The following is a 553,675-nucleotide window of genomic DNA, read 5'->3' as shown; positions in this document are numbered from 1 at the left end:
AGTTCCTGATTTTTCAATAAAAAAGGCCCTGTGTGAAACAATGGTGAGGTCAGGGGTGTGGCCTAATATGCAAATGAGTTCCTGCTGGTCTTTTTCTACCAAAAAAGGAATGCCCTTACAGATGCTGTTAAAAATGGCTCTCTGGCCACAGCTTGAATATTAATACGTGTAATTAAAGTAGCATCAGACACACAGTAATGATAACACCTAGGTCATTTTAATGCAAGTAGATACACATCAGCTGCTACTGCTGTTCCTCGCTTGAGAAATGACGTTTCTGAGGAGATTTTTTACAATTCAAAACGACGTTCCACTTTCTACCTAAGGCAAGTTTAGACATTATTTCGCGGGGAACTGAAACATTTCATTCCCCCCTGCGGATTTCTGAACGTACAGAAAGTGTGAATGTTGTCATCTGTCTGCCAGTCTGGTTGTTGTATTACAACACTGTTGCCAACTTAAATCTCTTCTGGTTAATTATCACCTTGTTCATTTAAAATAAGTGGAATTTTTATTTCTGGTTTATTTGAGCTTATGGATGCTATAAGAACATATATTGGATTTTACAGTTTTCTAAGGGTGCAAAGTTTTTTCGGATTTGGGTGGTAGACTCAAAATTGGCCCAGGCCAGCCTGATCTTGTCAGATCTTGAAAATTTAGCAGGGTCTGTCCTGGCTAGTACTCGGATGGGAGACCACCAAAGAATTACACGGTTGCTATGCAAAAGCAGGTAGTGGCAAATCAACCTAGTTTGCCTCAAAAACCTTATGGGGTCACATAAATTGGCTGCGAAGGGGCAGTACTTCCCACAACCAGATTAAAATATCCACAGTAGGGGGCAAATTGGGGGGAAAAACTTGGAATACTCTTAAAGCTTCCCTCCCCCCATCACAGCATTTTCATAGTTTTGAAATGTATAAGGGAAATGGTATGACTCCATCTTTTCTGATGGATGGAATTGGTTTATAATTCTTCTGAGGCAGGAGGGGAGAGATGAGGCATAGGCTGAAGCCCCCAAATCAGAATTAGAAATCTTTTCCTTCATTCATACTTGTGTGCAGGCCTCAGATTCAGCAGGAGCTCACAGGAGCGCAGTTCCTGAACCCTTCTGAGGCTTCCCCCTCCTCCTCCCCACCTACCTACCTTGTCCATTGAATAGTAGGTGCAGCTGCATAACAGTCCTTGGATTAGGAGAACGGGCAGCCAGCCAGCCACCAGGGGCTTTGCCACACTCCCAGCAACCCTCATTAACCCCCGGAGAAGCCCATGCCACCCTTTCTCCACTTCTTATGTGATTTGGGGTGGTGGATGGCTTGCTGGGCTTTTGACTGTGGGGAGGTGTGGCCAAGGAGAGCCCCAGGCGAGTGAGGCCTGCTTGGGCTGGCCTTGCTTGCCTGTGGTTCTCCTTTCTTGCATTGGGTTGCTTTTGGCTGTTGGGGGGGACTTTTCTGCTAATGAGCTCCACCACCTATTTTTCTACAAAACAACCTCTGCCTGTGAGTATTTTTAAATCTGTCTGCCTCTGGATTATCGATATGATTTCCTTGCCGCCTGGCAGTATGAAAAATGGGTTCAATGTATTAAATTTTTAGCCCTCCAGATAGATCCTGCCCCCAGATAGATCATAACCCAAGAGAAATGCTGGCTTAGGAGACCTGAAGAAGAAGAAGAAACTGTCATTTTCAGTTTTGCAATTTAGCTTTTAAGTTGAATATCATCTTCCTGCAAATTACAGGCATTCAGCATTCACCAAATTACAGGCATTCAACATTCAGCTGTTGAATGTCATAGAGAATATGAAAGGTGTGGAGTTCGTTTATAGCCTCTTCCTTTTGTATTCTCAGTCGAAACTCATTGTAATTCCTTGTTCGTGCAAAAGCTGCCACTGTGTGGTTAAACGTCATTATTACAACCAAAACTAGATCTGCTTTTAATCTCCCAGATTATTTTTCTTTAGAGACCAACATCTGTCTCTTAACAGTGAGTTGGGTGGCGGCCAAATTGTGTGATCTTGTGTAAATAATGGTGCTTGTTTAACTTTCAGCCCTCCCAAAAAAACACCCAACACTCCGGATAGGAGTCTGTACATTTTAAATGTAAATAGTTTTATTTCTATGTTGTCGTAAATTTAAGTCCCTGCTTTGTAAATTGTCCTATTCTGTTCTTCCAATGAAATGAATGAACTTGTTAATAAGGTGCTGTGTAATTCAATGTTTTGATACGTATTTTATAACCAAGCACAACGGAAGGTACTTTAGGTTTGTGTCATAAATATTCATTTTAAAAACACTTCAGCATTCCTGTCTTTTTCCCCTCCCCTCCCTTCTCTGTCGGTAAGGCACGTGGATTTTGAATTCTAGTACCCTTTAACAGACATGGGCAGAGTGAATGGAGACCCAGAATTCTACCAGCATCAGGGCAACAGATGCACTTGCCAGTAACAAGACTTTTCCACTCAAAACACACTAGTGAAAAAGCAGTCCAGAGGCTTACAAGGCTAGCAAACCTACATTCATTGCTCGCTACCTTAATGCGTGCTTACAGTGAACACCAATTTTGAATTGTATTTCCCTTGTGGTCTTTTTTTCCTATGCACGCTCAACCATATACAAAAGTCTTGGAGCACCTTTGTGTAAACTTACATGGCCCTCTAGGTCAGAGGCATGCAATCGGAACAAAGTTTACGCTACAAATACAACTTGTTAGTCGATTTATTTATTTACCTTCAATTTGTATGCCGCCCACTCCACACATGGACTCTGGACGGCTCACAATCATAACACAGCATTGACAATACCTTATGATTTTAAAAGCAAAACACATATAAATGATTTATAAATTTAAAACTTTAAAATGGTGCTATAACATTTCTTACATAGGCGGGTCAGCTTCATTATAGTTCTTAACTCTCTGCGTTGCTCTATTGGGGCTCTTATAGATGGATGGTAATATTCAGTGACATACTCATGGCAGCTCCTCACGCATTAGTTATTGTAGGCCTGCCGGAAAAGGTCAGTTTTACAGGCCCTGTGGAATTGGGAGAGATCCCACAGGGCTCTCGTGGCCTCTGGAAGTGCATTCCATAATTTAGGGGCTGCCACAGAAAAGACCCTCGCCTATGTGGAGCATTATCTGGCCTCCCTTGGTCCAGGGATGGATACCCCTCTGAGGTATATATGGGGAAAGGCAGTCCCTTAGATAGACAGGTCCTTGACCATGTAGGGCTTTAAAGGTTAATACCAACACTTTGAAGCGGATTCGGTACACAATCGGCAGCCAGTGCAGTTCTTTCGGCAGCGGTTGAATGTCCTCCCATCGAGGGACGCCCATGAACAACCTCGCCACGATGTTCTGCACTAGCTGCAGTTTCCAAGTCAGAGCCAAAGGTAGCCCCATGTAGAGGGCATTACAGTAGTCTATCCTCGTGACCATAGCATGGATCACCGTTGCTAAGTCGTGGTGCTCCAGGAAAGGCGCCAGCTGCTGTACTTGCCACAAATGAAAAAAGGCAGACTTGGCAGCAGCTGCCACCTCGGCCTCCATAGTCAGAGAGGGCTCCAGAAGCACTCCTAAGCTCCTGATCTTGGGGGCTGGTATTAACGGCGCCCTGTCAAAAGGCCGGCAATGGAATCTCCTTTCCTGGACCACTGTGACTCAAGATAGAGAACCTCCATCTTCATTGGATTCAACTTCAGTCGACTCAGCCTGAGCGGGGATGTTAGAGCTTGTAGTGCCAGGTCTAAGTTATTCGAGGCGGAGCCAGACCGGCCACCCATCAACAGATAGAGCTGGGTGTCATCCGCATATTGCTGACATCCCAGCCCATACCTCCTGACAATCTGGGCAAGGGGGCGCATGTAGATATTAAATAAAATCAGGAATAGAACCGCCCCATGCAGCACACAACATATAAGTGAGTGTCTATGGGATGATTCCTCCCTTATCACCACCCTTTGTCCCCGGCCTTGGCGGAAGGAGGCCAGTCATTGCAGGGCGGCCCCCCGAATCCCCACGGCGAGGCAGCTAGTCAGCTGATGGTCAACCGGGTATCAAAAGCGGCTGACAGGTCTAATAACAGCAACACCGCTGAGCTGCCTCAATCCAGATGCCGCAGGAGGTCATCTATGAGGGCAACCAGGACTGTCTCCGTCCCGTAACCTGGACGGAAGCTGGACTGAAACGCATCCAACGTTTCACTGTGATATTTCTGCAACAGACTAACATAGCTGCTAATCTGGTGTTCTGGCCACCATCTTGTAAAAAAAATATTTTTTTAAGTTTAGATGCTACCAGCACAAGTAAGCTATCGTTTAGAGTAATATTTACAGTTAGTACAGTATCAGAAAGCACAAACCTGGTGGGCTAAGGTGTTTAAGACTAGAATGCTGGTAACATTAGGAAGAACTTCCTGACTGTTAAAAGCGGTTCCTCAGTGGAACAGGCTTCCTTAGGAGGTGGTGGGCTCTCCTTCCTTGGAGGTTTTTAAACAGAGGCTAGATGGCCAGCTGACAGTAATGCTGATCCTGTGAATTTAGGGGAAGGTATTTGTGAATGTCCTGCATTGTGCGGGGGGTTGGACTAGATCAGAGGTCCCCAACCTTTTTGGCATCGGGGACCGATTTTGTGGGAAACAATTTTTCCATGGACCGGGGGAGCGGCAGCGACAGTTTCAGGGTGATACAATTGCGCACTTTCTTTTGGTGTAGTGGTTAAGTGTGCAGACTCTTATCTGGGAGAACCGGGTTTGATTCTCCATGCCTCCACTTGCAGCTGCTGGGATGGCTTTGGGTCAGCCATAGCTCTCACAGAGGTTGCCCTTGAAAGGGGGGCAGCTTCTGGGAGAGCTCTCAGCCCCACCCACTTCACAGGATGCCTGTTGTGGGGGAGGAAGATAAAGGAGATTGTGAGCCACTCTGAGATTTGGAATGGAGGGCAGGATATAAATCCAATATATTATTATTACCGCATTGTAATATATAATGAAATAATTATACAACTCATGGCCCGGATGCTAACAGGCCATGGACTGGTACCAGTCCATGGCTCGGGGGTTGGGGACCCTTGGACTAGATGACCTTGGGGTTCCCTTCCAGCTCTCTGATTCTAACAGACTACACTTATGTTGCTTTATCTGTACCAAGATTAGCCCTAGTAACAAAAAAGCTTAAATTTAATTGGGATATCTATGGTATTTTGCAGTGTCCTTTCAGTTGATCAAATCCGTTTCTTCTGAGCTTGTTTCAAACAAATGGCTTATTTATCGTCCTCATAAAAGAAGCTACGTAAGTAATGCCTTTTTACCTTCAGCTTCTGACTGCTGGCAACCCGTGCTTAAGGCAATAGTTCACATGACATGTTATGTCTCTTCAGTTTGCACGAACGGCTCTGCACGCTTGTATTAATGAAAGGATACAGACGGTGGACTTTGGTACCATTACAGCAATTGGAAATTAATTTGTATTTTGTGTTGTGCTGTGTTCATGGCCATTTGCAAGAATTTTGGTGAAGAATACATAAACAGGATATAAGAAATATCAAGCAATTATTTGCAATATATAAGTAACGCAGTGGTTTATTTCAGTTGTTACCCACCTGGGGATTGGGCAGCCCTATCAGTCTGAGGCTTTAGATGCACCCCCCCCCCAAGCAAAAAAGAACAATCCCTCTTTCCCCCCTGCCCCACGCTTTTTCTCCTTCTAGTTAAGGAGTTTTTCCTAACAGCCCCTTTTCTCCTTCCAAGGCAGAAGGGTTTTCCCTCTTTCCCCTTCTCTCTCTGGGGCTACAAGCGGGGAAGTTGGTTTCCAGAGACGCAACAAGCACTTAAAAGAAGATATTGGATTTAAAGGGGGGGGTGGGTAATTTCGGCCTCCTTTCTTGGGATCCAGGCTCTGTCCCTTGTTTAAAAAAAAAAAAAACCAACTCCGTGTAAAACAATAGCGTAATCTAGCAAAGTCTAATTCCAACCCCTCTCCCCCCCAAACTGAGTTTCCCAGTCCTTGTCCACTAGGTGGAGAAGGAAGGATCGAGGCCAGGCGAGGAAGGAAACGGGGATCAGTTTCTCAGCCTCCTTTTAGATACATCCAAGTGAGCAGCTGTGTTGCTCTGAAGCAGAAGATATTGGATTTATATCCCACCCTCCACTCGGAAGAGAGCGGCTCACAATCTCCTTTACCTTCCTCCCCAACAACAGACATCCTTTGAGGTGGGTGGGGCTGAGAGGGCTCTCACAGCAGCTGCCCTTTCAAGAACAGAGTCTCAGAACAGCTCACAATCTTCTTTACCTTCCTCCCCCACAACAGACACCCTGTGAGGTGGGTGGGGCTGAGAGGGCTCTCACAGCAGCTGCCCTTTCAAGGACAACCTCTGCCAGAGCTATGGCTGACCCAAGGCCATTCCAGCAGGTGCAAGTGGAGGAGTGGGGAATCAAACCCGGTTCTCCCAGCTAAGAGTTCGCACACTTAACCACTACACCAAACTGGCTCTCCGGTAGCACCTTTAAGACCAATAAAGTTTTATTCAGAAGGTGAGGTTTCGTATGCATGCAGACTTCTAATTTAGGTGGACAAGAGCATCACTAGGAAATGCATGTCCTGTTGTTTCACCTAAGCCTGCAGCAACCGCAATTAACAGGCAACTTTTATTACATTTTATTGCTATCCAGACCAAATGGTCTTCCAATTTATTACACTATTTCGCCATCTGATCCTCCTAACTTTGTATCAGTTTACACTCTTAACCCAATACTACGTGTATTTCAGCCAGAGCCTTTTTTTTATAAGCAGGAACGCAGTTCCAGCTGGCTTGGCATCAGGGGGTGCGGCCTAATATGCAAATGAATTCCCGCAGGGCTTTTCCCACCCTTTGTACCCTATCCCCTCATCTGAATAAGTCTGCATGGATACTCCTCCACATGCACCTGCTGGAATGGCCTTGGGTCAGCCATAGCTATCGCAGGACTTGTCCTTGAAAGGAGATTGTGAGCCGCTCTGAGACTCTTCGGAGTGGAGGGCGGGATATAAATCCAATATCTTCAATATCTTCTGAGTGACTCCCGAGCAGCCCCACTGAGTCGCATTAGAGGGCGTCGCTGACGGCAGCCGGGCTGAATGAAGCCCAGTACCCGGGGAGGGGGGGTGGTCTTTATGGGGAGGGCAGCGAGTGTTTGCATTTGCAGCCGTGAAAGGGTTAAAGCAGCCGAGCTGTTGGCTAGAGAGGCTGACAAAGGGAGGGGCGGAGAGGGAAAGAGAAGGGGCGGGGACTGAGACAGGCAGAAGTCGGGGAAAGCCTGGCAGCTGAGCCTGGGAAGGTTTGCTCTGAAGTAGGTCCTTTCAGTCCTGGATGCAAAAGGTGGCTGTTGCAATGCGTTGGGAGGGGAGGAGGGCGTTTAAATCCTTGGAAAATGCGATCTCCCTTTCCTAGCCCTGGGGTGGGGTGGGGTGGAGTGGGGGGTCTGCAGGGCTTGCAAGGCGGCCTCTGGGGGATCGGGACCGCCCCCCCCCCCCCCTAAAGCCAGCCCCATCCCTGCGTCCTGCCCTGCTGGAGAGTGGATAGATTTCATCCGGAAGAGATTGCTAATCGTTTGGTATTTTCAAAGTGTTTTTCTTCTCTGATGTGTTGTGTGTCACGTCGAGTCCCATTCCGGGGAGAGGGAGCAGGATATAAAATCCGATTGAACAAATGCGCACCATGATGTCCCTTACAGGCAGTGTGCTCTCTAAGCTGAGTTAGTGTGAGCTAGCTCACCGTTTGGTTAGCCGCCGGCTCACACATTTTTGTCTTAGCTCAGGAAGGATGGCCAGAGCAAACTAATTTATGCAGTAACTCACAACTTAAGTAGAACACAGTAGTAGCACCTTTAAGACCAACAAAGTTTTATTCAGAATGTAAGCTTTCGTATAGAAGAGCCCCGCGGTGCAGAGTGGTAAGGCTGCAGTACTGCAGTCCTAAGCTCTGCTCACGACCTGAGTTCGGTTCCCATGGAAGCTGGGTTCAGGTAGCCGGCTCGAGGTTGAATCAGCCTTCCATCCTTACAAGGTCAGTAAAATGAGTCCCCAGCTTGCTGTGGGGAAAGTGTAGGTGATTGGGAAAGGCAATGGCAAACCACCCCGTAAAAAAAATCTGCCATGAAAACTTTGTGAAAGCAACGTCACCCCAGAGTTGGAAACGACTGCCATTGATTGCAGAGAGCTCTGGATTAGAGCAGAGAAGTGCTACAAGCGTGAGGTTTGTGGCTTAGCAGCTGGGGGAGTTGCTGAAAACTTCTGAGTTCGTGTGAAGGGCTGAAGGCGAAGGTGATTGTTGCTGATTGATTAGGAGTGGCTGTGTTCCCCCACCCTCTTTGCATTATTAAGCTGCGCCTTGCCAGAGGCGAGAGCTAAAGGGCTCTTGGCCTGTGGCTCTTAGCCTGGGGGCTGTGTAAGGACCAGGAGCCCAGATTCCTTGTGTTCCCAATAAGGTAAGTAGACTCTCCAGGCGGGGAGCCACATAAACAAACAGGGTTTAAAAGGGGACTGTGTATTTTTAAAAAGCTATCATGAAGGTAGAATGCCAGCAGGGGGGGTAGGGGTTTTCCAGTGTTTTGCATTGAGTGTCACGTGTATGACTATCTGCCCACAGGACAGAAGTCTTGGGTGTGTGCTTGATGCAAGGAGCTCCTGGTCCTCAGGGAACAAGTTCGTACCCTTGAGGCTGAGGTGACTGACCTGGAGAAGCAGAGACAATCAGTTAGGCACTCGGAGAAGACTCTCGGGGACGTGATAGATGAGCCCCGCTGTGAACGTGGCAGTCCCGTTGCTTCCAGGGAGCATGAAGGTCAAGAGGGAACAGGGCACCGGGCTGAGGATAAGGGGAATGTGCCCTCAGAAGGGACCTCTTCTTCAGTTGGTGAGTGGGAATCCTTTCATGCCAAGGAACCATCCCTGGGCAGGGAGAGAGGGGGGGTCTTGGTAGTTGGTGATTCGATCCTTAGGCAAGTAGACAGCTGGGTGGCGAAACCGCGTACTGACCGTATGGTGACTTGCCTGCCTAGTGCAAAGGTAGCGGACATTACATGTGTAGTAGATAGGCTGATAGACAGTGCTGGGGAGGAGCCAGTGGTTGTGGTGCATGTTGGCACCAACGATGTGGGGAAATGCAGTCGTGAGGTCCTGGAGGAAAAATTTAGGCTGCTAGGCAGGAGACTTAAGGCCAGGACCTCCAAGGTAGCCTTCTCAGAAGTGCTACCTGTTCCACGTGCAGGGCTGAAGAGACAGGCACAAATTAGAAGTCTCAATGTGTGGATGAGGCGATGGTGTAAGGAGGAAGGATTTAAGTTTTTTAGGCACTGGGATGCTTTCTGGAACAAGTGGGAGCTGTACAAAAAGACAGTCTCCACTTGTCCCCGGATGGAACCAGGCTGCTGGCGTTTAAAATCAAAAAGGTGGCAGAGCAGTTTTTAAACTAAATCTTGGGGGAAAGCCGACAGGAGATGAAATGTCTCTGGTTCGGGAGGACTCATCTCAAAGAGATGAAGGGTTAGCTGTTACTTTTCTACTAGGTATGGATCAGAGTTGTCCACTGAGATGGTGACAAACAGAATGGACTGCCTGCCAGAGTCTCGAGGCGGCAGGAGGAAGGTGGTGGACCTAGCTTGCGTGGGAAATTATAGATGTTTGTACGCAAATGCTAGAAGTCTTCAAAGTAAAATTGGTGAGTTGGAATGTTTAGTGTTGGGAGAAAACATAGACATTGTGGGAATTTCAGAAACTTGGTGGAATGAGGAGAATCAGTGGGACGTGGTGATTCCTGGATATAAGTTATATTGGAAGGATAGGGAGGGAAGGGTTGGAGGTGGGATGGCTCTGTATGTCAGAGAGGGTATACAGTCCAGTAAGACCGAGGTCAAAGAATTAGATTCCCTTCTAGAAATGCTTTGGGTTGAAATAGAGGGCCCAAAAGGAAATTTAACTATGGGAGTTTGTTATCGCCCACCAAATCAAAAGAGAGAGGACGATTATAATATGATGGAAGGCTTAAAGATAGCGGCTAAGCGTAAAAACTGTGTCGTAATAGGTGATTTTAACTACCCGCAGATTGATTGGGTCAATATGTGTTCTGGTCGAGAGAAAGAGATTGAGTTTCTTGATGCTCTCAATGACTGTGCTATGGAGCAGATGGTCTCTGAACCTACCAGGGGTGGGGCGATCCTAGATTTGGTCCTAAGTAATGCCCAAGACTTGGTGAGAGATGTAAAAGTGATCGCACTGCTTGGGAGCAGTGACCATAACGTTATTGATTTCACCATTTGTATAAATAGAGAGTTGCTCCAAAAGACTGGCACAACCACGTTTAACTTTAAAAGGGGTAAATTTTCTGAGATGAGGCATCTGAAGAGGAAACTGAAAGGAAAGGTAAATATGGTCAAAACCCTTGGGGAAGGTTGGAGGCTATTTAAAACTACAATCCTAAAAGCTCAGATAAAATATATACCACAAGTTAGGAAAGGTACAAACAGGTATAAGAGAAGGCCTGCATGGTTAACAAACAAAGTAATGGAAGCTATAAAAGGTAAGGACTCCTTTAAGCGGTGGAAAGCTAGTGCAAGTGAGATTAATAAAAGGGAACACAGGCAGTGGCAAATCAAATGCAAGACTGTGATCAGGCAGGCAAAAAGGGACTATGAGGAGCATATTGCAAAAAACATAAAGACCAACAATAAAAATTTCTTCAAATAGCAGGAAACCAGCCAGGGAGGCAGTGGGGCGCTTGGATGACCAAGGGGTCAAAGGATTACTGAAGGAGAATAGGGAAATGGCTGAGAAGCTGAATGCATTTTTTGCCTCTGTCTTCACTGTGGAAGATGAGAAGTGTTTGCCTGCTCCAGAACCACTTATATTGAAAGGGGTGTTGAAAGACCTGAGTCAGATTGAGGTGACAAGAGAGGAGGTCCTACAACTGATAGATGAATTAAAAACTAATAAGTCACCAGGTCCGGATGGCATACATCCAAGAGTTCTGAAAGAACTCAAAGTTGAACTTGTGGATCTTCTGGCAAAAATATGTAATCTTTCATTGAAATCTGCCTCCGTTCCTGAGGACTGGAAGGTAGCAAATGTCACCCCCATCTTTAAAAAGGGTTCCAGAAGAGATCCGGGAAACTACAGGCCAGTCAGTCTGACTTCAATACCAGGAAAGTTATCAAGGACAGAATGAGTAGGCACATTGATGAACACGAGTTATTGAGGAAGACTCAGCATGGGTTCTGTAAGGGAAGATCTTGCCTCACTAACCTGTTACATTTCTTTGAGGGGGTGAACAAACGTGGACAAAGGAGACCCGATAGATATTGTTTACCTTGACTTCCAGAAAGCTTTTGATAAAGTTCCTCATCAAAGGCTCCTTAGTAAGCTCAAGAGGCATGGAGTAAAAGGACAGGTTGCTTTGTCCTGGGCTTCAGTACACATTGAGATGTATCCACTAGACAGACTGATCCCCAGAGACCAGAAGTCAAGCTCATAACATCTGCAACAGATTTTTTAAAAGGTAATTAGTGGTATTTTTGTTGCCCGAAGAACCAAAGAGGTGTGTCTTTAAAAGCTTGATATGTAATATACCACATTGACATTCATCCTTATCAGCAAACTACAACCAGGACACTTCTTCTAATCCGCCAGGGTGATCCTTAGGTGATTCAATTCCACTCTCTTTTGTTTTATTTCTAACTTTTTGATATCTTTTTCCCTTCCTTTTCACAGCCAGGTGAATAAAAAAGACAACCCATGAGAAAGGGGGAGGAGATGGAGGAGAAGGACCTCAAAGGCCCTGGAACTGGGAGGATATCAAAGGAAGGTCCCCATTCCCTCCAAGCAGGGAGTGGTGCTGAATTCTGGGAGAGAGCCATGCCAGAGATCTTGGTTCAGGACCCTGTGACTGCAGATGTACGCAGCCGATGCTTCCGGCAGTTCAGTTACCAGGAGGCTGATGGGCCCCGAGAGGTTTGCAGCCGGCTCCACGGACTTTGTAAGGACTGGCTGGAGCCAGAGAGGCGCACCAAGAAGGAGATGGTGGACCTGGTGATCCTGGAGCAGTTCCTGGCCATCCTGCCACAGGAAGTGCAGGGCTGGGTGAGAGGATGCGGGCCAGAGAGCAGTTCCCAGGCAGTGGCCCTGGCCGAAGGTTTCCTCCTGAGTCAGGCAGAGGAGAAGAGGCAGGCACAGCAGGTGAGGGGCTTTCAGTCACTCTGTTCAAGCAATGACCTGCTCCTAAGGCTTTCTGACAGATATTTCTTTGTGTGTGTGTGTGAATTGCCATCAAGTCACTTCCAATCTGGCAATCCTAGGAACATCCTCTCATTATCAGCCTTGCTCAGGTCTTGTACACGGAGGGCCGTGGGGCCTCCTTGACTGAGTCCATCCTTCACATGCTTGGTCTTCCTCTTTTCCTGCTGCCCTCCACTTTCCTTAGAATTTTGGTCTTTCCCAGGGACGTCTCTGTTCTCATAATGCCGCCACAATACAACGGCCTCATTTGAGTCATTGTAGCTTCCATGGAGAGTTGAGGCTTAATACGATGTAGAACCCCCTCAACTTCTTTTTGGCAGTCCTCCATATCTGTAGAAACTGTAAGCTCTCCTTCATCAGCACAGAAAATCAAATTTCTTCCTGTCATCTTTCTTTCTTGTCCAACGTTCACATCCACACATAGAAATGGGGAATACCGTGGCACAAGTTAACTTGCTCCTGGTCACCAGTGATGAGGGTTGCCAATCCCCAGGTGGAGGCAGGGGATCCCCCGGTTTGGAGGGCCCCCTCCCCCGCTTTAGGGTCGTCAGAAAGCGGGGGGAGGGGAGGGAAATGTCTGCTGGGAACTATTCCCTATGGAGATTTATTCCCATAGAAAATCATGGAGAATTGATCTGCGGGTATCTGGGCGGTGCTGTTTTTTGAGATAGAGGCACCAAATTTTCAGCATAGCATCTAGTTCCTCTCCCCAAAGTATCCTCCAAGTTTCAAAACGATTGGACCAGGGGGTCCAATTCTATGAGCCCCCAAAAAGGTGCCCCTATCCTTCATTATTTCCTATGGAAGGAAGGCATTGAAAAGGTGTTCCGTCCCTTTAGATGTGATGGCCAGAACTCCCTTTGGAGTTCAATTATGCTTGTCACAGCCTAGATATTGGCTCCACCCCTAATGTCTCCTGGCTCCACCCCCAAAGTCCCCAGATATTTCTTAAATTGGACTTGGCAACCCTACCAGTGACACATCCTTACATCTTAAGAATGTTTTCTAGCTCCTTCATGGCTGCCTTTTTCCAGTCTCAGTCTCCTGGTTTCCTCTTTGCAGTCTCCCCTTTGGTTGATGTTCAGCTGTAATCTTCCTTTGGCACTTTCTCCTTTACTCTTCGATAATAATTATTTCAAGTCTTCACTTCTTTCTGCCACGAATGTGGTGTCATCTGCGTATCTCAGATTAATGTCCCTTCCACCAGTTTTCACTCCATCTTCATCTAAATCTACTCCAGCTTTCCTTATGATATGTTCTGCATATAGAATGAAGAGACAGGGAGATAAAGTTTGGTGTAGTGGTTAAGTGTGCGGACTCTTATCTGGGAGAACCGGGTTTGATTCCCCACTCCTCCACTTGCACCTGCTAGCATGGCCTTGGGTCAGCCATAGCTCTGGCAGAGGTTGTCCTTGAAAGGGCAGCTGCTGTGAGAGCCCTCTCTAGCCCCACCCACCTCACGGGGTGTCTGTTGTGGGGGAGGAAGGTAAAAGAGATTGTGAGCCGCTCTGAGACTCTTCGGAGTGGAGGGCGGGATATAAATCCAATATCTTCATCTACCTCACAGGGTGTCTGTTGTGCAGGGGGAGGGGGAAGGTAAAGGAGATTGTGAGCCGCTCTGAGACTCTTCGGAGTGGAGGGCGGGATATAAATCCAATATCTCCATCTACCTCACAGGGTGTCTGTTGGGGGGGGTGGGGAAGGTAAAGGAGATTGTGAGCCGCTCTGAGACTCTTTGGAGTGGAGGGCGGGATATAAATCCAATATCATCATCTTCTTCTTCTAAATTACATCCTAGTCTGGCACCTTAGTCAATTGGAAACCATCCTGTCCAAACAGGGGCCTCTCGCCCAGAGTACAGGTTGTGCATCAAAACAATCAGATGCACACCCATTTCTTTTAAAACCAACCATAACTTTTCTTGATCCCTGCCATCAAAAGCACTGAGGTAATCTTTGAATCACGAGCTGCTTTTATTCTGAAATTCTCACCTGTACTCCATTAACCAACATAAGTGTGCAGTATGATCTCAAGTGCCTCTTCCTTTCGTGAATCCATCTGGAACATCTGGCATTTCTCTTTCAATATATGACAATATAAGAACACAAGAGAACATAATATATGAACACAAGAACATAAAAGAAGCCATGTTGGATCAGGCCAATGGCCCATCCAGTCCACTCTGTGTCACACAGTGGCCACAAAAACCCAAGTGCCATCAGGAGGTCCACCAGTGGGGCCAGGACACTAGAAGCTCTCCCACTGTGCCCCCCAAGCACCAGAAATACAGAGCATCTCTTGCCCCAGACAGAGAGTTCCATCAATATCCTGTGGCTAACAGCCACTGTTGGACCTCTGCTCCATATGTTTATCCAACCCCCTCTTGAAGCTGGCTATGCTTGTAGCCGCCACCACCTCCTGTGGCAGTGAATTCCATGTGTTAATCACCCTTTGGGTGAAGAAGTACTTCCTTTTATCCGTTCTAACCCGACTGCTCAGCAATTTCATGGAGTGCCCACGAGTTCTTGTATTGTGATAAAGGGGGGGAAGTACTTCTTTCTCTGCCTTCTCTATCCCATGCATAATCTTGTCATGCATAATCTTATTTTGTTTCCATCTTTTCTTGTTAAGATATTGATAGACTCCTTTTCTGTGGCTTGGAGTAGCTATACTGGTATTCCATCTCCTCCTGGCGTTTTGTTTCTCCCAATTGTTCTCAGTGCAGCTTTACTTTCTAAAACCCAACCATGGTTCTTGCCCCTGGGGTTAAAACAGCCCTGGTGGTGAAGTCAGGGATGAGGAGTCTGGAAGTGGGTCCGGATCCATCTCTTCAGCCTATTCCGTTCCTTCTCTTGCCCCTCTCCCTTGCTGTTGTTCCAGATATGGGGAGGATCCATGAAGGTGGAAGCAGAGGCAGAAGGAGCTCCATCAGAGGAAGGTCAGAGGGTGCCGGCCCAGGAGCGTGCCCAAGATGCCCTGTCAAGTGGTAAGGGGGCCTCCTACCCAGAGCGAATTGGGCACAAGGTTCAGATCAGGAGAAAAGGGAAATACTTCTGCAGACTACATAGAATGGAGTTCTGGAAAATAGTGCCATAGGATGTCATAATGGCCACTCCATTTTAAGGGGGGGGGGGGTATACAGATTCATGGAGAGCAATTCTGTTCTTATTTATATTAAGGAAGGAAGACAAATCTGGGTTCAGTCATTCGTCATAGTGAATAAACGGAACCTCCACATTTCTCTGACCAGCCTGGCCCCTTGTGAGGTTTGAGGGAGGACCATGGGGAGGACATGGTGTCATTGTCTTCTGGCCGTGTACCTGGATCTGAAGTCAGAGCATCTCCATACATTCTAGAACAAAAGTGCCCAAACTTACTTAATGTAAGAGCCAGTTTGGTGTAGTGGTTATGTGTGTGGACTCTTATATGGGAGAACCGGGTTTGGTGTAGTGGTTCAAGTGTGTGGACTCTTATCTGAGAGAACCGGGTTTGATTCCCCACTCCTCCACTTGCACCTGCTAGCATGGCCTTGGGTCAGCCGTAGTTATCACAGAGCTTGTCCTCGGAAGGGCAGCTTCTGGGAGAGTCCTCTCAGCCCCTCCCACCTCACAGGGTGTTTGCTGTGGGGGAGGAAGATAAAGGAGATTGTGAGCTGCTCTGAGACTCTTGAGTGGAGGGCGGAATATAAATCCAACGTCTTCTAAGAGCCACATAGAATAAATGTCAGATGTCTGAGAGCCACAAGGCATGAATGTCAGATGTCTGAAAGCCGCAAGACAGGGAGGAAGCAAAGCAAATAGGAGATGAAGAGGTGGAAAGAAAACAACTTTAACTTTAAATGCATTCTCCAAGCTGCCAGCTGGCTTGGCTTGAAGAAGTGATTGAAAGAGACAAATGCCTTCTCCAAACTGGCTGATGGGACAGTAGGGGTTTCAAGAGCTGCACAATATGCGAGGAAGAGCCGCATGTGTTCACCCCTGTTCTAGAAACACATTGGCAGTGTCCTAGAGGTCCCAGAGCATCAGCTGATGCAATAAAATCACATGGGTTTCAGGCTGGATGTGGTGGCAACATGTCATGCCAAATGACTCCGGACTCCGGGATGGGTAAGAAGGCCCAGTAGATGGGAGAATGTCATACCTGAGCATTTTGTTCTGATCCAGCAGGGATGCTTCATCCATTTGAGCTCCAAGGTTCACAGAGCATGTTTCAAGTCTCACAGAAGTCTGAAATGTGTTGGCAGCGTTTATAATCCCCTGAGGCTCGTGGCGACCAGGGGTTTCTCTGCCACCTCTCCCACAGTTGACTAAAAATTATTACAAATTTTCTTGAGCAATAAAGGTTTCAGAATCCTGGGAATGGGGGATGCCTAAACAGGATTCAGACAAGCAGACAAAATAAGAATTTGAGGCTAAAATTCTTCCTTCCAATATTGTCTTCCTCACAGGCAGTGAAGAGATGTTATCAAGTTGTTTTCTTTACAGAGAAGTGGAAACGCCTCCTCAGCCTCTGGTCCAGGTAGGGCGGGAAGAACGGGGGATAGTCAGGGCCTTAGAATCTTTCTCAGGGAAGCTTTTGCTCCTGCTGTCTGAGGACGAGAGGCTCTGAAGAGCCCTGCCTTTACGCATACTGAGCTCTGCCTCCTGCACCCTCACAAACTCCCTGTCGAGAGTGTCAAGTCTTTGCTCGGAATGATCTGTGATGAGGGAATCTGCTTTTTCTTTCAGTCTTCGTATTCCTTTGAGGAGGTGGCCGTGTATTTCACCGTGGCAGAGTGGAGCCTGCTGGATCCGGACCAAAAAGCTCTCTACAGGGAGGTCATGCTGGAGAACTATGGGAGCGTTGCTTTCCTGGGTAAGGATCTTTTGTGAGTGCTGAAGGTGTGAATCGCTGCCATTGGGATGATGCGTGAATCAACAGCAATATCTGTTTGTGAGGCCAGTGCAGGTAATTGGCTGCCCCTGGATGCCTGGAGAAGTTGGGGTGCCCATGAAAGTGATGCTCAGCAAGGCTGAGTAGAATGATACAAGCCACCCCACTGATCCAGGAGCAGCTGAGGCCAGTGTTGTGGCCGTCACCCAAACCAGGGAGAGTGTCATGGCTTGAGGCCAAGGTGGGGCTGAGAGGGTCTCTGAAAGACTCTGGAAGGAACTAGATCCCAATTCCTCAGTTGTCAGCCTTTACAACATCCACTTCCCCAGATGGGATTTTGTCCGCCACCCTGACTGTAATCCGGAAAAGATCCATCCCCCTTAGAGTGGTTAGGATTGTGGGCTTTGATCTAGACTAGGGGTAGGGAACGTTGGCTCTCCAGATGTTTTTTTGACTACAACTCCCATCAGCCCCAGCCATTGGCTATGCTGGCTGGGGCTGATGGGAGTTGTAGGCAAAAAAACATCTGGAGAGCCAACGTTCCCTACCTCTGATCTAGACCATGGTTCCATCCTTCCAGAAGAAACTTTCCTCTTTCTTGGATTTCTTTCCTTCCCCATATCAAAATGATCTATCTCCTCTCCCTCCTTCCTCTGTCTCCCTCTTTCCTTCCCCCCACCCCCAGTCATAGACACCAGGAATGTAAGTGATCCTACACTGGAGACAGATAAAGGCCTTCCATGTGAAGAATGGCTGCAGAGTTTTTCCAAAGGATCTCAAGAGACTATTACCGTTTTCCCACACAGCTAACCTCGCAGTCACAATCCTGTTCCCTCCGCAGCGTCAGGTCAGATTTCGCACCATCTTCGCCGGAGTTACAGGAAGTGCCGCGGCTTTTGTGTAGCAAACATAACCCGCTAAAACCCAGTTTATGTTTGCTACGCAGAAGCTGCGGCACTTCCTGTAACTCCAGCGCAGATGGTGGGAAATCCGACCGGACGCTGCGGAGGGAACAGGATTGTGACTGCGAGGTAAGCTGTGTGCGAAAACGGTATATTTCTTTTCCAAATGAACTGGCAGCAAGTGAGTATCTTTTACAGTTATATCAAGGGAATGGACAAGGAATACCCATGGGAATACCCTCTTCACTTTAAACAATGCTTGGCTTGGTAGAATTCCCAAGCTTGCTGAGTGAAGGGAGAGAGAGAGAGGCCTTCTGGGGCCTGGAATCTGGAGACTCAGAGGCTCCTTCGGGGGCTTAGCTCAGTTGTGGCCACACTAGCCTTAAATACTGGATATCCCAGGGAAGGGTTTCCCCCCCTAAAAACAGCCCTCCTAGATGAGGCCAAAGGCACATCACCCCTTTCCTTCATTCTTCACATGGATGCCTTCAGGCCTTCCTATGAGTTGGAGATGGGTCTGAGTGCTTCCTTGGGAGCTGTTCTGCCTTGCAGGGGTGTTCTGCAGCAAGCAGTCACACCAGTTAACACTGCAATCCAAGGCTTAAACCAAACCCTTGAGACCCTGGAGAGCCGCTGCCAGTCTGAGTAGACAATACTGACTTTGATGGACCAAGGGTCTGATTCAGTATAAGGCAGCTTCATATGTTCATATGTTCAAACCACACAACAGCCTCTGTTGTAGTGCCGTGGATCAGTCCTTACCCCCAAGAGGGTTGAATCGTGTACTATTGAAGAGACTCGGTAGCCCAGTGAACACAGAGAGTTCTCAGTAGAAGCAGAGTTGGTTGATCCATAGCAGGACAGAGAAAGCGCTGCAGCAACCTCCCGTCTCCCCAAGAGGTAAGCAACCAACTTCCCATAGGCTAAGTCCCTTCCACCCCCTTGAGGCAGGAAAGCGTCTGCCACAGAAAAAGATAGAGCAAAAGAGAGAGAAAAGCCAGGTAAAGGTATACCTGTATTATCAGTGTGCTCTGGTGCCCCAGTTTCTCCAAGGACCATAGAGGCACGAGGGAAGCCATGCAGGGGGGATAAGCCAATTCGTTGCCAGGTAGGGGTTTTCCATGCAACCTTAGTCCTTGGAACAAAGATTTCCATCCTAACCAGTGAATCCACACCTGGAAAAAGAAAACAGAAGTGTGACCTTTGCCAAGACCTTCAGTCATAGAATAAACATCATTCTTGGATGCAAATACCCTTAGGAAAGAAACAGTACAAAAGCTTGGAGAGCTGAAACGTCACATCAAAGTCACACATGTGGGGAGCCATATAAATGTTCTGTAGGAATGTCACACGACTCAGGGTTGAGGATCTCGCACCAGTCTGTCTCTGTCTTGTCTGACAGTGGTCTCTTTATTCCACAGTGGTCGTTTTATTTCATACACTTGTCTTTACACAATCATTTACTAGAAGTATGCAGAGTAAGGAAACAGATGTTTACCTTAGCTTTTTACCCCAAACGTGTATTCCGGGAATGAGGTGAAATGGCAGAACATTCCGAGGCCCTCAGCATTCTTGCATAGGGCAAAGTACATAAAGGCTTAAGGCTGCCTTCTAAGTCTATGGATGAATTCAGGACAAGGTTGGTTTGCCAGACCGTTGAGCTTTCCTTCAATGCTCAGAGTCCAAACCCAGCATCTCTGATGCAGGAGGTTTAGTGTACTTTGAAAGTGGATTTGATTTTACATTTCAGTGTACAGCAAAATGAGCCACTAAAATGTTTAGAGCAGGGGTGTCGAACATGCGGCCCCAGGGCTGAATCAGGCCCCCGGAGGGCTCCTATCTGGCCCCCAAGCAACTGGCTGTCATCTGCTTCCTTCTCTCTATCTCTCGCTTCCTTCTGCATCACAGCTTGCTTTGCCAGGCTTGCTCAATTGCACAGGAGCTACAGAGCAAAACCTCTATTATCTCCATTGGCTGCGGCTCCTGAGCCAAGCCTCTTTTCCTTCTATTGGCTGAAGCTCCTCCCCTCCTGGTCCCCTGGGGAAGGAAAGAAAGTGCCAGGGTTTCCTTTGCCCAGTTCCCTGGATCCCATGGGAGAGATACAATGAAAGCACCTTTAAGACCAACAAGTGTTAATGTTTTTATCATGTTTTATTTAAGGTCTTTTTAAAATCTTTGTGTTTGTCCAGGTCCTTTATAAAGTTTATATCTCTGCTACCTGGCATTACATTTTATGACACACATTTGTGTCAGATCCAGCCCTCATAACAAATGAGATTGACACCCCTGGTTTAGAGTGTGGATGGAACTTCAGGTGCAAATCAGACCTCCTTGCGTGAATTCTAACAAGATCTCTCTCTTTATTCCAGCAGGGGATGATCAGAGGAATGAGAAGGGTGAGGAACAGCAGCATCTATCGCCAGATGAAGTCAAGGATGAAGATGTGAGCAGAAACATTCAAGGCAGGCCTCAAAGACAGAAAGTCAGCCACAGGGTGAAGAAGAGGGACACATCTGTTCCTTGCCAAGGGAGGGATTTCCAAGAAGTAATTCATATGCTGGAGGATACATACAAGTGCTGGGAGTGTGGAATGAACTTCTCAGATCAAACCCAATATAATGTCCATTTTGGAATACACGCTGGAAAGAAGACTCATCAGTGCCTGGAGTTTGGAAAGGCCATGACTGGCAGAGCAGAGTTCTTTCCACATCTAAGAACACAGACAGAAGAGAAACCTTATAGCTGCTCAGACTACGACGAGAACTTCTCAAACAAATCGGAGCCTTTTCAACACCAAATAATTCATTCAGCAGAAAAGCCTTTCATCTGTTCAGAGAGTGGAATGATGTTCTTGGATGGAAGAAAGAGTAATACACATTTTTCAAAGCACAGTATAATGAAGCTGTGTAAATGCTTTTGGTGTGGAATGTATTTTAAATACAGATCACAGCTCCTCGTGCACCAAAGGATTCATTCAGGAGACAAACCTTTTGAATGCTCAGACTGTGGGAAGAGATTCAGTCATAGTTTTCTTCTTAAAAAGCATAGAAGAACCCACACAGGGGAGAAGCCTTTTGAATGCTCAGAGTGTGGGAAGAGATTCAGTCACAGTAGCACTCTTCACCGTCATTTAAGAACCCACAGAGGGGACAAGCCTTTTGAATGCTTAGAATGCAGGAAGAGATTTAGTCAGAGTAGCCATCTTCAGCGTCATTTAAGAACCCACACAGGAGAGAAGTCTTTTGAATGCTCAGTGTGTGGGAAGAGATTCAGTCAAAATGGTTCTCTTCAACATCATTTAAGAACCCACACAGGGGACAAGCCTTTTGAATGCTCAGAGTGTGGGAAGAGATTCAGTCGGACTAGCCATCTGCAACGTCATTTAAGAACCCACACAGGGGAGAAGCCTTTTGAATGCTCCGAGTGTGGAAAAAGATTCAGTCGGAGTAGCCATCTTCAGCAACATTTAAGAAGCCACACAGGGGAGAAGCCTTTTGAATGCTCAAAGTGTGGGAAGGGATTCAGTTGGAGCAGCCATCTTCAACATCATTTAAGAATTCACACAGGGGAGAAGCCTTTTGAGTGCTTAGTATGCAGGAAGAGATTCAAAAGCAGCGGCAATCTTCAATGTCATCTAAGAACTCACACAGGGGAGAAGCCTTTTGAATGCTCAAAGTGTAGGAAGAGATTCAGTCAAATTAGCCATCTTCAAAATCATCTAAGAACCCACACAGGAGAGAAGCCTTTTGAATGCTCAGAGTGTGGGAAGAGATTCAGTGACAGGAGCAGTCTCCGAAATCATCAGAGAACTCACACAGGCGAAAGGCCTTTTGAATGCTCAGAGTGTCAGAAGAGATTCCGTAAGAGAAGCACTCTTCAAGAGCATCAAAGAACCCACACAGGGGAGAAGCCTTTTGAATGCTCAGAGTGTGGGAAGAGATTTTGTCAGAATGGTGCTCTTCGAAGTCATCTAAGAACCCACACAGGGGAGAAGCCTTTTGAATGTTCAGTGTGTGGGAAGAGATTCAGCAGAAAAGCCAGTCTTCAAGGTCATCTAACTACGCACATAGGGGAGAAGGCTTTTGAATGCTCAAGAGTGCAGGAAGGGATGCAGTGACAGTAGCAGTCTTCAAAAACATCTGAGAATACGTACAGGAGAGAAGCCTTTTGAATGCTCAGAGTGTGTGAAGCAATTCAGCAGAAGTGGCAGTCTTCCTGGTCGTCTAACAATCCACACAGGGTAGAAACCTTTTGAATGCTCAGAGTGTGGGGAGAGATTCTGTTACAGTAGCACTCTTCATACTCATTTAAGAACTCACACAGGGGAGAAGCCTTTTAAATGTGCAGAGTGTGGGAAGAGATTTAGTTGGAGTACCCATTGTTGCAGGATTTATTTTGTATTAAATAAATTAAGTTCTGTATTAATGTTAACTAAACTGTTTTGCTTTTCTATCCATATATTTTAAGCCTTCTGTCCAGAGAAGAAACTTGGAGTCTAATAAAGATCATCTGTAAATGTATTAGTGTGTATGTATAAGCTTTCTGATAACCGCAGGTTGTTTTGGGTGCGTTACTGAAGGTACAGTGAGGTGTACAAAAGTAATTCCTACAACACCCATGTTCGTAATTTCAGAAACCACACAGGAGAAGCCTTTTGAATGCTCAGTGTGGGAAGAAATTCAGTCAGAGTGGCTATCTTCAACAGCCTCAAGGGATCCACAGAGGGTAAATGCCTTTTGAATGGGGAGGGATGGTGGCTCAGTGGTAGAGCATCTGATTGGTAAGCAGAAGGTCCCAGGTTCAATCCCCGGCATCTCCAACTAAAAAGGGTCCAGGCAAATAGGTGTAAAAAACCTTAGCTTGAGACCCTGGAGAGCCGCGGCCAGTCTGAGTAGACAATACTGACTTTGATGGACCGAGGGTCTGATTCAGTATAAGGCAGCTTCATATGTTCATGTTCAATGCTCAGAGTGTGAGAAAATATTGAGCAGCAGTGTCCATCTTCAAAAAGAACTCACATGGGAGAGAAGCCTTTTGAATGTTCGGAGTGTGGGAAGAGGTTCCACGACAGAATCTTCAACAGCATCTAAGAACCACACAGGGAAGAAGCCTTTTCAAATCTCAGTGTGTAGGAAGAAGAAGAAGAAGATATTGGATTTATATCCCGCCCTCCACTCCAAAGAGTCTCAGAGCGGCTCACAATCTCCTTTCCCTTCCTCCCCCACAACAGACACCCTGTGAGGTGGGTGGGGCTGGAGAGGGCTCTCACAGCAGCTGCCCTTTCAAGGACAACTCTGCCAGAGCTATGGCTGACCCAAGGCCATTCCAGCAGGTGCAAGTGGAGGAGTGGGGAATCAAACCCGGTTCTCCCAGATAAGAGTCCGCACACTTAACCACTACACCGAACTGGCTCTCCAGAGATTGAATAGCAGCAGCAATCTTCCGAGTCATCTGAGAATCCACACAGGAGAGAAGCCTTTTGATTCAGTTAGTGTGGCTGTCTTCAACAACATCTAAGAACCCACACAAGGGAAAGCCATGTAACTTCTTAGCCTAGGAATCTCAAAATTCATTCAGTATGACGATCTGATACTTTACTTTGTCAGGCCAGGCTATGGGTGCTATGCAATTTAATGCCAGATATCAGGATATAAAATTTAGAAAGACGTAGCCAACAGAATTAACAATATTACTTTCTATTCGATATACAAATATGCTTAAATAATTAACAGCCTTACCGTATTTTCTTTAATAACCTTTGGTAACTGACGTCGCTTGTTCTGAATTATTGCATCAAAATCTGGAGTCGGTGTCCACGATGTAGCAATCTCGAGTGTGCTGATTAGGTGTGTATTTGTAAGCTGAAAATGTACTTTTGAGTTATGGATATTGATTCCAGAATACATCTGTACACAGACGTAGATTGTCCCAAACACAGACAGAATTTAAGAAGCAAAAACCTTATGCTGGGGTGGCTGCCAGAAAATGTGCTAATGCCAGCTTCAGAAAGCTCATCCATATGCTATTGAACTGCTCCCCCACCTACCTGTGATTTGTGGCGTCTTTTGATTGGTAGGTAATGAGCAGGTAGGTGACGGTAGGTGGGGAGAGACAGTGGCTCAGTGGTAAAGCATCTGCTTCGTAAGCAGAAGCATGAAAAACCTTATTGATAGACGACTTAATATCTAACACATTTCAGTTTATCTTACAAGATCTGTAATTGTGGGGTCAAACCAAGGGCTATAAACATAATATGTGATTTGATTGTGAGTTTGAGGCGATCCAATTAAAAAACCCTTGAGGAGCCAAGCTTCAGACCCATGTTTTTGTGTCATGCTGTTGCCACAAAGCCATGGATCCCTGATTTGGGGGAGGGGGGTGCAAGCTCTGCCCATGGATGTGATATGTGATTTGATGGTGACTCTGGAGTGACCCATTGCAAAAACCCTGAGGATCCATGCTTTGAAACCATGTTTTTGCAACATGGTGTTGCCATGATGCCATGAATCTATGATTTCTGTAGTGCGAGTTGTGCAATTTGATGGTGAGTTTGGTGTGACTCAGTGCAAAAACCATGAGGAGCCATTCTTCAGAACCATGTTTTTGTACCAAGATGTTGCCCCGAAGTCATGGAACCATGATTTTTGTCGTGCTGCCTACAGAATAAGACATGGTCTTTTGCAGGGGCGTCGAACTCATTTGCGATGAGGGCTGGATCTGACATAAATAAGTGTCAGGCTCTGTAACTCTACCCCATAGTAACAAATACTAACCCAATGGCTTGTTTAATACTAACTCTTATTCTAGGTAAATGCTGTAGTCCACATGCATATCAAAGAGAATGTTTGAAGTGCAAAATGTGTTAGGAGACAGTGAGGCCAAAAGAACGTAACCGTTATTAGATACGACTGCTAGCCAGCCTCTTCCCAGGGGCTAAAAGATAAGAGAGAGCTCTCCTGTGAAAGTTTGCACCTTGACTCCCCTTTGTTTTGAGAATACTGCTATTGTTTAGATATTGCTTTGAAGTAGATTCCATAAGACCCCGAAACACCCATACCAAGGTATTAGTCTCAATTTCTGTTTCAAGCTATGCGTTTCCAATAAAGTATACATTGTTTAAATGAATACGCCCTTGAGTCTCCATCACCTGACAATAAGACCTTGTTGGGCCGGGCCACGTGTGTCATAAAATGTAATGCCAGGTAGCAGTGATACAAACTTTGTAATAGACACAAACACAATAAAACATGTTTAAAAGATTAGCACACTTGCAATATTTTATTTAACCGTCTCTGATAACGGACGCCTCTTGCGCTGAATACTTGCATCAAAATCTGGAGATAATGTCTGCGCTATAGCAGTCTTGAGTATGTGTTAGATAAATTCTTATATGCTTGGAAGCGTATTATACAAATTACCCAACACTCAGTGTAAAACTACAAGTTAAACATTATTGGAGAACTATTTTACAGAGTGATAACTACTATACTGCATGGCACAGCACAAAACAGAAGAACTGAAACAGAATGTTCAGAGATGCAAATGAGTATCCTCAAACTAACCAATGAACAAACAGCACTTCACCTTCACATTACTGTTGACATACTGTCAGCTTGTAAATTCTAACAGTATGCTCTTCAGGTAAGTTGCAAACCTACTTTTGATTGATTGACATACAGAAATCTCATGGTCAATGCTTTGAGCCTAAGACCCAGAGGAAAACATGAAATGCCTGGTTATTGCGAGCTTTTGTACACAAGTTGCTTTGTGTGCTGATCAAGAACATGCGAAGGCACCATGACGCAGACTGAGGGCTATGTTTTTGTCTACAAAACTATAGCCTTCCCTAGATAAATAACTACAACTCCTATGAGGCAGTGCAAGAATACATAGACAGCAATGTATAGTGGTCAGTGTCAGCCTACTCATGTGGGAAGCCTAGGTTAAAAATCCCTAGTCTACAAAGGAAACGTGCTGGGCGAATTGGTCTGGATATACACTCTCAGCCTAATCCACCTCACTGGTTTGTGATTATTCCTCATCTAAATAGTTCACATTGCTTTCCTACTGACAAAGACTGGGTCACAAAGGGGGAGACAAACCCAGTTGCACCCAGGGGAGCCCTGACATAACGAGCCAACAAAAAACACACACTCTCTCTGTATAGCAAGCTCATACCTTAAATAAAACTTTGTTGGCCTTAAAGGTGTTTTGTATCTCTCCTGTATGATCAAGGGAACTGGGAGAAGGAAGTTCTGACTCTTTCCCTCCCTCCCCAAGGGACAAGAGGAAGGAGCCTCACCCAATAGAAGGAAGAGCAGCTTCAGTCAGTAGATCTGCTGTGTGATTGTGAGAGCCTAGCAAAACAAGCTCTCCCTCTCCACCGTCCTCCCCAAGGGAGGAGCCTCAGCCAATAGAGAAGATAGAAGCTCTCCTCTGTGGCTCCTGTGTGATTGAGCAAGCCTGGAAATGCAAGCTGTGATGCAGAAGTAAGCAAAAGAGAGGGAGAAGGAAGCAGACCTGCTCACAGGCCTGATAGGAGCCCTCCTGGTGTCTGATTTGGCCCCCGGGCCGCATGTTTGACATCCCTGGACTACAGTGTGGTGGTTTGATTTTGTTTCAATGTAAAAATCATACGAATTCATGAGGATTCATTTAAAATCATGTTGATCCAGCTTTTACCTAGTCCCCCTTTTCTTTAAACTTCCCCTCTAACTGCCTCTTGCTTGCACATCTCTGGCTAGCTGCCTAGGGTCGCCAACTCCTGGATAGGAAATACCTGAAGATTTTTTGGGAGGAGGGGTGCAGAGTAGGGATGGAGGGGTTTGAGGAGTAGGACTTCCCATGGTGTCTAATAGAGTCCACCCTGCCAAGTAGCCATTTTCTTTTGCCTGGGGATATTTTAAGTTCCTCTCCCAATAATCAGGGAGGGACAGTGGCTCAGTGGTAGAGCATCTGCTTGGTAAGCAGAAGGTCCCAGGTTCAATCCCCAGCATCTCCAACTAAAAAGGGTCCAGGTAAATAGGCATGAAAAACCTCAGCTTCAGACTCTGGAGAGCCGCTGCCAGTCTGACAATACTGACTTCGATGGACCAAGGGTCTGATTCAGTATAAGGCAGTTTCATATATATCTAATCTGCATGGAATTTCAAATCAAAGAATTTATTACAGTCCGTGACCTTCCGAATACAAGAGATAACAGATAAAAACAGAGATACTAAAAAACAAGAATATATAAAAATCTATACATTAATACAGATCAGCAAATACTATCCAAGGAAAAAGTCTCTAAAACAGATCAAAGTTTATAATGTTAACATTAGTACTAATACAAAATCTACTAACCTCAGACGGATATAAGTAAAATATACGCTACTCCAACTGGAATATAAACAATTATGCTATTGAGAGTTAAATTCCCTTCTACCAGCATCTTCGATCCCCTGAGATATTTGAATAGTACAAATTTTCCTCACTTGAGAACAGAACCTAGATGTTTTCCATGTAATCTCTGCATCACCATCAGACAGAAGCAAACTTAAAATGCCTAAATCAGAAGTATCTGAGCAGTGTTCAAGTAGCAGAAGCTGCTTCATACTGAGTTGATATTTTCATCAAGCTATTCACTGAAGAACTGGCCTTTGTTTCTTGTCCCAACCAATTTGGCATCACTTGGTCTATGGGCAGGCGCTGTGCTTAGGCGAAGCTTAATTTCCCTTTTTTCCTATGGTGAAATGTGGTTTCCATTATTCCCTGTGGGCAGGTGTGCTTTCTCTATGGGCAGGCGTGTATAGTCTATGGGTAAGGGGTGTCCTTAGGCCAAGCTTAATATCCCTTTTTCCCTATGGGGAAATATGGTGCCCATTATTCCCTATGGGCAGGCGTGTATAGTCTATGGCAGGGGTGGCTAACGGTAGCTCTCCAGATGTTTTTGCCTACAACTATCAGCCCCAGCCATTGGCCATGCTGGCTGGGGCTGATGGGAGTTGTAGGCAAAAACATCTGGAGAGCTACCGTTGGCCACCCCTGGTCTATGGGCAGGCGCTGTGCTTAGGCGAAGCTTAATTTCCCTTTTTCCCTATGGTGAAAATTCCCTATAGTTAAAATTAATTTATTACTAATTAACTCAGTGTTTGATTATTATTATATAGTTTCCCTATAGTTAAAATTAATTTATTACTAATTAACTCAGTGTTTGATTATTATTATATATTTGAATTAGACTATATAAATATTATTAGCAAATTGATGGGAAATAGGGAGGGGTAAATTAATTGCTATTTGGAATAATTTTTATCAAATACATATAAGGAATTGGAGGGGTTTTTTGGGTTAATTGGAATTAGGGTTTAGTTAGACGGAGTGAGGAGGGTGTGTAATTAGACGCCAGCCTGATAGTAGTTTCATTGCAGCTGCTGCCAGCGAGGAATGGCTGGCTCAGGGATTCCGGTGCTCTTGGGGAGGGGGAGGTATGGCGGTGGGAGCAGATATTATAAGGGAGGCGGACAGAGACAAGTCGGTGCTCGGCCCCCCTCCAGTCTGCGGCCCATCCCAAGGGTGACAGGTAGCAGGACCAGGAGCAACCCGCCTCCGTCATTGGTGTTATGCAACGCCAGGTCCATCAATAATAAGACCTCAACTCTCCGAGAGTTCATGCTTGAGCAGAATATGGACCTGGCTTGCGTGACCGAGACCTGGATCCGGGAGGGTGATACAGTGGCCCTCTCGCAAACAGCTCCCCCAGGTTACTCGGTCTTCCACCAATCGCGGACTAGCGGGCGGGGGGGAGGAGTGGCATTATTTGCACGGGAGGCTTACTCCTTTAGGGCGCTCCCGGCCCCAAAGATTGAGGGCATTGAATGTGCCGGGCTGGCGTGGGGGGATGAAGAGGGGTTGGCGATTTGGCTGGTGTACCGTACGCCTAACGCACCGGCCAACGCCTTACCGTCCCTGCTTGAGGCGGCGACAGGCTGGGCGCTGGAGCACCCAAGGCTGATAATCCTGGGTGACTTCAACGTCCATGCCGATGACCCGTCCTCCAGTCAGGCGACGGACCTAGTGTCTTCCATGGCGACACTGGGACTCTCTCAATTCGTTGTGACCCCCACCCACCAGGCCGGACACATGTTAGACCTGATCTTTGCGGCCGGGATTGTAGTGAGCGATATAACCACAGAGGTTGTGCCATGGTCGGATCACTTCGCCCTCAAGGCCCGTGTGAATATGCCCCCCCGAACCTGTTTAGGCGAGGAGCCGATTATGGCTCGCCCGCGGAGTCAAATGGACCCGGAACGGTTCCAGATGGCTCTGCGGGACTCCTGGCCCTCTGGCGGCTCCCTTGATGGCCTGATTGAGACCTGGAATAGCCGGCTCTCTAGGGCCATCGAGGAGATCGCACCTCGGCGCCCTCTGCGACCTCGGATTAAGCTGGCTCCGTGGTATACCCCGGAATTACGCCAGCTGAAACAAGGCCTTAGACGGCTAGAGAGGCAATGGCGACGCACTCGTGACGAGGCGACTAGAACATCTTATAGGAAGTTTATGAAGTCCTATGAGATGGCAATCAAGGCCGCAAAGAAAACATACTTTGCGGCTAGGATTGCATCCGCAAATTCGCGCCCAGCCCAATTATTTAGAATAATTCGGAATCTGACCACATTGCCTCAGGGCAATTCTAAAGCTAAGGAATTGGAAATCGGCTGCGAGGCCTTCGCGAAATTCTTTGCGGATAAGGTCCAATCGCTCCGCCAGGACTGCCCCGCCAACTTGGAGGCAGTAAGTGGACTCGAAGCCCAATGCGTGTCTTCTGATTCAACTCTGGATTGCTTCGACCCGCTCAGCTTGGAGGAAGTCGACAGAATTCTTGCCACTGCACGTTCCACGACTTGCGATCTGGACCCCTGCCCCTCCTGGCTAATTAAGGCCTGCCAGGAGGAACTAAGATATCCTATACGGGATATTATAAATCGATCCCTTTCAGAAGGTGTTTTTCCAACACCTCTGAAAGAGGCACTGGTCCGCCCTCTCCTGAAAAAACCGTCATCAGATCCGGCCGAATTGGCACATTACCGGCCGGTCTCAAACTTGCCCTTTTTAGGCAAAATAATCGAGAGGGCCGTGGCGGTGCAGTTACAGGAATTCCTGGAGGACGCTTCCGTCCTAGACCCATGCCAGTCCGGCTTTCGCCCGGGCCATGGGACAGAAACAGTCCTGGTCGCCCTCATGGATGACCTCCGACGGCAACTGGATCGAGGCGGCTCGGCAGTATTGCTGTTGTTAGACCTATCGGCGGCGTTCGATATGGTTGATCATCGGCTGCTGACCCGCCGCCTCGCCGACGCAGGAATTCGGGGGCTAGCCTTACAGTGGCTCTCCTCCTTTCTTGAGGGTCGGGGACAAAGGGTGGCGATCGGGGGGGAACTGTCTCAGAGGTATCCACTCCATTGCGGAGTGCCTCAGGGGGCAGTCCTCTCCCCGATGCTGTTTAACATCTTTATGCGCCCCCTTGCCCAGATTGCACGGAGGTATGGGCTGGGTTGCCATCAATATGCAGATGACACCCAGCTCTATCTATTGATGGACGGCCGGGCTGGTGATGTCCCAGCAAATTTGGACCGGGCACTACAAGCCGTGGCTGACTGGCTCAGGCTGAGCGGGCTGAAGTTGAATCCGGCGAAGACTGAGGTCCTTTGCGTGGGCCGCGGCGGACCGGGAGGGGAGACTACTTTACCGGCCTTTGACGGTGTGCCACTGGTACCGGTGCGCAAAGTCAAGAGCCTGGGGGTGCTACTGGAGTCCTCCCTATCAATGGAGGCCCAAGTAGCTGCCACTGCTAGATCCGCCTTCTTCTATCTCAAGAGGGCGAGGCACTTGGCCCCCTTCCTGGAACGCACCGACCTGGCAACTGTGATCCACGCAACGGTCACTTCGAGGTTAGACTACTGCAATGCCCTCTACATGGGGCTGCCCTTGTACCGAACACGGAGACTCCAGGTAGTCCAGAACGCGGCGGCCAGGCTGCTGGAGGGACTACCACGGTGGGAGCCTGCACGGCCTGGGCTGCGCAATCTGCACTGGCTGCCGGTTGTCTACCGTGTTCGCTATAAGGTGCTGGTTATTACCTTTAAAGCCCTATATGGCCGAGGACCTGCCTACCTAAAGGACCGCCTCTCCCCATATGTACCCCGGAGAGCACTGAGGTCTGGTTCTCAGAACTTATTAACAATCCCTGGGCCAAGAGAAGTTAGGTTGAAGGCCACTAGGGAGCAGGCCTTCTCGGTGATAGCCCCTCGCTGGTGGAACGACCTCCCAGAGATGGTGCGAGCCCTGCGGGACCTGAACCAATTCCGCAGGGCTTGCAAAACATTTCTTTTTCAGTTAGCATTTGAGTCACCATGTGGCAACTAAGACGGAACCTGATTAATGAATGAATAGACACTTAGCCATCTTAAATACATCATTTTAGCACCTATTTTTATATCTTATATGTTTATATGTTTTTATGTTTTTTAAATAATTTATTGTAATTAATGTTTAAGTTGTTATGTTTTATGAATCACGGGACTCCCATGTCTATTATTGTTTAATGTGAATCATGAGACTCCCGTGTCTGTTAGCCGCCCTGAGCCCGCCTAGCGGGGAGGGCGGGATATAAAAATAAAATATTATTATTATTATTATTATTATTATTATCTATGGGCAGGCGTGTATAGTCTATGGGTAAGGAGTGTCCTTAAGCCAAGCTTAATATCCCTTTTTCCCTATGGGCAAATGTGGTCCCCATTATTCCCTATGGGCAGGTGTGCTTTCTCTATGGGCAGGCGTGTATAGTCTATGGGTAAGGAGTGTCCTTAAGCCAAGCTTAATATCCCTTTTTCCCTATGGGCAAATGTGGTCCCCATTATTCCCTATGGGCAGGTGTGCTTTCTCTATGGGCAGGCGTGTATAGTCTATGGGTAAGGAGTGTCCTTAAGCCAAGCTTAATATCCCTTTTTCCCTATGGGCAAATGTGGTCCCCATTATTCCCTATGGGCAGGTGTGCTTTCTCTATGGGCAGGCGTGTATAGTCTATGGGTAAGGAGTGTCCTTAAGCCAAGCTTAATATCCCTTTTTCCCTATGGGCAAATGTGGTCCCCATTATTCCCTATGGGCAGGTGTGCTTTCTCTATGGGCAGGCGTGTATAGTCTATGGGTAAGGAGTGTCCTTAAGCCAAGCTTAATATCCCTTTTTCCCTATGGGCAAATGTGGTCCCCATTATTCCCTATGGGCAGGTGTGCTTTCTCTATGGGCAGGCGTGTATAGTCTATGGGTAAGGAGTGTCCTTAAGCCAAGCTTAATATCCCTTTTTCCCTATGGGCAAATGTGGTCCCCATTATTCCCTATGGGCAGGTGTGCTTTCTCTATGGGCAGGCGTGTATAGTCTATGGGTAAGGAGTGTCCTTAAGCCAAGCTTAATATCCCTTTTTCCCTATGGGCAAATGTGGTCCCCATTATTCCCTATGGGCAGGTGTGCTTTCTCTATGGGCAGGCGTGTATAGTCTATGGGTAAGGAGTGTCCTTAAGCCAAGCTTAATATCCCTTTTTCCCTATGGGCAAATGTGGTCCCCATTATTCCCTATGGGCAGGTGTGCTTTCTCTATGGGCAGGCGTGTATAGTCTATGGGTAAGGAGTGTCCTTAAGCCAAGCTTAATATCCCTTTTTCCCTATGGGCAAATGTGGTCCCCATTATTCCCTATGGGCAGGTGTGCTTTCTCTATGGGCAGGCGTGTATAGTCTATGGGTAAGGAGTGTCCTTAAGCCAAGCTTAATATCCCTTTTTCCCTATGGGCAAATGTGGTCCCCATTATTCCCTATGGGCAGGTGTGCTTTCTCTATGGGCAGGCGTGTATAGTCTATGGGTAAGGAGTGTCCTTAAGCCAAGCTTAATATCCCTTTTTCCCTATGGGCAAATGTGGTCCCCATTATTCCCTATGGGCAGGTGTGCTTTCTCTATGGGCAGGCGTGTATAGTCTATGGGTAAGGAGTGTCCTTAAGCCAAGCTTAATATCCCTTTTTCCCTATGGGCAAATGTGGTCCCCATTATTCCCTATGGGCAGGTGTGCTTTCTCTATGGGCAGGCGTGTATAGTCTATGGGTAAGGAGTGTCCTTAAGCCAAGCTTAATATCCCTTTTTCCCTATGGGCAAATGTGGTCCCCATTATTCCCTATGGGCAGGTGTGCTTTCTCTATGGGCAGGCGTGTATAGTCTATGGGTAAGGAGTGTCCTTAAGCCAAGCTTAATATCCCTTTTTCCCTATGGGCAAATGTGGTCCCCATTATTCCCTATGGGCAGGTGTGCTTTCTCTATGGGCAGGCGTGTATAGTCTATGGGTAAGGAGTGTCCTTAAGCCAAGCTTAATATCCCTTTTTCCCTATGGGCAAATGTGGTCCCCATTATTCCCTATGGGCAGGTGTGCTTTCTCTATGGGCAGGCGTGTATAGTCTATGGGTAAGGAGTGTCCTTAAGCCAAGCTTAATATCCCTTTTTCCCTATGGGCAAATGTGGTCCCCATTATTCCCTATGGGCAGGTGTGCTTTCTCTATGGGCAGGCGTGTATAGTCTATGGGTAAGGAGTGTCCTTAAGCCAAGCTTAATATCCCTTTTTCCCTATGGGCAAATGTGGTCCCCATTATTCCCTATGGGCAGGTGTGCTTTCTCTATGGGCAGGCGTGTATAGTCTATGGGTAAGGAGTGTCCTTAAGCCAAGCTTAATATCCCTTTTTCCCTATGGGCAAATGTGGTCCCCATTATTCCCTATGGGCAGGTGTGCTTTCTCTATGGGCAGGCGTGTATAGTCTATGGGTAAGGAGTGTCCTTAAGCCAAGCTTAATATCCCTTTTTCCCTATGGGCAAATGTGGTCCCCATTATTCCCTATGGGCAGGTGTGCTTTCTCTATGGGCAGGCGTGTATAGTCTATGGGTAAGGAGTGTCCTTAAGCCAAGCTTAATATCCCTTTTTCCCTATGGGCAAATGTGGTCCCCATTATTCCCTATGGGCAGGTGTGCTTTCTCTATGGGCAGGCGTGTATAGTCTATGGGTAAGGAGTGTCCTTAAGCCAAGCTTAATATCCCTTTTTCCCTATGGGCAAATGTGGTCCCCATTATTCCCTATGGGCAGGTGTGCTTTCTCTATGGGCAGGCGTGTATAGTCTATGGGTAAGGAGTGTCCTTAAGCCAAGCTTAATATCCCTTTTTCCCTATGGGCAAATGTGGTCCCCATTATTCCCTATGGGCAGGTGTGCTTTCTCTATGGGCAGGCGTGTATAGTCTATGGGTAAGGAGTGTCCTTAAGCCAAGCTTAATATCCCTTTTTCCCTATGGGCAAATGTGGTCCCCATTATTCCCTATGGGCAGGTGTGCTTTCTCTATGGGCAGGCGTGTATAGTCTATGGGTAAGGAGTGTCCTTAAGCCAAGCTTAATATCCCTTTTTCCCTATGGGCAAATGTGGTCCCCATTATTCCCTATGGGCAGGTGTGCTTTCTCTATGGGCAGGCGTGTATAGTCTATGGGTAAGGAGTGTCCTTAAGCCAAGCTTAATATCCCTTTTTCCCTATGGGCAAATGTGGTCCCCATTATTCCCTATGGGCAGGTGTGCTTTCTCTATGGGCAGGCGTGTATAGTCTATGGGTAAGGAGTGTCCTTAAGCCAAGCTTAATATCCCTTTTTCCCTATGGGCAAATGTGGTCCCCATTATTCCCTATGGGCAGGTGTGCTTTCTCTATGGGCAGGCGTGTATAGTCTATGGGTAAGGAGTGTCCTTAAGCCAAGCTTAATATCCCTTTTTCCCTATGGGCAAATGTGGTCCCCATTATTCCCTATGGGCAGGTGTGCTTTCTCTATGGGCAGGCGTGTATAGTCTATGGGTAAGGAGTGTCCTTAAGCCAAGCTTAATATCCCTTTTTCCCTATGGGCAAATGTGGTCCCCATTATTCCCTATGGGCAGGTGTGCTTTCTCTATGGGCAGGCGTGTATAGTCTATGGGTAAGGAGTGTCCTTAAGCCAAGCTTAATATCCCTTTTTCCCTATGGGCAAATGTGGTCCCCATTATTCCCTATGGGCAGGTGTGCTTTCTCTATGGGCAGGCGTGTATAGTCTATGGGTAAGGAGTGTCCTTAAGCCAAGCTTAATATCCCTTTTTCCCTATGGGCAAATGTGGTCCCCATTATTCCCTATGGGCAGGTGTGCTTTCTCTATGGGCAGGCGTGTATAGTCTATGGGTAAGGAGTGTCCTTAAGCCAAGCTTAATATCCCTTTTTCCCTATGGGCAAATGTGGTCCCCATTATTCCCTATGGGCAGGTGTGCTTTCTCTATGGGCAGGCGTGTATAGTCTATGGGTAAGGAGTGTCCTTAAGCCAAGCTTAATATCCCTTTTTCCCTATGGGCAAATGTGGTCCCCATTATTCCCTATGGGCAGGTGTGCTTTCTCTATGGGCAGGCGTGTATAGTCTATGGGTAAGGAGTGTCCTTAAGCCAAGCTTAATATCCCTTTTTCCCTATGGGCAAATGTGGTCCCCATTATTCCCTATGGGCAGGTGTGCTTTCTCTATGGGCAGGCGTGTATAGTCTATGGGTAAGGAGTGTCTTTCAGCCAAGCTTAATATCCCTTTTTCCCTATGGGCAAATGTGGTCCCCATTATTCCCTATGGGTAGGTGTGCTTTCTCTATGGGCAGGCGTGTATAGTCTATGGGTAAGGAGTGTCTTTAAGCCAAGCTTAATATCCCTTTTTCCCATTGGGCAAATGTGGTCCCCATTATTCCCTATGGGCAGGTGTGCTTTCTCTATGGGCAGGCGTGTATAGTCTATGGGTAAGGAGTGTCCTTAAGCCAAGCTTAATATCCCTTTTTCCCTATGGGCAAATGTGGTCCCCATTATTCCCTATGGGCAGGTGTGCTTTCTCTATGGGCAGGCGTGTATAGTCTATGGGTAAGGAGTGTCTTTCAGCCAAGCTTAATATCCCTTTTTCCCTATGGGCAAATGTGGTCCCCATTATTCCCTATGGGTAGGTGTGCTTTCTCTATGGGCAGGCGTGTATAGTCTATGGGTAAGGAGTGTCCTTAAGCCAAGCTTAATATCCCTTTTTCCCTATGGGCAAATGTGGTCCCCATTATTCCCTATGGGCAGGTGTGCTTTCTCTATGGGCAGGCGTGTATAGTCTATGGGCAGGCGCTGTTCAGTTTTAGCATGTCCCATTTTATGACACACATGGACCAGCCCCACAAAGTCCCATTGATGTCAGATCTGGCCCTCCTAACAGATGAGTTTGACACCCCTGGATTAGGGCATTAGGCTAGGATCTGGGAGACCCAGGTTCAAAAGCCATTCATTCTGCCTGGAAATTTAATTGTGAACTTGGGCTCATTGCATTCGCTCAAGCTGACCTGCCTCACAAGGCTTTGGTAATGATGTAATGGGAAAATATGCTCCTCGCCTAAAAATCCTCACTGCTCTCCTAAAAATCAAAACATGGCATAAATTGTAGGTAGGTGGGAGAGCAGGGTGATGCTGTATGGAAGGAGATGCTTTCCGAAGTTGGCATTAGCTAAATTAACCAGTTTTTGGTTCCAAATTACCCCCAACATTAGATTTTTGCTTTTAAAATTCTGTCTATATTTGGAATAACGTATGTCTTTGAACAGCTCTATTATGGAATTAATGTCCACAAATCAAATGTACATTCTCAGCTTAACAGATATACACCTAAACCAGCACACTCAAGATTGCTAAACTGTACTGGTGTCCCTCATGGCTGGTTAAGGCTGGTGATGAGGGGATCCAGGGCCCCACAAAGGAAATTATCAACCTGTCCTTAGAGACAGGGGTATTTCCAGGGGACTTAAAGGAAGCAGTGGTCATAACTACTCTTTTAAAAGCCATCGATGGATCTTTAGGATCCAACTAATTACCACCCAGTGTCAAACTTACCTCTTCTGGGTAAGGTACCGTAATTGAGAGAACGGTAGCTGATCAACTCCACAGCTTCTGTTCCAGTCAGGCTTCTGCCCTAAACATGGGACTGAGACTATCCTGGTCGCTCTAACGGATGATCTCCGAATGCAGCTGGATTGAGGCAGGTCGGCACGGCTGATATTGTCAGATCTTATGGCAGCGTTCGACACAGTTGACGACAACCTGTTCATTCACCACCTTGTGGAGAGCCAGTTTGGTGTAATGGTTGTGTGCAGACTCTTATCTGGGAGAACTGGGTTTGATTCCCCACTCCTCCACTTGCACCTGCTAGCATGGCCTTGGGTCAGCCATAGCTCTGGCAGAGGTTATCCTTGAAAGGGCAGCTGCTGTGAGAGCCCTCTCCAGCCCCACCCACCTCACAGGGTGTCTGTTGTGGGGGAGGAAGGTAAAGGAGATTGTGAGCCGCTCTGAGACTCTTCGGAGTGGAGGGCGAGATATAAAGCCAATATCTTCATCTACCTCACAGGGTGTCTGTTGTGGGGGAGGAAGGGAAAGGAGATTGTAGGCCGCTCTCTGTCCTTGAAAGGGCAGCTGCTGGGAGAGCCCTCTCAGCCCCACCCACCTCAGAGTGTCTGTTGTGGGGGAGGAAGGGAAAGGAGATTGTAGGCCGCTCTCTGTCCTTGAAAAGGCAGCTGCTGGGAGAGCCCCCTCCAGCCCCACCCACCTCACAGGGTGCCTGTTGTGGGGGAGGAAGGTAAAGGAGATTGTGAGCCGCTCTGAGACTCTTCGGAGTGGAGGGCGATATATAAATCCAATATCATCATCATCTTGCTGACGTGGGATGGCCCTACAATGGCTCTCCTAATTTCTCCACACTCGGGGGCACAGGGTGATGCAAGGGGAGGATGTGTCCACTTGAGACTCCCGGTCTATGGAGTCCCTCAAGGGGCACTCCTTTCCCTAACGTTGTTTAACATGTACATGAGCACCCTTGCCCAGCTGGTATGGAATTTTAGGCTAGGACGTCATCAATATGCAGATGACACTCAGCTATGTTTGCAGTTGGATGACCAGTTGGCCACAGCCCCATCATCCTTTGCCGGGGGTTTGGAAGCTGTGGCCAGCTGGCTAAAGAAGAGCAGATTGAAACTGAACCCCTCAAAAATGGAGGTTCTGTGGTTGGAGGGGGCGGAGGCTGGAGTTAGAGCGCAGACTGCCAGCTCTTGACAGGGGCTACTGACACCAGAGACTACCATCAAGAGCCTGGGATTGACCCCGGATGCCTCTCTTTCAATGGAGTGTGTAAATAAAACCGCTAAGAGACACCATAAATTTTAAACAAGACAGTGTAATGCAGAGGTCAGTGGTGTACTGACAAAACTTGCACATAGAACTTCAAATAGAAAGCATGTCTTCTGTTTATGTCTTTTTGCTACATGCTTTCTATTTGAAGTTCTATGTGCAAGTTTTGTCAGTACACCACTGACCTCTGCATTACACTGTCTTGTTTAAAATTTATGGGGTCTCTTCGCGGTTTTATTTACACAGCTGTACGCTAAGATCCTATAGTTTCTCTTTCAATGGAAGTCCAGTCTGTACACATTGCCAATGTGGCATTTTTTCATCTACGCCAAGGCAGGCAACTGGCTCCCCTCCTTTCTTGTTTGGACCTAGCCACAGTAATCCATGCAGCGGTCACCTCCAGGCTAGACTACTGTAACTCGCTCTACACTGGCCTACCCTTGACTTTGACTGGGAAACTCCAACTTTTGTCTTCTCTTTCTAATTTCTATCAGTGGGCTGACAGAAATTAGAAAGAGAAGAAAAAAGCTGGGAATTAGATTCTTAGAGAATTTAAGCTTTAGCAGGTATCAGATTATAAGAATAATAAGATAAAGTAAGAAATAGAATAAGTTTAACTACTGAACTGGAAAAGTGTTTAACTGGATTCTAACTGTATATGTACAACTGAATGTATCAGACTAATTGTAAGCATGATGCAATAATGTTATCTGTTTTGCCTTTCTATATATATTTTAAGCATACTGTCCTGAGAAGACTGGAATAACATAAAGAGGAGGAGATGGTGATATTGAATTTATATCCCCCCCTCCACTCCGAGCAGCTCACAATTTCCTTTACCTTCCTCCCCCACAGCAGACACCCTGTGAGGTGGGTGGGGCTGAGAGGGCTCTCACAGCAGCTGCCCTTTCAAGGACAGAGAGCAGCCTACAATCTCCTTTCCCTTCCTCCCCCACAACAGACACCCTGTGAGGTGGGTGGGGCTGGAGAGGGCTCTCACAGCAGCTGCCCTTTCAAGGACAGAGAGCGGCCTACAATCTCCTTTCCATTCCTCCCCCACAACAGACACCCTGTGGGGTGGGTGGGGCTGGAGAGGGCTCTCACAGCAGCTGCCCTTTCCAGGACAGAGAGCGGCCTACAATCTCCTTTCCCTTCTCCCCCCACAACAGACACCCTGTGAGGTGCGTGGGGCTGAGAGGGCTCTCACAGCAGCTGCCCTTTCCAGGACAGAGAGCGGCCTACAATCTCCTTTCCCTTCCTCCCCCACAACAGACACCCTGTGAGGTGCGTGGGGCTGAGAGGGCTCTCACAGCAGCTGCCCTTTCCAGGACAGAGAGCGGCCTACAATCTCCTTTCCCTTCCTCCCCCACAGCAGACACCCTGTGAGGTGGGTGGGGCTGGAAAGGGCTCTCACAGCAGCTGCCCTTTCAAGGACAACCTCTGCCAGAGCTATGGCTGACCCAAGGCCATTCCAGCAGGTGCGAGTGGAGGAGCGGGGAATCAAACCCAGTTCTCCCAGATAAGAGTCCACACACTTAACCATTACACCAAGCTGGCTTTGTGCGGTTTTGAAAAACGACTGGGTCTCACATATTGTGTTCCTAAGAAGTTCAGGTAGTTTGGGTAACTGAGGGAACAAAAAGTGTTTATGAAATATATAAAAAGAAAATCCCGCCTCACAGAGATGTTCCACCAGGCTTTTGTTTGAGGACACTAATGGTTGCCAGGTTGGGATCCTTCCCCCCCCCCCCCCCAAAAAAAAAAAGGTATCACGCTGGGCCTCTGCCCAAGTTGACAGCACCAGCAGAGCCTGCAGCCGGCCCCTCTGATGCTCCAGGGCCTAGCTTGCTGCTGCTGCTGCCTCAGTCAGCATTCCCCACACCTGGCCCGACAGCGGTTGAGGAGGTGCAACTGCAAGTGGACAGTCCACCTGACTCACCCCCCCCCCCCCGCCCCCCATGGGTAGCTCGGCTGAGGAAGCGACTCCTCCGGAACTTAGCAACCCATCGAAGAAGTGGACACTTGCGGGGAAGCCAGTCGCTGAGTCCTGACATCGTGCTAATCGGAACATCGCTGAGTCCTGACAGCGTGCTAATTGGAACATCGCCAGAGGCCCATTTAGCCCCCTGCTTGAGGCTGGGCTCATCGTGGAAGCAACAAGTCGCTTCCCTGACAACCTCACATCCACTTTGGCTGATAGGATCCTTTTGGTAGGATTCCTCAGCTTCCGGACTCCCAGCTCCAGATGACTTCACTCTCCAACCCCCAACCCGACTACCTGACTCGTCTTTGGTTCAGACTCCCCCCTGGCTTGACCTCAGACCAGACTTGGGCTTTTGTTCCCGATCACACCCAGCCTATGACACTCCCAATGCAGTGTCTGGAAAGCAGGAATTGGTAACACTTTATAACAGACACTATTAAGGTTTGTAATTTGTTCTTAATTAGCTGATTTTACTGACTATTGTGTGGATTTTATTGTTGTACATCGTAGAGAGCCCAGCAGTAGCTGGGATGAGGCGATTCGTTAAACTGAATTAATAACGACAACAAAAATAATAATAATAAAGCACAGACATTGGATGCGATCACTCAAGAGATCTGGCCAAATCTAGCCACACCTCCCCTCTGGATTTAATGTGTATGATCATACGCACACATCAGTTCCCCAAGTTCCACCCATACATATCTCATTTTAGGATGAGCTGAGACTGGATTAAATAGCTACTGGGAACTTCCTGGTATCAAATCTCCAAAGCCTACACAGGGCATGTTTCCTGGCTGTCTGAACGGCTGGGGGGCATGATACATGCACCCTGCATGCACATGAGCATTCTCAATGCTCCTCTTGCGCTTGTGCACCCATGCCTTTCCCAGCAGCAAGGCGGGGGCTGTGTGAATGCTGTGGAACACACAAAAGAGAACTGGCTTTTTCAAAGCTGGGATACTGCCGTTTAAAATTCCTTGTGCGATTGCACCCATTGACGCCAGATTCTGATGCAATAATTTAGTTTAGTTTATTCAATTTATATCCCACTGAATATCCTTTTTCTCACTGAATCTCTTCCTACACTTGGAGCATTCAAAAGGCTTCTCCCCTGTGGGGGTTTTTAAATGCCTTTGAAGATTGCCAGTTCTGTTGAATCTTTTCCCACACTCTAAACATTCAAAAGGCGTCTCCCCTGTGTGGGTTCTTTGATGCTGTTTATTCAATTTATATCCCACCCTCCCCGCCAAAAGCAGGTTCAGGGCAGCTCACAATACATAGCAAGTCACAAAAAAAAAAAAATTAGATAAACATTGATTTAAAAACAGTTAAAAACAATTTAACAGTTTGGTGCTAGTTTCCATTTAGTTACAGAGAAAGACAGGGTCATTGATCCAAGACTGATTGAGAGAAAAAACAGGTCATTTAACCAAAACTGCTAAATAAAGGAAATACTGTAAGGCTGTTCATTCTTTTTTCGTCTATGTGTATATTGTATCCTTTTTTTTCCTTTTTTGTTATGTCTTTGTTTCTGTTTATTTTTGCTTTTTGATCTACAATAAATCATTTAAGATTAAAAAAAAAAAGGCTGTTCATTCTTGAAGCATAAAAAATAATATTGTTAATCGTGCTTGCCTATGTCCTTTCTACAGTTTGTATCTCTTGTACCTGACATTACAGTGCAGAACACACATGGCCCAGACCAACCAAGTGATATTTTAGTCAGAGCCTTGTAATAATTGAGATTGACTCCTGTGGGCTAAGAAGTTACATGGTTTTTCCATTTTTTTTGAAGACAACTACACTGACTGAATAGCTTTCTATCCAGAAGGTTTTTTGTTCTCCTTGATGGATTCCTTGATGCTATTAAGGATGGCCACTGCTCCTGAATCTCTTCCCACATTCTGAGCATCAAAAAGTCTTCTCTCTTGTGTGGGTTCTTTGATGCTGTTGAAGAATTCCACTCCTACTGAATCTCTTCCCACACTCGGAGCATTCAAAAGGCTTCTCCCCTGTGTGGGTTCTGAGATGACTTTGAAGATGGCCATTCTGACTGAATCTCTTCCCACAGTCTGAGCAATCAAAAGGTTTCTCCCCTGTGTGGGTTCGAACATGAGCTTGAAGACTGCCACTCTGACTGAATCTCTTCCCACACTCTGAGCATTCAAAAGGCTTCTCCCCTGTGTGGGTTCTTAAATGATTTTGAAGATGGGCACTTCGACTGAATCTCTTCCCACACTCTGAGCATTCAAAAGGCTTCTCCCCTGTGTGTGTTCTTAAATGACCCTGAAGATGGGCACTTCGACTGAATCTCTTCCCACACTCTGAACATTTAAAACGCTTTTCTCCTGTGTGGGTTCTTTGATGCTGCTGAAGATGGCTTCTTTCACAGAATTTCTTCCCACATTCTGAGCATTCAAAAGGTTTGTCTCCTGTGTGGGTTCTTAGATGATTTTGAAGAGTGCTTTTCTCACTGAATCTCTTCCTACACTTGGAGCATTCAAAAGGCTTCTCCCCTGTGTGGGTTTTTAAATGCCTTTGAAGATTGCCAGTTCGGTTGAATCTTTTCCCACACTCTAAACATTCAAAAGGCGTCTCCCCTGTGTGGGTTCTTTGATGCTGTTTAAGAAGGAATCTCCAACTGAATTTCTTTCCACACTCTGAACATTCAAAAAGTTTCTCACTTGTGTGGGTTCTTAGATGACTTTGAAAATTGCCACTGCGGCTGAATCTCTTCCCACACTCTGAGCATTCCAAAGGTTTCGGCCCTATGTGGGTCATTAGGTGACTTTGAAGAGCGCAATTCTGACTGAATCTCTTTCCACAATCCATGCATCCAAAAGCCTTCTCCCCTGTGTGTGTTCTTAGATGTTTTTGAAGAATGCTACTCTGACTGAATTTCTTTTCACACTCTGAGCATGCAAAATGTTTCTCCCCTGTGTGGGTTCTTTGTTGTACAAGGAGTTGTGATCTGTATCTGAAGTACCTCCCACACCGGTAGCATTTACATGCCTTCATTATACTGTACTTTGAAGAATATATATTACTCTTTCTCCCATACAAGATCATTCCACTCTCCGAACAGATAAAGGGCTTCTCTCCTGAATGAATTCTTTGGTGTTGAACAAGGTCTGATTCCCCTGAGAAACTCTTGCTACACTCTGAGCAGCTATAAGGTTTCTCTCCTGTATGTGTCCTTAGATGCCTAAGGAACTCTGCTCTGCGGGTCACAGCCTTTCCACACTTCAGGCACTGATGGGCCTTTTTTCCACTGTGCATCCCCAAATGGACAGTATGTTGGGTTTGATCTGAGAAGTTCATTCCACACTCCCAGCACTTGTATGTTTTTTCCAACATGTGAATTGCTTCTTGCAAATCCCTCCCTTGGCAAGAAACAGATATATCCTTCTTCTTCATTTTGCGGCTGATTTTCTGCCGCTTTGGCCTGCCTTGAATCTTGATGTTTCTTCTCTCATCTTCATCCTTGACTTCATCTGGTGATAGATGAAGCAGTTCCTCATCTTCCTCATTCCTCTGATCATCCCCTGCTGGAATAAAAAGAAAGATCCTGTTAAAATCCACACAAGAAGGTCTGATCTACCCCTGAAGTTCTATCCACACTCCAAATATTTCAGCGTTTTCTTCCTGCTGTACACTGAAGTGTAGAATCAAATACAACAAAGTACATTTTGAGAGCCAGTTTGGTGTAGTCGTTAAGTGTGCGGACTCTTATCTGGGAGAACTGGGTTTGATTCCCCACTCCTCCACTTGCACCTGCTGGAATGGCCTTGGGTCAGCCATCGCTCTGGCAGAGGTTGTCCTTGAAAGGGCAGCTACTGTGAGAGCTCTCTCAGCCCCACCCCACAGGGTGTCTGTCATGGGGGAGGAAGGTAAAGGAGATTGTGAGCCACTCTGAGACTCTTAGATTCAGAATATAGGGTGGGATATAAATCCAATATCTTCTTCTTCTTAAGCCTCCTACATCAGATGCGCTTGGTTTGGACTCCGGCTATTTATTTGGCTCCCCACCTGTGTAACTTCTTCAGTGTGGCTTTTTCCATATATTATTATTATTATTTATTATTTATTATTATCATCATCATTATTATTATTATTATTATTCCGGCTGAAGCAGGCTCAGGGTGGCTTACATGTGAAGCTCTTACAAATGAAGCTCTTTCCACTCTGTAAGGAATTATACAGTTCTCTCCTTAGGGACTTTGAATCCACAAGAGGACATTTATTCTATGATTGAAGGTCTTTGCAAAGGCCACACTTCCATTTTCATCTTCCCTGCATTTGATTCTCTGGTTAAGATGGAGGTCTTTTATCCCATCCTTTTTTGAATGGCCTTTCTTCTTTGACTGAGATTTCATGGGAATCCCCTCCTTGGCAAGGAATGGGCTTCTTCCTCCTGTTACCTGCTTGGCTTTCCTCCTGTCTCTGTGATTTTTGGAGAAACCCAAGCATCAGAGGAAATGTAGCTTTAGACTAGAGCAGGGGTAGGGAACAGTGGCTCTCCAGATGTTTTTTGCCTACAACTCCCATCAGCCCCAGCCATTGGCCATGCTGGCTGGGGCTGATGGGAGTTGTAGGCAAAAAAATCTGGAGAGCCACTGTTCCCTACCCCTGGACTAGAGAAATAGCAGGGGCAGCAAAACATGACTGCAGAAGTTTGCATGTATCAAGGTAGACAAAGAGAGTTGTGTTGCACTGAGAAAAAAATATGACAAGGGATGTGGTATAAAAAATTGTCCCACCCAAGAAATGCTTTGAACATTGCGGCTTTGGACTACTAAGGTTTGTTCCCATTTGTGACGGAACCGGCCCGATTCTGCCTTCAGACCCAGTCCCGTCAACTCCCTATTGAGTCGCCAACTCCTGGAGGGAGCTATTTCTCCTTCGGCCACTTGGGCTCGCTGCCACCACCTGCTCAGTCTAGGGGTTCAGATTGAGAGGAACAGGACTCCCAATCCCCCTCTCCAGCTATGAGGCCAGGCCTCAAGGTCCTCTGCCACCCTGTACTTGGGTATCACAGAGACCACAGCACTTCTTCGGGGAACCCCTGGAGGATTGGCACCTTATCCAACTGCATGCCTTCCCCCTTCCCCGGGGCCCCCTTCATAAAGCAGCGTGATCTAAGCGGTTGGGATCTATGTGGTACAGAGTTTGACTGCCAGCATTCAAAACAGTAAAAATATTTAATTAAAAGAGAAAAAGAAAAGAAAAACAAAAACAGTTGCATGTAAAAGTTTAGCACAGCACAGCACCCGCACAGCAACCAGCATGACAAATAAAAGGTGGATTTAAACGCATCCTACTGTCCCTGGTCTACACTTGCCCTGCCTTGTGGATGACTTACTCGGTCTGACTGCCTGGGGTCCTTTTCCTCTTGAGTAGGCCCCTCCCATAGGCAGGAGCCCCCACACTGGCAACCTCTTCCTTTGAGCGCCAGCTGAGAACTGGCCTTTTCCCGCCTAACTCAAATAAAAAGAAAAGAACTTCCTGCCCCTCTAGGAGGCTTTCCCCCTAGAGGCGCTGGTTTAACTCTGGAAGGGAGGAGGGGATGGAGGGAGGCTAGGCCAAAGCCTGCTTTAGTAGTTTAATGTTCCCTTCCAATGAAGCACCAACATTAACTAAGATGGCGTTCCTCCACACCATTAATTTTGAAATTAAAGTTATCCCTTGCTACTCCAGGTTCTTATATTTAAGGGACTCTCAGCCCCTTGAACTCACTTTTCCTTAAGTATTTCTGACCATGGGAATCTACCAACATAACTTTATCAAAATCCAACCAATATGTCTGACTACATCCAGCTTTTCCCTTCCGCAAGACTGTAAATTCCAAAATTACATGGTCACTACTACCCTGGGTGCCCACTACCTTCACCTCATCAACCAGTTCTTCCCTGTTGGTGAGAATCAAGTCTACAATAGTACATCCCCTTGTTTCCTTCTCCACTTTCTGGAAAATGAAATTGTCAGCAAGACAAGTCAGGAATTTTTTTCAAAGAGCATCTCATCCAAGTCGTCAGTCTGACTCGGTGGTCCATAGCAGACCTCTGCCATAATATCTCTACCACTCCTTTTATTTTTACTCAAGAGACTCTCAACTGAACTTCCATGCTCAGACTCATGTATTTCCTCACAAGTAGATACCTCCTTTACATATACTGCTACTCCTCCCCCATTTCTTGCCTTTCCTTTTTAAACAAGTTCTGCTCCTGAATCCTAATATTCCAATTGTGAGTGTCATCCCACTGAGTTTCAGCTCAGCCATGGCCTTCAACAGAAAGAACTGAAAAAAACACAAGCTGTGCTCCCTTTCTGTGCTGTGCCAAGCAGTATCATTTGTTCCCATATGGAAGAGCAAAAAAAGATAATAAACTGTGGGCTGGATGAGTCTTCCTACAATTTCTGTAATATCCTGGATCGGTACTCATGGTAGGCAGCATACCTCTTAAGATGACAAGTCCGGCCTGCACACTTTAGCCCCTACCCCTCTTAGTGGGAAATCCCCAGTTACCAGCATACACCTTCTCCAATGTTGGGGAGCAGAAGAAGTTGGTCACTTGCCTTTTGGGGAGATGGGAGGTCGCTGCAGTGCTTTCTCTATCCTGTTGTGGCTCAACAAACCATGCTGCAATTGAGAACCTGTTTCTATGTTTACTGGGCTGACAGAGTCAGTGGGAACCTCTTTACCACACATGATTACATCCTCTTGGGGTGAGAACTGATCCCCCTCACCACAACAGAGGGTGCTGTGTGGTTTGGCTTAGGTCACTTCCCCTTGGGTTGAAGGGTTAACTGGTGGAACTACCTACTGCAGGCCGCCTCTGCAAGGCAGAACGGCTCCCAAGAAAGCTCTCAGACCCATCTCCGCCTAACACCAAGGTCTGAAGTAGAGCTACCAAGTCTGACTCAAGAAATATCTGGGGACTTTGGGGGTGAAGCCAGGGGACTCTGGGCATGGAGACAGGAGTACTGTTGTGACAAGCATGGCTGAACTCTAAAGGAAGTTCAGGGACTGCACACCTTTTAAATGCCTTCCCTTCCCTCCATTGGAGGATAATGGAGAATAGAGGCACCTTCTTTTGAGTTTCATAGAATTGGACCTCCTCGTTGAATATTTTTGAAACTTGGGGGGGGGGGGGGGGTGAGGAGAAACACCAGATACTATGCTGAAAATCTGGCACCTCTACCTAAAAAATAGGCCCCACCAGAGCCCCAGATACCCACAGATTGATTATCTATTATACCCCATGGGAACTGGTCTCCATAAGATATAAATGGAGTGCCCAGCAGAAATTTCCTCCCCACTCCTGCTTTCTGATAACCCAGAAGGAAGGGGAGGGCCTTCAAATCAGTAGAACAGCTCCAAACAAAGCTCTCAGACCCATCTCCAACTAACAGCAAGGCCTGAAGGAATCCACGTGAAGACTCTAGGAAAGGGTTGAGATGTCTCTGGCTTCATCCGGCAGGGCTGTTCTTATCTAACCCCACCCCACCCTTCCCTGGACTATCCAGTATTTAAGGCTAGTGTGGCCACTCAACAGCCACAAGTGAGCTCAGCTCCAGAAGGAGCTTCTGAGCCTCCAGATTCCAGGTCCCAGAAGGCCCCTCTCTCTCTCCCCTCACTCAGCAGGCCTGGGAATTCTACCAAACCAAGAGATGCTTAGAAGTGAATAGAAAGGTCCCACTGGGAGTCCTTGACATAACTGTAAAGGACACCCACTTGCAGCCAGTTCATTTGGAAAGGAAACAGTGTCTTCAGATCTTTCGGAAAAACACTTCAGCCACTCTTCAGATGCAAGACCTTTGTCTGTCTCCATCATAGGGTCTCTTCCATTCCTGGCTTCTTTGGCAAAGGGAGAGAGAGAGAGAAGCAACCATTCTTACACAGGGAAGGAAAGAAATCCAAATAAGAGCAAAATTTCTTCTGGAAGGATGGAATCATGGTCAAGATCAAAGTCCACTTGGCTTACCACTCTAAGGGAGATGGATCTTTTCCAGATTAGTCAGAGTGGATGGCCATAATCCCATCTGGGGAAGAGTACGTTGTAAAGGCTGAAAGCTGAGAAATTAGGATCTAGCTCTTTCCAGAGTCTTTCTGAGGGCCTCTCAGCCCCACCTTAGGTCAAGACACCCTCTCTAGCATGAGTGATGGCCACAACACTGGGTTCAGCTTCCCCTGGATCAATGGGGTAGCTTGTATCGATCTACCTGGCCATGCTGAACATCACTTTCATGGCCACCCCAACTTTTCAAGACGCCCAATGGTGGTCAAGTGGCTGGGTAGGCCTCAAAAACATATATCACTGTTCAATATTTTGATGCATGCATCATCCCAATAGTAGCAGTTTGCACCTTTGGCACCTACAAAAGTTCCTTACCCAGAAGAGCCACGCTCCCATAGTTCTCCAGCATGACTTCCCCATGGAGAGCTTTTTGGTCTGGATCCAGGAGGCCCCACTCGGCCTTGGTGAAATACACGGCCACCTCCTCAAAGGAAAATGGAGACTGAAAGAAGAAGCAGATTCCCTCATCAGAGATCATGGCAGGTAGAGAGTTGACACTCTTGACAGGGTGTTTGTGAGGGTGCAGGATGTAGAGCTCAGTATGGGTAAAGGCAGTGCCGTTCAGAGCCTCTTTTCCTCAGAGAGCAGGAGCAAAAGCTTCCCTGAGAAAAGAGGGAAGGCCCTGACTATCCCCATTCATTCCCCCGTACCTGGATCAGAGGCTGAGGAGGCGTTTCCATTTCTCTGCAATGAAAATAGCTTGAGAACGTCTCTTCACTGCCTGCAAGGGAGACAATATTGGAAGGAAGAATTTTAGCCTCAAATTCTTAATTTCTTTGCTTGTCCCAATCTTGCTTACGCATCCCAGTTCCCAGGGTTGTGAAACATTGTCTTGTTTATGCTCAAGAAAACTGGTAGTAACTTTTAGTAAACTGAAGGAGAAGGAGGATGAGAAGAAGGACGGGGAGAGGGAGAACATACAGTATTTCATTTTATTTTATTTGATTTATAACCTGCCCTTCCCGTCAAAGCAGGCTCAGGGCGGCTATACCCCACCCTTCTCTCTGAATCACAGATTTATACCCCGCCCTTCTCTCTGAATCACAGATTTATACCCCGCCCTTCTCTCTGAATCATAGATTTATACCCCGCCCTTCTCTCTGAATCAGAGTCTTCTTCCCCCACAACAGATACCCTGTGAGGTGGGTGGGGCTGAGAGAGCTCTCACAGCAGCTGCCCTTTCAAGGACAACTCCTGCGAGGGCTATGGCTGACCCAAGGCCATTCCAGCAGCTGCAAGTGGAGGAGTGGGGAATTAAACCCGGTTCTCCCAGATAAGAGTCCACACACTCAGCCACTACACCAAAGAAGCACCAGGTACCCATGACTCTCAAGGGGATATAAACACTGCCAACGCATTGTAAAAATCTGTGAAACTTTAAATGTGCCCTGTGAGCCCTGGAGCTCCAATGGCTTCAGTATCCCTGCTAGATCAGACCAAAAGCCCAGGCATGACATCCTTCCGTCTCCTCAGCCTTCTTACCCATCCTGGAGTCCAGAATGGCAGGAGAAAAAAAGGCGACCGGAAATCATGTGACTTGACACAACCATCACATCAAGTCCTAAACCTAAACCCATGTGATTTTAGCACATCAGCTAAAACTCTAGGGTGCTGCCAATGTGTTTCCGAGAGTGTCTGTTTCACATCCAGGTACTTGGCCAGGCGAGACACAAAAATGACACCATGTGCAGCCCATGCTCCACCCGCAAACCTCACAGGGGCACCTCCCTAATCCAGTGTCCTCTTTCTGAGTGCTGCCACCCAGATGCCCCCTGAAAAGTCTTTAAAGCTGCGACACAGAGCCCAAATTATTGGCCTCTGACAGTGGGCATTCCTAGATTTGCTGCCCCAGAACAGGGTGTGTATCTGTCTGCCTGTTTGTCTAAAGCACCGTCAAGGCACAGTTGACTTATGGTGACTCCAGTTCCTCAAGGCAAGAGACATTCAGAGGTGGTGCCTGCCTCTGCACAGCAGCCCTGAATTTCCTTGGTGGTCTCCCAATCCTAACACTAAGCAGGGCTGACCATTCTTAGCTCCTGAGATCTGATGACCTTGGGGAGTCTGGGCCATGCTGGTCAGGCTAATAGCTACACCCAGATTTGCCTTCCTTTTCTTTTTTGAGACACCCTGAATCTTTTAATGGAAGGTAGGTGAGATAAGTATATTTCAATATAGATAAGAATGGAACTGCTCTCAATGAATCTGTATACTTCTCCTTTAAGTGTAATCACAATATCCTAGGACACTCTTTCCCAGAATTCCAAACTACATAGTCTGCAGAAGTATTTCCCTTTTCTCCTGTCCTGAACTTTCTCCCCCATGTGCCCCAATCCCCTCTGGGCAGGAGGCCCCCTTACCACTTGACAGGGCGTTTTGGGCACGCTCCTGGGCCTGCGCCCTCTGACCTTCCTCTGACGGAGCTCCTTCCGCCTCAGAGAACTCTGCTTCCACCTTCATGGGTCCTCCCCACATCTGCAGCAACAGCAAGGGGCAAAAGAAAGAATGAAGCAGGCTGAAGAGGTGGATCCTGACCCACTCCCAGACTCCTCATCACCAGGGCTGCTATAACCAGGGTTGGGTTTTCTTCCCAGCCTAGTAAATTATCTAGAGGTAGAATTATGTAAGAAAAGATGGGAATAATACACTGAAACTTTTTTTAAAAAAAAAGAGATAAAAGGAGGACAGATTCCTTTCAAGAAAAATCCTTTGAAGGAGGAGGAAGGGTTTTAGAAAGTAAATTTGCAAGGAAAAGAATTGGGAGAAAAAAATCCCCAGAAGTAGGTGTGATATCAGAAGAGGTATTCCAAGCCACAGAAAAGGAGTCCATCAAAGTCTTAACAGGCATATGCTAACAAAGATGGAAAACAAAACAATGGCCCACAGACTGGAAACCCTCAATTTATATTCCACTTCTGAAAAATGGAGACATCATAGACCAGGGGTGGCCAACGGTAGCTCTCCAGATGTGTTTTGCCTACAACTCCCATCAGTCCCAGCCTTTGGCCATGCTGGCTGGGGCTGATGGGAGTTGTAGGCAAAAACATCTGGAGAGCTACCGTTGGCCACCCCTGTCATAGACTGTAGCAAGTATCAGACCGTTGCATTAATTCCTCATGCAAGTCAAATGATGCTCAACGTTTTACAATAAGGACTGTTGTCATATATTGAAAGAGAAATTCCAGATGTTCTGTTCCAGGTGGATTCACAAAAAGAAGAGGCAGTTGAGATCATATTGCAAATTTAAGTTGGTTAATGAAGCACAGAGAAATGTCAGCTTGTGATTTATACATTACATCATCACTTTTGACTGTAGGGATCAAAAAACCTATGGTTGATTTGAAAAGGAATGGTGGTATCACATAATCTTACTGTTTTGATCTGCAGCCTGTACTCTGGGCAAGAGACTGCTGTTATGACAGAATATGGAGAAACAGAATGGTTTCCAATTAGCAAGGGTGCCAGACTAGGATGTATTTTATCTGTCTCTTGCAACTATATGTAGAACATATAATAAGGAAAGCTGGATTATATTTAGATGAAGGTGGAGTGTAAATTGGTGGAAGGAATTTTAACAGTCAGAGATATGCAGATGACACCACATTACTGGCAGAAAGCAGTGAAGACTTGAAATAATTACTTATGAAAGTTAAAGCAAAAAGTGCTATAAGAAGATTATAGCTGAACAGACAAAAGTAATGACTAGGGGGAAATTACAGAGATTTAGGGTTGATTATGAAAAAAATTGAAATTCTTCAAGCTTGTCTGTTCCTTGGATCCTTCATCAACCAAAAGGGAGACTGCAAAGAAGAAACCAGGAGACTGAGACCAGGAAAGGCAGCCATGAAGGAGCTAGAAAAAATTCTTCAGTATAAGGATTAGGGCTTTTCTGGTAGCGAAAGCACAGCAGGGGCTCATTTGCATATTAGGCCACACCCCCTGACACCAAGCCAGCTTGAACTGCGTTCCTGTGCATTCCTGCTCAGAAAAAGCCCTGGGAAGGATGTGTCAATGGTGACCAAGGTCAAGTTATGTAATTTGTGCTTTAGTATTGCCTATTAAGAGGAACAGCGCAGAGTGGTAAAGCTGCAGTACTGCAGCCGGAGCCCTCTGTTCAGGACCTGAGTTCGATCCTAGCAGAAGCTGGTTCAGGAAGCCGGCTCGAGGTTGACTCAGCCTTCCATCCTTCTGAGGTTGGTCAAATGAGTACCCAGCTTGCTGGGGGAGAAGTGTAAATGACTGGGGAAGGCCATGGCAAACCACCCCGTAAAAAGTCTGCCGTGAAAACGTCTTGATGTGACGTCATCCCCAGAGTCGGAAACGACTGGTGCTTGCACAGGGGACTACCTTTATCTTTTTACTTTATTGCCTATTACTATGTGTAAATGTGAAAGTTGGAAAAGGAAGAAAGTTGATTCTTGGTGGTGTTGGCGGAGATATCATGGGCCACCAAAAAGACAAATAAGTGGCTTTTAGATCAAATCAAGCCTCAACTCTCCCTGGAAGCTGAAATAACTCCACTGAGCATATCATATTCTGGTGACATTATGAGAAGACAGAGTTACTGGGAAAGACAGTAATGCTAAGAAAAGTAGAAGGCAGCAGGAAAAAGAGGAACAGCAAACACGTGATGGATTGACTCAGCCAAGAAAGCCACAGCCCTCAGACCGAATTTTGTGACGGTGCACGAAGCAGAGCTCAGTATGTGTAAAGGCAGTGCTGTTCAGAGCTGTTAATGAGAGGATGTTCTTAGGACTTCCATAAGTCAGAAGCGCTTCCTGGCAGTTAACACGCCCACAGAAATAGCTGGCAGGAAGCCTTAGGAGAAGCTCATTGCTTGAGTGGAGTGACTGAAAGCCCCTCACCTGCTGTGCCTGCCTCTTCTCCTCTGCCTGACTCAGGAGGAAACCTTCGGCCAGGGCCACTGCCTGGGAACTGCTCTCTGGCCCGCATCCTCTCACCCAGCCCTGCACTTCCTGCGGCAGGATGGCCAGGAACTGCTCCAGGATCACCAGGTCCACCATCTCCTTCTTGGTGCGCCTCTCTGGCTCCAGCCAGTCCTTACAAAGTCCATGGAGCCGGCTGCAAACCTCTCGGGGCCCATCAGCCTCCTGGTAACAGAACTGCCGGAAGCGTCGGCTGCGTACATCTGCGGTCACAGGGTCTTGAACCAAGTTCTCTGGCATGGCTCTTTCCCAGAATTCAGCACCACTCCCTGCTTGGAGGGGATGGGGACGTTTCCTGGATGTCTTGCCAGTTCCAGGGCCTTCAGGCTTCTTCTCTTCCATCTCCTTCCCTTTTCTCTTGGGTTGCTGCCTCTCACTCTGGAAAGACACACTCATTCACTTGGCTGCGAAAGGCAGAGGGAAAGATATCCGAAAGGCAGAAAGAAAAGAAAATGGAGTTACATCACTGACCCTGGGGAAGAGACACCTAAGGTTTATCCTATTTCACAAATGAGCTACTGGCATTAAAATTGTGAGCTACTGCATAAATTATTGTGCTCTGGGGTCATTCTTCTTGAGCTAAGACAAAAATGTGTGAGCTGGAGGCTAAAAATCTGTGAGCGAGCTCACGCTAACTCAGCTGAGAGGGAACACCGCTCACAACTTAAAAGCCAGCAGCTCACAAAGTAGAATTTTTGCTCACAAGACTCTGCAGCTTAGAGGGAACATTGCTCCAGTCCTCCTGACCACAAACACACACACACACACACACGACAGGCAGCTCCTAACCAGTGTTCCCTCTAAGTTGAGTTCGCCTGAGCTAGCTCACAGATTTTTAGCCTCCAGCTCACACATTTTTGCCTTAGCTCGGGAAGGATAGCCCCAGAGGACAATCGGAGGCAATGAAGAGCCTGTGAATTTAGGAGGAGGTGTTTGTGAGTTTCCTGCATTGGGCAGGGGATTGGACTAGATGACCCTGGAGGTCCCTTCCCGCTCTATGATTCTATGATGTATGCAACAGCTCCCAACTTTCATGCCAGCGGCTCACAAAGTAAAAATGTTGCTCACAAGACTCTGCAGCTTAGAGGCAGCCTTGCTCCTGACCCCACCTCCGGAGCTTGAACATATGAAGCTGCCTTATACTGAATCAGACCTTTGGTCCATCAAAGTCAGTATTGTCTTCTCAGACTGGCAGTGGCTCTCCAGGGTCTCAAGCTGAGGTTTTTCACACCTATTTGCCTGGACCCTTTTTTGGAGATGCCAGGGATCTTGTAGAAGGGGAACCCCCACACAGAAGGATCATCCCTGTCTGCAAAGCATTTAAACACCTCCTTCCTCCCAACACGTGGCCAGAGCCCAATTAGTATTTTTGGACTCACTGCAGAGGGAACCTTCCCGGCTGCCAGGATCTTCTCGCTTTGGAAGGGTCTGAAACCTCCCCCCCGCTCTCTTTCTCCCCCCCCCCTTTTTTATCGGTCTCTCTAGCCAAGAGCTCTGCTGTTTTAACCCTTTCACGGCTGCAGAGTCGCGGGGAAAAGCTCCCTGCAATGCCCTCCCCGTCAAGACCACCGCCTCCCCGCGGGACTGGGCTTCATTCCGCCCGGCTGCAGTCAGCGGTTCCCCGAGAACGAAGCCCTGTGACTCCCGAGCAGCCCCACTGAGCTGCATCGTAGGGCGTCTGCTGACTGCAGCGGGAGAGGGAGCTTTTCCCGGAGCTCTGCAGCCGCGAAAGGGTTAAAAGAGCCGAGCTCTGGGCTAGAGAGGGCAGGAAAGGGAGGGGGTGGAGAGAGAGAAGGGGGGGGGCGAAAGCCAAGGCAGAAAAGCCCGGCAGCCGGAGCCCCTGAAAGGTGCCTTCCCCAGTAAGTCCGTGCAGCCTCCAAAAATACAAAACGTGCTCTTGCTAAGTGTTGGGAGGACGTTTAAGACCTTTTTAAACGTGCAGCTCTTCTACGTCGGAGTTTCCCTTTGTCAGGGGGAGCAGGGCTGCCTCTGCCAATAGGCAAACTAGGTGATTGCCTAGGGGCCGGCCCTCTGGGGGGCGTCCGATTGTGAGCCACCTGTGACTCGGTGAGGTTACCTGTGGGGAGGGCGTGGATGAGCACCAGCAGTTAGCAAAATAGCAAAATATTGCAGTGTCCCTGATGAAAACTAGAAGATAAACAGCGCAATCCTAAACAGAGTTGCACCCTTCTAAGCTGACTGACTTCAGTGGACATGGGGGGGGGGGGGGGCGGTATAGCGCTGCTCAAAATATCTTTTTTAATAGAATTACTATGACATAATATTGGAAGAACGAAAATCCACTTTATCAGCTGTCTGGCATATCATATTTCTTTGAAAGGAAGATGTAAGACAACCTCAACTTCAACCTCCGGAGTCTAGGGCAGGGGTGGCCAAACTGTGGCTGGGGAGCCACATGTGGCTCTTTCACACAAATTGTGTGACTCTTGAAACCCCATTCCACGCCCCCTCCACTGGAGCTTGGAGAACGCATTTAAAGTCGCTTTCTTTCCACCTCTCACTCCCCCTTCTGTTTGCTTTCTTTCTGTTATGTATACCTCTGCTATCTAACCTTAAATAGGTACACACATGGCCCAGCCCAACATGGCTGAGCCCAACAAAGTCTCATTTACGTCACATCCGGCCCTCATGACAAATGAGTTCAACACCTCTGCACTAGACAGACTGATCCCCAGAAATCGGAAGCCAAGCTCATAACATCCCCAACAGATTTTTTTTTTTTAAATGTAAATACTGCAGTTCCTGATGCAAGCACCAGTCACACTGTCACCAGGGAAAGGACAGGGGAAAGATGCACAGTCTTGTGGGAGGGGGGTGTCATCAGGCTCGGTACGTCCATTGGGCAGCCGTAGGCAGCTGCCTGGAGCGCCAAGCTGGGGAGAGGGCGCCGGTTTGGGCCCTCCCACACTCCCTTGCTGCTAAGCGGATGGAAATAGTCTGCTTGGAAGTGGCAACAACGCTCCCAGTCTCGCCATGTGCGCCGCCCCTGCCCGCTGTCACTCTGCCTCTCGCATTACTGACATAAGAGGCATAGCAACAGTGGACTGGGGCAGCTGAGACCGGGAGCCTTGCTATTGCTGTGTTTGCCCTCAGCAGTGCTGGCATCAAGGGGAACAGCGGCGCCTTGCCTGGGGCTCCGGCACTGGATGTCATCATCTGATGCGGCCCACAGGGCAGGGAGAAGCCTGCCTAGGAGTAAATACAGGGGCTTACACTTCCCAGGCTTGCTTCTGTCCCTCTTGATTGGGTAACAGGGAAAACTAGCCCAGACGGGGTGGTACCTGGGAGGAAAGCATAAATAGACCCACTGGACAGGGAAGTTTGTTCTTTCTGCTGAGGCTGGGCAGGTGGAGATGGAGGTTGCAGAAGTAGAGAGATCCCTCATCCAGGGAGGGTGAGTGAATTGGTTTGACTTTAAAGAAGAGACCGTCTAGTCAGAGGCATCAGGGCTTTTATTTATTTACACCAACCTTTACTGTTTCTTTATTCGTCGTTGTTGTTCAGTCGCACAGTCGAGTCCGACTCTTTGCGACCCCGTGGACCAAGTCACGCCAGGCCCTCCTGTCTTCCACCATCCTCCGAAGTCTGCTCAAATTCGTGTTTGTTACATCAGTCACACTGTCCAGCCGTCTCCTCTTTTGCCGTCCCCTTCTTCTTTTGCCTTCTGTCTTTCCCAGCATCAGGGTCTTCCCCAGGGAGTGCTCCCTTCTCATTTGGTGGCCAAAGTATTTGAACTTCAGCTTCAGCATCTGACCTTTCAGGGAACAGTCTGGGTTGATTTCCCTTAGGACTGACTGATTGAATCTTCTTGCAGTCCAAGGGACTCTCAAGAGTCTTCTCCAGCACCACATCTCAAAAGCATCTATTCTTCTGCACTCGGCCTTCCTTACGGCCCAGCTCTCACAGCCATACATCACCACTGGGAATACCATCGCTTTGACTTTATTTCTCTTTATTCACTGTGGCATTAAATGTTTTACTACCCACTTGTCATTCTAGAACACCTACAATAAACTTCTTGTTAAATTGCCTGGATCCTCACGTCTCTTCGGTCACAGTTAAAAGGTACTTGTTAGTAGGGAAGATACCTCCAGGACCGCCTTTCTCCATATGAGCCCCAGAGAGCACTAAGATCAAATACCCAAAATCTTCTTCTGATCCCCGGTCCAAAAGACACTCGGCTGGCTTCCACCAGAACAAGAGCTTTTTCAGTAGCAGCCCCTGCCCCTTGGAACGCTCTCCTAAAAAATATCAGGTCCCTGCGGCGGGACTTGCCACAATTCCGCCGGGCCTGCAAAACAGAACTGTTAGCTTTTAACAACTAACAGGGAATGCGACCCCCTATACCACAGCACTGAGCAACACTATCGTATGCCAAATACGAATGAATAATACTGATGCCATCTTGGATTTTAGAACTGAAATGGCAAGTGTATGTATACAATGGATTTTAATGATTTTACTGTAATTTGTTTTAACATTGTGTATTTTAACTGTTGTGAGCCGCCCTGAGCCCAATAGGGGAGGGCAGGATATAAATATAATAAAATAAATAAATACCGGGGTTAGGTAGGTGCTCAGGGCTCTGCCGTACAGACCCTTACCAAAGTCGTGGCAGCCAATACAAGGCCTTTCCTGGTCCCCTCTTGTGTGCTATTTGCAGAGGTTTACTGCCTCTGAATGTCTCTGAATGTAGAGAGCCAGTTTGGTGTAGTGGTTAAGTGTGCGGACTCTTATCTGGGAGAACCGGGTTTGATTCCCCACTCCTCCACTCGCACCTGCTGGAATGGCCTTGGGTCAGCCATAGCTCTGGCAGAGGTTGTCCTTGAAAGAGCAGCTGCTGTGAGAGTCCTCTCAGCCCCACCCACCTCACAGAGTGCCTGTTGTGGGGGAGGAAGGTAAAAGGAGATTGTGAGCTGCTCTGAGATTCGGCGTGGAGGGCGGGATATAAATCCAATATCAACTTCTTCTTGCCTTGAAGAACTGGAGTCACCATAAGTCAGCTGTGACGTGACAGCACTTTAGACACACACAAACACACACACACTGTTCTGGGGCAGCAAATCTCAGAAAACCCATTGCCAGAGGACAATGCTTTGGGCTATATGTGCCAGTTTAAAGACTTTGGGGCATCTGGGGGGCAACACTCAGAAAGAGGACACTGGATTAGGGAGGCTAGGCCATTGCTTGCCCCCCTTTTGAGGGTGGAGCATGGGGCGGACATGGTATCATTTTCATGTCTCACTCGGCCAACTACCTGGATGTGAAGTCAGAGTATCAGCAGATGCTCTGAAAACAAATTGGAACCACCCAAAAGATTTAGCTGATATACTAAAATCACTTGTGTTTAGGACTGGATGTGATGGCCTTGTGTCGTGTCACATGATTTCCAGTCACCTGTTTTTCTCCTGCCAGTCCAGGCTCCAGGATGGGTAAGAAGGCCCAGCAGGCGGGAGAATGTCATGCTTGGGCTTTTGGTGTGATCTAGCTGGGATACTGACACCGTTTGAACTCCAGGGCTCACAGGGCACATTTCAAATTTCACAGATGTTTGCAATGTGTTGGCAGCATTTATAACCTCCAGAGGTTCATCGGTACCAGGGGCTTCTCTTCCACCTCTCCCACAGTTCACTAAAAGTTATTACAAATTTTCTTGAGCGTGAAGAAAAGAAGGTTTCACAACCCTGAGAACTGGGGTGCATAAACAAAATTGAGACAAGCAAACAAAATAGGAATTTCAGGCTAAAATTCTTCCTTCCCATTTTGTCTCCCTTGCAGGTAGCGAAGAGATGTTATCAAGCCGTTTTCTTTACAGAAAAGAGAAAATGCCTCCTTGGCCTCTGGTCCAGGTAGGGGGGGATAAACGGGGGATAGTCAGGGCCCTCAGTTCTTTCTCAGGGAAGCTTTTGCTCCTGTCTGAGGAAAAGAAGCTCTGAAGAGCCCAGCCTTTACGCACGCTGAGCTCTGCATCCTGCAGCCTCACAAACTCCCCTGTCGAGAATGTCAAGTCTCTGCCCGGCATGATCTGTGGTGAGAGAATCTGCTTTTTCTTTCAGTCTCCATTTTCCTTTGAGGAGGTGGCCGTGTATTTCACCGAGGCGGAGTGGGGCCTGCTGGATCCGCGCCAAAAAGCCCTCTACAGGGAAGTCATGCTGGAGAACTATGAGACCGTGGCTTTTCTGGGTAAGGATCTTTCATAAGTGCTAAAGGTGTGAATCGCTGCCATTGGGATGATGCATGGATCAACAGCAGTGTATGTTTGTGAGGCCAGTGCAGGTAATTGGCGGCCACTGGGTGCCTTGAGAAGTTGAGGTGGTCATGAAAGTGATGTTCAGCAGGGCCAGGTAGAGTGATACAACCCACCCCACTGATCCAGGGGCAGCTGAGGCCAGTGTTGTGGCCATCACCAAGCTAGAGAAGATGTTTTAGCCTGAGGCCAAGGCAGGGCTGAGAGGCCCTCAGAAGGACTCTGGATCCTGATTTCTCAGTTCACCTTTACAACATCCCCTTCCCCAGATGGGATTTTGGCCATCCACTCTGTAATTTGGAAAAGATTCATCCTCCTAAGAGTGGTTGGCGGTGTAGGCTTTGATCTAGATCATGGTTCTGTCCTTCCTGAAGAAATGTTCCTCTTTCTTGGATTTCTTTACTTCCTTGTATAAAAATCATCTATCTCCTCCCTCTCCCTCCCTCCCTCTACCCCCCTTTCTCTCTCTCTCTCTCTGTCAAAGCAGCCAGGAATGTAAGAGATCCTCCGTTGGAGATAGACAAAGGCCTACTCTTCCAGAGTTTCTCTGGAAGATCGGAAGAGACTGTTTCCTTCCCAAACGAACTAGCAGCAAGTGAGTATCCTTTGCACTTATGTCAAGGGACTGGGCAAGGAATCCCCAAGGGAACTTTCCTCTTCACTTCTAAACAACACTTGGTTTGGTAGAATTACCAAGTATGCTGAGTGAAGAGAGAGAGAGAGGCCTCAGATCTGGAATCCAACACTTATAAGATCCTTTTGGAGCCTAGCTTACTTGCAGCTCTTGAGCGGCTGCGCTAGCCTTAACTGGATATTCCAGGAAAAGGTGGGGTTTACCTAAGAACAGCCCTGCTAGATGAGGCCAAAGGCACATCACCCCTTTCCTTCATTCTTCACATGGATGCCTTCAGGCCTTCCTATTAGTTGGAGATGGGTCTGAATGCTTTCTTTGGAGCTGTTCTTCCTTGCAGGGGTGTTCTGCAGCAAGTAGTCCTACCAGTTAATAGCGGTTAACACTGCAACCCAGGGGGAACTGGTTTAAGCCAAACCAGACAACAGCCTCTGCTGCTGTGAGGTGGATCAATCCTCACCCCATAAAAGTGGGATTGTGCGCTGTTGAAGAGATTCAATAGTCCAATAAACTCAGAAACAAGTTTTCAGTTGAAGCAGAATTAGTTAATCCACAGTTTAGAGAAAGCGCTGCTGCAACCTCCCATCTCCCCAAGAGTTAGGTGAACAACTCCTTCTGTCACAAAGGTCACCAACCCAGACCCAGCTGGTAACCTTTGGGTTCAAGGTAGCAGGCAACCAATTTACAAACCGATGGGTCCACCTGCAGGCACCTCAACTATTTGGGAACTTAACACTGGTTCACTGAACTCTGGAGATGAGTTGTCTTGAACCCTGCAACTGGAAGGGTAACATCTTGTATTTTGTGAACCATTGTCTTTGCAGCATTTTAGCTAGCACCTTAATATTTAGCTTTCTTATTTTCTCCTCTCACTGAACTGTTCTTAAAGTATTTAAGCATTATCTGCTCCTAAATAAAAATACCTTTTCAAATTCATAACTGGTTATTTGTCACTGCAGCTTGCAATACCATTCTCGAAGAAGAAGAAGAAAAGAAGAGATTAGATTTATACTCCACCTATCTCTAGCCAAAGGAGTCTCAGAGCAGCTTCCAAATCTCCTTTCCCTTCCCCTCCCTGCAACAGACACCCTGTGAGGTAGGCGGGGCTGAGAGAGCTCTCCCAGAATTGCTCTTGAGCAGAACAGCCCTGAGAGAACTTGTGGCTGACCCAAGGTCACATCAGTGGGTGTATGTGGAGGAGTGGGGAATCAAACCCAGTTCTCCCAGATAAGAGCCTGTGCACTTAACCACTACACCTAACTGGCTCTAGTGCCTTAGACTGGCAAGACCACCTACCACTGAAACTTAACTCTTGTGAATTCCTGATATGAGTTTACCTTGCAGGGAGGAATTCTTTATCATTCCCGGTGAGGTCTGGAGTTGATCCTTTGGCTCCATACTAGAGGGGGAAGCACAGAGGGCTGGTGGCAGCTGCCAAAGTCGAGGTGCTTGCAGCCCTGATTGGTGCAAAGGCCTAGTAAAATGTGAGACTCCTAGCAAGCCCTATTCTTTAGCCTGGAAGGTGCCATTGCAGTGTGTAGGCACCTTCCAGGCTAAAGAATAAGGTTTGAGATGTTACCTTTATTGCTAGGAGTCTCACATTTTACTAGGCCTTTGCACCAATCAGGGCTGCAAGCAAGTTTCTGTGATCAAATATGTTAGCGAATGGTTGACCATATGATCTTCTCGTCTCTGAGCATAAGAGAGAGTGCTACTGTTGTCTGCAGCCAACTATTGCACCCTGTCCAGGCGGCTAATTGAATGGAATGTACCAATTAGATAAGCGTGCAGAAAAAAAGAGTCACAGCTAATGTTATGACTTTTGTGCAAGTTCACTGCACTCTTCTTCCCAGCTACTCAGTTGAATCTCTAGAGAAAAATGAACAAGCAGGCCACAAACATCCTGACCAATCTTTCTGAGACAGAATCCATTTTGAGTGAACCAGACTTCTTCACAACTTCCCGAAGGTTAAGTCCCTTCCAATCCCTTGAGGCAGGAAAGCGTCTCCCACAGAAAAACATACAGACAGAGAAAAGCCAGGTATACCTGTCCACTCAGCGCTCTCTGGTGCCCAGGTTTCTCTAAAGCCGGCTGGCATTGTCTACCCCCTCCCCAGGGAAGAGGGTTGACAATAATGACACCCCTGTGCTCAAGGGTCGTTTTGTAGAAAAATAAGTGGTGGAGCTCATTAGCATAACTTATCAGACTATGCTGCTCCCCCCCCCCAGCCAAAGCAACCCAGTGCAAGAAAGGAGAGCCCCGGGTGAGTGAGGCCTGCTTGGGCTGGCTAGAGATCCAGCCAGCCCAAGCAGGCCTTGCTTTCCTGGGCCGCCCCCCCCTCCACAGTCAAAAGGCCAGCAAGCCACCCGCTGCCCAAAATGACATAAGAAGTGGAGAAATGGTGGCACGGGCTTCTCCAGGGGTTAGTGAAGGCTGCTGGGGGTGTGGCAAAGCCCCTGGGGGTTGGCTGGCTGCATGCCTGCTCTCCTAACCCAGGGATTGTTATGCAGCTGGCTCTCTTCACAACTGGAAGGAAACTCTCAGTGCAGTTGCAGGACTGGATTTCATGATAACTTGTATTTAATCTTCAAGAACAGAGAGTCGAAAGAGCTGCACGGCAAGTCAAATGGGAGCAGTGGAGGAAATCACTCTTTCCCACCTTCTGCCTTAAAATATGTTTGGGGAGAGGAGGGATGGGCAGAATATAAAAACAGCTCTACCGAAGGCCCAGGTAGAAATGAGGTGTGATCAGTAGCTCACCTTGGACGGAAAGAAGATCTTATAAAAGAAATGGAGACCCAGGAGTGAGGAGTGCCTGACTGATGGCTTGGCTTCTTGCATGGGTGCTGATTGAAACTCTTTCCTTATTCCAGCAGCAGATGTAGAGGAGGCAGCTGGGGAATTTCAGGATTTCTCTTTGGAAAAAGTCAAGATTGAAGATGCTGAAGAAAACTTTGGAAATGGACCACAGAGGCAGAAGGAAAGCCATGCAGGTAAGAGGAGGGATAAGCCCATTCCTTGCCAAAGAGGGGTCCTCCCTGAAACCCCAGTCCATGAAGGAAGGTCAAACAACAAAAGAAAGAACAAAGGCCTCCATGTGAACCAAAGAATCCATTGCAGAGAAAAGGGGAGAGAAGTGTGGCATTTGCAAAGACCTTCAGTCAGAGAATAAATGTCATTTCGTAGACGCTAATTCCCTTGGGGGAGCAATTGTATAAGTGCTTGCAGTACAGAAACAGCTGCCATCATAAAACAGCCTTTACTTCACATAAAAGAAGTCACAAAGGTGGGGAGCCGTAAAAATGATAAGAGTCTCAATTAAGTGCCTCTGTTGCAGGAAGCTTAATGTACTTTCAAAGTTCATATTATTGTAAACTTCACTGTAAAACAGGAGGAAAGCACTGAAATATTTGGAGCATGGATAAAACTTCAGGACTGCATCAGACCTCCTTGTGTGGATTCTAACAGGAGATCTCTCTCTCTCTTTATTCCAGCAGTAGATGATCAGAGGAATGAGGAGGATGAGGAACTGCATCATCTATCGCCAGACAAAGTCAAGAATGAAGATGTGAGAAGAAATGTCAGGATTCATAGCAAGCCTCAGAGGCAGAAAGTCAGGCGCAGGGTGAAGAAGAGGGACACATCTGTTCCTTGCCAAAGGGGGAATTTCCAAGAAGTAATTCCCATGTTGGAGGGAAAATACAAGTGCTTGGAGTGTGGAATGAACTTCTCAGATCAGATGCAATATAATGTCCATTCCGGAATGCACAGTGGAAAAAAGACCCATCAATGCCTGAAGCGTGGAAAGGCCATGATTTCCAGAGCAGAGTTCCTTAGACAACTCAGAACACATAGAGGAAAGAAAACTCATAGCTGCTCAGACGGTGGCAAGAGCTTCTCAAAGAAATCAGACTTTATTCAACACCGAAGAGTTCATTCAGGAGAGAAACCCTTTATCTGTTCAGAGCAAGGAATGATTTTCTTGAATAGCAAAAAAGGTAATATAAATTTTTCAAAACATAGTATAACGAAGGCATGTAAATGCTATCGGTGTGGAAAATACTTCAGATATAAATCACAGCTCTTTGTACACCAAAGGATCCACACAGGAGAGAAACCTTTTGAAGGCTCGGAGAATGTGAAGAGATTCAGTCAGAGTTTCCTTCTTAAACAGCATCAAAGAAACCACACAGCAGAGAAGCCTTTTGAATGCTCAGAGTGTGGGAAGAGGTTCAGTCACAGTGGCAATCTTCAAAGTCATCTAAGAAGCCACACAGGAGAGAAGCCTTTTGAATGCTCAGAGTGTAGGAAGAGATTCAGCCAAAATCATGCTCTTCAAAGTCATCTACGAACCCACACGGGGGAGAAGCCTTTTGAATGCTCAGAATGTGGGAAGAGATTCAGTTGGAGTGGCCATCTTGAACAGCATCAAAGAACCCACACAGGGGAGAAGCCTTTTGAATGCCCAGAGTGTGGGAAGAGATTCAGTTGGAGTGGCAGTCTTCAACTGCATCAAAGAACCCACACAGGGGAGAAGCTTTTTGAATGCCCAGAGTGTGGGAAGAGATTCAGTCGGAGTGGCCGTCTTCAACTGCATCAAAGAACCCACACAGGGGAGAAGCGTTTCAAATGCTCAGAGTGTGGGAGGAAATTTGGTCACAATAGCACTCTTCAAGAGCATCAAAGAACCCACACAGGGTGGAAGCCTTTTGAATGCTCACGGTGTGGGAAGAGATTCAGCCAAAGTGGCAATCTTCAAAGTCATCTAAGGACCCACACAGGGGAGAAGCCTTTTGAATGTTCAGAATGTGGGAAGAGATTCAGTCGGAGTGGCCATCTTCAGCAGCATCAAATAACCCACACAGGGGAGAAGCCTTTTGAATGTCCAGAGTGTGGGAAGAGATTCAGTCGGAGTGGCAGTCTTCAACTGCATCAAAGAACCCACACAGGGGAGAAGCCTTTCAAATGCTCAGAGTGTGGGAGGAAATTCAGTCACAATAGCACTCTTCAACAGCATCAAAGAACCCACACAGGGTGGAAACCTTTTGAATGCTCAGGGTGTGGGAAGAGGTTCAGCCGCAGTGGCCATCTCCAACAGCATCAAAGAACCCACACAGGGGAGAAGCCTTTTGAATGCTCAGAGTGTGGGAAAAGTTTCAGTCGTAGTAGCGATCTTCAAAGTCATCTAAAAACCCACACAGGGGACAAGCCTTTTGAATGCTCATGTGGGAAGAGATACAGTCGTAGTGGCAATCTTCAGAGTCATCTACGAACCCACACAGGGGAGAAGCCTTTTGAATGCTCACAGTGTGGGAAGAGATTCAGTCAGAGTAGCCATCTTCAACAGCATCAAAAAACCCACACAGGGGAGAAGCCTTTTGAATGCTCAAAGTGTGGGAAGCAATTCAGTCGCAGTGGCCATCTTCAAAGTCATCTAGGGACCCACATAGAGGAGAAGCCTTTTGAATGCTCAGAGTGTGGGAAGAGTTTCAGTGATAGTAGCAGTCTTATAAAACATCTAAGAACCCACACAGGGGAGAAGCCTTTTGAATGCTCAGAGTGTGGGAAGAGATTCAGTTACAGTAGCAGTCTTGAAAAACATGTAAGAACCCACACAGGGGAGAAGCCTTTTGAATGCTCACAGTGTGGGAAGAGATTCAGTCACAGTGGCAATCTTCAAAGTCATCTAAGAACCCACACAGGGGAGAAGCCTTTTGAATGCTCACAGTGTGGGAAGAGATTCAGTCAGAGTAGCCATCTTCAACAGCATCAAAGAACCCACACAGGGGAGAAGCCTTTTGAATGCCCAGAGTGTCAGAAGAGATTCAGTCGGAGTGGTGGTCTTCAGAAACATCTAAAAACCCACACAGGGGAGAAGTGTTATGAATGCTCGGAAAGAGGGAACAGATTCAGTCAGAGTGGCCATCTTCTGGAGCATCAAGGAATACACAAAGGTCAGAAAAATTCCGAATAGAAAGAGGTTCAGTCAGTGTGGTAATCTTCAACAACATCTGAGAACCCACACAAGGAAAGACCATGTAACTTCTTAGCCTATTGGTGTTGAACTAATTTGTTACAACAATCTGACAGAAATGTCACTTTGTTGGGGCAGGCCATGTGTGCCGTACAATGTGTTGCCAGGTACCAGAGATATAAACTTTAGAAAGAATATAGGCAAACCAAACAATATTATTTTTTACTCAGTGTACAAACGTACTTAAAGAATGAACAGCCTTACGGTATCTGATACGTCTCATTCTCTGAATTACTGCATCAAAATATGGAGTCAGTGTCTGTGCTGTACCAATCTTGAGTGTGTTGGTTAGGTGTGTATCTGTAAGGTGAAAATGTACCTTTAATTTATGGACATTTATTCCAGAATAGAGCTGTATACAGACGTAAGTTGTTCCAAACATGTACAGAATTTTGTGTCTGAGTTTCTTATGTACATTCTTCATTGTATAACGGGGATGTGTTTAGTGACCGTTCTTTAGGAGACTTTGGGCTGGAGAAGATTCAGTGAACAGCTCACCCAAGTGTGATCTGACCGCACCATGGAACTGATATCAGATCTGGTAGCCAAATTAATGAAGGAGGTGGAAACAAGAATGAAATCTATACTAGTGTAGACATTAAATCTCAGGAAGTAGAAAGGGTAGTCTCTGTCCAGCTTGTGTAATTGTCTGCATGTGTCTGTTGAATTAAAATTCTCAAAAAGTGCAGCTAGTTTTGTGTGTTGTTTGTTTTTCTGATGATGTCGAGGTAAAGGGTGGGAGCAATCCAAATTATGGTCAACAATGTGATTAAAGTCACCACCAGTGATCACTTCTGCTTCCTGGAAGTCCTGCAGGGCACTAAGCACCTCCTCCAAAAAGACTAAGGCCGTTTTCCCACAGAGCTTACCGCGGAGCGACGTCCCTCTTCACCGCGCAGCGTCTGCGAGAATTTCCCACCAACTGCTCCGCAGAACCAGGAAGTGCCGGACCTTTTGCGTCGCAGATGTAAACCGCTAAAAACCAGTTTACTTTAGCGACGCAAAAGCCGCAGCTCTTCCTGGTTATGTGGAGCAGTTGGTGGGAAATCCGCGCAGATGCTGCGCGGTGAAGAGGGACGTCACTCCGCGGTAAGCTCTGTGGGGAAACGGCCTAATTGATTGGTGTTTAGAGCATCTATTGAGGCTACAGTGATTTTTTGTTGATCCAGAATGCCTTTGATAAAAATAAGTCTCCCTTGAGGATCAATTTTGGTTGCTTGGTGATTAAATTGGAACTTTTTAGATCAGGGGTGTCTGACTCATTTGCTATAGGGGCTGGATCTGACATAAATGAGACCTTGAGGGGCCAGGCCATGTCAGTTCGGGCCATGTGTATACCTATTTAAGATTAGGTAGCAGAAATATAAATTTTATAAAGAACACAAACACAAATATATATATTTTTTAAAACTTAAAACATGCTTAAAACATTAGCACTCATTGGTCTTAAGGATGCTTTCTTTGTATTTCTCCCATGGGATCCAGGGAACTGTACAAAGGAAGCTCTGGCTCTTTCCTTCCTTCCTTCCCCAGGGGACTGGGGGGGGAAACCTCAGCCAATGGAGAAACTAGAGCCTTGGCTCAGTAGCTCTGCTGTGCGATTGAGCAAGCCTTGCAAAGCAAGCTGTTATGCAGAAGGAAGCAAGATATAGGGAGAAGGAAGCAGATGACAGCCAGTTGCTCAGGGGCCTGATAGGAGCCCTCCAGGGGCCTGATTCGACCCCCAAACTGCTTGACACCCCTGTTTTAGCTAAAAGAATAGAACCGTCTCGAGATTTCAAACTACATTTTACATGAAATTGGCTTTGTATCCAAGCAGCCTTCAATGACTTTGATATTGGGTTTCTAAAGTATGTTTATTGAAGTAATATAATGTCAGAGTGTAATTTGGCCAAATTATTCAGGATTCTTTCATTTAATAGGATTATGAAGGCCTCTAACATTCAAAGACCTAATATTCCATGAATGGCTCATGATTAGTGCTGTAGATATAAACAGATTAGAAGTGAAGATTGGAATGCTTAAAAATGAGTCACTACAAAATTCAAATCAGGTCTATGCAAGTGTAGAGGAAGCTATGACACATGAATGGGTGAAACTAAATATGCAATAAACTGATGCCAAAAAAAGTTTTAAATTGAAACAATAGGTTGAGCCATATAGCTGAATGGGCAATTAACAAGTTGGTGAGTTAGTGGTTCTAGATCAAACAAGACACCAATTAAGACCTTAGGGACCGTCTCCCCACACGTTCCCCAGAGGGTACTTGGATCTGGATCTCAAAATCTATTAGTAATCCCTGGGCTGAAGGAGGCCAAATTAAAGACCACTTAAGAAAGAGCCTTTTAGATCGCAGCCCCTTACTGGTGGAATCAGTTACCAGAGGAAGTAAGGGCCTTGCGGAACCTTGTTCAGTTCCACAAGGCCTGTAAGACCACTCTCTTCCAGTTGCCTTTCAACTGTTGAGCTTGTGTCGTAGGGAAACTGAGGAAATACCGTCGCCACTGAAAACTAAAACATAACATCAAAGAGAATAGCACCAATTGTTTTAATTATTGTGACTGTTTTAATTGAATGTGTAACTTATAATGTGTATTTATTTTAACTGTTTTGTTGTGGTTTTATGTTGTGAGCCGCCCTGAGCCTGCTTTGGCGGGGAGGACAGGATATAAATCAAATCAAATAAATAAATGAAGACAAAGTAATGACTCCTTGGAGAAGACCCTGATGCTGGGAAAGACAGAAGGCAAAAGAAGAAGGGGACGGCAAAAGATGAGATGGCTGGACAGCGTTACTGATGTAACTAACATAAATTTAAGTGGACTTCCGAGGATGGTGGAAGACAGGAGGGCCTGGCGTGACTTTGTCCATGGGGTCTCAAAGAGTCGGACTTGACTGTGCGATTGAGCAACATCAGTTTAAAATTAATTTTACCAACAGAATCAAAATTTTATGCAAATCAGATTAGCAGAGAGAGTGGTCACAATTTTATATCTGTTTAAAGTTTTTCCCTTTTTTAAAAAAAACTAAAAACAAAGCACCTAAGACTGGCTGCTTGATACTGTTCAACAGCAGCCACCCCTGAGAAGTCAGTGTGGTGTGTTAGAATCATGGAATCATAGAGTTGGAAAGGACCTCCTTGGTCATCTAGTCCAACCCCGGCACAAAGCAGGAACTGCACAAATACTTCCCCCCACCTTTTCCTGTGATTCTTTTCATTATCTGCCTAATTTACAGAATCCAAACCAAGGAGATCCAGGTTAGCAACGAGTAGGACCAAAAACCAGGACCGGATCTACATGGTTTTTTTTAAAGGTAAAGGTAGTCCCCTGTGCAAGCACCAGTCGTTTCCGACTCTGGGGTGACGTTGCTTTCACAACATTTTCACGGCAGACTTTTTTATGGGGTGGTTTGCCATTGCCTTCCCCAGTCATCTACTCTTTCCCCCCAGCAAGCTGGGTACTCATTTTACTGACCTCGGGAGGATGGAAGGCTGAGTCAACCTTGAGCCAGCTACCTGAAAACCCAGCTTCTGCCGGGATTGAACTCAGGTCGTGAGCAGAGCTTCAGACTGCAGTACTGCAGCTTTACCACTCTGCGCCACGGGGCTGACTACACGTTTTTTAGGGGAGGGGGGAAATTAAAAATGACGCCCCCTTCATGGGCCCATTCTGATGGCCCATAGAATACAATGGACTCCATACCCAATTTGACGCCTCCCCCCCCCCCCCCCCCGCGTCAGCATTTCCTCTACCCCCCCCGCCCCCGAGATCCGGCCCTGCCAAAAACCATGGGATAATAACTAATCAAAATGTTAACAAAATTACTAGTACAATTTACATAAAATTTATATTAAGTGAACAATAAAGCCTGTGACTTTGGAATATTGGAATATCAATTACAATTCCATCATCTACTACAAATCACATGCTCCAAAGAAATCTCAGTCCAAATCTCAGCTCCAAAGAAATACAGTTCCAGATCAGCAGTTTAAAGTGCCAACATGAGTTCCATAATAGTGAAGTGCAAAAGTCTTAAGTTTCCAAATGGGTTGAAGTACATGTTAACAGCCAATTTTTAAGAAATGTGCTCATGCAAAAGTCTTCTTAGACCATTCAAAAAGTTGGTTGGACTCCCATTTCCACCTCTGATGGAATTCAGCCAGCTAGCTAATGGAATAGCACCATTTCCGTTGTTGCTTTTTCAAAGAGAGCCAGTTTGGTGGTGGTTAAGTATGCGGACTCTTATCTGGGAGAACCGGGTTTGATTCCCCACTCCTCCACTTGCACCTGCTGGAATGGCCTTGGGTTAGCCATAGCTCTGGCAGAGGTTGTCCTTGAAAGGGCAGCTGCTGGGAGAGCCCTCTCCAGCCCCACCCACATCACAGGGTGTCTGTTGTGGGGGGAGGAAGGTAAAGGAGATTGTGAGCCGCTCTGAGACTCTTCGGAGTGGAGGGCGGGATATAAATCCAAAAAGAGGGATGTGAGGTATAGGGTTGCCAGGTCCAATTCAAGAATATCTGGGGATTTTGAGAGGTGGAGCCAGGATACTTTGGGGGTAAAGCCAGGAGCAAGGTTGTGACAAGCACAATTGAACTCCAAAGGGAATTCTGGCCATCACATTTAAATGGACTGCACACCTTTCAAAATCCTTCCCTCCATTTGGAAATAAGGAAAGATAGGGGCACCTTCTTTGGGGGCTCATAGAATTGGACCGGCGGTCCAATCTTTTTGAAACTTGGAGGGGGTTTTGAGGAGAGGCACTGGATGCTATGCTGAACATCTGGTCCCTCTACCTCAAAAAACAGCCCCACAATCAATTCTCCATTATACCCTATGGGAATTGGTCTCTAGGGAATAATGGAGTGCCCAGCAGACATTTCCCTCCCCTCCCCTCCCCTCCCCTCTGCTTTCTGTTGACCCTGAAGGGGGGGGAGAGGGCCTCCAAACTGGGGGACCCCCCCTGTCCCCACCTGGGGATTGGCAACCCTAGGTATCTCTATAGCTTCTTACACACCCAACCATTGTAACCCACAAGCACAGATACACAGGAGCTTAACAAATATGAACATATGAAGCTGCCTTATACTGAATCAGACCCTCGGTCCATCAAAGTCAGTATTGTCTTCTCAGACTGGCAGCAGCTCTCCAGGGTCTCAAGCTGAGGTTTTTCATGCCTACTTGCCTGGACCCTTTTTTGGAGATGCGAGGGATTGAACCTGGGACCTTCTGCTTCCCAAGCAGATGCTCTACCACTGAGCCACCGTCCCTCCCTTAATAATAATTACCCAAGTTATTTGTTTTTTTCCCTTAACCTGATCGGAACGTAACAATAGGGTTTTTTTCAAGAGCACAGCTTGGTGAGTAGACCAAAGCGGGGAAATATTGGGAACTTCTGAAAGTTGCAGACAATATTTTGCGCTTCCTGAAGTCGCCAGGGCTTCTCTAACAAGCAAACCTTTATTTATCTGCATAGCTTAAAAAATTAACCTGCACTGTGTTTCCGCCCGGTTTCGAACCGGGGACCTTTCGCGTGTTAGGCGAACGTGATAACCACTACACTACGGAAACTCAGCTTATACACGGGAGAAATTAAGCTGCAGTGGTTTTGTGCTTGTGAAGGTGCTTGCGTTGCAAACTGCTGGAGCCCTTGTAGCCTGGGGTCGTCTCCCCCTCCCCGCGGGGAGCGCAGCCCTGTGAATCCCGAGCAGCCCCATTGAGCTACATTAGAGGGCATCGCTGACCGCAACCCGGCTGAAGCCCAGCCTCCCGCGGACTGAGGGTCTTTACGGGGAGGGCAGGGAGAACATAAGAAAAGCCAAGTTGGATCAGGCCAATGGCCCATCCAGTCCAACACTCTGTCACACAGTGCCCCCCCCCCACAAAAAAAGGAGGTTCACAAATGGGGCTAGAAGCCCTTCCACTTTGCCCCCCCCCCCCAGCACCAAGAATACAGAGCATCACTGCCCCAGACAGTTCCAGTAATATAATGTGGCTAATAGCCACTGATGGACCTCTGCTCCCTATGTTTATCCAAACCCCTCTTGAAGCTGTCTATCCGTGTAGCCGCTACCACGTCCTGTGGCAGTGAATTCCACATGTTAATCACCCATTGGGTGAAGAAGTACTTCCTTTTATCCGTTTTAACCTGACTGCTCAGCAATTTCATTAAATGCCCGCGAGTTCTATTGTGAGAAAGGGAGAAAAGGACTTCTTTCTCTACCGTCTCTATCCCGTGCATAATCTTGTAAACCTCCATCATGTCACCCCGCAGTAGACGTTTCACCAAGCTAAAGAGCCCCAAGTGTTTTAACCATTCTTCATAGGGAAAGTGTTCCAAACCTTGAATCATTCTAGTGGCCCTTTTCTGGACTTTTTCCAATGCTATAATATCCTTTTTGAGGTGCGGTGACCAGAATTGTACACAGTACAATTTTTTTGGCGTTGTTGTTGTTGTAGTTTTGCAGCCGTGAAAGGGTTAAAAGAGCCGAGCCGTCGGCTAGAGAGGCAGACAAAGGGAGAGGCGGAGGGAGAAAGAGGAGGGAGGGTGCCTTCAGAATTGCAAAAGGCCGGGAAGATTCCCTCTCCAGTGAATCCTTTCGGTCTCCGAAGGCACAAATTCGAATCTCGTCCACGTGTTTGGAGGGAGGAAGGGTGGGGGGCGTTTAGATTCTTTGCAGACTGGATATTCTTCTCTGTCGGGGTTTCCCTTTGTCACTCTGGCGCAGGGGGTGGTGGTGGTGGTCTGGAGCACTGTTCCCCCTAAGCTGAGTGAGTGTGAGCCAGCTCAGTTTTTTAGCCTCTTGCTCACACGTTTTTGTCTTAGCTCAGGGAAAATGGCCCCAGAGCGAGCTAATCTATGCAATAGCTTACAGATTTAATGCCAGTAGCTCACAAAGTAGAATTTGTGCTCACAAGACTGCACAGTTTAGAGGGAGTATTGGTCTGGAGGTGCCTGCCGGGGGTGGGGTGGTCTGCAGGACTTGCAAGGCGGCTGTTCCCTAGGTGGCCTTTGGGGGACAAGGGGGGGGGGGGGATGGGGGGTGCCCCCAGGCCAGCCCTGTCCTTGCATCCTGCCCTGCTGGAGGGTGGATGGGGTTTATTCGAGACATAGATGGCTTAGTAGTTTCATATTGTTAACGTTTTTTGTACGGTTTTATCAGGTGCATTGATCGGTTGGAAGCAGGCCTGTAGCCAGGATTTTAAAAGTTGGGAAAGGAAAGGTCCCCTGTGCAAGCACCAGTCGTTTCCGACTCTGGGGTGACGTTGCTTTCACAACGTTTTCACGGCAGACTTTTTACGGGGTGGTTTGCCATTGCCTTCCCCAGTCTTTTACACTTTCTCCCCAGCAAGCTGGGTACTCATTTTACCGACCTCGGAAGGATGGAAGGCTGAGTCAACCTTGGGCTGGCTACCTGAGTCCAGCTTCCGCTGGGATTGAACTCAGGTCGTGAGCAGAGAGTTCAGGCCACAGTACTGCAGTGCTGCTGCTTTACCACTCTGTGCCACAGGGCCGCTTAAACGTTGGGGGGGCATGTAAAAATGTTGCGGCACGCTTAGTGGCTCCCCTCCCCTAGCTGCTGCCACTGTGACTTAGGGCCTCTGACTCAGGATGCCTTCCCATCCTCACCCCCCCCCCCCCCCCACCACTAAAGAGGCCACAGGGTGAAAGCTGAGAAGGCAGGGTGCGCTCCCTTCAGTGGGCCCTTTAAATTGTGTGGGAGGGGCAGCAGTTGCTCCTGGTTACCCCTCCTGTGCAATTTAAATTGTGGGGGAGGGGGCGGCCTCTCAGCTTTCACCTCACACATTGGCAAGAGGGGGAGAAGGAAGGTTGGGAGCACCTAGCAGGAAGTCAGGGGGCATGCCCCCCACAAGCTACAGGCCTGGTTGGAAGTCACTTCGTGCCATTGCGGGGGAGAGGGAGCAGAGTATGCATTTCTTCATTCAAACGGTGATTAACATATGGAATTCACTGCCACAGGAGGTGGTGGCAGCTACAGGCATAGCCAACTTCAAGAGGGGATTGGATAAGCATATGGAGAAGAGGCCCATCAGTGGCTATTAGCCACAGCATATTGTTGAAGTTCTCTGTCTGGGGCTCTGCATTCTGGTGGTTGGGAGGGGCAACAGTGGAAGGGCTTCTGGCTCCACTGATGGACCTCCTGATGGCACCTGGGTTTTTTTGCCACTGTGTGACACAGAGTGTTGGACTGGATGGGCCATTGGCCTGATCCAACAGGGCTTCTCTTATGTTCTTATGTGACACAGAGCGTTGGACTGGATGGGCCATTGGCCTGATCCAACAGGGTTTCTCTTATGTTCTTCTGTGACACAGAGTGTTGGACTGGATGGGCCACTGGCCTGATCCAACATGGCTTCTCTTATCTGGTTGAATAAAGAGCCACCATAGTATCGCAGAGGTGATCGCAATGGGAGGAATTGTGCTGATTGGCTGCCAGAAATACCACACCGTTGGGCCAGTGCTTCCCATCCCCATGATGGGTCCATTTCGGAATGGGGGCATGTTTTATTTATTTGGTTTAATTACAAAACAAAGGTTAAATCAAGCACTGCCTTTAAGACAATGAAGTCTTATTCAAGCTTTTGTGTGCAAGTGTGCTTCTTCAGACTAGTCCAGGTTTTTGCATTTTGTAAGAAAGGAAATGTCAGTCTGTACCTGTGCAGGTTTCTTCATAAGGCTGCTGGAGTTCCATTCCTTATGCCTTAATGTGGTGCCCTCCATGAAAATAGATTCAGGTGGGCAACTGTGCTTGCACATGGAAGCTTATACCTTGAATAAAACTTTTTTGGTCTTAAAGGCGTCACTGGACTCAAAGCTTTGTTCTGCTTCAGACCAACACATTTATCCACCTGAATCAATGTTAATTAGAATCTGCTATTTAATGGGACTCAATGCAATCAACAGGATGGTACTTTCAATAAACTATGAAATAGAATTTGGGTTGTAGAAATCTGGAAAACGCTATTGAAGGAAAGCATAATGGTTAATATGACCCAATAAATAATGCAAAATTACATAGTGTGATAGAAATTATAGCAAAGTACACACAGGGATATAGACTCTAGTCCCCAATAATTATTCCGTGTAACTTTCTGAAGCCTTTTGTACAGTGCTACCCTATTGCTTGGGTAGAAAAACTCTTGAATAATTAAGTTTTTCTAAGTTTGGGGAAAGGCAGGCAGGTGGGTGCCTTCTTGACCTCAGGCACACCAGCTTTATCTAGTAGTTAAGGAGTGGTGGACTCTAATAGTTAAGCCCTTAACAGTTCCTTTGTCCTGGCTCCAGTTTACCTTGTGATATACCCACTAGACAGACTAATCCTCAGAAATCAGAAACCAAGCTCATAACGGCCACAGCAGATTTTTTAAAAAGCAAGTATTGGTTTTTTTGTTGCCTGAATGACCAAAGGGATATAAATTTAAAAGCCTGTTATGGAATATACCACAGGGCATTAATCTTCATCAGCAAACTGCAGGGATGCTCCTTCTGATCCACTGGGATAATCCTCAGGTGATACTTCACCAGGGACAGTGATGCCTTTTTTATATTTTTCCCTCTGCCTTTTCACAGCCAAGTGAATGAGAGTGTCTTTCCGGAGTCAGAGGCAACCCAAGAGAAAGATGATGGAAGAGAAGAACCCCGAAGGGCTTGGAACTGGGAAGATATCAAAGAAAGGTCTCCATCCCCTCCAAGCAGGGAGTGGTGCTGAATTTTGGAAAAAAGCTGTGCAAGAGATCTTGGTTCAGGACTCTGTGACCACAGATGAACGCAGCCGATGCTTCCGGCAGTTCTGCTACCAGGAGGCTGATGGGCCCCGAGAGGTTTGCAGACGGCTCCACGGACTTTGTAAGGACTGGCTGGAGCCAGAGAGGCGCACCAAGAAGGAGATGGTGGACCTGGTGATCCTGGAGCAGTTCCTGGCCATCCTGCCGCAGGAAGTGCAGGGCTGGGTGAGAGGATGCGGGCCAGAGACCAGTTCCCAGGCAGTGGCCCTGGCCGAATGTTTCCTCCTGAGTCAGGCAGAGGAGAAGAGGCAGGCACAGCAGGTGAGGGGCTTTCAGTCACACCGTTCAAGTAATGACCTTATCCTAAAACTCCCTGCCAGCTATTTCTCTGTGTGTGTATTAATGGTCATCAGGTTGCTTCTGTATGGCAGCCGCATGAATATTATCTCATTAACAGCCTTGCTCAAGTCTTTCAGACTCTGGCTTCCTTGACTGAGTCAATCCATCCTGTGTTTGGTTGCCCTCTTTTCCCACTGTCTTCCACTTTCCTTAGAATTTTTGTCTTTCCCAGTGACTCCTGTTTTCTCATAATATCACCAAAATACAATAGCCTCAGTTGACTCATTTTACCTTCCAGGGAGTATCTGTAAAAACGCTAAACTGTCCTCCAACACCACAAAGAATCAAGTTTTCTTTCTCCCAGCTTTTTCCTAGTCCAGCTTTCTCTCACCCACACAGAAATGGGAAGTACTAATTCACGAATTAACTCGACCCTAGTCACCAGTGACACATCCTTACCCTGGGGTGGCCAAACTTGCTTAACGTAAGCGCCTCATAGAATAAACATCAGATGTTTGAGAGCTGGAAGACGTGAACATCAGATGTTTGAGAGCCACAAGACAGGAAGGAAAGAAGGAAGGAGAGAGAGGTGGAAAGATAGCAACTTTAACTTTAAATGCATTCTTCAAGCTTCTAGCTGGCTTGAAGAAGTGGTTTAAAGAGATACTTTCTCCAAACTGGCCACCGGGCTGGTGAGAGCTTTGAGAGCCACACAATGTGTGCCACAGTTTTGGGCACCCTTGTTCTTGCCCTTAAGAATCTATTCTAGCTCCTTCATGGCTGTCCTTCCCTGTCTCTGTCTCCTGGTTTCTTGTTTACAGTCTCTGTTTGGGTTGATAAAATTAGAATCCAGTGGCACCTTTAAGAGCAACCAAATTTTATCCAAGGCATGACCTTTCCTATGCAAGCTCACTTCTTCAGATAAAATGTGATGGAAGAAAACCATTCAAACATATAAACAGGACTGAAAATCAAATTGGCACAATTTGCACAGCATATAGTACAATGAAGACTTTTTGAGGCAAATTTAATTTGATTTAATTTTTGATTTATACCCCGCCCTATCCCACAAGCGGGCTCTGGATGGCTTACAACATTAAAAAAAACCCCTTACAAAACATCAAACAGACTACATCCAAACTAAATAATCTCATAATTACAGAATTAACAGACACCATGATCCATAAAACAGGAACAACAAGCCAAGTGCACTGGGTCAACAGCTGTATGGATCCCAATTAAGGGGCAACAAGGTTTGAAGCAATAAATGTCAAAATAGTAGATAAGTGTATAAGAGAATCTTTTCTAATTATGGTGAAATTAACTGAGATTCCTTTTTGATGCCCCTTCATTTCCCTTCAAGCATGAAGGTAAGAAGCAACATTTTTTTTCTTTTTAGTTGGCTGAGGTGCAGCATGGTTCAAGTTTCATTGCATTGATGTTGGAACCAAGGAACAGAACAATCTTGAACAATTCCAATTTCTTCGTCATCGACCTTCAGTTTCTGTAATTCTCCACTAGCTATTATTTTTATCTTCCTGATGTTCAGCTGTTATCTTCCTTTGCCACTACTTTCTGCCAGTAATGTGGTGTCCAAAGTTCCCTCTAAGCTGAGTTAGTGTGAGCTAGCTCACAGTTGCTTCGCCTCCAGCTCACACATTTTTGTCTTCGCTCAGGAAGGATGGCTCCAGAGCAAACTAATTTATGCAGGAGATCACAACTTTAATGCCAGCAGCTCACAAAGAAGAATTTTTGCTCACAAGGCTCCACAGCTTAGAGGAAGTACTGGTGGTGTCATATGCATATCTCAGATGGTTAATGTTCCTTCCACCAATTTTCACTCCACCTTCATCTAAATGTAATCCAGGTTTCCTTATGATATGTTCTGCATATAGAGTGATGAAGCAGGGAGATAAAATACATCCTAGTCTGGCACCCTTCCCAATTGGAAACCATTCTGTTTCTCCATATTTTGTCCTAACAGCAGCCTCTAGCCCAGAGTTCAAGTTTTGCATCAAAACAATCAGACGTTGCAGCACACCCATTTCTTTTCAAACCATCCATATCGTTTCTTGATCCCAGCAGTCAAAATCGTTGATGTAATCTATGAATCACAAACTGCTTTTATTCTGACATTTTCTCCTATGCTCCATTAACCAACATAAATTCACAGTATGATCTCAAGTGCCTCTTCCTTTTGTGAATCCAAGTAGAACATCAGGCATTTCTCTTTCAATATATGACAATAGTCCTTGTTGTAAAATGTTGAGCATTACTTGACTTGCATGAGGAATTAATGCAGTGGTCTTTGACATCATTATTTGGAATTGGAATGTAAAATGAGTGTTTTCCAGTCAGTGGGGCATTGTTTTGTTTCCAATTTTGTTAGCTGGTTCTTGTTAAGATTTTGATGGACTCCTTTTCAGTGGCTTGAAACAGCTCTAGTGAAACTCTACCATCTTGAAAGGATTCTGTCCTCCTTTCATCTCTTATTTATAATGCTCCAGTCTGTTGTTCCTGTCTTTTATTAGATACTTCTACCTCTATATAATTCACTCGGCGGGGAAGAAAACCCAATCCTGGTTCTTGCCCTTGTGGCTATAGCAGTTCTGGTGGTGGGATGAGGACTCTGGCAGTGGGTCCGGATCCATCTCTTCAACCTGTTCCAATCCTTCTCTTGCCTCTCTCCCTTGCTGTTGTTCCAGATGTGGGGAGGATCCGTGAAGGCAGAAGCAGAGTTCTCTGAGGCAGAAGGAGCTCCGTCAGAGGAAGGTCAGAGGGCACAGGCCCAGGAGCGTGCCCAAGATGCCCTGTCTTGTGGTAAGGGGGCCTCCTGCCCACAGGGGATCGGGGCATGTGACGGAGTTGCTGCCAGAAATTTTAGGACAGGAGAAAAGGGGAAAACTTCTGCAGACTACATAGAATGGAGATTTGGGATACAGTGAGATAGGATGTCATGATGGCCACCCCACTATAAGGGAAAGTATATATATATATTTTGGTTTGAGGCTAAAAGTCTTCCTTCCCGTTTTGTCTCCCTTGCAGCCAGCGAAGAGACGTTATCGAGCCATTTTCTTTGCAGAGAAATGGAAACACCTCGACCTTTGGCCCAGGTAGGGGGGGATGAACGGGATAGTCAGAGCCTTCGGTTCTTCCTCAGGGAAGCTTTCGCTCCTGCTGTCTGAGGAAGAGAGGCTCTGAAGAGCCCTGCCTTCACCCATACTGGGCTCTGCATCCTGCACCCTTAAAAACTCCCCCTGTCGAGAGTGTCAAGTGATGATCAGTGATGGGGGAATCTGCTTTTTCTTTCAGTCTCCATTTTCCTTTGAGGAGGTGGCCGTGTATTTCACCGTGGTGGAGTGGGACCTGCTGGATCCAGGCCAGAAAGCCCTCTACAGGGAAGTCATGCTGGAGAACTATGGGAGCGTGGCTTTTCTGGGTAAGGATCTTTCATATGTGCTGAAGGTGTGAAGTTGGGGTGGCCATGAAAGTGATGTTCACCATGACACCCCACAGATCCAGGGCAGCTGAGGCCAGTGTTGTGGCCATCACCCAAGCCAGAAAGAGTGTCGTGGCCCGAGGCGAAAAGGGGCTGAGAGGCCTTCAGAAAGATTCTGGAAGGAGCCAGATCCTGATTTCTCAATCGTCAGCCATTACAGCATCCCCTTCCCCAGATGGGATTTTGGGGTATCCTTCCCAAATGAACTGGCAGCAAGTGGGTATCCTTCACAATTATGTCAAGGGAATATCCTTGGAACCTTTCCTCTTCACTTCTAAGCAGCGCTTGTTTTGGTAGAATTCCCAAGCCTGCTGAGTGAGGGGAGAGGAGGGGCCTTTGGGGGCCTGGAATCTGGAGGCTCAGAAGCTCCTTCTGGGGCTGAGCTCACTTGTGGCTGTTGAGTGGCCACACTAGCCTTAAATACTGGATATTCCAGGGAAGAGGGGGTTAGATAAGACCAGCCCTGCTAGATGAGGCCAAAGGCCCATCAGCCCTTTCCTAGAGTCTTCACATGGGTGAATTCAGGCCTCCCTATAGTTGGAGATGGCTCTGAGTGCTTCCTAGGAGCTGTTGTACCTTGCAAGGGTGTTCTGCAGCAAGTAGACCCACCAATTAACACTGCAACCCAAGCGAAAGTGGCTTAAGCTGAACCATACAACAACCTCTGTTATCATGAGGTGGATCAGTCCTCATCCCAAGAGGGTGGAATCGTGTTCTTTTGAAGAGTTTCCATAGCCCAATAAAAGAGAGACAAGTTCTCAGTTGAAGCACAGTTGGTTGAGCCCCACAACAGGATAGAGAAAGTACTGCAGTGAGCTCCGGTATCCCCAAGAGGCAAGTGACCAATGAAGCAGAGAAATAACGAGGTCCGCACAAATTGCTGGTATGAAACCGAATTTACTTTGATATCAAGTAGCCAGCCATAAGCCTCTAAAATGACATAGTTAAGATCATTTTACATCCAGCCCATTTTATTCACACCCAAAACAAGCAGGCAGGCCCCCAAGCTTATCTAACTCAACATCCCCCACCCCCCTTGCTCTCCTTCTACCTTCTGTCTCCATGCGTTATCAGCTCTTGCAAGAAGCTTCTCAAAGAGGCAGAGGCCCTTTTGTTATCTAATACACATCCAGAGGCCTCTATGAGGTCACTGTCTCTAATCTAATTTACAACCTTGAATTTGCACCCACTGAGACAATCTGACCTCGGATAGTTGCTTCAAACAAACATTGTATCCAACACCCTCTTTTTAAAGGCAAAAACATGCTTTCATTCATTATTATAGGGGTATTCATTAATTATGCAGGGATCCTCCTTCACCAACTCCTTCACAAAGAAGTGAGGCAGGGAAGTGTCTGCCACAGAAAAGCCAGGTATACCTGTCCACTCAGCTCTCCCCAATCCTCAGGTTTCTTCAAAGCCAGCGTATTGCATATCTGTATGTCCAGTGCGTGTTCCCTCTGTGTTACAGGAAGGTGGAACAAGACAGACTATTCTGAGGCCTTATCAGGACTTTTTGGCACTGTGTGTTCCTCTGGGATGGGCTTCCAGAGGCTCTTACTCTACTGCAACAAATTAATGACCTTGAGGCCTCCTAAGCCAGTCTTCTGGCTATCTCTTCATGACAATAAGATACACTCCCTTCCAGAGAGAGATGGTGGCTCAGTGGTAGAGCATCTGCTTGGTAAGCAGAAGGTCCCAGGTTCAATCCCTGGCATCTCCAAAAAAGGGTCCAGGCAAATAGGTGTGAAAAACCTCAGCATGAGACCCTGGAGAACCGCTGCCAGTCTGAGAAGACAATACTGACTTTGATGGACCAAGGGTCTGATTCAGTAAAAGGCAGCTTCATATGTTCATATGAGAGGCTGACTTGGTGCTTGTTGGAAAGGCAGATATCCCTGGATGATGAAGAAATTGCTGCACATTAGACAATTGGCCCATCTAAGATGTAAATAATGGCTCAGAAATATCAAGAAAATGCTTCTGAGCTTGAGAAAGGTGGCTGGTTTTCTCATCGGCCGTTACCCGCCCCCCCTAAACAATGGCACCTCTTCCAAAAAGCATAGGGGTCTCCCTCTGTACTATGGGGTTCACGTGGTTAGATCCTGGGTAGATCCACAGAAAAGGTATATTTGGGGGAGGCTGGAAACCAGCTCCTCCTGGCTCTCTTCATAACTGGAAGGAACCTCTCAGTGCAGTTGCAGGACTGGATGTCATGATAATTTCTTGTATTTAATTGTCAAGAGCAGAGAATCAAAAGAGCTGCATGGGAAGTCAAATGGGAGCACACTGGAATCATTCTTTGCCACCTTCTGCCTTAAAATAAGTTTAGGGAGAGGAAGGAAGGGCAGACTATCAAAACAGCTCTGTGGGAAGTCCAGGCAGGGATAAGGTGCGGCCAGCAGCTCAGTTTGGTAGGAAAGAAGTTCTTATAAAAGAAATACAGACCCAAGAGAGAGGAGTGCCTGACTGGTGGCTTGGCTTCTTGCATGGGTGTTGATTGAAAATCTCTTAATTTTGGCAGCTGATGTCGAGGAGGCAGCTGGGGAATTCCAGGAATCTTTGGGAATAGTCAAGGATGGAAATACCAAAGAAAACTATCAAGATGGAGCACAGAGGCAGGAGGAAAGCCACACAGGTAATAGGAAGGATAAGCCTATTCCTCCCTGAATCCCCAGTCCATGAAGAAAGGTCAGTAAACAGAAGAAGGAACAGAGACCTCTGTGTGAACCAGAGAAACCACCACAGGGAAAAGGGAAATGAAAGTATGGCCTTTGCAAAGACCTTCAGTCAGAGAATGAATGTCATATTGCAGATGCTAATGCCCTTAGGAGACCAATTGTATTAATTGCTTGGAGTACAAAAAGAGCTTCAAACATAAAGCAGCCCTTACTTCACATCAAAGAAGTCACACAAGCATGGGGAGCAATGTTCCCTCTAAGCTGCAGAGCCTTGTGAGCAAAAATTCTACTTTTGAGGTGGCATTAAAGTTGTGAGCTACTGGCACTAAAGTTGTGAGCTATTGCATAAATTAGTGTGCTCTGGGGTCATCCTTCCTGAGCTAAGGCAAAAATGTGTGAGCTGAAGGCTAAAAATCTGTGAGCTAGCTCACGCTAACTCAGTTTAGAGGGAACACTGATAGGAAGCCATAAAAATTGTAAGAGCCCCAATCAAGAGGCTCTGATGCAGGAAGCTTACTGCACTTAAATTTAGGAGCATAGCAGACCTCCTTGTGTGGATTCTAACAGAAGATATCTCTCTTATTCCAACAGGAGATGATCAGAGGAATGAGGAGGATGAGGAACTACATCATTTACCACCAGACGAAGTAAAAAATGAAGATGTGAGAAGAAACATCAGGATTCCAAGTAGGCCTCAGAGGCAGAAAGTCAGGCGCATGGTGCAGAAGAGGGATAAATCCATTCCTTGCCAAGAGGGTTATCGCCAAGAAGCAATTCACTTGCTGGAAGAAACATACAAGCGCTTGGAGTGTGGAATGAACTTCTCAGATGAAACCAAATATAGTATACATTTTTCAAATTACAGTACAATGAAAGCATGTAAACGTTTTCAGTGTGGAAAGTATTTCAGATACAAATCACAACTCCTTGTGCACCAAAGGATCCACACAGCAGAGAAACCTTTTGAGTGTTCAGAGTGTGGAAAGAAATTCACCCATTGTTTCCTTCTTAAACAGCATCAAAGAACCCACACAGGGGAGAAGCCTTTTGAACGCTCAGAGTCTTGGAAGGAATTCTGTCACAGTAGCACTCTTCAACAGCATAAAACCATCCACACAGGGGAGAAGCCTTTTGAGTGCTCAGAGTGTGGAAAGAGATTCAGTTGGAGTGGCGAACTTCAAAGTCATCTACGAACCCTCGCAGGGGTGAAGTCTTTTCACTGCTCACAGTGTGGAAGGAGATTCAGTCACACTAGCAGTCTTCAACAGCATGGAAGAATCCACACTGGAGAGAAGCCTTCTGAATGCTCAGAGTGTGGGAAGAGATTCAGTCACAGTAGCAATCTTCAAAGTTGTCTACGAACCCACAAAGGGAAGAAGCCTTTTGAATGCTCAGAGTGTGGGAAGAGATTCAGTGAAAGTAGTAGTCTTCAAAAACATCTAAGAACCCACACAGGGGAGAAGCCCTTTGAATGCTCAGAGTGTGGAAAGAGATTCAGTCAAAATGGTTCTCTTCAACAGCATCGAAGAACCCACACAGGAGAGAAGCCTTTTGAATGCTCAGAGTGTGGGAAGAGATTCAGTCACAGTGGCGCCCTTCAAAAACATCTAAGAACCCACAAAGGTGAGAAACCTTTTACATGCTCCGAGTGTGGAAATAGATTCACTCACAGTAGCAGTCTACAAAGTCATCTAAGAATCCACGCAGGGGAGAAGCCTTTTGAATGCTCAGAGTGTGGGAAGAGATTCTGCCACAGTAGCACCCTTCTAAAACATCTAAGGACCCACAAAGAGGAGAAGCCTTATGAATGCTCAGAGTGTGGGAAGAGATTCAGCTACAGTGGCTATCTTCAGCAGCATCAAAGAACCCACACAAGGGAGAAGCCTTTTGAATGTGCTGAATGTGGGAAGAGATTCAGTCGGACTGATGATCTTCAAACTCATTTAGGAACCCACACAGGGGAGAAGCCTTTTGAATGCTCAGAGTGTGGGAAGAGTTTCAGTGATAGTAGCAGTCTTATAAAACATCTAAGAACCCACACAGTACGGAAACCTTTTGAATGCTCAGAGTGTGGAAAGGGATTCAGTTACAGTAGCAGTCTTGAAAAACATGTAAGAACCCACACAGGGGAGAAGCCTTTTGAATGCTCAGAGTGTGGGAAGAGATTCAGTCACAGTGGCAATCTTCAACAGCATCAGAGAACACACAAAGGGGAGAAGCCTTTTGAATGCCCAGAGTGTGGGAAGAGATTCAGCTACAATTGCCATCTTCAAAGTCATCTAAGAACCCACACAGGGGAAAAACCTTTTGAATGCTCACAGTGTGGGAAGAGATTCAGTCAGAGTAGGGATCTTCAACAGCATCAAAAAACCCACACAGGGGAGAAGCCTTTTGAATGCTCAGAGTGTGGAAACAGATTCAGTCACAGTAGCAATCTTCAAAGACATCTAAGAACCCACACAGGGGAGAAGCCTTTTGAATGCTCAGACTGTGGAAACAGATTCAGTCACAGTAACACTCTTCAAAACCATCTAAGAACCCACACAGGGGAGAAGCCTTATGAATGCTCAGAATGTGGGAAGAGATTCAGCTGCAGTGGTTATCTTCAACAGCATCAAAAAACCCACACAGGAGAGAAGCCTTTTGAATGCTCAGAGTGTGGGAAGAGATTCAGTCAGAGTGGCAATCTTCAAAGTCATCTAAGAACCCACACAGGGGAGAAGCCTTTTGAATGCCCAGAGTGTCAGAAGAGATTCAGTCGGAGTGGTGGTCTTCAGAAACATCTAAAAACCCACACAGGGGAGAAGCGTTATGAATGCTCGGAACGAGGGAACAGATTCAGTCAGAGTGGCCATCTTCAGGAGCATCAAGGAATCCACAGAGAGGAGAATCTTTTTGAATGTTCAGGATATGGCAAGGGATCCAGTGACAGTAGCAGTCTTCAAAAAACATCTTAGAACCCACACAGGGGAGAAGCCTTTTGAATGCTCAGAGTGTGGAAAGAGATTCAGTTGGAGTGGCAATCTTCAAAGTCATCTAAGAACCCACACAGGGGAGAAGCCTTTTGAATGCCCAGAGTGTCAGAAGAGATTCAGTCGGAGTGGTGGTCTTCAGAAACATCTAAAAACCCACACAGGGGAGAAGCGTTATGAATGCTCGGAACGAGGGAACAGATTCAGTCAGAGTGGCCATCTTCAGGAGCATCAAGGAATCCACAGAGAGGAGAATCTTTTTGAATGTTCAGGATATGGCAAGGGATCCAGTGACAGTAGCAGTCTTCAAAAAACATCTTAGAACCCACACAGGGGAGAAGCCTTTTGAATGCTCAGAGTGTGGAAAGAGATTCAGTTGGAGTGGAAATCTTCAACAGCATCAAAGAATGCACACACAAGAGAAGCCTTTTGAATGCTCAGATTGTGGGAAGAGATTCAGTCACAGCAGCACTCTTCAACATCATCCAGAGGGCCGAAAATTTTGGAGTAGAATGAGATTAAGTAAGTGTAGTTATCTTCCACAACATCTAAGAACCCACACAAGAAAAAAACATGTAACTTCATAGCCTAGGGGTGTTGAACTCATTTGTGACAATGATCTGACAGAAACGTTACTTTGTTGGACCGGACCAGTGTGCCATATAGTACAATACCAGGTACCAGAGATATAAACTTTAGAAAGAACATGAGCAAACCCAATTGACAATATTATTTTTTACTCAATATACAAAAGTACCTAAAGAATGAGCAGCCTTACAGTATTTCCTTTATTTAGCAGTTTTGGGTAAGTGACATCTCTTTCTCTGAATTACTACATCAAAATCTGGAATCAATGACTGTGCTGTAGCAATTTTGACTGTGCTGGTTAGGTGTGTATCTGTAAATTGAGAATGTACTCTCGATTTATGGAGAGTTATTCCAGAATAGAGCTGTTCACAAAGGTACATTGTTCCAAACATATATACAATTTTAGAAGCAAAAGTCTTAACATGGGGGTAATTTGGACCCAAAAAACTAATAAAATTTCCTAATGCCAACTTCAGGAAACTTATACTTCCATACAGCATCACACTGCTTCCCCATGTACCTGCAATTTGTAGGATCTTTTAATTGGTAGGTGAGGAGCAGTGTGAATGTCCCATTTTCCCAAGTGTACTGACTCACAATTTGTAATCCAGCTTCAGAATGCCTCCCACCTTAGAGAAATTTCTCCTGTCCATCTCTCTTCCTCCACTTGTCGGCCTAAGTAGTCCTCTTCGCACTCTGAAAATACATTTCTTCACTACACTGGATCAGCAGCATTTTTTCTCCGCAACCATGGATGCATTTTTGCTTGTGAAGCAGGGTTTCTTCCCCATTTGGAGAGGATCACCCAAAATCGTACACATAGAATATAAACTCTTCAAGGGACTGGAGACACTGCCCTTAACAGTAGCTCAATCACCCACAAAAAATCATCAACCCTCCACAGATTCATCAGCCGCTTGTCAATGACCCAACCTCCTAAATTTTCCCTTTTCTTCCACCACCTTGGTGTGATTCATGCACACTAATCCACTCTCCTCCAATTTCAAGTCTGCTCCACCTCCTTTTCTTGCAGTTAATTCTCACTTAGAGATCAGTCTAGAGATGTGAAGGCTCGGGAAAAAAACGGAAAAATTCAGTGGGAAAAGCAAAGAACTGGAAAAACTGAAAAAAAGAAAAGAAAAAAAATTGATTATGGAACGTTTTATTTTAACATGAAGAATAAAATATTTTAAGGCAAGGTGTTCAAATATTTTCCAAATCGTTTCTAAAAAATATGTATGGTATCAGATTATTCTAATTTCTGTGCACTGAGGACAAGTAAATCCTAGGTCATGCCCATACATTGAAACTTAATCCTATACTCTCTTCTATACACTTCCCCCCTCTTCAGTTCTTTTTATGAGAATGAGTTTTTTATTTTTATTTAATACTGTGGAGAGGAAATATGAATAATTGTTACTTCTGGATTTTTAAAAATTATTTTGTGGAGGTTTATTTGTCTGTTCCACATAAACTAGCAAACGTTTCAGGAGATTGTTGCTCCATTTGTTACAATTACAAATAAATGTTATTTAAAAAGTAAATTCTGTTTGTAATAATTGTTTGGATGTACTACATTTGTAATATGCTAGTTGTGATAATGCCAAGTAAAATTGTCCATAGTCATATTTTATGTTTCTAAAGTAACAGAATGACTTCATTCTGGAAAAGAAAGAAAAAAGAAGTGCTAATGTAGCATTTTTTCCTATTTTTTTCCGGGAAAAAAAAAGGGGGGGGGACGGGTTTTTTTCTGAGCTTCAAAATTTCCAGAAATTTTACATCACTAGATCTGACATTCCACAAAGACACATTTGCACCCCATGGTGCGGAGGTTTAAGCATGGAAACTAATAACTAGGAGACCCAGGTTCGTAAGTCCATCTCTGCCATAGAAGTTGTTGGGTGACTTTGGATCAGTTGCTCTCTCAGCCTAACATAGTTGTTCTGAGGACAAAAACATAGATGAGTTAAACGATACCTGACGAAAAGCAAGGAAGAGATACCTTGAAAATAAGAACAACACCTTCCCTCACCCTAACCGGTATATTTCTCATCCCAGCCCATGGATTTCCAGCAGAATGGTTTCCAACTGGCAAAGGTGTCACCAATGCATTTTATCTCCCTATCTCTTCAATCTGTATGCAGAATGTATTGTAAGGATATCTGGATCAGTTTCAGATGGTGGAGTAAAAATTGGTAGAGGATTAACAATTTTATTGGGGGTGGCGGTATTGTATTTTTATGTGTGTGCATGTGAGTCTGTGTATGCATCTGAAAGTCATGCCGACCTCAGATGACTGTCCCTACTGGCGGCATGCAGAATATTCAGAGAGGTAGCTAAATATAGGATGTTTTGGAGAATGTCATTTCAGAGAGTCGCTATAAATCAGAAGCGACATGACAGTACTCAACACACAGTACTCAAGTGAATAAGAAAGGACACTGGAACTTGTGGGAATGTTCCTTCCTTCACCAACAAGTGTCTTTGAGACCAAGAAGCTTGTGCTTGTTTATGTAAGCAGAGAGTGCCAAGAAATCTCAGCTTGTAAAGACTTGTTTGAATAGCAGGAACGGTTACTTATTTGTGACAAACTGTCTGGTGTTTATATTTCTATAAGGTTACCCCATTCCTGTTCACCTGATAAGTCCTAAACCTGAATCCTACCTGACCAGTGCCCTTAAAAGTGAAATAAAACAGGTTATGTTTTTATCATCTTCCTCCTGCGTTATCAAACTCACAGCTGCATGGTTCAGACAGAAAAAGAAGAAAGAAAGGGGGCTGCTCAGCAAAGAAGATGAAATCCTGAGGTTGGGTGAAATCATCATAACATGTCAAAAACTTTGTTCCATGGGACAGCTGTTTTAAGTAGAAACATAAGATGTCCTTTAAAAATGATGAGTATAATGATTATCTGTACCCTATATTAACCCAGCCCCTGCAGGTCTCAGATCCTCGCAAGCAGCTGGTTCTCTTGCTTCCTTTTCTGGGGCTGCTGCTGCCACTGCATCACAACTCCGTTTTGCCCAGCTCCCTCTTCCTTGTTCCTGCTTTGTGTGGGAGAGAATAAAGCCAAGCGTCCCTGGCCTTCATTGGCTGAGCTTTCCTCCTTTGCGATAGGGTTGCCAAGTCTCCCCTCCCCCCCCCCCCGGTTGCTGGCGGGGAACTTTTTTTCACACCCTGAAGTGGCATGTCATGCAGGGGCACTCTAGGAATTTGCAGGAAACTCTAGGAATTAAAAAAAAATTCTATGGTACTATGGTCTTTCTGTGATATCTGTAAGTTGCAAACCTACTTTTGATTTATTGACATTCATTACAGAAATCTCATGGTCAATGCTTTGATCCTATGACCCAGAGGAAAACATGAAATGGCTGGGTATTGCGAACTTTTGTACATAAGCTGATTCATGTGCTGGTCAAAAACATGTGAAGGCAACATGGCACAGACTGAGGGCTATGTGTTTATTTACAAAACTGTAGTCTTCCCTAGAAAAATAACTGCATCTCTTATGAAGCAATCAGGAACAGAGTGACAGCCATGTATAGTGATCAGTACCAGCCTACTATCTGGGAAGTCTTAAGTTCAAAATCCCCAATCAATCAAAGGAAATGTGCTGGGTAAACTTGGTCTGGACACACACTCTAATGCTGGCTTGATATTCCTCTTCTCAACAGTTTGCATGCTTTCCTATTGAGGAAACCAAGCAAAGCAGCCTCTCCTCGCTCTTTCCTTCCTCCCCCTCCCAAAGGGAGGAGGAGCCTCAGCCAGTGGAGGACCTTAGCTCTGTAGCTCTGCTGTGTGATTAAGTTTGCCAGGCTCAATCACACTGCAGAGCTTCTGAGCCAAGCCTGTCTTCCTGCTAGTGACTGAGGCTCCTCCCCCTCCTCATCTTCTGGGGAAGGAGGGAAAGAGAGCGAGCTTCCTTTGCCCAGTTCCCTTGATCCCACTGGAGAGATACAAAGAAAGCATCTGTAAGGCCAGCAACGTTTTAGTCAAGGTATGAGTTTTTTGCCTTGCTACGGAAAGAGTGTGTGTGTTTTGTTGGGCTTGTTATGGATGCAACTGAGTTTGCCTCCCCCTTTATTCATGTTCTCATGAGCCAGTCTCCAGAGCTAGTGCTACATGAACGTGTTTTGTTGTGTGCTGATAAGTGGGGTATGTCTCTTAGACAAAGGAATTTGAAACAGTACTACAGGCAGTACTGTCAGAGGCTGATGGTGACCCACTGCATATAAAGCTTCTATAAAAGATGAAAGTTTTAAGATAACACCTTGGAAACAGAAGAAATATTCTTGGAAAATCAAAATCGTCTGCATTCAAAATATGGTCGGCACTGCACTTTATTCTTCCCGTGAATGGTCTCCAAAGCGCTTTAAGCCAGAAATTGACCCAATGAACTAAAGTAGTTTTGGAACTTTATTTCTTGCATGTTGTACCTTGTATTTATGAATTATTGATAATATGGAATGATATGTATTTTCGAAGTGTTTGCAGAATAATCATTTATATTTTTGAAGTAATTTTCAGGACTTATTCGTTATTTCCCACAGTTATTTGCGGTTTTTTGTATAAGCCCACCTGGGGATTGGCAACCCTATTTAGCCCTGTAGCTTCTTACACACTCAACCATTGTAACCTACAAGCACAAATACGCAGGAGCTTAACAAATACACTGGAGACCTCAAGCTCCAGTGGGTTAGCTGCCTGCGAAGGTGCTTGTGTTAGTTACAAGCTAATGGTGCTCTTGTAGCCTGGGGTCCACCCCAAGCACAGCCCTGTGCAGGGGAGTGACTCTCGAGCAGCCCCATTGAGCTGCATTAGAGGGCAGCACTGACCGTAGCCCGGCTGAAGCCCAGTCTGGGGGGGGGGGCTTTACCGGGAGGGCAGGGAGCTTTTTTTGGTGGTCTGCAACCTTGAATGGCAGAAAATGAGGACCTAAAGAACCTCTTGTTGAGGGTGAAAGAGGAGAGCACAAAAGTAGGCTTGAAACTCAACATCAAAAAAAAATAAGATTATGGCATCCGGCCCCATCACACCTTGGCAAATAGAAGGGGAAGACATGGAAGTAGTGACAGATTTCATATTTCTGGGATCCAAGATCACTGCAGATGGTGACTGTAGCCATGAAATCAAAAGATGTTTGCTCCTTGGGAGGACCGCTACGGCGAACCTGGGCAGTATAATAAAAAGTAAAGACATCACCCTGCCAACGAAAGTAAGTATAGTCAAGGCAATGGTATTCCCAGTAGTAATGCATGGTTGTGAGAGCTGGACCATAAGGAAGGCTGAGCGCAGAAGAATAGATGCTTTCGAGCTGTGTTGCTGGAGAAGACTCTTGAGAGTCCCTTGGACTGCAAGAAGATCAAATCAGTCAGTCCTAAGGGAAATCTACCCAGACTGTTCCCCGGAAGGTCAGATGCTGAAGCTGAAGCTCAAATCCTTTGGCCACCAAATGAGAAGGGAGCACTCACCGGGGAAGACCCTGATGCTGGGGAAGACAGAAGGCAACAAAAGAAGAAGGGGACGGCGAAAGATGAGATGGCTGGACAGTGTTACTGATGTAACAGACACGAATTTGAGGATGGTGAGACTTCGGAAGATGGTGGAAGACAGGAGGGCCTGGCGTGACTTGGTCCATGGGGTCTCCAAGAGTTGGACTCGACTGTGCGACTGAACAACAAACCGTGAAAGGGTTAAAAGAGCCGAGCCGTCGGCTAGAGAGGCAGACAAAGGGAGGGGACAGAAGGAGAAAGAGGAGGGAGGGAGGCTTCAGAATTGCAAAAGGCCAGGAAGATTCCCTCCCCAGTGAGTCGTTTCGGTCTCCAAAGACACAAATTCGAATCTTGCCACGTCTTGGGGGGAGGGGGGGGGTCGTTTAGATCCTTTGCAGACTGGATATTCTGCTCTGTCGGGGGGGTCCCTTTGTCAGCCCCGGGGGCTGCCTTGGGAAGGGGGTGGTGGTTTGCAGGGCTTGCAAGGAGGCTCTTCCTCGGGTGGCCTCTGGGGGATTGGGATCCGCCAGGCAACGGGGGAAGGGGAAGGATGGGGGGTGCCCCCAGGCCTGCCCTGCAGGAGGGTGGGTGGGGTTTATCCGAGATAGATGGCTTAATAGTTCCCTATTTTTAAAAGTTTCTTGTATCTTTTGCACTGTTTTATCAGGTGCACTGAGCTGTGGAAGTCACCTCGAGTGCCCTTGCGAGGAGAGGGAGCAGGATGTACATTTGGTGGAATAAAGAGCCACCATAGTATCCCAGAGCAGACCCGTGGTGCAGAGCGGTAAAGCTGCAGTACTGCAGTCCGAGCTCTCTGCTTAGGCTCCTGGCGGAAGCTGGGCTCAGGTAGCCAGCTCAAGGTTGACTCAGCCTTCCATCCTTCCGAGGTCGGTAAAATGAGTACCCCAGCTTGCTGGGGGAGGGAAGTGTAGATGGCTGAGGAAGGCCATGTCAAGGAAAGGTCCCCTGTGTGCTTTCACATTTTCACGGCAGACTTTTTACAGGGTGGTTTGCCATTGCCTTCCCCAGTCATCTACGCTTTCCCCCACCAGCAAGCTAGGGTACTCATTTTACCGACCTCGGAAGGATGGAAGGCTGAGTCAACCTGGAGCTGGCTACCTGAAAACCCAGCTTCTGCCGGGGATCGAACTCAGGTCATGAGCAGAGCTTAGGACTGCAGTACTGCAGCTTTAACACTCTGCGCCACGGGGCTCTTTTTAGGTCTGTCATGAAAACATTGTGATGTGACGTCACCCCAGAGTTGAAAATGACTGGTGCTTGCACAGGGTGATACCTTTACCTACCTTTATAGTATCCCAGAGGTGATCGCAGTGGGAGCAATCCTTCATGCTGATTGGCTGCTGGAAATACCACACCTTTGGGCCAGCGCTCCCCACCCCCATGATGGGGCTGTTTCAAGATGAGGGCATGTTTTATTTATTTGCTTTAATTATAAAACATAGCTTAAGTCAAGCGCTACCTTTAAGACAACTAAGTTTTATTCAAGGTATAAGTTTTTGTGTGCAAGCGCGCTTCTTCAGACTAGTCCAGGTTTTTGCATTTTGTAAGAAAGGAAATATCGGTCCGTACCTGTGCAAGTTTCTCGTAAGGTTGATGGAGTCCCATTCCTTATACCTTAATGTGGTGCACTCCATGAAGAAAAATGCAGGTGGGTAGCTGTGCTTGCACATGAAAGCTTATACCTTGAATAAAACTTTTTTGGTCTTAAAGGTGTCACTGGACTCAAAACTTTGTTCTCCTGCTTCAGACCAACATAGCTGTCCACCTGAATCTACGTTAATTAGAATCTGCCATTTAAAGGGACTCAATGCAATCAATAGGATGGTACTTTCAATAAACTACGAAATAAAATTTGGGTTGTAGAAATCAATATAGAAAGAAAGCATAACCTTTAAAGCCCTATACGTCCAGGGTCCTGCATACCTTAGGAACCGCCTTTCCATTCCTATGCCCCAGTGAGCACTTTGGTCCAGATCTCAAAACCTGTTGACAGTTCCCAGCATCAGAGAAGTTAGGCTTAGGGAAGGGACGGTGGCTCAGTGGTAGAGCATCTGCTTGGGAAGCAGAAGGTCCCAGGTTCAATCCCTGGCATCTCCAAAAAAGGGTCCAGGCAAATAGGTGTGAAAAACCTCCGCTTGAGACGCTAGAGAGCCGCTGCCAGTCTGAGAAGACAATACTGACTTTGATGGACCGAGGGTCTGATTCAGTATAAGGCAGCTTCATATGTTCATATGTTCAAATCAAATAGAACCAGGGCTTTTTCCGTTGCTGCCCCTAGCTGGTGGAATGAGTTGCCGGAGGAGGACAGGGCCCTGTGAGAGCCAGTTTGGTGTAGTGGTTAAGTGTGCAGACTCTTATCTGGGAGAACCGGGTTTGATTCCCCACTCCTCCACTTGCACCTGCTGGCACGGCCTTGGGTCAGCCATAGCTCTGGCAGAGGTTGTCCTTGAAAGGGCAGCTGCTGTGAGAGCCCTCTCAGCCCCACCCACCTCACAGGGTGTCTGTTGTGGGGGAGGAAGGTAAAGGAGATTGTGAGCCGCTCTGAGACTCTTCGGAGTGGAGGGCGGGATATAAATCCAATATCTTCTTCTTCTCTCACAGTCCCGCAGGGCCTGCGAAACGGCACTCTTCCGCCATGCATTTTCATAACGGTAACACCTGCAGCAACGGGACAGGCCCATAAATACGACCAACAGATCTGTCTCATCATGCTATGGCGATCCTGGGACCTCTTCAAACATCTAACATCGACCATCTAGCTATTTACCACCATTAGAATTTTAATTGTTGTCTGAAACTACTGTACTAGCGCTTGCTGATTTTTTAATAACCGTTCTTATGTTTTTATGTTCCTACTGTTGTTTTTATCTTGTTTGGTCACACTAATCTGATTGCCTGACCCTTAATCTGTGAGCCGTCCTGAGCCTGCCTTCGGTGGGGGGTGGGGGGGCAGGATGTTAAATAAAATAAATACATAACTGTTAACATGACCCAATAAATAATGCAAAATTACATAGCAAGATACAAATTATAGCAAACTATACGCAGGGATATAGTTTCCAGTCCCCAGTAATTCATCCAAGTAACTTTGTGAAGCCTTTTGTACAATGCTACCCTGTTGCTTGGGTAGAGAAGCCCTCTTGAATAATTTTTTCTTAGTTTGGGGGAAAGCATGTGGGTGGGTGCCTTCCTGACCTCAGGGACTCCAGCTTGATCTAGTAGTTAAGGGGTGGTGGACTCTTAATAGTTAAGACCTTGACAACCTCTTTGTCCAAGGCTCCAGTTTAACTGGAGATGTATCCACTAGACAGACTGATCCTCAGAAATCAGAAACCAATCTCACAATGGCCGCAACAGATTTTTAAAAAAGTACTGGTATTTTTGTTGCCTGAAAGACCAAACAGGCATATTTTTAAAAGCTTGATATGTAAAGTACCACAGTGACATTCCTCTTCAACAGGAAACGACGGGGATGTTCCTTCTGATCCACTGAGGTAATTCTTAGGTGATTCTTTACCAGGGTCAGTGGTGGAACCCATTTCTTTTCTTCCTGTGTTTTTTATTGCTGTCCTCTCCCTTTTCACACCCAGGGGAATAAAAGTATCTTTCCAGAGTCAGAGGCAGCAGCCCAAGAGAAAAAGGGAAGGAGATGGAAGAGAAGGACCCCGAAGGCCCTGGAATTGGCAAGATATCAAAGGAATGTCCCCATCCCCTCCAAGTAGGGAGTGGTGCTGAATTCTGGGAAAGAGCTATGCCAGAGATATTGGTTCAGAACCCTGTGACCCCAGATGGAAGCAGCCGATGCTTCCAGCAGTTCTGTTACCAGGTGACTGATGGGCCCCGAGAGGTTTGCAGCCAGCTCCACGGACTTTGTAAGGACTGGCTGGAGCCAGAGAGGTGCACCAAGAAGGAGATGGTGGATCTGGTGATCTTGGAGCACTTCCTGGCCATCCTGCCGCAGGAAGTGCAGGGCTGGGTGAGAGGATGCGGGCCAGAGAGCAGTTCCCAGGCAGTGGCCCTGGCCGAAGGTTTCCTCCTGAGTCAGGAAGAGGAGAAGAGGCAGGCACAGCAGGTGAGGGGCTTTCAGTCGCTCCGCTCAAGCCAGTGACCTTATCCTAAGACTTCCTGCCAGCTATTGTTGTGTGTATGTTAACTGCCATCAGGTTGCTTCTGTATGGCAACCATGTGAACATCATCTCATTAACAGCCTTGCTCAAGTCTTGTAGACTGTAGATTCCTTGACTGAGTCCATCCATCCTGTGTTTGGTCTTCCTCTTTTCCTGCCGCCTTCCCCTTTTCTTAGCATGATTGTCTTTCCTAGTGACTCCTGTCTTCTCATAATATCACCAAAATGCAGTAGCCTCAGTTGAGTACCTGGAGAGCTGAGTAGCTGTAAAAACGCTAAACTCTCCTCCAACACCACAAAGAATCAAGTTTTCTTCCTCCCAGCTTTTTCCTTGTCCAGCTTTCTCTCACCCACATATAGAAATGGGGAATACTAAGGCACAAATTAACTTGACCTTGGTCACCAGTGATTCAGTGTTGCCCTTAAGAATCTTTTCTAGCTCCTTCATGGCTGCCCCTTCCAGTCTCAGTTTCCTGGCTTCTTGTTTGCAGTCTCCCCTTTTTGTAGATAAAGTTAGAATCCAGTGGCACCTTTAAGACCAACCAAATTTTACTCAAGGTATGACCTTTCCTGTACAAGCACAGTTCTTAAGATAAAATGTGATGGAAGAAAACCATTAAAACATAGAAACATGGAAAGGAAAGATCCCCTGTGCAAGCACCAGTCATTTCCAACTCTGGGGTGACGTTGCTTTCACAGCAGACTTTTTATGGGGTGGTTTGCCCCAGTCATCTACGCTTTCCCCCCAGCAAGCTGGGTACTCATTTTACCGACCTCGGAAGGATGGAAGGCTGAGTCAACCTCGAGCCGGCTACCTGAAAAACCAGCTTCCACCGGGGATCAAACTCAGGTCGTGAGCAGAGAGTTCAGACTGCAGTACTGCAGCTTTAACACTCTGTGCCATGGGGCTCTTCATACAAACAGGACTGAAAAGCAAATTAGAATATAACATCATGAAGACATTTTGAGACAAAACAGGAACAAGCCAAGTGTACAGGGTCAACAGCTGTATGGATCCCAATTAAGGGGCAACAAGGGTTAAAGCAATATATGTTTAAATAGAGGATAAGATAATCTTTTCTAATTATGGTGAAATTAACTGAGATTCCTTTTCAATGCCCCATTCATTTCCCTTGAAGCATGAAGGTAAGAAGCAACATTTTGTTTTTCTTTTTAGTTGGCTGAGATGCAGCATATTTCAAGTTTCATAGCATTTATGTTGGAGCCAAGGAACAGAACAATCTTGAACAATTCCAGTTTCTTCATCATCAATCTTCAGTTTCTGTAATTCTCCACTAGTCATTATTTTTATCATCCTGATGTTCAGCTGTCATCTTCCTTTAGCACTACTTTCTGCCAGTAATGTGGTGTCCCAAAGTTCCCTCTAAGCTGAGTTAGTGTGAGCTAGCTCACAGTTTCTTAGCCTCCAGCTCACACATTTTTGTCTTCGCTCAGGAAAAATGGCTCCAGAGCAAACTAATTTATGCAGTAGCTCACAACTTTAATGCCAGCAGCTCACAAAGTAGAATTTTTTGCTCAACAGGCTCCATAGCTTGAAAGGAGCTATAGCAGCTCTGGTGGTGGAGTCTGGGAGTAGGTCCAGATCCATCTCTTCAGCCTGTTCTGTTCCTTCTCTTGCCCCTCTCCCTTGCTGTTGTTCCAGATGTGGGGAGGAGCCATGAAGGTGGAAGCAGAGTTCTCTGAGGCAGAAGGAGCTCCGTCAGAGGAAGGTCAGAGGGCGCAGGCCCAGGAGCGTGCCCAAGATCTCCTGTCAAGTGGTAAGGGGGCCTCCTGCCCAGAGGGGATTGGGGCATGTGATGAAGTTGCTGGGCAGAAGTTTCAGGACAGGAGAAAAGGAGAAAACTTCTGCAGACTACGTAGAATGGAGATTTGGGATACAGTGTGATAGGATCTCATGATGGCCACTCCACTTTAAGTATACTTTATACTTTAAGGGAAAGTATGAAGTATATAGATTCGTTTGAGGCTAAAATTCTTCTTTCCCATTTTGTCTCCCTTGCAGCCAGTGAAGAGACGTTATCAAGCCATTTTCTTTGCAGAGAAATGGAAACATCTCAACCTCGACCTCTGATCCAGGTAGGGGGGTGAACGAGGGATAGTCAGGGCCCTCCCTCCTTTCTCAGGGAAGCTTTCGCTCCTGCTGTCTGAGGAAGAGAGGCTCTGAAGAGCCCTGCCTTTACCCCTACTGAGCTCTGCATCCTGCACCCTCACAAACTACCCCTGTCGAGAGTGTCAAGTCTCCGCCCGGCATGATTTCTGATGAGGGAATCTGTTTCTTCTTTCAGTCTCCATTTTCCTTTGAGGAGGTGGCTGTGTATTTCACCAAGGCTGAGTGGAGCCTGCTGGATCCAGGCCAAAAAGCCCTCTACAGGGAAGTCATGCTGGAGAACTATGGAAGTGTGGCTTTTCTGGGTAAGGATCTTTCGTAAGTGCTAAAGGTAAAGGTTTGAAGTTGGAGTGGCCATGAAAGTGATGAAGTTGGAGTGGCCATGAAAGCATGGCCAAGTAGAGCAATACAAGCCACCCCACTGAACCAGGGCAGCTGAGCCCAGTGTTGTGGCCATCACCCAAGCCAGAAAGGGTGTCGTAGCCCTAGGTCAAGGAGGAGGCTGAGAGGCCTTCAAAAAGACTCTGGAAGGAGCCAGATCCTGATTTCTCAGTTGTCAGCCGTTACAGCATCCCCATATGGGATTTTGGGGTATTCTTCCCAAATGAACTGGCATGAAGGGGATGTCCTTTACAGTTATGTCAAGGGAATGGGCAAGGAATACCCATGGGACCTTTCCTCTGCACTTCTAATCATCTCTTGGTTTGGTAGAATTCCCACTGAGTGAGGGGAGAGCGAGAGAGGCCTTCTGGGGCCTGGAATCTGAAAGCTCAGAAGCTCCTTCAGGGGCTGAGCTCACTTGTGGCTGTTGAGTGGCCACACTATCCTTAAATACTGGCCAGTCTAAGGAAAGGGGTGGGATTTACCTAATAACAGCCTTGCTATATGAAGACAAAGGCCCATCAACCCTTTCCTAGAGTATTCACATGGATGAATTCAGGCCTCTCTATAATTGGAGATGGCTTTGAGTGCTTCCTAGCAGCTGTTCTCCCTTGCAGGGGTGTTCTTCAGCAAGTAGACCAACCAGTTAACACTGCAACCCAAGCGAAAGTGGCTTAAGCTGAACCATGTAACAACCTCTGTTGTCATGAGGTGGATCAGGCCTCATCCCAAGAAGGTGGAATCGTGTTCTTCTGAAGAGATTCAGTAGCCCAGTAAACAGAGAGACAAGTTCTCAGTTGAAGCACAGTTGGTTGAACCCCACAACAGGATGGAACATATGAACATATGAAGCTGCCTTATACTGAATCAGACCCTCAGTCCATCAACATCAGTATTGTCTACTCAGACTGGCAGCGGCTCTCCGGGGTCTCAAGTTAAGGTTTTTCAAGCCTACTTGTCTGGACTCTTTTTAGTTGGAGATGCCGGGAATTGAACCTGCGACCTTCTGCTTACCACGGCTTCTGCCACTGAACCATTATCCCTCCCATAGAGAAAGTGCCACAGCAACCTCCTGTATCCCCAAGAGGCAAGCGGCCAACTCCTTCCCACCCCCTTGAAGCAGGAAAGCTTCTGCCACAGAAAAACAGACAGACACAGAAAAGCCAGGTATACCTGTCCACTCAGCTCTCCCCAATCCTCAGGTTTCTTCAAAGCCAGCTGGTGCTATCTTCCCCATCCCCAGAGAAGACGATTGAAAACATTGACACCCCTGTGGTGCTCTGTCTGCCAAACTAGCTTCCCTACATTTACATTACATCACCCTGGTCACACTGAACATAGCATATCTGTATGTTCAGTGTGTGTTCCCTCTGTGTTACAGGAAGATGGAACAAGACAGACTATTCTGAGGCCTTATCAGGGCTTTTTGGCACTGTGTGTTCCTCTGGGATGGGCTTCCAGAGGCTCTTACTCTGCTGCAACAAGTTAATGACCTTGAGGCCTCCTAAACCAATCTTCTGGCTATCTCTTCCTGACAATAAGATACACTCCCTTCCAGAGAGACAGGCCGACTTGGTGCTTGCTGGAAAGGCAGAAATGCCTGGATGATTAAGAAATTGCTGCGCATTAGACAATTGGCCCAGCTAAGATGTAAATAATGGCTCAGAAAAATCAAGAAAATGTTTCTGAGCTTGAGAAAGGTGGCTGGTTATCTCGTCAGCCATTACCTGCCCCCCCTAAACTATGGCACCTCTTCCAAAAAGCATAGGGGTCTCCCTCTGCGCTATGGGGTTCACTTGGTTAGATCCTGGGTGGATTCACAGAAAAGGTGTATTTGCGGGAGGCTGGAAACCAGCTCCTCCTGGCTCTCTTCACAACTGGTAGGAAACTCTCAGTGCAGTTGCAGGACTGGATATCATGAGGCCTTCTTGTATTTCATCGTCAAGAGCAGAGAGTCAAAAGAGCTGCATGGCAGGTCAACGGGAGCAGCAGTGGAATAATTGGTTTCCACCTCCCCCCTTAACATAAGTTTGGTGAGAGGAAGGATGAGCAGAATATAAAAACAGCTCTATGGGAGGTCCAGGTAGGAATAAGGTGTGATCAGCAGATCAGTTTGGGCAGAAAGATCTTATTTATATTAGGATTTATATATTAGGATTTATACCCCGCCCTTCTCACCTAAGTGTCTCAGGGCGGCTTACAGCATAATAATTCAAACACTTCAGTTTAAAACATTTAAAAATACAATTAAAATACAATTAACCATAAATTAATAAAAACAAGATAGAATAAAACCGGCGGTCTATAGATGCATTTTGTTCCATCCAAGATATTTTCATTGTCAGTTAATATTATAGGCCTGCCGGAAGAGGGCTGTCTTACAGGCCCTGCGGAATTGCCCTAGATCCCGCAGGGCCCGCACCTCTTCCGGCAGCTGGTTCCACCAATAAGGTGCCGTTATTGAGAAGGCCCAGTCCCTGGTGGATTTTAGGCGGGCCTCCTTTGGCCCGGGGACTACCAACAGGTTTTGCGAACCTGAACGTAGTACTCTCTGGGGAACGTGTGGGGAGAGACGGTCCCTAAGGTAGGCAGGTCCTAGGCCATATAGGGCTTTAAAGGTAATGACCAACACCTTGTACCGGACTCGGAATATTACTGGCAGCCAGTGCAGACCCTGGAGCCCCGGCCGAATGTGCTCCCATCTTGGGAGCCCTAATAGCAGCCGGGCAGCAGCGTTCTGCACCAACTGCAGTTTCCGGGTCCGGCACAAGGGTAGCCCCATGTAGAGGGCATTACAGTAGTCCAGCCTCGAGGTGACCGTAGCATGAATCACTGTTGCCAGGTCGTCACGTTCCAGGAAGGGGGCCAACTGCCTCGCCCGCCTAAGATGAAAAAAAGCGGACTTGGCAGTGGCTGCTATCTGAGCCTCCATCGTCAGTGAAGGCTCCAACAGCACCCCCAGGCTCTTAACCCTGCCCGACGCTGTTAGCGGAGCGCCGTCAAAAACTGGCAGGGGGATTTCCCTTCCCGGGCCGCAGCGACCCAAGCGAAGGACCTCTGTCTTCGCCGGGTTCAGCTTCAGCCCGCTCAGCCTAAGCCACCTAGCCACTGCCTGTAATGCCCGGTCCAGATTTTCTGGGGCGCAGGCGGGCCGGCCGTCCATAAGCAGATAGAGCTGGGTGTCATCAGCATATTGATGGCAACCCAGCCCATACCTTCGGGCCATCTGGGCAAGGGGGCGCATATAGATGTTAAATAGCATCAGGGAAAGCACCGCCCCTTGAGGCACCCCGCAATCAAGCGTGTGTCTCTGGGACAGTTCCTCCCCAATCGCCACCCTTTGTCCCCGACCGTCAAGGAAAGAGGAAAGCCATTGCAGGGCCAACCCCTGAATCCCTGCGTCGGCAAGGCGGCACGCCAGAAGCCGATGGTCGACCATATCGAACGCTGCCGATAGGTCCAACAGCATCAGCACCGCCGAGCCGCCTTGATCCAGATGTCGCCGAAGGTCATCCACCAGGGCGACCAGCACCGTCTCCGTCCCGTGGCCCGGGCGAAAACCAGACTGGTAGGGGTCAAGGACAGAAGTATCCTCCAGGAAGCTCTGTAGCTGCAACGCCACTGCCCTCTCTATAAGTTTGCCCAAAAAGGGCAAATTCGATACCGGCCGATAGTGTGCCAATTCGGTCGGATCTAACGTTGTTTTCTTCAAGAGGGGACGGACCACCGCCTCTTTGAGCGCTGATGGAAAATGCCCCTCCAGTAGGGATCTATTTATGATATCCCGTATAGGCTATCTTAGCTCCCTCTGGCAGGTCTTAATAAGCCAGGAGGGGCATGGGTCCAATTTACAAGTTGTTGGGCGTGCAGATAGGAGGATCCTGTCAACTTCTTCCAGGCTGAGCGCGCCGAAGCCGTCCAGGACACAGTCCGAAGACAGGCACGGAGCCTCAGGTTCACTAACTGTATCTAATGTGGCAGGGAAGTCGGAACGGAGCGATGCGATTTTATAAAAGTAATGCAGAGCCAAGAGTGAGGAGTGCCTGATTGGTGGCTTGGCTTCTTGCATGGGTGCTGATTAAAACTCTTTGCTTATTCCAGCAGCAGATGTAGAGGAGGCAGCTGGGGAATTCCGGGAAAAAGTCAAAAATGAAGATGCCAAAGAAAATTATGAAGATGGACCAGAGAGGCAGGAGGAAAGCCTCGCAGGTAAGAGGAGGGATAAGCCCACTCCTTCCGAATGAGGGGTCCTCCCTGAAACCCCAGTCTATGAAGGAAGGTCAGTAAACAGAAGAAGGAACAGAGACCTCTGTGTGAACCAGAGAAACCACCACAGGGAAAAGGGAAATGAATGTATGGCATTTGCAAAGACTTTCTGCAGAGAATGAATGTCATCTTGCAGATGCTAATGCCCTTAGAAGACCAATTGTATAATTGCTTAGACTACAAAAACAGCTTCAATCATAAAACAGCCCTTATTTCACATAAAAGAAGTCACACAGGTGGGGAGCCATAAAAATGGTAAGAGCCCCAACCAAGTGTCTCTGATGCTTAATGTACTTAAATTTAGGAGCATATCAGACCTCCTTGTGTGGATTCCAACAGGAGATCTCTCTCTTTATTCCAGCAGGAGATGATCAGAGGAATAATGAAGATGAGGAACTGCGTCATCTATCACCAGATGAAGTGAAAAATGAAGATGTGAGAAGAAACATCAGGATTCCAAGTAGGCCTCAGAGGCAGAAAGTCAGGCGCAGAATGAAGAAGAGAGATAAATCCATTCCTTGCCAAGAGGATTATCTCCAGGAAGTAATTCACATGCTAGAAGAAACATACAAGTGCTTGGAGTGTGGAATGAACTTCTCAGATGAAACCCAGTATAATATACATTTTTCAAAGCACAGTATAATGAAGGCATGTAAATGCTTTCAGTGTGGAAAGTATTTCAGATACAAGTCACAATTCCTTGTACACCAAAGGATCCACACAGCAGAGAAACCTTTTGAATGTTCAGAGTGTGGAAAGAAATTCACCCGTTGTCTCCTTCTTAAACAGCATCAAAGAACCCACACAGGGCAGAAGCCTTTTGAATGCTCAGAGTGTTGGAAGGAATTCAGTCACAGTAGCACTCTTCAACAGCATCACACCATCCACAAAGGGGAGAAGGATTGTGAGTGCTCAGAGTGTGGGAAGAGATTCAGTCGGAGTGGTGAACTTCAAAGTCATCTACGAACCATCACGGGAGTGAAGTCTTTTCGCTGCTCACAGTGTGGAAAGAGATTTAGTCACAGTAGCACTCTTCAACAGCATCGAAGAACCCACACTGGGGAGAAGCCTTTTGAATGCTCAGAGTGTGGGAAGAGATTCAGTCAGAGTGGCAATCTTCAAACTCATATACGAACCCACACAGGGGAGAAACCTTTTCAATGCTCAGAGTGTGGGAAGAGATTTACTCACAGTGGCAATCTTCAAAGTCATCTACGAACTCACACAGGGGAGAAGCCATTTGAATGCTCAGAGTGTGGGAAGGGATTTAGTGACAGTGGTGCTCTTCAAAAGCATCTAAGAAGCCACATAGGGGACAAGCCTTTTAAGTGCTCAGAGTGTGGGAAGACATTCATTGAAAGTAGTAGTCTTCAAAAACATCTAAGAACCCACACAGGGGAGAAGCCCTTTGGATGCTCAGAGTGTGGGAAGAGATTCAGTTGGAGTGGCCATCTTCAACAGCATCAAAGAACCCACACAGGAGAGAAGCCTTTTGAGTGCTCAGCATGTGAGAAGAGATTCAGTCACAGTGGCGCTCTTCAAAAACATTTAAGAACCCATACAGGAGAGAAGCCTTTTACATGCTCTGAGTGTGGGAATAGATTCAGTCACAGTAGCAGTCTACAAAGTCATCTAAGAATCCATACAGGGGAAAAGCCTTTTGAATGTTCAGAGTGTGGGAAGAGATTCCGCCATAGTAGCACACTCCTAAAACACCTAAGAACCCACACAGGGGAGAAGCCTTATGAATGCTCAGAGTGTGAGAAGAAATTTAGTGACAGTGGTGCTCTTCAAAAACATCTAAGAACACACACAGGAGAGATGCCTTTTGAATGCTCAGAGTGTGGGAAGAGATTCAATGACAATAGCAGTCTTCAAAGACATCTAAGTACCCACACAGGGGAGAAGCCTTTTGAATGCACAGAGTGTGGGAAGAGATTCAGCCGCAGTGGCTATCTTCAACAGCATCAAAGAACCCACACAGGGGAAAAGCCTTTTGAATGCTCAGAGTGTGGGAAGAGATTCATTCGGACTGATGATCTTCATAGTCATTTACGAACCCACACAGGGGAGAAGCCTTTTGAATGCTCAGAGTGTGGGAAGAGATTCAGTCGGAGTGGCAGTCTTCAACAGCATCAACAAACACACAAAGGGGAGAAGCCTTTTGAATGCTTAGAGTGTGGGAAGAAATTCAGCCACAGTGGCCATCTTCAAAGTCATTTAAGAACCCATACAGGGGAGAAGCCTTTTGAGTGCTCAGAGTGTGGAAGGAGGTTCAGTGACAGTAGCAGTCTTCAGAGTCATCTAAGAACCCACACAGGGGAGAAGCCTTTTGAATGTTCAGAGTGTGGGAAGAGATTCAACCGCAGTGGCCATCTTCAACAGCATCAAAGAACCCACACAGGGGAGAAGCCTTTTGAGTGCTCAGAGTGTGGGAAGAAATTCAGTCAGAGTGCCAATCTACAAAGCCATCTAAGAACCCACAGAGGGGAGAAACCTTTTGAATGCTCAGAGTGTGGAAAGAAGTTTAGCCGCAGTGGCCATCTTCAACAACATCGAAGAGTCCACACAGGGGAGAAGCCTTTTGAATGCTCAGAGTGTGGGAAAAGAGCCAGTGACAGTAGCAGCCTTCAAAAACATCTTAGAACCCACACAGGGGAGAAGCCTTTTGAATGCTCAGAGTGTGGAAAGAGATTCAGTTGGAGTGGAAATCTTCAACAGCATCAAAGAACACACACAGGAGAGAAGCCTTTTGAGTGCTGTGAGTGTGGGAAGAGATTCAGTCACAGTAGCAGTCTTCAACATCATCAGGGAATCCACAGAGGGCAGAAAGTTTTGGAGTAGAATGAGATTAAGTAAGTGTAGTTATCTTCAGCAACATCTAAGTACCCACACAAGGAAAAACAATGTAACTTCATAGCCTAGGGGTGTTGAACTCATTTGTTACAATGATCTGATGGAAATGTCACTTTGTTGGGCTGGACCAGTGCGCCATACAGTACAATATCAGGTACCAGAGATATAAATTTTAGAAAGAACATAAGCAAACCCAATTGACAATATTATTTTTTACTCAATATACAAATGTACTTAAAGAATGAACAGCCTTACAGTATTTCCTTTATTTTGCAATCTTTGATAAGTGACATCTCTTTCTCTGAATTACTGAATCAAAATCTGGAGTCAATGACTGTGCTGTAGCAATCTTGAGTGTGCTGGTTAGGTGTGTATCTGTAAGCGGAGAATGTACTCTCAATTTATGGACATTTATTCCAGAATAGAGCTGTTCACAAAGATGTTCCAAACATATATAGAATTTTAGAAGCAAAAGTCTTAACATGGGGGTAATTTGGACTCAAAAAACTAATAAAATTTCCTAATGCCAACTTCAGAAAATGTATCCTTCCATATAGCATCACACTGCTTCCCCATGTACCTGCAATTTGTAGACTCCTTTAATTGGTAGGTGATGAGTAGTGTGTTTCCCATTTCCTCAAGTGTACTGACTTGCAGTTTGTAATCTAGTTTCAGAATACCTCCCACCTTGGAGAAATTTCTCCTGTCCATCTCTCTTCCTCCACTCCTCAGCCTAACTAGTCCTCTTCCCACTCTGAAAATACATTTCCTCACTACACTGGATCAGCAACTTTTTTCTCCACAAACATGGATGCATTTTTGCTTGTGAAGCAGGGTTTCTTCCCCATGTAGAGAGGTTCATCCAAAATCGTGCACATAGAGTATAAACTCTCCAAGAAACTGGAGACACTGCCCTTAACAATAGCTCCATCAACCACAAAAAAATCATGAAGCCTCCACAGATTCATCAGCCACCTCTCGATGACCAGACCTCCTAAATCTGCCCTTTTCTCCCACCACCTCAGTGTGATTCATCCACACCGATCCACTCTCCTCCAATTTCAAGTCCACTTCCACTCCTTTTCTCGCAGTTAATTCTCACTTAGAGATCTGACCTTCCACAAAGACACATTTGCACCCTATGGTGCTGAGGTTCAAGCGTGGGGACTAATAACTAGGTGACCAAGATTCATAAGTCCAACTCTGCCATAGAGGTTGCTAGGTGACTTTGAGCCAGTTCTCTCAGCCTAAGATAGTAGTTCTGAGGACAAAAGCATAGATGAGTTAAATGATACCTGAAGAAAAGCAAGGAAAAGATACCTAGAAAATAAGAACAGCACCTTCCCTCACCCTAACAGGTATATTTCTCCTCCCAAGCCATGAATTTCCAGCAGAAAGGTTTCCAATTGGAAAGGTGTCAACAATGAATTTTTTCTCCCTATCTCTTCCATCTGTATGCAGAATGCATTGTAAGGATATCTGAATCAGTTTCAGATGAAGGTAGAGAAAAAATTGGTAGAGGATTAACGATTTTATGGGGTGTGTGTGGAATTTTTATATTTTTATGTGTGTGCATGTGAGTCTGCGTGTGCATCTGAAAGTCATGCCGACCTCTGATGACTGTCCCTACTGGGGCATGCAGGATATTCAAAGAGGTAGCTGAATATAGGATGTTTTGGAGAATGTCAATTCAGAGAATCGCTATAAATCAGAAGCGATATCACAGTACTCACCACACAGTACTCAACACAGTAAAGTGAATAAGAAGGGACACTGGAGCTTGTGGAAATGTTCCTTCCTTCACCAACAAGTGTCTTTGAGACCAAGAAGCTTGTGCTTGTTTATGTAAGCAGAGAATGCCAAGAAACGTCAGCTTGTAAAGACTTGTTTGAATAGCAGGAACAGTTACTTGTTTGTGACAAACTGGCTGGTGTTTATATTTCTATGAGGTTACCCCATTCCTGTTCCTGTTCATCTGATAAATCCTAAACCTGAATCCTACTTGACCAATGCCCTTAAAAGTGAAATAAAACAGGTTATGGTTTTGATTTGTCATCTTCTTGTGTGCGATTATCAAACTAACAGCTGAGTGGGACAGACAGACAAAGAAGAAAAAAGGGGGCTGCTCAGCAAAGAAGACAACAGAATCCTGAGGGTAGGTGAAATCATCATAGTATGTTAAAACCTTTGTCTCATGGGGCAGCTGTTTTAAGTAGAAACATAAGATGTCATTTAAAAATGATGAATATGAAGATTATCTGTATCCTATCTTGTCCCAGCCCCTGCAGGCCTCAGATCCTTCTCTCAAGCTACTGGCTCTCATCCTTCCTTTTCTGGGGCTGCCGCCGCCACTGCATTGCAACTCGCATTTGCCCAGCTCCCTCTTCCTTGTTCCTGTTTCATGCAGGAGAGAACTAAGCCAAGCGTCCCTTGCCTTCATTGGCTGAGCTCTCCTCCTTTGAGATAGGGTTGCCAAGTCCCCCGCAGCTGCTGGCGGGGGACTCCCCCCCCCCCGACGTGCATAGCACAATGACAGCACCCCAAAGTGACATCATGTGGGGACGCTCTAGGAATTTGCAGGAAACTCTAGGAATTTGGGGGGAACTCTATGATACCATGGTATCTCTATGGTATCTGTAAGTTGCAAACTTCCTTTTGTAGTACCCTATAGCTGTTGCATGGTGCCTTGACACTGTGACCTTTCACAAGTATGGGAGTATCACAAGTTAGTTTAGCTACCCAGACAAAGCCCAGCTGGGACTTTCGAAATGAGGGGAAACAGAGATGTTCTTACGTCTGTCACCTTGAGACAAGTTATTTCTGGAGAAATGCCATGGTAGATTTCGGTAAATGTTTTGCATGTCCCTTGTAAGAGTCTTGTGACTGCTATGACACAATCTGAGACCTGACTCCTATAAAAATAAAGACTGCTGGCTTGCAAGCTGAGCAATTCTCCCAGGACACGTGTCTTGTGTGGTTGCTTCCTACATCCTTTTGATTTATTGACATTCATTACAGAAATCTCATGGTCAATGCTTTCATCGTATGACCTAGAGGAAAACATGAAATGGCTGGGTGTTGTTAGCTTTCGTACAGAAGCTGCTTCATGTGCTGGTCAAGAACATGTGAAGGCACCATGGCATAGACTGAGGGTTATGTGTTTAATTTACTAGAGCAGCCCCGTGACGCAGAGTGGTAAAGCTGCAGTACTGCAGTCTGAACTCTCTGCTCACGACTTGAGTTCGATCCTGGCGAAAGCTGGGTTCAGGTAGCCGGCTCAAGGTTGACTCAGCCTTCCATCCTTCCGAGGTCGGTCAAATGAGTACCCAGCTTGCTGGGGGGAAAGTGTAGATGACTGGGGAAAGCAATGGCAAAGCACCCCGTAAAAAGTGTGCCGTGAAAACATTGTGAAAGCAACGTCACCCCAGAGTTGAAAACAGCTGGTGCTTGCACAGGGGGCTACCTTTACCTTTATTTGTGAGTTAAGAGAGCCCTGTGGCGCAGAGTGGTAGAGCTGCAGTACTGCAGTCTGAACTCTCTGCTCACGACTTGCGTTCGATCCTGGCGAAAGCTGGGTTCAAGTAGCCAGCTCCAGGTTGACTCAGCCTTCCATCCTTCCGAGGTCGGTCAAATGAGTACCCAGCTTGCTGGGGGGAAAGTGTAGATGACTGGGGAAAGCAATGGCAAAGCACCCCGTAAAAAGTGTGCCGTGAAAACGTTGTGAAAGCAACGTCACCCCAGAGTTGAAAACAGCTGGTGCTTGCACAGGGGGCTACCTTTACCTTTATTTGTGAGTTAAGAGAGCCCTGTGGCGCAGAGTGGTAGAGCTGCAGTACTGCAGTCTGAACTCTCTGCTCATGACTTGAGTTCGATCCTGGCGAAAGCTGGGTTCAGGTAGCCGGCTCAAGGTTGACTCAGCCTTCCCTCCGAGGTTGGTAAAATGAGTACCCAGCTTGCTGGGGGGGGGGGCAGGGAAGTGTAGATGACTGGGGAAGGCAACGGCAAACCACTCTGTAAAAAGTCTGCCATGAAAACATCATGATGCGACTGGTGCTTGCACAGCAGACTACCTTTACCTTTTTAGCGTTCCCTAGACGAATAACTGCAGCTCTTATGAACTGGAACAGAGAGACAACCATGTGTACAATGATCAGTAACAGCCTACTCTCTGGGAAGTCTTAAGTTCAAAATCCCCAATCAATCAAAGGAAAATGTGAAAAAAATGAAAGGGGTGAGGGGTCTGGAGACCAAGTCCTATGAGGAAAGGTTGAAAGAGCTGGGCATGTTTAGCCTGGAGAGGAGGCAGCTGAGAAGTGATACGATCACCATCTTCAAGTCCTTGAAGAGCTGTCATATAGAGGATGGTGTAGAATTGTTTTCTGTGGCCTCAGAAGGTAGGACCAGAACCCATGAGTTGAAATTAAATCAAAAGAGTTTCCGGCTCAACATTATGAAGAACTTCCTGACCGCAGTATTCAGTTGGCACCAGCGCAGTCTGTGTAAATGGTGTTTTTATATATTACTACGGCAGGGGTGTGTGTGTGTGTGTGTGTGCGCCTAAATGAGTGGAATTTGCCTTTTCCAGAACTGCCAGCCATTCAATTTGTTGGGCTGTATTCTCTGCTGCTGGGAAAAATGTTCTTTCCCATAAAATGAATTCCTCTGTGTGAGTAAAGACCCCCTAAATAGCATATCCAGCAGATGTGTGCTTTGTTCCTAAGGCTGGGATGGTACTTCCATCTGTATAAAGGTCATTTTTAAACAGCCATAAGGGAAAGTCTCAGCCTCCACATTTCTGCAGGGAGAAGGACTTTGTAAGTATATTGAACGGGTATGGTGCATGAAATATTACAGAAGATTATAAGGACACTGATTCAATTCAAACCAGAACTATTTTTATTGAATATATTTCCTGAGGACTATTCCAAAGAAATGAGACACTTGTTGGCACATTTCAACACAGCAGCCAGGATTCTCTTGGCGCAGAGATGGAAATCTCAGGAAATTCCCACGAAAATGCACTTGGTGGGAAAAATTCTGGAAACAGCAGAACTGAACTTTCTATCCCAGGTGATGGCTGGGAGATCTAAAGAAGAAGCAAGGAAATACTGGATGAAATTTTATGCCTGGTTAGACACTCCAGACTCTTAAGATTCTCTGGTGTGAACTTATTTCTCTTCCCCCCACCCCCCGTATTTTATATTACAAAATTGCCTTTACTGGAATTGTCAAAACTAATAGATAACTTTAACAAAAGATTTATACTATAACATTTTAAAATGTTGATGATGTTTAGTATAGACATAATAATATGGGACAATTTATGTAAAGAAAGTATTATAGATGTAAGCTTGTATTTTTCAAAAGTATTTCTATGCAGAATAAGGCTAAATGTATTGTGTTTTCTATTCCCCCCATCTCCTACCCTTAATCTTTCTGAAACCAATAAAACTCTTTAGAATTGAAGTATATTGAATGGGTAAATAGGTAGGGTCGTAAAGAAAAGACTTCTTCCACACTCCTTTGCCCTGCTCACTGGATCCAACAAGAAGAAGATACTGGATTTATATCCCGCCCTTCACTCTGAATCTCAGAGCGGTCACAATCTCCTTTACCTCCCCCCCCCTGCCCCACAACAGACACCCTGTGAGGTGGGTGGGACTGAAAGAGCTCTGGCAGAAGCTGCCTTTTCAAGGACAGCTCTGCCAGAGCTACAGCTCTGCCATTCCAGCAACTGCAAGTGGAGAACTGGGGAATCAAACCCGGTTCTCCCAGTGTCCGTGCACTTAACCACTACACCAAACTGGCTCTCTATGTGCAATGCCCTAAGGCCCTGTTTCAGAGATCACAGTGTGAAAAACTGTGTTGTTGTTATGTTCTGAGATAACTCGTTGTGCTAAAGTTTTACTGAGCTTTTTTCCCCAACTCATTCTATTGGGACAGCCTCAGTTCCAGGGTCAGAACCAATTCTCTGTCCATCTGAGCCCTCTTGCTAATGCCCGGTACTAAAAGCCACCCCAGTGACCCAGCAGCCTTGGCTCCACCTCCTTGCTGCAGTCTCAGCGCTATCAGCTGGTCCTTTTCAGGAAAGGTGCTGTTTCAGGCAGAGGCAAGACTTGCTATTGCCATCTCCATAGGGAACCCCAAATCAGTTTGCAAGTGTGCTCTTTACAGGCAAGCCCGAGTCATCCGCCTCCCTTTTGTAAGTACTGGTTGGTTTCATGTATGCCTACACTCCCTTCTTCCTGCCAGGGAACGGCACTGACTTTCTCCAGGGTTCTCAATCTCTCTGCTGCTTCTGGGAGAGATTTCTTCTTTCGGCTGGGCACAGACTGTCTCTGGAGGGCTTCTTTCTTTTTTTTTGCAGGAACTCCTTTGCATATTAGGCCACACAGCCCTGACATAGCCAATCCTCCAAGAGCTTACAGGGTTCTTCGTACAGGACCAACTGTAAGCTCCAGGAGGATTGGCTACACCAGGAGTGTGTGGCCTAATATGCAAAGGAGTTCCTGCTACAAAAAAAAGCCCTGCTGTGGAGTCATTATGATGTGAGAAGATTTGTAACCACAGCCAGTGTGGTATAGTGGTCAGAGCATTACGCTAGGACAGGGGTGTCAAACTCATTTGCTACGAGGGTCAGATCTGACAGAAATGTCAGGTTGTTGGGTTGGGCCATGTATGTTGCAAAATATAACATGATGTATCAGCAGGGCTTTTTTTGAGCAGGAAGAAAGAAGAAGAAGAAGAAGAAGAAGAAGAAGAAGAAGAAGAAGAAGAAGAAGAAGAAGAAGAAGAAGAAGAAGATTGATGATGATGATGATGATGATGATGATGATGATGATGATGATGATGATGATGATGATGATGATGATAATATTGGATTTATATCCCGCCCTCCACTCCAAAGAGTCTCAGAGCGGCTCACAATCTCCTTTACCTTCCTCCCCCACAACAGACACCCTGAGGTGGGTGGGGCTGGAGAGGGCTCTCACAGCAGCTGCCCTTTCAAGGACAACCTCTGCCAGAGCTATGGCTGACCCAAGGCCATGCTAGCAGGTGCAAGTGGAGGAGTGGGGAATCAAACCCGGTTCTCCCAGATAAGAGTCCGCACACTTAACAACTACACCAAACACAGTTCTGGCTGGCTTGGTGCCAGGGATGTGTGGGTTAATATGCAAATGAGTTCCTGCTGGGCTTTTCCTACAAAAAGCACAGCACAAAACTATGGTGATGTCAGAGGGTGTGGCCTAATATGTAAATGAGTTTCTGCTGGGCTTTTTATACAAAAAAACACCTGGGTATAGCTATAAATTTTTTTAAGTTGATTTCAAATGCTGAATGGCCATAGCAGGTGAATCATAATAGCAAGCTTGATTGGATTAAGTGTAATATGCAGAGGGGTAGTAGATGTGGAGGTACCAATATTAGTAATGAGATAGGAAACCTAGGTCTCAGTTTGGTCCAGGAGGATGCAAAGAATAAATGAATGTAAGTCTTACATTAGAAACCACAACATGCAAAAACCAGTGGGGGAACATTTAACCTTCCCAGCCATTCAATTGCTGACCTAAGAGTAGTGTTTCTCTTACAAAGGAATTTCAAAGGAATATTAGAGAGACTGCCAAATTGCAACTGATAGTAAAACTCAATACATCCTCCAGGAGTGAATCGAGACCATGGTTTCCTGTCTCATTACCAATGCCTCCTCTTGTCATCTGCGGTAAGTATAGAAGAAACAGTTGAAAATTTAACAAGGATAAATAACACAACACTGTGTAGCACAATACAAATCACTATAATAACAATATCAAAAAGTTATCATTACATAAACAAAGTCTCTCATTACTGATAGCAAAGCCTTTGTGGTCGGTATCCAAAGCGTAGTCTCCCAACTTTTTCTTTTTATAACGGCAAGCCCATACTCCGTGGGGGACCGGTTTCAATGTTACACATCTTTGTCAGCCAAGGGCTTCCCTGCAGTTTTCTCGTTTTCAGGCAGCTTTTTCACCAATATCCAGAACAAATTTCTAAAGAGAATTATTATTTCTTGACTAGAACACCAGTCCAATAAATTCTTATGACTGCACGATACCAGCCACGGAAATTGAAGGAACTGCAGTCATAAGAATTTATTGGACTGGTGTTCCGGTCAAGAAATAATAATTTACAATCTACAATCTTCCCTATTGCTAAACTTATCTAGCCTATTACATTAGGAAAAACAAAGCCATTATGTGAATAGCAGCAAGAGCAGTTCATCTCACCTCTCCTAGGGTCTTCAGGTGGTTGGCTATGAAGAGATAGAGAAGGTTTCCCCAAAGGCTCCTACCTTCACTGAATTTTCCTCCTATTTTATACACTTTTCCAAAGTGTCTGACCACCTCTTCTAACCAATCAAAAATAAGACCATCTTTGGCTATCTTTTGGCTAGAAAGTCCCAAATTATCACTATATCTTGGAATTTACCAGGGATCTCTCCCAGGGACTTTTCCTCCGGGTCCTTTCCAGTAACAAGAGCCCTTTATACTACCAAATGTCAACGTGACCCTTATCCACAATTCTGGGCCCTTAGTTTTTCCTCTAAGTATCAGAGGGTTCAGAAAGCTCAGAGAACTCTCCATTCTGTATCAGAGAATCCATTTTGAAGACCCATCACTGAAAATTTATTCTGATTATATAAGTACAAATATTCTCTCTTACATAGTATAGAAAATACATTTAATAAACCATGAATACATCATAACATACAAGAAAGGTAATACCTGTGTACATATGTGTTCATGGGTATGTATGTACCTATGTACGATTTTACCTATATGTGTATATATGCATGTATTTCCAGTAGTAATGTATGGCTGTGAGAGCTGAACCATAGGGAAGGCAGAGCGCAGAAGAATAGATGCTTTTGAGAAGTGGTGCTGGAGAAGACTCTTGAAAGTGCATTATGTGTGATCACAGTGTATATGTCTGTGAACAGCTCTATTCTGGAATAAATGTCCATAAATGAAAGGTACATTCTCAGCTTACAGATACACACCTAACCAGAACATTCAAGATTGCTACAGCACAACTGTGGGAGAGGTGGAAGAGAAGAGTTTGATGCAGTAATTCAGAGAAAGAGAGGTTCAGTTATCAAAGATTGCTAAATAAAGGAAATACTATACAGCTGTTCATTCTTGAAGTAGGATTGTATATTGAGTAAAATATAATATTGTTAATTGGGTATCTCTATGTCCTTTCTAAAGTTTATATGTAATGCCCTCTACATGGGGCTGCCTCTGTGCCGAACCCGGAAGCTGCAACTGGTGCAGAACGCAGCGGCTAGACTGTTGCTGGGACTCCCTAAATGGGAGCACATACAGCCTGGGCTGCGCGAACTGCACTGGCTGCCAGTTACATACCGGGTTCGTTACAAAGTGCTGGTCATTACCTTTAAAACCCTATATGGTCGAGGACCTGTCTACCTTAGGGACCGTCTCTCCTCATATGAACCCCAGAGAGCACTGAGGTCAGCCGGGAAAAACCTGCTGACTGTCCCCGGACCGAGAGAGGTGAAGCTGCAAAGCACCCGTAACCGGGCCTTCTCCTCTGTAGCCCCGAGCCTATGGAACCAACTTCCAGAGGAAATGCGGGCCCTGCGGGACCTAGAACAGTTCCGCAGGGCCTGCAAGACCTTCCTCTTCAGACTGGCTTTCCCTGATCGAAATGGAAATTGCGAAGGAAACCGCCATCAGAAAAAGTAAACATAGCACTAGCACTTTTAAAAATTATTTAATTTTAAAGTTTAATCAGATTTTAAGTAAATGCTGATAATGTTTAATGTAGTTTTATTCACTTGTATAATTTAACTCCGAACCATGTTGTTAGCCGCCCTGAGCCTGCTCCGGCGGGGAGGGCGGGATACAAATAAAATTTGTTGTTGTTGTTGTTGTATATCTCTACCACCTGGTATTACGTTGGATGGCACATATGGTCTGGCACAACAAAGAGACATCTCTGTCAGATTGTTGTAACAATTCAGTTCAACACATCTAGGCTAAGACGTTATATGGTTTTTCCTTGGGTGAGTTCTTAGATGTTGTTGAAGATAACCACACTGAATTAATCTTTTTCTATTCATAAACTTTTTGCCCTTTGTGGATTCCTTGATGTTGTTCAAGATGGCCACTCTGACTGAATCTGTTCTCCCCTGTGTGAGTTCTTTGATGCTGTAGAAGACCGCGAATTAGACTAAATTTCTTCCCACACTCTAAGCATTCAAAAAGCTTCTCCCCTGTGTGGGTTCTTAAATGACGTTTAAGATTGCCTTTCTCACTGAATCTCTTCCCACACTCGGAGCATTCAAAAGGCTTCTCCCCCGTGTGGGTTTTTAAATGTTTTTGAAGACTGCAATTGTGAATGAATCTCTTCCCACACTCCGAGCATTCAAAAGGCTTCTCCCCTGTGTGGGTCTTTAGATGCTTTTGAAGATTGCTATTGTCACTGAATCTCTTCCCACACTCTGAACATTCAACAAGCTTCTCTCCTCCGTGGGTTCTTTGATGATTTTGAAGAGTACTACCCTGACTGAATCTCTTCCCACACTCTGAGCAGTCAAAAGTCTCACCTGTGTGGGTTCGTAGATGACACTGAAGATGACCACTCTCACTGAATTTCTTCCCACACTCTGAGCATTCAAATGGCTTCTCCCCTGTGTGGGTTCTTGAATGTTTTTGAAGACTGCTAGAGTCACTGAATCTCTTCCCACACTCAGAGCACTCAAAAGGCTTCTCCCCTGTGTGGGTTCTTAGATGAATTTGAAGACCGCTATTGTTAATGTATCTCTTCCCACACTCAGAGCATTCAAAAGGCTTCTCCCCTGTGTGGATTCTTAGATGTCTTTGAAGATGGCCACTTTGACTGAATTGCTTCCCACACTCTGAGCATTCAAAAGGTTTCTCCCCTGTGTGGGTTCTTTGATGCTGTTGAAGATAGCAACCATGGCTGAATCCCTTCCCACACTGTGAACATTCAAAAGGCTTTTCCAGTGTTTGAGTTCTTTGATGCTGTTTAACAAGGAAACTCTGACTGGATCTCTTCCCACTCTCTGAGCGTTCAAAAGGCTTCTCCCCTGTGTGGGTTCTTTGATGAAACTGAAGATGGTCACTGCGACAGAATCTCTTCTCACACTCTGAGCATTCAAAAGGCTTCTCCACTGTGTGGGGTCTTTGATGTTTTTTAAGAAAGAAATGCTGACTGAATTTCTTTCCACGCTCTGAGCATTCAAATGGTTTCTCTGCTGTGTGGATGCTTTGGTGCAGAAGGAACTGTGATTTATTTCTGAAGTACTTTCCACAGCAATAGCATTTATGTTCCTTAGTTACATCGTGCTTTGAAAAGTGTATGTTTCCTTTTCTTCCATCCAACAACATAATTCCCTTGTCTGAATAGATATAGGGCTTCTCTCCTGAATGAATTCTCCGGTGTTGAAGAAGGTCTGGTTTCTGTGAGAAACTCCTTCCACAGTCTGAGCAGCTATAAGGTTTCTCTCCTGTATGTGTCCTTAGATGTCTAAGGAACTCTGCTCTGCCAATCATGGCCTTTCCACATTCCAGGCATTGATAGTTCTTCTTTCCACTATGCATTCCAAAATGAATATTATATTGGGTTTCATCTGAGAAGCTCATTCCACACTCCAAGCACTTGTATGTTTCCTCCAGCTTGTGAATTACTTCTTGCAAATCCCCCCCTTGGCAAGCAACAGATTTATCCCTCTTCTTCACTCTGCGCCTGACTTCCTGCCTCTGAGACCTGCCTTGAATCCTTCTCACATCTTCATTCTTGACTTCATCTGATGATAGATGATGCAGTTCTTCATCCTCCTCATTCCTCTGATCATCTCCTGCTGCAATAAAGAGAGAAATCTCTTGTTAGAATCCATACAAGGTGGTCTGATGTGCTCCTGAAGTTTCATCCATACTCCAAAGATTTCAGTGCCTTCCTTCTGTTTTACAGTGTAGTGTACAATAATAAAACACTTTGAATGTACATTAAGCTTCCTGCATCAGAGACACTTGGTTGGGACTCTTACCGTTTTTATGGCACCCCCACCTTTGTGACTTCTTTGATATGAAGTAAGGGCTGTTCTTCTACTACAAGCAATTATAAAATTGCTCTCCCAAGCGAATTAGCATCAGCAAAATAACATTCATTCTCTGACTGAAAGTCTTGGCCAATGCCACACTTTCATTTCCCTTTTTCCTACAGTAAATTCTCTAGTTCACATGGAGGCCTCTGTTCTTTCTTTTGTTGATTGACCTTTCTTCATGGATTGGGGTTTCAGGGTGGACCCCTCTTTGGCACAGAATGGGTTTCTCCCTCCTCTTACCTGCGTGGCTTTCCTCCTGCCTCTGTGGTCCATCTCCAGAGTTTTCTTCAGCATCTTCAATCTTGACTAGTATTTCCAAAGAGAACTCCTGCGATTCCCCAGCTGTCTCCTCTACATCTGCTGCTGGAATAAGGAAAGAGTTTCAATCAGTACCCATGCAAGAAGCTAAGCCACCAGTCAGGCACTCCTCTCTCCTGGATCTGAATTTCTTTTATAAGATCTTCTTTCCTGGTCACACCTTATAGGCCTTTCTGCAGAGCTGTTTTGATATTTTGCCCATCCCCCCTCTCCCCGCACTCCCTAAATGTATTTTAGGGGGGAAGGTGGCAAAGAATTATTCCCCCTCTGCCCCCTTTTGACTTGCCGTGCAGCTCTTTTGACTCTCTGCTTTTGACGACAAAATACAAGAAGTTATCATGAAATCCAGTTCTGCAACTGCACTGAGAGTTTTCTTCTAGTTGTGAAGAGAGCCAGGAGGAGCTGGTTTTCAGCCTCCCCCAAATACAGGTTTTCTGTGGATCAAACCAAGTGAACCCCACAGTACAAAGGGGTACCCCTATGATTTTTGGAAGAGGTGCCATTTGTTTGGGGGTAGGTTATGACCGATGAGAAAACCAGCCCTGCAGTGTAGGGCCATCTTTCTCAGGGTCAGGAGCATTCTCTTGCCACTCTCTATACCTTCGCTGGGCCTATTCTCTAATGTGCAGCAATTTCTTAATCATCCAGGCATTTCTGCCTTTCCTAGAAGCAGGGCTTTTTTTGTAGCAGGAACTCCTTTACATATTAGGCCACACACCCCTGATGTAGCCAATCCTCCAAGAGCTTACAGCAGGCCCTGTACTAAGAGCCCTGTAAGCTCTTGGAGGATTGGCTACATCAGGGGTGTGTGGCCTTACATGCAAAAGAGTTCCTGCAACAAAAAAAGCCCTTCCTAGAAGCACAGAGTCTCTGGAAAGGAGTATATCTTATTGTCAGCAAGAGATAGGTAGAAGTCTGGCTTATGGGGCCTCAAGGTTATTGACTTTACAGTAGAATAAGAGCTACAGCACCAACCCCAAATCAGACTTTTCCCTGCAGCCACTGTGGCCGGACCTGCCTGTCCTGCATTGGGCTTGTCAGCCACCAGCGAGCCTGCAGCAGACGTGGATTACTGCACCTTTCTTAAATCTTCATTCGCGAAGTCAAGCCGAGAGAGAGAGTAAGAGCCTTTGGAAGCCCATCCCAGAGGAACATGCTGTGCCAAAAAGTCCAGATAAGCCTCAGAAGAGTCTGTCTTGTTGCATCTTCCCATAACACCTTGAACATGCACCCAACGTGTAGATATGCAATACATGTTAAGCATGACCAGGGTGATGTAATGTAAATGTGGGGAAGCTAGTTTGGCAGACCCTTAGACCAGCACAGGGGAGTCATTGTCGTCTACCCGCTTCATTTGAGACAGGGGGCGATGATGCTAGCCAGCTTTGGAGAAATCAGGGCGCGCTGAGTGGACAGGGTGCGCTGAGTGGTTTTTCTACGTGTGCGTTTTTCTGTGGCAGATGCTTTCCTGCCTCAAGGGCAGGGGTGGAATTCTAGCAGGAGCTCCTTTGCATATTAGACCACACCACCCTGATGTAGCCAATCCTCCCAGAGCTTACAGAAAAGAGTCTTGTAAGCTCTTGGAGGATTGGCTACATCAGGGGTATGTGGCCTAATATGCAAAGGAGCTCCTGTTAGAATTCCACCCCTGCTCAAGGGGGTAGAAGGAGTTACTCGCTTGTCTCTTGGGGAGATGGGAGGTTGCTGCAGCACTTTCTCTACCTTGCTGTGGCTCAACCAACTGTGCTTCAACTGAGAACATGTCTATCTTTTTACTGGGCTACTGAATCTCTTTAATTGCACACAATTCCACCCTTGATTAAATACCCTTGATTCAATCTTGGGGCGAGAAGTGATCCACTTCGGGACAACAGAGGTTGTAGCGTGGTTTGGCTTAAGCCAATTCCCCCTGGGTTGCAATGTCAACTGGTGGGACTACTTGCTACAGAACACCCCTGCAAGGTAGAACAGCTCCCTAGAAAGCACTCCAACTCATCTCCAGTCAAGCCTGAAGGCATCCATGTGAAGAATGAAGGAAAGGGGGTGGCTGTGCCTTTGGCTTCATCTAGCAGGTCCATTCTTAGGTTAAAAAAACCCCCTTTCCTGGAATATCCAGTATTGAAGAGTAGTGCAGCCACTCAACTGCCACAAGTGATCTAAGCCAGAGAAGGAGCTTCTGAGCCCCCAAAGGCCTCTCTCTCCCTCCCCTCACTCATAAAATCACAGAATCATAGAGTTGGAAGGGATCTCCAGGGTCATCTAGTCCAACCCCCTGCACAATACAGGAAACTCAGAAGTACCTCCCCCCCAAATTCACAGGATCCTCATTGCTGTCAGATGGCCATCCAGCCTCTGTTTAAAAACCTCCAAGGAAACCTCAGTGGGCTTGGGAATTCTACCAAACCAAGCGTTGCTTAGAAGCAAAGAGGAAAGGTCCCGTGGGTATTCCTTGCCAGTTCCCTTGACATAAGTGTAAAGGATACCCTCTTGCTGCCAGTTCATTTGGGAAGCAATAAGTCTCTTGAGATCTTCCGGAAAAATTCTGCAACCATTCTTCAGATACAAGGCCTTGGCCTGTCTCCAGCATAGAATCTCTTACATTCCTGGTTTCTTTGACATGGGGCAGAGGGAGGGAGGAGATAGATCATTTTTATATGGGGAAAGAAAGAAATCCAAGGAAGAGGAAAGATTTCTTCTGGAAGGATGGAGCCATGGTGAAGATCAAAGCCCCAAACCCTAGCCACACTATGGGAGAATAGATTTTGTCCAGATTACAGTCAGAGTGGAAGGCCAAAATCCCAACTGGGGAAGGGAACATGGTAAAGGCTGACGACTGAGAAATTGGGATTTGGTTCCTTCCAGAATCTTCCTGAGGTCCTCCTAGCCCCGCCTCGGCCTCATCTCAAGACATTCTCTTGAGTTGGCCTCAGTTGCCCCTGGATCATTGGGGTGGCTTGTGTTGATCAGCCCCTGGCCGTGAAGAACATCACTTTCACGGCCACCCCAACTTCTCGAGGCACTCACTTGTGGCCAAGTCGCTGGCAGGTCTCACAAACATATATTGATGTTCAATATTTGGATTCATGCATCATCCCAATGGCAGTGATTCACACCATGAAAGATGCTTACCCAGAAAAGCCACGCTCCCATAGGTCTCCAGCATGACTTCCCTGTAGAGAGTTTTTTGGCCTGGATCCAGCAGGCCCCACTCCGCCACGGTGAAATACACGGCCACCTCCTCAAAGGAAACTGGAGACTGAAAGAAGAAGCAAAGGTCAAAGTGTTTCATTGTTGCAGCCGTAGGCCATAACAGCCCAGCAACCCCCCCAGAATATACAGTTTACTTCCAGGCATAAAAGTTAAAACATAAAAAATACACAGCAAAATACAGTACTATGAACAAGAATTAAAACACATATAATAAAACAATGTGGCAGAATGAGGCTATAACTCGGCCAAAATTTTTGCATGGGTGGCTGTACTTATCTTCTTCCTTATTTTTATTGCTAACAAGATGAAAGCAACCACCTTAAGGGGGACATCTGGAATGTCAACGGCCAATAAAAATTTTATGCATTCCTCTTCTGATCTAAATTTTGAGAGAGATTGATTTCGCAATTTATTTCAAATGGGCTCATGAAACGGACAGGATAGAATACAATGAACAATATCTTCTATCCGATTGGTACCACAGGAACAAAGACGCTCATCACAGATCATGCTGGGCAGAGACACTCTCGATGGGGGGAATTTGTGAGGATGCTGAATGCAGAGCTCAGTATTTGTAGGGCAGTGCGCTTCAGAATATGTTTTTCACAGACAGCAGGAGCAAAAGCGTCCCTGAGCAAGAAGGGAGGGCCCTGACTATCCCCCATTCGCCCTCTCCCACCTGGACCAGAGGTCGAGCAGCCTTTCCCAGTTCTCTGCAAAGAAAAGGACTTGATAAAGTCTCTTCACTGCCTGCAAGGGAGACAAAATGGGAAGGAAGAATTTTAGCCTCCAATTCCTATTTTGCTTGCTTTTCTGATTCCAGCTCACACTTCCCCATTCCCTCGGTTCTGAAACCTTCTCTTCTTTACACTCAAGAAAATCTGTATTAATTTCTAATAAACTGTGAGACGGGCAGAAGAGAAGCTCCAGTTATCCCTCGGGGGTTATAAACACTGCCTACGCATATCAGGCTTCTGTGAGACTTCAAATGTGCCCCGTGAGACCTGGAGCTCAAATGGCTTCAGTATCCCTGCTAGATCAGATCGAAAGCCCAGGCACGACATTCTCCCGCCTGCTGGGCCTTCTTACCCATCCTGGAGTCTGGACTGGCAGGAGAAAAACAGGCGACTGGAAATCACATGGCATAACACATCACCATCACATCCAGCCCCAAACCCATGTGATTTTAGCACATCAGTACATGCTCAAGGAACTCTAGGTTACTACCGATGTACTGAATGTGTTTTCAAAGCATCTGCTGAAGCTCTGACTTCACATCCAGGTATTTGGCCAGAGAAGACATGAGAATGACATGTCCACCCTCAAACCCCTGCTCTACCCTTAAATCTCAGAGAAGCCCTAGGCCATGGCCTGGCACCCCTAATCCAGTATCCTCTTTTTGACTGTAGCCCCCTAGACGCTCTTGAAGAGTGCTTATTCGAGAACAGAGAACCCAAATTACAGGGTGTGTGTTCATACAAAATACTGCGAAGTAATGTTCCCTCTAAGCTGCAGAGTCCTGTGAGCAAACTTTGTGAGCTACTGGCATTAAAGTTGTGAGCAAGTGATCTGGGTGCTGTGTAAATGAATTTGCTCCGGGGTCATTCTTCCTGAATTAAGACAATAATCTGTGAGCTAGCTCACACTAACTCAGCTTAGAGGGAACACTGCTGTGAAGTCACAGCTGGCTTATGGTGACTCCAGTTATTCAAGGGCGGAGACGTTCAGAGGTGGCGTGCCATTGCCCGCCTCTGCACAGCAACCTTGGATTTGCTTGGTGGTCTCCTAATCCAAAAACCAGCCAGGGCTGACCATTCTTAGCTTCTGAGATCTGAGGACACTGGGCTAGTCTGTTCAATCCAGGTCAGGGGAACATGGAGGTTTTATTGATTTATCTTGGCTAACAACTGCACCCAGATCTGTCTTCCTTTTATTTTTTAAAGCCATCTTCAGTCTCTCTAACAGAAGGAAACTGAGATATGCATATTTTCATGCAAAGAAGAATGGAATCACTCTCCATGAATCGACATACTTCCCCTTAATGTGGAGTGGCCATCACGATACCCTAGGGCACTATTTCCCAGAACTCTATTCTATGTAGTCTGCAGAAGTATTTCCCTTTTCTCCTGATCTGAACCTTGTGCCCAATCCCCTCTGGGCAGGAGGCCCCTTACCACTTGACAGGGCATCTTGGGCACGCTCCTGGGCCTGCGCCATCTGACCTTCCTCTGATGAAGCTCCTTCTGCCTCTGCTTCCACCTTCATGGATCCTCCCCATATCTGGAACAACAGCAAGGGAGAAGGGTAAGAGAAGGAATGGAACAGGTTGAAGAGATGGATCCGGACCCTCTCCCAGACTCCTCATCCCTGACTCCACCACCAGGGCTGCTTTAACCGGAAGGGCAACAACTAGGGTTGGTTTCAGAAACTAAACCTGCACTGAGAACAACTGGGAGAAACAAATCACCAGCAGGAGGTGGAATATCAGTAGAGCTATTTCAAGCCACTGAAAAGGAGTCTGTCAAAATCTTAGCAAGAAAATGCTAACAAAGATGGAAAACAAACCAACGGCCCACAGATGGGAAACGTTCACTTTACATTCCACTTCAAAAAAATGGAGACATCAAAGACTGTAGCAACTATCGGACCATTACATTAATTCCTCATGCAAATCTAAGCTGATGCTCAACATTTTACAACAAGGACTGTTGTCATATATTAAAACAGAAATGCCAGATGTTCTGTTCTAGGTGAATTCACAAAAAGATGAAGCACTTGAGATCATACTGCAAATTTACGTGGGCTAATGGAACACAGGAGAGAATTTCAGAATAAAAGTAGCTTGTGAGGATCAAGAAAAATTATGGTTGGTTTTAAAAGATATGGCTGTGCCACATCCAATTGTTTTGATGGCAAACTTGAACTCTGGGCAAGAGGCCACTGGTAGGACAGAATATGGAAAAACAGAAGGGTTTCCACATGACAAGTGCCAAACTAGGATGTATTTTATCTCCCTGTCTCTTCAATATTTATGCAGGACATATAATAAAAGCTGGTTTAGATATGGTGCAAGGAACATTAACAGGCTGAGATATGCCGATGACACCACATTATTGGCAGAAAGTAGTGAAAACTTGAAATAATTACTAAGGAAGGGTAAAGCAGAAAATGCCAAAGGAAGATTACAGCTGAACGTAGGAACACAAAAATAATGACTAGAAATTTAATGATGAAAGAAACTGAAGTTGTGTAAGATTTTTTTGTTCCTTGGTTCCATCCACCAAAAGGGAGACTGCAAAGAAGAAACCAGGAGACTGAGACTGGGAAAGGCAGCCGTGAAGGAGCTAGAAAAGATCTTCAGTGTAAGGACGTGTCACTGGAGCAAGTTTTTCTCTGTGGTGTTGGAGGAGACAATTTGTACAGATACCATGGACCACCAAAAAAAACAATTAAGTGGGTTCTAGATCAAATCAAGACTCAACTCTCCCTGGAAGTTAAAATAATTCAAATGAGGCTGTCATATTTTGGTGACATAACGAGAAAACAGGAGTCACGGAAAAAGACAAAAATTGTAAGAAAAGTTGACGGCAGCAGGAAAAGAGGAAGACCAAATATGTGATGTGTTGACTCAGTCAAGGAAGCCACGGACCTTAGTCTGCGAGACCTGAGCAAGGATGTTAATAAGAGGACGTTCCTAGGATTGCCATAAGTTGGAAGCGACTTCATGGCAGTTAACACACTCACAGAAATAGCTGGCAGGAAGCCTGAGGAGAAGCTCATTGCTTGAACGGAGTGACTGAAAGCCCCTCACCTGCTGTGCCTGCCTCTTCTCCTCTGCCTGACTCAGGAGGAAACCTTCGGCCAGGGCCACTGCCTGGGAACTGCTCTCTGGCCCGCATCCTCTCACCCAGCCCTGCACTTCCTGCGGCAGGATGGCCAGGAACTGCTCCAGGATCACCAGGTCCACCATCTCCTTCTTAGTGCGCCTCTCTGGCTCCAGCCAGTCCTTACAAAGTCCGTGGAGCCGGCTGCAAACCTCTCGGGGCCCATCAGCCTCCTGGTAACAGAACTGCCGGAAGCATCGGCTGAGTTCATCTGCGGTCACAGGGTCCTGAACCAAGATCTCTGGCATCGCTCTTTCCCAGAATTCAGCACCACTCCCTACTTGGAGGGAATGGGAACCTTTCCTTGATATCTTGCCAGTTCCGTCAGGGTCCTTCTCTTCCATCTCCTTCCCTTTTCTCTTGGGCTGCTGCTGGAAAGACACTCTCATTCACTTGGCTGTAAAAAGGTTGAGGGAAATATATCAAAAAGGCATAAAGAAAATGAAAGAGAACAGAGCTACAATGCTGACCCTGGTGAAGAGACAACTAAAGATTACCCCGGTGGATCATAAGTAGTGTCCTTGTAGTTTGCTGAGAAGGTTAATGCCTCTGTGGTATATTATATACCAAGCTTTTAAAGATGTGCCTCTTTAGCCCTTCAGGCAACAAAACGTCAGTATTTACTTTTTAAAAAATCTCCTGTTGATATGTGTGTGGATTCCGATTTCTGGGGATCAGTCTTTCTAGTAGGCACATCTCAAGGCAAACTGGAGCCTAAGACAAAGAGACTGTTAAGGAATTAGATTCCACCACTCCTTAACTACTAGACAAAGCTGGTGTGCCTGAGGAGTCAGGAAGGGGCCCACTCCCCTGGCTTTCCACAAACTAAGCAAAACAATTATTCAAGAGGGCTTTTCTACACCAGTAATAGGGTAAAGGTCAAGGTAGTCCCCTGTGCAAGCACCAGTCATTTCTGACTCAGGGGTGACGTCGCATCACGACTTTTTCATGGCAGACTTTTTACAGGGAGGTTTGCCATTGCCTTCCCCAGTCATCTATACCAGGGGTGGCCAACGGTAGCTCTCCAGATGTTTTTTGCCTACAACTCCCATCAGCCCCAGCCATTGGCCATGCTGGCTGAGGCTGATGGGAGTTGTAGGCAAAAAAACATCTGGAGAGCTATTGTTGGCCACCCTGATCTAAACTTTATCTCCAGCAAGCTGGGTACTCATTTTACTGACCTTGGAGAATGGAAGGCTGAGTCAATTGGAGAGCCGGGTTTGGTGTAGTGGTTAAGTGTGCGGACTCTTATCTGGGAGAACCGGGTTTGATTCCCCACTCCTCCACTTGCACCTGCTAGCATGGCCTTGGGTCAGCCATGGCTCTGGCAGAGGTTGTCCTTGAAAGGGCAGCTGCTGTGAGAGCCCTCTCCAGCCCCACCCACCTCACAGGGTGTCTGTTGTGGGGGAGGAAGGTAAAGGAGATTGTGAGCCGCTCTGAGACTCTTCGGAGTGGAGGGTGTGATATAAATCCAATATCTTCTTCTTCTTCAATGCTGAGCCAGCTACCTGAATCCAGCTTCCCCCAGGATCGACCTCAGGTCATGAGCAGAGCTTGGACTGCAGTACTGCAGCTCTGTGCCACAGGGCTCCTTAGCAATAGGGTAGCGCTGTAGAAAGGACTCCACAAAGTCACCTGGATGAATTCTTGGGGACTGGAGTCTATACTCCTGTGTACATTTTGCTGTAATTTGTATACTATGAAATTTTGCATTTATTAGGTCACATTAACATTTATGCTTTCCTTCAACACTGGTTTTCAGATTCCTGGTTGCTTCTACAGCCCAAATTCTATTTCATAGTTTATCGACTATACTGTCCTAGTGGTTACATTGAGTCCTATTAAATGGAGGACTATACTCAATGCAGATTTAAGTGGGTAGCTGTGCTTGTCTGAAGCAGCAGAACAAAATTTGAGTCCAGTGGCACCTTTAAGACCAAAAACGTTTCCAAGCTGTCTGGCAGATGGCCTCGCAAGCAAGCCTTGCGGACACCCCCACCCAACCCCATGCAACAAGGCAAGACAAATGGAAACACCTACATAGAAGAACATCGTTGTTAGCAAAGGAGTTAAACATCCCCCCAACACATGGCGACAGCCGGATTCCAGTCGTCGGAGACGGACAGGACTTATTGGGGAGGGGACATTCCCGGGTTCCTCCAGCTGCCGGGCTCTTCCCTGTTCTGCATCTGAAGTCCTCCCCACCCTCTCTAGCCCACAGCTCGGCTCCTTTAACCCTTCCAGGGCTGCAAAAAAGGTAAAGGTAGTCCCCTGTGCAAGCACCAGCCGTTTCCGACACTAATGGGGTGACGTTGTTTTCATAACGTTTCCACGGCAGACTTTTTACGGGGTGCTTTGCCATGGCCTTCCCCAGTCCTCTACGCTTCCCCCCGCCCCGCAGCAAGCTGAGGACTCGTTTGACCGAACTCGGAAGGATGGGAGGCTGAGGTCAACCTCGAGCCGGCGACCTGAAACCCCAGCTTCCGACGGGATCGAACTTAGGTCGTGAGCAGAGGGCTCCGACTGCCGTACTGCAGCTTTACCGCTCTGCGCCAGGGGGCTCGGTGGTCCACGGCTGCCGAGCCCTCCAAAAAGCTCTCTGCAGCTCCCCGTGAAGACCCACCACCGCGGGACTGAGCTTCGTTCAGCCCGGCTGCAGGCGGCGACCCCCTCTAATGCGGCTCAATGGGGCTGCTCTGGAGTCTCTCAGGAAAGGGAGGCTGAGAAAGTGGCTCCCACCTCCTGCCTCCCCCGTCCAAGTAATGAAGATTGGGAGACTCAATGCGGGGGGAGAGATGCTTAAGCTGTGCTGTTTTTGGAATAGAGGAGCCTGGATCTGTAACTTTCTGCAGCCCCGTGGAGAGAAGACGCCTGACCTCCAAGGCAGGCAGGAAAGGGCCCGTCTTTTCTGGGGAGTTTTAGAGGGAAGCGACCGAGCAGAGCCCTGCTGCCGAGAAAGGAGGCTGGATTTCCAGCCATTTGTTGTGCGCGCCCTCACACTTGAACTCTCCACTTGCAGCGCCGTACAGAGAAGGGGAGAGAGGGAAATCCCTCCCTCCTCAGAAGGAGAAGAGCAGTCTGCAGCAGGAAAAACGGGGAAGAGGGGAAAGGGAGGGAGGATGCCAGCCTCTCCAGGTGGGGCCTGGGGATCCTCCAGGAGTACAACTTCTTTCCAGACTGCAGAGATCAGTTCCCCTGGTGAAAAAGGATTCTTTGGGGGCTGGACTCCAGGGCATTGTACCTCACTGGGTCTCTTGTCCCAGATAACAGCCACTGCCAAGTCTGCTTTCTTCCATCTGAGGTGGGCGAGGCAGTTGGCCCCTTTCCTAGCGCGTCGGGACCTAGCAACGGTGATCCATGCGACGGTCACCTCAAGACTGGACTACTGTAACGCCCTCTACATGGGGCTGCCTCTGTGCCGGACCCGGAAGTTGCAGCTAGTGCAGAATGCGGCGGCCAGGCTGTTGCTTGGTCTCCCAAGATGGGAGCAAATACGGCCGGGGCTACGCGAACTGCACTGGCTGCCGATTGTATACCGGGTCCAGTACAAAGTGCTGGTCATTACCTTTAAAGCCCTATATGGCCGAGGACCAACCTACCTGAGGGACCGTCTCTCCCCGTATGAGCCCCAGAAAGCACTGAGGTCAGTAGGGAAAAACAGATTGACCATCCCTGGGCCAAAAGAAGTTAAACTTCGGAATACCCGCACACGGGCCTTTTCTACCCCGGCCCCATACCTTTGGAATCAACTCCCAGAGGAGGTGCAGGCCCTGCGGAGCCTTGATCAGTTCCGCAGGGCCTGCAAGACTACCCTCTTCAAGTTGGCGTTTATGAATGGCTGAACTATAAGTGTACAACATGTCAAAACTGACAGGGATAGCGTCAAACAACAATGTTACCGCCAGATTTATTGTTAGATTTAGAATTGTTTTAATTAAGCATTGATGGTTTTAATGTTCTAATGTTTTAATGTTAATTTAATGTTTTATTATTGTATTGTTTATTTCCGCATGCTGTTAGCCGCCCTGAGCCTGCTTTGGCGGGGGTGGGCGGGATAAAAATAAAATTTTACTTACTTACTTACTTACAAGCACCACCATTCCCAAGTCTTCAGGAATTTACCAACCTGAATCTGGCAATTCTGAGAGAGAGAGAGAGAGAGAGAGATGTCCTCCCTCCCACCACCTCCTGTGGCAGTGAATTCCACATGTTAATCACCCTTTGGGTGAAGTACTTCCTTTTATCCATTTCAACCTGACTGCTCAGCAATTTCATCGAATGCCCACGAGTTCTTGTATTGTGAGAAAGGGAGAAAAGTACTTTCTCTACTTTCTCCATCCCATGCATAATCTTGTAAACCTCTATCATGTCACCCCGCAGTTGACGTTTCTCCAAGCTAAAGAGTCCCAAGCGTTTTAACCTTTCTTCATAGGGAAAGTATTCCAAACCTTTAATCATTCTAGTTGCCCTTTTCTGGACTTTCTCCAATGCTATAATATCCTTTTTGAGGTGCGGTGACCAGAATTGCACACAGTACTCCAAATGAGACCGCACCATCGATTTATACAGGGGCATTATGATACTGGCTGATTTGTTTTCAGTTCCCTTCCTAATAATTCCCGGCATGGCGTTGGCCTTTTTTATTGCTATCACACACTGTCTTTGACATTTTCATTATGAATGTTTTTGCTGCTATAATTAAAGCCTTGAACGTGGGCGATTGAGAAGATTCTGGAAGTCACAAAGATCATTTGCGACATAATTTTTGAAGCACCGGCACTTTAACAATACCCGATGAAGTCGGTGAAATTTCGCAAGTTTTAAAAGTCGGAAAAGGACATCTGCACTAAACTGGAGTGCACTGATTAACTTTGGACTGTTATTCCTTGTATTCTGTTTTAGGATTGTGATTATAGTATTGTAGTGAATAGTAATTGATGAAGTGATATTATATTGTTATAAGTTGTTTTCGAATAGATTGGCCTTTCACTGTGATATTCTAGGGTTGTTCGGTTCGGCCTCCCTGTGGGGCCTGCAGATCTCCCAGAATTCCAGCTGATCCCCAGGCAACAGAAAATGGCTACTTGGCAGGGTGGACTCCATTAGACACCTTGGGAGGTCCCACTCCCTCGCAAACCCCTCCATCCCTCCTTTCCACTCCCCAAATATTCAGGTATTTCCCACCCAGGAGTTGGCAACTCTAGTTCCCTTCTGTTGACACCCAAGGCAGCTGGCCAGAGATATGCAAACAAGAGGCAGTGGGGGAGGTTAAGGGGCGCTGGGTGAAAGCTGGATCTAGATGATTTTTAAAGGGATCCTCACGAATTCATATGATTTTTGCATAAAAATGAAATAAACCTGTATACTGGACCATGACTTAGTCCATCAGCAGCAACACAAAAATCATGGATTCACGACTTGGTGGTGATACCATGCTGCAAAAACATGGTTTTGAAGATCAGATCCTCAGGGTTGTTGTTGTTGGGTCATTTCCAAACTCAGCATCAAATGGCAAACCAGCAGGACTTTTTATTTGCATACTAGGCCGCGCCCCCCTGATGTAGCCAATCCTCCTGGAGCTTACAGCAGGCCCTGTACTAAGAGTCCTGTAAGCTCTTGGAGGATTGGCTGCATCAGGGGTGAGTGGCCTAATATGGCAATCGCCACACTGTGGCTAATAGCCACTGATGGACCTCTGCTCCATATTTTTATCCAATCCCCTCTTGAAGGTGGCTATGCTTGTAGCCGCCGCCACCTCCTGTGGCAGTGAATTCCACATGTTAATCACCCTTTGGGTGAAGAAGTACCTCCTTTTATCCATTCTAACCCGAATAGGGAATCAGGCACAGTGTTAACCCTATAATGACTGGAACTTTAGAACATTGCAAAAGACATACATGATGCATACTTCCAACAACAACAACAACTGTGCAGGGTATCTTAGGCTGAGAGAATGACTGGCCCAAAGTCACCCAGGAACTTCTATGGCAGAGTTAGTTCCTATGCTGGAACCTCAGCACTGTGAAATGCATATGTCTCTTCGTGGAAGGTATTACACAGCAGGTAGGGTTGCCAAGTCCAATTCAAGAAATAACTGGGGGACTTTGGGGGTGGAGCCAGGACCAAGGTTGTGACAAGCATAACTGAACTGTAATGGGAGTTCTGGCCATCATATTTAAAGGGACAGCACACCTTTTAAGTGACTTCCCTTCATTGGAAATAATGAAGGATAGGGGCACCTCTTTGGGGGGCTCATAGAATTGGACCCCCTGGCCCAAGCTTTTTGAAGCTTGGAGGATATTTTGGGGAGAGGCACTGGATGCTATGCTGAAAAATTGGTACCTCTACCTCAAAAAACAGCCCACCCCTCAGATACTTGCAGATCAATTCTCCATTAAACCCTATGAGAATCGGTCTCCATAATGGGGTGCCCAGCAGACATTTCCGCCCCCCCCCCCCCCCCGTGCTTTCTGATGACCCTGAAGCAGGAGGAGTGCCTCCAAACCAGGGGATCCCCTGCCCCCACCTGAGGATTTTCAAATTCACTAATCTTATTTATAAAATGAAAATTACTTCGAGAACTAAACCTCTCTTTTAATAGGCAGGAGTGGCCAACGGTAGCTCTCCAGATGGTTTTTTTAACCTACAACTCCCATCAGCCCCAGCCAGCATGGCCAATGGCTGGGGCTGGTGGGAGTTGTAGGCAAAAAAACATCTGGAGAGCTACCATTGGCCACCCCTGCAATAGAGCACTTAGAGTCACTCACAAAACAAATATATTTATATAAACAAAACAACAATAAAGAATGCAGTATGAGGTAGAAAAGCCCATGACATAAGAGTCCATAAGGATGCACTACTCAAAAGTAGTTTTTTGTTGACACGCAAACTTCTCCTTGCAAAAATAGATAGGATATTCACTGATGCTATGAATGTTCTGTAGAATGGATTCAGATATTGAAGAGAAGTACTATTGATAACACGATTCCCAGGTAAAATGTCGTGTTTCGATTAATAACTTCTTCTGATCAATATACATTGATAATCTGGAACCAATGCTCAGAGGTAATTTACATGCAGTAAGAACTGCTAATGCCACTATCAGAAATTTACTTACTGCAAAGTCCATCTGGACTTTTCTACCTTATACTGAATTCTTTATTGTTGTTCTGTTTATATAAATATATTTGTTTTGTGAGTGACTCTAAGTGCTCTATTGAAAGAGCGGTTTAGTTCTCTAAGTAATTTTCATTTTAAAAATAAGATTAGTGAACTCGAAGGTCTTCTTTAAGTGTTGTGATTAATTTTCAAAGAACACATTTTTCTTGGTTTGCAACTTCCTGTGTTCTTCCCTTGTGGTTTGCCCCACCTGAGGATTGGCAGTCTTAACAGCAGGGAAGCAGGAAAAGCCTTCTATTGGCTGCCACCACTCTGGTAAGGGCCTGACTGGGAGGGTCCAAAGCAACCACCCAACCCACTTCTCTTCCTTATTAACAAATACCTTTTAATTTTTTTATTTGTACCCCATCCTATCCCGCAAGCGGGCTCAGGGCAGCTTACAACACTAAAACAAGTTAAAACAATACCATAAAAACAGATATTACAGAACAAGGAGCAGCGCAGCAAAACCATCTTACAAACCATAGGCAGTAAACAACATAAGGTTGATGGCCAATGGCATAACCATAACATACCACCATAATGGTGAGATGCTGGGGGAAGTGATGACTTTCAGAGGATGCCCACTGGGTTAACTAAAAGCCTGGCAGAAGAACTCCGTCTTTCAGACCCTGCTAAACCTTGATAAGTCCTGCAGGGCCCGGATCTCCAGTGGGAGCTCATTCCACCAGGTGGGGCCTGGACCGAAAGGCCCTGGCCCACGTTGAGGCCTTCTCTTGGTCCTTAGGATCAGGGACCAAGAGAAGATGTTGAGCAGCAGACCTCAGAGCCCGAGGGGGGTCATATGAGGAGAGGCAGTCCCGAAGATATGTAGGCCCCTGGCTGTAAAGGGCCTTAAAGGTAAGGACCAACACCTTGAACCAGATCCAGTACTCGAGAGGTAGCCAGTGCAGTTCGCGCAGCACTGGATGCATCCCTGCCCATATAGGCCTTGATGCCAACAACTGGGCTGCTGCGTTCTGCACCTGCTGGAGTTTCCGGAGCAGGGTCAAGGGGAGCCCCACATAAAAAGAGTTACAATAGTCTAATCTGGAGGTGACCGTTGCATGAATCACTGTGGCTAGATCACGGAAGGTAAGGTAGGGGACCAACTGCCAGGCCCCCCTCAGATAGAAAAAGGCGACCCTTGCAGTGACCTGTGCCTCCATAGATAAAGAGGCATCCAGGAACACCCCCAGGGGCTTCACCTCTGTCAATAGCATCAATTGGATGCCATCGAAGGGTGGGAGCCTGATCCCACTCCCCACCACCTTCTGACCCAGACACAGGACTTCCGTCTTTGATGGATTCAGTTTCAGCCAGCTCTGACGCAACCAACCAACCATGTCCTGCAATACCTCACTCAGTTCTTCTGGGGCAGAGTCCGGGTGGCTGACCATAAGCAGATAGAGCTCAGTGTCATCAGCATATTGGTGACAACCCAGCCCACATCTTCAGACCATCTGGGCAAGGGGATGCATGCAGAAATTAAATAGCATTGGGGGAAGGATTGCCCCCTGCAGCACTCCATATTCTCCCTCTGTCCCCGACCATGGAGAAAGGAGGTCAGCCACTGTAAAGCTAATCCCCGAATTCCCGCATCGGTGAGGCGGTGGGCCAACACCTCATGGTCAACCGTATCGAATGCTGCTCACAGATCTAACAGTATCAGCAGTGCCAAACCACCACGATCCAGATGCCTCTGGAGGTCATCTATTATTAGTAAATTTTATCAGTTTTTCGGTTCAAACTACCCCCACCTTAAGACTTTGCTTCTAAAATTCTGTATATGTTTGGATCAATGTATGTCTGTGAAAATCTCCATTCCAGAATCAATGTCCATAATTCAAAAATACATTCTCAGCTTACAGATACAGACCTAACCAGCACACCTAAGATTGCTACAGAACAGACATTGACTCTAGATTTTGATGCAGTAATTCAGAGAAAGATATATCAGTTACTGAAGACCGCTAAATAAAGGAAATAGTGTAAGGCAGGTCATTCTTTAAGTATGTTTGTATATTGAGTAAAAGATACTATTGTAAATTGGATTGGCCTAGGTTCTTTCTAAAGTTTGTATCTCTGGAACCTGGCCTTACACTATAGGGCACACCTGGCCTGGCCCAACGAAGTGACACTTTTGTCAGATCATTGTAAAAAAAAATGAGTTCAACACCCTTAGGCAAAAAAGTGACATGTTTTTTCCCCAGTGTGGGTTCTTGTATGTTGTTGAAGATAAACACACTGAATCTCTTTCTAGTCTGAAACTTTTTGTCCTAGGTGGACTCCTCGATGCTTTTGAAGATTACTACTGCAACTGAATTTCTTCAAACATTCTGAGCATTCAAAAGCCTTCTCCCCGTGTGGGTTCTTTGATGCTGTTGAAGATTTCCACTCCAACTGAATCTCTTCCCACAATCTGAGCATTCAAAAGGCTTCTCTCCTGTGTGGATTCTTAGATGACTTTGAAGACTGTTATTCTGACTGAATCTCTTCCCACACTCTGAGCATTCAAAAGGCTTCTCCCCCCATGTGGGTTTTTTGATGCTCTTGAAGAGAACCATTTTCACTGAATCTCTTCCCACACTCTGAGCATTCAAAAGGTTCCTCCCCGGTGTGGGTTTTTTGATGACGTTGAAGACTGCTATTATGACTGAATCTCTTCCCACACTCTGAGCATTCAAAAAGCTTTTCCCCTGCGTGGGTTCTTTGATGCTTTTGAAGAATGCTACTCCGACTGAATCTCTTCCCACACTCTGCGCATTCAAAAGGTTTCTCTCCTGTGTGGGTTCTTTGATGCAGTTGAAGACTGCCACTCCGGATGAATCTCTTCCCACACTGTGAGCATTCAAAAGGTTTCTCTCCTGTGTGGGTTCTTTGATGCAGTTGAAGACTGCCATTCTGAATGAATCTCTTCCCACACTCTGCGCATTCAAAAGGTTTCTCCCCAGTGTGGGTTCTTTGATGATTTTGAAGAGTGCTATTATGATTGAATCTCTTCCCACACTCTGCACATTCAAAAGGTTTCTCTCCTGTGTGGGTTCTTTGATGCAGTTGAAGACTGCTGTTATGACTAAATCTCTTCCCACACTCTGTGCATTCAAAAGGTTTCTCCCCTGTGTGGGTTCTTTGATGACTTTGAAGACTGCTATTATGACTAAATCTCTTCCCACACCCGGAGCATTCGAAAGGTTTCTCTCCTGTATGAGTTCTTTGATGACTTTGAAGACTGCTATTACGACTGAATCTCTTCCCACACTCTGAGCATTCAAAAGGCTTCTCTCCTGTGTGAGTTTTTAGATGATTTCGAAGACTATTATGACTGAATCTCTTCCCACACTCTGAGCATTCAAAAGGTTTCTCCCCAGCATGGGTTCTTTGATGACTTTGAAGATTGCCACTGCAACGGAATCTCTTCCCACATTCTGAGCATTCAAAAGGCTTCTCCCCTGTGTGGGTTCTTAGATGACTTTGAAGATTGCTATTCTGACTGAATCTCTTCCCACACTTTGAGCATGTAAAAGGTTTCTCCCCTGTGTGGGTTCTTAGATGACTTTGAAGATTGCTATTCCGACTGAATCTCTTCCCACACTTTGAGCATGTAAAACTTTTCTCCCCTGTGTGGGTTCTTTGAGGCTGTTTAAGAAACAAACTATGACTCAATTTCTTTCCAAACTCTGAACATTCAAAATGTTTCTCTGCTTTGTGGATCCTTTGGTGCACAAGGAGTTGTGATTTGTATCTGAAGTACTTTCCACACTGAAGGCATTTACATGCCTTCATTATACCGTGCTTTGAAAAATGTATATTACATTGGGTTTGATCTGAGAAGTTCATTCCGCACTCCATGCACTTGTAAGTTTCCTCCAAGCTGTGAATTATGTCTTGGAAATCCCCCCCTTGGCAAGGAACAGATTTATCCCTCTTCTTTATCCTGTGCCTGAATTCCTGCCTCTGAGGCCTGCTTCGAATCCTGATGTTTCTTCTCACATCTTTGTTATTTATATCATGTGGCGATAAATGATGGAGTTCCTCATCCTCCTGCTGGATCATCTTATCATCTCCTGCTGGAAGAAAGAGAGATTTTTTGTTAGTATCCCCACAAGAAGTTCTGATAAGCTCCTGAAGTTTCATTCACACTCCAAATATTTCACTGTCTCTCTCCTGTTTTATAATGAAGTGTACAATAATAAACACTTTGAATTAAGCTTCCTGCATCAAACACTTTGAATTAAGCTTCCTGCATCAAAGACACTTGGTTGGGACTCTTAGCATTGTTATGGCTCCACACCTGTGTGACTTCTTTGATGTGAAGAAAGGGCTGTGTTATGATGGAAGCTGTTCTTCTACTCCAAGCAATTACACAATTGCTTTCCTAAGGGAATCAGCATCTCCAAAATGACATTCATTCTCTGACTGAGTCTTTGCAAATGCCATACTTTCAATTCCCTTTTCCCTGCAGTGTATTTTCTGTTCTTTGGTTGACTGACCTTTAAGGCCCATGTGGGGCCCTTAAGGCCCGTGTGGGGACGCCGCCCCAACCCTGTATGGGCGGAGAGCCTATTTTGGCTCACCCTCGGGGCTTGATGGACCCGGAACGGTTCCAAACGGCCCTGAGGGATCCCTGGCCCACTGGCAATTCCCTCGATGACCTGGTGGAAATCTGGCAAGGCCAGCTGTCCAGGGCTATCGACGAAATTGCACCTCGGCGTCCTCTGCACCCTCGTATGAAGCTGGCTCCATGGTATACCTTGGAGCTGCGCCAGCTGAAACAAGGGCTCAGACGACTAGAGAGGCAGTGGAGGCATACTCGGGACGAAGCGACGAGAACATCCTATAGAACGTTTATGAAGTCTTATGAGATGGCAGTCAAGGCTGCAAAGAAAGATTACTTTGCAACCAAGATTGCATCTGCAAACTCGCGCCCAGCACAATTATTTAGAATAATTGGGGATCTTATAACATTGCCACAAGGCAAACCAAATGTTAGAGAATTAGAAATAGGCTGTGAGGCATTTGCGGAATATTTTGCAGATAAAATCTCGTTGCTCCGCCAAGACCTGCCTACCACATTGGATACAGTGAGTGAAATTGAGGCTCCGTGCCTGTCTTCGGGCTTAGTGCTGGACCACTTCGACCCACTCAGCCTGGAGGAAGTCGACAGAATCCTCTCCGCTGCTCGCCCGACAACATGTGATCTGGACCCTTGCCCCTCATGGCTGATTAAATCTTGCCAGAGGAAGCTTAGATGTCCTTTACGGGACATCATAAACAGATCCCTCCTAGAGGGGCATTTTCCAACACCTCTGAAAGAGGCCTTGGTCTGCCCTCTCTTGAAAAAAGCTACAGCAGACCCGGCCGAATTGGTGAACTATCGTCCGGTGTCCAATTTACCGTTTTTAGGTAAAATTATTGAGAAGGCTGTGGCGTTGCAGCTACAGAGGTTTCTGGATGACGCTTCTGTCCTAGACCCATGCCAGTCTGGCTTCCGGCCGGGCCATGGGACGGAGACGGTGTTGGTCGCCTTGGTGGATGACCTCCAGCGGCAACTGGATCGAGGCGGCGTTGCGGTGCTGATGCTGTTAGACCTGTCGGCTGCATTTGATACAGTCGACCATCGGCTACTGACACGCCGCCTCGCCAACATTGGGGTTGAGGGGTCGGCCTTGCAATGGCTTTCCTCCTTTCTCCTGGGTCGGGGACAGAGGGTGGCTATTGGGGGTGAGCGGTCCCGGAGGCACACACTGGACTGTGGAGTGCCTCAGGGAGCAGTTCTCTCCCCGATGTTGTTCAACATCTATATGCACCCCCTTGCCCAGATTGCCCGGCGGTTTGGGCTGGGTTGCCATCAATATGCAGATGACACCCAGCTCTATCTACTAATGGACGGCCGGCCCGGCTCTGCCCCAGGGAATCTCGACCGGGCTTTAAAGGCTGTTGCGACATGGCTTAGGCTGAGTGGGCTGAAGTTGAATCCAGCAAAGACAGAGGTCCTTTGTGTGGGTCGCAGCGCTCTGGGAGGGGAAATAGCTCTCCCGGCCTTCGACGGTGCGCCATTGAAAGCAGCGCGCCAGGTAAAGAGCCTGGGTGTTTTACTGGAGCCTTCATTATCGATGGAGGCCCAGATAGCAGCCACTGCCAAGTCAGCATTCTTCCATCTGAAGCGGGCAAGGCAGCTGGCCCCTTTCCTTGAGCGCCGGGACCTCGCAACAGTGATCCATGCAACGGTCACCTCAAGATTGGACTACTGTAATGCCCTCTACTTGGGGCTACCTTTGTGCCGGACCCGGAGGCTGCAGCTAGTGCAGAACGCGGCGGCCAGGCTGTTGTTGGGACTCCCGAAATGGGAACATATACGGCCGGGGCTACGTGGACTGCACTGGCTGCCGATTATATACCGGGTCCAGTACGAAGTGTTGGTCATTACCTTTAAAGCCTTATATGGCCGAGGACCCACCTACCTGAGGGACCGTCTTTCCCGATATGAACCCCAGAGAGCACAGAGGTCAGCCGGGAAAAATCTAATGACTATCCCTGGGCCGAAAGAGATTAAATATCAGAATACTAGAGCATGGGCCTTTTCAAGCGCGGCCCCGGCCCTATGGAACCAACTCCCTGAGGAGGCGCGGGCCCTGCGGAACCTCGATCAGTTCCGCAGGGCCTGCAAGACCACCCTCTTCAAACTTGCATACTCGGACTGCTAAAGAAGGCTGTTAATTAAGGATCCGCCAATGCGGTTCTAAAGATCTATACCGCTGTGTATAAACTGGCAGAACCAGCGTCAATACCATCAGCACTGTCAGATTAAGTTACTAATTGTATTAACTGGTTTTTAATGTTGTTAAACTTAATGTTTTATATTGTTAAATTTAAAGGTTTTATCTGTTACTGTATGCTTTTATGAAATGTTGTTAGCCGCCCTGAGCCTGCCGAGGTGGGGAGGGCGGGATATAAATAAAATTTATTATTATTATTATTATTATTATTTCTTCACAGACTGGGGTTTCAAGGAAGACCCCTTTTGGGGAAGAAGTGGGCTTATCCCTCCTCTTACCTGTGTGGCTTTCCTCCTGCCTCTCTGGTCCATCTCCAGAGTTATCTTTGGCATCGTCATTCTTAACTACTTCCAAAGAGAACTCCTGGAATTCCCCAGCTGTCTCCTCTACATGTTCTGCTGAAATAAGGAAAGAGTTTCAATCAGCACCCATGCAAGAAGCCAAGCCATCGGTCAGGCACTGCTCTCTCTTGGGTCTGCATTTCTTTTAGAAGATCTTCTTTCCTACCAAACTGAGCTGCTGGTCACACCTTATCCCTGCCTGGACCTTCCATAGAGCTGTTTTGATATTCTGCCCATCCCTCCTCTCCCCAAACATATTTCAAGAAGAAGAAGAAGAAGATATTGGATTTATATCCCGTCCTCCACTCCGAAGAGTCTCAGAGCAACTCACAATCTCCTTTACCTTCCTCCCCCACAACAGACACCCTGTGAGGTGGGTGGGGCTGGAGAGGGCTCTCACAGCAGCTGCCCTTTCAAGGACAGAGAGCGGCCTACAATCTCCTTTCCTTTCCTCTCCCACAACAGACACCCTGTGAGGTGGGTGGGGCTGGAGAGGGCTCTCACAGCAGCTGCCCTTTCAAGGACAGAGAGCGGCCTACAATCTCCTTTCCCTTCCTCCCCCACAACAGACACCCTGTGAGGTGGGTGGGGCTGAGAGGGCCAGTTTGGTGTAGTGGTTAAGTGTGTGGATGCTTATCTGGGAGAACCGGGTTTGATTCCCCACTCCTCCACTTGCACCTGCTGAAATGGCCTTGGGTCAGCCATAGCTCTGGCAGAGGTTGTCCTTGAAAGGGCAGCTGCTGTGAGAGCCCTCTCCAGCCCCACCCACCTCACAGGGTGTCTGTTGTGGGGGAGGAAGATAAAGGAGATTGTGAGCCGCTCTGAGACTCTTCGGAGTGGAGGGCGGGATATAAATCCAATATCTTCTTCTTCTTCTTCTCCCAGCTGCCCTTTCAAGGACAACCTCTGCCAGAGCTCTGGCTGACCCAAGGCCATTTCAGCATGTGCAAGTGGAGGAGTGGGGAATCAAACCCGGTTCTCCCAGATAAGAGTCCGCACACTTAACCACTACACCAAACCGGCTCTCCTCTTAAGGGGGAAGGTGGCAAAGAACGATTCTCCCCCTGCTCCCATTTGTCTCTCTGCTCTTGATGATGAAATACAAGAAATACAAGATGTCATCATGAAATCCAGTCCTGCAACTGCGCTGAGAGTTTCCTTTCAGTTGTGAAGAGAGCCAGGAGGAGTTGGTTTCCAGCCTCCCCCAAATATGCATTTTCTATGGATCTAAGCAGGATCTCACCAAGTGAACCCCACATTTCAGAAGGGGACCCCTATGGTTCTTGGAAGAGGTGCCATTTGTTAGGGGGACAGGTAATGACCAATGAGAAAACAAACCCTGCAGTGTAGGGCCACCGTTCTCAAGGTCAGGAACAGGTTCTTGCTATTTCTGGGCCATTCTCTGCACCTTAAAAAGTTAAAGGTAGTCCCCTGTGCAAGCACCATTCGTTTCCGACTCTGGGGTGACGTTTTCACAGCAGACTTTTTTTTTTAACGGGGCGGTTTGCCATTGCCTTCCCCAGTCATCTACACTTTCCCCCCAGCAAGCTGGGTACTCATTTGACCGACCTCGGAAGGATGGAAGGCTGAGTCAACCTCGAGACGGCTACCTGAACCAGCTTCCGCAGGGATAAAACTCAGGTCGTGAGCAGAGCTTAGGACTGCAGTACTGCACTGTGTCACGGAGCTTTTCTCTCTACACCTTAGCTGGGCCTATTATCTAATGAGTAGCAATTTCTGAAGGCCCAGCTAAGGTCTCTACACTGTAGCTGAGCCTATTATCTAATGCGTAGCAATTTCTGAATCATCCAGGCATTTCTGCCTTTCCTAGAAGCAGCAGGTCAGCCTGTCTCTCTGGAAAGGAGGCTATCTTATTGTTAGCAAGAGATAGCCAGAAGACTGATTTATGGGGCCTTAAGTTCGTTGACTTGTTACAGTAGAGGAAGACGCTCTGGAAGCCGATCCCATAAGAACACAAAAGTCCAGGTAAAGCCTCAAAAGAGTCCGTCCTGTTCCATCTTCCTAAAACACCTGTAACACGCAGGCATCACACGCCGAATGTGCAGATACACAATATATGTTCAGCATGACCAGGGTGATGTAATGTAAACATGGGAAAGCTAGTTTGGCAGACCCTTAGAGCAGAACAGGGGTGTCACTGTTGTCAACCCTCTTCCCTGTGTCAAGTCTGCTTAAAACTCTGGTCAAGTCTGTGTCTAAACTTTGGTTCAGAGGAAAAGCACCCTGGGTAAAGCCATACTGTATTCCAATGCTGCTAGCTTGAACTCTCCTCACCCCACTCCTTTCTTTTGTTATGTAGTATTGCTTTGAAATGGGAATATGTGAACACTTTATCTGAGCCTTCTCAGGCTAGGCACCGAGGGAGGTTGGAGCCACCGGTGCTCAAAGCCAAAAGCGGCCTGAGAAAGAAATTGTAACATCAATGTGTGAATGTGCCCTGCATAGTACCCCCTCCCTCAAGAATCCCTTTGAAGTGCACCTTATATGATAGCATTCTATTGTATGATCTTTAGTCTTTCAATCTTACTGTAGTCAAGAACTATGATATCAATAAACTAGCTACTTTGTTTCAACGAAGACTCATTATTGAATCAGCCGACTTGACACCCTGGGGATGGGGGAGATGGTGCCAGCCAGCTTTGAAGAAATCCGAGGATTGGGGAGCACTGAGTGGACAGGTATACCTGAGTTTTCTCTGTCTGAAAGTTTTTCTCTGGCAGACACTTTCCTGCCTCAAAGGGCTGAGAGGGACTTCGCCTTTGGGATGCAGTCGGTCGCTTGCCTCTTAGGGAGATGGGAGGTTGCTGCAGCGCTTTCTCTATCCTGTTCTGGGTCAACCACCTGTGCTTCAACTGAGAACTGTCTCTGTGTTTACTGGGCTACTGAATCTCTTCAACCGCTCGCGATGCCACCCTCTTGGGGTGAGCACTGATCCAGCATATGACAGCAAAGGGTGCTGCGTGGTTTGGCTTAGGCCAGTTCTCCCTGGGTTGCAGTGCTAATCGGTGGGATTACGTCCTGCACTACATCCCTGCAAGGCAGAACAGCTCCCAAGGAAGCACCCAGACCCATCTCCAATGAACAGGAAGGCCTGAAGGCATCCATGTGAAGAATGAAGGAAAGGGGTGATGTGCCTTTGGCCTCATCTAGCAGGGCTGGTCTTATCTAACCCCCCATTCCCTGGAATAGCCAGTACTTAAGGATATGGTGGCCACTCAACAGCCATAACTGAGCTCAACCCCAGAAGGAGCTTCTGAGCCTCCAGATTCCAGGCCCCCAAAGGCCTCTCTCTCTCTCCCCTCACTCTGCAGGCCTGGGAATTCTACCAAACCAAGCATTGCTTAGATGTGAAGAGGAAAGGTCCCTTGGGGATTCCTTGCCCAGTCCCTTAACATAACTGTAAAGGATACCCACTTGCTGCCAGTTCATTGGGGAAGGAAACAGTCTTTTCAGATCTTCTGGAGAAACTCTGCACCCGTTCTTCAGATGCAAGGCCTCAGTCTATCTCCAACATAGGATCTCTAACATTTCTGGCTTCTTAGACAGAGAGAGGGCGGGGGTGGTGGATTATTTTTATATGGGGAACGAAAGAAGTCCAAAGAAGAGGGAAATTTCTTCCAGAAGGACCAAACCATGGTCTAGATCAAAGCCCACAAGGTTAACCGCTCTAAGGGGGAGGGAACTTTTCCAGATTACCGTCAGAGTGGATGGCCAATATCCCATCTGGGGAAGGGGATGTTGTAAAGGCTGACCACTGAGAAATCAGAATCTGGCTCCTTCCAGAGTCCTTCTGAGGGTCTCTCAGCCCCGCCTTGGCCTCAGGCCACGACACCCTCTCTGGATTGGGTGTTGGCTACAACACTGGCCTCAGCTGCCCCTGGATCAGTGGGGTGGGTTGTATCGCTCTACCTGGCCCTGCTGAACATCACTTTCATGGCCACCCCAACTTCTTTAGGCACCCAGGGGTGGCCAATTACCTGCACTGGCCTCACAAACATATATGGATGTTGATTCATGCATCATCCCAATGGCAGTGATTCGGCACCTTCAGCACCCACAAAAGATCCTTACCCAGAAAAGCCACGCTCCCATAGTTCTCCAGCATGACTTCCCCGTAGAGGGCTTTTTGGCCTGGATCCAGCAGGCCCCACTCTGCCACGGTGAAATACACGTCCACCTCCTCAAAGGAAACTGGAGACTGAAAGAAGAAGCAGATTCTCTCATCACAGATCATGCCAGGCAGGGACTTGACACTCTTGACAGGGAGTTTGTGAGGGTGCAGGAGGCAGAGTTCAGTATGCGTTAAGGGACAGCTGTTCAGAGCCTCTCTTCCTCAGACAGCAGGAGCAAAAGCTTCCCTGAGGAAGGACTGAGGGCCTTTACTATCCCCCATTCTCCCCACCTACCTGGACCAGAGGCTGAGGAGGCATTTCGGCTTCTCTGCAACGAAAGCGGCTTGATAATGTCTCTTCACTCCCTGCAAGGGAGGCAAAATGGGAAGGAAGAATTTTAGCCTCCAATTCCTATTTTTGTTGCTTACACATCCCAATTCTCAGATTTGTGAAACCTTGTCTGCTTTATGCTCAAGAAAACTGGTAATAACTTTCAGTAAACTTTGGGAGAGGTGAGAGAGAAGCCCAGGTACCCGCAAACCTCAGGGGGTTATGACCACTGCTAGTACATGATTTTGGACTTTTGTGAGGCTTGAAATGTGCCCTGTGAGCCCTGGAGCTCCAATGGCTTCAGTATCCCTGCTAGATCAGACCAAAAGCCCAGGCATGACATCCTCCCGCCTCCTGGGCCTTCTTACCCATCCTGGAGTACGGACTGGCAGGAGAAAAACAGGTGACTGGAAACCATGTGACATGACACATAGCTGTCACATCCAGTGTAAAACCTATGTGATTTTAGCACATCAGCTAAAACTCTATGGTACTGTCAATGTGTTTCCAGAGTGACTGTTGATGCTCTGATTTCACATCCAGGTATATGGCCAGGAGACACATGAAAAGGACACTATGTCCAGTTCATGCTCCACCCGCAAACCTCACAGGGGGACCAGGCCATGGCCTGGCATCTCTCACCCAGTGTCCTCTTCCTGAGTGCTGCCCCCCAGATGTCCCTGAAAAGTCTTTAAGCTGACACACACAGCCCGAATTACTGGCCTCTGGCAATGGGTATTCTGAGACCTGCTGCCCCAGGACGGTGTGGGTGTGTGTATCTAAAGTGCTGTCAAGTCACAGCTGACTTATAGTGACTCCAGTTCCTCAAAGCAAGAGACATTCAGACGTCGTTTCCCATTGCCTGGTCCTGCACAGCAACCCTGAATTTCTTTGGTGGTCTCCCAATCCAAAAACCAACCAGGGCTGACCATTCTTAGTAGTCCAGGGGTGGCCAAACGGTGGCTTTTCCACACACATTATGTGGCAATCCAAGCCCCCGCCGCCCTGTCCACCAGCTTGGAGAAGGCATTTCTCTCTGTCATGCACTTTGCCAAGCCAGCTGGCAGCATGGAGAATGCATTTTAAGTTGCTTTCTTTTTACCTCTCCCTCCCCCATCTATTTGCTTTCCTCCCTCCCTGTCTTGTGGCTCTCAAACATGTGACATTTATTCTGCGTGGCTCTTATGTTAAGCAAGTTTGGCCACCTCTCGACTAGTCTGAGCAATCCAGGTCAGCAGAACATGGAGGTTCCGTTTATTCACCACGCCTAATAGCTGCACCCAAATTTGTCTTCCTTTTCTTTTTTTTGAGCCACCTTGAATCTTTCTAATGGAGGGAAGATGATATATGCATACTTCCATTGATATAAATAAGAATGGAATAGCTCCATCAATCGGCCATCATGACATGCTGTGGCACTATTTCCCAGAACTCCATTCTATGTAGTCTGCAGAAGTATTTCCCTTTTCTCCTGATCTGCCCAACATGTGCCCCAATCCCCTAGGGCAGGAGGCCCCCTTACCACTTGACAGGGCATCTTGGGCACGCTCCTGGGCCTGCACCCTCTGACCTTCCTCTGAAGGAGCTCCTTCTGCCTCAGAGAAGTTTCCTCCCACCTTCACAGATCCTCCCCACATCTGGAACAAAACAAGGGAGAGGGGCAAGAGAAGGAACGGAACAGGCTGAAGAAATGGATCCAGACCCACTCCCAGGCTCCTCATCCTGACTCCACCACCAGAGCTGCTTTAACCACAAGGGTAAGAACTAGAATTGGGTTTTAGTAAGTAAAGCTGCACTGAGAACATTTGGGAGAAACAAATCTCTCTCAGGAGATGGAATATCTCGAGCTATTTCAAGCCACAGAAAGGGAGTCTGTCAAAATCTTAGCAAGATTATACTAACAAAGATGGAAAAACAAAATAATAATAATAAATTTTATTTCTATCCCGCCCTCCCCGCCGAAGCAGGCTCAGGGCGGCTAACAACATTTCATACAATAAATTATACAGTAGATATTAAAACAACATTAATCTTAAAAACATTCTAATTATAAGTTAAAATCAACATTTCTGGTGCTACTCTATCGGCAAATATGATGGCCAGTTTACTGGCCCAGAGACTAGAAACGTTCACTTTACATTCCAGATCAAAAAATGGAGATGCCAAAGACTATAGCAACTATTGGACCATTACACGAATTCCTTATACAAATCTAAGAGGGGATTGGATAAAAATATGGAGCAGAGGTCCATCAGTGGCTATTAGCCACAGTGTGTGTATATATATGTGTGTGTTACACACACACACACATATATTGGCCACTGTGTGACACAGAGTGTTGGACTGGATGGGCCATTGGCCTGATCCAACATGGCTTCTCTTATGTTCTTATCTAAGCTGGTGTTCAACATTTTACAACAAGGACTGTCGTCATATATTGAAAGAGAAATGCCAGATGTTCTATTCCTGGTAAATTACAAAAGGAAGAGCCACTTGAGATCATACTGCAAATTTATATGGGTTAATGGAGCACAGGAGAGAATTTCAGACTAAAAGCAGCTTGTGCTGCGGGGTTGTTTTTTTAATCCCCCCCCCCAGCCACCCATGGGACCTCCCTGGCTGCAAGTGGCATGGCACTCCTCCCTGACTGCAATGGGTCTTTTTCTGTTTTGCAGGTGCGAATTCAACAGAGAGGCTTCCCGTGTGTGGCAATTCGAACCACGCTCTCCGCCTCTATGCAGCCAGCTTGTTCCTGCCCTCCCCTCCGAGTGCAGCCTGCCCTGCAAGACTTTCCAACTTCCACCGGGGATGCTGTTCTACTTGTTTGCAGCTCAATAAAACCTTAGATGTGCAACTGGGTTGTCTCTCCTGCTTGGCTTCTGCTTCGCTCCTCTCTGCCCCTTTCCTTTCCATCCCCCCACCCACCCCTCCACTCTGTCAGTGGGCTCCCCGAGGGAATGTCTCGGCAGGTGGCCTCGCTGTTTCTTGGGGAGGGGGCAGGGAACTATGAGCCGCCATGAGACTGGATAGGGAGGGGGGGGTCTTTGCCCCACGCATCCCATGGGGGGGTGGCCTTGAGCCAGGTGCCACATTGCAGCCTGGCTGGTCCGATAGCTTGTCGATCCCCATGGGGCTAATGGAGTGGATGCATGGCTGATGTATCACTCTGAGTTCTGTGGCCCAGGGGGAGGAATTCCATGCACACAGCAGGAGGCGTCAGGGCAACACGGAGGGTATCTTGAGTCTGTGTTAGGGGGACGTTGCCTGTGAGGCATGCTGGGACTCTGTCTGCTCATTCCGATACATACATTCTGACTGGTGTCCTTGGAAGCGGACTCCTGCATGTTGTGCTTCCTGTTTATCTGTGGCTAGCTAGGGGGCGCATGACTCTGCCTGTCTGCCTGCCATTGCCATGAGTCTCTGACAGTGGGTGGACGCAAGGGGGTTGACTGCCCACCTCCCCTCCTGGTCATGTGCAATGGACTGGCCAATCCAGTGGTCCTGCGCTGCCACGTCCCTCCCCCCATCCTCGCCTCGGCAGCGAGCCAATAGTGCACGCACAGGATCACCATGGCGACAGCTTCTCTGTCGTGCCCATTCATCCGCCTACGCTCCCTTCCCCTACCCGCTTTGCGTAACTTCTCCCCTTTGGAAGCCAACTAACACTGCCTACATTAGTTCTACGCTCGGCGGGACTCCACGGTGGGACTCCTCAACGGAATTCAGGATTGGTCTGCCTGTGCAGAATTACAGAAATTTAAGGTTGAAGAAACTGAAATTGTTCAAGATTTTTTGTTCCTAGGTTCCATCAAACAAAAGGGAAATTGTAAACAAGAAACCAGGAGACTGAGACTGGGAAAGGCAGCCATGAAGGAGCTAGAAAAGATTCTTAAGATGTAGGGATGTGTCACTGGTGACCAGGAGCAAGTTAATTTGTGCCAGAGTATTGCTCCTCATATGTGTGGGTGTGAAAGTTGGACAAGGAAGAACGCTGACAGGGAGAACGTTGATTATGTTGAAGGCTTTCACGGCTGGAGCACATAAGTTGTTGTAGATTTTTCGGGGTGTGCCATGGTGGTCTTGGCATTGTAGACCCTGACGTTACGCCAGCAGCTGTGACTGGCATCCTCAGAGGTATAACACAGAAGGCTAGAGTTCTGTCTTTGACACACAGAAAACTCTAGCCTTCTGTGTTATACCTGAGGATGCCAGTCACAGCTGCTGGAGAAATGTCAGGGTCTACGATGCCAAGACCGCAACCGTACAGTCCAAAAAATCTACAACAATTAAAGAACATTGATTCTTTGTGGTATTGGAGGACAGAGTTTCTACAGCTACCATGGACCACCAAAAAAACAAAGAAGTGAGTTCTAGATCAAATCAAGATTCTACTCTCCCAGGAAGCTAAAATTATTCAAATGAGACTATCGTATTTTGGTGACATTACGAAAAGACAGGAGTTACTGGGAAAAACAAAAATTCTAAAGAAAGTGGAAGGCAGCAAGAGACAAGGAAGACCAAACATGATGGATTGACTCAATCAAGGAAGCCATGGCCCTCAGTCTACAAGACCTGAGCAAGGCTGTTAATGAGAGGATATTCCTAGGATTGCTATAAAATGGAAGCAACTGGATGGCAGTTAACACACACAGAGAGAAATAGCTGGCAGGAAGCCTTAGGATAAATTCATTGCTTGAGTGGAGTGACTGAAAGCCCCTCACCTGCTGTGCCTGCCTCTTCTCCTCTGCCTGACTCAGGAGGAAACCTTCAGCGAGGGCCACTGCCTGGGAACTGCTCTCTGGCCCGCATCCTCTCACCCAGCCCTGCACTTCCTGCGGCAGGATGGCCAGGAACTGCTCCAGGATCACCAGGTCCACCATCTCCTTCTTGGTGCGCCTCTCTGGCTCCAGCCAGTCCTTACAAAGTCCGTGGAGCCGGCTGCAAACCTCTCGGGGCCCATCAGTCTCCTGGTAACAGAATTGCCGGAAGCATCGGCTGCGTTCATCTGCAGTCACAGGGTCCTGAACCAACTTCTCTGGCATGGTTCTTTCCCAAAATTCAGCACCACTCCCTGCTTGGAGGGGATGGGGACCTTTCTTCGATATCTTCCCAGTTCCAAGCCCTTCGGGGTCCTTCTCTTCCATCTCCTTCCCCTTTCTCTTGGGTTGCTGCCTCTGACACTGGAAAGCCTCTCATTCACTTGGCTGCGAAAAGCGTGAGGGAAAGATATCAGAAAGGCAGGAAGAAAACAAACGAGAACGGAGCTACATCACTGACCCTGTGGAGAGACACCTGCTGATGAAGATTAATGTCACTGCGCTATATTCCATACCAAGCTTTTAAAGATATGCCTGTTTGGTCCTCCAGACAACAAAAACAGCAGTATTTACTTTTTAAAATATCTGTTGTGGATGTCATGAGCTTGGCTTCCTATTTCTGGGGCTCAGTCTGTCGAGTGCAGGGGTGGGGAACAGTGGCTCTCCAGATGTTTTTTGCCTACAACTCCCATCAGCCCCAACCAGTATGGCAAATGGCTGGGGCCGATGGGAGTTATAGGCAAAAAACATCTGGAGAGCCACTGTTCCCCACCCCTGGTCTAGTGGGTACATCTCAAGGTAAATTGGAGACAGGACAAAGGGACTGTTAAAGGCTTAACTATTAGAGTTCCCCCCTTCCTTAACTACTACCCCAAGCTGGTGTGCCTGAGGTCAGGAAGGCTCCCACTCCCCTGGCTTTCCCCAAACTAAGCAAGCGTTAATTATGCACGACGGCTTTTCTACAGGAATAGGGTAGCACTGTACAAAAGGCTTCACCAGGGTTTGTTTTTTTTTTTTTGAGCAGGAACGCACAGGAACGCAGTTCTGGCTGGCTTGTTGCCAGGGGATGTGGCCTAATATGCAAATAATATCCTGCTAGGCTTTTCCTGCACAAAAGCCTAGTGTGAAACAATGGTGCCATCATGGGGTGTGGCCTAATATGCAAATGAGTTCTTGCTAGGCTTTTTCTACAAAAAAAGCTCTGGGCTTCACAAAGTTAGTTGAATGAATTCTTGGGGACTAGAGTCTATATTTTTATGTAGAGTATGCTGTATGTTTTATCCGGCTATGTAATTCTGCATCATTTATTGGGTCACGTTAATAGTTACGCTTTCCTTCAATACTGTTTTGTAGATTCCTGGTTGGTTCTACAACCCAAATTCCATTTCATAGTTTCTTGGAAGTACCATCCTACTGACTGCATTGAGTCCCAGTAAATGGCAGTCTGTAATTAATGTAGATTCAAGTGGGTAGTTGTGTTGGTCTGGAGCAGAAGAACTGAGCCCAGTGGTACCTTTAAGATCCAAAAAATTTTTATCCAAGGTATAAGATACCCACCTGAATCTATCTTTATGAAAGGCCCCATCGTACGCCCTGTGGAATGGAAGTCCAACAACGCCTTAAGAAGAAACTCGCACAGTTACAGACCTGAGTTAAGTGGAACCTTTAAGACCAACCAATTTTTATTTAGAACATAGGCTCTGCTCAGCTCAGCTATGTATCCCTGGCATCTCCAAAAAAGGGTCCAGGCAAATAGGTGTGAAAAACCTAAGCTTGAGACCCTGGAGAGCTGCTGCCAGTCTGAGAAGACAATACTGACTTTGATGGACCAAAGGTCTGATTCAGTATAAGGCAGCTTCATATGTATGGGTTTGCTCACTGTGCTGGATCCCTCGTCTGATGAAGTGTGCTTAAGAGCACACGAAAGCTTACGTTCTAAATAAAAATTGGTTTGTCTTAAAGGTACAACTTGACTCCTGCTTCGTTCAACTGCTTCAGACCAACGCGGCTGCCCGCTTGGATCTAGTTACAGACCGATTTTCCCTTTCTTGCAAAATGCAAAACCCCGGACTATTCTGAGAAGCGTGCTTGAACACAAAAAGCTTATACCTTGAATAAAACTTTTCTCTTAAAGGTACCACTGGACTTAAACTGTGTTTCTATAGTTCATGCAAAAAAATAAATAAAAACACCTCCTCCCCCAACTGCAGGAGGGGGGAGCACCGGCTCAACCGCGTGGTGTTTGAGGCATCCAATCAGCACGACTGATTCCTCCCTGGGAATCACACGCTCCCTCTCCGGGGAATGGGACTGACAACGTTTAAAATGCACCCCATAAAACCGTGCACGCGATACAGTAAAGTTTAACTATGAGCCATCTTCTATCCCAGATCATCTCTTTCCACCCTCCGGCAGGTCAGGATGCAGGGATGACCCCCCCACACCTCCCCTTATTTACAAGCTGCCTGGCGGATCGCCTTGCAAGCAAGCCCTGCGTGCCCCCCCCCCGGCAAGACAAAGAGAAAAACCTCCATAGAAGAACATCCCGTCTGCAAAGGATTCCAACTCCCCCCTCCTCCAGACACGGGGCCAGAGCAGAAATTCCTCTCTTGGGAGGCTGCGAGGACTTCCTGGGGAGGGGGCTGCCGGGCTCTTCCTGCCTTGGCCTGTCTCAATACCCCCTCCCCTCGCCCCCCCCCCCGGCTCGGCCTCTGACCAACTGCTCAGCTCTTTTAACCCTTTCGCGGCTGCAGGAAAGGAAAGGTCCCCTGTGCGAGCACCAGTCGTTTCCGACTCTGGGGTGACGTTGCTTTCACAACGTTTTCACGGCAGACCTTTTTACCGGGTGGTTTGCCATGGCCTTCCCCCAGTCCTCTACGCTTTCCCTCCAGCAAACTCATTTGACCGACCTCCGAAGGATGGAAGGCTGAGTCAGCCTCAAGCCGGCTACTTGAAAACCCAGCTTCTGCCGGGGATCGAATTCAGGTAGTGAGCAGAGCTTAGGACTGCAGTACTGCAGCTTTAATACTCTGCGCCACAGGGCCCCTCCAAAAAGCTCCCTGCCCTCCCTCAAAAGACCTCCACCACCCCACCCCCGCGGGACTGGGCTTCCTTCAACCCGGGTGCGGTCAGCGGCGCCTCTAATGCGGCTCAGTGGGACACCTCGGGAGTCACTCTGCGCAAGGGTTGCCAATCCCCAGGTGGGGGCAGGGGAGGCCCCCCCCCGGTTTGGGGGCATCAGAAAGCGGGGGGGAGGGGAGGCAAATGTCTGCTGGACACTCTATTATTCCCTATGGAGACAGATTCCCATAGGGTATAATGGGGAATTGATCTGCGGGTTTCTGGGGGCCCTGTTTTTGAGGTAGAGACTTGAGCATTTTCTACACAGCTGTTCATTATAGTGAGGCTTGGCGTAATCAGGGCATCTGTCCTGTGAAATCTCAGAATCAGCATGGCTTCCCTGTCGTCTGTGGCTTCATAATAGCCTCTTGCCATCTGGTGTCAGGTGATAGTCCATATCCCATGATGGAGCACACACTTGCTGAAACCCTATAGAAATAATGACCATTCTTGCTTCCCTTCCCATCTAGTATCATAGAATCATAGAGCTGGGACTTCCAGGGTCATCTAGTCCAACCCCCTGCAAAATGCAGGAAACTCACAAATACCTCCCACTAACTTCACAGGATCTTCATTACTGTCAGATGGCCATCTAGCCTGTTTAAAAACCTCCAAGGAAGGAGAGCCCACCATCTCCTGAGGAAGCCTGTTCCACTAAGGAATCGCTCTGTCAGGAAGTTCTTCCTAATGTTGAGCCGGAAACTCTTCTGATTTTATTTCAACCCATTGGTTCTGGTCCGACCTTCTGAGGCCACAGAAAACAATTCCACACCATCCTCTGTATGACAGCCCTTCAAGTACTTGAAGATGGTGATTATATCACTCCTCTCCAGGCTAAACATGCCCAGTTCCTTCAACCTTTCTTCATAGGACTTGGTCTCCAGACCCCTCACCTTCTTCATCACCCTTCTCTGGACCTGTTCCAGCTTGTCTATATCCTTTTTAAAATGTGGTGCTCAAAATTGAACACAGTACTCCAGGTGAGGTCTTACCAGAGCAGAGCAAAGCGATACCATCACTTCACATGATCTGGACACTCTACTTCTGTTGATACAGCCCAAAATTGCATTTCCCTTTTTAGCCACCGCAGCACACTGTTTAGCCACTACATCAATGTTCAGCATATGGTCCACTAAGACACCTCCTTTTCGCACATACTACTGCTAAGACAAGTCTCCCCCATCTGATAACCATGCATTGGATTTTTCCCACCTAAATGCAGAACTTTATATTTATCCCTGTTAAAATTTATTTTATTGGCTTTAGCCCAGTCTTCCAGCCTGTCAAGGTCATCCTGTATCCTGTTTCTGTCTTCTACTGTGTTTGCAACCCCTCCCAATTTAGTATCATCTGCAAATTTAATAAGCATTCCCTCTATTCCTTCATCCAGATCATTTATAAAGATGTTGAACAAAACAGGTCCCAGGACAGATCCTTGAGGCACTCCACTTGTCACTCCTCTCCAAGAGGATGAGGAACCATTCACAAGCACTCTTTGGGTGTGATCTGTCAAACAGATCCACCTAATGGTAACAGGATCCGAACCACATTTTGCCAACTTGTCAACAAGGATAGTATGTGAAACCTTATCAAAAGCCTTACTGAAATCAAGATAAACAATGTTTACAGCATTCCCCTGATCCAGCAAGGTAGTCTCTTTCTTAAAAAAAAGAGATCAGGTTATTCTGACATGACTTATTCGTGAGAAGCCCATGCTGGCTCTTAGTAATCAGCCATCTTTTCTAAATGTTCCAGGACCGACTGGTGATTTGTTCTAAAACTTTTCCAGGTATATAGACGTCGAGCTGATGGGTCGGTAGTTACCCGGATCCTCTTTTTTCCCTTCTTGAAGATGGGGACAACATTCGCCCGCCTCCGATCTTCCGGTATTTCTCCTGTTCTCCAAGAATTCTCAAAAATAATAGCCAGAGGCTCAGAAATTACATCCGCAAGCTCTTTTTAGAACCCTTGGATGCAATTCATCTGGCCCTGAGGACTTAGTTTCATTTAAAGAAACTAGGTGTTTATGTACTACCCCTATGCTGATCCTAGGTTGGAACGTCATACCCTCCTTATATGTTCTGTTTTTGCCATGTTGAGCACCGTTTCCCTCAGAAGAGAAGACTGAGAAAAAGTAGGAATTGAGCAGTTGCACGTTCTTTTCATTACCTGTTGACAATTTCACTTTCCTGCCCTCACAATGGGCCTACCATGCCCTCGCTCTTTTTCTTACTCTGAACATAAGAACAGAACCCTTTTTTTGTCGTTTTTAGCATCTTTGGCCAGCCTAAGCTCATACTGAGCTTTAGCTTTCCTAACTTTTTCTCTACAAGCACTGGTGATTTGTTTACATTCATCCTTGAGGCCCAACTTCCAATTCCTAAAGGAATCTTTTTTATTTCTCAGGTCTTCAGAGAGCTGTTTATGGAGCCAACTCGGCTTCTTTAGTCTTTTTCCATTTTTTTTTCTCATAAGAATCGTCTGTGATTGGGCTTTCAGTATTTCGCTTTTAAGAAACTCCCCTCTTGAACCCCCTTCCTCCTAAGGATTTCTGACTATGGGATTTTACCAAGCATAGTTCTAAATCTGTTGAAGTTTGCCTTTCTGAAGTCCAACCTATAAGTCTGACTACTTATAGCTTTTCCCTTCCCTAAGATTGTAGCAGAACCACAGGTTCCCAGCAGACATACCCCCATCCCTTTCTGATGACCCTGAAACAGGGGGAGGTCCTCCAGGCCAGGAGATCCCCTGCCCCCACCTGAGGACTGGCAGTCTTAACAGCAGGGGCTGCCACCACTCTGGCAAGGGCCTGTCTGGGAGGGTCCAGAGCACCCACCCAACCCATGTCTGCTCCTTATTAACAAATACCTTTTAACCGTGACCAAGGAGATGCGAGGACACAGGAAGCTTAACAACAGATTTATTATAAGTGCTCAAACAATAAGTGAGTAGTAAAGACTTTTGAGTGCAACAGTGAATAAAGAAACAGTAAAGGATGGTGCAAAGAAATAAACAGCCCCAACCTATCTATACATCCCCTTCCTGTAATACCAAAACTCACCAGCTCCTTAGGGTGAGGGATTTCTCTACAGCTGCACTCCACTCCAGACAAGCGGAGAGAACAACTTCCCTTTCCAGCCAAACATATTCATGCTTTTCTCTCAGGTCTCACCACTACTTTGGCTCCCATTCCCTCAAAAACCCTGCCATGCAATCAGAGAGACATCAGGAATTCTGGGAAAAGTAGGCCTCCCATATCTACTCCCACACAGGCTTCACCCTGCCCTCTAGGCCACACTAGGCCTCAGATCATGACAGATCAGGTCTCTAAGCAGGAATGAATTGCAAGGAAAGGAGTGGGAGCAGTCTGGAATTTGGAGGAGAATGGATTAGTGTGGATGCATCACACTGAGGTGGTGGAAGAAAAGGGCAGATTTAGGAGGTCTGGTCATCGACAGCTATCTGATGAATCTGTGGAGGGTTCATGGTTTTTGTGGTCAATTGAGCTACTGTTGAGTGTCTGTATTCCATGTGTAGGATTTTGGGTGAACCTCTTCAAATGGGGAAGAAACCTCACAAACAAAAATGCTTCCAGGGTGTAGGAGAAGAAAAGTTGCTGATTGAGTATTTTCGGAGAGGGAAGAGGACTACTTATGTAGAGAAGTGGGGAAAGGGAGATGGACAGGAGAAGTTTCTCTAAGGTGGGAGGCGTTCTGGAGGTGGAGTCTATATTATCATTCAGTACATCTAAGAAAATGGGACATTCATACTGCTCCTTGCCTACCAATCAAAAGATGCTATGAATCGCAGGTTGGTGGGAGAGGAGTGTGATGCTGTATGGAGAAGGATAAACTTTGGGAAGTTGGTATTAGTAACTGTTATCAGTTTTTGTGTTCAAATTACCCCCACCTTTAAGACTTTGCTTCTAAAATTCTGTATATGTTTGGAACAATGTATGCCTATGAAAAACTCCATTCCAGAATAAATGTCCATAATTCAAAAGCACATTCTCAGCTCACAGATGCACACTTAATTAGCACACTCAAGATTGCTACAGCATAGACATTGACTCCAGGGCTGCGGTCAGACGTACATTTTTATCCGACACAGCAGCGGATGCTCATCGGATTGAAAGTGCACGTCCATACGACAACATCTGGGAGTAGTCGGTGAGTTGTGGGTATCCCGTCATGCTGCGACTTACTGTCGGACTTTTTTGATAGCGGATAAAATCCGGTTCTAAATGCTTGACGACGGGCCAAAACCGGATTTCCCCTGTCTGATCACGCCAGCGTTAGCGAGTCGTCTCAACTTGCATCCCAGATCAGCGCCATTTTTTAAAAATCTTAGCGATACACGCATAACTGCAAAAGGATCGGCAAAAGGTGGAAGGGCTCCTGGGCGCTTTTAAGCACCACAACAGATGAATTCCGAGCAACTGCAAATGTTTCTTTTTAATTTTGTGGGGTTGAATTTTGTGACACAATCATTGTTTAGTCCGTATTTCTAGAAAATAGTCCCTGAGGTTGAGCCAATCAGCGGCATTGTTTATGCACATGCGCAAAGGCCGGGCCATCTGATCAGTCAACGACGGGACAGGCACTCGGCAAGGTGGAGGACGGGACAGGCACTCGGCAAAACAGGAATGCCTTGCTGAAGGATTTGATGGTGCATCTGACCGCGGCCCAGATTTTGAGGCAGTAATTCAGAGGAAGAAATGTCAGTTATTGAAGACCACTAAATAAAGGAGATAGTGAAAGGTTGGTCATTCTTTAAGTATATTTGTATACTGAGTAAAAAATAATATTGTATATTGGGTTGGCCTATGTTCTTTCTAAAGTTTATATCTCTGGTACCTGGCATTACACTGTAGGGCACACATGGGACATCAACAAAGTAACATTTCTGTCAGGTCGTTGTAAAAAAAAATGAGTTCAACACCCTTAGGATAAAAAGTGACATGGTTTTCCTCGTGTGGGTTCTTGAATGTTGTTGAAGATAACCACACTGACAGAATCTCTTTCTATTCTGAAACTTTTTGTCCTATGTGGACTCCTTGATGCTTCTGAAGAGTACTCTTGTGACTGTATCTCTTCCCACATTCTGAGCATTCAAAAGGCTTCTCTCCTGTGTGGGTTCTTTGATGCTGTTGAAGATTGTTACTCTTGCTGAATTTCTTCCCACACTCTGAGCATTCAAAAGGCTTCTCCCCTGTGTGGGTTCGTAGATGACACTGAAGATTGCCACTCTGACTGAATCTCTTCCCACACTTTGAGCATTCAAAAGGCTTCTCCCCTGTGTGGGTTCTTTGATGCTTTTGAAGATAGCCACTGCGGCTGAAACTCTTCCCACACTCTGAACATTTAAAAGGCTTCTCCCCTGTATGCATTGTTTGATGCTGTTGAAGAGTGCTACTCTGACTGAATCTCTTCCCACACTGTGAACATTCAAAAGGCTTCTCCCCTGTGTGGGTTCGTAGATGACTTTGAAGATCACTACTCTGAATGAATCTCTTCCCACACTCTGGGCATTCAAAAGGCTTCTCCCCTCTGTGGGTTCTTAGGTGACTTTGAAGTCTCCGACTCTCCCTGAATCTCTTCCCACACTCTGAGCATTCAAAAGGTTTCTCTCCTGTGTGAGTTCTTAGATGATTTTGAAGACTGCTATTATGACTAAATCTATTCCCACACTCTGAGCATTCAAAGGGTTTCTCTCCTATGTGGGTTCTTTGATGCTGTTGAAGACTGCTATTGTAACTGAATCTCTTTCTACACTCTGAGCATTCAAAAGGTTTCTCTTGTATATGAATTCTTTGATGCTGTTGAAGACTGCCACTGTGATTGAATCTCTTCCCACACTCGAAGCATTCAAAAGGCTTCTCTCCTGTGTGGATTCTTTGATGACTTTGAAGATTGCTACTCTGACTGAATCTTTTCCCACACTCAGAGCATTCAAAAGGCTTCTCCCCTGTGTGGGTTCTTAGATGATTTTGAAGATTGCCATTCTGACTGAATCTCCTCCCACACTCAGAGCATTCAAAAGGCTTCTCTCCTGTGTGGGTTCTAAGATGTTTTCGAAGATCACCACTCTTCCTGAATGTCTTCCCACAGTCTGAGCATTTAAAAGGCTTCTCTCCTGCGTGGGCTCTTTGATGCTGTTTAAGAAGCAAATTATGACTTAATTTCTTCCCACACATTGAGTGTTCAAAATGTTTCTCCGCTTTGTGGATCCTTTGGTGCACAAGGAGTTGTGATTTGTATCTGAAGTTCTTTCCACACCGAAAGCATTTACATGCCTTCATTATACTGTGCTTTGAAAAATGTATATTATATTGGGTTTGATCTGAGAAGTTCATTCCACACTCCAAGCACTTGTAAGTTTCCTCTAACCTGTGAATTACTTCTTGGAAATCCTCACCTTGTGAAGTAACAGATTTATTTGTCTTCTTCACCCTGCACTTGGCTTTCTGCCTCTGAGACCTGCTTTGAATCCTGATGTTTCTTCTCACATTTTCATTTTTTACTTCATCTGGTGCTACATGATGCAGTTCTTCATCCTCCTCACTCTTCTGATCATCTCCTGCTGGAACAAAGAAAAAAAATCTTCTGTTAGAATCCCCATAAGAAGGTATGATGTGCTCCTGAAGTTTCATCCACACTCCAAATATTGCAGTGTCTTCCTTCTGTTTTACAGTGAAGTGTACAACTGAAGTATACACTTTGAAAGTACATTAAGCTTCCTGCATCAGAGATGCTTGGTTGGGACGCTTACCATTTTTACGGCCCCCCCATCTGTGTGACTTCTTTGATTTGAAATAAGGGCTGTTTTATAATGAAAGCTATTTCTATATTTCAAATTATACACTTGCTCTCTTATGCGAATTAGTGTCTGCGAAATGACATTCATTCTCTGACTGAAGGTCTTTGCAAATGCCACACTTTCATTTCCCTTTTCCCTACAGTAGATTCTCTGGTTCACACAGAGGCCTTTGTGCCTTTAGTTGACTGATCTTCCTTCATGGATTGGGGTTTCAGGGAGGACCCCTCTTTGTCAAGGAGTGGGCTTCTCCCTCCTCTTACCTGTGTAGCTTTCCTCCTGCTTCTGTGGTCCATCTCCTAAGTTTTCTTTGGCATCTTCATTCTTGATTACTTCCAAAGAGAAGTCATGGGATTCCCCAGCTGTCTCCTCTACATCTGCTGCTGGAATAAGGAAAGAGCTTAAATCACTACGCATGCAAGAAGTGAAGCCATCAAGCAGCAAGAATTCTGGTTGCACAACATCGGAAACAGCAGGAAGTACCGAAGAAGCAAGACTTGATAGATCCTAGAGGCAGTGGAAATGGATACACTTTCATCTCTTCTGAAGGGCAAGTCTACGAAAGATGTAAAGCATATGTAGAAACCATTTTATGACTGGTTGAATGTATCCAAACCCCTTCCAACCTTCCCAGCAATTAACACAGAACAATGGTCGCATTCAACAGCCAGTTTCCTTATCACTACCATAAGAACATAAGAGAAGCCATGTTGGATCAGGCCAACGGCCCATCAAGTCCAACACTCTGTGTCACACAGTGGAAAAAATTTTATATACACACATACACTGTGGCTAATAGCCACTGATGGACCTGTGCTCCATATTTTTATCTAAACCCTTCTTGAAGGTGGCTATACTTGTGGCCGCCACCACCTCCTGTGGCAGTGAATTCCACATGTTAATCACCCTTTGGGTGAAGAAGTTCCAGGAAGCTCCACCAAACAATGGGCACATCCACAAACCAATTGCCCTTTCATCACACCCCCTCCAGCCTACAAATAGCAGCTCTCCAGCAGCCCTGGCCCACTCAATGCACAGCAGCCAAGAAGGTCAGAGCGCCTGCTCCGGCTGCAACGCCACTGAGGATGTTCTCCGCAGCTGAGAACGAAACGTCTGGAAGGAAAACTTTCTCCAATAGAACACGGCACTTGATCCCGAAAGATTCTACAAACCCTAATGTATCCATCTTTGTTTTATGAAAGTTGCATACTGCTTTGTATTCTCACATTATTATAAGATTATGTGCAAATTAGCAGAACATTCATACTTTATAAGTTTGATTCTGTAAATAATGGAGTAATATAGACATGATGCAGAAGATAAGATGATTAACTTTCTTCCTTCCCTCCCCGCTTTCTGTTCTGTACTCCCTATTCCTTTTATCATAAACTGAATAAAATATATTGAAAACAAGAAGCCAAGCCATCAGTTAGGCACTCCTCTCTCTTGGGTCACCATTTCCTTTACAAGATCTTCTTTCTGAGCAAACTGAGCTGCTGGTCACATCTTACCGCTGCCTGGACCTTCCATAGAACTGTTTTTATATTCTGACCATCCCTCCTCTCCCCATATGTATTTTAAGGGAGAAGGTGGCAAAGAACGATTCCCCCACTGCTCCCGTTTGACTTGCCGTGCAGCTCTTTTGACTCTCTGCTCTTGACAATGGAATACAAGAAGTCATCGTGAAATCCAGTCCTGCAACTGCACTGAGAGTTTCCTTCCAGTTGGGAAGAGAACCTAGAGGAGCTGGTTTCTAGCCTCCCCCAAATATGCATTTTCTGTGGATCTAATCAGAATCTCACCAAGTGAACCCAGGGCCGGCTCCAGGGTTTCTGCTGCCCTAAGCCCCCGGCCCCCTCTGCCGGAAACATAGACCCAGAAGGCTGAGCAGGCGTTCACTTGGTCAGAGAGTCAATTTGGTGTAGTGGTTAAGTGTGCGGACTCTTATCTGGGAGAACCGGGTTTGATTCCCCACTCCTCCACTTGCAGCTGCTGGAATGCCCTTGGGGTCAGCCATAGCTCTCGTAGGAGTTGTCCTTAAAAAAGCAGCTGCTGTGAGAGCCCTCTCAGCCCCACCCACCTCACAGGGTGTCTGTTGTGGGGGAGGAAGATAAAGGAGATTGTGAGCCACTCTAAGACTCTTTGGAGTGGAGGGCGGGATATAAATCCAATATCTTCATCTACCTCACAGGATGTCTGTTGTGGGGGAGGAAGGGAAAGGAGATTGTAGGCCGCTCTCTGTCCTTGAAAGGGCAGCTGCTGTGAGAGCCCTCTCAGCCCCACCCACCTCACAGGGTGTCTGTTGTGGGGGAGGAAGATAAAGGAGATTGTGAGCCGCTCTGAATGGAGGGCGGAATATAATTTCTTCTTCTTCCTGATTAGATCCACAGAAAATGTGTATTTGGGTCCTGGGAAGGCTAAGCAGGGTACCGCCACTGCTGCCGCCCCCATGGATCAGTGGGGTGGCTTGTATTGCTCTACCTGGCCCTGCTGAACATCACTTTCATGGCCACCCCAACTTCTCCAGCCACCCAGGGGTGGCCAATTAACTGCACTGGCCTCACATGCATATATTCCTGTTGATTCGTGCATCATCCTAATGGCAGCGATTCGTACCTTTAGCTCCCATGAAAGATCCTTACCCAGAAAAGCCACACTCCGATAGTTCTCCAGCATGACTTCCCTGCAGAGCGCTTTCTGGCCCGGATCCAGCAAGCCCCACTCTGCCACAGTGAAATACACGGCCACCTCCTCAAAGGAAAATGGAGACTGAAAGAAGCAGATTGCCTCATCAGAGATCATGCCAGACCGAGACCTGACACTCTTGATGGGGGTATTTTGTCACAGTGTAGGAAGCAGAGCTCAGTATGTTTAAAGGCACTGCTGTGCAGAGCCTCTCTTCTTCAGACAGCAGGAGCAAAAGCTTCCCTGAGAAAGGACTAGGAGGGAGCACTCTGACTATAAGGGGAGGGTCGGTGGCTCAGTGGTAGAGCATCTGCTTGGTAAGCAGAAGGTCCCAGGTTCTCAATCCCCAGCATCTCCAAGTAAAAAGGGTCCAGGCAAATAGGCATGAAAAACCGCAGCCTGAGACCCTGGAGAGCCGCTGCCAGTCTGAGAAGACAATACTGACTTTGTTGGACCGAGGGTCTGATTCAGTATAAGGCAGCTTCATATGTTCATATCCCCCGTTCATCCTCCCCTACCTGGACCAGAGGCTGAGGAGGCGCTTCCACTTCTCTGCAAAGAAAAGGGCTTGACAGAGTCTCTTCACCGCCTGCAAGGGAGACAAAAGGGGAAGGAAGAATTTTAGCCTCCAATTCCTATTTTCTTTGCTTACACATCCCATTTCCCAGACTTGTGAAACCTTGTTTTCTTTGTGCTCAAGAAGCATAAAGTAAACTGTGGGAGAGATGGAACAGGAGGGCCAGGTACGCACAAACCTTAGGGGGTTATGAACGCTGCCAGTACATGATTTCAGACTTCTGTGAGGCTTGAAATGTGCCCTGTGAGCCCTGGAGTCCCAATGGCTTCAGTATCCCTGCTAGATCAGACCAAAAGCCCAGGCATGACATTCTCACGCCTCCTGGGCCTTCTTACCCATCCTGGAGGCTGGACTGGCAGGAGAAAAGCAGGTGACTGGAAACCATGTGACAAGACACAAAGCCATCACATCCAGTCCTAAACCCATCTGATTTTAGCACATCAGCTAAAACTCTAGGGTGCTGCCAATGTGTTTCCAGAGCGTCTGCTGATGCTCTAACTTCACAACCAGCTATTTGGCTGGGCAAGACATGAAAATGACACCATGTCCAGCCCATGCTCCACTCTCAAACCTAACACTGGGGCCAGGCCATGGCCTGGTATCCCTAACCCAGTGTCCTCTTTCTGAGTGTTGCCCCTAAAAGGTCTTTAAGCTGGGACACAGGGATCAAATTACTGGCTTCTGGCAATGGGTATTCTTTGCTGCCCCAGAACAGGGTGTAGGGGTGTGTGTGTGATCTTATAAAGGGCTGTCAAGTCACAGCTGTGACTCCAGTTATTCCAGGCAAGAGACATTCAGAGGCGGTGTGCCATTGCCTGCCTCTGCACAGCAACCCTGAATTTCTTTGGTGGTCTCCCAATCCTAACACTAACCAGGGCTGACCATTCTTAGCTTCTGAGATCTGACAACCTTGGGGAGTCTGGGCCATGCTGGTCAGGCTAATAGCTACACCCAGATTTGTCTTCCTTTTCTTTTTTGAGCCACCTTGAGCCTTTCTAATGGAAGGAAGGTGAGATATGCATATTTCCATTCACGTAAATACAAATGGAATTGCTCTCCATTAATCGATATGTTTCCCCTTAAAGTGGAGTGGCCATCATGACATCCTATAGCACCATTTCCCAGAACTCCATTCTATGTAGTCTGCAGAAGTATTTCCCCTTTCTCCTGATCTGAACCTTGGGCCTACCAAGTGCCCCAATCCCCTCTGGGCAGGAGGCCCCCTTACCACTTGACGGGGCATCTTGGGCACGCTCCTGGGCCTGCGCCCTCTGACCTTCCTCTGACGGAGCTCCTTCTGCCTCAGAGAACTCTGCTTCCACCTTCACGAATCCTCCCCACATCTGAAAAAACAGCAAGGGAGAGGGGTAAGAGAAGGAATGGAACAGGCTGAAGAGATGGATCTGGACCCTCTCCCAGACTCCTCATCCCTGACTGCACCACCAGGGCTGCTTTAACCACATGGGCAAGAACCAGGGCGGGGTTTTAGAAGCTAAAGGTGCATTGAGAACAACTGGGAGAAACAAATCAAGCCACAGAAAGGGAGTATGTCAAAATCTTAGCAAGAATACGCTAACAAAGATGGAAAACAAAATAACGGCCCACAGACTGCAAACATTCACTTTACATTCCAGTTCAAGAAATGGAGACGCCAAAGACTGTAGCAACTATTGGACCATTACATGAATTCCTCATGCAAATCTAAGCTGGTGCTCAACATTTTACAACAAGGACTGTGGTCATGTATTTAAAGAGATATGCCAGATGTGCTATTCCTGGTAAATTCACAAAAGGAAGAGGCACTTGAGATCATACTGCAAACTTATGTTGATTAATGGAGCACAGGAGAGAATTTCAGAATAAAAGCAGTTTGTGATGCATAGCTTAAATCGACATTTTTGACTGTGGGGGTCAAGAAAGGCTATGGTGGGTTTTAAAAGAAATGGGTGTGCCACAACATCCAATAGTTCTGATGAGAAACTTGAACTCTGGCAAGAGGCCACTGGTAGGACAGAATATGGGAAAAAAGAAGGGTTCCCAATTTACAAGGGTACCAGACTAGGATGTATTTCATCTCCCAGTCTCTTCAGTCTTTATGCAGTACATATCATAAGGAAAGCTGGATTCAATTTAGATGAAGGTGGAGTGAAAATTGGAGGAAGGAGCATTAACAGTCTGAGATAAGCACATGAGACCACATCATTGGCAGAAAGGAGTGGAGACCTGAAATAATTACTCATGAAGGCTAAAGCAGAAAGTGAAAGCTGACAGGTAGAACATTGATTTGTTGTGGTGTTGGAGGAGAGAGTTTCTACAGATACCAGGGACCGCCAAAAGGACAAATAAGTGGGTCTAGAAGAAGAAGATATTGGATTTATATCCCGCCCTCCACTCCAAAGGGTCTCAGAGCAGCTCACAATCTCCTTTACCTTTCTCCCCCACAACAGACACCCTGTGAGGTAGATAAAGATATTGGATTTATATCCCGCCCTCCACTCCGAAGAGTCTCAGAATGGCCTACAATCTCCTTTCCCTTCTTCCCCCACAATAGACACCCTGTGAGGTGGGTGGGGCTGGAGAGGGCTCTCACAGCAGCTGCCCTTTCAAGGACAGAGAGCGGCCTACAATCTCCTTTCCCTTCCTCCCCCACAACAGACACCCTGTGAGGTGGGTGGGGCTGGAGAGGGCTCTCACAGCAGCTGCCCTTTCAAGGACAACCTCTGCCAGAACTACGGCTGACCCAAGGCCATGCCAGCAGGTGCAAGTGGAGGAGTGGGGAATCAAACCCGGTTCTTCCAGATAAGAGTCCGCACACTTAACCACTTTCACCAAACTGGCTCTCCACCAAGACTCAACTCTCCCTGGAAGCTAAAGTGACTCAACTGAGGTGATCAGATTTTGGTAAAATGATGAAAAGAAAGGAATCACTGGGAAAGGCAAAAATTTTAAGGAAAGTGGAAGGCAGCAGGAAAACAGGAAGACCAAACACATGACATATTGACTCAATCAAGGAAGCCACAAGACCCCTCAATCTGCAAGACCTGAGCAAGGCTGTTAACGAAAAAACCTTCCTAGGATGGCCATAAGTTGGAAGCCATTGGATGGCAGTTAACATGCTCACAGAAATAGCTGGCAGGAAGCTTAGGATAAATTCATTGCTTGAACAGAGTGACAGAAAGCCCCTCACCTGCTGTGCCTGCCTCTTCTCCTCTGCCTGACTCAGGAGGAAACCTTCGGCCAGGGCCACTGCCTGGGAACTGCTCTCTGGCCCGCATCCTCTCACCCAGCCCTGCACTTCCTGCGGCAGGATGGCCAGGAACTGCTCCAGGATCACCAGGTCCACCATCTCCTTCTTGGTGCGCCTCTCTGGCTCCAGCCAGTCCTTACAAAGTCCGTGGAGCCGGCTGCAAACCTCTCGGGGCCCATCAGCCTCCTTGTAACAGAACTGCCGGAAGCATCGGCTGCGTTCATCTGCGGTCACAGGGTCTTGGACCAAGTTCGCTGGCATGGCTCTTTCCCAAAATTCAGCACCACTTCCTGCTTGGAGGCGATGGAGACCTTTCCTTGATATCTTGCCAGTTCCAAACCCTTCGGGGTCCTTCTCTTCCATCTCTTTCCCTTTGTCTTGGTTGCCTCTGACTCTGGAAAGACACTCTTACTCACTTGGCTGTGAAGAGGGTGAGGAAAAGATATCAGAAAGGCAGGAAGGAAAGAAAACGGAGTTACATCATTGACCCTGGTGAAGAAACACCTAAGGATTACCCTAGTGGACCAGAAGGAGCATCCCTGTAGTTTGTTGATGAGGATTAATGTCACTGTGGTATATTCCATACCAAGCTTTTAAAGATATCCGTTTGGTCCTTCAGGCAACCAAACCACCAGTATCTACTTTTTAAAAAAAATCTGTTGTAGATGTTATGAGCTTGGCTTCCGATTTCTGGGGCTCAGTCTGTCTAATAGGAACATCTCTATGTAAACTGAAGCCAGGACAAAGTGACTGATAACCACTAGAGTCCACCACTCCTTAGCTACTAGACCAAGCTGGTGTGCCTGAAGTAAGGAAGGCACCCACTCCCCTGGCTTTCCCAAAACTATTTTATTTATTTGTTTATTCAGGCAATTTATATTCCACCTTTCCCAGGAATGGGCTTACAGCGGATAACAACATAATAAATGACAATTTAAACGTACTTTGAAAATCAGACCAGTATAAAACAATGCAACGAATTATAACAATTATAGATTATAGACGGTTCAGGTAGCCGGCTCCAGGTTGACTCAGCCTTCCATCCTCCCGAGGTTGGTAAAATGAGTACCCAGCTTGCTGGGGGGAAAGTGTAGATGACTGTGGAGGGCAATGGCAATCCACCCCGTAAATGTCTGCTGTGAAAAAGTTGTGAAAGCAACGTCACCCCAGAGTCGGAAACAACTGGTGCTTGCACAGGGGACCTTTAAGAGCCCCGTGGCGCAGAGTGGTAAAGCTGCAGTACTGCAGTCCGAGTGCTCTGCTCACGACCTGAGTTCAATCCCGGCAGAAGCTGGGTTTTCAGATAGCCGGCTCCAGGTTGACTCAGCCTTCCATCCTTCTGAGGTCGGTAAAATGAGTACCTGGGGGGAAAGCATAGAGGACTGGAGAAGGCAATGGCAAACCACCCCATAAAAGTCCGCCGTGAAAACGTTGTGAAAGCAACGTCACCCCAGAGTCGAAAACGACTACCCTTACTTTTTAAAGTTATAGATGGCACAGGGGACTACCTTTACCTTTTTAAGTTATAGATGGCAGCACAGTTGGGCACGTATTAAACATACTGGAGGTCTCAAAACAGTAATTAAAATAAAGGGTAATATCGCAGCAAAAGTGGTATCACAGTAAGGGCCAGCAAATGGAATAGGACACCCACTGCCTCAACCAAAAGCCTGGCGGAATAGCTCCGTGTTGCAGACCCTACAGAAAGGCAGTAATTCAGTGCGGGCCTAGATCTCTGTAGGGAGCTGATTCCACCAAACCGGGGCCAGGGCCAAAAAGGTCCTGGTTGAGGAAGTTGGATATCCTTCAGATCAGGGATGGTCAGCAGATGTTGTGAGCTGGATCATAATGATCTTCGGGGCATATATGTGGAGAGGCAGTCCCGCAGATATGTCGGTCCCAGGCCGTGTATGACTTAAAATGTCAGAGGTATGTAAAACTTAATCATTCAAGCGGGCTTTTTTACCAAAGCAACAGAATAGCACTGTACAAATGGCTTCACAAAGCTATCTGGATGAATTATTGGGGGCTACTCTATTGGGTACATCTGAAGGTAAACTAGAGCTCAGGGCAAAGTGGGGTTGGACTAGATGACCCTAGAGGTCCCTTCAAACTCTTTTGACTCTATGATTCTATGACTGGAAAGAGCTTAACCATTACAGTCCACCGCTCTTTAAGCACTACTCCAAGCTGGTGTGCCTGAGGTTATGAAGGCTCCCAGACTCCTGGCTTTCCCCAAACTATGTAAAATTTATTCAAGAGGGCTGCTCTACTCAAACAATAGGAAAGCACTGTACAAAAGGCTTCACAAAGCCACTTGGATGAATTAGGGGTCTAGTTTGCTGTAAGTGGTATTCTGCTGGGTAATTTTGCATCATTTATTGGGTTAAGTTAAGAGTAATGCTTTCCTTCTATACTGTTTTTCAGATTCCTGGGAGGTCCCAGAACCCAAATTCTATTTCATTGTTTACTGAATGTACCATCCAATTAAATGGCAGACTATAATGAATGCATTTAGGTGGGTAGCTGTGGTGGTCTGAAGCGGAAAAACAAAGTGTGGCACCGTTCAGACCAAAGCAGTTTTATTCAAAATATAATCTACTCACCTGAATCTGTCTTCATGAAATGCACCGCATTAAGCTGCATGGAATGGAAGTCCATCAGCCTTAAGAAGAACCTTGCACAGTTACAGACCTATAGTTCCTTTCTTACAAAATGCAAAAACCTGGACTAGTTTGAAGCAGCATGCTTGCACACAAAAGCTTACACCTTGAATAAAACCGTTTTGGTCTCAAATATCTTGAATAAAACTTTGTTTGTCCTAAAAGTGCCATTAGACTTAACCTTTGTGCGGGGCTTTTTTTGAGCAGGAATGCAGTTCCTGCTGGCTTGGTGTCAGGAGGTGTGGCCTAATATGCAAATGAGTTCCTGCTGGGCTTTTTCTATTAAAAACCCTATGTGAAACAATGGTGACTTCAGGGGTGTGTGGCCTAATGTGCAAATGAGTTCCTGCAGGGCTTTTTCTACCAAAAAGGCCTTTGTGGTACAATTAATGCAATGAAGTAAAATATGCCCCTCCCCCAAAACTGCAGGTGGGGGGAGCAGCGGCCCAAACGTGCGGTGTTTGGGGCAGGCAGTCAGCACGAAAGATTCTTCCAGTTGTCTGAGGCATTGGGAGCCGTGGCTGGGTGGTTACAACAGAGCCGGCTGGAGCTGAATCCAGCTAAGATGGAGGTCCTGTACCTGAGTCGGGGTGGGTATGAGCATCGAGCTCCCAGCTTTGGATGGTGCCACATTGGTTCCAGCCCAAAAGGTGAGGAGCTTGGGAGTGACCTTGGATGCCTCCCTTTCCATTGAGGCCCAGATCACGATGGTTGCCAGGTCTGCCTTTTGTTATTTTCGGCAGATCAGGCAGCTAGCACCATATCTATCTCCCCAGGACCTGGCTACAGTGATCCATGCAATGGTCACTTCCAGACTAGACTACTTTAACTCGCTCTACGCTGGCTTACCCTTGAGACTGATCCGGAAACTGCAGCGGGTGCAGAATGCAGCGGCTCGCCTGCTAACTGCACCACCTTTACGGGTGGGCATTCGGCCGGCGCTCCACAGTCTGCACTGGCTACCCATCGAGTACCAGATCCGCTTCAAAGTTCTAGTGCTAACATTTAAAGCCTTACGTGGCCTGGGACCAACATACCTGCGGGATCGTCTCTTTCCATATATGCCCAGGAGGTCGTTACGTTCGGCCTCCCAACACCTGTTGGCCATCCCTGGCCCAAGAGACGCCTGCCTCGCCTCAACTAGGGCCAGGGCTTTTTCAGTCCTGGCCCCAACCTGGTAGAATCAGCTCCCTATTGAGATCCGGGCCCTACCTGGCTTATTAGCCTGTAAAACGGAGCTGTTCCGCCAGGCTTTTAGCTGAGGCTGCGGGCGTCTATTCTTGATCTGGTTGGCCTCCCCGGCCAGCACTGTCATCTGTGCTAGAAATTGGAATGAAAACTGCCATCCCTATGAGATATCATGATGTGAGATGGCTAGGCTGGGCAATATAATAATAACAATAATAAATTTTATTTATATCCCGCCCTCCCCGCCGAAGCAGGCTCAGGGCGGCTAACAGGACATGGTATGTACCATGATTATTATACAAGTCAATTATAAAATACAGTTAATAAATACATTTAAAAAACAGTTACATAAAATTTTTAAAAACTACAATAAATTAAAGGTGCTACATTCAGTAAAGTATATTCAGATGGCTAGATGTCGCTATCAGGGTTCCTTATAGGCTTGTTGAAAGAGGGTGGTTTTGCAAGCCCTGCGGAAGTTAAAGTCCCGCAGGGCTCGCACTTCCTCCGGTAGCTGATTCCACCAGTGGGGGGTCATTATTGAGAAGGCCTGCTCCCATATGTGATGCCATGGTAATCTGAGTGCTGTTGAGTTGTCTGTTTTAAAATGTTTTTTATTGTTTTATTATATGTTGTGCTCCGCCCTGAGCCCTACGGGGAATGGGCGGAATAGAAATTCACTAAAATAAAATAAAAATAAATTCTTCCTACGGTGATCGCCCCACGGTGGCTCTTTATTCAATCCAATCGATCTCCTGCGCCCTCTCCCTGGAATGGGACTGGAGCTGACTCGGAACAGATAAAATATTACCCAATAAAACAGTGCAAAATACACAACAAACTTTTTAAAATATGCAACAATGAGCAATCTATCCCAGATAAAACCTCTCCACCCTCAAGCAGGACGGGATGCAGGGATGAGGCTGGCCTAGCTTGTCCCCCCCACACCAGATCGTCTTGCAAGCCCTCCCCCACAAGCGCTGCAGAACCCCCCCACAAGGGGCATGTGCCGGATTAAACCTGTGGAAACCCCTAGGCAATCGAAATCTTGGGGGCCCCCTCACAAATTATCTCAGTGCCCCCACTGCAGCCTGCAGGCACCTTTTTAAAAGCCCCTTTTACTAAGCTGCAGGGGAGAGGCACAGAGAGGCAAACTTGACAACAATGCCAGCAGCACCCGCACCAGGTAAGTCAGGCAAAGAGCAGCTCAGTTGCTGGCTGTGCGTGCAGGCTGCGAGGGATGCAAGCAGGGGGGGGGGGTGAAAGGGGGCAGGGAAAACCCTAGACCAGAGGTGTCAAACATGCAGTTCGGGGGCTGAATCAGGCTCCTATCTGGCCCTCAAGCAACTGGCTGTCTCCTGCTTCCTTCTCCCTCTCTCTTGCTTCCTTCTGCATAACAGCTTGCTTTGCCAGACTTGCTTAATTGCAGAGGAGCTACAGAGCAAAGCCTCTCTTCCTTCTATTGGCTGATGCTCCTTCTCCCCCTAGTCCCTGGGGAAGGAAGGGAAGAGCCAGAGCTTCCTTTGCCCAGGTTCCTGGATCCCATGGGAGGGATACAAAGAAAGCGCCTTTAAGACCAATGAGTGCTAACGTTTCAAGCATGTTTTAAGTTTTTAAAAATATATATATTTGTGTTTGTCTGTGTTCTTGATAAAGTTTATATCCCTGCTACCTGATCTTAAAACAGGTACACACATGGCCCGACCTGACATGGCTCGGCCCAACCCGACATGGCCGGGCCCAACAAGGTCTCATTTATGCCAGATCCGGCCCTCATAACAAATGAGTTCGACACACCTGCCCTAGACTGTCTGGCACCCTAGGCAAGCTAACTTCTGGTGCCCCCCCGCCCCCACAACTGATAACATTACTGAGTCACATGAGGGCTGCTCAATATGGCACCCCCAGAAGGCCAGCGCCCTAGGCAATCCCCTAGTTTGCCTAGTGGAAGGGCCAGCTCTTGGAGGGGGCAGCTGGCCCGGGGACTCTAAAGGTGTATAGTAGACCAGCGCCTACTTGGCCTAATTGTCAGTCCAGCTCTGCCAGGAGCCCCCAAAGGGAAACGCCTACTTAGAGCATCAGGTCGGGAAAGGATTTAAATGCCTCCCTCCCCCGACTCGCCCAAACACGTGGCCAGACCCCAATTCCTCTCTTCGGAGACTGAAAGGACTTACTGGGGATGGACCTTCCCGGGCTTCGTTGGCGTGTCTGAATGTCCCACCCCCCCCCCCCCCGTTCCTCTTTCTGTCTCCGCCCCAACTGCTCCGCTCGGCCTCTCTAGCCAACATCTTGGCTGTTTTAACCCTTTCAACGCTGCAGAGCCCCGGGAAAAGCGCCCTCCCGTCCCGCTAAAGACACCCCTCCTCCCCGTCGCGGGACTGGGCTCCCTTCAGCCCGGCTGCGGTCAGCGACGCCTCTAATGCGGCTCCCTGGGGCTGCTCGGGAGTCCCTCCGCGCAGCCATGTCAGGAAAGGGATAGATAAACACAATGGCAGCACAGTATAGACAGACATTTCGAAAAACAGGAAAGGTCCCCTGTGCAAGCACCAGTCCTTTCCGACTCTGGGGTGACGATGCTTTCACAGCGTTTTCACGGCAGGCTTTTTACGGGGTGGTTTGCCATTGCCTTCCCCAGTCTTTTACACTTTCCCCTCAGCAAGCTGGGTACTCATTTGACCGACCTTGGAAGGATGGAAGGCTGAGTCAACCTCGAGCCGGCTACCTGAAAACCCAGCTTCCGCCGGGGATCGAACTCAGGTCCTGATCAGAGCTTAGGACTGCAGTAAAAAAAGGTAAAGGTAGTCCTCCGTGCAACCACCAGTCGTTTCGGACTCTGGGGTGACGTTGATTTCACAACGTTTTCACGGCAGACTTTTTACAAGGTGGATAGATCCAAGCGGGCAGCCTTGTTGGTCTAAAGCAGTTGAACAAAGCAGGAGTCAAGTTTCACCTTTAAGACCAACCATTTTTTATTTATTCTAAATAAAAATTCGTTGGTCTTAAAGGTGAAACTTGACTCCTGCTTTGTTTTTACGGGGTGGTTTGCCATTGCCTTCTCCAGTCATCTACACTTTCCCCCCAGCAAGCTGGGTACTCCTTTGACCAACCTCGGAAGGATGGAAGGCTGAGTCAACCTCGAGCCGGCTACCTGAAAACCCAGTTTCTGCCAGGGATTGGACTCAGGTCGTGAGCAGAGTTTAGGACTGCAGTACTGCAGCTTTAACACTCTGCTCCAGGGGGCACTATTTAAAAAACTGCGCCCAAAAATACCAAACACTTACCGGTAATACAAAGTACAAAAAATCTATTACTCTCACAATAATAGATTTTTTTTGTACTTTGTATTAAGTGTTTGGTAATTTTGGGGCGCAGTTGTTTTTTGAAATGTCTATCCAGGAAAGGGAAGCTGAGAAAGTGGCTTCCAGTCCTTTCCTTCCTCCTCCGTCCAGAAAGAAGGCCTGGAAGGCTCGAAGGGGTGTGGGGGAGAAACTTGCACTGTTTTTGGAATAGAAGAGCCTGGATGAATAACTTTCTCTGGCCCCGGGGAGAGGAAACGCCAGACCTCCAGGGCAGGCAGCAAAGGGCCAGAGCAGGGGAGGGAACGTTGGCTCTCCGGATGTTTTTTTTTTGCCTACAACTCCCATCAGCCCCAGCCATTGGCCATGCTGGCTAGGGCTGATGGGAGTTGTAGGCAAAAAACATCTGGAGAGCCAACGTTCCCTACCCCTGACAGAGCAGAGCCCAGATGCCGAGAAAGGAGACTGCATTAATAGGGATCCCCACCACCACCCTTCAGCACGTGTTGGGTGCACCCCGCAGAATTGAACTCCCCGCTTGCAGCCCCAGAGAGAGAGAGAAGGGGGAAGAGGGGAAGCCCCCCTCCTTGGAAGGAGAAGAGCGGCTGGCAGCAGGAAAACCGGGGAAGAGGGAAGGGAGGACGAGGGAGGGATGCCAGCCTCCAGGTGGGACCTGGGGATCCTCTCCAGGCTATAGAGATCAATTCCCCTGGAGGACATGGATGCTTTGGGGGGTGGACTCCAAGGCATTGTCCTCAGCTGAGTTTGCTGTCCACTCCAGGCTTCATCCCCAAAACTCCAGGAATTTCCCATCCTGAAGCTGGCAAGGCTAAGAGAGAGAGAGAGACCACTCCTCCTCCTCCTCCTTCTCCCCACACGCATCTAGGAGCAGGGGGTGGGGTGTGTTCCCTTTGGCCACCTGAAGCCGCAGATGTGGGGGGGGGGCGTTGCTTAAGGGAGCCACAAAGCAGAGAAGGAAAGGGTTTCGGTGTTTTTAGGCTGGGCTCAGGTACAGTTGCCAACCTCCCTTTGGGGCCTGCAAATCTCCCAGAATTCCAGCTGATCTCCAGGCAACAGAAAATGGCTATTTGTCCCGGTGGGCTCCAATAAACACTGTGGGAGGTCCCACTCCTTCTCCAACCCCTCCTCTCCACCCCCCAAATCTTCAGATATTTCCCACCCAGGAGTTGGCAACCCTAGTTCCCCTCTGCTGTCACCCATGGCAGCTGGCCAGAGGTGTGCAAGCAAGAGGCAGTGGGGGAAGTTAAGAAAAGGGGAGCTGGGTGAAAGTTGGGTATAGATGATTCCTCATAAATGTGTGCGGTGCAATCAATAGCTATAGCGTGATCTGTGACTGGACAGTGAATATGGGTCACGAAATACAAAAATCATGAGGATCCAAGAGAATCTGTGCTTTGAAACCACATTTTTGTGCCTTGGCAGTGCCATAAAGCAGTGGATCTGATTTTTGTGGCACTTTCAATTGTTATTGAAGATGATCTGTGATAAGAGAGTATCACTTATCATGTCTGTAGCCACAGATTCAATACAAGAATCAAGGATCTACTTCTTTCTGGTGTTCCCATGGTTCCAAAGCATGGGTTCTCAGGATTTTTGTATTGGTTCAGCCCAGACTCACCATCAATCACATCATCTGTCAGACCCAGAGGCAAGGAAAAGACAAGTAAAGTTCAAGATCTTTATTCCGGCATCTTAGGCAGATACAGGTGTTGTCGGAACTGGCTCTCCCGCCAGTTCCTTGCTCTTATAACCCCTTGCCCTGACCATTATAATTCATGTCAAGCACGCCAAGGAGAGTGCATATGGGGGGGACTAATATGGGGGGGACTAAATGCAAAGATCCTGAGGATCCACAAGGACCCATTGCTTGGAAATACTTTTTTGCACTGCGGCAAGAACACTTGAGTGGAAGATCCATGATTTTGGGGGTATGGATTTTTGAGGAGTGGACAGTATATACAATGGGGTAATGAATTTTACATAACTCATTGCAAAGACAAGAAACAGTGGACCCACAATTTTTGTGTTGTCATCTGCTGGTAGGAAGATGATGTCAAAAATCTCTCCATTTTGTTCCTCTTACCATATGTATCCAAACAGTTAACCAGTATACAATGCTAACACTTGTGCTTTTCTATGCTAGCTTTGAAGCATCCCCGTTGCTTATCGGGAGGGAGGTTGGCATGTCTGGGAACTTACTAGTTGCTATGTAACCAAGGTCAGGAGAGCTGGAGATGTAACCAAAGGGTGATAACAAGCACCTGGGGTGATGACTGAATAGTAGCGAATGTGCGCAAAATCCCCACTTTAGCTTGGCGCGCTTGACTTGAATTATAACGGTCAGGGCAAGGGGTTATAAGAGCAAGGAACTGGCGGGAGAGCCAGTTCCGACAATGCCTGTATCTGCCTAGGATGCTGGAATAGAGATCTTGAACTTTGTCTTTTCCTTGCCTCTGGGTCTGACAGATGATGTGACTTGAATTATAACGGTCAGGGCAAGGGGTTATAAGAGCAAGGAACTGGCGGGAGAGCCAGTTCCGACAATGCCTGTATCTGCCTAGGATGCTGGAATAGAGATCTTGAACTTTGTCTTTTCCTTGCCTCTGGGTCTGACAGATGATGTGATTGATGGTGAGTCTGGGCTGAACCAAAACAAAAATCCCAAGGATCCATGCTTTGGAACCATGGGAACACCAGAAAGCAGTGGATCCTTGATTCTTGTATTGAATCTATGGCTACAGACATGATAAGTGAATTGATGATAAATTTGATGTGACCCAATGCAGAAATTCTGAGGATCCATGAGGACAGGTTGTTTGTAACCACATTTTTGCACCATGACGGAGCCAAAGAGATGTGGATATAGAGATTTCTGTGTTGCAAAATGTGGCCATAGCCATGATATATGATTGGATGCTGATTTGGGGATGTTAAATATCCAGAGTATCCATGGTAATCTGTTCTTTGGGACTACATTTTGGTGCTGGAGCAGCAGCACAAACAAGCAGAGTTGTGGATTTTTCGGTGCCATCTGTGGGTATTGACATGACATGTGAATTGATGATGAGTTGTGGGGGGGATGTAATACAAACATCCTGAAGATCCATGAAAATCCATGCTTACGAACTATGTTTTTGTGATGTGGTAGTGCCATGAAATTGTGGATCCATGCTTTTTGTGGCAAAAACTGTAGCTACAGATATGATCAGTGACTTGGTGGTGAATTCATGGTACCCCAACACAAAAATCTGGATCTGAGTTCAAATCTTTTGTAGGCCTGGAAAGTCTTTGGATGCCCTTTAACCTCTCGCATTTCCAGGCTAACAGATCTTGCAAGATAGTTGTAAAGATTCAATATGGGGGGGGGGGGGCGGCTTCTTCAAAGAGATGTGTTTGATAGGTGTGGGAATTAGCAAACATTAGTGGGATGCCTCTCATTTCTTCCTCTCCCACTATTTCCTTTTCCTGAAAGACCCCTTAACCTCTTTTCCTGCTTCCTTCTCTCCTTCCCACCCAACAGCCAACCTACTTTTATCTGCCCCTTTGTCTTCATTTTCCCTCTCCCTCCCCCAAACACCCTCCACCTAGGAAAGCTATGCCCCAGTTGTGTGATGCTGGCCCCTGGGCCAGGCCAATTTGCTTAGTAGGGAACCCTCAAGGATTTGGGGGGGGGTCACCTCACATTCCCCTCTGCCCCACCCTCCACTCCCCTTCCTCTTGGCAATCCCCATATCCTCTCCCCTTTCCCTGAGAGCCAGTTTGGTGTAGTGGTTAGGTGTGCAGACTCTTATCTGGGAGAACCGGGTTTGATTCCCCGCTCCTCCACTTTCTGGAATGGCCTTGCGTTAGCCATAGCTATCGCAGGAGTTGTCCTTGAAAGGGGAGCTACTGTGAGAGCCCTCTCAGCCCCCCCCCCCATCTTACAGGGTGTCTGTTGTGGGGGGAGAAGATATAGGAGACTGTAAGCCACTCGGAGTCTCTGATTCAGAGAGAAGGGCAGGGTACAAATCTACAGTCTTTTTCCTTATTCTCTCCTTCTCAGCCGTTCACCAACCGACCTTTTATCTGCTCTCCTCTCGTCATCACCTATGTACTTCATTTATACCTTTATATCATTCTTTATACCCTTGTATCATTCTTCTCTGCTCCTTTTTATCCTCACAACTGTGTAAAAGCACGTTAGACTGAAACCATTTGACTAGTTCGTAATCACCCGGAGAGCTTCTACAATAAGTTGGGGATTCAAACCTTGGTGAAACAGGTGGAGATTTATTAAATCATTAAAGAATCAGGATAGCCCTTGGCAACACAATCCCTATATAGCATTAAAACAAAAAAGCTAACTTCTCTATCTGATACTTCAATACCTGGTGAAGTTTCCAAGACCAAGGTAGAGACTTAAGCATTTTCTGCATAGCTCTTCTGCAGTGAGGCTTGGCATAGTCGGGGCATCTGTCTCATGAAATCGCAGACTCAGCATGGCTTCCCTCTGGTCCATGGCTTCATTATAGGCTCTTGCCTTCTGTTGCCAGGTGATATAACAAATCCTATGATGGAGCACACTCATTGAAACCCTCTAGAACAGGGTTTCCAAAACTCCCCCCTGCTCCCGATGGCCTGGTTCTTTCCCTGTGGTCCGGGTGGAGAACGTTCAGGGAGCGATACAGAGACTGTGCACTGTCCAGGAGCTTTTCCCGCCCTCTCTGATGTTTCCGAACATCAGAGGGACGAGGGAGGGCTTCTGGCCAGTGCACAGTGTCTGTAGCACTCCCTGAATGTCCTCCATCCGGACCACAGGGAAAGAACTGGGCGGTGGGAGGGAAGTTTTGGAAATAGAGAGGGGATAAATGGGGAGGAGGCTGTCGGGCCACCCCTGGTGAGCCGGTATTGAGGCTTCTGTGGCCCAATACTGGGTCGTGACCCTGCAAATGGGAAACACTGCTCTAGAACAGGGGTGGCCAACGGTAGCTCTCCAGATGCTTTTTGCCTACAACTCCCATCAGCCCCAGCCATTGGCCATGATGGTTGAGGCTGATGGGAGTTGTAGGCAAAAAACATCTGGAGAGCTACTGTTGGCCAGCCCTGCTCTAGAAGATTATGACAGCGTTCTTCCCTTCCCGTTTGGTGAACCCCAGGAAGAGCTAATGATCATTCTTCACGCTGGCCTTGAAGAAGAAGAATTGCAGATTTATACCCCACCCTTCTCTCTGAATCAGAGACTCAGAGCAGCTTACAATCTCCCATATCTTCTCCCCCGACAACAGACACCATGTGAGGTGGGTGGGGCTGAGAGGGCTCTCACAGCAGCTGCCCTTTCAAGGACAGCTCTGCCAGAGCTATGGCTGACCCAAGGCCATGCCAGCAGGTGCAAGTGGAGGAGTGGGGAATCAAACCCAGTTCTCCCAGATAAGAGTCCACACACTTAGCCACTACACCAAACTGGCTGACAGAAGGAGATACGGTGTAGGCAGGGAAGCCCAATGACAGACACACGCAAGTGGGAATAGGCCCAATAGGATTCACATTCACCCTTGGGAGGAAACAGAGTGCTTTGCCTCACAAGACTGACTCATTGTTCCCAGATCCGTCTGGCTTTAATTGGTTTGCCCTTGAAATCATGAAAGCCAGGTTGTTTCCAAAAACATAAGGCAGGAAGAAAGCCCTCTTAATCTATTATTTATTTATTTAACTTATGTGCTGCCCTATCCAATACATGAGCTCAGGGCAGCTCACACCACCTGATAAAACAATCAAGCAATTTAAACAAAACAAGATGGCATCCAAACAAAAATGATCTAATATCTTCTGTGATGTTATAATTCAGGCAGGGGCCTGAATTATAGCAGTTCTAAACAGATAGTGGGAGATACCTAGAATATAGCACTCTGCAGATAATAAACAGAGTCTGGAAGGCACTGGGCAGGTGCCAAGGGCTGGGGAGGCCAAGATGGATTAATGCCCACTGCCTAACCCAAAGGCCTGGCGGAATAACTCCATCTTATGTAGTCCCTATGGAATTCTAGTAATTCTTGCAGGGCCCTGATCTCAAGTGAGAGCAGGGATATTTTTTTGGGAAAAGAGGTGCAGGAACTGTCAAGAGGGAAATGGAGAAACAGACAGGTGCCCCTTATGAACTTTTAAACATGTTCTGAGAATGTTGTTTCCACAAGGAGTTTCTGGAGCTCCATTCTGCTGTGTTCCCTCTGGGGAAAAAGCCCAGAGTGGAAGCATGTTTCACCTGGCCAGAATCAGGACCAAAAAGCTAAGAGGCTGAGGACATCTCCCCCTTCATCTGAAACTAATCCAGATATCCTTATAATCTACATGCAGACTTAAGAGATAGGGAGATGGAATGCATTGTTTACACGTTTGCCAACTGGAAACCATTCTGCTGGAAATCCATGGTTGGGGATGAGAAATATACCTGTTAGGGTGAGGGAAGGTGCTGGTTTTATTTTCTCATTTTACTTTATTCAATGATGCTACGAATGTTCTGTAGAAAGGATTCGGATATTGAAGAGAAGTACTATTGATAACACGATTCCCAGGTAAAATTTCGTGTTTCGATTAATAACTTCTTCTGATCAATATACTTCGTTAATCTGGAACCAATCTTCAGAGGTAATTTACATGCAGTAAATCAAGTCTCACTCTTTCTTGGGCTCCTTTTCCCCAAAAAACCCTGCCAACCAATCACAGGGACATCAGGAAACCTGGGAAATGTAGCCCCCCCCCCCCCCCGCCTCCCTGTATCTACTCCTACACAGGCTTCTCCTTGCCCTCTAGGCCACACTAGGCCTCAGATCATGACAGAAGATCAGGTTTCTAAGCAGGAATGAACTGCAAGGAAAGGAGTGGGAACAGTCTGGAAATTGGATTAGTGTGGATGCATCAAACCAAGGTAGTAGGAGAAATAGGCAGGTTTAGGAGGTCTAGTCATTGACAGGTATCTGAAGAATCTGTGGAGACTTGATTTTTGTGGTCAAGTGAGCTACTGTTGAGTGTCTATATTCCATGTGTATGATTTTGGGTGAACCTCTTTAAATGGCGAATAAACCCTGCTTCACAAACAAAAACGCTTCCAGGGTGGAGAAAAAAGTTGCTGATTGAGTATTTTCGGAGTGGGAAGAGAAGCAGGGGAAGGGAGATGGACAGGAAAAGTTTCTTTAAGGTGGGAGGCGTTCTGAAAGTGGAGTCTACATTGTCAGTCAGTACATTTGGGAAAATGGGACATTCGCACTACTTCCCACCTACCAATCAAAAGATGCTATGAATCGCAGGTTGGTGGGAGAGCAGTGTGGTGCTGTATGGAGAAGGATAAGCTTTCTGGAGCTGGTATTAGTAAATGTTATCAGTTTTTAGGTTCAAACTACCCCCACCTTAAGACTTTGCTTCTAAAATTCTGTATATGTTTGGAACAACGTATATCTGTGAAAAGCTCCATTCCAGAATAAATGTCCATAATTCAAAAGTACATTCACAGCTAACAGAAACACACCTAAACAGCACACTCAAGATTGCTACAGAACAGACATTGACTCTAGATTTTGATGCAGTAATTCAGAGAAAGAAATGTCAGTTATTGAAGACCGCTAAATAAAGGAGATAGTGTAAAGTTGATCATTCTTTAAGTACGTATGTTTGTATACTGAGTAAAAAATAATATTGTATATTGGGTTGGCCTATGTTCTTCCTAAAGTTTATATCTCTGGTGCCTGGCATTACACTGTAGGGCACACATGGGACATCAACAAAGTGACATTTCTGCCAGATAGTTGTAAAAAAATTGAGTTCAACACCCTTAGGCAAAAAAGTGACATGGTTTTTCCCCTGTATGGGTTCTCAGATGTTGTTGAAGATAACCACATTGACAGAATCTCTTTCTATTCTGAAACTTTTTGTCCTATGTGGACTCCCTGATGTTTTTGAAAATTGGTACTGTGACTGAATCTCTTCCCACATTCTGAGCATTCAAAAGGCTTCTCTCCTGTGTGGGTTCTTTGATGCTGTTGAAGATTGTTACTCTTGCTGAATTTCTTCCCACACTCAAAGCATTCAAAAGGCTTTTCCCCTGTGTGGGTTCTTTGATGACATTGAAGATTACCACGCTGACTGAATCTCTTCCCACACTCTGAGCATTCAAAAGGCTTCTCCCCTGTGTGGGTTCTTTGATGGTTTTGAAGATAGCCACTGCGGCTGAAACTCTTCCCACACTCAGAGCATTTAAAAGGCTTCTCCCCTGTATGCATTCTTTGATGCTGTTGAAGAGTGCTACTCTGACTGAATCTCTTCCCACACTGTGAGCATTCAAAAGGCTTCTCCCCTGTGTGGGTTCGTAGATGACTTTGAAGATCACTACTCTGAATGAATCTCTTCCCACACTCTGGGCATTCAAAAGGCTTCTCCCCTCTGTGGGTTCTTAGGTGACTCTGAAGTCGCTGACTCTCCTGGAATCTCTTCCCACACTCTGAGCATTCAAAAGGTTTCTCTCCTGTGTGAGTTCTTAGATGACTTTGAAGACCGCTATTATGACTAAATCTCTTCCCACACTCCGAGCATTCAAAAGGTTTCTTTCCTAGGTGGTTTCTCTGATGCTGTTGAAGACTGCTATTGTAACTGAATCTCTTCCCACACTCTGAGCATTCAAAAGGTTTATCTTCTATATGGGTTCTTTGATGCTGTTGAAGACTGCCACTGTGACTGAATCTCTTCCCACACTCTGAGCATTCAAAAGGCTTCTCCCCTGTGTGGGTCCTTAGATGACTTTGAAGATTGCTACTCTGACTGAATCTCTTCCCACACTCTGAGCATTCAAAAGGCTTCTCCCCTGTGTGGGTCCTTAGATGACTTTGAAGACTGCTACTCTGACTGAATCTTTTCCCACACTCAGAACATTCAAAAGGCTTCTCTCCTGTGTGGGTTCTTAGATGACTTTGAAGATTGCCATTCTGACTGAATCTCTTCCCACACTCCGAGCATTCAAAAGGCTTCTCCCCTGTGTGGGTTTTTTGGTGCTGTTTAAGAAACAAATTATGACTGAATTTCTTTCCAAACTCTGAACATTCAAAATGTTTCTCTGCTTTGTGGATCCTTTGGTGCACAAGGAGTTGTGATTTGTATCTGAAGTACTTTCCACACTGAAGGCATTTACATGCCTTCATTAGACTGTGCTTTGAAAAATGTATATTATATTGGGTTTGATCTGAGAAGTTCATTCCACACTCTAAGCACTCGTAAGTTTCCTCCAACCTGTGAATTACATCTTGGAAATCCCTCCCTTGGCAAGGAACAGATTTATCCGTCTTCTTTATCCTGTGCCTGACTTTCTGCGTCTGAGGCCTCCTTTGCATCCTGATGTTTCTTCTCACATCTTTGTTATTTATATCATGCGGTGATAAATGATGCAGTTTCTCATCCTCCTCATTCCTCTGATCATCTCCTGCTGGAATAAAGAGAAAGATCTTCTGTTAGAATCCACACCAGGAAGTCTGCTGTGCTTCTGAAGTTTTATCTACGCTTCATATATTTCAGTGTCTTTCTCCTGTTGTACACTGAAGTGTACAATAATACACACTTTGAAAGTATAGTAAGTGTCCCTTATCAGAAAGGCTTGGTTGGGACTCTTACCATTTTTATGGCTCCCCACCTGTGTGGCTTCTTTGATGTGAAAAAAGGTCTGTTTTATGATGGAAGCTGTTCTTCTACCCCAAGCAATTATACAATTGCTTTCCTAAGGGAGTTAGCATCTGCAAGATGACATTTATTCTCTGCCTGAAGGTCTTTGCAAATGCATACATTCATTTCCCTTTTCCCTGTGGTGGTTTCTCTGGTTCAGACAGAGACCTTTGTTTTTTCTTTTGGTGACTGACCTTTCTTCATGGATTGGGGATTCAGGAAGGACCCCTCTTTGGCAAGGAATAGGCTTATCCCTCCCCTTACCTGCGTGGCTTTCCTCCTGCCTCTGTGGTCCATCTCCATAGGTTTCTTCAGCATCTTCATTCTTGATTTTTTTCAACGAGAACCCCTGGAATTCCCCAGCTGTCTCCTCTACATCTGCTGCTGGAATAAAGAGTTTCAATCAGCACTCATGCAAGAAGCCCAGCCACCAGTAAGGCACTCCTCTCTCCTGGGTCTCCATTACTTTTATAAGATCTTCTTTCCTACCCAACTGAGCTGCTGCCCACACCTTATCCCTGCCAGGCCCTCCAGTAGAGCTGTTTTGATATTCTACCCATCCCACCTCTCCCCAAACAGATCTTAAGGGGGGAAAGTAGCAAAGAATGACTTCCCCGCTGCGCCCATTTGACTTGCTGTGCAGCTCTTATGACTCTCTGCTCTTCAAGATGAAATACAAGACGTTATCATGAAATCCAGTCCTGCAACTGCACTGAGAGTTTCCTTCAAGTTCTGAAGAGAGCCAGGAGGAGCGGTTTTCAGCCTCCCCCAAATAAATCTTTTCTGTGGTTCTAACCAGGATCTAACCAAGTGAACCCCACAGTGCAGAGGGGGACCCTGTCATTTTTGGAAGAGGTGCCATTTGTTGGGGCAGGTAATGAGAAAACCAGCCCTGCAGTGCAAAGCCACCTTTCATTCATTCATTCATTCATTCATTCATTCATTCATTCATTCATTCATTCATTCATATCCCGCCCTTCCCACGAAGGTGGTTTAGGGCGGCTCACAACAGATAGTCAAACATAAAATTAAACTAGCATTTAAATATATAAACATTTAAAACATTCAAAACATTTAAAACATTAAACAGTACAACAGTATGTATTCTCAAGGTCCAGAGCACTTTATTGCTATTCCTGGGCCAATCTCTACACCGCAGCTGGGCTTATTGTCTAATGCCCAGCAATTTCTAAATCATCCAGGCATTTCTGCCTTTCCTAGAAGCACTGAGTCAGCCTGTCTCTCTGGAAAGGAGTGTATCTTGCTCTCAGCAAGAGATAACCAGAAGACTGGCTTATCGGGCCTCAAGGTCATTAACTTGTTCCAGTAGAGTAAGAGCCTCTGACAGCCCATCCCAGAGGAACACAAAGTGACAAAAAGTCCAGATAAGGCCTCAGAAGGTCTGTCATGTTCCATCTTCCCAAAACATCTGTAACATGCAGGGAACACGCACTGAATATACAGATATGCAATACATGTTCAGCATGGCCTGGGTGGTGTAACTGAAACACGGAGAAGCTAGTTTGGCAGATTCTTAGAGCAGCACAGGGGTGCCGTGGTTTCAGCCTTCTTCTTTTGGGACATGGGGCCAGCCGGCTTTGGAGAAACCCAGGCATCTGAGCGCACTGAGTGGACAGGTATACCTGCTTTTCTGTGTCTGTGTTTTTCTGTGGCAGACACTTTCCTGCCTCATGGAGTTGAGAGGGACTTAGCCTTTGGGAAGGAGTTGGTCGCTTGCTTCTTAGGAAGATGGGAGGTTGTGGTAGCACTTTCTCTGTCCTGTTGTGGATCAACCAACTGTGCTTCAACTGAGAACTTGTCTCTCTGTTTACTGGGCTACTGAATCTCTCCGACAGCACGCAATTCCACCCTCTTGGGGAGAGGACTGTTCTACTTTACGACAACAAAGGTTGGTCCAAGCGGGCAGCCGTGTTGGTCTGAAGCAGTTGAACAAAGCAGGACTCAAGTGGCACCTTTAAGACCAACCAATTTTTATTTAGAACGTAAGCTTTCGTGTGCTCTTAGGCACACTTCATCAGACGAGGACGACAGAGGTGGTTGCATAGTTTGTCTTAAGCCAGTTCCCTTTGGGTTGCAGTGTTAACTTTTGGGACTACTTGCTGTAGAACATCCCTGCAAGGGAGAACAGCTCCCAAGGAAGCACTCAGAGCCATCTCCAACTAATAGGAAGGCCTGAAGGCATCCATGTGAAGAATGAAGGAAAGGGCTGATGTGCCTTTGGCCTCATCTAGCAGGGCTGGTCTCATCTAGCCCTCCCTTCCCTGGAATATCCAGTATTTAAGGACAATGCAGCCACTCAACATCCACAAGTGAGCTCAGCCCGAGAAGGAGCTTCTGAGCCTCCAGATTCCAGGCCCAAGAAGGCCTCTCTCTCTCTCCCCTCACTCAGCAGGCCTGGGAATTCTACCCAAACAAGCTCTGCTTAGAAGTGCAGAGGAAAGGTCCCTTGGGGATTCCTTGCCCAGTCCCTTAACGTAAGTGTTCACATGTTCCCCGGAGAGCACTTTGGTCTGGTTCACAAAATCTACTTACAATCCCTGGCCTTAAAGAGGCCAGGCTCATGACAACTAGAGCCAGAGCCTTCTCTGTAGTGGCTCCATGCTGGTGGAATGAGTTGCCAGAAGAGGTCAGGGCCCTTCGAGAGCTCATACAGTTCCGCAGGGTCTGTAAGATGGCAGTCTTCCACCAGGCATTTGAAAACTAGACTGCTGGCCACTACAGTTCTAGGCAACATACGAACCATCCCTTACAATCTGCTGTTCAGCAGTTGCGGAGAGGACAACTTAAGATCTGCTTTACAGTTTGGTGTAGTGGTTAAGTGTGTGAAACCAGGTTTGATTCCCCACTCCTCCACTTGCACCTACCAGCATGGCCTTGGGTCAGCCATAGCTCTGGCAGAGGTTGTCCTTGAAAGGGCAGCTGCTGTGAGAGCCCTCTCCAGCCCCACCCACCTCACAGGGTGTCTGTTGTGGGGGAGGAAGGGAAAGGAGATTGTAGGCCGCTCTCTGTCCTTGAAAGGGCAGCTGCTGTGAGAGCCCTCTCAGCCCCACCCTCCTCACAGGGTGTCTGTTGTGGGGGAGGAAGGGAAAGGAGATTGTGAGCCGCTCTAAGACTCTTTGGAGTGGAGGGCGGGATATTGATCTTCTATCTTCTACAGAGATTTATAATTTTGAAAACTTAAGATCATGGCACCGAAATATTTTTATGTATTTTATGTTTTATACTATTCTATGTTTTATGGTTTTAATATCACACTATGTTTTATACTATTCTGTGTTTTATGGTTTTAATATTTAATGTCTACACATGCACATGCATGTCTATATAAGCCACCCTGAGCATGCTTCAGCGGGGAGGGCAGGATATAAATGGAATAAAATAAATAAAGGATACCCACTTGCTGCCAGTTCGTTTGGGAAGGAAATGCTCTCTTGAGATCTGCCGGAAAACCTCTGCAACCATTCTTCAGATGCAAGACCTTGGTCTGTCTCCAACATAGGCTCTCTTAAATTCCTGCCTTCTGAGAGGGGGTGGGGAAGGGAGGGAGAGGAAATAGACCATTTTTATATGGGGAAGGAAAGAAGTCCAAGAAAGAGGGAAATTCATTGTGGAAGAACAGAACCATGGTCTAGATCAGGGATCCCCAACCCCCTGATCTGTGGACCAGTCCCAGTCCGTATCTTTTTAACCACTTTAAACAATCCCCTTTACTTTCCAACAGACACCCTGTGAGGTGGATAGGGCTGAAAGAGCTCTCCCAGAAGTTGCCCTTTCAAGGACAACTCCCACGAGAGCTATGGCTGACCCAAGGCCATTCCAGCAGCTGCAAGTGGAGAAGTCCCAGTCCGTATCTTTTTAACCACTGCGCCGTGAGTTGTATAATTATTTCACTATATATTACAATGTAGCAATAATAATAATTATTATTATAAGACATTGGATTGATATTCTGCCTTCCACTCCAAATTTCAGAGTCTCAGAATGGCTCACAATCCCCTTTACCTTCCTCCCCCACAACAGACACCCTGTGAGGTGGGTAGGGCTGAAAAAGTTCTCCCAGAAGTTGCCCTTTCAAGGACAATTCCCACGAGAGCTATGGCTGACCCAAGGCCGTTCCAGCAGCTGCAAGTGGAGAAGTCCCAGTCCGTATCTTTTTAACCACTGCACCATGAGTTGTATAATTATTTCACTATATATTACAATGTAGCAATAACAATAATTATTATTATAAGACATTGGATTTATATCCTGCCTTCCACTCCGAATTTCAGAGTCTCAGAATGGCTCACAATCCCCTTTACCTTCCTCCCCCACAACAGACACCCTGTGAGGTGGGTAGGGCTGAAAGAGCTCTCCCAGAAGTTGCCCTTTCAAGGACAACTCCCACGAGAGCTTTGGCTGACCCAAGGCCATTCCAGCAGCTGCAAGTGGAGAAGTGGGAAATCAAACCCAGTTCTCCTAAATAAGAGTCCGCACACTGAACCACCACAACAAACTAATAAAGTGCACAATTGTATCATCCTGAAACCATCCCCCCCACCCCCCAATCCCTGGAAAAATTGTCTTTCACAAAACCAGTCCCTGGTGCCAAAAAGGTTGGGGAGTGCTGATCTAGATCAAAGCCCACAAGGCTAAGCACTCTAAGGGGGACGGATCTTGTCCAGATTACAGACAGAGGGGATGGCCAAAATCCCATCTGGGGAAGGGGATGCTGTAAAGGCTGGCCACTGAGAAATCAGGATCTGGCTCCTTCCAGAGTCTTTCTGAGGGCCTCTCAGCTCCTTCTTGGCCTCGGGCCACGACACCCCCTCTGGCTTGGGTGATGGCCACAACACTGGCATCAGTTACCCATGGAACAATGGGGTGGGTTGTATCGCTCTACCTGGCCCTGCTGAACATCACTTTCATGGCCACCCCAACCTCTTCAGGCACCCAGCGGCGGCCGATTACCTGCTAGCCTCACAAACAGATATTGGTGTTGATTTATGCATCATCTGAATGGCAGCAATTCGCGCCTTTAGCACCTATGAAAGATCCTTACCCAGAAAAGCCACGCTCCCATAGTTCTCCAGCATGACTTCCCTGTAGAGGGCTTTTTGGCCTGGATCCAGCAGGTCCCACTCCGCCACGGTGAAATACACGGCCACCTCCTCAAAGGAAAACGGAGACTGAAAGAAGAAGCAAAGATCAAAGTATTCTATTGTTGCAGCCATTGGCCATAACAACCCAGCAAACCCCGCAGAGTATACAGTGTTTACTTCCAGGCATAAAAATTAAAACCTAAAAAATACACAGCAAAATATAATAAAACAATGTGACAGAATGAGGCTATAACTTTGCCAAGATTTTTGTATGGGTGGCTGCGCTTATCTTCTTCCTTATTTTTATTGCTAAAAAGATGAAAGTAGCCACCTTAAGGGTAACATCTGGAATGGCATCAGCCAATAAACATTTAACACGTTCCTCTTCTGATTTAAACTTTGTGAGAAATGGATTCAGCAGTTTATTTCGGATGGGCCCAAAGAATGGACAGGATAGAATACAATGAACAATATCTTCTATCCGATTGGTGCCACAGGAACAAAGACACTCTTTACAGATCCTGCTGGGCAGAGACTTGACACTCTCCACAGGGGTAGTTTGTGAGGGTGCAGTATGTAGAACTCAGTATGTGTGAAGGCAGTGCCATTCAGAGCCTCTCTTCCTCAGACATACTGTCTGTTCTCATACTGTAGAACTCAGTATGCGTGAAGGCAGTGCCATTCAGAGCCTCTCTTCCTCAGACATACTGTCTGTTCTCATACTGTAGAACTCTGTATGCGTGAAGGCAGTGCCATTCAGAGCCTCTCTTCCTCAGACATACTGTCTGTTCTCATACTGTAGAACTCAGTATGCGTGAAGGCAGTGCCATTCAGAGCCTCTCTTCCTCAGACATACTGTCTGTTCTCATACTGTAGAACTCTGTATGCGTGAAGGCAGTGCCATTCAGAGCCTCTCTTCCTCAGACATACTGTCTGTTCTCATACTGTAGAACTCAGTATGCGTGAAGGCAGTGCCATTCAGAGCCTCTATTCCTCAGACATATTGTCTGTTCTCATACTGTAGAACTCAGTATGCATGAAGACAGTGCCATTCAGAGCCTCTATTCCTCAGACAGCAGGAGCAAAATTTCCCCTGAGGAAGAACTACAGACCCTGACTATCCCCCATTCATCCTTCCCCACCTGGACTAGAACTTGAGGAGCCATTTCCATTTCTCTGCAAAGAAAATGGCTTGATAACGTCTCTTCACTGCCTGCAAGGGAGACAAAACGGGAAGGAAGAATTTTAGCCTCAAATTCCTATTTTCTCTGCTTACACATCCCAATCCCCAGACTTGTGAAACCTTGTCTTCTTTAGGCTCAAGACAACTGGTAATAACTTTCAGTAAACTGTGGGAGAGCTGGAACAGAAGCCCCAGGTACTCACAAACCTCAAGGGGTTATGAGCACTCCCAATACATGTTTTCAGACTTCTGTGAGGCTTGAAATGTGCGGTGTGAGCTCCAATGGCTTCAATATCCCTGCTAGATCAGATCAAAAGCCCAGGCATGACATTCTCCCGCCTCCTGGGCCTTCTTACCCATCCTGGAGTTAGGAATGGCAGAAGGAAGACAGGTGACCAGAAATCATGTGACATGACACATCACCATTCTCTCTCTCTCTCTCTCTCGGCTTGGCTTCGCGAACGAAGATTTAAGAAGGGTGCAATAGTCCACGTCTGCTGCAGGCCATTACATCCAGTCCTAAACCCATGTAATTTTAGCACATCAGCTAAAACTCTAGGGTACTGCCAATGTGTTTCCAGAGTGACTGCTGATGCTCTGACTTCACAACCAGCTATTTGGCAGGCAAGACATGAAAATGATACCATGCCCAGGCCATATTCCACCCTCAAACCTCACAGCGGGGATGACCTGGCATCCCTAATCCAGTATCCTCTTTCTGAGTGTTGTCACTCAGATGCCCCTGAAAAGTCTTTAAGCTGGGACACAGAATCCAAATTACTGGCCTCTGGCAATAGGTATTCTGAACTTTGCTGTCCCAGAACAGCGTGAGTGTGTGTGTGTGTGTCTAAAGCACTGTCAAGTCACAGCTGACTTATGGTGACTCCAGTTCCTCAAGGCAAGAGACATTCAGAGGTGATTTCCCATTGCCCGCCTCTGCACAGCAACCCTGAACTTCTTTGGTGGTCTCCCAGTCCAAAAACTAACCAGGGCTGACCATTCTTCGCTTCTGAGATCTGATGACCTTGGGGAGTCTGGGCCATGCTGGTCAGGCTAATAGCTACACTTAAATTTGTCTTCCTTTTCTTTTTTTGAGCCACCTTGAATCTTTCTAATGCAAGGAAGTTGATATATGCATACTTCCATTGATATAAATAAGAATGGAATGGCTCCATCAATCAGTATGACCGTTTTCACACACAGATTACCACGCGGTCACGTTCCTGTTCTCTCCGCAGCGTCTGTCGGATTTCCCATTATCTGCGCTGGAGTTACAGGAAATGCAGCGGCTTTTGCGTAGCAAATGTAAACTGGATTTTAGCGGTTTACGTTTGCTACGCAAAAGCCGCGGCACTTCCTGTAACTTCGGCACAGATAATGGGAAATCCGACAGACGCTGCGGAGAGAACAGGAATGTGACCGCGTGGTAAGCTGTGTGCGAAAACGGTCTATGTTTCCCCTTAAAGTGGAGCAGCCATCATGACATCCTATGGCACTATTTCCCAGAACTCCATTCTATGTAGCCTACAGAAGTTTTCCCTTTTCTCCTGTCCTGAACCCTCCGCCCAGCAACTTCATTACATGCCCCAATCCCCTGTGGGCAGGAGGCCCCCTTACCACTTGACAGGATGTCTTGGGCACGCTCCTGGGCCTGCACCCTCTGACCTTCCTCTGACGGAGCTCCTTCTGCCTCAGAGAACTCTGCTTCCACCTTCACAGATCCTCCCCACATCTGAAACAATAGCAAGGGAGAGGGGTAAGAGAAGGAATGGAACAGGCTGAAGAGATGGATCTGGACCCTCTCCCAGACTCCTCATCCCTGACTCCACCACCAGGGCTGCTTTAACCGGAAGGGCAAGAACTAGGGTTGGCTTCAGAAACTAAAGGTGCGCTGAGAACATTTGGGAGAAACAAATCACCAGCAGGAGACGGAATATCATTAGAGCTATTATAAGCCACAGAAAAGGAGTCTGTCAAAATGTTAGCAAGAAGATGCTAAGAAAGATGGAAAACAAAATGGCCCACAGACTGGGAACATTTACTTTAAATTCCAGTTGAAGAAATGGAGATGCCAAAGACTGTAGCAACTATTGGACCATTACATGAATTCCTCATGCAAATCTAAGCTGGTGCTCAACATTTTACAACAAGGACTGTTGACATATATTGAAAGAGATATGCCAGATGTTCTATTCCTGATAAATTCACAAAAGGAAGAGGCACTTGAGATCATACTGCAGATTTATGTGGGTTAATGGAGCAAAGGAGAGAATTCCAAAATAATAGCAGCTTGTGATTCATAGCTTAAATCAATGTTTTTGACTGTAGGAATCAAGAAAAGCTATGGTTGGTTTTAAAAGAAAAGGGTGTGCCACACCATCCAATAGTTTTGATGTGAAACTTGAACTCTGGGCAAGAGGCCACTGGCAGGACAGAATACGGAAAAACAGAATGGTTTCCACTTGGCAAGGTGCCAGGCTAGGATGTATTTTATCTCTGTGTCTTTTCAGTCTTTAGGAAGAACATATCATCAGGAAAGCTGAATCAGATATAGAAGAAGGTGGAGTGAAAATGGGCAGAAGGAACAGTCTGAGGCATGCAGATGACGCCACACTATTGGCAGAAAGTAGTGAAGACCTCACGAAGGCTGAAGCAGAAAGTGCTAAAAGAAGAGTGTGGAATTAGAGAAATTTAAGGTTGATGATGAAGAAATTGAAATTGTTCAAGATTTTTTGTTCCTTGGTTCCATCAAACAAAAGGGAGGTTGTAAATAAGAAACCAGGAGACTAAGACTGGGAAAGGCAGCCATGAAGGAGCTAGAAAAGATTCTTAAGCGCAAGGACATGTCACTGGATCAAGCTAATTTGTGCCAGAGTATTTGCCCCTCACTATGTGTGGGTGTGAAAGATGGACAAGGAAGAAAGCTGACAGGAAGAACGTTTCAGGCCGGAGCTCATTAGCTGTAGATTTTTCTGGCTTTATGGCCATGGTCTTGGCATTGTAGAACCGGACATTACGCCAGTAGCTGCAACTGGCATCCTCAGAAGTGTAACACAGAAGGCTCGAGTTCTCTCTTTGACAGAGAGAGAACTCGAGCCTTCTGTGTTATACCTCTGAGGATGCCAGTCACAGCTGGTGGCGAAACGTCAGGTTCTACAATGCCAAGATCACGGCCATACAGCCCGAAAAATCTACAATAACTAAAGCACATTGATTCTTTGTGGTGTTGGAGGAGAGAGTTTCTACAGCTACCATGGACCGCCAAAAAGACAAATAAGTGGAGCTCTAGATAAATCAAGACTCAACTCTCCCTGGAAGCTAAAATGACCCAAATGAAGTATTTGGTGACATTATGAAAAGACAGGAATCATTGAGAAAGGCAAAAATTCTAAGGAAAGTGGAAGGCAGCTGGAAAAGAGGAAGACCAAATGCACCATGCATTGACTCAATCAAGGGAGCCACAAGAGCCCTCAGTCTGCAAGACCTGAGCAAGGCTGTTAATGAGAGGATGTTCCTAGGATTGCCAGAAGCGACTGGATGGCAGTTAACACACACACAGAAATAGCTGGCAGGAAGCCTTAGGAGAAGCTCATTGCTTGAGCGGAGCGACTGAAAGCCCCTCACCTGCTGTGCCTGCCTCTTCTCCTCTGCCTGACTCAGGAGGAAACCTTCGGCCAGGGCCACTGCCTGGGAACTGCTCTCTGGCCCACATCCTCTCACCCAGCCCTGCGCTTCCTGGGGCAGGATGGCCAGGAACTGCTCCAGGATTACCAGATCCATGATCTCCTTCTTGGTGTGCCTCTCTGGCTCCAGCCAGTCCTTGCAAAGTCCATGGAGCCGGCTGCAAACCTCTCGGGGCCCATCAGCCTCCTGGTAACAGAACTGCCGGAAGCATCGGCTGCGTGCATCTGCGGTCACAGGGTCCTGACCCAAGATCTCTGGCACAGGCCTTTCCCAAAACTCAGCACCACTCCCTGCTTGGAGGGGATAGGGACCTTTCTTTGATATCTTCCCAGTTCCAAGGCCTTCAGGGTCCTTCTCTTCCATCTCCTTCCCCTTTCTCTTGGGTTGCTGCCTCTGACTCTGGAAAGCCTCTCATTCACTTGGCTGCGAAAAGCGTGAGGGAAAGATATCAGAAAGGCAGGAAGAAAACAAAGGAGAACGGAGCTACATCTCTGACGCTGGTGGAGAGACACCTGCTGATGAGGATTAATGTCACTGCGCTATATTCCATACCAAGCTTTTAAAGATATGCCTGTTTGGTCCTCCAGACAACAAAAAGAGCAGTATTTACTTTTTAAAATATCTGTTGTGGATGTTATGAGCTTGGCTTCCTATTTCTGGGGCTCAATCTGTCTAGTGCAGGGGTAGGGAACGTTGGCCCTCCAGATGTTTTTTGCCTACAACTCCCATCAGCCCCAGCCATTGGCCATGCTAGCTGGGGCCGATGGGAGTTATAGGCAAAAAACATCTGGAGAGCCACTGTTCCCCACCCCTGGTCTAGTGGGTACATCTCAAGGTAAATTAGAGACAGGACAAAGGGACTGTTAAAGGCTTAACTATTAGAGTCCCCCCCTCCTTAACTACTACCCCAAGCTGGTGTGCCTGAGGAGGTCAGGAAGGCACCCACTCCCCAGGCTTTCCCCAAACTAAGCAAGCGTTAATTATGCACGAGGGCTTTTCTACACCAGGAATAGGGTAGCACTGTACAAAAGGCTTCACCAGGGCTTTTTTTGAGCAGGAACGCAGTTCCGGCTGGTTTGGCACCAGGGGATGTGGCCTAATATGCAAATGAGATCCTTCTGGGCTTTTCCTATACAAAAGAATTCCTTCTGGGCTTCATGTAGTTAGTTGGATGAATTCTTGGGGACTTGTGTCCATATTCTTATGTAGAGTTTGCTGTATGTCGTATCCTGCTATGTAATTTTGCATCATTTATTGGGTCATGTTAATAGCTATGCTTTCCTTCAATACTGTTTTTTAGATTCCTGGTTGGTTCTGGAACCCCAAATCTATTTCATAGTTTACTGAAAGTACTATCCTACTTATTGCATTGAGCCCCAGTAAATGGCAGGCTGTAATTAATGTAGATTCAGGTCAATAGCTGTGTTGGTCTGGAGCTGAACAGTTTGAGCCCAAAAATTTTTATTCCAGGTATAAGCTACCCACCTGAATCTGTCTTTATGGAAGGCACCATATCAAGTTATGCAGAATGGAAGTCCATCAACCCCTTCAGAAGAAATGAACACAGTTACAGACTGATTTTTCCTTTCTTACAAAATGCAAAAACTTGGACTATTCTGTGAAGCGTGCTTGTACACATAAGCCTTGAATAAAACTTTGTCTTAAAGGTGCCATTGAACTTAAACATTGTTTTATAATTAATGCAAAATAAATAAAGCATACACACACCAGAACTGCAGGGGGGAGGAGCACTGACCCAACTCTGTGGTATTTGAGGCATCGAATCAGCACGAATGATTCCTCCCATGTGATCATTCCTAGGACACCAGGGTTGCTATTTAATTCATCCCATCAAGATTCTGCTCCCTCTCCCCGGAATGGGACTCGAGGTGATTTACAACATATAAAATACACCCCATAAAACAGTGCACACGATACAATAAATTTTAACGATCTTCTATCTTCTGTCCCAGAGAATATCCTTCCACCCTCTAGTACAAGGGTGGCCAAACTGTGACTTGGGAGCCACATGTGGCTCTTTCACACATATTGTGTGGCTCTCAAAGCCCCCACCACCCAGTTGGCCAGGTTGGAGAAGGCATTTGTCTCTTTAAATCACTTCTCCAAGCCAAGCCAGCTGGAGGCTTGGAGAAAGCATTTAAAGTTGCTTTCTTTCCACCTCCACCTCTATCTATCTATCATCTATCTATCTATCATTATCTCCTTCCTTCCTTCCTCTTCATCATCCATCCGTCTCCTTCTTTCCTCTTCATCATCCATCTATCATCTATCTATCTATCATCTATCTATCTATCATCTCCCTTCTTCCTTCCTCTTCATCCATCAGTCAGTCTGTCTGTCTGTCTATCTATCTACCTATCTACCTCCTTCCTCTTCATCATATCATCCATCAATCTATCTATCTCCTTTCCTCTTCATCATCCATCAATCTATCTATCTCCTTCCTTCCTCTTCATCATCCATCTATCCATCTCCTTCTTTCCTCTTCATCATCCATCTATCTATCTATCTCCTTCCTTCCTCTTCATCAGCCATCTATCTATCTCCATCTATTTATTTATTTCCTCTTCATCATCCATCAATCTACCTCCTTCCTTCCTCTTCATCATCCATCATTCATCATCCATCAATCTGTCTATCTCCTTCCTTCCTCTTCATCAGCCATCTATCCATCTCCTTCTTTCCTCTTCAACATCCATCAATCTATCTATCTCCTTCCTTCCTCTTCATCATCCATCTATCCATCTCCTTCTTTCCTCTTCATCATCCATCTATCTATCTATCTCCTTCCTTCCTCTTCATCAGCCATCTATCCATCTCCTTCTTTCCTCTTCAACATCCATCAATCTATCTATCTCCTTCCTTCCTCTTCATCATCCATCTATCCATCTCCTTCTTTCCTCTTCATCATCCATCTATCTATCTATCTCCTTCCTTCCTCTTCATCAGCCATCTATCTATCTCCATCTATTTATTTATTTCCTCTTCATCATCCATCAATCTACCTCCTTCCTTCCTCTTCATCATCCATCATCCATCAATCTATCTATCTCCTTCTTTCCTCTTCAACATCCATCAATCTATCTATCTCCTTCCTTCCTCTTCATCAGCCATCTATCCATCTCCTTCTTTCCTCTTCAACATCCATCAATCTATCTATCTCCTTCCTTCCTCTTCATCAGCCATCTATCCATCTCCTTCTTTCCTCTTCAACATCCATCAATCTATCTATCTCCTTCCTTCCTCTTCATCAGCCATCTATTTATTTATTTCCTCTTCATCATCCATCAATCTATCTATCGCCTTCCTTCCTCTTCAACATCCATCTATCTATTTCTTTCCTCTTCATCATCCATCCATCTATCTCCTTCCTTCCTCTCCATCATCTGTCCGTCCATCCATCCATCCATCCATCCATCCATCCCCGTTAAGGAAGTTTGGCCACCCCTGCTCTAGCAGATGATAAGGGCTGAGGCTGGCCTGGAGGGCCCCCCCCCCGCCCTTATTTACAAGCTGCCTGGCGGATCGCCTTGCAAGCAAGCCCTGCGTGCCCCCCCCCCCCGGCAAGACAAAGAGAAAAACCTCCATAGAAGAACATCCCGTCTGCAAAGGATTCCAACTCCCCCCTCCTCCAGACACGGGGCCAGAGCAGAAATTCCCCTCTTGGGAGGCTGCGAGGACTTCCTGGGGAGGGGGCTGCCGGGCTCTTCCGCTTAGGTCTGCCTGAAGCCGGCTCCCTCCCCCTTCCGCCCCTTCTCTTTCCCTTCCGTCCCCTCCCCAGCTCGGCCTCTTTTAACCCTTTCACGGCTGCAGCCCCACAAAAAAGCTCCCTGCCCTCCCCGAAAAGACTCCCCTCCCCACCCTAGGGACTGGGCTTCCTTCAGGCCGGCTGCAGTCAGCGACGCCCTCTAATAAGGCTCAGTGGGAGAGCTCGGGAGTCACTCCGCTCAGCCGTCTCAGGAAAGGGAGGCTGAGAAAGTGGGTGCATTCACACTACACTAAATGCTTCTTGCAGCTGGATTTTTTGCTATTCTTAAACAGTAAAAGTCCAGCTGCAAAATGCATTATTTAGTGTAATGTGATTGCACCCAGTGGCTCCCAGCTCCTTTCTCCTCCGCCCAGTAAGAAGGCCTGGGAAACTCAGTGTGGGAGGAGAGAGACGCTTAGGTAGAGGGCTCCAGAGTCAGGTTGACAAAAAAGTCTGCCGTGACTGGTGCTTGCACAGAGGACTACCTTTACCTTTTAGAAGAAGGAGAAGATATATCGGATTTATAAAGGTACAGCTAGTCCCCTATGCAAGCACCAGTTGTTTTCGACTCTGGGGTGACGTTGCTTTCACAACGTTTCCACAGCAGACTTTTTACGGGGTGGTTTGCCATTGCCTTCCCCAGTCCTCTACACTTCACCCCATCAAGCTGGGTCCTCATTTGACCAACCTCGGAAGGATGGAAGGCTGAGTCAACCTGGAGCCGGCTACCTGAAACCAGCTTCCGCTGGGATCGAACTCAGGTCGTGAGCAGTGGGCTCCGACTGCAGTACGGCAGCTTTACCACTCTGCGCCACGGGGCTCTGTATTTGGGTTTATATCCCACCCTATACTCTGAATCTCAGGCTGCGTTCACACACACTAAAATGATGCACTTTCAGTCCACTTTCAGTGCACGTTCTAACTGGATTTTGCCATTTAACACAGTGAAATCCAGTTGGAAAGTGCATTGGAAGTAGATTGAAAGTGCATTATATAGTGTGTGTGAACACAGTCTCAGAGCGGTCAAAATCTCCTTTACCTCCCCCCCACACCACACACAACAGACACCCTGTACGGTGGGTAGGGCTGAGAGAGTTCTCACAGCAGCTGCCCTTTCAAGGACAACTCCTAGGAGAGCTATGGCTGACCCAAGACCATTCAAGCAGCTGCAAGTGGAGGAATGGGGAATCAAACCCAGTTCTCCCAGATAAGAGTCCGCACACTTAACCACTACACCAAACTGACTCTCCCCCCCCCCTTCAAGCACTTGTTGTCTGCGCCCCCAGAATTGAACTCTACCTGCAGCCCCATAAGGAGAAGGGGGAAGAGAGAAGGACCTCCCTCCTTGGAAGGAGAAGAGCCCGGCAGCAGGAAAAACGGGGAAGAGGAAAGGGAGGGATGCCAGCTTCGAGGTGGGGCCTCTTGGTGCTAGGGTTTTTGGTGCCCTAGGCGAGCTGCCAACTAGCGCCCCCTTCCCAAAATTTCAAAAAAACAGAATTGTAGGAGAAATGAAACTTGAAATTATTTACATTTTTCATTTATAGTTGCTTTTCTTCATAACTGTATCAAAATTACAGTAACATGCAGTAATAATAAGAAATATAATTTTGCTCAAACATGACAATTCAAGGCACTCTTTAAGAAATATGATTAAATAAAAATGTTTACCAACCTGAAGATCCTGCCTGTTCAAACATGTTTCTGTTGTCATCTTCATCATAGCTCTTCTCATGATGTTGCCTCATTTGGGCCACCAGGCCTTGCATTTCTTGTGTTTTAAACAATTTTTATTGATAACATATGGTAACAATTTCCATTAATAACTTCTTTTCATCTATCCCATATGCTTCTTTCTAATCACCCCTCTCCCCGTTACTTGACCCCCGCCAGTGTTATTTACTCAAAATACTAACATTAAAAGGTACCCTTAATTCCTAAGAACTAAAATTAATATTCTTCTTTCTTCTAAAGTTTAATCATTATCAAAAATTGTCCAAAGTCCTTTTACTTGACTTCTACATAACTTCAAAAAATTTTCCACTCCCTTTTAAAATCTTCTAAATCATAGTCTCTTAAAGTTCTTGTTAATTTGTCCATCTCACTCCATGTCATAACTTTTACAATCCAATTCCATTTTTCTGGTATTTTTTCTTGCTTCCATAACTGCGCATATAGTGTCCTAGCAGCTGAAAGCAAGTACCAAATTATAGTTCTATCTTCTTTTGGAAATTTTTCCATTTGTAATCCCAACAGAAAAGTCTCTGCAGCTTTCTTGAATTCATATCCCAAGATCCTAGAAATTTCTTGTTGAATCATCTGCCAATACTTTTTCACTCTTTCACAAATCCACCACATATGGTAGAAAGAACCTTCATGTTTTTTACATTTCCAACATCTGTCTGGCATCTTGTTATTCATATTTGCCAATTTTTTAGGAGTCATATACCATCATTTTAAAACAGTTCTCTTTAATACTCTGACATGTTGAAAGTTTCATAGAGTTCTTCCATAAATAATCCCATGTATCCATCTGTATTTCTTTATTTAAATTTATTGCCCATTTAATCATTTGAGATTTCACTACTTCATCTTCTGTAGACCATTTTTACAGTAACTTATAAGTTTTTGAAATTAATTTTTCATTATCTCCAAGCAGAACTTTTTCCATTCTGTTTGCTCTCGTCTTATTCCTTCAGTTTTAATATCATTTTCTACCAAACTCTTTATTTGTTGCATTTGTAACAATCAGTCAGTCAGTCAGTCAGTCAGTTTATTGCGGCGCTAGGCCAATCAACAACAACAACACAACACATTGACAACAGTACAACACAACACCAAGCTAAAATATGACATAACTATAAAATAACTGTATGCAACCTTCAGAGTAGTATTAAAATTATCTGGTATAAGCAACACATAACTAAGGGCGGCATTATACAATCAGATCACAACTTCTTTCAAGTAAAAGCAACATTAAGTTTCTTCCTGTCAAGGTCAGTAACATATAAATATTTAGCAAGATCCAGGGAAAGTTGATCACTCCCATCCCCTAGGAGGAAGTAAATGGCCTGGGCCTGATTTAAAGATTTAGCTTGGTTCCGCAGAAGTCTGTACCTTGCCTCTGTATGGAAGAGACAGTTCAAAATGAGATGGGAAACCGTATCGATCTCCTCGAGGCCACACGGGCAGGTCCTATCTTCTAGCGGAATCTTATGGAAACGGCCCCTCAGTACTGCCGTGTCCATAATGTTCAAGCGTGCCAAGGACAGCATCCGGATTTGTAACAATCGTATTTGTTATTCAACTCCACAGCAGTTTTCAATTCTATTTTGCCACTTTGTATTTTTAAAAATACAGGCCTTGCATTTCTTTGTTGCAGTGTTTGCATTTTGCACGCATGCCTGCCTTACCAATAGGTAGAAGAACTTCGTTAAAATATTCCCAAACTGGGTCTCTTTTACGGCCTGCTGCCATTATAGATTTTCTCCTCCAGGGAAAGAATAATGTGATAAACCTCAGGTTATACACACAAAAAGATCCAAAGTCTTGTGGACTATTCTGCTCAAAAAGTTTCACTTTCATTTTTACTGCTTGCCCCTCCCTCCTCACACTTAAGTTTCTTCTCATGCAGATCTATTCCACTTCAAGCAATCTTTTTCTATTCATTGAACTTTCTGAAACTTAGCCCTTAAGGGGTTCATTCTGTGTACATAGGTTTGTAGAACAATGAGATTAAGGTCTTTTTCTCAACTCTGTTCATTTTATAACATTTTTGCTGTGTAGAAGAGGCATGTTATCTCTGCAGAAACAAATTAGTTTTGAGAACAGCAAAACCAAGCATATGTGTTCTGTGATAATATTTTGTAGACAAACTGCCCAGTAATCTTACAGACACCTCTGGAAGAGCATGACATTGTGAATGGAATAATAGAATCTGTGGAGAAACGCCATTTTAGTCAGTGGTGGTGCTTCATTTGGCAGGGGTCAGTAAATCCCTCAGCAGGCTTTGTAGCCTTCCCCTCACTCCCCCCCTCCCTTCCAGAGCCAAACCAACAACGCTAGGGGGAAAATCTCCTAGAGAGGCAGGAAGTGCTTTTGTTCTTTGCATGTGTGTTAGCAGGAAGAGAAGGGCAGTTGGAAGCCAGCGCTCGAGCGAGCATGTGGTGAGCAATGGAGGCTCCCGCCTGGGAGGCCCCAGGCAGTCAGACCAAGTAAGTCATTCTCATAGGCAGGGCAAGTGTAGACCAGGGACAATACGATGCGTTTAAAAACCACCTTTATTTTGTTATGCTGTTTGCTGTGCGTGTGCTGTGCTGGGCTAACTTTTTAAAGGCAACTGTTTTTGTTTTGTTTTTCTTTCCCTATCTTTTTCTCTTTTAAATAAATTTTTTTTTCTGTTTTAAATGCTGGCAGTCAAACTCTGTACCACATAGATCCCCAAACCGCTTTAGACCATGCTGTTTTCAAGAAGGGGGCCCCGGGGAAGGGGGAAGGCATGCAGTTGGATAAGGTGCCAATCCTCCAGGGGTGCCCCAAAGAAGTGCTGAGGTCTCTGTGAAACCCAAGTACAGGGTGGCAGAGGACCTTGAGGCCTGGCCTCATAGTTGGAGAGGGGGATTGGGAGTCCTGTTCCTCTCAATCTGAACCCCGGGACTGAGCAGGTGGTGGCAGCGAGCCCAAGGGGCAGGAGGAGAAATAGCTCCCTCCAGGAGTTCACGACTCAATAGAGAGCTGACGGGACCGGGTCTGAAGGCAGAATCGGGCCGGTCCCGCCACACTTGGCGGCAGCGGTGGGATGAGAACAAACAGAGAACTTGATTGGCCAGGCATTTTTGGTTTTTGATGCGTGCAAGCACCCAGAGGAAGCAACAGAGGTTTTGTTTTATTTTCGGGTCAACTGGAGTAGGGAAAGTTCAGTTTAGTTAGGATGGAGCGTGCTAAGAAACTGGAAATCCTGAAGATGACAAAGCCACAGCTCCAGGAAGAGTGCGCAAAACAAGAGCTGGAGTGTGACAACCTGACTGTAGCAGATATGCAAGTCCTCCTGTTGGAGCATCATCAGCATGCAGGGGCACCTGCAGAAGTGCCCCCCACCCAGTCAGAAGCAATCTTGCGGCTACAGTTGGAACTGAAGAGAATGCGTATCGAGGCGGACCGAGACCGCAGACGGGAGGAAGCTGAGATCCGCAGACAGGAGGAAAGAGAGAGAGCTGAGATCCACAGACGGGAGCAGGAAGAGCAACGTCGCCATGAGCTTGAGGTGCTACGTCTGGAAGCTGAACTAAGCAAAGAGATCCAAGTCACCCCCAAGGACTTTGCAGTGTACCAAGAGGGAGAAGACCCCTCCATATACCTCTCCAACTTTGAGAAGGCAGCCAAACAGTGGGGGATTGCAGAGGAAGACTATATGTCTTACCTCTGTAGCATCCTGACTGGAGAACTTTCAGCCATCTATTACAGCATGCCTGTGGAAGATGGGGGGACGGGAGCGGTTCCAGAAGGGGGTCCGGAGCGGCCTTAGGTTGGAACCGGTTCACCAAGTAGCTGTGGATCAGGAAGTGGGATCGTCCGAGACGCTCTCGAAACAGGTCGTCTTGAAGCAGGGCAGACAGGAATCCTGGGAAGCTGTGGGACCTTCCAGGCAGGAAGGGGGTCAGTTGGGTAGTGCTGAAAAACCAACCGAGGGGACTGAGAACCCAAGCCAAACCCTCAGGGGAAGGTGGGGGGAGGAAGGCAACTTTAGGGAAGCCACCTCACCACCAACCAGGGAGGGGGAGGACCAGCCTGTCTCAAGCCCTGCAGGCGGGTGTGCCCAATGGGAAGAGGGGTGCCAATTTCCGCAAGGGCAGCAGAATGCGGTGGAGCCTTCCAGGCAGGAAGGAGCTCAGTTGGCTGACACTGAAAAACCAACTGAGGGGGCGGAGAACCCAGATCAAACTTTGGCTGAGTGTTCTGGAAACAGTGGGACTAGGGGTGGCTTGAAGGAACAGATGATAGGAAGTCTGGGGGAGCCAGAAATGTTCCTGTCTGAGGTTCAAAGTGCCCCTAGGCTGGAAACACTGTGTGAGGTGGCAAGGGACCAGAAAGTGGAGTTCTCAGAAGCTGAGACAGGGGATAGGGTGATGGTTTTCCTGCCCCTTCATACTGGTGAACGGAGAGTGGAATGGGAGGAACCCCATGTGATTGTGGATGACCTAGACGAGGCTACTTATGTGGTGGCTATGGAGAAGACGGGAAAGGCAGTTAAAGTGGTGCAGGTGAATATACCACAGCCATTCTCTGCGAGGTCCATGGTGTTGCATATAGGTAGGAAGGAAGGAGACAAAAAGAAGCTGGGACAGCAATTGTTTGGAGCCCCAGAGGTGGTTTTCTGGGAGGACAGAGTGGACAGAGGGAACATTCCACCAATGAGGGATAAAGAAGAGGCAACTGTGTGGGAACTGGGGAGTTTCCAACCTCATATGTGGGGCCAGGAATTTCCTCCTTTGATGGACCACTCACCCCAGCAACAGCAGCAACGAAGGGAGAGCACCAAACTCCAGAGGTGGTCCTGGGAGATGGAGGAGTACATCTTAGACTGGACATTCCTTCCGAATGCAGCAATGCGACTTGTCCAGAAAGGGCATGGACACCGAAGTTGTGAGACTTTGTGTATTATTGGAGAAATACCTGAATGTTTGTGTAATATTTTGGTTAACGGGTTTCTCCTTGTTTGTTTGGATTCTGCTACGGGGTCACCTCTGTAGGAGGCAACCCCTCCGGCTCAGAATTTAAGGAGGGGGAAGTGTGGAGAAACGCCATTTTAGTCAGTGGTGGTGCTTCATTTGGCAGGGGTCAGTAAATCCCTCAGCAGGCTTTGTAGCCTTCCCCTCACTCCCCCCCTCCCTTCCAGAGCCAAACCAACAACGCTAGGGGGAAAATCTCCTAGAGAGGCAGGAAGTGCTTTTGTTCTTTGCATGTGTGTTAGCAGGAAGAGAAGGGCAGTTGGAAGCCAGCGCTCGAGCGAGCATGTGGTGAGCAATGGAGGCTCCCGCCTGGGAGGCCCCAGGCAGTCAGACCAAGTAAGTCATTCTCATAGGCAGGGCAAGTGTAGACCAGGGACAATACGATGCGTTTAAAAACCACCTTTATTTTGTTATGCTGTTTGCTGTGCGTGTGCTGTGCTGGGCTAACTTTTTAAAGGCAACTGTTTTTGTTTTGTTTTTCTTTCCCTATCTTTTTCTCTTTTAAATAAATATTTTTTTTCTGTTTTAAATGCTGGCAGTCAAACTCTGTACCACATAGATCCCCAAACCGCTTTAGACCACGCTGTTTTCAAGAAGGGGGCCCCGGGGAAGGGGGAAGGCATGCAGTTGGATAAGGTGCCAATCCTCCAGGGGTGCCCCAAAGAAGTGCTGAGGTCTCTGTGAAACCCAAGTACAGGGTGGCAGAGGACCTTGAGGCCTGGCCTCATAGCTGGAGAGGGGGATTGGGAGTCCTGTTCCTCTCCATCTGAACCCCGGGACTGAGCAGGTGGTGGCAGCGAGCCCAAGGGGCAGGAGGAGAAATAGCTCTCTCCAGGAGTTGGCAACTCAATAGGGAGCTGACGGGACCGGGTCTGAAGGCAGAATCGGGCCGGTCCCGCCACAGAATCTATTACCAAAAATGGAATAATAGAATCTATTACCAAAAAATGTAAACATTGCATGACTATACAGCCTTATGCTTCAGAATTAAAAACTAATCCTTATTTCATGATGGAATAACCTTTGGATGAAAATATATTTTTCTCAAAAAGCATTTTATTTAAAAAATCCAATTTAAATTTTAAAAAATCCGATTTAAATTTTAAAAATCCGATTTAAAAAAAAATTAAAAATCACTGATTTTTATCCACCCTGTCTGAAACTGATCCAGATATCCTTATAATATGTTCTGCATGCAGACTTAAGAGATAGGGAGATAAAATGTATTGTTTACACCTTTGCCAATTGGAAATCATTCTGCTGGAAATCCATGGGTGGGGAGGAGAAATATACCTGTTAGTGTGAGGGAAGGTGATGGTTTTATTTTCTCATTTTACTTTCTAGGCATCTCTTTTTTGCTTTTCTTTAAGTATCGTTTAACTCATCTATGTTCTTGTCCTCACAACAGCTGTGCAGGGTATCTTAGGCTGAGAGAATGACTGATCCAAAGTCACCCAGGAACATCTATGGCAGAGTTGAATTTATGAATCAGGGTCTCCAAGTTATTCGTTCCCATGCTGGAACCTCAGCACTGTGAAGTGCATATGTCTCTTCATGGAAGGTGTTACACAGCAGGTAGGTCCAATTCCAAGTCCAATTCAAGAAATATCTGCGGACTTCCAGGGTGGAGCCAGGAACAAGGTTGTGACAGGCATAACTGAACTGCAAAGCGAGTTCTGGACATCATATTTAAAGGGACCGCACACCTTTTAAATGACTTCCCTTCATTGGAAATAATGACGGACAAGGGCACCTTTTTGGGGGGCTCGCAGAATTGAACTCCCTGATCCAATCTTTATGAAACTTGGAGGGTACATTGGGGAGAGGCACTGGATGCTATGCTGAAAATTTGGTACCTTTACCTCAAAAAAACAGCCCCCCCGAGCCCCAGATTCCCGTAGATCAATTCTCCATTAAACCCTATGAGAATCGGTCTCCATAGGGAATAATGGAGTGCCCAGCAGACATTCCCCCCCCCCGCTTTCTGATGTCCCTGAAGCAGTGGGGGGGCCTCCAGATAGGGAGATCCCCTGCCCCCACTTGGGGATTGGCAGCCCTTACAGCAGGGGACCAGGAAAGGCCTTCTATTGGCTGCCACCACCAGCACTGACCCAAGGGTGCATGGTGCCCTAGGCAGGCACCCCCCTGCCCCTCCCGCTGCCACCCCCCGTGGCACTGCAATGCAACACTGCGCGTCCCATCCCCATGCCGTGCCAAGATGCCCACCCACCCCTACTCCTCCTCCCTTTCCGTCGCCGCCTCCCGCACGATCATAGAGCTGCGCCGGAGCCCTGCCAGCCCCAATGCGGCATGCATTGGGTGGGCGGCAATGGGAAGGGATGGGAGGAGGGGGCGGGTAGGCATCGCGGCGGGGTGGGACGGAGTGTACATCGGACAGCGATGGAAAAGGTGGCGCCTCAGCGCAGCATGGGGGGTGGGATGCGGCGCAGGAAAGGACAGGCGGTGGCAGGTGCTCAGAGGAGGCAAGCAAACTAAGCACTTGCCTGGGGCACCGGGAGGGAGGCAGTTTGGTGCCCTCACCCTCCCGGCGCCCTAGGCAACTGCCTCGTTTGCCTAGCAGGCGAGGTAGCCCTGGCCACCACTCTGCTAAGGGCCTGAGTGGAAGGGTCCAGAGCACCTACCCAACTCACATCTCTTCCTTATTAACAAATACCTTTTAACCGTGACCAAGGAGATGTGAGGACACAGGCAGTTTAAAAACAGATTTATTATAAGTGTTCAAACAATAAGAGTAGTGAAGACTTTGAGTGCCACAGTGAATAAAGAAACAGTAAAGGTTGGTGCAAAGAAATAAACACCCCCAACCTATCTATACATCCCCTTCCTCTAATACCAGAATTCACCACCTCCTTAGGGTGAGGGATTTCTCTACAGCTGCACCCCCCTCCAGACCAGCCTCAGCAGAGAGAACAACTTCTCTTTCCAGCCAAACATATTCATGCTTTTCTCTCAGGTCTCACCCCTTCTTGGGCTCCTTTTCCCTCAAAAACCCTGCCACCCAATCAGAGGGACATCAGGAATCCTGGGAAAACTAGGCCCCTGTAACTACTCCTACACAGGCTTCTCCCTGGCCTCTAGGCCACACTAGGCCTCAGATCATGACAAGATCAGGTCTCTAAGCAGGAATTGAAAGAGGAAGTGGTTGTTGAGCTCTAAGTCTGAAAGGTGGAGTGTGCAGTGCCAGCAAAATGTGGCAGGAAATGGCTTAACCAGATGAATCATAGGGTGGAACAAGAAAACCATTAAGCGACAATAGATAGGGAAAAGGGGGGGGAGGTAACGGGTTGAGACGCTTCAGGGCATGCACGTTCTATCACTAGGCAGATTGTGAGGGAGTTCACCAATCGGTGGGCTCCACGAGGGCATAGGCAAGGGATAAGAGGTCTGTACTGCGTCACAGAGAGCAGAGTCGACGGGTGGGACTGCCCTATCCGGACTCTGTGCTTTGCAAACCACGCTACTAATAAACGATCCTTGATGGACCCTGGAGTGTGAGAGTTGTCATTTGGTTCGAGTCCTTGGGCAAACTCTACACGTAACAATTTTGGTGGCAGCAGTGGAATATGAGTCTCCCTAACGGGAGTCCCGGTAACCTAGAGGGAGGCTCTCGGGGGCCCACGGACCATTTGTGTCCATTTTTGAGGTTCCTTCCATCTGGCTGCCGTTAGGCCACCCGAGGGTGACAAGAACCGCTGTGGGTCCTTCAACAATCGACGGGACGTCAGGACTTCGCCAGCAACAGAAAGTTGGTGAGTTGATTGGTCATATTAGACACAATGGGAAACAAGGGGTCTAAGGATAAGGGGCGCAGGGGAGATGTCCCCAAGGAACAAGCGCAGGACAATGGGAAGCCGGCAGGGAAGGGGCACCCGCGGACCGTGGAGTTCCCGGTAGGAACCCCATTGGACCGCCTTTTAAAGGCTTGGGACAGGTTTAAAGATTATGGTCCCACGAAGGAACAGCTGGTGAGGACTTGTGTTTTGGAATGGCCAGAAATTAAATCTCCCCTATGGACACCACTGGCCAAAATATGGTAACACAAATAAAACCATAATATCAGATATGCGCCAATATTGGTTAAGGTTGGAACCGCGCCCGGAGGTTCCTCTCAATTTACAGTGTGTGTTAGCATCTGGATGGATTTCGCAGGAAGCCCATTCATGATAGCTATAAAAATGATGGCTGTCGAGGTGGAAGAGACGGAGGATTCTCCTTCTTGGGACCCTATTGATCACGTCGTGGGGAGAAGGCCTCCACCAGGCCCAGTGGAACCAGAACCACAGGGCCAATTAGATGTTTCTCCACCCCACTACAGACAGGGAACATTGTCTATGGGAGCACCACCCTGAGGATGAGGGATGTATGGTGAATTGTCTGACCTTTTGGAACAGTGGGGTCGACAAGAGGGAGGAATGGGAGGAAGAACAAGGTCAGAGGTAGAAGCATGCAGGTGGAATTCTACAGAAATTTTGAAAGAAACAGGAGGAGGATTGTTGGCCCCCCTTAGGCTAGTCCCGATGGGAGAAATGGTAGGCTATGTAGAGGTCCCGTTAACAAGCACTGAGTGGGAGCAGTCTGGAATTTGGAGGAGAGTGGATTGGTGTGGATGCATCACACCGAGGCGGTGGGAGAAAAGGGCAGATTTAGGAGGTCTGGTCATTGATGAATCTGTGAAGGGTTCATGATTTTTGTGGTCAACTGAGCTACTGTTGAGTGTCTATATTCCATGTATATGATTTTGGGTGAACCTCTTTAAATGGGGAAGAAAGGCTGCTTCACAAACAAAAACGCTTCCAGGATGTAGGAGAAAAAAAGTTGCTGATCAAGTATTTTTGGAGTGGGAAGCGGATTACTTATGCCAAGAAGCGGGGAAGGGAGATGGGAGATGGGCAGGAAAAGTTTCTCTAAAGTGGTAGGTGTTCTGAAGGTGGAGCCTACATTGCTAGTCAGTACATTTGTGAAAACGGGACATTCACACTGCTCCTTACCTACCAATCAAAAGATGCTATGAATCGCAGGTTGGTGGGAGAGCAGTGTGATGCTGTATGGAGAAGAATAAGCTTTCTGAACTTGGTATTAGTAAATGTTATCAGTTTTTGGGTTCAAACTACTCCCACCTTAAGACTTTGCTTCTAAAATTCTGTATATGTTTGGAACAACGTATGTCTGTAAAAATCTCCATTCTAGAATAAATGTCCATAATTCAAAAGTACATTCTCAGATTACAGATACAGACCAAACCAGGACACTCAAGATTGCTACAGAGCAGACATTGACTCTAGATTTTGATGCAGTAATTCAGAGACAGATATGTTACTGAAAACTGCTAAATAACGGAAATAGTGTAAGGCATGTCATTCTTTAAGTATGTTTATATATTGAGTAAAAAATAATATTGTTAATTGAGTTGGCCGAGGTTCATTCTAAAGTTTATATCTCTGGAACCTGGAATTACAATGTCGGGCACACACGTCCTGCCCAATGAAGCAACATTTCTGTCAAATCATTGTAAAAAAAAAAAAAAAATGAGTTCAACACCCTTAGGCAAAAAAGTGAAATGGTTTTTCTCCTGTGTGCGTTCTTGTATGTTGTTGAAGATAACCACTCTGAATCTCTTTCTATTCTGAAACTTTTTGCCCTAGGTGGACTCCTTGATGCTTTTGAAGATTACTACTGCAACTGAATCTCGTCCCACATTCTGAACATTCAAATGGCTTTTCCTCTGTGTGAGTTCTTAGATATTGTTGAAGAGTGCTACTGTCAGCGAATATCTTCCCACACTCTGAGCATTCAAAAGGCTTTTCCCCTGTGTGGGATCTTAGATGACTTTGAAGACTGCTATTATGACTGAATCTCTTCCCACACTCCAAGCATTCAAAAGGCTTCTCCCCTATGTGGGTTTTTTGATGACTTCGAAGATTGTCACTCCGACTGAATCTCTTCCCACACTCCGAGCATTCAAAAGGCTTCTCCCCTATGTGGGTTTTTTGATGACTTCGAAGATTGTCACTCCGACTGAATCTCTTCCCACGCTCCGAGCATTCAAAAGGCTTTTCCCCTGTGTGGGTTCATAGATGATTTTGAAGATCACCACTCTGAATGAATCTCTTCCCACACTCTGGGCATTCAAAAGGCTTCTCCCCTGTGTGGGTTCTTTGATGCTTTTGAAGACTGCTGCTATGTTTGAGTCTCTTCCCACACTCTGAGCATTCATAAGGCTTCTCCCCTGTGTGGGTTCTTAGATGACTTAGAAGATTGCTAGTGTCACTAAATCTCTTCCCACACTCTGAGCATTCAAAAGGCTTCTCCCCTGTGTGGGTTCTTAGATGTTATTGAAGAGTGCTACTGTCAGTGAATTTCTTCCCACACTCTGAGCATTTAAAAGGCTTCTCCCCTCTGTGGGTTTTTTGATGACTTCAAAGATTGTCACTCCAACTGAATCTCTTCCCACACTCTGAGCATTCAAAAGGCTTCTCTCCTGTGTGGGCTCTTAGATGACTTTGAAGATTGGTATTATGACTGAATCTCTTCCCACACTCTGGAGCATTCAAAAGGCTTCTCCCCTGTGTGGGTTCTTAGATGTTGTTGAAGAGTGCTACTGTCAGTGAATTTCTTCCCACACTCTGAGCATTTAAAAGGCTTCTCCCCTGTGTGGGTTTTTTGATGACTTCGAAGATTGTCACTCCGACTGAATCTCTTCCCACACTGTGAGCATTCAAAAGGTTTCTCTCCTGTGTGGGCTCTTAGATGACTTTGAAGATTGGTATTATGACTGAATCTCTTTCCACACTCTGAGCATTCAAAAGGTTTCTCTCCTGTATGAGTTCTTAGATGAATTTGAAGATTGCTGTTCTGACTGAATCTCTTCCTACACTCTGAGCATTCAAAAGGTTTCTCCCCTGTGTGGGCTCTTTGATGCTGTTGAAGATAGCAACCGTGGCTGAATCTCTTCCCACACTGTGAGCATTCAAAAGGCTTCTCCCCTGTGTGGGTTCTTAGATGTTGTTGAAGAGTGCTACTGTTAGTGAATTTCTTCCCACACTCTGAGCATTTAAAAGGCTTCTCCCCTGTGTGGGTTTTTTGATGACTTCGGAGAGTGTCACTCCGACTGAATCTCTTCCCACACTCTGAGCATTCAAAAGGCTTTTCCCCTGTGTGGGTTCTATGATGACTTTGAAGACTGCTATTATGACTGAATCTCTTCCCACACTCCGAGCATTCAAAAGGCTTCTCCCCTGTGTGGGTTCGTAGATGATTTTGAAGATCACGACTCTGAATGAATCTCTTCCCACACTCTGGGCATTCAAAAGGCTTCTCCCCTGTGTGGGTTCTTAGATGAAGTTGAAAATGGCCACTATAGCAGAATCTCTTCCCACACTCTGAGCATTCAAAAGGCTTTTCCCCAGTGTGGGTTCTTAGGTGACTTTGAAGACTACTGTTATGACTGAATCTCTTCCCACACTCTGAGCATTCAAAAGGTTTCTCTCCTGTGTGGGCTCTTAGATGACTTTGAAGATTGGTATTATGACTGAATCTCTGCCCACACTCTGAGCATTCAAAAGGTTTCTCTCCTTTGTGGTTTCTCTGATGCTGTTGAAGATTGCTATTGTAGCTGAATGTCTTCCCACACTCTGAGCATTCAAAAGGTTTCTCTCCTGTGTGAGTTCTTAGATGACTTTGAAGATTGCTGTTCTGACTGAATCTCTTCCCACACTCTGAGCATTCAAAAGGTTTCTCCCCTGTGTGGGCTCTTTGATGCTGTTGAAGATAGCAACCGTGGCTGAATCTCTTCCCACACTGTGAGCATTCAAAAGGCTTCTCCCCTGTGTGGTTTCTTAGATGTTGTTGAAGAGTGCTACTGTCAGTGAATTTCTTCCCACACTCTGAGCATTTAAAAGGCTTCTCCCCTGGGTGGGTTTTTTGATGACTTCGAAGATTGTCACTCCGACTGAATCTCTTCCCACACTGTGAGCATACAAAAGGCTTTTCCCCTGTGTGGGTTCTGTGATGACTTTGAAGACTGCTATTATGACTGAATCTCTTCCCACACTCTGAGCATTCAAAAGGCTTCTCCCCTGTGTGGATTCTTAGATGAATTTGAAGATCACCACTCTGAATGAATCTCTTCCCACACTCTGGGCATTCAAAAGGCTTCTCCCCTGTGTGGGTTCTTAGATGAAGTTGAAAATGGTCACTGTAGCGGAATCTCTTCCCACACTTTGAGCATTCAAAAGGTTTCTCTCCTGTGTGGGCTCTTAGATGACTTTGAAGTTTGGTATTATGACTGAATCTCTTCCCACACACTGAGCATTCAAAAGGTTTCTCTCCTTTGTGGTTTCTCTGATGCTGTTGAAGATTGCTATTGTAGCTGAATGTTTTCCCACGCTCTGAGCATTCAAAAGGTTTCTCTCCTGTGTGAGTTCTTAGATGACTTTGAAGATTGCTGTTCTGACTGAATCTCTTCCCACACTCTGAGCATTCAAAAGGTTTCTCCAGTGTGTGGGCTCTTTGATGCTGTTGAAGATAGCAACTGTGGCTGAATCTCTTCCCACACTGTGAGCATTCAAAAGGCTTCTCCACTGTTTGGGTTCTTTGATGCTGTTTAACAAGGAAACTCTGACTGGATCTCTTCCCACCCTCTGAGCATTCAAAAGGCTTCTCCCTTGTGTGGGTTCTTAGATGATATTGAAGACTGCCACTGTGACTGAATGTCTTCCCACACTCTGAGCATTTAAAAGGTTTCTCCCTTGTGTGGGTTCTTTGGTGCTGTTTAAAAAACAAACTATGACTGAATTTCTTTCCAAACTCTGAACGTTTAAAATGTCTCTCTGATTTGTGGATCCTTTGGTGCACAAAAAGTTGTGATTTGTATCTGAAGTACTTTCCACAATGAAAGCATTTACATGCCTTCATTATACTGTGCTTTGAAAAATGTATATTATATTGGGTTTGATCTGAGAAGTTCGTTCCACACTTTATACCCTTGTAAATTTCCTCCAACCTGTGAATTATTTCTTGGAAATTCCCCCCTTGGCAAGGAATAGATTTATCACTCTTCTTTACCCTTTGCCTGAATTCCTGCCTCTGAGACGTGCTTTGAGTCCTGACATTTCTTCTCACATCTGCATTCTTTATTTCATCAGATGACAGATGATGCAGTTCCTCATCCTCCTCATTCCTTTGATCATCTCCTGCTGCAATAAAGAAAGAGATCTCCCGTTAGAATCCACACAAGGTGGTCTGATGTGCTCCTGAACTTTCATCCACACTCCAAAGATTTCAGTGCCTTCCTTCTGTTTTACAGTAGGGTACAATAATAAATATTTTGAATGTACATTAAGCTTCCTGCATCAGAGACACTTGGTTGGGACTCTTACTGTTTTCATGGCTCCCCACCTGTATGACTTCTTTGATGTGAAGTAAGGGCTGTGTTATGATGGAAGCTGTTCTACTCCAAGCAATTCACAATTGCTTTCCTAAGGCAATTAGCTTCTGCAAAATGACATTCATTCTCTGACTGAAAGTCTTTGCAAATGCCATACTTTCAATTCCCTTTTCCTTGCAGTGTATTGTCTGTTCTTTGGTTGACTGACCTTTCTTCATGGACTGGGGTTTCAGGGAGGACCCATTTTGGGGAAGGAGTGGGCTTATCCCTCCTCTTACCTGTGTGGCTTTCCTCCTGCCTCTCTGGTCCATCTCCAGCTTTCTTTGGCATCATCATTCTTAACTAAGGTTCAAGGTTTATTGGATTTATATCCCACCCTCCCCGTCGAAGCAGGCTCAGGGTGGCTAACAACCAGTAAAATCAAAACAATTCACTTACATCATAAATTAAAATTAAACAGTTAAAACAGTCTGATGCTAATATCATTTAATATTGTTTCATTTCAGATGGCATTCAGTATATATTAGGTGTCATTCCCTACTACCTTATCAGTCATTCCTGATCAATTAAAGGCCAGCCGGAATAGCGTTGTCTTACAGGCCTTGCGGATCTGGGCAAGGTACCACAAGGCTCTAACCTCTTCCAGCAGCTGATTCCACCAATAGGGGGCAGCAATTGAAAAAGCTCTCTCTCTTGTGGATTTCAATCTTGCCTCCCTCGGCCTGGGGATCACTAATAGATTTTGCGTCCCAGATCTAAGTACCCTCTGGGGAATGTGTGAGGAGAGATGGTCCCTAAGGTAAACAGGTCCTCGGCCATATAGGGCTTTAAAGGTAATAACCAGCACCTTGAAGCGAATCTGGTATACTATTGGCAGTCAGTGCAGTTCCCGCAGTCCCGGCTGTATGTGCTTCCATTTGGGGAGCCCCAACAACAGCCTGGCCGCTGTGTTCTACATTAGCTGTGGTTTCTGAGTTTGAGACAGGGGCAGTCCCATGTACAGGGCATTACAATAGTCCAGTCTCGAGGTGACCGTTGCATGAATTACAGATGCCAAGTCACCGCGCTCAAGGAAGGGAACCAACTGTCTCACCTGTCTGAGGTGGAAAAAGGCAGATTTGGCAGTGGCTGCTATCTGGGCCTCCATTGTCAAGGAAGGCTCCAGCAGCACCCCCAAGCTTCTGACCCTGGATGTCATTGTCAGTGGCACCCCATCAAAAGCTGGTAAGGGAATTTCCCTGCCCGGGCAAAGGACCTCTGTCGAATTCAGCTTCAGTTGGCTCAATCTAAGCCATCCTGCCACAGCTTGCAGCGCCAGGTCCAAATTTTCTGGGACACAGCCAGATCGGCCGTCCATCAGTAGATAGAGCTGGGTGTCATCAGCATACTGATGGCAACCCAGCCCATACCTCCAGGCAGTCTGAGCAAGGGGCGTATAGAGATGTTAAACAACAATTTGGGGAGCATCGCCCCATGAGGCACACCACAATTAAGCGAGTGTCTCTGGGACGATTGTCCCCTGATAGCCACCCTTTGTCCCTGAGTATAAATGAAAGAGGAGGGCCATTGCAAGGCCAACCCCTGAATCCCTGTGTCGGCAAGACAGTGGGTCAGCAACTGATGGTCGACCATATCGAATGCAGCCGATAGATCTAACAACATCAGTACTACTGAACCGCCTCAGTCCAGATGCCGCTGGAGGTCATCCAACAGGGTGACCAGTACGTTCCATGACCTGGGCGGACACTGGACTGATGGGGGTCTAGGATGGAAGCATCCTCCAGAAAACTCTGTAACTGTAGCACTACTGCCCTCTCAATAATTTTACCCAAAAAGGGTAGGTTCGAGACCGGCTGGTAATGTACCAATTTGGCCGGATCCAGTGTGGATTTTTTCAAGAGAGGGCAGACCACTGCCTCTTTCAGAGGCATTGGTAAAAGCCTTTCGGAGAGGGATCTATTTATGATATCCCATATAGGATATCGTAGCTCCATCTGGCAAGCTTTGATCAGTCAGGATGGGCAGGGGTCCAGATCACACGTCGTTGGGCACACAGCGGAGAGGATTCTGTCAACTTCTTCCCAGCTGAGTGTTGTAAAATGAACCAAAGCTGGTCCAGAAGACAGGCATGGAGCCTCGAGTTCACATACTGTTTCAAATGTGGCAGGGTGGTCGTGATGGAGCGACAAGATCTTATCTGTGAAAAAAGTCACAGAAGCCTCACAGCCAATATCCAATTCCCTAAGATTTGGTCTGCCTTGTGGCAGAGTCGTAAGAGTCCGAATTGTGCTAAACAATTGTGTCGGGAGTGACGTCACAGAAGCAATGTTGGCCGCAAAGTAAGCTTTCTTTTTGGCTTTGACTGCCATCTCATAGGACCTCATAAACTCTCTATAAGATGTTCTAGTCCCTTCGTCTCGAGTCCACCGCCACTGTCTCTCTAGCCGTTTGAGCCTTTGTTTCATCAGTTGCAATTCCGGGCTGTACCACGGCGCTAATTTCGAATGAGGCTGCAGAGAACGCTGGGGTGCAATCTCGTCGATGGCCCTAGAGAGCCGGCCATGCCAAAACTCAACTAGGTCATCTAGAGAATTGCAGGGGGCCAGGGATCCCGTAGAGCCATCTGAAACCATGCTGGATCCATCAGGCTCCGCGGGCGAGCTAAAATATGCTCGCCGCCTAAACAGGCTTGGGGTGGGACATCCATACGAGCCTTCAGGACATAGTGGTCTGACCATGGCACTGCTTCCACAGTAATCTGGTCCACTAAAACTTCAGCTGCAAAGATCAGATCCAGCATGTGTCCTGCCTGGTGAGTGGGCATTGTTACATATTGGGAGAGTCCCTGTGTCGCCATGGATGACACTAGGTCCGCTGCCTGATTGGAGGTCACGTCATTGGCACGAACATTGAAATAACCCAGGATTAAAAGCCTTGGGTGCTCCAATGTCCAGTCTGTTACGGCCTCCATCAGGGACAGTAAGGCGCTGGCTGGTGTGTTAGGTGGACAGTACACCAGCCATATCGCCAAACCTTCGCCAATATCCCACACCAGACCAGCACATTCAATGCTGTCGATCTCTGGAGACGGGAGAGCCCGGAAGGAGTAAGCCTCCCATATGAATAGGGCCACCCCTCTCCCCACCCGCTTGTCTATGATTGGTGAAAGACTGAGTATCCTGGGGGAGCTACTTAGGAGAGAGCTATAGTCTCCCCGTCTCGCACCCAGGTCTCACTCATGCAAGCCATGTCCATATCCTGCTCAAGCAGGAAGTCCCAGAGGACTGAGGTCTTGTTCTTTATGGACCCGGCATTGCATAACACCAATGACAGAGGCAAGTAATTCAACCTGGCCCCACTACTTGCTACCGTTGGGATGGGACACAGACTGGAAGGGGATCGAGCATCTCCATGTCTCAGCCGCCTTCCCTTATATTTATGTCTGTTCCCACCGTCATACCTTCCCCTCCCCAGGAGTACTGGGATCCCCAGGCCGATCATCCCCTAATGATCTCTGCCGCAGCCTCTGACCAATATGGGATACACAGCTCATAGCCCTGTGTTATTCTATAGTTCTTCCCTCTCTACCCTTGCTAGCCAAAATCGCCCTCCCAGTCTAACCTACTGTACCCTCTGCCTAATCCGTCTTACATAGTTAATTAATACTAGAACCCCAACCTCATTAATACCTACTCAATTAATTAGCTAATAGACACTCAATTTTACTCTGATGGCTCAATTAATTCTAAAAGTCCACCCAACCACAATTAAGTGCTCCCCTAATTAATTTGCCAATAACACAGTTAATTAAATCAAACAGCCAATTAATTTACTTCCAAAGAGAACTTGTGGAATTCCCCAGCTGTCTCCTCTACATCTCCTGCTGGAATAAAGCAAGAGTTTCAATCAGCACCCACGCAAGAAGCCAAACCGCCAGTCAGGCACTCCTCTCTCTTGGGTCTGCATTTCTTGTATAAGATGTTGTTTTTGCCCAAACTGAGCTGCGGGTCACACCTTATCCCTGCCTGTTGAATTTCTTCAACAGCACGCAATTCTATCCCTTATCCATAGAGCTGTTTTGATATTCTGCCCATCCCTACTCTCCCCAAAGGGGGAAGGTGGCAAACAACGATTCCCCCGCTGCTCCCATTTGTCTCTCTGCTCTTGATGATGAAATACAAGATGTCATCATGAAATCCAGTCCTGCAACTGCGCTGAGAGTTTCCTTCCAGTTGTGAAGAGAGCCAGGAGGAGTTGGTTTCCAGCCTCCCCCAAATATGCATTTTCTGTGGATCTAAGCAGGATCTCATCAAGTGAACCCCACATTTCAGAAGGGGACCCCTATGGTTCTTGGAAGAGGTGCCATTTGTTAGGGGGGCAGGTAATGACCAAAGAGAGAACAAACGCTGCAGTGCAGGGCCATCATTCTCAAGGTCAGGAACAGGTTCTTGCTATTTCTGGGCCATTCTCTACACCTTAAAAAGGTAAAGGTAGTCCCCTGTGCAAGCACCATTCGTTTCCGACTCTGGGATGACGCTGTTTTCATGGCAGACTTTTTTTTTGCGGGGTGGTTTGCCATTGCCTTCCCCAGTCATCTACGCTTTCCCCTCAGCAAGCTGGGTACTCAGTTTACCGACCTCGGAAGGATGGAAGGCTGAGTCAACCTCGAGACGGCTACCTGAACCAGCTTCCGCAGGGATAAAACAGGTCGTGAGCAGAGTTTAGGACTGCAGTACTGCAGCTTTACCACACTGTGTCACGGGGCTTTTCTCTCTACACCTTAGCTGGGCCTATTATCTAATTAATAGCAATTTCTGAAGGCCCAGCTAAGGTCTCTACACTGTAGCTGAGCCTATTATCTAATGCGTAGCAATTTCTGAATCATCCAGGCATTTCTGCCTTTCCTAGAAGCAGCAGGTCAGCCTGTCTCTCTGGAAAGGAGGCGATCTTATTGTTAGCAACAGATAGCCAGAAGACTGACTTACGGGGCCTTAAGTTCGTTGACTTGTTACAGTAGAGGAAGATGCTCTGGAAGCCCATCCCATAAGAACACACGGGGACAAAAAGTCCAGGTAAAGCCTCAAAAGAGTCTCTCCTGTTCCAACTTCCTAAAACACCTGTAACACGCAGGGATCACACACCGAATGTGCAGATGCACAATATATGTTCAGCATGACCAGGGTGATGTAATGTAAACATGGAAAAGCTAGTTTGGCAGACCCTTAGAGCAGAACAGGGGTGTCATTGTTGTCAACTCTCTTCCCTGGGGACAAGGTAGATGATGCCAGCCATCTTTGGAGAAACCCAGGCATCGGACTGCACTGAGTGGACAGTATACCTGGCTTTTCGATGTCTGTATGTTTTTCTGTGGCAGATGCTTTCCTGCCACAAGGGGCTGAAAGGGACTTAGCCTTTGGGATGGAGTCGGTCGCTTGCCTCTTGGGGAGATGGGAGGCTTCTGCAGCGCTTTCTCTATGCTGTTCTGGGTCAATCAACTGTGCTTCAACTGAGAACTGTCTCTGTGTTTACTGGGCTATTGAATCTCTTCAACAGCACACAATTCTACCCAGTTTGGTGTAGTGGTTAAGTGTGCGGACTCTTATCTGGAAGAACCGGGTTTGATTCCCCACTCCTCCACTTGCACCTGCTGGAATGGCCTTGGGTCAGCCATAGCTCTGGCAGAGGTTGTCCTTGAAAGGGCAGCTGCTGCAAGAAGAAGAAGAAGATATTGGATTTCTATCCCGCTCTCCACTCCGAAGAGTCTCAGAGCAGCTCACAATCTCCTTTACTTTCCTCCCCCACAACAGACACCCTGTGAGGTGGGTGGGGCTGGAGAGGGCTCTCACAGCAGCTGCCCTTTCAAGGACAACCTCTGCCAGAGCTATGGCTGACCCAAGGCCATTCCAGCAGGTGCAAGTGGAGGAGTGGGGAATCAAACCCGGTTCTCCCAGATAAGAGTCCGCACACTTAACCACTACACCAAACTGGCTCTCCAAGAGTCCTCTCCAGCCCCACCCACCTCACAGGGTGTCTGTTGTGGGGGAGGAAAATAAAGAAGACTGTGAGCTGCTCTGAGACTCTGAGATTCAGAGTATGGGGTGGGATATAAATCCAATATCTCCTTCTTCTACCCTCTTGGGGTGAGGACTGATCCACCTCATGACAACAGAGGTTGTTGTGTGCTTTGGCTTAAGCCAGTTCCCCCGGGTTGCAGTGTTAACTGGTGGGATTACTTGCTGCACAACATCCCTGCAAGGCAGAACAGCTCCCAAGGAAGCACTCAGGCCCATATACACCAAATAGGAAGGCCTGAAGGCATCCATGTGAAGAATGAAGGAAAGGGGTGATGTGCCTTTGGCCTCATCTAGCAGGGCTGGTCTTATCTAACCTCCCATTCCTTGGAATATCCAGTGTTAAGGCTAGGGCAGCCATTCAACAGCCACAAGTGAGCTCAGACCCTGAAGGAGCTTCTGAGCCTCCAGATTCTAGGCCCCAGAAGGCCTCTCTCTCTCTCTCTCCCCTCACTCAGTGGGCTTGGGAATTCTACCAAAACAAGCGTTGCTTAGAAGTGAAGAGGAAAGATCCCATGGGGATTCCTCCCCAGTCCCTTGACATAACTTTAAAGGATACCCACTTGCTGCCAGTTCATTGGGGAAGGAAACAGTCTCTTCAAATCTTCCGGAGAAACAGTCAGAGTGGATGGCCAAAATCCCATCTGGGGAAGGGGATGCTGTAATGCCCGACAACTGAGAAATAAGGATCTGGCTCCTTCCAGAGTCCTTCTGAGGGCATTTCAGCCCGTTCTTGGACTCAGGCCACGACACCCTCTCTGACTTGGGTGATGGACACAAAACTGGCCTCAGCTGCCCCTGGATCAGTGGGGTGGGTTGTATCGCTCTACCTGGCCCTGCTGAACATCACTTTCATGGGCACCTCAACTTCTCCAGGCACCCAGGGGTGGCCAATTACCTGCATGCGCCTCACAAACAGATATTGCTGTTGATTCGTGCATCATCCCAATGGCAGTGATTCACACCTTTAGCACTTATGAAAGATCCTTACCCAGAAAAGCCACGCTCTCATAGTTCTCCAGCATGACTTCCCTATAGAGGGCTTTTTGGCCCAGATCCAGCAGGCCCCACTCCGCCATGGTGAAATACACGGCCACCTCCTCAAAGGAAAACGGAGACTGAAAGAAAAAGCAGATTTCCTCATCACAGATCATGCTGGGCGGAGACTTGACACTCTCCACAGAAATAGTTTGTGAGGCTGCAGGATGCAGAGCTCAGTATGCATAAAGGCTGGGCTGTACAGAGCCTCTCTTCCTCAGACAACAGGAGTGAGATTTTCCCTGAGAAAGGAACAAGTATCTGAGTATTGCCTGTTCTACCCCCCTACCTGAACCAGAGGTTGAGAGAGCATTTCCACTTCTCTGCAAAGAATACGGCTTGATAACGTCTCTTCGCTGCCTGAAAGGGAGACAAAATAGGAAGAATTTTAGCCTCAAAGTCCTATTTTCTTTGCTTACACATCCCACTTTCCAGACTTGTGAAAACTTGTCTGCTTTATGCTCAAGAAAATTGGTAATGGCGGTTGGAGAGCGGAACAGAAGACCCAGGTACCCACAAACCTCAGGGGGTTATGACCGCTGCCAATACATGATTTCAGATTCTGTGAGGCTTGAAATGTGCCCTGTGAGCCCTGGAGCTCAAATGGCTTCAGTATCCCTGCTAGATCAGACCAAAAGCCCAGGCATGACGTTTTCCCACCTCCTTGGCCTTCTTACCCATCCTGGAGTCCAGACTGGCAGAAGAAAAACAGGTGACTGGAAATCATGTGACACAACACATAGCCATCACATCGAGTCATAAACTCATGTGATTTTAGCACATTAGCTAAAACTCTAGGGTGCTGCCAATGTGTTTCCAGAGTGTTTGCTGATGCTCTGACTTCATATTCAGGTGTTTGGCAGGACGAGACATGAAAATGACAACATGTCCACCCCCCATGCTTCACCCTCAAACCTCACAGGGGGGGCAGGCTCTGGCCTGGCATCCTAATCCAGTATCCTCTTTCTGTCACCCAGATGCCCCTGAAAAGTCTTTAAGATGGAACACAGAGCTCAAATTACTGGCCTCTGGCAATGGGTATTCTGTGATCTGCAGCCCCAGAACAGGGTGTGTGTATGTATGAGCAGGCCTCAGATTCAGTGGGAGCTCACAGGAGCACAGCTCCTGAACCTTTCCGAGTTCCTCCTCCTTCTTCTGAGAGTTCCACCTCCTTGTCCATTGAATAGTACGTGCAGCTGCATAACAATCCCTGGAAAAGCTCCACCACCTATTTTTCTACAAAATGACCACTGTGCATGAGTGTATAAACTGCTGCCAAAGTCACAGACAAGTTATGGTTACGCCAGTTCCTGAAGGCAAGAGACATTCAGGGGTGGTGTGCCATTGCCTGCCTCTGCACAGAAGCCCTGAATTTCTTTGGTGGTCTCCCAATCCTAACACTAACCAGGGCTGACCTAGGGTTGCCAAGTCCAATTTAAGACATATCTGGGGACTTTGGGGGTGGAGCCAGGAGACATTGGGGCGGAGCCAAGAGCAAGGGTGTGACAAGCATAATTGAACTTCAAGGGAGTTCTGGCCATCACATTTAAAGGGACTGCGCATCTTTTTAAATGCCTTCCTTCCATAGGAAATAATGAAGGATAGTGGCACCTTCTTTTGGGGCTCATAGAATTGGACCCCCTGGTCCAATATTTTTGAAACTTTGGAGGTATTTTGGGGAGAGGCACTAGACGCTATACTGAAAATTTGGTGCCTCTATCTCAAAAAACAGGCCCCCCCCCAGAGCCCCCGATACCCACAGCTCAATTCCCCATCATTCCCTATGGGAATCGTTCATCGAGGTGCATGATGGCTGAGGGGGTGGGGCTTCCCCCGCCAGCCAGCTGGCTGGGGGAGGGGGGAAGCCTGTAAAACTGGGGGATCCCCCTCTGGGACCTGGGAATTGGGAAGCCTAGGCTGACCATTCTTAAGTTCTGAGATCTGATGACCTTGGGGAGTCTGGGCCATGCTGGTCACGCTAATTGCTACACCCAGATTTGTCTTCCTTTTCTTTTTTGAGCCACCTTGAGTCTTTCTAATGCAAGGAAGGTGAGATATGCACATTTCCATTAACGTAAATACAAGTGGAATTGCTCTCCATGAATCTCTATACTTCCACTTAAAGTGGAGTGGCCATCATGACATCCTTTGGCACTATTTCCCAGAACACCAGTCTATGTAGTCTGACGAAGTGGTTCCCTTTTCTCCTGTCCTGAAACTTCTGCCAAGCAAGAGCCCCAATCCCCTCTGGGCAGGAGGCACCCTTACCACTTACCATCTTGGGCACACTCCGGGGCCTGCGCCCTCTGACCTTCCTCTGATGGAGCTCCTTCTGCCTCAGAGAACTCTGCTTCTGCCTTCACGGATCCTCCCCACATCTGAAACAACAGCAAGGGAGAGGGGTAAGAGAAGGACTGGAACAGGCTGAAGAGATGGATCCGGACCCACTCCCAGGCTCCAAGGGTTGTCCTATAGAGGATGGTGTGGAATTGTTTTTTGTGGCCCTAGAAGGTAAGACTAGAACCAATGGGTTGAGTTTCCTGCTCAACATTAGAAAGAACTTCCTGACCGTTAGAGCAATTCCTCAGTGGAACAGGCTTTCTTGGGAGGTGGTGGGCTCTCCTTCCTTGGAGGTTTTTAAACAGGGGCTAGATGGCCATCTGACAGCAATGAAGATCCTGTGAATTTAGGGGGAGGTGTTTGTGAGTTTCCTGCATTGTGCAGGGGGTTGGACTAGATTACCCTAGAGGTCCCTTCCAACTCTACGATTCTATGACTCTATGATTCCTGACTCCACCGCCAGAGTTGCTATAACCACAGGGGCAAGAACTAGGGCTGGTTTTACAAACTAAAGATGCACTGAGAACAATTGGGAGAAACAAATCACCAGCAGGAGATGAAATATCAGTAGGGCTATATCAAGCCACAGAAAAGGAGTCTGTCAAAATCGTAGCAAGAATACACTAACAAAGATGGAAAACAAAATAACGGCCCACAGACTGAAAACATTTACTTTACATTCCAGTTGAAGAAATGGAGACGCCAAAGACTGTAGCCACTATTGGACCATTACATGAATTCCTCATGCAAATCTAAGCTGGTGCTCAACGTTTTACAACAAAGATTGTTGTCATCTATTGAAAGAGATATGCCAGATGTTCCATTCCTGGTGAATTCACAAAAGGAAGAGGAACTTGAGATCATATTGCAAATTTAAGTGGTTTAATGGAGCGTAGGAGAGAATTTCAGAACAAAAGCAGCTTGTGACTGTGGGGATCAGGAAAAGCTATGGTTGGTTTTAAAAGAAATGGGTGTGCCACAACATCCAATAGTTCTGATGCACAACTTGAACTCTGGCAAGAGGCCACTGGTAGGACAGAATATGGAAAAACAGAAGATTTCCCAATTGGCAAGGGTGCCAGACTAAGATGTATTTTATATCCCTTTCTCTACGATCTTTATGCAGTACATATCATAAGGAAACTGGATTTGATTTAGATAAAGATGGAGGAACATTAACTGAGATAACACATGACTTCACATGATTGGCACAAAGGACTGAAGACCTGAAGTAATTACTCATGAAAGCTAAAGCAGAAAGTGCTAAAGGAAGATTACAGCTGAACATCAAGAAGACAAAAATAATTATTAGAGGGAGATTTCAGAAATTTAAGGCTGGTGGTTGGACTCTTATCTGGGAGTGGTTAAGTGTGCGGACTCTTATCTGGGAGAACCGGGTTTGGTTCCCCACTCCTCCACTTGCACCTGCTGGAATGGCCTTGGGTCAGCCATGTCAGAGGTTGTCCTTGAAAGGACAGCTGCTGTGAGAGTCCTCTCAGCCCCACCCACCTCACAGGATGTCTGTTGTGGGGGGAGGAAGATAAAGGAGATTGTGACCCGCTCTGAGATTCGGAGTGGAGGGCGAGATATAAATCTAATATCTTCTTCTTCTGGATGGTGAAGAAACTGAAATTGTTCAAGGTTTTTTGTTCCTAGGTTCCATCAGCTAAAAGGGAGACTTGCAAACAAGAAATCAGGAGACTGAGACTGGGAAAGGCAGCCATGAAGGAGCGAGAAAACATTCTGAAGATGTAAAGACATGCCATTGGCAGTGTTCCCTCTCAACTGAGTCAGTGTGAGCTAGCTCACAGTTTTTTAGCCTCTGGCCCACACATTTTTGTATTCACTCTGGAAAAATGGCCCCAGAGCAAACTAATTTATGCAATAGCCAAATCACTCACTCGCGACTTTAATGCCAGTAGCTCACAAAGCAAAGTTTTTGCTCACAAAACTCCACAGCTTAGAGGGAGTATCGGTCACTGGTGACAAGGAGCAAGTCACCCATTACTATGTGTGAGTGTGAAAGCTGGACAAGGAAGAAAGCGAACAGAAAGAATGTTGATTCTTTGCGAAGTTGGAGGAGAGAGTTTCTACAGATACCGTGGACTGCCAAAAAGACAAATAAGTGGGTTCTAGATCAAATCAAGGCTCAACACTCCCTAGAAGCTAAAATGACTTAACTGATGCTATCGGATTTTGTGACATTACGAGAAGACAGGAGGCACTGGGAAAGACAAAAATTCTAAGGAAAGTGGAAGGTGGCAGGAAAAGAGGAAGACCAAACATGTAATGGACTGACTCAATCAAGGAAGCCACAGACCTCCATCTGCAAGACCTGAGAAGGCTGTTAAGTAGAAGACCTTCCTACGGATGCCATAAGTTGGAAGCACTTGATGGCAGTTCACACACTCACAGAGAAATAGCTGGCAAGAATCCTTAGGAGAAGCTCATTGCTTGAGCGGAGCGACTGAAAGCCCCTCACCTGCTGTGCCCGCCTCTTCTCCTCTGCCTGACTCAGGAGGAAACCTTCGGCCAGGGCCACTGCCTGGGAACTGCTCTCTGGCCCGCATCCTCTCACCCAGCCCTGCACTTCCTGCGGCAGGATGGCCAGGAACTGCTCCAGGATCACCAGGTCCACCATCTCCTTCTTGGTGCGCCTCTCTGGCTCCAGCCAGTCCTTACAAAGTCCGTGGAGCCGGCTGCAAACCTCTCGGGGCCCATCAGCCTCCTGGTAACTGAACTGCCGGAAGCATCGGCTACGTCCATCTGCGGTCACAGGGTCCTGAACCAAGATCTCTGGCACAGCTCTTCCCCAAAATTCAGCACCACTCCCTGCTTGGAGGGAATGGAAACCTTTCTTTGATATCTCCCCAGTTCCAAGCCCTTCGGGGTCCTTCTCTTCCATCTCCTTCCCCTTTCTCTTGTGTTGCCTCTGACTCTGGAAAGACACTCTCATTCACTTGGCTGTGAAGAGGGTGAGGGAAAGATATCAGAAAGGCAAGAAGAAAAGAAAACAGAGTTACATCACTGAACCTGGTGAAGAATCACCTAAGGATTACCCCAGTGGATCAGAAGGAGCGTCCTTGTAGTTTGTTGATGAGGATTAATGTCACTGTAGTATATTACATTAAAAATGGTAAAGGTAGTCCCCCATGCAAGCACCAGTCGTTTCCGACTCTGGGGTGACATCGTAGCATAACATTTTAATGGTAGACTTTTTATGGGGTAGTTTGCCATTGCCTTCCCCAGTCATGTACACTTTCCCCCCAGCAAGCTGTGTACTCATTTGACCAACCTCATAAAGATAGAAGGCTGAGTCAACCTTGAGCCAGCTACCTGAACCCAGCTTCTGCTGGGATCGAACTCAGGTCATGAGCAGAGCTTTGGACTGCAATACTGCATCTTACCACTCTGTGCCACAGGGCTCTTTTGGTAGATTACATACCAAACTTTTAAAGATATGCCTGTTTAGCCCTTCAGGAAATAACAAGAAAATACTCTTCATGTACAAAACAATATCAAAATATAATTAAAGCGATTCCTTCTTTACAATACAAAATTATAGTGACAACAACATAAATACCGTAGGATGGTATTTTTGTTCACTGTAAATTTATATTGTTGTCACTGTAATTTTGTATTGTAAAGAAGGAATACCATAGGGTAGCACTGTACAAAGTTATCTGGCTGAATTATTGGGGGCTACTTTCGAGGGTACATCTGAAGGTAAACTGGAGCCCAGGATAAAGTGACTGGAAAGGGCTTCCCCATTAGAGCCCACCACTCTTTAACCACCACAGCAAGCTGGTGTGCCTGAGAAGGTCATGAAGACTCTCACACTCCTGGCTTTCTGCAAACTATGTAAAACTTAATTATTCAAGAGGGCGTCTCTACTTAAGGAATAGGGAAGCACTGAACAAAAGCTTCACAAAGTCACTTGGATGAATTTGGGGTCCATTTTGCTGTAAGTGGGTATCTTGTGTAATTTTGCATCATTTCTTGGGTATCCTTAAGAGTAATGCTTTCCTTCAATACGGTTTTCTCCTAGCTCCACCCCCAAAGTCCCCAGATATTTCTCGAGTCAGACTTGGCAATCTTACCCCAGGAGTTGTGCAGCTGAAGGCGGGCAGGCTCGGTGGAAAATGGGGGAGGAAGAGGAGGAGAAGAGGGAAGGAAACTTCCTCAAGAGGAGGAGCAGCGGCAGCAGACGAGCGCCGGCCCTGGGGTGCGGGAAGGGAAGGATGCGGCTGCCCTTTACCTGCCCCTCGCTGCTGCCATCCCGGGGAAACGAGCCGGGTGGAAAAAGCAGCCCCAAGTTTCCCCCTCTCTAGCGCTGGTGCTGCCCCTCCCACACCATTTTTTTACTCTTGCCTCAAAAAATATGTAGATCCAGCCCTGGGAGGATGGCCCGGCTTGCTCCCCCCTCCCATCTTCTACAGGGGTGGCCAATGGTAGCTCTCCAGATGTATTTGCCTAAAACTCCCATCTGCCCCAGCCATTGGCCATGCTGGCTGGGGCTGATGGGAGTTGTAGGCAAAAACATCTGGCGAGCTACCGTTGGCCACCCCTGCACCAGATCCTCTTGCAAAGCCTGCGGACCCCCCCCCTCCACCGCAGCAAGCGCGGCAGAACCCCCCCCTCTCAAAAATTTTAGGTATTTCCCACCCAGGAGTTGGCAACCCTAGTAGGGGGTGGCAGGTTTCCCCCCCCCCCTTTCTCTCTATATATGTATTGCGATAGATTTGATTTTATTGAATCTTATCAATGCAAAGGGAGCATAGGGAAAATAAATAATAAAAATATAAATCTATCTTAAAAAGGTATATATAGTCTCCTATGCAACCGACAGTCATTTCTGACTATGGGGTTACGTCACATCACAACGGTTTTTTTGTTGTTGTTCAGTCGCACAGTCGAGTCTGACTCTTTGTGACCCCATGGACAAACTCACGCCAGGCCCTCCTGTCTTGCACCATCCTCTGAAGTCTGCTCAAATTCGTGTTAGTTACATCGCTGTCCAGCCATCTCCTCCTTTGCCGTCCCCTTCTTCTTTTGCCTTCTTCTTTCCCAGCATCAGGATCTTCTCCAGGGAGTGCTCGCTTCTCATTTGGTGGCCAAAGTATTGGAGCTTCAGCTTCAGCATCTGACCTTCCAGGGAACGGTCTGGGTTGATTTCCCTTAGGACTGACTGACTGGATCTTCTTGCAGTCCAAGGGACTCTCAAGAGTCCTCTCCAGCACAACGTTTACAAGTATCCAATTTAGATCACTGGATGCATATAACAAACAATTTACAAAAACAATACATAATATGCTAGCTATTAAGAAATAGCCTACAATTCCTACCTTCCCGAAGGTACGAACAGAACCCATGGGTTGAAATTAAATCAAAAGAGTTTCCGGTTCAACATTAGGAACAACTTCCAGACTGTTAGAGCGGTTCCTCAGTGGAACAGGCTTCCTCCTTGGGAGGTGCTGGGCTCTCCTTCCTTGGAGGTTTTTAAACAGAGCTCTGACAGCAAATGAAGATCCTGTGAATTTAGGGGGAGGTGTTTGTGAGTTTCCTGCATTGTGCAGGGGGTTGGATTAGATGACCCTGGAGGTTCTTCCAACTCAATGATGATTCTATTACTTACTTAGAGCATCAGGTCGGAAAAGGATTCAAACGCCTCCCCACCCCTCCCACCCCCAACACGTGGGGAGATCCGAATGCCTGTCTTCGGAGACCGAAAGGACTTACTGGGGAGGGAGTTTCCCGGGCTTCGTTTGCATGTCTGCTTGACCCCCACCCCACCCCTTGCACTGTGTCTCCGCCCTCCCCCTCCTCGGCCTCTCTCGCAAACAGCGCGGCTGTTTTAACTCTTTCGCGGCTGCAGAGCTCCGGGAAAAAGGCTCCCTTCCCTTCCCCTAAAGAGTCTAGGGTTGCCAATCCCCAGGTTAACAAATTGAGCAGCTAAAAGAGAAATACATTGGATAGTGATGTTCTTCATCACTATCCACTGTATTTCTCTTTTAGCTGTATGGACACACTCAAACAGGGATATTGGTTGTTTATCCCGTGACATATATTGAACCCATCTCCCACTATATTTTAATGTATTTTTCTCCTAATGACAAACTATATGTATGTTGCATGTTTAAAGGTGGGTTAGTTGGATGGGAAAACAGAGATAGAAATTCCTTCCTTTTGGCCCAGGTTTATAGCAATAAAGTCATTGACAAACACAGGCACATTTTGACATACTACTGTTTTGTTGCTTTCACATGCTCATGCCACTCAGATCAAAGGTTTGTTCAATTTGTTAATTTCACTATTCTGTCATTGGATCTTATATTTGTACCATTTTACATTCTAAACCACTGTCTACCAGATAATTTTACATTTCTGTCATTGGATCTTAAATCTGTACCATTTTGCATTCTGAGCCACTGCCTACCAGCTCTGTATGGCTCTGCACACTGTGCCGGATTCCTCGTCTGATGAAGTGTGCTTAAGAGCACACAAAAGCTTATGTTCTGAATAAAACTAAGTTGGTCTTAAAGGTGCCACTTGACTCCTGTTTTGTTCTACTACTTCAGACCAACACGGCTGCCTACTTGGATCTATCTACATGAATGGAGTCAACTAAATAATTATATATTTTAGAAAGCAAACATTTCTTGCCAATGCCCTCCTCTTTAAGCAGGACTTCAAATGACGTCAATTTATATCTAATGGTTTCTTTCCTCCGAAGAGAGCGAACCATATTCTGAACTTGAAGGTATTGATACCAATTGATATTACCTCCTAATTTCTCTTCTGCTTGTTCCTTAGTAATATTATTATTCTGTTGAATCCAATTCTATCCAACCCCTTAATCCCCCACGGATGGCTAGAGCTAGCCTTAATGAATTGTGGGGACCAATATTGGTTAAAAAAGCTACATATTAGAGAAATACCCGGCGCAATCCACTTCCCTAGCATATCCCATATTCTTAATGAATTTTCCAGGAAGGGATTTGCTGGTATAGAATGTGATCTCTTCTGACGTTTAGACCAAAAAGTTCCTCCTTTACTGTCACCCAAGGCAGCTGGCCAGAGGTGCGCAAACAGGAGGCAGTGGGGAAGGTTAAGAAAAAGGGGGGCTGTGTGAAAGCTGGGTCTAGATCGGGGTGGCCAAACTGCGGCTTGGGAGCCACATGCGGCTCTTTCACACATATTGTGCGGCTCTTGAAGCCCCCACCACCCTGTTGGCCAGCATGGAGAAGGCATTTCTCTCTTCAAATGACTTCTCCAAGCCGAGCCAGCCAGCAGCTTGGAGAATGTATTTAAAGTTGAAGTTGCTTTCTTTCTACCTCTTCCTCCCGCTCCCTCCCCCATCTATTTTCCTTCCTTCCTCCCTTCCTGATATGTGGCTCAAACATCTGATGTTCATGTCTTGTAGCTCTCAAACATCTGACATTTATTCGTTGTGGCTGTTACATTAAGCAAATTTGGCCACCCCTGGTCTAGATGATTTTAAAGGGACCCTCATGAATGTTTGCAGTGCCATCTGTAGCTATGGCCACAGTCTGTGACTGGACAGTGAATATGGGTCACAAAATGCAAAAATTGAAAGGGGGGAAAAGATGAAGAATGAAAGCTTATACCAGAAATAAAACATTGAGCAGAGGTCCATCAGTGGCTATTAGCCACAGTGTGTGTGTGTGTATATATATATATATATAATTTTTTTGGCCACTGTGTGACACAGTGTTGGACTGGATGGGCCATTGGCCTGATCCAACATGGCTTCTCTTATGTGACACAGAGTGTTGGACTGGATGGGCCATTGGCCTGATCCAACATGGCTTCTCTTATGTTCTTATGTGACACAGAGTGTTGGACTGGATGGGCCATTGGCCTGATCCAACATGGCTTCTCTTATGTTCTTATGTGACACAGAGTGTTGGACTGGATGGGCCATTGGCCTGATCCAACATGGCTTCTCTTATGTCGCTGGCCTTAAAGGAACCACGGTAGTCAAGCTTTACTCTTTCTCCTGCACAAGCACTCCCTTTCATTTTTGCCTTCTCTCCCCCTCCCATTCTCCCCAAAGAGGAGTGCACAGCCAATGCAGGCATGGGAGGCTTCGCTTGGATCTCTCCCGCATGAAGTAGGAACCAGGAAGAGCGAGCTGGGCAAAAGCCAGCTGCAAAACAGTGGCGGCGGCAGCCACAGCAAAGGGAGCAAGAGAGCACGTTGCTCGCAAGAAGGATCTGAGGCCTTAAGGATACCGATCCACCCTGCGGGCCGTATCTTTGAAATTCCTGGGCTAGAATCTGGGAGACTCAGGTTCAAAGCCCTTCTGTGTTCACCTTGAAGATCAAGAGCAGTGGGGCAGGGCGCATTCTCCTCTGAGTTGCGTCTCCCTTACAAAGGAAGCCTGGCTTGGGAGAAGCTGCACAGATGTCCCGCCCAGCTGCCTTTCCTTGAAGGTGACTGCAGCCCGGACTTCTGAGCAGCACACCTAGTGACTTCCAGAATCAGTGCTCTCGCAAGTGAACGATGGATGGGGCTTTGGGGAGGAACTTTAAAACTCGGAGGGAAAGTTCTACGATGGATGTTCAGGGAAACACTCGTTCAAAAGTACTCTTGGGAACTGCAGGGCAACTCCAGGACAGCATTTTCGTTGCCCATTCCAAAAAAATAAAAATAGAAGACTTTTAGAAATCGCAAAGCAAGACAGAAGCAGCAGCGATATGCAATGTAAACAATTGCTTTTAAATATGCACAGACAGGATTTTTTGTTGTGTAGAAACAGCCAAGGAGATATGAAAGGAAGGTAGACGGACATAGGCTATAATCACGCATGTTAAACAAAGCAGTTTCAAAGCACTTTCCATCTGGATCTTGCCAGTTCACACAGTAAACTCGTTAGAAAGTTCACGGTTGTAAATTTTGAGGTAGAGGCACCAAATTTGCAACATAGCATCTGGCGCCTCTCCTCAAAACACCCTTCAAGTTTCAAAAAGATTGGACCAGGGGGTCCAATTCAATGAGCCCCAAAAGAAGGTGCCCCTATCATATTGCCAATGAAGGGAAGGCATTTAAAAGCACAGTCCCTTTAAATGTGATGGTCATAACTCCCTTCAGAGCTCAACTGTGCTGGTCACAACTTTGCTCCTGTCTCCACCCTGATTCCTCCTACCTCCAAAGTCTCCTGATCCCATGCCCAAAGTCCCCAGATATTTCTTGAACTGGACCTGGCAACCCTAATTGAAAGAGCACTATTTAGTGTGTGTGATCACTGCCTCTCTCTCGGCTTGGCTTCGCGAACGAAGATTTAAGAAGGGTGCAATAGTCCACGTTTGCTGCAGGCTTGCTGGTGGCTGGCAATAGTCCACGTTTGCTGCAGGCTCGCTGGTGGCTGACAAGACCAATGTGGGACAGGCAGGTCCGGCCACAGCGGCTGCAGGGAAAAGTCTGATTTAGGGTTGGTCCTGTAGCAGTGCGATTCTTCCTCAATCTCCTTTTGTCCTCAAGACCAGCTATGCGTGTGTTCTCAAAGGAAGAGACAGCCTGGTGGATGGTGTGCCTCCATGCTTTGCGATCTGAGGCTAGGTCAGACCACTGGTGATGGTTGATGTGACAGGTGCTAAGGGATTTCTTCAAGGAGTCCTTGTACCTCTTCTTTGGTGCCCCTCTATTTCGATGGCCGGTGGAGAGTTCGCCGTACAGGGCAATCTTGGGAAGGCGGTGGTTTTCCATCCTAGAAATATGCCCTGCCCAGCGCAGCTGCGTCTTCAACAGCAGTGCCTCGATGCTGGTAACCTCTGCCCGCTTGAGGACTTCAGTGTTGGTCACAAAGTCACTCCAGTGGATGTAAGACAGAAATACAAAGATACAGAGAATGAAGAAAAAGAACAGAAGGGAGGTAGAAAAATGAGGGGGGGGGGAAGGAGTGAAAGCACAGGTCATTTTGTAGAAGAGATGCCAGAGCTCACTGGCACAATTCATTTGCATAACTTTATTTTATTTTTATTTTATTTATTTATTCGATTTATATCCCGCCCTACCCCACCGAACTTTCCATATACCACGCATCCCTGACATCTTCAGAAGGTGTACTAAATTATATTAGCTCAGCATCTATTCTAACATGCTGCTTGAATTATAATTGTCATCTTACTCCCATCAGTAAGACACCCAGTCACCCTCTCCTCCTCCTCCCTTTCTTCCGCTGCCCGTCCGATGCACACTCCATCCCACCCCCCCAGGTGCCGCGCCAAGACGCCCACCCACCCCTACTCCTCCTCCCTTTCCGTCGCCACCTCCCACACAATCATAGAGCTGCGCCGGAGCCCTGCCAGCCCCGATGCGGCATGCATTGGGTGGGCGGCAATGGGAAGGGATGGGAGGAGGGGGCGGGTGGGCGTCGCGGCGGGGTGGGACAGAGTGTACATCGGACAGCGACGGAAGAGGGGGCGCCTCAGAGCAGAATGGGGGGTGGGACGCGGTGCAGGAAAGGATGGGCGGTGGCAGGTGCTCAGAGGAGGCAAGCAAACTAGGCACTTGCCTGGGTCACCGGGAGGGGGGCAGTTTGGTGTCCCCACCCTTCCGGCGCCCTAGGCAACTGCCTCGTTTGCCTAGCGGGCGAGGTAGCCCTGGCCGCCACTCTGCTAAGGGCCTGAGTGGAAGGGTCCAGAGCACCTACCCAACTCACATCTCTTCCTTATTAACAAATACCTTTTAACTGTGACCAAGGAGATGTGAGGACACAGGCAGTTTAAAAACAGATTTATTATAAGTGTTCAAACAATAAGAGAGTAGTGAAGACTTTGAGTGCCACAGTGAATAAAGAAACAGTAAAGGTTGGTGCAAAGAAATAAACACCCCCAACCTATCTATACATCCCCTTCCTCTAATACCAGAATTCACCACCTCCTTAGGGTGAGGGATTTCTCTACAGCTGCACCCCCCTCCAGACCAGCCTCAGCAGAGAGAACAACCTCTCTTTCCAGCCAAACATATTCATGCTTTTCTCTCAGGTCTCACCCCTTCTTGGGCTCCTTTTCCCTCAAAAACCCTGCCACCCAATCAGAGGGACATCAGGAATCCTGGGAAAACTAGGCCCCTGTAACTACTCCTACACAGGCTTCTCCCTGGCCTCGAGGCCACACTAGGCCTCAGATCATGACAAGATCAGGTCTCTAAGAAGGAACTGAAAGAGGAAGTGGTTGTTGAACTCTAAGTCTGAAAGGTGAAGTGTGCACTGCCAGCAAAATGTGGCAGAAAATGGCTTAACCAGATGAATCATAGGGTGGAACAAGAAAACCGTTAAGCGACAATAGATAGGGAAAAGGGGGGGGAAGGTAACGGGTCGAGATGCTTCAGGGCATGCGCGCGCTATCACTAGGCAGATTGTGAGGGAGCTCACCAATCGGTGGGCTCCACGAGGGCATAGGCAAGGGATAAGAGGTCTGTGCTGCGTCACAGAGAGCAGAGTCGACGGGTGGGACTGCCCTATCCGGACTCTCTGTGCTTTGCAAACCACGCTACTAATAAACTATCCTTGATGGACCCTGGAGTGTGAGAGTTGTCATTTGGTTCGAGTGCTTGGGCAAACTCTACAAGTAACACATTTGGTGGCAGCGGTGAGATACGAGTTTCCCGAACGGGGGTCCCGGTGACCTAGAGGGAGGCCCTTGGGGGCCCACGGACCATTTTTGTCCATTTTTGAGGTTCCTTCCATCTGGCTGCCGTTAGGCCACCCGAGGGTGGCAAGAACCGCTGTGGGTCCTTCAACGATCGACGGGACGTCAGGACTTCGCCAGCGACGGAAAGTTGGTGAGTTGATCGGTCATATTAGACACGATGGGAAACAAGGGGTCTAAGGATAAGGGGCGCAGGGGAGATGTCCCCAAGGATCAAGCGCAGGACAATGGGAAGCCGGCAGGGAAGGGGCGCCCGCGGACCGTTGAGTTCCCAGTAGGAACCCCATTGGACCGCTTTTTAAAGGCTTGAGACACGTTTAAAGATTACGGTCCCATGAAGGAACAGCTGGTGAGGACTTGTGTTTTGGAATGGCCAGAAATTAAATCTCCCCTATGGACACCACTGCCCAAAATATGGTACCATAAATAAAACCATAATATCAGATATGCGCCAATATTGGTTAAGGTTGGAACCGCGCCCGGAGGTTCCTCTCAATTTACAGTGTGTTAGCATCTGGATGGATTTCGCGGGAAGCCCGTTCACAACAGCTATAAAAATGATGGCTGTCGAGGTGGAGGAGACGGAGGATTCTCCTTCTTGGGACTCTATCGATCTCGTTGTGGGGAGAAGGCCTCCACCAGGCTCGGTGGAACCAGAACCACAGGGCCAATTAGACGTTTCTCCACCCCCCTACGGACAGGAAACATCGTCTATGGGAGCACCACCCCGAGGACGAGGGATGTATGGTGAATTGTCTGACCTTTTGGAACAGTGGGGTGGACAAGAGGGAGGAATGGGAGGAAGAACAAGGTCAGAGGCAGAAGCATGCAGGCGGAATTCTACAGAAATTTTGAAAGAAACAGGAGGAGGATTGTTGGCCCCCCTTAGGCAAGTCCCGATGGGAGAAATGGTGGGCTACGTAGAGGTCCCGTTAACAAGCACTGAGCTACACTCTATGCGGAGCCAATTGCCCCCTCTTTCGGAGAACCCGATAATGTTTAAAACAAAATTAGACGGGCTTTGGGACCCCCCATATATTCTCCGGAGGAGATGATACATATTTTAAAACAAGTGGCTGGAAATTAAGAGGCAACATAGGCACTGTCTACTGCCAGGAAACAATGGATAAAAGGGGCGGGAGACAGGACAGAGGAGGGAGCACTGGCCGTTATTCCTAACGGCAACCCAGCAAATCTTGATATTCAGATGGCCGACGGCTGAACTTTTTGTTCCCAGTTCTGTGGTTTAGTGTTGGATGGACTGGTAAAAATGGTACCCCCTGTGGTAAATTTCCATAAGGCTTTTGGAGAAGCCCAAGGTGGAAAAGAGCCCCCCTTTCAGTTCTTGGAGAGGTTAAAGAACAATATGACAGCTTTTACGGGGTTGGACCCTGATTCTGACGAAGGGCAGGCCTTCCTAAAATTCCATTTTGTTGAACTGAGTAATCCGAACATAAAGAAAAAACTGCAGAAATTAGACGGATTGCTAACAAAGCCCCTTACTGAACTGGTAGTGGAGGCACAGAAAGTTATACCCAGGCGGGAGGTTGAGAAGGAAGCGAAGACAGTTAAGTTAATGTTCCAGACAGTTAAGGAAGTGCAGAGGCGGGATGAGAGAAGAGGAAGAGGTGGAGGCGGGTATAGCTGGGGGAGAGGAGCAAGAGGTGGAGGGCCTCGCCCGCCGTGGGGCGAGCGGGGAGAAAACAGGGGAAGTAGAGGACCCCTACCCAAGGATGTATGCAAGTACTGCAAGGAACGGGGACACTGGGGACGGGAATGCCCGAATAGAGAAGGGGAAGGATGGGAGGAGACCAGGGTTGCAGCCCTATATGAGGAGGAATAGGGGTGTCATGGGCTCCTGTACTCGGGACCCAGCCCTAAAGAGCCCTTGATAAAATTAAAGCTGGGACCGGAAAAGGAGGAAGTGTTATTTATGTATGATACTGGAGCCACGAAATCAACGTTGCAAAGTTTACCATCAGGCGACACCTTGGGGTTAGAAAGTGTAAGGGTGCGAGGGGTGAGAGATAGGCTGTTTCGAGCCCCAGTCACAGAAGACATTGACGTCTTGTTTCCAAGAAAAAATGAAGTGGTTAAACATGCATTCGTTTTAATTGGTAAGGGCGGGATAAATCTTTTGGGGAGGGATCTGGCGGATAAAATAGGGATGGTATCGGTATTAAAAGGGGGGAAATGTGAGGTTAGGCTAGCTGCCTTAACAGTAGAGAAGGAAGGGGAGATTTCCCCCAAAGTATGGGCGGACCCGAGCAACCCAGGGCGAATAAACATGTTACCTATTGAGGTCAAGATGCAGGCTTGCCGGTCAGGCCCTTTCAACATGTGCAAGTGGACTATATTGAGATGCCTAGAGTGGGGAGGGTAAAATATGTCCTGGTTTTAACGGACCAGCTCACCGGGTGGGTCTTGGCATTTCCCACAATGTCAACATCAGCAACGGTGACTGCCAGGGTCATCCTGGAAAAGGTGATCCCAGAGGTGGGATTAATTGAAACAATGGACTCAGACAAGGGGGAAAAGTAATGACAATCACACTAAAAGCATTGGGAATAGAACTGAGACACCACACACCATGGCACCCCCAATCTAGCGGTCAGACGGAGAGAATGAACCAGACTTTTAAAAAAGCAATGAAAAAGTTAATTCTGGAGACTCATTTGCCATGGACAAAAGTGCTCCCTCTAGCGTTATTTGGAATTCGAACAAAACCAAGGGAAGGGATACAGTTGTCACCTTTTGAAATGCTTTATGGGTTTCCATTATGGAGAGTAATGCCATATACAGCAGCAGGCAATTTACATTTGTTAAAGGACATGTATGTGCGTAAATATGTGCTGGCTCTGTCTTCTCTTCTTAAGTCCCATAGGGAACAAGGACTCATACACCTCACTCCGCCACTAGAGGCGCCGGTCCACAAGTATCAACCTGGAGACTGGGTGTACGTCAAGAGGTGGAGGGAAGACACCAGCTGAGAAGGTCCCTCCCAAGTTCTCTTAATCACCGAAACAGCAGTCAGAACTGTGGAACAGCAGTCAGAACAGGTTGGACTCACCACAGGCGCACAAAAAAAGGGGCAGAGAAAAAAAAACTGGAAGAGCCAGTCGGTAGAAGGAGAACCCCTTAAACTGCAATTGACGAATGTGGGAGCTGACCGAAGCGGACAACCCGGGTTGGACCTCGGCACAACGTTTCTCGGCCGTTTTTTCAGCGTGGCCTGACGAACTGATCACGCCTGAACTCACCTTGTGGAAAGGACCGTTGTGCCGGCACCTAGACTTTTGGCTTGTGGGACAAGCCTCAACAGAACCATTGTTTCCTAAATTGTCTGATTTCATTGCAGGCCGACTCCTGTTGAAGGAGAGCATTTTAAATCAATACCAAGAAAGGTACAGGTTTGCTAAAACCGGAAATAGCCCTAGAGGTTGGAAGGTGTGGAGTGTGTGTGAGTGGGAGGAAGGAGACGCAAAGGGGCTCCAGCCACAGAAGATTGGAGTGTGAGCTGGAGGACTGAGAGTTATTTTGAACCTGATAACTGGGGAGGGAAGCTGTGTAATAGTTGTGCTCCCGAGGGAGAGGTGGGAGAATGGCAGGGTGGAGGAAATTATTGGGACCCTTATGGACAATTGTTTTGGTTTCAACCGTATTAGGGGGGTGGGAGAGAAATGTGTGGCATCAGACACTAAATGCTATAATTAAAGAAGCCAACCTCACAACTTGCTGGGCTTGTGCCCATCCTCCATCCACAGGGAGGAGTGGTTGGCCAATGGTGGTTACGGCTGTACTCTCCCTACATGGATGGAATGTAACAAAGGTTTATGGTTCCCTCAACGGGTCATTAATTCCAAAAATAGAGGACAGGTCCCCAAGGATAAAGACCAAATCATATTGACCAGGCAACATGTATGGCCAAAGGCTCCTGTGTGTTTCCAATGGCACAATCAATCTGGTCACCACACCTTCCTTGATGGACCCTGGAGTGTGAGAGTTGTCATTTGGTTCGAGTCCTTGGGCAAACTCTACACATAACAGAATGAAGTGGGGAGTGGGAAGCGGATTACTTATGCCAAGAAGCGGGGAAGGGAGATGGGAGATGGACAGGAAAAGTTTCTCTAAAGTGGTAGGCGTTCTGAAGGTGGAGCCTACATTGCTAGTCAGTACATTTGGGAAAATGGGACATTCACACTTCTCCTTACCTATCAATCAAAAGATGCTATGAATCGCAGGTTGGTGGGAGAGCAATGTGATGCTGTATGGAGACGAATAAGCTTTCTGAACTTGGTATTAGTAAATGTTATCAGTTTTGGGGTTCAAACTACTCCCACCTTAAGACTTTGCTTCTAAAATTCTGTATATGTTTGGAACAACGTATGTCTGTAAAAATCTCCATTCTAGAATAAATGTCCATAATTCAAAAGTACATTCTCAGATTACAGATACAGACCTAACCAGGACACTCAAGATTGCTACAGAACAGACATTGACTCTAGATTTCGATGCAGTAATTCAGAGACAGATATGTTAGTTACTGAAGACCGCTAAATAAAGGAAATAGTATAAGGCATGTCATTCTTTAAGTATGTTTATATATTGAGTAAAAAATAATATTGTTAATTGAGTTGGCCGAGGTTCATTCTAAAGTTTATATCTCTGGAACCTGGAATTACAATGTCGGGCACACACGTCCTGGCCCAATGAAGCAACATTTCTGTCAAATCATTGTAAAAAAAAATGAGTTCAACACCCTTAGGCAAAATAGTGAAATGGTTTTTCTCCTGTGTGCTTTCTTGTATGTTGTTGAAGATAACCACACTGAATCTCTTTCTATTCTGAAACTTTTTGCCCTAGGTGGACTCCTTGATGCTTTTGAAGATTACTACTGCAACTGAATCTCTTCCCACATTCTGAACATTCAAAAGGCTCTCCCCTGTGTGGGATCTTTTATGCAGATGAAGACTGCTCCTCTGACTAAATTTCTTCCCACACTCTGGGCATTCAAAAGGCTTCTCCCCTGTGTGGGTTCTTTGATGCTTTTGAAGACTGCTGCTGTGTTTGAATCTCTTCCCACACTCTGAGCATTCATAAGGCTTCTCCCCTGTGTGGGTTCTTAGATGACTTAGAAGATTGCTAGTGTCACTAAATCTCTTCCCACACTCTGAGCATTCAAAAGGTTTCTCTCCTGTGTGGGCTCTTAGATGACTTCGAAGGTTGTCACTCCGACTGAATCTCTTCCCACACACCGAGCATTCAAAAGGCTTTTCCCCTGTGTGGGTTCGTAGATGACTTTGAAAATCACCACTCTGAATGAATCTCATCCAACACTCTGGGCATTCAAAAGGCTTCTGCCCCGTGTGGGTTCTTTGATGATACTTGAGACTGCCACTGTGACTGAATCTCTTCCCACAGTCTGAGCATTCATAAGACTTCTCCCCTGTGTGGGTTCTTAGATGACTTAGAAGATTGCTACTCTGACTGAATCTTTTCCCACACTCAGAGCATTCAAAAGGCTTCTCCCCTGTGTGGGTTCTTAGATGATTTTGAAGAGTGCTACTGTCAGTGAATTTCTTCCCACACTCTGAGCATTTAAAAGGCTTCTCCCCTGTGTGGGTTTTTTGATGACTTTGAAGACTGCTATTATGACTGAATCTCTTCCCACACTCTGAGCATTCAAAAGGCTTCTCCCCTGTGTGGGTTCGTAGATGAAATTGAAAATGGCCACTGTAGCGGAATCTCTTCCCACACTCTGAGCATTCAAAAGGCTTTTCCCCAGTGTGGGTTCTTAGGTGACTTTGAAGACTACTGTTCTGACTGAATCTCTTCCCACACTCTGGGCATTCAAAAGACTTCTCCCCTGTGTGGGTTCTATGATGCTTTTGAAGACTGCTGCTGTGTTTGAATCTCTTCCCACACTCTGAGCATACATAAGGCTTCTCCCCTGTGTGGGTTCTTAGATGACTGAGAAGTTTGCTAGTGTCACTAAATCTCTTGCCACACTCTGAGCATTCAAAAGGCTTCTCCCCTGTGTGGGTTTTTTGATGACTTCGAAGATTGTTACTCCAACTGAATCTCTTCCCACACTCCGTGCATTCAAAAGGTTTTTCCCCTGTGTGGGTTCTTAGATGACTTTGAAGACTACTGTTCTGACTGAATCTCTTCCCACACTCTGAGCATTCAAAAGGTTTCTCTCCTGTGTGGGCTCTTAGATGACTTTGAAGATTGGTATTATGACTGAATCTCTTCCCACACTCTGAGCATTCAAAAGGTTTCTCTCCTTTGTGGTTTCTCTGATGCTTTTGAAGATGGCTATTGTAGCTGAATGTCTTCCCACACTCTGAGCATTCAAAAGGTTTCTCTCCTGTGTGAGTTCTTAGATGACTTTGAAGATTGCTGTTCTGACTGAATCTCTTCCCACACTCTGAGCATTCAAAAGGCTTCTCCCCTGTGTGGGATCTTTTATGCAGTTGAAGATAGCAACTGTGGCTGAATCTCTTCCCACACTGTGAGCATTCAAAAGGCTTCTCCCTTTTGTGGGTTCTTAGATGTTGTTGAAGAGTGCTACTGTCAGTGAATTTCTTCCCACACTCTGAGCATTTAAAAGGCTTCTCCCCTGTGTGGGTTTTTTGATGACTTCGAAGATTGCCACTCCGACTGAATCTCTTCGCACACTCTGTGCATTCAAAAGGCTTTTCCCCTGTGTGGGTTCTGTGATGACTTTGAAGATTGCTACTCTGACTGAATCTCTTCCCACACTCTGAGCATTTAAAAGGCTTTTCCCCAGTGTGGGTTCTTAGGTGACTTTGAAGACTACTGTTATGACTGAATCTCTTCCCACACTCTAAGCATTCAAAAGGTTTCTCTCCTGTGTGGGTTCTTAGATGAAGTTGAAAATGGCCACTGTAGCAGAATCCCTTCCCACACTCTGAGCATTCAAAAGGCTTTTCCCCAGTGTGGGTTCTTAGGTGACTTTGAAGACTACTGTTATGACTGAATCTCTTCCCACACTCTGAGCATTCAAAAGGTTTCTCTCCTGTGTGGGCTCTTAGATGACTTTGAAGATTGCTATTGTAGCTGAATGTCTTCCCACACTCTGAGCATTCAAAAGGTTTCTCTCCTGTGTGAGTTCTTAGATGACTTTGAAGATTGCTGTTCTGACTGAATCTCTTCCCACACTCTGAGCATTCATAAGGCTTCTCCCCTGTGTGTGTTCTTTGGTGTTTTAGAAGATTGCTACTGTGACTGAATCTCTTCCCACACTGTGAGCATTCAATAGGCTTCTCCACTGTTTGGGTTCTTTGATGCTGTTTAACAAGGAAACTCTGACTGGATCTCTTCCCACCCTCTGAGCATTCAAAAGGCTTCTCCCTTGTGTGGGTTCTTAGATGATATTGAAGACTGCCACTGTAAATGAATCTCTTCCCACACTCTGAGCATTTAAAAGGTTTCTCCCTTGTGTGGGTTCTTTGGTGCTGTTTAAGAAACAAACTATGACTGAATTTCTTTCCAAACTCTGAACGTTTAAAATGTCTCTCTGCATTGTGGATCCTTTGGTGCACAAGTAGTTGTGATTTGTATCTGAAGTACTTTCCACAATGAAAGCATTTACATGCCTTCATTATACTGTGCTTTGAAAAATGGATATTATATTGGGTTTGATCTGAGAAGTTCGTTCCACACTTTATACCCTTGTAAATTTCCTCCAACCTGTGAATTACTTCTTGGAAATCCCCCTCTTGGCAAGGAATGGATTTATCACTCTTCTTTACCCTTTGCCTGAATTCCTGCCTCTGAGACGTGCTTTGAGTCCTGACATTTCTTCTCACATCTTCATTCTTGATTTCATCGGATGACAGATGATGCAGTTCCTCATCCTCCCCATTCCTCTGATCATCTCCTGCTGCAATAAAGAAAGAGATCTCCCGTTAGAATCCACACAAGGTGGTCTGAGAACTTTCATTCACGCTCCAAAGATTTCAGTGCCTTCCTTCTGTTTTACAGTAGCGTACAATAATAAATATTTTGAATGTACATTAAGCTTCCTGCATCAGAGACACTTGGTTGGGACTCTTACCGTTTTCATGGTTCCCCACCTGTATGACTTCTTTGATGTGAAGTAAGGGCTGTGCTATGATGGAAGCTGTTCTATTCCAAGCAATTACACAATTGCTTTCCTAAGCTTCTGCAAAATGACATTCATTCTCTGAATGAAAGTCTTTGAAAATGCCATACTTTCAATTCCCTTTTCCTTGCAGTGTATTGTCTGTTCTTTGGTTGACTGACCTTTCTTCATGGACTAGGGTTTCAGGGAGGACCCATTTTGGGGAAGGAGTGGGCTTATCCCTCCTCTTACCTGTGTGGCTTTCCTCCTGCCTCTCTGGTCCATCTCCAGTTTTCTTTGGCATCATCATTCTTAACTAAGGTTCAAGGTTTATTGGATTTATATCCCACCCTCCCCGTCAAAGCAGGCTCAGGGTGGCTAACAACCAGTAAAATCAAAACAATTCACTTACATTACTTACATCATAAATTAAAATTAAACAATTAAAACAATCTGATGCTAATATCATTTGATATAGTTTCATTTCAGATGGCATTCAGTATATATTAGGTGTCATTCCCTACTACCTTATCAGTCATTCCTGATCAATTAAGGGCCAGCTGGAATAGCGTTGTCTTACAGGCCTTGCGGATCTGGGCAACGTACCACAAGGCTCTAACCTCTTCCAGCAGCTGATTCCACCAATAGGGGGCAGCAATTGAGAAAGCTCTCTCTCTTGTGGATTTCAATCTTGCCTCCCTCGGCCCGGGGATCACTAATAGATTTTGCATCCCAGATCTAAGTACCCTCTGGGGAACGTGTGGGGAGAGATGGTCCCTAAGGTAAACAGGTCCTCGGCCATATAAGGCTTTAAAGGTAATAACCAGCACCCTTTCAAGGACAACCTCTGCCAGAGCTATGGCTGACCCAAGGCCATTCCAGCAGGTGCAAGTGGAGGAGTGGGGAATCAAACCCGGTTCTCCCAGATAAGAGTCCGCACACTTAACCACTACACCAAACTGGCTCTCCAAGAGTCCTCTCCAGCCCCACCCACCTCACAGGGTGTCTGTTGTGGGGGAGGAAAATAAAGAAGACTGTGAGCTGCTCTGATACTCTGAGATTCAGAGTATGGGGTGGGATATAAATCCAATATCTCCTTCTTCTACCCTCTTGGGATGAGGACTGATCCACCTCACGACAACAGAGGTTGTTGTGTGCTTTGGCTTAAGCCAGTTACCCCGGGTTGCAGTGTTAACTGGTGGGATTACTTGCTGCACAACATCCCTGCAAGGCAGAACAGCTCCCAAGGAAGCACTCAGGCCCATATACACCAAATAGGAAGGCCTGAAGGCATCCATGTGAAGAATGAAGGAAAGGGGTGATGTGCCTTTGGCCTCATCTAGCAGGGCTGGTCTTATCTAACCTCCCATTCCTTGGAATACCCAGTATTAAGGCTAGTGCAGCCACTCAACAGCCACAAGTGAGCTCAGACCCTGAAGGAGCTTCTGAGCCTCCAGATTCTAGGCCCCAGAAGGCCTCTCTCTCTCTCTCTCCCCTCACTCAGTGGGCTTGGGAATTCTACCAAAACAAGCGTTGCTTAGATGTGAAGAGGAAAGATCCCATGGGGATTCCTCCCCAGTCCCTTGACATAACTTTAAAGGATACCCACCTGCTGCCAGTTAATTGGGGAAGGAAATAGTCTCTTCAAATCTTCCGGAGAAACAGTCAGAGTGGATGGCCAAAATCCCATCTGGGGAAGGGGATGCTGTAATGCCCGACAACTGAGAAATAAGGATCTGGCTCCTTCCAGAGTCCTTCTGAGGGCATTTCAGCCCGTTCTTGGACTCAGGCCACGACACCCTCTCTGACTTGGGTGATGGACACAAAACTGGCCTCAGCTGCCCCTGGATCAGTGGGGTGGGTTGTATCGCTCTACCTGGCCCTGCTGAACATCACTTTCATGGGCACCTCAACTTCTCCAGGCACCCAGGGGTGGCCAATTACCTGCACTGGCCTCACAAACAGATATTGCTGTTGATTCGTGCATCATCCCAATGGCAGTGATTCACACCTTTAGCACTTATGAAAGATCCTTACCCAGAAAAGCCACGCTCTCATAGTTCTCCAGCATGACTTCCCTGTAGAGGGCTTTTTGGCCCAGATCCAGCAGGCCCCACTCCGCCATGGTGAAATACACGGCCACCTCCTCAAAGGAAAACGGAGACTGAAAGAAAAAGCAGATTTCCTCATCACAGATCATGCTGGGCGGAGACTTGACACTCTCCACAGAAATAGTTTGTGAGGCTGCAGGATGCAGAGCTCAGTATGCATAAAGGCTGGGCTGTACAGAGCCTCTCTTCCTCAGACAACAGGAGTGAGATTTTCCCTGAGAAAGGAACAAGTATCTGAGTATTGCCTGTTCTACCCCCCTACCTGAACCAGAGGTTGAGAGAGCATTTCCACTTCTCTGCAAAGAATACGGCTTGATAACGTCTCTTCGCTGCCTGAAAGGGAGACAAAATAGGAAGAATTTAAGCCTCAAAGTCCTATTTTCTTTGCTTACACATCCCACTTTCCAGACTTTTGAAAACTACACCCAGATTTGTCTTCCTTTTCTTTTTTGAGCCACCTTGTGTCTTTCTAATGCAAGGAAGGTGAGATATGCACATTTCCATTAAGGTAAATACAAGTGGAATTGCTCTCCATGAATCTCTATACTTCCACTTAAAGTGGAGTGGCCATCATGACATCCTATGGCACTGTTTCCCAGAACACCAGTCTATGTAGTCTGATGAAGTAGTTCCCTTTTCTCCTGTCCTGAAACTTCTGCCAAGCAAGAGCCCCAATCCCCTCTGGGCAGGAGGCACCCTTACCACTTACCATCATGGGCACACTCCGGGGCCTGCGCCCTCTGACCTTCCTCTGACGGAGCTCCTTCTGCCTCAGAGAACTCTGCTTCTGCCTTCACGGATCCTCCCCACATCTGAAACAACAGCAAGGGAGAGGGGTAAGAGAAGGACCGGAACAGGCTGAAGAGATGGATCCGGACCCACTCCCAGGCTCCAAGGGCTGTCCTATAGAGGATGGTGTGGAATTGTTTTTTGTGGCCCCAGAAGGTAGGACCAGAACCAATGGGTTGAAATTAAATCAAAAGAGTTTCCGGCTCAACATTAGGAAGAACTTCCTGACCGTTAGAGCAATTCCTCAGTGGAACAGGCTTTCTTGGGAGGTGGTGGGCTCTCCTTCCTTGGAGGTTTTTAAACAGAGGCTAGATGGCCATCTGACAGCGATGAAGATCCTGTGAATTTAGGGGGAGGTGTTTGTGAGTTTCCTGCATTGTGCAGGGGGTTGGACTAGATGGCCCTAGAGGTCCCTTCCAACTCTACGATTCTATGACTCTATGATTCCTGACTCCACCGCCAGACTTGCTATAACCACAGGGGCAAGAACTAGGGCTGGTTTTACAAAGTAAAGATGCACCAAGAACAACTGGGAGAAACAAATCACCAGCAGGAGATGAAATATCAGTAGGTCTATATCAAGCCACAGAAAAGGAGTCTGTCAAAATCGTAGCAAGAATACACTAACAAAGATGGAAAACAAGATAATGGCCCACAGAATGAAAACATTTACTTTACATTCCAGTTGAAAAAATGGAGACGCCAAAGACTGTAGCCACTATTGGACCATTACATGAATTCCTCATGCAAATCTAAGCTGGTGCTCAACGTTTTACAACAAGGATTGTTGTCATCTATTGAAAGAGATATGCCAGATGTTCTATTCCTGGTGAATTCACAAAAGGAAGAGGAACTTGAGATCATATTGCAAATTTAAGTGGTTTAATGGAGCGTAGGAGAGAATTTCAGAACAAAAGCAGCTTGTGACTGTGGGGATCAGGAAAAGCTATGGTTGGTTTTAAAAGAAATGGGTGTGCCACAACATCCAATAGTTCTGATGCAAAACTTGAACTCTGGACAAGAGGCCACTGGTAGGACAGAATATGGAAAAACAGAAGATTTCCCAATTGGCAAGGGTGCCAGACTAAGATGTATTTTATCTCCCTGTCTCTACAATCTTTATGCAGTACATATCATAAGGAAAATTGGATTTGATTTAGATAAAGATGGAGGAACATTAACTGAGATAAACACATGACTTCACATGATTGGCACAAAGGACTGAAGACCTGAAGTAATTACTCATGAAGTCTAAAGCAGAAAGTGCTAAAGGAAGATTACAGCTGAACATCAAGAAGACAAAAATAATTATTAGCGGGGGATTTGAGAAATTTAAGGCTAGTGTAGTGGTTAAGTGTGCGGACTCTTATCTGGGAGAACTGGGTTTGGTTCCCCACTCCTTCACTTGCACCTGCTGGAATGGCCTTGGGTCAACCATGTCAGAGGTTGTCCTTGAAAGGACAGCTGCTGTGAGAGTCCTCTCAGCCCCACCCACCTCACAGGCTGTCTGTTGTGGGGGGAGGAAGATAAAGGAGATTGTGACCCGCTCTGAGATTCGGAGTGGAGGGCGAGATATAAATCTAATATCTTCTTCTTCTGGATGGTGAAGAAACTGAAATTGTTCAAGGTTTTGTGTTCCTAGGTTCCATCAGCTAAAAGGGAGACTTGCAAACAAGAAATCAGGAGACTGAGACTGGGAAAGGCAGCCATGAAGGAGCGAGAAAACATTCTGAAGATGTAAAGACATGCCATTGGCAGTGTTCCCTCTCAACTGAGTCAGTGTGAGCTAGCTCACAGTTTTTTAGCCTCTGGCCCACACATTTTTGTATTCACTCTGGAAAAATGGCCCCAGAGCAAACTAATTTATGCAATAGCCAAATCACTCACTCTCAACTTTAATGCCAGTAGCTCACAAAGCAAAGTTTTTGCTCACAAGACTCCGCAGCTTAGAGGGAGTATCGGTCACTGGTGACAAGGAGCAAGTCACCCATTACTATGTGTGAGTGTGAAAGCTGGACAAGGAAGAAAGCGAACAGAAAGAATGTTGATTCTTTGCGAAGTTGGAGGAGAGAGTTTCTACAGATACCGTGGACTGCCAAAAAGACAAATAAGTGGGTTCTAGATCAAATCAAGGCTCAACACTCCCTAGAAGCTAAAATGACTTAACTGAGGCTATCGGATTTTGTGACATTACAAGAAGACAGGAGGCACTGGGAAAGACAAACATTCTAAGGAAAGTGGAAGGTGGCAGGAAAAGAGGAAGACTCAACATGTAATGGACTGACTCAATCAAGGAAGCCACAGACCTCCATCTGCAAGACCTGAGAAGGCTGTTAAGTAGAAGACCTTCCTACGGATGCCATAAGTTGGAAGCACTTGATGGCAGTTCACACACTGACAGAGAAATAGCTGGCAAGAATCCTTAGGAGAAGCTCATTGCTTGAGCGGAGCGACTGAAAGCCCCTCACCTGCTGTGCCCGCCTCTTCTCCTCTGCCTCACTCAGGAGGAAACCTTCGGCCAGGGCCACTGCCTGGGAACTGCTCTCTGGCCCGCATCGTCTCACCCAGCCCTGCACTTCCTGCGGCAGGATGGCCAGGAACTGCTCCAGGATCACCAGGTCCACAATCTCCTTCTTGGTGCGCCTCTCTGGCTCCAGCCAGTCCTTACAAAGTCCGTGGAGCCGGCTGCAAACCTCTCGGGGCCCATCAGCCTCCTGGTAACTGAACTGCCGGAAGCATCGGCTACGTCCATCTGCGGTCACAGGGTCCTGAACCAAGATCTCTGGCACAGCTCTTCCCCAAAATTCAGCACCACTCCCTGCTTGGAGGGAATGGAAACCTTTCTTTGATATCTCCCCAGTTCCAAGGCCTTCGGGGTCCTTCTCTTCCATCTCCTTCCCCTTTCTCTTGTGTTGCCTCTGACTCTGGAAAGACACTCTCATTCACTTGGCTGTGAAGAGGGTGAGGGAAAGATATCAGAAAGGCAAGAAGAAAAGAAAACAGAGTTACATCACTGAATCTGGTGAAGAATCACCTAAGGATTACCCCAGTGGATCAGAAGGAGCGTCCTTGTAGTTTGTTGATGAGGATTAATGTCACTGTAGTATATTACATTAAAAATGGTAAAGGTAGTCCCCCATGCAAGCACCAGTCGTTTCCGACTCTGGGGTGACATCGTAGCATAACATTTTAATGGTAGACTTTTTATGGGGTAGTTTGCCATTGCCTTCCCCAGTCATGTACACTTTCCCCCCAGCAAGCTGTGTACTCATTTGACCAACCTCATAAAGATAGAAGGCTGAGTCAACCTTGAGCCAGCTACCTGAACCCAGCTTCTGCTGGGATCGAACTCAGGTCATGAGCAGAGCTTTGGACTGCAATACTGCATCTTACCACTCTGTGCTCCAGGGCTCTTTTGGTAGATTACATACCAAACTTTTAAAGATATGCCTGTTTAGCCCTTCAGGAAATAACAAGAAAATACTCTCCATGTACAAAACAATATCAAAATATAATTAAAGCGATTCCTTCTTTACAATACAAAATTATAGTGACAACAACATAAATACCGTAGGATGGTATTTTTGTTCACTGTAAATTTATATTGTTGTCACTGTAATTTTGTATTGTAAAGAAGGAATACCATAGGGTAGCACTGTACAAAGTTATCTGGCTGAATTATTGGGGCTACTTTAGAGGGTACATCTGAAGGTAAACTGGAGCCCAGGATAAAGTGACTGGAAAGGGCTTCCCCATTAGAGCCCACCACTCTTTAACCACCACAGCAAGCTGGCGTTCCTGAGAAGGTCATGAAGACTCTCACACTCCTGGCTTTCTGCAAACTATGTAAAACTTAATTATTCAAGAGGACGTCTCTACTTAAGGAATAGGGGAGCACTGAACAAAAGCTTCACAAAGTCACTTGGATGAATTTGGGGTCCATTTTGCTGTAAGTGGGTATCTTGTGTAATTTTGCATCATTTCTTGGGTATCCTTAAGAGTAATGCTTTCCTTCAATACGGTTTTCTCCGAGCTCCACCCCCAAAGTCCCCAGATATTTCTCGAGTCAGACTTGGCAATCTTACCCCAGGAGTTGTGCAGCTGAAGGCGGGCAGGCTCGGTGGAAAATGGGGGAGGAAGAGGAGGAAAAGAGGGAAGGAAACTTCCTCAAGAGGAGGAGCAGCGGCAGCAGACGAGCGCCGGCCCTGGGGTGCGGGAAGGGAAGGATGCGGCTGCCCTTTACCTGCCCCTCGCTGCTGCCATCCCGGGGAAACGAGCCGGGTGGAAAAAGCAGCCCCAAGTTTCCCCCTCTCTAGAGCTGGTGCTGCCCCTCCCACACCATTTGTTTTACTCTTGCCCCGCCTCAAAAAAATATGTAGATCCAGCCCTGGGAGGATGGCCTGGCTTGCTCCCCCCTCCCATCTTCTACAGGGGTGGCCAATGGTAGCTCTCCAGATGTATTTGCCTAAAACTCCCATCAGCCCCAGCCATTGGCCATGCTGGCTGGGGCTGATGGGAGTTGTAGGCAAAAACATCTGGAGAGCTACCGTTGGCCACCCCTGCACCAGATCCTCTTGCAAAGCCTGCGGACCCCCCCCCCCTCCACCGCAGCAAGCGCGGCAGAACCCCCCCCCCCTCTCAAATCTTTTAGGTATTTCCCACCCAGGAGTTGGCAACCCTAGTAGGGGGTGGCAGGTTTCCCCCCCCCCTTTTCTCTCTCTATATGTATTGTGATAGATTTGATTTTATTGAATCTTTTCAATGCAAAGGGAGCATAGGGAAAGTAAATAATAAAAATATAAATCTATCTTAAAAGGTAAATATAGTCTCCTGTGCAACCGACAGTCATTTCTGACTATGGGGTTACGTCACATCACAACGGTTTTGTTGTTGTTATTCAGTTGCACAATCGAGTCCGACTCTTTGTGACCCCATGGACAAAGTCACGCCAGGCCCTCCTGTCTTCCACCATCCTCTGAAGTCTGCTCAAATTCGTGTTAGTTACATCGCTGTCCAGCCATCTCCTCCTTTGCCCTTCCCTTCTTCTTTTGCCTTCTTTCCCAGCATCAGGATCTTCTCCAGGGAATGCTCCCTTCTCATTTGGTGGCCAAAGTATTGGAGCTTCAGCTTCAGCATCTGACCTTCCAGGGAACAGTCTGGGTTGATTTCCCTTAGGACTGACTGATTTGATCTTCTTGTAGTCCAAGGGACTCTCAAGAGTTTTCTCCAGCACAACGTTTACAAGTATCCAATTTAGATCACTAGATGCATATAACAAACAATTTACAAAAACAATACATAATATGCTAGCTATTAAGAAATAGCCTACAATTCCTACCTTCTGGAAGGTACGACCAGAACCCATGGGTTGAAATTAAATCAAAAGAGTTTCCGGTTCAACACTAGGAACAACTTCCAGACTGTTAGAGAGGTTCCTCAGTGGAACAGGCTTCCTCCTTGGGAGGTGGTGGGCTCTCCTTCCTTGGAGGTTTTTAAACAGAGCTCTGACAGCAAATGAAGATCCTGTGAATTTAGGAGGAGGTGTTTGTGAGTTTCCTGCATTGTGCAGGGGGTTGGATTAGATGACCCTGGAGGTTCTTCCAACTCAATGATTCTATTACTTACTTAGAGCATCAGGTCGGAAAAGGATTCAAACGCCTCCCCACCCCCAACACGTGGGGAGATCCGAATTCCTGTCTTCGGAGACCCAAAGGACTTCCTGGGGAGGGAGTTTCCCGGGCTTCGTTTGCATGTCTGCTTGACCCCCACCCCACCCCTTGCACTTTGTCTCCGCCCTCCCCCTCCTCGGCCTCTCTCGCAAACAGCACGACTGTTTTAACTCTTTCGCGGCTGCAGAGCTCCGGGAAAAAGGCTCCCTTCCCTTCCCCTAAAGAGTCTAGGGTTGCCAATCCCCAGGTTAACAAATTGAGCAGCTAAAAGAGAAATACATTGGATAGTGATGTTCTTCATCACTATCCACTGTATTTCTCTTTTAGCTGTATGGACACACTCAAACAGGGATATTGGTTGTTTATCCCGTTACATATATTGAACCCATCTCCCACTATATTTTAATGTATTTTTCTCCTAATGACAAACTATATGTATGTTGCATGTTTAAAGGTGGGTTAGTTGGATGGGAAAACAGAGATAGAAATTCCTTCCTTTTGGCCCAGGTTTATAGCAATAAAGTCATTGACAAACACAGGCACATTTTGACATACTACTGTTTTGTTGCTTTCACATGCTCATGCCACTCAGATCAAAGGTTTGTTCAATTTGTTAATTTTACTATTCTGTCATTGGATCTTATATTTGTACCATTTTACATTCTAAACCACTGCCTACCAGATAATTTTACATTTCTGTCATTGGATCTTAAATCTGTACCATTTTGCATTCTGAGCCACTGCCTACCAGCTCTGCACGGCTCTACACACTGTGCCAGATTCCTCGTCTGATGAAGTGTGCTTAAGAGCACACGAAAGCTTATGTTCTGAATAAAACTAAGTTGGTCTTAAAGGTGCCACTTGACTCCTGTTTTGTTCTACTACTTCAGACCAACATGGCTGCCTACTTGGATCTATCTACATGAATGGAGTCAACTAAATAATTATATATTTTAGAAAGCAAACATTTCTTGCCAATGCCCTCCTCTTTAAGCAGGACTTCAAATGACGTCAATTTATATCTAATGGTTTCTTTCCTCCGAAGAGAGCGAACCATATTCTGAACTTGAAGGTATTGATACCAATTGATATTACCTCCTAATTTCTCTTCTGCTTGTTCCTTAGTAATATTATTATTCTGTTGAATCCAATTCTATCCAACCCCTTAATCCCCCACGGATGGCTAGAGTTAGCCTTAATGAATTGTGGGGACCAATATTGGTTAAAAAAGCTACATATTAGAGAAATACCCGGCGCAATCCACTTCCTTAGCATATCCCATATTCTTAATGAATTTTCCAGGAAGGGATTTGCTGGTATAGAATGTGATCTCTTCTGACGTTTAGACCAAAAAGTTCCTCCTTTACTGTCACCCAAGGCAGCTGGCCAGAGGTGCGCAAACAGGAGGCAGTGGGGAAGGTTAAGAAAAAGGGGGGCTGTGTGAAAGCTGGGTCTAGATCGGGGTGGCCAAACTGCGGCTTGGGAGCCACATGCGGCTCTTTCACACATATTGTGCGGCTCTTGAAGCCCCCACCACCCTGTTGGCCAGCATGGAGAAGGCATTTCTCTCTTCAAATGACTTCTCCAAGCCGAGCCAGCCAGCAGCTTGGAGAATGTATTTAAAGTTGAAGTTGCTTTCTTTCTACCTCTTCCTCCCGCTCCCTCCCCCATCTATTTTCCTTCCTTCCTCCCTTCCTGATATATGGCTCTCAAACATCTGATGTTCATGTCTTGTGGCTCTCAAACATCTGACATTTATTCGTTGTGGCTCTTACATTAAGCAAATTTGGCCACCCCTGGTCTAGATGATTTTAAAGGGATCCTCGTGAATGTTTGCAGTGCAATCTGTAGCTATGGCCACAGTCTGTGACTGGACAGTGAATATGGGTTACGAAATGCAAAAATTGAAAGGGGAAAAAAGATGAAGAATGAAAGCTTATACCTGAAATAAAACATTGAGCAGAGGTCCATCAGTGGCTATTAGCCGCAGTGTGTGTGTGTGTTTGTGTGTGTATTTGGCCACTGTGTGACACAGAGTGTTGGACTGGATGGGCCATTGGCCTGATCCAACATGGCTTCTCTTATGTTGCTGGTCTTAAAGGAACCACGGTAGTCAAGCTTAACTCTTTCTCCTGCACAAGCACTCCCTTTCATTTTTGCCTTCTCTCCCCCGCCCATTCTCCCAAAAGAGGAGTGCACAGCCAATGCAGGCATGGGAGGCTTCGCTTGGATCTCTCCCGCATGAAGTAGGAACCAGGAAGAGCGAGCTGGGCAAAAGCCAGCTGCAAAACAGTGGCGGCGGCAGCCCCAGCAAAGGCAGCAAGAGAGCACGTTGCTTGCAAGAAGGATCTGAGGCCTTAAGGATACCGATCTACCCTGCAGGCCGTATCTTTGAAATTCCTGGGCTAGAATCTGGGAGACTCAGGTTCAAATGCCCTTCTGTGTTCACCTTGAAGATCAAGAGCAGTGGGGCAGGGCACATTCTCCTCTGAGTTGCGTCTCCCTTACAAAGGAAGCCTGGCTTGGGAGAAGCTGCACAGATGTCCCGCCCAGCTGCCTTTCCTTGAAGGTGACTGCAGCCCGGACTTCTGAGCAGCACACCTAGTGACTTCCAGAATCAGTGCTCTCGCAAGTGAACGATGGATGGGGCTTTGGGGAGGAGCTTTAAAACTCGGAGGGAAAGTTCTACGATGTATGTTCAGGGAAACACTCGTTCAAAAGTACTCTTGGGAACTGCAGGGCAACTCCAGGACAGCATTTTCGTTGCCCATTCCAAAAAAATAAAAATAGAAGACTTTTAGAAATCGCAAAGCAAGACAGAAGCAGCAGCGATATGCAATGTAAACAATTGCTTTTAAATATGCACAGACAGGATTTTTTGTTGTGTAGAAACAGCCAAGGAGATATGAAAGGAAGGTAGACGGACATAGGCTATAATCACGCACGTTAAACAAAGCAGTTTCAAAGCACTTTCCATCTGGATCTTGCCAGTTCACACAGTAAACTCCAGTTAGAAAGTTCACGGTTGTAAATTTTGAGGTAGAGGCACCAAATTTGCAACATAGCATCTGGCGCCTCTCCTCAAAACACCCTTCAAGTTTCAAAAAGATTGGACCAGGGGGTCCAATTCAATGAGCCCCAAAAGAAGGTGCCCCTATCATATTGCCAATGAAGGGAAGGCATTTAAAAGCACAGTCCCTTTAAACGTGATGGTCATAACTCCCTTCAGAGCTCAACTGTGCTGGTCACAACTTTGCTCCTGTCTCCACCCTGAATCCTCCTACCTCCAAAGTCTCCTGATCCCATGCCCAAAGTCCCCAGATATTTCTTGAACTGGACCTGGCAACCCTAATTGAAAGAGCACTATTTAGTGTGTGTGATCACTGCCAGAATGATATAAAAAGACAGAAATACAAAGATACAGAGAATGAAGAAAAAGAACAGAAGGGAGGTAGAAAAATGAGGGGGGGGAAGGAGTGAAAGCACAGGTCATTTTGTAGAAGAGATGCCAGAGCTCACTGGCACAATTCATTTGCATAACTTTATTTTATTTTTATTTTATTTATTTATTCGATTTATATCCCGCCCTACCCCACCGAACTTTCCATATACCACGCATCCCTGACATCTTCAGAAGGTGTACTAAATTATATTAGCTCAGCATCTATTCTAACATGCTGCTTGAATTATAATTGTCATCTTACTCCCATCAGTAAGACACCCAGTCACCCTCTCCTCCTCCTCCCTTTCTTCCGCTGCCCGTCCGATGCACACTCCATCCCACCCCCCCAGGTGCCGCGCCAAGACGCCCACCCACCCCTACTCCTCCTCCCTTTCCGTCGCCACCTCCCGCACAATCATAGAGCTGCGCCGGAGCCCTGCCAGCCCCGATGCGGCATGCATTGGGTGGGCGGCAATGGGAAGGGATGGGAGGAGGGGGCGGGTGGGCGTCGCGGCGGGGTGGGACGGAGTGTACATCGGACAGCGACGGAAAAGGGGGCGCCTCAGAGCAGAATGGGGGGTGGGATGCGGTGCAGGAAAGGATGGGCGGTGGCAGGTGCTCAGAGGAGGCAAGCAAACTAGGCATTTGCCTGGGTCACCAGGAGGGGGGCAGTTTAGTGTCCCCACCCTTCCGGCGCCCTAGGCAACTGCCTCGTTTGCCTAGCGGGCGAGGTAGCCCTGGCCGCCACTCTGCTAAGGGCCTGAGTGGAAGGGTCCAGAGCACCTACCCAACTCACATCTCTTCCTTATTAACAAATACCTTTTAACCGTGACCAAGGAGATGTGAGGACACAGGCAGTTTAAAAACAGATTTATTATAAGTGTTCAAACAATAAGAGAGTAGTGAAGACTTTGAGTGCCACAGTGAATAAAGAAACAGTAAAGGTTGGTGCAAAGAAATAAACACCCCCAACCTATCTATACATCCCCTTCCTCTAATACCAGAATTCACCACCTCCTTAGGGTGAGGGATTTCTCTACAGCTGCACCCCCCTCCAGACCAGCCTCAGCAGAGAGAACAACTTCTCTTTCCAGCCAAACATATTCATGCTTTTCTCTCAGGTCTCACCCCTTCTTGGGCTCCTTTTCCCTCAAAAACCCTGCCACCCAATCAGAGGGACATCAGGAATCCTGGGAAAACTAGGCCCCATAACTACTCCTACACAGGCTTCTCCCTGGCCTCTAGGCCACACTAGGCCTCAGATCATGACAAGATCAGGTCTCTAAGAAGGAACTGAAAGAGGAAGTGGTTGTTGAACTCTAAGTCTGAAAGGTGAAGTGTGCACTGCCAGCAAAATGTGGCAGAAAATGGCTTAACCAGATGAATCATAGGGTGGAACAAGAAAACCGTTAAGCGACAATAGATAGGGAAAACGGGGGGGGGGGGGAAGGTAACGGGTCAAGATGCTTCAGGGCATGCGCGCGCTATCACTAGGCAGATTGTGAGGGAGCTCACCAATCGGTGGGCTCCACGAGGGCATAGGCAAGGGATAAGAGGTCTGTGCTGTGTCACAGAGAGCAGAGTCGACGGGTGGGACTGCCCTATCCGGACTCTCTGTGCTTTGCAAACCACGCTACTAATAAACGATCCTTGATGGACCCTGGAGTGTGAGAGTTCTCATTTGGTTCGAGTGCTTGGGCAAACTCTACAAGTAACACATTTGGTGGCAGCGGTGAGATACGAGTTTCCCAAACGGGGGTCCCGGTGACGTAGAGGGAGGCCCTTGGGGGCCCACGGACCATTTGTGTCCATTTTTGAGGTTCCTTCCATCTGGCTGCCGTTAGGCCACCCGAGGGTGACAAGAACCGCTGTGGGTCCTTCAACGATCGACGGGACGTCAGGACTTCGCCAGCGACGGAAAGTTGGTGAGTTGATCGGTCATATTAGACACGATGGGAAACAAGGGGTCTAAGGATAAGGGGCGCAGGGGAGATGTCCCCAAGGATCAAGCGCAGGACAATGGGAAGCCGGCAGGGAAGGGGCGCCCGCGGACTGTTGAGTTCCCAGTAGGAACCCCATTGGACCGCTTTTTAAAGGCTTGAGACATGTTTAAAGATTACGGTCCCACGAAGGAACAGCTGGTGAGTACTTGTGTTTTGGAATGGCCAGAAATTAAATCTCCCCTATGGACACCACTGCCCAAAATATGGTACCATAAATAAAACCATAATATCAGATATGCGCCAATATTGGTTAAGGTTGGAACCGCGCCCGGAGGTTCCTCTCAATTTACAGTGTGTTAGCATCTGGATGGATTTCGCAGGAAGCCCATTCACGATAGCTATAAAAATGATGGCTGTCGAGGTGGAGGAGACGGAGGATTCTCCTTCTTGGGACCCTATTGATCACGTCGTGGGGAAAAGGCCTCCACCAGGCCCAGTGGAACCAGAACCACAGGGCCAATTAGACGTTTCTCCACCCCACTACAGACAGGGAACATTGTCTATGGGAGCACCACCCCGAGGACGAGGGATGTATGGTGAATTGTCTGACCTTTTGGAACAGTGGGGTCGACAAGAGGGAGGAATGGGAGGAAGAACAAGGTCAGAGGTAGAAGCATGCAGGTGGAATTCTACAGAAATTTTGAAAGAAACAGGAGGAGGATTGTTGGCCCCCCTTAGGCAAGTCCCGATGATAGAAATGGTGGGCTACGTAGAGGTCCCGTTAACAAGCACTGAGCTACACTCTATGCGGAGCCAATTGCCCCCCCCCTTTCGGAGAACCCGATAATGTTTAAAACAAAATTAGATGGGCTTTGGGGACCCCCCATATATTCTCCGGAGGAGATGATACATATTTTAAAACAAGTGGCTGGAAATTAAGAGGCAACATAGGCACTGTCTACTGCCAGGAAACAATGGATAAAAGGGGCGGGAGACAGGACAGAGGAGGGAGCACTGGCCCTTATTCCTAACGGCAACCCAGCAAATCTTGATATTCAGATGGCCGACGGCCGAACTTTTTGTTCCCAGTTCTGTGGTTTAGTGTTGGATGGACTGGTAAAAATGGTACCCCCTGTGGTAAATTTCCATAAGGCTTTTGGAGAAGCCCAAGGTGGAAAAGAGCCCTCCTTTCAGTTCTTGGAGAGGTTAAAGAACAATATGACAGCTTTTACGGTGTTGGACCCTGATTCTGACGAAGGGCAGGCCTTCTTAAAATTCCATTTTGTTGAACTGAGTAATCCGGACATAAAGAAAAAACTGCAGAAATTAGACGGATTGCTAACAAAGCCCCTTACTGAACTGGTAGTGGAGGCACAGAAAGTTATACCCAGGCGGGAGGTTGAGAAGGAAGCGAAGACAGTTAAGTTAATGTTCCAGACAGTTAAGGAAGTGCAGAGGCGGGATGAGAGAAGAGGAAGAGGTGGAGGCGGGTATAGCTGGGGGAGAGGAGCAAGAGGTGGAGGGCCTCGCCCGCCGTGGGGTGAGCGGGGAGAAAACAGGGGAAGGGGAAGTAGAGGACCCCTACCCAAGGATGTATGCAAGTACTGCAAGGAACGGGGACACTGGGGACGGGAATGCCCGAATAGAGAAGGGGAAGGATGGGAGGAGACCAGGGTTGCAGCCCTATATGAGGAGGAATAGGGGTGTCATGGGCTCCTGTACTCGGGACCCAGCCCTGAAGAGCCCTTGATAAAATTAAAGCTGGGACCGGAAAAGGAGGAAGTGTTATTTATGTATGATACTGGAGCCACAAAATCAACGTTGCAAAGTTTATCATCAGGCGCCACCTTGGGGTTAGAAAGTGTAAGGGTGCGAGGGGTGAGAGATAGGCTGTTTCGAGCCCCAGTCACAGAAGACATTGACGTCTTGTTTCCAAGAAAAAATGAAGTGGTTAAACATGCATTCGTTTTAATTGGTAAGGGCGGGATAAATCTTTTGGGGAGGGATCTGGCGGATAAAATAGGGATGGTATCGGTATTAAAAGGGGGGAAATGTGAGGTTAGGCTAGCTGCCTTAACAGTAGAGAAGGAAGGGGAGATTTCCCCCAAAGTATGGGCGGACCCGAGCAACCCAGGGCGAATAAACATGTTACCTATTGAGGTCAAGATGCAGGCTTGCCGGTCAGGCCCTTTCAACATGTGCAAGTGGACTATATTGAGATGCCTAGAGTGGGGAGGGTAAAATATGTCCTGGTTTTAACGGACCAGCTCACCGGGTGGGTCTTGGCATTTCCCACAATGTCAACATCAGCAACGGTGACTGCCAGGGTCATCCTGGAAAAGGTGATCCCAGAGGTGGGATTAATTGAAACAATGGACTCAGACAAGGGGGAAAAGTAATGACAATCACACTAAAAGCATTGGGAATAGAACTGAGACACCACACACCATGGCACCCCCAATCTAGCGGTCAGACGGAGAGAATGAACCAGACTTTTAAAAAAGCAATGAAAAAGTTAATTCTGGAGACTCATTTGCCTTGGACAAAAGTGCTCCCTCTAGCGTTATTTGGAATTCGAACAAAACCAAGGGAAGGGATACAGTTGTCACCTTTTGAAATGCTTTATGGGTTTCCATTATGGAGAGTAATGCCATATACAGCAGCAGGCAATTTACATTTGTTAAAGGACATGTATGTGCGTAAATATGTGCTGGCTCTGTCTTCTCTTCTTAAGTCCCATAGGGAACAAGGACTCATACACCTCACTCCGCCACTAGAGGCGCCGGTCCACAAGTATCAACCTGGAGACTGGGTGTACGTCAAGAGGTGGAGGGAAGAAACCTTCCAGCCCAGCTGAGAAGGTCCCTTCCAAGTTCTCTTAATCACCGAAACAGCAGTCAGAACTGTGGAAAGAGGTTGGACTCACCACACGCGCACAAAAAAGGGGCAGAGCCAAAAAAACTGGAAGAGCCAGTCGGTAGAAGGAGAACCCCTTAAACTGCAATTGACGAATGTGGGAGCTGACCGAAGCGGACAACCCGGGGTGGACCTCGGCACAACGTTTCTCGGCCGTTTTTTCAGCGTGGCCTGACGAACTGATCACGCCTGAACTCACCTTGTGGAAAGGACCGTTGTGCCGGCACCTAGACTTTTGGCTTGTGGGACAAGCCTCAACAGAACCATTGTTTCCTAAATTGTCTGATTTCATTGCAGGCCGACTCCTGTTGAAGGAGAGCGTTTTAAATCAATACCAAGAAAGGTACAGGTTTGCTAAAACCGGAAATAGCCCTAGAGGTTGGAAGGTGTGGAGTGTGTGTGAGTGGGAGGAAGGAGACCCAAAGGGGCTCCAGCCACAGAAGATTGGAGTGTGAGCTGGAGGACTGAGAGTTATTTTGAACCTGATAACTGGGGAGGGAAGCTGTGTAATAGTTGTGCTCCTGAGGGAGAGGTGGGAGAATGGCAGGGTGGAGGAAATTATTGGGACCCTTATGGACAATTGTTTTGGTTTCAACCGTATTAGGGGGGTGGGAGAGAAATGTGTGGCATCAGACACTAAATGCTATAATTAAAGAAGCCAACCTCACAACTTGCTGGGCTTGTGCCCATCCTCCATCCACAGGGAGGAGTGGTTGGCCAATGGTGGTTACGGCTGTACTCTCCCTACATGGATGGAATGTAACAAAGGTTTATGGTTCCCTCAACGGGTCATTAATTCCAAAAATAGAGGACAGGTCCCCAAGGATAAAGACCAAATCATATTGACCAGGCAACATGTATGGCCAAAGGCTCCTGTGTGTTTCCAATGGCACAATCAATCTGGTCACCACACCTTCCTTGATGGACCCTGGAGTGTGAGAGTTGTCATTTGGTTCGAGTCCTTGGGCAAACTCTACACATAACAGAATGAAGTGGGAAGTGGGAAGCGGATTACTTATGCCAGGAAGCAGGGAAGGGAGATGGGAGATGGACAGGAAAAGTTTCTCTAAAGTGGTAGGCGTTCTGAAGGTGGAGCCTACATTGCTAGTCAGTACATTTGGGAAAATGGGACATTCACACTTCTCCTTACCTATCAATCAAAAGATGCTATGAATCGCAGGTTGGTGGGAGAGCAATGTGATGCTGTATGGAGAAGAATAAGCTTTCTGAACTTGGTATTAGTAAATGTTATCAGTTTTTGGGTTCAAACTACTCCCACCTTAAGACTTTGCTTCTAAAATTCTGTATATGTTTGGAACAACGTATGTCTGTAAAAATCTCCATTCTAGAATAAATGTCCATAATTCAAAAGTACATTCTCAGATTACAGATACAGACCTAACCAGGACACTCAAGATTGCTACAGAACAGACATTGACTCTAGATTTCGATGCAGTAATTCAGAGACAGATATGTTAGTTACTGAAGACCGCTAAATAAAGGAAATAGTATAAGGCATGTCATTCTTTAAGTATGTTTATATATTGAGTAAAAAATAATATTGTTAATTGAGTTGGCCGAGGTTCATTCTAAAGTTTATATCTCTGGAACCTGGAATTACAATGTCGGGCACACACGTCCTGGCCCAATGAAGCAACATTTCTGTCAAATCATTGTAAAAAAAAATGAGTTCAACACCCTTAGGCAAAATAGTGAAATGGTTTTTCTCCTGTGTGCGTTCTTGTATGTTGCTGAAGATAACCATTCTATTCTGAAACTTTTTGCCCTAGGTGGACTCCTTGATGCTTTTGAAGATTACTACTGCAACTGAATCTTTTCCCACATTCTGAACATTCAAAAGGCTCTCCCCTGTGTGGGATCTTTTATGCAGATGAAGACTGCTCCTCTGACTAAATCTCTTCCCACACTCTGGGCATTCAAAAGGCTTCTCCCCTGTGTGGGTTCTTTGATGCTTTTGAAGACTGCTGCTGTGTTTGAATCTCTTCCCACACTCTGAGCATTCATAAGGCTTCTCCCCTGTGTGGGTTCTTAGATGACTTAGAAGATTGCTAGTGTCACTAAATCTCTTCCCACACTCTGAGCATTCAAAAGGTTTCTCTCCTGTGTGGGCTCTTAGATGACTTCGAAGGTTGTCACTCCGACTGAATCTCTTCCCACACTCCGAGCATTCAAAAGGCTTTTCCCCTGTGTGGGTTCGTAGATGACTTTGAAAATCACCACTCTGAATGAATCTCTTCCAACACTCTGGGCATTCAAAAGGCTTCTGCCCCGTGTGGCTTCTTTGATGATAATTGAGACTGCCACTGTGACTGAATCTCTTCCCACAGTCTGAGCATTCATAAGGCTTCTCCCCTGTGTGGGTTCTTAGATGACTTAGAAGATTGCTACTCTGACTGAATCTTTTCCCACACTCAGAGCATTCAAAAGGCTTCTCCCCTGTGTGGGTTCTTAGATGATTTTGAAGAGTGCTACTGTCAGTGAATTTCTTCCCACACTCTGAGCATTCATAAGGCTTCTCCCCTGTGTGGGTTTTTTGATGACTTTGAAGACTGCTATTATGACTGAATCTCTTCCCACACTCTGAGCATTCAAAAGGCTTCTCCCCTGTGTGGGTTCGTAGATGAAATTGAAAATGGCCACTGTAGCGGAATCTCTTCCCACACTCTGAGCATTCAAAAGGCTTTTCCCCAGTGTGGGTTCTTAGGTGACTTTGAAGACTACTGTTCTGACTGAATCTCTTCCCACACTCTGAGCATTCAAAAGACTTCTCCCCTGTGTGGGTTCTATGATGCTTTTGAAGACTGCTGCTGTGTTTGAATCTCTTCCCACACTCTGAGCATACATAAGGCTTCTCCCCTGTGTGGGTTCTTAGATGACTGAGAAGTTTGCTAGTGTCACTAAATCTCTTGCCACACTCTGAGCATTCAAAAGGCTTCTCCCCTGTGTGGGTTTTTTGATGACTTCGAAGATTGTTACTCCAACTGAATCTCTTCCCACACTCCGTGCATTCAAAAGGTTTTTCCCCTGTGTGGGTTCTTAGATGACTTTGAAGACTACTGTTCTGACTGAATCTCTTCCCACACTGTGAGCATTCAAAAGGTTTCTCTCCTGTGTGGGCTCTTAGATGACTTTGAAGATTGTTATTATGACTGAATCTCTTCCCACACTCTGAGCATTCAAAAGGTTTCTCTCCTTTGTGGTTTCTCTGATGCTTTTGAAGATGGCTATTGTAGCTGAATGTCTTCCCACACTCTGAGCATTCAAAAGGTTTCTCTCCTGTGTGAGTTCTTAGATGACTTTGAAGATTGCTGTTCTGACTGAATCTCTTCCCACACTCTGAGCATTCAAAAGGCTTCTCCCCTGTGTGGGATCTTTTATGCAGTTGAAGATAGCAACTGTGGCTGAATCTCTTCCCACACTGTGAGCATTCAAAAGGCTTCTCCCTTTTGTGGGTTCTTAGATGTTGTTGAAGAGTGCTACTGTCAGTGAATTTCTTCCCACACTCTGAGCATTTAAAAGGCTTCTCCCCTGTGTGGGTTTTTTGATGACTTCGAAGATTGCCACTCCGACTGAATCTCTTCGCACACTCTGTGCATTCAAAAGGCTTTTCCCCTGTGTGGGTTCTGTGATGACTTTGAAGATTGCTACTCTGACTGAATCTCTTCCCACACTCTGAGCATTCAAAAGGCTTTTCCCCAGTGTGGGTTCTTAGGTGACTTTGAAGACTACTGTTATGACTGAATCTCTTCCCACACTCTAAGCATTCAAAAGGTTTCTCTCCTGTGTGGGTTCTTAGATGAAGTTGAAAATGGCCACTGTAGCAGAATCCCTTCCCACACTCTGAGCATTCAAAAGGCTTTTCCCCAGTGTGGGTTCTTAGGTGACTTTGAAGACTACTGTTATGACTGAATCTCTTCCCACACTCTGAGCATTCAAAAGGTTTCTCTCCTGTGTGGGCTCTTTGATGACTTTGAAGATTGCTATTGTAGCTGAATGTCTTCCCACACTCTGAGCATTCAAAAGGTTTCTCTCCTGTGTGAGTTCTTAGATGACTTTGAAGATTGCTGTTCTGACTGAATCTCTTCCCGCACTCTGAGCATTCATAAGGCTTCTCCCCTGTGTGTGTTCTTTGGTGTTTTAGAAGATTGCTACTGTGACTGAATCTCTTCCCACACTGTGAGCATTCAATAGGCTTCTCCACTGTTTGGGTTCTTTGATGCTGTTTAACAAGGAAACTCTGACTGGATCTCTTCCCACCCTCTGAGCATTGAAAAGGCTTCTCCCTTGTGTGGGTTCTTAGATGATATTGAAGACTGCCACTGTAAATGAATCTCTTCCCACACTCTGAGCATTTAAAAGGTTTCTCCCTTGTGTGGGTTCTTTGGTGCTGTTTAAGAAACAAACTATGACTGAATTTCTTTCCAAACTCTGAACGTTTAAAATGTCTCTCTGATTTGTGGATCCTTTGGTGCACAAGTAGTTGTGATTTGTATCTGAAGTACTTTCCACAATGAAAGCATTTACATGACTTCATTATACTGTGCTTTGAAAAATGGATATTATATTGGGTTTGATCTGAGAAGTTCGTTCCACACTTTATACCCTTGTAAATTTCCTCCAACCTGTGAATTACTTCTTGGAAATCCCCCCCTTGGCAAGGAATGGATTTATCACTCTTCTTTATGCTTTGCCTGAATTCCTGCCTCTGAGACGTGCTTTGAGTCCTGACATTTCTTCTCACATCTTCATTCTTGATTTCATCGGATGACAGATGATGCAGTTCCTCATCCTCCTCATTCCTCTGATCATCTCCTGCTGCAATAAAGAAAGAGATCTCCCGTTAGAATCCACACAAGGTGGTCTGAGAACTTTCATTCACGCTCCAAAGATTTCAGTGCCTCCCTTCTGTATTACAGTAGGGTACAATAATAAATATTTTTAATGTACATTAAGCTTCCTGCATCAGAGACACTTCGTTGGGACTCTTACCGTTTTCATGGCTCCCCACTTGTATGACTTCTTTGATGTGAAGTAAGGGCTGTGTTATGATGGAAGCTGTTCTATTCCAAGCAATTACACAATTGCTTTCCTAAGCTTCTGCAAAATGACATTCATTCTCTGAATGAAAGTCTTTGAAAATGCCATACTTTCAATTCCCTTTTCCCTGCAGTGTATTGTCTGTTCTTTGGTTGACTGACCTTTCTTCATGGACTAGGGTTTCAGGGAGGACCCATTTTGGGGAAGGTGTGGGCTTATTCCTCCTCTTACCTGTGTGGCTTTCCTCCTGCCTCTCTGGTCCATCTCCAGAGTTTTCTTTGGCATCATCATTCTTAACTAAGGTTCAAGGTTTATTGGATTTATATCCCACCCTCCCCATCAAAGCAGGCTCAGGGTAGCTAACAACCAGTAAAATCAAAACAATTCACTTACATTACTTACATCATAAATTAAAATTAAACAATTAAAACAATCTGATGCTAATATCATTTGATATAGTTTCATTTCAGATGGCATTCAGTATATATTAGGTGTCATTCCCTACTATCTTATCAGTCATTCCTGATCAATTAAGGGCCAGCTGGAATAGCGTTGTCTTACAGGCCTTGCGGATCTGGGCAACATAACACAAGGCTCTAACCTCTTCCAGCAGCTGATTCCACCAATAGGGGGCAGCAATTGAGAAAGCTCTCTCTCTTGTGGATTTCAATCTTGCCTCCCTCGGCCCGGGGATCACTAATAGATTTTGCATCCCAGATCTAAGTACCCTCTGGGGAACGTGTGGGGAGAGATGGTCCCTAAGGTAAACAGGTCCTCGGCCATATAGGGCTTTAAAGGTAATAACCAGCATCTTGAAGCGAATCTGGTATACTATTAGCAGTCAGTGCAGTTCCCGCAGTCCCGGCTGTATGTGCTTCCATTTGGGGAGCCCCAACAACAGCCTGGCCGCTGTGTTCTACATTAGCTGTGGTTTCCAAGTTTGAGACAGGGGCAGTCCCATGTACAGGGCATTACAATAGTCCAGTCTCGAGGTGACCGTTGCATGAATTACAGATGCCAAGTCACCGTGCTCAAGGAAGGGAACCAACTGTCTCACCTGTCTGAGGTGGAAAAAGGCAGATTTGGCAGTGGCTGCTATCTGGGCCTCCATTGTCAAGGAAGGCTCCAGCAGCACCCCCAAGCTTCTGACCCTGGATGTCATTGTCAGTGGCACCCCATCAAAAGCTGGTAAGGGAATTTCCCTGCCCGGGCAAAGGACCTCTGTCGAATTCAGCTTCAGTTGGCTCAATCTAAGCCATCCTGCCACAGCTTGCAGCGCCAGGTCCAAATTTTCTGGGACACAGCCAGATTGGCCGTCCATCAGTAGATAGAGCTGGGTGTCATCAGCATACTGATGGCAACCCAGCCCATACCTCCAGGCAATCTAAGCAAGGGGCATATAGAGATGTTAAACAACAATGTGTGGAGCACCGCCCCATGAGGCACACCACAATTAAGCGAGTGTCTCTGGGACGATTGTCCCCCGATAGCCACCCTTTGTCCCCGACCATAACTGAATCCCTGCATCGGCAAGACGGTGGGTCAGCAACTGATGGTCAACCATATCGAATGCAGTTGATAGATCTAACAACATCAGTACTACTGAACCGCCTCAGTCCAGATGCCGCTGGAGGTCATCCAACAGGGTGACCAGTACGTCCCATGACCTGGGCGAAAACTGGAGTGATGGGGGTCTAGGATGGAAGCATCCTCCAGAAAACTCTGTAACTGTAGCGCTACTGCCCTCTCAATAATTTTACCCAAAAAGGGTAGGTTCGAGACCGGCTGGTAATGTACCAATTTGGCCAGATCCAGTGTGGATTTTTTCAAGAGAGGGCAGACCACTGCCTCTTTCAGAGGCACTGGTAAAAGCCTTTCGGAGAGGGATCTATTTACGATATCCCATATAGGATATCGTAGCTCCATCTGGCAACTTTAATCAATCAGGATGGGCAGGGGTCCAGATCACATGTCATTGGGCGCACAGCAGAAAGGATTCTGTCAACTTCTTCCCAGCTGAGTGTTGTAAAATGAACCAAAGCTAGTCCAGAAGACAGGCATGGAGCCTCGAGTTCACATACTGTTTCAAATGTGGGAGGGAGGTCGTGATGGAGTGACAAGATCTTATCTGTGAAAAAAGTCACAAAAGCCTCGCAGCCAATATCCAATTCCCTAAGATTTGGTCTGCCTTGTGGCAGAGTCGTAAGAGTCCGAATTGTGCTAAACAATTGTGTCGGGAGTGACGTCACAGAAGCAATGTTGGCCGCAAAGTAAGCTTTCTTTGTGGCTTTGACTGCCATCTCATAGGACCTCATAAACTCTCTATAAGATGTTCTAGTCCCTTCGTCTCAAGTCCACCGCCACTGTCTCTCTAGCCGTTTGAGCCTTTGTTTCATCAGTTGCAATTCCGGGCTGTACCATGGCGCTAGTTTCGAATGAGGCTGCAGAGGACGCTGGGGTGCAATCTCATCGATGGCCCTAAAGAGCCGGCCATGCCAAAACTCCACTAGGTCATCTAGAGAATTGCCAAGGGGCCAGGGATCCCGTAGAGCCATCTGAAACCATGCTGGATCCATCAGGCTCCGCGGGCGAGCTAAAATATGCTCGCTGCCTAAACAGGCTTGGGGTGGGACATCCATACGAGCCTTCAGGACATAATGGTCTGACCATGGCACTGCTTCCGCAGTAATCTGGTCCACTAAAACTTCAGCTGCAAAGATCAGATCCAGCATGTGTCCTGCCTGGTGAGTGGGGAAGGAAATAGCCTCTTCAAATCTTCCGGAGAAACAGTCAGAGTGGATGGCCAAAATCCCATCTGGGGAAGGGGATGCTGTAATGCCTGACAACTGAGAAATAAGGATCTGGCTCCTTCCAGAGACGTTCTGAGGGCATTTCAGCCCGTTCTTGGACTCAGGCCACGACACCCTCTCTGACTTGGGTGATGGACACAAAACTGGCCTCAGCTGCCCCTGGATCAGTGGGGTGGGTTGTATCGCTCTACCTGGCCCTGCTGAACATCACTTTCATGGCCACCCCAACTTCTCAAGGCACCCAGGGGCGGCCAATTAGCTGCACTGGCCTCACAAACAGATATTGCTGTTGATTCGTGCATCATCCCAATGGCAGTAATTCACGCCTTCAGCACCCACAAGAGTTCCTTACCTAGAAAAGCCACACTCCCATAGTTCTCCAGCATGACTTCCCTGTAGAGGGCTTTTTGGCCCAGATCCAGCAGGCCCCACTCCGCCACGGTGAAATACACGGCCACCTCCTCAAAGGAAAACGAAGACTGAAAGAAGAAGTAGATTCCCTCATCACAGATCATGCTGGGCAGAGACTTCGAGTATAAACAATTTTATTGGTAACATATGGTAGCAAATCTATATCAATATCTTACAATTTAAAAAGAAAAATTTATCTACCCCATATCTTACTTTTCCCCCACTCCTCCCCCCATTATTTGACCCCTGCCAGTGTTAAAAAAAACAAATATTAAAGGTACCCTTAACTATTAAGAAAACCAAAAGTTATATTCTTCTTTTAAAACTTAATCATTATCAAAAATTGTCCAATGTCCTTTTATTTTCCACTCTTTTTCTACGTATCTTCTGAACGTCTTCCACTCCATCTTAAAAACTTCCAAATCATAGTCTCTTAATATTCTTGTTAATTTGTCCATTTCACTCCATGTCATAACTTTTATAATCCAATCCCATTTTTCTGGTATTTTTTCTTGCTTCCACAACTGCGCATACAATGTCCTAGCGGCTGAGAGCAAGTACCAGATTAAAGTTCTATCTTCTTTTGGAAATGTTTCCATTTGTAGTCCCAACAGAAAAGTCTCTGCAACTTTGTTAAACTCATATCCCAAGATCTTAGAAATCTCTTGCTGAATCATCTGCCAAAACATTTTTGCTCTTTCACAAGTCCACCACATATGGTATAAAGAACCTTCATGCTTTTTACATTTCCAACATCTGTCTGGCATCTTATTATTCATCTTTGCCAATTTTTTAGGAGTTATATACCATCTATACATCATCTTAAAACAATTTTCTTTAATACTCTGACATGTTGCGAGTTTCATAGAGTTCTTCCACAGATATTCCCATATTCCATCTTTATTTCTTTATTTACATTAATTGCCCATTTAATCATTTGAGATTTCACTACTTCATCTTCTGTAGACCATTGTAAAAGTAATTTGTATACTTTTGAAATTAGTTTATCATTGTCTCCAAGCAGAACTTTTTCCATTTCTGTTTGCTCTTTCCTTATTCCTTCAGTTTTAATGTCATTCTCTACCAAGCTCTTTATTTGTTGCATTTGAAACCAATCATATTTGTGACTCAATTCTTCAGCAGTTTTCAGTTCTATTTTTCCACTTTGTATTTTTAACAATTGATTATATGACAGCCACTTTTCTTCACCTATCTCAGCCGTTATCTTTATTACGTCAGCTGGCACTATCCATAAAGGTCTTCTCTCATCTCCATATTTCTTGTATTTTGTCCATGTATTTAATAAATTGCTTCTTATATAATGGTGAGAGAAAAGACCATCCATCCTCTTTTTTTCCATAATACAAATATGCGTGCCAGCCAAATTTATTTCCGTGACCTTCCAACACTAGAAGTTTTTTGTTTAACAGCATTATCCATTCTTTCATCCACACTAAGCAAACTGCTTCATGATATAATTTTAAATCTGGTAATTGAAATCCGCCTCTCTCTTTTGCATCTGACAGAATTTTCATTTTAATCCTTGGCTTCTTCCCAGCCCACACAAATTCTGAAATTTTCCTATGCCATTTATCAAATTGTTTGGCATCCTTCACAATAGGAATAGTTTGGAACAAATACATTATCCTTGGTAGAATATTCATTTTAATTGCAGCTATTCTGCCCAGCAATGACAGATTAAGCTTATTCCATTTTAGCATATCTTCATCCATTTTATGCCATAACTTCTTGTAATTATTTTTAAACAGATCAATATTTTTCATTGTTATCTCCACCCCTAGATACTTTACCTTAGAGGTAACTTCACAACCCGTTAGTCTCTGTAATTCTTGTTGTCTATTCATCTGCATATTTTTACACAGAATTTTAGATTTTTCTTTATTTATAGAGAGTCCCGCCAACTCCCCATATTCTTGTATTTTAATTAACAGCAAAGGTGTAACTTGTATGGGGTTTTCATTTATAAACATTATATCATCAGCAAACGCTCTGTATTTGTAAGTACATCCTTTTATTCGTAAACCTTGTATATCTTTTTCTTCTTGAATCTGCATCAATAAAATTTCAAGAGTCATTATAAACAACAGTGGTGAAAGCGGACAACCTTGTCTAGTACCTTTGCTAATTTTCATTTCTTCTGTAAGATCTGCATTAACACACAACCTTGCCCTTTGTTCGGAGTATATTGCTTTTATCATTCTTATAAAACTTTCTCCCAACTCCATTTTTTTCATTACCGCGAACATAAAGTCCCAGCTTAAATTGTCAAATGCTTTCTCTGCATCTGCAAAGAATAATGCTACTTCTTTTTCTGGATGTCTTTCATAATATTCTACAATATTTACAACAGTCCTAATATTGTCTCTTATTTGTCTTTTGGGAAGAAACCCTGCTTGATCTTCCTTTATAAAATTTATCAAATGTTGTTTAAGCTGTTCTGCCAAGATCCTTGTAAATATTTTATAGTCATTATTTAATAACAAAATTGGTCTGTAATTTTTTACATTCGTGGCATCTCTATCTTCTTTAGGTATCAACGAAATAACAGCTTCTTTCCATGTATTTGGTACTTTCCCTTTTATTCTTATTATATTTATCAACTTCTGCAATTTTGGTATTAATTCGTCTTTAAAAGTTTTAAAATATTTAGCTGTATATCCATCTGGCCCAGGAGCTTTCCCATTTTTCATTGCGTTGATTGCTGCTTCAATTTCTATCTTTTCAATTGGATCATTCAAAACTTTTCTCATATTTTCAGTTAGGGGCTCTATTTTTAACTTTTGTAAATATTCATCCATCTTCTCTTTCCTTATTTTAACACCTTTAAACAGTTTGGCATAGTACTTGAAAAATTCTCTTTTTATTCCCTCTTGAGTAACCACTTTTCTTCCATCTACCACAATTCTGTTAATAATTCTATTTTCTCTCTTTTTCTTCAATTGCCAAGCCAAATACTTTCCCGGTTTATTTGCTCCCTCAAAGGATTTCTGCTGAAGTCTTTTCAAACTCCATTCCACTTCTTTATTCAACAAATGTCTCAATTGAGTTTGTAGTATTGTAATTTCCCTTAAAATTTTCTTTTTCCCTGGTCTTTTTCTCAACTCCCCTTCCTTTTTCTTTATTTCATTTTGAATGTCCAACAACTGTTTTTCTTTTCTTCTCTTGCCTTTATTATTCAAAGTAATCAACACTCCTCTCATTACTGCTTTATAAGCATCCCAGACCATCTGAAAATCAATCTCTTCTTTATCATTCACTTGGAAAAAGGCTTTAGTTTCTTTTTCTAGATATGTCACTGTTTCTTTATTCTGTAGCAAAGCTTCCTTCAGTCTCCATCTTCTCAATTTCTTGGACAATTTTGTAATCCACATTATTGGGTTATGGTCAGCCCCTATTTTAGGTAAAATCTCTATCTTCTTTGTTATAAGACTTAAGTCTTCAGTTCCCCACAGCATGTCAATTCTAGAAAAAGTTTTGTGTCTTGCTGAAAAAAAAATATAGTCCCGCACTTCAGGATTAAATTTCCTCCATATATCTTCTAAATTTTCTTGTTTAGCCAATTCAAAGAAAGACTTTGGCAATTTCCCTTCTTTCCCATCATTTTTTTTCCCCTCCAGATCTATCCAGTGAGTTCTTAACTGTTCCATTGAAGTCTCCCATTAACAATACTTGATCATAGGTCAGTTCATCAAATTGTTGTGTAATGTCTTTGAAAAAAGCATCCTTTGCACCATTAGGCGCATACAATCCCAATAACAATGTTTTTTTCCCATTTAATATTGTCTCCACTGCTACAAATCTTCTGTCCTTATCTTTAAACACTAATTTTGGCTCCAATTCTTGTTTGATATATAAAACCACTCCTCTTTTCTTCTGTTCAGCTAGTGAAAAAAATTCTACTCCCAATTGTTTATTCCATAAAAATTTATAATCCTTTTGTTTAATATGTACTTCTTGCAAACATAATAATAATAATAATAATAATAATAATAATAATAATAATAATATAATAATAATATTTTATTTTTATATCCCGCCCTCCCCGCCGAGGCGGGCTCAGGGCGGCTGACAGGCATGGGAATCCCATGAATCATAAAACAACATAAACAATTTTAAATATCAATTACAGTAAAATTATTTAAAAATTAATACGTATAAAATGGGTGCTAAATGCTGCAGTCGTGATATCCACAAGATGACTAGTTGTCCATTAATCAGATTAGTCGGGTTACAGTTTTGTTTCTTAATCCAATGAAATGTTGCCCTTCTTTTTTGTGGTGAATTTAGTCCATTAACATTCCAAGACAATAATTTGTAATCCATCATGGTGCAAATTCTTTATTTTCTTCAAAAAATCTACGCATCTCCTGAGCATTTGTAAGTGTGACTCTTTTCCCCTGGAGTTCCAAGCTCAAACCTTCAGGTATAATCCATCTGAACCTCATGCCATTGTCCCTCAATTTTTCTGTCAGCTTTTTATATGTTCTCCTATCGTTTATCACTTGCCTTGGCAACTCCTTCATGATTCTCACTTTACTGCCTCCCACTATCAGTGCCTTTTCAAAAATTTTATTCATGATCCTTCCCACCATTTCCTTTGTCATATATCTTATAACAACATCTCTTGGTAGATTATTTTTCTTGGCAAAAAGTGAATTCACTCTGTACATATAGTCATACATATTTTTAGTCTCTTCAGGATCTTCATCTAAAAATTCTGCAATTATTTTTATTATATATCCTTTCAAGTCACCATCCTCCACTTCAGGTACTCCTCTCAGACGTATCTGAATTTCCATCAATTTGCAATCATGGATTGTCACTTTTTCTTGAATTTTCAACAAGATGGAATCATATACTTTCATTTTTCCTTTTACTTCCTGCACTTTCTTAGATGTTTCTCCAGTTTCCTTTCTGAGATCTTCCATATCCTTTTTAATCTCTGCAATAATTTCTTCTTTCGATTCATCTATCATCTCCTTACCCCTCTCATCATTCTGGCTTCCATCGCGTCCAATTGTTCCTGCATCTTCTCCAATGAAAGAGCCCTTGTTCGGGGCTGCTTGGCTTCAGACACTTAAAAACACCAAAAATTTTAACCTCACAGATTTCAGATTTAACTGTCAGGTTCAGAAGATTAGGGCTTGCTTTTTATAATAAATTTAGTTTCACTTTCCTCAGAGCTTCCTAGACCAAGATATAAATTTTTAAACCCTTCAAAAAACAATGAAATTTTAGACCTCACCGATTTTCATTTTGACTACCAGATACAAAAGAGTAGGCCTTGCCCTTTACGGCAAGCCCAATTTCGCCATCCTCTGAGCTCCCAAAGTCCAGATATTTATTTTTAAAGTTTTTAAATTTTCCAAAATGGCAGCTGCAACTTTTTATTACTTTTTGCAATTTCTTTTCAATTTTAAAAATTTCCGAGGACCACACAAATAATATGACCAATAGTTCTTATCTTCTTACCCTGTTTTCAGTTGATTCCAACAATTTATACTGTCCCAAATTCTTTTTATAACAATGTTTATAATTTAGCCTCCCAGCAACGGACGCCGATGTTTCTCAATGGTATATATTCCTAGAGTAGGTTTTCTTTCCACTATTTCCTGTTTTTGTTACCACAAAGTCACAAGGAGATCTCACGATACTTGACGTATTTCCTGTCTTGCTCAGATGTGCTGCAGGTCTGTTCCAGTATGACGATGTTGCTTTTACTTCCAAAACCGCAAGTAGACAAAACAATAAATTCCTTCTCACTTTTTAGCAGTTTTTAACACTGTCCTTTATATTTATAAAATCCAAATTTCACCTCTTCCTTCCCTCTTCTTCCAAGCTCTCTATATTTTCTTTTCCCACCTTTTAACTTTGTCCCTTTAAGCTATAAATAGCTCCGGAATGAAAAAATAATCTTCTGTACCTTTTCTTCCAATTATCCAAGTTTCCACTGATCTTTCAAAGCTTTAGATGTTTAGCAATGTCCAAGAAGGTTAGGATCCTGACGAGTTTATGTCAAATAAATGACTCTGGGCACTTCTGCAGACGATGACTATGCAACTTCTCCTGAGACCCCTCAAAGCCTCAAAGAAGTCCCCTCCGGGGCTCCCTTTTAGCCAAGGTAAATCTCCTTAAAGTTTTCTGTGCATGTCTTGGACTATTCTCTAACTCAGAAAAGTAGGCAGTAGGCATTAATTTGCCTTCCACTACCCCGAACAGAAGTTCCAGCCTGCTCCCGTTATGAGAGACAGCTCAGCTCGGCATTTTCCTCCCCCGGAAGTCCCTGCTGGGCAGAGACTTGACACTCTCCACAGGGATAGTTTGTGAGGCTGCAGGATGCAGAGCTCAGTATGCGTAAAGGCTGGGCTGTTCAGAGCCTCTCTTCCTCAGAACAGGAGTAAGATTTTCCCTGAGAAAGGAACAAGTATCTGAATATCCCCCGTTCTACCCCCCTACCTGAACCAGAGGTTGAGAGAGCATTTCCACTTCTCTGCAAAGAATACGGCTTGATAACGTCTCTTCGCTGCCTGAAAGGGAGACAAAATAGGAAGAATTTTAGCCTCAAAGTCCTATTTTCTTTGCTTACACATCCCACTTTCCAGACTTGTGAAACCTTGTCTGCTTTATGCTCAAGAAAACTGGTAATAGCTGTTGGAGAGTGGAACAGAAGACCCAGGTACCCACAAACGTCAGGGGGTTATGACCGCTGCCAATACATGATTTCAGATTCTGTGAGGCTTGAAATGTGCCCTGTGAGCCCTGGAGCTCAAATGGCTTCAGTATCCCTGCTAGATCAGACCAAAAGCCCAGGCATGACATTTTGCCACCTCCTTGGCCTTCTTACCCATCCTGGAGTCCAGACTGGAAGGAGAAAAACAGGTGACTGGAAATCATGTGACACGACACATAGCCATCACATCGAGTCATAAACCCATGTGATTTTTAGCACATCAGCTAAAACTCTAGGGTGCTGCCAATGTGTTTCCAGAGCGTCTGCTGATAGTCTGACTTAATATTCAGGTATCTGGTTGGATGAGACAAGAAAATGACACCATATCCAGCCCATGCTCCGCCCTCAAACCTCACAGGGGGGCCAGACTCTGGCCTGGCATCCTAATCCAGTATCCTCTTTCTGTCACCCAGATGCCCCTGAAAAGACTTTAAGATGGAACACAGAGCCCAAATTACTGGCCTCTGGCAATGGGTATTCTGTGATCTACAGCCCCAGAACAGGGTGTGTATATGTATGAGCAGGCCTCAGATTCAGTGGGAGCTCACAGGAGCACAGCTCCTGAACCTTTCCGAGTTCCACCTCCTCCTTCTGAGAGTTCCACCTCCTTGTCCATTGAATAGTACGTGCAGCTGCACTGCAATCCCTGGATGAGCTCCACCACCTATTTTTCTACAAAATGACCACTGTGCATGAGTGTACAAACTGCTGCCAAAGTCACAGCTACTTATGGTGACGCCAGTTCCTCAAGGTAAGAGACATTCAGAGGTGGTGTGCCATTGCCTGCCTCTGCACAGCAATCCTGAATTTCTTTGGTGGTCTCCCAATCCTAACACTAACCAGGGCTGACCATTCTTAGCTTCTGAGATCTGATGACCTTGGGGGGTCTGGGCCATGCTGGTCAGGGGAACATGGAAGCTCCATTTATTCACCTTGGCATTTAGCTGAACCCAGATTTGTTTTCCTTTTCTTTTTTGAGCCACCTTGTGTCTTTCTAATGCAAGGAAGGTGAGATATGCACATTTCCATTAACGTAAATACAAGTGGAATTGCTCTCCATGAATCTCTATACTTCCCCTTAAAGTGGAGTGGCCATCATGGCATCCTATGGCACTATTTCCCAGAACACCAGTCTATGTAGTCTGATGAAGTAGTTTCCTTTTCTTCTGTCCTGAAACTTCTGCCAAGCAAGAGCCCCAATCCCTTTTGGGCAGGAGGCACCCTTACCACTTACCATCGTGGGCACACTCCGGGACCTGCGCCCTCTGACCTTCCTCTGACGGAGCTCCTTCTGCCTCAGAGAACTCTGCTTCTGCCTTCACGGATCCTCCCCACATCTGAAACAACAGCAAGGGAGAGGGGTAAGAGAAGGACTGGAACAGGCTGAAGAGATGGATCCGGACCCACTCCCGGGCTCCAAGGGCTGTCCTATAGAGGATGGTGTGGAATTGTTTTTTGTGGCCCTAGAAGGTAGGACCAGAACCAATGGGTTGATATTAAATCAAAAGAGTTTCCAGCTCAACATTAGGAAGAACTTCCTGACCGTTAGAGCAATTCCTCAGTGGAACAGGCTTTCTTGGGAGGTGGTGGGCTCTCCTTCCTTGGAGGTTTTTAAACAGAGGCTAGATGGCCATCTGACAGCGATGAAGATCCTGTGAATTTAGGGGGAGGTGTTTGTGAGTTTCCTGCATTGTGCAGGGGGTTGGACTAGATGGCCCTAGAGCTCCCTTCCAACTCTATGATTTTATGACTCTATGATTCCTGACTCCACCGCCAGAGTTGCTATAACCACAGGGGCAAGAACTAGGGCTGGTTTTACAAACTAAAGATGCACCGAGAACAACTGGGGGAAACAAATCACCAGCAGGAGATGAAATATCAGTAGGTCTATTTCAAGCCACAGAAAAGGAGTCTGTCAAAATCGTAGCAAGAATACACTAACAAAGATGGAAAACAAGATAACGGCCCACAGAATGAAAACATTTACTTTACATTCCAGTTGAAAAAATGGAGACGCCAAAGACTGTAGCCACTATTGGACCATTACATGAATTCCTCATGCAAATCTAAGCTGGTGCTCAACGTTTTACAACGATTGTTGTCATCTATTGAAAGAGATATGCCAGATGTTCTATTCCTGGTGAATTCACAAAAGGAAGAGGAACTTGAGATCATATTGCAGATTTAAGTGGTTTAATGGAGCGTAGGAGAGAATTTCAGAACAAAAGCAGCTTGTGACTGTGGGGATCAGGAAAAGCTATGGTTGGTTTTAAAAGAAATGGGTGTGCCACAACATCCAATAGTTGTGATGCAAAACTTGAACTCTGGACAAGAGGCCACTGGTAGGACAGGATATGGAAAAACAGAAGATTTCCCAATTGGCAAGGGTGCCAGACTAAGATGTATTTTATCTCCCTGTCTCTACAATCTTTATGCAGTACATATCATAAGGAAAATTGGATTTGATTTAGATAAAGATGGAGGAACATTAATTGGTTGTATTGGTTTTAATGTTTAAATGTGAAGTATTTAATTGTTCTATTTAAATTGTTAAATTGTTATTGTTGGAAGCCGCCCTGAGCCACTCCTGGGAAGGGCGGGATACAAATCTCGAATAAATAAATAAAATAAATAAATTAACTGAGATAAACACATGACTTCACATGATTGGCACAAAGGACTGAAGACCTGAAGTAATTACTCATGAAGTCTAAAGCAGAAAGTGCTAAAGGAAGATTACAGCTGAACATCAAGAAGACAAAAATAATTATTAGAGGGGGATTTCAGAAATTTAAGGCTAGTGTAGTGGTTAAGTGTGCGGACTCTTATCTTGGAGAACTGGGTTTGGTTCCCCACTCCTTCACTTGCACCTGCTGGAATGGCCTTGGGTCAACCATGTCAGAGGTTGTCCTTGAAAGGACAGCTGCTGTGAGAGTCCTCTCAGCCCCACCCACCTCACAGGCTGTCTGTTGTGGGGGGAGGAAGATAAAGGAGATTGTGACCCGCTCTGAGATTCGGAGTGGAGGGCGAGATATAAATCTAATATCTTCTTCTTCTTGATGGTGAAGAAACTGAAATTGTTCAAGGTTTTGTGTTCCTAGGTTCCATCAGCTAAAAGGGAGACTTGCAAACAAGAAATCAGGAGACTGAGACTGGGAAAGGCAGCCATGAAGGAGCGAGAAAACATTCTGAAGATGTAAAGACATACCATTGGCAGTGTTCCCTCTCAATTGAGTCAGTGTGAGCTAGCTCACAGTTTTTTAGCCTCTGACCCACACATTTTTGTATTCACTCTGGAAAAATGGCCCCAGAGCAAACTAATTTATGCAATAGGCAAATCACTCACTCGCGACTTTAATGCCAGTAGCTCACAAAGCAAAGTTTTTGCTCACAAGACTCCGCAGCTTAGAGGGAGTATCGGTCACTGGTGACAAGGAGCAAGTCACCCATTACTATGTGTGAGTGTGAAAGCTGGACAAGGAAGAAAGCGAACAGAAAGAATGTTGATTCTTTGCGAAGTTGGAGGAGAGAGTTTCTACAGATGCCGTGGACTGCCAAAAAGACAAATAAGTGGGTTCTAGATCAAATCAAGGCTCAACACTCCCTAGAAGCTAAAATGACTTAACTGAGGCTATCGGATTTTGTGACATTACGAGAAGACAGGAGGCACTGGGAAAGACAAAAATTCTAAGGAAAGTGGAAGGTGGCAGGAAAAGAGGAAGACCAAACATGTAATGGACTGACTCAATCAAGGAAGCCACAGACCTCCATCTGCAAGACCTGAGAAGGCTGTTAAGTAGAAGACCTTCCTACGGATGCCATAAGTTGGAAGCACTTGATGGCAGTTCACACACTCACAGAGAAATAGCTGGCAAGAATCCTTAGGAGAAGCTCATTGCTTGAGCGGAGCGACTGAAAACCCCTCACCTGCTGTGCCCGCCTCTTCTCCTCTGCCTCACTCAGGAGGAAACCTTCGGCCAGGGCCACTGCCTGGGAACTGCTCTCTGGCCCGCATCCTCTCACCCAGCCCTGCACTTCCTGCGGCAGGATGGCCAGGAACTGCTCCAGGATCACCAGGTCCACCATCTCCTTCTTGGTGCGCCTCTCTGGCTCCAGCCAGTCCTTACAAAGTCCGTGGAGCCGGCTGCAAACATCTCGGGGCCCATCAGCCTCCTGGTAACAGAACTGCCGGAAGCATCGGCTGCGTCCATCTGCGGTCACAGGGTCCTGAACCAAGATCTCTGGCACAGCTCTTCCCCAAAATTCAGCACCACTCCCTGCTTGGAGGGAATGGGAACCTTTCTTTGATATCTCCCCAGTTCCAAGGCCTTCGGGGTCCTTCTCTTCCATCTCCTTCCCCTTTCTCTTGGGTTGCCTCTGACTCCGGAAAGACACTCTCATTCACTTGGCTGTGAAAAGGCAGAGGGAAAGATATCAAAAAGGCAGGAAGAAAAGAAAACAGAGTTACATCACTGAACCTGGTGAAGAATCACCTAAGGATTACCCCAGTGGATCAGAAGGAGCGTCTTGTAGTTTGTTGATGAGGATTAATGTCACTGTGGTATATTACATTAAAAATGGTAAAGGTAGTCCCCCATGCAAGCACCAGTCGTTTCCGACTCTGGGGTGACATCGTAGCATAACATTTTAATGGTAGACTTTTTATGGGGTAGTTTGCCATTGCCTTCCCCAGTCATGTACACTTTCCCCCCAGCAAGCTGTGTACTCATTTGACCAACCTCATAAAGATAGAAGGCTGAGTCAACCTTGAGCCAGCTACCTGAACCCAGCTTCTGCTGGGATCGAACTCAGGTCATGAGCAGAGCTTTGGACTGCAATACTGCATCTTACCACTCTGTGCTCCAGGGCTCTTTTGGTAGATTACATACCAAACTTTTAAAGATATGCCTGTTTAGCCCTTCAGGAAATAACAAGAAAATACTCTCCATGTACAAAACAATATCAAAATATAATTAAAGCGATTCCTTCTTTACAATACAAAATTATAGTGACAACAACATAAATACCGTAGGATGGTATTTTTGTTCACTGTAAATTTATATTGTTGTCACTGTAATTTTGTATTGTAAAGAAGGAATACCATAGGGTAGCACTGTACAAAGTTATCTGGCTGAATTATTGGGGCTACTTTAGAGGGTACATCTGAAGGTAAACTGGAGCCCAGGATAAAGTGACTGGAAAGGGCTTCCCCATTAGAGCCCACCACTCTTTAACCACCACAGCAAGCTGGCGTTCCTGAGAAGGTCATGAAGACTCTCACACTCCTGGCTTTCTGCAAACTATGTAAAACTTAATTATTCAAGAGGGCGTCTCTACTTAAGGAATAGGGGAGCACTGAACAAAAGCTTCACAAAGTCACTTGGATGAATTTGGGGTCCATTTTGCTGTAAGTGGGTATCTTGTGTAATTTTGCATCATTTCTTGGGTATCCTTAAGAGTAATGCTTTCCTTCAATACGGTTTTCTCCTAGCTCCACCCCCAAAGTCCCCAGATATTTCTCGAGTCAGACTTGGCAATCTTACCCCAGGAGTTGTGCAGCTGAAGGCGGGCAGGCTCGGTGGAAAATGGGGGAGGAAGAGGAGGAGAAGAGGGAAGGAAACTTCCTCAAGAGGAGGAGCAGCTGCAGCAGACGAGCGCCGGCCCTGGGGTGCGGGAAGGGAAGGATGCGGCTGCCCTTTACCTGCCCCTCGCTGCTGCCATCCCGGGGAAACGAGCCGGGTGGAAAAAGCAGCGCCAAGTTTCCCCCTCTCTAGCGCTGGTGCTGCCCCTCCCACACCATTTTTTTACTCTTGCCTCAAAAAATATGTAGATCCAGCCCTGGGAGGATGGCCTGGCTTGCTCCCCCCTCCCATCTTCTACAGGGGTGGCCAATGGTAGCTCTCCAGATGTATTTGCCTAAAACTCCCATCAGCCCCAGCCATTGGCCATGCTGGCTGGGGCTGATGGGAGTTGTAAGCAAAAACAACTGGAGAGTTACCATTGGCCACCCCTGCACCAGATCGTCTTGCAAAGCTTGCGGACCCCCCCCCCCCCACCCCAGCAAGCGCCGCAGGAACCCCCCCCCCCAAAAAAAACCTTTAAGGTATTTCCCACCCAGGAGTTGGCAACCCTAGTAGGGGGTGGCAGGTTCCCCCCCCCCCTTTCTCTCTCTATATATATATGTATTGCGATAGATTTGATTTTATTGAATCTTATCAATGCAAAGGGAGCATAGGGAAAATAAATAATAAAAATATAAATCTATCTTAAAAGGTAAATATAGTCTCCTGTGCAACCGACAGTCATTTCTGACTATGGGGTTAGGTCACATCACAACTTTTTTTGTTGTTGTTCAGTCGCACAGTCGAGTCTGACTCTTTGTGACCCCATGGACAAAGTCACGCCAGGCCCTCCTGTCTTCCACCATCCTCTGAAGTCTGCTCAAATTCATGTTAGTTACATCGCTGTCCAGCCATCTCCTCCTTTGCCGTCCCCTTCTTCTTTCCCAGCATCAGGATCTTCTCCAGGGAGTGCTCGCTTCTCATTTGGTGGCCAAAGTATTTGAGCTTCAGCTTCAGCATCTGACCTTCCAGGGAACAGTCTGGGTTGATTTCCCTTAGGACTGACTGACTGGATCTTCTTGCAGTCCAAGGGACTCTCAAGAGTCTTCTCCAGCACAACGTTTACAAGTATCCAATTTAGATCACTGGATGCATATAACAAACAATTTACAAAAACAATACATAATATGCTAGCTATTAAGAAATAGCCTACAATTCCTACCTTCCCGAAGGTACGAACAGAACCCATGGGTTGAAATTAAATCAAAAGAGTTTCCGGTTCAACACTAGGAACAACTTCCAGACTGTTAGAGCGGTTCCTCAGTGGAACAGGCTTCCTCCTTGGGAGGTGCTGGGCTCTCCTTCCTTGGAGGTTTTTAAACAGAGCTCTGACAGCAAATGAAGATCCTGTGAATTTAGGAGGAGGTGTTTGTGAGTTTCCTGCATTGTGCAGGGGGTTGGATTAGATGACCCTGGAGGTTCTTCCAACTCTATGATTCTATTACTTACTTAGAGCATCAGGTCGGAAAAGGATTCAAACGCCTCCCCACCCCTCCCCCCCCCCCAACACGTGGGGAGATCCGAATTCCTGTCTTCGGAGACCCAAAGGACTTCCTGGGGAGGGAGTTTCCCGGGCTTCGTTTGCTTGTCCGCTTGACCCCCACCCCACCCCTTGCACTTTGTCTCCGCCCTCCCCCTCCTCGGCCTCTCTCGCAAACAGCGCGGCTGTTTTAACTCTTTCGCGGCTGCAGAGCTCCGGGAAAAAGGCTCCCTTCCCTTCCCCTAAAGAGTCTAGGGTTGCCAATCCCCAGGTTAACAAATTGAGCAGCTAAAAGAGAAATACATTGTGTTCTTCATCACTATCCAATGTATTTCTCTTTTAGCTGTATGGACACACTCAAACAGGGATATTGGTTGTTTATCCCGTTACATATATTGAACCCATCTCCCACTATATTTTAATGTATTTTTCTCCTAATGACAAACTATATGTATGTTGCATGTTTAAAGGTGGGTTAGTTGGATGGGAAAACTGAGACAGGAATTCCTTCCTTTTGGCCCAGGTTTATAGCAATAAAGTCATTGACAAACACAGGCACATTTTGACATACTGCTGTTTTGTTGCTTTCACATGCTCATGCCACTCAGATCAAAGGTTTGTTCAATTTGTTAATTTCACTATTCTGTCATTGGATCTCATATTTGTACCATTTTACATTCTAAACCACTGCCTACCAGATAATTTTACATTTCTGTCATTGGATCTTAAATCTGTACCATTTTGCATTCTGAGCCACTGCCTACCAGCTCTGTATGGCTCTGCACACTGTGCCGGATTCCTCGTCTGATGAAGTGTGCTTAAGAGCACACAAAAGCTTATGTTCTGAATAAAACTAAGTTGGTCTTAAAGGTGCCACTTGACTCCTGTTTTGTTCTACTACTTCAGACCAACACGGCTGACTACTTGGATCTATCTACATGAATGGAGTCAACTAAATAATTATATATTTTTGAAAGCAAACATTTCTTGCCAATGCCCTCCTTTTTAAGCAGGACTTCAAATGACATCAATTTATATCTAATGGTTTCTTTCCTCCGAAGAGAGCGAAGCATATTCTGAACTCGAAGGTATTGATACCAATGGATATTACCTCCTAATTTCTCTTCTGCTTGTTCCTTAGTAATATTATTATTCTGTTGAATCCAATTCTATCCAACCCCTTAATCCCCCACGGATGGCTAGAGCTAGCCTTAATGAATTGTGGGGACCAATATTGGTTAAAAAAGCTACATATTAGAGAAATACCAGGCGCAATCCACTTCCTTAGCATATCCCATATTCTTAATGAATTTTCTAGGAAGGGATTTGCTGTGATCTCTTCTGACGTTTAGACCAAAAAGTTCCTCCTTTACTGTCACCCAAGGCAGCTGGCCAGAGGTGCGCAAACAGGAGGCAGTGGGGAAGGTTAAGAAAAAGGGGGGCTGTGTGAAAGCTGGGTCTAGATCGGGGTGGCCAAACTGCGGCTTGGGAGCCACATGTGGCTCTTTCACACATATTGTGCGGCTCTTGAAGCCCCCACCACCCTGTTGGCCAGCATGGAGAAGGCATTTCTCTCTTCAAATGACTTCTCCAAGCCGAGCCAGCCAGCAGCTTGGAGAATGTATTTAAAGTTGAAGTTGCTTTCTTTCTACCTCTTCCTCCCGCTCCCTCCCCCATCTATTTTCCTTCCTTCCTCCCTTCCTGATATGTGGCTCTCAAACATCTGATGTTCATGTCTTGTGGCTCTCAAACATCTGACATTTATTTGTTGTGGCTCTTACATTAAGCAAATTTGGCCACCCCTGGTCTAGATGATTTTAAAGGGACCCTCATGAATGTTTGCAGTGCCATCTGTAGCTATGGCCACGGTCTGTGACTGGACAGTGAATATGGGTCACAAAATGCAAAAATTGAAAGAGGGGGAAAGATGAAGAATGAAAGCTTATACCAGAAATAAAACATTGAGCAGAGGTCCATCAGTGGCTATTAGCCACAGTGTGTGTGTGTGTGTGTGTATATATAATTTTTTTGGCCACTGTGTGACACACAGTGTTGGACTGGATGGGCCATTGGCCTGATCCAACATGGCTTCTCTTATGTTCTTATGTGACACAGAGTGTTGGACTGGATGGGCCATTGGCCTGATCCAACATGGCTTCTCTTATGTTCTTATGTGACACAGAGTGTTGGACTGGATGGGCCATTGGCCTGATCCAACATGGCTTCTCTTATGTTCTTATGTGACACAGAGTGTTGGACTGGATGGGCCATTGGCCTGATCCAACATGGCTTCTCTTATGTTCTTATGTGACACAGAGTGTTGGACTGGATGGGCCATTGGCCTGATCCAACATGGCTTCTCTTATGTTCTTATGTGACACAGAATGTTGGACTGGATGGGCCATTGGCCTGATCCAACATGGCTTCTCTTATGTTCTTATGTGACACAGAGTGTTGGACTGGATGGGCCACTGGCCTGATCCAACATGGCTTCTCTTATGTCGCTGGCCTTAAAGGAACCACGGTAGTCAAGCTTTACTCTTTCTCCTGCACAAGCACTCTCTTTCATTTTTGCCTTCTCTCCCCCTCCCATTCTCCCCAAAGAGGAGTGCACAGCCAATGCAGGCATGGGAGGCTTCGCTTGGATCTCTCCCGCATGAAGTAGGAACCAGGAAGAGCGAGCTGGGCAAAAGCCAGCTGCAAAACAGTGGTGGCGGCAGCCGCAGCAAAGGGAGCAAGAGAGCACGTTGCTCGCAAGAAGGATCTGAGGCCTTAAGGATACCGATCCACCCTGCTGGCGGTATCTTTGAAATTCCTGGGCTAGAATCTGGGAGACTCAGGTTCAAATGCCCTTCTGTGTTCACCTTGAAGATCAAGAGCAGTGGGGCAGGGCGCACTCTCCTCTGAGTTGCGTCTCCCTTACAAAGGAAGCCTGGCTCGGGAGAAGCTGCACAGTTGCCCCGCCCAGCTGCCTTTGCCTTGAAGGTGTCTGCAGCCCGGACTTCTGAGCAGCACACCTAGTGACTTCCAGAATCAGTGCTCTTGCAAGTGAATGATAGATGGGGCTTTGGGGAGGAACTTTAAAACTCGGAGGGAAAGTTCTACGATGGATGTTCAGGGAAACGCCCGTTCAAAAGTACTCTTGGGAACTGCAGGGCAACTCCAGAATAGCATTTTCATTGCCATTCAAAAAAAAATAAAAGTAGAAGACTTAGAAATTGCAAAGCAAGATAGAAGCAGCAGCGATATGCAATGTAAACAATTGCTTTTAAATATGCACAGACAGGATTTTTGTCGTGTAGAAACAGCCAAGGAGATATGAAAAAGAAGGTAGACGGACATAGGCTATAATCACGCACGTTAAACAAAGCAGTTTCAAAGCACTTTCCATCTGGATCTTGCCGGTTCACACAGTAAAATCCAGTTAGAAAGTTCACGGTTGTAAATTTTGAGGTAGAGGCACCAAATTTGCAACATAGCATCTGGCGCCTCTCCTCAAAACACCCTTCAAGTTTCAAAAAGATTGGACCAGGGGGTCCAATTCAATGAGCCCCAAAAGAAGATGCCCCTATCATATTGCCAATGAAGGGAAGGCATTTAAAAGCACAGTCCCTTTAAATGTGATGGTCATAACTCCCTTCAGAGCTCAACTGTGCTGATCACAACTTTGCTCCTGTCTCCACCCTGAATCCTCCTACCTCCAAAGTCTCCTGATCCCATGCCCAAAGTCCCCAGATATTTCTTGAACTGGACCTGGCAACCCTAATTGAAAGAGCACTATTTAGTGTGTGTGATCACTGCCAGAATGAAATAAAAAGACAGAAATACAAAGATACAGAGAAAGAATGAAGAAAAAGAACAGAAGGGAGGTAGAAAAATGAGAGGGGGGGGAAGGAGTGAAAGCACAGGTCATTTTGTAGAAGAGATGCCAGAGCTCACTGGCACAATTCATTTGCATAACTTTATTTTATTTTTATTTTATTTATTTATTCGATTTATATCCCGCCCTACCCCACCGAACTTTCCATATACCACGCATCCCTGACATCTTCAGAAGGTGTACTAAATTATATTAGCTCAGCATCTATTCTAACATGCTGCTTGAATTATAATTGTCATCTTACTCCCATCAGTAAGACACCCAGTCACCCTCTCCTCCTCCTCCCTTTCTTCCGCTGCCCGTCCGATGCACACTCCATCCCACCCCCCAGGTGCCGCGCCAAGACGCCCACCCACCCCTACTCCTCCTCCCTTTCCGTCGCCACCTCCCGCACAATCATACAGCTGCGCCGGAACCCTGCCAGCCCCGATGCGGCATGCATTGGGTGGGCGGCAATGGGAAGGGATGGGAGGAGGGGGCGGGTGGGCGTCGCGGCGGGGTGGGACGGAGTGTACATCGGACAGCGACGGAAAAGGGGGCGCCTCAGAGCAGAATGGGGGGTGGGACGCGGTGCAGGAAAGGATGGGCGGTGGCAGGTGCTCAGAGGAGGCAAGCAAACTAGGCACTTGCCTGGGTCACCAGGAGGGGGGCAGTTTGGTGTCCCCACCCTTCCGGCACCCTAGGCAACTGCCTCGTTTGCCTAGCGGGCGAGGTAGCCCTGGCCGCCACTCTGCTAAGGGCCTGAGTGGAAGGGTCCAGAGCACCTACCCAACTCACATCTCTTCCTTATTAACAAATACCTTTTAACTGTGACCAAGGAAATGTGAGGACACAGGCAGTTTAAAAACAGATTTATTATAAGTGTTCAAACAATAAGAGTAGTGAAGACTTTGAGTGCCACAGTGAATAAAGAAACAGTAAAGGTTGGTGCAAAGAAATAAACACCCCCAACCTATCTATACATCCCCTTCCTCTAATACCAGAATTCACCACCTCCTTAGGGTGAGGGATTTCTCTACAGCTGCACCCCCCTCCAGACCAGCCTCAGCAGAGAGAACAACTTCTCTTTCCAGCCAAACATATTCATGCTTTTCTCTCAGGTCTCACCCCTTCTTGGGCTCCTTTTCCCTCAAAAACCCTGCCACCCAATCAGAGGGACATCAGGAATCCTGGGAAAACTAGGCCCCTGTAACTACTCCTACACAGGCTTCTCCCTGGCCTCTAGGCCACACTAGGCCTCAGATCATGACAAGATCAGGTCTCTAAGAAGGAACTGAAAGAGGAAGTGGTTGTTGAACTCTAAGTCTGAAAGGTGAAGTGTGCACTGCCAGCAAAATGTGGCAGAAAATGGCTTTACCAGATGAATCATAGGGTGGAACAAGAAAACCGTTAAGCCACAATAGATAGGGAAAAGGGGGGGGGGGAAGGTAATGGGTCGAGATGCTTCAGGGCATGCGCGCGCTATCACTAGGCAGATTGTGAGGGAGCTCACCAATCGGTGGGCTCCACGAGGGCATAGGCAAGGGATAAGAGGTCTGCGCTGCGTCACAGAGAGCAGAGTCGACGGGTGGGACTGCCCTATCCGGACTCTCTGTGCTTTGCAAACCACGCTACTAATAAACGATCCTTGATGGACCCTGGAGTGTGAGAGTTGTCATTTGATTCGAGTGCTTGGGCAAACTCTACAAGTAACACATTTGGTGGCAGCGGTGAGATACGAGTTTCCCAAACGGGGGTCCCGGTGACCTAGAGGGAGGCCCTTGGGGGCCCACGGACCATTTTTGTCCATTTTTGAGGTTCCTTCCATCTGGCTGCCGTTAGGCCACCCAAGGGTGACAAGAACCGCTGTGGGTCCTTCAACGATCGACGGGACGTCAGGACTTCGCCAGCGACGGAAACTTGGTGAGTTGATCGGTCATATTAGACACGATGGGAAACAAGGGGTCTAAGGATAAGGGGCGCAGGGGAGATGTCCCCAAGGATCAAGCGCAGGACAATGGGAAGCCGGCAGGGAAGGGGCGCTCGTGGACCGTTGAGTTCCCAGTAGGAACCCCACTGGACCGCTTTTTAAAGGCTTGAGACAGGTTTAAAGATTACGGTCCCACGAAGGAACAGCTGGTGAGGACTTGTGTTTTGGAATGGCCAGAAATTAAATCTCCCCTATGGACACCACTGCCCAAAATATGGTACCATAAATAAAACCATAATATCAGATATGCGCCAATATTGGTTAAGGTTCATCTTAGACGGGCAAGGCAGTTGGCCCCCTTCCTGGACCCCGACGACCTAGCAACAGTGATCCATGCTACGGTCACCTCGAGGTTGGATTACTGCAATGCCCTCTACATGGGGCTGCCCCTGTGCCGGACCCGGAAATTGCAGCTGGTGCAGAATGCCGCGGCCCAGCTGTTATTGGGCCTCCCAAGATGGGGGCACATTCGGCCGGGTCTTCGGGCTCTGCACTGGCTTCCAATAATATACCGAGTCCGGTACAAGGTGCTGCTCATTACCTTTAAAGCCCTATATGGCCTGGGACCTGCCTACCTGAGGGACCGTCTCTCCCCACACGTTCCCCAGAGAGTACTGAGGTCTGGGACTCAAAATCTTCTCACCATCCCCGGGCCCAAGGAAGCACGCCTCAAAATAACTAGGGACAGGGCCTTTTCCACAACGGCCCCTATGTGGTGGAACCAGCTACCGGAAGAGGTGAGGGCCCTGCGGGATCTTACTCAGTTCCGCAGGGCCTGTAAGACGACCCTCTTCCGGTTAGCCTACGCCTGACTAGACAAATGTAGCTTTCTAGATCTTAGATTTTTGTGATTATACTGCACAGTTTTAATGTAAAATGTAAAATTTTAAGGTTTTTAGGTTTTAAATGTTTGAATTTAAATGTATTAATTTGTTCCGATTTTATTGTTTTACTATTTGTTGTAAGCCGCCTTGAGCCACTTGTGGGAAGGGCGGGATATAAGTTACGGAATAAATAAATAAATAAATAAATAAGGTTGGAACCGCGCCCGGAGGTTCCTCTCAATTTACAGTGTGTTAGCATCTGGATGGATTTCGCGGGAAGCCCGTTCACAATAGCTATAAAAATGATGGCTGTCGAGGTGGAGGAGACGGAGGATTCTCCTTCTTGGGACCCTATCGATCTCGTTGTGGGGAGAAGGCCTCCACCAGGCTCGGTGGAACCAGAACCACAGGGCCAATTAGACGTTTCTCCACCCCCCTACGGACAGGAAACATCGTCTATGGGAGCACCACCCCGAGGACGAGGGATGTATGGTGAATTGTCTGACCTTTTGGAACAGTGGGGTGGACAAGAGGGAGGAATGGGAGGAAGAACAAGGTCAGAGGCAGAAGCATGCAGGCGGAATTCTACAGAAATTTTGAAAGAAACAGGAGGAGGATTGTTGGCCCCCCCTTAGGCAAGTCCCGATGGGAGAAATGGTGGGCTACGTAAAGGTCCCGTTAACAAGCACTGAGCTACACTCTATGCGGAGCCAATTGCCCCCTCTTTCGGAGAACCCGACAATGTTTAAAACAAAATTAGACGGGCTTTGGGGACCCCCCATATATTCTCCGGAGGAGATGATACATATTTTAAAACAAGTGGCTGGAAATTAAGAGGCAACACAGGCACTGTCTACTGCCAGGAAACAATGGATAAAAGGGGCGGGAGACAGGACAGAAGAGGGAGCACTGGCCGTTATTCCTAACGGCAACCCAGCAAATCTTGATATTCAGACGGCCGACGGCCGAACTTTTTGTTCCCAGTTCTGTGGTTTAGTGTTGGATGGACTGGTAAAAATGGTACCCCCTGTGGTAAATTTCCATAAGGCTTTTGGAGAAGCCCAAGGTGGAAAAGAGCCCCCCTTTCAGTTCTTGGAGAGGTTAAAGAACAATATGACAGCTTTTACGGTTCTTGGAGAGAATATGACAGCTTTCAGTTCTTGGAGAGGTTAAAGAACAATATGACAGCTTTTACGGGGTTGGACCCTGATTCTGACGAAGGGCAGGCCTTCTTAAAATTCCATTTTGTTGAACAGAGTAATCCGGACATAAAGAAAAAACTGCAGAAATTAGACGGATTGCTAACAAAGCCCCTTACTGAACTGGTAGTGGAGGCACAGAAAGTTATACCCAGGCGGGAGGTTGGGAAGGAAGCGAAGACAGTTAAGTTAATGTTCCAGACAGTTAAGGAAGTGCAGAGGCGGGATGAGGGAAGAGGAAGAGGTGGAGGCGGGTATAGCTGGGGGAGAGGAGCAAGAGGTGGAGGGCCTCGCCTGCCGTGGGGCGAGCGGGGAGAAAACAGGGGAAGGGGAAGTAGAGGACCCCTACCCAAGGATGTATGCAAGTACTGTAAGGAACGGGGACACTGGGGACGGGAATGCCCGAATAGAGAAGGGGAAGGATGGGAGGAGACCAGGGTTGCAGCCCTATATGAGGAGGAATAGGGGTGTCATGGGCTCCTGTACTCGGGACCCAGCCCTGAAGAGCCCTTGATAAAATTAAAGCTGGGACCGGAAAAGGAGGAAGTGTTATTTATGTATGATACTGGAGCCACAAAATCAACGTTGCAAAGTTTACCATCAGGCGCCACCTTGGGGTTAGAAAGTGTAAGGGTGCAAGGGGTGAGAGATAGGCTGTTTCGAGCCCCAGTCACAGAAGACATTGACGTCTTGTTTCCAAGAAAAAATGAAGTGGTTAAACATGCATTCCTTTTAATTGGTAAGGGCGGGATAAATCTTTTGGGGAGGGATCTGGCGGATAAAATAGGGATGGTATCGGTATTAAAAGGGGGGAAATGTGAGGTTAGGCTAGCTGCCTTAACAGTAGAGAAGGAAGGGGAGATTTCCCCCAAAGTATGGGCGGACCCGAGCAACCCAGGGCGAATAAACATGTTACCTATTGAGGTCAAGATGCAGGCTTGCCGGTCAGGCCCTTTCAACATGTGCAAGTGGACTATATTGAGATGCCTAGAGTGGGGAGGGTAAAATATGTCCTGGTTTTAACGGACCAGCTCACCGGGTGGGTCTTGGCATTTCCCACAATGTCAACATCAGCAACGGTGACTGCCAGGGTCATCCTGGAAAAGGTGATCCCAGAGGTGGGATTAATTGAAACAATGGACTCAGACAAGGGGGAAAAGTAATGACAATCACACTAAAAGCATTGGGAATAGAACTGAGACACCACACACCATGGCACCCCCAATCTAGCAGTCAGACGGAGAGAATGAACCAGACTTTTAAAAAAGCAATGAAAAAGTTAATTCTGGAGACTCATTTGCCATGGACAAAAGTGCTCCCTCTAGCGTTATTTGGAATTCGAACAAAACCAAGGGAAGGGATACAGTTGTCACCTTTTGAAATGCTTTATGGGTTTCCATTATGGAGAGTAATGCCATATACAGCAGCAGGCAATTTACATTTGTTAAAGGACATGTATGTGCGTAAATATGTGCTGGCTCTGTCTTCTCTTCTTAAGTCCCATAGGGAACAAGGACTCATACACCTCACTCCGCCACTAGAGGCGCCGGTCCACAAGTATCAACCTGGAGACTGGGTGTACGTCAAGAGGTGGAGGGAAGACACCAGCTGAGAAGGTCCCTCCCAAGTTCTCTTAATCACCGAAACAGCAGTCAGAACTGTGGAACAGCAGTCAGAACAGGTTAGACACGCGCACAAAAAAAGGGGCAGAGCCAAAAAACTGGAAGAGCCAGTCGGTAGAAGGAGAACCCCTTAAACTGCAATTGACGAATGTGGGAGCTGACCGAAGCGGACAACCTGGGTTGGACCTCGGCACAACGTTTCTCGGCCGTTTTTTCAGCGTGGCCTGACGAACTGATCACGCCTGAACTCGCCTTGTGGAAAGGACCGTTGTGCCGGCACCTAGATTTTTGGCTTGTGGGACAAGCCTCAACAGAACCATTGTTTCCTAAATTGTCTGATTTCATTGCAGGCCGACTCCTGTTGAAGGAGAGCGTTTTAAATCAATACCAAGAAAGGTACAGGTTTGCTAAAACCGGAAATAGCCCTAGAGGTTGGAAGGTGTGGAGTGTGTGTGAGTGGGAGGAAGGAGACGCAAAGGGGCTCCAGCCACAGAAGATTGGAGTGTGAGCTGGAGGACTGAGAGTTATTTTGAACCTGATAACTGGGGAGGGAAGCTGTGTAATAGTTGTGCTCCCGAGGGAGAGGTGGGAGAATGGCAGGGTGGAGGAAATTATTGGGACCCTTATGGACAATTGTTTTGGTTTCAACCGTATTAGGGGGGTGGGAGAGAAATGTGTGGCATCAGACACTAAATGCTATAATTAAAGAAGCCAACCTCACAACTTGCTGGGCTTGTGCCCATCCTCCATCCACAGGGAGGAGTGGTTGGCCAATGGTGGTTACGGCTGTACTCTCCCTACATGGATGGAATGTAACAAAGGTTTATGGTTCCCTCAATGGGTCATTAATTCCAAAAATAGAGGACAGGTCCCCAAGGATAAAGACCAAATCATATTGACCAGGCAACATGTATGGCCAAAGGCTCCTGTGTGTTTCCAATGGCACAATCAATCTGGTCACCACACCTTCCTTGATGGACCCTGGAGTGTGAGAGTTGTCATTTGGTTCGAGTCCTTGGGCAAACTCTACACATAACAGAATGAAGTGGGAAGCGGATTACTTATGCCAAGAAGCGGGGAAGGGAGATGGGAGATGGACAGGAAAAGTTTCTCTAAAGTGGTAGGCGTTCTGAAGGTGGAGCCTACATTGCTAGTCAGTACATTTGGGAAAATGGGACATTCACACTTCTCCTTACCTATCAATCAAAAGATGCTATGAATCGCAGGTTGGTGGGAGAGCAATGTGATGCTGTATGGAGACGAATAAGCTTTCTGAACTTGGTATTAGTAAATGTTATCAGTTTTTGGGTTCAAACTACTCCCACCTTAAGACTTTGCTTCTAAAATTCTGTATATGTTTGGAACAACGTATGTCTGTAAAAATCTCCATTCTAGAATAAATGTCCATAATTCAAAAGTACATTCTCAGATTACAGATACAGACCTAACCAGGACACTCAAGATTGCTACAGAACAGACATTGACTCTAGATTTCGATGCAGTAATTCAGAGACAGATATGTTAGTTACTGAAGACCGCTAAATAAAGGAAATAGTATAAGGCATGTCATTCTTTAAGTATGTTTATATATTGAGTAAAAAATAATATTGTTAATTGAGTTGGCCGAGGTTCATTCTAAAGTTTATATCTCTGGAACCTGGAATTACAATGTCGGGCACACACGTCCTGGCCCAATGAAGCAACATTTCTGTCAAATCATTGTAAAAAAAAATGAGTTCAACACCCTTAGGCAAAATAGTGAAATGGTTTTTCTCCTGTGTGCGTTCTTGTATGTTGTTGAAGATAACCACACTGAATCTCTTTCTATTCTGAAACTTTTTGCCCTAGGTGGACTCCTTGATGCTTTTGAAGATTACTACTGCAAATGAATCTCTTCCCACATTCTGAACATTCAAAAGGCTCTCCCCTGTGTGGGATCTTTTATGCAGATGAAGACTGCTCCTCTGACTAAATCTCTTCCCACACTCTGGGCATTCAAAAGGCTTCTCCCCTGTGTGGGTTCTTTGATGCTTTTGAAGACTGCTGCTGTGTTTGAATCTCTTCCCACACTCTGAGCATTCATAAGGCTTCTCCCCTGTGTGGGTTCTTAGATGACTTAGAAGATTGCTAGTGTCACTAAATCTCTTCCCACACTCTGAGCATTCAAAAGGTTTCTCTCCTGTGTGGGCTCTTAGATGACTTCGAAGGTTGTCACTCCGACTGAATCTCTTCCCACACTCCGAGCATTCAAAAGGCTTTTCCCCTGTGTGGGTTCGTAGATGACTTTGAAAATCACCACTCTGAATGAATCTCTTCCAACACTCTGGGCATTCAAAAGGCTTCTGCCCCGTGTGGGTTCTTTGATGATACTTGAGACTGCCACTGTGACTGAATCTCTTCCCACAGTCTGAGCATTCATAAGGCTTCTCCCCTGTGTGGGTTCTTAGATGACTTAGAAGATTGCTACTCTGACTGAATCTTTTCCCACACTCAGAGCATTCAAAAGGCTTCTCCCCTGTGTGGGTTCTTAGATGATTTTGAAGAGTGCTACTGTCAGTGAATTTCTTCCCACACTCTGAGCATTTAAAAGGCTTCTCCCCTGTGTGGGTTTTTTGATGACTTTGAAGACTGCTATTATGACTGAATCTCTTCCCACACTCTGAGCATTCAAAAGGCTTCTCCCCTGTGTGGGTTCGTAGATGAAATTGAAAATGGCCACTGTAGCGGAATCTCTTCCCACACTCTGAGCATTCAAAAGGCTTTTCCCCAGTGTGGGTTCTTAGGTGACTTTGAAGACTACTGTTCTGACTGAATCTCTTCCCACACTCTGGGCATTCAAAAGACTTCTCCCCTGTGTGGGTTCTATGATGCTTTTGAAGACTGCTGCTGTGTTTGAATCTCTTCCCACACTCTGAGCATACATAAGGCTTCTCCCCTGTGTGGGTTCTTAGATGACTGAGAAGTTTGCTAGTGTCACTAAATCTCTTGCAACACTCTGAGCATTCAAAAGGCTTCTCCCCTGTGTGGGTTTTTTGATGACTTCGAAGATTGTTACTCCAACTGAATCTCTTCCCACACTCCGTGCATTCAAAAGGTTTTTCCCCTGTGTGGGTTCTTACATGACTTTGAAGACTACTGTTCTGACTGAATCTCTTCCCACACTCTGAGCATTCAAAAGGTTTCTCTCCTGTGTGGGCTCTTAGATGACTTTGAAGATTGGTATTATGACTGAATCTCTTCCCACACTCTGAGCATTCAAAAGGTTTCTCTCCTTTGTGGTTTTTCTGATGTTTTTGAAGATGGCTATTGTAGCTGAATGTCTTCCCACACTCTGAGCATTCAAAAGGTTTCTCTCCTGTGTGAGTTCTTAGATGACTTTGAAGATTGCTGTTCTGACTGAATCTCTTCCCACACTCTGAGCATTCAAAAGGCTTCTCCCCTGTGTGGGATCTTTTATGCAGTTGAAGATAGCAACTGTGGCTGAATCTCTTCCCACACTGTGAGCATTCAAAAGGCTTCTCCCTTTTGTGGGTTCTTAGATGTTGTTGAAGAGTGCTACTGTCAGTGAATTTCTTCCCACACTCTGAGCATTTAAAAGGCTTCTCCCCTGTGTGGGTTTTTTGATGACTTCGAAGATTGCCACTCCGACTGAATCTCTTCGCACACTCTGTGCATTCAAAAGGCTTTTCCCCTGTGTGGGTTCTGTGATGACTTTGAAGATTGCTACTCTGACTGAATCTCTTCCCACACTCTGAGCATTTAAAAGGCTTTTCCCCAGTGTGGGTTCTTAGGTGACTTTGAAGACTACTGTTATGACTGAATCTCTTCCCACACTCTAAGCATTCAAAAGGTTTCTCTCCTGTGTGGGTTCTTAGATGAAGTTGAAAATGGCCACTGTAGCAGAATCCCTTCCCACACTCTGAGCATTCAAAAGGCTTTTCCCCAGTGTGGGTTCTTAGGTGACTTTGAAGACTACTGTTATGACTGAATCTCTTCCCACACTCTGAGCATTCAAAAGGTTTCTCTCCTGTGTGGGCTCTTAGATGACTTTGAAGATTGCTATTGTAGCTGAATGTCTTCCCACACTCTGAGCATTCAAAAGGTTTCTCTCCTGTGTGAGTTCTGAGATGACTTTGAAGATTGCTGTTCTGACTGAATCTCTTCCCGCACTCTGAGCATTCATAAGGCTTCTCCCCTGTGTGTGTTCTTTGGTGTTTTAGAAGATTGCTACTGTGACTGAATCTCTTCCCACACTGTGAGCATTCAATAGGCTTCTCCACTGTTTGGGTTCTTTGATGCTGTTTAACAAGGAAACTCTGACTGGATCTCTTCCCACCCTCTGAGCATTCAAAAGGCTTCTCCCTTGTGTGGGTTCTTAGATGATATTGAAGACTGCCACTGTAAATGAATCTCTTCCCACACTCTGAGCATTTAAAAGGTTTCTCCCTTGTGTGGGTTCTTTGGTGCTGTTTAAGAAACAAACTATGACTGAATTTCTTTCCAAACTCTGAACGTTTAAAATGTCTCTCTGCATTGTGGATCCTTTGGTGCACAAGTAGTTGTGATTTGTATCTGAAGTACTTTCCACAATGAAAGCATTTACATGCCTTCATTATACTGTGCTTTGAAAAATGGATATTATATTGGGTTTGATCTGAGAAGTTCGTTCCACACTTTATACCCTTGTAAATTTCCTCCAACCTGTGAATTACTTCTTGGAAATCCCTCTCTTGGCAAGGAATGGATTTATCACTCTTCTTTACCCTTTGCCTGAATTCCTGCCTCTGAGACGTGCTTTGAGTCCTGACATTTCTTCTCACATCTTCATTCTTGATTTCATCGGATGACAGATGATGCAGATCCTCCCCATTCCTCTGATCATCTCCTGCTGCAATAAAAAAAGGGATCTCCCGTTAGAATCCACACAAGGTGGTCTGAGAACTTTCATTCACGCTCCAAAGATTTCAGTGCCTTCCTTCTGTTTTACAGTAGCGTACAATAATAAATATTTTGAATGTACATTAAGCTTCCTGCATCAGAGACACTTGGTTGGGACTCTTACCGTTTTCATGGCTCCCCACCTGTATGACTTCTTTGATGTGAAGTAAGGGCTGTGCTATGATGGAAGCTGTTCTATTCCAAGCAATTACACAATTGCTTTCCTAAGCTTCTGCAAAATGACATTCATTCTCTGAATGAAAGTCTTTGAAAATGCCATACTTTCAATTCCCTTTTCCCTGCAGTGTATTGTCTGTTCTTTGGTTGACTGACCTTTCTTCATGGACTAGGGTTTCAGGGAGGACCCATTTTGGGGAAGGTGTGGGCTTATTCCTCCTCTTACCTGTGTGGCTTTCCTCCTGCCTCTCTGGTCCATCTCCAGAGTTTTCTTTGGCATCATCATTCTTAACTAAGGTTCAAGGTTTATTGGATTTATATCCCACCCTCCCCATCAAAGCAGGCTCAGGGTGGCTAACAACCAGTAAAATCAAAACAATTCACTTACATTACTTACATCATAAATTAAAATTAAACAATTAAAACAATCTGATGCTAATATCATTTGATATAGTTTCATTTCAGATGGCATTCAGTATATATTAGGTGTCATTCCCTACTACCTTATCAGTCATTCCTGATCAATTAAGGGCCAGCTGGAATAGCGTTGTCTTACAGGCCTTGCGGATCTGGGCAACGTACCACAAGGCTCTAACCTCTTCCAGCAGCTGATTCCACCAATAGGGGGCAGCAATCGAGAAAGCTCTCTCTCTTGTGGATTTCAATCTTGCCTCCCTCGGCCCGGGGATCACTAATAGATTTTGCATCCCAGATCTAAGTACCCTCTGGGGAACGTGTGGGGAGAGATGGTCCCTAAGGTAAACAGGTCCTCAGCCATATAGGGCTTTAAAGGTAATAACCAACACCCTTTCAAGGACAACCTCTGCCAGAGCTATGGCTGACCCAAGGCCATTCCAGCAGGTGCAAGTGGAGGAGTGGGGAATCAAACTCGTTTCTCCCAGATAAGAGTCCGCACACTTAACCACTACACCAAACTGGCTCTCCAAGAGTCCTCTCCAGCCCCACCCACCTCACAGGGTGTCTGTTGTGGGGGAGGAAAATAAAGAAGACTGTGAGCTGCTCTGAGATTCTGAGATTCAGAGTATGGGGTGGGATATAAATCCAATATCTCCTTCTTCTACCCTCTTGGGATGAGGACGGATCCACCTCACGACAACAGAGGTTGTTGTGTGCTTTGGCTTAAGCCAGTTACCCCGGGTTGCAGTGTTAACTGGTGGGATTACTTGCTGCACAACATCCCTGCAAGGCAGAACAGCTCCCAAGGAAGCACTCAGGCCCATATACACCAAATAGGAGGGCCTGAAGGCATCCATGTGAAGAATGAAGGAAAGGGGTGATGTGCCTTTGGCGTCATCTAGCAGGGCTGGTCTTATCTAACCTCCCATTCCTTGGAATATCCAGTATTAAGGCTAGTGCAGCCACTCAACAGCCACAAGTGAGCTCAGACCCTGAAGGAGCTTCTGAGCCTCCAGATTCCAGGCCCCAGAAGGCCCCTCTCTCTCTCTCCCCTCACTCAGTGGGCTTGGGAATTCTACCAAAACAAGCGTTGCTTAGAAGTGAAGAGGAAAGATCCCATGGGGATTCCTTCCCAGTCCCTTGACATAACTTTAAAGGATACCCACCTGCTGCCAGTCTTCCGGAGAAACAGTCAAGAGTGGATGGCCAAAATCCTATCTGGGGAAGGGGATGCTGTAATGCCCGACAACTGAGAAATAAGGATCTGGCTCCTTCCAGAGTCCTTTTGAGGGCATTTCAGCCCGTTCTTGGACTCAGGCCACGACACCCTCTCTGACTTGGGTGATGGACACAAAACTGGCCTCAGCTGCCCCTGGATCAGTGGGGTGGGTTGTATCGCTCTACCTGGCCCTGCTGAACATCACTTTCATGGCCACCCCAACTTCTCCAGGCACCCAGGGGTGGCCAATTACCTGCATGCGCCTCACAAACAGATATTGCTGTTGATTCGTGCATCATCCCAATGGCAGTGATTCACACCTTTAGCACTTATGAAAGATCCTTACCCAGAAAAGTCACGCTCTCATAGTTCTCCAGCATGACTTCCCTATAGAGGGCTTTTTGGCCCAGATCCAGCAGGCCCCACTCCGCCATGGTGAAATACACGGCCACCTCCTCAAAGGAAAACGGAGACTGAAAGAAAAAGCAGATTTCCTCATCACAGATCATGCTGGGCGGAGACTTGACACTCTCCACAGAAATAGTTTGTGAGGCTGCAGGATGCAGAGCTCAGTATGCATAAAGGCTGGGCTGTACAGAGCCTCTCTTCCTCAGACAACAGGAGTGAGATTTTCCCTGAGAAAGGAACAAGTATCTGAGTATTGCCTGTTCTACCCCCCTACCTGAACCAGAGGTTGAAAGAGCATTTCCACTTCTCTGCAAAGAATACGGCTTGATAACGTCTCTTCGCTGCCTGAAAGGGAGACAAAATAGGAAGAATTTAAGCCTCAAAGTCCTATTTTCTTTGCTTACACATCCCACTTTCCAGACTTTTGAAAACTACACCCAGATTTGTCTTCCTTTTCTTTTTTGAGCCACCTTGTGTCTTTCTAATGCAAGGAAGGTGAGATATGCACATTTCCATTAAGGTAAATACAAGTGGAATTGCTCTCCATGAATCTCTATACTTCCCCTTAAAGTGGAGTGGCCATCATGACATCCTATGGCACTGTTTCCCAGAACACCAGTCGATGTAGTCTGACGAAGTAGTTCCCTTTTCTCCTGTCCTGAAACTTCTGCCAAGCAAGAGCCCCAATCCCCTCTGGGCAGGAGGCACCCTTACCACTTACCATCTTGGGCACACTCCGGGGCCTGCGCCCTCTGACCTTCCTCTGACGGAGCTCCTTCTGCCTCAGAGAACTCTGCTTCTGCCTTCACGGATCCTCCCCACATCTGAAACAACAGCAAGGGAGGGGGTAAGAGAAGGACTGGAACAGGCTGAAGAGATGGATCCGGACCCACTCCCAGGCTCCAAGGGCTGTCCTATAGAGGATGGTGTGGAATTGTTTTTTGTGGCCCCAGAAGGTAGGACCAGAACCAATGGGTTGAGTTTCCGGCTCAACATTAGGAAGAACTTCCTGACCGTTAGAGCAATTCCTCAGTGGAACAGGCTTTCTTGGGAGGTGGTGAGCTGTCCTTCCTTGGAGGTTTTTAAACAGAGGCTAGATGGCCATCTGACAGCAATGAAGATCCTGTGAATTTAGGGGGAGGTGTTTGTGAGTTTCCTGCATTGTGCAGGGGGTTGGACTAGAGGACCCTAGAGGTCCCTTCCAACTCTATGATTCTATGACTCTATGATTCCTGACTCCACCGCCAGACTTGCTATAACCACAGGGGCAAGAACTAGGGCTGGTTTTACAAACTTAAGATGCACCGGGAACAACTGGGGGAAACAAATCACCAGCAGGAGATGAAATATCAGTAGGTCTATTTCAAGCCACAGAAAAGGAGTCTGTCAAAATCGTAGCAAGAATACACTAACAAAGATGGAAAACAAGATAATGGCCCACAGAATGAAAACATTTACTTTACATTCCAGTTGAAAAAATGGAGACGCCAAAGACTGTAGCCACTATTGGACCATTACATGAATTCCTCATGCAAATCTAAGCTGGTGCTCAACGTTTTACAACGATTGTTGTCATCTATTGAAAGAGATATGCCAGATGTTCTATTCCTGGTGAATTCACAAAAGGAAGAGGAACTTGAGATCATATTGCAAATTTAAGTGGTTTAATGGAGCGTAGGAGAGAATTTCAGAACAAAAGCAGCTTGTGACTGTGGGGATCAGGAAAAGCTATGGTTGGTTTTAAAAGAAATGGGTGTGCCACAACATCCAATAGTTCTGATGCAAAACTTGAACTCTGGGCAAGAGGCCACTGGTAGGACAGAATATGGAAAAACAGAAGATTTCCCAATTGGCAAGGGTGCCAGACTAAGATGTATTTTATCTCCCTGTCTCTACAATCTTTATGCAGTACATATCATAAGGAAAATTGGATTTGATTTAGATAAAGATGGAGGAACATTAACTGAGATAAACACATGACTTCATATGATTGGCACAAAGGACTGAAGACCTGAAGTAATTACTCATGAAGTCTAAAGCAGAAAGTGCTAAAGGAAGATTACAGCTGAACATCAAGAAGACAAAAATAATTATTAGAGGGAGATTTCAGAAATTTAAGGCTAGTGTAGTGGTTAAGTGTGCGGACTCTTATCTGGGAGAACTGGGTTTGGTTCCCCACTCCTTCACTTGCACCTGCTGGAATGGCCTTGGGTCAACCATGTCAGAGGTTGTCCTTGAAAGGACAGCTGCTGTGAGAGTCCTCTCAGCCCCACCCACCTCACAGGCTGTCTGTTGTGGGGGGAGGAAGATAAAGGAGATTGTGACCCGCTCTGAGATTCGGAGTGGAGGGCGAGATATAAATCTAATATCTTCTTCTTCTGGATGGTGAAGAAACTGAAATTGTTCAAGGTTTTGTGTTCCTAGGTTCCATCAGCTAAAAGGGAGACTTGCAAACAAGAAATCAGGAGACTGAGACTGGGAAAGGCAGCCATGAAGGAGCGAGAAAACATTCTGAAGATGTAAAGACATACCATTGGCAGTGTTCCCTCTCAACTGAGTCAGTGTGAGCTAGCTCACAGTTTTTCAGCCTCTGGCCCACACATTTTTGTATTCACTCTGGAAAAACGGCCCCAGAGCAAACTAATTTATGCAATAGGCAAATCACTCACTCGCGACTTTAATGCCAGTAGCTCACAAAGCAAAGTTTTTGCTCACAAGACTCCGCAGCTTAGAGGGAGTATCGGTCACTGGTGACAAGGAGCAAGTCACCCGTTACTATGTGTGAGTGTGAAAGCTGGACAAGGAAGAAAGCGAACAGAAAGAATGTTGATTCTTTGCGAAGTTGGAGGAGAGAGTTTCTACAGATGCCGTGGACTGCCAAAAAGACAAATAAGTGGGTTCTAGATCAAATCAAGGCTCAACACTCCCTAGAAGCTAAAATGACTTAACTGATGCTATCGGATTTTGTGACATTACGAGAAGACAGGAGGCACTGGGAAAGACAAAAATTCTAAGGGAAGTGGAAGGCGGCAGGAAAAGAGGAAGTCTCAACATGTAATGGACTGACTCAATCAAGGAAGCCACAGACCTCCATCTGCAAGACCTGAGAAGGCTGTTAAGTAGAAGACCTTCCTACGGATGCCATAAGTTGGAAGCACTTGATGGCAGTTCACACACTCACAGAGAAATAGCTGGCAAGAATCCTTAGGAGACGCTCATTGCTTGAGCGGAGCGACTGAAAGCCCCTCACCTGCTGTGCCTGCCTCTTCTCCTCTGCCTGACTCAGGAGGAAACCTTCGGCCAGGGCCACTGCCTGGGAACTGCTCTCTGGCCCGCATCCTCTCACCCAGCCCTGCACTTCCTGCGGCAGGATGGCCAGGAACTGCTCCAGGATCACCAGGTCCACAATCTCCTTCTTGGTGCGCCTCTCTGGCTCCAGCCAGTCCTTACAAAGTCCGTGGAGCCGGCTGCAAACCTCTCGGGGCCCATCAGCCTCCTGGTAACTGAACTGCCGGAAGCATCGGCTACGTCCATCTGCGGTCACAGGGTCCTGAACCAAGATCTCTGGCACAGCTCTTCCCCAAAATTCAGCACCACTCCCTGCTTGGAGGGAATGGGAACCTTTCTTTGATATCTCCCCAGTTCCAAGGCCTTCGGGGTCCTTCTCTTCCATCTCCTTCCCCTTTCTCTTGGGTTGCCTCTGACTCTGGAAAGACACTCTCATTCACTTGGCTGTGAAGAGGGTGAGGGAAAGATATCAAAAAGGCAGGAAGAAAAGAAAACAGAGTTACATCACTGAACCTGGTGAAGAATCACCTAAGGATTACCCCAGTGGATCAGAAGGAGCGTCCTTGTAGTTTGTTGATGAGGATTAATGTCACTGTAATATATTACATTAAAAATGGTAAAGGTAGTCCCCCATGCAAGCACCAGTCGTTTCCGACTCTGGGGTGACATCGTAGCATAACATTTTAATGGTAGACTTTTTATGGGGTAGTTTGCCATTGCCTTCCCCAGTCATCTACACTTTCCCCCCAGCAAGCTGTGTACTCATTTGACCAACCTCATAAAGATAGAAGGCTGAGTCAACCTTGAGCCAGCTACCTGAACCCAGCTTCTGCTGGGATCGAACTCAGGTCATGAGCAGAGCTTTGGACTGCAATACTGCATCTTACCACTCTGTGCTCCAGGGCTCTTTTGGTAGATTACATACCAAACTTTTAAAGATATGCCTGTTTAGCCCTTCAGGAAATAACAAGAAAATACTCTTCATGTACAAAACAATATCAAAATATAATTAAAGCGATTCCTTCTTTACAATACAAAATTATAGTGACAACAACATAAATACCGTAGGATGGTATTTTTGTTCACTGTAAATTTATATTGTTGTCACTGTAATTTTGTATTGTAAAGAAGGAATACCATAGGGTAGCACTGTACAAAGTTATCTGGCTGAATTATTGGGGGCTACTTTAGAGGGTACATCTGAAGGTAAACTGGAGCCCAGGATAAAGTGACTGGAAAGGGCTTCCCCATTAGAGCCCACCACTCTTTAACCACCACAGCAAGCTGGCGTTCCTGAGAAGGTCATGAAGACTCTCACACTCCTGGCTTTCTGCAAACTATGTAAAACTTAATTATTCAAGAGGGCGTCTCTACTTAAGGAATAGGGAAGCACTGAACAAAAGGCTTCACAAAGTCACTTGGATGAATTTGGAGTCCATTTTGCTGTAAGTGGGTATCTTGTGTAATTTTGCATCATTTCTTGGGTATCCTTAAGAGTAATGCTTTCCTTCAATACGGTTTTCTCCTAGCTCCACCCCCAAAGTCCCCAGATATTTCTCGAGTCAGACTTGGCAATCTTACCCCAGGAGTTGTGCAGCTGAAGGCGGGCAGGCTCGGTGGAAAATGGGGGAGGAAGAGGAGGAGAAGAGGGAAGGAAACTTCCTCAAGAGGAGGAGCAGCGGCAGCAGACGAGCGCCGGCCCTGGGGTGCGGGAAGGGAAGGATGCGGCTGCCCTTTACCTGCCCCTCGCTGCTGCCATCCCGGGGAAACGAGCCGGGTGGAAAAAGCAGCGCCAAGTTTCCCCCTCTCTAGCGCTGGTGCTGCCCCTCCCACACCATTTTTTTACTCTTGCCTCAAAAAATATGTAGATCCAGCCCTGGGAGGATGGCCTGGCTTGCTCCCCCCTCCCATCTTCTACAGGGGTGGCCAATGGCAGCTCTCCAGATGTATTTGCCTAAAACTCCCATCAGCCCCAGCCATTGGCCATGCTGGCTGGGGCTGATGGGAGTTGTAAGCAAAAACAACTGGAGAGTTACCATTGGCCACCCCTGCACCACATCGTCTTGCAAAGCCTGCGGACCCCCACCCCCAGCAAGCGCCGCAGGAACCCCCCCCCCCCCAAATTTTTTAGGTATTTCCCACCCAGGAGTTGGCAACCCTAGTAGGGGGTGGCAGGTTCCCCCCCTTTCTCTCTCTCTATATATATGTATTGCAATAGATTTGATTTTATTGAATCTTATCAATGCAAAGGGAGCATAGGGAAAATAAATAATAAAAATATAAATCTATCTTAAAAGGTAAATATAGTCTCCTGTGCAACCGACAGTCATTTCTGACTATGGGGTTACGTCACATCACAACGGTTTTGTTGTTGTTATTCAGTTGCACAATCGAGTCTGACTCTTTGTGACCCCATGGACAAAGTCATGCCAGGCCCTCCTGTCTTCCACCATCCTCTGAAGTCTGCTCAAATTCGTGTTAGTTACATCGCTGTCCAGCCATCTCCTCCTTTGCCCTCCCCTTCTTCTTTTGCCTTCTTTCCCAGCATCAGGATCTTCTCCAGGGAATGCTCCCTTCTCATTTGGTGGCCAAAGTATTGGAGCTTCAGCTTCAGCATCTGACCTTCCAGGGAACAGTCTGGGTTGATTTCCCTTAGGACTGACTGATTTGATCTTCTTGTAGTCCAAGGGACTCTCAAGAGTTTTCTCCAGCACAACGTTTACAAGTATCCAATTTAGATCACTGGATGCATATAACAAACAATTTACAAAAACAATACGTAATATGCTAGCTATTAAGAAATAGCCTACAATTCCTACCTTCCCGAAGGTACGACCAGAACCCATGGGTTGAAATTAAATCAAAAGAGTTTCCGGTTCAACACTAGGAACAACTTCCAGACTGTTAGAGAGGTTCCTCAGTGGAACAGGCGTCCTCCTTGGGAGGTGCTGAGCTCTCCTTCCTTGGAGGTTTTTAAACAGAGCTCTGACAGCAAATGAAGATCCTGTGAATTTAGGAGGAGGTGTTTGTGAGTTTCCTGCATTGTGCAGGGGGTTGGATTAGATGACCCTGGAGGTTCTTCCAACTCAATGATTCTATTACTTACTTAGAGCATCAGGTCGGAAAAGGATTCAAACGCCTCCCCACCCCTCCACCCCCAACACGTGGGGAGATCCGAATTCCTGTCTTCGGAGACCGAAAGGACTTCCTGGGGAGGGAGTTTCCCGGGCTTCGTTTGCTTGTCCGCTTGACCCCCCACCCACCCCTTGCACTTTGTCTCCGCCCTCCCCCTCCTCGGCCTCTCTCGCAAACAGCGCGGCTGTTTTAACTCTTTCGCGGCTGCAGAGCTCCGGGAAAAAGGCTCCCTTCCCTTCCCCTAAAGAGTCTAGGGTTGCCAATCCCCAGGTTAACAAATTGAGCAGCTAAAAGAGAAATACATTGGATAGTGATGTTCTTCATCACTATCCACTGTATTTCTCTTTTAGCTGTATGGACACACTCAAACAGGGATATTGGTTGTTTATCCCGTTACATATATTGAACCCATCTCCCACTATATTTTAATGTATTTTTCTCCTAATGACAAACTATATGTATGTTGCATGTTTAAAGGTGGGTTAGTTGGATGGGAAAACTGAGACAGGAATTCCTTCCTTTTGGCCCAGGTTTATAGCAATAAAGTCATTGACAAACACGCGCACATTTTGACATACTACTGTTTTGTTGCTTTCACATGCTCATGCCACTCAGATCAAAGGTTTGTTCAATTTGTAAATTTCACTATTCTGTCATTGGATCTTATATTTGTACCATTTTACATTCTAAACCACTGCCTACCAGATAATTTTACAATTCTGCCATTGGATCTTAAATCTGTACCATTTTGCATTCTGAGCCACTGCCTACCAGCTCTGCACGGCTCTACACACAGTGCCAGATTCCTCGTCTGATGAAGTGTGCTTAAGAGCACACGAAAGCTTATGTTCTGAATAAAACTAAGTTGGTCTTAAAGGTGCCACTTGACTCCTATTTTGTTCTACTACTTCAGACCAACACGGCTGACTACTTGGATCTATCTACATGAATGGAGTCAACTAAATATATATTTTAGAAAGCAAACATTTCTTGCCAATTCCCTCCTCTTTAAGCGGGACTTCAAATGACATCAATTTATATCTAATGGTTTCTTTCCTCTGAAGAGAGCGAACCATATTCTGAACTTGGCGCAATCCACTTCCTTAGCATATCCCATATTCTTAATGAATTTTCCAGGAAGGGATTTGCTGGTATAGAATGTGATCTCTTCTGACGTTTAGACCAAAAAGTTCCCCCTTTACTTTCACCCAAGGCAGCTGGTCAGAGGTGCACAAGCAGGAGGCAGTGGGGAAGGTTAAGAAAAAGGGGGGCTGCGTGAAAGCTGGGTCTAGATCAGGGGTGGCCAAACTGCGGCTTGGGAGCCACATGTGGCTCTTTCACACATATTGTGCGGCTCTTGAAGCCCCCACCACCCTGTTGGCCAGCTTGGAGAAGGCATTTCTCTCTTCAAATGACTTCTCCAAGCCGAGCCAGCCAGCAGCTTGGAGAATGTATTTAAAGTTGAAGTTGCTTTCTTTCTACCTCTTCCTCCCCCATCTATTTTCTTTCCTTCCTCCCTTCCTGATATGTGGCTCTCAAACATCTGATGTTCATGTATTGTGGCTCTCAAACATCTGACATTTATTCGTTGTGGCTCTTACATTAAGCAAATTTGGCCACCCCTGGTCTAGATGATTTTAAAGGGATCCTCATGAATGTTTGCAGTGCAATCTGTAGCTATGGCCACAGTCTGTGACTGGACAGTGAATATGGGTTACGAAATGCAAAAATTGAAAGGGGAAAAAAGATGAAGAATGAAAGCTTATACCTGAAATAAAACATTGAGCAGAGGTCCATCAGTGGCTATTAGCCGCAGTGTGTGTGTGTGTGTGTGTTTGTGTGTGTATTTGGCCACTGTGTGACACAGAGTGTTGGACTGGATGGGCCATTGGCCTGATCCAACATGGCTTCTCTTATGTTGCTGGTCTTAAAGGAACCACGGTAGTCAAGCTTAACTCTTTCTCCTGCACAAGCACTCCCTTTCATTTTTGCCTTCTCTCCCCCGCCCATTCTCCCCAAAGAGGAGTGCACAGCCAATGCAGGCATGGGAGGCTTCGCTTGGATCTCTCCCGCATGAAGTAGGAACCAGGAAGAGCGAGCTGGGCAAAAGCCAGCTGTAAAACAGTGGCGGCGGCAGCCCCAGCAAAGGGAGCAAGAGAGCACGTTGCTTGCAAGAAGGATCTGAGGCCTTAAGGATACCGATCTACCCTGCAGGCCGTATCTTTGAAATTCCTGGGCTAGAATCTGGGAGACTCAGGTTCAAATGCCCTTCTGTGTTCACCTTGAAGATCAAGAGCAGTGGGGCAGGGCGCATTCTCCTCTGAGTTGCGTCTCCCTTACAAAGGAAGCCTGGCTTGGGAGAAGCTGCACAGATGTCCCGCCCAGCTGCCTTTCCTTGAAGGTGACTGCAGCCCGGACTTCTGAGCAGCACACCTAGTGACTTCCAGAATCAGTGCTCTCGCAAGTGAACGATGGATGGGGCTTTGGGGAGGAGCTTTAAAACTCGGAGGGAAAGTTCTACGATGGATGTTCAGGGAAACACCCGTTCAAAAGTACTCTTGGGAACTGCAGGGCAACTCCAGGACAGCATTTTCGTTGCCCATTCCAAAAAAATAAAAATAGAAGACTTTTAGAAATCGCAAAGCAAGACAGACGCAGCAGCGATATGCAATGTAAACAATTGCTTTTAAATATGCACAGACAGGATTTTTGTCGTGTAGAAACAGCCAAGGAGATATGAAAGGAAGGTAGACGGACATAGGCTATAATCACGCACGTTAAACAAAGCAGTTTCAAAGCACTTTCCATCTGGATCTTGCCAGTTCACACAGTAAAATCCAGTTAGAAAGTTCACGGTTGTAAATTTTGAGGTAGAGGCACCAAATTTGCAACATAGCATCTGGCGACTCTCCTCAAAACACCCTTCAAGTTTCAAAAAGATTGGACCAGGGGGTCCAATTCAATGAGCCCCAAAAGAAGGTGCCCCTATCATATTGCCAATGAAGGGAAGGCATTTAAAAGCACAGTCCCTTTAAACGTGATGGTCATAACTCCCTTCAGAGCTCAACTGTGCTGGTCACAACTTTGCTCCTGTCTCCACCCTGAATCCTCCTACCTCCAAAGTCTCCTGATCCCATGCCCAAAGTCCCCAGATATTTCTTGAACTGGACCTGGCAACCCTAATTGAAAGAGCACTATTTAGTGTGTGTGATCACTGCCAGAATGAAATAAAAAGACAGAAATACAAAGATACAGAGAATGAAGAAAAAGAACAGAAGGGAGGTAGAAAAATGAGGGGGGGGGAGGAGTGAAAGCACAGGTCATTTTGTAGAAGAGATGCCAGAGCTCACTGGCACAATTCATTTGCATAACTTTATTTTATTTTTATTTTATTTATTTATTCGATTTATTTCCCACCCTACCCCACCGAACTTTCCATATACCCAGTCACCCTCTCCTCCTCCTCCCTTTCTTCCGCTGCCCGTCCGATGCACACTCCATCCCACCCCCCCAGGTGCCGCGCCAAGACGGCCACCCACCCCTACTCCTCCTCCCTTTCCGTCGCCACCTCCCGCACAATCATAGAGCTGCGCCGGAGCCCTGCCAGCCCCGATGCGGCATGCATTGGGTGGGCGGCAATGGGAAGGGATGGGAGGAGGGGGCGGGTGGGTGTCGCGGCGCGGTGGGACGGAGTGTACATTGGACAGCGACGGAAAAGGGGGCGCCTCAGAGCAGAATGGGGGGTGGGACGCGGTGCAGGAAAGGATGGGCGGTGGCAGGTGCTCAGAGGAGGCAAGCAAACTAGGCACTTGCCTGGGTCACCAGGAGGGGGGCAGTTTGGTGTCCCCACCCTTCCGGCAACCTAGGCAACTGCCTCGTTTGCCTAGCGGGCGAGGTAGCCCTGGCCGCCACTCTGCTAAGGGCCTGAGTGGAAGGGTCCAGAGCACCTACCCAACTCACATCTCTTCCTTATTAACAAATACCTTTTAACTGTGACCAAGGAGATGTGAGGACACAGGCAGTTTAAAAACAGATTTATTATAAGTGTTCAAGCAATAAGAGAGTAGTGAAGACTTTGAGTGCCACAGTGAATAAAGAAACAGTAAAGGTTGGTGCAAAGAAATAAACACCCCCAACCTATCTATACATCCCCTTCCTCTAATACCAGAATTCACCACCTCCTTAGGGTGAGGGATTTCTCTACAGCTGCACCCCCCTCCAGACCAGCCTCAGCAGAGAGAACAACTTCTCTTTCCAGCCAAACATATTCATGCTTTTCTCTCAGGTCTCACCCCTTCTTGGGCTCCTTTTCCCTCAAAAACCCTGCCACCCAATCAGAGGGACATCAGGAATCCTGGGAAAACTAGGCCCCTGTAACTACTCCTACACAGGCTTCTCCCTGGCCTCTAGGCCACACTAGGCCTCAGATCATGACAAGATCAGGTCTCTAAGCAGGAATTGAAAGAGGAAGTGGTTGTTGAACTCTAAGTCTGAAAGGTGGAGTGTGCACTGCCAGCAAAATGTGGCAGAAAATGGCTTAACCAGATGAATCATAGGGTGGAACAAGAAAACCGTTAAGCGACAATAGATAGGGAAAACGGGGGGGGGGGGGAAGGTAACGGGTCAAGATGCTTCAGGGCATGCGCGCGCTATCACTAGGCAGATTGTGAGGGAGCTCACCAATCGGTGGGCTCCACGAGGGCATAGGCAAGGGATAAGAGGTCTGTGCTGTGTCACAGAGAGCAGAGTCGACGGGTGGGACTGCCCTATCCGGACTCTCTGTGCTTTGCAAACCACGCTACTAATAAACGATCTTGATGGACCCTGGAGTGTGAGAGTTCTCATTTGGTTCGAGTGCTTGGGCAAACTCTACAAGTAACACATTTGGTGGCAGCGGTGAGATACGAGTTTCCCAAACGGGGGTCCCGGTGACGTAGAGGGAGGCCCTTGGGGGCCCACGGACCATTTTTGTCCATTTTTGAGGTTCCTTCCATCTGGCTGCCGTTAGGCCACCCGAGGGTGACAAGAACCGCTGTGGGTCCTTCAACGATCGACGGGACGTCAGGACTTCGCCAGCGACGGAAAGTTGGTGAGTTGATCGGTCATATTAGACACGATGGGAAACAAGGGGTCTAAGGATAAGGGGCGCAGGGGAGATGTCCCCAAGGATCAAGCGCAGGACAATGGGAAGCTGGCAGGGAAGGGGCGCCCGCGGACTGTTGAGTTCCCAGTAGGAACCCCATTGGACCGCTTTTTAAAGGCTTGAGACATGTTTAAAGATTACGGTCCCACGAAGGAACAGCTGGTGAGTACTTGTGTTTTGGAATGGCCAGAAATTAAATCTCCCCTATGGACACCACTGCCCAAAATATGGTACCATAAATAAAACCATAATATCAGATATGCGCCAATATTGGTTAAGGTTGGAACCGCGCCCGGAGGTTCCTCTCAATTTACAGTGTGTTAGCATCTGGATGGATTTCGCAGGAAGCCCATTCACGATAGCTATAAAAATGATGGCTGTCGAGGTGGAGGAGACGGAGGATTCTCCTTCTTGGGACCCTATTGATCACGTCGTGGGGAAAAGGCCTCCACCAGGCCCAGTGGAACCAGAACCACAGGGCCAATTAGACGTTTCCCCACCCCACTACAGACAGGGAATATTGTCTATGGGAGCACCATCCCGAGGACGAGGGATGTATGGTGAATTGTCTGACCTTTTGGAACAGTGGGGTCGACAAGAGGGAGGAATGGGAGGAAGAACAAGGTCAGAGGTAGAAGCATGCAGGTGGAATTCTACAGAAATTTTGAAAGAAACAGGAGGAGGATTGTTGGCCCCCCTTAGGCAAGTCCCGATGATAGAAATGGTGGGCTACGTAGAGGTCCCGTTAACAAGCACTGAGCTACACTCTATGCGGAGCCAATTGCCCCCCCCTTTCGGAGAACCCGATAATGTTTAAAACAAAATTAGACGGGCTTTGGGGACCCCCCATATATTCTCCGGAGGAGATGATACATATTTTAAAACAAGTGGCTGGAAATTAAGAGGCAACATAGGCACTGTCTACTGCCAGGAAACAATGGATAAAAGGGGCGGGAGACAGGACAGAGGAGGGAGCACTGGCCCTTATTCCTAACGGCAACCCAGCAAATCTTGATATTCAGATGGCCGACGGCCGAACTTTTTGTTCCCAGTTCTGTGGTTTAGTGTTGGATGGACTGGTAAAAATGGTACCCCCTGTGGTAAATTTCCATAAGGCTTTTGGAGAAGCCCAAGGTGGAAAAGAGCCCCCCTTTCAGTTCTTGGAGAGGTTAAAGAACAATATGACAGCTTTTACGGTGTTGGACCCTGATTCTGACGAAGGGCAGGCCTTCTTAAAATTCCATTTTGTTGAACTGAGTAATCCGAACATAAAGAAAAAACTGCAGAAATTAGACGGATTGCTAACAAAGCCCCTTACTGAACTGGTAGTGGAGGCACAGAAAGTTATACCCAGGCGGGAGGTTGAGAAGGAAGCGAAGACAGTTCAGTTAATGTTCCAGACAGTTAAGGAAGTGCAGAGGCGGGATGAGAGAAGAGGAAGAGGTGGAGGCGGGTATAGCTGGGGGAGAGGAGCAAGAGGTGGAGGGCCTCGCCCGCCGTGGGGCGAGCGGGGAGAAAACAGGGGAAGGGGAAGTAGAGGACCCCTACCCAAGGATGTATGCAAGTACTGCAAGGAACGGGGACACTGGGGACGGGAATGCCCGAATAGAGAAGGGGAAGGATGGGAGGAGACCAGGGTTGCAGCCCTATATGAGGAGGAATAGGGGTGTCATGGGCTCCTGTACTCGGGACCCAGCCCTGAAGAGCCCTTGATAAAATTAAAGCTGGGACCGGAAAAGGAGGAAGTGTTATTTATGTATGATACTGGAGCCACAAAATCAACGTTGCAAAGTTTATCATCAGGCGACACCTTGGGGTTAGAAAGTGTAAGGGTGCGAGGGGTGAGAGATAGGCTGTTTCGAGCCCCAGTCACAGAAGACATTGACGTCTTGTTTCCAAGAAAAAATGAAGTGGTTAAACATGCATTCGTTTTAATTGGTAAGGGCGGGATAAATCTTTTGGGGAGGGATCTGGCGGATAAAATAGGGATGGTATCGGTATTAAAAGGGGGGAAATGTGAGGTTAGGCTAGCTGCCTTAACAGTAGAGAAGGAAGGGGAGATTTCCCCCAAAGTATGGGCGGACCCGAGCAACCCAGGGCGAATAAACATGTTACCTATTGAGGTCAAGATGCAGGCTTGCCGGTCAGGCCCTTTCAACATGTGCAAGTGGACTATATTGAGATGCCTAGAGTGGGGAGGGTAAAATATGTCCTGGTTTTAACGGACCAGCTCACCGGGTGGGTCTTGGCATTTCCCACAATGTCAACATCAGCAACGGTGACTGCCAGGGTCATCCTGGAAAAGGTGATCCCAGAGGTGGGATTAATTGAAACAATGGACTCAGACAAGGGGGAAAAGTAATGACAATCACACTAAAAGCATTGGGAATAGAACTGAGACACCACACACCATGGCACCCCCAATCTAGCGGTCAGACGGAGAGAATGAACCAGACTTTTAAAAAAGCAATGAAAAAGTTAATTCTGGAGACTCATTTGCCATGGACAAAAGTGCTCCCTCTAGCGTTATTTGGAATTCGAACAAAACCAAGGGAAGGGATACAGTTGTCACCTTTTGAAATGCTTTATGGGTTTCCATTATGGAGAGTAATGCCATATACAGCAGCAGGCAATTTACATTTGTTAAAGGACATGTATGTGCGTAAATATGTGCTGGCTCTGTCTTCTCTTCTTAAGTCCCATAGGGAACAAGGACTCATACACCTCACTCCGCCACTAGAGGCGCCGGTCCACAAGTATCAACCTGGAGACTGGGTGTACGTCAAGAGGTGGAGGGAAGACACCAGCTGAGAAGGTCCCTCCCAAGTTCTCTTAATCACCGAAACAGCAGTCAGAACTGTGGAACAGCAGTCAGAACAGGTTAGACACGCGCACAAAAAAAGGGGCAGAGCCAAAAAACTGGAAGAGCCAGTCGGTAGAAGGAGAACCCCTTAAACTGCAATTGACGAATGTGGGAGCTGACCGAAGCGGACAACCTGGGTTGGACCTCGGCACAACGTTTCTCGGCCGTTTTTTCAGCGTGGCCTGACGAACTGATCACGCCTGAACTCGCCTTGTGGAAAGGACCGTTGTGCCGGCACCTAGATTTTTGGCTTGTGGGACAAGCCTCAACAGAACCATTGTTTCCTAAATTGTCTGATTTCATTGCAGGCCGACTCCTGTTGAAGGAGAGCGTTTTAAATCAATACCAAGAAAGGTACAGGTTTGCTAAAACCGGAAATAGCCCTAGAGGTTGGAAGGTGTGGAGTGTGTGTGAGTGGGAGGAAGGAGACGCAAAGGGGCTCCAGCCACAGAAGATTGGAGTGTGAGCTGGAGGACTGAGAGTTATTTTGAACCTGATAACTGGGGAGGGAAGCTGTGTAATAGTTGTGCTCCCGAGGGAGAGGTGGGAGAATGGCAGGGTGGAGGAAATTATTGGGACCCTTATGGACAATTGTTTTGGTTTCAACCGTATTAGGGGGGTGGGAGAGAAATGTGTGGCATCAGACACTAAATGCTATAATTAAAGAAGCCAACCTCACAACTTGCTGGGCTTGTGCCCATCCTCCATCCACAGGGAGGAGTGGTTGGCCAATGGTGGTTACGGCTGTACTCTCCCTACATGGATGGAATGTAACAAAGGTTTATGGTTCCCTCAATGGGTCATTAATTCCAAAAATAGAGGACAGGTCCCCAAGGATAAAGACCAAATCATATTGACCAGGCAACATGTATGGCCAAAGGCTCCTGTGTGTTTCCAATGGCACAATCAATCTGGTCACCACACCTTCCTTGATGGACCCTGGAGTGTGAGAGTTGTCATTTGGTTCGAGTCCTTGGGCAAACTCTACACATAACAGAATGAAGTGGGAAGCGGATTACTTATGCCAAGAAGCGGGGAAGGGAGATGGGAGATGGACAGGAAAAGTTTCTCTAAAGTGGTAGGCGTTCTGAAGGTGGAGCCTACATTGCTAGTCAGTACATTTGGGAAAATGGGACATTCACACTTCTCCTTACCTATCAATCAAAAGATGCTATGAATCGCAGGTTGGTGGGAGAGCAATGTGATGCTGTATGGAGACGAATAAGCTTTCTGAACTTGGTATTAGTAAATGTTATCAGTTTTTGGGTTCAAACTACTCCCACCTTAAGACTTTGCTTCTAAAATTCTGTATATGTTTGGAACAACGTATGTCTGTAAAAATCTCCATTCTAGAATAAATGTCCATAATTCAAAAGTACATTCTCAGATTACAGATACAGACCTAACCAGGACACTCAAGATTGCTACAGAACAGACATTGACTCTAGATTTCGATGCAGTAATTCAGAGACAGATATGTTAGTTACTGAAGACCGCTAAATAAAGGAAATAGTATAAGGCATGTCATTCTTTAAGTATGTTTATATATTGAGTAAAAAATAATATTGTTAATTGAGTTGGCCGAGGTTCATTCTAAAGTTTATATCTCTGGAACCTGGAATTACAATGTCGGGCACACACGTCCTGGCCCAATGAAGCAACATTTCTGTCAAATCATTGTAAAAAAAAATGAGTTCAACACCCTTAGGCAAAATAGTGAAATGGTTTTTCTCCTGTGTGCGTTCTTGTATGTTGTTGAAGATAACCACACTGAATCTCTTTCTATTCTGAAACTTTTTGCCCTAGGTGGACTCCTTGATGCTTTTGAAGATTACTACTGCAACTGAATCTCTTCCCACATTCTGAACATTCAAAAGGCTCTCCCCTGTGTGGGATCTTTTATGCAGATGAAGACTGCTCCTCTGACTAAATCTCTTCCCACACTCTGGGCATTCAAAAGGCTTCTCCCCTGTGTGGGTTCTTTGATGCTTTCGAAGACTGCTGCTGTGTTTGAATCTCTTCCCACACTCTGAGCATTCATAAGGCTTCTCCCCTGTGTGGGTTCTTAGATGACTTAGAAGATTGCTAGTGTCACTAAATCTCTTCCCACACTCTGAGCATTCAAAAGGTTTCTCTCCTGTGTGGGCTCTTAGATGACTTCGAAGGTTGTCACTCCGACTGAATCTCTTCCCACACTCCAAGCATTCAAAAGGCTTTTCCCCTGTGTGGGTTCGTAGATGACTTTGAAAATCACCACTCTGAATGAATCTCTTCCAACACTCTGGGCATTCAAAAGGCTTCTGCCCCGTGTGGGTTCTTTGATGATACTTGAGACTGCCACTGTGACTGAATCTCTTCCCACAGTCTGAGCATTCATAAGGCTTCTCCCCTGTGTGGGTTCTTAGATGACTTAGAAGATTGCTACTCTGACTGAATCTTTTCCCACACTCAGAGCATTCAAAAGGCTTCTCCCCTGTGTGGGTTCTTAGATGATTTTGAAGAGTGCTACTGTCAGTGAATTTCTTCCCACACTCTGAGCATTTAAAAGGCTTCTCCCCTGTGTGGGTTTTTTGATGACTTTGAAGACTGCTATTATGACTGAATCTCTTCCCACACTCTGAGCATTCAAAAGGCTTCTCCCCTGTGTGGGTTCGTAGATGAAATTGAAAATGGCCACTGTAGCGGAATCTCTTCCCACACTCTGAGCATTCAAAAGGCTTTTCCCCAGTGTGGGTTCTTAGGTGACTTTGAAGACTACTGTTCTGACTGAATCTCTTCCCACACTCTGGGCATTCAAAAGACTTCTCCCCTGTGTGGGTTCTATGATGCTTTTGAAGACTGCTGCTGTGTTTGAATCTCTTCCCACACTCTGAGCATACATAAGGCTTCTCCCCTGTGTGGGTTCTTAGATGACTGAGAAGTTTGCTAGTGTCACTAAATCTCTTGCAACACTCTGAGCATTCAAAAGGCTTCTCCCCTGTGTGGGTTTTTTGATGACTTCGAAGATTGTTACTCCAACTGAATCTCTTCCCACACTCCGTGCATTCAAAAGGTTTTTCCCCTGTGTGGGTTCTTACATGACTTTGAAGACTACTGTTCTGACTGAATCTCTTCCCACACTCTGAGCATTCAAAAGGTTTCTCTCCTGTGTGGGCTCTTAGATGACTTTGAAGATTGGTATTATGACTGAATCTCTTCCCACACTCTGAGCATTCAAAAGGTTTCTCTCCTTTGTGGTTTTTCTGATGTTTTTGAAGATGGCTATTGTAGCTGAATGTCTTCCCACACTCTGAGCATTCAAAAGGTTTCTCTCCTGTGTGAGTTCTTAGATGACTTTGAAGATTGCTGTTCTGACTGAATCTCTTCCCACACTCTGAGCATTCAAAAGGCTTCTCCCCTGTGTGGGATCTTTTATGCAGTTGAAGATAGCAACTGTGGCTGAATCTCTTCCCACACTGTGAGCATTCAAAAGGCTTCTCCCTTTTGTGGGTTCTTAGATGTTGTTGAAGAGTGCTACTGTCAGTGAATTTCTTCCCACACTCTGAGCATTTAAAAGGCTTCTCCCCTGTGTGGGTTTTTTGATGACTTCGAAGATTGCCACTCCGACTGAATCTCTTCGCACACTCTGTGCATTCAAAAGGCTTTTCCCCTGTGTGGGTTCTGTGATGACTTTGAAGATTGCTACTCTGACTGAATCTCTTCCCACACTCTGAGCATTTAAAAGGCTTTTCCCCAGTGTGGGTTCTTAGGTGACTTTGAAGACTACTGTTATGACTGAATCTCTTCCCACACTCTAAGCATTCAAAAGGTTTCTCTCCTGTGTGGGTTCTTAGATGAAGTTGAAAATGGCCACTGTAGCAGAATCCCTTCCCACACTCTGAGCATTCAAAAGGCTTTTCCCCAGTGTGGGTTCTTAGGTGACTTTGAAGACTACTGTTATGACTGAATCTCTTCCCACACTCTGAGCATTCAAAAGGTTTCTCTCCTGTGTGGGCTCTTAGATGACTTTGAAGATTGCTATTGTAGCTGAATGTCTTCCCACACTCTGAGCATTCAAAAGGTTTCTCTCCTGTGTGAGTTCTGAGATGACTTTGAAGATTGCTGTTCTGACTGAATCTCTTCCCGCACTCTGAGCATTCATAAGGCTTCTCCCCTGTGTGTGTTCTTTGGTGTTTTAGAAGATTGCTACTGTGACTGAATCTCTTCCCACACTGTGAGCATTCAATAGGCTTCTCCACTGTTTGGGTTCTTTGATGCTGTTTAACAAGGAAACTCTGACTGGATCTCTTCCCACCCTCTGAGCATTCAAAAGGCTTCTCCCTTGTGTGGGTTCTTAGATGATATTGAAGACTGCCACTGTAAATGAATCTCTTCCCACACTCTGAGCATTTAAAAGGTTTCTCCCTTGTGCGGGTTCTTTGGTGCTGTTTAAGAAACAAACTATGACTGAATTTCTTTCCAAACTCTGAACGTTTAAAATGTCTCTCTGCATTGTGGATCCTTTGGTGCACAAGTAGTTGTGATTTGTATCTGAAGTACTTTCCACAATGAAAGCATTTACATGCCTTCATTATACTGTGCTTTGAAAAATGGATATTATATTGGGTTTGATCTGAGAAGTTCGTTCCACACTTTATACCCTTGTAAATTTCCTCCAACCTGTGAATTACTTCTTGGAAATCCCTCTCTTGGCAAGGAATGGATTTATCACTCTTCTTTACCCTTTGCCTGAATTCCTGCCTCTGAGACGTGCTTTGAGTCCTGACATTTCTTCTCACATCTTCATTCTTGATTTCATCGGATGACAGATGATGCAGATCCTCCCCATTCCTCTGATCATCTCCTGCTGCAATAAAAAAAGGGATCTCCCGTTAGAATCCACACAAGGTGGTCTGAGAACTTTCATTCACGCTCCAAAGATTTCAGTGCCTTCCTTCTGTTTTACAGTAGCGTACAATAATAAATATTTTGAATGTACATTAAGCTTCCTGCATCAGAGACACTTGGTTGGGACTCTTACCGTTTTCATGGCTCCCCACCTGTATGACTTCTTTGATGTGAAGTAAGGGCTGTGCTATGATGGAAGCTGTTCTATTCCAAGCAATTACACAATTGCTTTCCTAAGCTTCTGCAAAATGACATTCATTCTCTGAATGAAAGTCTTTGAAAATGCCATACTTTCAATTCCCTTTTCCCTGCAGTGTATTGTCTGTTCTTTGGTTGACTGACCTTTCTTCATGGACTAGGGTTTCAGGGAGGACCCATTTTGGGGAAGGTGTGGGCTTATTCCTCCTCTTACCTGTGTGGCTTTCCTCCTGCCTCTCTGGTCCATCTCCAGAGTTTTCTTTGGCATCATCATTCTTAACTAAGGTTCAAGGTTTATTGGATTTATATCCCACCCTCCCCATCAAAGCAGGCTCAGGGTGGCTAACAACCAGTAAAATCAAAACAATTCACTTACATTACTTACATCATAAATTAAAATTAAACAATTAAAACAATCTGATGCTAATATCATTTGATATAGTTTCATTTCAGATGGCATTCAGTATATATTAGGTGTCATTCCCTACTACCTTATCAGTCATTCCTGATCAATTAAGGGCCAGCTGGAATAGCGTTGTCTTACAGGCCTTGCGGATCTGGGCAACGTACCACAAGGCTCTAACCTCTTCCAGCAGCTGATTCCACCAATAGGGGGCAGCAATCGAGAAAGCTCTCTCTCTTGTGGATTTCAATCTTGCCTCCCTCGGCCCGGGGATCACTAATAGATTTTGCATCCCAGATCTAAGTACCCTCTGGGGAACGTGTGGGGAGAGATGGTCCCTAAGGTAAACAGGTCCTCAGCCATATAGGGCTTTAAAGGTAATAACCAGCACCCTTTCAAGGACAACCTCTGCCAGAGCTATGGCTGACCCAAGGCCATTCCAGCAGGTGCAAGTGGAGGAGTGGGGAATCAAACTCGTTTCTCCCAGATAAGAGTCCGCACACTTAACCACTACACCAAACTGGCTCTCCAAGAGTCCTCTCCAGCCCCACCCACCTCACAGGGTGTCTGTTGTGGGGGAGGAAAATAAAGAAGACTGTGAGCTGCTCTGAGATTCTGAGATTCAGAGTATGGGGTGGGATATAAATCCAATATCTCCTTCTTCTACCCTCTTGGGATGAGGACGGATCCACCTCATGACAACAGAGGTTGTTGTGTGCTTTGGCTTAAGCCAGTTCCCCCGGGTTGCAGTGTTAACTGGTGGGATTACTTGCTGCACAACATCCCTGCAAGGCAGAACAGCTCCCAAGGAAGCACTCAGGCCCATATACACCAAATAGGAGGGCCTGAAGGCATCCATGTGAAGAATGAAGGAAAGGGGTGATGTGCCTTTGGCGTCATCTAGCAGGGCTGGTCTTATCTAACCTCCCATTCCTTGGAATATCCAGTATTAAGGCTAGTGCAGCCACTCAACAGCCACAAGTGAGCTCAGACCCTGAAGGAGCTTCTGAGCCTCCAGATTCCAGGCCCCAGAAGGCCCCTCTCTCTCTCTCCCCTCACTCAGTGGGCTTGGGAATTCTACCAAAACAAGCGTTGCTTAGAAGTGAAGAGGAAAGATCCCATGGGGATTCCTTCCCAGTCCCTTGACATAACTTTAAAGGATACCCACCTGCTGCCAGTCTTCCGGAGAAACAGTCAAGAGTGGATGGCCAAAATCCTATCTGGGGAAGGGGATGCTGTAATGCCCGACAACTGAGAAATAAGGATCTGGCTCCTTCCAGAGTCCTTTTGAGAGCATTTCAGCCCGTTCTTGGACTCAGGCCACGACACCCTCTCTGACTTGGGTGATGGACACAAAACTGGCCTCAGCTGCCCCTGGATCAGTGGGGTGGGTTGTATCGCTCTACCTGGCCCTGCTGAACATCACTTTCATGGCCACCCCAACTTCTCCAGGCACCCAGGGGTGGCCAATTACCTGCATGCGCCTCACAAACAGATATTGCTGTTGATTCGTGCATCATCCCAATGGCAGTGATTCACACCTTTAGCACTTATGAAAGATCCTTACCCAGAAAAGTCACGCTCTCATAGTTCTCCAGCATGACTTCCCTATAGAGGGCTTTTTGGCCCAGATCCAGCAGGCCCCACTCCGCCATGGTGAAATACACGGCCACCTCCTCAAAGGAAAACGGAGACTGAAAGAAAAAGCAGATTTCCTCATCACAGATCATGCTGGGCGGAGACTTGACACTCTCCACAGAAATAGTTTGTGAGGCTGCAGGATGCAGAGCTCAGTATGCATAAAGGCTGGGCTGTACAGAGCCTCTCTTCCTCAGACAACAGGAGTGAGATTTTCCCTGAGAAAGGAACAAGTATCTGAGTATTGCCTGTTCTACCCCCCTACCTGAACCAGAGGTTGAAAGAGCATTTCCACTTCTCTGCAAAGAATACGGCTTGATAACGTCTCTTCGCTGCCTGAAAGGGAGACAAAATAGGAAGAATTTAAGCCTCAAAGTCCTATTTTCTTTGCTTACACATCCCACTTTCCAGACTTTTGAAAACTACACCCAGATTTGTCTTCCTTTTCTTTTTTGAGCCACCTTGTGTCTTTCTAATGCAAGGAAGGTGAGATATGCACATTTCCATTAAGGTAAATACAAGTGGAATTGCTCTCCATGAATCTCTATACTTCCCCTTAAAGTGGAGTGGCCATCATGACATCCTATGGCACTGTTTCCCAGAACACCAGTCGATGTAGTCTGACGAAGTAGTTCCCTTTTCTCCTGTCCTGAAACTTCTGCCAAGCAAGAGCCCCAATCCCCTCTGGGCAGGAGGCACCCTTACCACTTACCATCTTGGGCACACTCCGGGGCCTGCGCCCTCTGACCTTCCTCTGACGGAGCTCCTTCTGCCTCAGAGAACTCTGCTTCTGCCTTCACGGATCCTCCCCACATCTGAAACAACAGCAAGGGAGGGGGTAAGAGAAGGACTGGAACAGGCTGAAGAGATGGATCCGGACCCACTCCCAGGTTCCAAGGGCTGTCCTATAGAGGATGGTGTGGAATTGTTTTTTGTGGCCCCAGAAGGTAGGACCAGAACCAATGGGTTGAGTTTCCGGCTCAACATTAGGAAGAACTTCCTGACCGTTAGAGCAATTCCTCAGTGGAACAGGCTTTCTTGGGAGGTGGTGAGCTGTCCTTCCTTGGAGGTTTTTAAACAGAGGCTAGATGGCCATCTGACAGCAATGAAGATCCTGTGAATTTAGGGGGAGGTGTTTGTGAGTTTCCTGCATTGTGCAGGGGGTTGGACTAGAGGACCCTAGAGGTCCCTTCCAACTCTATGATTCTATGACTCTATGATTCCTGACTCCACCGCCAGACTTGCTATAGCCACAGGGGCAAGAACTAGGGCTGGTTTTACAAACTTAAGATGCACCGGGAACAACTGGGGGAAACAAATCACCAGCAGGAGATGAAATATCAGTAGGTCTATTTCAAGCCACAGAAAAGGAGTCTGTCAAAATCGTAGCAAGAATACACTAACAAAGATGGAAAACAAGATAATGGCCCACAGAATGAAAACATTTACTTTACATTCCAGTTGAAAAAATGGAGACGCCAAAGACTGTAGCCACTATTGGACCATTACATGAATTCCTCATGCAAATCTAAGCTGGTGCTCAACGTTTTACAACGATTGTTGTCATCTATTGAAAGAGATATGCCAGATGTTCTATTCCTGGTGAATTCACAAAAGGAAGAGGAACTTGAGATCATATTGCAAATTTAAGTGGTTTAATGGAGCGTAGGAGAGAATTTCAGAACAAAAGCAGCTTGTGACTGTGGGGATCAGGAAAAGCTATGGTTGGTTTTAAAAGAAATGGGTGTGCCACAACATCCAATAGTTCTGATGCAAAACTTGAACTCTGGGCAAGAGGCCACTGGTAGGACAGAATATGGAAAAACAGAAGATTTCCCAATTGGCAAGGGTGCCAGACTAAGATGTATTTTATCTCCCTGTCTCTACAATCTTTATGCAGTACATATCATAAGGAAAATTGGATTTGATTTAGATAAAGATGGAGGAACATTAACTGAGATAAACACATGACTTCATATGATTGGCACAAAGGACTGAAGACCTGAAGTAATTACTCATGAAGTCTAAAGCAGAAAGTGCTAAAGGAAGATTACAGCTGAACATCAAGAAGACAAAAATAATTATTAGAGGGAGATTTCAGAAATTTAAGGCTAGTGTAGTGGTTAAGTGTGCGGACTCTTATCTGGGAGAACTGGGTTTGGTTCCCCACTCCTTCACTTGCACCTGCTGGAATGGCCTTGGGTCAACCATGTCAGAGGTTGTCCTTGAAAGGACAGCTGCTGTGAGAGTCCTCTCAGCCCCACCCACCTCACAGGCTGTCTGTTGTGGGGGGAGGAAGATAAAGGAGATTGTGACCCGCTCTGAGATTCGGAGTGGAGGGCGAGATATAAATCTAATATCTTCTTCTTCTGGATGGTGAAGAAACTGAAATTGTTCAAGGTTTTGTGTTCCTAGGTTCCATCAGCTAAAAGGGAGACTTGCAAACAAGAAATCAGGAGACTGAGACTGGGAAAGGCAGCCATGAAGGAGCGAGAAAACATTCTGAAGATGTAAAGACATACCATTGGCAGTGTTCCCTCTCAACTGAGTCAGTGTGAGCTAGCTCACAGTTTTTCAGCCTCTGGCCCACACATTTTTGTATTCACTCTGGAAAAACGGCCCCAGAGCAAACTAATTTATGCAATAGGCAAATCACTCACTCGCGACTTTAATGCCAGTAGCTCACAAAGCAAAGTTTTTGCTCACAAGACTCCGCAGCTTAGAGGGAGTATCGGTCACTGGTGACAAGGAGCAAGTCACCCGTTACTATGTGTGAGTGTGAAAGCTGGACAAGGAAGAAAGCGAACAGAAAGAATGTTGATTCTTTGCGAAGTTGGAGGAGAGAGTTTCTACAGATGCCGTGGACTGCCAAAAAGACAAATAAGTGGGTTCTAGATCAAATCAAGGCTCAACACTCCCTAGAAGCTAAAATGACTTAACTGATGCTATCGGATTTTGTGACATTACGAGAAGACAGGAGGCACTGGGAAAGACAAAAATTCTAAGGAAAGTGGAAGGCGGCAGGAAAAGAGGAAGATCAAACATGTAATGGACTGACTCAATCAAGGAAGCCACAGGCCTCCATCTGCAAGACCTGAGAAGGCTGTTAAGTAGAAGACCTTCCTACGGATGCCATAAGTTGGAAGCACTTGATGGCAGTTCACACACTCACAGAGAAATAGCTGGCAAGAATCCTTAGGAGACGCTCATTGCTTGAGCGGAGCGACTGAAAGCCCCTCACCTGCTGTGCCTGCCTCTTCTCCTCTGCCTGACTCAGGAGGAAACCTTCGGCCAGGGCCACTGCCTGGGAACTGCTCTCTGGCCCGCATCCTCTCACCCAGCCCTGCACTTCCTGCGGCAGGATGGCCAGGAACTGCTCCAGGATCACCAGGTCCACAATCTCCTTCTTGGTGCGCCTCTCTGGCTCCAGCCAGTCCTTACAAAGTCCGTGGAGCCGGCTGCAAACCTCTCGGGGCCCATCAGCCTCCTGGTAACTGAACTGCCGGAAGCATCGGCTACGTCCATCTGCGGTCACAGGGTCCTGAACCAAGATCTCTGGCACAGCTCTTCCCCAAAATTCAGCACCACTCCCTGCTTGGAGGGAATGGGAACCTTTCTTTGATATCTCCCCAGTTCCAAGGCCTTCGGGGTCCTTCTCTTCCATCTCCTTCCCCTTTCTCTTGGGTTGCCTCTGACTCTGGAAAGACACTCTCATTCACTTGGCTGTGAAGAGGGTGAGGGAAAGATATCAGAAAGGCAGGAAGAAAAGAAAACAGAGTTACATCACTGAACCTGGTGAAGAATCACCTAAGGATTACCCCAGTGGATCAGAAGGAGCGTCCTTGTAGTTTGTTGATGAGGATTAATGTCACTGTAATATATTACATTAAAAATGGTAAAGGTAGTCCCCCATGCAAGCACCAGTCGTTTCCGACTCTGGGGTGACATCGTAGCATAACATTTTAATGGTAGACTTTTTATGGGGTAGTTTGCCATTGCCTTCCCCAGTCATGTACACTTTCCCCCCAGCAAGCTGTGTACTCATTTGACCAACCTCATAAAGATAGAAGGCTGAGTCAACCTTGAGCTGGCTACCTGAACCCAGCTTCTGCTGGGATCGAACTCAGGTCATGAGCAGAGCTTTGGACTGCAATACTGCATCTTACCACTCTGTGCTCCAGGGTTCTTTTGGTAGATTACATACCAAACTTTTAAAGATATGCCTGTTTAGCCCTTCAGGAAATAACAAGAAAATACTCTCCATGTACAAAACAATATCAAAATATAATTAAAGCGATTCCTTCTTTACAATACAAAATTATAGTGACAACAACATAAATACCGTAGGATGGTATTTTTGTTCACTGTAAATTTATATTGTTGTCACTGTAATTTTGTATTGTAAAGAAGGAATACCATAGGGTAGCACTGTACAAAGTTATCTGGCTGAATTATTGGGGCTACTTTAGAGGGTACATCTGAAGGTAAACTGGAGCCCAGGATAAAGTGACTGGAAAGGGCTTCCCCATTAGAGCCCACCACTCTTTAACCACCACAGCAAGCTGGCGTTCCTGAGAAGGTCATGAAGACTCTCACACTCCTGGCTTTCTGCAAACTATGTAAAACTTAATTATTCAAGAGGGCGTCTCTACTTAAGGAATAGGGGAGCACTGAACAAAAGCTTCACAAAGTCACTTGGATGAATTTGGGGTCCATTTTGCTGTAAGTGGGTATCTTGTGTAATTTTGCATCATTTCTTGGGTATCCTTAAGAGTAATGCTTTCCTTCAATACGGTTTTCTCCTAGCTCCACCCCCAAAGTCCCCAGATATTTCTCGAGTCAGACTTGGCAATCTTACCCCAGGAGTTGTGCAGCTGAAGGCGGGCAGGCTCGGTGGAAAATGGGGGAGGAAGAGGAGGAGAAGAGGGGAGGAAACTTCCTCAAGAGGAGGAGCAGCGGCAGCAGACGAGCGCCGGCCCTGGGGTGCGGGAAGGGAAGGATGCGGCTGCCCTTTACCTGCCCCTCGCTGCTGCCATCCCGGGGAAACAAGCCGGGTGGAAAAAGCAGCCCCAAGTTTCCCCCTCTCTAGCGCTGGTGCTGCCCCTCCCACACCATTTTTTTACTCTTGCCTCAAAAAATATGTAGATCCAGCCCTGGGAGGATGGCCTGGCTTGCTCCCCCCTCCCATCTTCTACAGGGGTGGCCAATGGTAGCTCTCCAGATGTATTTGCCTAAAACTCCCATCAGCCCCAGCCATTGGCCATGCTGGCTGGGGCTGATGGGAGTTGTAAGCAAAAACAACTGGAGAGTTACCATTGGCCACCCCTGCACCAGATCGTCTTGTAAAGCCTGCGGACCCCCACCCCCACCCCAGTAAACGCCACAGAAACCCCCCCCCAAAAAAAACCTTTAAGGTATTTCCCACCCGGGAGTTGGCAACCCTAGAAAGGGGGGGTTCTCTCTATATATATATATGTATTGCGATAGATTTGATTTTATTGAATCTTATCAATGCAAAGGGAGCATAGGGAAAATAAATAATAAAAATATAAATCTATCTTAAAAAGGTATATATAGTCTCCTGTGCAACCGACAGTCATTTCTGACTATGGGGTTACGTCACATCACAACGGTTTTTTTGTTGTTGTTCAGTCGCACAGTCGAGTCTGACTCTTTGTGACCCCATGGACAAAGTCACGCCAGGCCCTCCTGTCTTCCACCATCCTCTGAAGTCTGCTCAAATTCATGTTAGTTACATCGCTGTCCAGCCATCTCCTCCTTTGCCGTCCCCTTCTTCTTTTGCCTTCTTCTTTCCCAGCATCAGGATCTTCTCCAGGGAGTGCTCCCTTCTCATTTGGTGGCCAAAGTATTGGAGCTTCAGCTTCAGCATCTGACCTTCCAGGGAACAGTCTGGGTTGATTTCCCTTAGGACTGACTGATTTGATCTTCTTGTAGTCCAAGGGACTCTCAAGAGTTTTCTCCAGCACAACGTTTACAAGTATCCAATTTAGATCACTAGATGCATATAACAAACAATTTACAAAAACAATACATAATATGCTAGCTATTAAGAAATAGCCTACAATTCCTACCTTCCCGAAGGTACGAACAGAACCCATGGGTTGAAATTAAATCAAAAGAGTTTCCGGTTCAACACTAGGAACAACTTCCAGACTGTTAGAGAGGTTCCTCAGTGGAACAGGCTTCCTCCTTGGGAGGTGCTGAGCTCTCCTTCCTTGGAGGTTTTTAAACAGAGCTCTGACAGCAAATGAAGATCCTGTGAATTTAGGAGGAGGTGTTTGTGAGTTTCCTGCATTGTGCAGGGGGTTGGATTAGATGACCCTGGAGGTTCTTCCAACTCAATGATTCTATTACTTACTTAGAGCATCAGGTCGGAAAAGGATTCAAACGCCTCCCCACCCCTCCCACCCCCAACACGTGGGGAGATCCGAATGCCTGTCTTCGGAGACCGAAAGGACTTCCTGGGGAGGGAGTTTCCCGGGCTTCGTTTGCTTGTCCGCTTGACCCCCCACCCACCCCTTGCACTTTGTCTCCGCCCTCCCCCTCCTCGGCCTCTCTCGCAAACAGCGCGGCTGTTTTAACTCTTTCGCGGCTGCAGAGCTCCGGGAAAAAGGCTCCCTTCCCTTCCCCTAAAGAGTCTAGGGTTGCCAATCCCCAGGTTAACAAATTGAGCAGCTAAAAGAGAAATACATTGGATAGTGATGTTCTTCATCACTATCCACTGTATTTCTCTTTTAGCTGTATGGACACACTCAAACAGGGATATTGGTTGTTTATCCCGTGACATATATTGAACCCATCTCCCACTATATTTTAATGTATTTTTCTCCTAATGACAAACTATATGTATGTTGCATGTTTAAAGGTGGGTTAGTTGGATGGGAAAACAGAGATAGAAATTCCTTCCTTTTGGCCCAGGTTTATAGCAATAAAGTCATTGACAAACACGCGCACATTTTGACATACTACTGTTTTGTTGCTTTCACATGCTCATGCCACTCAGATCAAAGGTTTGTTCAATTTGTTAATTTTACTATTCTGTCATTGGATCTTATATTTGTACCATTTTACATTCTAAACCACTGCCTACCAGATAATTTTACATTTCTGTCATTGGATCTTAAATCTGTACCATTTTGCATTCTGAGCCACTGCCTACCAGCTCTGCACGGCTCTACACACTGTGCCAGATTCCTCGTCTGATGAAGTGTGCTTAAGAGCACACAAAAGCTTATGTTCTAAATAAAACTAAGTTGGTCTTAAAGGTGCCACTTGACTCCTGTTTTGTTCTACTACTTCAGACCAACACGGCTGACTACTTGGATCTATCTACATGAATGGAGTCAACTAAATAATGATATATTTTAGAAAGCAAACATTTCTTGCCAATGCCCTCCTCTTTAAGCAGGACTTCAAATGACGTCAATTTATATCTAATGGTTTCTTTCCTCCGAAGAGAGCGAACCATATTCTGAACTTGAAGGTATTGATACCAATTGATATTACCTCCTAATTTCTCTTCTGCTTGTTCCTTAGTAATATTATTATTCTGTTGAATCCAATTCTATCCAACCCCTTAATCCCCCATGGATGGCTAGAGCTAGCCTTAATGAATTGTGGGGACCAATATTGGTTAAAAAAGCTACATATTAGAGAAATACCCGGCGCAATCCGCTTCCTTAGCATATCCCATATTCTTAATGAAGTTTCCAGGAAGGGATTTGCTGGTATAGAATGTGATCTCTTCTGACGTTTAGACCAAAAAGTTCCCCCTTTACTGTCACCCAAGGCAGCTGGCCAGAGGTGCGCAAACAGGAGGCAGTGGGGAAGGTTAAGAAAAAGGGGGGCTGCGTGAAAGCTGGGTCTAGATCGGGGTGGCCAAACTGCGGCTTGGGAGCCACATGCGGCTCTTTCACACATACTGTGCGGCTCTTGAAGCCCCCACCACCCTGTTGGCCAGCATGGAGAAGGCATTTCTCTCTTCAAATGACTTCTCCAAGCCGAGCCAGCCAGCAGCTTGGAGAATGTATTTAAAGTTGAAGTTGCTTTCTTTCTATCTCTTCCTCCCCCTCCCCCCCCCCATCTATTTTCCTTCCTTCCTCCCTTCCTGATATGTGGCTCTCAAACATCTGATGTTCATGTCTTGTGGCTCTCAGACATCTGACATTTATTCGTTGTGGCTCTTACATTAAGCAAATTTGGCCATCCCTGGTCTAGGTGATTTTAAAGGGACCCTCATGAATGTTTGCAGTGCCATCTGTAGCTATGGCCACAGTCTGTGACTGGACAGTGAATATGGGTCACAAAATGCAAAAATTGAAAGGGGGGGAAAGATGAAGAATGAAAGCTTATACCAGAAATAAAACATTGAGCAGAGGTCCATCAGTGGCTATTAGCCACAGTGTGTGTATATATATAATTTTTTTGGCCACTGTGTGACACACAGTGTTGGACTGGATGGGCCATTGGCCTGATCCAACATGGCTTCTCTTATGTTCTTATGTGACACAGAGTGTTGGACTGGATGGGCCATTGGCCTGATCCAACATGGCTTCTCTTATGTTCTTATGTGACACAGAGTGTTGGACTGGATGGGCCATTGGCCGGATTTAACATGGCTTCTCTTATGTTCTTATGTGACAGAGAGTGTTGGACTGGATGGGCCATTGGCCTGATCCAACATGGCTTCTCTTATGTTCTTATGTGACACAGAGTGTTGGACTGGATGGGCCATTGGCCTGATCCAACATGGCTTCTCTTATGTTCTTATGTGACACAGAGTGTTGGACTGGATGGGCCATTGGCCGGATTTAACATGGCTTCTCTTATGTTCTTATGTGACACAGAGTGTTGGACTGGAGGGGCCACTGGCCTGATCCAACATGGCTTCTCTTATGTTCTTATGTGACACAGAGTGTTGGACTGGATGGGCCATTGGCCTGATCCAACATGGCTTCTCTTATGTTGCTGGCCTTAAAGGAACCACGGTAGTCAAGCTTTACTCTTTCTCCTGCACAAGCACTCCCTTTCATTTTTGCCTTCTCTCCCCCTCCCATTCTCCCAAAAGAGGAGTGCACAGCCAATGCAGGCATGGGAGGCTTCGCTTGGATCTCTCCCACATGAAGTAGGAACCAGGAAGAGCGAGCTGGGCAAAAGCCAGCTGCAAAACAGTGGCGGCGGCAGCCCCAGCAAAGGGAGCAAGAGAGCACGTTGCTCGCAAGAAGGATCTGAGGCCTTAAGGATACCGATCTACCCTGCAGGCCGTATCTTTGAAATTCCTGGGCTAGAATCTGGGAGACTCAGGTTCAAATGCCCTTCTGTGTTCACCTTGAAGATCAAGAGCAGTGGGGCAGGGCGCATTCTCCTCTGAGTTGCGTCTCCCTTACAAAGGAAGCCTGGCTTGGGAGAAGCTGCACAGATGTCCCGCCCAGCTGCCTTTCCTTGAAGGTGACTGCAGCCCGGACTTCTGAGCAGCACACCTAGTGACTTCCAGAATCAGTGCTCTCGCAAGTGAACGATGGATGGGGCTTTGGGGAGGAGCTTTAAAACTCGGAGGGAAAGTTCTACGATGGATGTTCAGGGAAACACTCGTTCAAAAGTACTCTTGGGAACTGCAGGGCAACTCCAGGACAGCATTTTCGTTGCCCATTCCAAAAAAATAAAAATAGAAGACTTTTAGAAATCGCAAAGCAAGACAGAAGCAGCAGCGATATGCAATGTAAACAATTGCTTTTAAATATGCACAGACAGGATTTTTTGTTGTGTAGAAACAGCCAAGGAGATATGAAAGGAAGGTAGACGGACATAGGCTATAATCACGCACGTTAAACAAAGCAGTTTCAAAGCACTTTCCATCTGGATCTTGCCAGTTCACACAGTAAACTCCAGTTAGAAAGTTCACGGTTGTAAATTTTGAGGTAGAGGCACCAAATTTGCAACATAGCATCTGGCGCCTCTCCTCAAAACACCCTTCAAGTTTCAAAAAGATTGGACCAGGGGGTCCAATTCAATGAGCCCCAAAAGAAGGTGCCCCTATCATATTGCCAAAGAAGGGAAGGCATTTAAAAGCACAGTCCCTTTAAACGTGATGGTCATAACTCCCTTCAGAGCTCAACTGTGCTGGTCACAACTTTGCTCCTGTCTCCACCCTGAATCCTCCTACCTCCAAAGTCTCCTGATCCCATGCCCAAAGTCCCCAGATATTTCTTGAACTGGACCTGGCAATCCTAATTGAAAGAGCACTATTTAGTGTGTGTGATCACTGCCAGAATGAAATAAAAAGACAGAAATACAAAGATACAGAGAAAGAATGAAGAAAAAGAACAGAAGGGAGGTAGAAAAATGAGCAAGAATCTACATAAACCCAGTCTGACAGCCACAGTATGACAGCTGGTGATCTAGCTGCCAGGCTAGGTCACAGTGACCTGATCAGCAGACCGGCTTGAGCCGGCAGAAGCCAAGTGATGCAATCTGCTGAGTCAGCACGGCCAGGATTGGCTGCTTGGACTATATATGATCTGTGTGTGCATCACACAGGTCTCTCCCTGTGAGATGGTGGTTAGGCGAAGCACTTTGTCCGTGGAGGTGATATTGTATAGACTGCACAAGAGAGCACTTGTCGTGTATATATGTTAATACACCTTTTGGCACTAGTTGCACGTGTCTGCCTGATTTTCTTTCCTGAAGCCCTGCGTCGGGCAAGTCATCTCCCTCACTCTGCTACTCCCGCTCCGACAGGGTTATGGGCCCAGGGCGGTTCCGCTGCGCGGAGGAGAGAGTTGAGAGTTGAGCTGACTGTGAGTTTGGAAAGAGCCGGAGGCGAGGAACGCCGGTGAAGGACACAGAAGCACCACCGTTCTCTGTTTGAGAGCCAGAGGGACGTCGGCAGCCAGCCGTGAGGAGGAGTCGGCACGATGGCTCAGCAACAGCTTGGAGTAGCCGTTGAGAAGCTCACCTCAGCCAACTACGCGGTGTGGAGCCTGAGAATGCAACACTACCTCAAGCGTGAAGGGCAATGGCTGTTCGTGAGTAACCCCCCTGCTGACTTATCTCCTGCCGAGACTGTGTTATCGGATAAGGCACTGGCCAACATAGTGCTGTCTATAGGAGATGACCAGCTGGTTTATGTGCGAGGGAAGGACACTCCCAAGGCTGCCTGGGACGCGTTGAGTGCGGTGCATGTTAGCACCACTGCTGGTTCCCTCATGGCCTTGACAAGGAGGATGTTCCGCACCGTTATGCCGGCTGGAGGGTGTGTGAAAGATCACATCAAACGGCTAACGGACTGTTTCGTTGAGCTGGAGGCAAGAGGCAAGACTGTAGCTCCAGACGACAGAGTGTACATTTTGCTGTCGTCGTTGCCACCTGAGTACACTCCCCTGATAACTTCTCTGGAGACGGTGGACGTAGCGACCCTGACCATGGAATACGTCTGTGCCCACCTGCTTGACTTCCAAGAGAGAATTGCGGCCGTGAGCTGTCCGGGGGTGTCGGCCGGGCAGCGTGCTGTTATCGGTGTGTCCGGGAAGACAGCCAAGAATGAGCCAGCTTTTGCTGCTGGCAGGCGTCCGAAGGTGGAGGAAGTGGAGCCGACTGCGTTTGCAGTCCGTCGCTGCTATGGATGCGGGTCGTCGCAGCACCTGCTCCGAGCTTGCCCTGAGAGGGAGAAGAGGCGGGGGCGTGTGCGGCGAGAGCGGAGGACCGCCAGCCCGTGTGAGGAAGCAACCCGGCTGGTCACGTCTGCAGTAGAGAGCACAGGGTCTGCTTGGATTTTAGACTCCGGGGCAACGAGCCATCTCTGCTGCGAGAAGGAGTTGTTGAAAAACATTGACAGTCCTGAGCATAAGTATGTGAGATTGGCTGATGGGACCACTGCCAATTCTGTTTGCTCAGGCAATGTGGAATTTCCTGCACTGAAATGTATGTTGCAAAATGTGTTGTATGTACCCTCACTGCAGTCTAACCTGTTGAGTGTTAGCACACTGTTTGACCAGGGATACCAGGTGAGATTTGAGAAAACCTGCTGCAAAATCCTGGGAGGTGGGGGAAAGTTGCTTGTGACAGGAAAGAGGGAAGGTAAACTGTATGTGGTCCAGAGTGATTGTGCCCAGGTGGCTCAGGTGTCGAATGAGCCTGTGCACAATAATTGTATACATTTGCTCCATAGGAGACTCGGGCACTGCGGATTTAGGGCGTTAAAGAAAACCCTGGAGCTTGTGCCTAGTTTGAAAGTAAATCCTTGCAAATGTTACTTGGATTGCCAGGTCTGCAAGAAGACCAAAAGCAAGGCGTGTGCTGTTGCCAAAGAAAGCTCAAGGGAAAGCACACGAGCCCTGGAACTAGTCCATTTAGACGTTATTGGCCCATTGCCAAAGAGTCTGTCGGGGAGGAGATACTGCTTGGTGGCCACCGACGACCACACGAGGTACGCGTGGGTTTTCACCATGGTGCATAAGTCTGAGGTGTATAAGACATTCACCAAGTGGGTCAAAGCAGTGGAGAGACAATTAGGGGTTAATCTCCTAGCTGTACAAACCGACAGAGGGGGGGAATTCTTATCTAACCAGATGAAACGTTGGCTGGAGAACAAGGGCATCGCCCACCGTCTGACGAACCCGGCAACGCCCCGAGAAAATGGGCATGGGGCTGTATTGCAGAATGTGATGTATTGCATGTTAGAGGATGCACAACTGCCAATGACCTATTGGGCAGAAACCATACATGCAGCTGTTTTTTTGCAAAATAGGGTTTGGTGTAATACTGTGAAAAATGTGCCTTACAGGTTACTGTTGAACAAGACCCCAGATTTGAGTTCTTTAAAAGTCTTTGGGTCACGGGCTCGGGTTGGCATCCACTCCACGAGTAGCGGGGAGGGGGATGTCCGGGCAGAGAGCCTAATTTTTCTGGGCTACAAGCCAAGGGCCAGGTGTTATCGTTTCTGCAATAGCAAAAGCAAGATAACACTTAGTAAGAGTGCCCAGTTCAATGAAGAAAGCAGCTGGCCAAGGTTGCACTCCTTGCAGAAACAATTTGTCCTGCTGCCAAGTAGCGATAACGATGTTGGAGCGCAGCCCAGAACTCCAGCCCAGGAGGTGGCACCCAGTGGGGCTGGAGAAGGTGAGCCGAATGCTGGCACAGAGCCTGACGAGCAGAGTCAGGAGGCAGAGCCTCAAATGCAGGAACTGGAGGTAAAGTGTGAGAGTCAGGAGGTTCAACACCCAATTACAGGGGCAGAGCAACCAGCCCAGGAGGTGGGAACAGAGCAACCCGAAGAAGACAAAGCTGGTCCAAGCACAGGGCCACGGGTGTCTGCCAGGTCCACCAAAGGCCAACGTCCCGCTAGGTACAAGTGTCCCTATGTCACTCTGACTGTCAATCCAGACCCACCCGGATTTGAGGAAATGTTAAAAGAAAAGGCTAAGAAATGGAAAGCCTGGGTGGCAGAGTGCGAGGCAAGGGAGAAGGAGGCTGAAGCCAAGCGTCTGAAAGAGCTGGCTGAACAGGAACACGATGATGTGTTTTACAATCATGATGAGTTCCTGAACGAATTCCGGAAAGGGTTCCGAGCTACGTAAATATGAACTGTAATGCTGCAAGTGAACATGAAAACTGTGTAAAGTGTTTGGGTATACTGGGTTTAAATAGATTAGGAGGTGTGTTGGAGCAAGAATCTACATAAACCCAGTCTGACAGCCACAGTATGACAGCTGGTGATCTAGCTGCCAGGCTAGGTCACAGTGACCTGATCAGCAGACCGGCTTGAGCCGGCAGAAGCCAAGTGATGCAATCTGCTGAGTCAGCACGGCCAGGATTGGCTGCTTGGACTATATATGATCTGTGTGTGCATCACACAGGTCTCTCCCTGTGAGATGGTGGTTAGGCGAAGCACTTTGTCCGTGGAGGTGATATTGTATAGACTGCACAAGAGAGCACTTGTCGTGTATATATGTTAATACACCTTTTGGCACTAGTTGCACGTGTCTGCCTGATTTTCTTTCCTGAAGCCCTGCGTCGGGCAAGTCATCTCCCTCACTCTGCTACTCCCGCTCCGATAGGGGGGGGGGAAGGAGTGAAAGCACAGGTCATTTTGTAGAAGAGATGCCAGAGCTCACTGGCACAATTCATTTGCATAACTTTATTTTATTTTATTTATTTATTCGATTTATATCCCGCCCTACCCCACCGAACTTTCCATATACCACGCATCCCTGACATCTTCAGAAGGTGTACTAAATTATATTAGCTCAGCATCTATTCTAACATGCTGCTTGAATTATAATTGTCATCTTACTCCCATCAGTAAGACACCCAGTCACCCTCTCCTCCTCCTCCCTTTCTTCCGCTGCCCGTCCGATGCACACTCCATCCCACCCCCCCAGGTGCCGCGCCAAGACGCCCACCCACCCCTACTCCTCCTCCCTTTCCGTCGCCACCTCCCGCACAATCATAGAGCTGCGCCAGAGCCCTGCCAGCCCCGATGCGGCATGCATTGGGTGGGCGGCAATGGGAAGGGATGGGAGGAGGGGGCAGGTGGGCGTCGCGGCGGGGTGGGACGGAGTGTACATCGGACAGCGACGGAAAAGGGGGCGCCTCAGAGCAGAATGGGGGGTGGGACGCGGTGCAGGAAAGGATGGGCGGTGGCAGGTGCTCAGAGGAGGCAAGCAAACTAGGCATTTGCCTGGGTCACCAGGAGGGGGGCAGTTTGGTGTCCCCACCCTTCCGGCGCCCTAGGCAACTGCCTCGTTTGCCTAGCGGGCGAGGTAGCCCTGGCCACCACTCTGCTAAGGGCCTGAGTGGAAGGGTCCAGAGCACCTACCCAACTCACATCTCTTCCTTATTAACAAATACCTTTTAACCGTGACCAAGGAGATGTGAGGACACAGGCAGTTTAAAAATAGATTTATTATAAGTGTTCAAACAATAAGAGAGAATGAAGACTTTGAGTGCCACAGTGAATAAAGAAACAGTAAAGGTTGGTGCAAAGAAATAAACACCCCCAACCTATCTATACATCCCCTTCCTCTAATACCAGAATTCACCACCTCCTTAGGGTGAGGGATTTCTCTACAGCTGCACCCCCCTCCAGACCAGCCTCAGCAGAGAGAACAACTTCTCTTTCCAGCCAAACATATTCATGCTTTTCTCTCAGGTCTCACCCCTTCTTGGGCTCCTTTTCCCTCAAAAACCCTGCCACCCAATCAGAGGGACATCAGGAATCCTGGGAAAACTAGGCCCCATAACTACTCCTACACAGGCTTCTCCCTGGCCTCTAGGCCACACTAGGCCTCAGATCATGACAAGATCAGGTCTCTAAGAAGGAACTGAAAGAGGAAGTGGTTGTTGAACTCTAAGTCTGAAAGGTGAAGTGTGCACTGCCAGCAAAATGTGGCAGAAAATGGCTTAACCAGATGAATCATAGGGTGGAACAAGAAAACCGTTAAGCGACAATAGATAGGGAAAAGGGGGGGGGAAGGTAACGGGTCGAGATGCTTCAGGGCATGCGCGCGCTATCACTAGGCAGATTGTGAGGGAGCTCACCAATCGGTGGGCTCCACGAGGGCATAGGCAAGGGATAAGAGGTCTGTGCTGCGTCACAGAGAGCAGAGTCGACGGGTGGGACTGCCCTATCCGGACTCTCTGTGCTTTGCAAACCACGCTACTAATAAACGATCCTTGATGGACCCTGGAGTGTGAGAGTTGTCATTTGGTTCGAGTGCTTGGGCAAACTCTACAAGTAACACATTTGGTGGCAGCGGTGAGATACGAGTTTCCCGAACGGGGGTCCCGGTGACCTAGAGGGAGGCCCTTGGGGGCCCACGGACCATTTTTGTCCATTTTTGAGGTTCCTTCCATCTGGCTGCCGTTAGGCCACCCGAGGGTGGCAAGAACCGCTGTGGGTCCTTCAACGATCGACGGGACGTCAGGACTTCGCCAGCGACGGAAAGTTGGTGAGTTGATCGGTCATATTAGACACGATGGGAAACAAGGGGTCTAAGGATAAGGGGCGCAGGGGAGATGTCCCCAAGGATCAAGCGCAGGACAATGGGAAGCCGGCAGGGAAGGGGCGCCCACGGACCGTTGAGTTCCCAGTAGGAACCCCATTGGACCGCTTTTTAAAGGCTTGAGACACGTTTAAAGATTACGGTCCCATGAAGGAACAGCTGGTGAGGACTTGTGTTTTGGAATGGCCAGAAATTAAATCTCCCCTATGGACACCACTGCCCAAAATATGGTACCATAAATAAAACCATAATATCAGATATGCGCCAATATTGGTTAAGGTTGGAACCGCGCCCGGAGGTTCCTCTCAATTTACAGTGTGTTAGCATCTGGATGGATTTCGCGGGAAGCCCGTTCACAACAGCTATAAAAATGATGGCTGTCGAGGTGGAGGAGACGGAGGATTCTCCTTCTTGGGACCCTATCGATCTCGTTGTGGGGAGAAGGCCTCCACCAGGCTCGGTGGAACCAGAACCACAGGGCCAATTAGACGTTTCTCCACCCCCCTACGGACAGGAAACATCGTCTATGGGAGCACCACCCCGAGGACGAGGGATGTATGGTGAATTGTCTGACCTTTTGGAACAGTGGGGTGGACAAGAGGGAGGAATGGGAGGAAGAACAAGGTCAGAGGCAGAAGCATGCAGGCGGAATTCTACAGAAATTTTGAAAGAAACAGGAGGAGGATTGTTGGCCCCCCTTAGGCAAGTCCCGATGGGAGAAATGGTGGGCTACGTAGAGGTCCCGTTAACAAGCACTGAGCTACACTCTATGCGGAGCCAATTGCCCCCTCTTTCGGAGAACCCGATAATGTTTAAAACAAAATTAGACGGGCTTTGGGACCCCCCATATATTCTCCGGAGGAGATGATACATATTTTAAAACAAGTGGCTGGAAATTAAGAGGCAACATAGGCACTGTCTACTGCCAGGAAACAATGGATAAAAGGGGCGGGAGACAGGACAGAGGAGGGAGCACTGGCCGTTATTCCTTACGGCAACCCAGCAAATCTTGATATTCAGATGGCCGACGGCCGAACTTTTTGTTCCCAGTTCTGTGGTTTAGTGTTGGATGGACTGGTAAAAATGGTACCCCCTGTGGTAAATTTCCATAAGGCTTTTGGAGAAGCCCAAGGTGGAAAAGAGCCCCCCTTTCAGTTCTTGGAGAGGTTAAAGAACAATATGACAGCTTTTACGGGGTTGGACCCTGATTCTGACGAAGGGCAGGCCTTCTTAAAATTCCATTTTGTTGAACTGAGTAATCCGGACATAAAGAAAAAACTGCAGAAATTAGACGGATTGCTAACAAAGCCCCTTACTGAACTGGTAGTGGAGGCACAGAAAGTTATAGCCAGGCGGGAGGTTGAGAAGGAAGCGAAGACAGTTAAGTTAATGTTCCAGACAGTTAAGGAAGTGCAGAGGCGGGATGAGAGAAGAGGAAGAGGTGGAGGCGGGTATAGCTGGGGGAGAGGAGCAAGAGGTGGAGGGCCTCGCCCGCCGTGGGGCGAGCGGGGAGAAAACAGGGGAAGGGGAAGTAGAGGACCCCTACCCAAGGATGTATGCAAGTACTGCAAGGAACGGGGACACTGGGGACGGGACTGCCCGAATAGAGAAGGGGAAGGATGGGAGGAGACCAGGGTTGCAGCCCTATATGAGGAGGAATAGGGGTGTCATGGGCTCCTGTACTCGGGACCCAGCCCTAAAGAGCCCTTGATAAAATTAAAGCTGGGACCGGAAAAGGAGGAAGTGTTATTTATGTATGATACTGGAGCCACAAAATCAACGTTGCAAAGTTTACCATCAGGGGACACCTTGGGGTTAGAAAGTGTAAGGGTGCGAGGGGTGAGAGATAAACTGTTTCGAGCCCCAGTCACAGAAGACATTGACGTCTTGTTTCCAAGAAAAAATGAAGTGGTTAAACATGCATTCGTTTTAATTGGTAAGGGCGGGATAAATCTTTTGGGGAGGGATCTGGCATATAAAATAGGGATGGTATCGGTATTAAAAGGGGGGAAATGTGAGGTTAGGCTAGCTGCCTTAACAGTAGAGAAGGAAGGGGAGATTTCCCCCAAAGTATGGGCGGACCCGAGCAACCCAGGGCGAATAAACATGTTACCTATTGAGGTCAAGATGCAGGCTTGCCGGTCAGGCCCTTTCAACATGTGCAAGTGGACTATATTGAGATGCCTAGAGTGGGGAGGGTAAAATATGTCCTGGTTTTAACGGACCAGCTCACCGGGTGGGTCTTGGCATTTCCCACAATGTCAACATCAGCAACGGTGACTGCCAGGGTCATCCTGGAAAAGGTGATCCCAGAGGTGGGATTAATTGAAACAATGGACTCAGACAAGGGGGAAAAGTAATGACAATCACACTAAAAGCATTGGGAATAGAACTGAGACACCACACACCATGGCACCCCCAATCTAGCGGTCAGACGGAGAGAATGAACCAGACTTTTAAAAAAGCAATGAAAAAGTTAATTCTGGAGACTCATTTGCCATGGACAAAAGTGCTCCCTCTAGCGTTATTTGGAATTCGAACAAAACCAAGGGAAGGGATACAGTTGTCACCTTTTGAAATGCTTTATGGGTTTCCATTATGGAGAGTAATGCCATATACAGCAGCAGGCAATTTACATTTGTTAAAGGACATGTATGTGCGTAAATATGTGCTGGCTCTGTCTTCTCTTCTTAAGTCCCATAGGGAACAAGGACTCATACACCTCACTCCGCCACTAGAGGCGCCGGTCCACAAGTATCAACCTGGAGACTGGGTGTACGTCAAGAGGTGGAGGGAAGACACCAGCTGAGAAGGTCCCTCCCAAGTTCTCTTAATCACCGAAACAGCAGTCAGAACTGTGGAACAGCAGTCAGAACAGGTTGGACTCACCACAGGCGCACAAAAAAAGGGGCAGAGAAAAAAAAACTGGAAGAGCCAGTCGGTAGAAGGAGAACCCCTTAAACTGCAATTGACGAATGTGGGAGCTGACCGAAGCGGACAACCCGGGTTGGACCTCGGCACAACGTTTCTCGGCCGTTTTTTCAGCGTGGCCTGACGAACTGATCACGCCTGAACTCACCTTGTGGAAAGGACCGTTGTGCCGGCACCTAGACTTTTGGCTTGTGGGACAAGCCTCAACAGAACCATTGTTTCCTAAATTGTCTGATTTCATTGCAGGCCGACTCCTGTTGAAGGAGAGCGTTTTAAATCAATACCAAGAAAGGTACAGGTTTGCTAAAACCGGAAATAGCCCTAGAGGTTGGAAGGTGTGGAGTGTGTGTGAGTGGGAGGAAGGAGACGCAAAGGGGCTCCAGCCACAGAAGATTGGAGTGTGAGCTGGAGGACTGAGAGTTATTTTGAACCTGATAACTGGGGAGGGAAGCTGTGTAATAGTTGTGCTCCCGAGGGAGAGGTGGGAGAATGGCAGGGTGGAGGAAATTATTGGGACCCTTATGGACAATTGTTTTGGTTTCAACCGTATTAGGGGGGTGGGAGAGAAATGTGTGGCATCAGACACTAAATGCTATAATTAAAGAAGCCAACCTCACAACTTGCTGGGCTTGTGCCCATCCTCCATCCACAGGGAGGAGTGGTTGGCCAATGGTGGTTACGGCTGTACTCTCCCTACATGGATGGAATGTAACAAAGGTTTATGGTTCCCTCAACGGGTCATTAATTCCAAAAATAGAGGACAGGTCCCCAAGGATAAAGACCAAATCATATTGACCAGGCAACATGTATGGCCAAAGGCTCCTGTGTGTTTCCAATGGCACAATCAATCTGGTCACCACACCTTCCTTGATGGACCCTGGAGTGTGAGAGTTGTCATTTGGTTCGAGTCCTTGGGCAAACTCTACACATAACAGAATGAAGTGGGGAGTGGGAAGCGGATTACTTATGCCAAGAAGCGGGGAAGGGAGATGGGAGATGGACAGGAAAAGTTTCTCTAAAGTGGTAGGCGTTCTGAAGGTGGAGCCTACATTGCTAGTCAGTACATTTGGGAAAATGGGACATTCACACTTCTCCTTACCTATCAATCAAAAGATGCTATGAATCGCAGGTTGGTGGGAGAGCAATGTGATGCTGTATGGAGACGAATAAGCTTTCTGAACTTGGTATTAGTAAATGTTATCAGTTTTGGGGTTCAAACTACTCCCACCTTAAGACTTTGCTTCTAAAATTCTGTATATGTTTGGAACAACGTATGTCTGTAAAAATCTCCATTCTAGAATAAATGTCCATAATTCAAAAGTACATTCTCAGATTACAGATACAGACCTAACCAGGACACTCAAGATTGCTACAGAACAGACATTGACTCTAGATTTCGATGCAGTAATTCAGAGACAGATATGTTAGTTACTGAAGACCGCTAAATAAAGGAAATAGTATAAGGCATGTCATTCTTTAAGTATGTTTATATATTGAGTAAAAAATAATATTGTTAATTGAGTTGGCCGAGGTTCATTCTAAAGTTTATATCTCTGGAACCTGGAATTACAATGTCGGGCACACACGTCCTGGCCCAATGAAGCAACATTTCTGTCAAATCATTGTAAAAAAAAATGAGTTCAACACCCTTAGGCAAAATAGTGAAATGGTTTTTCTCCTGTGTGCTTTCTTGTATGTTGTTGAAGATAACCACACTGAATCTCTTTCTATTCTGAAACTTTTTGCCCTAGGTGGACTCCTTGATGCTTTTGAAGATTACTACTGCAACTGAATCTCTTCCCACATTCTGAACATTCAAAAGGCTCTCCCCTGTGTGGGATCTTTTATGCAGATGAAGACTGCTCCTCTGACTAAATTTCTTCCCACACTCTGGGCATTCAAAAGGCTTCTCCCCTGTGTGGGTTCTTTGATGCTTTCGAAGACTGCTGCTGTGTTTGAATCTCTTCCCACACTCTGAGCATTCATAAGGCTTCTCCCCTGTGTGGGTTCTTAGATGACTTAGAAGATTGCTAGTGTCACTAAATCTCTTCCCACACTCTGAGCATTCAAAAGGTTTCTCTCCTGTGTGGGCTCTTAGATGACTTCGAAGGTTGTCACTCCGACTGAATCTCTTCCCACACTCCGAGCATTCAAAAGGCTTTTCCCCTGTGTGGGTTCGTAGATGACTTTGAAAATCACCACTCTGAATGAATCTCTTCCAACACTCTGGGCATTCAAAAGGCTTCTGCCCCGTGTGGGTTCTTTGATGATACTTGAGACTGCCACTGTGACTGAATCTCTTCCCACAGTCTGAGCATTCATAAGGCTTCTCCCCTGTGTGGGTCCTTAGATGACTTAGAAGATTGCTACTCTGACTGAATCTTTTCCCACACTCAGAGCATTCAAAAGGCTTCTCCCCTGTGTGGGTTCTTAGATGATTTTGAAGAGTGCTACTGTCAGTGAATTTCTTCCCACACTCTGAGCATTTAAAAGGCTTCTCCCCTGTGTGGGTTTTTTGATGACTTTGAAGACTGCTATTATGACTGAATCTCTTCCCACACTCTGAGCATTCAAAAGGCTTCTCCCCTGTGTGGGTTCGTAGATGAAATTGAAAATGGCCACTGTAGCGGAATCTCTTCCCACACTCTGAGCATTCAAAAGGCTTTTCCCCAGTGTGGGTTCTTAGGTGACTTTGAAGACTACTGTTCTGACTGAATCTCTTCCCACACTCTGGGCATTCAAAAGACTTCTCCCCTGTGTGGGTTCTATGATGCTTTTGAAGACTGCTGCTGTGTTTGAATCTCTTCCCACACTCTGAGCATACATAAGGCTTCTCCCCTGTGTGGGTTCTTAGATGACTGAGAAGTTTGCTAGTGTCACTAAATCTCTTGCCACACTCTGAGCATTCAAAAGGCTTCTCCCCTGTGTGGGTTTTTTGATGACTTCGAAGATTGTTACTCCAACTGAATCTCTTCCCACACTCCGTGCATTCAAAAGGTTTTTCCCCTGTGTGGGTTCTTAGATGACTTTGAAGACTACTGTTCTGACTGAATCTCTTCCCACACTCTGAGCATTCAAAAGGTTTCTCTCCTGTGTGGGCTCTTAGATGACTTTGAAGATTGGTATTATGACTGAATCTCTTCCCACACTCTGAGCATTCAAAAGGTTTCTCTCCTTTGTGGTTTCTCTGATGCTTTTGAAGATGGCTATTGTAGCTGAATGTCTTCCCACACTCTGAGCATTCAAAAGGTTTCTCTCCTGTGTGAGTTCTTAGATGACTTTGAAGATTGCTGTTCTGACTGAATCTCTTCCCACACTCTGAGCATTCAAAAGGCTTCTCCCCTGTGTGGGATCTTTTATGCAGTTGAAGATAGCAACTGTGGCTGAATCTCTTCCCACACTGTGAGCATTCAAAAGGCTTCTCCCTTTTGTGGGTTCTTAGATGTTGTTGAAGAGTGCTACTGTCAGTGAATTTCTTCCCACACTCTGAGCATTTAAAAGGCTTCTCCCCTGTGTGGGTTTTTTGATGACTTCGAAGATTGCCACTCCGACTGAATCTCTTCGCACACTCTGTGCATTCAAAAGGCTTTTCCCCTGTGTGGGTTCTGTGATGACTTTGAAGATTGCTACTCTGACTGAATCTCTTCCCACACTCTGAGCATTTAAAAGGCTTTTCCCCATTGTGGGTTCTTAGGTGACTTTGAAGACTACTGTTATGACTGAATCTCTTCCCACACTCTAAGCATTCAAAAGGTTTCTCTCCTGTGTGGGTTCTTAGATGAAGTTGAAAATGGCCACTGTAGCAGAATCCCTTCCCACACTCTGAGCATTCAAAAGGCTTTTCCCCAGTGTGGGTTCTTAGGTGACTTTGAAGACTACTGTTATGACTGAATCTCTTCCCACACTCTGAGCATTCAAAAGGTTTCTCTCCTGTGTGGGCTCTTAGATGACTTTGAAGATTGCTATTGTAGCTGAATGTCTTCCCACACTCTGAGCATTCAAAAGGTTTCTCTCCTGTGTGAGTTCTTAGATGACTTTGAAGATTGCTGTTCTGACTGAATCTCTTCCCACACTCTGAGCATTCATAAGGCTTCTCCCCTGTGTGTGTTCTTTGGTGTTTTAGAAGATTGCTACTGTGACTGAATCTCTTCCCACACTGTGAGCATTCAATAGGCTTCTCCACTGTTTGGGTTCTATGATGCTGTTTAACAAGGAAACTCCGACTGGATCTCTTCCCACCCTCTGAGCATTCAAAAGGCTTCTCCCTTGTGTGGGTTCTTAGATGATATTGAAGACTGCCACTGTAAATGAATCTCTTCCCACACTCTGAGCATTTAAAAGGTTTCTCCCTTGTGTGGGTTCTTTGGTGCTGTTTAAGAAACAAACTATGACTGAATTTCTTTCCAAACTCTGAACGTTTAAAATGTCTCTCTGCATTGTGGATCCTTTGGTGCACAAGTAGTTGTGATTTGTATCTGAAGTACTTTCCACAATGAAAGCATTTACATGCCTTCATTATACTGTGCTTTGAAAAATGTATATTATATTGGGTTTGATCTGAGAAGTTCGTTCCACACTTTATACCCTTGTAAATTTCCTCCAACCTGTGAATTACTTCTTGGAAATCCCCCTCTTGGCAAGGAATGGATTTATCACTCTTCTTTACCCTTTGCCTGAATTCCTGCCTCTGAGACATGCTTTGAGTCCTGACATTTCTTCTCACATCTTCATTCTTGATTTCATCGGATGACAGATGATGCAGTTCCTCATCCTCCCCATTCCTCTGATCATCTCCTGCTGCAATAAAGAAAGAGATCTCCCGTTAGAATCCACACAAGGTGGTCTGAGAACTTTCATTCACGCTCCAAAGATTTCAGTGCCTTCCTTCTGTTTTACAGTAGCGTACAATAATAAATATTTTGAATGTACATTAAGCTTCCTGCATCAGAGACACTTGGTTGGGACTCTTACCGTTTTCATGGTTCCCCACCTGTATGACTTCTTTGATGTGAAGTAAGGGCTGTGCTATGATGGAAGCTGTTCTATTCCAAGCAATTACACAATTGCTTTCCTAAGCTTCTGCAAAATGACATTCATTCTCTGAATGAAAGTCTTTGAAAATGCCATACTTTCAATTCCCTTTTCCCTGCAGTGTATTGTCTGTTCTTTGGTTGACTGACCTTTCTTCATGGACTAGGGTTTCAGGGAGGACCCATTTTGGGGAAGGTGTGGGCTTATTCCTCCTCTTACCTGTGTGGCTTTCCTCCTGCCTCTCTGGTCCATCTCCAGTTTTCTTTGGCATCATCATTCTTAACTAAGGTTCAAGGTTTATTGGATTTATATCCCACCCTCCCCGTCAAAGCAGGCTCAGGGTGGCTAACAACCAGTAAAATCAAAACAATTCACTTACATTACTTACATCATAAATTAAAATTAAACAATTAAAACAACCTGATGCTAATATCATTTGATATAGTTTCATTTCAGATGGCATTCAGTATATATTAGGTGTCATTCCCTACTACCTTATCAGTCATTCCTGATCAATTAAGGGCCAGCTGGAATAGCGTTGTCTTACAGGCCTTGCGGATCTGGGCAACGTACCACAAGGCTCTAACCTCTTCCAGCAGCTGATTCCACCAATAGGGGGCAGCAATTGAGAAAGCTCTCTCTCTTGTAGATTTCAATCTTGCCTCCCTCGGCCCGGGGATCACTAATAGATTTTGCATCCCAGATCTAAGCACCCTCTGGGGAACGTGTGGGGAGAGATGGTCCCTAAGGTAAACAGGTCCTCGGCCATATAAGGCTTTAAAGGTAATAATCAGCACCCTTTCAAGGACAACCTCTGCCAGAGCTATGGCTGACCCAAGGCCATTCCAGCAGGTGCAAGTGGAGGAGTGGGGAATCAAACCCGGTTCTCCCAGATAAGAGTCCGCACACTTAACCGCTACACCAAACTGGCTCTCCAAGAGTCCTCTCCAGCCCCACCCACCTCACAGGGTGTCTGTTGTGGGGGAGGAAAATAAAGAAGACTGTGAGCTGCTCTGATACTCTGAGATTCAGAGTATGGGGTGGGATATAAATCCAATATCTCCTTCTTCTACCCTCTTGGGATGAGGACTGATCCACCTCACGACAACAGAGGTTGTTGTGTGCTTTGGCTTAAGCCAGTTACCCCGGGTTGCAGTGTTAACTGGTGGGATTACTTGCTGCACAACATCCCTGCAAGGCAGAACAGCTCCCAAGGAAGCACTCAGGCCCATATACACCAAATAGGAAGGCCTGAAGGCATCCATGTGAAGAATGAAGGAAAGGGGTGATGTGCCTTTGGCCTCATCTAGCAGGGCTGGTCTTATCTAACCTCCCATTCCTTGGAATACCCAGTATTAAGGCTAGTGCAGCCACTCAACAGCCACAAGTGAGCTCAGACCCTGAAGGAGCTTCTGAGCCTCCAGATTCTAGGCCCCAGAAGGCCTCTCTCTCTCTCTCTCCCCTCACTCAGTGGGCTTGGGAATTCTACCAAAACAAGCGTTGCTTAGATGTGAAGAGGAAAGATCCCATGGGGATTCCTTCCCAGTCCCTTGACATAACTTTAAAGGATACCCACCTGCTGCCAGTTAATTGGGGAAGGAAATAGTCTCTTCAAATCTTCCGGAGAAACAGTCAGAGTGGATGGCCAAAATCCCATCTGGGGAAGGGGATGCTGTAATGCCCGACAACTGAGAAATAAGGATCTGGCTCCTTCCAGAGTCCTTCTGAGGGCATTTCAGCCCGTTCTTGGACTCAGGCCACGACACCCTCTCTGACTTGGGTGATGGACACAAAACTGGCCTCAGCTGCCCCTGGATCAGTGGGGTGGGTTGTATCGCTCTACCTGGCCCTGCTGAACATCACTTTCATGGGCACCTCAACTTCTCCAGGCACCCAGGGGTGGCCAATTACCTGCACGCGCCTCACAAACAGACATTGCTGTTGATTCGTGCATCATCCCAATGGCAGTGATTCACACCTTTAACACTTATGAAAGATCCTTACCCAGAAAAGCCACGCTCTCATAGTTCTCCAGCATGACTTCCCTATAGAGGGCTTTTTGGCCCAGATCCAGCAGGCCCCACTCCGCCACGGTGAAATACACGGCCACCTCCTCAAAGGAAAACGGAGACTGAAAGAAAAAGCAGATTTCCTCATCACAGATCATGCTAGCGGAGACTTGACACTCTCCACAGGGATAGTTTGTGAGGCTGTAGGATGCAGAGCTCAGTATGCATAAAGGCTGGGCTGTACAGAGCCTCTCTTCCTCAGACAACAGGAGTGAGATTTTCCCTGAGAAAGGAACGAGTATCTGAGTATCGCCTGTTCTACTCCCCTACCTGAACCAGAGGTTGAGAGAGCATTTCCACTTCTCTGCAAAGAATACGGCTTGATAACATCTCTTCGCTGCCTGAAAGGGAGACAAAATAGGAAGAATTTTAGCCTCAAAGTCCTATTTTCTTTGCTTACACATCCCACTTTCCAGACTTGTGAAAACTTGTCTGCTTTATGCTCAAGAAAATTGGTAATGGCGGTTGGAGAGTGGAACAGAAGACCCAGGTACCCACAAACCTCAGGGGGTTATGACCGCTGCCAATACATGATTTCAGATTCTGTGAGGCTTGAAATGTGCCCTGTGAGCCCTGGAGCTCAAATGGCTTCAGTATCCCTGCTAGATCAGACCAAAAGCCCAGGCATGAGATTTTCTCCTTGGCCTTCTTACCCATCCTGGAGTCCAGACTGGCAGGAGAAAAACAGGTGACTGGAAATCATGTGACACAACACATAGCCATCACATCGAGTCATAAACCCATGTGATTTTAGCACATTAGCTAAAACTCTAGGCTGCTGCCAATGTGCTTCCAGAGTGTCTGCTGATGCTCTGACTTCATATTCAGGTGTTAGGCAGGACGAGACATGAAAATGACAACATGTCCACCCCCCATGCTTCTCCCTCAAACCTCACAGGGGGGGCAGGCTCTGGCCTGGCATCCTAATCCAGTATCCTCTTACTGTCACCCAGATGCCCCTGAAAAGTCTTTAAGATGGAACACAGAGCCCAAATTACTGGCCTTTGGCAATGGGTATTCTGTGATCTACAGCCCCAGAACAGGGTGTGTGTATGTATGAGCAGGCCTCAGATTCAGTGGGAGCTCACACGAGCACAGCTCCTGAACCTTTCTGAGTTCCACCTCCTCCTTCTGAGAGTTCCACCTCCTTGTCCATTGAATAGTACGTGCAGCTGCATAACAATCCCTGGAAAAGCTCCACCACCTATTTTTCTACAAAATGACCACTGTTCATGAGTGTATAAACTGCTGCCAAAGTCACAGACAAGTTATGGTTACGCCAGTTCCTGAAGGCAAGAGACATTCAGAGGTGGTGTGCCATTGCCTGCCTCTGCACAGAAGCCCTGAATTTCTTTGGTGGTCTCCAATCCTAACACTAACCAGGGCTGACCTAGGGTTGCCAAGTCCAATTTAAGACATATCTGGGGACTTTGGGGGTGGAGCCAGGAGACATTGGGGCGGAGCCAAGAGCAAGGGTGTGACAAGCATAATTAAACTTCAAGGGAGTTCTGGCCATCACATTTAAAGGGACTGCGCATCTTTTTAAATGCCTTCCTTCCATAGGAAATAATGAAGGATAGGGGCAGCTTCTTTTGGGGCTCATAGAATTGGGCCCCCTGGTCCAATATTTTTGAAACCTTGGAGGTATTTTGGGGAGAGGCACTAGATGCTATACTGAAAATTTGGTGCCTCTATCTCAAAAAACAGGCCCCCCCAGAGCCCCCGATACCCACAGCTCAATTCCCCATCATTCCCTATGGGAATCGTTCATCGAGGTGCATGATGGCTGAGGGGGTGGGGCTTCCCCCGCCAGCCAGCTGGCTGGGGGAGGGGGGAAGCCTGTAAAACTGGGGGATCCCCCTCTGGGACCTGGGAATTGGGAAGCCTAGGCTGACCATTCTTAAGTTCTGAGATCTGATGGCCTTGGGGAGTCTGGGCCATGCTGGTCACGCTAATAGCTACACCCAGATTTGTCTTCCTTTTCTTTTTTGAGCCACCTTGAGTCTTTCTAATGCAAGGAAGGTGAGATATGCACATTTCCATTAACGTAAATACAAGTGGAATTGCTCTCCATGAATCTCTATACTTCCCCTTAAAGTGGAGTGGCCATCATGACATCCTTTGGCACTATTTCCCAGAACACCAGTCTATGTAGTCTGACGAAGTAGTTCCCTTTTCTCCTGTCCTGAAACTTCTGCCAAGCAAGAGCCCCAATCCCCTCTGGGCAGGAGGCACCCTTACCACTTACCATCTTGGGCACACTCCTGGGCCTGCGCCCTCTGACCTTCCTCTGACGGAGCTCGCTCTGCCTCAGAGAACTCTGCTTCTGCCTTCACGGATCCTCCCCACATCTGAAACAACAGCAAGGGAGAGGGGTAAGAGAAGGACTGGAACAGGCTGAAGAGATGGATCCGGACCCACTCCCAGGCTCCAAGGGCTGTCCTATAGAGGATGGTGTGGAATTGTTTTTTGTGGCCCTAGAAGGTAAGACTAGAACCAATGGGTTGAGTTTCCGGCTCAACATTAGAAAGAACTTCCTGACCGTTAGAGCAATTCCTCAGTGGAACAGGCTTTCTTGGGAGGTGGTGGGCTGTCCTTCCTTGGAGGTTTTTAAACAGAGGCTAGATGGCCATCTGATAGCAATGAAGATCCTGTGAATTTAGGGGGAGGTGTTTGTGAGTTTCCTGCATTGTGCAGGGCAGGGGTCCTCAAACTACGGCCCGCGGGCCAGATGCGGCCCGCTGAGGACGTTTATGCGGCCCGCCGGGTTATGGCAAAATCAGACCAGAAGTGACGTTCGACCTGAACTCGCGTTAGCAACGCACACTTCCGGCACTGGGCTGAGGCGGCGGAGACAGAGTGTGAGGTGATACCGAAGTGAGGTGAGTTCCCAGGCCGTGATGTGTGGTGTGGGGAAGGGAGAGAGATGCAGAAGACGGAGAACTGACGGCCCGCGGCCTTGTACAGTAACGGCAGTCCGGCCCTCCAACCGTCTGAGGGACAGTGAACTGGCCCCCTATTTAAAAAGTTTGAGGACCCCTGGTGCAGGGGGTTGGACTAGAGGATCCTAGAGATCCCTTCCAACTCTATGATTCTATGACTCTATGATTCCTGACTCCACCGCCAGAGTTGCTATAACCACAGGGGCAAGAACTAGGGCTGGTTTTACAAACTTAAGATGCACCGAGAACAACTGGGGGAAACAAATCACCAGCAGGAGATGAAATATCAGTAGGTCTATTTCAAGCCACAGAAAAGGAGTCTGTCAAAATCGTAGCAAGAATACACTAACAAAGATGGAAAACAAAATAACGGCCCACAGACTGGAAACATTTACTTTACATTCCAGTTGAAGAAATGGAGACGCCAAAGACTGTAGCCACTATTGGACCATTACATGAATTCCTCATGCAAATCTAAGCTGGTGCTCAACGTTTTACAACAAGGATTGTTGTCATCTATTGAAAGAGATATGCCAGATGTTCTATTCCTGGTGAATTCACAAAAGGAAGAGGAACTTGAGATCATATTGCAAATTTAAGTGGTTTAATGAAGCGTAGGAGAGAATTTCAGAACAAAAGCAGCTTGTGACTGTGGGGATCAGGAAAAGCTATGGTTGGTTTTAAAAGAAATGGGTGTGCCACAACATCCAATAGTTCTGATGCAAAACTTGAACTCTGGGCAAGAGGCCACTGGTAGGACAGGATATGGAAAAACAGAAGATTTCCCAATTGGCAAGGGTGCCAGACTAAGATGTATTTTATCTCCCTGTCTCTACGATCTTTATGTAGTACATATCATAAGGAAAACTGGATTTGATTTAGATAAAGACGGAGGAACATTAACTGAGATAAACACATGACTTCACATGATTGGCACAAAGGACTGAAGACCTGAAGTAATTACTCATGGAGGCTAAAGCAGAAAGTGCTAAAGGAAGATTACAGCTGAACATCAAGAAGACAAAAATAATTATTAGAGGGAGATTTCAGAAATTTAAGGCTGGTGTAGTGGTTAAGTGTGCGGACTCTTATCTGGGAGAACCGGGTTTGGTTCCCCACTCCTCCACTTGCACCTGCTGGAATGGCCTTGGGTCAGCCATGTCAGAGGTTGTCCTTGAAAGGACAGCTACTGTGAGAGTCCTCTCAGCCCCACCCACCTCACAGGCCGTCGTGGGGGGAGGAAGATAAAGGAGATTGTGACCCGCTCTGAGATTCGGAGTGGAGGGCGAGATATAAATCTAATATCTTCTTCTTCTTGATGGTGAAGAAACTGAAATTGTTCAAGGTTTTGTGTTCCTAGGTTCCATCAGCTAAAAGGGAGACTTGCAAACAAGAAATCAGGAGACTGAGACTGGGAAAGGCAGCCATGAAGGAGCGAGAAAACATTCTGAAGATGTATAGACATGCCATTGGCAGTGTTCCCTCTCAACTGAGTCAGTGTGAGCTAGCTCACAGTTTTTTAGCCTCTGGCCCACACATTTTTGTATTCACTCTAGAAAAACGGCCCCAGAGCAAACTAATTTATGCAATAGCCAAATCACTCACTCGCGACTTTAATGCCAGTAGCTCACAAAGCAAAGTTTTTGCTCACAAGACTCCGCAGCTTAGAGGGAGTATCGGTCACTGGTGACAAGGAGCAAGTCACCCATTACTATGTGTGAGTGTGAAAGCTGGACAAGGAAGAAAGCTAACAGAAAGAATGTTGATTCTTTGCGATGTTGGAGGAGAGAGTTTCTACAGATGCCGTGGACTGCCAAAAAGACAAATAAGTGGGTTCTAGATCAAATCAAGGCTCAACACTCCCTAGAAGCTAAAATGACTTAACTGAGGCTATCGGATTTTGTGACATTACAAGAAGACAGGAGGCACTGGGAAAGACAAAAATTCTAAGGGAAGTGGAAGGCGGCAGGAAAAGAGGAAGTCTCAACATGTAATGGACTGACTCAATCAAGGAAGCCACAGACCTCCATCTGCAAGACCTGAGAAGGCTGTTAAGTAGAAGACCTTCCTACGGATGCCATAAGTTGGAAGCACTTGATGGCAGTTCACACACTCACAGAGAAATAGCTGGCAAGAATCCTTAGGAGAAGCTCATTGCTTGAGCGGAGCGACTGAAAGCCCCTCACCTGCTGTGCCTGCCTCTTCTCCTCTGCCTGACTCAGGAGGAAACCTTCGGCCAGGGCCACTGCCTGGGAACTGGTCTCTGGCCCGCATCCTCTCACCCAGCACTGCACTTCCTGCGGCAGGATGGCCAGGAACTGCTCCAGGATCACCAGGTCCACCATCTCCTTCTTGGTGCGCCTCTCTGGCTCCAGCCAGTCCTTACAAAGTCCGTGGAGCCGGCTGCAAACCTCTCGGGGCCCATCAGCCTCCTGGTAACTGAACTGCCGGAAGCATCGGCTGCGTACATCTGGGGTCACAGGGTCCTGAACCAAGATCTCTGGCACAGCTCTTCCCCAAAATTCAGCACCACTCCCTGCTTGGAGGGAATGGGGATCTTTCTTTGATATCTTCCCAGTTCCAAGGCCTTCGGGGTCCTTCTCTTCCATCTCCTTCCCCTTTCTCTTGGGTTGCCTCTGACTCCGGAAAGACACTCTCATTCACTTGGCTGTGAAGAGGCAGAGGGAAAGATATCAGAAAGGCAGGAAGAAAAGAAAACAGAGTTACATCACTGTCCCTGGTGAAGAATCACCTAAGGATTACCCCAGTGCATCAGAAGGAGCGTCCTTGTAGTTTGTTGATGAGGATTAATGTCACTGTAGTATATTACATTAAAAATGGTAAAGGTAGTCCCCCATGCAAGCACCAGTCGTTTCCGACTCTGGGGTGACATCGTAGCATAACATTTTAATGGTAGACTTTTTATGGGGTAGTTTGCCATTGCCTTCCCCAGTCATGTACACTTTCCCCCCAGCAAGCTGTGTACTCATTTGACCAACCTCATAAAGATAGAAGGCTGAGTCAACCTTGAGCTGGCTACCTGAACCCAGCTTCTGCTGGGATCGAACTCAGGTCATGAGCAGAGCTTTGGAGTGCAATACTGCATCTTACCACTCTGTGCTCCAGGGCTCTTTTGGTAGATTACATACCAAACTTTTAAAGATATGCCTGTTTAGTCCTTCAGGAAATAACAAGAAAATACTCTCCATGTACAAAACAATATCAAAATATAATTAAAGCTATTCCTTCTTTACAATACAAAATTATAGTGACAACAACATAAATACCATAGGATGGTATTTTTGTTCACTGTAAATTTATATTGTTGTCACTGTAATTTTGTATTATAAAGAAAGAATCACTTTAATTATGTTTTGATATTGTTTTGTACACTGAGAGTATTTTCTTTTTATTTCCTGGTTGTAAAACCTCCGTGGTCCTGGCATTTGTTTAGTCCTTCAGGCAACAAAAAGCACCAGTATTAACTTTTTAAAAAAAAAATTGTTGTGGATGTCATGAGCTTGGCTTCCATTTTCTGGGGCTCAGTCTGTCTTGTGGGTACATCTCAAGGTAACCTGGAGCCAGGACAAAGTGACTGGTAACCACTAGAGTCCACCACTCTTTAACTACTTCCCCAAGCTGGTGTGCCTGAGGGGGTCTGGAAGGCACCCACTCCCTTGGCTCTCCTTGAGGAGAGCCAGTTTGGTGTAGTGGTTAAGTGTGCGGACTCTTATCTGGGAGAACCGGGTTTGATTCCCCACTCCTCCACTTGCACCTGCTGGAATGGCCTTGGGTCAGCCATAGCTCTGGCAGAGGTTGTCCTTGAAAGGGCAGCTGCTGGGAGAGCCCTCTCCAGCCCCACCCACCTCACAGGGTGTCTGTTGTGGGGGAGGAAGGGAAAGGAGATTGTGAGCCACTCTGAGACTCTTCGGAGTGGAGGGCGGGATATAAATCCAATATCTTCTATCTTCTTCTTCTTCTTTCCCCAAACTATTTATTTGGTTTGTTTATTTATTTATTTAGGTAATTTATGTTCCACCTTTCCCAAGTACGTGCTCAGGGTGGATAACGGGGGGTGACAATTTAAATGTCCATTTAGAATAAGATCAGTATAAAACAATAAGTTATAAAATCAAACCAGTATAAAACAATAAATTGTAACAATTATAAATAGATTATAGATATGTTATCGATGACAGCTCGGTTGGGTACATAAAACATACTGGAGGTCTAAAAACAGTAATTAAAATAAAGGGTAATATCGCAGCTGAGGTGACCTCGCAGTATGGGCCAGCCAATGGGATAGGATGCTCACCGCCTCAACCAAAGGCCTAGCGGAATAGCTCTATTTTGCAGACTCTGTGGAAAGGTAGGAATTCAGTGAAGGCCCAGTTATCCATATGAAGCTGATTCCACCAGGTCGGGGCCATGACCCAAAAGGTCCTGGTTGAGGCAAGTCGGACATCCTTCGGGCTAGGGAAAGTCAGCAGATGTTGTGAGCTGGATCGTAATTATCTTTGGGGGCATATATGGGGAGAGGTGATCCCGTAGATATGTCAGTCCCAGGCCATGTAAGACTTAAAATGTCTGAACTATGTAAAACTTAATCATTCAAGAGGGCTTCTTTACCAAAGCAATAGGGTAGCACTGTACAAATGGCTTCACAAAGTTATCTGGCTGAATTATTGGGGGCTACTTTAGAGGGTATATCTGAAGGTAAACTGGAGCCCAGGATAAAGTGACTGGAAAGGGCTTCCCCATTAGAACCCACCACTCTTTAACCACCACACCAAGCTGGTGTGCCTGAGAAGGTCATGAAGACTCTCACACTCTCGGCTTTCTGCAAACTATGTAAAACTTAATTATTCAAGAGGGCGTCTCTACTCAAGGAATAGGGAAGCACTGAACAAAAGGCTTCACAGAGTCACTTGGATGAATTTGGGGTCTATTTTGCTGTAAGTGGGTATCTTGTTGTGTAATTTTGCATCATTTATTGGGTATTCTTAAGAGTAATGCTTTCCTTCAATACGGTTTTCTCCTAGCTCCACCCCCAAAGTCCCCAGATATTTCTCGAGTCAGACTTGGCAATCTTACCCCAGGAGTTGTGCAGCTGAAGGCGGGCAGGCTCGGTGGAAAATGGGGGAGGAAGAGGAGGAGAAGAGGGGAGGACACTTCCTCAAGAGGAGGAGCAGCTGCAGCAGACGAGCGCCGGCCCTGGGGTGCGGGAAGGGAAGGATGCGGCTGCCCTTTACCTGCCCCTCGCTGCTGCCATCCCGGGGAAACGAGCCGGGTGGAAAAAGCAGCGCCAAGTTTCCCCCTCTCTAGCGCTGGTGCTGCCCCTCCCACACCATTTTTTTTACTCTTGCCTCAAAAAATATGTAGGTCCAGCCCTGGGAGGATGGCCTGGCTTGCTCCCCCCTCCCATCTTCTACAGGGGTGGCCAATGGCAGCTCTCCAGATGTATTTGCCTAAAACTCCCATCTGCCCCAGCCATTGGCCATGCTGGCTGGGGCTGATGGGAGTTGTAAGCAAAAACAACTGGAGAGTTACCATTGGCCACCCCTGCACCAGATCGTCTTGCAAAGCTTGCGGACCCCCCCCCCCCACCCCAGCAAGCGCCGCAGGAACCCCCCCCCCCCAAAAAAAACCTTTAAGGTATTTCCCACCCAGGAGTTGGCAACCCTAGTAGGGGGTGGCAGGTTCCCCCCCCCCTTTCTCTCTCTCTATATATATGTATTGCGATAGATTTGATTTTATTGAATCTTATCAATGCAAAGGGAGCATAGGGAAAATAAATAATAAAAATATAAATCTATCTTAAAAGGTAAATATAGTCTCCTGTGCAACCGACAGTCATTTCTGACTATGGGGTTAGGTCACATCACAACTTTTTTTGTTGTTGTTCAGTCGCACAGTCGAGTCTGACTCTTTGTGACCCCATGGACAAAGTCACGCCAGGCCCTCCTGTCTTCCACCATCCTCTGAAGTCTGCTCAAATTCATGTTAGTTACATCGCTGTCCAGCCATCTCCTCCTTTGCCGTCCCCTTCTTCTTTCCCAGCATCAGGATCTTCTCCAGGGAGTGCTCGCTTCTCATTTGGTGGCCAAAGTATTGGAGCTTCAGCTTCAGCATCTGACCTTCCAGGGAACAGTCTGGGTTGATTTCCCTTAGGACTGACTGATTGGATCTTCTTGAAGTCCAAGGGACTCTCAAGAGTCTTCTCCAGCACAACGTTTACAAGTATCCAATTTAGATCACTGGATGCATATAACAAACAATTTACAAAAACAATACATAATATGCTAGCTATTAAGAAATAGCCTACAATTCCTACCTTCCCGAAGGTAGGACCAGAACCCATGGGTTGAAATTAAATCAAGAGTTTCCGGTTCAACACTAGGAACAACTTCCAGACTGTTAGAGTGATTCCTCAGTGGAACAGGCTTCCTCCTTGGGAGGTGCTGGGCTCTCCTTCCTTGGAGGTTTTTAAACAGAGCTCTGACAGCAAATGAAGATCCTGTGAATTTAGGAGGAGGTGTTTGTGAGTTTCCTGCATTGTGCAGGGGGTTGGATTAGATGACCCTGGAGGTTCTTCCAACTCAATGATTCTATTACTTACTTAGAGCATCAGGTCGGAAAAGGATTCAAACGCCTCCCCACCCCTCCACCCCCAACACGTGGGGAGATCCGAATGCCTGTCTTCGGAGACCCAAAGGACTTCCTGGGGAGGGAGTTTCCCGGGCTTCGTTTGCTTGTCCGCTTGACCCTCACCCCACCCCTTGCACTTTGTCTCCGCCCTCCCCCTCCTCGGCCTCTCTCGCAAACAGCGCGGCTGTTTTAACTCTTTCGCGGCTGCAGAGCTCCGGGAAAAAGGCTCCCTTCCCTTCCCCTAAAGAGTCTAGGGTTGCCAATCCCCAGGTTAACAAATTGAGCAGCTAAAAGAGAAATACATTGGATAGTGATGTTCTTCATCACTATCCACTGTATTTCTCTTTTAGCTGTATGGACACACTCAAACAGGGATATTGGTTGTTTATCCCGTTACATATATTGAACCCATCTCCCACTATATTTTAATGTATTTTTCTCCTAATGACAAACTATATGTATGTTGCATGTTTAAAGGTGGGTTAGTTGGATGGGAAAACAGAGATAGAAATTCCTTCCTTTTGGCCCAGGTTTATAGCAATAAAGTCATTGACAAACACAGGCACATTTTGACATACTACTGTTTTGTTGCTTTCACATGCTCATGCCACTCAGATCAAAGGTTTGTTCAATTTGTTAATTTCACTATTCTGTCATTGGATCTTATATTTGTACCATTTTACATTCTAAACCACTGCCTACCAGATAATTTTACATTTCTGTCATTGGATCTTAAATCTGTACCATTTTGCATTCTGAGCCACTGCCTACCAGTTATGTATGGCTCTGCTCACTGTGCCAGATTTCTCGTCTGATGAAGTGTGCTTAAGAGCACACAAAGGCTTATGTTCAAAATAAAACTAAGTTGGTCTTAAAGGTGCCACTTGACTCCTGTTTTGTTCTACTACTTCAGACCAACACGGCTGCCTACTTGGATCTATCTACATGAATGGAGTCAACTAAATAATTATATATTTTAGAAAGCAAACATTTCTTGCCAATGCCCTCCTCTTTAAGCAGGACTTCAAATGACGTCAATTTATATCTAATGGTTTCTTTCCTCCGAAGAGAGCGAACCATATTCTGAACTTGAAGGTATTGATACCAATTGATATTACCTCCTAATTTCTCTTCTGCTTGTTCCTTAGTAATATTATTATTCTGTTGAATCCAATTCTATCCAACCCCTTAATCCCCCACGGATGGCTAGAGCTAGCCTTAATGAATTGTGGGGACCAATATTGGTTAAAAAAGCTACATATTAGAGAAATACCAGGCGCAATCCACCTCCTTAGCATATCCCATATTCTTAATGAAGTTTCCAGGAAGGGATTTGCTGGTATAGAATGTGATCTCTTCTGACGTTTAGACCAAAAAGTTCCCCCTTTACTGTCACCCAAGGCAGCTGGCCAGAGGTGCGCAAACAGGAGGCAGTGGGGAAGGTTAAGAAAAAGGGGGGCTGCGTGAAAGCTGGGTCTAGATCAGGGGTGGCCAAACTGCGGCTTGGGAGCCACATGCGGCTCTTTCACACATATTGTGCGGCTCTTGAAGCCCCCACCACCCTGTTGGCCAGCATGGAGAAGGCATTTCTCTCTTCAAATGACTTCTCCAAGCCGAGCCAGCCAGCAGCTTGGAGAATGTATTTAAAGTTGAAGTTGCTTTCTTTCTATCTCTTCCTCCCCCTCCCTCCCCCATCTATTTTCCTTCCTTCCTCCCTTCCTGATATGTGGCTCTCAAACATCTGATGTTCATGTCTTGTGGCTCTCAAACATCTGACATTTATTCATTGTGGCTCTTACATTAAGCAAATTTGGCCACCCCTGGTCTAGATGATTTTAAAGGGACCCTCATGAATGTTTGCAGTGCCATCTGTAGCTATGGCCACAGTCTGTGACTGGACAGTGAATATGGGTCACAAAATGCAAAAATTGAAAGGGGGGAAAAGATGAAGAATGAAAGCTTATACCAGAAATAAAACATTGAGCAGAGGTCCATCAGTGGCTATTAGCCACAGTGTGTGTATATATATAATTTTTTTGGCCACTGTGTGACACAGAGTGTTGGACTGGATGGGCCATTGGCCTGATCCAACATGGCTTCTCTTATGTTCTTATGTGACACAGAGTGTTGGACTGGATGGGCCATTGGCCTGATCCAACATGGCTTCTCTTATGTTCTTATGTGACACAGAGTGTTGGACTGGATGGGCCATTGGCCGGATTTAACATGGCTTCTCTTATGTTCTTATGTGACAGAGAGTGTTGGACTGGATGGGCCATTGGCCTGATCCAACATGGCTTCTCTTATGTTCTTATGTGACACAGAGTGTTGGACTGGATGGGCCATTGGCCTGATCCAACATGGCTTCTCTTATGTTCTTATGTGACACAGAGTGTTGGACTGGATGGGCCATTGGCCGGATTTAACATGGCTTCTCTTATGTTCTTATGTGACAGAGAGTGTTGGACTGGATGGGCCATTGGCCTGATCCAACATGGCTTCTCTTATGTTCTTATGTGACACAGAGTGTTGGACTGGATGGGCCATTGGCCTGATCCAACATGGCTTCTCTTATGTTGCTGGTCTTAAAGGAACCACGGTAGTCAAGCTTTACTCTTTCTCCTGCACAAGCACTCCCTTTCATTTTTGCCTTCTCTCCCCCTCCCATTCTCCCAAAAGAGGAGTGCACAGCCAATGCAGGCATGTGAGGCTTTGTTTGGATCTCTCTCACATGAAGTAGGAACCAGGAAGAGCGAGCTGGGCAAAAGCCAGCTGCAAAACAGTGGCGGCGGCAGCCCCAGCAAAGGGAGCAAGAGAGCACGTTGCTTGCAAGAAGGATCTGAGGCCTTAAGGATACCGATCTACCCTGCAGGCCGTATCTTTGAAATTCCTGGGCTAGAATCTGGGAGACTCAGGTTCAAATGCCCTTCTGTGTTCACCTTGAAGATCAAGAGCAGTGGGGCAGGGCGCATTCTCCTCTGAGTTGCGTCTCCCTTACAAAGGAAGCCTGGCTTGGGAGAAGCTGCACAGATGTCCCGCCCAGCTGCCTTTCCTTGAAGGTGACTGCAGCCCGGACTTCTGAGCAGCACACCTAGTGACTTCCAGAATCAGTGCTCTCGCAAGTGAACGATGGATGGGGCTTTGGGGAGGAACTTTAAAACTCGGAGGGAAAGTTCTACGATGGATGTTCAGGGAAACACTCGTTCAAAAGTACTCTTGGGAACTGCAGGGCAACTCCAGGACAGCATTTTCGTTGCCCATTCCAAAAAAATAAAAATAGAAGACTTTTAGAAATCGCAAAGCAAGACAGAAGCAGCAGCGATATGCAATGTAAACAATTGCTTTTAAATATGCACAGACAGGATTTTTTGTTGTGTAGAAACAGCCAAGGAGATATGAAAGGAAGGTAGACGGACATAGGCTATAATCACGCATGTTAAACAAAGCAGTTTCAAAGCACTTTCCATCTGGATCTTGCCAGTTCACACAGTAAACTCGTTAGAAAGTTCACGGTTGTAAATTTTGAGGTAGAGGCACCAAATTTGCAACATAGCATCTGGCGCCTCTCCTCAAAACACCCTTCAAGTTTCAAAAAGATTGGACCAGGGGGTCCAATTCAATGAGCCCCAAAAGAAGGTGCCCCTATCATATTGCCAATGAAGGGAAGGCATTTAAAAGCACAGTCCCTTTAAATGTGATGGTCATAACTCCCTTCAGAGCTCAACTGTGCTGGTCACAACTTTGCTCCTGTCTCCACCCTGATTCCTCCTACCTCCAAAGTCTCCTGATCCCATGCCCAAAGTCCCCAGATATTTCTTGAACTGGACCTGGCAACCCTAATTGAAAGAGCACTATTTAGTGTGTGTGATCACTGCCTCTCTCTCGGCTTGGCTTCGCGAACGAAGATTTAAGAAGGGTGCAATAGTCCACGTTTGCTGCAGGCTCGCTGGTGGCTGGCAATAGTCCACGTTTGCTGCAGGCTCGCTGGTGGCTGACAAGACCAATGTGGGACAGGCAGGTCCAGCCACAGCGGCTGCAGGGAAAAGTCTGATTTAGGGTTGGTCCTGTAGCAGTGCGATTCTTCCTCAATCTCCTTTTGTCCTCAAGACCAGCTATGCGTGTGTTCTCAAAGGAAGAGACAGCCTGGTGGATGGTGTGCCTCCATGCTTTGCGATCTGAGGCTAGGTCAGACCACTGGTGATGGTTGATGTGACAGGTGCTAAGGGATTTCTTCAAGGAGTCCTTGTACCTCTTCTTTGGTGCCCCTCTATTTCGATGGCCGGTGGAGAGTTCGCCGTACAGGGCAATCTTGGGAAGGCGGTGGTTTTCCATCCTAGAAATATGCCCTGCCCAGCGCAGCTGCGTCTTCAACAGCAGTGCCTCGATGCTGGTAACCTCTGCCCGCTTGAGGACTTCAGTGTTGGTCACAAAGTCACTCCAGTGGATGTAAGACAGAAATACAAAGATACAGAGAATGAAGAAAAAGAACAGAAGGGAGGTAGAAAAATGAGGGGGGGGGGAAGGAGTGAAAGCACAGGTCATTTTGTAGAAGAGATGCCAGAGCTCACTGGCACAATTCATTTGCATAACTTTATTTTATTTTTATTTTATTTATTTATTCGATTTATATCCCGCCCTACCCCACCGAACTTTCCATATACCACGCATCCCTGACATCTTCAGAAGGTGTACTAAATTATATTAGCTCAGCATCTATTCTAACATGCTGCTTGAATTATAATTGTCATCTTACTCCCATCAGTAAGACACCCAGTCACCCTCTCCTCCTCCTCCCTTTCTTCCTCTGCCCGTCCGATGCACACTCCATCCCACCCCCCCAGGTGCCGCGCCAAGACGCCCACCCACCCCTACTCCTCCTCCCTTTCCGTCGCCACCTCCCGCACAATCATAGAGCTGCGCCGGAGCCCTGCCAGCCCCGATGCGGCATGCATTGGGTGGGCGGCAATGGGAAGGGATGGGAGGAGGGGGCGGGTGGGCGTCGCGGCGGGGTGGGACAGAGTGTACATCGGACAGCGACGGAAGAGGGGGCGCCTCAGAGCAGAATGGGGGGTGGGACGCGGTGCAGGAAAGGATGGGCGGTGGCAGGTGCTCAGAGGAGGCAAGCAAACTAGGCACTTGCCTGGGTCACCGGGAGGGGGGCAGTTTGGTGTCCCCACCCTTCCGGCGCCCTAGGCAACTGCCTCGTTTGCCTAGCGGGCGAGGTAGCCCTGGCCGCCACTCTGCTAAGGGCCTGAGTGGAAGGGTCCAGAGCACCTACCCAACTCACATCTCTTCCTTATTAACAAATACCTTTTAACTGTGACCAAGGAGATGTGAGGACACAGGCAGTTTAAAAACAGATTTATTATAAGTGTTCAAACAATAAGAGAGTAGTGAAGACTTTGAGTGCCACAGTGAATAAAGAAACAGTAAAGGTTGGTGCAAAGAAATAAACACCCCCAACCTATCTATACATCCCCTTCCTCTAATACCAGAATTCACCACCTCCTTAGGGTGAGGGATTTCTCTACAGCTGCACCCCCCTCCAGACCAGCCTCAGCAGAGAGAACAACCTCTCTTTCCAGCCAAACATATTCATGCTTTTCTCTCAGGTCTCACCCCTTCTTGGGCTCCTTTTCCCTCAAAAACCCTGCCACCCAATCAGAGGGACATCAGGAATCCTGGGAAAACTAGGCCCCTGTAACTACTCCTACACAGGCTTCTCCCTGGCCTCGAGGCCACACTAGGCCTCAGATCATGACAAGATCAGGTCTCTAAGAAGGAACTGAAAGAGGAAGTGGTTGTTGAACTCTAAGTCTGAAAGGTGAAGTGTGCACTGCCAGCAAAATGTGGCAGAAAATGGCTTAACCAGATGAATCATAGGGTGGAACAAGAAAACCGTTAAGCGACAATAGATAGGGAAAAGGGGGGGGAAGGTAACGGGTCGAGATGCTTCAGGGCATGCGCGCGCTATCACTAGGCAGATTGTGAGGGAGCTCACCAATCGGTGGGCTCCACGAGGGCATAGGCAAGGGATAAGAGGTCTGTGCTGCGTCACAGAGAGCAGAGTCGACGGGTGGGACTGCCCTATCCGGACTCTCTGTGCTTTGCAAACCACGCTACTAATAAACGATCCTTGATGGACCCTGGAGTGTGAGAGTTGTCATTTGGTTCGAGTGCTTGGGCAAACTCTACAAGTAACACATTTGGTGGCAGCGGTGAGATACGAGTTTCCCGAACGGGGGTCCCGGTGACCTAGAGGGAGGCCCTTGGGGGCCCACGGACCATTTTTGTCCATTTTTGAGGTTCCTTCCATCTGGCTGCCGTTAGGCCACCCGAGGGTGGCAAGAACCGCTGTGGGTCCTTCAACGATCGACGGGACGTCAGGACTTCGCCAGCGACGGAAAGTTGGTGAGTTGATCGGTCATATTAGACACGATGGGAAACAAGGGGTCTAAGGATAAGGGGCGCAGGGGAGATGTCCCCAAGGATCAAGCGCAGGACAATGGGAAGCCGGCAGGGAAGGGGCGCCCGCGGACCGTTGAGTTCCCAGTAGGAACCCCATTGGACCGCTTTTTAAAGGCTTGAGACACGTTTAAAGATTACGGTCCCATGAAGGAACAGCTGGTGAGGACTTGTGTTTTGGAATGGCCAGAAATTAAATCTCCCCTATGGACACCACTGCCCAAAATATGGTACCATAAATAAAACCATAATATCAGATATGCGCCAATATTGGTTAAGGTTGGAACCGCGCCCGGAGGTTCCTCTCAATTTACAGTGTGTTAGCATCTGGATGGATTTCGCGGGAAGCCCGTTCACAACAGCTATAAAAATGATGGCTGTCGAGGTGGAGGAGACGGAGGATTCTCCTTCTTGGGACTCTATCGATCTCGTTGTGGGGAGAAGGCCTCCACCAGGCTCGGTGGAACCAGAACCACAGGGCCAATTAGACGTTTCTCCACCCCCCTACGGACAGGAAACATCGTCTATGGGAGCACCACCCCGAGGACGAGGGATGTATGGTGAATTGTCTGACCTTTTGGAACAGTGGGGTGGACAAGAGGGAGGAATGGGAGGAAGAACAAGGTCAGAGGCAGAAGCATGCAGGCGGAATTCTACAGAAATTTTGAAAGAAACAGGAGGAGGATTGTTGGCCCCCCTTAGGCAAGTCCCGATGGGAGAAATGGTGGGCTACGTAGAGGTCCCGTTAACAAGCACTGAGCTACACTCTATGCGGAGCCAATTGCCCCCTCTTTCGGAGAACCCGATAATGTTTAAAACAAAATTAGACGGGCTTTGGGACCCCCCATATATTCTCCGGAGGAGATGATACATATTTTAAAACAAGTGGCTGGAAATTAAGAGGCAACATAGGCACTGTCTACTGCCAGGAAACAATGGATAAAAGGGGCGGGAGACAGGACAGAGGAGGGAGCACTGGCCGTTATTCCTAACGGCAACCCAGCAAATCTTGATATTCAGATGGCCGACGGCCGAACTTTTTGTTCCCAGTTCTGTGGTTTAGTGTTGGATGGACTGGTAAAAATGGTACCCCCTGTGGTAAATTTCCATAAGGCTTTTGGAGAAGCCCAAGGTGGAAAAGAGCCCCCCTTTCAGTTCTTGGAGAGGTTAAAGAACAATATGACAGCTTTTACGGGGTTGGACCCTGATTCTGACGAAGGGCAGGCCTTCCTAAAATTCCATTTTGTTGAACTGAGTAATCCGAACATAAAGAAAAAACTGCAGAAATTAGACGGATTGCTAACAAAGCCCCTTACTGAACTGGTAGTGGAGGCACAGAAAGTTATACCCAGGCGGGAGGTTGAGAAGGAAGCGAAGACAGTTAAGTTAATGTTCCAGACAGTTAAGGAAGTGCAGAGGCGGGATGAGAGAAGAGGAAGAGGTGGAGGCGGGTATAGCTGGGGGAGAGGAGCAAGAGGTGGAGGGCCTCGCCCGCCGTGGGGCGAGCGGGGAGAAAACAGGGGAAGTAGAGGACCCCTACCCAAGGATGTATGCAAGTACTGCAAGGAACGGGGACACTGGGGACGGGAATGCCCGAATAGAGAAGGGGAAGGATGGGAGGAGACCAGGGTTGCAGCCCTATATGAGGAGGAATAGGGGTGTCATGGGCTCCTGTACTCGGGACCCAGCCCTAAAGAGCCCTTGATAAAATTAAAGCTGGGACCGGAAAAGGAGGAAGTGTTATTTATGTATGATACTGGAGCCACGAAATCAACGTTGCAAAGTTTACCATCAGGCGACACCTTGGGGTTAGAAAGTGTAAGGGTGCGAGGGGTGAGAGATAGGCTGTTTCGAGCCCCAGTCACAGAAGACATTGACGTCTTGTTTCCAAGAAAAAATGAAGTGGTTAAACATGCATTCGTTTTAATTGGTAAGGGCGGGATAAATCTTTTGGGGAGGGATCTGGCGGATAAAATAGGGATGGTATCGGTATTAAAAGGGGGGAAATGTGAGGTTAGGCTAGCTGCCTTAACAGTAGAGAAGGAAGGGGAGATTTCCCCCAAAGTATGGGCGGACCCGAGCAACCCAGGGCGAATAAACATGTTACCTATTGAGGTCAAGATGCAGGCTTGCCGGTCAGGCCCTTTCAACATGTGCAAGTGGACTATATTGAGATGCCTAGAGTGGGGAGGGTAAAATATGTCCTGGTTTTAACGGACCAGCTCACCGGGTGGGTCTTGGCATTTCCCACAATGTCAACATCAGCAACGGTGACTGCCAGGGTCATCCTGGAAAAGGTGATCCCAGAGGTGGGATTAATTGAAACAATGGACTCAGACAAGGGGGAAAAGTAATGACAATCACACTAAAAGCATTGGGAATAGAACTGAGACACCACACACCATGGCACCCCCAATCTAGCGGTCAGACGGAGAGAATGAACCAGACTTTTAAAAAAGCAATGAAAAAGTTAATTCTGGAGACTCATTTGCCATGGACAAAAGTGCTCCCTCTAGCGTTATTTGGAATTCGAACAAAACCAAGGGAAGGGATACAGTTGTCACCTTTTGAAATGCTTTATGGGTTTCCATTATGGAGAGTAATGCCATATACAGCAGCAGGCAATTTACATTTGTTAAAGGACATGTATGTGCGTAAATATGTGCTGGCTCTGTCTTCTCTTCTTAAGTCCCATAGGGAACAAGGACTCATACACCTCACTCCGCCACTAGAGGCGCCGGTCCACAAGTATCAACCTGGAGACTGGGTGTACGTCAAGAGGTGGAGGGAAGACACCAGCTGAGAAGGTCCCTCCCAAGTTCTCTTAATCACCGAAACAGCAGTCAGAACTGTGGAACAGCAGTCAGAACAGGTTGGACTCACCACAGGCGCACAAAAAAAGGGGCAGAGAAAAAAAAACTGGAAGAGCCAGTCGGTAGAAGGAGAACCCCTTAAACTGCAATTGACGAATGTGGGAGCTGACCGAAGCGGACAACCCGGGTTGGACCTCGGCACAACGTTTCTCGGCCGTTTTTTCAGCGTGGCCTGACGAACTGATCACGCCTGAACTCACCTTGTGGAAAGGACCGTTGTGCCGGCACCTAGACTTTTGGCTTGTGGGACAAGCCTCAACAGAACCATTGTTTCCTAAATTGTCTGATTTCATTGCAGGCCGACTCCTGTTGAAGGAGAGCATTTTAAATCAATACCAAGAAAGGTACAGGTTTGCTAAAACCGGAAATAGCCCTAGAGGTTGGAAGGTGTGGAGTGTGTGTGAGTGGGAGGAAGGAGACGCAAAGGGGCTCCAGCCACAGAAGATTGGAGTGTGAGCTGGAGGACTGAGAGTTATTTTGAACCTGATAACTGGGGAGGGAAGCTGTGTAATAGTTGTGCTCCCGAGGGAGAGGTGGGAGAATGGCAGGGTGGAGGAAATTATTGGGACCCTTATGGACAATTGTTTTGGTTTCAACCGTATTAGGGGGGTGGGAGAGAAATGTGTGGCATCAGACACTAAATGCTATAATTAAAGAAGCCAACCTCACAACTTGCTGGGCTTGTGCCCATCCTCCATCCACAGGGAGGAGTGGTTGGCCAATGGTGGTTACGGCTGTACTCTCCCTACATGGATGGAATGTAACAAAGGTTTATGGTTCCCTCAACGGGTCATTAATTCCAAAAATAGAGGACAGGTCCCCAAGGATAAAGACCAAATCATATTGACCAGGCAACATGTATGGCCAAAGGCTCCTGTGTGTTTCCAATGGCACAATCAATCTGGTCACCACACCTTCCTTGATGGACCCTGGAGTGTGAGAGTTGTCATTTGGTTCGAGTCCTTGGGCAAACTCTACACATAACAGAATGAAGTGGGGAGTGGGAAGCGGATTACTTATGCCAAGAAGCGGGGAAGGGAGATGGGAGATGGACAGGAAAAGTTTCTCTAAAGTGGTAGGCGTTCTGAAGGTGGAGCCTACATTGCTAGTCAGTACATTTGGGAAAATGGGACATTCACACTTCTCCTTACCTATCAATCAAAAGATGCTATGAATCGCAGGTTGGTGGGAGAGCAATGTGATGCTGTATGGAGACGAATAAGCTTTCTGAACTTGGTATTAGTAAATGTTATCAGTTTTGGGGTTCAAACTACTCCCACCTTAAGACTTTGCTTCTAAAATTCTGTATATGTTTGGAACAACGTATGTCTGTAAAAATCTCCATTCTAGAATAAATGTCCATAATTCAAAAGTACATTCTCAGATTACAGATACAGACCTAACCAGGACACTCAAGATTGCTACAGAACAGACATTGACTCTAGATTTCGATGCAGTAATTCAGAGACAGATATGTTAGTTACTGAAGACCGCTAAATAAAGGAAATAGTATAAGGCATGTCATTCTTTAAGTATGTTTATATATTGAGTAAAAAATAATATTGTTAATTGAGTTGGCCGAGGTTCATTCTAAAGTTTATATCTCTGGAACCTGGAATTACAATGTCGGGCACACACGTCCTGGCCCAATGAAGCAACATTTCTGTCAAATCATTGTAAAAAAAAATGAGTTCAACACCCTTAGGCAAAATAGTGAAATGGTTTTTCTCCTGTGTGCTTTCTTGTATGTTGTTGAAGATAACCACACTGAATCTCTTTCTATTCTGAAACTTTTTGCCCTAGGTGGACTCCTTGATGCTTTTGAAGATTACTACTGCAACTGAATCTCTTCCCACATTCTGAACATTCAAAAGGCTCTCCCCTGTGTGGGATCTTTTATGCAGATGAAGACTGCTCCTCTGACTAAATTTCTTCCCACACTCTGGGCATTCAAAAGGCTTCTCCCCTGTGTGGGTTCTTTGATGCTTTCGAAGACTGCTGCTGTGTTTGAATCTCTTCCCACACTCTGAGCATTCATAAGGCTTCTCCCCTGTGTGGGTTCTTAGATGACTTAGAAGATTGCTAGTGTCACTAAATCTCTTCCCACACTCTGAGCATTCAAAAGGTTTCTCTCCTGTGTGGGCTCTTAGATGACTTCGAAGGTTGTCACTCCGACTGAATCTCTTCCCACACTCCGAGCATTCAAAAGGCTTTTCCCCTGTGTGGGTTCGTAGATGACTTTGAAAATCACCACTCTGAATGAATCTCTTCCAACACTCTGGGCATTCAAAAGGCTTCTGCCCCGTGTGGGTTCTTTGATGATACTTGAGACTGCCACTGTGACTGAATCTCTTCCCACAGTCTGAGCATTCATAAGGCTTCTCCCCTGTGTGGGTCCTTAGATGACTTAGAAGATTGCTACTCTGACTGAATCTTTTCCCACACTCAGAGCATTCAAAAGGCTTCTCCCCTGTGTGGGTTCTTAGATGATTTTGAAGAGTGCTACTGTCAGTGAATTTCTTCCCACACTCTGAGCATTTAAAAGGCTTCTCCCCTGTGTGGGTTTTTTGATGACTTTGAAGACTGCTATTATGACTGAATCTCTTCCCACACTCTGAGCATTCAAAAGGCTTCTCCCCTGTGTGGGTTCGTAGATGAAATTGAAAATGGCCACTGTAGCGGAATCTCTTCCCACACTCTGAGCATTCAAAAGGCTTTTCCCCAGTGTGGGTTCTTAGGTGACTTTGAAGACTACTGTTCTGACTGAATCTCTTCCCACACTCTGGGCATTCAAAAGACTTCTCCCCTGTGTGGGTTCTATGATGCTTTTGAAGACTGCTGCTGTGTTTGAATCTCTTCCCACACTCTGAGCATACATAAGGCTTCTCCCCTGTGTGGGTTCTTAGATGACTGAGAAGTTTGCTAGTGTCACTAAATCTCTTGCCACACTCTGAGCATTCAAAAGGCTTCTCCCCTGTGTGGGTTTTTTGATGACTTCGAAGATTGTTACTCCAACTGAATCTCTTCCCACACTCCGTGCATTCAAAAGGTTTTTCCCCTGTGTGGGTTCTTAGATGACTTTGAAGACTACTGTTCTGACTGAATCTCTTCCCACACTCTGAGCATTCAAAAGGTTTCTCTCCTGTGTGGGCTCTTAGATGACTTTGAAGATTGGTATTATGACTGAATCTCTTCCCACACTCTGAGCATTCAAAAGGTTTCTCTCCTTTGTGGTTTCTCTGATGCTTTTGAAGATGGCTATTGTAGCTGAATGTCTTCCCACACTCTGAGCATTCAAAAGGTTTCTCTCCTGTGTGAGTTCTTAGATGACTTTGAAGATTGCTGTTCTGACTGAATCTCTTCCCACACTCTGAGCATTCAAAAGGCTTCTCCCCTGTGTGGGATCTTTTATGCAGTTGAAGATAGCAACTGTGGCTGAATCTCTTCCCACACTGTGAGCATTCAAAAGGCTTCTCCCTTTTGTGGGTTCTTAGATGTTGTTGAAGAGTGCTACTGTCAGTGAATTTCTTCCCACACTCTGAGCATTTAAAAGGCTTCTCCCCTGTGTGGGTTTTTTGATGACTTCGAAGATTGCCACTCCGACTGAATCTCTTCGCACACTCTGTGCATTCAAAAGGCTTTTCCCCTGTGTGGGTTCTGTGATGACTTTGAAGATTGCTACTCTGACTGAATCTCTTCCCACACTCTGAGCATTTAAAAGGCTTTTCCCCATTGTGGGTTCTTAGGTGACTTTGAAGACTACTGTTATGACTGAATCTCTTCCCACACTCTAAGCATTCAAAAGGTTTCTCTCCTGTGTGGGTTCTTAGATGAAGTTGAAAATGGCCACTGTAGCAGAATCCCTTCCCACACTCTGAGCATTCAAAAGGCTTTTCCCCAGTGTGGGTTCTTAGGTGACTTTGAAGACTACTGTTATGACTGAATCTCTTCCCACACTCTGAGCATTCAAAAGGTTTCTCTCCTGTGTGGGCTCTTAGATGACTTTGAAGATTGCTATTGTAGCTGAATGTCTTCCCACACTCTGAGCATTCAAAAGGTTTCTCTCCTGTGTGAGTTCTTAGATGACTTTGAAGATTGCTGTTCTGACTGAATCTCTTCCCACACTCTGAGCATTCATAAGGCTTCTCCCCTGTGTGTGTTCTTTGGTGTTTTAGAAGATTGCTACTGTGACTGAATCTCTTCCCACACTGTGAGCATTCAATAGGCTTCTCCACTGTTTGGGTTCTTTGATGCTGTTTAACAAGGAAACTCTGACTGGATCTCTTCCCACCCTCTGAGCATTCAAAAGGCTTCTCCCTTGTGTGGGTTCTTAGATGATATTGAAGACTGCCACTGTAAATGAATCTCTTCCCACACTCTGAGCATTTAAAAGGTTTCTCCCTTGTGTGGGTTCTTTGGTGCTGTTTAAGAAACAAACTATGACTGAATTTCTTTCCAAACTCTGAACGTTTAAAATGTCTCTCTGCATTGTGGATCCTTTGGTGCACAAGTAGTTGTGATTTGTATCTGAAGTACTTTCCACAATGAAAGCATTTACATGCCTTCATTATACTGTGCTTTGAAAAATGGATATTATATTGGGTTTGATCTGAGAAGTTCGTTCCACACTTTATACCCTTGTAAATTTCCTCCAACCTGTGAATTACTTCTTGGAAATCCCCCTCTTGGCAAGGAATGGATTTATCACTCTTCTTTACCCTTTGCCTGAATTCCTGCCTCTGAGACATGCTTTGAGTCCTGACATTTCTTCTCACATCTTCATTCTTGATTTCATCGGATGACAGATGATGCAGTTCCTCATCCTCCCCATTCCTCTGATCATCTCCTGCTGCAATAAAGAAAGAGATCTCCCGTTAGAATCCACACAAGGTGGTCTGAGAACTTTCATTCACACTCCAAAGATTTCAGTGCCTTCCTTCTGTTTTACAGTAGCGTACAATAATAAATATTTTGAATGTACATTAAGCTTCCTGCATCAGAGACACTTGGTTGGGACTCTTACCGTTTTCATGGTTCCCCACCTGTATGACTTCTTTGATGTGAAGTAAGGGCTGTGCTATGATGGAAGCTGTTCTATTCCAAGCAATTACACAATTGCTTTCCTAAGCTTCTGCAAAATGACATTCATTCTCTGAATGAAAGTCTTTGAAAATGCCATACTTTCAATTCCCTTTTCCCTGCAGTGTATTGTCTGTTCTTTGGTTGACTGACCTTTCTTCATGGACTAGGGTTTCAGGGAGGACCCATTTTGGGGAAGGTGTGGGCTTATTCCTCCTCTTACCTGTGTGGCTTTCCTCCTGCCTCTCTGGTCCATCTCCAGTTTTCTTTGGCATCATCATTCTTAACTAAGGTTCAAGGTTTATTGGATTTATATCCCACCCTCCCCGTCAAAGCAGGCTCAGGGTGGCTAACAACCAGTAAAATCAAAACAATTCACTTACATTACTTACATCATAAATTAAAATTAAACAATTAAAACAATCTGATGCTAATATCATTTGATATAGTTTCATTGCAGATGGCATTCAGTATATATTAGGTGTCATTCCCTACTACCTTATCAGTCATTCCTGATCAATTAAGGGCCAGCTGGAATAGCGTTGTCTTACAGGCCTTGCGGATCTGGGCAACGTACCACAAGGCTCTAACCTCTTCCAGCAGCTGATTCCACCAATAGGGGGCAGCAATTGAGAAAGCTCTCTCTCTTGTAGATTTCAATCTTGCCTCCCTCGGCCCGGGGATCACTAATAGATTTTGCATCCCAGATCTAAGCACCCTCTGGGGAACGTGTGGGGAGAGATGGTCTCTAAGGTAAACAGGTCCTCGGCCATATAAGGCTTTAAAGGTAATAATCAGCACCCTTTCAAGGACAACCTCTGCCAGAGCTATGGCTGACCCAAGGCCATTCCAGCAGGTGCAAGTGGAGGAGTGGGGAATCAAACCCGGTTCTCCCAGATAAGAGTCCGCACACTTAACCACTACACCAAACTGGCTCTCCAAGAGTCCTCTCCAGCCCCACCCACCTCACAGGGTGTCTGTTGTGGGGGAGGAAAATAAAGAAGACTGTGAGCTGCTCTGATACTCTGAGATTCAGAGTATGGGGTGGGATATAAATCCAATATCTCCTTCTTCTACCCTCTTGGGATGAGGACTGATCCACCTCACGACAACAGAGGTTGTTGTGTGCTTTGGCTTAAGCCAGTTACCCCGGGTTGCAGTGTTAACTGGTGGGATTACTTGCTGCACAACATCCCTGCAAGGCAGAACAGCTCCCAAGGAAGCACTCAGGCCCATATACACCAAATAGGAAGGCCTGAAGGCATCCATGTGAAGAATGAAGGAAAGGGGTGATGTGCCTTTGGCCTCATCTAGCAGGGCTGGTCTTATCTAACCTCCCATTCCTTGGAATACCCAGTATTAAGGCTAGTGCAGCCACTCAACAGCCACAAGTGAGCTCAGACCCTGAAGGAGCTTCTGAGCCTCCAGATTCCAGGCCCCAGAAGGCCCCTCTCTCTCTCTCCCCTCACTCAGTGGGCTTGGGAATTCTACCAAAACAAGCGTTGCTTAGAAGTGAAGAGGAAAGATCCCATGGGGATTCCTCCCCAGTCCCTTGACATAACTTTAAAGGATACCCACTTGCTGCCAGTTAATTGGGGAAGGAAATAGTCTCTTCAAATCTTCCGGAGAAACAGTCAGAGTGGATGGCCAAAATCCCATCTGGGGAAGGGGATGCTGTAATGCCTGACAACTGAGAAATAAGGATCTGGCTCCTTCCAGAGTCCTTCTGAGGGCATTTCAGCCCGTTCTTGGACTCAGGCCACGACACCCTCTCTGACTTGGGTGATGGACACAAAACTGGCCTCAGCTGCCCCTGGATCAGTGGGGTGGGTTGTATCGCTCTACCTGGCCCTGCTGAACATCACTTTCATGGCCACCCCAACTTCTCCAGGCACCCAGGGGTGGCCAATTACCTGCATGCGCCTCACAAACAGATATTGCTGTTGACTCGTGCATCATCCCAATGGCAGTGATTCACACCTTTAGCACTTATGAAAGATCCTTACCCAGAAAAGCCACGCTCTCATAGTTCTCCAGCATGACTTCCCTGTAGAGGGCTTTTTGGCCCAGATCCAGCAGGCCCCACTCCGCCACGGTGAAATACACGGCCACCTCCTCAAAGGAAAACCGAGACTGAAAGAAAAAGCAGATTTCCTCATCACAGATCATGCTGGGCGGAGACTTGACACTCTCCACAGAAATAGTTTGTGAGGCTGCAGGATGCAGAGCTCAGTATGCATAAAGGCTGGGCTGTACAGAGCCTCTCTTCCTCAGACAACAGGAGTGAGATTTTCCCTGAGAAAGGAACAAGTATCTGAGTATTGCCTGTTCTACCCCCCTACCTGAACCAGAGGTTGAAAGAGCATTTCCACTTCTCTGCAAAGAATACGGCTTGATAAGGTCTCTTCGCTGCCTGAAAGGGAGACAAAATAGGAAGAATTTAAGCCTCAAAGTCCTATTTTCTTTGCTTACACATCCCACTTTCCAGACTTTTGAAAACTACACCCAGATTTGTCTTCCTTTTCTTTTTTGAGCCACTTTGTGTCTTTCTAATGCAAGGAAGGTGAGATATGCACATTTCCATTAAGGTAAATACAAGTGGAATTGCTCTCCATGAATCTCTATACTTCCCCTTAAAGTGGAGTGGCCATCATGACATCCTATGGCACTGTTTCCCAGAACACCAGTCGATGTAGTCTGACGAAGTAGTTCCCTTTTCTCCTGTCCTGAAACTTCTGCCAAGCAAGAGCCCCAATCCCCTCTGGGCAGGAGGCACCCTTACCACTTACCATCTTGGGCACACTCCGGGGCCTGCGCCCTCTGACCTTCCTCTGACGGAGCTCCTTCTGCCTCAGAGAACTCTGCTTCTGCCTTCACGGATCCTCCCCACATCTGAAACAACAGCAAGGGAGGGGGTAAGAGAAGGACTGGAACAGGCTGAAGAGATGGATCCGGACCCACTCCCAGGCTCCAAGGGCTGTCCTATAGAGGATGTTGTGGAATTGTTTTTTGTGGCCCCAGAAGGTAGGACCAGAACCAATGGGTTGAAATTAAATCAAAAGAGTTTCCGGCTCAACATTAGGAAGAACTTCCTGACCGTTAGAGCAATTCCTCAGTGGAACAGGCTTTCTTGGGAGGTGGTGGGCTCTCCTTCCTTGGAGGTTTTTAAACAGAGGCTAGATGGCCATCTGACAGCGATGAAGATCCTGTGAATTTAGGGGGAGGTGTTTGTGAGTTTCCTGCATTGTGCAGGGGGTTGGACTAGATGGCCCTAGAGGTCCCTTCCAACTCTACGATTCTATGACTCTATGATTCCTGACTCCACCGCCAGACTTGCTATAACCACAGGGGCAAGAACTAGGGCTGGTTTTACAAACTTAAGATGCACCAAGAACAACTGGGAGAAACAAATCACCAGCAGGAGATGAAATATCAGTAGGTCTATATCAAGCCACAGAAAAGGAGTCTGTCAAAATCGTAGCAAGAATACACTAACAAAGATGGAAAACAAGATAATGGCCCACAGAATGAAAACATTTACTTTACATTCCAGTTGAAAAAATGGAGACGCCAAAGACTGTAGCCACTATTGGACCATTACATGAATTCCTCATGCAAATCTAAGCTGGTGCTCAACGTTTTACAACGATTGTTGTCATCTATTGAAAGAGATATGCCAGATGTTCTATTCCTGGTGAATTCACAAAAGGAAGAGGAACTTGAGATCATATTGCAAATTTAAGTGGTTTAATGGAGCGTAGGAGAGAATTTCAGAACAAAAGCAGCTTGTGACTGTGGGGATCAGGAAAAGCTATGGTTGGTTTTAAAAGAAATGGGTGTGCCACAACATCCAATAGTTCTGATGCAAAACTTGAACTCTGGACAAGAGGCCACTGGTAGGACAGAATATGGAAAAACAGAAGATTTCCCAATTGGCAAGGGTGCCAGACTAAGATGTATTTTATCTCCCTGTCTCTACAATCTTTATGCAGTACATATCATAAGGAAAATTGGATTTGATTTAGATAAAGATGGAGGAACATTAACTGAGATAAACACATGACTTCACATGATTGGCACAAAGGACTGAAGACCTGAAGTAATTACTCATGAAGTCTAAAGCAGAAAGTGCTAAAGGAAGATTACAGCTGAACATCAAGAAGACAAAAATAATTATTAGCGGGGGATTTGAGAAATTTAAGGCTAGTGTAGTGGTTAAGTGTGCGGACTCTTATCTGGGAGAACTGGGTTTGGTTCCCCACTCCTTCACTTGCACCTGCTGGAATGGCCTTGGGTCAACCATGTCAGAGGTTGTCCTTGAAAGGACAGCTGCTGTGAGAGTCCTCTCAGCCCCACCCACCTCACAGGCTGTCTGTTGTGGGGGGAGGAAGATAAAGGAGATTGTGACCCGCTCTGAGATTCGGAGTGGAGGGCGAGATATAAATCTAATATCTTCTTCTTCTGGATGGTGAAGAAACTGAAATTGTTCAAGGTTTTGTGTTCCTAGGTTCCATCAGCTAAAAGGGAGACTTGCAAACAAGAAATCAGGAGACTGAGACTGGGAAAGGCAGCCATGAAGGAGCGAGAAAACATTCTGAAGATGTAAAGACATGCCATTGGCAGTGTTCCCTCTCAACTGAGTCAGTGTGAGCTAGCTCACAGTTTTTTAGCCTCTGGCCCACACATTTTTGTATTCACTCTGGAAAAATGGCCCCAGAGCAAACTAATTTATGCAATAGCCAAATCACTCACTCTCAACTTTAATGCCAGTAGCTCACAAAGCAAAGTTTTTGCTCACAAGACTCCGCAGCTTAGAGGGAGTATCGGTCACTGGTGACAAGGAGCAAGTCACCCATTACTATGTGTGAGTGTGAAAGCTGGACAAGGAAGAAAGCGAACAGAAAGAATGTTGATTCTTTGCGAAGTTGGAGGAGAGAGTTTCTACAGATACCGTGGACTGCCAAAAAGACAAATAAGTGGGTTCTAGATCAAATCAAGGCTCAACACTCCCTAGAAGCTAAAATGACTTAACTGAGGCTATCGGATTTTGTGACATTACAAGAAGACAGGAGGCACTGGGAAAGACAAACATTCTAAGGAAAGTGGAAGGTGGCAGGAAAAGAGGAAGACTCAACATGTAATGGACTGACTCAATCAAGGAAGCCACAGACCTCCATCTGCAAGACCTGAGAAGGCTGTTAAGTAGAAGACCTTCCTACGGATGCCATAAGTTGGAAGCACTTGATGGCAGTTCACACACTGACAGAGAAATAGCTGGCAAGAATGCTTAGGAGAAGCTCATTGCTTGAGCGGAGCGACTGAAAGCCCCTCACCTGCTGTGCCCGCCTCTTCTCCTCTGCCTCACTCAGGAGGAAACCTTCGGCCAGGGCCACTGCCTGGGAACTGCTCTCTGGCCCGCATCGTCTCACCCAGCCCTGCACTTCCTGCGGCAGGATGGCCAGGAACTGCTCCAGGATCACCAGGTCCACCATCTCCTTCTTGGTGCGCCTCTCTGGCTCCAGCCAGTCCTTACAAAGTCCGTGGAGCCGGCTGCAAACCTCTCGGGGCCCATCAGCCTCCTGGTAACTGAACTGCCGGAAGCATCGGCTACGTCCATCTGCGGTCACAGGGTCCCGAACCAAGATCTCTGGCACAGCTCTTCCCCAAAATTCAGCACCACTCCCTGCTTGGAGGGAATGGAAACCTTTCTTTGATATCTCCCCAGTTCCAAGCCCTTCGGGGTCCTTCTCTTCCATCTCCTTCCCCTTTCTCTTGGGTTGCCTCTGACTCTGGAAAGACACTCTCATTCACTTGGCTGTGAAGAGGGTGAGGGAAAGATATCAGAAAGGCAGGAAGAAAAGAAAACAGAGTTACATCACTGAACCTGGTGAAGAATCACCTAAGGATTACCCCAGTGGATCAGAAGGAGTGTCCTTGTAGTTTGTTGATGAGGATTAATGTCACTGTAGTATATTACATTAAAAATGGTAAAGGTAGTCCCCCATGCAAGCACCAGTCGTTTCCGACTCTGGGGTGACATCGTAGCATAACATTTTAATGGTAGACTTTTTATGGGGTAGTTTGCCATTGCCTTCCCCAGTCATGTACACTTTCCCCCCAGCAAGCTGTGTACTCATTTGACCAACCTCATAAAGATAGAAGGCTGAGTCAACCTTGAGCTGGCTACCTGAACCCAGCTTCTGCTGGGATCGAACTCAGGTCATGAGCAGAGCTTTGGACTGCAATACTGCATCTTACCACTCTGTGCTCCAGGGCTCTTTTGGTAGATTACATACCAAACTTTTAAAGATATGCCTGTTTAGCCCTTCAGGAAATAACAAGAAAATACTCTCCATGTACAAAACAATATCAAAATATAATTAAAGCGATTCCTTCTTTACAATACAAAATTATAGTGACAACAACATAAATACCGTAGGATGGTATTTTTGTTCACTGTAAATTTATATTGTTGTCACTGTAATTTTGTATTGTAAAGAAGGAATACCATAGGGTAGCACTGTACAAAGTTATCTGGCTGAATTATTGGGGGCTACTTTAGAGGGTACATCTGAAGGTAAACTGGAGCCCAGGATAAAGTGACTGGAAAGGGCTTCCCCATTAGAGCCCACCACTCTTTAACCACCACAGCAAGCTGGCGTTCCTGAGAAGGTCATGAAGACTCTCACTGAACAAAAGCTTCACAAAGTCACTTGGATGAATTTGGGGTCCATTTTGCTGTAAGTGGGTATCTTGTGTAATTTTGCATCATTTCTTGGGTATCCTTAAGAGTAATGCTTTCCTTCAATACGGTTTTCTCCTAGCTCCACCCCCAAAGTCCCCAGATATTTCTCGAGTCAGACTTGGCAATCTTACCCCAGGAGTTGTGCAGCTGAAGGCGGGCAGGCTCGGTGGAAAATGGGGGAGGAAGAGGAGGAAAAGAGGGAAGGAAACTTCCTCAAGAGGAGGAGCAGCTGCAGCAGACGAGCGCCGGCCCTGGGGTGCGGGAAGGAAAGGATGCGGCTGCCCTTTACCTGCTCCTCGCTGCTGCCATCCCGGGGAAACGAGCCGGGTGGAAAAAGCAGCCCCAAGTTTCCCCCTCTCTAGAGCTGGTGCTGCCCCTCCCACACCATTTGTTTTACTCTTGCCCCGCCTCAAAAAAATATGTAGATCCAGCCCTGGGAGGATGGCCTGGCTTGCTCCCCCCTCCCATCTTCTACAGGGGTGGCCAATGGTAGCTCTCCAGATGTATTTGCCTAAAACTCCCATCAGCCCCAGCCATTGGCCATGCTGGCTGGGGCTGATGGGAGTTGTAGGCAAAAACATCTGGAGAGCTACCGTTGGCCACCCCTGCACCAGATCCTCTTGCAAAGCCTGCGGACCCCCCCCCCCCCTCCACCGCAGCAAGCGCGGCAGAAACCCCCCCCCTCTCAAATCTTTTAGGTATTTCCCACCCAGGAGTTGGCAACCCTAGTAGGGGGTGGCAGGTTCCCCCCCCCCCTTTTCTCTCTCTATATGTATTGTGATAGATTTGATTTTATTGAATCTTTTCAATGCAAAGGGAGCATAGGGAAAGTAAATAATAAAAATATAAATCTATCTTAAAAGGTAAATATAGTCTCCTGTGCAACCGACAGTCATTTCTGACTATGGGGTTACGTCACATCACAACGGTTTTGTTGTTGTTATTCAGTTGCACAATCGAGTCAGACTCTTTGTGACCCCATGGACAAAGTCACGCCAGGCCCTCCTGTCTTCCACCATCCTCTGAAGTCTGCTCAAATTCGTGTTAGTTACATCGCTGTCCAGCCATCTCCTCCTTTGCCCTCCCCTTCTTCTTTTGCCTTCTTTCCCAGCATCAGGATCTTCTCCAGGGAATGCTCCCTTCTCATTTGGTGGCCAAAGTATTGGAGCTTCAGCTTCAGCATCTGACCTTCCAGGGAACAGTCTGGGTTGATTTCCCTTAGGACTGACTGATTTGATCTTCTTGCAGTCCAAGGGACTCTCAAGAGTTTTCTCCAGCACAACGTTTACAAGTATCCAATTTAGATCACTAGATGCATATAACAAACAATTTACAAAAACAATACATAATATGCTAGCTATTAAGAAATAGCCTACAATTCCTACCTTCCCGAAGGTACGAACAGAACCCATGGGTTGAAATTAAATCAAAAGAGTTTCCGGTTCAACACTAGGAACAACTTCCAGACTGTTAGAGAGGTTCCTCAGTGGAACAGGCTTCCTCCTTGGGAGGTGGTGGGCTCTCCTTCCTTGGAGGTTTTTAAACAGAGCTCTGACAGCAAATGAAGATCCTGTGAATTTAGGAGGAGGTGTTTGTGAGTTTCCTGCATTGTGCAGGGGGTTGGATTAGATGACCCTGGAGGTTCTTCCAACTCAATGATTCTATTACTTACTTAGAGCATCAGGTCGGAAAAGGATTCAAACGCCTCCCCACCCCTCCACCCCCAACACGTGGGGAGATCCGAATTCCTGTCTTCGGAGACCCAAAGGACTTCCTGGGGAGGGAGTTTCCCGGGCTTCGTTTGCTTGTCCGCTTGACCCTCACCCCACCCCTTGCACTTTGTCTCCGCCCTCCCCCTCCTCGGCCTCTCTCGCAAACAGCGCGGCTGTTTTAACTCTTTCGCGGCTGCAGAGCTCCGGGAAAAAGGCTCCCTTCCCTTCCCCTAAAGAGTCTAGGGTTGCCAATCCCCAGGTTAACAAATTGAGCAGCTAAAAGAGAAATACATTGGATAGTGATGTTCTTCATCACTATCCACTGTATTTCTCTTTTAGCTGTATGGACACACTCAAACAGGGATATTGGTTGTTTATCCCGTTACATATATTGAACCCATCTCCCACTATATTTTAATGTATTTTTCTCCTAATGACAAACTATATGTATGTTGCATGTTTAAAGGTGGGTTAGTTGGATGGGAAAACAGAGATAGAAATTCCTTCCTTTTGGCCCAGGTTTATAGCAATAAAGTCATTGACAAACACAGGCACATTTTGACATACTACTGTTTTGTTGCTTTCACATGCTCATGCCACTCAGATCAAAGGTTTGTTCAATTTGTTAATTTTACTATTCTGTCATTGGATCTTATATTTGTACCATTTTACATTCTAAACCACTGTCTACCAGATAATTTTACATTTCTGTCATTGGATCTTAAATCTGTACCATTTTGCATTCTGAGCCACTGCCTACCAGCTCTGTATGGCTCTGCACACTGTGCCGGATTCCTCGTCTGATGAAGTGTGCTTAAGAGCACACAAAAGCTTATGTTCTGAATAAAACTAAGTTGGTCTTAAAGGTGCCACTTGACTCCTGTTTTGTTCTACTACTTCAGACCAACACGGCTGCCTACTTGGATCTATCTACATGAATGGAGTCAACTAAATAATTATATATTTTAGAAAGCAAACATTTCTTGCCAATGCCCTCCTCTTTAAGCAGGACTTCAAATGACGTCAATTTATATCTAATGGTTTCTTTCCTCCGAAGAGAGCGAACCATATTCTGAACTTGAAGGTATTGATACCAATTGATATTACCTCCTAATTTCTCTTCTGCTTGTTCCTTAGTAATATTATTATTCTGTTGAATCCAATTCTATCCAACCCCTTAATCCCCCACGGATGGCTAGAGCTAGCCTTAATGAATTGTGGGGACCAATATTGGTTAAAAAAGCTACATATTAGAGAAATACCCGGCGCAATCCACTTCCCTAGCATATCCCATATTCTTAATGAATTTTCCAGGAAGGGATTTGCTGGTATAGAATGTGATCTCTTCTGACGTTTAGACCAAAAAGTTCCTCCTTTACTGTCACCCAAGGCAGCTGGCCAGAGGTGCACAAACAGGAGGCAGTGGGGAAGGTTAAGAAAAAGGGGGGCTGTGTGAAAGCTGGGTCTAGATCGGGGTGGCCAAACTGCGGCTTGGGAGCCACATGCGGCTCTTTCACACATATTGTGTGGCTCTTGAAGCCCCCACCACCCTGTTGGCCAGCATGGAGAAGGCATTTCTCTCTTCAAATGACTTCTCCAAGCCGAGCCAGCCAGCAGCTTGGAGAATGTATTTAAAGTTGAAGTTGCTTTCTTTCTACCTCTTCCTCCCGCTCCCTCCCCCATCTATTTTCCTTCCTTCCTCCCTTCCTGATATATGGCTCTCAAACATCTGATGTTCATGTCTTGTGGCTCTCAGACATCTGACATTTATTCGTTGTGGCTCTTACATTAAGCAAATTTGGCCATCCCTGGTCTAGATGATTTTAAAGGGACCCTCGTGAATGTTTGCAGTGCCATCTGTAGCTATGGCCACAGTCTGTGACTGGACAGTGGATATGGGTCACAAAATGCAAAAATTGAAAGGGGGGGAAAGATGAAGAATGAAAGCTTATACCAGAAATAAAACATTGAGCAGAGGTCCATCAGTGGCTATTAGCCACAGTGTGTGTGTGTATATATATAATTTTTTTGGCCACTGTGTGACACACAGTGTTGGACTGGATGGGCCATTGGCCTGATCCAACATGGCTTCTCTTATGTTCTTATGTGACACAGAGTGTTGGACTGGATGGGCCATTGGCCTGATCCAACATGGCTCCTCTTATGTTCTTATGTGACACAGAGTGTTGGACTGGATGGGCCATTGGCCTGATCCAACATGGCTCCTCTTATGTTCTTATGTGACACAGAGTGTTGGACTGGGTGGGCCATTGGCCTGATCCAACATGGCTTCTCTTATGTTCTTATGTGACACAGAGTGTTGGACTGGATGGGCCATTGGCCTGATCCAACATGGCTTCTCTTATGTTCTTATGTGACACAGAGTGTTGGACTGGATGGGCCATTGGCCGGATTTAACATGGCTTCTCTTATGTTCTTATGTGACAGAGAGTGTTGGACTGGATGGGCCATTGGCCTGATCCAACATGGCTTCTCTTATGTTCTTATGTGACACAGAGTGTTGGACTGGATGGGCCATTGGCCTGATCCAACATGGCTTCTCTTATGTTGCTGGTCTTAAAGGAACCACGGTAGTCAAGCTTTACTCTTTCTCCTGCACAAGCACTCCCTTTCATTTTTGCCTTCTCTCCCCCTCCCATTCTCCCCAAAGAGGAGTGCACAGCCAATGCAGGCATGGGAGGCTTCGCTTGGATCTCTCCCGCATGAAGTAGGAACCAGGAAGAGCGAGCTGGGCAAAAGCCAGCTGCAAAACAGTGGCGGCGGCAGCCGCAGCAAAGGGAGCAAGAGAGCACGTTGCTCGCAAGAAGGATCTGAGGCCTTAAGGATACCGATCCACCCTGCGGGCGGTATCTTTGGAATTCCTGGGCTAGAATCTGGGAGACTCAGGTTCAAAGCCCTTCTGTGTTCACCTTGAAGTGGGGCAGGGCACATTCTCCTCTGAGTTGCGTCTCCCTTACAAAGGAAGCCTGGCTCGGGAGAAGCTGCACAGTTGCCCCGCCCAGCTGCCTTTGCCTTGAAGGTGTCTGCAGCCCGGACTTCTGAGCAGCACACCTAGTGACTTCCAGAATCAGTGCTCTTGCAAGTGAATGATAGATGGGGCTTTGGGGAGGAGCTTTAAAACTCGGAGGGAAAGTTCTACGATGGATGTTCAGGGAAACGCCTGTTCAAAAGTACTCTTGGGAACTGCAGGGCAACTCCAGAATAGCATTTTCATTGCCATTCAAAAAAAAAAAGTAGAAGACTTTTAGAAATTGCAAAGCAAGACAGAAGCAACAGCGATATGCAATGTAAACAATTGCTTTTAAATATGCACAGACAGGATTTTTTGTTGTGTAGAAACAGCCAAGGAGATATGAAAGGAAGGTAGACGGACATAGGCTATAATCACACACGTTAAACAAAGCAGTTTCAAAGCACTTTCCATCTGGATCTTGCCAGTTCACACAGTAAAATCCAGTTAGAAAGTTCACGGTTGTAAATTTTGAGGTAGAGGCACCAAATTTGCAACATAGCATCTGGTGCCTCTCCTCAAAACACCCTTCAAGTTTCAAAGAGATTGGACCAGGGGGTCCAATTCAATGAGCCCCAAAAGAAGGTGCCCCTATCATATTGCCAATGAAGGGAAGGCATTTAAAAGCACAGTCCCTTTAAATGTGATGGTCATAACTCCCTTCAGAGTTCAACTGTGCTGGTCACAACTTTGCTCCTGTCTCCACCCTGATGCCTCCTACCTCCAAAGTCTCCTGATCCCATGCCCAAAGTCCCCAGATATTTCTTGAACTGGACTTGGCAACCCTAATTGAAAGAGCACTATTTAGTGTGTGTGATCACTGCCAGAATGAAATAAAAAGACAGAAATACAAAGATACCGAGAAAGAATGAAGAAAAAGAACAGAAGGGAGGTAGAAAAATGAGGGGGGGGAAGGAGTGAAAGCACAGGTCATTTTGTAGAAGAGATGCCAGAGCTCACTGGCACAATTCATTTGCATAACTTTCCATATACCACACATCCCTGACATCTTCAGGTGTACTAAATTATATTAGCTCAGCATCTATTCTAACATGCTGCTTGAATTATAATTGTCATCTTACTCCCATCCTGCCCAAAATGAGGTCTGTGAGAGAAGTAAAAAGAAGGAAGATAGAATGAAAGAAAAAGACAAAGACAGAGAAAGAATGAGAGGAATGAATGAAGTGAGAGTTATGTTAAAGTTTGGAGGAAAGGAATAAAATAAAGGGGAAGGAAAGAAGACAGGGAGACAGAGAAGTAACAGCAAGACAGGCAAACAGGCAGCCAGCCATTAGAAGTCTGCCTTTCACCCCCTCCCACTTGCAGGAGGCGGTTAAATTAGTGAATTGTATTATGTAATATGTTGTGTAACCAGTGTGCTTTTATTATTCTAATGTTGTATCTTATGTTATGCTATGTGAGCCGCCCTGAGCCTGCTTCAGCGGGGAAGGCGGGATACAAACTAAATATTATTATTAAATGGCTTCCTGCCTCTTGAATATAGAGAATATAGAGTATAGAGAGCCTGTTTATCTGTTCTGCTGAACTGCCCCTCCCCCTGTTGTGATGGAACATTCCCTTTGTGTTGAAGAGATTTAACTGTTTTCTGTCAGTTTGCTTCCATATATATAATTATTAAATGATGTTCCATGTTACTTAAGCAAGTACGTGTGCCACATATTAGTTCACACTGGATTCAACCACACACTGTGCTGTAAAGTTTAAACGAAGAGGTGGAATACTGCCCCATAAGGAGGATTTTCTGGCATATTTATAAATACCTCACCTCCCAAACTGTAGGGGCGGGGGGGAGCATACTGGGCAGTGTTAGTTGGAGGTGGCAAAATGGTGACAGCATTGTTTTGGGGCGGGGAGATGGACAGAGGAAAGGCAGTAGTAATCAGTAAGGCTCCAGGAAAACCTCTCAGCAGACAACTGTCTTTGTCAGAGGTCAGGGGCTGACTGATGGGGTTCTGGCCTGACAGGGCCTGCAGTAGGCGGGTCACAGCAAGGCTACCCAATGACAGGGAGGAGAGGTGACAGGTTGAGTGCAAGGCCACTCCTGCGGTAGCCACACTTCCAATACAAATTGAGGATCGAGCCAACACGTTCAGCTTTTATTATATCTACGATAGTAAATGTTAATTGATAAACTGAAAGGAAAATGGAAATGGAAAAGATACGTGCTCTCTCCCCCAATCTCTTTTAGGTTTCCTCTTCCCCTCCCTGTAACAGAACATTTAATAAAATTTTATAAAACTCAAAAAGCTTCTCCCCTGTATGAGTTCTTAGATGACTTTGAAGAGCGCCACTCTGAATCTCTTCCCACACTCTGAGCATTCAAAAGGTTTCTCCCCTGTGTAAATGACGCTGAAGATCACTGTGGCTAAATCTCTTCCTACACGCTGAGCACTGAAAAGGCTTCTCCAATGTGTGAGTTAATGCTTTTGAAGAGTGCTACGCTGGCTGAATCTCTTCCCACATTCTGAGATTTCAAAAGGCTTTTCCCCTGGATGGGTTCTTAGATGACTTTTAAGATGGCCACTGTGGCTGAATATCTTTCCACACTGAGCAGTTAAAAGGCTTCTCCTTTGTGTGGGTTCTTCGATGACTTTGAAGATGGCCACTTTGGCTGAATCGCCTCCCACACTCTGAGCATTCATAAGGCTTCTCCCCTGTGTGTGTTCTTTGATGTTTTAAAAGATTGCTACTGTGACTGAATCTCTTCCCACACGCTGAGCATTCAAAAGGCTTCTCTCCTGTGTGGGTTCTTAGATGACTTTGAAAATGGCCACTTTGGCTGAATGTCCTCCCACACACTGAGCATTCATAAGGCTTCTCCCCTGTGTGGGTTCTTTGATGTTTTAGAAGATTACTACTGTGAGTGAATCTCTTCCCACACTCTGAACATTCAAAAGGCTTCTCTCCTGTGTGGGTTCTTAGATGATTTTGAAGATGGCCACTGCGGCTGAATCTCTTCCCACACTCTGAGCATTCGAAAAGCTTCTCTCCTGTGTGGATTCTTAGATGACTTTGAAGAGCGCTACTTTGTCTGAATCTCTTCCCACACTCTGAGCATTCAAAAGGCTTCTCCCCTGTGTGGATTCTTAGATGAATTTGAAGATTGCTACTCAGACTGAATCTCTTCCCACACTGTGAGCATTCAAAAGGCTTCTCTCCTGTGTGGGTTCCTAGATGTTTTTGAAGACTGCTACTCAGACTGAATCTCTTCCCACATTCTGAGCATTCAAAAGGCATCTCTCCGGTGTGGGTTCTTTGATGACTTTGAAGACTGCTACTATGACTGAATTTCTTCCCACACTCTGAGCATTCAAAAGGCTTCTCCCCTGTGTGGGTTCTAAAATGACGCTGAAGATGGCCACTGCGGCTGAATCTCATCCCACACTCTGAGCATTCAAAAGGCTTCTCCCCCGTGTGGGTTCTTTGATGCTTTTGAAGATCGCTATTCTGACTGAATCTCTTCCCACACTCTGAGCATTCAAAAGGCTTCTCCCCTGTGTGAGTTCTAAAATGACACTGAAGATGGCCACTCTGACTGAATCTCTTCCCACACTCTGAGCATTCAAAGGGCTTCTTTCCTGCGTGAGTCCTTTGATGTTTTTTAAGGGAACTCTGATGGAATCTCTTTCCACACTCTGTGCATTCAAATAGTTGCTCCCCTATGTGGATCCTTTGGTGCAAAAGAAGCTTTGATTTGTATCTGAAGTATTTTCCACACTGAAAGCATTTACATGTCTTCATTATGCTGTGCTTTGGAATTTGCATTTTGCACTTTTTTCCAGCAAAAAACATAATTCCATTCTTGAAATAGATAAAGGGCTTCTCTCCTGAATGAATTCTGTGATGTTGAAAAAGGTCTGATTTCTGTGAGAAACTCTTGCCACAATCTGTGCAGGTATAAGGTTTGTCTCCTGTATGTGCCCTAAGATGTCTAAGGAACTCTGCTCTATGAATCATTTCCTTTCCGTATTCCAGGCACTGATGGTTCTTCTTTCCAATGTGCATTCCCAAATGGACATTATATTGGGTTTGATCTGAGAAGTTCATTCCACACTCCAAGCACTTGTAGGTTTCCTCCAACATGTGAATTACTTCCTGGAAATTCCCCCCCTGGCAAGGAACAGATTTATCCCCCTTCTTCACTCTCCGCCTGACTTTCTGCCTCTGAGACTTGCTTTGTATCCTGATGTTTCTTCTCACATCTTCATTCTTGACATCCTCTGGTGATACATGATGCAGTTCCTCATCCTCCTCATTCCTCTGATCACCTCCTGCTGGAATAAAGAGAGAGATCTCCTGTTAGAATCCACACAAAGAGGTCTGATGTGCTCCTAAAGTTTTATTTTTGTGCCGATGATGTTTTGGAGTAATGCATTTTAATTTTGTTTTAATGTTGTAAGCCGCCGAGCCCGCTTGCAGGATAGGGCGGGGTATAAATTGAACAATTAAATTAAATTATCTACGATCCAAATATTTCAGAGCCTTCTTCCTGTTGTACACTGAAGTATAATATACACTTTGAAAGTACATTAAGCTTCCTGCATCAGAGACACTTGGTTGGGACTCTTATTATTTTTATGGCTCCCCACCTGTGTAACTTCTTGGATATGAAGAAAGGGTTGTGTTATAATGGAAATTGTTTCTGTACTTCATGCAATTATGTAATTGCTCTCTTAAGGGAATTAAGTGTCTACTAAATGACATTCATTCTCTGACAGATGCTCTTTGCAAATGCCACACTTTCATTTCCCTTTTCCCTGCAGTGGATTCTCTGGTTCACACGGAGACCTTTGTTCTTTCTTTTGTTGTCTGACCTTCCTTCATGGACTGGGGTTTCAGGGAGGACCCCTCTTTGGCAAGGAATGGGCTTATCCCTCCTCTTACCTGCGTGGCTTTCCTCCTGCCTCTGTGGTCCATCTCCAGAGTTTTCTTCAGCATCTTCATTCTTGACTATTTCCAAAGAGAACCCCTGGAATTCCCCAGTTGTCTCCTCTACATCTGCTGCTGGAATAAAGAGAGTTTCCATCAGCACCCATGCAAGAAGTCAAGCCACCAGTCAGGCACTCCTCACTCCTGGGTCTGCATTTCTTTTATAAGATCTTCTTTCCTACCAAACTGAACTGCTGTTCACACCTTATCCATTCTGGAAAGCTGTTTTGATATTCTGCCCATCCCTCCTCTCCCCAAATGTATTTTAAGGGGGAAGGTGGCAAAGAATTATTCCCTTGCTGCTCCCATTAGACTTGCCGTGCAGCTCTTTTGACTCTCTGCTCTTGACGGTGAGATACAAGAAGTTCTCATGAAATCCAGTCCTACAACTTTTATCTTATTGTATTATTTCTGGTTTTAATTCAGTAGGTTTTTAATTATTTAAGTTGTGACCCACCCTGAGCCTGTCTACGGGAAAGGGCAGAATAGAAGCCTACAAAATAAATAAATAAATGCAACTGCACTGAGAGTTTCCTTCTAGTTGTGAAGAGCTGGTTTCCAGCCTCCCCCAAATACACCTTTTTTGTGGATCTAACCAGAATATAACTAAGTGAACCCCACAGTGCAGAGGGGGACCCCTACGGTTTTAGGTGGGGCAGGTAACAACCGATGAGAGAAACAGCCCCTTTCTCAAGGACAGAAGCATTTTCTTGCTATTTGTGGCCCATTAAGAAGCCAGGAAGGTAAGAGATCCTATGCTGGAGACAGACCAGGGCCTTGCATCTGAAGAATGGCTGCAGAGTTTGTCCACAAGATCTAAAGAGACTATTTCCTTCCCTAATAAACTGGCAGCAAATAGGTATCCTTTAGAAAGACAGAGAGGGGGTGGGGGGATGGATCATTTTTATATGGGGAAGGAAAGAAGTCCAAGGAAGAATCATAAGAGTTGGAAGGGACCTCTAGGGTCATCTAGTCCAACCCCTTGCACAATGCAGGAAACTCACAAATACCTCCGCCTAAATTCACAGAATCTTCACTGCTGTCAGATGGCCATCCGGTCTCTGTTTAAAAACCTCCAAGGAAGGAGAGCCCACCACCTCCCAAGGAGGAAGCCTGTTCCACTGAGGAACCGCTCTAAAGGTCAGGAAGTTCTTCCTAATGTTGAGCCGGAAACTATTTTGATTTAATTTAAAATTTAATTTGATTTGATTTAAACCTCTTTTTGATTTTAATTTAATTTAAAGTGGGAAATTTCTTCTGGAAGGATGGAACCGTAATCTAGATCAAAGACCTCAAGGCTAACCACTCTAAGCCGGGCGGATCTTTTCCAGATTACAGTCAGAGCGGATAGCCAAAATCCCATCTGGGGAAGGGGATGTTGTAAAGGCTGACAACTGAGGAATTGGGATCTGGTTCCTTCCAGAGTCTTTCTGAGGCCCTCTCAGCCCTGCCTTTCATGACATCCTCTCCGGCTTGGGTGACAGCCACAACACTGGCCTCAGCTGCCCCAGACAAGCGGAGTGGGTTGTATCGCTCTCTCTCTCTCCCCTCACTCAGCAGGCTTTGGAATTCTACTAGAACAAGAGCTGCTTAGTAGTGAAGAGGAAAGGTCCCTTGGGGATTCCTTTTCAATTTGCTTGACGTAACTTGACAAGGATACCCACTTGCTGCCAGTTGATTGGGGGAAGGAAACAGTCTCTTCAGATCTTCCGGAAAAACTTTGCAGCCATTCTTCAGATGCAAGGCCTTGGTCTGTCTCCAGTGTAGCATACCTTACATTCCTCTCTTCTTAGACAAAAGGGGGGGGGGGTGTGGATCATTTTTATACAGAGAAGGAAATAAACCAAGAAAGAGGAAAATTTCTTCTGGAAGGAACAAACCATCAAAGCCCACAAGGCTAACCACTCTAAAAGGGATGGATCTTTTCCAGATTACAGTCAGAGGGGATGGCCAAAATCCCACCTGGGGAAGGGGATGAGGTAAAGGCTGACAACTGCAAAATCAGGATCTGGCTCCTTCCAGAGTCTTTCTGAGGCCGTCTCCGCTCTGCCTTGGACTCGGGCCACGACACCCTTTCTGGCTTGGGTGATGGCCACAGAACTAGCCTCAGCTGCCCCTGGATCAGTAGGGTGGCTTGCACTGCTCTACCTAGCCAGGATGAACATCACTTTCATGGCCACCCCAACATCTCAAGGCACCCAGTGGTGGCCAATTACCTGCACTGGCCTCACAAAAATACATTGCTGTTGATTCATGCATCATCTCAAGGGAGTGATTCACGCCTTTAGCACCCACAAAAGATCCTTACCCAGAAAAGCCACGCTCCCGTAGTTCTCCAGCATGACTTCCCTGTAGAGGGCTTTTTGGCCTGGATCCAGCAGGTCCCACTCTGCCATGGTGAAATACACGGCCACCTCCTCAAAGGAATACAGGGACTGAAAGAAGAAGCAGATTCCCTCATCACAAATCACACCGAGATTTGACACTCTTGACAGGAGGAGTTTGTGAGGGTGCAGGAGGCAAAACTCAGTATGTGCAACGGCAGGGCTGTTCAGAGCCCTTCTTACTCAGACAGCCTATCCTCCATTCATCCTCCCCTACCTGCACCAGAGGCTGAGGAGGCGTTTCCACTTCTCTGCAAAGAAAAGGGCTCAATAACGTCTCTTCACTGCCTGCAAGGGAGACAAAATGGGAAAGAAGAATTTTAGCCTCAAATTCCTGTCTAGTTAGCTTGTCTCAATCTTCCTTATGCATCCCAATTCCCAAGGTTGTGAAACCCTGTCTTCTTTACACTCTAGAAGATTTTGTAATAAGATTCAGTAACCTGGTGGAGAGGTGAAAAACAAACCTGAGGTAGCTACAAACCTCAAGGGGTTATAAACACTGCCAACACATTTCAGACTTCTGTGAGGCTTGAAATATGCCCTGTGAGCCCTGGAGCTCCAATGGCTTCAGTATTCCTGCTAGATCAGACCAAAAGCCCAGGCATGACATCCTCCCGCCTCCTGGGCCTTCTTACCCATCCTGAAGCCTGGACTGGCAGGAGAAAAACAGGTGACTAGAAACCATGTGACAGCACACATCCAATCCCAAACCCATGTGATTTTTAGCACATCAGCTAAAACTCTAGGGTGCTGCCAATGTGTTTCCAGAGGGTCTGCTGATAGTCTGACTTAATATTCAGGTATTTGGTTGGATGAGACAAGAAAATGACACCATATTCAGCCCCTGCTCCGCCCTCAAACCTCACAGGGGGGCCAGGCCATGGCCTGGCATTCCTAACCCAGTATCCTCTTTCTGACTGTTGCCACCGAGATGCCCCCTGAAAAGTCTTTAAGCTGGCACACAGAGCCCAACTTACTGGCCTCTGACAGTGGGTTTTCCAAGATTTGCTGCCCCAGAACAGAATGTGTATCTGTCTGCCTGTCTGTCTAAAGTACTGCCAAGTCACAGCTGACATGGTGACTTCAGTTCCTCAAGGCAAGAGACATTCAGAAGTGTTTAGCCATTGCCTGTCTCTGCACAGCAGCCCTGAATTTCTTTGTAGGTCTCCCAATCCAAAAACTAACCAGGGCTGACTATTCTTAGCTTCTGAGATCTGATGACCTTGGGGAGTCTTGGGCCATCCTGATCAGCCTAATAGCTACACCCAACTTTGTCTTCCTTTTCTTTTTTGAGCCACCTTGAGTCTTTCTAATGGAAGGAAGGAGAGATATGCATATTTCCATTAATGTAAAAACAAATGGAATAGCTCTCCATCAATCGGTACATTTCCCCTTAAAGCGGAGTGGCCATCATGACATACTATGGCACTATTTCCCAGAACACCAATCTATGCGGTCTGCAGAAGTATTTCCCTTTTCTCCTGAACCGAAACTTCTGCCCAACAAGAGCCCCAATCCCCTCTGGGCGGGAGGCCCCCTTACCACTTGATGGGGCATCTTGGGCACGCTCCTGGGCCTGCACCCTCTGACCTTCCTCTGACGGAGCTCCTTCCACCTCTGAGAAGCTTCCTTCCACCTTCACGGGTCCCTCCCACACCTGGAACAAAACAAGGGAGAGGGGCAAGAGAAGGAACGGAACAGGCTGAAAAGATGGATCCGGACCTACTCCCAGACTCCTCATCCCTGACTCCACCGCCAGGGCTGCTTTATCCACAAGGGCAAGAACTAGGTTTGGGTTTTCCTCACAGCCCAGTGAATCATCTAGAGGTAAAAATATCTAAGAACTGAGAGGAACAATATTTATTTTATTTTTAGTTCAATTTCTATCCCGCCCTCCCCGTTGAGGCAGGCTCAGGGCAGCTTGAAAGAGCCGAACCGGCACAGTTCACCATAAACTAATCAAAAACAATTTAAAACAGTAGAAAAAAATCATAAAGTGCAATATGTCCGATGGTGAGATTCAGCAGTCCATGATCTTGATATACAGATAGGATAAATAAAGAGATGAAAGGAGGACAAAATCCTTTCAAGAACCTTTCGAACCAGAAGGTAAGAGTTTTAGAAAGTAAAGCTGCACGAAGCAGAATTGGAAGAAAAAAACCACCAGGAGGAGATGCGATATCAGAAGAGTTATTTCAAGCCACACAAAAGGAGTCCATCAAAATCATAACAAGAATATGCTAACAAAGATGGAAACAAAACAAGGGCTCACAGACTGGAAACACGCATTTCACATTCCAGTTCCGAAATGTAGGAACTATCAGACCATTGCATTAATTCCTCATGCAAGTCGTGATGCTTGACATTTCACAACAATCGAATAAAATAAAATTAACAAGTAGGACTTTTGTCACGTATTGAAAGAGCAACGCCAGATATTCCATTTCAGGTGGATTCACAAAAGGAAGTGGCACTTGAGATCATACTGCAAATGTACATCGGTTAATGGAACACAGGAGAGAATTTCAGAATACCAGCTTGTGATTCATAGCTAACATCAAAGCTTTTGACTGCAGGGGTTAAAAAAAACCAAACCAATGCTTGGTTTGAAAAGAAATGGGTGCGTTGCAATGTCTGTTTTGATGCACAACCTGTACTCTGGGCAAGTGGCCACTGTTTGGACAGAATACGGACACATAGAATGGTTTCCAATTGGCTAAGGCGCTAGACTAGGATATATTTTATCTCCCTGTCTCCTCAATCTATAAAAGAGAAGATATCATAAGGAAAGATGGATTAGATTTAGATGAAGGTGGGGTGAAAACTGGGGGGAGGAACATTAACAGTCTGAGATATGCAGATGACACATTAGAGGCAGAACGTAGTGAAGACAAGAAATAATGTCTCATGAAGGCTAAAGCAGAACGTGCTAAAGGAAGATGACAGCTGAATACCAGGAAGACAAAAGAAATGACTAGTGTGGAATTACACAGAAATTTAAGGTTGATAATGAAGAACCTGAAATCATTCATGATTTTCTGTTCCTTGCGTCCATCATCAACCAAGAGGGAGACTGCAAAGAAGAAATCAGGAGACTGAGTCTCAGAAGGGTAACCATGAGGGAGCCAGAAAAGGTTTTTAAGCATAAGGATGTGTCCTTGGTGACCAAGATCAAGTTAATTTGAGCCACAGTATTCCTCATTACTATATGCGTGTGAGAAAAAGCTGAACAAGGAAGAAAGCTGACAGGAAGAAAGTTGATTTTCTGTGCCGATGAAGGAGCGTTTACAGTTTCTACAGATACCGAGGTCTGCCAAAAAAGATAAACAAACAGGTTCTAGATCAAATCTAGACTCAACTTTCCCTGGAAGTTAAATGACTCAAATGAGGCTATTGGATTTTGGTGATATTAGGATAAAACAGGAGTCACTGGAAAAAGCAATAATGCTTAGAAAAGTTGAACGCAACAGGAAAAGAGGAAGACCAAACGTGATGGATTGACTCAATCAAGGAAGCCACAAAGGCCCTCAGTCTGCAAGAACTGAGCAAGGCTGTTAACGAGAGAACATTCCTAGGATAGCCTTAAGTCAGAAATGACTTGATAGCAGTTAACGCACACACAGAAAATGCTGGCAGGAAGCTTAGGATAAATTCATTGCTTGAACAGAAAACTGCAGATTTATACTCTGCCCTTCTCTCTGAATCAGAGTCTCAGAGCAGCTTAGAATCTCCTATATCTTCTTCCCCCACAACAGACACCTGTGAAGTAGGTGGGGCTGAGAGGGCTCTCCCAGAAGTTGCCCTTTCTAGGACAACTCTTGCGAGAGCCATGCCCCACCCGGGGCCATTCCACGGCCTGCAAGTGGAGGAGTGGGGAATCATACTCAGTTCTCCCAGAGTCTGCACACTTAACCACTACACCAAACTGGCTCAAAGTGACTGAAAGCCCCTCACCTGCTGTGCCTGCCTCTTCTCCTCCGCCTGACTCAGGAGGAAACCTTCGGCCAGGGCCACTGCCTGGGAACTGCTCTCTGGCCCGCATCCTCTCACCCAGCCCTGCACTTCCTGCGGCAGGATGGCCAGGAACTGCTCCAGGATCACCAGGTCCACCATCTCCTTCTTGGTGCGCCTCTCTGGCTCCAGCCACTGGTTGCAAAGTCCGTGGAGCCGGCTGCAAACTTCTCGGGGCCCATCAGCCTCCTGGTAACAGAACTGCCGGAAGCATTGGCTGCATCCATCTGTGGTCACAGGGTCCTGAACCAAGTTCTCTGGCATGGCTCTTTCCCAAAATTCAGCACCACTCCCTGCTTGGAGGGGATGGGGACCTTTCTTTGATATCTTCCCACTTCCAAGCCCTTCGGGGTCCTTTTCTTCAATCTCCTTCCCCTTTCTCTTGGTTGCCTTTGACTCTGGAAAGACACTCTCATTCACTTGGCTGTGAAGAGGGTGAAGGAAAGATATCAGAAAGGCAAGAAGAAAAGAAAACAGAGTTACATCACTGAACCTGGTGAAGAGACATCTAAGGATTACCCCAGTGGTTCAGAAGGAGTATCCTTAAGAACATGAGAAGCCATGTTGGATCAGGCCAATGGCCCATCCAGTCCAACACTCTGTGTCACACAGTGGCCAATATGTGTGTGTATACACACACACACATATACATACATACACACGTGTTGCAGTTTGCGGATCAGGATTAATGTCATTGTGCTATATCACATATCAAACATTTAAATATATTCCTGTTTAGTCCTCCAGACAACAAAAACACCAGTATTGACTATTTTAAAAATCCGTTGTAGATGTTATGTATATGGCCGAGGACCAGCCTACCTGAAGGACCGTCTCTCCCCGTATGAACCCCAGAGAGCACTGAGGTCAGTAGGAAAGAACAGACTGACTACCCCTGGGCCAAGACAAATCAAACTACAGAACACTCGCTCTCGGGCCTTTTCGGCCGCAGCCCCACATCTCTGGAACCAACTCCCAGAGGAGGTGCGGGCCCTGCGGAACCTTGATCAGTTCCGCAGGGCCTGCAAGACCACCCTTTTTAAATTAGCTTATGAATAACTGAATTATACCGACAACGAAGAAAATCCGCCATCAGCATCAACTAGAAGAGCGTCAAGGATAGCGTTATAATATGTTTTAGTTAATTGTTTTAATCAGGTTTTTAAGGTTAATTAATGTTTAATTTAATGTTTCTAATGTAACTGTTTTATTGTTGGTGCACCATTGGTCACCGTATTGTTAGCCGCCCTGAGCCTGCTTCGGCAGGGGAGGGCGGGGTACAAATAAAAATTTATTATTATTATATTATTATTATTATTATTATTATGAGCGTGACTTCTGATTCCTGGGGATCAGTTGGTCTAGTGGGCACATCTCAAGGTAAACCAGAGCCAGGGCAAAGGGACTGTTAAGCGCTCAACCATTAGAATCCACCACTCTTTAACTACTACCCCAAATTGGTGTGCCTGAAGAGGTCAGGAAGGCGCCCACTCCCCTGGCTTCTCCCAAACGCCACTGAGGATGTTCTCCGCAGCTGAGAACGAAACGTCTGGAAGAAAAACTTTCACTTGAGCCTGAAAGAGTCTACAAACCCTAATATTAATTATTCAATAGGGCTTTTTGAACACCGCAGTAGAGTTGCACTTTACAAATGACTTTACAAATTTACATGGATGAATTATTGGATAATGGAGTCTATGTTCCTGTGTATAGTTTGCTGTTAGCTATATAATTTTACATCATTTATTGGGTCATCATAATAGTTATGTTTTCCTTCAGTACTGTGTTTCAGATTTTTCATTGGTTCTACTACCCATTCATAGTGCATTGAATCCTGCTGATTACATTGAATCTCATTAAATGGCAGACTATAATTAATGCAGATTCAAGTGGGCAGCCGTGTTGGTCTGAGGCAGCAGAACAAAGTCTGAGTCCAGGGGCACCTTTAAGACTGGAAAAGTTTTATTCAAGGTAAAAGCTTTCATGCGCAAGAGGCTACCCGCCCCCCTGCATCTGTCTTCACGAAAGGCATCACATTAAGCCGTGTGGAACAGAAGCCCATCAATCTTACAAAGAAACTAGCACAGGCACAGATTGATTTTGCCCTTCTTACAAAATGCAAAAGCCTGGATGATTCTGAAGAAGCCTGCTTCCACACAAAAACGTTATACCATGGTTGGCCAACAGTCGCTCGCTATATGTTTGTTGCCTACAACTCCCATCAGCCCCCGCTAGCATGGCTGATGGCTGGGGCTGATGGGAGTTGTAGGCAAAAAAACATCTGGAGAGTGACCATTGGCCATCCCTGGGTTATACCTTGAGTAAAACTTTGTCTTAATGGTGTCAGCAGAGTTAAAACACTGTTCTATAGTTAATGCAAATAAAAATGATGCTCCTCCCCGCCCACGAAGTGCAGATGGGGGGAGCACTGGCCCAACTGTGTGGTATTTCGGGTAGCCAATCAGCATGAAAAATTCCTCCCACGGTGATCATCCCAAGAACACCTTGGTGGCTCTTTATCAAATTCAGGGCTATTTTTTGTAGCAGGAACTCCTTTGCATATTAGGCTAAGCCCCCCCCCCCCATGTAGCCAATCCTCCAAGAGCATGCAGGGCTCTTCTTACAGGGCTTACTGTGAGCTCCAGGAGGACTGGCTACATCACAGGTGAGTGGCGTAATAGGCAAAGGAGTTCCTGCTGCAAAAAAAAAAAGCCCTGATCAAACTTATATCCTGCTTCCTCTCCCACAAATGCAGATAACTTTTAGCAGATAAAACAGTGCCAACAACTCCCTTAAAATACCAGACAGTTTCCCTCTCGGATGGACTCCACTCACCCTCCAGCAGGGCAGGATGCAGGGACGGGGCTGGCCTGGGGGGCGCCCCCCTCCTCACCCCCTCCCACCTGCCTGGCGATCCCCCAGAGGCCGCCCGGGAAAGAGCCGCCTTGCAAGCCCTGCAGACCCCTCACCCACCCAGGCAGGCGCCTCCGGGGGGCTGTGCAAGGGAGACCCCGGCAGAGAAGAGCAACCCCGCTTGCAAAGGTCTTCCTTCCTGCAGAAGGATCTTCTCGGGCTCTGCCTGCTCTGGCCTGTCTGAAGCCCCGCCCCGCCCCTTCTCTCCCCCCGCCCCCTCCTCGGCCTCTCTAGCCAACAGCTCCTCTCTTTTAACCCTTTCGCGGCTGCAGAGCCCTCCAAAAAGCTCCCAGCGACTCCCCGTAGAGGCACCCCCTCCCCTCCCTTGGGACTGGGCTTCCTCCAGCCCGGCTGCAGGCAGCGACGCCCTCTAAGGCGGCTCAGTGGGGCTGCTCGGGAGTCCCTCCGCGCAGGCATCTCGGAAAGGAAAGGTCCCCTGTGCAAGCACCAGTCGTTTGGGGTGACCTTGCTTTCATGTTTTCACGGCAGGCTTTTTATGGGGTGGTTTGCCATTGCCTTCCCCAGTCTTTTACACTTTCCCCCCAGCAAGCTGGGGACTCATTTGACCGACCTCGGAAGGATGGAAGGTGGAGTCAACCTCTAGCCGGCTATCTGAACACCCAGCTTCCGCCGGGGATCGAACTCAGGTCGTGTGAGCAGAGAGTTCAGACCACAGTGCTGCGGTACTGCTGCTTTACCACTCTGAGCCACGGAAAGGAAAGGAAGGCTGAGAAAGTGGCTCCCACCAGCTCCTTTCTGCCTCCCCGCCCAGTGAGAAAGACTGGGAGGCTCAATTGGAGGGAGGGGGAGCTAGGCTGTGCTGTTTTTGCAATAGAGGAGCCTGGGCAGGCAGAAAAGGGCCCGTCTGTGTGGGGAGTTTTGGAGCCTATTTCTTGGAGGGAAGCGACAGAGCAGAGCCCTGATGCCCAGAAAGGAGGCTGAATGTGCCTCCCTCCCCCTCCCCCAGCATGTGTTGTGTGCGCCCCCTGAATTGAGCTCCCCCCTTGCAGCCTCAGAGAAAGAGAGAGAAGGGTAAGCCCCCCCTCCATGGAAGGAGAAGAGTGGCTGACAGCAGGAAAAAAGGGAAGGGAGGGAGAGATGCCAGCCTCCAGGTGGTGGTGCCTGGGGATCCTCCAGCATTACAGCTTCTCTCCTCCAGGCTTCAGAGATCAGTTCCCCTGGAGAACATGGATGCTTTGGGGGGTGGACTCCGACACATTGTCCTCTGCTGAGTTTCCTGTCACTCCAGGGGGCTGGGTGAAAGCTGGATCTAGATTATTTTAAAGGGACCCTCATGAATATTTGTGGTACAATCTGTAGCTACGGCCACAGTCTGACAGGACAGTGAGTATGGGTCACGAAATGCAAAAATTGAAAGAAAAGGGGGGGAAAAGATGATGAAGAATGAAAGCTTATACCTGAAATAAAACTTTGCTGGTCCTAAAAGAGCCATGGGAGTCAAGCTTTACTCTTTCTCCTGCACAAGCACTCCCTTTCATTTTCACCTTCTCTCCCCCTCCCATCCTCCCAAAGGAGGAGAGCTCAGCCAATTGAGGCAAGGGAGGTTTGGCTTGGTTCTCTCCCGCATGAAGTAGGAACCAGGAAGAGGGAGTTGGGCAAAAGCCAGTTGCAAAGCGGTGGCAGCAGCAGCCCCAGCAAAGGGAACAAGAAAGAGCCAGTTGCTTGCAAGAAGGATCTGAGGCCTTAAGGGTATGGATCCAACCTGTGGGCCGTATCTTTGAAATCCCTGGGCTAGAATCTGGGAGACCCAGTTTCAAAGGTCCTTCCGCCTGGAAACTGGACTGTCACCTTGGGCCCATTGCATTCGTTCAAGCTGACCTGCCTCACAAAGCTATGGTGTGTATTGAATGGGAAAGTGTAAAAATGTCACAATCCCCCTTGTGTCCCTAACGGAGAGTACAAACAGGGAGTACAGATAATCTTCCTACTCACTTTTTTTAAAACAGTCATCTGATGTTTCTACTTAAAACAGGTGCCCCGTGGCATGGGATGATGATTTCACCCATCCTCAGGATTCCCTCATGCTCTTTGCTGAGCAGCCCCTCTTCTTCGTTTTCCTGCCTGTCCCACCCAGCTGTTAGTTTGATAATGGCACATGAGAGGAAGATGGTAAATCAAAACCTTAACCTGTTTTATTTCACTTTTAAGGGCCATGGTCAGGTAGGATTCAGGTTTAGGACTTATGAGGTGAACAGGCACAAGAATCAGGTAACGTTGTAGAAATATAAAGACCAGATAGTTTTTCACAAGCAGGTAGCTACTCCTGCTATTCGAATAAGTCTTTACAAACTGAGGAGAGAGGTTTCTTGGCATTCTCTGCTCACATAAACATGCACGAGCTTCTTGGTTTCAAAGACACTTCAGTTGGCAAAGGAAAAAAACATTCCCACAAGTTCCACTGTCCTTTCTTATTCATTTGCTATGTGTGTGTTGAGACCTGTCATGTCACTTCCGATTTATAGCGACTCTCTGAATTGACATTCTCCAAAACGTCCTTTATTTAGCCGCCTCTCTGAATCTCCTCCATATACGCAGGGACAGTCTCCAGAGGTCAGCATGAGGGCCAGAGGCACACACACAGGCTCATGCACACATACAAAATAACAAAAAAAATACCCCAACAATAAAATGTTAATCCTCTAACAATTTTACTTCACCTTCATCTGAAACGAATCCAGATATCCTTATATGTTTACATATAGGGAAATAAAATGCATCGTTGACACCTTTCCAATTTGGAAAACATTCTACTGGAAATCCATGGGTGGGAAGAAGAAATACACCTGTTTAGGGTGATAGAAAGTGCTGGTCTTATTTTCTCATTTTGTTTTCCAGGGATCTTTTCCTTGCTTTTCCTCCGAGTATCGTTTAACTCATCTATGTTTTTGTCCTCTCATCATCTGTGCGGGGTATCTTAGGCTGAGAGACTGATTGGCCCAAAGTCACAAAGCAGCTTCTATGGCAGAGTTGGACTTATGAACCTGGATCTTCCAGTTGTTAGTCCCCATGCTCGAACCTCAGCACCATGGGGTGTATATGTGTCTTCGTGGAAGGTGTTATACAGCAGGGGACAGGAAGGGCCTTCTGCTGGCTGCCACCACTCTGGTAAGTCTGTATGGGAGGGCTCAGAGCACCCACCTAACCCACATCTCTTCCTTATTAACAAATACCTTTTAACTGTGACCAAGCAGATATGAGGATCCGGGCAGTTTAACAACAGATTTTTTAATAAATGATCAAACAATAGGTGGGTAGTAAAGACTTTGAGTGCAACAGTGAATAAAGAAACAGTAAAGGTTGGTGGCAAAGAAATAAACAACCCTAACCTGACTATCTATATGCCCCCTTCCTCTAATACCAAAACTCACCACCTCCTTAGGGTGAGGGATTTCTCCACAGCTGCAGCCTACTCCAGACTAGCCTCAGCAGAGAGAACTTCCCTTTCCAGCCAAGCCTATTTATGCTTTCTTCTCAGGTCCCACCCCCTCTTGGGCTCCTTTTTCCTCGAAATCTCTGCCACCCAGTCAGAGCGGCATCAGGAATCCGGGGAAATGTAGGCCCCTTTATCGACTCCTACTCAGGCTTCTCTCTGCCCTCTAGGCCACCCACACTAGGCCTCAGATCACGACAAGATCAGGTCTCTGAGCGGGAATTAACTGCAAGGAAAGGAATGGGAGCAGTCTGGAATTTGGAGGAGAGTGGATTGGTGTGGACGCATCACACCGAGGTGGTGGGAAACAAGGGCAGATTGAGGAGGTCTGGTCATTGATAGGAGGCTGATGAATCTGTGGAGGGTTCATGATTTTTGTGGTCAATTCAGCTACTGTGGAGGGCAGTGAATCCAGTTCCTTGAAGAGTTTCTATTCTATGTGAATGATTTGGGGTGAACCTCTCTAAATGGGTAAGAAACCCTACTTCACAAGCAAAAATGCTTTCAGAGTGGAGGAGAAAAAAGTTGCTGATTGACTTAGTGAGGAAATTTATTTTCAGAATGGGAAGACTTATGCCAAATAGAAGAGAAGGGAGTTGGACAGGAGAAGTTTCTCTAAGGTGGGAGGTGTTCTGAAGGTGGATGACACATAGTGAGTCACTACAGTTGGGAAAATGGGACATTCACGCTGCTCCTACCTACCAATTTAAAAATCACACAAATTGCAGACAGGTGGAGGACCAGTGTAATGCTGTATAGAAGGATCAGCTTTCTGAAGTTGACATTAGCAAATTTTACCAATGTTGGGGCCCAAACTACCCCCACCTTAAGACTTTTGCTTCTAAAAATATGTAAATGTTTGGAACGATGTATGTCTCAGAACAGCTCTGTTCTGGAATAAATGCCCATAAATCAAAAGTACATTCTCAACTTACAGATACACACCAAACCAGCACACTCAAGATTGTTACATCATGTACAGTTGACTCCAGATATTGATGCAGTAATTCAAAGAAAGAGAGATCAGTTTCCAAGGACCTCTAAATAACGAAAATACTGTAAAGGTTGTTCATTATTTAAGTAAGTTTGTCTACTGAGTAAAAAATAATATTGTTATTGGGTACACCTATGTCTTTTCTAAAGTTTCTATCTCTGCTATGTGGCAATAATTGTATGGAATACATAGCCTGGCCGACAAAGAGACGTTTCTGTCAGATCATTGTAACAAACAAGTTCAGCACTGCTGGGCTAAGAAGTTCCATGGTTTTTCCTTGTGTGGGTTCTTAGATAATGTGGAAGATAATTATACTGATTGGATCCCTTTCTATTCCAAAACTTTATGCCCTCTGGATTCCTTGATGCTGTTGAAGATGGTGAATGAATCTCTTCCCGCACTCTGAGCATGCAAAAGTCTTCTCCCCTGGATTGGTTATTCAGTGCTTTTGAAGAGCGCCACTCTGTCTGAATCTCAATCTACACTCTGAACATTCAAAAGACTTCTCCCCTGTTTAGTATCTTAAATGTTTTTGAAGACTGCAACTGTCACTGAATCTCTTCCTGCACTCTGAGCATTCAAAAGGCTTTCCCCCCATGTGGGTTCTTTGATGTTTTTGAAGACTACTACTGTCACTGAATGTCTTCCCACACTTTGAGCATTAAAAAGGCTTCTCCCTTGTGTGGGTTCTTTGATGAACTTGAAGATGGCCACTACGGCTGAATCTCTTCCCACACTCTGAGCATTCAAAAGCCTTCTCCTCTGTGTGAGTTTGTAGATGACGCTGAAGATTGCCACTGTGGCTAAATCTCTTCCCACACTCTGAGCACTGAAAAGGCTTCTCCCCTGTATGGATTCTTCGATGCTTTTGAAGAGCAGTACGCTGGCTGAATCTCTTTCCACATTTTGTGCATTCAAAAGGCTTCTCCCCTGTATGGGTTCTTAGATGAATTTTAAGATGGCCACTGTGGCTGAATCTCTTTCCACACCCTGAGCATTCAAAAGGCTTCTCCCCTGTGTGGGTTCTTAGATGACTTTGAAGAGCACCACTCTGGCTGAATCTTCTCCCACACTCTGAGCATTCAAAAGGCTTCTCCCCTGTGTGGATTCTTAGATGAATTTGAAGATTGCTACTCTGACTGAATCTCTTCCCACACTGTGAGCATTCAAAAGGCTTCTCTCCTGTGTGGGTTCCTAGATGTTTTTGAAGAGCGCCACTCTGTCTGAATCTCTTCCCACATTCTGAGCATTCAAAAGGCCTCTCCCCTGTGTGGGTTCTTCGATGCATTTGAAGATGGTCACTATGGCTGAATCTCTTCCCACATTCTGAGCATTCAAAAGGCTTTTCCCCTGTGTGGGTTCTTTGATGCTTTTGAAGAGCGCCACTCTGTTTGAATCCTTTCCCACACTCTGAGCATTCAAAAGGCTTCTCTCCTGTGTGGGTTCTTAGATGATTTTGAAGATGGCCATTGCGGCTGAATCTCTTCCCACACTCTGAGCATTCAAAAAGCTTCTCCCCTGTATGGATTCTTAGATGACTTTGAAGACTACAACTGTCACTGAATCTCTTCTCACACTCTAAGCATTCAAAAGGCTTCTGCCCTGTATGGGTTCTAAAATGACGTTGAAGATTGCTACTCTGACTGAATCTCTTCTCACACTGTGTGCATTCAAAAGGCTTGTCTCCTGAGTGGGTTCTTAAATGACATTGAAGATGGCCACTCTGACTGAATCTCTTCCCACACTCTGAGCATTCAAACAGTTTGTGGATCCTTTGGTGCAAAAGGAGCTGTGATTTGTATCGGAAGTACTTTCCACATTGAATGCATTTACATGCCTTCATTGTGCTGTGCTTTGGAAATTGTATTTTACACTTTTTTCCAGCCAAAAACATAACTCCATCCTTGAAATAGATAAAGGGCTTCTCTGCTGAATGAATTCTGTAGTGTTGAAGAAGGTCTGGTTTCTGTGAGAAACTCTTGCCACAGTCTGAGCAGCTATAAGGTTTCTCTCCTGTATGTGTCCTTAGATGTCTGATGAACTCTGCTCTGCCAGTCACGGCCTTTCCACACTCCAGGCACTGATGGTTCATCTTTCCACTGTGCATTCCAGAATGGACATTAGATTGGGTTTGATCTGAGAAGTTCATTCCACACTCCAGGCACTTGTGTGTTTCCTGCAACATGTGAATTACTTCCTGGAAATTCGCCCCCTGGCAAGGTATGGATTTATCCCTCTTCTTCACTCTGAGCCTGACTTTCTGCCTCTGAGCCCTGCTTTGAATTCTGACGTTTCTTCTCACATCTTCAATTGTTACTTCATCTGGTGATACATGATGCAGTTCCTCATCCTCCTCATTCCTCTGATCACCTCCTGCTGGAATAAAGAGAGAGAGACAAGGAGGTCTGATGTGGTCCTGAAGTTTTATCCACGATCCAAATATTTCAGTGCCTTCCTCCTGCTGCACACTGAAGTGTACAATAATATACACTTTTTAAGTACAGTTAAGCTTTCTGCATCAGAGACACTTGGTTGGGACTCTTACCAATGTTTGTGGCTACTTTTGTACAGAGCCCTTAAATTCAGGGACTGTTCCTCCAGCAGGTTTGTATGAGCTTCTGGAGTGCCAGCGTCTGTTCAAGGGATAAGAACCTTGGGCAGGGAAAAACACTCTAGTGATTTATTTACAGTGAAATTAGCACAACCTGGCCTATCCTTTATTTGTGGGAGGAATGCCTACAAAGCATTGCCACCAATTTGGAAAGGAATTTCACCAATATGGAAGCAACATTCTTCCTGTATCAGAGCACACACACCTCCTTGCTGTGCTGAAATTATATCTAAAGCATGTCTATTTTGGATTACCATTCTAGCCATAGAATCTACTTCTGCTTGAAAATCATACATAGCCAATATTGTTTTATTGAAACTCTGCTCCAGAGTCGCTGAAACATTCACAATTGCCCATTCCAAGTCATTTACCCCATAACCAGGAAAGAGTGCATGCAAAAGAGCCCATCCCCAAGATTTGTGCTCCACTAATGGATTGTAGCTTCACTTTGCTACCTTTAAATGATGCATGAAACTCCCTAAATTGGGAATACCTTGGCTCCCCACCTGTGTGACTTCTTTGATGTGAAGTAAGGGCTGTGTTATGATGGAAGCTGTTTCTGTACTCCAAGCAGTTATGCAATTGCTCTCCTAAGGGAATTAGTGTTTGCGAAATGACATTCATTCTCTGACAGATGGTCTTTGCAAAGGCCACACTTTCGTTTTCCTTTTCCCTGCAGTGGATTCTCTGTTTAAACACAGAGGCCTTTGTTCCTTCTTTTGTTGACTGACCATTCCTCATGGACTGGGGTTTCAGGGAGGACCCCTCTTTGGCAAGGAATGGGCTTATCCCTCCTCTTACCTGCGTGGCTTTCCTCCTGCCTCTGTGGTCCATCTCCAGAGTTTTCGTCAGCATCTTCATTCTTGACTATTTCCAAAGAGAACTTGTGGAATTCCCCAACTGTCTCTTCTGCATCTGCTTCTGGAATAAGGAAATAGTTTCAATCAGCACCCATGCAAGAAGCCAAGCCACCAGTCTGGCATTCCTCACTCCTGGGTCTGCATTTCTTTTATAAGATCTTTCTGCCGAAACTGAGCTGCTGGTCTCACCTTACCCCTGCCAGGACCTCCCGTATTCTGCCCCTCCGTCCTCTCCCCAAATATATTTTAAGGGGGAAGGTGGCAAAGAACGATTCCCCCGCTGCTCCCGTATGACTTGCTGTGCAGCTTTTTTGACTCTCTGCTCTTGATGATAAAATACAAGAAGTTCCCATGAAATCCAGTCCTGCAACTTTTATTTTACTGTATTATTTCTGGTTTTAAATCTGTAGGTTTTTAATTATTATTGATGTTGTGATTTGCCCTGAACCCATCTACGGGAAAAGGCAGAATATAAGCCTACTAACTACATACATACAATACAACTGCACTGAGAGTTTCCTTCTAATTGCGAAGAGAGCCAGGAGGAGCTGGTTTCCAGCCTTCCCCAAATACACCTTTTCTGTGGATCTAACCAGGATATAACTGAGTGAACCCCACAGTGGTTTTCAAAGAGGTGCCATTTGTTGGGGGTGGGGGGAGCAGGTAACAACTGAAGAGACAACCAGTCCTGCAGCGTAGAGCCACCTTTCTCAAGGTCAGGAGCATTCTCTCATTATTCCTGGAGCATTCTCTACACCGTAGCTGGGCCCATTGTCTAATGCGCAACAATTTCTGAATCATCCAGGCATTTCTGCCTTTCCTAGAAGCAGGCCTCAGATTGAGCAGGAGCTCAGCTCCTGAATCTCCAGTGTTGTCCCCCCACCTCCTTGTCTCCTCACCTCCTCCCCAGCTACCTTTCTTGTCTGCAAAGCTATAAATCCCTGGCTTTTTTTTTTTTTAAAACTTTAAATTTTTATTAATTTTTCAATGACAATCAATGTTATCATTATATTTTTAACTAACAAACAAAACTTAAAAACGTAAAAAATAAACATCATCCATATTACATTGGTAAATAAATTTCCTTAAGCTACCTCTAAGTCTTTATAGCGTTGGTTGTCAATGGATGAAACAATATGCAATTTAACTGTTACATAAGGTTTTCAATAAGGTTTTCAATAATATGCAAAGTCAATATATTTCTTTGGAATATATTTCTGAGGCTCTTCTTCTGAATTTATGTATTTAAAGAACGGAAACCATTTTTCAATAAAATTGTTGTTTTTCCTTTGTGTCTCCATTGCCTTTATTTGTATTGCTAATTTATCCAGAGCTGCTACCTCCCAAACTTTTGTCAGCCATTGTTGTGCCGTAGGGGACGCATCCTTTTTCCAAAATTGTGCAATCAGTAGCTTTGCCGCCATTAACAAGAGAGTTATTAATTCCTTTCTCAGTTTCGAGAGTTTCAAAGTAGGCCAATAATTTAAAAGAAAAGATTCAGGTGTAAATGGTATATCATCTGCTGCAATCTTATCAATTATAAGTTTAATTTCTCTCCAAAATTTGTTAATTCCTGGGCACAGCCACCAACAATGAATGAACGACCCTTCCTGCTTGCAATTTTTCCAACATTCTGAAGTTGGTTTTATGTGAGCCAAAAACAGTTTCTTAGGCGTCAAATACCATCTTGCGTACAGTTTATAGTTTTGAAGTTTCAGATTTAAAGAGTATGTGGTGTAGAGTGGGGATTCCCATATAGATTGCCATTGTTCCTGAGAAAAAGCTATGCCACAGTCTTTTTCCCAAGCTTTCTGTTGGTTTGTAATGCCAGACCACTCTTTATCATTAATTAAGTTATATATAGTTGACGTTAGTGTTTTGATTCGCTCTGTGTTCCTTCTCAGCAGGTTTTCAAAGGTTGTTAGCGGCCTGTCAATTAGTTCTGTAATTCTGGGGTTGTGCAGTGTATAATGTATTTGTTGGTATTGAAACCATGGGATTAATATTTTAAATTGGGTCTCCAATTGTGTTTTAGTAAGCATTTGACCATTCTTAATGATATTTTGGAATTGGTATATTCCTGCCTCTCTCCAAACCCTAAAATCCCCAAGTGCACGTCCTGGTTTAAACCACGCTTGCCCCAGAAAGCTTGCCATCGGGGAAGTGGATGGTATTAAGATTTTTTTGTACTTATCCCATATTTTTAATGTCAAGGCCAAGTAAGGGTTATTATGTACAGTAAGGTGTCTGTCTTTAGGAGTGTTCCAAATGGCTTCCCATAGATGGTCATCTGTTAAATATGATGCTTCAATTTTTACCCATGCTTTCGTGCAATCCTTTATTGCATACATTAAGATGTTTTTTAGATTTGCAGCTAAATAATATGATTCAAAATTAGGTAAACTCAACCCCCCCTGTTTTGTTGGTCTCGTCATTAAATTAAAATGAAATCTTGGTTTTTTGTTTGACCACAAGAACTTGGAAATAAAGTTTTGTCTGTTTTTAAAGTCCTTTGTTGAGATATAGCAAGGTAGATTGTAAAATAGAAACAGATATTTAGGAAGAATAAAGGTTTTAATCATATCGATCTTTTCTAACAAAGTCAAGTTTAATTTGTTCCACTGTTCTAGTTGTATTTTGATGGTACTATCCATTGATTTATAGTTGACATCATAAAGGTCTTGCAAATTTAATGGTATTTGAATACCCAGGTGTCTAATAGATTTTTGAACCCACTTAAACGGAAAAGCGTTTAATATGTTTGACTTAGTGTTTTGAGATAAGACTATTGGGTATAACTCAGATTTTGAATAATTTATTTTAAAACCTGATATTTCCCCGAATTTTTGGATATGATGTACCAACGAGGTAATAGATTGTAATGGGTTTGTAACATAAAAAACTGCGTCATCAGCAAATAAACTCAATTTATACTCTTCATTTCCTACTGAGATGCCTGTTATCAGTTTCTCATTACGTACTGCAAAAGCTAGCGGTTCTATAGACAGTGCAAATAATATAGGAGACAGGGGACATCCTTGCCTCGTACCCCTATGCAACTCCAGGTCTACAGATCTATAGTTGTTAATGTAAATTTGAGCCTTCGGCTTTGCATATAAAGTTTTAATAGATGTTAAAAATTTCTGGCCAAATCCCATATATTGTAATAGAGTATTTAAATACGGGACCTCCACCCTGTCAAAGGCTTTCTCTGCGTCGATGGCCAAAAGGACCGATTCTTCTTGTCTTTGTTTCCCCAAATATATTAAGTCTATTGTTTTACGGATATTGTCCGTTAACGTTCTTGTGGGGATAAAACCTGATTGGTCTATGTGTATATAATCTGTAATGATGTTATTCAATCTATTAGCCATCAGCGCAGAGAAGATTTTAAAATCGTTATTCAAAACGGAGATAGGTCTGAATGAGGCTGGATTTTGCTTGTCCTTGCCCGGTTTAGGGATAACTGTAATCCTTGCTTCAGACCAAGTATTAGGCATTTGCCCACTTTGCATGACTGAATTGCAGGTGGAAGCCAGGGGGTCCATCAGTTCTTGTTCAAATGCCTTATAGAATTCTATAGGGATACCGTCCCTGCCCGGGGCTTTATTGTTTTTGATATGTTTGAGGGTTTCAGATAGCTCAAGAGGAGTTATATCATTTTCTAAATATGTCTTATGTTCTGAGGATATTTTAACATTATAGTTTATAGAAGTAAGATATTCCTTAATAGTATTTGGGTCTGGGTTCTTTGACTCGTATAGCTTCTGATAGAATTCTTGAAAAACTTGGATTATTTCACTAGTTTTTGTAACTAGAGATCCCTGTTGATTTCGCATGTTATGAATAATATATGAGGCCTTTTTTTGCGTAGTCCTCTGTTTGAGCAATTTTATTGATTTGGGTGTTTTGGTAAAATATTTTTGTTTGAGTATCAATAAGTTCTTTTGTATTTGGGATGTTTCCATTAGTTCCAGCTTTTTACGTTCCTGTTCTAGCTTCCTAAGCAATTTTTTCCCTCCTTTTTTTGCGTATTGCTGTTCCATGTGTTTAATGTTATTGGTAAGTTCTAATATTAACGATTGCCTTTCCTTTTTATGGTTGGAGGCTATTGCTATTAGCTGCCCTCTAATAACTGCTTTAAATGCGTCCCACAGTGTCCCTTGTGTTACATCCTTGGTGTTGTTAAATTTGAAGTATTCCCGTATTGCTGCTGTAATTTTTTTACAAATCAATTCATCTTGCAGAAGTAATTTATTCAGTTTCCAATTATAACCCTGCTCATCATCATTTTGGGTGGTGAGTGACCCCACAACCCAGGAGTGGTCTGAAATTGTGCGTGGACCTATATCTGCGTCCTGAATTTGATTAGCCATTCTTTTACTCACTAGGAGATAATCAATTCTCGTGTGGATTTGGTGAACATTGGAGTAGTATGTATATTGTCTAGTACCTGGATTTAATGTCCGCCATAAGTCCACCAAATAGAATGTGTCTAATATATCTTGTAAACCTGTTGGCTTCAATATTTTTTTCCCTGTCTTGTATGTCCTATCCAATTTGGGATCCAGTATATAATTTAAATCTGCACCAATTATTATATCTCCCTTCTGGAATTCTGATAGTAGTTGTAGAGTATTCTGCAAAAATTCTTTTTGGTTTACATTTGGGGCGTACAAAGATGCTATTGTTAATGGCTGGCCCTCGATTTCTCCATTAATAAAGATGTAATGACCTCTAGGGTCCACTTTTACTTTTTGGCATTGAAAGGGTACTGATTTAGATATTAAGATTGCTACCCCTCTAGATTTGGATGTACCTGCTGCCATATAACTTTGGTTAAACCAGTTTGAAGACAATAGCTTACCATTTGTATTTTTTAGATGCGTCTCCTGTAGGCACACAATGTTTGCTCTTTCTCTTTGCATCGTGTTGAGTAGCCTCTTACGCTTAACAATATTATTAAGGCCTCTACAATTCCAACTAAGGAGTTTATATGAACGTGTCATCTTTGCAACAGTCTACTAAAAAATATAGATAAAAATATTAGTCACAACAATTTTCAGTAGTGTTTGAACGCCACACCACCTTACAATACAAATCCTAACTTTAAAACACAACTTTCAAACTTAAACTTCCTAACTAGGAAACCTTTTCAGAGACTCCTCCCCTTAGGGAATACAAACTAGAGCAAAGAAAGCTCTTTCACTGCTTTCTTATCTGAAAAGATGCAGAATCCTATCACCTATTACCTATTACCCGGGGGCGATGTTACAAGTTTACTGTGCTTATCCATATATATCCTTGTATATCATAAAGTTCCCTCCTCCCCTCCTATAAAGATCTATGCAGACTGAACTATATTCCTCATCTTAGCATAACATTTTATAGATAGCTTTTATGGCTTATAGCATTTTTCATGTCACATCTATTGCTAACTGTGTCTACTTCCATTCACATCTCATTCATACTCATTTTAGCTAATTCTTCAACACTCATACCCATCCTCACTCAAGCATACCTCTAATTACTTACACTCCCCTCCTAGTCTTCTATGCAATTAAACTTATACAGAGTAATATTTGAGTTACATTCTACTACGCAATCAGTAAAGTTTTAGTACAAAACCTGTCTAATTTACTTGTGTAACACTACCCTCTAGTGGTAGTGAATGATATTACTTCTAATCATGAAACTTTTTAAGTACATTTAAGATGCGTCCAGTATATATTAAAATAGTGTCTTATTTCTTCTTTTCTTCTTATAGTTAAGCCCGTTGTCAAATTATTAATAGTTCAAGTGGTCGTAGGAGTTTGTTCTTCCTCTCCCTCTTCTAGTTCTGGGCAGATGGCTCTTAGGTCTTCCTCGTCCCTTTGGGACAATTTAATACTCAGTTTGTTCATGAGCAGTTTTCCAGTTTTCAAGTCCGATGCTTTCAGTAAAGCTCCTCCTTTATATACAATAATGTCTGATACTGGACTCCAACGAAATCTAATGTTTTCATTGTATAGTTTAGTCGCGAAAAGCTTCAAGCGTCTTCTTTTCTCTAGTGCTTCTGGTGGCAAGTCTAAAAGAAGCAGAACTCTTTGTCCTTCATGGGTCAGTGTGCCTTTCTTTCTAGCTTCCTGGAGTACTCTTGTTCTCATTGTAGGGTTTAAAAACTGGACCATTATATCCCGCGGTTTTCCTGTCCTTGCCATGGCAGCCGGTCCCAGTCTCATAGCCTTGGTAATCTCCGGAACTACGCTGTTTTCCCGACCCAGGACCTCCGTCAACCATTTAGTTATAAAGGGTAAAATACCCAGATTTTCTTCTGACCCCTCTTTGATCCCTCTGACCTTCAAATTGAGGGCTCTCCATCTGTTTTCAAGTGTTATAATTCGTGTGGTAAGCCTTGCTTCATTGACTTTTATTTGTTTCATTTCGGTCTGTAAAGCAAGTGAGGCTTCGGCATTGCGATCCGCCATTTTGGAGGTTATTTCCAAGTCGCTTGCCAGTTCTTCAACTTTTTTATTTATGGGGTCTATCCAGGACTTCATTGACTCCTTAAAGAAAGCATGAATGTCCTCTTTTAATTGCATTAAGTCCTTTTTTGTTATCTGAGTCTCGTCATTATTTAGGTTCTCTAACTCGGAAGGGCTCTGTCTTGCCGCCATAACTGGGGTCGCTTGATTTTCCCGCCCCGGTGAGGAGGTAGGCGAAAAAAATTTCCTTACCGTCTGGGGCGTCCTTTTCTTTGTTGTTTTTGGTGTTTCTGGTGCCTTGGATTTGTTTTTTAATGTTTTTCCCATTTGGAGCTGCTTTCCCCGTCCGCGGTTTTACAGGAGGGCCGGGATTTCGGAGGGAAGGCTTGGAGCAGTACTAAAGTGCGTCCACCATGTTCGGCGACGCTCCGCCCCTCCAATCCCTGGCTTTTTAAAGACTGGTAGTGAGGGAGGGTGGGGGGCCAGGCAGCCACCAGGAGTATAGCCACACCCCAGCAGCCCTCATTAAGACCAGAAGAAGGCCGAGCTGCCCCTTCCCTTCCACTGTCGTTGAGAGTTGCAAAGAGTGTGGCATGTGAAATGTTATGATAATGGGATATGATAATGAGCTCCTGCACCTCTTTTTCTACAAAATGGCCCCTGCCTAGACGCACCAAGTCAGCCTGTCTCTCTGGAAAGGAGTGCATCTTATTGTTAATATTGTGGAAGACAATGACAGTTTCTAAGCACACGCTGGGAAAGTGAAAGTAACTGATCTGCCAGGTAGATCATCTAAGTGACAGGAGGCGGCTGCTTGCCAGATTGCATCAGCCTGGGCAATGTCAGCATGACTCAGCGGCAAGCTGATTGGTCACCTGGGTGGATGAATTGTATAAATGTACAGAGACACTTTACTATGTGTGGGTTATGTATGGTGGTGTTGCAGCGGAGCATTCTGTCGGTTTGGAGAGTGGAGGTGTAAATAAATTGTATATAGTAGTTTTACCACTGCTTTGTGCAAGCCTTCATTCTTTGCGTCACTAAAGACCACCCTCACTAAGCACTGGCACATCAACACTTATTGCCAGCAAGAGATAGCCAAAAAAACCTGGCTTATGGGGCCTCAAGGTCATTGACTTGTTCCAGTAGAGTAAGAGACTCTGATAGCCCATCCCAGAGGAACACAAAGTGACAAAAAGTCCAGATAAGGCCAGAGAAGAGTCTGTCCTCTTCCATCTTCCCAAAACACCTGTAACATGCAAGGAACACACACCGGACATAAAGGTGTACAATGCCTATTCAGCATGACCTGGGTGATGTAATCTAAACATGGAGACGCTAGTTTGTCAGCATAGGGGTGTCATGGCGTCAGCCAGCCTTGAAGAAAACCGGGCATCAGAGTGCACTAATTAGACAGGTATACTTGGCTTTTCTGTGTCTGTGTCTGTCTGGTTTTTGTGGCAGACACTTTCCTGCCTCAAGAGGGTGGGAGGAACTTTGAGAAGGAGTTGGTTGCTTGCCTCTTGGGGAGACGAGGTTGTTGTGGCGCTTCTGTTGTGGCTCAACCAACTGTGCTTCAACTGAGAACTTGTCTCTCTGTTTACTGGGCTATTGAATCTCTTCAGAAGCACACGATTCCACTCTCTTCGGGTGAGGACTGATCCATCTCATGACAACAGAGGTTGTTGTGGTTCGACTTGGGTTAACTGGTGGGACTACTTGCCATAGGACACCCCTGCAAGGTAGAACAGCTCCCAAGGAAGCATTCAAACCCTGCAACTAACAAGAAGGCCTGAAGGCATCCATGTGAAGAATGAAGGAAAGGGCTGGTGTGCCTTTGGCCTCATCTAGCAGGGCTGGTCTTATCTAATCTCCCATTCCTTGGAATATTTAGTATTTAAGGCTAGTGCAGCCACTCAACAGCCACAAGTGAGCTCAGCCCCTGAAGGAGCTTCTGAGCCTCCCGATTCCAGGCCCCCGAAGGCCCCTCCCCTCTCTCTCCCCCTCTCACTCTTCAGGCTTGGGAATTCTACCCAACCAAGTGTTGCTTAGAAGTGAAGAGGAAAGGTCCCATGGGGATTCTTTCCCCATTCCCTTGATATAACTGTAAAGGATACTCACTTGCTACCAGTTGATTGGGGAAGGAAACAGTCTCTTCAGATCTTCCGGAAAAACTCTGCAGCAATTTTTCAGATGCAAGGCCTCGGTCTGTCTCCAGCGTAGGATCTCTTATATTCTTGGCTTCTTAGACAGACAGAGAAAGGGTGGGGGGATGGATCATTTTTATATGGGGAAGGAAAGAAATCCAAGAAAGAGGAAAATTTCTTTTGGAAGGACCAAACCATGGTCTGGATCAAAGCCCACAAGGCTAACCATTCTAAGGGAGATGGATCTTTTCCAGATTACAGTCAGAGTGGATGGCCAAAATCCCATCTGGGGAAGGGGATGTGGTAAAGGCTGACAACTGCGAAATCAGGATCTGGCTGCTTCCAGAGTCTTTCTGAGGCTGTCTAATTCCCGCCTTGGACTCGGGCCACGACACCCTTTCTGGCTTGGGTGACGGCCTCAGAACTAGCCTCAGCTGCCCCTGGATCAGTGGGGTAGCTTGTATCGATCTACCTGGCTCTGCTGAACATCACTTTCATGGCCACCCCAACTTCTCAAGGCACCTAGTGGTGGCCAATTACACTGCACTGGCCTCACAAAAAGTTATTGCTGTTGATTCGTGCATCATCCCAATGGCGGCGATTCACACCTTTAGCACCCACAAGAGATCCTTACCCAGAAAAGCCACACTCCCATAGTTCTCCAGCATGACTTCACTATAGAGGGCTTTTTGGCCCGGATCTAGCAGGCCCCACTCCGCCATGGTGAAATACACGGCCACCTCCTCAAAGGAAACTGGAGACTGAAAGAAGAAGCAGATCCCCTCATCACAGATCATGCTGGGCAGAGACTTGACATTTCCAACAGGGGGAGTTTGTGAGGGTGCAGGATGCAGAGCTCAGTATGCGTAAAGGCTGGGCTGTTCAGAGCCTCTCTTCCTAAGACTGCAGGAACAAAAGCTTCCTTGAGAAAGATTACTAACTATCTTCTGTTCATCCTCCCCCCATACACACACCTGGACCAGAGGTCGAGGAAGCATTTCCACTTCTCTGCCTAGAATAGGGCTCGATAATGTCTCTACACCGCCTGCAAGGGAGACAAAATGGGAAGGAAGAATTTTAGCCTCCGATTCCTATTTTGTTTGCTTGTCTCAGTTTTCCTTACGCGTCCCAGTTCCCAGACTCGTGAAACCTTGTCTTCTTTACACTCAAGAACGTGGTTTTTTAATTTTTATTTATTTATTTTATTTATATTCCACCCCCTCCCCACTGAAGGCAAGCTCAGGGCGGCTCACAGGTTGGGGTCAAACAATGACCGAACAAGATAAAACAGCGATAAAAACAATTATTAATACATCAACATCCATAGGTTGCTAGTGCAATAGTTCTTACAAACAGTTAAGATTTCGATGGTAGCAATATAACTAGACAGTCGGTATTAGATGTTCCAAAGGGACCCCAGATCACCATCGCGTGGTAAGAAATCCAGAGTGATGTTTAAGTTTCTGGTTTATGGGCTTGATCCTTTGCTGTAGAAGTTACCATTATGTGAAAGCATGGTGGAAGAGTGCCATTTTACAGCCCCTGCAGAACTGTGGAAACTCTCGCAGGACCCTAACCTCCTCCGGCAACTCATTCCACCAGCTAGGGGCAGCAACGGAAAAGGCCCTGGCTCTAGTTGACGGAAGCCTAACTTCCCTGACGCTGGGAACTGTCAACAGGTTTTGAGACCCGGACCGAAGTGCTTGCTGGGGCATATATGGGGAAAGGCAGTCCCTAAGGTATGTAGGACCCTGGCCATGTAGGGCTTTAAAGATTAAAACCAGCACCTTGAAGCGAATCCGGTACATTATTGGTAGACAATGCAGTGCTTTCAGCACAGGCTGAATGTGTTCCCGTAAAGGAACTCCCATTAACAGCCTGGCAGCTGTTTGTAAGAACATTTAGGAAACTTTGGGAGAGGTGGAAGAGAAGTCTCAGGTACCCACAAACTTTGGGGGGTTATAACTGCTGCAAACACAATTCAGACTTCTGTGAGGCTTGAAATGTGCCCTGTGAGCCCTGGAGCTCCAATGGCTTCAGTATCCCTGCTAGATCAGACCAAAAGCCCAGGCATGACATTCTCCCACCTCCTGGGCCTTCTTACCCATCCTGTAATCTGGACTGCCAGGAGGAAAGCAGGTGACCAGAAACCATGTGACATGACATATAGCTATCACAACCAGTCCTAAACCCATGTGATTTTAGCACATCAGATAAAACTCTAGGGTGTTGCCAATGTGTTTCCAGAGAGTCTGCTGATAGTCTGACTTAACATTCAGGTATTTGGCCGGAGGAGACATGAAAATGACTCCATGTCCAGCCCATCCTCCACCTGCAAACCTCACAGGGGGGCCAGGCACCCCTAATCCAGAATCCTCTTTCTGAGTGTTGCCACCCAGATGCCCCTGAAAAGTCTTTAAACTGGGACACAGAGTCCAAATTACTGGCCTCTGACAGTGGGGTTTCCTAGATTTGCTGCCCCAGAACGGGGTGTGGGTGTGTCTAAAGTACTGTCAAGTCACAGCTGACTTATGGTGACCCCCGTTTTTCAAGGCAAGAGACATTCAGAGGTGGTTTCCCATTGCCTGCCCTCTGCATAGCAACCCTGAACTTCTTTGGTCTCCCAATCCTAACACTAACCAGGGCTGACCATTCTTAGCTTCTGAGATCTGATGACCTTGGGTAGTCTGGGCCATGCTGGTCAGGCTAACAGCTACACCCAGATTTGTCTTCCTTTTCTTTTTTTGAGCCACCTTGAGTCTTTCTAATGGAAGGAAGGATATGCATATTTCCATTAATATTACAAATGGCATTGCTCTCCATTAATCGGTATGTTTCCCCTTAAAGTAGGCTTCCTAATCCCCAGGTCCCAGCGGGGAATCCCCCGGTTTTACAGACTTCCCCCCGCCCCCAGCCAGCTGGCCAGCAGGGGAAGCCCCTCCCCCACAGCCACCATGTACCTCTAGATCTCCGGCAGGACCTGCAAACAGGTCCGGTTTTAAAATGTGTGTGTTCCTTTAAATTGGAGCAGGAAGTACTTCATGGGGAAGGGTTAGCAACAGCAGCCCCTCCGTTTGTTTTGCTTTCGTTTTAGACAAGTGAGTGTGTGTGTAAAAGAGAGCAGCGTAGCCCCTGTACTTTCCAGACCTCGTCATGGAGGCACCAGAGACAGTTAAGCGTGTGTGTGAGTGAGAGAGAGAAAGTGGGGGGAGGGGAGGGAACTCTATTACTCCCTATGGAGACTTATTCTCATAGGAAATAATGGAGAATTGATCTGCGGGTATCTGGGGCTCTGGGGGGGGCTGTTTGTTGAGGTAGAGGCACCAAATTTGCAGCATAGCATCCAGTATCTCTCCCCAAAACACCTGCCAAGTTTCAAAAAGATTGGACCAGGGGGTCCAATTCTATAAGCTCCAAAAGAAGGTGCCCCTATCCTTCATTATTTCCTATGGAGGGAAGGCATTTAAAAGATGTGCGGTCCCTTTAAATGTGATGGCCAGAACTCCCTTGAAGTTCAATTATGCTTGTCGCACCCTTCCTCCTGGCTCTGCCCACAATATCTCCTGGCTCCACTCCCAAAGTCCCCAGATATTTCTTGAATTGGACTTGGCAACCCTACCTTAAAGTGGAGTGGCCATCATGACATCCTATGGCACCATTTTCCAGAACTCCATCCTACATAGTCTGCAGAAGTATTACCCTTTTCTCCTGTCCTGAACTTTCTACCAAACAACTTCACTGTATTCCCAGATGCCATCTGGGCGGGAGGCCCCCTTACCACTGGACAGGGCATCTTGGGCACACTCCTGGGCCTGCGCCCTCTGACCTTCCTCTGACGGAGCTCCTTCTGCCTCAGAGAACTCTGCTTCCACCTTCACGGATCCTCCCCATATCTGTAACAAGAGCAAGGGAGAGGGGTAAGAGAAGGACTGGAACAGGCTGAAGAAATGGATCCGGACCCTCTCCCAGATTCCCCATCCCTGACTCCACCACCAGAGCTGCTTTAACCACAAGGGCACGAACTTCTTCACAGCTGAGTGAATCATCTAGAGGTAAAAATATCTAAGAATTGATATGGACAATATACTGAAACATTATTTATTTATTAGTTCAATTTTTACTCACTCCAAGGCAGGCTCAAGGCAGCTTGAAAGAGCCGAACCGGCACAGTTCACCATAAACTAATTAAAAACAATATAAAACAGTAAAAACATCATAAAGTGCTATATGTGCAATGGCGAGATATAGAAGTCCATGATCTTCATATACAGGCAGGATAAATAAGAGGTGAAATATGAGAAGAACCTTTTGAACAAGAAGGTAGAGTTTCAGAAAGCAAAACTGCACTGAGAAGAATTGGGAGAAAGAAACCATTAAGAGGAGATGGGATATATCAATAGAGCTATTTCAAGCCATAGATAGATAGATAGACAGACAGACAGACGATAGATAGATAGATAGATAGATAGATAGATAGATAGATAGATAGATAGATAGATAGATAGATAGATAGATAGATAGATAGATAGACAGTCATTGTTCTCAACAAAAAGAGAACAATGAAATGAGGTGCTCTTCCACAAAACATACCAACACATCAAACACACATATTCATATTCATACCATTTAAATACATCTAAAACCATTTAAACCATTAAAACCATTTAAATACATCTAAAACAGATAAACATTCATAAAACCATTAAAACTATTTAAATATATCTAAAACATAATCCTTCATAACCCTGCATTTAGCCTAACCACAGCACTTGGATAGAAACTGTCCTTAAATCTGTTTGTCCTAGCCTTCAACACTCTATATCGTCTACCTGACGGTAAGATCTCAAGAAAAGGAGTCCATCAAAGTCTTAACAGGCATATGCTAACAAAGATGGAAACAGAACAAGGGCCCACAGACTGGAAACACTCATTTTACATTCCAGTAATGGAGACATCAAAGTTTGTAGGAACTATCGGACCATTGCATTAATTCCTCATGCAAGTAAAGTGATGCTCGACATTTCACAACAAGGAGGAGTGTTGTCACATATTGAAAGAGAAATGCCGGATATTCCGTTCCAGGTGGATTCACAATAGGAAGTGGCAATTGAGATCAGACTGCAGATTTACGTTGGTTAATGGAGAATAGGAGAGAATTTCAGAAGAAAACCAGCTTGTGAATCATGGCTTACATCAAAGCTTTTGACTGTAGGGATACAAAAAAAAAGCAATGTTTGGTTTTAAAAGAAATGGGTGTGCTGCAACATCTGATTGTTTTTGATGCACAACCTGTACTCTGGGTAAGAGGCCATTAGCAGGACAGAAAGTGGAGAAACATAATGGCTTCCCATTGGCAAGGTTGCCAGACTAGGATGTATTCTATCTCCCTGTCTCTTCCATCTTTAGGCAGAACATATCATAAGGAAAGATGGATTAGACTTAGATGAAGGTGATGTGAAAACTGGCTGAAGGAACATTAACAGTCTGAGATACGCAGATGACACATTAGAGGCAGAACACAGTGAAGACTAGAAATAATTACTCATGAAGGCTAAATAATTACTCATGAAGAGTTAGCCATAGCTCTTGAAGAGGTGTCCTTGAAAGGGGCTGCTTCTAGGAGAACTGTCTCCGCCCCACCCACCTCACAGGGTGTCTGTTGTGGGGAAGGAAGATATAGGAGATTGTAAGCCACTCTGAGTCTCTGATTCAGAGAGAAGGGCGGGGTATAAATCTGCAGTTATTCTTCTTCTAAAGCCGAACGTGCCAAAGGAAGATGACAGCTGAATATCAGGAAGACAAAAGTAATGACTAGTGTGGAATTGCGGAAATTTAAGGTTGATGATGAAGAACCTGGAAATATTCAAGATTTTCTGTTCCTTGTGTCCATCGTCAATCAAAAGGGAGACTGCAAATAAGAAATCAGGAGACTGAGACTCAGAAGGATAACCATGAAGAAGCCAGAAAAGATTCTTAAGTGTAATGGCGTGTCCCTGGTGACCAAGATCAAGTTAATTTGAGCCACAGTATTCCCCATTATTATATGCGTGTGAGAGAGAGATGGACAAGGAAAAAAGTTGACTGTCTGTGCTGATGAAGGAGAGTTTACAGTTTCTATAGATTCCAAGACTGCCAAAAAAGATAAATGAGTGGGTTCTAGATCAAATCAAGACTCAACTCTTCCTGGAAGTTAAAATGACTCAAATGTGGCTAGTGGATTCTGGTGATATTACAATAAGGCAGACGTCACTGGAAAAGACAATAATACTGAGAAAAGTGGAAGGCAGAAGGAAAAGAGGAAGATAAATGCATCATGGATTGACTCAATCAAGGAAGCCACAAGGGCCCGCAGTCTGCAAGATCTGAGCAAGGCTGTTAATGAGAAGACCTTCCTAGGATTGCTATAAGTTGGAAGTGACTGGGTGGCAGTTCACACACACACAGAAATATCTGGCAGGAAGCCTTAGGATAAACTCATTACTTGAGTGGAGTGACTGAAAGCCCCTCACCTGCTGTGCCTGCCTCTTCTCCTCTGCCTGACTCAGGAGGAAACCTTCAGCCAGGGCCACTGCCTGGGAACTGCTCTCTGGCCCGCATCCTCTCACCCAGCCCTGCACTTCCTGCGGCAGGATGGCCAGGAACTGCTCCAGGATCACCAGGTCCACCATCTCCTTCTTGGTGCGCCTCTCTGGCTCCAGCCAGTCCTTACAAAGTCCGTGGAGCCGGCTGCAAACCTCTCGGGGCCCATCAGCCTCCTGGTAACAGAACTGCCGGAAGCATCGGCTGCGTTCATCTGCGGTCACAGGGTCTTGAACCAAGATTTCTGGCATGGCTCTTTCCCAGAATGCAGCCCCACTCCCTGCTTGGAAGGGATGGGGACATTTTTTTGAAATCTTGCCAGTTCCAAGCCCTTCGGGGTCCTTCTCTTTCATCTCCTTCCTTTTTCTCTTGGGTTGCTGCTTCTGACTCTGGAAAGACACTCTCGTTCACTTGGCTGTGAAAAGGGTGAGGGAAAGATATCAAAAAGGCAGGAAGAAAAGAAAACAGAGTTCCATCACTGACCCTGGTGAAGAATCACCTAAGGATAACCCCAGTGGATCAGAAGGAGCATCCCTGTAGTTTGTTGATGCGGATTTATGTCACATATTCCATACCAAGCTTTTAAAGATATGCCTGTTTGGTCCTTCAGGCAACCAAACCACCAGTATCTACTTTTTAAAAAAATCTGTTGTGGATGTTATGAGCTTGGCTTCTGATTTCTGGGGCTCAGTCTGTCTAGTGGGTACATCTCAAGGTAAACTGGAGCCAGGACAAAGTGATTGGAAAGGGCTTAACCATTAGAGTCCACCACTCCTTAACTACTACCCCAGAGAGAGCCAGTTTGGTGTAGTGGTTAAGTGTGCAGACTCTTATCTGGGAGAACCAGGTTTGATTTCCCACTCTTCCACTTGCACCTGCTGGAATGGCCTTAGGTTAGCCAATCTTGAGGGACGGTGGCTCAGTGGTAGAGCATCTGCTTGGGAAGCAGAAAGTCCCAGATTCAATCCCCGGCATCTCCAAAAAAGGGCCCAGGCAAATAGGTGTGAAAAACCTCAGCTTGAGACCCTGGAGAGCCGCTGCCAGTCTGAGAAGACAATACTGACTTGGATGGACCAAAGGTCTGATTCAGTATAAGGCAGCTTCATATGTTCAAGAGACTTTTTTAGGGGAGGGAGGGTGGCTCAGTGGTAGAGCATCTGCTTGGGCAGCAGAAGGTCCCAGGTTCAATCCCTGGCATCTCCAAAAAAGGGTCCAGGCAAATAGGTGTGAAAAACCTCAGCTTGAGACCCTGGAGAGCCGCTGCCAGTCTGAGAAGACAATACTGACTTTGATGGACCGAGGGTCTGATTCAGTATAAGACAGCTTCATATGTTCATAGCTCTGTCAGAGGTTGTCCTTGAAAGGGCAGCTGCTGTGAGAACCCTCTCAGCCCCACCCACCTCACAGGGTTGTAAGCCACTCTGAGTCTCTGATTCAGGGAGAAGGGCGGGATATAAATCTACAATTTTTCTTCTTCTTCTTCTTCTTCTTCTACCTCAAGCTGGTGTAGGAGGCCAGGAAAGTGCCCACTCCCCTGGCGTTCCCCAAACTATATAAAACTTAATCATTCAAGAGGGCTTCTTTACCAAAGCAATAGGAGAGCACTGTACAGATGGCTTCACAGAGTTATTTGGGTGAATTATCGGGGACTAGAGTCTATATATCTGTGCATAGTTTGCTGTAAGTTGCATCCTGTTGTGTAATTTTACATTTCTTTGGTCACATTAATATTTATGCTTTCCTTCAGTGCTGTTTTTCAGATTCCTGCAACCCAAATTCTATTTCATAGTTTATTGAAAGTACCATTCCATTGATTGCACTGAGTCCAATTAATGTCAGACTGTAATTAATGTAGGCTCAGGTGGGTAGCTGTGTTGGTCCTAGGCCCAGCACATGGGTTTCTGTCGCCCGAGGCAGAAACCCAACACACGCCCCCTCCATTAGAGTTTTCAAGCGCACAAAGCGTGCACGGCATGATGACATCACCAAGAGATGATGTCATCACACAGGTGCTCAGCCTGTCCCCTCCGCAGCTAGAGAGGTGCTAGAGAGGGAAAGTCCCCTCTTTTTTTTGGCTTTAAGGGATGGGGGAGCTCCCTGACCCCTTAAAGCCAAGAAAAAACACTGGCTAGTTTCCCTCTGCAGGGCTGACCGAGTTCAGCAGGGCAGTAGAGGGAAAGCCCCGTTTTTTCTTGGCTTTAAGGGGTGCGGGGAATTCCTCTGACTCCTTAAAGCCAAGAAAAAAACCCGGTTTCCCTCTGTACCGCTTGCCAAATTTGGCAGGCCCTGCAGACAGGAAGCGATGAGGCTCCAGACAGTGCAAGTGGGGAGGAGGCACCCCCCCCCCCGGGTGCTGGCGCCCTAGGCATTTGTCTAGTTTGCCTACTCCCACGTGTCGGCCTTGGTTGGTCTGAAGCAGCAGAACAAAGTCCAGTGGCACCTTTAAGCCCCAAAAAGTTTTATCCAGGTGAGCTTTTGTGTGGAAACACGGCTACCCACCTGAATCTATCTTCTGGAAGGCCCCACATTAAGCTGCATGGAATGGAACTCTATCAGCCTTGCAAAGAAACTAGCACAGTAGTTTCTTTCTTACAAAATGTTTCTTTCTTACAAAATGGTAGTTCCTTTCTTACAAAATGTAAAACCTTGGACGATACTCAGGAAGTGTGTTTGCACGCAAAAGCTAATACTTTGAATAAAACTTAGTTGGTCTAAAAGGTGCCAATGGACTTAAACTTTGTAAAAAATATATATATATATATAAACAAGTTTGCATCCTGCTTGCTCTCCCCGGAATGGGACTGCAGGTGACTTTTAAGAAATAAAACACACCCGATAAAACACGACAAGAGAGACAAGAAACTGAAAAAATAAAAAGCAATGAGCAATCTCTCCCTCCTGGTCCCGGAGAGACTCCTTCCATTCTGCGAGCAGGGCAGGATGCAGGGATGGGGCTGGCCTGGGGACGCCCCCCGCCTGGCGGTCCCGATCCCCCCCCCCCCGAGTAAGAGCCGCCTTGCAAGCCCTGCAGACCCCCCACCCACCCCGGGGGCTGCGAAGGGGAGACCCCGCCAGAGAACAGCAATCGGTGTCTCCAAAGGAAAGACGCAGCCTCTGCATTGGCGTCTTCCCAGGCTGCAAGGACTTACTGGGTGGGGGAAAGGGGACATTCCCGGGCTCTTCCCAGCTTCTGCGCCTCTGGACGCCTCCCTGTTCTCTTCCTCCCCCCACTTCTTTTAACGGCCTCTCTAGCCAACAACTCGGCTTTTTTAACCCTTTCATGGCTACAGAGCGCCTCCAAAAAGCTTCCTGCCCTCTGCGTCCGCCTAGTAAGAAGGGCTGGGAAGCTCCATGTGCGCAGGGGAGCCGAAGGGAAGAAGCTGCGGCCCTTCAAGGGCCTCTCTCGGAGGCCGCCTCCTCTTTTCCAAGCGCTATGTCTTAGGATCTTGACCTAACAAACCCGCTCTCGCTCCCTTCTTCGTTTTTAAACTTTTTGGGTAACATCTCTCCTGACAAAGCATTTCAGCGAGCTCAAAAACTCACACACTGGAGAGCCAGTTTGGTGTAGTGGTGAAGTGTGCCGACTCTTATCTGGGAGAACCGGGTTTGATTCCCCACTCCTCCACTTCCAGCTGCTGGAATGGCCTTGGGTCAACCGTAGCTCTTGCAGAGTTGTCCTTGAAAGAGCAGCTGCTGTGAGAGCCCTCGCAGCCCCACCCACCTCACAGGGTGTCTGTTGTGGGGGGGGGGGGATATATAGGAGATTCTGAGCCTCTCTGATTCAGAGAGAAGGGCGGGGTATAAATCTGCAGCCTTCTTCTTGAGGACCAGTGTTCCCTCTGAGCTGAGTTAGCCTGAGCTAGCTCACAGATTTTTAGCCTCCAGCTCACACCTTTTTGTCTTAGATGACCCTCCAGCACAATAATTTATCTTATGCAGTAGCTCACAACTTTAATGCCAGTAGCTCACAAAGTAGAATTTTTGCTCGCAAGATTCTGCAGCTTAGAGGGAGCATTGTTGAGGACTCTGCCTCCTATTCCACCTGTCAGGCTCTGGACTCTGAGGTGAGGGCGGGAAGGGGCGGGGGAGATGCCACCAAGGACAACAGGGTTTTGGAGGCTACTTTTGCAGGACTGGTTCCCGAGATCAGAGAGCAGCATGTTAACAAGGACTCTGCTGTGGGAGGGTGTTAAAGGGGATGGGGGGAGGGCGCAAGGCAAACAGGAGACTCATCTAGCTTCTGACCTTCTCAGGCACTGAGTGGACAATCTTTCCTGCTTTTTCCTGCAGGGTTCCAGCCGGTGGCAGAGCAGCACTGTAGCCAAATAGGTCTTTAGCATCACAAGTACCTAGGCCAAGGGTGTCAAGCATGTGGCCCGGGGACTGAATCAGGCCCCCAGAGGACTCCTATCAGGCCCCCAAGCAACTGGCTGTCCTCTGCTTGCTTCTCTCTGCATAACAGCTTGCTTTGCAAAGCTTGCTCACTTGCACAGGTACTACAGAGCAAAGCCTGTTTTCTCCATTGGCCTGTTTTCTCCATTTCTCCTCGCTTAGGGAGGAAGTGGGGAGGGAGCGCTTGCTTTGCACAACAGAGCTACTGAGCTAAGTCTCTCTTCCTTCTATTGGCTGAGGCTCCACCCCATCCCCTGAGGAAGGAAGGAAAGTTTCCTTTGCCCAGTTCCCTGGATTCCATGGGAGAAATACAAAGAAAGCACTTTGTAGATTGAGTGCTGATGCTTCAACCATGCTTTAAAGTTTTGGGGTTTTTTAAATCTTTAATTATATGTCTGTGTCCTTTATAAAGTTTATATTTCTGCTACGTAATTTTAATAAGTACAAAGATAGCCCATCCCAACAAGGTCTCATTAATGTCAGATCCTGCCCTCATAACAAATGAATCTGACACCCCTGACCTAGGCTGTTATAAAGTCCATCTGCAAAGGGCAGTAGGAAGAGCCAACAGATTGAGAAAGGCAGAAGCAGCAGCAGTGTTTCTAAAGATTTCAGTATTTCCATCTATCAGTTCAAATACACACATTCTCAGCCAAGCATGCCTTTGTCCATGATGCATTCCATTTGCAAGATCTCTTTAAGGGGGAGGGAAGAGAGAGAAGACAAACTACTTTCCTAGAGTTTGAAATAATACATGTGGCTGAAAGTACCTCTTTTCAGTTTTTTGTTGTTGTTCAGTCGCACAGTCGAGTCCGACTGTTTGCGACCCCATAGACAAAGTCACGCCAGGCTCTCCTGTCTTCCACTATCCTCCGAAGTCTGCTCAAATTAGTGTTTGTTACATCAGTAACGCTGTCCAGCCATCCCCTCTTTTGCCGTCCCCTTCTTCTTTTGCCTTTTGTCTTTCCTAGCATCAGGATCTTCTCCAGGGAGTGCTCCCTTCTCATTTGGTGGCCAAAGTATTTGAGCTTCAGCTTCAGCATCTGACCTTCCAGGAAACAGTCTGGGTTGATTTCCCTTAGGACTGACTGATTTGATCTTGCAGTCCAAGGGACTCTCAAGATTCTTCTTTAAAACACATCTACATGTGTAAATATATATCTACACTATCAGCAAACCAACCTGGTGCAGAGTATCAAGTAACACTGGATGTGAGTTAACACCATCAAAAGTTGCTTTGTAATGACACACATCCCATATTGCATCTCTATATACAAGAGCTAGAATACGATGCATGCACACTGCTGCATAACATTACCATAGCTACAGAGGAGAAGGATAATACAGTCACACCCACAACAGACATAGTATTTTTCTTAAGAGGAAAGGAAAGAAATCCCTATGAAGAAAGGTAAAAACGCTTGGGGCTCTTTAGCTTGGAGAAACGTCGACTGCGGGGTGACATGATAGAGGTTTACAAGATAACGCATGGGATGATGAAGAAGAAGAAGATATTGGATTTATATCCCGCCCTCCACTCCAAAGAGTCTCAGAGCGGCTCACAATCTCCTTTATCTTCCTCCCCCACAACAGATACCCTGTGAGGTGGGTGGGGCTGGAGAGGGCTCTCACAGCAGCTGCCCTTTCAAGGACAACCTCTGCCAGAGCTATGGCTGACCCAAGGCCATTCCAGCAGGTGCAAGTGGAGGAGTGGGGAATCAAATCCTGTTCTCCCAGATAAGAGTCTGCACACTTAACCACTACACCAAACTGGCTCTCCAGGATGGAGAAAGTAGAGAAAGAAGTCCTTTTCTCCCTTTCTCACAATACGAGAACTCGTGGGCATTCGATGAAATTGCTGAGCAGTCAGGTTAAAACGGATAAAAGGAAGTACTTCTTCACCCAAAGGGTGATTAACATGTGGAATTCACTGCCACAGGAGGTGGTGGCGGCTACAAGCATAGACAGCTTCAAGAGGGGGTTAGATAAAAATATGGAGCAGAGGTCCATCAGTGGCTATTAGCCACAGTGTGTGTATGTGTGTGTGTGTGTGTATATATAATTTTTTTGGCCACTGTGTGACACAGAGTGTTGAACTGGATGGGCCATTGGCCTGATCCAACATGGCTTCTCTTATGTTCTTCTGTGACACAGAGTGTTGAACTGGATGGGCCATTGGCCTGATCCAACATGGCTTCTCTTATGTTCTTCTGTGACACAGAGTGTTGAACTGGATGGGCCATTGGCCTGATCCAACATGGCTTCTCTTATGTTCTTATGTGACACAGAGTGTTGAACTGGATGGGCCATTGGCCTGATCCAACATGGCTTCTCTTATGTTCTTCTGTGACACAGAGTGTTGGACTGGATGGGCCATTGGCCTGATCCAACATGGCTTCTCTTATGTTCTTATGTGACACAGAGTGTTGGACTGGATGGGCCATTGGCCTGATCCAACAGGGCTTCTCTTATGTTCTTCTGTGACACAGAGTGTTGAACTGGTTGGGCCATTGGCCTGATCCAACATGGCTTCTCTTATGTTCTGACTTCACATCGAGGTGTTCGGCCAGAGAAGATATGAAAAGGAGACCATGTCCACCCTCAAACCCCTGTTCCACCCTTAAGCCTCAGAGGAGCCCTAGGCCATGGTCTGGCATCCCTAATCTAGTATCCTTTTTCTGTGGACCGCTGGATGCCCTTGAAAAGTGATCGAGCAGGGATCCAGGATGCAGATTACTAGCCTCTGGCAATGGGTTTTCTGAGATATCCTGCCCCAGAACAGGGTGTGTGTGAGAGAGAGTAAAGTGCTGTCAACTCACAGCTGACTCATCACTGTAAGCTATCACTCCAGTTATTCAACTCAAGAACCATTCAGAGGTGGTATGCCATTGCCCGCCTCTGCTTAGCAACCCTGCATTTCTTTGGTGGTCTCCCAATCCAAAAATTAACCAGGGCTGACCATTCTTAGCTTCTGAGATCTGATGACACTGGGCTAGTCTGAGCAATTCAGGACAGGAGAACATGGAGGTTCCATTTATTCACCTGGCTAATAACTGCACCCGGACTTGTCTTCCTTTCCTTTTTAAAGCCACTTTGAGTCTTTCTAACGGAAGGAAGCCGAGATATGCATGTTTCAATGTAAATGAGAATGGAATTGCTCTCTATGAATCTGTATACTCCCCCTTAAAGTGGAATGGCTATTACGACATCCTATGGAAGTATTTCCCAGATCTCTATTCTACATATTCTGCAGAAGTATTTCCCTTTTCTCCTGTCTGGAACCCTCTGCCAATAACTTCACTATGTGCCCCAATCCCATCTGGGCAGGGGGCCCCCTTACCACTTGATGGGGCATCTTGGGCATGCTCCTGGGCCTGCACCACCTGACCTTCCTCTGACAGAGCTCCTTCCTCCTCAGAGAAGCTTCCTTCCACCATCACGGGTCCCCCCCCCACATCTGGAACAACAGCAAGGGAGAGGGGCAAGAGAAGGAACAGAACAGGCTGAAGAGATGGATCCGGACCCTCTCTCAGACTCCTCATCCTTGACTCCACCACCAGAGCTGATTTAACCCCAGGGGCAAGAACTAAGGTTGGGTTTTCTTCATAGCTGAGTGAATGATATAGAGGTAGAAATATCTAAGAAAAGATGAAAACAATATATTGAAGCATTATAAAGAAGTGATGAAAGGAGGACAGAGTCCTTTCAAGAAGAATCTTTTGGAAAAAATGAAGAGTTTTATAAAGTAATGCTGCACTGAGAGCAACTGGAAGAAACATATTCCCAGAAGTAGATGGGAAATCGGTAGAGGTATTCTAAGTCCACAGTAAAGGAGTCCTACAAGATCTTAACAAGAACATGCTAACAGAGATGAAAAACAAAACAACGGCCCAAAAACTTTAGATTATGCTCAAGGACCGTTGTCGTATATTGAAAGAGAAATGTCAGATGTTCCAGTTGATTCCCCACTCCTCCACTTGCACCTGCTAGCATGGCCTTGGGTCAGCCATAGCTGTGGCAGAGGTTGTCCTTGAAAGGGCAGCTGCTGTGAGAGCCCTCTCAGCCCCACCCACCTCACAGGGTGTCTGTTGTGGGGGAGGGAGATAAAGGAGATTGTGAGCCGCTCTGAGACTGAAGTGGAGGGCGGAATATAAATCCAATGTCTTCTTCTTCTTATCGGCAAGGGTGCCAGACTAGGATGTATGTTATCTCTCCGTCTCTTCGATCTATATGCAGAACATATCATATGGAAAGCTGGATTAGATTTAGATGAAGGTGGAGTGAAAATATGGGAAGGAGCGTTAACAGTCTGAGATATGCAGATGACACCACATTACTGGCAGAAACTAGCAAAGACTTGAAATAATTACTCGTGAAGGTTAAAGTGCTAAAGGAAGACGACAGCTGAAGATCAGGAAGACAAAAGTAATGACTAGCATAGTCTAAAGGTGTGTCCCTGGTTATCAAGACCAAGTTAATTTGAGCCATAGTATTCCCCATTAGTATGTGTGTGAGAAGGTTGGACAAGGAAGAAAGCTAAGAGAGAAAGTTGATTGTCCTGCAACTTCTTCAAACGGTGAATAAACTCTCTGATTTGACAACTGTAGATGTCATCATTGGTGGAGATTGTGCGGTACTTGACAAAGGGTCTGCCAGCAGTGGGTGACATCAAGGGAGAGGCGGGAGCGAGGGCTAGTGAAGAGGTGGACATTTCAAATCTTTATCCTGGAGTCAGATGACCTTTACACAGGAAAGCACTGGCAAGGCACAGGGAAACTTTTGGGGAAACCAGGATCAGGAAGTCATGGGGGGGGGGGATGAACAGGGTTGGCCCTAGATTATCTGGCACCCTAGACAAGGCGAACTTCTGCCCCCCCCCCAGACTGATAAAATCACCAAGTCACATGGGGATGCCCATTTTGGCGGCCCCAGAAGCCCGGCGCCCTACATGTTTAAGAACATAAGAGAAGCCATGTTGGATCAGGCCAATGGCCCATCCAGTCCAACACTCTGTGTCACACAGTGGCCAAAAAACCCAAGTGCCATTAGGAGGTCCACCAGTGGGGCCAGGACACTAGAAGTCCTCCCACTGTGCCCCCACCACCCAAGCACCAAGAATATAGAACATCACTGCCCTAGGCATAAGAACATAAGAGAAGCCATGTTGGATCAGGCCAATGACCCATCCAGTCCAATACTCTGTGTCACACAGTGGCCAAAAAACCCAAGTGCCATCAGGAGGTCCACCAATGGGGCTAGAAGCCCTCCCACTGTGCCCTCCCCCCAAACACCAAGAATACAGAGCATCACTGCCCCAGACAGAGAGCTCCAACAATACACTGTGGCTAATAGCCACTGGTGGACCTCTGCTCCATATGCTTCAAGGGGGGGCTGGATAAGCATATGGAGCAGAGGTCCATTAGTGGTTATTAGCCACAGCATATTGTTTGAAGTAATGGTTAAGTGCGTGGTCTCTTATCTGGGAGAACTGGGTTTGATTCCCCACTCCTCCACTTGGAGCTACTGGAATGACCTTGGGTCAGCCATAGCTTTTGCAGCGTTGTCCTTGAAAGACAAGGAGAGCTCTCTCAACCCCACCTACCCACAGGGAGTTTGCTATGAAGGAGGAAGGTAAAGGAGAGGTAAAGAAGATGGTTCGTACGTTGCCTAGAACTGTAGTGGCCAGCAGTCTAGTTTTCAAATGCCTGGTGGAAGAGTGCCATCTTACAGACCCTGCAGAACTGTATGAGCTCTCACAGGGCTCTGACCTCTTCCAGCAACTCATTCCACCAGTGTGGGGCCACTACAGAGAAGGCTCTGGCTCTAGTTGTCGTGAGCCTGGCCTCCTTAGGGCCGGGAATTGTAAGTAGATTTTGCAAACCAGTCCGAAGTTCTCCGGGGAGCATGTGGGGAAAGGCAGTCCCTCAGGTATGCAGGCCCCTGGCCATATAGGGCCTTAAAGGTGAGAACCAACACCTTGAAACGAACCCGGTATGCTATTGGCAACCAGTCTATCCCACTCTCTCCACAAGCGTAGTCAGAAGTCATTGGGGACTGGCAGTTTTAAAATGCAAACTGGGTATGAGTCTGCAAAGTGTAAAAGTATATATATTAGAGTGAGTGGTTAGTAATCTGGAGTGCACAATATGAATTTGCATTACATGCAGCCTTTCTATTTATTCTTGTTATGTATATATATATTTTAATGAATTACGATGGCATGACACAGCTGTTGACAATTAGTTCCATTTAGATTATGAGAGTCTCAGCGATCTGAAGATGCCAGCCTTGTTGCAAGACTCGGTGGGAGTTTCTGACTGTATGAAGCTATAAACTGCATTTACCTTGCTCACTTGTATAGAATTGCTTTGTAGAGTGTTGTTATTTATTGACATTCCCAAAATAACATGCCTGATGAAGCCCTGTGGGGAAACGGCTTGGTTTTGCCGGCTATCCCACGCGCTTCTTTTTTCCGGATGACTAGATTGAATTTGCAAGACCCTAGACGTGCAAGAGGAAAAGAAATTACTTCTCACCTGTTATGAGCAAATCTGCAGAGAGAATTTTGAGGCTCTCTGTGTACAGCTCATGTGTGAATGGTTTTGTAAGAAAATTGAACAATTAAGATATACAGCCCTTTAATATTCATTTTTTAAATACATATATTTTTGCAGTAACTGGCCGAGAGGTTTGTGCTTCTGAGTTTTTCGTAATACGCCAGTACTCTCCATCCAAGTATTTCAGCTCGCTAATCACCCGAGTGTAGGATTGCGCAGGGACCTTGAAGAAGATAAAAAGGTCGCTTACATGTAACTGACAATCTTCGAATGGTCACCTGTGCAGTCACAAACGACCTACACAGCCTTACTTACTGCTGGCATCTCCATCCACATGCCTGCTAATGGCCTTCCTAATTGCAGCTGGAAGAAACTGAGAGGGGGTGGGGCTTTCTCCTCAGCTCCAGCCATGCTCAGAAGCTGCCTGCTCCTCAGAGCAGAGGAAAAGGCCCACCAAAAAACAAACCCAAAACCCACTGGTGCTAGCTATTGGAGTTCTCTGAGGTCAGATTCAACCCAGGGCTCAGTCAGAACCCAAGTGAGTGACTGCACGTGACTACTCAAAGATAATCAGTTACAGATAAGCAATCTGGTTTTTTCCCCCCTTGTGTGGGTTCTTAGATGTTGTTGAAGACAATCACACTGGCTGAATCTCTTTAAATTCCAAAACTTTCTGCCCTCTGTGGATTCCTTCATGCTGTTGAAGACTGTGCCTGAATCCCTTCCCACACTCTGAGAATTAAAAAGGCTTCTCCCCTGTGTGAGTTCTTTGATGAAGCTGAAGATGGCTACTCTGATTGAATCTCTTCCCACAATCTGAGCATTCAAAAGGCTTCTCCCCTGTGTGGATTCTTTGATGCTTTCGAAGAGTGCTTCTTTCACCGAATCTCTTCCCACACTCTAAGCATTCAAAAGGCTTCTCTCCAGTGTGGGTTCGTAGATGACTCTGAAGACTGCCACTCCTACTGAATCTCTTCCTGCACTCTGAGCATTCAAAAGGCTTCTCCCCTGTGTGGGTTCTTAAATGACTTTGAAGAGCACCATTTTGACTGAATGTCTTCCCACACTCTGAGCATTCAAAAGGCTTCTCCCCTGTGTGGGTTCTTAAATGACTTTGAAGAGCACCACTCCAGCTGAATCTCTTCCCACACTCTGAGCATTCAAAAGGTTTCTCCCCTGTGTGAGTTCTTAGATGACTTTGAAGATGGCCACTGTGACTAAACCTCTTCCCACAGTCTGAGCATTCAAAAGGCTTCTCCCCTGTGTGGGTTCTTAGATGTCTTTGAAGATTGGTGTTATGACTGAATCTCTTCCCACATTTGGAGCATTCAAAAGGCTTCTCCCCTGTGTGGGTTCGTAGATGACTCTGAAGACTGTCACTCTTAATGAATCTCTTCCTGCACTCTGAGCATTCAAAAGGCTTCTCCCCTGTGTGGGTTCTTAGATGATTTTGAAGAGCACGATTTTGACTGAATCTCTTCCTGCACTCTGAGCATTCAAAAGGCTTTTCCCCTGTGTGGGTTCTTAGATGACTTTGAAGAGGGCCACTGTGACTGAACTTCTTCCCACAGTCTGAGCATTCAAAAGGCTTCTCCCCTGTGTGGGTTCTTAGATGACTTTGAAGAGCACCATTTTGACTGAATCTCTTCCCACACTCTGTGCATTCAAAAGGCTTCTCCCCTGTGTGGGTTCTTCGATGCCGTTGAAGAGCACCATTTTGACTGAATCTCTTCCCACACTCTGAGCATTCAAAAGGCTTCTCCCCTGTGTGGGTTCTTAGATGACTTTGAAGATTGCCACTGTCACTGAATCTCTTCCCACACTCTGAGCATTCAAAAGGCTTCTCCCCTGTGTGGGTTCTTAGATGACTTTGAAGATGGCTACTATAACTGAATCTCTTCCTACAGTCTGAGCATTCAAAAGGCTTCTTCCCTGTGTGGCTTCTTCGATGCCATTGAAGAGCACCATTTTGACTGAATCTCTTCTCACACTCTGAGCATTCAAAAGGCTTCTCCCCTGTGTGTGTTCTCTGATGCTGTTGAAGAATGCAGCTTTGACTGAATTTCTTCCCACACACTGAGTGTTCAAAATGTTTCTCCGCTCTGTGGATCATTTGGTGTACAAGGAGTTGTGACTTGTATCTGAAGTACTTTCCACACTGAAAGCATTTACATGCCTTCATTATACTGTGCTTTGAAGAATGTATATTATATTGCATTTGATCTGAGAAGTTCATTCCACACTCCATGCACTTGTAAGTTTCCTCCAAGCTGTGAATTACTTCTTGGAAATCCCCCCCTTGGCAAGGAACAGATTTATCTGTCTTTTTCACCCAGTTTCTGACTTTCTGCCTCTGAGACCTGCTTTGTATCCTGATGTTTCTTCTCACATCTTCATTTTGGAAATCTGGTGATACAAGATGCAGTTCTTCATCCTCCTCTTTCCTCTGCTCAGTTCCTACTGGAATAAAGAGATCTCCTGTTAGTATCCACACAAGGAGGTCTGATGTGCTCCTAAAATTTCATCCAGGCTCCTAATACCTTGGTGTCGTCCTCCTGTTTTACAGTGAAGCGTACAACTGAAGTATACACTTTGAAAGTACATTAAGCTTCCTGCAACAGAGATGCTTGGTTGGGACTCTTACCATTTTTACGGCCCCCCCATCTGCGTGACTTATTTGATTTGAAGTAAGGGTTGTTTTATGATGGAAGCTATTTCTGTTCTTCAAGTTATTATACAATTGCTCTCTTATGGAAATTAGCATGTGCGAAATGAGATTCATTCTCTGACTGATGGTCTTTGCAAAGGCCACACTTTCATTTCCCTGCAGTGGATTCTCTCATTTACACGAAGGCCTTTGTTCCTTCTTTGGTTGACTGAGCTTTCTTAATGAACTGGGGTTTTAGGGAGGACTCCTCTATAGCAGGGAATGGGCTTATCCCTCCTCTTACCTGCATGGCTTTCCTCCTGCCTCTGTGGTCCATCTCCAAAGTTTTCTTTGGCATCTCCATTCTTGACTATTTCCAAAGAGAACTGGAATTCCCCAGCTGTCTCCTCTACATCTGCTGTTAAAATAAAGAGAGTTTCAATCAGCACCCATGCAAAAAGCCCAGCCACCAGTCAGACACCCCTCACTCCTGGGTCTGCATTTCTTTTATAAGATCTTCTTTTCTACCAAATTGAGCTGCTGGTCACACCTTATCCCTGCCTGGACCTTACATAGAGCTGTTTTAATATTCTGACCATCCCTCCTCTCCACATATGTCTTTTAAGGGAGAAGGTGGAAAGAATGATTCCCCCGCTGCCCCCATTTGACTTGCTGTGCAGCTTTTTTGACTCTGCTTTTGACGATGAAATACAAGAAGTTCTCATGAAATCCACTCCTGCAACTGCACTGAGAGTTTCCTTCCAGTTGTGAAGAGAGCCAGGAGAAGCTGCTTTCCAGCCTCCCCCAAGTACACATTATCTGTGGATCTAATCAAGTGAACCCCACAGTGCAGAGGGGAACTTTTATTATTTTTTGAAAAGGTGCCAGTTGTTGGGGAGGGCAGGTAATGACCAATGAGACAACCAGTCCTGTAGTGTAGGGCCACCTTTCTCAAGGTCAGGAGCATTCTCTTGCTATTTCTGGACCATTCTCTACATCAGGGGTGGCCAACGGTAGCTCTCCAGATGTTTTTTGCCTACAACTTCCATCAGCCCCAGCCAGCATGGCCAATGGCTGGGGCTGATAGGAGTTGCAAGGAAAAAACATCTGGAGAGCTACCGTTGGCCACCCCTGTTCTACATCTTAGCTGAGCCTATAGTCTAATGCCCAGCAATTTCTAAATCACTCAGGCATTTCTGCCTTTCCTAGAAGCACCAAGTCAGCTTGTCTCTCTTATTGTCAGCAAGAGATAGCCGGAAGACTGGCTTATGGGACCTCAAGGTCATTAACTTGTTAAGAGTGGAGGAAGAGCCTCTGGTAGCCCATCCTAGAAGAACACAAAGTAACAAAAAGTGCAGACAAAACCTCAGAAGAGTCTGTTCTATCTTCCAAAAATACCTGTAACACACAGGAAAATACCAGTAACGCGCACCGGACATACAGATATGCAATGCATGTTCAACATGACCAGGGTGATGTATTTTAAATGTAGAGAAGCTAGTTTGTCAGACCCTTAGAGCAGCACAGGGTTGTCATGGTTTCAACCCTCTTCCTTTGGGACGGGGGCGATGGTGCCGGCTGGTTTTGGAGAAAAATGGGCAGTGGAGCATGCTGAGTGGACAAGTATACCTGGCTTTTCTGTGTCTGTTTTTCTGTGGCAGAAGCTTTCCTGCCTCAAGGGGGTGGGAAGGAGTTGGTCGCTTGCCTCTTGGGGAGATGGGAGGTTGCTGTGGCACTTTCTCTGTCCTGCTGTGGCTCAACCAACTCTGCTTCACCTGAGAACTTGTCTCTCTGTTTACTGGGCTATTGAATCTCTCCAATAGCACACGATTCCATCCTCTTGGGGTGAGGACTGGTCCACTTCATAACCACATAGATTGTTGTGTGGTTTGGCTTAAGCCACTGAGTTGCAGTGTTAACTGGTGGGACTACTTGCTGCTGACAAGAATAAGACAAGCAGAGTTCAAGATCTTTAATCCAGCATCATGTGCATACACACGCGTTGTCGGAACTGGCCTTCCCACCAGTTCCTAGTGCTTATAAACCTTTGCCCTGACCATTATAATTCAAGCCAAAGCACGCCAAGCTAAAGTGGGGATTTGCGCGGGGTTTCTATTAAGCTCTCATCACCCCTGGTGGCGTTATCAGTTCTTGGGTTGCATCTCCTCCAGTTCTCGACTTTGGTTGCGTATTAGCTAGCCAGTTCCCAGACATGCCACCCATAGCAAGCACAAGCATAGCATTGTATGAATTAGATACATATGGCAAGAGGAACAAACTGGAATGAAACAAAATGGAGTGACTCTTGACAGCTGCAGAACACCCCTGCAAGGTAGAACAGCTCCTACGAAGCACACAGACCCATCTCCAAGGAATAGGAAGATGCCTGAAGGCATCCATGTGAAGAATGAAGGAAAGGGCTGATGTGCCTTTGGCCTCATCTAGCAGGGTTGTTCTTATCTAAGCCCCCATTCCCTGGAATGTCCAGTATTTAAGGACAGTTCAGCCACTCCACAGCCACGTGAGCTCAGCCCCAGAAGGAGCTTCTGAGCCTCCAGATTCCAGGCCCCAAAGGCCGCTCCCCTCTCTCTCTCACTTCACTCAGCAGACCTGGGAATTCTACCCAACCAAGAGTTGCTTAGAAGTGAAGAGGAAAGGTCCCATGGGGATTCCTTGCTGATTTTCATTACATAACTGTGAAAGATACCCACTCGCTGCCAATTCGTTTGGGAATGAAACAGTCTTTTCAGATGTTCTGGAGAAACTGTGCTGGCATTCTTCAGATGCAAGGCTTTGGTCAGTCTCCGGCATAGGATCTCTTACATTCTTGGCATCTTAGACAGAGAAAGGGTGGGGGGGATGGATTGTTTTTACATGAGGAAGGAAAGAAGTCTAAGGAAGAGGGAAATTTCTTCTGGAAGGACCAAACCATGATCTAGATCAAAGCTGACAAGGCTAACCAGGGGAGGGATCTTTTCCAGATTACAGTCAGAGTGGATGGCCAAAATCCCATTGGGGGAAGGGAATGTTGTAAAGGCTGACCACTGAGAAATCAGGATCTGGCTCCTTCCAGAGTCTTTCTGAGACCCAACTTGGCCTTAGGTTAAGACATCCTCTCTGGCTCGGGTGATATTTATTTATTGCTTTGAATTTCTAACCCGCCCTCTCCGCAAGTGGACTCAGGGTGGCTAACAATCAATTCTATTCAGACAGCAATGAAGATCCTGTGAATTTAGTGTTTGTGAGTTTCCTGCATTGTGCAGGGGGTTGGACTAGATGAACCTAAGGGGTCCCTTCCAACTCTATGATTCTTCTATGGATTATAATTTAAAATCAATAAAATACAATTACAATTTAAAAACATTCTATGGTGCTGTATATTTCAATATAGGCGGGCTCTTCTATCCTGATGGTTATCTTAGAGTAACCGTAGCTCTTAAGCGATGTGGGGTGGCAGTCCTCTCCCAGCTTAGATGTTAAAGGCCTGTTGAAACAGTTCAGTTTTGCAGGCCCTGCAGAAGCCACAACACTGGCCTCAGTTACCCATAGATCAGTGGGGTGGCTTGTATCTACCTCGCCCTGCTGAACATCACTTTCATGGCCACCCCAACTTCTCCAGGCACCCAGGGGTGGCCAATTAGCTGCACTGGCCTCACAAACATACATTCCTGTTGATTCATTCATCATCCCATTGGCAGCAATTCACACCTTTAGCATCTATGAAAGATCCTTACCCAGAAAAGCCACGCTCCCATAGTTCTCCCGCATGACTTCCCTGTAGAGGGCTTTTTGGCTCGGATCCAGCAGGCCCCACTCTGCCACGGTGAAATACACGGCCACCTCCTCAAAGGAAAACAGAGACTGAAAGAAGAAGCAGATTCCTTCATCACAGATCATGCCGGGCGGAGACTTGACACTCTCGACGGGTGGTTTGTGAGGGTGCAGGACGTAGAGCTCAGTATGTGTAAAGGCTGGGCTGTTCAGAGCCTCTCTACCTCAGGGAGCAGGAGCAAAAGTTTCCCTGAGAAAGAAGCTGGGTCATTAACTATCTTCCATTCATTCCTCCCTACCTGGATCGGAGGTCGAGGTTGAGGTGTTTCCATTTCTCTGCAAAGAAAACGGCTCGATAATGTCTCTTCACTGCCTGCAAGGGAGACAAAATGGGAAGGAAGAATTTTAGCCTCCACTTCCTATTTTGTTGGCTTGTCTCAATCTTGTTTACACATCCCAATTCCCAACTTGTGAAACCTTGACTTCTTGACACTCAAGAACATTTAGTAAACTGCGGGAGAGGTGAAAGACAAGCCTCAGGTACCCACAAACTTTGGGGGGTTATAAATACTGCAAACACATTTCAGACTTTTGTGAGGCTTGAAATGCGCCCTGTGAGCCCTGGAACTCCAATTGCTTCAGTATCCCTGCTAGATCAGACCAAAAGCCCAAGCATGACATCCTCCCGCCTCCTGAGCCTTCTTACCCATCGTGGAATCTGGACTGCCAGGAGGAAAGCAGGTGACTAGAAACCATGTGACATGACACATAGCCATCATATCCAGTCCTAAACCCATCTGATTTTAGCACATCAACTAAAACTTTAGGGTGCTGACAATGTGTTTCCAGAGCGTTTGCTGATAGTCTAACTTAACATTCAGGCATTTGGCTGAAAGAAACATGAAAATGACCCCATGTCCAGCCCATCCTCCACCCGCAAACCTCACAGGGGGACTACGCCATGGCCTGCAATCCCTAATCCAGTATCCTCTTTCTGAGCGTTGCCACCCAGATGCCCTTGAAATTCTTTAAGCTAGAACAAAGCCCAAATGACTGGCCTCTGGCAATGGGTATCCTGAGATCTGCTGCCCCAGAACAGGATGAGAGTTGTGTGTGTGTGTCTAAAGCGCTGTCAAGTCACAGATGACTCATGGATAAAGGTAGTCCCCTGTGCAAGCACCAGTCGCTTTCACAATGTTTTCATGGCAGACTTTTTACGGGGTGGTTTGCCATTGCCTTCCCCAGTCATCGACACTTTCCCCCCAGCAAGCTGGGAACTCATTTTACCGACCTCGGAAGGATGGAAGGCTGAGTCAACCTGGAGCTGGCTACCTGAACCAGCTTCTGCTGGGATCGAATTCAGGTCGGACTCGTGTGCAGAGGGCTCCGACTGCAGTACTGCAGCTTTACCACTCTGCGCCACGGAGCTCTTATAGTCAAGCATAGTTAAGCACAATTCTATAGTCAAGCACTCTATTAAAAGTCCACAGTTTCCATAGTTAAGCACAATTCTATAGTCAAGCGCTCTATGAAAAGTCTAAGCCTATTAGAATAACACCCCGTTAGTCTACATTTTCTCATTCAAAGTCTTAAGTCCCATTTGTTTGGCATGACCAGCGTAGAGACAGTCTCCTGTCCCTAGTCAGATCAGGCTGACATCAACAAAGGCTTCTTAACTTCAGGGCTTGATCAGCATAGAGACCTCATGTCTCTCATACAAGCTCTCCTCTCTGCTCAAAATCCGAAGGTTTATAAAGGCTCCCCCCCCCCTGCAAGTTTTATCACTTATCTCTATTTCATCATCATCTTATCTTATCATATACGTCAACTACATTCCAGAACTACCAGCTGCATCTTGCAGATGCTCAGTTATCTTTTCTCTATTCATTCTCTGCTCATACCATATAAGGCTTTTCCTGTCCTCAAATAGCCCTTACCTTTCACCCAGTTTTAATGACCTACATTCTCAGCTGAAGCTGTTAGCTATATGAATGCTTAATGGTGCTGAATTGCTTGTTGCCTATTTCATAAAGAGGGCCAACCCAAAAGAAATCCTGCCACAGTTTTTCAAGGCAAGAGAAGTTCAGAGGTGGTAGGCCATTGTCTGCCTCTGCACAGCAACCCTGAACTTCTTTGGTGGTCTCCCAATCCAAAAAAGTAACCAGGGCTGACCATTCTTAGCTTCTGAGATCTGAGGACATTGGGGAGTCTGGGCCACGCTGCTCAGGGGAACATGGAGGTTCCATGTATTCACCTTCACTTTTAGCGGCATCCAGATTTGGCTTCCTTTTCTTTTTTGAGCCACCTTGAATCTTTCTAATGGAAGGAAGGTGAGCTATGCATATTTCTATTGATGTAAATACGAATGGAATTGCTCTCCAAAAATCTGTATGCACCCTCTTAAAGTGGAGTGGCCATCATAACATCCTATGGCACTATTTGCAAGAACTCCATCCTACATAGTCTGCAGAAGTATTTCCCTTTTCTCCTGAGCTGAACCTTCTGCCCAACAACTTCATTACATGCCCTGATCCCCTGTGGGCAGGAGGCCCCCTTACCACTTGACGGGGCATCTTGAGCATGCTCCTGGGTCTGCGCCCTCTGACCTCCCTCTGATGGAGCTCCTTCTGCCTCAGAGAACTTTGCTTCCACCTTCACGGATCCTCCCCACATCTGGAACAACAGCAAGGGAGAGGAGCAAGAGAAGGAACGGAACAGGCTGAAGAGACCCATTCCCAGACTCCTCATCCCTGACCCAACCGCCAGACCTGCTTTAACCACAAGGAGAAGAACCAGGGTTGGGTTTTAGGAAGTAAAGCTGCACTGAGAACAATTTGGAGAAACAAATCACCAGGAGACAGAATATCAGTAGAGCTATTTCAAGCCACAGAAAGGGAGTCTGTCAACATCTTAGCAGGAATATGCTCACAAAGATGGAAAATAAAATAATGGTCCACAGACTGGAAACATTTACTTTACATTCCAGTTGAAGAAATGGAGACGCCAAAGATTGTAGCAACCGTTGGCCCATTACACGCATTGTAAAATGCTCCCGTCTGGGAAGTACATTGATTTAAGCTATGAATCACAAAAGGAAGAGACACTTGAGATCATACTGCAAACCTATGGGAGTTAATGGAGCATAGGAGAGAATTTCAAAATAAAAGCAGCTTGTGATTCATAGATTCAATCAACGTTTTTGACTGTGAGGATCAAGAAAAGCTATGGTTGTTTTTAAAAGAAAAGGGTGTGCCACAACATCCAATAGTTCTAATGCGAAACTTGAACTCTGGGCAAGAGGCCACTGGCAGGACAGATTATGAAAAAGCAGAAGGGTTTCCAACTGGCAAGGGTGCCAGACTGGGATGTATTTTATCTTCCCGTCTCTTCAATCTTCATGCAGAACACATCATAAGGAAAGCTGCATTAAATGTAGATGAAGGTGGAGTGAAAAAGGGCAGAAGGAACATCAATAGTCTGAGATATGGAGATGGCACCACTGTCAGGTCCTGCACGTTCTTCACCAATCATCTCAGAAAGGTGTTTATTGAATAAGTAAATACGTTACAGGCAAGCAGGTCTTGTTGAAACTGAAGCCCACGGCCCCTGCCCATACAGCTATACATTGAGTCCATCCGTTACATGGTTTCAAAGCTAAAGGGCCAAAATCTACCAATCGCATCCCCCCCATAAGCAATCCAAGCCCCCCTAATCAAGCAGAAACGAAACCATGAGAGTCTCTGTAAGCTGGATAACTCAGCTGACCATGGAGGCCCTCTGTGACTAGTTCTCAGTGTGGAAATGGATACATGATATGTTGCAGACAAAACAGGTCAGCAGGTGAGACCACAGCAATAGCAGTCAAGCAGGACCCAAAGGTTATTGCAGGTGATATACAAGCATAACTGTTTCCTCCACCAATTCATGGCAAGAGGCACTCTTGACAACCACATTATTGGCAGGAAGTAGTGAAGACTTTACTGAGGAAGGGTAAAGCAGAAAATGCTGAAGTAAGCTTACAGCTGAACACAGGAAGACAAAAATTATTACTAGTGGAGGATAACAGAAATTTAAAGTTGATGAAGAAATTGAAATTGTTCAAGATTTTTTTCTTCCTTGATTTTATCAACCAAAAGGGAGACTGCAAAGAAGAAACCAGGAAACTGAGACTGGGAAAGGGAGCTGTGAAGGAGCTAGAAAAGATTCTCTTCAGTGTAAGGATGTGTCACTGGAGCAAGTTAATTTGTGCCACAGTATTCCCCATTACTTTGTGTGGGTGTGAGAGTTGGACAAGGAAGAAAACTGACAGGAAGAAAGTGGATTCTTTGTGGTATTGGAGGAGAGACGTTTCTACAGATACCATGGACTGCCAAATGGACAAATAAATGGGTTCTAGATCAAATCAAGACTCAGCTCCCCCTAGAAGCTGAAATGACTCAAATGAGGTATTTGGTGACATTATGAAAAGACAGGAGTCACTGGGATAAACAAAAGTTCTAAGGAAAGCTCAAGGGAGCAGGAAAAGAGGAAGGCCAAACACAGGATGGACTGACTCAGTCAAGGAAGCCACGAAGGCCCTCAGTCTGCAAGACCTGAGCAAGGCTGTTAAAGAGAGGACGTTCCTAGGGTTGCCACATTGGAAGTGGCTTGACCCACACAGTAATAGCTGGCAGGAGAAGCTCATTGCTTGAGTGGAGTGACTGAAAGCCCCTCACCTGCTGTGCCTGCCTCTTCTCCTCTGCCTCACTCAGGAGGAAACCTTCGGCCAGGGCCACTGCCTGGGAACTGGTCTCTGGCCCGCATCCTCTCACCCAGCCCTGCACTTCCTGTGGCAGGATGGCCAGGAACTGCTCCAGGATCACCAGGTCCACCATCTCCTTCTTGGTGCGCCTCTCTGGCTCCAGCCAGTCCTTACAAAGTCCGTGGAGCCGGCTGCAAACCTCTCGGGGCCCATCAGCCTCCTGGTAACTGAACTGCCGGAAGCATCGGCTGTGAACATCTGCGGTCACAGGGTCTTGAACAAAGTTCTCTGGCATGGCTCTTTCCCAGAATTCAGCACCACTCCCTGCTTGGAGGGGATGGGGACCTTTCTTTGATATCTTCCCAGTTCCAAGGCCTTCGGAGTCCTTCTCTTCCATCTCCTTTCTCTTGCCTCTGACTCCGGAAATGCACTCTCATTCACTTGGCTGTGGAGAGGGTGAGGGAAAGATCAAAAGGGCAGGAAGAAAAGAAAACAGAGTTACTGTACATCACTGTCCCTGGTGAAGAATCACGTAAGTATTACCCCAGTGGATCAGAAGGAGAGTCCTTGTAGTTTGTTGCTGAGGATCAATGTCACTGTGGTATATTATATATCAAGCTTTTAAAGATATACCTCTTAGGTCCTTCAGGCAAGAAAACCACCAGTACTTACCTTTATGGCCTGGGACCTGCCTACCTTAGGGACCGTCTCTCCCCACATGTTCCCCAGAGAGTGCTGAGATCAGGGTCTCAGAACCTCCTTATAATCCCTGGGCCAAAGGAGGCCCGTCTGAAAGCGACCAGAGACAGGGCCTTTTCGATTGCAGCCCCCTGTTGGTGGAACCAGCTCCCGGAGGAGGTGAGGGCCCTGTGGAATCTTGAACAGTTCCGCAGAGCCTGTAAAACAGCCCTCTTCCGGTTGGCATACAACTGACCGATACCTGGATGCCTGAATATCCAAACGTATGAACATCAGAATATTTGAATACTGGAATACTGAAGAACCAACTTAAGGAAGAGGTAGCATAGTATATTGATGTGTGTTTTATGTATTTTTATGTATTTTACTGTATAAATTATTAATGTATTTTAAACTGATCTACTGTTAGCATTCTGTGTTGTAAGCCGCCCTGAGCCCGCTTTGGTGGGGTAGGGCGGGATATAAATCGAACAAAATAAATAAATAAATTAAAAGACCTGTTGCCGGGATACGTGAAGTGCAGATTCCACGGACTCTGGCAGAAGTTTCGGCGGGTGTGGAATTTCAAAACTCCAGCAGTGTCAGTGAAAGCTGCGGTTCAGTTTCAAAACCAACTGTAGATATTGTTGAACAAAAAGTTCATTTTGGGAGTGTGCAAAAATCTAACAGGAATCATTATCAAAACATCAGTGAGAAGAGAAAGCAGATTCCCAACAGGGGGCTTGTTAGCAGATTAATGTGGGAAGTGTCTCTAATTAACATGGACCGCAGAACTTCTCAAGAAACAGACAGAGCTTTGGAAATAGCTATAAATAACCTTGAACATTTAAAGACTGCGGAGGAGATACTTGAACAATTGGTCACTGAAGCAAAGCAAGAAGAAGGCAAGACGGCAAGTATTACTGATACCACATTTACAGACTTCATTGCTGCATTAAATTCAAGGAAAAGGAAATTACAGACAGCGTTGGTACTGAACACCAGCAGCTATGTAACTGATGTACATAAAGTTCAATTGTTTATTATAGAGAAGAAAAGCAGCTTAGATGGGAGCCATAAAGGTAGCAAGAGCGTTGAAAGCAAAGAGTCCTTTCAAAAGTTGTCATAGTTTACGTCAGGTTCTTTACAATTTAAAAATGACCATTGAGGATGAAGTTTCAAAACTGGATCATTTGAAGAAAAGAACACTTCCAAGGTTTTACATAGATGGTGATAAGAGTACCTCTCAGTTGGAAAATATAGGGGAAATTCTTCTTGATAAAACTGATCTGTTATGCCACTGTGGAGATGGTTCCATAAAACCAAGCAGTATGGAACAAGGCTGCTAAAGTGGCACTTTATTTAGAGGAAAGACAAAACATGATCCATTGGTTGAAGAAAACAATCCAAATTTTGCAGAATGATGTCAGCTTGATGGCAGTCATGCTCAGATCCAGCAGATGGCTCAATTACCAACTCCGAAGTATCTTGCTGCTTTGCCCCAGACAGTATGTGCTCCAGATGTCATAATTGAAGAAATAATTGAAGATTCTCCAGGTACTAGTTCCACAGAATATCCTGAAGATGCACATCACAGGAAGCTTTTCCAAAAGCGGCTGCTTCCGTTTGGAGTGAAAGCAGACTCTCCAGAATTAGTTCTTGTCAGTTGTGTAATAAATCCTTGTCACTTCTACGTTCGGATGCTTTCACAAAAGAAAATGTTAGTTCATTTGGAAAAAAATATTAAAGCAGTTCTGTAAAAGTAAGAATACATCTCCTACAGACATCTTGGAATTAGGTGCAAGAGTCTTTGTTAAAAGTAAAGAGCATGGAGCATGGTGCCAGGCAAAAGTTATTGAACTAATTCCAAAGCAGAAAACAAAGGAAGGGAAACCCTGTGGTCCAACAAAATACAAAATCTGTGATGAAGAAGAAGAAGATGAAGAAGATATTGGATTTATATCCTGCCCTCCACTCCGAAGAGTCTCAGAGCGGCTCACAATCTCCTTTACCTTCCTCCCCCACAACAGACACCCTGTGAGGTAGATGAAGACATTGGATTTATATCCCGCCCTCCACTCCGAAGAGTCTCAGAGCGGCTCACAATCTCCTTTACCTTCCTCCCCCACAACAGACACCCTGTGAGGTAGATGAAGATATTGGATTTATATCCCGCCCTCCACTCCGAAGAGTCTCAGAGCAGCTCACAATCTCCTTTCCCTTCCTCCCCCACAACAGACACCCTGTGAGGTGGGTGGGGCTGAGAGGACTTTCACAGCAGCTGCCCTTTCAAGGACAACCTCTGCCAGAGCTACGGCTGACCCAAGGCCATGCTAGCAGGTGCAAGTGGAGGAGTGGGGAATCAAACCCGGTTCTCCCAGATAAGAGTCCGCACACTTAACCACTACACCAAACTGGCAATGATGTCGCAATGATGCAAGTATTCTTTATAGACTTTGGCCATTCTGAAGCATTAACTTCCGGTGACGTCACTTCCGGTGACGTCATGCCACCGCCGGAAACAGGAAGTGACACCACTTCCTGTGACATCATTTCCCCGCGTCACCTGCCGGAAACGGGAAGTGACATCACTTCCTGTGACATCGCTTCCCCCGAATGACATCATTTCCCCCAAATGCCACTGCCGGAAACAGGAAGTGACGTCACTTCCGGTGACGGCGCTTCCAGTGACGTCATGCCACCGCCGGAAACAGGAAGTGACACCACTTCCTGTGACATCATTTCCCCCACGTCACCTGCCAGAAACGGGAAGTGACATCACTTCCTGTGACATCACTTCCCCCGAATGACATCATTTCCCCCAAATGCCACTGCCGGAAACAGGAAGTGACTTCACAGCACTTCCTGTGACGTCCCCAAAAATCCCCCAAATATCACCGCCGGAAACAATTTTGTTCTCAAATCCTGTATATCAGGGGTCCTCAAACTTTTTAAATAGGGGGCCAGTTCACTGTCCCTCAGACTGTTGGAGGGCCGGACTGCCGTTACTGTACAAGGCCGTGGGCCGTCAGTTCTCTGTCTTCTGCATCTCTCTCCCTTCCCCACACCACACACCCTGGCCTAGGAACTCACCTCACCTCGGTATCACCTCACACTCTGTCTCCGCTGCCTCAGCCCAGTGCCGGAAGTGTGCGTTGCTAACACAAGTTTGGGTCGAACGTCACTTCCGGTCTGATTTTGCCATAACCCGGCGGGCCGCATAAACGTCCTCAGCGGGCCGCATCTGGCCCGCGGGCCGTAGGTTGAGGACCCCTGCTGTATATACTTCATCAGTATATGGGATAAGGCACTTTCTCAACTGTGCTGCATAATGCAGCCTATTTATTTTGTCCTGTTTGCTCTGTTGGCTCTATCTGCGCCACCTTCATCACTTTCGGGGTGTGGATCCCCCAGTGGGGTGGTCTCGCGACTCCCTCTGCCGGCTGTTTCTGATAGCCCTGCGCCCCCTCTTTCATTTGATGTGTGTCCCGTGTGGGTGCCACCCTCCCGCCAGGAGATGCCGCAAAATGAGCCCCCTTGAGGCTTATGGCGGCAGGGCTCGGGGGAAGCGAGCTAGACTGCTGTTCTTTTGAGGGGTTATAGAGTGTTTCGAGCCCGTCCCTGTGGCATCGGTCCCATCGTTGTGGGACCCAGGGGGCCGGCGCAGCGGCCCACCGAAGCAGCCTGTCACTAATAACACAGGTCGAGATGCAGGACAGGAACCCGGAAGTGACCGACAGGCTGCTTCAGCGTGCCGCTGCGCCGGCCCCCTGGGCCCCACAACGATGGGACCGATGCCACAGGGACGGGCTCGAAACACTCTATGACCCCTCAAAAGAACAGCAGTCTAGCTCGCTTCCCCCGAGCCCTGCCGCCATAAGCCTCAAGGGGGCTCATTTTGCGGCATCTCCCGGCGGGAGGGTGGCATCCGCACGGGACACATATCAAATGAAAGAGGGGGCACAGGGCTATCAGAAACAGCAGGCGGAGGGAGTCGCGAGACCACCCCACTGGGGGATCCCCACCCCAAAAGTGATGAAGGTGGCGCAGATAGAGCCAACAGAGCAAACAGGACAAAATAAATAGGCTGCATTATGCAGCACAGTTGAGAAAGTGCCTTATCCCATATACTGATGAAGTAAATACAGGATCTGAGAACAAAATTGCACCAGAAGACACAAACACAAAGCTCCCTTACACTGAATCAGTGCTTGGGTCCACCAAAGTCAGTATTGTCTACTCCAGTCACAAACACAAAGCTCCCTTACACTGAATCAGTGCTTGGGTCCACCAAAGTCAGTATTGTCCACTCCAGTCACAAACACAAAGCTCCCTTACACTGAATCAGTGCTTGGGTCCACCAAAGTCAGTATTGTCACATAAGAACATAAGAGAAGCCCTGTTGGATCAGGCCAGTGGCCCATCCAGTCCAACACACTGTGTCACATAACAACATAAGAGAAGCCCTGTTGGATCAGGCAAGTGGCCCATCCAGTCCAACACACTGTGTCACATAACAACATAAGAGAAGCCCTGTTGGATCAGGCCAGTGGCCCATCCAGTCCAACACACTGTGTCACATAAGAGAAGCCCTGTTGGATCAGGCCAGTGGCCCATTCAGTCAGGAAGGGAGGAGGGAGGGAGGGAAGGAAGGAAGGGAGGGAAGGAAGGAAGGAAGGAAGGAAGGAAGGAAGGAAGGAAGGAAGGGAGGAGGGAGGGAAGGGAGGGAGGGAAGGAAGAAAGGAAGGAAGGGAGGAGGGAGGGAGGGAAGGAAGGAAGGAAGTGAGGAGGGAGGGAAGGAAGGGAGGAGGGAGGGAAGGAAGGAAGGAAGGAAGGAAGGAAGGAAGGAAGGAAGGAAGGAAGGAAGGAAGGAAGGAAGGAAGGAAGGAAGGAGGGAAGGAAGGAAGGAAGGAGGAGGGAGGGAAGGAAGGGAGGGAAGGAAGGAAGTGAGGAGGGAGGTAAGGAAGGGAGGAGGGAGGGAAGGAAGGAAGGAAGGAAGGAAGGAAGGAAGGAAGGAAGGAAGGAAGGAAGGAAGGAAGGAAGGAGGAGGGAGGGAGGGAAGGAAGGGAGGGAGGAGGGAGGGAAGGAAGAAAGGAAGGAAGGGAGGAGGGAGGGAGGGAAGGAAGGAAGAAAGGAAGGAAGGAGGGAGGGAAGGAAAGAAGGAAGGCCAGCCGCCCCCCCCGCCAGCCGCCCCCCCCCCCCCCGCTTTTGGCTTACCTTGATCCAGGGTGGTGGCGGCCTCTCCTCCGGGCTGCTGGCGGCGGCTGCGGAGGCCGGGAAGGTGGCGGAGAGGCCGGCGCTGGACCCCGGAGGCCTCCAGGGACCAGCGCCGGCCTGTCCGCGGCCTCCGCGGGCCTCCAGGGACCCGTGGAGGCCTGTCCGCTGCCGGCGCTGGACCCCGGAAACCTCCAGGGACCAGCGCCGGCCTGTCCGCGGCCTCCGCGGGCCTCCCAGGGACCCGTGGAGGCCTGTCCGCTGCCGGCGCTGGACCCCGGAGGCCTCCAGGGACCAGCGCCGGCCTGTCCGCGGCCTCCGCGGGCCTCCCAGGGACCAGCGCCGGCCTGTCCGCGGCCTCCGCGGGCCTCCCAGGGACCCGTGGAGGCCTGTCCGCTGCCGGCGCTGGACCCCGGAGGCCTCCAGGGACCAGCGTCGGCCTGTCCGCGGCCTCCGCGGGCCTCCCAGGGACCCGTGGAGGCCTGTCCGCTGCCGGCGCTGGACCCCGGAGGCCTCCAGGGACCAGGGCCGGCCTGTCCGCGGCCTCCGCGGGCCTCCCAGGGACCCGTGGAGGCCTGTCCGCTGCCGGCGCTGGACCCCGGAGGCCTCCAGGGACCAGCGCCGGCCTGTCCGCGGCCTCCGCGGGCCTCCAGGGACCCGTGGAGGCCTGTCCGCTGCCGGCGCTGGACCCCGGAGGCCTCCAGGGACCAGCGCCGGCTGCTCCGCGGCCTCTCCGCGGCCTCCGCTGGTCGCTGGAGGCCCTCCAGAGTCGGTGCTCGGCCCTCCTCCAATCTGTGGCCCATCCCAAGGGTGACAGGTAGTAGGGCCAGGTGTAACCCGCCTCCGTCATTGGTGCTATGCAAAGCCAGGTCCATTAACAATAAGACCTCAATTCTCCGAGAGTTCATGCTCGAGCAGAATATGGACCTGGCTTGCGTGACCGAGACCTGGACCCGGGAGGGTGATACAGTAGCCCTCTCGCAAGCCGCTCCCCCAGGTTACTCAGTCTTCCACCAATCGCGGACTAGCGGGCGGGGGGGAGGAGTGGCATTATTTGCACGGGAGGCGATTTGGCTGGTGTACCGTACGCCTAACGCACCGGCCAACGCCTTACCGTCCCTGCTCGAGGCGGCGACAGGCTGGGCGCTGGAGCACCCAAGGCTGATAATCCTGGGTGACTTCAACGTCCATGCTGATGACCCGTCCTCCAGTCAGGCGACGGACCTAGTGTCTTCCATGGCGACACTGGGACTCTCTCAATTTGTTGTAACCCCCACTCACCAGGCAGGACACATGTTAGACCTGATCTTCGCGGCCGGGATTACAGTGAGCGATATAACTGCAGAGGTAGTGCCATGGTCGGATCACTTCGCTCTCAAGGCCCGTGTAAGTATGCCCCCCCAAACCTGTTTAGGCGAAGAGCCGATTATGGCTCGCCCGCGGAGCCAAATGGACCCGGAACGGTTCCAGATGGCTCTGCGGGATCCCTGGCCCTCTGGCGACTCCCTCGATGGCCTGATTGAGACTTGGAATAGCCGGCTCTCTAGGGCCATTGAGGAGATCGCACCTCGGCGCCCTCTGCGACCTCGGACTAAGCTGGCTCCGTGGTATTCCCCGGAATTACGCCAGTTGAAACAAGGCCTTAGACGGCTAGAGAGGCAATGGCGGCGTACCCGTGACGAGGCGATTAGAACATCCTATAGGAAGTTTATGAAGTCCTATGAAATGGCAATCAAGGCCGCAAAGAAAACATACTTTGCGGCTAAGATTCCATCTGCAAATTCGCGCCCAGCCCAATTATTTAGAATAATTCGGAACCTGACTACACTGCCTCACGGCAATTCAAAAGCTAAGGAATTGGAGATAGGCTGCGAGGCCTTTGCGAAATACTTTGCGGATAAGGTCCAATTGCTCCGCCAGGACTGCCCCGCCAATTTAGAGGCAGTAAGTGGACTCGAAGCCCAATGCGTGTCTTCGGATTTAACTCTGGATTGCTTCGACCCGCTCAGCTTGGAGGAAGTCGACAGAATTCTTGGCACTGCACGATCCACGACTTGTGACCTGGACCCATGCCCCTCCTGGCTAATCAAGGCCTGCCAGGAGGAATTAAGATATCCTATATGGGATATTATAAATCGATCCCTTTCAGAAGGTGTTTTTCCAACACCCCTGAAAAAGGCATTGGTCCGCCCTCTCTTGAAAAAACCGTCATCAGACCCGGCCGAATTGGCACACTACCGGCCGGTCTCAAATCTGCCCTTTTTGGGCAAGATTATCGAGAGGGCAGTGGCGATGCAGTTACAGGAATTTCTGGAGGACGCTTCCGTCTTAGATCCATGCCAGTCCGGCTTCCGCCCGGGTCATGGGACAGAAGCAGTCCTGGTCGCCCTCATGGATGACCTCCGACGACAACTGGATCGAGGCGGCTCGGCGGTATTGCTGTTGCTAGACCTATCGGCTGCGTTCGATATGGTCGACCATCAGCTGCTGACCCGCCGCCTCGCCGACGCAGGAATTCGGGGGCTAGCCTTATAGTGGCTCTCCTCCTTTCTTGACGGTCGGGGACAAAGGGTGGCAATCGGGGGGGAGCTGTCGCAGAGGCACCCACTTCATTGTGGAGTGCCTCAGGGAGCAGTTCTCTCCCCGATGTTGTTTAACATCTTTATGCGCCCCCTTGCCCAGATTGCACGGAGGTATGGGCTGGGCTGTCATCAATACGCAGATGACACCCAGCTTTATCTACTGATGGACGGCCGGACTGGTGATGTCCCAACAAACTTGGACCGGGCATTACAAGCCGTGGCTGACTGGCTCAGGCTGAGCGGGCTGAAGCTGAATCCGGCGAAGACTGAGGTCCTTTGCGTGGGCCGCGGCGGGCCGGGAGGGGAGATCACCTTACCGGCCTTTGACGGTGCGCCACTGGTACCAGTGCGCAAAGTCAAGAGCCTGGGAGTGCTACTGGAATCCTCTTTATCAATGGAGGCCCAAGTAGCTGCCACTGCTAGATCCGCCTTCTTTCATCTTAGGAGAGCGAGGCAGTTGGCCCCCTTCCTGGAACGCACCGACCTAGCAACTGTGATCCACGCAACGGTCACTTCGAGATTAGACTACTGCAATGCCCTCTACATGGGGCTGCCCTTATACCGAACACGGAGGCTTCAGGTAGTCCAGAACGCGGCGGCCAGGCTGCTGGAGGGACTACCACGGTGGGAAACTGCACGGCCTGGGCTGCGGGATCTACATTGGCTGCCGGTTGTCTACCGTGTTCGCTATAAGGTGCTGGTTATCACCTTTAAAGCCCTATATGGCCGAGGACCTGCCTACCTAAAGGACCGCCTCTCCCCATATGTGCCCCAGAGAGCACTGAGATCCAGCTCACAGAACTTACTGACAATCCCTGGGCCAAGAGAAGCCAGGCTGAGGGCCACTAGGGAGCAGGCCTTCTCGGTGATAGCCCCTCGCTGGTGGAACGACCTTCCGGAGATGGTGCGAGCCCTGCGGGACTTGAACCAGTTCCGCAGGGCTTGCAAAACATGTCTCTTTCAGCTGGCCTTTGAGATGGAACCCGACTAATTTGATGAATGGACAACTAGTCATCTTGTAGATATCACGACTACAGCATTTAGCACCTATTTTATTATATATTTAACTTTTAAATAATTTTTACTGTAACTGATATTTAAAATTGTTTATGTTGTTTTATGATTCATGGGATTCCCATGCCTGTCAGCCGCCCTGAGCCCGCCTCGGCGGGGAGGGCGGGATATAAAAATAAAATATTATTATTATTATTCCAGCGACCAGCGGAGGCCGCGGAGAGGCCTCCGCCACCGCCGCCGGGCCCCGCGCGCCGGCGGGGAAGGCGGCGAGGGAGGGAGGGAGCGTCCCTGCGCGTGCGCAGGGACGCTCCCTCCCTCCCTCGCCGCCTTCCCCGCCGGCGCCCGCGGCCCACCGCCTCCGGGGCTGGCTAAACCGGGACCTCTAAATGGTCCCGGTATAGCCAGCCCGGGAGGCAGGAATAGGGGGCCAGAACCGGGACATTCCCGGGCTCCTGGGACGGTCTGGCCACCCTACCTGCGGGTGACATGATAGAAGTTTACAAGATAATGCATGGGATGGAGAAAGTAGAGAAAGAAGTCCTTTTCTCCCTTTCTCACAATACAAGAACTCATGGGCATTCGATGAAATTGCTGAGCAGTCAGGTTAAAACGTATAAAAGGAAGTACTTCTTCACCCAAAGGGTGATTAACATGTGGAATTCACTGCCACAGGAGGTGGTGGCGGCTGCAAGCATAGCCAGCTTCAAGAAGGGATTGGATAAAAATATGGAGCAGAGATCCATCAGCGGCTATTAGCCACAGTGTGTGTGTGTGTATAATTTTTTTTTGGCCACTGTGTGACACAGAGTGTTGGACTGGATGGGCCATTGGCCTGATCCAACATGGCTTCTCTTATGTTCTTATGAGGTCCAGATACTTTGTGGTATCGGGGTGAAGTTACAGAAGTTGGCAGTGGCACTATCAGGGTATGATACTTAGACGTTGGTTACATTGAAAAGATACCTCAGTGTCATCTCTATCCAACTGTTTTGTATGCTGATATACCTCCTTTCTCCATACCTTGTCAGCACCATAAAACTAAACCAGTCGGAAGTACTTGGCAGCAGGATGCAGTTGAGCTCCTCCAAGAACTACTTACAAAGAGATTTGTGTCGATACATATTGAGAAACTATCAGATTAGCCATGGGGAAATATATCTGTCAAGCTGTTCTTTAGGGTGGGGCTGGAGAGCCGGTTTGGTGTAGTGGTTATGTGTGCGGACTCTTATCTGGGAGAACCGGGTTTGATTCCCCACTCCTCCACTTGCACCTGCTAGCATGGCCTTGGGTCAGCCATAGCCCTGGCAGAGGTTGTCCTTGAAAGGGCAGCTGCTGTGAGAGCCCTCTCCAGCCACACCCACCTTACAGGGTGACTGTTGTGGGGGAGGAAGGTAAAGGAGATTGTGAGCTGCTCTGAGACTCTTCGGAGTGGAGGGTGGGATATAAATCCAATATCTTCTTCATCTTCTATCTTCTAGGGGGATGTCACTTTCTTCCTTCATGGCATACCACAAACATTGCATCGCTGAAGAGGAAGACGGTGATATACCCAAACTGAATATAGCAGAACGCAGCGAGGAGCCTTTGGAAGAAAACTGTGAAATTAGTTACGAGGAATTGCTGTTGCCTGAAATAGACACCCCTCATCTTCCTCCATACACTTTCCCGCCTTTGCCTATTCTTGGAGCACTCTTCCAAGTTCAAGTAACACACATTGTGTTGCCAAATGAGGTATACATTTGTCTTGATCAGCCAGAGAATTCCATCCAGCAGGCTGACAGAGAGGACAGTAGGAACGGCTTGGAATCAGACTGCAAAACTCTCAAGGAAGCCTTGACTTGGTGGAATCAAAACATTGAGTCCTGTCCCTGTTAACTGATTCGAAATGAGATGCCTTGCCTTGCACAGTACACATTGATGGCTCATGGTACAGAGCAAAACTCCTTTCTGTTAAGGAATTTAATCCTCTCCTGATTATGGTTCTATTTGTTGAGTATGGAGCAACAAAAAAGTTGCCCACGAACAGGTTACATCAAATCCCTCCTAATCTTATGCAGTATCCTGCTGAAGCATTCAAAGTTTTGTTGGCTGGATTTAAGAAGATATTGGAAGATGATGATATTGGATTTATATCCCGCCCTCCACTCTAAAGAGTATCAGAGTGGCTCACAATCTCCTTTACCTTCCTCCCCCACAACAGACACCCTGTGAGGTAGATGAAGATATTGGATTTATATCCCGCCCTCCACTCCGAAGAGTCTCAGAGCGGCTCACAATCTCCCCCCCCCCCCACAACAGACACCCTGTGAGGTAGATGAAGATATTGGATTTATATCCTGCCCTCCACTCTGAAGAGTCTCAGAACGGCCTACAATCTCCTTTACTTTCCCTCCCCAAAACAGACACCCTGTGAGTTGGGTGGGGCTGGAGAGGGCTCTCACAGCAGCTGCCCTTTCAAGGACAGAGAGCGGCCTACAATCTCCTTTCCCTTCCTCCCCCACAACAGACAGCCTGTGAGGTGGGTGGGGCTGGAGAGGGCTCTCCCAGCAGCTGCCCTTTCAAGGACAACCTCTGCCAGAGCTACAGCTGACCCAAGACCATGCTAGCAGGTGCAAGTGGAGGAGTGGGGAATCAAACCCGGTTCTCCCAGATAAGAGTCTGCACACTTAACCACTACACCAAACTGGCTCTCCATTTAAACCTCCTTTATGTGATTCAAAAACTGACAGAATTCCTTACTGTCCTGAATGGAGCTTAGAAGCATTGTGGGCCATGATAGATTGTGTTCAAGGGAAAAGTCTCCAGGCTTCCTTGCTGACTCACTCACCAGATCATACTGTGTTTTTGTATAACGATGGATGCTTAAATTCACATGAAGCTTGTAGAAATGGGATTGGCTGCCTTAAGTCAGTGACACAAATAACGAACCTGTTGACAAAAAAAAAGGAATCTACCTCAAGAAGTTGATCTGTTGGGTTAAAAAAAATGCTATAGTATAGGAGTGCTTTTAAAGACTTTGTTTACAAACACTGAAGGAAATGCCTTTTTGTTTACAAACAGTGAAGAAAGTTAAGTAATAAAAAACTTGCATTGAAAAAAAAATCTGTTGTGGATCTTTTGAGCTTAGGTATCTATTTCTGGGGATCAGTCTATCTAGTGGGTACATCTGAGGTAAACTGGAGCTCAGGACAAAGTGACTGGAAAGGGCTTAACCATTACAGTTCACTTCTCCTAAACCACTACACCAAGCTGGTGGACCTGAGATGGTTATGAAGGCTCCCACACTCCCGGCTTTCTGCAAACTAAGCAAGACTGAATTATTGAAGAGGCTTTTCTACTCAAGCAATATGGAAGCACTGCTCAAAAGGCTTCAGAACGTCACTTGGATGAATTATTGGAGTCTATATCGCTGGGTCTAAATTACTGTAGGTTTTATCTGGCTGTGTAATTTTGCATCATTTATTGGGTCATGTTAAGCGTACTGCTTTCCTTCAACACTGTTTTTCAGATTCCTGGTTGGTTCTGGAATTCTTTACTGAATGTACCATCCTATTGATTGCATTGTCCCATTATATGGTGCACTATAATTAATGTAGATTTAGGTGAGTCTTGCGGCACCTTTAAGAGCAAAACAGTTTTATTCAATCTGTCTTCGTGGAAGGCACCACATTAAGCCGCATGGAGTGGAACTCCCAACAGCCTTAAGAAGAAACTCGCAGTTACAGACTGGCATTTCCTATCTTACAAAATGCAAAAACGTGGACTAGTCTGAAGAAGCGTTCTTGCACACAAAAGCTTATACGTTGAACAAAACATTGTGTGTCCTAAAGGTACCACCGGTCTTAAACTTTGTTGTATAACTAATGCAAATAGATAAAATACACTCCTTTCCCCCCCCCCCCGGAACTGCAGGTGGGGGAGCGCTAACGTGTGGCATTTGGGGCAGCCAGCCAGCAGGAATGAGTACCCCCCACGGTAGCTCTTTCTTCAACCCAGTCGATCTCCTGCTCCCTCTCCCCGCAATGGGTGCCTCGGAACAGATAAAATACCCACCATAAAAGAGTGCAAAAGATACAAGGCACTTTAAAAACATGCAACAACAAGCAATCCTTCCCTGCTAAATTCTTTCCACCTTTTAGCAGGGCGGGATGCAGGGAGGAGGCTGACTTGCCCCCCCCCCCTTGCAGACCGCCTTGCAAGCCCTGGGACCACCCCCGCTCCCAAGGGGCTCACAAAGGGCAACTCCCACCTGCATAGAAGAACATCCCGTCTGGGAAAGATCTCAAGGCGCCTCCCCCCTCCTGCAAACACGGGGCGGGGTGCAAAGTCCTCCCTTCGGAGGCTGGAAGGCCTTCCTGGGAGGGACCTTCCCCGCCTCTCTCTCCCGCCCCCTCCACTCCCCCTCTGCAGCCCACAGCTCGCCTCCTTTAACCCCTTCACGGCTGCAGAGCCCAGGAAACCAGCGGGACTGGGCTCCCTCCAGCCCGGCTGGGTCAGCGACGCCTCGAATGCCGCTCGATGGGGCTGCTCGGGGGTCTCTCAGCAAAGGGAGGCTGAGAAAGTGGCTCCCAGCTCCCCCCTTGCAGCCCCAGAGAGAGGGGGAGGAGGGAGGGGAAGAGCGGCTGGCAGCAGGGAAACCGGGGCAGAGGGAAGGGAGGGGTGCCAGCCTCCCGCTTGATGCAAGTCTGTGCTTTAGAAGAGGGAAAGTGTGAAATCAGGTCTTTGAAGAAGGGAAAATGCGTTTATGAACTCTAGATGAACTTTGCACGATAGAGTCAATTTTAAGCACTAGCACTTTAATCCCCCCCCCCCCCCCACCAGCACTGAATAATCCATGAAGAGGAAGAAGTCTGGACCGTGACGTTTGTTGGTATGAATGAATTGCTCAAGAGTATGCTGTACCTTGTACTTTTCTACTTGGGTGTTACATCTGATGGATTTAAAAATATTTTCAACCTTGTATGAAGGTTAGATAGAGCCTCGTGGCGCAGAGCGGTAAAGCTGCAGTACTGCAGTCGGAGCCCTCTGCTCAGGACCTGAGTTCGATCCCAGCGGACCCTGGTTCAGTAGCCGGCTCCAGGTTGACTCAGCCTCCCATCCTTCCGAGGTCGGTAAAATGAGTCCCCAGCTTGCTGGGGGGAAAGTGTAGACGACTGGAGAAGGCAATGGCAAACCACTCGGTAAAAAGTCTGCTGTGAAAAATGTTGTTAAAGCAACGTCACCTGAGAGCCGAAAACGACTGGTGCTTGCACAGGGGACTTCCTTTTACCTTTATAAACTTTGTATGGTGAATGTATCTCGTGAATATCCCACAGTAATTTTGGTGTGTTTACTTTTTTCTGTGGTACTCATGGGTTGCTTAGCCTCCAGGTGGGGTTGGGGGATCCTCCAGCATTGCAGCTTCTCTCCAGGCTATACAAATCAGTTCCCCTGGAGAACATGGAGGCTTTGGGGGGGTGGACCCCGAGGCATTGTCCTCCACTGAGTAGCCTGTCTGCTCCAGGCTCCATCCCCAAATCTCCAGGAATTTCCCAGCCTGAATCTGGCAACCCTAAGAGATAAAGACCTCTCCTTCCCACAGGCATCTAGGGGGGGGAGTGTTCCATTTTGCCACCTGAACCCGCAAACCTGGGGGGGGGGGGGGAATAGCACAGGGGAGCCACAAAACAGAGGAAAGGGGTGTGGTGCTTTAAGGCTGGCCTCAGGTAGGGCTGCCAATCTCCCTGTGTTGCCTGCAGATCTCCCAGAATTCCAGCTGATCCTCAGCCTATAGAAAATGGCTACTTGGCAGGATAGACTCCATTGGACAAGGTGGGAGGTCCCACTCCTTCCCAAAGCCCTCCCCACATTTTCAGGTGTTTCCTACCCAGGGGCTTCGTTGCCAGTTCCCCCTTAGCTGTCACTCGAGGCAGCTGGCCAGAAATATGCAAGCAAGAGGCAGTGCAGGAGGTTAGGAAAAGGGAGGCTGGTGAAAGTTGGATCTAGATTATTTTAAAGGGATCCTCATGAATGATTGCGGTGCAATCTGTAGCTATGGCCAGTCTGTGACCGGACACTGAATATGGGTGACCAAATGCAAAAAGTGTGAGGATGCATGAGAGTTTGTGCTTCAAAACCACATTTTTGTGCCATAGCAGTGCCATAAAGCAGTGGCTCCATGATTTTTGTGGCACTTTCAATGATTATTGAACTGTGACTGGAGAGTGCACATGAGGGCTGGATCAAATGCAAAGATCCAGGAGAACCCATTGTTTGGAAATACTGTTTTGCACTACAGCAGCAACACTGAGTGGCAGACCCATGATTCTGGGGGAATGGACAGTATAAGCAATGAGGTAATGGTTTTTGCATGACTCAGGGCAAAAATCCTGTGGATTCATGAGGATCCTTGCTTCACAATTATGTCAAGACAAGAAACAGCGGAGCCACGATTTTTGTGTTGTCATCTGCTGGTAGGAAGATGATGTGATTGATGGTGAGTCTGGGCTGAACTACACAAAAATCCTGAGGATCTGTGCCAGGGGCGGCCAAATTTGCTTACTGTAAGAGCCACACAGAATAAGTGTCAGATGTTTGAAAGCCACAAGACGTGAATGTCAGATATTTGAGGGAAGAAAGGAAGGAAGGAAATATGTGTGGGAAGGAGGGAGTTGTGGAAAGAAAGCAACTTTAATGTTAAATGCATTCTCCAAGCTGCCTCCAAGCTTGGATTGGAAAAGAAATTTAGAGAGAGATGCCTTCTCCAAGCCAGCCAATGGGGTGGTGGGGGCTTCAAGAGCCACACAATATGTGTGAAAGTCACATGTGGCTCTTGAGCCACAGTTTGGCCACCCCTCATCCATGCTTTGGAACCATGGGAACACCAGAAAGCAGTGGATCCTTGATTCTTGCATTGACATCTGTGGCTACAGACTATTGGCGGTGTGTGTGCAGAGGGTAGAATAGAGAACTGTGCAAGAGTAAACTCCAGGAAGAAGGTGAGCCTCGCAGCAGCACCTAGTATAAAAGTAGTGTATTTACAAACTATATACAGTACAACTACTGCGGTGAATAACATTAAGCTGAGTGACAAAGTGCTTCGCCAGGAACCAACTTTCCACTGAGAAAAATACAGACTGGCACTGTAATGCTTATATATATACATGTCAGCCAATCACGGCAGTCCATACAGTTGCTGACTTCAGCAGGTGCTTTCCCCTGGTCACCGTCCAGCCAGAACCAGCTTGCTGACAAGGTTGATCTGACATGACCTGTCAGATAGATCCACCTGCTTCTTCTTGCTTCTGTCATGCTGTGGAAGGAGGACTCAATACACTGACACAGACAAGATAAGTGAATTGATAAATTTGATGTGACCCGACACAGAAATTGAGGAGCCATGAGGATCAGTTGTTTGTAACCACATTCTTGCACCATGGCGGAGCCACAGAGATGTGGATTTAGAGATGTCTGTGGTGCAAAATGTAGCCATGGCCATGATCTGTGATTGGATACTGATTTGGGGATGTTAAAGTAAAAATCCAGAGTATCCATGGTAATCTGTTCTTTGGGACTGCATTTTGGTGCTGGAGCAGCAACACAAACAAGCAGAGCTGTGGATTTTTCGGTGCCATCTCTGGATATTGACATATGTGAATTGATGGTGAGTTGTGGGTGGGTGCGGGGGGGGGGTGCGTCTGCAAATTCGCGCCCGGCACAATTATTTAAGATAATTCGGAATCTTACTACATTGCCACAAGGCAAACCAAATGTTAAGGAATTAGAGATAGGCTGTGAGGCATTCGCAAATTTTTTTGCAGATAAAGTCCAGTCGCTCCGCCGTGACTGCCCCGCCATATTAGATACAGTATGTGAACTTGAGGCTCCGTGCCTGTCTTCCGGTTTGATCCTGGACCGTTTCGACCCGCTCGACCTAGAGGAGGTTGACAGGATCCTCTCTACTGCACGCCCAACAACTTGCGACCTGGACCCGTGCCCCTCCTGGCTAATTAAAGCTTGCCAGGAGGAGCTGAGATGTCCTATACGGGACATCATAAATAGATCTCTTTTGGAGGGTTCTTTTCCAACCCCTCTGAAAGAGGCAGTGGTCCGCCCCCTCCTTTAAAAAGCTACATCAGACCCGGCCGAATTGGCTCATTACCGGCCAGTCTCAAACTTGCCCTTTTTGGGCAAGGTTATAGAGAGGGCTGTGGCGTTGCAGTTACAGAGCTTCCTGGATGATGCTTCCACCCTGGATCCATTTCAGTCCGGCTTCTGCCCGGGCCATGGGACAGAGACGGTTCTGGTCGCCCTCATGGATGATCTCCGGCGACACCTGGATCGAGGCGGTGTGGCAGTATTGCTGTTGTTAGACCTTTCGGCCGCGTTCAATATGGTCGACCACCGGCTGCTGACCCGCCGCCTCGCCGACGCAGGGATTCAGGGGCTAGCCTTGCAATGGCTTTCCTCTTTCCTGGAGGGTCCAGGACAAAGGGTGGCAATTGGGGGGGAGCTATCCCAGAGACACTCACTTAACTGTGGGGTGCCTCAGGGAGCAGTTCTCTCCCCAATGTTATTCAACATCTACATGCGCCCCCTTGCCCAGATTGCCCGGAGATATGGGCTGGGTTGTCACCAGTACGCAGATGACACCCAGCTCTATCTATTGATGGACGGCCGGGCTGCCGATGTTCCTATAAATTTGGACCGGGCGCTGCAAGCTGTGGCAGACTGGATCAGGTCGAGTGGGCTGAAGCTGAACCCAGCGAAGACAGAGGTCCTTTGTCTAGGGCGTGGTGGTCCGGAGGGAGGGATCTCCCTTCCAGCTTTTGACGGTGCGTCACTGATACCAGTGCGCAGGGTCAGGAGCTTGGGAGTGCTACTGGAGTCTTCCTTGACAATGGAGGCCCAGATAGCAGCCACTGCCAAATCCGCCTTTTTCCATCTTAGGTGGGCGAGGCAGTTGGCTCCCTTCCTGGAGCGCAATGACCTGTCAAGTGATCCATGCAACGGTCACCTCGAGGCTAGACTACTGTAATGCCCTCTACATGGGGCTGCCCCTGTGCCGAACCCGGAAATTGCAGCTAGTGCAGAATGCAGCAGCCAGACTGCTATTGGGCCTACCTCGGTGGGAACATGTGCGGGCTGGGCTGCGGGAGCTGCATTGGCTGCCAGTTATTTACCGAGTTCGTTACAAGGTGCTGGTTATTACCTTTAAAGCCCTATATGGTCGAGGACCTGTTTACCTTAGGGACCGCCTCTCTCCATACGTTCCCCAGAGAGCACTGCGATCCAGCTCACAGAACCTGCTGGAAGTACCTGGGCCAAAGGAGGCACAACTTAAAATAAAGAGAGAGCAGGCCTTCTCGATAAAAGCACCCCAATGGTGGAACCGGCTGCTGGAAGAGGTGCGGGCCCTACGGGACATTAGCCAATTCCGTAGGGCGTGCAAAACCGCCCTCTTCCAGCTAGCCTTCCAAGATGGAACCTGAAATAACACCATGCCATCACTAACATCAATATAGCCGAGATAGCAATAAGATGAGATTATTTTAGATTGATTTTAGACTTTTATATTATGTATACTCAATGGTAAATTTTAAATGGTATAGAAATGTATAATTGTTTTACTGTTCAATATGGCTTTTGCCATACCCTGTAAGCCGCCCTAAGCCTGCCCCGGCGGGGAGGGTGGGGTATAAATAAAATTTTATTATTAATACAAACATCCTGAGGCTCCATGACAATCCATGCTTCAGAACCATGGTTTTGTGATGTGGTAGTGCCATGAAATTGTGGATCCATGCTTTTTGTGGCAAAAAACTGTAGCTACAGACATGCTTTGGGGTGAATTTGAGGTAACCCAAAGCAAAAATCTGGATCTGAGTTCAAATCTTTTGTAGGCCTGGAAAGTCTTTGGATGCCTGTTAACCTCTCGCATTTTCAGGCCAACAGATCTTGCATGACAGTTGTGAAGATTCAATATTGTGGCGGAGGCTTCTTCAAAGAGAGGTGTTTGACAGGTGTGGAAATCTCAAGACTTCTGTATTTCTTTCCATGTGGGAATTGGCAAACATTAGCGGGATGCCTCTCATTTCTTCCTCTTGCACTATTTCCTTTTCCTGAAAGGCCCCTTAACCCCTCCTCTTTTCCTGCTTCCTTCCCTCTTTCACATCCAACAGCCAACCTACTTTTATCTGCCTCTTTGTCTTCACTTTCCCTCTCCCTCCCCCAAACATCCTCCACATATATGCATGCCACCCAAATTTGTTTCCATGTCCTTCCAATGCTAATTTTTTTTTATTTAACATTATCCATTCTTTTATCCACACCAAGCACACCGCCTCAAGATATAGTTTTAAATCTGGTAGTTGAAATCCACCTCTTTCTTTAGCATCCTTTAACACTTTTATTTTAATTCTTGGTTTCTTCCCAGCCCACACAAATTCCGAAATCTTCCTTTGCCATTTACTAAATTGTTTATTGTCCTTCACAATCGGAATAGTTTGAAACAAGTAATTATTCTCGGTAAAATATTCATTTTTAATGCAGCTATTCTTCCCAATAACGATAAATTGAGTCTATTCCATTTTAACATATCTTCTTCCACTTTATGCCATAACTTTTCATAATTATTTTTATATGTCAATATTTTTCATGGTAATTTCCACACCTAGATATTTTACTTTAGACGTAACTTCACACTCCGTTGAGCTCTGTAATTCTTTGTTTTTCAGTTCTCATATTTTTACATATAATTTTTGATTTCTCTTTATTTATATAAAACCCAGCCAATTCTCCATATTCTTGTATTTTACTCAAGAGTAGTGGCGTTACTTTTAATGGCTTTTCATTTATGAACACAACATCATCAGCAAATGCTCTATATTTATAGGAAAATCCCTTCAATTTCAATCCCTGTATCTCTTTATCTTCCTGTATTTGCATCAGCAAAATTTCTAAAGTCATTATAAACAACAACGGAGATAGAGGGCAACCTTGTCTTGTTCCTTTGCTGATCATCATATACTCCGTTAAATCTGTCTTAATACAGAGTCTTGCCCATTGTTCAGTGTATATTGCTCTCACCATTCTAATAAAATTCTCTCCCAATCTCAATTTTTCCATCACTGCAAACATAAAGTCCCAATTTAAATTATCAAAAGTTTTCTCTGCATCCGCAAAGAATAGTGCCACTTCTTTTTCAGGATGTCTTTCATAATATTCTACAATATTTACAACAGTTCTAATATTATCTCTTATTTGGTGTAGTGGTTAAGTGGTTAAGTGTGCGGACTCTTATCTGGGAGAACTGGGTTTGATTCCCCACTCCTCCACTTGCACCTGCTGGAATGGCCTTGGGTCAGCCATAGCTCTGGCAGAGGTTGTCCTTGAAAGGGCAGCTGCTGTGAGAGCCCTTTCCAGCCCCACCCACCTCACAGGGTGTCTGTTGTGGGGGAGGAAGGTAAAGGAGATTGTGAGCCGCTCTGAGACTCTTCGGAGTGGAGGGCGGGATATGAATCCAATATCTTCTTATTATTATTATTTGTCTTCTTGGAAGAAATCCTGCTTGCTCTTCTTTAATAAACTTCATCAAAAATTGTTTAAGTCTTTCTGCTAGTATTCTCATATATATTTTATAATCCACATTTAACAATGAAATTGGTCTATAATTTTTTACATCAGTGACATCTCTATCTTCCTTTGGAATCAAAGAAATTACCGCTTCTTTCCACGTATTCGGTACTTTCCCCTCCATTCTTATAATATTCATCAATTTATGCAGTTTGGGTGTTAACCCTTCTCTGAGGACTTTATAAAATTTTGCTGTCAATCCATCTGGACCAGGTGCTTTCCCCATTTTCATTATATTTATTGCTGCTTCAATTTCCAGTTTTTCTATTGGATCATTTAAAACTTTTCCCATGTTTTCTGTAAGTGGAGTCACATTAATTCTTTGCAAATATACCTCCAACTTCTCTTTACTTATTTTTGATTTTTTAAACAATTTGGCGTAGTATTTAAAAAAATCCCTTTTTATTCCTTCTTGATCTTTATTTTGCTTATAATTTTAACTTCTCTTTTCTTTTTTTTCAGTTGCCAAGCCAAATATTTACCAGGTTTATTTGCTCCTTCAAAAGATTTCTGTTGGAGTCTTTTCAGGTTCCACTCTACTTCTTTGTTTAACAAATGTCCCAGTTGTGTCTGTAGCATTGTAAACTCCCTAATAATTTTTTTCTTCCCGGGTCTTTTCCTTAATTCCATTTCCTTTTTCTTTATTTCATTTTGAATGTCTAACATTTGTTTCTATTTTTTTATCTTTATTATTCAATGTAATTAAAATACCTCTCATCACTGCTTTATATGCTTCCCATACCGTTAGAAAGTCCATGTCCTCAGTTTCATTTATTTGAAAAAAAGCTTAGTTTCTTTTTCTAGAGATGCCACTATTTCTTTGTTTTGTAGTAGATCTTCATTTAACCTCCACCTTCTGGTTTTTTTAATCAACTTTGTTGACCACATTAATGGGTTGTGGTCTGCTCTTACTTTAGGAAGAATCTCTATTTTTTTAGTTATAAGTCCTAAGTCTTTTGTATCAATTCTTGAAAAAGTGTTATGTCTTGCTGAGAAAAAGGTATAGTCCCGTACCTCAGAGTTTAACTTCCTCCATAAATCCTCCAAGTTTTCTTGTTTGACTAATTCAAAGAAAGATTTTGGCAGTTTCCCTTCCTTATTATTTTTTTTCTTCCCCGATCTATCCAATGTATTTTTAATTGTACCATTAAAATCTCCCATTATCATAATTTGTTCATATGACACTTGATCAAGCTGTTGCATTATTTCTTTAAAGAAAGAGTCTTTCGCACCATTCGGTGCATATAGTCCCAGCAGTAGTGGGGGTTTTTTGTATTTAATGTTACTTCCACTGCTAAATATCTCCCATCGTTGTCTTTAAAAATTTCTTTTGGCTCCAATTCTTGTTTAATATAAAAAAGTACACCTCTCTTTTTTTGTTTAGCCAATGAATGAAATTCCAAACCCAATGGCTTATTCCATAAAAATTTATAGTCCATTTGTTTAATGTGAACTCCTTGTAGACAAATTATGTTACATTTTTGTTTTGTAATCCACTGAAATGTTGCTTTTCTTTTTTGAGGTGAATTTAGTCCATTTACATTCCAAGATAATAATTTGTAATCCATTATGTTTTCTTCTTTCAGCTGTGTCGCCAAATTCTTTATGTTCTTCCAAAAATCTTCTCAGTTCTTGTACACTTGTAATTGTAATCCTTCAGCCATGGAGTTCAAAACTCAAACCTTCTGGTAAAATCCATCTATACCTTATATCATTGTCCCGTAGTTTCACTGTTAATTTTTTATAAGTCTTTCTATCAGACAGTACTTTCTTTGGCAGCTCTCTCATAATCCTCACTACGCTGCCTTCCACCACAAAGTTCTTTTCAAAGCTTTTGGCTATAATTCTTCCCACCATGTCCCGTGTCATAAATTTTACTACTACGTCTCTTGGTAATTTATTCTTCTTGGCATAAAGGGAATTAACTCTATACACAGTCATATTGGTATTTTGATGTTTCTAAATCATCTTCCAAAAAATCCACAATAATTTTTATTATATATTCCTTCAGCAGATCATGTTCATTTTCAGGTACCCCTCTCAGACGTACCAGGTTTTCCATCAGTTTACAGTCCTGCAATACAGCTTTCTCTTGCACACTTTTTAACGTGGAATCATATTCTTTTACTTTTTTCTCCACCTCATCCACTTTTTTTGCTATACCAATTCCACCAATTTTCAAAGTCCCAAGCACTTTAAAAAAAATATATTTTATTTTGCACTTCTTTTAATGGCCGCCGATGTTCTCGCTGGTAGTCAAATCACACGATGGTACAAAACATCACTTCCTGTGGAATTCTACTGACCAACAATGCTGTGACGATGGGGGTGGTTTTTCAGAAACCGCAAGTATTCAAAACATTCTTGTTTTTTTCACTTTTAAACTCTGTTCTTTAATATTAAATAGTTCCAAATTCACCCCTCCTCCTCTTCTTTATATAAGCATGCTATAGTCTTTTTGCCACCTTTTAATTATTTTTGTAAATCCTTATTTTAGTCCCAGAGTGAAAAATAATAAAATACCTTCTGCAGTGCTATCCAAGTAGACACCGTCCTGATAGTAATCCAGATGTTATTTGTAGTATAGAGGTGCTGGATCCTGGTGAGTTTAAGTCAATTTAATGACTCTGGAGACCCTCTGCAGACGATGTAACGCACTCGTCGCCGGAGACCCTTCAAAGGAGCCCCCTCCGGAGCTCCCTTTCCGCCAAAGTAAATCTCCTCTAAGTTTCCCAAGCTTGTCTTGGACTATTCTCTGGATGAGAAAAATAGGTAGTAGGCATTAGATTGCCTTCTCTACCCCCCACACAGAGGTTCCATCTGCCTCCCTTATGAGAGGCAGTTCAGCTCTCCATTTTCCAGCCCCCAGAAGTCCTGCCCCCGGGCAACAGACAGAGGTTTATTAAACCCTTCAAGAATCAGGATAGCCCTAGGCAACACAATGTCTATAATCTTGTAGCATGAAAACAAGAAAGTGAACTTCTCCATTTGATATATCGATATCTGGTATTAGACAGCAACGTCTTAAAAGTTTCCAAGTCCAAGGTAGAGACTTGAGCATTTTCAATGCTGCTCTTCATTCCGATGAGGCATAGTCAGGGCATCTGTCCTGTGACATGGCAGAGTCAGCAAGGATTCTCTCTGGTCTATGGCTCCATTATCATCTCTTGCCATCTGGTGTCAGGTCATATTCCAAATCCCATGAGGGAACACCCTCCCTGAAACCCTCTAACAGATTATGACAGCGCTTTCCCCTTCCCATTTGGTGGACCTCAGGAAGAGCTAATTCTCACATTCCTGAATCCGGCCTTGAAGGAGATACGGATGGTGTAGGCGGGGAGGCCCCGTAACAGACACGTGTGAGTGGGAGCAGGCCCACTAGGATTCACATTCAGTTCCCTGAAAGCCTTCAGAACCCTCAGTGATTGTTTGGGGCTCCTTGTTTTTCAGTATCGGGGATAAACCTGAATCTCTCAGCTCAGTCCTTTTGTAGATCTGGTCGGTTATACGTATGCCCATGCTTCTGTCTTCCTGGGTTCTAGGAAAGTCATCAAAACTCATTCACTACGAGGGATGGATCTGACATAAACATCACTTTGTCGGTGCAGGCCGTGCATATTCTAAAATATAACATGAGGTATCGAAGATATAAAGTTTATAAAGTTGATTTCAGATGCTGAATGGCCATAGCAGGTCAATCACAATAGTGAGCTTGACTGGATTAGGTATGATATGTAGAGGGGTAATGGGTCTTGGAGATACCAGTATTGCTACTGAGACAGGAAACCGAGGTCTCAGTTTGGTCCAGGAGGACACAAAGAATAAATAGACATACCTCTGAAATTAGAGACCACAACATTCAAAAACTAGTGGGGGAACATTTAACTTCCCACACATTCAGTTGCTGACGTAAGATTAGCAGTTCTCTTACAAAGGAATTTAAACGGCATATTGTCAAGGTGTCCCTTGCCATGAGCACTTCCATGTTGGTTCAGATTCTTGTAACACAGAGACATTTGATGACAAGTATCATAAAAGCAGCAAGAATTTTGGTTGCACAACATTGGAAGCAGCAGGAAATACCGAAAAAACAAGATTTAATAGACAAGATCCTAGAGAGTGCGGAAGTGGACACACCTTCATCTTTTCTGAAGGGCAAATCTATAAAAGATGTAAAACACATCTGGAAACCTTTTTACGACTGGTTGAACGTTTCGCTCTAAATTTTTATATGATAAAAGTTGCATATTGTTTTTTATCCCCACATTTGTAAAATTCACGTGTGAATTAGCAGATTACTTAAAGCAAACTTTTAGCCTATAAATTTGATTATGTAAATAATGGAATAATATTTTGCATATTAATGGTGCAGAAAATAAGATGATTAATTTCCCTCCCTTTCTCCCCTTTTTCTTTTTGTTTCTGTATCCCCTATTTCTTTTTATTAACAATCAAATATATTGAAACGGATTCTTGTAACATTAGGCATAGTAGTTGCAGAAGCAGTCACCTAAATCGTCACATATTGTGTCTTTGAAACTTACATGTATCCTTTTTTCATCCTGAGGTATGTGGTACACTTGGGTCTTCAATGTTGCTACTCTCAGAGACTATAGCTTGGCTGCAGCTGGTTCTAAGGGGAACGTGAAAGGGGGGGCAGAAGGGGTGCTGCTTCATTAGTAGGAAAAGGGCACTTTTCACTCAATAAATAACGGTCTGAACCAAACCAATATATCTGACTGTCTGTACCTGGTTTACCAGTTCTATCCAGACCTAGTCTTGCCTGTAACAGCTTTGTTATATCAATAAAGCTTTCTATGATTAAATCAACATAGAGCTCATCATTAATGAAGACTGTGCAGCACTTGACACACCTTAGAAAGAGAGACTGCTGAATTGCAACAGATAATGAAACGCCATGCATCCTCCAGGACCGAATTGAGACTTTGGTTTCCTGTCTCATTACCAACGCCTGCTATTGTCATTTGGCATCTGAAATCCTTCCATTTCCCCAAGATATAAGGACCAATGGACACATGTTCTAACTCTATTTGAAGTGAGCAGTGACACAAGAAAACTCATGCTTTGCGACAAATTTTCTTAGGTGCTACTGGACTCTTGCTCCTTTCTTCTAATAAAGATTACAACCTGTACTCTTAGGCTTCTTTTTTCTTGCACCTGCTGAGATGGCCTTGGGTCAGCCATAGCTTTCATAGAGGCTGTCCTTGAAAGTGCAGCTGCTGTAAAAGGACTCTCAACCCCACCTACCTCACAGGATGTTTGTTGTGGGGGGGGAGGTAGAGGAGATTGTGACCGCTCTGAGATTCAGAGTATAGGGCGGGATATAAATCCAAAATCTTCTTCTTTGTCTATTTAAACTGGAGAGGGAATCAAAAATACATTCTCAACTTACAGATACAGACCTAACCAGCACACGCAATATTGCTACAGTACAACTGTGGGAGAGGTGGAAGAGAAGATTTGGATGCAGTAATTCAGAGAAAGAGAGGTGAGTTATCAAAGACTCCTAAATAAAGGAAACACTGTAAGGCTGATCATTCAGTAAGTATGTTTGTATATTAAGTAAAAAATAATATTGTTAATTGGGTTGCAGTCCAAGCTCGGCTCATGACCTGAGTTCGATCCCGGTGGAAGCTGGGTTTAGGTAGCCGGCTCAAGGTTGTCTCAGCCTTCCATCCTTCAGAGGTCGGTAAAATAAGTACCCAGCTTGCTGTAGGGAAAGTGTAGATGACTGGGAAAGGCAATGGAAAACCACCCCGTAAAATCTGCTATGAAACGATCATGATGCAACGTCACCTCAGAATCAGAAACGACTGGTGCTTGCACAGGGGACTACCTTTATGTTCTTTCTAAAGTTAATATCTCTGGTACCTGGCATTACACTATAGGGCACACATGGCCCAACACAGTGACATTTCTGTCAGATCACTGTAAAAAAATCGGTTCAACACCCTTAGGCTAAGAAGTGACATGGTTTTTCCGCCTTGTGGGTTCTTAGATGATGTTGAAGATAACCACACTGAATGAATCTCTACTCCAAAACTTTATGCCCTGTGTGGATTCTTCGATGTTTTTGAAGATTTCTCCTGTTACTACATCTCTTCCCACACTCTGAGCATTCAAAAGGCATCTCCCCTGTGTGGCTTCTTAGATGACTTTGAAGAGCAGGATTTTGGCTGAATCTCCTCCCACACTTTGAGCATTCAAAAGGCTTCTCTCCTGTGTGGCTTCTTAGATGACTTTGAAGATTGCCACTATGACTGAACCTCTTCCCACAGTCTGAGCAATGAAAACCCTTCTCCCTTGTGTGGCTTCTTAGATGATTTTGAAGAGCACGATTTTGGCTGAATCTCCTCCCACACTCTGAGCATTCAAATGGCTTCTCCCCTGTGTGGGTTCTTAAATGACTTTGATGATTGTTACTGCGGCTGAATCTCTTCCCACACTCTGAGCATTCAAAAGGCTTCTCCCCTGTGTGGGTTCTTAGATGACTTCGAAGATTGCTACTAAAACAGAATCTCTTCCCACACTTTGAGCATTCAAAAGGCTTCTCCCCTGTGTGGGTTCTTAGATGACGTTGAAGACCACTATTATGACTGAATCTCTTTCCACACTCTGAGCATTCAAAAGGCTTCTCCCCTGTGTGGGTACTTAGATGACTTCGAAGACCGTTACTAAAACTGAATCTCTTCCCACACTTTGAGCATTCAAAAGGCTTCTCGCCTGTGTGGGTTCTTAGATGACTTCGAAGATTGTTACTAAAACTGAATCTCTTCCCACACTTTGAGCATTCAAAAGGCTTCTCCCCTGTGTGGGTTCTTAGATGACGTTGAAGACCGCTATTATGACTGAATCTCTTTCCACACTCTGAGCATTCAAAAGGCTTCTCCCCCGTGTGGGTTTTTAAATGACTTTGAAGATTGTTACTGCGGCTGAATCTCTTCCCACACTCTGAGCATTCAAAAGGCTTCTCCCCCGTGTGGGTTCTTAGATGATGTTGAAGGCTGCCACTCTGACTGAACCTCTTCCCACAGTCTGAGCATTCAAAAGGCTTCTCCCCTGTGTGGGTTCTTAGATGACGTTGATGATCACTATTATGATTGAATCTCTTCCCACATTCTGAGCATTCAAAAGGCTTCTCCCCCGTGTGGGTTCTTAGATGACTTTGAAGATGGCCACTGTGACTGAACCTCTTCCCACAGTCTGAGCATTTGAAAGGCTTCTCCCCCGTGTGTGTTCTCTGATGCTGTTGAAGAATGCAGCTTTGACTGAATTTCTTCCCATACATTGCGTGTTCAAAATGTTTCTCCGCTCTGTGGATCCTTTGGTGCACAAGGAGTTGCAATTTGTATCTGAAGTACTTTCCACACCGAAAGCATTTACATGCCTTCACTATACTGTGCTTTGAATAATGTATATTATATTGGGTTTGATCTGAGAAGTTCATTCCACACTCCATGCACTTGTAAGTTTTCTCCAAACTGTGAATTACTTCTTGCAAATCCCCCCCTTGGCAAGGAATGGATTTATTCCTCTTCTTCACCCAGTGCCTGATTTTCTGCCTCTGAGACTTGCTTTGTATCCTGATGTTTCTTCTCACATCTTCATTCTTGACATCCCCTGGTGAAACATGATGCAGTTCCTCATCCTCCTCATTCCTCTGATCACCTCCTGCTGGAATAAAAAGAGAGATCTCCTGTTAGAATCCACACAAAGAGGTCTGATGTGCTCCGGAAGTTTCACCCATGCTCCAAATATTTCAGTGTCGTCCTCCTGTTTTACAGTGAAGCGTACAACTGAAGTATATGCTTTAAAAGTACATTAGGCTTCCTGCATCAGAGAAGCTTGGTTGGGACTCTTAGCCATTTTTACAGCCACCCATCTGTGTGACTTCTTTGATTAGAAGAAAGGGCTGTTTTATGAGGGAAGCTATTTCTGTACTTCAAGTTATTATACAATCTGCACAATGACATTCATACTCTGACTGAAGGTCTTTGCAAATGCCTCACTGTCGTTTCCCTTTTCCCTGCACTGGATTCTCTGGCTCACACGTGGCCTCTGTTCCTTCTTTTGCTGACTGACCTTTCTTAATGGACTGGGGTTTCAGGGAGGACCCCTCTTTGGCAAGGAATGGGCTTATCCTTCCTCTTACCTGCGTGGCTTTCCTCTTGCCTCTGTGGTCCATCTCCAGAGTTTTCTTCAGCATCTTCATTCTTGACTATTCCCAAAGAGAGCCCCTGGAATTCCCCAGCAGTCTCCTCTACATCTGCTGAAATCAGGAAAGAGTTTCAATCAGCACCCATGCGAGAAGCCAAGCCACCAGTCAGGCACTCCTGGGTCTCCATTTCTTTTAGAAGACCTTCTTTCCTACCAAACTGAGCTGCTGTTCACACCTTATCCCTGCCAGGCCCTCCCGTAGAGCTGTTTTGATATTCTGCCCATCCCTCCTCTCCCCATATGTATTTTAAGGGGGAAGATGGCAAAGAATGACTCCCCCGCTGCTCCCATTAGACTTGCTGTGCAGCTCTTTTGACTCTCTGCTCTTGACAATGAAATACAAGAAGTTCTCATGATATCTCATCCTGCAACTGCACTGAGAGTTTCCTTCCAGTTGTGAAGAGAACCAAGAGGAGCTGGTTTCCAGCCTCCCCCAAATAAACCTGTGGTGGAAAAATTGAGGTTGGCTCTTTATGAAACACTCACTGACTAAAAGCCCCAGGATGCTTTGCAGAACACAGCTGCCTGGGGAGTGTAAGTTAGGAGATTAAAGGTCGAATAAGGCCATTTAGATGGGAGGGAAAATAGAAAGCAGCATTATTGGCATCAGAGTTGTTTATTAAAATCTTCTCTCTGGATATACCAGTAAGTCCACAGGGCGGTGCAGCGGCTGGGGCACCAGAAACTCTGAGGCCACCCCTGGGTTCACTTGGTGAGACCCTGGTAAGACGCATTTGGGACATGGGAAGGCTGAGCGGGGTCAGTGGGGCAGTGCCTCTCAGCCCCACATCGGCCTCATGCCATGACACCCTCTCTGGCTTTGATGATGGCCACAACACTGGCCTCAGCTGCCCCTGGATCACTGGGGTGGATTGCATCGCTCTACTTGGCCCTGCTGAACATCACTTTTATGCCCACCCCAACTTCTTCAGGTTCATGCATCAAGCCAATGGAGCAGTTTGCATCTTTAGTTCCCATGAAAGATCCTTACCCAGAAAAGCCACGCTCCTATAGTTCTCCAGCATGACTTCTCTGTAGAGGGCTTTTTGGTCCAGATCCAGCAGGCCCCACTCCGCCACGGAGAAATTCACGGCCACCTCCTCAAAGGAAAATGGACACTGAAAGAAGAAGCAGATTCTCTCATCACGGATCATTATTCTTCTTCTTTGTTTATATTCTGCCCATTCTCCCATTGGCGGCTCAGAGCGGAGTACAGCAAACAGAAACAAAATCACAATAGAATCATAATAAAACCAATTACAACGTTCATCAAAGTGCAGCAAGATAATTCAGCAAGGTGATATGACAGCAAGGTGGTAGAGCACAAAATCGTACCACAATACAGCATCACAGTACATTAGCGCAGTGCAGCAGTAGAGGGGAGGCCAACCAATCGATAAATAGATGCCCGCTGCCTCGTCCAAAGACCTGGTGGAACAGCTCCCTATGAAAGGCCAGCAAGCCAGGTAGGGCCCGGATCTCCATAGGGAGTTGATTCCACCAGGTCGGGGCCAGGACCGAAAAAGCCCTAGCCCAGGTAGAGCAGGGACTTGACACTCTCGACAGGGGGAGTTTGTGAGGGTGCAGGATGCAAAGCTCAGCGTGCGTAAAGGCTGGGCTCTTCAGAGCCTCTCTTCCTCAGGCAGCAGGAGGAAAAGCTTCCCTGAGAAAGAACTGAGGGCCCTGACTATCCCCCGTCCTCCCCCTCCCCCTACCTGGACAGGAGGCTGAGGAGGCGTTTCCACTTCTCTGCAAAGAAAAGGGCTCGATAACGTCTCTTCGCTGCCTGCAAAGGAGACAAAACGGGAAGGTGAATTTCAGCCTAAAATTCCTATTTTGCTGGCTTGTCTGAATCTTCCTTACGCATCCCGATTCCCAGGGTTGTCAAACCTTGTCTTCTTTACACTCTCTAAAACTCTGTAATTTTGTCAATTGTGGAGGTGAAAGACAAGTCTCAGGTAGCTATGAACCTCAGGCGGTTATGACCGCTGCTAGTACATGATTTTAGACTTTTGTGAGGCTTGAAATGTGCCCTGTGAGCCCTGGAGCTCCAATGGCTTCAGTATCCCTGCTAGATCAGACCAAAAGCCCAGGCATGACATCCTCCCGCCTCCTGGGCCTTCTTCCTGGAGTCCAGACTGGCAGGAAGAAAGCAGGTGACCAGAAACTATGTGACATGACACATCCAGTCCTAAACCCATGTGGTTTCAGCACATCAGCTAAAACTCTAGGGCGCTGCCAGTGTTTTCTAGAGCATCTGCTGACAGTCTGACTTAACATTCAGGTATTTGGCTGGATGAGGCATGAAAATGACAAACAATATGGATTGCCGGTATTACAATATGTACAATGAACACAAATCCAAATCCGATACTAGGCGATTTATAAAGGAAATAAAAGTCTCACACAGATATTTTGATAGCCCAAGTTCTCCAAATGAAGACCCAGGTGCTTTAATTTCTCTGTTTCAGTTTCTTAATAGAAACCTTTCACAGTGGTTAGGCTTTCTATCAGTGATGTTCCCATTCGCATCACTGCTTATGTTCATTCTATTTCTTGTTTCTTTTCTTTTTCCTCCTGGACGTCAAAGAAATTATTCATATCTATTCTGTTATTGATTAATCAATTATTGATTAATCTTCTATTCCTTATTCTGAGCTGCTTAGTGGAATCACGCTATAGAGTCGGATTTGGATCTGTGTTAATAGTACACGTAGAAATGGCATCATGTCCAGCCCATGCTCCACCCACAAACCTCACAGGGGGACCAGGCCATGGCCCAGCATCCCTAATCCAGTGTCCTCTGAGTGTTGCCACCCAGATGCCCCTGAAAAGCCTTTAAACTGGACACTCTCTCTCTCTCTCGGCTTGGCTTCGCGAATGAAGATTTAAGAAGGGTGCAACAGTCCACATCTGCTGCAGGCTCGCTGGTGGCTGACAAGACCAATGTGGGACAGGCAGGTCCGGCCACAATGGCTGCAGGGAAAAGTCTGATTTGGGGTTGGTGCTGTAGCAATGCGATTCTTCCTCAATCTCCTTTTGTCCTCAAGACCAGCTATGCGTGGGTTCTCAAAGGAAGAGACAGCCTGGTGGATGGTGTGCCTCCATGCTTTGCGATCTGAGGCTAGGTCAGACCACTGGTGATGGTTGATGCGACAGGTGCCAAGGGATTTCTTCAAGGAGTCCTTGTACCTCTTCTTTGGTGCCCCTCTATTTCGATGGCCGGTGGAGAGTTCGCCATACAGGGCAATCTTGGGAAGGCGGTGGTTTTCCATCCTAGAAATATGCCCTGCCCAGCGCAGCTGCGTCTTCAACAGCAGTGCCTCGATGCTGGTAACCTCCGCCCACTTGAGGACTTCAGTGTTGGTCACAAAGTCACTCCAGTGGATGTTGAGGATGGTGCGAAGGCAGCGCTGATGAAAGCGCTCAAGGAGTCGCAGGTGATGACGGTATAAAACCCACGATTCGGAGCCGTAGATGAGGGTTGTCATCACAACCGCTTTGTAAACATTGATCTTTGTGCCTTTTTTCAGATGCTTGTTGCTCCACACTCTTTTGTGCAGTCGGCCAAATGCACGGTTTGCCTTTGCCAGCCTGTTGTCAATCTCCTTGTCGATCTTGGCATCTGAGGAGATGATGCACCCCAGGTAGCTGAACTGCTGGACTGTCTTCAGAACTGATTCACCCACAGTGATGCAGGGAGGGTGATAATCTTCCTGGGGTGCAGGCTGGTGGAGAACTTCTGTCTTCTTCAGACTAACTTCTAGGCCGAATAGCTTGGCAGCCTCTGCAAAGCAGGACGTCATATGCTGCAGAGCTGATACCGAATGGGAGACAAGTGCAGCATCATCAGCAAACAGTAGCTCTCGGATGAGTTTTTCCATTGTCTTGGAGTGGGCCTTTAGTCGCCTCAGGTTGAACAGGCTGCCATCGGTGCGATAGCGGATGTAGACACCATCGTCATCATCTAGATCTACTGCGGCTTTTTGAAGCATCATGCTAAAGAAGATCGTGAAGAGAGTTGGCGCAAGAACGCAGCCTTGCTTTACACCTGTGCCTATTGGGAAGGGCTCCGAGAGGTCGTTGCAGTGTCTGACTTGGCCTTGCTGGTCTTCGTGTAGCTGGATGATCATGCTGAGGAACCTTGGGGGACATCCTAAACGTTCCAAGATTTGCCACAGGCCTTTCCTGCTAACGGTATCGAAAGCTTTGGTAAGGTGGACAAACTGGACACACAGCCCCAATTACTGGCCTCTGGCAATGGGGTTTTCCAGATTTGCTGCCCCAGAACAAGGGGGGGGGGGTGTCTGTGTGTCTAAAGCTCCATCAAGTCACAGATAACTTATACTGACTCCAGTTATTCCAGGCAAGAGACGTTCAGAGGTGGTGTGCCATTGTCTGCCTCTGCACAGCAGCCCTGAATTTCTTTGGTGGTCTCCCAATCCTAACACTAACCAGGGCTGAGCATTCTTAGCTTCTGAGATCTGATGACCTTGGGGAGTCTGGGCCATGCTGGTCAGGGGAACATGGAAGCTCCATTTATTCACCTTGGCTTTTAGCTGAACCCAGATTTGTTTTCCTTTCCTGTCTTTGAGCCACCTTGAGTCTTTCTAGTGGAAGGAAGGTGAGATATGCATATTTATATTGATGAAAAGAAGCATCTAATTCCTCTCCATGAATCTGTATGCTCCCGCTTAAAGTGGAGCAGCCGTCACGACATCCTATCCATTCTACACAGTCTTCAGAAGTATTTCCCTTTCCTCCTCTCCTGAACCCTCCGCCCAGCAACTTCATCACAGGCCCCAATCCCCTCTGGGCAGGAGGCCCCCTTACCACTTGATGGGGCATCTTGGGCACGCTCCTGGGTCTGCGCCCTCTGACCCTCTGATGGAGCTCCTTCCGCCTCAGAGAAGCTTCCTTCCACCTTCACGGGTCCCCCCCACATCTGGAACAACAGCAAGGGAGAGGGGCAAGAGAAGGAATGGAACAGGCTGAAGAGATGGATCCGGACCCTCTCCCAGACTCCTCATCCCTGACTCCACCACCAGGGCTGCTTTAACCGGAAGGGCAACAACTAGGGTTGGTTTCAGAAACTAAACCTGCACCGAGAACAATTGGGAGAAACAAATCACCAGCAGGAGGTGGAACATCAGTAGAGCTATTTCAAGCCACAGAAAAGGAGTCTGTCAAAATCTTAGCAAGAAAATGCTAACAAAGATGCAAAACAACAAAATGGCCCACAGACTGGAAACATTTACTTGACATTCCAGTTCAAGAAATGGAGACGCCAAAGACTGTAGCCACTACTAGACCATTACAGGAATTCCTCATGCAAATCTAAGCTGGTGCTCAACATTTTACAACAAGGACTGCTGTCATCTAAAGAAAAATGCCAGATGTTCTATTCCTGGTAAATTCACAAAAGGAGGAAGCACTTGAGATCATACTGCAGATTTATGTGGGTTAATGGAGCACAGGAGAGAATTTCAGAATAAAAGCAGCTCGTGATTCATAGCTTCAATCAACGTTTTTGACTGTGGGGATCAAGAAGAGCTATGGCTGGTTTTAAAAGAAATGGGTGTGCCACAACATCCAATCGTTCTGAGGCAAAACTTGAACTCTGGGCAGGAGGCCACTGGTAGGACAGAATATGGAAAAACAGAGGGGTTTCCAGTTCGCAGACTGGGGTGTATTTTATCTCCCTGTCTCTTCAATCTTCATGCAGAACACATCATAAGGAAAGCTGCATTAGATGTAGATGAAGGTGGAGTGAAAAAGGGCGGAAGGAACATCAACAATCTGAGATATGAAGATGGCACCACTCAAAGGTTATTGCAGGTGACATACAAGCATAACTGTTTCCCCCACCGATTCATGGCAAGAGGCACTCTTGACAACCACATTATTGGCAGAAAGTAGTGAAGACTTGGAATATTTACTAAGGAAGGGTAAAGCAGAAAATGCTGAAGTAAGCTTACAGCGGAACAAAAGGCAAAAATAATGACTAGTGGAGGATTACAGAAATTTAAGGTTCATGAAGAAGTGTAAGGATGTGTCACTGGAGCAAGTTAATTTGTGCCACAGTATTCCCCAGAACTTGGTGTGGGTGTGAGAGTTGGACAGGGAAGGAAGCTGACAGGAAGAAAGTTGATTCTTTGTGGTGTTGGAAGAGAGAGCTTTTACAGATATCATGGACCACCAAAAAGACAAATAAATGGGTTCTAGATCAAATCAAGACTCAGCTCCCCCTAGAAGCTAAAATGACTCAAATGAGGTATTTGATGACATTATGAAAAGACAGGAGTCACTGAGAGAGACAAAAATTCTAAGGAAAGCTCAAGGCAGCAGGAAAAGAGGAAGGCCAAACACAGGATGGACTGACTCAGTCAAGGAAGCCACAAAGGCCCTCAGTCTGCAAGACCTGAGCAAGGCTGTTACATAGAGGACGTTCCTAGGGTTGCCACACTGAAGTGACTTGACCCACACAGTAATAGCTGGCAGGAGAAGCTCATTGCTTGAGTGGAGTGACTGAAAGCCCCTCACCTGCTGTGCCTGCCTCTTCTCCTCTGCCTGACTCAGGAGGAAACCTTCGGCCAGGGCCACTGCCTGGGAACTGGTCTCTGGCCCGCATCCTCTCACCCAGCCCTGCACTTCCTGCGGCAGGATGGCCAGGAACTGCTCCAGGATCACCAGGTCCACCATCTCCTTCTTGGTGCGCCTCTCTGGCTCCAGCCAGTCTGTACAAAGTCTGTGGAGCCGGCTGCAAACCTCTCGGGGCCCATCAGCCTCCTGGTAACAGAACTGCCGGAAGCATCGTCTGCGTTCATCTGCGGTCACAGGATTCTGAAGCATGATCTCTCTCCCCCAAAATTCAGCACCACTCCCTGCTTGGAGGGGATGGAGACCTTTCCTTGATATCTTCCCAGTTCCAAGCCCTTCGGGGTCCTTCTCTTCCATCTCCTTCCCCTTTCTCTTGGGTTGCCTCTGACTCCGGAAAGACACTCTCATTCACTTGGCTGTGAAAAGGCAGAGGGAAAGATCTCAGAAAGGCAGGAAGAAAAGAAAACAGAGTTACATCACTGTCCCTGGTGAAGAATCACCTAAGGATAACCCCAGTGCATCAGAAGGAGAGTCCTTGTATTTTGTTGTTCAGAATCAATGTCACTGCAGTATATTACATATCAAGCTTTTAAAGATATACCTCTTTGGTCCTTCAGGCAACAAAACCACCAATACTTACTTATTAAAAGATCTGTTGTCGATCTTATGAGCTTAGGTATCTATTTCTGGGGATCAGTCTGTCTAGTGGGTACATCTGAGGTATACCGAAGCTCAGGACAAAGTGACCGGTAAGGGCTTAACCATTAGAGTTCACTTCTCCTTAACCACTACACGAAGCTGGCGGACCTGAGACGGTCATGAAGACTCCCACACTCTCGGCTTTCAGCAAACTAAGCAAGACTTAATTATTGAAGAGGCTTTTCAGCTCTAGCAATAGGGAAGCACTGTACAAAATGCTTCAGAAAGTCACTTGGATGAATTATTGGAGTCTATATTACTGGGTCTCGTTTCCTGTAGGTTGTATCTGGCTGTGTAATTTTGCATCATTTATTGGGTCATGTTTAGAGTACTGCTTTCCTTCAACACTGTTTTTCAGATTCCTGGTTGGTTCTGGAACCAACATTCTATTTCATCGTTTACTGAATGTACTATCCTATTGATTGCATTAAGTCCCATTAAATGGTGCACTATAATTAATGTAGATTTAGGTGAGTCTCGCAGTACCTTTAAGAGCAAAACAGTTTTATTCAATCTGTCTTCGTGGAAGGCACCACAGTAAGCCGCATGGAGTGGAACTCCCAACAGCCTTAAGAAGAAACTCGCAGTTACAGACTGGCATTTCCTGTCTTACAAAATGCAAAAACCTGGACTAGTCTGAAGAAGCGTGCTTGCACACAAAAGCTTATACCTTGAACAAAACTTTGTGTGTCCTAAAGGTGCCATCGGGCTTAAACTTTGTTGTATCTCCCCCCCACCCATGTCCCCGGAACTGCAGGTGTGGGGAGCACTAACGTGTGGCATTTGGAGCAGCCAGCAGGAATGAGTACCCCCCACGGTAGCTCTTTCTTCAACCCAGTCGATCTCCTGCTCCCTCTCTCCGCAATGGGTGCCTCGGAACAGATAAAATACCCACCATAAAACAGTGCAAAAGATACAAGAAACTTTAGAAATATGCAACAACGAGGAATTCCTCTCTGCTAAATTCTTTCCACCCTTCAGCAGGGCGGGATGCAGAAAGGAGGCTGGCCTGGCCTGCCCCTCCCTCCTCCCCTCCGCAGACCGCCTTGCAAGCCCTGGAACCACCCCTCCCCCCCAGGGGGCTCACAAAGGGCAACTCCCACCTGCATAGAAGAACATCCCGTCTGGAAAGGATCTCAACGCGCCTCCCCCCGCCTGCAAACACAGGGCGGGGTGCAAAGTCCTCCCTTCCGAGACTGAAAGGCCTTCCTGGGAGGGACCTTCCCCGCCTCTCTCTCCCGCCCCCTCCACTCCCCCTCTCCAGCCCACAGCTCGCCTCCTTTAACCCCTTCACGGCTGCAGAGCCCAGGAAACCAGCGGGACTGGGCTCCCTTCAGCCCGGCTGGGTCAGCGACGCCTCGAATGCCGCTCGATGGGGCTGCTCGGGGTCTCTCGGCAAAGGGAGGCTGAGAAAGCGGCTCCCAGCTCCTGCCTCCTCCGTCCAGAGAAGGGAGACTGCGGGGGGAGAGACGCTGCAGCTGCGCTCGTTTGGGGAGAGAGGAGCCTGCATCAGCCGCTTTCTGCGCCCCGGGAGAGGAAACTCCGGAGCTCCCAGGCAGGCAGGCAGGAAAGGCCCCGTCTGTCTGGGCAGTTTTGAAGGGAAGCGACGGAGCAGAGCCCAGATGCCCAGAAAGGAGGCGTGTTGTGTGCGCCCGCTGAATTGAGCTCCCCCTTTGCAGCCCCAGAGAGAGGGGGAGGAGGGAGGAGAAGAGCGGCTGGCAGCAGGGAAACCGGGGCAGAGGGAAGGGAGGGGTGCCAGCCTCCCGCTTGATGCAATTCTTTGCTTTACAAGAGGGAAAGTGTGAAATCAGGTCTTTGAAGAAGAAATGCGTTTTTGAATTCTAAAGGAACTTTGCACGACAGAGTCAATTTTAAGCACTAGCACTTTAATCCCCCCCCTTCCCATCAGCACTGAATAATCCATTAAGAGGAAGAAGTCTGGACTGTGACTTTGGTGGAATGAATGAATTGCTCAAGAGTCTGCTATGTCTTGTACTTTTCTACTTGCGTGTTACATCTGATGGATTTAAAAATATTTTCAACCTCGTATAAAGGTTATATAGAGCCCTGTGACACAGTACTGCAGTCGGACCCTCTGCTCAGGACTGGAGTTTGATCCCAGAGGAAGCTAGTTCAGGTAGCTGGCTCCAGGCTGACTCAGCCTTCCATGATCGGTAAAATGAGTACCCAGCTTGCTGGGGGGAAAGTGTAGATGACTGGGGAAGGCAATGGCAAATCACTCTCTAAAGAGTCCGCTGTGAAAATGTTGTGAAAGCAACGTCACCTGAGAGCCAAAAAACACTGGTGCTTGCACAGGGGACTACCTTTTACCTTTATAAACTTTGTATGGTGAATGTATCTCGTGAATATCCCACAGTAATTTTGGTGTGTTTACTTTTTTCTCTGGTACTCATGGGTTGCTTAGCCTCCAGGTGGGGTCAGGGGATCCTCCAGTATTGCAGCTTCTCTCCAGACTACACAGATCAGTTCTCCTGGAAAACATGGAGGCTTTGTGAGGTGGACCCCAAGGCATTGTCCTCCACTGAGTATCCTGTCTGCTCCAGGCTCCATCCCCAAATCTCCAGGAATTTCCCAGCCCGAATCTGGCAACCCTAAGTGCTAAAGACCTCTCCTTCCCACAGGCATCTAGGGGGGGAGTGTTCCATTTTGCCACCTGAAGCCGCAGACCTGGGGGGGGGGGGATAGCGCAGGGGAGCCACAAAACAGAGAAGGAAAGGGGTGTGGTGCTTTAAGGCTGGCCTCAGGTAGGGCTGCCAATCTCCCTGTGTTGCTTGCAGATCTCCCAGAATTCCAGCTGATCCTCAGCCTATAGAAAATGGCTACTTGGCAGGATAGACTACATTGGACAAGGTGGGAGGTCCCACTCCTTCCCAAACCCCTCCGTCTGTACTCTCCACTCCCCACATTTTCAGGTGTTTCCTACCCAGGGGCTGCGTTGCCAGTTCCCCCTTAGCTGTCACTCAAGGCAGCTGGCCAGAAGTATGCAAGCAAGAGGCAGTGCAGGAGGTTAGGAAAAGGGAGGCTGGTGAAAGTTGGATCTAGATGATTTTAAAGGGATCCCCATGAATGATTGCGGTGCAATCTGTAGCTATAGCCAGTCTGTGACCGGACACTGAATATGGGTGACCAAATGCAAAAAATGTGAGGATGCATGAGAGTTTGTGCTTCAAAACCACATTTTTGTGCCATAAAGCAGTGGCTCCATGATTTTTGTGGCACTATCAATGATTATTGAACTGTGACTGTGCACATGGGGGCTGGATCAAATGCAAAGATCCAGGAGAACCCATTGTTTGGAAATACTATTTTGCACTGCAGCAGCAACATTGAGTGACAGACCCATGATTCTGGGGGAATGGACAGTATAAGTAATGAGGTAATGGATTTTGCATGACTCAGGGCAAAAATCCTGTGGATTCATGAGGATCCTTGCTTCACAATTATGTCAAGACAAGAAACAGCGGAGCCACAATTTTTGTGTTGTCATCTGCTGGTAGGAAGATGGTGTGATTGGTGGTGAGTCTGCCCTGAACTACACAAAAATCCTGAGGATCCATGGCAGGGGCAGCCAAATTTGCTTAATGTAAGAGCCACACAGAATATGTCAGATGTTTGAGGGAGGGAAGGAAGGAAATATGTGTTGAAAGGAGGGAGTAGGGGAAGAAAGCAACTTTAATTTTAAATGCATTCTCCAAGCTGCCTCCAAGCTTGGCTTGGACAAGAAATTTAGAGAGAGAGATGCCTTCTCCAAGCCAGCCAATGAGTTGGTGGGGGCTTCAAAAGCCACACAATGTGTGTGAAAGAGCCACATGTGGCTCCTGAGCCACAGTTTGGCCACCCCTCATCTATGCTTTGGAACCATGGGAAAACCAGAAAGCAGTGGATCCTTCATTCTTGCATTGACATTTGTGGCTACAGACAAGGTAAGTGAATTGATAAATTTGATGTGACCTGACGCAGAAATTCTGAGGATCCATGAGGATCGGTTGTTTGTAACCACATTCTTGCACCATGGCGGAACCACAGAGATGTGGATTTAGAGATGTCTGTGGTGCAAAATGTAGCCCTGGCCATGAACTGTGATTGGATACTGATTTGGGGATGTTAAAGTAAAAATCCAGAGTATCCATGGTAATCTGTTCTTTGGGACTACATTTTGGTGCTCAAGCAGCAACACAAACAAGCAGAGCTGTGGATTTTTCGGTGCCATCTCTGGATATTGACATATGTGAACTGATGGTGAGTTGTGGGTGTGTGGGGGGGGAAATAATACAAACAGCCTGCGGATCCATGACAATCCATGCTTCAGAACTATGGTTTTGTGATGTGGTAGTGCCCTCACAAAGTACTTGTCACCTGCTGGGAACAAGGCAAACTACCACAGGACTTTCGCGACGCAATCATCATCACTCTACACAAGAACAAAGGGGAAAAGTCAGACTGCTCCAACTACCGGGGGATAACCCTGCTTTCCGTCGCAGGCAAAATCCTTGCTAGAATACTCCTGAATAGACTGGTGCACACCATTGCAGAAGAACTCCTCCCAGAGAGCCAGTGTGGCTTCAGAGCTAACAGGAGCACCACCGACATGGTATTTGTTCTCAGGCAGCTCCAAGAGAAATGCAGGGAACAGAACAAGGGTCTGTATGAGACTTTTGTCGACCTTACCAAAGCTTTCGATACCATTAGCAGGAAAGGCCTGTGGCAAATCTTGGAACGTTTAGGATGTCCCCCAAGGTTCCTCAACATGATCATCTAGCTACATGAAGATCAGCGAGGCCAAGTCAGACACTGCAACGATCTCTCGGAGCCCTTCCCAGTAGGCACAGGTGTAAAGCAAGGCTGTGTTCTTCCGCCAACTCTCTTTACGATCTCCTTTAGCATGATGCTTCAAAGAGCCGCAGTAGATCTAGATGATGACAATGGTGTCTACATCCGCTATCGCACCGATGGCAGCCTGTTAAATCTGAGGCGACTAAAGGCCCACTCCAAGACAATGGAAAAACTTATCCGAGAGCTACTGTTTGCTGATGATGCTGCACTTGTCTCCCACTCTGTATCAGCTCTGCAGCATATGACGTCCTGCTTTGCAGAGGCTGCCAAGCTATTCGGCCTAGAAGTTAGTCTGAAGAAGACAGAAGTTCTCCACCAGCCTGCACCCCAGGAAGATTATCACCCTCCCTGCATCACTGTGGGTGAATCAGTTTTAAAGACAGTCCAGCAGTTCAGCTACCTGGGGTGCATCATCTCCTCAGATGCCAAGATCGACAAGGAGATTGACAACAGGCTGGCAAAGGCAAACCGTGCATTTGGCCGACTGCACAAAAGAGTGTGGAGCAACAAGCATCTGAAAAAAGGCACAAAGATCAATGTTTATAAAGCGGTTGTGATGACAACGCTTATCTATGGCTCCGAATCGTGGGTTTTATACCGTCATCACCTGCGACTCCTCGAGCGCTTTCATCAGCGCTGGCTTCGCACCATCCTCAACATCCACTGGAGTGACTTTGTGACCAACACTGAAGTCCTCAAGCAGGCGGAGGTTATAAGCATCGAGGCACTGCTGTTGAAGACGCAGCTGCACTGGGCAGGGCATATTTCCAGGATGGAAAACCACCGCCTTCCCAAGATTGCCCTGTATGGCGAACTTTCCACCGCCATCGAAATAGAGGGGCACCAAAGAAGAGATACAAGGACTCCTTGAAGAAATACCTTGGTACCTGTTGCATCAACCATCACCAGTGGTCTGACCTAGCCTCAGATCGCAAAGCATGGAGGCACACCATCCACCAGGCTGTCTCTTCCTTTGAGAATGCATGCATAGCTGGTCTTGAGGACAAAAGGAGATTGAGGAAGAATTGCACTGCTACAGCACCAACCCCAAATCAGACTTTTCCCTGCAGCCACTGTGGCCGGACCTGCCTGTCCCGCATTGGTCTTGTCAGCCACCAGCAAGCCTGCAGCAGACGTGGACTACTGCACCTTTCTTAAATCTTCGTTTGCGAAGTCAAGCCGAGAGAGAGAGTGCCCTGAAATTGTGGAGCCATGCTTTTTGTGGCAAGAGCTGTAGCTACAGACACGCTTTGGGGTGAATTTGAGGTAACCCAAAGCAAAAATCTGGATCTGAGTTCAAATCTTTTGTAGGCCTGGAAAGTCTTTGGATGCCCTTTAACCTCTCGCATTTTCAGGCCAACAGATCATGCAAGACAGTTGTAAAGATTCAATATTGGGGGGGGGGGGAGGCTTCTTCAAAGAGTTGTGTTTGACAGGTGTGGGAATCTCAGGACTTCTGTATGCTGTCATCGTCACCTATATAGATTATTTATGTACCTCATTTATACCCTGGTCTTTTCTCCAGTGGGGGCCAAAGGAGCTTGTATCATTCTTTTCTGTTCCTTTTTATCCTCACAACTGTGTAAAAGTAGGTTAGACTGAAACTAGGTGACTAGTCTGTAATCACCTGGTCAGCTTCTACAATAAAATGGGGGTTCAGACCTTGGTGAAACAGACGGAGGTTTATTTGATTAAACACAATTTTATTTGGTAACATATGGTAATTATATCCAATTCTAATAAAATATTAACTTACTACCTTCCCCATACATTACACTTTCCCCTCCTCCCAAATCTTGACTTCCACCGGTGTCAGTTACCTAAACTTCTAATATCAAAAGGTATCTTTAACTTTAAAAGAATCTTAATAATAAGAAATAAAAAGAAAATATATATATATCATTTGGAAAGAAATTAAAAAACATTTCTTATTGTTTATAAAGTCCCACCAAGTTGTTATAACTCATCATCTTTCTTCTTCTGAAAACCTAAGTGGTATTCTCAGAAATCACCCAATGTCCTTTTATTTTCCAATCTTTTTCTATGTACTTTCTAAATTTATACCACTCCCCTTTAAATCCCTCTAACTCATAGTCTCTCAAGATTCCTATCAGTTTGTCCATTTCACTCCATGACATAACTTTTACAATCCAATCCCATTTTTCTGGTTTTTTATCTTGCTTCCATAACTGTGCATATAATGTCCTAGCAGCTGAAAGCAAGTGCCAGATAACAGTTCTATCTTCTTTTGGAAATTTCTCCATTTGTAATCCCAATAGGAAAGTCTCTGAAGTTCTCTTAAATTCATATCCCAAGATTGTAGAAATCTCTTGTTGAATCATTTGCCAAAACTGTTTCGCTCTTTCACAAGTCCACCACATATGGGAGAAAGAACCTTCATGCTTTTTACATTTCCAACAATCGGAATAGTTTGAAACAAGTACATTATTCTCGGTAAAATATTCATTTTTAATGCAGCAATTCTTCCCAATAACAACAAATTGAATCTATTCCATTTTAACATATCTTCTTCCACTTTATGCCATAACTTTTCATAATTATTTTTATATGTCAGTATTTTTCATGGTAATTTCCACACCTAGATATTTTACTTTAGACGTAACTTCACACTCCGTTGAGCTCTGTAATTCTTTCTGTTTTTCAGTTCTCATATTTTTACATAACATTTTTGATTTCGCTTTATTTATATAAAATCCAGCCAATTCTCCATATTCTTGTATTTTACTCAAGAGCAGTGGCGTTACTTTTAATGGCTTTTCATTTATGAACACAACATCATCAGCAAATGCTCTATATTTATAGGAAAATCCCTTCAATTTCAATCCCTCTATCTCTTTATCTTCCTGTATTTGCATCAGCAAAATTTCTAAAGTCATTATAAACAACAACGGAGATAGAGGGCAACCTTGTCTTGTTCCTTTGCTGATCATCATATACTCCGTTAAATCTGTATTAATACAGAGTCTTGCCCATTGTTCAGTGTATATTGCTCTCACCATTCTAATAAAATTCTCTCCCAATCTCAATTTTTCCATCACCGCAAACATAAAGTCCCAATTTAGTGCCACTTCTTTTTCAGGATGTCTTTCATAGTATTCTACAATATTTACAACAGTTCTGATATTGTCTCTTATTTGTCTCCTTGGAAGAAATCCTGCTTGCTCTTCTTTAATAAACTTCATCAAAAATTGTTTAAGTCTTTCTGCTAGTATTCTCGTATATATTTTATAATCCACATTAACAATGAAATTGGTCTATAATTTTTTACATCAGTGACATCTCTATCTTCCTTTGGAATCAAAGAAATTACCGCTTCTTTCCACGTATTCGGTACTTTCCCCTCCATTCTTATAATATTCATCAATTTATGCAGTTTGGGTGTTAACCCTTCTCTGAGGACTTTATAACATTTTGCTGTAAATCCATCTGGACCAGGTGCTTTCCCTATTTTCATTACATTTATTGCTGCTTCAATTTCCATTTTTTCTATTGGATCATTTAAAACTTTTTCCATGTTTTCTGTCAGTGGAGTCACATTAATTCTTTGCAAGTATACCTCCAACTTCTCTTTACTTATTTTTGATTTTTTAAACAATTTAGCGTAGTATTTAAGAAAGTTCCTTTTTATTCCTTCTTGATCTACAATTTCTTTTCCACCAACCTTTATTTTGCTTATAATTTTAACTTCTCTTTTCTTTTTTTTCAATTGCCAAGCCAAATATTTATCAGGTTTATTTGCTCCTTCAAAAGATTTCTGTTGCAGTCTTTTCAGGTTCCACTCTACTTCTTTGTTTAGCAAATGTCCAAATTGTGTCTGTAGCATTGTAAACTCCCTAATAATTTTTTTCTTCCCGGGTCTTTTCCTTAATTCCATTTCCTTTTTCTTTATTTCATTTTGAATGTCTAACATTTGTTTTTCTTTTGTTTTTTTATCTTTATTATTCAGTGTAATTAAAATACCTCTCATCACTGTTTTATATGCTTCCCATACCGTTAGAAAGTCCATGTCCTCAATTTCATTTATTTGAAAAAAAGCTTTAGTTTCTTTTTCTAGAGATATCACTATTTCTTTGTTTTGTAGTAGATCTTCATTTAACCTCCACCTTCTGGTTTTTTTAATCGACTTTGTTGTGGTCTGCTCTTACTTTAGGAAGAATCTCTATTTTTTTAGTTATAAGTCCTAAGTCTTTTGTACACCATATCATATCAATTCTTGAAAAAGTGTTATGTCTTGCTGAGAAAAAGGTATAGTCCCGTACCTCAGAGTTGAACTTCCTCCATAAATCCTTCAAGTTTTCTTGTTTGACTAATTCAAAGAAAGATTTTGGCAGTTTCCCTTCGTTATTATTTTTTTTCTTCCCCAATCTATCCAATGTATTTTTAATTGTACCATTAAAATCTCCCATTATCATAATTTGTTCATATGACACTTGATCAAGCTGTTGCATTATTTCTTTAAAGAAAGAGTCTTTCGCACCATTCGGTGCATATAGTCCCAGCAGTAGTGGGTTTTTTTTGTATTTAATGTTACTTCCACTGCTAAATATCTCCCATCGTTGTCTTTAAAAATTTCTTTTGGCTCCGATTCTTGTTTAATATAAAAAAGTACACCTCTCTTTTTTTGTTTAGCCAATGAATGAAATTCCAAACCCAATGGCTTATTCCATAAAAATTTATAGTCCATTTGTTTAATGTGAACTCCTTGTAGACAAATTATGTTACATTTTTGTTTTGTAATCCACTGAAATGTTGCTTTTCTTTTTTGAGGTGAATTTAGTCCATTTACATTCCAAGATAAGAATTTGTAATCCATTATGTTTTCTTCTTTCAGCTGTGTTGCCAAATTCTTTATGTTCTTCCAAAAATCTTCTCAGTTCTTGTACACTTGTAATTGTAATCCTTCTGCCTTGGAGTTCAAAACTCAAACCTTCTGGTAAAATCCATCTATACCTTATATCATTGTCCTGCAGTTTCCCTGTTAATTTTTTATAAGTCTTTCTATCAGACAGTACTTTCTTTGGCAACTCTCTCATAATCCTCACTATGCTGCCTTACACCACAAAGTTCTTTTCAAAGCTTTTGGCTATAATTCTTCCCACCATGTCCCGTGTCACAAATTTTACTACTACGTCTCTTGGTAATTTATTCTTCTTGGCATAAAGGGAATTAACTCTATACACAGTCATATTGGTATTTTGATGTTTCTAAATCATCTTCCAAAAAATCCACAATAATTTGTATTATATAATCCTTCAGCAGATCATGTTCATTTTCAGGTACCCCTCTCAGACGGAGCAGGTTTTCCATCAATTTACAGTCCTGCAATACAGCTTTCTCTTGCACACTTTTTAAGGTGGAATCATATTCTTTTACTTTTTTATCCACCTCATCGACTTTTTTGATATACCAATTCCACCAATTTTCAAAGTCCCAAGCACTTAAAAAAAAAAATATTTTATTTTGCCATTCTTTTAATGGCCACCGATGTTTTTCTATGGTTTTTCAGTCCTAGAGTAGGCTGGCTGACTTGCAATTTGACCTTCTTCCAATGGTTACTTCCTGCTTTTGTTGCCTCCAAGTCCCGTTCTCACTGGTAGTCAAATCACGCGATGGTACAAAACGTCACTTCCTGTTGAATTGTGCTGACCAGCAATGCTGTGACGATGGGGGTGTTTTTCAGAAACCACAAGTATTCAAAACATTCTTGTTTTTTTCACTTTTAAACTCTGTTCTTTAATATTAACTAGTTCCAAATTCACCCCTCCTCCTCTTCTTTATATAAGCATGCTATAGTCTTTTTGCCACTTTTTAATTATTTTTGTAAATTCTTATTTTACTCCCAGAGTGAAAGATAAAAATCAATACCTTCTGCAGTGGCTATCCAAGTAGACACTGTCCTGATAGTAATCCAGATGTTATTTGTAGTATAGAGGTGCTGGATCCTGGTGAGTTTAAGTTAATTTAATGTCTCTAGAGACCCTCTGCAGACGATGTAACGCACTCGTCGCCGGAGACCCTTCAAAGGAACCCCCTCCGGAGCACCCTGTCCGCCAAAGTAAATCTCCTCCAAGTTTCTCAAGCGTGTCTTGGATTATTCTCTGGATGAGAAAAGTAGTAGGCATTAGATTGCCTTCTCTACCCCCCACACAGAGGTTCCAGATGCCTCCCTTATGAGAGGCAGTTCAGCCATTTTTCATCCCCCGGAAGTCCTGCCCCTGGGCAAGAGACAGAGGTCTATTAAACCCTTCAAGAATCAGGATAGCCCTAGGCAACACAATGTCTATAATCTTGTAGCATGAAAACAAGAAAGTTAACTTCTCTATTTGATACATCGATACCTGGTATTATACAGCACCGTCTTAAAGTTTCCAAGTCCAAGATAGAGACTTGAGCATTTTTAATGCAGCTCTTCATTCAGATGAGGAACAGTCAGGGCATCTGTCCTGTGAAATGGCAGAGTCAGCATGGCTTCTCTCTGCTCTATGGCTTCATTATCATCTCTTGCCATCTGGTGTCAGGTCATATTCCAAATCCCATGAGGGAACACCCTCCCTGAAACCCACTAAAAGATTATGACAGCGTTTTCCCCTTCCCATATGGTGGACCTCAGGAAGAGCTAATTCTCACATTCCTGAATCCGGCCTTAAAGGAGATACGGATGGTGTAGATGGGGAGGCCCCGTAACAGACACATGCGAGTGGGAGCACATTCAGTTCCCTGAAAGCCTTCGGAACCCTCAGTGATTGTTTGGGGCTCCTTGTTTTTCAGTATCAGGGATAAACCTGAGTCTCTCAGCTCAGTCCTTTTGTAGAACTGGTCGGTTACACGTATGCCCACGCTTCCGTCTTCCTGGGTTCTAGGAGAGTCATCAAAACTAATTCGCTACAAGGGATGGATCTGACATAAACGTCACTTTGTTGGTGCAGGCTGTGCATATTGTAAAATATAACAGGAGGTATCAGAGATATAAAGTTTATAAAGCTGATTTCAGATGCTAAATGGCCATAGCAGGTCAATCACAATAGTGAGCTTGACTGGATTATGTGTGATATGTAGAGGGGTAATCGGTGTTGGGAGATACCAGTATTGCTACTGAGACGGGAAACCGAGGTCTCAGTTTGGTCCAGGAGGATACAAAGAATAAATAGACGTGCCTCTGAAATTAGAGTCCACAACTTTCAAAAACTAGTGGGGGAACATTTAACTTCCCAGACATTCAATTGCTGACGTAAGATTAGCAGTTCTCTTACAAAGGAATTTCAATGGAATATTGTCAAGGTGTCCCTTGCCATGAGCACTTCCATGTTGGTTCAGATTCTTGTAACACAGAGACATTTGATGACACGTATCATAAAAGCAGCAAGAATTTTGGTTGCACAATATTGGAAGCAGCAGGAAATACCTAAAGATCCTAGAGAGTGCGGAAGTGGACACATCTTCATCTTTTCTGAAGGGCAAGTCAATAAAAGATATAAAACATATTTGGAAACCTTTTTACGACTGATGGAATGTTTCAATCTAAATTTTTACCTGCTGAGATGGCCTTGGGTCAGCCATAGCTTTCATAGAGGCTGTCCTTGAAAGGGCAGCTGCTGTAAAAGCACTCTCAGCCCCAACTACCTCACAGGATGTTTGTTGTGTGTGTGTGTGGGGGGGGAGGTAGAGGAGATTGTGACCGCTCTGAGACTCTGAGATTCAGAGTATAGGGCAGGATATAAATCTAAAATCTTCTTCTTCTTCTTTGTCTGTTTAAACTGGAGAGGGAATCAAAAGTACATTCTCAACTTACAGATACAGACCTAACCAGCACACGCAATATTGCTACAGCACAACTGTGGAAGAGGTGGAAGAGAAGATTTGGATGCAGTAATTCAGAGAAAGAGAGGTGAGTTATCAAAGACTCCTAAATAAAGGAAACACTGTAAGGCTGATCATTCAGTATGTATATTAAGTAAAAAATAATATTGTTAATTGGGTTGCAGTCCAAGCTCTGCTCACGTCCTGAGTTCGATCCCAGTGGAAGCTGGGTTTAGGTAATAATGATAATAATAATACTTTTTATTTATATCCCGCCCTCCCCGCAAAGCAGGCTCAGGGCGGCTCACAACATGTAAATACAATGTACAGTAAAACCAAGTAAAACCATATACAATAATTACAATTTCAATTATAAAATCATCCTTAAAATCATTAAAACTTGCATAAGATTAACATTATGGTGCTATAGTTAAGTTCTTCCATAAAATTCAGTGACTAAAACGTAAAACATATCCAAGAGGACTTTTTTGGCTCGGTATTAAGTGAAGGCTATTTTAAAGAGGTGGGTCTTGCAGGCCCTGCGGAATTGGTCTAAACATCGCAGGGCCCGTACCTCCTCCGGGAGTTGGTTCCACAGTAGGGGAGCTGCTATGGAGAAGGCCCGATCCCGGGTGGTCTTCAATCTGGCCTCCCTTGGCCCAGGGATATTCAGCTGGTTCTTTCTAGCTGACCTCAGCGCTCTCTGGAGTTCATACAGGGAGGTAGCTGGCTCAAGGTTGACTCAGCCTTCCATCCTTCCGAGGTCGGTAAAATGAGTACCCGGCTTGCTGGAGGGAAAGTGTAGATGACTGGGAAAGGCAATGGAAAACCACCCTGTAAAATCTGCTATGAAACCATCATGATGCAACGTCACCTCAGAGTCGGAAATGACTGGTGCTTGCACAGGGGACTACCTTTATGTTCTTTCTAAAGTTAATATCTCTGGTACCTGGCATTACACTGTAGGGCAAACATGGCCCAACAAAGTGACATTTCTGTCAGATCACTGTAAAAAAATCAGTTCAACACCCTTAGGCTAAAAAGTGACATGGTTTTTCCCCCTTTTGGGCTCTTAGATGATGTTGAAGATAACCACACTGAATGAATCTCTTTCTACTCCAAAACTTTATGCCCTGTGTGGATTCTTCGATGTTTTTGAAGATTGCTCCAGTTACTAAATCTCTTCCCACACTCTGAGCATTCAAAAGGCTTCTCCCCTGTGTGGGTTCTTAGATGACGTTGAAGATTGCTATTATGACTGAATCTTTTTCCACACTCTGAGCATTCAAAACGCTTCTCCCCAGTGTGCGTTCTTAAATGACTTTGATGATGGTTGCTGCGGCGGAATCTCTTCCCACACTCTGAGCATTCAAAAGGCTTCTCCCCCGTGTGGCTTCTTAGATGATCTTGAAGGCTGCCATTCTGACTGAACCTCTTCCCACAGTCTGAGCATTCAAAAGGCTTCTCCCCTGTGTGGGTTCTTAGATGACGTTGAAGATCGCTATTATAACTGAATCTTTTTCCACACTCTGAGCATTCAAAAGGCTTCTCCCCAGTGTGGGTTCTTAAATGACTTTTATGTTTGTTGCTGCAGCTGAATCTCTTCCCACACTCTGAGCATTCAAAAGGCTTCTCCCCAGCGTGGGTTCTTAAATGACTTTGATGATTGTTACTGCAGCTGAATCTTTTCCCACACTCTGAGCATTCAAAAGGCTTCTCCCCTGTGTGGGTTCTTAGATGATGTTGAAGGCTGCCACTCTGACTGAACCTCTTCCCACAGTCTGAGCATTCAAAAGGCTTCTCCCCCGTGTGGGTTCTTAGATGACTTTGAAGATGGCCACTTTGTCTGAACCTCTTCCCACAGTCTGAGCATTCAAAAGGCTTCTCCCCTGTGTGGGTTCTTAAATGACTTTGATGATTGTTACTGCAGCTGAATCTCTTCCCACACTCTGAGCATTCAAAAGGCTTCTCCCCTGTGTGGGTTCTTAGATGATGTTGAAGGCTGCCACTCCGACTGAACCTCTTCCCACAGTCTGAGCATTCAAAAGGCTTCTCCCCCGTGTGGGTTCTTAGATGACTTTGAAGATGGCCACTGTGTCTGAACCTCTTCCCACAGTCTGAGCATTCAAAAGGCTTCTCCCCTGTGTGGGTTCTTAGATGACGTTGAAGAGCGCTATTACGACTGAATCTTTTACCACACTCTGAGCATTCAAAAGGCTTCTCCCCACTGTGGGTTCTTAAATGACTTTGATGATTGTTGCTGCAGCTGAATCTCTTCCCACACTCTGAGCATTCAAAAGGCTTCTCCCCCGTGTGGGTTCTTAGATGATGTTGAAGGCTGCCACTCTGACTGAACCTCTTCCCACACTTTGAGCATTTAAAATGCTTCTCCCCTGTGTGGGTTCTTAGATGACGTTGAAGATCGCTATTCTGACTGAATCTCCTCCCACATTCTGAGCATTCAAAAGGCTTCTCCCCCGTGTGGGTTCTTAAATGACTTTGAAGATGGCCACTGTGACTGAACCTCTTCCCACAGTCTGAGCATTTGAAAGGCTTCTCCCCCGTGTGTGTTCTCTGATGCTGTTGAAGAATGCAGGTTTGACTGAATTTCTTCACATACATTGCGTGTTCAAAATGTTTCTCCGCTCTGTGGATCCTTTGGTGCACAAGGAGTTGCGATTTGTATCTGAAGTACTTTCCACACCGAAAGCATTTACATGCCTTCACTATACTGTACTTTGAAAAATGTATATTATATTGGGTTTGATTTGAGAAGTTCATTCCACACTCCATGCACTTGTAAGTTTTCTCCAAACTGTGAATTACTTCTTGCAAATCCCCCCCTTGGCAAGGAATGGATTTATTCCTCTTCTTCACTCTGCACCTGACTTTCTGCCTCTGAGACTTGCTTTGTATCCTGATGTTTCTTCTCACATCTTCATTCTTGACATCCTCTGGTGATACATGATGCAGTTCCTCATCCTCCTCATTCCTCTGATCACCTCCTGCTGGAATAAAGAGAGAGATCTCCTGTTAGAATCCACACAAAGAGGTCTGATGTGCTCCGGAAGTTTCACCCATGCTCCACATATTTCAGTGTCGTCCTCCTGTTTTACAGTGAAGCGTACAACTGAGTATACACTATGAAAGTACATTAAGCTTCCTGCATCAGAGATGCTTGGTTGGGACTATTAGCCATTTTTAGAGGCCCCCATCTGTGTGACTTCTTTGATTAGAAGGAAGGGCTGTTTTATGAGGGAAGCTATTTCTGTACTTCAAGTTATTACACAATTGCTCTCTTATGGTAATTCACATCTGCCCAATGACATTCATTCTCTGACTGAAGGTCTTAGCAAATGCCTCACTGTCTTTTCCCTTTTCATTGCAGTGGATTCTCTGGTTCACATAGAAGCCTCTGTTCCTTCTTTTGCTGACTGACCTTTCTTAATGGACTGGGGTTTCAGGGAGGACCCCTCTTTGGCAAGGAATGGGCTTATCCCTCCTCTTACCTGCATGGCTTTCCTCCTGCCTCTGTGGTCCATCTCCAGAGTTTTCTTCAGCATCTTCATTCTTGACTATTCCCAAAGAGAGCCCCTGGAATTCCCCAGCAGTCTCCTCTACATCTGCTGAAATCAGGAAAGAGTTTCAATCAGCACCCATGCAAGAAGCCAAGCCACCAGTCAGGCACTCCTGGGTCTCCATTTCTTTTAGAAGACCTTCTTTCCTACCAAACTGAGCTGCTGTTCACACCTTATCCCTGCCAGGCCCTCCCGTAGAGCTGTTTTGATATTCTGCCCATCCCTCCTCTCCCCAAATGTATTTTAAGGGGGAAGATGACAAAGAATGATTCCCCGCTGCTCCCATTAGACTTGCTGTGCAGCTCTTTTGACTCTCTGCTCTTGACAATGAAATACAAGAAGTTCTCACAATATCTAATCGTTCAAGTGCACTGAGAGTTTCCTTCCAGTTGTAAAGAGAACAAAGAGGAGCTGGTTTTCAGCCTCCCCCAAATAAACCTGTGGTGGAAAAATTGGCTCTTTATGAAACACTTACTGACTAAAAGCCCCAGGATGCTTTGCAGAACACAGCTGCCTGGGCATTGTAAGTTAGGAGATTAAAGGTCGAATAAGGCTATTTAGATGGGAGGGAAAATAGAAAGGGGCATTATTGGCATCAGAGTTGTTTATTAACATCTTCTCTCTGGATATACCAGTAAACCAGAGGGCGGTGCAGCGACTGGGGCACCAGAAACTCTGGGGCCACCCCTGGGTTTACTTGGTGAGACCCTGGTAAGACGCATTTGAACATAAGAACATAAGAGAAGCCATGTTAGATCAGGCCAATGGCCCATCCAGTCCAACACTCTGTGTCACACAGTGGCCAAAAAATATATATATTTTATATATATATATATATATATATATATATATATGTGTATATATATATATATATATATATATATATATATATATATATATATATATATATATATATATATATATATACATACACACACACACACACACACACACACACTGTGGCTAATAGCCACTGATGTACCTGTGCTCCATATTTTTATCTAACCCCCACTTGAAGGTGGCTATGCTTGTGGCTGCCACCACCTCCAGTGAATTCCACATGTTAATCACCCTTTGGGTGAAGAAGTACTTCCTTTTTCCGTTTTAACCTGTCTGCTCAGCAATATTTGGGACATGGAACATGGGAAGGCTGAGGGGGTCAGTGGGGCAGTGCCTCTCAGCCCCGCCTCGGCCTCATGCCATGACACCCTCTCTGGCTTTGATGATGGCCACAATACTGGCCTCAGCTGCTCCTGGATCACTGGGGTGGATTGCATCGCTATACTTGGCTCTGCTGAACATCACTTTTATGGCCACCCCAACTTCTTCAGGTTCATGCATCAAGCCATGGCAGCAGTTTGCACCTTTAGTTCCCATGAAAGATACTTACCCAGAAAAGCCACACTCCCATAGTTCTCCAGCATGACTTCCCTGTAGAGGGCTTTTTGGTCCAGATCCAGCAGGCCCCACTCCGCCACGGAGAAATTCACGGCCACCTCCTCAAAGGAAAATGGAGACTGAAAGAAGAAGCAGATTCTCTCATCACGGATCATTATTATTATTATTAATTATTTGTTTATATTCCGCCCATTCCCCCATTGGGGGCTCAGAGCGGAGTACAGCGAATAGAAACAAAATCACAATAAAATCATAATAAAACCAATTACAACATTCATCAAAGTGCAGCAAGATAATTCAGCAAAGTGACATGACAGCCAGGTGGTAGAGCACAAAATAGTACCACAATACAGCATCACAGTACAGTAGCGCAGTAGAAGGGAGGCCAATCAATTGATAGATGCCCACTGCATCATCCAAAGACCTGGCGGAACAGCTCCCTATGAAAGGCCAGCAAGCCAGGTAGGGCCCGGATCTCCATAGGGAGCTGATTCCACCACGTCGGGGCCAGGACCGAAAAAGCCCTGGCCCTGGTAGAGCAGGGAATTGACACTCTCGACAGGGGAGTTTGTGAGGGTGCAGGATGCAGAGCTCAGCGTGCGTAAAGGCTGGGCTCTTCAGAGCCTCTCTTCCTCAGGCAGCCGGAACAAAAGCTTCCCTGAGAAAGAACTGAGGGCCCTGACTATCCCCCGTCCTCCCCCTCCCCCTACCTGGACAGGAGGCTGAGGAGGCGTTTCCACTTCTCTGCAAAGAAAAGGGCTCCATAACGTCTCTTCGCTGCCTGCAAGGGAGACAAAACGGGAAGGAAGAATTTCAGCCTAAAATTCCTATTTTGCTGGCTTGCCTGAATCTTCCTTACGCATCCCGATTCCCAGGGTTGTCAAACCTTGTCTTCTTTACACTCTAGAAAATGTTGTAATCAAATTCAGTAAATTGTGGGAGAGGTGAAAGACAAGTCTCAGGTAGCTATGAACCTCAGGTGGTTATGACCGCTGCTAGTACATGATTTTAGACTTTTGTGAGGCTTGAAATGTGCCCTGTGAGCCCTGGAGCTCCAATGGCTTCAGTATCCCTGCTAGATCGGACCAAAAGCCCAGGCATGACATCCTCCCGCCTCCTGGGCCTTCTTCCTGGAGTCCAGACTGGCAGGAAGAAAGCAGGTGACCAGAAACTATGTGACATGACACATCCAGTCCTAAACCCATGTGGTTTCAGCACATCAGCTGAAACTCTAGGGGGCTGCCAGTGTTTTCTAGAGCGTCTGCTGACAGTCTGACGTAACATTCAGGTATTTTGCTGGATGAGGCATGAAAATGACAAACAATATGGATTGCCGGTATTACAATATGTACAATGAACACAAATCCGAATCCGACACTAGGCAATATATAAAGGAAATAAAAGTCTCACGTAGATATTTTCTTAGCCCAAGTTCTCCAAACGAAGACCCAGGTACTTTAATTTCTCTGTTTCAGTTTCTTAATATAAACCTTTCACAGTGGTTAGGCTATCAGTGATGTTCCCATTCGCATCACTGTTTATGTTCATTCTATTTCTTGTTTCTTTTCTTTTTACTCCTGGACGTCAAGGAAATTATTTTTGTCAATTCTGTTATTGATTAATCAATTATTGATTAATCTTCTATTCCTTATTCTGAGCTACTTAGTGGAATCACACTACAGAGTTGGATTTGGATCTGTGTTAATAGTACACGTAGAAATGGCATCATGTCCAGCCCATGCTCCACCCGCAAACCTCACAGGGGGACCAGGCCATGGCCCGGCATCCCTAATCCAGTGTCCTCTGAGTGTTGCCACCCAGATGCCCCTGAAAAGCATTAAAACTGGACACACAGCCCCAATTACTGGCCTGTGGCAATGGGTTTTTCTAGATTTGCTGCCCCAGAACAAGGGGGGGGGGTCTGTGTGTCTAAAGCTCCATCAAGTCACAGATGACTTATACTGACTCCAGTTATTCCAGGCAAGAGACATTCAGAGGTGGTGTGCCATTGCCTGCCTCTGCACAGCAGCCCTGAATTTCTTTGGTGGTCTCCCAATCCTAAAACTAACCAGGGCTGACCATTCTTAGCTTCTGAGATCTGATGACCTTGGGGAGTCTGGGCCATGCTGGTCAGGGGAACATGGAAGTTCCCTTTATTCACCTTGGCATTTAGCTGACCCCAGATTTGTTTTCCTTTTCTGTTTTTGAGCCACCTTGAGTCTTTCTAGCGGAAGGAAGGTGAGATATGCATATTTCTATTGATGAAAAGCATCAAATTCCTCTCCATGAATTTGTATGCTCCCCCTTAACGTGGAGAAGCCATCACCACATCCTATCCATTCTACACAGTCTCCAGAAGTATTTCCCTTTTCTCCTCTCCTGAACCCTCCGCCCAGCAACTTCATCACATGCTCCAATCCCCTCTGGGCAGGAGGCCTCCTTACCACTTGACGGGGCATCTTGGGCATGCTCCTGGGCCTGCGCCCTCTGGCCTTCCTCTGACGGAGCTCCTTCCGCCTCAGAGAAGCTTCTTTCCACCTTCACGGGTCCCCCCCACATCTGGAACAACAGCAAGGGAAAAACAGAGGGGTTTCCAGTTGGCAGACTGGGGTGTATTTTATCTCCCTGTCTCTTAAATCTTCATGCAGAACACATCATAAGGAAAGCTGCATTAGATGTAGATGAAGGTGGAGTGGAAAAGGGCGGAAGGAACATCAACAGTTTGAGATATGGAGATGGCACCACTGTCAGGTCCTGCATGTTCTTCACCAATCATCTCAGAAAGGCATTTATTGAATAAGCAAAGACGTTACAGAAGAAGAAGAAGAAGAAGATATTGGATTTATATCCCGCCCTCCACTCCGAAGAGTCTCAGAGCGGCTCACAATCTCCTTTACCTTCCTCCCCCACAACAGACACCCTGTGAGGTGGGTGGGGCTGGAGAGGGCTCTCACAGCAGCTGCCCTTTCAAGGACAACCTTTGCCAGAGCTATGGCTGACCCAAGGCCATGCTAGCAGGTGCAACTGGAGGAGTGGGGAATCAAACCCAGTTCTCCCAGATAAGAGTCCGCACACTTAACCACTACACCAAACACTTAACCACTACACTTAACCACTACACCAAACTGGCCCAAGGCCATGCAAGCAGGTCTTGTTGAAACTGAAGCCCACGGCCCCTGCTCATACAGCTATACATTGGGTCCATTCTTTACATGGTTTCAAAGCTAAAGCACCAAAATCTACCAACTGCATCCCCCCAATAAGCAATCCAAGCCCCCTAATCAAGCAGAAACAAAACCACGAGAGTCTCTGTGAACCAGATAACGCAGGTGACCTTGGAGGCCCTCTGTGACTAGTTCTCAGGGAGGAAATGGATACAGATATACTGCAGACAAAACAGGTCAGTAGGTGGGAGCATAGCAATAGCAGTCAAGCAGGACTCAAAGGTTATTGCAGGTGACATACAAGCATAACTGTTTCCCCCACCGGTTCATGGCAAGAGGCACTCTTGACAACCACATTATTGGCAGAAAGCAGTGAAGACTTGGAATATTTACTAAGGAAGGGTAAAGCAGAAAATGCTGAAGTAAGCTTACAGCGGAACAAGGGGCAAAAATAATGACTAGTGGAGGATTACAGAAATTTAAGGTTGACGAAGAAATGTAAGGATGTGTCACTGGAGCAAGTTAATTTGTGCCACACTATTCCCCATTACTTTGTGTGGGTGTGAGAGTTGGACAAGGAACAAAGCTGACAGGAAGAAAGTTGATTCTTTGTGGTGTTGGAGGAGAGAGCTTCTACAGATATCATGGACCACCAAAAAGACAAATAAATGGGTTCTAGATCAAATCAAGACTCAGCTCCCCCTAGAAGCTAAAATGACTCAAATGAGGTATTTGGTGACATTATGAAAAGACAGGAGTCACCGAGAGAGGCAAAAATTCTAAGGAAAGCTCAAGGCAGCAGGAAAAGAGGAAGGCCAAACACATGATGGACTGACTCAGTCAAGGAAGCCACAAAGGCCCTCAGTCTGCAAGACCTGAGCAAGGCTGTTAAAGAGAGGACGTTCCCAGGATTGTCACAATGGAAGTGGCTTGACCCACACAGTAATAGCTGGCAGGAGAAGCTCATTGCTTGAGCGGAGCGACTGAAAGCCCCTCACCTGCTGTGCCTGCCTCTTCTCCTCTGCCTCACTCAGGAGGAAACCTTCAGCCAGGGCCACTGCCTGGGAACTGGTCTCTGGCCCGCATCCTCTCACCCAGCCCTCCACTTCCTGCGGCAGGATGGCCAGGAACTGCTCCAGGATCACCAGGTCCATCATCTCCTTCTTGGTGTGCCTCTCTGGCTCCAGCCAGTCCTTACAAAGTCCGTGGAGCTGGCTGCAAACCTCTCGGGGCCCATCAGCCTCCTGGTAACAGAACTGCCGGAAGCATCGGCTGCGTTCATCTGCGGTCACAGGGTCCTGAATCAACTTCTCTGGCATGGTTCTTTCCCAAAACTCAGCACCACTCCCTGCTTCGAGGGGATGGAGACCTTTCCTTGATATCTTCCCAATTCCAAGCCCTTCGGGGTCCTTCTCTTCCATCTCCTTCCCCTTTCTCTTGGGTTGCCTCTGACTCCGGAAAGACACTCTCATTCACTTGGCTGTGAAAAGGCAGAGGGAAAGATATCAGAAAGGCAGGAAGAAAAGAAAACAGAGTTACATCACTGTCCCTGGTGAAGAATCACCTAAGGATTACCACAGTGCATCAGAAGGAGAGTCCTTGTATTTTGTTGTTGAGGATCAATGTCACTGCGGTATATTACATATCAAGCTTTTAAAGATATACCTCTTTGGTCCTTCAGGCCACAAAACCACCAATACTTACTTATTAAATGATCTGTTGTCGATCTTATGAGCTTAGGTATCTATTTCTGGAATTAGGAATGCGGGGAGAATAGAGGGGTATAAGTCAGGTAATGAAGAAATGAAAATTAATTTATTTGCGGATGATATCATAGTAATTATGTCTAACCCCAAAGACGGAGTTAAAGAGATTAAGATAATTTTAGATGATTTTGAAAAGTGTTCAGGGCTCGGAGTGAATATGGCAAAATCAGAAATTCTATACCTTAATGTTAATAGAGAGGAAAAACAGGAAATAAATAGGATTACGAATATAGGAATGGGAGCCAAGAGACTTAAATACCTAGGGATAGTCTTGCAAAAAAATATGGACAAAATGATAAAGGAGAACTATGGTAAAATATGGAAGAAAACAGAGAGAGATATGAATAAATGGAATCATAAAATACTAGGGATATCAACTAGAATAAGATCTCTTAAAATGTTCTTGATACCAAAGTTAATGTATTTATTCCAAACGTTGCCTTTAGGTTTGAGGAAAAATCAAATTGAACAATGGAATAAAGCAATCAAAGTGTGGATTTTTAATAATAAAAACTGTAGGTTTCATAAGAGAATTCTATACAACCTTAAATCAGAATTAGGTTGGGGAATCCCAGATTTAAGTAAATATTATGAGGCCTTCCAACTAAGAGCGTTACTAGATCTGAGTGAGGATAAGGTACAGAAGTGGATTAATTTCGAGAATGCAGTCAACAGTGGTATTGGAAGATTTGGAATTTTTTCCACAGTGTCGACAAAAGATCTAAAATTAGCTATAGGGCCCAGAAGAGTAGCATTAGAAACCTGGATGAAATGGTACCCACAGTGGCTAGGAAAGGTTTCAAGGTGGAGCCTCCTAGAAGCTTTTGTTAAGGAGGTGCATGCTACAAAATGGTGGGAAAGGCTTAAAAACAAAGGCTATTTTAGAGTGGACGATATGTTTAGGGGTGGTAAACTAAAACCCTTAGAGGAAATTACAGAAGATTTAGGTAATCAATACTGGTTAAACATAGCAGGCTTGCATAAGATAGTTAAGAAGATCAGTGAAAAGGGAGAGCTTTGGTTAGACGCTCCAATGGAAGAGATATATAAAGTAATGGCCAAACAAAGGAAGGGTCTAGTGGGGTTACTATACAGAAAAATGATTTCAAATAAAGGTAAAATAATAGTACATTTACAAAAGATTTGGAGTCATGAAGGTCAGTTAACAGAGAGGTTGGCTGCGAAAATCTTGGAAGGACTAGAAGGGATTAAAGTAATCAAATTTAAAGAACTGGAATATAAATTTTTCACAAAATGGTACAAAACTCCCGCACAAATAGCCAATATATTCCCAGGAATGAGTTCCAAGTGCTGGCTTTGCAAACAATTTAAGGGTTGGTTTGCACATATGTGGTGGGAGTGTGAAGAGGTTAAACCCTTTTGGGGGAAATTATTCAATTTATTAGAAAAGTCTGTAATGTACCATTAACCATTGGCTTTAATTTGATGTTGTTAAGCACAATAGGAAGTCCGGCACTAAGTAGACCCACTCAAAACCTTGTCAAGGCAATGATACTAGCGGGGAAGGCGGTCATTGCTTTGGGGTGGAAAGATAAAAGTAAATGGTCAGTAGAAATCTGGCACAGCTATTTCTTTGATTACATACAGTCTGACATCGTGGCAACAATCAAAAAGGATTCCACGTGGGAAGATAAAGTCAAGGAAATCGAGACCAGATGGAACCCTTATTTAGAGTGGATCTCAGGAGAAGCAAGGAAGGACATTCAGTGGAAGATCAGGACTCTGTGCCCTTGGCTGAGGGGAAAAGACTAAGAGAAGATGGGGAGGGTTGGGGGGGAGGGTTATTTGTAATTCCAACATTCATATGTTGTAATGGTCAATTGTACAAGAGTCAATAAAACATAAAAATATTTATTTTTTTAAAAAAAGGTATCTATTTCTGGGGATCAGTCTGTCTAGTGGGTACATCTGAGGTAAACTGGAGCTCAGGACAAAGTGACCAGTAAGGGCTTAACCATTAGAGTTCACTTTTCCTTAACCACTACACCAAGCTGGCGGACCTGAGACAGTTATGAAGACTCCCACACTCTCGGCTTTCAGCAAACAAAGCAAGACTTAATTATTGAAGAGGCTTTTCAACTCTAGCAATAGGGAAGCACTGTACAAAATGCTTCAGAAAGCCACTTGGATGAATTATTGCAGTCTACATTACTGGGTCTCGTTTTGTGAGGAAATGACCCCTCTTTCCCCAATACTATAGTCTCAGGCATGGTTGCCAGGGCGCCTGGAGAAGTGAGCTTGCACCCGTCTGGCCAGAGAGTGCGAGTGAAGCCATCCAGGAACTGAATGGGACTCATGTGTACCAGCAGCCTAAGTGTATAAGTGTTCTAAACAGGCACAGAGTGCTTGCCAACATGCACGGACGTTTCCCCGCTACTGTGTGGAGTCCGCCATGGTGGGGAAGAAGCTGCGCCGCCATGGAGCTGTCCAGGCGACCGGTGTTGAAGCGCTAAGCATGGAAACCACTGTGTTTCGCTAACACCACTTGTAGCCATCTTCCCGCTTGGTTGGACTTCATTCCTTCTCAATGGGAACCTCACGTACACACCTTGAGTCATTCTTAGCCCGCAAGCAACCCATCCGTTTTATGAATGGATTAATAGCACGACTGTTGATCCTAATTGCTCAAGTAAGATCTTGAACAGTAACTCTTGCCCAGGAGATGATGAGAAAAGAGGAAGGATCCCTCCTATCACATCTTAGCCTTTTGTCTACACCGGGGATACCTAGGTCAATATCTGATTCTCTATTGTCACCTTCCCAGATAATCCCATCTCATCCCAACCACCCAACCATTTCCATACTGATACCACTGGAGCCGCCCCAGGCCCTGTCGCAACCTGGAAGTTTCCAGGATGCCCAGGACCAAGGTGAAGTTCATTGGTCAAAGTATACACCCAATCAGGTGTCGCCAAAGACTCACCATTGGTCCAGCCGATGTCCAGCCTTCATGGTCATCAGCAGAACCTCCCATCTCCCCTCCCAGTCACCTCCCATCCCCTCGGGACTTAGGTGACTTTTTATAACCTGTGGACTAGCTACCCACAGGTGTGCTTCTATTCAGCAACCCATTCTCCGCTGTGTAGATCCATCCCAGATTCCTGATCAGTTTCGGGTCCTCCCCCATTCCCTCATTTGTCGCCATCGGAGTCTTCCTTGGAGTCTGCGAGAGGTAAATATCACCCTGTCTGTTTATCCATACATGTTCCCCTATCTATCTATCTATATTTCCTAGACCTGTGTGAATGTGCGATTGTTTTTGTATTTTTATCTTGTATGAAAGAACTATTTTTCACAATAAATTACAATTGGTTTTTATTAAATTAGAGTCCTTTTATTGAGCATTTACTCTCTGGATGGTTGAGCCTGGTATACATTGGTAAAAAGATTCCTATTAAGCCGGGTGTCCACCTAACTAATTCCCCAACCTCGTTTTGAGGGCATTTCGGCTTACAGTTTGCTGTAGGTTGTATCTTGCTGTGTAATTTTGCATCATTTATTGGGTCATGTTTAGAGTACTGCTTTCCTTCAACACTGTTTTTCAGATTCCTGGTTGGTTCTGGAACCCACATTCTATTTCATCGTTTACTGAATGTACTATCCTATTGATTGCATTAAGTCCCATTAAATGGTGCACTATAATTAATGTAGCTTTAGGTGAATCTCGCAGCACCTTTAAGAGCATAAGAACATAAGAGAAGCCATGTTGGATCAGGCCAACGGCCCATCAAGTCCAACACTCTGTGTCACACAGTGGCAAAAAATTTTATATACACACATACACTGTGGCTAATAGCCACTGATGGACCTGTGCTCCATATTTTTATCTAAACCCTTCTTGAAGGTGGCTATACTTGTGGCCGCCACCACCTCCTGTGGCAGTGAATTCCACATGTTAATCACCCTTTAGGTGAAGAAGTACTTCCTTTTATCCGTTTTAACCTGGCTGCTCAGCAATTTCATCGAATGCCCACGAGTTCTTGTATTGTCAGAAAGGGAAAAAAGTACTTCTTTCTCTACTTTCTCCATCCCATGCATTATCTTGTAAACCTCTATCATGTCATCCCGCAGTCGACGTTTCTCCAAGCTAAAGAGTCCCAAGCGTTTCAACCTTTCTTCATAGGGAAAGTGCTCCAGCCCTTTAATCATTCTAGTTGCCCTTCTCTGGACTTTCTCCAATGCTATAATATCCTTTTTGAGGTGCGGCGACCAGAACTGCACACAGTACTCCAAATGAGACCGCACCATCGATTTATACAGGGGCATTATGATACTGGCTGATTTGTTTTCAATTCCCTTCCTAATAATTCCCAGCATGGCGTTGGCCTTTTTTATTGCAGACGCACACTGTCTTGACATTTTCAGTGAGTTATCTATCACGACCCCAAGATCTCTCTCTTGGTCAGTCTCTGCCAGTTCACGTCCCATCAACTTGTATTTGTAGCTGGGATTCTTGGCCCCAATGTGCATTACTTTGCACTTGGCCACACTGAACCGCATCTGCCACGTAACCGCATCTGCAAAACAGTTTTATTCAATCTGTCTTCGTGGAAGGCACCACAGTAGGGCTGCCAATCCCCAGGTGGGGGCAGGGGATCCCCCGGTTTGGAGACCCTCCCCCCGCTTCAGGGTTGTCAGAAAGCGGGGGGAGGGGAGGGAAATGTCTGCTGGGAACTCTATTATTCCCTATGGAGATTTATTCCCATAGAAAATCATGAAGAATTGATCTGTGGGTATCTGGGGCTCTGAGGGGGCTGTTTTTTGGGGTAGAGGCACCAAATTTTCAGTATAGCAGCCAGTGCCTCTCCCCAAAATACCCCCCAAGTTTCAAAAAGTTTGGACGAGGGGGTCCAATTCTATGAGCCCCAAAAGAAGGTGCCCCTATCCTTCATTATTTCCTATGGAAGGAAGGAATTGAAAAGGTGTCCCGTCCCTTTAAGTGATGGTCAGTACTCCTTTTGGAGTACTGTGTGCAGTTCTGGTCGCCGCACCTCAAAAAGGATATTATAGCATTGGAGAAAGTCCAGAGAAGGGCAACTAGAATGATTAAAGGGCTGGAGCACTTTCCCTATGAAGAAAGGTTGAAACGCTTGGGACTCTTTAGCTTGGAGAAACGTCGACTGCGGGATGACATGATAGAGTCACAGCCTTGATCTTGGCTCCACCCCTAATGTCTCCTGGCTCCACCCCCAAAGTCCCTAGATATTTCTTGAATTGGACTTGGCAACCCTACACCACAGTAAGCCGCATGAAGTGGAACTCCATCAGCCTTAAGAAGAAACTCGCAGTTACAGACTGGCATTTCCTGTCTTACAAAATGCAAAAACCTGGACTAGTCTGAAGAAGCTTGCTTGCACACAAAAGCTTATACCTTGAACAAAACTTTGTGCGTCCTAAAGGTGCCACCGAGCTTAAACTTTGTTGTATCTCCCCACTCACCCCCCCCCCCCACGTCCCCGGTACTGCAGGTGAGGGGAGCACTAACTTGTGGCATTTGGGGCAGCCAGTCAGCAGGAATGAGTCCCCTCCACGGTAGCACTTTCTTCAACCCAGTCGATCTCCTGCTCCCTCTCCCCACAAAGAGTGCCTCGGAACAGATAAAATACCCACCATAAAACAGTGCAAAAGATACAAGAAACTTTAAAAATATTCAACAACGAGCAATTCCTCCCTGCTAAATTCTTTCCACCCTCCAACAGGGCGGGATGCAGGGCGGAGGCTGGCCTGGCCTGCCCACCCCCCATGCAGACCGCCTTGCAAGACCTGGGACCACCCCCCTCCAAGGGGGCTCACAAAGGGCAACTCCCACCTGCATAGAAGAACATCCCCCCTCTTGCAAACACGGGGCGGGGTGCAAAGTCCTCCCTTCGGAGGCTGGAAGGCCTTCCTGGGAGGGACCTTCCCGGCGTCTCTCTCCCGCCCCCTCCACTCCCCCTCTCCAGCCCACAGCTCGCCTCCTTTAACCCCTTCACGGCTGCAGAGGCCAGGAAACAAGCGGGACTGGGCTCCCTTCAGCCCGGCTGGGTCAGCGACGCCTCGAATGCCGCTCGATGGGGCTGCTCGGGGGTCTCTCAGCAAAGGGAGGCTGAGAAAGTGGCTCCCAGCTCCCCCCTTGCAGCCCCAGAGAGAGGGGGAGGAGGGAGGAGAAGAGCGGCTGGCAGCAGGGAAACCGGGGCAGAGGGAAGGGAGGGGTGCCAGCCTCCCGCTTGATGCAATTCTGTGCTTTAGAAGAGGGAAAGTGTGAAATCAGGTCTCTGAAGAAGGGCGAAATGCGTTTATGAACGCTAAAGGAACTTTGCACGACAGAGTCAATTTTAAGCACTAGCACTTTAATCCCCCCCCCCCACCAGCACTGAATAATCCAGGAAGAGGAAGAAGTCTGGACTGTGACGTTTGTTGGTATGAATGAATTGCTCAAGAGTCTGTTATTGAGGGATAGTGAGTGGTAGCAGAGAGCCGTCCAAATAGGCTGATAATAATGGTCACACCGATAAGAAGAGTCTTCACACCAGTTCTTTTAGAACTATCAGTGTATTTACAAATAGTCACAGATAAGTGCAGTATAATTACAATCCAGAGCTCCAAAGTCCTACCTCAGACAATCATCAATACAGAGAGAAAAAATACCTTGGTACTTAGCACTTTTTATAGCTCAGCCCACCAATCAGCAAATATGCTGACTCACTGTGACTACAGGCATTGCCAGGCATTGCATCAGCCTGTCCTGCGATCGAAGTCACATGACCTCATCATTATGACAGTAGATGATCTAGGATGCAGTAACTTTTAAGCTACTAGTTACTGACAGGTATTAATTCCCGCCCCCCCATCAGCACTGAATAATCCATGAAGAGGAAGAAGTCTGGACTGTGATGTTAGTTGGTGTGAATGAATTGCTTAAGAGACTGCTGTACCTTTTACTTTTCTACTTGGGTGTTACATCTGATGGATTTAAAAATATTTTCAACCTTGTATAAAAGTTATATAGAGCCCTGTGGCACAGTACTGCAGTCGGAGCCCTCTGCTCAGGACCTGAGTTTGATCCCAGTGGAAGCTGGTTCAGGTAACCGGCTCCAGGTTAACTCAGCCTTCCATCCTTCCGAGGTCAGTAAAATGAGTACCCAGCTTGCTGGGGGGAAGTGTAGATGACTGGGGAAGGCAATGGCAAACCACCCTGTAAAAAGTCTGCCATGAAAACATTGTGAAAGCAACGTCACCCCAGAGCCGAAAACGACTGGTGCTTGCACAGGAGACTACCTTTTACCTTTATAAACTTTGTATGGTGAATGTATCTCATGAATATTCCACAGTAATTTTGGTGTGTTTTCTTTGTTCTGTGGTACGCATGGGTTGCTTAGCCTCCAGGTGGGGTTGGAGGATCCTCCAGGATTGCAGCTTCTCTCCAGGCTACACAGATCAGTTCCCTGGAGAACATGGAGGCTTTGTGGGGTGGGCCCCGAGGCATTGTCCTCCACTGAGTATCCTGTCTGCTCCAGGCTCCATTCCCAAATCTCCAGGAATTTCCCAGCCTGAATCTGGCAACCCTAAGAGAGAGAGACCTCATCTTCCTTCAGGCATCTGGGGGGGTTCCATTTTGCCACCTGAAGCCACAGACTTGGGGGGGGGGGTTGTGCACGGTGGCCACAAGCAAGAGAAGAAAAGGATTTGGGTGCTTTAAGGGTGGCCTCAGGTAGGGTTGCCAACCTCCCTGTGTTGCCTGCAGATCTCCCAGAATTCCAGCTGATCCTCAGGCAACAGAAAATGGCTACTTGGCAGGGTGGTGTCGATTAGACATCGAGGGAGGTCCCAGTCCTTCCCAAACCCCTCCATCTGTACTCTCCACCCCCCACATTTCAGGTGTTTCTCACCCAGGGGTTGGGTTGCCAATTCCCCTTTAGCTGGCCAGAAGTATGCAAGCAAGAGGCAGTGCAGGAGGTTAGGAAAAGGGAGGCTGGTGAAAGTTGGATCGAGATGATTTCAAAGGGATCCTCATGAATGATTGCGGTGCAATCTGTAGCTATGGCCACAGTCTGTGACTGGACACTTAATATGGGTGACCAAATGCGAAAATTGCGAGGATGCATGAGAGTTTGTGCTTCAAAACCACATTTTTGTGCCATGGCAGTGCCATAAAGCAGTGGATCCATGATTTTTGTGGCACTGTCAATGATTATTGAACTGTGACTGGAGAGTGCATTTTGGGGGTGGACCAAATGCAAAGATTGTGAGAATCCATCAGGACCTATTGTTTGGAAATACTGTTTTCCACTGCAGCAGCAACATTGAGTGGCAGATCCATGATTTTGGAGGAATGGATCCTTGAGCTATGGACAGTATAAGCAATGAGGTAATGGATTTTACTTGGCTTGCACAAGACATTTAGAGAGAGAAACACCTTTTCCAAGCCAGCCAACGGGGTGGTGGGGGCTTCAAGAGCCAAACAATATATGTGAAAGAGCCACATGTGGCTCCCTCATCCATGCTTTGGAACCATGGGAACACCAGAAGCAGTGGATCCTTGATTCTTGCATTGACATCTGTGACTACAGACAAGATAAGTGAATTGATAAATTTGATGTGACCCGATGTAGAAATTATGCGGATCCATGAGGATCGGTTGTTTGTAACCACATTCTTGCAGCATGGTGGAGCCACAGAGTTGTGAATGTAGAGATGTCTGGGGGGGGGGCGTCGCTGATTCATGGCGGACGTGTTTTAAACTAGCTCTGATCTCTTTCTCTCCTTACCTGCGTTAAAGACACTATGAATAGCTTCAGTCATCCCGAAAAATGAAGAGAGGTGCAAGAAGGAATTCCGGATCAGTTAAAAAGGCTGCTAAACCGGTAGAAAGTTTTTTCCCTCTACTTATAACAAAAAATCCCCAGGTGATAACGGCCCTTAAAAGAGTGGGAAAATGGTGTCCGTTACTAACTCCCCCTCGTTCTGATTCCAGTGAGGAGAATGACGGAACTCCTATTACAAAAAAAGACCTAGCTACTTTTAAAGACGAGCTTTGTATGTTCTTCACGAACTCGATGCCCAACTTATTGCAACCAGTTAACGTCAAACTTGATTCCCTTGCGGTAGAATTGAAAGAAACCTCTAAAGTGGCTGAAAATGCCACGGAGATGATTTATGCAGCACAAGATGAAATAAAGGCCCTTCAAAGCTTTGAGATAAGGGTGACGGAGAGAATTATGGAGTTAGAAAATCGTTGGCGTGAGCGAAATCTGAAAGTAAGGGGGGTCGAGGAGGGCACGGAAGATAATAAAACAATAACAAAACTAATGAATGAATAGCTTGAAAAGACTGTAGATCTTGAGGGTTTTTCACCTAATGCCTTTAGTAAAGCATATGGAATAGGGTCGAAAGCCTTTATTGGGAGAAACAAACCCAGAGATATCCTCTTGCAATTTGACTCAGTGGAGCTTCGAGATGCAGTTCTGTGGGAGGCGCGAAAATATGACTTTAAATTTAAAGGGAAAAAAGTTTTATTCCTTACTGACTTATCACTTAAGACATTAAAGAAGAGGCGTTTATTTAAAGTTGCATCTTCAAAACTCTTTGAAAAGAGAACCAGATTTCAGTGGGGTCCGGTGTCAGACATCTTGGTCTTCAAAAATAGCGCGCTTTTCCAGGCTTCAGACGGTATTACAGGCAAAGCGCTACTGACAGCTCTTAACGTTCCAATCACCCAGGAAGAGGAAGAAATGCTGATGTCTAACTCTCAACAGGAAAATTAGCCTAGTTAAAATGTTTTCATAACATTGTGCCCAATGAGGATCTTTAGACTGTAACAAATACTATATTAATCTGCTTTCGTTCCGTTATAGAGACCGGCGACAAATAAGGATTCGGGATGGATAAGAGAAGTTCCTTTATTGCCGCTGAATCTACAGGGGTGTTTATGCTGATGTGAACTTCATAAGATTTTCTTTGGTTCCAGGGTTTAAATTGAACCTGACTGATGTCAATTTTTTCCTATGATCTAAGTCATTATATTATAATCTGTTGCTTAAAATGAAATATGTATATACATATAGGATAAGCAACTTTAACTCCAATAATTAATTATAAGTACTTAGTCAAGTTTAGTGCTTAGAACAAAACTGATTATGGTTGTAGAGTTTAATAATTGGTATTCTTGTTTAAAGTAGCAAGGTCAAGTCAAATATGTCTTTCTTAGATAAGTTCTTAAAGTTAGATTTGTATGATATGAAACACAAAATGCAGTAAAGATGTTTAGTTCAGTAGTTTTATTGAGATGGGGGATAGTTTTTTGGGGGGAGAGGAGAGTGAGAAGGAGAGGGTGGGGAAATAGATGGAAGAGGGGTAGAGAAAGGGGAGGAGGGGAAGGGGAGAAGGAGGGGGAGGAAAGGGTGGGGGAGAAAAAGAAAAGAAAATTTGAGAGGGGAAAAAATAAAATAAATTAGTAATATTTATATATATATATATGCATACATATATGTGTATATATATTATTATTAATTCAAAGTTAATTTATGATAATAGGTATTTGTTTTGTAGGTAATACTTTATGGAATAATTTAATGAGCCTGCTCTTATTGATAATTATTGTAAGGAAAACAATATTACTTTTTTTTTTGTATCTACCAGAGTGATATTGAATCATTATTTCATTTATTTATTTATCTGAGATTTATATCCCGCCCTTCCCACCAGGTGGCTCAGGGCGGCTTACAACATATAAAACTAACATAAAAATATAAAATTAAGCATTAAAATTAACATTTCATAATTTATAGTTAAAAATCTAAACATTTGTTATATACATAAACGTTAAAATCAGACAGCGGTCTTAGAGCTACACTCAGTTCAAATTCAATTTCAGGTTCAGTGTTCAATATTCAGTATTCAGCATTCAGTGCCGGTTAGTTGTGGGCCACTAGGCAGAGTATAATTTTAAATACAATGTTGTACTGCATATTAAGGTGGAAAATATTTGTTTACAAATGTACAGAAGGCTTATTGTTAATGAATGAGTAATAGACCAATGAATGGACCATCAACCCAACTGTCGTTTCCTTTGTCCAACGGAACCCTTGACAAAGACTAGAAGACAGAAGAAGAGGAAGACCATCTCCTGTCAGAGCCAAGTCTTTTGTCTAATCCGGGTGATACCTAGGCCAATATGTTTATTTTGTTCTTGTAATAGACCTATTATTTTTAAAGATAATATGTATTAATTGTGAAACATTTGGTAGGTATCTTTTGATTTTCTAATGCTGAATTCTGTTTATAGATTTTATTGACTAATCACCTGAAAGTTACACCATTTCTAAGGGCATATACATGTTCTTGTAAATATTGATTTTGTTGGAGTAATAGATTCAGTTTTGACAATCAAATATTTTTCCTAACAAGATCTTGTTTCTAGTATAGGATCTTTGTTTAAAGGGGGAAAAACAATAACAATAATGATAATATAGGAAAGGATTGATATTAATTAAAGATGGAATATAATGTAGATCAAATAAAGAATCTAATATAGCATTCTTCATACTGCTAAGAGTTATTCATAGTAAAATACAACTTGAAGATGGAGGGAAGAGTGGTTATTGTAACTAAGCTAAATTTAATAAAACGGCCCCCACAGTAATACTTGTATTTGTAATAATTTGTTAGTTAGTTATAGTTCCTTAAGGAGAGTATTTTAATTAATCTCTCCTAAGCCTCTTATTCTTTTGAGGAGTGGAACTGTGTCCCACTAGTTGAGGATTGTTATATAGTTAGTAGTTTACGAAGTTATCTTGTTTGTTAAATTTTATTAGTAAGCTTTCCTGCTAGATTGCTTACAAATAATTAGACACAAAATTAGCAATAAAAATGTCTAAACTTATTAAAATAACTTTGTGGAATTGCAGAGGGTTAGGGAAAAAATAAAATAAATTAGTAATATTTATATATATATATATGCATACATATATGTGTATATATATTATTATTAATTCTCTGTTGTCACCTTCTTAGATAAGCCCATCTAATCTTAAGTGCTCCCCACCCAGTAGTCATCTCTATTCTTCTCCCCAGCTGTCACCTTGGAGCCGCCTCAGGTCCATTTCAACCTGAAAGTTTACTCAGGTACTCCTGGACCAAACTTGGTCATTGGTCAGCCATGGCATCCAATTTGGTGCCACCAATGACCTTCCTATTGCCTACTGCAGAAGTCCAGCCCTTATGGTCACTGCAGAGCCTCCCCCTTCTCCTCCCATCCCCCGAGGGCTCAAGAGAGTCCTTATAACCTGTGGACTAGCTACCCACAGGTGTGCTTCTATCAGTATCCCACCTTCCGCTGCATAGATCCATCCCCGATTCCTGATCAGTCTCGGGTCCCTTACCCACGCCCTCACTCGTTGCCCATTGGAGCCTTCCTCGAAGACTACAATAGGTAAATATTACCCTGTGTGTCTATCCTTTATGTTCCCCTATCTATCTAATTTCCTAGGACTGTATGTGTGATTGTATGAGCATTTTATCCTGTATGAAAGACTATATTTTTCTCAATAACTTTTAATTGGTTTTACTAAATTAGAGTCCCTATTATTTTAAGCATTACTCTCTGGATGGTTAATCTTGTATACATTGGGAAAACGATCCCTAGTGAGCCAGGTGCCCACCTGACTAATTCCCCAACCTCGTTTTGAGGGCATTTCGGCTTACAGGGGAGGCCCCGTAACAGACACATTCGAGAGGGAGCAGGCCCACTAGGATTCACATTCAGTTGCCTGATAGCCTTTGGAACCCTCAGTGATTGTTTGGGGCTCCTTGTTTTAGTATCGGGGATAAACCTGACTCTCTCAGCTCAGTTTTTTTGTAGATCCGGTCAGTTACACGTATGCCCACGCTTCCGTCTTTCTGGGTTCTAGGAGAGTCATCAAAACTCATTCGCTACGAGGGATGGCTCTGACATAAATGTCACTTTGTCAGTGCAGGCTGTGCATATTGTAAAATATAACATGAGGTATCGGAGATATAAAATTTATAAAGTTGATTTCAGATGCTGAATGGCCATAGCAGGTCAATCACAATACTGAGCTTGAATAGATTAGGTGTGATATGTAGAGGGATAATGCGTGTTGGAGATACCAGTATTGCTACTGAGACAGGAAACCGAGGTCTCAGTTTGGTCCAGGAGGATACAAGGAATAAATAGACGTACCTCTGAAATTAGAGACCACAACATTCAAAAACTAGTGGGGGAACATTTAACTTCCCAGACATTCAGTTGCTGATGTAAGATTAACAGTTCTCTTACAAAGGAATTTCAATGGCATATTGTCAAAGTGTCCCTTGCCATGAGCACTTCCATGTTGGTTCAGATTCAGAGAGCCAGTTTGGTGTAGTGGTTAAGTGTGCGGACCCTTATCTGGGAGAACCGGGTTTGATTCCCCACTCCTCCACTTGCACCTGCTAGCATGGCCTTGGGTCAGCCATAGCTCTGGCAGAGGTTGTCCTTGAAAGGGCAGCTGCTGTGAGAGCCCTCTCCAGCCCCACCCACCTCACTGGGTGTCTGTTGTGGGGGAGGAAGGTAAAGGAGATTGTGAGCCGCTCTTAGACTCTTCGGAGTGGAGGGCGGGATATAAATCCAATATCTTCTTCTTCTTCTTGTAACATAAAGACATTTGATGACACGTATCATAAAAGCAGCAAGAATTTTGGTTGCACAACATTGGAAGCAGCAGGAAATACCGAAAAAACAAGTTTTAATAGACAAGATCCTAGAGTCTGCGGAAGTGGACCCACCTTCATCTTTTCTGAAGGGCAAATCTATAAAAGATGTAAAACAAATTTGGAAACCTTTTTACGACTGGTTGAACGTTTCGCTCTAAATTTTTATATTATAAAAGTTGCGTATTGTTTTTTATCCCCGCATTTGTAAAAGTTCACGTGTGAATTAGATAGATAGATAGATAGATAGATGAATTTATTGTCATTGTTCTCAACAAAAAGAGAGCAACGAAATGAGGTGCTCTTCCACAAACATACCAACACATCAAACACACATATTCATAAACCATTTAAATACATCTGAAACCATTAAACCATTTAAACCATTAAAACCATTTAAATACATCTAAAACGGATAAACATTCATAAAACCATTAAAACCATTTAAACCCTTAAATAAACATTCATAAAACCATTAAACATTCATAAAACCATTAAAACCATTTAAACCATTAAATACATCTAAAACAGATAATCCTTCATAACCCTGCATTTAACCTAACCACAGCACTTGGATAGAAACTGTCCTTAAATCTGTTTGTCCTAGCCTTCAACACTCTATATCGTCTACCTGACGGTAAGATCTCAAAAAGCAAATGGCCCAGATGTGTATGGTCCCTTAGGATCATTTGTATCTTCCTTTTACATGCCATATTATACAGATCCACCAATGAGGGGAGAGAACATCCACAAATCTTTTGTGCTCTTCTCGTCACTCTTTGGAGCACCCTTCTCTCTGCTTCCGTGCAGCTCCCAAACCACGCGCAGAGGCAATAAGATAAAATGCTCTCAATGGAACTACGATAAAAGGCAACCAGCAGACTCCCTGACAGTTGTAGTGATCTTAAGAGTCTTAAGTAGTATAGTCGTTGCTGGGCCTTTTTCTCTAGAGCTAAAGTATTTGCCCCCCATGTTAGATCCTGTTTCATGGTAATTCCCAGAAACTTCCATTCTGTCACCTGTTCTACCATAACACCATCAATAAACAACGGCTGGGTGTCCAAACTACTCTTCCTGTAATCCACTATAATTTCCTTCGTCTTATTTATATTTAAAATAAGATTATTTACTTTACACCAAAGGGACAGCTGTTGAACTTCCCTCCTGTACGCAGACTCATCATCTTCAGAGATGAGCCCTACCAACGTTGTATCATCTGCATACTTAATGATTTTGTTACTCAGACTGCTGGAAACACAATCAGATGTGTAAATAGTGAAAAGAAGTGGACTCAAGACACATCCCTGAGGGGTGCCAGTATTTAAGATCTTCACGGAGGAAATATATCCATCCATTTTAACCCTTTGTGAACGACCTGACAAAAAATTCAAAATCCACTCACATATAGAGTCCGACAGCTTCAAATCTTTAAGCTTAGACAACAATCTATGGGGTGATATTGTATTAAAAGCAGAACTAAAATCTGCAAACAACATTCTAACATACGTCCCCTTTTTATCCAAATGCGATAAAGCAGTATAAAGAACAGTATTAACAGCATCCTCAGTAGATCTATTTTTCCTGTAAGCAAACTGATATTCATCAAAAATAACAGGAAGGCAGGAAATAATATATTTTCGAACTAATTGTTCAAAACACTTCATTATCACAGAAGTCAAGGCCACTGGCCTATAGTCATTTAAAACCTTTGCTGGCATCCTCTTTGGTATTGGGACAATAAGGGAAGCCTTCAAACAAGTGGGAACAATGGATTGTGACAAAGAACGATTGAAAATCTCAGTCCACACCCCGGCTAACTGCCCTGCACATTCCTTTACCACACAACCAGGGATATTATCGGGACCTGCAGCCTTTCTAGAATTTACTGCCTTCATTATACACCTAACATCGTGCTCCCTCACAACGAAAGGAGCACCTTGCTCGGTCCCCAATGATGATGTTACTAGTAATTCCGCTTCCTTTTGATCCACTTCAAACCGGGCATAAAAAGTATTTAACTCCTCTGCCAGCTCCTGCTTTCCATTCGTACTAGCCTTTAGCGCCTTGAAATTAGTTAACTGCTGAATCCCCTGCCAGGCTTGTCTCAAATTATTCTGAGAAAGCCATTCTTCTATCCTGCCCTTATATGCAGCTTTGGCCTGTTTAATACCCCGCTTCAAATTTGCTCTGGCCACACTGTAAAGTGAGGCATCCCCAGACTTAAAAGCCTTATATCTCCTATGCAAGAGAAACCTAACAGTGCCAGTCATCCATGGCTTTTGATTTGGATAGGTTCGAATACACTTGTTTGTTGTAACAATATCAATACAGTGGGCCATATACCCCAAAACTGTATCTGTATAACACTCTAGGTCTGGATGTTCAAAGATGTCCCAATTTGTTCGTTCAAAGCAGTCTTGAAGCTGCATAGTCGCCCCCACAGGCCAGCATCTCACTGTCCTAGTTACAATCACAATTAGCAGATTACTTAAAGCAAACTTTTAGCCTATAAGCTTGATTATGTAAATAATGGAATAATATTTCACATATGAATGGTGCAGAAAATAAAATGATTAATTTCCTTCCCTTTCTCCCCTTTTTCTTTTCTATATCCCCTATTTTTATTAACAAACTGAATCAAATATATTGAAACGGATTCTTGTAACATTAGGCATTGTAGTTGTAGAAGCAGTCACCTAAATCGTCACGTATTGTGTCTGTGAAACTTACATGTATCCTTTTTTCATCCTGAGGTATATGGTCCGCTTGGGTCTCTACTCTCAGAGACCATAGCTTGGCTGCAGCTGGTTCTAAGTGCAACGTGAAAGGGGGGGGCAGAAGGCGTACTGCTTCATTAGTAGGTAAAGGGCACTTTTGACTCAATCAATAACAGTCTGAACCAAACAATATATCTGTCTGTACCTGGTTTACCAGTTCTATCCAGACCTAGTCTTGCCTATAACAGCTTTGTTATATCAATAAAGCTTTCTATGAATAAATCAACATAGAGCTCATCATTAATGAAGACTGTGCAGCACTTGACACACCTTAGAAAGAGAGACTGCTGAATTGCAACAGATAATGAAATGCAATGCATCCTCCAGGACTGAATTGAGACCTAGGTTTCCTGTCTCATTACCAACGCCTACTATTGTCATTTGGCATCTGAAGTCCCTCCATTTCCCCAAGATATAAGGACCAATGGACTCATGTTCTAGCTCTATTTGAAGAAGTGTGAAGTGACACAAGAAAGCTCATGCTTTGCGACAAATTTTCTTAGGTGCTACTGGACTCTTGCTCCTTTCTTCTAATAAAGATTACAACCTGTACTCTTAGGCTTTTTTCTTGCACCTGCTGAGATGGCCTTGGGTCAGCCATAGCTTTTATAGAGGCTGTCCTTGAAAGGGCAGCTGCTGTAAAAGCACTCTCAGCCCCACCTACCCCACAGGATGTTTGTTGTGGGGGGGGGGGGGGAGGTAGAGATTGTGACCGCTCTGAGACTCTGAGATTCAGAGTATAGGGCGGGATATAAATCTAAAATCTTCTTCTTCTTCGTCGTCTATTTAAACTGGAGAGGGAATCAAAATTACATTCTCAACTTACAGATACAGACCTAACCAGCACACGCAATATTGCTACAGCACAACTGTGGGAGAGGTGGAAGAGAAGATTTGGATGGAGTAATTCAGTGAAAGAGAGGTGAGTTATCAAAGACTCCTAAATAAAGGAAACACTGTAAGGCTGATCATTCAGTAAGTATGTTTGTATATTAAGTAAAAAATAATATTGTTAATTGGGTTGCAGTCCAAGCTCTGCTCACGACCTGAGTTCGATCCCAGTGGAAGCTGGGTTTAGGTAATAATAATAATAATACTTTTTATTTATATCCTGCACTCCCCGCAAAGCAGGCTCAGGGTGGCTCACAACACGTAAATACAATGTACAGTAAAACCAAGTAAAACAATATACAATAATTACAATTTCAATTATAAAATCATCCTTAAAATCATTAAAACTTGCATAAGATTAACATTATGGTGCTATAGTTAAGACCTTCCATAAAATTCAGTGACTAAAACGTAAAACATATCCAACAGGACTTTCTTGGCTCGGTATTAAGTGAAGGCTATTTTAAAGAGGTGGGTCTTGCAGGCCCTGCGGAATTGGTCTAAACATTGCAGGGCCCGTACCTCCTCCGGGAGTTGGTTCCACAGTAGGGGAGCTGCTATGGAGAAGGCCCGATCCCGGGTGGTCTTCAATCTAGCCTCCCTTGGCCCAGGGATATTCAGATGGTTCTTTCTAGCTGACCTCAGCGCTCTCTGGGGTTCATACAGGGAGGTAGTTGGCTCAAAGTTGACTCAGCCTTCCATCCTTCCGAGGTCGGTAAAATGAGTACCCAGCTTGCTGGAGGGAAAGTGTAGATGACTGGGAAAGGCAATGGAAAACCACCCTGTAAAATCTGCTATGAAACCATCATGCAACGTCACCTCAGAGTCGGAAACGACTGGTGCTTGCACAGGGGACTACCTTTATGTTCTTTCTAAAGTTAATATCTCTGATACCTGGCATTACACTGTAGGGCACACATGGCCCAACAAAGTGACATTTCTGTCAGATCACTGTAAAAAAATCCGTTCAACACCCTTAGGCTAAAAAGTGACATGGTTTTCCCCCCTGTGGGTTCTTAGATGATGTTGAAGATAACCACACTTTGGGGAGGATGTTCATTTTTATCAGTGCAACCCTTCCCATAAAAGATGTTTAAATTACTCCAATTTTTCAAAGAAAATTCTATCTCTTTTAACAATGGAACGAAATTATTATCGTACAAATTGCTGCATTTACTTGTTATATTTATCCCAAGATATTTAACTTTTTTTTCACAACTAAACCCCATTTTCTTTTCAATTTCTTGCACTTCCTGAACTGACATATTTTTTGTGAGCATTTTGGATTTCTGCTTATTCACTTTTAATCCTGCGACAAGTCCATATTCTTCTAATTCTTTTAAGATCTCCTCGACTGATTTCATGGAATTTTGGGATATCATAACCATGTCATCCGCATAGGATAATACCTTATATGTTTCTCCTTTCACTTTTAAACCTTGGATATTTTCATTATTCCTTATGCTATTATTCAGGATTTCCAAAGCCAGGATAAATAATAACGGCGAGAGTGGGCACCCTTGTCTCGTACCTTTACAGATATTAACCTCCTCAGTTTTTGTACCATTAATAATTATTCTTGCTGTCTGCTCACTATAAATTGCCTGAATATTTCTAATGAAGTCTTCTCCAGCATCCATTACCTTTAACATTTGTAACATGAATTCCCAGTTTAAGTTATCAAATGCTTTTTCAGCATCTATAAATAATAACACCATTTGTTTCTCCCTATGTAGTTCGTAATATTCCAGTAAATTTGATAAGATTCTAATGTTGGTCCTCATGTGTCTCTTGGGGAGGAACCCTGATTGATCTGGATGAATTATAGATCTCATAATTTTCTTTAATCTATTAGCCAAAATAGTGGAGTATATCTTGTAATCTACGTTTAATAATGATATGGGACGGTAATTTCCAATGTCCTCAGAGTTTTCCACAGTTTTTGGAATTAATACTACATTAGCATGTTTCCATGAGTCCGGGATTTTACCTAACGACCAGACCTCGTCTATTAAATTTTTGAAATAAGTTATGATATTTTCCTTAAAGACCATATAGTATTCTGACGGGAGGCCATCTGGACCAGCCGCTTTATTACGTTTTAATTTAGCCCAAGCCTCTTCTATTTCAAAAATTGAAAACGGACTATTTAGTATGTTCTTCTGTTCTTCTGTTAACCTTAGCGATAACTTTTTACCTAAATAAACTTTCTGTTTATCTCGATCAACCTCAGTCGCACTATATAAATGTGTATAGAATTCCCATGTTATCTTTTTTATTTCTTCTAAGAGCGATTTTCGCTTACCTTCCTTATCCTTCAGTACTCTTATTATTTTTCTTTCCTGTTCTTTCCTAATTCTGTATGCAAGCCATTTACCCGGCTTATTTGCTGACTCAAAAAATTGCTGTTTAGCATAACGAACCTTTTTCTCCATCTCTTCCAGGAATAATACATGAATCCTATGCTGCAAGACTTTTAATTCTAGTTTAATTTCTTGTAATGTAGGTTTTTCTTTTAGTTGTCTCTCCTTTCTTTTCATTACCTCTGTTAACTCTACCAAATTTTTATTATCTTGCCTCCTCTTATGAGCATTGTAACTTATGACTAAACCCCTCAGATATGCCTTGCTTGTTTCCCAAAGAGTCCTATGAGATACCTCATTCTGCATATTGGAATGAAAAAAAAAAATCATCTCTTCCTTGAGATATGTTAAAAATTGTTTATCTTCCATGAGTTTGGGGTTCATTCTCCATCCGGGTTTCTTTTTCACCTCCGTCATACATAACATAATTGGGTTATGATCAGCTAAGGTATTGGGCAAGATTTCTACTTCTTCAATTGACTTCATTAGTCCTGCCGTGACCCAAACCATGTCAATTCTAGACCATGTACTATGTCTGCTAGAAAAAAAAGTAAAATCTTTTCTATTCGGATACAGGGTCCTCCACGCATCTACTAAAGTAAATTCATCTGCCATATGATAAAATCGCTCGGGTAGGGTGTTACTTCTTGATGCCTTAATTTTGTTATTCCTGGGGCTTCTATCTAATATCGGGCAGTTTACTGCGTTAAAATCTCCAATCAAACAAATCTTCTCGTAATCATAAGAGCCTATTTCCTGGTGTAACTCCTTGTAAAATTTCCCCTGAGAATCGTTGGGTGCATATATATTGACCAATAGAAATTTTTGGTGGTCATTACTAATTTCAATACCTTGAAATCTTGCATCAGTCGCCTGAAAGACCAGTTTACCTTCTAAGTCATCTCTCACATAAGTTACTAATCCTCTTTTTTTCTTCTCTAACTCAGACGTTATGAACGCTTTCCCTAATTTCTTATTTCGCAATAAAAATTCGTCTTTCCTTTTCATGTGAGTCTCCTGCAAACAAATTATATCTGCATTTAGTTTTTTTAATTGGAGGAATACACGCTTTCTTTTTTTTGGAAAATTTAAACCATTAATATTTACAGATAGTATCTTCATCTGATTTGTCATACTGGTGTCTTAGAAATCTTTGGTCTCCCCCTGGAAATTTTTCTTTTTTTTCTGTAGTCTTGTTTCTCTATAGGGTAAGTCCTCTTCTTGCTCGACCTCTCCTTCCTCTTGCTCTTTAGTATAGACTGGGTCTCCTCTCTCTTTAAGTTCACTTGGGTTCTCTCTACTCTGTGTATTTTTGGGATTCCCCCTATTTGAATTCCTTGACCAGTTCCTAGTATAGTTTCTTATAAATTCCTCAACCTTGGCCGGTGAGTCAATCTTATGTCTAACACCTGCATGGGTAAACAGTAATCCTTCGGGTATCACCCATCTATATATTACTCCCTTTTCTTGCAACATCTGTGCTAAGTTCATGTACGTTTTTCTCTTGGATCTAACTGCCCAAGGAATTTCTCGCATAACCTTTATCCTGGTCTCTTTAATCATGAGAGGATGCTCCCGTATCTCTCGCCATATCCGTTCTTTAACGTGCTTTCGGACAAACTTAACATGCACCTCCCTTGGGAGGTCGTTTTTTATTGCAAATTGAGAGTTAACCCTGTAAATATAATCAAACTCTCTTTCTACATCCTCCTTGTTCATCCTTAAAATTTCGTTCAAAGCTTCGGCCAAAACACTGACTAAGTTTTCATTTTTCTCCTCAGGAATATTCAAACATCTGAGGATATAGTCTGCCTGACCTAATTCCATTCTTATCAATTTAGTATCCTGTTCCTCTTGTTTTAATTCCATTTCCACGACCCTATTCTCTGTTAATCTAAGTTTGTCCTCTATGGATCTTGTGATTTTAACTACCTCTGCGATGTCTTTCTTTGTTTCTTTAAACTTGTTATCTAGTGCTTCTAGTTTATTTCCCAGCCCCTCCATCTGATTACTTAACATCCTTTGGGTCTGATTTAGGGCTTCCTGAAACGACTGCTGGATCTCTTTAATTGCGTCTTGCGGGATCGATGCGCCAACTGACTTGGGCTGTCCAGGGGAGAACTTTGTCTTGGCCTGCTGAGACATTGTTACTGGTTACCTTTTACTGTTTAGTTGTACTGTTAACTTTCACTCTTATTTTAAATACTTCCTTCCCTCTCCTCTGTGTGTCCCCCAACAGGTTAATAAATCTTGGCCAATTCTCCCTAAAACCCTTGCGTTATTTACCTTTCTTTATTCTCCTTTTCCCTTCCTTTCCTACCCACCCGGCAGCCCTCCTTCAATTATAAGAACTAAACACCATGCAATAAACAAAATAAAAATCTCCTAATCTTCTCCGTCAATTAGAACTAAGACCATTCAAGATCCTTTACTTAGAGCATATCAGTCACACTGGCCAGTCACGCTGGCTTCGCTGCAATGCCAAGTTCTGCAAAGAGATCAGTTCAGCCACTAAGACTCCCTTCGTGTGGATTGGGACCTCTTCCTCTGCTTCGCCCTCTCCTCTCCCCAAAGTTATGTTTTTATTTCAAACGATTTTGTTGTTAGGAAAGATTTTTTTGTTAAAATAGATAAACTGACTAAATCTTTTATTTGGCAAAACAAGAGACCCAGGGTTAAGTGGAAAATTTTAAAGGATCACAGGGAAAACGGGGGACTCGCCCTCCCAAATTGGGAAACGTACCACCTTGCTTGTGTGACATTATGGTTGAAGGACTGGATAACTTTAGAGAATACGCGCGTGCTTGCTCTAGAGGGCTTTGATTTACAAGCAGGTTGGCACGCAAACCTCTGGTATATCACGGAGGTTCAAAGGTATTTTAAAAACCACTTAATTCGCAAAGCCATTTTTGATGTTTGGCTAAAGCTTAGAAAATTAATATATACGAAGACCCCTAGGTGGTTGATTAGATACCAAGATCTTTTAGACGAAAAGAATAACTTGAAAAATAAGACGGAATTAGAATTGTTGGGAATAAAGATTGACTGGTGGACAATGAACCAGATAGTCGCAAAGTATAATAAGGATAAGCTGACAGGTTTTACAAAAAGTAACTTTGATTTCGATAAATTATTACTGACAAGGGAAACTAAAGTAATTAAGTGGGTATACAACTATCTGATTCAAATAAAATTGGAAGACGAAGCTGTAAAAGAGACAATGATTAGATGGTCAAAGAATTTTCAAAGTAATATTAGTCAAGAACAATGGTTCACTCTTTGTAAGATGAATTATAAGGTAATGAAACCAGTAAATTTTCGTGAAAACTTTTTAAAAATGTTCCACAGATGGTATATCACCCCACTACAGATCTCCAAAATTAATAAATCCAGCTCGCCTGATTGTTGGAAGTGTGGAACAGTTACGGGCTCATTTTTTCATATCTGGTGGAGCTGCAAAATTGCTAAGAAATATTGGATAATGATCCATGACATGTTAAAGGAAATATTGGGTACGAATATACAATTTAAACCCGAGGTGATGCTTCTTTCCCTGGTGAAAAAAGAAGTGTCTATAGAGGATGAATATATAACGGTTTATATGATCACAGCGGCGAGGATAGTGTTTGCCAAACTTTGGCGACAAAAGATCTGCCCGGACATAAATGAAGTGATTGATAAAATTCTTCAAGCTGCCGAAATGGACATACTTTCCAGTTTATTAAGAGGTGTGTCCAAAGAGGAAGCTAGCAGAAAATGGGAGAAATTTTACAATTGGCTTGAGAAAAAAAATTACAAGAAATAAATGTAAACACGGCAATTCTTTTATTGACACATTGTCAGGCTATAATGGAAAAGGCAAGGCAAGCTTTTCGTTATTCCTCTTTTCTGTTTGTTTGCTCTTTTGTTCTATGTTTTACGTCTTGATCTTCTCGGTATGCCATACAGGTTCTTTCAAGATATGGAAGTAATCCACACTCACCTCCACATGGATGATTGTACTCTGTATTATGTGACACAGATATTGCTGTATTAAGAATTATTTATGTTTTGTATCTGTATTTGTGACTCACACCTTAGACTTAATAAATATATAAATGAAAAAAAACAAAAAGAAGAAGATAACCACACTGAATGAATCTCTTTCTACTCCAAAACTTTATGCCCTGTGTGGATTCTTCGATGTTTTTGAAGATTGCTCCAGTTACTAAATCTCTTCCCACACTCTGAGCATTCAAAAGGCATCTCCCCTGTGTGGCTTCTTAGATGACTTTGAAGAGCACGATTTTGGCTGAATCTCCTCCCACACTCTGAGCATTCAAAAGGCTTCTCCCCTGTGTGGGTTCTTAGATGACTTTGAAGATTGTTACTAAAACTGAATCTCTTCCCACACTTTGAGCATTCAAAAGGCTTCTCCCCTGTGTGGGTTCTTAGATGACGTTGAAGATCGCTATTATGACTGAATCTCTTTCCACACTCTGAGCATTCAAAAGGCTTCTCCCCCGTGTGGGTTCTTAAATGACTTTGATAATTGTTACTGCGGCTGAATCTCTTTCCACACTCTGAGCATTCAAAAGGCTTCTCCCCTGTGTGGGTTCTTAGATGATTTCGAAGATAGTTACTAAAACTGAATCTCTTCCCACACTTTGAGCATTCAAAAGGCTTCTCCCCTGTGTGGGTTCTTAGATGACGTTGAAGATCGCTATTATGACGGAATCTCTTTCCACACTCTGAGCATTCAAAAGGCTTCTCCCCACTGTGGGTTCTTAAATGACTTTGATGACTGTTACTTTGGCTGAATCTCTTCCCACACTCTGAGCACTCAAAAGGCTTCTCCCCCGTATGGGTTCTTAGATGATGTTGAAGGCTGCCACTCTGACTGAACCTCTTCCCACAGTCTGAGCATTCAAAAGGCTTCTCCCCTGTGTGGGTTCTTAGATGACGTTGAAGATCGCTATTATGACTGAATCTTTTCCCACACTCTGAGCATTCAAAAGGCTTCTCCCCAGTGTGGGTTCTTAAATGACTTTGATGATTGTTGCTGCGGCTGAATCTCTTCCCACACTCTGAGCATTCAAAAGGCTTCTCCCCCGTGTGTGTTCTTAGATGATGTTGAAGGCTGCCACTCTGACTGAACCTCTTCCCACACTGTGAGCATTCAAAAGGCTTTTCCCCTGTGTGAGTTCTTAGATGACGTTGAAGATCGCTATTCTGACTGAATCTCTTCCCACATTCTGAGCATTCAAAAGGCTTCTCCCCCGTGTGGGTTTTTAGATGACTTTGAAGATGGCCACTGTGTCTGAACCTCTTCCCACAGTCTGAGCATTCGAAAGGCTTCTCCCCCATGTGTGTTCTCTGATGCTGTTGAAGAATGCAGCTTTGACTGAATTTCTTCCCATACATTGCGTGTTCAAAATGTTTCTCCGCTCTGTGGATCCTTTGGTGCAAAAGGAGTTGCAATTTGTATCTGAAGTACTTTCCACACCGAAAGCATTTACATGCCTTCACTATACTGTGCTTTGAATAATGTATATTATATTGGGTTTGATCTGAGAAGTTCATTCCACACTCCATGCACTTGTAAGTTTTCTCCAAACTGTGAATTATTTCTTGCAAATCCCCCCCTTGGCAAGGAATGGATTTATTCCTCTTCTTCACCCAGTGCCTGATTTTCTGCCTCTGAGACTTGCTTTGTATCCTGATGTTTCTTCTCACATCTTCATTCTTGACATCCTCTGGTGATACATGATGCAGTTCCTCATCCTCCTCATTCCTCTGATCACCTCCTGCTGGAATAAAGAGAGAGATCTGTTAGAATCCACACAAAGAGGTCTGATGTGCTCCGGAAGTTTCACCCATGCTCCACATATTTCAGTGTCATCCTCCTGTTTTACAGTGAAGCGTACAACTGAAGTATATGCTTTAAAAGTACATTAGGCTTCCTGCATCAGAGATGCTTGGTTGGGACTCTTAGCCATTTTTAGGGGGCCCCATCTGTGTGACTTCTTTGATTAGAAGGAAGGGCTGTTTTATGAGGGAAGCTATTTCTGTACTTCAAGTTATACAATTGCTCTCTTATGGCAATTCGCATCTGCACAATGACATTCATTCTCTGACTGAAGGTCTTTGCAAATGCCTCACTGTCGTTTCCCTTTTTTCCTGCAGTGAATTCTCTGGTTCACACAGAAGCCTCTGTTCCTTCTTTTGCTGACTGACCTTTCTTAATGGACTGGGGTTTCAGGGAGGTCCCCTCTTTGGCAAGGAATGGGCTTATCCTTCCTCTTACCTGCGTGGCTTTCCTCCTGCCTCTGTGGTCCATCTCCAGAGTTTTCTTCAGCATCTTCATTCTTGACTGTTCCCAAAGAGAGCCCCTGGAATTCCCCAGCAGTCTCCTCTACATCTGCTGAAATCAGGAAAGAGTTTCAATCAGCACCCATGCAAGAAGCCAAGCCACCAGTCAGGCACTCCACACTCCTGGATCACCATTTCTTTTAGAAGACCTTCTTTCCTACCAAACTGAGCTGCTGTTCACACTTTATCCCTGCCAGGCCCTCCCGTAGAGCTGTTTTGATATTCTGCCCATCCCTCCTCTCCCCATATGTATTTTAAGGGGGAAGATGGCAAAGAATGATTCCCCCGCTGCTCCCATTAGACTTGCCGTGCAGCTCTTTTGACTCTCTGCTCTTGACAATGAAATACAAGAAGTTCTCACAATATCTAATCGTTCAAGTGCACTAAGAGTTTTCTTCCAGTTGTGAAGAGAACCAAGAGGAGCTGGTTTTCAGCCTCTCCCAAATAAACTTGTGGTGGAAAAACTGAGGTTGGCTCTTTAGGAAACACTCACTGACTAAAAGCCCCAGGATGCTTTGCAGGACACAGCTGCCTGGGGAGTGTAAGTTAGGACATTAAAGGTCGAGTAAGGCCATTTAGCTGGGAGGGAAAATAGAAAAGAGCATTATTGGCATCAGAGTTGTTTATTAAAATCTTCTCTCTGGATATACCAGTAAGTCCAGAGGGCGGTGCAGTGACTGGGGCACCAGAAACTCTGGTGCCACCCCTGGGTTCACTTGGTGATACCCTGGTAAGACGCATTTGAACATAACATAAGAGAAGCCATGTTAGATCAGGCCAATGGCCCATCCTGTCCAACACTCTGTGTCACACAGTGGCCAAAAATATAATATAATATAATTATATTTATATATATATATATATATATATATATATATACACACACACACACACACACACATATACACACTGTGGCTAATAGCCACTGATGTACCTCTGTCCATATTTTTAACTAACCTCCTCTTGAAGGTGGCTATGCTTGTGGCTGCCACCACCTCCTGTGGCAGTGAATTCCACATGTTAATCACCCTTTGGGTGAAGAAGTACTTCCTTTTATCCGTTTCAACCTGTCTGCTCAGCAATATTTGGGACATGGGAAGGCTGAGCGGGGTCAGTGGGGCAGTGCCTCTCAGCCCCGCATCGTCCTCATGCCATGACACCCTCTCTGGCTTTGATGATGGCCACAACACTGGCCTCAGCTGCCCCTGGATCACTGGGGTGGATTGCATCGCTCTACTTGGCCCTGCTGAACATCACTTTAATGGCCACCCTGACTTCTTCAGGTTCATGCATCAAGCCCACGGCAGCAGTTTGCACCTTTAGTTCCCAGAAAAGATCTTTACCCAGAAAAGCCACGCTCCCACAGCTCTCCAGCATGACTTCTCTGTAGAGGGCTTTTTGGTCCAGATCCAGCAGGCCCCACTCCGCCATGGAGAAATTCACGGCCACCTCCTCAATGGAAAATGGAGACTGAAAGAAGAAGCAGATTCTCTCATCACAAATCATTATTATTATTATTATTTGTTTATATTCCGCCCATTCCCCCATTGGGGGCTCAGAGAGGAGTACAGCAAATGGAAACAAAATCACAATAACATCATAATAAAACCAATTACAACATTCATCAAAGTGCAGCAAGATAATTCAGCAAGGTGACATGACAGCAAGGTGGTAGAGCACAAAATAGTACCACAATACAGCATCACAGTACAGTAGTGCAGTGCAGCTGTAGAAGGGAGGCCAACCGATCGATAAATAGATGCCCACTGCCTCGTCCAAAGACCTGGTAGAACAGCTCCATAGGAAAGGCCAGCAAGCCAGGTAGGGCCCGGATCTCCATAGGGAGCTGATTCCACCAGGTCGGGGCCAGGACCAAAAAAGCCCTAGCCCTGGTAGAGCAGGGACTTGATGCTCTCGACAGGGGAGTTTGTGAGGGTGCAGGATGCAGAGCTCAGCGTGCGTAAAGGCTGGGCTCTTCAGAGCCTCTCTTCCTCAGGAAGCAGGAGGAAAAGCTTCCCTGAGAAAGAACTGAGGGCCCTGACTATCTCCCGTTCGCCCCCTCCCCCTACCTGGACCAGAGGCTGAGGAGGCGTTTCCACTTCTCTGCAAAGAAAAGGGCTCGATAACGTCTCTTCGCTGCCTGCAAGGGAGACAAAACGGGAAGGAAGAATTTCAGCCTAAAATTCCTATTTTGCTGGCGTGTCTGAATCTTCCTTACGCATCCCGATTCCCAGGGTTGTGAAACCTTGTCTTCTTTACACTCTAGAAAACTCTGTAATCAAATTTAGTTAATTGTGGGAGACGTGAAAGACAAGTCTCAGGTAGCTATGAACCTCAGGCAGTTATGACCGCTGCTAGTACATGATTTTAGACTTTTGTGAGGCTTGAAATCTGCCCTGTGAGCCCTGGAGCTCCAGTATCCCTGCTAGATCAGACCAAAAGTCCAGGCATGACATCCTCCCACCTCCAGAGCCGTCTTCCTGGAGTCCAGACTGGCAGGAAGAAAGCAGGTGACCAGAAACTATGTGACATGACACATCCAGTCCTAAACCATGTGGTTTCAGCACATCAGCTAAAACTCTAGGGCGCTGCAAGTGTTTTCTAGAGCATCTGCTGAAAGTCTGACTTAACATTCAGGTATTTGGCTGGATGAGGCATGAAAATGACAAACAATATAGATTGCCGGTATTACAATATGTACAATGAACACAAATCCGAATCCGACACTAGGAAATATATAAAGGAAATAAAAGTCTCACGTAGATATTTTCTTAGCCCAAGTTCTCCAAACGAAGACCCAGGTGCTTTAATTTCTCTGTTTCAGTTTCTTAATAGAAATCTTTCACAGTGGTTAGGCTTTCTATCAGTTAATCATCTATTCCTTATTCTGAGCTACTTAGTGGAATCACGCTATAGAGTCGGATTTGGATCTGTGTTAATAGTACACGTAGAAATGGCATCATGTCCAGCCCATGCTCCACCCGCAAACCTCACAGGGGGACCAGGCCATGGCCCGGCATCCCTAATCCAATGTTCTCTGAGTGTTGCCACCCTGAAAAGCATTAAAACTAGACACAGAGCCCCAATTACTTGCCTCTGGCAATGGGTTTTTCTACATTTGCTGCCCCAGAACAAGGGGGGACGGGTGTCTGTGTGTCTAAAGCTCCATCAAGTCACAGATGACTTATACTGACTCCAGTTATTCCAGGTAAGAGACATTCAGAGGTGGTGTGCCATTGCCTGCCTTTGCACAGCAGCCCTGAATTTCTTTGGTGGTCTCCCAATCCTAACACTAAGCAGGGCTGACCATTCTTAGCTTCTGAGATCTGATGACCTTGGGGAGTCTGGGCCATGCTGGTCAGGGGAACATGGAAGCTCCATTTATTCCCCTTGGCATTTAGCTGAACCCAGATTTGTTTTCCTTTTCTGTTTTTGAGCCACCTTGAATCTTTCTAGTGGAAGGAAGGTGAGATATGCATATTTCTATTGATGAAAAGAAGCCTCAAATTCCTTTCCATGAATCTGTATGCTCCCACTTAAAGTGGAGAAGCCATCACCACATCCTATCCATTCTACACAGTCTCCAGAAGTATTTCCCTTTTCTCCTCTCCTGAACCCTCCGCCCAGCAACTTCATTACATGCCCCAATCCCCTCTGGGCAGGAGGCCCCCTTACCACTTGATGGGGCATCTTGGGCACGCTCCTGGGTCTGCGCCCTCTGACCTTCCTCTGATGGAGCTCCTTCCGCCTCAGGGAAGCTTCTTTCCACCTTCACGGGTCCCCCCCACATCTGGAACAACAGCAAGGGAGAGGGGCAAGAGAAGGAACGGAACAGGCTGAAGAGATGGATCCGGACCCTCTCCCAGACTCCTCATCCCTGACTCCACCACCAGGGCTGCTTTAACCGGAAGGGCAACAACTAGTGTTGGTTTCAGAAACTAAACCTGCACTGAGAACAACTGGGAGAAACAAATCACCAGCAGGAGGTGGAACATCAGTAGAGCTATTTCAAGCCACAGAAAAGGAGTCTGTCAAAATCTTAGCAAGAAAATGCTAACAAAGATGCAAAACAACATAATGACCTCACAGACTGGAAACATATACTTGACATTCCAGTTCAAGAAATGGAGACGCCAAAGACTGTAGCCACTACTAGACCATTACAGGAATTCCTCATGCAAATCTAAGCTGGTGCTCAACATTTTACAACAAGGACTGCTGTCATCTATTGAAAGAGAAAAGCCAGATGTTCTATTCCTGGTAAATTCACAAAAGAAAGAGGCACTTGAGATCATACTGCAGATTTATGTGGGTTAATGGAGCACAGGAGAGAATTTCAGAATAAAAGCAGCTCGTGATTCATAGCTTCAATCAATGTTTTTGACTGTGGGGATCAAGAAGAGCTATGGTTGGTTTTAAAAGAAATGGGTGTGCCACAACATCCAGTAGTTCTGAGGCAAAACTTGAACTCTGGGCAGGAGGCCACTGGTAGGACAGAATATGGAAAAACAGAGGGGTTTCCAGTTCGCAGACTGGGGTGTATTTTATCTCCCTGTCTCTTCAATCTTCATGCAGAACACATCATAAGGAAAGCTGCATTAGATGTAGATGAAGGTGGAGTGAAAAAGGGCAGAAGGAACATCAACAGTCTGAGATATGGAGATGGCACAACTGTCAGGTCCTGCATGTTCTTCACCAATCATCTCAGAAAGGCGTTTATTGAATAAGCAAAGACGTTACAGGCAAGCAGGTCTTCTTAAAACTAAAGTCCACGGCCCCTGCTCATACAGCTATACATTGGGTCCATTCGTTACATGGTTTCAAAGCTAAAGCACCAAAATCTACCAACTGCATCCCCCCAATAAGCAATCCAAGCCCCTCTAATCAAGCAGAAACGAAACATCGAAGTCTCTGTGAGCAAGATAACGCAGCTGACCTTGGAGGCCCTCTGTGACTAGTTCTCAGGGAGGAAATGGATACAGATATACTGCAGACAAAACAGGCCATTAGGTGAGAGTATAGCAATAGCAGTCAAGCAGGACTCAAAAGTTATTGCAGGTGACAAACAATCATAACTGTTTCCCCCACCGATTCATGGCAAGAGGCACTCTTGACAGCCACATTATTGGCAGAAAGTAGTGAAGACTTGGAATATTTACTAAGGAAGGGTAAAGCAGAAAATGCTGAAGTAAGCTTACAGTGGAACAAAAGGCAAAAATAATGACTAGTGGAGGATTACAGAAATTTAAGGTTGACGAAGAAATGTAAGGATGTGTCACTGGAGCAAGTTAATTTGTGCCACAGTATTCCCCAGTACTTTGTGTGGGTGTGAGAGTTGGACAAGGAAGGAAGCTGACAGGAAGAAAGTGGATTCTTTGTGGTGTTGGAAGAGAGAGCTTCTACTGATATCATGGACCACCAAAAAGACAAATAAATGGATTCTAGATCAAATCAAGACTCAGCTCCCCCTAGAAGCTAAAATGACTCAAATGAGGTATTTGGTGACATTATGAAAAGACAGGAGTCACTGAGAGAGGCAAAAATTCTAAGGAAAGCTCAAGGCAGCAGGAAAAAAGGAAGGCCAAACACAGGATGGACTGACTCAGTCAAGGAAGCCACAAAGGCCCTCAGTCTGCAAGACCTGAGCAAGGCTGTTAAAGAGAGGACATTCCTAGGATTGCCACATTGAAAGTGGCTTGACCCACACAATAATAGCTGGCAGGAGAAGCTCATTGCTTGAGTGGAGTGACTGAAAGCCCCTCACCTGCTGTGCCTGCCTCTTCTCCTCTGCCTCACTCAGGAGGAAACCTTCAGCCAGGGCCACTGCCTGGGAACTGCTCTCTGGCCCGCATCCTCTCACCCAGCCCTGCACTTCCTGCGGCAGGATGGCCAGGAACTGCTCCAGGATCACCAGGTCCACCATCTCCTTCTTGGTGCGCCTCTCTGGCTCCAGCCAGTCCTTACAAAGTCCATGGAGCCGGCTGCAAACCTCTCGGAGCCCATCAGCCTCCTGGTAGCAGAACTGCCGGAAGCATCGGCTGCGTTCATCTGCGGTCACAGGGTTCTGAATCAACTTCTCTGGCATGGTTCTTTCCCAAAATTCAGCACCACTCCCTGCTTGGAGGGGATGGAGACCTTTCCTGGATGTCTTCCCAATTCCAAGCCCTTTGGGGTCCTTCTCTTCCATCTCCTTCCCCTTTCTCTTGGGTTGCCTCTGACTCCGGAAAGACACTCTCATTCACTTGGCTGTGAAAAGGCAGAGGGAAAGATATCAGAAAGGCAGGAAGAAAAGAAAACAGAGTTACATCACTGTCCCTGGTGAAGAATCACCTAAGGATTACCCCAGTGCATCAGAAGGAGAGTCCTTGTATTTTGTTGCTGAGGATCAATGTCACTGTGGTATATTACATATCAAGCTTTTAAAGATATACCTCTTTGGTCCTTCGGGCCACAAAACCACCAATACTTACTTATTAAAAGATCTGTTGTCGATCTTATGAGCTTAGGTATCTATTTCTGGGGATCAGTCTGTCTAGTGGGTACATCTGAGGTATACCGAAGCTCAGGACAAAGTGACCGGTAAGGGCTTAACCATTAGAGTTCACTTCTCCTTAACCACTACACCAAGCTGGCGGACCTGAGACGGTCATGAAGACTCCCACACTCTCGGCTTTCAGCAAACTAAGCAAGACTTAATTATTGAAGAGGCTTTTCAGCTCTAGCAATAGGGAAGCACTGTACAAAATGCTTCAGAAAGTCACTTGGATGAATTATTGGAGTCTATATTACTGGGTCTCGTTTCCTGTAGGTTGTATCTGGCTGTGTAATTTTGCATCATTTATTGGGTCATGTTTAGAGTACTGCTTTCCTTCAACACTGTTTTTCAGATTCCTGGTTGGTTGTGGAACCCACATTCTATTTCATCGTTTACTGAATGTACCATCCTATCGATTGCATTAAGTCCAATTAAATGGTGCACTATAATCAATGTAGATTTAGGTGAGTCTCGCAGTACCTTTAAGAGCAAAACAGTTTTATTCAATCTGTCTTCCTAGAAGGCACCACAGTAAGCCGCATGGAGTGGAACTCCATCAGCCTTAAGAAGAAACTCGCAGTAACAGACTGGCATTTCCTGTCTTACAAAATGCAAAAACCTGGACTAGTCTGAAGAAACCTGCTTGCACACAAAAGCTTATACCTTGAACAAAATTCTGTGCGTCCTAAAGGTGCCACCGGGCTTAAACTTTGTTGTATCTCCCCCCCCCCCCCACGTGCCCGGAACTGCAGGAGCGGGGAGCACTAACGTGTGGCATTTGGGGCAGCCAGTCAGCAGGAATGAGTCCCCCCCACTTTCTTCAACCCAGTCGATCTCCTGCTCCCTCTCTCCGCAATGGGTGCCTCCGAACAGATAAAATACCCAGCATAAAACAGTGCAAAAGATACAAGAAACTTTAGAAATATGCAACAACGAGGAATTCCTCTCTGCTAAATTCTTTCCACCCTCCAGCAGGGCGGGATGCAGAAAGGAGGCCGCCTTGCAAGCCCTGGAACCACCCCTCCCCCCCCCAGGGGGCTCACAAAGGGCAACTCCCACCTCCACAGAAGAACATCCCGTCTGGAAAGGATCTCAACGCGCCTCCCCCCTCCTGCAAACACGGGGCGGGGTGCAAAGCCCTCCCTTCGGAGGCTGGAAGGCCTTCCTGGGAGGGACCTTCCCCGCCTCTCTCTCCCGCCCCCTCCACTCCCCCTCTGCAGCCCACAGCTCGCCTCCTTTAACCCCTTCACGGCTGCAGAGGCCAGGAAACCAGCGGGACTGGGCTCCCTTCAGCCCGGCTGGGTCAGCGACGCCTCGAATGGCGCTCGATGGGGCTGCTCGGGGGTCTCTCAGCAAAGGGAGGCTGAGAAAGTGGCTCCCAGCTCCCCCCTTGCAGCCCCAGAGAGAGGGGGAGGAGGGAGGGGAAGAGCGGCTGGCAGCAGGGAAACCGGGGCAGAGGGAAGGGAGGGGTGCCAGCCTCCCGCTTGATGCAATTCTGTGCTTTAGAAGAGGGAAAGTGTGAAATCAGGTCTCTGAAGAAGAGCGAAATGCGTTTATGAACTCTAAAGGAACTTTGCACGACAGAGTCAATTTCAAGCACTAGCACTTTAATTCCCCCCCCCCACACACACACCCACACCCCACCAGCACTGAATAATCCATGAAGAGGAAGAAGTCTGGATTGTGACGTTTGTTGGTATGAATGAATTGCTCAAGAGTCTGTTATTGAGGGATAGTGAGTGGTAGCAGAGAGCCGTCCAAATAGGCTGATAATAATGGCCACACCGATAAGAAGAGTCTTCACACCAGTTCTTTTAGAGCTATCAGTGTATTTACAAATATTTACAGATAAGTGCAGTATAATTACAATCCAGAGCTCCAAAGTCCTACCTCAGACAATCATCAATACAGAGAGAAAAAATACTTTGGTACTTAGCACTTTTTATAGCTCAGCCCACCAATCAGCAAATATGCTGACTCACTGTGACTACAGGCATTGCCAGGCATTGCATCAGGCTGTCCTGTGATCGTGGTCACATGACCTCATCATTATGACAGTAGATGATCTAGGCTGCAGTTACTTTTAAGCTACTAGTTGCTGACAGCTATGTCTTTTACTTTTCTACTTGGGTGTTACATCTGATGGATTTAAAAATATTTTCAACCTTGTATAAAGGTTATATAGAGCCCTGTGACACAGTACTGCAGTCGGAGCCCTCTGCTCATGACCTGAGTTTGATCCCAGTGGAAGCTGGTTCAGGTAGCTGGCTCCAGGTTGACTCAGCCTTCCATCCTTCCGAGGTCAGTAAAATGAGTACCCAACTTGCTGGGGGGGAAAGTGTAGATGACTGGGGAAGGCAATGGCAAACCACCCTGTAAAAAGTCTGCCATGAAAACATTGTGAAAGCAACGTCACCCCTGAGCCGAAAACGACTGGTGCTTGCACAGGGGACTACCTTTTACCTTTATAAACTTTGTATGGTGACTGCATCTCGTGAATATTCCACAGTAATTTTGGTGTGTTTACTTTGTTCTGTGGTACTCATGGGTTGCTTACCCTCCAGGTGGGGTCGGTGGATCCTCCAGCATTGCAGCTTCTCTCCAGGCTTCATAGATCAGTTCCCCTGGAGAACATGGAGGCTTTGTGGGGTGGACCCCAAGGCATTGTCCTCAACTGAGTATCCTGTCTGCTCCAGGCTCCATCCCCAAATCTCCAGGAATTTCCCAGCCTGAATCTGGCAACCCTAAGAGATAAAGACCTCTCCTTCCCACAGGCATCTAGGGGGGGAGTGTTCCATTTTGCCACGTGAAGCCGCAGACCTGGGGGGGGGGGGAATAGCGCAGGGGAGCCACAAAACAGAGAAGGAAAGGGGTGTGGTGGTTTAAGGCTGGCCTCAGGTAGGGCTGCCAATCTCCCTGTGGAGCCTGCAGATCTCCCAGAATTCCAGCTGATCCTCAGCCAATAGAAAATGGCTACTTGGCAGGATAGACTCCATTGGACAAGGTGGGAGGTCCCACTCCTTCCCAAACCCCTCCGTCTGTACTCTCCACCCCCCACATTTTCATGTGTTTCCTACCCAGGGGCTGCGTTGCCAGTTCCCCTTTAGCTGTCACTCAAGGTAGCTGGAGAGAAATATGCAAGCAAGAGGCAGTGGAGGAGGTTAGGAAAAGGAAAGATTTTGGCAGTTTCCCTTCCTTATTATTTTTTTTCTTCCCCAATCTATCCAATGTATTTTTAATTGTACCATTAAAATCTCCCATTATCATAATTTGTTCATACGACACTTGATCAAGCTGTTACATTATTTCTTTAAAGAAAGAGTTTTTCGCACCATTCGGTGCATATAATCCCAGCAGCAGTGTAATTTTGTATTTAATGTTACTTCCACTGCTAAATATTTCCCATCATTGTCTTTAAAAATTTATTTTGCTACAATTCTTGTTTAATATAAAAAAGTACACCTCTCTTTTTTTGTTTAGCCAATGAATAAAATTCCAAACCCAATGGCTTATTCCATAAAAATTTATATATATAAAAATTTATTTGTTTAATGTGAACTTCTTGTAGACAAATTATGTTACATTTTTGTTTTGTAATCCGCTGAACTGTTGCTTTTCTTTTTTGAGGTGAATTTAGTCCCATTTACATTCCAAGCTAATAATTTGTAATCCATTATGTTTTCTTCTTTCAGCTGTGTTGCCAAATTCTTTATGTTCTTCCAAAAATCTTCTCAGTTCTTGTACACTTGTAATTGTAATCCTTCAGCCTTGGAGTTCAAAACTCAAACCTTCTGGTAAAATCCATCTAACCTTATATCATTGTCCCCTTTCTCACAATACAAGAACTCGTGGGCATTCGATGAAATTGCTGAGCAGACAGGTTAAAACGGATAAAAGGAAGTACTTCTTCACCCAAAGGGTGATTAACATGTGGAATTCACTGCCACAGGAGGTGGTGGCGGCCACAAGTATAGCTACCTTCAAGAAGGGTTTAGATAAAAATATGGAGCACAGGTCCATCAGTGGCTATTAACCACAATGTATGTGTGTATATAAAATTTTTTGCCACTGTGTGACACAGAGTGTTGGACTTTTTTTAAAAAAAAAAATTTCAAATGACTTTATTAATGAAAATTCTGAAAATGAACATATCATAGATAAGTATAAAAGTTACATACATTAATAAAAGTAACCAATACAATAACACACATTAAACATAGAAAATAAAAGGGAAAAACCAATAGTAGGCTTACATAGTTAAATATATTAAAGTAAATTATAGCCACAAAAAATCTTTATATAATTTAGATTTGTTGTAAGAATTAATATAAAATGGATCGCTATCGATTTTTCCTAAGATAGGGAACCAGGTCGCTATGTACTTGGAATAAGCCTGGTAGGGGTCGATAGTGTCTAATGTCGCCTGGATTTTGTCCATTGCTATATGGTCCCAAATTTTCAGGAGCCAGGTATCAAGGGACAAGTTGTTAGCATTTTTCCAAGATTGGGCTACCGTTGTTTTTGCAGCTGTTAAAAGTTTGGCAATTAGAGATCTTTTCGAAGGTGACAATTTAGAATCGGGCCAATGATTAAGAAGTATCACAGTGGGGTCTTCAGGAATATGGTATCCAATAAAGTTGAAAGGTGAGAGCAGATTGAAGTCCAAAAGGGTCTTATTTTGGGGCAATCCCACCAGCAATGAATGTAGGAGGCTTTGAGACCACAGTCTCTCCAACAATCAGGGGAGTTCGAGGTGACCATATGTGAAAGTTGGGTAGGAGTAAGGTACCAACGGGCCATAAGTTTGAAGTTCTGTTGTGAAATATTTATTATGTTGGAGTGTAGAATTTCGCTAGCCCAGATAGAGTCCCATTGGTCTGGAGAAAGTATGGTCCCGCAGTCCCTATGCCAAAGGGCCGTGTAAGAGGGAAGTGAGGATTCCAATTTGGTAAGAAGGATACGATATATTCGTGAAATAAGCCCCTTTGACTGCACGTTATCTTGCAAATGGAGAATCAAATGTTCAAAATCTGTCGTTGGGCGGGAAAGTGACGATTTTAGTTGGGTGTCTTCGAGAAGATGTCTAATTTGGAAATATTGGAACCAAGGCAGTGGGGTTAGTAATTTTTGGTCTAATTTATCTTTGGGTAGAATTTGCCTAGAAGAGGAAAGGAGGTCAAAAAGGAAGACAATTGAGGAGTCTCGCCAAGTTTTAAAAGAAGAGGGGTTTTGACCGATAAACGAAGAAATGATAGAAAAACCTGGGGCAAGGTAAGAACGTTCTGAATCCCATGTAGAAAGAAGTGCCTTAAGAAATGGGTTTACAAAATGCCACAAAGGATGGTCATTTTTCTTGAGCCATAATAGTTTGTAATATTTAAGGGGAGTAAAATGGGCCTCTTCAATAAGTGCCCATGCTGGGGGAGGGCGTTGATATAAAATTTTAGTCATTTGGGAGAGAATAACAGCTTTGTAGTAGCGAGTAATGTCTGGGACCGCCAGACCTCCTTTTGCTCTAGATCTGCAAATAGTAGTTAGTTTGATTCTGGCTTTTTTGTACTTCCAAATGAAGGAAGTCAAGGTTTGTTGCCAGGAGTTTAACATCTTTTGAGGTATCACAATGGGAAGGGCCCGAAACAGATATAACAAACATGGGAAAATAAAGGATTTGACCGTTTGGATTCTTTCCATCCAGGACAGTTGCAATTTGTCCCACTGTTTCAAAGTAATAGAAATGTCTGATAAAATGGCACTATAATTTGTCTTTAATAAATTGGAGAGATTTAAAGGGATTTTTAGCCCTAAATATGGCCAGTTTTCAGTAACTCAATGGAAGGGATATTTGGTGGATATTTCTTTCTTTGAGTTAGGAAAAATGTTGATTGGGTAAAGAATAGATTTAGAATGGTTGACTTGGAGTCCAGAAAGTTTACCAAAATTGTCTAAAAGAGTGGAGATAGCGTCTAAGGATTGCAGAGGATTTGAAATATATAAAACTATGTCATCGGCAAATAAGCTAATTTTAAATGTGGAGCCTTGAACCGGCAAGCCTGGGATTTCAGGAGAAAGACGAATCAGGTTTGCGAACGGTTCAATAACCAATGCAAATAAAACCGGAGAGAGGGGACAGCCTTGGCGTGTCCCTCTCTCCAGACTGAACGCAGAGGACTGTTGACCGTTAACTTGTAAAAAGGCTGATGGGTCCAAATAAAGGGAATCAATAACCTTCATAAATTTTGGGCCAAAGCCCATATGGTATAGGACCTTGCGAAGAAAAAGTGGTTCTACGCTATCAAAGGCCTTTTCAATGTCCAGGGCTAAAATACAAGATTCAAAGTTTTGGAAGGTACAATATTGAATTAGGTTAATTGTTTGTCTCGTATTGTCTGTAATGTCACGGTTTGGTATAAATCCTGATTGATTTATATGGATGTAGGAACCAATGATTTTGTTCAGTCTAGCTGTTAAGATGGACGTAAATAACTTATAGTCGTTATTAAGTAAAGAAATAGGGCGATAAGATTTGGTATTTAAGAGGTCTTTATCTTTTTTGGGTATGAGAATTATTTTCGCCTGAGACCATGAAGAGGGCATACGACCAGTCTCCAACACTAGATTACAGATCGAAGTAAAGTGGGAAGTTAGGGACTGGCCGAATTTTTTGTAAAACTCTGAAGGCAAGCCATCCCTACCTGGTGTTTTGTTAGGCTTAGAAGATTTGATAGCGTCAAGCACCTCTATGGGGGAGATGGGAGAGTCCAAAAAGTGTTGGTGATCATGTGATAGGCGATTAAGAATGGGTTGGTTCTGTAATAGGTGATCTATTGAAGAAGGAGAAGGATTAGTTGAAGTATACAACTTTTGAAAATAATCATGGAAGACATCTTGGATTTTTTTATTAGAAGAATGCCTTTTACCAGTGTGATCCATGATGACATTAATTTGTCTCTCCCCTAGTTCTTTTCTGAGTTTCCAAGATAATAATTTTAATGAGCGAGGGTGATTGTACCAATACCTCTGTTTTAAAAAAAGAAGGTTCTTCCTGATGGTAGAGGATTCCATTAGATCTAACTTTTTCCTTTCTAACAAGAGTTTGTGGTAAATCTTTTTTGAACAGGTTTGTTTATGCTTTTGTTCTAATAATTTAATGTTATCCAATAGATGTTGGCTAAGCTCCAATTTTCTTTTTTTGTAGGCCGAATTCAAAGAAATACACTTGCCTCGCAGAACAGCCTTCATTGCATCCCAAACAATGTCGGCGAAGACCCCGCACTCAGAATTGTTTTCAAAATAAAGATTGATCTCTTGCTCAATTTGTGTGCAAAATTCTTGATTTAAAAGAAGTGACGTATTCAATGACCAATTATAACAAGGTTTATCCTAGGAGGCAGTACTTAACGTGCACTCTAACCAAGCGTGGTCAGAGAGCGTTCTGAGGCCAATATTAGTATGGGAAATTTGGTTCAATAAAGAGGGAGAAATAAGGAAATAATCTATTCTTGTAAAAATATTGTGGACAGCTGAAAAATATGTGTAATCCTTAACTCCAGGGTTGTGAATTCTCCAGATATCACATAAATTAAAATTTTGAAAAATAGTTTGCAGGGGTGCGGAGGGAACAGTTGTGGGGGGGTGCGACTTGAAAGATCTATCCCAGATAGGGTCAATTATCTGGTTAAAATCACCACCTATAATAACTGCCCCCTCCTGGAAGAGGGCAAGTCTAGATAAAGTGGACTTTATGAAGGTAAGTTGTGCTGAGTTGGGGGCGTATAGGGAAGCCAAAGTAAATAAAGAATCATTAAGCATACCCTTAACGAAAATATATCTTCCCTGAGGGTCAACTTCTTGGGCCAAAAGGACAAATCTAGTTCTCCTAGATAGTATAATAGCAACGCCACGTGACTTCGATGAGCCAGCAGCTATAAACTGTGTTTGGAACCATTTTGAACGAAGGATGTTTGAGTTTGTCTTTTTAATATGGGTTTCCTGTAAAAAAAGAAGGTCAGGTTGTAATTTTGTTAACGCAGAGGAGAGTCTTTTGGCCTTAATAACATTATTAAGGCCTCTACAATTAAGAGAGATTAATTTCAACTCAGACATAGCCATAACCAATCGTAAAGTAGTAAAAATTTAAGCTTAAGCAACATTGGGGGGCCTAATAGCCAGGCACTAAATTTCTTCAAAGCCAAATATAAAAGATATAACCAGGTAAGTAACACCCAACATTGTATTACAACAACGTGCACCTTTTGCAGAATATAAACACCACCTGTGGATGTAGAAAAAACGAAGTTCAAGGCAAAAGTATATGGAGTCAATGAAACCCTTAGGCCAACACCTACTAGAAGTAAGGACATAAGCCAATGTTCAAGGCCATAGGCATAAACCGAATACTTCAAACTTAACCTCATAAAACGTTTCTGAACGGCCAAAGGTTCTAAAGACCATTGTTTAGCAGGGGGGATCCATTTGACACATGAATCACAACTAAAAATTAGCAAAACTGGCCAAAAGTGGTTAGAACTAACAAGCTGGAGAAACCGTTCCAGCCTATGGCTTTCCCTCCTAAAGAAAAAATAGACACACAACATTAAATAAAACTCAACACTTTCTAAACTGTTCATTGTCTCAGGGTAGAGAACAATGAAATTTTGCTTAAACAGTCAAAGTACAACAAAAAAAGGAGGGCTAGAAAAAGGGACCTCCCAACTGTCCCAACCAAATGAAGTTTTAAAAGTAAAGATTTTTCCCCTCCCCCCGCTCCTTTTTAGAATGTGAAAATAGAGCTAAGGCATGATACTAACAGTGGGCTTATAGTAAAAATATGGATATACATTAGACTAGTCGACCACATGGAGTACATCTAGCGTCGTCTTCTTGGTTTAGAAAAAAATGGCTTGTTAGATGGTCGGAGTCCATTAGCCAGGTTTGGGTCAGTAGCTGAAGGCGGGTCAATGTGAAGGCGGGTAAGAAGGTCACATCCAGAAGCAAAGTCAAAGGCTGTCAGACGAAGACCCTGGTGAACCACCAAGATTTGGGTAGGAGATGACCAGCGAAAACGGATCTTGTGTTCAGCCAGTAAGTTTAAGATGGGTTTCATGTCTTTTCTGTGCTGCAAAGTCTCTGGGGAAAGGTCAGCCAGAACAAGGATCTTTTTCCCTTCGTAAAATAAGCCTTCTTCAGACCGGGCTTTTTGTAGAATTGAGGTTCTGGTCCTAGAGTCTGGAATTGTAGTCAGAATATCACGTGGAAAGTCTTTTGAGTTGGGTTGTAAAGCGCCTAAACGATAAGCAGAGTCAATAAGGGGGGCGATGCCATCTTGGAGATGGAGGGCAGAAGCCAGCCAGGACGCCATGAAGGTCTTGATCTCTTGATTTTCTTCGGCCTGCTCAGGCATCCCTCTGAATTTTAAATTTGCCGCCCTTAATTTATTGTCCAGATATAGGACCTTTTCATGAAGCCATAAATCAGAGCGTTGGAGGCTCTCCACTGCCTCCTGTGCCTTAGTAGCCATTTCAAAAGCTGCATTCGCAGTTTGAGTAACAGCTACCAATGTTTCGTTTATTTTTTTAAGTTCAGAGTGAATAGGGGCTGTTGCTTTGGAGATTTTCTCCCCAATAGTCTCTTCCAGCCGGGTCATGGCTGCTTGGAAGGACTGGAAGGTTAGTGGGGAGCTTTCTTCTGGGCTCAGGAGAGAGTCAGACGCCATTTTCCCCAGGGGAAGAGAAGGCCCAGGCGAGGGAGCGGGAACTTCAGAGCTCGCTGGGGGGAAAGTCAGTACCTGCTGAGTAGTAGAAGACGATTTTTTGGTAGCCTTAGGAGTTCCAACGCTGCGTCTGCCCATGCCTAGGTGAAATTGACGCGTTCTGTGAGAGCGGGGGGAGCGCGAAGGGACAATTTGTCGGGAGAAGCTCTTTCAGGCGTCCGCCATTACCCACGACGCCCCGCCCCCCTTCGTGTTGGACTTGATGGGCCGTTAGCCTGATCCAACATGGCTTCTCTTATGTTCTTACGTAGTTTCCCTGTTAATTTTTTATAAGTCTTTCTATCAGACAGTACTTTCTTTGGCAGCTCTCTCATAATCCTCACTACGCTGCCTTCCACCACAAAGTTCTTTTCAAAGCTTTTGGCTATAATTCTTCCCACCATGTCCCGTGTCACAAACTTTACTACTATGTCTCTTGGTAATTTATTCTTCTTGGCATAAAGGGAATTAACTCTATACACAGTCATATTGGTATTTTGATGTTTCTAAATCATCTTCCAAAAAATCCACAATAATTTTTATTATATAGTCCTTCAGCAGATCATGTTCGTTTTTAGGTACCCCTCTCAGACGTACCAGGTTTTCCATCAGTTTACAGTCCTGCAATACAGCTTTCTCTTGCACACTTTTTAAGGTGGAATCATATTCTTTTACTTTTTTCTCCACCTCATCCACTTTTTTTGCTATACCAATTCCACCAATTTTCAAAGTCCCAAGCACTTTAAAAAAAAATATTTTATTTTGCACTTCTTTTAATGGCCGCCGATGTTTTTCTATGGTTGTTCAGTCCTAGAGTAGGCTGGCTGCCTTGTAATTTGACCTTCTTCCAATGGATACTTCCTGCTTTTCTTGCCTCCAAGTCCTGTTCTCGCTGGTAGTCAAATCACACGATGGTACAAAACGTCACTTCCTGTGGAATTCTACTGACCAGCAATGCTGTGACGATGGGGGTGTTTTTCAGAAACCGCAAGTATTCAAAACATTCTTGTTTTTTTCACTTTTAAACTCTGTTCTTTAATATTAAATAGTTCCAAATTCACCCCTCCTCCTCTTCTTTATATAAGCATGCTATAGTCTTTTTGCCACCTTTTAATTATTTTTGTAAATCCTTATTTTAGTCCCAGAGTGAAAAATAAAAATCAATACCTTCTGCAGTGGCTATCCAAGTAGACACCGTCCTGATAGTAATCCAGATGTTATTTGTAGTATAGAGGTGCTGGATCCTGGTGAGTTTAAGTTAATTTAATGACTTTGGAGACCCTCTGCAGAATATATAACACACTCGTCGCCAGAGACCCTTCAAAGGAGCCCCCTCCGGAGCTCCCTTTCCGCCAAAGTAAATCTCCTCTAAGTTTCCCAAGCTTGTCTTGGACTATTCTCTGGATGAGAAAAATAGGTAGTAGGCATTAGATTGCCTTCTCTACTCCACACACAGAGGTTCCAGCTGGCTCCCTTATGAGAGGCCGTTCAGCTCTCCATTTTCCAACCCCCGGAAGTCCTACCCCCGGGCAAGAGACAGAGGTTTATTAAACCCTTCAAGAATCAGGATAGCCCTAGGCAACACAATGTCTATAATCTTGTAGCACGAAAACAAGAAAGTTAACTTCTCTATTTGATATATCAATACCTGGTATTATACAGCACCGTCTAAAAGTTTCGAAGTCCAAGGCAGAGACTTGAGCATTTTCAATGCAGCTCTTCATTCCGATGAGGCATAGTCAGGGCATGTGTCCTGTGACATGGCAGAGTCAGCAAGGCTTCTCTCTGGTCTATGGCTTCATTATCATCTCTTGCCATCTGGTGTCAGGTCATATTCCAAATCCCATGAGGGAACACGCTCCCTGAAACCCACTAAAAGATTATGACGGCGTTTTCCCCTTCCCATTTGGTGGACCTCAGGAAGAGCTAATTCTCACATTCCTGAATCCGGCCTTGAAGGATACGGATGGTGTAGGCGGGGAGGCCCCGTAACAGACACGTGTGAGTGGGAGCAGGCCCACTAGGATTCACATTCAGTTCCCTGAAAGCCTTCAGAACCCTCAGTGATTATTTGGGGCTCCTTGTTTTTCAGTATCGGGGATAAACCTGAATTTCTCAGCTCAGTCCTTTTGTAGATCTGGTCGGTTATACGTACGCCCATGCTTCTGTCTTCCTGGGTTCTAGGAGAGTCATCAAAACTCACTCACTACGAGGGATGGATCTGACATAAACATCACTTTGTCGGTGCAGGCTGTGCATATTGTAAAATATAACATGAGGTATCAGAGATATAAAGTTTATAAAGTTGATTACAGATGCTGAATGGCCATAGCAGTTCAATCACAATAGTGAGCTTGACTAGATTAGGTGTGATATGTAGAGAGATAATGTGTGTTGGAGATACCAGTATTGCTACTGAGATAGGAAACCAAGGTCTCAGTTTGGTCCAGGAGGACACAAAGAATAAATAGACATACCTCTGAAATTAGAGACCACAACATTCAAAAACTAGTGGGGGAACATTTAACTTCCGACACATTCAGTTGCTGACGTAAGATTAGCAGTTCTCTTACAAAGGAATTTAAACGGCATATTGTCAAGGTGTCCCTTGCCATGAGCACTTCCATGTTGGTTCAGATTCTTGTAACACAGAGACATTTGATGACACGTATCATAAAAACAGCAAGAATTTTGGTTGCACAACATTGGAAGCAGCAGGAAATACCGTAAAAACAAGATTTAATAGACAAGATCCTAGAGAGTGCGGAAGTGGACACACCTTCATCTTTTCTGAAGGGCAAAGATGTAAAAGATATAAAACATATCTGGAAACCTTTTTACGACTGGTTGAACGTTTCGCTCTAAATTTTTATATTATAAAAGTTGCATGGTTTTTTATCCCCACATTTGTAAAAGTTCACGTGTGAATTAGCAGATTACTTAAAGCAAACTTTTAGCCTATATATTTGATTATGTAAATAATGGAATAATATTTTGCATATTAATGGTGCAGAAAATAAGATGATTTCCCTCCCTTTCTCCCCTTTTTCTTTTCTTTTCTGTATCCCCTATTCCTTTTTATTAACAAACAATCAAATATATTGAAACGGATTCTTGTAACATTAGGCATTGTAGTTGCAGAAGCAGTCACCTAAATCGTCACGTATTGTGTCTGTGAAACTTACATGTATCCTTTTTTCATCCTGAGGTATGTGGTATGCTTGGGTCTTCAAAGTTGCTACTCTCAGAGACTATAGCTTGGCTGCAGCTGGTTCTAACTGGAACGTGAAAGGGGGGGCAGAAGGGGTGCTGCTTCATTAGTAGGAAAAGGGCACTTTTGACTCAATAAATAACAGTCTGAACCAACCAATATATCTGTCTGTACCTGGTTTACCAGTTCTATCCAGACCTAGTCTTGCCTGTAACAGCTTTGTTATATCAATAAAGATTTCTATGATTAAATCAACATAGAGCACATCATTAATGAAGACTGTGCAGCACTTGACACGCCTTAAAAAGAGAGACTGCTGAATTGCAACAGATAATGAAACGCCATGCATCCTCCAGGACTGAATTGAGACTTAGGTTTCCTGTCTCATTACCAATGCCTGCTATTGTCATTTGGCATCTGAAATCCCTCCATTTCCCCAAGATATAAGGACCAATGGACACATCTTCTAACTCTATTTGAAGTGAGCAGTGACACAAGAAAGCTCATGCTTTGCGACAAATCTTCTTAGGTGCTACTGGACTCTTGCTCCTTTCTTCTAATAAAGATTACAACCTATACTCTTAGGCTTCTTTTTTCTTACACCTGCTGAGATGGCCTTGGGTCAGCCATAGCTTTCATAGAGGCTGTCCTTGAAAGGGCAGCTGCTGTAAAAGCACTCTCAGCCCCACCTACCTCACAGGATGTTTGTTGTGTGTGGGGGGGGGGGGAGGTAGAGGAGATTGTGACCGCTCTGAGACTCTGAGATTCAGAGTATAGGGCAGGATATAAATCTAAAATCTTCTTCTTCTTCTTTGTCTGTTTAAACTGGAGAGGGAATCAAAAGTACATTCTCAACTTACAGATACAGACCTAACCAGCACACGCAATATTGCTACAGCACAACTGTGGGAGAGGTGGAAGAGAAGATTTGGATGCAGTAATTCAGAGAAAGAGAGGTGAGTTATCAAAGACTCCTAAATAAAGGAAACACTGTAAGGCTGATCATTCAGTAAGTATGTTTGTATATTAAGTAAAAAATAATATTGTTAATTGGGTTGCAGTCCAAGCTCTGCTCACGACCTGAGTTCGATCCCAGTGGAAGCTGGGTTTAGGTAATAATGATAATAATAATACTTTTTATTTATATCCCGCCCTCCCCGCAAAGCAGGCTCAGGGCGGCTCACAACATGTAAATACAATGTACAGTTACAATTTCAATTATAAAATCATCCTTAAAATCATTAAAACTTGCATAAGATTAACATTATGGTGCTATAGTTAAGTTCTTCCATAAAATTCAGTGACTAAAACGTAAAACATATCCAAGAGGACTTTTTTGGCTCGGTATTAAGTGAAGGCTATTTTAAAGAGGTGGGTCTTGCAGGCCCTGCGGAATTGGTCTAAACATCGCAGGGCCCGTACCTCCTCCGGGAGTTGGTTCCACAGTAGGGGAGCTGCTATGGAGAAGGCCCGATCCCGGGTGGTCTTCAATCTGGCCTCCCTTGGCCCAGGGATATTCAGCTGGTTCTTTCTAGCTGACCTCAGCGCTCTCTGGAGTTCATACAGGGAGGTAGCTGGCTCAAGGTTGACTCAGCCTTCCATCCTTCCGAGGTCGGTAAAATGAGTACCCGGCTTGCTGGAGGGAAAGTGTATATGACTGGGAAAGGCAATGGAAAACCACCCTGTAAAATCTGCTATGAAACCATCATGATGCAACGTCACCTCAGAGTCGGAAATGACTGGTGCTTGCACAGGGGACTACCTTTATGTTCTTTCTAAAGTTAATATCTCTGGTACCTGGCATTACACTGTAGGGCAAACATGGCCCAACAAAGTGACATTTCTGTCAGATCACTGTAAAAAAATCAGTTCAACACCCTTAGGCTAAAAAGTGACATGGTTTTTCCCCCTTTTGGGCTCTTAGATGATGTTGAAGATAACCACACTGAATGAATCTCTTTCTACTCCAAAACTTTATCCCTGTGTGGATTCTTTGATGTTTTTGAAGATTGCTCCAGTTACTAAATCTCTTCCCACACTCTGAGCATTCAAAAGGCTTCTCCCCTGTGTGGGTTCTTAGATGTCGTTGAAGATTGCTATTATGACTGAATCTTTTTCCACACTCTGAGCATTCAAAAGGCTTCTCCCCAGTGTGCGTTCTTAAATGACTTTGATGATGGTTGCGGCGGCGGAATCTCTTCCCACACTCTGAGCATTCAAAAGGCTTCTCCCCCGTGTGGGTTCTTAGATGATCTTGAAGGCTGCCATTCTGACTGAACCTCTTCCCACAGTCTGAGCATTCAAAAGGCTTCTCCCCTGTGTGGGTTCTTAGATGACGTTGAAGATCGCTATTATAACTGAATCTTTTCCCACACTCTGAGCATTCAAAAGGCTTCTCCCCAGTGTGGGTTCTTAAATGACTTTGATGATTGTTGCTGCAGCTGAATCTCTTCCCACACTCTGAGCATTCAAAAGGCTTCTCCCCTGTGTGGGTTCTTAGATGATGTTGAAGGCTGCCACTCTGACTGAACCTCTTCCCACAGTCTGCGCATTCAAAAGGCTTCGCCCCCGTGTGGGTTCTTAGATGATGTTGAAGGCTGCCACTCTGACTGAACCTCTTCCCACAGTCTGCGCATTCAAAAGGCTTCTCCCCCGTGTGGGTTCTTAGATGATGTTGAAGGCTGCCACTCTGACTGAACCTCTTCCCACAGTCTGAGCATTCAAAAGGCTTCTCCCCTGTGTGGGTTCTTAGATGACGTTGAAGAGCGCTATTACGACTGAATCTTTTACCACACTCTGAGCATTCAAAAGGCTTCTCCCCACTGTGGGTTCTTAAATGACTTTGATGATTGTTGCTGCGGCGGAATCTCTTCCCACACTCTGAGCATTCAAAAGGCTTCTCCCCCGTGTGGGTTCTTAGATGATCTTGAAGGCTGCCATTCTGACTGAACCTCTTCCCACACTGTGAGCATTCAAAAGGCTTTTCCCCTGTGTGGGTTCTTAGATGACGTTGAAGATCGCTATTCTTACTGAATCTCTTCCCACATTCTGAGCATTCAAAAGGCTTCTCCCCCGTGTGGGTTCTTAAATGACTTTGAAGATGGCCACTGTGACTGAACCTCTTCCCACAGTCTGAGCAGTTGAAAGGCTTCTCCCCCGTGTGTGTTCTCTGATGCTGTTGAAGAATGCAGCTTTGACTGAATTTCTTCCCATACATTGCGTGTTCAAAATGTTTCTCCGCTCTGTGGATCCTTTGGTGCACAAGGAGTTGCGATTTGTATCTGAAGTACTTTCCACCCCGAAAGCATTTACATGCCTTCACTATACTGTGCTTTGAAAAATGTATATTATATTGGGTTTGATCTGAGAAGTTCATTCCACACTCCATGCACTTGTAAGTTTCCTCCAACCTGTGAATTACTTCTTGCAAATCCCCCCCTTGGCAAGGAATGGATTTATTCCTCTTCTTCACCCAGTGCCTGATTTTCTGCCTCTGAGACTTGCTTTGTATCCTGATGTTTCTTCTCACATCTTCATTCTTGACATCCTCTGGTGAAACATGATGCAGTTCCTCATCCTCCTCATTCCTCTGATCACCTCCTGCTGGAATAAAGAGAGAGATCTCCTGTTAGAATCCACACAAAGAGGTCTGATGTGCTCCTGAAGTTTCACCCATGCTCCACATATTTCAGTGTCGTCCTCCTGTTTTACAGTGAAGTGTACAACTGAAGTATATACTTTAAAAGTGCATTAGGCTTCCTGCATCAGAGAAGCTTGGTTGGGACTCTTAGCCATTTTTACAGCCCCCCATCTGTGTGACTTCTTTGATTAGAAGGAAGGGCTGTTTTATGAGGGAAGCTATTTCTGTACTTCAAGTTATTATACAATCTGCACAATGACATTCATACTCTGACTGAAGGTCTTTGCAAATGCCTCACTGTCGTTTCCCTTTTCCCTGCACTGGATTCTCTGGCTCACACGTGGCCTCTGTTCCTTCTTTTGCTGACTGACCTTTCTTAATGGACTGGGGTTTCAGGGAGGACCCCTCTTTGGCAAGGAATGGGCTTATCCTTCCTCTTACCTGCGTGGCTTTCCTCTTGCCTCTGTGGTCCATCTCCAGAGTTTTCTTCAGCATCTTCATTCTTGACTATTCCCAAAGAGAGCCCCTGGAATTCCCCAGCAGTCTCCTCTACATCTGCTGAAATCAGGAAAGAGTTTCAATCAGCACCCATGCAAGAAGCCAAGCCACCAGTCAGGCACTCCTCACTCCTGGATCACCATTTCTTTTAGAAGACCTTCTTTCCTACCAAACTGAGCTGCTGTTCACACCTTATCCCTGCCAGGCCCTCTCGTAGAGCTGTTTTGATATTCTGCCCATCCCTCCTCTCCCCATATGTATTTTAAGGGGGAAGATGGCAAAGAATGACTCCCCCGCTGCTCCCATTAGACTTGCTGTGCAGCTCTTTTGACTCTCTGCTCTTGACAATGAAATACAAGAAGTTCTCATGATATCTCATCCTGCAACTGCACTGAGAGTTTCCTTCCAGTTGTGAAGAGAACCAAGAGGAGTTGGTTTCCAGCCTCCCCCAAATAAACCTTTAGTGGAAAAATTGAGGTTGGCTCTTTATGAAACACTCACTGACTAAAAGCTCCAGGATGTTTTGCAGGACACAGCTGCCTGGGGAGTGTAAGTTAGGACATTAAAGGTCAAATAAGGCCATTTAGATGGGAGGAAAAATAGAAAGGAGCGTTACTGGCATCAGAGTTGTTTATTAAAATCTTCTCTCTGGAGGGTGGTGCAGCGGCTGGGGACTAGGGCACCAGAAACTCTGGGGCCACCCCTGGGTTCACTTGGTGAGACCCTGGTAAGACGTATTTGGGACATGGGAAGGCTGAGCGGATCAGTGGGGCAGTGCCTCTCAGCCCCGCATCGGCCTCATGCCATGACACCCTCTCTGGCTTTGAAGATGGCCACAACACTGGCCTCAGCTGCCCCTGGATCACTGGGGTGGATTGCATCGCTCTACTTGGCCCTGCTGAACATCACTTTTATGGCCACCCCAAACTTCTTCAGTTTCATGCATCAAGCCAATGGCAGCAGTTTGCACCTTTAGTTCCCATGAAAGATCCTTACCCAGAAAAGCCACGCTCCCACAGCTCTCCAGCATGACTTCTCTGTAGAGGGTTTTTTGGTCCAGATCCAGCAGGCTCCACTCCGCCACGGAGAAATTCACGGCCACCTCCTCAAAGGAAAATGGAGACTGAAAGAAGAAGCAGATTCTCTCATCACGGATCATTGTTATTATTATTATTACTATTCTTTCTTTGTTTATATTCTGCCCATTACCCCATTGGGGGCTCAGAGCGGAGTACAGCAAATAGAAACAAAATCACAATAAAATCATAATAAAACCAATTACAACATTCATTAAAGTGCAGCAAGATAATTCAGCAAGATGACATGATAGCAAGGTAGTAGAGCACAAAATAGCACTACAATACAGCATCACAGTACAGTAGCGCAGTGCAGCAGTAGAGAGGAGGCCAACCGATCGATAAATAGATGCCCGCTGCCTCGTCCAAAGACCTGGCGGAACAGCTCCCTATGAAAGGCCAGCAAGCCAGGTAGGGCCCGGATGTCCATAGGGAGCTGATTCCACCAGGTCGGGGCCAGGACCGAAAAAGCCCTGGCCCTGGTAGAGCAGGGAATTGACACTCTCGACAGGGGAGTTTGTGAGGGTGCAGGATGCAGAGCTCAGCGTGCGTAAAGGCTGGGCTCTTCAGAGCCTCTCTTCCTCAGGCAGCAGGAACAAAAGCTTCCCTGTGAAAGAACTGAGGGCGCTGACTATCCCCCGTCCTCCCCCTCCCCCTACCTGGACAGGAGGCTGAGGAGGCGTTTCCACTTCTCTGCAGAGAAAAGGGCTCGATAACGTCTCTTCGCTGCCTGCAAGGGAGACAAAACGGGAAGGTGAATTTCAGCCTATAATTCCTATTTTGCTGGTTTGTCTGAATCTTCCTTACGCATCCCGATTCCCAGGGTTGTGAAACCTTGTCTTCTTTACACTCTAGAAAATTTTGTAATCAAATTCAGTAAATTGTGGGAGAGGTGAAAGACAAGTCTCAGGCAGCTATGAACCTCAGGGGGTTATGACCGCTGCTAGTACACGACATCCTCTCGCCTCCTGGGCCTTCTTCCTGAAGTCCAGACTGGCAGGAAGAAAGCAGGTGACCAGAAACTATGTGACATGACACATCCAGTCCTAAACCCATGTGGTTTCAGCACATCAGCTAAAACTCCTGGGCGCTGCCAGTATTTTCTAGAGCATCTGCTGACAGTCTGACTTAACATTCAGGTATTTTGCTGGATGAGGCATGAAAATGAAAAACAATATGGATTGCCGGTATTACAATATGTACAATGACCACAAATCCAAATCCGACACTAGGCAATATATAAAGGAACTAAAAGTCTCACGTAGATATTTTCTTAGCCCAAGTTCTCCAAACGAAGACCCAGGTGCTTTAATTTCTCTGTTTCAGTTTCTTAATATAAACCTTTCACAGTGGTTAGGCTTTCTATCAGTGATGTTCCCATTCACATCACTGCTTATCTTTATTCTATTTCTTTTTTCTTTTCTTTTTACTCCTGGACGTCAAGGAAATTCTTTATATCTATTCTGTTATTGATTAATCAATTATTAATTAATCTTCTATTCCTTATTCTGAGCTACTTAGTGGAATCACGCTATAGAGTCGGATTTGGATCTGTGTCAATAGTACACGTAGAAATGGCATCATGTCCAGCCCATGCTCCACCCGCAAAACTCACAGGTGGACCAGGCCATGGCCCGGCATCCCGAATCCAGTGTCTTCTGAGTGTTGCCACCCAGATGCCCCTGAAAAGCCTTTAAACTGGACACACAGCCCCAATTACTGGCCTCTGGCAATGGGTTTTTCTACATTTGCTGCCCCAGAACAAGGGGGGGGGGGTGTCTGTGTGTCTAAAGCTCCATCAAGTCACAGATGACTTATACTGACTCCAGTTATTCCAGGCAAGAGACATTCAGAGGTGGTGTGCCATTGCCTGCCTCTGCACAGCAACCCTGAATTTCCTTGGTGGTCTCCCAATCCTAACACTAACCAGGGCTGACCATTCTTAGCTTCTGAGATCTGATGACCTTGGGGAGTCTGGGCCATGCTGGTCAGGGGAACATGGAAGTTCCATTTATTCACCTTGGCTTTTAGCTGAACCCAGATTTGTTTTCCTTTTCTGTTTTTGAGCCACCTTGAGTCTTTCTAGCGGAAGGAAGGTGAGATATGCATATTTCTATTGATGAAAAGAAGCATCAAATTCCTTTCCATGAATCTGTATGTTCCCGCTTAAAGTGGAGCAGCCATCACGACATCCTATCCATTCTACACAGTCTTCAGAAGTATTTCCCTTTCCTCCTCTCCTGAACCCTCCGCCCAGCAACTCCATCACATGCCCCGATCCCCTCTGGGCAGGAGGCCTCCTTACCACTTGATGGGGCATCTTGGGCACGCTCCTGGGTCTGCGCCCTCTGGCCTTCCTCTGACAGAGCTCCTTCCGCCTCAGAGAAGCTTCTTTCCACCTTCACGGATCCCCCCCACATCTGGAACAACAGCAAGGGAAAAACAGAGGGGTTTCCAGTTGGCAGACTGGGGTGTATTTTATCTCCATGTCTCTTCAATCTTCATGCAGAACACATCATAAGGAAAGCTGCATTAGATGTAGATGAACGTGGAGTGAAAAAAGGCGGAAGGAACATCAACAGTTTGAAATATGGAGATGGCACCACTGTCAGGACCTGCATGTTCTTCACCAATCATCTCAGAAAGGCGTTTATTGAATAAGCAAAGACGTTACAGAAGAAGAAGATGATGATGATATTGGATTTCTATCCCGCCCTCCACTCCGAAGAGTCTCAGAGCGGCTCACAATCTCCTTTACCTTCCTCCCCCACAACAGACACCCTGTGAGGTGGGTGGGGCTGGAGAGGGCTCTCACAGCAGCTGCCCTTTCAAGGACAACCTTTGCCAGAGCTATGGCTGACCCAAGGCCATGCTAGCAGGTGCAACTGGAGGAATGGGGAATCAAACCCGGTTCTCCCAGATAAGAGTCCGCACACTTAACAACTACACCAAACACTTAACCACTACACTTAACCACTACACCAAACTGGCCCAAGGCCATGCAAGCAGGTCTTGTTGAAACTGAAGCCCACGGACCCTGCTCATAGAGCTATACATTGGGTCCGTTCGTTACATGGTTTCAAAGCTAAAGCACCAAAATCTACCAACTGCATCCCCCCAATGAGCAATCCAAGCCCCCCTAATCAAGCAGAAACGAAACCACGAGAGTCTCTGGGAACCAGATAACGCAGGTGACCTTGGAGGCCCTCTGTGACTAGTTCTCAGGGAGGAAATGGATACAGATATACTGCAAATAAAACAGGTAAGTAGTGAGAGTAAGCAATAGCAGTCAAGCAGGACTCAAAGGTTATTGCAGGTGACATACAATCATAACTGTTTTCCACACCAATTCATGGCAAGAGGCACTCTTGACAACCACATTATTGGCAGAAAGTAGTGAAGACTTGGAATATTTACTAAGGAAGGGTAAAGCAGAAAATGCTGAAGTAAGCTTACAGCGGAACAAAAGGCAAAAATAATGACTAGTGGAGGATTACAGAAATTTAAGGTTGATGAAGAAGTGTAAGGATGTGTCACTGGAGCAAGTTAATTTGTGCCACAGTATTCCCCAGTACTTTGTGTGGGTGTGAGAGTTGGACAAGGAAGAAGGCTGACAGGAAGAAAGTTGATTCTTTGTGGTGTTGGAAGAGAGAGCTTCTACAGATATCATGGACCACCAAAAAGACAAATAAATGGGTTCTAGATCAAATCAAGACTCAGCTCCCCCTAGAAGCTAAAATGACTCAAATGAGGTATTTGGTGACATTATGAAAAGACAGGAGTCACCGAGAGAGGCAAAAATTCTAAGGAAAGCTCAAGGCAGCAGGAAAAGAGGAAGGCCAAACACATGATGGACTGACTCAGTCAAGGAAGCCACAAAGGCCCTCAGTCTGCAAGACCTGAGCAAGGCTGTTAAAGAGAGGACGTTCCCAGGATTGCCACATTGGAAGTGGCTTGACCCACACAGTAATAGCTGGCAGGAGAAGCTCATTGCTTGAGTGGAGTGACTGAAAGCCCCTCACCTGCTGTGCCTGCCTCTTCTCCTCTGCCTCACTCAGGAGGAAACCTTCAGCCAGGGCCACTGCCTGGGAACTGCTCTCTGGCCCGCATCCTCTCACCCAGCCCTGCACTTCCTGCGGCAGGATGGCCAGGAACTGCTCCAGGATCACCAGGTCCACCATCTCCTTCTTGGTGCGCCTCTCTGGCTCCAGCCAGTCCTTACAAAGTCCATGGAGCCGGCTGCAAACCTCTCGGGGCCCATCGGCCTCCTGGTAACTGAACTGCCGGAAGCATCGGCTGCGTTCATCTGTGGTCACAGGGTCCTGAACCATGATCTCTCTCCCCCAAAATTCAGCACCACTCCCTGCTTGGAGGGGATGGAGACCTTTCCTTGATATTTTCCCAATTCCAAGCCCTTCGGGGTCCTTCTCTTCCATCTCCTTCCCCTTTCTCTTGGGTTGCCTCTGACTCCGGAAAGACACTCTCATTCACTTGGCTGTGAAAAGGCAGAGGGAAAGATCTCAGAAAGGCAGGAAGAAAAGAAAACAGAGTTACATCACTGTTCCTGGTGAAGAATCACCTAAGGATTACCCCAGTGCATCAGAAGGAGAGTCCTTGT

General features: G+C 46.1%; 16 protein-coding genes, 1 non-coding gene and 5 pseudogenes across 20 annotated transcripts; 7 read left to right on the top strand and 15 right to left on the bottom strand.

Annotated features, from left to right (window-relative positions):
* Positions 1–7,217: 7,217 nt before the first annotated feature.
* On the top strand, positions 7,218–22,551 carry LOC132566000 (oocyte zinc finger protein XlCOF6-like). Of its 3 annotated transcripts, none has more exons than XM_060230633.1 (6): positions 7,218–7,318; positions 11,733–12,197; positions 15,138–15,243; positions 16,705–16,775; positions 16,985–17,111; positions 20,401–22,551. In XM_060230633.1, the coding sequence occupies exons 2-6, from the start codon at positions 11,757–11,759 to the stop codon at positions 22,146–22,148; spliced, it is 2,493 nt and encodes an 830-aa protein (XP_060086616.1). In that variant the 5' UTR covers positions 7,218–7,318; positions 11,733–11,756; the 3' UTR covers positions 22,149–22,551. The 3 variants fall into 3 exon arrangements, with proteins under 3 accessions (XP_060086616.1, XP_060086615.1, XP_060086614.1); XM_060230632.1 differs by having other exon boundaries at positions 7,218–7,347; XM_060230631.1 differs by lacking the exon at positions 7,218–7,318 and adding an exon at positions 8,374–8,455.
* Positions 22,552–42,054: 19,503 nt separating this feature from the next.
* Positions 42,055–54,728, bottom strand: LOC132566001 (oocyte zinc finger protein XlCOF6-like). Its single transcript, XM_060230634.1, has 7 exons — positions 54,672–54,728; positions 53,212–53,670; positions 50,707–50,821; positions 49,000–49,070; positions 48,665–48,791; positions 48,007–48,126; positions 42,055–43,819 (listed from the first exon to the last, which is right to left on the bottom strand). The coding sequence occupies exons 2-7, from the start codon at positions 53,632–53,634 to the stop codon at positions 42,183–42,185; spliced, it is 2,493 nt and encodes an 830-aa protein (XP_060086617.1). The 5' UTR covers positions 53,635–53,670; positions 54,672–54,728; the 3' UTR covers positions 42,055–42,182.
* Positions 54,729–63,955: 9,227 nt separating this feature from the next.
* On the top strand, positions 63,956–66,166 carry LOC132567246 (zinc finger protein 883-like). Its single transcript, XM_060232933.1, has 2 exons — positions 63,956–64,804; positions 64,952–66,166. Exons 1-2 carry the CDS (start codon positions 63,956–63,958, stop codon positions 66,164–66,166), a joined length of 2,064 nt encoding a protein of 687 aa, XP_060088916.1.
* A 5,557-nt stretch (positions 66,167–71,723) lies between these two features.
* On the bottom strand, positions 71,724–71,796 carry TRNAV-AAC (transfer RNA valine (anticodon AAC)). The gene has a single exon. It is a non-coding gene; the product is annotated as a tRNA-Val (tRNA).
* An 8,017-nt stretch (positions 71,797–79,813) lies between these two features.
* LOC132567245 (zinc finger protein 345-like) lies at positions 79,814–97,782 on the top strand. The gene is made up of 6 exons (XM_060232932.1): positions 79,814–80,030; positions 82,335–82,448; positions 83,083–83,574; positions 83,863–85,422; positions 92,211–92,266; positions 97,714–97,782. Exons 1-6 carry the CDS (start codon positions 79,814–79,816, stop codon positions 97,780–97,782), a joined length of 2,508 nt encoding a protein of 835 aa, XP_060088915.1.
* A 4,416-nt stretch (positions 97,783–102,198) lies between these two features.
* Positions 102,199–105,309, top strand: LOC132567244 (oocyte zinc finger protein XlCOF6-like). Its single transcript, XM_060232931.1, has 4 exons — positions 102,199–102,214; positions 102,301–102,408; positions 102,770–103,117; positions 103,358–105,309. Exons 1-4 carry the CDS (start codon positions 102,199–102,201, stop codon positions 105,307–105,309), a joined length of 2,424 nt encoding a protein of 807 aa, XP_060088914.1.
* Positions 105,310–133,974: 28,665 nt separating this feature from the next.
* Positions 133,975–391,235, bottom strand: LOC132567242 (zinc finger protein 91-like). The gene is given in 14 exon segments (XM_060232930.1): positions 133,975–133,991; positions 134,399–134,549; positions 134,551–136,085; positions 139,076–139,195; positions 156,615–158,117; positions 158,618–158,737; positions 160,157–160,212; positions 161,558–161,628; positions 179,927–181,473; positions 181,971–182,090; positions 386,825–386,951; positions 387,118–387,188; positions 388,443–388,557; positions 390,855–391,235. Coding segments are annotated over 14 exon segments (5,874 nt in total). The 5' UTR covers positions 391,176–391,235.
* LOC132567788 (zinc finger protein 420-like) lies at positions 206,847–226,396 on the bottom strand (annotated as a pseudogene).
* On the bottom strand, positions 232,805–288,778 carry LOC132567787 (zinc finger protein 208-like). The gene is given in 14 exon segments (XM_060233474.1): positions 232,805–232,875; positions 237,684–239,988; positions 240,108–240,128; positions 240,478–240,608; positions 243,183–243,253; positions 243,623–243,732; positions 257,879–257,984; positions 259,465–259,543; positions 259,546–261,919; positions 262,442–262,515; positions 265,900–266,026; positions 272,436–272,506; positions 273,944–274,046; positions 288,719–288,778. Coding segments are annotated over 14 exon segments (5,703 nt in total).
* Positions 290,871–337,187, bottom strand: LOC132567785 (zinc finger protein 91-like). Its single transcript, XM_060233473.1, has 10 exons — positions 337,120–337,187; positions 336,274–336,334; positions 318,731–318,833; positions 318,284–318,354; positions 317,948–318,053; positions 312,767–315,738; positions 297,185–297,287; positions 296,738–296,808; positions 296,402–296,507; positions 290,871–294,192 (listed from the first exon to the last, which is right to left on the bottom strand). Exons 1-10 carry the CDS (start codon positions 337,185–337,187, stop codon positions 291,149–291,151), a joined length of 6,705 nt encoding a protein of 2,234 aa, XP_060089456.1. The 3' UTR covers positions 290,871–291,148.
* On the bottom strand, positions 338,447–349,622 carry LOC132567784 (zinc finger protein 665-like). Its single transcript, XM_060233472.1, has 5 exons — positions 349,482–349,622; positions 346,313–346,422; positions 344,342–344,412; positions 341,638–341,768; positions 338,447–341,172 (listed from the first exon to the last, which is right to left on the bottom strand). The coding sequence occupies exons 1-5, from the start codon at positions 349,620–349,622 to the stop codon at positions 338,719–338,721; spliced, it is 2,907 nt and encodes a 968-aa protein (XP_060089455.1). The 3' UTR covers positions 338,447–338,718.
* LOC132567783 (zinc finger protein 665-like) lies at positions 360,045–376,235 on the bottom strand. Its single transcript, XM_060233471.1, has 6 exons — positions 376,209–376,235; positions 370,861–370,970; positions 370,421–370,491; positions 367,718–367,848; positions 364,876–367,252; positions 360,045–360,115 (listed from the first exon to the last, which is right to left on the bottom strand). Exons 1-6 carry the CDS (start codon positions 376,233–376,235, stop codon positions 360,045–360,047), a joined length of 2,787 nt encoding a protein of 928 aa, XP_060089454.1.
* On the bottom strand, positions 381,663–388,535 carry LOC132566003 (zinc finger protein OZF-like). Its single transcript, XM_060230637.1, has 3 exons — positions 388,443–388,535; positions 384,472–384,591; positions 381,663–383,861 (listed from the first exon to the last, which is right to left on the bottom strand). The coding sequence occupies exon 3, from the start codon at positions 383,668–383,670 to the stop codon at positions 382,099–382,101; it is 1,572 nt and encodes a 523-aa protein (XP_060086620.1). The 5' UTR covers positions 383,671–383,861; positions 384,472–384,591; positions 388,443–388,535; the 3' UTR covers positions 381,663–382,098.
* A 5,819-nt stretch (positions 391,236–397,054) lies between the features above and the next one.
* Positions 397,055–399,810, bottom strand: LOC132566005 (gastrula zinc finger protein XlCGF49.1-like). Its single transcript, XM_060230638.1, has one exon. The coding sequence runs from the start codon at positions 399,555–399,557 to the stop codon at positions 398,931–398,933; it is 627 nt and encodes a 208-aa protein (XP_060086621.1). The 5' UTR covers positions 399,558–399,810; the 3' UTR covers positions 397,055–398,930.
* Positions 399,811–401,571: 1,761 nt separating this feature from the next.
* LOC132567241 (zinc finger protein 446-like) lies at positions 401,572–420,175 on the bottom strand. Its single transcript, XM_060232929.1, has 7 exons — positions 420,080–420,175; positions 416,861–417,345; positions 414,178–414,244; positions 411,326–411,396; positions 410,986–411,112; positions 410,326–410,445; positions 401,572–401,801 (listed from the first exon to the last, which is right to left on the bottom strand). Exons 2-7 carry the CDS (start codon positions 417,281–417,283, stop codon positions 401,572–401,574), a joined length of 1,038 nt encoding a protein of 345 aa, XP_060088912.1. The 5' UTR covers positions 417,284–417,345; positions 420,080–420,175.
* A 7,768-nt stretch (positions 420,176–427,943) lies between these two features.
* Positions 427,944–452,930, bottom strand: LOC132566002 (zinc finger protein 883-like). 2 transcript variants are annotated; one of them, XM_060230635.1, is made up of 7 exons: positions 452,779–452,930; positions 436,856–436,970; positions 434,597–434,670; positions 434,261–434,387; positions 433,238–433,360; positions 430,831–430,944; positions 427,944–430,339 (listed from the first exon to the last, which is right to left on the bottom strand). In XM_060230635.1, the coding sequence occupies exons 1-7, from the start codon at positions 452,782–452,784 to the stop codon at positions 428,619–428,621; spliced, it is 2,280 nt and encodes a 759-aa protein (XP_060086618.1). In that variant the 5' UTR covers positions 452,785–452,930; the 3' UTR covers positions 427,944–428,618. The 2 variants fall into 2 exon arrangements, with proteins under 2 accessions (XP_060086618.1, XP_060086619.1); XM_060230636.1 differs by lacking the exon at positions 433,238–433,360.
* LOC132565992 (RING finger protein 17-like) lies at positions 440,368–441,071 on the top strand (annotated as a pseudogene).
* LOC132567782 (RING finger protein 17-like) lies at positions 441,147–449,565 on the top strand (annotated as a pseudogene).
* On the top strand, positions 450,011–450,643 carry LOC132567781 (RING finger protein 17-like; annotated as a pseudogene).
* A 12,773-nt stretch (positions 452,931–465,703) lies between the features above and the next one.
* On the bottom strand, positions 465,704–479,713 carry LOC132567240 (zinc finger protein 883-like). Its single transcript, XM_060232928.1, has 5 exons — positions 479,657–479,713; positions 476,949–477,262; positions 470,096–470,166; positions 468,316–468,432; positions 465,704–467,837 (listed from the first exon to the last, which is right to left on the bottom strand). The coding sequence occupies exons 1-5, from the start codon at positions 479,711–479,713 to the stop codon at positions 466,195–466,197; spliced, it is 2,202 nt and encodes a 733-aa protein (XP_060088911.1). The 3' UTR covers positions 465,704–466,194.
* A 9,751-nt stretch (positions 479,714–489,464) lies between these two features.
* LOC132567239 (gastrula zinc finger protein XlCGF57.1-like) lies at positions 489,465–490,799 on the bottom strand (the record flags this gene model as incomplete). The annotated part of the gene is made up of 1 exon (XM_060232927.1): positions 489,465–490,799. A coding segment is annotated over one exon (1,335 nt), but the record flags the coding sequence as incomplete, so codon positions are not given.
* A 31,345-nt stretch (positions 490,800–522,144) lies between these two features.
* On the bottom strand, positions 522,145–553,388 carry LOC132567238 (zinc finger protein 709-like; annotated as a pseudogene).
* Between the last annotated feature and the right edge of the window lie 287 nt (positions 553,389–553,675).

Source organism: Heteronotia binoei, chromosome 2, assembly GCF_032191835.1.
Source record: "Heteronotia binoei isolate CCM8104 ecotype False Entrance Well chromosome 2, APGP_CSIRO_Hbin_v1, whole genome shotgun sequence".
Lineage (NCBI taxonomy): Eukaryota > Metazoa > Chordata > Lepidosauria > Squamata > Gekkonidae > Heteronotia > Heteronotia binoei.
This window is presented reverse-complemented; position numbering and strand designations above follow the sequence as displayed.

Excerpts from the sequence above, each read along its gene's own strand:
- LOC132566000 (XM_060230633.1), top strand. The coding sequence starts at position 11,757 with ATGAGAAAGGGGGAGGAGATGGAGGAGAAGGACCTCAAAGGCCCTGGA. Across the intron at positions 12,198-15,137 it reads AGAAGAGGCAGGCACAGCAG|ATATGGGGAGGATCCATGAA; the intron begins GTGAGGGGCTTT and ends CTGTTGTTCCAG. Across the intron at positions 15,244-16,704 it reads CCAAGATGCCCTGTCAAGTG|GCAGTGAAGAGATGTTATCA; the intron begins GTAAGGGGGCCT and ends TCTTCCTCACAG.
- LOC132566001 (XM_060230634.1), bottom strand. The coding sequence starts at position 53,634 with ATGGAAGAGAAGAAGCCTGAAGGCCCTGGAACTGGCAAGACATCCAGG. Across the intron at positions 49,071-50,706 it reads CCAAAACGCCCTGTCAAGTG|GCAGTGAAGAGACGTTCTCA; the intron begins GTAAGGGGGCCT and ends TCTCCCTTGCAG. Across the intron at positions 48,792-48,999 it reads CTCCTCAGCCTCTGATCCAG|TCTCCATTTTCCTTTGAGGA; the intron begins GTACGGGGGAAT and ends TTCTTCTTTCAG.
- LOC132567246 (XM_060232933.1), top strand. The coding sequence starts at position 63,956 with ATGCACAGTGGAAAAAAGACCCATCAATGCCTGAAGCGTGGAAAGGCC. Across the intron at positions 64,805-64,951 it reads TGCATCAAAGAACCCACACA|AGTCATCTAAGGACCCACAC; the intron begins GGGGAGAAGCGT and ends GGCAATCTTCAA.
- LOC132567245 (XM_060232932.1), top strand. The coding sequence starts at position 79,814 with ATGACACCCCACAGATCCAGGGCAGCTGAGGCCAGTGTTGTGGCCATC. Across the intron at positions 80,031-82,334 it reads AATGAACTGGCAGCAAGTGG|CTGATGTCGAGGAGGCAGCT; the intron begins GTATCCTTCACA and ends TAATTTTGGCAG. Across the intron at positions 92,267-97,713 it reads GCGAGGAGAGGGAGCAGGAT|CCAGTGAAGAGACGTTATCA; the intron begins GTACATTTGGTG and ends TCTCCCTTGCAG.
- LOC132567244 (XM_060232931.1), top strand. Across the intron at positions 102,409-102,769 it reads GCAGGAGGAAAGCCTCGCAG|GAGCATATCAGACCTCCTTG; the intron begins GTAAGAGGAGGG and ends ACTTAAATTTAG. Across the intron at positions 103,118-103,357 it reads GCACAGTATAATGAAGGCAT|GGGAGAAGGATTGTGAGTGC; the intron begins GTAAATGCTTTC and ends CCATCCACAAAG.
- LOC132567785 (XM_060233473.1), bottom strand. The coding sequence starts at position 337,187 with ATGGTTCTGTTGAGGCTTGTCCCACAAGCCAAAAGTCTAGGTGCCGGC. Across the intron at positions 315,739-317,947 it reads TGAGAGCGTGACTTTTCTGG|CAGGAGATGATCAGAGGAAT; the intron begins GTAAGGATCTTT and ends TTTTTATTGCAG. Across the intron at positions 294,193-296,401 it reads TGAGAGCGTGACTTTTCTGG|CAGGAGATGATCAGAGGAAT; the intron begins GTAAGGATCTTT and ends TTTTTATTGCAG.
- LOC132567784 (XM_060233472.1), bottom strand. The coding sequence starts at position 349,622 with ATGGAAGAGAAGGACCCCGAAGGCCTTGGAACTGGGAAGATATCAAAG. Across the intron at positions 346,423-349,481 it reads AGGACCCTGTGACCCCAGAT|ATGTGGGGAGGATCCGTGAA; the intron begins GTACGCAGCCGA and ends CTGTTGTTTCAG. Across the intron at positions 344,413-346,312 it reads TGTGCCCAAGATGGTAAGTG|GCAGCGAAGAGATGTTATCA; the intron begins GTAAGGGTGCCT and ends TCTCCCTTTCAG.
- LOC132567783 (XM_060233471.1), bottom strand. The coding sequence starts at position 376,235 with ATGGGTTCTGTTCGTACCTTCGGGAAG. Across the intron at positions 370,971-376,208 it reads CTGTTCGTACCTTCGGGAAG|ATGTGGGGAGGATCCGTGAA; the intron begins GTAGGAATTGTA and ends CTGTTGTTTCAG. Across the intron at positions 360,116-364,875 it reads AAGATCCCACACAGGGGAGA|ACCCCTTGTTTCCCATCGTG; the intron begins GCCTTTTGAATG and ends CCTTATCCTTAG.
- LOC132566003 (XM_060230637.1), bottom strand. The coding sequence starts at position 383,670 with ATGTTGGAGGAAACCTACAAGTGCTTGGAGTGTGGAATGAACTTCTCA.
- LOC132566005 (XM_060230638.1), bottom strand. The coding sequence starts at position 399,557 with ATGCATCGAAGAACCCACACAGGGGAGAGGCCTTTTGAATGCTCAGAA.
- LOC132567241 (XM_060232929.1), bottom strand. The coding sequence starts at position 417,283 with ATGAAAGAGAAGGACCCCGAAGGGCTTGGAACTGGCAAGATTTCAAAA. Across the intron at positions 411,113-411,325 it reads TTCCTCGACCTCTGGTCCAG|TCTCCAGTTTCCTTTGAGGA; the intron begins GTGTGTGTATGG and ends TTCTTCTTTCAG. Across the intron at positions 401,802-410,325 it reads CCCCAATCAACTGGTAGCAA|AAGCAGATGCAGAAGAGACA; the intron begins GTGAGTATCCTT and ends TCCTTATTCCAG.
- LOC132566002 (XM_060230635.1), bottom strand. Across the intron at positions 433,361-434,260 it reads TGGGAGCGTGGCTTTTCTGG|ATGCCAAGAATGTAAGAGAT; the intron begins GTAAGGATCTTT and ends TCTCTGTCTAAG. Across the intron at positions 430,945-433,237 it reads CCCAAACGAATTGGCAGCGA|CAGATGTAGAGGAGACAGCT; the intron begins GTGGGTATCTTT and ends TTATTTTAACAG.
- LOC132567240 (XM_060232928.1), bottom strand. The coding sequence starts at position 479,713 with ATGGTGCAAGAATGTGGTTACAAACAACCGATCCTCATGGATCCTCAG. Across the intron at positions 470,167-476,948 it reads GGGGTTAAAGGAGGCGAGCT|GCAGCGAAGAGACGTTATCG; the intron begins GTGGGCTGGAGA and ends TCTCCTTTGCAG. Across the intron at positions 467,838-468,315 it reads GCAAGAGGAAAGCCACGCAG|CAGGAGGTGATCAGAGGAAT; the intron begins GTAAGAGGAAGG and ends TTTTTATTCCAG.